The sequence below is a fragment of the Lissotriton vulgaris genome, chromosome 11 (assembly GCF_964263255.1).
Source record: "Lissotriton vulgaris chromosome 11, aLisVul1.2, whole genome shotgun sequence".
NCBI lineage: Eukaryota > Metazoa > Chordata > Amphibia > Caudata > Salamandridae > Lissotriton > Lissotriton vulgaris.
Window position 1 is genome coordinate 1060656267 of NC_141699.1, and position 576716 is coordinate 1061232982.

Here is a 576716-nt window from a genome sequence, read left to right on the forward strand (position 1 = left end):
CTAACTTAAGACAAAATCCTAAACTTACTACTTTTGGTATTCACAGAAGTTAGGATTTTGTCTTAAGACAAACTTAAGACAGACTTAAGACAAAATCCTAACTTAAGTCTGTCTTAAGTTTGTCTTAAGACAAACTTAAGACAAAATCCTTACTTCTGCGAATACCAAAAGTAGTAAGTTTAGGATTTTGTCTAAAGTTAGTTCTGTGAATCGGGCCCACACAGTTCTTTTTTTGGCTCAGAAGGCTAGACCTGCCTTAGGGGCTAAAGCAAGATGGCATTCATGGGGTTATAGCCTAAGGGTTGGGTGGCAACTTGAGTGGCACTGCAAAAGTTTGCCCTGCACCTGCAGGCTAGTGCAATGGCACATAAATCAATAAAACTCTTTGAACAGTATTGTAATGGTGCTTTTTTGTATATTTGTCCCACACGTGGAATGTTAGTAAATAACCCTGAAGAGAACATCTAGATTCTGCCTAGATGAAAGGTTTTTATTGTTTTCTTTTGGAAATTTTGAAGGAAGTCGGTGGAAATCTTAACAACTTCACATGGCTTTTGAGGTTTTTCAGGTTGGAACTTATTCGGGTAAATCATTAAAAAAAACATGCTGGGCCCGATTCACAGAACTAACTTAAGACAAAATCCTAAACTTACTACTTTTGGTATTCACAGAAATTAGGATTTTGTCTTACGTTTGTCTTAAGACAGACTTAAGACAGACTTAAGACAAAATCCTAACTTAAGTCTGTCTTAAGTCTGTCTTAAGACAAACTTAAGACAAAATCCTAACTTCTGTGAATACCAAAAGTAGTAAGTTTAGGATTTTGTCTTAAGTTAGTTCTGTTAATCGGGCTCGTTGTGTGTATCCAGGTTTGTCAGAATTTTTTTGCGAGGACCTCGGCCAAAACCTAATGCTGGATCCTCTAGGTGCTTTGCTCGTGTTTGTCTACTTCTATTAGCAACAGTTTTTAGGAATTAAAAATCATGAATTGGCAACGTAAACTCCCTCTTTATTATTTAACAGAACAAGTTTGCTTGCAATTAAAAAGCTATGAATAAATGCTGTGGAATGAGAGAAGGGAACTTTTCTGTCCATTTAGTATGTTCAGATTGTTTGCTTTTTTGATCACCCGGTTTTGGAGTTTATAGTGTGGGTGAGTCTCACTACATGTGTGTCACCCACAATAATCACATGGAAAATGGACTGCGCATGTTTATCGTCAGTGTCAACCTTTTAAGGTAAGACCTCTGAGACGCAGCTAGAGATACTTGTCCGGTTACACGTGAACACGTGTGCACACACATGTGCACATGTGTACTGGCTGTGGGAGAGCACCGTCGTGTACAGCCTTGCAACTGGGGGCTGGCAGCTTGGTCCAGGTGAGTCTCTGCAGGGTTAGGTATTGACCTGGCATAAGCCATAATTTATTAGTGCAAAAAACACAGTTGATGGACAGAATGCAGAACAATGTCTTACATTCACCCCAGGACAAAGATCTGGGCCTAAATCCATCGTTTATTTGCACTCCACACCACCCTAGGTCAGACAATGGCTATATGCAAATCAGCCTTGACCCTGTGCCTCATGGGAACAGTCCAGCCCGAACTACCAAGCCATGTCTTTCCTAGACCGGAATCAAGCATCCAAGTACCGGTTTCTGGCTATCAGCCTTCTTCAGCCTGGATAGCTTGACTCCAGTGATGTGGAGAGCCTGGGACTCACGTCTGAGCATACCCAGCCCACTCGGGCCATTGTCTGACCTAGGGTGGTGTGGAGTGCAAACAAACGATGGATTTAGGCCCAAATCTTTGTACTGGGGTGAATGTAAGACATTGTTCTGCATTCTGTCCATCAACTGTGTTTTTTGTAATTTACTAGTGAGCATAGGTAAAGTCAGTATGGTTTACTGTTTTGTCTGTAGCAACACTTTATAAATCTGCCTTAGAGTGCAGTTTTGCTTCCCTTATACCTTCAAAGTTCGATGAGTTATGAAACTTGGGTGAAAAGTGTGCACCCAGTTCATATATGCAGGTCCCAAGGTCATACATGTGCACTTTATGGCTCATCCAAAATGTTCTTATTTTACTTGGCTTACTTTAGGATTAGAGCCCTCGCCTTTTGTCCTCCTGCTGGGCCAAGCTAGTTGCATATCTCCCCAGCAGGTGGAACAAAGGCCTCCCCACACAAAAGGAGTAATTGACAGTGCTTCCTTCAGCTCCTGTTAATTATCTTTAAATACATCATCTGTGGGGTGGGAAGGCAATGAAGGCAGGTCTAATCTTTGGCATGGCAGAGGGATGCATGAGAGGGAGGAGAAGCAGATCAAGTGAGAGTGTAAGTAGCCAATCCAGTGCCCCTTCCCTAAAACAGACTATTAGCATGGTTAGCTCTCATAATGCCTGTGAAAAACTATTTTTTATGCTACAAAGAGTACAAATCTAGGCTCTTCATTGGCAGTGGCATCACCCCTCATACTCGCTAATGCATTCTGCCAATGCAAGTGCAACAGCCTCAAGCTGGCAAATAGTGACCAATAACTTGCTGCAGTCAGTATAGATGGCCCTTTAAGGTTGGTGAGGAAGGCTGATGCAGCAATAAATGTACATTTCCACTGTTTCATTGGCATCTTGGAAATGTTTAGAGTAGGCAAATGTCTCCATATGCCAGAGCTACAATTTATTTATGTATTTATTTCATTATCGAGTCCTTTATATAGCGTGAACATGACTCGAAGGTCTCAGAGCACTATAGAGTATTAGACAGCCATATAGAGGTGAAAACAACAGAGAGTTACATGTCAGATAAATAGGCCATCCGGCACCTGACAGGAGGCTGGATGAGTATGTTACAGTGTAATATAGCAAAATCTGCATTGCTATAGTCAACCACTGTTGACATAGTAAGTAAGTTCATTGCATTAAGTATCTTTCGAGAAGTAGTTATATAACACTCTTCTTGAAAGCCACAGAGGAGTGTTTTGTGCATATCTATGAGGATGGTAGTCTATCTTGCAAGGGTGATATAATGGGGGTTGTGGATGGGGAGCGGTATCTGAGTTGGTGAGTGATGGGTAAGGAGCTCAGTAGGGGTTTGGATTTGTGTCTGACTGTTATCTATGTGATTCAGCACCGTTATCAGAAGCCTGGATAAGAATGTTGCCACTTTTATAAATGCAGGCAGTGATCCCTGATTTGAAACTGGATGTGGGGGAAATAATGGACTTGAGGCCATGTGAGATTTAGTTGAGTTAGTTACATAGAAGTGATTGTTGATAAGATGTTTCCATCTTTCAATGTAACCTGTGTGGAAAAAGGGATGTATTTCTTTACTTATTTTTTTCCACAGAAATAGATATCAGTGAACATGGTACCAGGGGTCCTTTTAAAATTCTGTGCTTTTAGATCTTTGAGTCAATTTTAGATAGATTGGGTGGGTACATTATTTTTAAATAGTTAGGTCCAGTTTTTAGGAAATTCTTATTTTGGTATGGTTCCATTCGTTCTCAGATGCTGTTTATTGGTTCTTTGGGATGGTGCTCGGCGAGGTGGGGAGCTTGTGATTTGGAGTCAACTACACTGTTCATTTGCCTGCCGTGAAGCATACATGCTGCGATTCAAACAATTACATACCTAGATCCTCTAGTGCTTACCTTGTGGCTGTAGTGTTTTGCATTTGCTGTAGTTCGCTTCCTAGAGCAATTGCTTGTATGAAGGCACTTATGTCTCTGCGAGTAGCCCTGCATGTGAGTCTGAGCAAATCTCAGTGTGTCTAGGTCTAAGTTGATGTTCACTGAGAAGGATGGGGTATGTGGCAAAGAGGTATTCAGAATTCAGACTGTGCCACGTTTGACACACTTCTATTGTGCTGTCTGTACGTTCTCATAATACATTTTCAGGGGGTGTCAGGTGTCAATGAAGCATTGGTAAGTCTCCTCAAATTATTAACTTCCCTACAACCCAGTGGGCCTGCTGCCACTTGTGCAGAAAATGAGTCATTTTGAGGAGGTAGATTGTTACGTAGATGTGGTCAATCCTGACTTCCTATGTCTTCAAGTATTCTACAGTACTTCTAATATCCTTATAATGCAAACATTAGGGAGTGCTCACAACCTGAGATCAATTTGACCAAAAGTTTAGCAGCCCACATTACAGGCAGAATGTAGTGCTTTCTCCCTACGGGATCCCATCGCCTCATTAATCTTTTAAAGACCATTACAATGAAACCTTCATCTCTTTACTGCCTTTAGTAAGAGGGCCTAGATCACAGTAGTGTGTGATATCGTGAGTGGCATTATTTGTGGCTCAGCTATTTACCTAAATCCCTTTGCCACTCAGGTGATAGAGACTGCCGGCATTCATGTTTTCAGTAGGAATTAGAAGGCAGTGTGATCCTGCTTATTGAATGGGTCAGGCAGGAAGCAGAGAAACCATTTGACTGACTTCATTTTGGGTGAATTGGCTTTCAGACCAGCATGATTGCAGTATTTCCATATGGTCTTGAAGAAGACATCAAGCATGGACTGTAGATCTATAAGACTTCCATTCCATAATATGGGGGTTCTAATTGGTTCTTTTTGCTTAGATCATCAATCTAAAAAGTGTGACTACTAAAGGCCAAACTGTTAAAAGAACATGATTCTTAAGAACCATGTATTTAAAAGAATGTGATTGCTTAGATCAGAGGATCTAAAATAACACACATTCTAAGGATCTAAAAAGATGTGATTACAAAAGGGTGGGCATCTCTAAGAATGTGAATTCTAAGGATCAAGGATGTGATTGAAAAGGGCAAAGACCTACAAGGATGTGATTGCTAAAGGCAATGAATTTAAAAGATTGTGATTGTTAAGAGTCATGAGTCTACAAGGATGTGATTACTAAATGCCAGGGGTCTAAAAGGATATGATTGTTAAGATTCAAGGTTCTAAATGGATGTGATTGCTAAGGGCCAGGGGTCTAAAAGGATATAACTGTTAAGAGTCAAGGTTCTAAAAGGATGGGATTGCACATTTTTACCATACACTTTTCTAAAGGCCAAATATGCCAGTCAGTGCTTTCAATCAGTTGTGATTACCATACTGTATGAACTCGCTGTCCATAGATCCAATAATGCCATCTATTGAGTCCAAAAATGGAGGAACCAAGCAAAAAGTTGTCAGTTACTTAAGCTGCAGTAGTATACGCTGCGCATTGCTGTGAGACCCTGTGGGGGACGAGAAAAGGGACTACAAGCACCAGGAAGCCACGGGGGCCACCAGCCGACCATCCGCCCCTCTCCCCTGTAATCGGGGGCTTTAAAAACTTCTTGCATCTCCTGCTTCGCTGGCTTTAGGGACAGTGTGAATCTGGGTGTTAGCCACCTGACTACAAAAGACCAAGGTAGGAGGCTTAAATGGTCTAAGGTGGTCCCTGAAGACTTTGAGGATTTTATTTTTTATGTGAATCTGGCCATATGTTTAGGTAGTTCTGCCCCTAGTGCAGAGATAATTGGTGCTTATGTTTCCATATGTAGCCAGATTGCAAATGATCTAAAAGCCAAAACTAAAATAAGACCTAACCAGCAAGAAAGATGGTTTGATAGCAGATGTTCCAAAGCTCATGGTGCTCTTCTTAAAGCATTGAAGAAAAGACCAAGAAACAGGGATTAAGTTGCTAGCCTGAGGAAGAGATATAAATTGGCTATTAACAAGCGTAAACAAGAAATTAAAGACGAGGCGTGGAACAATCTCCTATCAATTGAAGTCCTGCGTGATAGTAGTAAATTCTGGGCAACTATTAACCATCATTTTTTTTCGGGGCAAGAGAACACAACCCTGGATTGTGTCATCCCAGATGGTCAATGGCTCACACATTTTAGGGTGATTTATGGTAATGAGGACCTTGCTTCTCTGGAAGATGACAATATTTTTAAACAGCCTTTTGTTCCAAAACCTTTTGAAGTGGCTGAAGTAGAAAGAGCAATTCTGGAAATGTCAAAAAACAAAGCCCCAGGCTCGGACGGGGTCCCGGCGGACCTATATGGAAATTTTCAAAAATTCTGGGGTAAGATTCTAACTAATGTTTATAATGCCTCAAGTTTAAATGGGTTCCCTGCATCCTGGGCTACATCTGTTATTATCCCGGTCTTTAAAAAGGGGCAGAGAGGGGACCCTTCGTGCTATAGACCAATCTCTTTGATAGACTCAGCAGTAACATTTCTGGGTAGAGTCATCCTGTACAAACTCAGGGATTGGTTACACAGCCGGGGGGGTCCTCTCTAATCTTTAATATGGCTGAGAAGAGAAGCACCCTAGATCAGTGCCTGAACTTACAGCTTCTGATTAGTAAATATACAGTGGCCAAGGAAGGGTCCCTTTATATGAGTTTTATGGACCTTTCCTCAGCTTTTGATCTGGTTAATCGGGTAAAACTCTGGTCAATTTTATTGGATATAGGCATTGACCCACCTTTGGTTAATTTTTTAGCTGTTTTACATCGGGCCCTTTTTGCGTCAGTCAGGGGTACACTGGATGGACGTCAGGAACAGGACTCGGAGTAGGTGCACCCACCGGACACAATCGGAAGAGCCGTACACGGCTTGGTACACGCCTGAATTGGAACCGCAACCGGTATCCACGCACAGACAGTCAAATTGCATCTTTGTTGAAAACGGAAGTTTCAAAATTTCGTGAACTATATCGGGTGGTCTCCGAGCCCCATTTATACTTGTGTGATATCTAGACTCATAAACAAAGAATTTTTACTGCTGCTGGACGCACTCGAACTAGTGTAACAGGTCAAGGGCCCGGCTGGGTCGGAAGTATCACCAGCTGAGCGACCTTCTGACGTTGACACGGCCATCTAGCCCTGAGGAATCGCGAAGGCGATGAAACACGTGTCGGCTGGCTGTAATCTTCATTAAAGACTCCAAGATTTACTTATCTATTGGAACTTTTTTCACTTCTGTCAAATTGGTGTTTGTAATTGCGTGATTAATTGTCACTGTACAATCTTTTACTTGATATAGAGTGCTTCGGCAATCCACATACTAGTTAGTAGTAATTCTCTACTCATAGGAGTGGTTTAGGTTTATCCACTCGCCGATTAGCACCTAAGAAACTCAGAGTTATAACCATATGCGTATAAACTGGCAGTGCACCCAATCAGAACTGGTCCAAAAACCTTCATCTCCTTAGAAGGATGTATTCTGGCCCCCCTCCTTTTTACTCTGTATATTAATGCCCTGGAGAAGTCCTTGGGGGGGCCTCTTTGGATGTTCCGCGTATAGGAGATTCAGCAATCCCGGTTCTCCTATACGCGGATGACGCTGTTTTATTGGCCCGTACTGGCCTTGGTCTCCAGAGGCTGTTGGACTCCTTTGGGGATTTCATGGGGTCTTTGGACTTGAAAGTGAATATTAAGAAGTCCCATGTCATGCTGGTAGGGAAACATTGTAGGAAACTTAAGTCGAAATCCTTTTTTAGTAATGGTGTTGAGGTAACAAAGGTGTCCGCTTTTACATATTATGGGGTCCTCTTCCATGAAAGAGGGACCTGGGGTCCCCAACAGAAGCTTAAAAGTAATGCTTTGGCCAGGTCTACCTCAGCACTTATGGGTTTTGCTAAGCGGCTGGGGCAAGACCAATGGAGGCACTCTTGAAAATCTATAAATCTAAATGTTTGGCTATAGCTACGTAAGGCTCCTCTTTATGGGGCTATACATCGCAGGATAGGATCCAAGTTGCGGAAAACAAGTTTTTAAGATCTCTTCTCGCAGTGCCTCAGTCTACCCCAACTTTTTCATTACATACGAAACTAGGGATAGGATATGTTACGGATCAGTTGAAAGTTGCTGCTCTGATCTATTGGGTAAAGACTTGGCTAAATCAAGAAATTACATTGAACCATCAGATCTTAGGTGATTGTGTATCTATGGGTAAAGCTAACAGGGTCCCTTGGCTTGTGTATGTAAAATCAATGTTCACAGATTAGGGCGTCCCGAGATTTACACATCACCGGACTGTATTAAAAGGGAGGACGTAAGCTGGACAAGGACTAGTTTTTTAAATATGCTAATAATGGAACGTGAGGAGCAGGAGCTAAAGAAACTGTGTGTAAAAGCCAATTATGTGCTATTAACTACTCCCTCACTTGAACCATATTTAAAAATAGTAACTAGACCTTTTCATCGCCAGATTTTGATTAGATTTCGATATAATTTTATTCATTTAACCCTAGGTAGTTTTCCTACGTAGGGCAAACCTGAAAATTCTAATCCATGTCAGTGTGACAATTTCTCTACACAGGACACTCCGCACTTTATTATGTTTTGTGAGTTCTACTCTGACATTTAGAACAAATTCTTAATACCAATTTTAAGAAAAGTGGGTTTTTTACAAGTTAGGCCCGCTCTCACTTACTTACAGATGTTAAGTAGTACTCGCAACATTTTCTGTGTTGCTAGCTTTTTGGTGGCTGCTGTTCTGAACAAAACTAAAAGATCAGCAACCCATAATAATCCTGTCTGATTTTATCAGTTTTTAAAAATGTTCTTATGGGTATCCATTGTACATTGTATATTGACTGTCATTATTTATTGCACATATATGAAATGTTTGTAATCTTGTCTTTTATGATTTTAAATAATCTAATAAAGTGTTTTGACTGACTGACTGACTGCAGTAGTAGACTGGGCAGGAATCTATATCGCTTCTGGTAGTGTATAATATACTACCATTCTCCTCATTTAGGATGTACCTAGATGGTATTTGGACAAAATATTGAATTTTTAATATTGTGATACAGAAATATCAGGAAAACAAATTGTGATACAAAAATATAGTGCTTCATAAATATGGTTGTCAAGAAAATCTTATTTTAAGTAATATTGCTGTTAAGAATATCATTGATTATAATATTGTTTTCAATAATAAAGTTGTTAAAAATATTGGTGTTTGATTATTTTAATGTGTTTTAGTGCATATGTTAATTTTATGTGTTGTCATTGTTTGTTTGATTGTTATAACTTTTTTTAATATAGTTTGGTATTTTAAGTGATTTAGATTTTTATTTTTTATTTCTAATAGTATAGTATTGTGTTGTAGCATATTGATTTATTTTAGTTTTATTTTAGATGTGGGTAGCTAGGTGTGTATGGGGTATAGGTTAGGAAGTTAAATAAATAATATTTGAATATAATTATTACAACTTTTTATTCATATTTTAATTGATTAATTATTATATATATTGTGTAATAATTACATATTTTAGTTTTATTTTAGGTGTGGGCTTCTGGGTTTGTAGGGGTATAGGGTGGGAAGTTAGTTAAGTAATAATTAAATATTACATATTTCTAAATGATAGTTAAGTGTCACATTGTTTGATAATTATGTATTTTGTTTTATTGTTTATTATTTTATCAATATGATTTGTAAATAAATTATTGTTGTGTGCATTAATAGTTTTATATATTTGTAATACATTATTAGGGTTTTTCGAATACGTAATGTGTTTGAAGTGAAGTAATTTCCCTACCGTTGCACAGATGGGAGTGGGATTAGTAAATCTAACTCATCCAAAGACCAAAACTTTCCCTACTGTAGCACACACTGGAGTGGGAATAATAAATCTTACCCCTCTGAAGTCCAACACTTCCCCTACTGGAGAACAGATCAGAGTAGGAATAGTAAATTTTACCCCTCCAAAATGCAACGCATGTTCTACTGTTGCACAGACTGGAGTGGGAATATTAAAGCTTACCCCTCTGAAGTTCAATGCTTTCCCTACTGTTGTACAGATTGAACTGGGAATAGTAAATCATAACCCTCTGAAGTCCAACACTATCCCTACTGCATGTAAAAGTACATGAAAGAATATTCCTGTAGTACTATCTTGCATACTCAATAGCGTTGCGTGTCCTCTGCTCTGCGGGTTGATCAGGGCGGGTGGGTTCAGGGCCTGCAGAAAGCTGGCTGGCAAACTACGCAGAGATTGTCATACTTGACAGCACCATCTCAGTTTACGCACTGCAGTGACTGAGTGTCATGCTGGTTCACTCAGTATGCACACTGCAGTGGCTGGGCTTCATTCTGGTTCACTCAGTTGCACACTGCAGTGACAGAGCTTCATGCTGGTCCACTCAGTTTGCAGACTGCATTGACTGAGCTACATGCTACTTCACTCAGTAGTCACACTGCAGTGGCTGAGCTTCTTGCTGGTTTACACAGTCAAGAGTGACCTGTGCAGGTGAGAGGGGTGAGTGACCACTGAGTGAAGCTCAGTCAATGCAGTATGCAAACTGAGTGGACCAGCATGAAGCTCTGTCACTGCAGTGTGCATACTAATTGAAGCAGCATAAAGCTCAGTCAATACAAGAGGGGTGAGCTGGGGTGGAGGAGGTACTCAATAGATGACCACGAGGGAAAATTAAATAAATATTTAATTTTCACTCGTCGGCGTCTATCGAGTCTCCCCACCGCCCCACCGCTCTTACCTGCCCGGGCTGCTCCTGCACTCAGTATGCACTCTTCAGTGGCGTAACGATAATTGAGGGGGCCCCCCTGCAAGGTACAAAGAGGGGCCCCCTCTGGACTCTATCAGGATCTCCCCCGCCAACCAAAGTGCAGTGCTGAGGGGGACTCCTGGAGCTCGTGGGCCCCCCGCACTGGTTCACCCAGCATGCACACTCAGCTGCATTGGGCCTCCCCGGGATGTCCATCTTCGAGCGAGCCGTTGAGATGGCGTCCCATCCAGTCACACCCAACCCACTCTGTTATTGTTCTCTTTGGACTAAATCTCTGTAGAACTGAAGAGCAAGCCTCTTCGTCCTTTCTCTACCTCTTCTCCTTCCAGAAGTTTCCTCTGATGAAGTTTTTCATGAGAACAGGAACGCCTTAGCCGTGTTCCCACATTATTTGTCAGAGGCTATAAGCATTTTGCTGTATGTCATGAAAGATACATTTTGAAAATAAGTGCTGAAAACTGCTCTCCCCAGCAGACTTTAAAGACCGCAGAAACAAAGTCATGTTTTAATGCCAGGAAAGTATTTCGTTCAATGAATCAATCTGTTGTAACAGCATTTACAGCTGCCAGAAAACTTTTTTCCAGCCAAGTATTTTTGTCGTGCTCTTTAGATTAACCTTGGATCTGATGAATGAAGGACGTCACATGAGCCTTTGTTTGCCTAACTAGTAGATTACGTTTTGGGCTAGTTTTATTTTTGTGTCACAAATTGGGAGCACCGTTGGCCCAAATTAATGTAATGATTGTCCTAGTCCAAATAACAAATTGGTCAAAATTATTTGTTTTCTTTGTCAACAGCCTAGGAGCGAGATTGGAGGTGCGAGATGAAGGGAAAGGGAAGTAGGTCAGGCAGTGGCGTAGCAGTGGGTGGGTGAGGGGCTGTCTGCCCCCGGCGGTGCAGGTTTTTGGGTTGGCACCCCCACCCCTCTTTCCTGCGGCTGTCGCGGCGGGGCGGCAGATGCAGGGAACGTCACCCCACCCCCTTCACCCGTGGCCGTCGCGGGGTGGCAAACGCCCGACTGCCACGTACGGCAAAAGGTCTAGCTACGACTAGTAGCGGCTCCTGGAGGGAGTGCTGCTGGGTGGTGATGAAAGGCGGGGGAGGGGTAGGGTGGGGTAAGTAAACTCTGGATTATGGCAGAACGGAGGTGAGAGTACAAAGAAATAAAGAAAATGAGTTTAATTGTGCACGCTGCATCGCAACACCGAGGACATTTTGAGAGAGGAGGACAGAGTCAAAACGAAGAGGGAGAGAAAGAGACAAAAGAGGAGAGGAGGTAAAACAAGGAATATAGAGGGGAGGGAGAAACGGACTAGGGTAAGGTGTGAAAGGTTTTAAGAGACTAGAAAATGGACAAGAGAGAGGGGAGAGACAAGAGGAGCAGGAAAAAGAAGACAAGCGGGGGTGGTAGGAGGCGGAAGGGGGAATAAGGAGGAATACAGGAGAGAAGTGAGGAGTGGGGATGAGGACGAAGAGGAGAAGAGCAATGCGAGAAGGTGGAAAGTAGAAGGGAGATGTGAGGGAGAGAAGAGCTTGGGTAAGATGAGAGAGGAAAGAATGAGAAAAAGAAAAATGAAAAGATGAAAGATAGGGAAGTTAGGAAGGGTGGCCTACATATACAGCGAGGTGGAGAGAGACAGAAGGGGAAAGATGAAGAGGAGAGGAATGTGATGAGAGGAAATATAGCTGGAGTGGGAATGAGAGGAAGGATCAGAAACTGCAAAGGGAGAGAGAGATTAAGAGAGAGAGAGAGCGAGAGAGAGAGAGAGAGAGAGAGAGAGAGAGAGAGTGAGAGAGAGAGAGAGACTGAAGGAAGAAGGGTAGAACGGTAAAATTTAGAGGAGGGAAACGATAACGAAGAGAAGATAGTGCACTGCAATGTGCAAGACTGAGAGAGAAGAAATGTCAGGACTAGTTCCCTGGCCTGTATCAGTATGACAGGGATGGAGAATTCCTCTGCACAATCTCAGATGCTAGGGAGCTCTTTGATTTTGAGGAGGGTAGAGAACAGAACCCTACGATTCCTAGAGGCAACACTTTGGGGCCGATTAAAATATCGGGCAGTCAGACTGCCAACTGCTTATGCGTGGTCAGGAGGTTGCGCGACAAGCAGTCAGTGTTCAAGCTGCGCAATTACGATCTGACCACCCTAGTGGCGATAGGAAAGGGCTTTTTTCCACTGCGGTTTGTGCTCCGGCCCAGGAAAAGATCTGCATCACAAGCCGCAGTTGATAAAAGCACTTTGTGCACATCCATGCACTGTGTGTCATGCACCATGTGGTGCCTGTCACAAAGTGCATAGATGTGTCGGGGGTTCTACATGTGCCCCCAGGGCCACCTTACAGTGGCTACGGGAGCTCTGCTTTGGGCCCCCAAAGTCAGTTTCCAACAGCCTTTTCATGGCAGTCAAAATGTCAGGAAAAGGCTGTCGGAAAAGGACAGCGTAATGCCTACCAGCGCTGCCTGTGCAGGCACAGCCACCATGTAAAGGATACAATTCCGACTGCCGCCGCGTTGGGATCCTAGATCCTGTCGGAGGCAGTGGTTGGATCGATGGCCTGTCTGCCCGACATTGTAACCAGGCCCTATGTACGGTAGCAAATTACCAGTGGGATTTCCTTCACTATAGGGATAGTGAAGGAAAGATGACTGGTTATTTTTTTTCTACTGTAGGGCGCCCTTTGTTTCCTCACTGCCACACCTTTCATGTCGGGCTCACTGCCATGAAAACTGGTGGTGAGAAAACTCACAGCGACACCCTCAAGCGCATTGCGGGCCTCAGATCGATGCACCACTTTTGGGGATCTGAAGATCCCCGGATGTTGCAGCGACCACCAAACTCTTAATAAGGCAGTCGGACCGATGGTGTGGCGATGCCCCCACTGCCACCGCAGCAATGGCGTTCCATAGGAGAGCTGTAGTCCTAATCAGCTCATTTGTGAATTGGCCTCATAACCTATAGCTTTTATCATTGAACCAAATTCAAACCAGAACAAATTAAAAGTCAGCTACCTATTTGTATTACCTCCTTTACATATCAAACAATTTCATGATAATTTTCGGGGAGTTATCGGCGCTTTAGTCCATTTAAAGTTTGCTGTGAAGCACCACTTTATTGGCTCTCCAGAAAACTTACAAAGGACAGCTTTAAATAGGAGCGACTTTCCAGAAAATAGGGCTGTATGGGGGCCGGTAGGGGTGGCAGCGCTTGCATCACTCCGTCTAAGGGTGGCATTATTATTGAAAAATTAAAAAGTAAAATAAAAGCCAAGGTATGAAAACAGTTATTTGGAACTGACTTTCTGTCCCTGTCTAAAATTATTTTTTTCTATTTTTAATGTAAGAAAGCATTTGAAAGCCTTAAGTAAAAAAAAAGTTACAATGTTTTGATGTGTAATTCTGCTTTACTGTCTTTGAGAAATTGAATATACTGTTTGTTTATTCACTCATAAATCTTATGGTCATAGCTGTTTTGTCAGCACTGTAATTAAGAGATGTGAATGAAATAAATAAAAATAATAATAATAAATGAGTAGCATTAATATCTGGCGCAATAATAAAATTAAGCCATGACAATGGGACAAGAAAACAAGTAATGACCACGATAAAAAACTAAGAAGCATATTAATCTCCTAAACATGTGCCAGATTAATCTGCCACAATTAATGTATAAGGAGAGCCTCTCTCTTCCACAGTAATGAGTCAATCTGTATAACAATGCCCTACAGTAATGAATCTGGGATCATAGTACCTGCCATAATTATAAAGTGAGGACCATGTTATTCTGCCAACATAATGAGCAACACAGATTAATAATCTATACAATATTAGAACATTGGAATGCGGAGCACTCCATTGAAGACAATGGAGTGCTCTGTGCTTCTACATGCCGTAAAGGCCCACAAAGCAACATTCCAACGTGGTTTTCACAAAGGCCTCTTGGAGCCAAAGGGTATTTAACCCCTTGCATGCGTTGGACGGCCCCTGTCCATCCGACGTCAAAGTGGGCGTGTGCATCGGACGGCCTAGAGCCATCCGATCTGCGCTCGGGTGGAATTTTGCCGCAACGCCGCAAAATTCTGGCCACGTCCAAGGGGTTACAACCCCTCGCACTCCTAGAGGCCTTTGTTTAATTTGTTAGAACATTCTGCCCTCTAGTGGCTGAATGTTCTAATAGCCTTATAGTCCTTCGCAGCTGGGCTATACCGGCTAATAAAGTCCTGCTCCCTTGTTAAAGTCCCTCGCCTTCGGCTCGGGCCTTTAATACTGGAGAGGGCCTTTATTAGCCTGTGTAGCCTGCTACGGCAAGCTATAAAGCTATATTAATATTGGAACCAGGTCGGGGAAGAGCATGTTCTGTTTTTTTGCCCATCGGCTAGGCAAATTTACTTTTAAACTGTCCATTTTATGTCCCACCAACCTGAGGCGGGTCTGATCCAACCTCTTGTAATATTGAACCATATACTAATGGAGTATCCCTTCGGATCTCATTGGCCCTCGTTGAACCTCATTTTTGGTTGCTGAATAATTGTGCCCTCGCCATGCACTGCTTATGACCCCACATATTAAATTACTTATGAAATGTTCTATGACATCATTGATCACTACACTAATGACATCTGAAATAACATGATTAAGGTAAAAAAGTGCATGGTTAGAGCACGGGTTATAGTTACTTCAGTTAACTATAACAACACTTTAACTCCTGTGTTTTAGTAGGGCAAACCAATGGATAGTTATAGTTAGGGGAGATCGGTCAAGCTGCAGCCTAAAAAAGGGGTGTCCAAAAAAGTGTTGCCCAGATGCAATTTTGCATAGGAAAATTAGACACAGATACAGCCTTAATGGCTGAACGGAACTACAGCAAATTTGAACGAAAGCCTGATTGTGGTCCAAACAGCATGTTTTTATGATGTGGTATAAATCCATTCAGTAAATTTGTAGAAATTAAGGTTAACATTTTATTTTTGATTTCACGCTGCAGAGGATTTGCTGAGCCAGTAGATCTTAAGTTAAGATATGTTTGAATGCCACCACATCATTAAAGATGTGGAGGAAGCCATTGTAGGATTTTTAGATTTTTCAGATGTTTAATTAAAAAAATCCTACTAAAAGAAAGAATAGTATACATGATATGGAATTAGGTTAAGTAATTTAGTTACATTTTATTAAAATATTTTATTACATTAATTTATACATTCAAAAACAGTTATTAAAATATTTTACAATTAAATAATAAACACATTCTAATTATATATACATTTTTTAACAAAAATTATATTTATTTATTTTTTTAACAATTTCAAATATTTAAATTTCATTTAATTTAACATTATTTCTTATGGGATTTTATTTTAATTCCCTACTTTCATTAATTGCCAGGGAAAAGCTTGTTGTAGTTCCAATGGTTGGCCATTTGTGCAGCTGGATTTACTACTGCTTTTTCAGTATTACTTACATTTGCATTTTGTGAATAGCCAAAAGTAGTAAACTTACTCAAAAGTGTAAATTGCTCAAAAGTCTTAGTTACCTTTGTGAAACAACCCTTTATTAGGGCCCGATTCTGAGTTTTGGCCGTTTGTGACCGAGCAGTATGCCACCGCCGCACACCGAGGCCCAGCACCGCCCACCAGATTATGACTTAAAAGTCGTCTGGTGGGGGGGTGGCGGTCCCGCAGCGGTGCCTCTTTCAAAGGCACCACAATGGGACCACACAACAAAGTTCCTGCACGGCACTCAAAAGTCCAATGCCATCCAGGAACTGGTGTACATGCACACAAGGGAACACATATTATGCCCCCCTGTGTGCATCCACATACAGATGAGTCACAGAGGGCCTTGTTGGGCCCCCCTTTGCTTCATCTCCACCACGGTGTACATGGAGGAGGAACCGCCATGACACCGCCAGCGGAGGGGAAACTCGTAAAATGCTTGGCGGGACCATGGCGGTCCTGCCAAGCAAAGTGCGGCCTCTGACTGCCACAAAACCATCAGAAAGCAGTGGTTCCCTGGAGGCATCAGCAGTTCACCCAACTCATAATGGGGCGGTCAGACCCCTGGTGTGGTAGTGGTGGACCACCACTGCGGTGTCCCTGTGAGTATGGCAGTTCTCGGACCACCAGACTCGTAATCCGGCCTTTAGTATTTAAACTGCTACTAATAGCAGCTCACGGTATACTTCCTAAAAAATAAGAATTTTACTGAGAGAAGGTTTGCACAAATTATTGTCAAAATTATTCCATTCTGGAGAAAAGGATAAAACTTCGACAGGGGTGGGTTGATGACCATGTTCTCGTTGATGCATCTATAAATAACACCGCACATCATATCTGTGGAATGATTTTCCTGTTTGCAAAGACTGAAAATGGGTGATAACTGCTTTTGTTCCTACATATCAGCAGTTTATAAATTTCTGCCTCACAAACGGTTTATGGCCCTATATTATTAGGGAATAAATTACCTTGCAAAGCCCAGACTTTATTAAGCAACTGGGACTCTCGATTTGATTACATAACTCCTTCATAGATCAGAATATCATTATAAGTTATGGTAGGACATACTTTGTTCTGTATATATTGGGGTGGCAAGAATCGGGAATTCCGAAAAATAGAAAAAGGGCAGCATTCACTCTTTTTCCTTAATCGCAAGCAGAGGCGAAACATTTCGGGTCCGATTACGAGTATGACGGTGCAGTGACGAGACCGTCACACCGCCGCACTACCCAACCTGTGTGGAGACCGCCCACCCTATTATGGCTTTTTAAGTAATTGGTGGGCTTTTCCTATGGTGATCCCACAGCAGTGCATTTAAAATAGGCACTGCAATGGGAACGTCAAAGGAAGTTCTAGCATGGCATGGACTAAAAAGTCCATGCTGTGCTGGAACTTCTGTGCATGCACACAGGGGTGCACATTTTGTGCCCCCCTGTGTGCATCCACAAGGTGTGAGGCCACAGCCACTGTTTCATGGAGGAAAGACCTCCATGAAAACAGTGGACATGATCAAACTCCTAATATGCATGGCCGCGGTTGGCCCAACAAGCATATAGGTGCCCCTGAACCACTGCACCAATGCCAGGGATGGGGGTACCCTGGCGAAGTGTCAAGGCAGCATGACCCCAAGTTTGTAATGGGGCAGTCGCAAGACCGCCACTGCCACGGCACAATGAGTCTGGCGGTCCTCAGACCATCAGACTCGTAATAGGCCTCTTAGCGGCAATGGAGCTAAGAGTCATGAAGTGCTTATTTTGAGCCAGTGTTTGCGGGCAGGCACATCTGCACTTATTTTGTGGGGACCGGCACTTATTTTTCCCCAACATACTTTAATCCAGAGCAAGAAATGGAAAAACTCAAAAGAGAAAAGGAGGCTTGAAAAGAAGACAGGAAAACAGTGGCAAAGGAGATGGTGGCGTTGAGCAAGAACCTGCTATAGTGAGATAAAAAGGCAGAGAGTGTCTGGTGGTGGATGAAATAGGTATGAATTGGAATCCAGACAGCACAACCATGGCAATTGGCACCCTAACCTTCGATGGTGCAGCCCATGAGCTTCTGAGTGAAACTTTATGCCCCAGCACTTATTCTGGTACAAATTAAGGACTGTGTTTGTGTGCAACGAAATAGGAGAAGTTCAGATACTAAAGATGGAGGGATTGCTTACTAACCAAGAGTTGGCACTAGTGTGTTATTTTGGAGAATAATCTTTCAGGGGTGTCATGTGAAATATGATACACTTTACCCAGTGTCTGCTATTAGTGCTAAAACATCCTTGATAAATGAAATCTAATAAACACTTTAATAGGTTGGAAGTGGATCTTTAATGCCAATACCAGACACTGCCAAAAAATGGTAAGTGCTTATGTAAATTTCAGGGACGTTACTTAGATTAGTACAAATCAAAAAAGGGTTAAGTTGCAGAATTGTGTCCCTTGTGCCTGGCTCTGCCTGTCTTTATTTCTCTAATTGTCTCTCTTTTTGCTTTCTCCCTTTTCCTCTCTACATTGCCCTCCACTTCTCATTGGCCAGCTGCCTCAAACATTTTAAAGGAAAGGCTGTGAATGTAATCATGCCTGTCAAAACCTTCCAAACAAGTTCTTGAGCAGAGGCTTGAGGATCAGCCAGGGACGTCTCCTGCCAAGCGTGGGGATCTCAAGACATGACAGAGACATCATTTTGTGGTCAGGTTCAAACACTGATGCCGAGAGTTGGAACGCGGTCCCGCCATGCGGCGGACTTGAATTCCCTCCTTCCTCGTTCGCTGCCAGCCCTGGATTTCAGATACCTCACAAGTAGACACAGCAGAAACATGGCCTATGGCTCAGCAGAGACCTGGCACCCATGCTCACCTCTGTCACATGTACTTCATTGCTCCAGTGTTTCATAGCCTCTTTGTACCAGAAGCCTGTGGAGAGCTGCAATCAGATACTCTGAGCGTCTAAGGTATCTCTACAAATTCACATAATTACCCCGCGGGGTCTGCATACTCGTCCACAGTGTCAACTATGAACAAATGTCCTTCCTGGATTGTGTGAAATATATTTGTAGAGCTGCTAGTGCCTCAAGTGGATAAAGAGAGAAGTGCAGCCCACTTTGCTTGGATTTTGGTGAACTTTTTAGTGTCAGCGAGCAATCTGGACGACATAAATTACAAACTTTGTGTTGGTGGAAAACCATTGTACATCCATTTGTACAATTCTTACTGCTTGCATAATAGGAATTGGAGCAAGTGGCATTGGCACTTAGTCAAAATGTGAAGCCAAACTTATTTTACACTTTCGCTGTTTGAATAAGAAGTGATGGTAATGAATATATCAAAGTTTCAAATGTGAAATATGTGTCTGAGACATCATCTGAAAACAAGTGTGGCAAAGTCAATAAGTCTCAATTTGTCAATGCTTGTTTGTCGGTATTAACTTTGTCAATGCTTGTTACATTGAGTTGGCATTGTTAAACCCTATAATGGCAGCGGCCATCTCTGAAGTGTATTCGCTATACTTCCAAGGTGGCATATAGTTACAATGTGGCGGCCATATTGAAACAATCAGCCATTTTGCAACATTGCTTTTATACTTCCAGGATGGTTAACAATTTAAATCAAAACACACTGCCATCTTGGAAGTAAAAAAATGCACTTATAAGAGGGTGGCTGCATTGCATCACATCACATCATATTGAGCAGCATAATGAGTATCGGACAGTGAGGTGACCATTTTGGAAGTATAAAGACAGACTTACAAGACAGCAGCAACAGCTTTTGGCTTTACCAAAGCCAGCACAACTTTAAAAGCATCTGGCATTGGCAAAAAACATCTGGCACAGTGCAATCAGTGCGAACAGCATTTTCCCTATCGCACTACAAAGTTCGCTTAGCTACGCGTAGCTCGCGTAGTGCGAAGTGCACTTCGCGTAGCTATGCGTAGAGCTACTATGCAAACTATGCCCAGGGTTAATGGTGAGCAAAAGAATCATGAATTTAACTCAGATCTCTTGGCCGGGGGTGAATGTATGATTTATTCAGCATTCCATCCATCATTTGTTTGCATAGCACATCTACAAGATACGGAGCATTTCTGTCCTTTCTACCAGCGCCAGCTCACAAACTGCAGCCAAGCGCCAACGCAGGCACTCTTGCACCATGGTGCAAGGGTGTCTGTATTGTTGGCATGATTGTTTCTGAGCAGGAAGGGACACCTTCATGCACAAAACAATCAAAGGTAGCTTTTTCCTTGCTATATGTGTGCTGCAGAATGCAGAAAGAGGAAACAAGCATTGGGATAGCCAATATGTCTCGCCTTTGGGACCTTATAATTATGTAATTATGCAGCACAATATCATTGGTGCCCTTCCTTCGTTGAGTAAGGAGCGTAAGCGATTAACAAAAGCAGACCAAAAATATAATTTAAAATCAGGAAGCCCTCCTTCGTGCGTATCATTTTTCATAAAGTTTAATGATCTTCTTGCTTTTTGTAGCCACAAATGAAACTGCTAAATACCCCATCAAGTTTCTTAAAAAACTGATTGCTTAGCCCTAATGGTATAGATCGGAATAAATATACATATTTGGGCAGTACCTTCATCTTTATTAAGTTGATTCTGCCAATTATATTTAAAGGTAATCTATGCCATTTTTTTAATAATGAACTGGTGGACTTAAATAGTTCGTTATAATTTATTTTATTAATATCTTGTAATTTAGCTGTTATTCTGACCCCAAGGTAAGTGGCTATTTTGCATATTTCGGGCACTATCGCGGGTGGGGTATACTTGACTATTATTTGCGTTTTTTGTAGATTTAATTTATAGCCCGCTACCTTGCCATATTTCTCTGCCTCTAATATTATTCCTTTTTAAGCCTCAACGACATCTTCTGTATAAACCGCTATGTCGTCAGCATATGCTGTTATTTTTAGTTCTTGGAGTCCTGATTTAAAAGGTATAATCTGGGTTTGAGATTGAAGGGCAAATAAAAAAGGCTCCAAAGAGAGTGCAAATAAAAGAGGTGATAGAGGGCAGCCCTGACGGGTTCCTCGTTGAATCAAAAAGTCTGAAGATGCCAGCCCCCCATAACTGGTAAAAGCAGTTGGTTTGTCATACAGTGCTTGAATGCATCTCAAAAATTGACCCCCAAACCTTAGTTTGGACAATACGCTCCAGAGAAAGTCCCACCCCACTCGGTAAAAAGCTTTTTCAGCATCTAGTAAAATCATACCGAGTGGGGTGGCTTCTGTCTCTGCTACGTCGAATGCTGTTATGGCCGTGTTGACATGTATGGTAGTATCTCTCCCAGTGATAAAGCCGTGTTGTTGTGGGTGGGTAATCATAGGCATAATAGGAGCCAATCTTAATGCTAGTATTTTAGCAAATATTTTCGCATCTGTGTTTATCAAAGAGATAGGGCGATAAGACCCTCTCTCTTCTTTCGGTTTATCCTTCTTCACAAAGAATATTATTTTGGCCCTATTCCAAGATTGAAGTGTTTTTCCATCAAGGCCTACAGATTGAATAGCTTTCAGCAAGGGTTGTTCAAGTTCTTTTAAGCATATCTTATATATTTCTAATGGTATAGTATCTTCCCCTGCTGCTTTTCCTGAGGGTAATAAAGCTATAGCTTGGTGTAATTCTGCCATCGTTATCTCGTCAGATAGCGAGTCTATCTCTGGAATATTTTGGGTGCCTATAGTATAGTCTTCTATATATTTCTGTATGTCGTCTAGGCTAGGGGTCATTTCTGGAGTGTATAAATTTCTGTAGAAGTCTGCAAATTGTTCTAAAATATCTTGTGGTTTAGTATAAATTTTGTTCCCTCCCCCCCGTATACTTGTGATCGTAGCGTTGGCTCTATCCTCAGCGGTTTTATAGGCCAGAATTTTCCCGATTTTATCCCCCCCTTCATATTGAGTTATTTTGAATTTATACAAACTGTTTAAGCTTATTTTGATAAATTTGGACTTTGTTTCATTTTTAAGTGAAGTAATTTTAAGTCCTATTTCTATACTCGTTGGCGAGTTAGACTGAAGAGCTGATGACAATAGTTCCTCTTGGGTAGCTATTTTGGACATCAAGATATCTTTATTTTTTTTTATTCTATATTTTGTCTAATCACATAGGTTTGAGTAAAGCCTCTAATACTAGCCTTACAGGCGTCCCATACTATGGCGGGTTGGGCTGAGTTAGTGTTTATATTTATGAATTCTATAAGGTGTGATTTTAATTGTGTAATATAGTCTATGTCTGAGATTAGGTGTCTGGGAAAAGAAAATGGCCTAGGCGTAGTTCTAATATTTGTTGTTTTGAATATCAAAATTATAGCGTTATGATCAGAAGTAATTCGTGGGCATAAGATCATGGAGCTTGTTTTCAATAGGTTGTCACTTATAAATGCCATGTCTAGCCTTGAGCATAGCTTATGGGGTGCAGAGTAGTAAGAATACCCTGGTTTGCTTGCATATAAATTTCGCCAAGCATCTTTTATATTATGTAAGCAACATAGGTCGAGTATAGAAGCCCTGGTCTTATGCATTCTTTGGTGGCACCCAAGTCTAGTTGTATCTATTCTATAATCCATGATGCAATTAAAATCCCCCATTATAATAAGTTCTCCAGCCCAATCTAAGAGTTTAATATTCAATTGATCAAAAATGGTGGGATCATCTATGTTACATCCATAGACCACGCATAGAACATATTTAACATTCTCAAAATATATCTGAGCAATGGCCCATCTGCCTTCTTTGTCACAAGATGTTTGTATTGTCTCAGCCCTAAATCGTTTATTCTTAAGTATAGCAACTCCTCTTGTAGATTGCCCATAAGTTGAGCAGATAATGATATCATATCCTAATTGGTTAAGAAGTTTTTTGTCCTTCCCTGCGATATGTGTTTCAGATAAAAGAGCGACATGGGGATTATGCATTTTTAGTTCTTCTTTTATCAAAATTCGTTTATTCTTGCTATTTAACCCTGCAACATTCCAGGCTAAGCACTTTATGTCATACATCTAAAAAAAGATAGAAGGAAAAAAAAGAGTGAGAAATAAAGAGAAAAGACAAAGTTGAGGCCTTACATTTGAAGCTTATCTTGAATTGATCAAAGTGTTGTCCATAATGACCATTTGTCCTTATGTATTGTGTTTTTCGGATACATTCAATATGCAAAGAAATTCCAGTATCATTATTTAAATTCTCCCCCTCAGCCTGTGAACGATTTTTTTTATTTTTATCTACCCCCCTCAACCCCCCACAGTGCGGAGAACACCCTCCCACCACCCCCCTCCCCCCTAGCTCTCTCCCCAGCCGGGGAAAGCCAACCCTCTGCATCTGCTGCCGCTGGATGGGCAGCTGGCTGGCAGGTCGCCACCGGAGACCCCCACCCTCTCTTCACTTAAACAGTCCATAAACCAAATGCAAAAAAAAGTAAGCTTAATATTAGGCTAATACATTGTGATGCGTATAACCTAAAATGAAAATTAGAGCCAAGTTTGCTTATACATATACTTATATGAGTAGATTTCTAGTGAAAATAGGATTTTTTTTTGTTTGGACAGTGTCTTAGTTTATATTAGTTCTTCGTTTTAGTATTAGTCTTGCTTGTACCAGCGCTGGTGTCTGCTAAATACGCTTCTGCTTCTTTTATATCCGTGAAGAAATAGGTCCGTCCCCCTTTTATTACCTTTAAGCGTGCTGGTTCCTGGAGAAAGGCCTGGCCTCCACTGGATTTAATTGGGTCCATCAGTTTGCGTAACAGCCATCGTCTGTCCATAGTTTCTTTACTGAGATCGGAACGAGCAAAGATTGAGATCTCACCAATTGTTACTGGGGTGTTGGGACGGACTCTCTGCCAAATAGCCTGGCGAAGTAAGAAATTGCCAAAAAAGACCAAGAAAGGGCGTGGAAATTGGCCCCCTCTGTTTCTCTGTACCAGAGGAAGACAGTGTGCTCTCTGAATTTGTGAGTCCCAGGCCCAATCTGCTAAATCAGGAAAAGCTTTCTGAAGCAGTCCCACTAAGTAGGCTCTCGGGTCAGATCCTTCTGCCCCCTCCGGTATGCCAAAAAGTCTTAAATTTGAGCGTCTCTGGCGATTCTCCAAATCTTCAACTTTTTGTTGCAGAGTCGCAAGCTGTGTTTCGTGTTTGCCAGCTGAGGATGTTGTTTTGGCGCTTGTTTCTTCCAGTTCAACTACCCTTTGTTGTAATTCCACAATGTCTTGTGAGACTCCTCCAAACTTAGTAGTCAGTTCTTGTAAGGATGATTGTACCTTGCTATTATCTTCTCTCAGCTGTAGATAATGTTCCTGAGCCTCGGCCCGTTGATTGCCTAGTAGTTGCAGTATTATATCCAATGGAGAAGCATCAGTTGGTTCTCGTCTTGGGTTTGATTCCTCTTCAGAGACGGTTATATGCCTGTTTGTCTCCAAAATGGTGTGGGGAGATAGAAGTTCGTAGGAGGAATCCCCAAGAGAAGGAGAAAAAGCGACAGTAGTTGTAGTAATTGTGGTTGTTGTGGCCGAGAAAGGTATTTGCGGTTCAGACGTCTCAACTTCTATTGTTGGTATACCTACAGTAGTATCATGCGACTCATGCAGCATTGATAATGATAATATTCGCTCAGAGGGGTTATCCAATAGTATGCTAGATGGCGTATTGGGTGATTTAGGCAAGGTAGTTGGGGAACAATTTTCCACATTATTAGTGTCTTTTGTATTGCTCTGTACAGTTTTGCTAGATAGTAGTTCTGTAGGGTTTGCCCCTGATAGTCTTTGTGTCATGTTTTTTACTAGGCCTTTTGCCTCAATCCATCTTCTTAATGGGCTTTTGTCCTGTAAAGCCTTTATCGAAATTTGACTATTATTAGTGATGGATCTATTTATTAATGCACCAGTCTTGACACATTTCTTTGCCCTAGATTTATTTTTTTGTTTACGTCCTTTCTTTATTCTTATTTTTGTTACAATGCCAGAATTGTCCTCTTTCTCTCCTGTCTCCCCTGTCTCATCTTCTTTTTCTGCATCGCAATCTTCAAAAGAGCCTTGCTCAGTGAGATCCTTTAGCTCTGTCGCCCATTCTGCCGCTAACCCACCATCCATTAGTTCAGTTATAGGAGCCGTGATTCCTAAGTCTGTATTAGTTGTTAGATCTGTTATATCAATGATCTCCTCTCCAGAAGTATTTTGAATACCCGTATTCAAGTTAGAGCCTGGTTTATTTAAAGTTTCTACCACTTCTACCACTTCTACCACTTTTGAAGTAGTTGGCTCTTTAGTCGCTGGCCCCTCATAGCAGTTCTCCTCTACAGTTATAAGCCTCAGTGTCGTGTTAATGTCTTGGGCCCCAGTTAAGGTAGTTAACTCCCCATTTGCTGTTACCTGAGCTGCATTTATCAAGTCCCCCCCGTTTGCACATTCTTTTGTCATTACATTATTTTTAGCTGCAGCTTTACCGGAGGTCTGCCCGGTCTTCTTCACATTCTCCTTTAAAGAAATATTAGGCAAGCTCAGTACCTGCTTTGTGGTGCCGCCGCTTTCCTGTTGTTGTCCTCCCTTCATGTTAGAGACAGCAGTCGTCTCCGTAGATTCAGCGAGAACGGCAGGTTTTGCTTTCCTTTTCCTCTCTCCTTCCTTGTCAGTGTTTGGGGAAGCTGAGGCGGCAGGGGCACTCTCCCGTAGGATGTTCTCTGGCGTATCCGAGCTCTGTAAGGTCATAGGTGTCACTAGTGCCGTTGTTGCTGTTGTCGGGTTAGGCGGGTTTGGCGGGGGTTGACGGGTTTTGCGGGTTTAGCGGGTTTAGCGGTGCTTGCACGGGCGGGGGAGGGAGAGGTGCCGTATTTCCTGTTGGATGTTTGCTATTCCTCGTAACCCTTGGAGGATTTTTTGGAGACATTCTTCTTCGCCTCCAGAAACTTGATGCTTGCCGATTTAGATGAGTAAGACCCGATAAGCCGAGCCCTGAGCCAGTAAGCAGACCGTAGATCGTCCGCCGGAAAAGTTCAGCAGTGGCAGTGAAGTAAAACATCCGTGCAGGGGTACCGTCGTTGAATTTGTCGATGCTTTTTCCTCGAGGTAGTATCAGCTTCTCTTCTGCTTCTTTTCCCCCGAAATGGTTACCGCATCTCACGTGTGGTTCTGTGAAGAGTGGAGAGAGCCTCTGGGCGAGCTGCTAGTGCCGATCCTCGCTCCGCCATCTTGGATCCGCACATTGGCGTGATCAAAATTAGCAAGCCCTAGAGTTCCTTAACGGCAGCAGTGAAATGCTACACTCAAACAATAAAAACAAGTGTGAAACTTGAATTCTTCAGAGGCAGGGCAAACACAATAATAGGGACCAAAGCCACTGAATCATGTGCAGCAAATTGAAATACTGAAAGAAGTGTTCCAATGAGCAACTTGAAGCCCATTCTAAAAAGTGTGGTAATATCGACTGGAATGCTGTCTGGAACAGACTGTCAAAGCTGTGTGTAGGAAGACTGCAAAAAAGGATGAGTTAAAGATTAGAATATCTGTGCATCTCAAAATGATGCACAATACAGTCTCAGCATATGCTGTCGCAGCCAGCTTTCTCATTGCTTTTTTACCTGGAAAACTATTTTTTCTGTGGTACAATTTAAGACTCAAAATGCTGAAAATGGATTTGCCAAGTCTTTTCAACAGAGAAAAGTAGCTATGATTTGTTTGAAATGCGTGCAAAAAGGGGAAGGGTGAATAGTAATACCTGATATCCTTAAAATCAAAAAATGAGTATTCTAATAAGGTAGACATCTTGAAATATGGCTTCAGGAACCAAAGGAAGAGCCTGTGCAGATCAGAATGGTGTCTGATTAACTAGGAAATACAAATCATATACAGCCTGATTCATCAAAGACCCGTTTTGCGAGTCTTTAATAGCGATTCATAAGGAATCACTATTACAGACTCGCAAAACGGGATTCATGTAGGAATCGCAAAAAAAAATGAGATTCCTACACATTCCTTATTTGCGATTAGCAAATTGCTAATCGCAAATAAGGAATAACTCCCCATTCATTCCTATGGGCCAAAAGGCCCATAGGAATGAATGGGGAGTATTCCTTATTTGCGATTAGCAATTAGCTAATCGCAAATAAGATAGCGATTTAAAGGGTGCCAGGGGTGTCCAAAGGACACCCTGTAGCACCCCTGAAATGCAAATTTACACAGGTGTTGCACACACACATGTCCAAAGGACATGTGTGTGTGTAACATGCAACAGTGAAAAATGCACTAAAGTGCTTTTTACTATTTTTTCGCTATTCACCACAAAGTCAGACTTCGTGGTAAATAGCGACCAAATATTGCGAATTCGCAATTTCAATTTGGTTAATGAATTGCATTTAAGGAATCTCTAATAGAGATTCCTTAAATCCAATTCTTTGCAAATATGCGATTTCGCAAATAGCGATTTTTGCATTTGGGATGATGAATCCCAAATGCAAAAATTGCACTCGCAAAGGGCCAGATTCTCAGAATCTGACCCTTTGCAAGCGCAATTTACCTTGATGAATCTAGCTGAATGTGATGTCGGGTCCGTTTTCAGGGGTCTTTATGATTCAGGGGCATCCAAGGTAACCTTGTAACATATATTGGAATTAAATACTACTGTGAACATGGTGTATTGTCCAGTACCTACACTTTAGGCTTTGAATTTCAGGACATCCTTTTAAAATGTGGTATGGGGAAAAATTGCGGAGACATCCAGGTCTTACAGGACATACTCGCAAATAACATGTTGAAGCGGAGTGAGTCATTAGTAACAAATAATACTTTCATTATTGTTCAAGAAATATGCTCAATAACTTTCTGAGCCACTCACACCTCTTTTGAAATTGGCATATCTGTTAGCCTGTAATGTCTTAATTATTATCTATGCAGTTATCAGAGGTTACAAAAGAAGGGTGAATCCCTTTGCGAGCGCGGAAATCGCATAAACATTTTATAAGTAGCTCCACTTCAAACTTACTAAGCTAACTTCCAATAACCACACCTCTTCGAGTTGATGAATCTTTGCGACCGTATTAGAATGAAGTAAACATCGTCATCAGCAGCAGATGTTAAGTCAATAAAGAGAGGTTTGATAACATTTTAAAAGTTTTGTTTCTGTTTAAGGTTTTAGGGCCAGATGCATCAAGCGAAATGCGCTCGCAAAAGGGCCAGATTCTCAGAATCTGGCCCTTTGCGAGTGCAATTTTTGCATTTGGGATGCATCATCCCAAATGCAAAAATCGCAAATAGAGAATTCGCTAAATTGCGATTGTTTGCATTTAAGGAATCTCAAATTGAGATTCCTTAAATGCAATGCATGAAAGTATCAAAAATAGCGAATTCGCTAATTGGGTACGCAAATTACCACGAAGTAAAACTTCATGGTAATTTGCAAAAACTTTGAAAAATGCACTTTTGTGCATTTTTCAAAGTTTCATGTTGCGCACACACATGCCCTAAGGGCATGTGTGTGCAAAACATATGTGCACAGATCACATTCAGGGGTGTAACAGGGTTTCCTTTGGACACCCCTGCACCCTTGAACTCGCAATCTCAATTTGCGAATCACTAATTGCGATTCGCTAATTGAGATTGTCTTCCCATTCATTCCTATGGGCCTCTAGGCCCATAGGAATTAATGGGGAGGTATTCATTAATTGCAACTCGCAATTTGCGAGTCGCAATTAAGGAATTCTAAGGAATCGCTATTTTTATAGTGATTGCTTGATGCATTCCATTTTGCTATTCCTTATTAGCGATTCCTTATTTTTCGCTAATAAGGAATCGCAAAATGGATGCTTGATGCATCTGGCCCTTAGTCTTTATTTTTGTCTTTTACTTCAGATTAGTCAAATTAACCCATTTATAGAAAATTTCGAGAAGATTTGGGTAGACAAGCATACAAAATAACAGCGTGTTCCATACAGAATATGTCCCTTGCATCTAAAGGATCTAATCTATCCTAACGAGAACTTAACAAGAACCTATTAAAAAGTACCTTTTGGAAAAGTGCAAGTACACTTTTTCGAGGGAAAGGCTGATAGCTATGAAAAAGGTAGAACTCCCTATAGAGAGTAGTTCTGGTAACTCAGCCATGTTCCCTAACAGCCACAGTAGCAACCACTAAAACAAGTAAAGGATATACAGCCTGATTCATGAAGCCGAAATCGGCTCGCAAAGGGTCAGATTCTGAGAATCTGGCCCTTTGCGAGCGCTATTTTTGCATTTGGGATTCATCATCCCAAATGCAAAAATCGGTAATTGCTAATTCGCTAAATTGCGAGGAATTACATTTATGGAATCTCTATTTGAGATTCCTTAAATGCAATTCATCAACCATTTTTAAATTGCTAATTCGCAATTTCGGGCCGCTATTTACCGAGAGGTCAGACCTCTCGGTAAATAGCAAAAACTTAGAAAAATGCTTTTAAAAGCATTTTTGTAAGTTGCATGTTGCACACACACATGTCCTTTGGACATGTGTGTGCGCAACACCTGTTTCAATTTGCATTTAAGGGGTGCTACAGGGTGTCCTTTGGACACCCCTGGCACCCTTTATATCGCTATCTTATTTGCGAGTAGCAAATTGCTAATCGCAAATAAGGAATACTCCCCATTCATTCCTATGGGCCTTTTGGCCCATAGGAATGAATGGGGAGTTATTCCTTATTTGCGATTAGCAATTTGCTACTCGCAAATAAGGATTGTGTAGGAATCGCTATTTATTTAGCAATTCCTACATGAATCCCGTTTTGCAAGTCCTTAAAAGCGATTCCTTATGAATCGCTATTAGGGGCTCGCAAAACGGGAGATTGATGAATCAGGCTGATAATCAGAGCAGGAGCTATGATCGGCATAAAATAGAAAGTCTCCACACAAATCGTGCGGGAAGCAAAGAAATCACTGTTAGCAGTAGCTTATGGCAATTAAGGATAGCACAACAAAGTGCTAAGGGACATGGCAGGGTACGGGGGCATAGAGGGGCATATTACCAAGCTATAGCGATAATTATCGCTAAGCTTGGTTAGCGGGTATATTAATATCGCTGCGCTCTGATGATTTTTACCGCTGAGATACCTTGATATTATCAAGGTTTATGTCAAAAGCGGTAAAAATTGTGAGAAATGCATGAATATCTCTGAAAAATCAGCGATATTCCTGCATTATCGTGACAATGCTCTTAGCCATGTTATCCACCTTCCATTGGATAACATGGCTAAGAACTGCTCAGGGCAGGCGTTAGCTTTTGGAGATAATTGCGCTTAGCGCGATTATTTCCAAAAGTAGGTAATAGGAGATAGCGATGTTAGCGACTGTTTCCAGTCGCTAACATCTTGGCACGCCCACTTTGCATGTCATTAGCGATAAATATCACTGACATGCAAAGTGGGCCCCTAAATGCCCGCTATCGCCTATTAGCTGTTGCTAACTGGTGTTAGCGACAGCTAGGTAATAGGGAGATAAAATTATCGCCGCTTTAGCAGGAAAAATTCCCGCTAAAGCGGCGATAAGGCCCTTGGTAATATGCCCCTTAATGCCTTAACTCTCTAGTTAGGAACGCATACTATATTGAAACCACAAAACACGTTGCAAAATTGGGTGGTTATGTAATCTATAGTCAATGAGGAATGATTTTCCGATCGTCCATCGCCTTCTTCCTCGATTCCCACAGTAAACGTCCATGTCGACATGTAGTTATTTGAATGTGGCTATAGCGTATTACGTAAAGATGCATCTAGGAATGTTCTCATGAGAACCTTTGCAAGCTGTTAGCTCCTCAGTGCCCATTGTGTAACAATGGTCTGCTTGATGAAATGAAATATTATTATCTAGCGTGTCCTGGTAAGATATTGGAATTTAAACATACAAAGAGCATTAATTTAATTAATATACTTGTTCACTATAAACATATGGCAGGGGAAACAATCTAAAATATAATCAAGTCATATGGTATGAGGAAGGAAAGAGATACATTTTGCAGCAAACAGCATATTTCACGAAAGATGTAAAGTTCTACAATTCAGTTATAACGTTAAATCTTCATTTTACAAATAAGCATTTATTTTCTTAAAGAGATAGGAGAGAATCAAGAAAATATTGAGGCCTACCAGTGAAAGAGTGATTGAAATGGGAGCTTTCTGCAGAAATAAGCACCATTTTTACTTTTTGCACGTATAATAAAAGCACATTTTCTAACCACCATTTGATGTACATTTTCTATGTTACTGTTAAAGCACATTTCTATATTATTATGAGGTTAAATCTATGTACAATTTTCAACTTCCACACTTCTTTTCAGTCTGCTTTGCAAGTATGCTTATGGTACAGTTGAATAATTGAGTTATGGTCACTCATTTCCAACATGGGTGCAATGACCAGGCTGCCCTACCCCTCACAGCATCAGTAGCTCAGCCTGGGGTAGCATCAGCTGAGAGAAGGAGGCCAGTCTCAGGGGACAATATGACTCCTTGGGCAGCATCAGCATAGAGCAAGCAGTACACAAGCCAGGGCAATATTCTGGCCACTCATCGGAGGTGGAATTTTACAGCAGGATTTCAACCTTATCTTGGGATTACATAAATACAGTGGCCCAGCACACTTAAATCAGATCATAGTTTGGAAAAAATAAAGTAATAAAGTGTAAGCATTTATGATTCACATACCAGAATCAAATAATGGCAATTCCAGCAGAAGTTGTTTCTCCAAATCCTTTATTAATGACTTCTTTTTTCTTTTTTCCAACAAGTTAAAAGACCGTAGCCAACACGTTTCATCCTTGCAGACTTCTTCAGGGCTGGTATTTCAAATATAGAATGGAGCATTGATCTGTCCTCCTATGGCGGAGTAAACACGATTGGTAGTCAACCAGTTTTAAGGCAAGAGTATCCTCTATGTTATTTATTGTGTAATTCAAACGATAGTTCAGATGGCAGCGTAGCGTGGTGTCTGTGTTTGTCTTGGGATTAACATCATTTGTAGAAAAGGTGTAAGACCATCGGACACATGGGCCTCATGTGAGCATCAGTGTCACTGAAAACATACAGACCAATGAAGTGTGCAGGTGTACGGGTCTCACACATGCATCAGGGTTGCACTGATGATCTCATGCAGTGCCCTCAGTGGAAAGTACAAAGACTTTGGAGGTTGCTTACCAGAGGATGCAAGTCAGTCTGGGAAGAGGAGTTTAAGGATCCCAGTCCCAGCGGACTCACTGCAAGTTTTTGATGGATGGTGGCAGGTAAAAGAATACAGTATTTGCCGATTGGTTTAGATCCAGAAAATTCAGGATACAGTGCCAAAGTTTTAAGTAAACAGATTAAACTTGCTGTGTTTGAGGGGGTCATATGTGGGTTATCAATGAGAACTTTGATTTTGACTTGACAGGGGTATTTGCTTATTATGTGTTGCCTGCACGTCACGTGTTTTAAGGTTCGGATGGGGAAGTGAAATAATTAAGAGCTGAGGTTAAACTGAGGATGTATTGAAAGTTAAATAAGCAACATATCAGTTTTAACTCGTCATGTGCGTAACACCAATCTTTATTTACAGGTATTTGTGGGAAATCATTTTCATTGACTAGATGTGAGTTGGAGTTTCTCCATCTAAATATTCAACTCATATCATCAATAATGACTTTTGAAGTAGCATGTCTCCCACATTTCTGTGTGAAGTGCCAAGACTAGGTGTGCTTGAGGATCATATCGCCATGAGAAGAAAAGACACTTTGGGCCTGACTGGTACCAGCTTGGAACACAAAACTGAACGAACACAGGAATATTTTAGGATCTTGGAAGGATACTGATAAAATACAAGAGAAAGAGCTCTTCCTTCTGGCGTGCCCCACGGAAAATACAATACTGGAGGGCCCTGGCTGCTGTGGCCATAAATGATGGAGACAAGTATGAGATGACAAATGCACAACATAGCTCCCAGAACTGTTTCATCCGGAGAGCCAAGAGAAATTGGTTGGGTTTTCTGAGAAGATTTTTACCCGGCTGAAGTAAGAAAGCCTTGTTTTCTAGTCCTGCAAGTTGGAAATGTCCTGTGGGAGTGTGCAAGTCCTACACGCAAGAGAGATAGATGCTACCATAACAAGGCTGCTCATTCTCTTCCACAGTATATGGGGTCTCTTAGGATGAAGTCCAGACCAACTGGTAAAGATGTCATCAAGGAACCCTAGTTAGTGAAACCTATTGCTGCATAGGACCCTATAGCTTCAAAGACTCCTCAGTGGTAGCTATGGTGAAGCAGTCAAGGCCTAGCTCATTGAAGGTGGCATGAATGTTGATATAGGAAACAGTATAAAAGATATATCACCATATATGATGGTCCAGTCAGAGATTTTAACTTTAAAGAAGGACTTTAAAGAAGGGTTAGCTTGTTTGTTAAACATTAGGTAATTGTAATTTTTAAATGAAATACCATGAAGACAACCAGAGAGTTTTAGCCCACACGTTTGCAGAAGAAATGGCCCCAAAAACCTTGGTGTAAAAATACGCTAGAGACAGCGGTTTCCCAGGGGCGGCTCCTCCATTAGAGCAGAAGAGCGTCGCCCCACTACTTAAATGCCCCCAGAAAATCCACAGGGATGAAAAATAAAATGGTAATAAAGTTAATTTATTTCCATTTTATTTTTCATCAAACCATCCAAAACTGAATGTCAGGACGTGGCGGGGCCTGCTGAGTGGCAGCAGCAGGGAAGAGTGCTAAGCTGCCTGTGTAGTTATGTTTAAAGAGCGTTTCTCGCTTTGGCTGGATGTCTTGCGATGGCCAGCCAAACATGCGCACTTCAAACCTCTCAACCCAGCTGTCTTAGACAGCTGGGTTGGGAGCAAACACAGGCCTCCAGTGCCCTTCAGAGCGCCGAGGGAGACCGCTCCCTTCGTCCTGGTGCTGCTGTCATGCTGGTTAACAGCATCAGAGTAGGGTCAGGTTTGGTTAAGGGAGTTAGCGGGGACCGCTCTGGAGCCTGGAGAGGAGACAAGCACACCAAAGCGAGGAGGACGTGTCATGCAGCAAGCAAAAGTAAAGGAAGGTCATTTTCATTTTATTCATTTATAACACAGATTGCCTCAGATTTAACTCACATACATGCACCCGTTTGCCCGTCGCACCACTCTCCATAATAGTCAGCTGCCACTGGCAGTTCCGCAGGAAAGAATGGGCTGTACAATATTGCTGATTTCAGTGATTCGTATAGTCTGCTTGTTACATAGGAAGGAATTCTCTAATGTAGAGGCCAATAGTAGTCTACAGGCAGTAATGATGATCCAGCCAGATATGTGTTTACATAGAAAATACGTGTGCCAAGGTTTTCCTACAGACCAATGTTATCTATGGATCTAAAGTACCACGGTTAGCTTCAGAGCTGAACTAGTCAATAGAGGACATATACAAAAACCTGTTCTTCTTGGCCCCTATGAGGTACCTGGATACTGCAACTTGCTACAATATGCCGAATTATTTAGAATAACGTTTGTACATACTTTGATTTCTATCTAGTGAGGCTAAATTAAGCTCTCAATCTTGCATGTAGATCTTTAATTACATTTAGTTTACATTTTGGCCTTGTTTATGATTTACAGGGATGCTAATTTGTACAGCATTCAGAAACCCTACTAATCAGCACTGACAAGACAGTCGTTATTTGCAAATATACTTTATTTGCACTATAATAAAACACATGCACCATGAAATAGACATATTATGCCTTGAAGAATGCTATTCTAACTACAAAATGGCTTTTATAACCTAATCCACAAAAATGTCTTAACAATACAAATGTATTCTGTATTCTCTTACGGAACCTATTCTTAAAGTAGGTTACACTTTGATGTGATTTAATTTATTTGATAGCATCTATAATCAACCACATGAGATTTCACACAATGCGTTTAGTGATAATAGTATCCGCAGTATGGTATTGATAGATAATACATTTTAACAGCCAAAATGAGATAAACATTTTACCTTACTTAAAAGAAAACCTAACTACCTAATAAAACAGAAAATACTACTGCCCCTAAGTGAAAGGGAATAAATAGCATATTTCATAAAATGGAAAATAATGAGAAGAACATTTTGGAAAGTAAATTGCCATAAGCACTGCCCTGCACTTTGGAGAGAAAACAGGAGAGAGTAGAGTACTTTCTAAGAAAGAGAGGGGTTATGCATACAGCATTGCAGTGGGATTAGCTGATAAAAGGGGTTGTACCCGATGTTTTGAATTTTACAAAATTCTCGGGGAGGCCATCAAAGCTTGAATAGACCCTTCCATAAAACAGATTGTAGGCGGTAATTCCCTCATTTGCATGGAAGTCATTGCACAGAAGAGATGCCATCAATGAAGTCATGTGTAAGGTCCCAAGGAGTGGTGAGGACTAAATTATAGTTTCCACAAATAACTATAACTGATGAATTTCAGATTTTGAGGAGATAGGCCGACTTCTCCCAATGGGAATAGTTTTTCTTTTTCTTTTTTTCAGCTCAAACAAGTGTAAAGCTCAAACAATTGTAACAAAAAAAAACGAATATTTAACTATTTGTCAGGGATTTACTCTCTTGCAGTTTCTAGCCCTCTTTGCCCCTGATGTACCTCCTTCAATAACTAAGTGATCATGACATACTGCAAACACATTTCTTCAAACATCTTTTTCTTAAATACATTTTACAAAGATTCATTACCCTTTTCCACCGCATGCCTTTCGGAAATGTATTCTTTTAGTTTTGACGTTGAAATTAATGGCAGCAAATGGAGTGGTAATACATTCAGATTTAGCATTGTATTTTTACACGTCATAGTACATAGCACTGTAGTGAAAAATCCCGTACAATTTCCGAAAATCTAAACATATTTTTAGTTTCTACTTTATTACTTCAAAACATTAAAAAATGCAAAGTTTCATTCTTGAATTTTCAAAGATGAACAAGATTCTTTTTTCCAGCTGTATCGGTTTTTTGAGTGAAAAACAGAACAAATAAATATAATATCACATATATGAAACAACAAGCCTGAGAGAAGTAAAAACCTTCACTTTCTCCAAAGATTGATGATCCTAACGAGTGCTTGCCTTAGTTTGGTGATCCCAAGAATTAAGACAATGGAGTGTGCAGAAACTGAAAGGACAGTACCTATCCAGAAAATGGGCCATAACCAACGACCATGAAAAAACAGACTGAGGCACAGTGACAGTAAAAATAAAACATACATAGATGTGAGGGATCCCAACATTCTGGCTGCTCCAAAATGAGCGTCAAGCCGCGGTTGGCTGAAGGCTGATGCATTTTTTTTCATCCTCTGGGTATGTCTGCCGAGCGATGTGAGGATAACTGTGATGGAAGCGATGCAGAAAAGATCAGGCAAGAAAATGCAAAATGCGAAAGTTGAATAATAGTATGACATTTCCCAAGTTTCACCTTCACCTGTAAGAGAAGCATTAGCGTTGAGATTGGCTGTTGAATTCTGAGGGTATTCTCTGTCAGGAGTCCAGTTCAAGGGGATGCTGAGGACCAATGAACCTATCACAATCCCCAAAACTAGCCAAGGCACCAACTTAGAGATCCTTTGCTTTAACCAGAAGAAGAGGTGGTTGTTGAAGTCCACGATCTTCACGCAGTAGAAGACAGAGAGACAGGCGGCTAACCAGGAACTACAGCTTCCAAACAATACTATCAATTGAAATAGTATTTGAGGAACTACAGACCACATGAGATATGAACAGGTGTGTCCTAGCTGAGTGAACTGGAAACAGGTAACAGAGATTCCAAGAGCAGCTAAGATGATATCGCAGGTGTTAAGGCGTCTTCCTTTGGCCATTTCTAGCAGATAAAATCCCACAATAAACACACTGGGAAGTATTCCAATCACACTGGCCGTGGCTGCTGCAATCATATAATCCATTGAAAATGCAAGAGCCATTGTTTTTCTTTCTCTTTGTAGTTCTTTGATGAATTCACAAAGATCTATGTTGCTCTCACTGTACTTTGTGTATGAGTGTTGTGGGCAGGGATGGATAGACTTCAGATTCAGCAGGTGTGCCTGGTTTAAGTTACAATTCGCGTCATCCTCACCATCACTACGGATCTGGATTTGGTAGAATGCAAATGAGCCTGGTTTTTTATTCTCTACTTTAAAACAGAAAAACATTCCAACTCTCTTCTTTAAAACCTAGCGGTGCATCACTCTAACACATAATACACAAATTATGTGTTTCCCTTTCATGCGCTGAGAAAGAGAAATGAAATGTTTATTAGTTTTATTTTATTTGTGAAGGAATGTCTGCTCATTGAATTGGCTCTCAATGCTTTCTCCAAAGTACTTTGCATATTGAATAAAGTATACATTAAAAAATAGATCTATTCTACAAGAACATTTAGTGACAGTGTGTAGATGTAAAGAGTGAATTTGAACAGGAAAGCATTGTTTTGCCAATACTATTATATATTTAGTAACAGAAACATCAAAGCAGTTAAGAAACTGAATAAAAGCAATGTTGACAATTTACCGCCATGCAGCTAAGACAGAGATAATATATGAAACCAATATACTTCCCAGAGTGCTGTCTTGAATACATCATTATCAAAAACTTTTATTTGACAAATCGCCATAAAACGATTGTCACATAAAACAACAGCTTGAAATTATAAGCAAATGAGTAAAAACACAATACAAGCTAAAACAGTACAGTATATAAACTGGATAAAATACTGAGTGTTCACACATTAAACAGAACATTTAGCAGCACAACAAGGATACACCTAAGCAGATACCACTGTACAGACTTGAATAACTAAATTTCTCCTGATTCTTAGTGCCTCACTAATAACATTTATTACAGCAGAACAAATAGGCTGCATATCTAAAAGCCACAGAACACACAGGCCTGCCATACACATTATTGCAAGGTATTCAAGTTGACAACAATTGTTTCTTCTATGTTTTGCAAAAAGTACAAAAAGATGAATAAGGGAATGAAGAAACAACGATTACAGCGACAACATGGCAAAGAAGAAGCTAAGTACCACACTGTGGGAGGGCCACAAAAAGTTCACAGTGCACAATCTGAAGCGGATGAGGTAAAATCTCTGTCCATGATTGGCTATCCAGTGTAGATAGGGCTGTTTCCCATTTGCACTAGCGTTTGCGAAGTGACAAAGGTTTGACTCCAGTGTTAACACGTTAGAGTATCTGGTGGCATTTCTATGTTCTTGGAATAGGGTTTTAACTGTTTTCTTGAAATTATTATCTATTTCACTTGGACCACAAAAGATATTTTAATTCCAATATCTAGAAACGATTTCTTGTCATAGGCTAAACGGGGGATTGAATCCACACGCTCTTCTTTTAAACAGTCCTCTATCACTAGGCGAGAACATTTCAGTAGCAGACAAAGCCAGATATCTACCCATAAAAAGAAATGTAATATATTAATCAGATCTTCCAAATAAACATTGGCTGTTTCTGAGTGTGTTATAAAACTTGCAGTACTCCTTGGTGTTGCTAAATTACTGATTTTTAAGTTCAAATAAACTTTATTGAGCAAAAAGAGGTGTCAATACAATACCATAAGTGATACAAAAAAAGAAGCAAAATAAGCTAGAGAAACATTGAATAAATAACAAAATAAAAAGTACATTGGTTATGGAAATCAGGTGAAGATATACATTAGAGGAAAGAAAAAGGAAAACAGTAGTAAAATCTGTTATACAGAAGAATAATCAGGAACTATAAGGCCAATCAGGGAGGTTTGGGGACTTCTTGCTGAATTGGTGATAAATGAAAGGATTTTTTTAGCAGAGGCATCAAGGTATAATGTTATAAGGAGCAATAAATTAGCGCGTTTCAGTGCCATATGAGGAGGAAAAACAAAGGCAGTATCCAACCTATGATTATGGCAAATATTATACCACCATGCTTTAAACGATATATTCGTAAAATCTTTCCAATTAGCAGTAATTTGTTGGAATGTGACCGCTATCAATAAATCAATAATTCGTACATCAAAAGTAACATGGTCCCAACACGGGGAGAGACTACCAAGAAAAATGTGGATAAAAATAAAAGGGATTTGGGTGTGAAAAATGTCATTAATTTGGGCCCAAATTCGCTTCCAGAAGTCATGAATGACTGTGCGGGAGAAAAGCATGTGGAATAAAGTAGCGATGGGTGTAGAGCAAGACCAACAGAGGTCAGGAACAGAGGAGAATCTGTTATGAAGGGAATGTGGTGTAAAAAGGAGTCTGTTATAAATGAACAATAGAATTTGAGTTAAAGCGGCAGATCTGGAGGATTTGCGAATCTTAACCCATAACTTATCCCATAGGGTAGTAGGCCAAGAAGTAGCAAAGTCATATTACCATTTCTCCTCTACCCTAGACTTTGGACGAGGCAAAGGCGTGGAGCGAAGGAATGCGTAGATAAGGAAAGCATTGGAATGAACAGCCAGAAAAGAGTGAAGTTGTGAGGTGGGAGTAGGAGACGAAGAGAGATTGTGAACATGTTGAATCTGGGTATAAGTAGACATGATCGCTTCCTTTAGTATAAGATAGTTGCGAGCGAAGGAAGCAGGTAAATCAAAGGAGTGGCGTAACAAGGAAAAGATAAAAAGGTGGATTGAGAGAAAAGTTGGGAAACCCAAATTAAACCCTTTTGCCTCCAAGACTTCCAATAGAAGGGTTTACTATTAATAAGGATATTTTTATTGTGCCAGATGGTAGAGGATAAAAAATCAGCAACAGAGGAAGGGGAGGTCTGGGAGGAGGCTAAGAGTAGCTTGACTGTGAATTTATGTATGGGGATGGATGGTAGCTGTGGTTTGCGAGAGAAAGATAGAAATTCAGCAAAAGTAAAGGGAGAAAGAGAGAGACGTTCTATAGTAACCCAAAGAGGACAGGGTTCGTCAGAGTCTCGCAGCCAGAAGGAGGCCTGGCGTAGAAGGAAAGCCTTGTGATAGGTCGGGAAGTGAGGAAAATTGACGCCTCCTTCAGAATTAGGACGCGCCAATCTGAGAAAAGATATCCAGGGTTTTTTGCCTGACCAGAGAAAAGAAGCAAGAATAGAGTTAATCTTCGTAAAGAACTTTGTGGGAATAGAGACAGGAATATTAGAAATGGTGTACAAAACAATGGGAGATAACATCATTTTAATAGTATCAAGGCGTCCCCACCAAGAAAGGTAGAGTGGGTGCCATTTGGTAGTGAGATCAGTCAGTTTCTGGATGCATTTGTTGAGGCAGAGTGAAACCGTATCTGTGATGGAGGAAGTGACGTTCAAACCTAAATATTTGATGTGAGAAGAGCTCCAGGTGAAGTTAGAGTCTGCAAAATCAGGTTTGAAGGTATATTTCGTGAAGGGCAAAATTTCGCACTTATCATTGTTCAGCTTATATCCAGAAATCGGCAAATACTCATGAACTTCTGAAAGGAAGGTGGGAATAGAAACAGTGGGCTTGGAGATAAAGAGCAAAATATCATCGGCAAAAGCAGCAAGCTTAATGTGAGATTGTGATGTCTGAAAGCCGTGTATGTCAGGGTTTTGTCTAAATTTGAAAAGAAAAGGCTCCAAAGCTAAATTGAAAAGAAAAGGGGATAAAGGGCAACCTTGTCGGATGCCTCTGCCCAAATCAAAAAAGGAGGAAACCAGACCATTTGCACAAACCGCTGCTCTGGGATTGGAGTAGAGAAAGGAAATTAAGGACACAAATTTGAGACCAAAACCAAACCACTTGAGGGCAGAGAAAAGATAGGTCCAGTCCACCCTATCAAACGCTTTCTCTGCGTCTAGGGCAATAGCCGCCAGGGAATCTGGAAAGCTTGAGGATTTGGACAAAACATTAAAAAGAAGTCTAGTATTGTCAGTAATAAAGCGGCACTTGACAAAACCAGATTGCTCAGGGCCAAGTAACTCAGGTAAAAAGGAGTCTAATCGGGCTGCAAGAGATTTGGCATAGATATTATAATCAATGTTGACAAGGGAAATTGGTCTATAATTTTTGCAATATCGACAATCTTTGCCTTCCTTAGGAATAATACAAATATGAGCATCAGCAAAGGTGCCTGAGGAGCTACCCAGGGTAACAAAAGAATCAATAAGAGAATGCAACTTGGGTATTAGCAATTTGGAGAAATGGAGATAAAACTCAACAGTAAAGACATCAGGCCCCGAAGCTTTATCTTTTTTGAGAGAATTGAGAGCGGAAAGTAATTCCTGCTGGGAGACGTCCAATTCCAAAGAGGTTAAGTCAATGGGGAAATGGTCTGGTTGACGAATAGTAGAGAAAAAATCAGAGAGAGATTGGGAAGTAGGATGAGTTTCAGAGGAATAGAGGGTTGAGTAGAAATGAGAGAATTCATCAAGAATATCGGTGTCTTTATGTCGAGGGACATCATTCTCAGCAAAAATAGATTCAATATTTAACTTGTTATGTTTGACTTTTAAATAATTAGCTAGAATTTTCCCTGCTTTATTTTCCCACCATAAAATTTGGAACTAGATTTCAATAAGTAAAGAGAAGCATCCTCTGTAGATTTCTTGTTAAATTTCAACTTAGCATCAATAAGCGCTGTCAAGCTTTCCTTTGAATGAGAAGTATAATAGGAGTGTTCCAGACTCTCGATTTTGCAGAGTAGGTCACTAGTATATTTACGTGCAACCTTCCGTTTCGCAGACACAAAACGGATGATGAAATCCCTAGCCGTGGCCTTGAAAGCATCCCAAATAGTGTGGGTAGGGATAGAAGGGGTATCGTTGAAAGTAAAATATTCAGTAAAAAATTCGGTAAAAGAGGTGGTAAATTTGGGATCTAAAAGTAGGGAATTATTGACACGCCACCTCTTTGGTCCAGTGACTTTGGGTAGAATATCAATATTGATATAGACAGGAGCGTGGTCAGATAATAGAATAGGACCAATTTCTGCATGAGTAAGGGACTGTGCAAGATGGTGGGAAACAAAAATATAGTCAATACGTGATTGGGAATGATGGGAGGGAGAATAAAAGGTAAACTCTTTGGTCGTTGTATTGCATAAACGCCAGGCATCAATAAGTTTATGTTGTGAGATAGCATGAGTAAGAAGTTTATGGGGTTTGTTTGGGATGAAGGAGGTCTTGGAGTTTCGGTCTAAAAAAGGGTCAAGAGGCTGGTTGCAGTCCCCTGCTAAAATAAAATGATCATCTACGAGACTAGTGATGCGAGTAGCCATCTCGTGCCAGAAATTCGGATGGCCACCTGTAGGGGCATAAATATTAAGAAGGGAGAGTGGAACACCCCTCAAGGAGAGCTTGACAAATGACCATCTACCATCAGAGTCTGAGTCAGCATCTAAAACGGAGTAAGTAAGAGACTTACGAATAAGAATAGCAACCCCATTTTGCTTACCATCTCCAGGAGTAAAATGTACTTCTCCCACCCACCCTCTTTTAAGCTTAACAGATTCTGCTTCAGTTAAATGAGTCTCTTGTAAAAAGGAGAAATCCACATTCAATTTAGCAAGGTGAGAAAGGATTCGTTGTCTCTTAATGGGAGAGTTAGGACCTTTAACGTTCCATGAAACAACACATACTGACATTAAAAAAATAGAAAAAAAGGAAGACAACTACAGTAAGAACGAACATCAAAAGTATGAAAAATACGTGAAGATGAAAGGAGAAGAAGCAAAAAAGATGATAAAATGGAAAATAGATGAACAGAGAGAGATTGAAAATGGAAGAGAAAAAGTGACACCTCAAAAAAGAGAACAAGAAAAAAGGGTGAAGGGGACAAAAAGAAAAGTGAACATATCAATAAGGGAAGGAAATGTACTTACAGGTAGGGGAGATGAGGGAACACAAGCAGGAAGGGTAACCAAACGTATAAGGAGGAGGGGGTAGAGCCAACTGGAGGAGACAAGACGGTTAGGGCTTGCGAACCGCCCGGCTGGGGAAACACGAGACATTGTGTATCATCTGTGGAAATAAGAGGAAAGCGTTAGGGGAAAAGACAAGAAAACAATCAGATAAACTGCGCGAAGGTCATACCAATAAAGATAGCATATATAAAGGGGAGAAAAAACAATGAACATTTTAAACAACAGGAGGAACACGAAGAAAGGGAATGAAAACATAATGCATGAGTAACTGTGATAAGACTAATAAACCTGTGCATAGAACTATGCATATAGCATGTAACTGTAAGAGAAAAACAACATTAGTCTCAAACGTCAAGGAGGGAATGCAGAAGAGGGGCCAGAAGTATCCATGTTAGCTGCTTGACATGAATTCAGGAAACTCTGGAGTCGTACAGGATCCTCGTAGGTCGTCGTCTTGTTGTTATATGTGACACTAAAAAGACAAGTATGGAAAAGTCCATAAAGAGCACCAATGGATCGAAGTACAGGTCTCATGTCCAGAAAGGCTTTGCGGTGGTTGGCCGTGGCTCTAGCATAGTCCTGCGCAAAAAACAAGGAGGAACCAGACCACGTAAGACGAGGAGAGGCTCTAGCCGCAGAAAGGACCCTTAGAAGGTCAGTATATTGTAGAAAGTACATGATGACACCTCTGGGCTTCACCGAGGGAGAAGTAGACAAAGGGGCCCGACCCAGCCTGTGAGCCCTTTGTATATTGAGCGTAGTGTCCTCCGGAAGATGTAGAAGTTTAGGAAGAAAGGACTTGAAAAAAGCAATAGGGTCACTCCCCTCGCAACCTTCCACAAGGCCGTAGATTCGCAGATTATTGCGTCTATTTCTGTTCTCAAGGTCCTCAACCTGTTTTTGAAGAGAAGAGATCTGGGTATGCATATATGCAGTCTTAGCAGAGGATTCCTGAAGTGAAGAAACACTGTGTTCCACCGATGCGACCCGTGCTTCCATTTGAGTCCAGTTTTCAGTTAGAACCTGTAATTTAGCATTAGTCTCTTCCATAAAAGGGCGGAGTGCCCTGATCTCTTTCAACAGCAAGTCAATAGATGCAGAAGGAGCAGAAGCAGAAGCAGATGGTGAGGGGGGATCTTTTTTCAGTCGCTTAACTGTAGTCTTCCCGTTATGCTGAGAAAGGGACTCCATGGCCGGCTTCGACATAGGAACAGGAGGTTCCTGAGAAGCTTCCAACTGGGGGGGCCAATGCTGAAAAAAACGTTGAATTCTTGATAAAAGTGCGCTTTGAGGTTTTGGTGGCGCAAGTCGTTGTAAATTTGCCCATCAGGTTTTCAGTCGTCACCAGACGCACAAGCATGCGAAGGACAGTAAAAGAGAAAAAGATCCCTTAGCATCCAGACTGAATAGTCATCAATGGGAAAAAGAAATTAAATAACACAGCAGTGAAGAATAAAAATCACGACTCATATGCAGAGCAAAAATAACCAGAGCCAGAACCAGAAGCAGGGACTGCTGAGGCTCATAAAAGAAGGAGCCCCCCGCAACAGGGCACAAGCTTCTGACCGATAAGAACTGGTAACAGCATATGACAAACTGTGCTGTGAATAAGCAGAAGAATTAGCTACCAGTAAAGAGAATAGCTAGAAAAAGCTATTCAGAGGAGTCCAAATCAGCTGTAATGGATAGAAGAAGCAAATTAGGTGAAACTGCGCAGGCAAATTGAGACTAAAGGAGCCATAAGGTATTGAAGTGAGAAAATGGCCGCTTATGTGGAAAGGAAAAAAAAAACAGTGTCATTTGGAAGCAAAAGCGGAGGGCTATTTGAATGAAGAAAAGTAATTTAGCAGAGAAATGAAGACCCACCATGAGGGAAGAAGATGGCGTCAGGCGTTGCATAGGATTTATCAGAAGCGCCAATGTTGTATCTGTGAGGGTCGTTGTGTGAAGAAATTGTACAAAATGTCTGCCGCGGCCGTCATAGAGCCGCGTTCTGAAGAGCGCTGGTCAAAAAGGGCATTGAAAGACCAGAAAGGCTCCCACAGAAGGTTGCATCCTGCGCTAGGCACCTTCCGATGCCGGAATCCTCCATTCGTGGAGGAAAAAAAAAACGTGGTCCACTTGTGCACCCCAGCCGCCACGGAGCGCTCACGCCGGCGCCGCCATCTCCTACGGGCGCTAAGCCACGCCCCGCTAAATTACTGCTTAACATTTTTTTTTTCGATTTTCTACAGGGTCCCTGGGTTATTGTAAGGCAATTACCCAGAAATTGCAGCTGTTAGAGTATACTATATTTTCAAGTAGTATTTTAGGAACCACAGACCATACATCATAAGCATAAGACTGTCCTAGCAGGGTGCACTGTAAACAAGTAAAGGAGATTCCCATGGTAACTAAGATGATATCACAAGTGTTCAGGCATCTTCCTTTGGCCTTTTCTAGCAGATAAAATGCCTCAAGGAATACATTTGCAAGTATTCCTATCACAGTGACCATTGCTGCTGTAGGCATCTAAAACGTTGAAAACGGAGGAGCCATTGTTTTACTTTCTCTGTGCAGCAGGAATGTGAGGTAAACTCTGCTCTCCCATTAGAGTTTTTTTTGTTACTCTTCGCTTCACATGCGGAGTTCGGAAAAAACTCTGCCAACTGCTGCATAGCTGAGTTTACCTGAGCTTGTATCAATTAATGTCCATTGAAATTTATGTGACTCCTATCAAATTTATGGCAAAAGCTACACTATTGGTTTAATGGCTCTTTCAATCAAGTTCAGACCAGTCGGGAGTGGGCGGGAGTAATGGCGGATATGAGGCGAGTTCTGAAAGAAGTAGAGAAAAAGGGGCAATAGAGGCCAGAGCCTTAGGACGGAGAGTGATGGTGCTGTGGTACCTGAGAGGAGCATATTAACCCTGTATAAACTCTGTAAAAAGGTCAACACTATTATCATCCTTGGCCGACATGCCCACAGTAGGAGGAAGTTGTCGTTGACCCGATTGAGTTAAAAATGCGCACCAGAAGCGGAGCCAGCGTCACACAAACCTTTTAATAAAAAACAGAGGTGTACCCATCTGGGTTGGGTGACTTGTTGAGTTTCAGGCTGGAGATCACCGAGTTGAGCTCTTCCAGCCGAAGAGCTGCGTATTCAGCCCGGTCGACATCCAACCCAGTTAGCTGTGTCGGGCGGCTTTGAGGAGCTTCCAGAACCTGGGCGCCCTGGTTCTCTGGTGAATGTGCTCCAGCTCGGCAACCTCCCCCATCAGACAGTTCAGTTTTTCTTGTCTATCTCTGTTATCGGCTGCTGCTATGCCTAAGAATTCCCCACAGACAACCGCTTCCATCGCCGCCCATAGTGTTGTTGTGGAAATATTAGGTTTGTCATTAATGGCTAAGCAATCCGTTATGCACTTCTGAATCTGTAGCACCACTGAGGGACGTTGGAGCATGGTTTCGCGAAGGTGCCAGAAGCGACGTGTGGTGCGCCGTGGGTGTAGGGTCAGAGAGAGTCTTATTGCTGAGTGGTCAGACAGGAGGCAGGGGAGGATCTCTACGTCTTGCGTCTGTCGTGTTGGGAGTCAGAAGTAAGGACATAGTCAATTCTGGCATACATCTTGTGAGGGTGTGAGTAGAATGTGTATGCCCTAGTATTTGGCTGTCGGAGCCTCCAGATATCCATAAGTCCGGCCTCCGCCAGCAGACTTTTCCCTGTACTAGAGAGGGCCCCTGACTGTCCCCATCTCTGTCCTGAGCGGTCCATGTCTCCATTAAACGCCAGGTTGAAATCTCCCCGAGTAGTAACATTTTGTCCGGAAGGCCTGTGAGCTCTTGTGTTACGACTTTAATAAAGCTCTCTTGCCCACTATTGGGAACACTTGCCTTGGCTATCGTGAAGGTGTGTATCTAAGGTGAAGGTGTGCGCCAGGAGCCTCCCTTTTATTTCGGACTATTTACTGCCAATATGGCCGGGGAACCTAGAGGATACTAGAACAGTGACTCCCACTGTCTTTAATTGAAATGAAAGTAACATTTATAAAGCGCGTGCTCACCCGAAGGCATCCCAGCGCTAGCGGCAGCAACTTTTCACTTAGGCAGTCATCAGTGGAAGAGATAGGTTTTTACTTTTATTTCGAAAGGTCAGATGATCAGCCTCTAGACGTATGTGAAGAGGCAAAAGATTCCAAAGCTTTGCCACATTATACGAGAAGAGTCGCCCCCACTTCGAACTCTTCTAATTCTCGAGTCTGTGACCAATCTCTTATTTACAGATCTCAGCGCTCTATTTGGAAGGTGGGGCTGGATGATAGAACGCATCAAGGAAGAACCTTTACCCGTGAGTGCTTTATGAACAATGCATAAAGCCTTAAACTGAACTTGTTTTTTGATGGGGAGCCAATGGAGGAAAGCAAGACCAGGTTTGGCTGACATACGCCTGGGAGTATTCAGCAAGATACGGCCTGCGCAATTCTGCACAGTCTGCAGTCTTCTAATCGTGGAGAGTGGTGCTCCAAGATATAAGGCGTTGGAGTAATCTAACCGTGAAAGAATTAATGCCTGGACCAACAGCCTATTAGCACAAAAGGTAGTAAAGGGAAGATCTTTCTGATCAGCCTCAGCATTCCTCCAAGGTGGAGAAGTGTGGCTCAAGTGGTTGGAGTGGCAGACCCTGATGCAGAGGTCTGGCCCGGACCAGGGTTCAATTCCCCGCCTCGGCGGGTCTTGCGCTCAAATTTCCCCGGACCTGACAATTCTCGCCTCGGTGCCTTTTCCAATCATAGAGTCCCACTCTGTAACTCTGGGCAATAGCTTGCTTAATCTCCACAACAGCCCCTCGCAGCGGGATGCCTGGCTTTCACCTTGGGGATGCCCAGTAATGGGTTATCTCGCAGGGGAATACCAGGACGGGTTCCCTAAGCAAGCGCTGGGACGCTTTCGGGCAGCCATGCGCTCTACAAATCAAATTTCATTTCATTTCATTTCATTCCATAGCAGCTGGCCGCAACCTTTCGAGCTTGTTCTTTAAGGTCTAGGTTACGGTCCAGCCACACCAAGGCACTTAATGTGTTCTTTGGGGTTCAGGGCTGGACACAGACAACTGGGCTAGAGGTGGTCTATGTTCAGGGGGGCTGAAGTGCCCAGTAGTATAAGCTCTGTCTTAGCCCCATTAAGCTTTAGGTATGATTGATCCATCCACTTAGAGACGGCCCCAATACATGAGGCTAGGCCTGGTGAAAAACTATCTTGCTGGTTAATAGAGACCACCAGCTGGGTGTCGTCAGCATAAGTGATTATTTGCACCACAAATGGCAGTACTATTTCAGCCAAAGGGCCCATATAAATCTATACTACTATTATAAAGAGAGAACTGGGAACCTTTGAGGCGGGTAAACTCAAAAAGTACAGCACCAATCACAACACCCAATACAGCGTTGGAAAGGGGAGATGCAGCAGATGGACATAGGCTATACAGCTGGGCACCATATACATTACAAAGGCCAAACAACGTTAGGGATAAAGTAGTCCCTTGTGGGCGTCGGTGTGGGCGTGTCAAACTAACTACACTACACGTGCAGCATTCAGAGAGGGGCGTGGCACAACAGCGTTAGGGGCATGGCACAACAGCACTACATTCAGTGGCGTAGCTGGGGGGGGCGGTCCGCCCCAGGCGTCACTATTTTGGGGGCAGAGGACCCGGACGCAGTCTCAGCTGCCACAGAAAGCAAGCTGCAAACAACTGCTTGGGCAGGCTGCTCCCGTAGGCTTGGGTGGGTCACTTTCAGCAACCGAGCAGGCTCACTCAGCCTCACAGTGGCAGCCAGTCAGTGCTGCTGCAATGCATCCAAAGTACGATTTTTGCGGCGCCGCAGGGCTGAGTAGCACAGTCTTAGACTGCCCGTAGCGCCCCAGGAGGACGCAACGTCACGTCCTGTGAACAGCGCTGGGAGTAATTAGATTTTAGGACTCTGCTGCGAAATGGCTCACCTTAAAAGAGCGCACTAAGAAATAAAATAATACTTTGACTGCCCCTACGCAGCCGGAGAACACACAAACGGAAGTAGTTAACCAAGCGACTGCAGAAACAGAAAGAGTTTGGTGCAGCAGATGTTAACTTTAGAAAGGAAAACGAGTGCAAGTGAAGTTCGATTATCCCAGCGTCTGCAGGTTTGTAGAGGCGGACTTGCTGTGGACCTGCTTTTATTCTGGATTTTGTAGACATGCTTCCTGCAGGCTTTCTTTTATTCTGGCATTTTTTTCATAGAGTAATAATTTCTTTCGTACTTGAGATCTAAGTTGTTTTGGAAAAGCTTAAGGGCAGGGATGTTTGAAAAAATATGAAGCTGCAAATAAAAGGTTACAATCAGTGTTTGCAGTTTTCTCGTGTCTTAAAAGACGGCAATTTTGAAGTGGCATTTCTTTCTTTGGTATTTTATCGAAAAACGTTTAATTTGTTTTTAGGAAGGATTGTGCAAGGCTATTAACAATCTGACTTTAGTCAAACATTACCGCTTTAGTCGCCAACTTGTTCCATGTCATGATGATGAGTTTCGGCCAGTTTTTGCTTTGTAAGCCTGCAGCACCAAGCGTTACTGGGATTTGTATAGCCATACAAATGCGCGTGAATCCTGCCACCTCACATGAATTTCTATATTGAAATGTTCAGTGCCGTGGTCCTTGTGATATCTCGTTCACCTCATCCCTTTTTCCCCTACAAGTTGGACATGGGCTTAAACTTGTTATAATGCGGTACGTTTAACTTAACTACGTGTCTTTGAACATAAAACTCTTAAGACTATCTCATTCTTCAAATGGGTGTACTTTCTGAATTATTATTTTATTTCTGGTATTTATAGAGCACAGCATTCATCCCAAGGGATATCAAGGCGCTAAAAGAGAAGAGACTGCTGAGGTTTATGCTGGAGGGGTTAGTTTTTGGGGAAGAGGTGTGTTTTGAGTTTTTGCCGGAATGAAAGAAGGTTTACAGTATGTCTCAGATCCATCGGTAATTCATTCCATCGTTTGGCCGCCAGGTGAGAGAAGGCTCGTCCTCCTGTTCTTGTTTTATAGATACGCTTAGGTTTTGCTAGGGCTGAGTTAGTGGATCTTAAGTTCCTGTTTGGAATATAAAATTATGTTTCCCTCGTCGTCGTTGCTTGATTTTGCTCACAACAAAGTGTCACTCATAGTCTTTGAAATGTCACTCATAATTTCGCTGAATTTAAGAAAATGTCACACATTTCAATCTGAAACCTTGGCAGCTATGCACCTAGCGTTGTGGTGGTGCAGTGCATGCACAACGTACTCTGTGGGTCCCAGGGCCATCAATCAGCGCGTGAAAGCACTACCAATGATGGCCCTGGGCATCGTTTCTGGTCAGCCCTCGCGCTGAAAACGCGCTCTGGTGAGTGGAGTCGAGTCTGGGGCAGAAGAGTCGAAATATAAATGAGGGGAGGGGGTGTAAGGTGGGAAATATAAGGCAAAAAGGGAAGATGGGCAGAGGAGGATATTGGAAAAAAAATGAAGTTTAGACTGACACTGTTAAGTTGGTTTTGGGTCCCCAGAGCACATCACGTTTGTGCACGTCCACGCTGCTTTAATGGGGGAACCATGTTTGGTCATTTAATGTCAGCTGTAAAGATGAATCCCTGAATAGTGTCATGTATGTGCATGTTTACATTGTGCTGATGGGATTATCAGGTAGAACATGCAGTCTATGTGTTCCCCTTTGTACTGTCGGTGTATTCAACTGTGCAGCCTTGGATGTCATGTATGTGCATGTAACTTGCATGATCGAGGTAACTATTAGCAGCAATACTACGTGTCTCTCGGACCATTTTCAATTGCCCGCCGTCCTTTTTCTCCAGCACCCCCCTCCCGCTACTTGCCAAGGGCGGCACTCTGAGGAATAGCCCCGGCCGCCAGAAGGTGTAGCTACGCCCCTAACTACATTATTAGTTTGTGGGCGTGCATCATTGACAGGCACAACAGCTTTGTCAGAAGGGCGTGCCAAGAACGTTGTCAGAGGGGCGTGACACTCATCAAACACAAAATGGGCACGTACTTCAGTAGCGTGCCTTTAATGTGCACGCCCATTCACGATCCACCTACGCGTCTGACACGTATCTGCAGAAACAGAAAGCTGCAAACCATTTCACATTCAGTCAACATTAATCCCGAGTACTGCGGCGCAACCTTTGTGGCCGTAAAACTTTTCAGAGGGGCCGGCACCAAAATTGACATAAAAAGGGGCGCGCCTTTCGTCAGCAAGGTGCGTTCTCTGTACGCGACGTCACCCTTCTGGCGCGCGCCTTTCGTCAGGGCACACATTCACGGCGCACCAACGGCTCCAGCAGACATTCACGGCAGGCAGCGTAGAACACCATGTAAGGAACTTCATTATTGTTATTTAGTCCGGGGCGTACACGGGCCTCAAACCAGCCCTCGCAAACATGGGGGCACGCCGGGCAATGTCAGCCTACACACAATAACGTCAATAGCCAAAACACTGCACAGACAATGAACGACAATCTAATACAGCTAAGGAACCCACATATAAACAACGCTGTTACTAACATTGCATGCACAACCGGACTAAGACGTTACTAAAACATTAAAACATCACCTTTGGCTATAGGCAGATGTAAAACAACACTGGAAGAATTACTCTTGCATTTTGGCATACTTTTTTTGTTTTTTGTTTAAAAGACCTTTATTGATAGCAAAGCCATTGACATCACCAAGTGTAACACATAATCACAGTGTACCTCCTCATACATTATAATAAGCACATGAGCAGCAAAGTACTAGTCCCTACACAGCCTTGGTGCCGGCATCCCGGGGGCCCGGCGGCGTGGTAATGCATTGTTTGTATAACAGTGCCAAGGGAAGTGATATGTCGCAAGCTGCGTGTTGGTACGGTGTGGCAACTGGCAATCTACTACTGCAATCGCGGTCAACAGGTCTAGTACTGAGATAAGGTCCAGAAAACAACCCCAACTAAACTCCCACCCCACCCTCTAGAGTGTGTCTGTGTGTCTGCCAACCCAGCCCCATGTATCATGTCCCCATGTGTACCTACTCTGTGTCCCGTATCTATCCTCCCGCAGGGAATGGTCCTCCCCCCGGCAGCCCCCAGTCTCATCTCAGCGCAGAATCCTCACAGCAGCCCCTACTCTACTCGGAGCACTCCCAACTCTCCCCCTTCTGTATAGCAAGGAACACGGTCAGAACCTTACTCCCCCACCCTATCCTGTAGCTCAACCGCCTCGGATGTGTCAGAATCTTCTTCCTCCCCCTTCTGTAGGTGATCTTTATAAAGATCCCAGAAATTCTTGGGCCTACTCCTGGGCGGCAACAGGTCGCTGTATAGTTCTGTCTGGGTGCAGCAATACTGTAGGTCTCGCATCCATCTCGTTTTGGTTGGCAGGGGCCCTCGCATCCAGCAAGCCGCTACCACCCTCCTGGCCAACAGCAGTGCCATGTCTACCAGACGATGCAGAGAAGGGGCCAGTGGCTTAGAATAGCCAATGAGCGCCAGCGCTGGAGTGCGGGGTAGAGTCTCCCCCAGAATCTGGTCTAGTTCGGCAAATACCTCCCCCCAGAATGCCTGCACCCCGGGGCATAGCCACGCCAAATGGAAAAAGTCTGCCACCATTGTCCGGCAGCGCTCGCATTCAGCTGTGGGGCGAAGGCCATAGCGGTGCAATCGCTCAGGGGTATAGTACACCCGCTGTAGGAATTTGAAATGCACCAACCGGTGCCTGCCATTCAAGGAAATCTTACGCGTGCTGGAGCAGCAGTATCGCCACATAACATCATCTATGGGGGATTGAAAATCAGCCTGCCAGGCCTCCCTGGCCTTAGAAGGCTGTAGACGCTGATGCACTACACCCAACTTGTTAACCTGCAAAATGAGCTTCGCCGACGAGGTGGATTTAATTACATAGGTCAGTTCCGGGACTTCCTCCGGTTCCTCCAAGTCTGGGCCCAAAATTTCACGGAACGCAGAGCGGAATCTATGATATTGGAATTTCTGTAGCAGGGTGGGGCCTGACTCCGTAGGAGCCAGCTGGTCCCAGGTTTTAAGTGTGCCATCCGCGAACAGGTCCTCCATTCTCACTATGCCAAGGGTCCGCAGGGCTTTAACTACTCCTTTTTCACCCAACGGGTCAAGCCAAAGGGCCCACTCGACAGGCATCAATGGGGAGTACAGTAATGTGCAGCCACGAGAACTCATCAAGTAGTTCCAGGCATGGTTGGTCGCTTTAAGTGAGTCCATCTGGCCCACCGTGCGGTCCGTGGGCAGGCAGACAGTGGCAGGCAGAGGGAGCGGATCCGCAAATAACCGCTCCAATATGAGGTGCGGGGTCCGAGCATCACCGTGAATCCACGAGTGTAGATGCGATGCCTGTGCAACTCTGTAATAGCGTTCTAGGTCCGGTGCTCCCAGGCCCCCCATCTCGCAGGGGAGTATCAGGGTCGTCCATCGGACTCTAGGCTGCTTGCCACCCCAAGCCAGCCGGAGCAGTACCGTGGTAAGTTGCCTAAAGAATACCCTCGACAATACCACAGGCAAATTCAGGAAGAGGAACAGGAATCTGGGAAGCACTACCATTTTCATTAAAGCGATTCTACCCGAAAGGGAGAGCGGGAGCCTGATCCAGGCATCGACGTCGTCGACCAATTTGTTATATGCCACCCCGTAATTGTCCCGAATTAGGATCTCAGGATCCGTATGAAGGTGAATGCCCAGGTAACGGACAGAGTCAGAGGACCACTGCAGCGGGTACTCCATAGCAAACGGTTGTGTCACTGGGGTGAGCGGAAAAGCAATCGACTTATCCCAGTTTACCCTCAGGCCCGACAGCGAGCCGGAGCGGACCACCTCTCGAAGAACCGCTGCCAAGTTAGCTTCCGGGTCTCTGACATACAATAACGTATCATCTGCATAAGTCGATATCCCTATTTTATAGGTGGGGAAGCTAATACCCTCCAGGCTGTGGTATTCCCGTATGGCACATGCCAGGGGTTCCGCCACCAGGGCATAGAGCAACGGCGACAGGGGGCAACCCTGTCGCGTGCCCCTTCCAATGTAGATCGGCTCCGTCACCCTGACGCCCAGACGTAGCCTGGCAGTGGGCCGATGGTACAGCGCCCCAATCCGCTGCATGAACGGCTCGCCCAGACCCAACTTTCGCAGTACTCGCACCATGAAGGGCCACTCAACCGAGTCGAACGCTTTTTCCATGTCAAGGAAGATTGCCAGCGCGCTGTTCTCCTGCTTGACATGCTGTATAGTGCCCAGTACCATGCGTATGTTGTAGGTCAAATTTCTGCATGGGACAAACCAGGATTGCTCCGGAGCGACCAGTCCAGGGACCAGTAAGGCCAGCCGAGTGGCTATGACCTTAGCATAAATCTTCGCATCGACATTCAGCAGGCTGAGTGGTCTGTACGAGCCGCAAAGGTCAGGTGGTTTCCCCGGTTTGGGTATAGTGATGAGCAGCGCCTCACGCATAGTAGGCGGCATTTCGCCATTCTCACAAACGGCATCAAAGAGGGCAACCAGGTGTGGTAGCAGTAAGTCCTTAAAGGCTTTGTAAAAGCCAACGTGAGGCCATCCGATCCCGGGGCACTGCCCGATCTCATGCTCGCTAGAGCCTCCAGTATTTCGTCCTGGTGGAAGGGGGCCATCAAGAATTCCCTATCCGAGTTCTTGAGGAATGGCATCGCAATATGATCTAGATAGCCTTCCATTTCGTCCTCTACTCCCTGCGTCTTGGACTGATATAACCCTGCATAATATCTTCTGAAGGTCTCTAGTATCTGCTCCTCATCTGTGACTGTGTCGCCCTCCGGAGTCCTCAGCTCCTCAACGACCAGTGGGCGTCTAGAGCTTCGGACCAAGCGCGCTAGTAACGCGCCAGGCCTTTCCCCTTCCCCGTACACTCTGGCGGTGGCATATTTGCCCATATAAAGGATCTCTCTGTCCGCCAGAGCCTGAAACTCGGACAGAAGTTGGGTGAGCGCCGGTCCCTCAGTATCGCCGCCTGTCGTCAGTCGCCTAGCCTCCAGCTCCGCTATCCTATTCTCCAAAGTAGTGAGGTCCCGTCTGATGGAGCGTAACACACTCGAGTGCTTTGACATAGCCAACCCCCTGATGCACACCTTAAAAGCTTCCCAGACCGTAAAGAAATCGTCGACTGTGCCTGTGTTTGTCACAAAGTATTGTTCTATATCTTCCGCAAGCTCCCCCCTGAAGGTGTCATCCAGCAACGCGAAAGGGGGGAACCTCCAAGTGAAGGCCGGGATCCCCTTCCTGGCTGTTAAGAGGTGTAGGAGGATAGGGGAGTGGTCCGAAAGTGTGCGTGGAAGGACCTCGCATGCGCCAATATTACCAAGTACCTGGGGGGATGCCAACCAGTAATCTATCCTAGTGTGGACATCGTGGAAGGCCGAGTAATGTGTAAAACCGCCCTTCGTGGGGTGCCTTTCCCTCCAAACATCCACCAAGTCTGATTTAGTCATTTCAGCTTTCATATATGAGCCCGAAGCCACCGGGCGCCGAACCAGGCCCGCGGAGCGGTCCACAGTCGGGTCAAATACAAAGTTAAAGTCCCCACCCCATAACGTCCAAGGCTGTGCATGTGACCTGGCAAGAGCAGACAGAGGCGCGTAGAATTCAGGGTGGTCATAATTGGGGCCATAAACGTTCACCACCAGTAGATCGAGGCCCTTACCCACACATCTAGCCAGGACGTACCTGCCCTCCGGATCAGAGTGCACTGGAATAAGCTTCAGCTGTGACGAGGGATTGGCCCAGATGAACACCCCACGGGCGTGTGTCGTGAAACCCGCGGCGACTATGTTCCCAGCCAAACCCCTAGATTGTAACATTCTACTGGAGTGTGGTAAGTGCGTTTCCTGCAACAGGGCTAGGTCCACGTGATGTCTACTAAGATAGCTAAGGACCTTCCTTAATTTACGGAAGTCATTCAGACCCCTCACATTCCAGGTCATCAGTTTCAACTTATCCGGGGCACGTGTAGGCAAATTCGGAGTAGCATTAGACATTACAAGGGTTCACTTGTGCATAATGAGCAAGGATGAGCGAAGCAGGACACAGCAGTTCACATAATCTCAAAATCGCCAGCCGGCGTCCCCGAACAGGCACAGCACCACACAACAGTCCACACTCCATACGGCCAAACCCCACAAACAACCCCAGGCAACAACTCTCCCCAACGAACCAGATCCTAGTCCCCACCCCTCTAGCACCAACCCACCCACAGCCGACCGCCCCCAACCAGGTCAGACAGGTCCCAAGAACCCCCCCCCCATCAACCCTCAGTAAGTAGAGTGTTCAACAGTTCAACACTAACCCCTCAGAGAGTAGCACAACCAAAGGCACCAGGGCAGAGCGCGCCAAAATAGTGCACCACTAGCTATTCCAAAGGAATGTCTGATCAGCGCCTCAGTCCGGCCCCTCTTATAGGACAGTGCCCCTCGAATTGCGAGTGTAACAGCCCTCTCGCACCCATACTGGCCCCCCAATTCTGCATCCTTGATCCAGGATACCCTCCCCCGCTGCAGCTACTACCTCACCAGCAGTGCGTGAGGCCTATGTCCGACCAGCTTCTCCAGCTCCTCACAAAAACAACTCTAGTAGAGCGAATGTAGGCCCCACGCGCCACTGCAAACATGGAGTCCTCGTGGTGCCAGGGTCAGGTGACTACCTTCGTTGAAGAGTTCCAAACCACACTACAGTAACCTCTAGTCCTGGTCGTCCAGGTTCGATGTCGAGCCGGCGTCGTCCTCCTGGCCTCGCCGAGCCTCCTTCCGCTCCCGCGTCCAGGTCTTCAGGGACTTATGAAGTTCTTTAGGGTCTGTGAAGTAATACGACCTCCCACCGGTGTTTATGCGGAGCTTGGCGGGGTACAACATCGCGTAGTCCAGGCCCAGAGTTCGGAGTTGTTTCTTATATGGCGCAAACTGCCGCCTTTCTTCCTGCACCCTGGCTGTGAAGTCCGGGTAGAGGGAGATATCCATACCCTCATGTTGTAGTTTGCCCTTCTCCCTCGCTACTCGTAAAGCTGTGTCTCTGTCGCGATAGTTAAGTAGCTTCGCAATAATGGGGCGAGGGGGCGCGCCAGGCTGAGGTTGTGGGCCCAACGTGCGGTGCGCTCGTTCCACGATGAACATGGGGGAAAACACCTCCTCACCTAGTAGCAGCTTCAGCAGTTTCTCAACGTACAACTCCATCTTCCCCGTTTGTGTAGTTTCCGCTACGCCTGTGATACGGAGGTTGGATCTGCGTGAGCGCGCCTCCAAGTCCTCTGTCTTATCTCGGATAACATGTAAAAGTCTATCGAACTGCTTTCTCTCTTTGTCCCACTCTGTTTGGGCCTCCTCAGCTTCGGTGAGACGGCGTTCCGCCATGTCTAGGCGCTCCGCGTGTTTGTCCACACGCTCCGCCATGCGATCCATGCGATAGGACAGAGCGTCTATCTTGGTGCCCACAGATGCAATGCTATCCTGGATGCCCTTCTCCAGTGCAGCCAGCATTTCTCGAAGCTCCGTGGGTGCCGGGGCCGTCGCTGTGGCTCCCTTCGGGGATGATTCCGGCGCCGCCACCTCCGACCCCTTTGGTCGGCGCCGTTCAAAGGAGAGCTTCCCCTGGGCCGTGTCGTTCTTCCCCATCGTAGTCCCTAATGTGTAGAAGTTCAGAGCAAGGGAACTCCTCTTCGGCAGCAGGCCGCGTGTGCAACCCAAGGGTCTTTGTAAGCAAGCGAAGTACTGCCACCAGTCTCCGGGAGTCCGATGCGATCAAGATGGCGCCTGCAATGGTGGACGAAGCCCTCCCTTTCTCTTCAGCAAGTCTCGCACCAGTATAGCCCAGGAGGCTATCAAGTCCACAGCTCCTGCCCCGGTCAACCTCGCTCCTCCGTGACCAGGGGGCGTCGGGATAGCGGTTCGCCGCAGTGGGGAACCAGATCGGCAGTGGCACCGAGTTAACGGTCGCTCCACCTCGTGGCGCAGGAGTTCAGTGTTTTTTGTTTCCCCCCGCCGCCGGGCCTCCAGGCCCTTCACTCATGGGGCAGTCGCCGACTAGGAAGGAGAAGTCGCCACATTCAGTGACAAATCCCAACTATGGTTCGGTCTGCGCCCAGCCCGACCTCTCCCAGCGCCGAAGCCGCACGTCTGGCGACGTCGCCCGGCCACCTCTCCAGGATAGTGCGTGGCTTCTGGCCTGGTTCTCCACTTCCGCGCCGCCGGGGGCAGCACCCTTGAAAAGTCGGGAAGGCTCGCCCGCAGTCGATCCAAAAGGTCCTCAAATGCAGCTGGGGGTGCCAACAGGTGTTCGAGAGCCCGCTATGGCATGTATGGCACGATTAAGGATAGTTTAACAGGATTATTCCGGGGCTATGCGAGGAGCCGAAGGCTCACGCGTCCGCCATCGACGCCGGCTAGCTCCGCCCCCCGCATTTTGGCATACTTACCTCATGCTGCATAACACACAATTACAACATATATTTAAAAACACACAACATCAGAGCACATTTAATATTACAAACATTACACACATAACAGTTCATACCCGGACAACGTCGGGACGGGCTGCTAGTATATATATATATATATATATATATTATATATATATATATATATATATATATGTATATATATATATATATATTACCTACTGGCGGTCGCCAGTAGGTATATATAGTTAGGATTTTTTCTCTATGGGATTTTTGAAAATTCTATGTCTAATAACTTTGGCGTTTGTGGACGGAATTGGCTGAAATTTTCAGGAAAATGGGACATTTTGTTTCTGAGCAGCCCTTGACAATTTGGGGGGGTTTCATCAAGGGGGGGCCGAGAAAAAAGGGGGGTCCCAAAACGCGTTTTTCCCATGTTAATTTCCATAGGGCGGTTGGCCTCACTTTTAGCTCGAACGGCTGAATGGATTTGCACGAAACTTGGCAAAATTGTAGGGACTGTTAGCCCGAGGTGCCTTTGCTAGGTCTCAATATATGTGCTCCAGTGGATTTTGAGTAATTTAGGTTCAAAAAAAGATATATATCTGGGCGGAGCCTAACCACACATCTGATCTGATTGGCTGTCAGCACTTCATCCAAGAAGTGTTGGCAGCCATCTTGGGACCAATATACATGATAGCACCTCATTAAAAAGCATTGTAGTTAATAGAGGGTTTTAGGACTTTAGTTACATTATAAATCATTTGTTGATGGTACCATACTCGTTTTAGGAATTGTGGTGGGTTCTAAGGTGATTTTACCATGTGAAAAAACCTTCTGCTGTGATATCATGAATATTGTTTGAAAGAAAACTAATATCTCATGATTTTCCCACAGTGGTTTGGAAGGGGATCTATAAGCTAAACTGAAAGCATATTTTCTGTAAATTCACATTATCTTTCTCAGTCATGTGAAAATGAAGTCTGACATTCTCAGTAAAACATGTACATCCAACAAGGACAGAGACTGTCAGTTGATTCCTTTGTGTTCTACTGCAGCCTCCTAGAGTGTTCTAAAGAACAACTAGAGCGCTAACAGTCCTACTTATTACAAAGGTATGGCACACCTGAAGCCATCTTGATTGGAATAAAGTGGTAACTCTTAAATCATTTAATTTAAAAAGAAACAACATGAGGGGGTATATTTTGCCATAGAAAGTATGATTAGTGCTGCAGAATGAAAAATTAGGGCACATTTTGAGTGACTTCTCAAATCCTTTTCTATTTCATTAAAACATTCTGACATGCAGTCTCCCAAAATGGCCACCAGAGACAAAAGAGCCCAAATGTAGCCCAAATATCACCCAGATGTAGCCCAAGTATAGCCCAATGACAGAATGTCCCAGAGTGTTCTAAAGAACAACTAGAGCACTAACAGTCCTACTTATTACAAAGGTATGGCACACCTGAAGCCATCTTGATTGGAATAAAGTGGTAACTCTTAAAACATTTAATTTAAAAAGGAACAAAATGAGGGGGTATATTTTGCCATATGAATTATGATTAGTGCTGCAGAAAGAAAAATTAGGGCACATTTTGAGTGACTTCTCAAACCCTCTTCAATTTCATTAAAAAATTCTGACATACAGTCTCCCAAGATGGCCACCAGAGACAAAAGAGCCTAAATGTAGCCCAAATATCACCCAGATGTACCCCAAGTATAGCCCAATGACAGAATGTCCCAGAGTGTTCTAAAGAACAACTAGAGCGCTAACAGTCTTACTTATGACAAAAGTATGGCACACCAGAAGCCATCTTGATTGGAATGAAGTGGTAAGTCTGAAAACACTCAATTTAAAAAGGAACAACATGAGGGGGTTAATTTTGCCATAGAAAGTATGATTAGTGCTTCAGAAAGAAAAATTAGGGATCATTTTGAGTGACTTCTCAAATCCTCTTCTATTTCATTAAAAAAATTCTGACATGCAGACTGAAACATGCACTTTGAATACCAGCAGCAGACGTCCCTGGTGAGCAGTAGCTTTACTACAGTGATCTAATGTGCAACTAGAGTGCTAACATTCAGAATTTATGGCAAATGTGTGACACATCTGAATGCCTTCTTGATGGAACCAAAGTAAACAAGCATTGAAAATGCAATAGATCTCGCCCTCGTTTAAGTTAAAGCCATTCTGTTTGTAATGAGGTGGCTTTTTAGCTTTGATTTTATTAGTGTTTTTTCAACTTTCATGTAAATACCATGCATCTGTATGCATATAAGTATATGTATGCATGCATTTATGTTTGTATTTATATAGATATACAGATGATATATGTTTATATATGTATGTATATATATATATATATTCACTGAAAAAACCATAGGTTGTAGACCATATATAGTTAGGAATTAGCATTTACAAAACCTTGAAAATTCACTGAAAAAACCATAGGTTATAGACCATATATAGTTAGGAATTAGCATTTACAAAACCTTGAAAATTCACTGAAAAAACCATAGGTTATAGACCATATATAGTTAGGAATTCGCATTTACAAAACCTTATTTTACTCACACAAAACCATTGAATTCCATATATAGTTAGTTGCACTAACTATATATCGCGCACCCGCAATCCACTGCTGATGATGTCACATATTACATCATTCATGACATGGTCAGTGACATCACTGATGACCTCACTGATGACATCTCATTTACAAGCGTTCTTTTGGCACAGTTGGATAATTGACTTCAGTTCTGGTCACTCATTTCCAGCGTGGGTCCAATATCCATGCTGCCCTACCCTTCACAGGGAGGTTGCAGGTGTATGGGTCTAACACACTCATGACTGGTGCACAGAGGATCTCGTGCACTGCCCTTAGTGGACAGTATAAAGACTTTGGAGGCTGCTTACCAGAGGATGCAGGTCAGTCTGGGATAAGGAGTTTAACACACCTTCCCTGCTCGGCTAATTCCCCCGCCGTGCTGGGAGGAGGGGGGGCGCGCGCAGCACCACGGTGCTCCTGCGAGCTTAGCTCATTACGCAGCACGGTGGCGCTGTGCTCATGATGAGCTGAGCTCATCATGACCACGCCCGTTTCTATAGAATGCTCAGCACAGCGGGGGAATTAGCCCTGCGTGTGAGCGCCTTGCGTGTCATGGCGAGCTGAACTCGTCATGAGCACAGCCGCATGACTAGCTGAGCTCGTCATGAGCAAGGAAGGGGTTATGGATTCCTGTCTTAGAGGTCTCTCTGCAAGTTTCCGATGATTAGTGGCAGGTGGGAGAACACAGTATTTGCTGGTTGGTTTAGATCAAGAAAATTCAGGATACAGAGCCAAAGTTTTAAGTAAACAGATGAAATCCATTGTGTGTGAGAGGGTGAAATGTGGGTTATCAATGAGAACTCTGATTTCGAGTTGACAGTGGTATTTGTGTCTTTTGTGAAGCATGCACTTCATGTGTTTAAAGGTCAGGAAGTGAACTAATGAAAAGCTGAAGTTAAACTGAGGATATTTTGAAAGTTAAATAGGCAATGTATCAGTTTCCAATTGTGATGTGCGTAACACAAATCTTGATTTACAGATATGTTTAGGAAATCATTTCCATTGTATAGATGTGAGTTGGAGTTTATCGATCAAAATATTGAACCCAATTTATCAATAACGATTTGTGAAGTAACATGACTCCCACATTTCTGTTTAAACTGTTTTGAGAGCCAAAATTAAGGGTCTCATTCATGAGACTCCTTGCGCCTCTGGAACGTCACTTTTTGTGGCGTTCCGTGGCGCAGACGCCTGCGTGATATTTATCAGGCAGCACTAGGCCACTTTTTTGGGCTTAATGCTGCCTGATAAATATCTGTGCTTTTAATGCGGTGTTTTGCGTTAAAGGGGCGTGCAATCAGTGTTGCTGGGGGTGTTGCCAGCAACATCCCTTTCCCTTTGACACTGCCTCAGATTTATGAGAAATCGTAAATCAGAGGCAGCGCCAAATGCTAACGCCTCCCCAGGGATGGCGTAAGGGTGGCACAACGAGAAGAAAAATCTTTATTTCTCCTCGTTTTTCCCTTTTCAATGTGTGCTGCATTCTGCAGCACACATAGAAAGAGGAAAAAGCCTCTTGTTATTATTTTTATACAGAAAAGTTTCCGTACAGAAAACCTTCCCCAGGCACCCTTGCACAATGGTGCAAGGGTGCCTGCGTTGGCGCATGGCAGTCCATTGCGGGTTGGTGCAGGGAAAAAGGACAGGAATGCGTTGTATCTTATAGATACGGTGCATTCCTGCCCTTTTCATTTGTCGTAGGCAAGCGCAGCCTCCCTACGGCAAAAACTCATAGATGAGGCCCTAGGTGTGCTTAAGGATCACATCACCACAAGAAGAAAACACACTTTAGGGCTTGACTGGTACCAGCATGGAACACAAAACTGCATGAATGCAGGAATATTCTAGGGTTTTGGAAGAACACTGATAATAAACAAGAGAAGGGGCTCTTCCTTCTGAATTGCCCCATGGAAAATACAATACTGGACTGTTCCGGCTGTGACGGCAGGGGAAGGAGATATGTATGAGATGACAAATACACAACATAGCTTCCAGAGAAGTTTAATCTGGAGAGCCAAGAAACATTGGCTGGGGTTGCTGTGAAGATTTCTACCCGGTTGAAGTAAGAGAACCTTGTCCTCTAGTCCTATGGGTTGGAAATGGCCTGTGGATGTGTGCAAGTCCTACAAGTAAGATAGATTGATGTCACCATAACAAGGCCACTCATTCTCATTCCCTACCACATTATATGGGTTCCATTAGGCTGAAGTCCAGACCATCTGTTAAAGATGTCGCCAGGGAACCCTAGTTTTTAAATTTTTTTTATTCTTTTATTATTTTTATTAACTTTTTGTCAAAGAAAAACTCTCACAATACATCATATTGCAGTTAGAGATGTTACAACGGTATAAACATGCCGACTGGATGTATACAATATTCCGAGAATGAACAGATCAGGGGCATGGATCCGCTAATAACTGATGTAGCGTGTGTGCAGCGGACACTTGGGGGAAAGGATCGGAGAACCGTGTGTGGGAAGAAGAGGATTGGTTACGGAAGCAGTATAACTGCGAGGGCAAGTGAGTTGGGGGAGCAGGATTAGGCAAATTGTACAGGGCACATCTGCATAAGGGCGGTGGGGGTGGTTGGGGGGATGGGAGAAGAGAAGCGAGGCGGGAGCCGGACAGGCGGGATGGGATATGGGGGGGCTAAGTCATGGACGCCCTATTAAGGCGTTGGTGCTGCCGGGGGCGTAGCAGCGTGTTGAGAGGTGCTCGGGGTGTCTCGCTTGTGGGCTGACAGAAACTGGTGGGATAGTGTGACCCATTCTAGAGATATAGGACGTTTGCGCTGGCCTTTCGCTTCCTCCTCCCTTAGGGCATCCTCCTCTGCCACAGCCCACTTCCCTACCGCTCCCACCCATGTATCGAATGAAGGTCCAGATCTCGTTCGCCATTGCATGGCTAAATTCCTCTTGGCTAAAAGGAGGGATAAAGCAGCGTATCTGACCTGCACCTTGTGTGTCCTCAGCCTACGAAAGATCCCCAATGCTACCGCCTCCCAAGAATGCAATTCTGTGAGGCCTGTGAGAGAGCTAATGGAGTCAAGTACGGCCGACCAGTAGGTCTGAAGGGTCGGGCAGCTCCAGAACATGTGTTGGAAGTGGGCGTCCGGGGAATGACATCTGGGGCATAAGAACTGAGGGTCAGGATAGAACTGCTGGAGACGCGCTGGGGAATAGTAGGCCCTGTGAAAAATATAGTATTGTATATTTTTTAACCTTGCGTTTCTCGACACTTTCTTTGGGAATTCTAGCGCTCTATCCCACTCCCGGTCATGTAATTGTCGCCCAAACTCGTCCTCCCAGGCCGCTCTCAGGGTGAGCAATGGCTTGTGTGTGAGTTCTCTGATTGACTTATACAGCCAGGTAACTAGGTGTCTGCCACTGCCCATATAAAGGATGGTGTGAATTACAGGGTGTGTCGCGGGCTCGCTAGCTGTAAGGTCACTGTGTGGACGAAAGCAGTCAATGAGTTGGCGATGCTTCAGAAACTGCCCAGGGGGAAGACCGTGGTCCTCCATGAGTTGGTTGTACGGGCGAAGCTGGCCCTCCACGAACAGTGTCTCTGCCTCCGTGACCTCAGAGCCCGTCCATACTCGTAACATGGCGCTTGTAAAGTATGAGTCACCTCGTGGCCTCCCTGCAAGCAGCAACCGTGGGGAGTAGCATGGGGTCCTCACCGCCATACGGTGAATTCGCAGCATACATTGGCGGGCCACAGACACATGCAGGGGGGGTAGGTTCGACGGGGTTTGGTGCCGGGGAGCAACAGACGACAGAGTTCGGGTATACGGATAGGGCTGTGCATTGTGTGGGTCTCCCCGGAGTGCCTGCCCGCCATCCAGTACGAAAGCCATTGGAGTTGTGCTGCCAGGGAACCCTAGTTAGTGATACCTATTATAAGGTTTTTACTCCAGATCCTGTAAGCTGCTGTAAAAATTTCGCACTATCACAGGTTTCTTCTGGTGTTCCCTTCAGGCCTCTGGAAGCTGATACAGCAAGTGCTGGATAGGACCCCATAGCTTCAAAGACACCTCATTGGTAGCTTTGGTGAAGCAGTCAAGGCCTAGCTCATTGAAGGTGGCATGAATGTTGATATTGGAAACAATATAAAAGATATATAGCCATATATGATGGCCCAGTCAGAGATTTTTTCTTTAGAGAAGGATTTTAAAGATGGAATAGCTTCTACCTTGAACATTAGTTATCGTAATTCTTAAATGAAAAAACATAAAGGCTACAAAATCTTTTTAACCCTAACTTTTGCAGAAGAAATGTCCCCAAAAATATTGGTGTAAAAATACGTCTGAGACAACCGCTTCCCTAGAACAGCTACTCCTTTAGAGCGGAGGAGCACTACCCCCTAATACAATGCTGAGACGAAAAATAAAATCTAATAAAGTTAATTTATTACCATTTTGTTTTTCATCAACCCTCAGGATGGGGCAGGCCTGCTGAGTGGGAGCAGCAGGGAGGAGTGGTGAGCTGCCTGTACAATTAAGTTTAAAGTGCGCATCTCACTTTGGCCGTATGTCTTGCGATGGCCATCCAGACATGCACACTTTAAATTTATCAACCAGCTGCTTGAGAGCAAACACAGGTCTCTGGTGCCCTTGAGAGCTCTGAGGGAGACCACTCCCTTTGTCCTGGTTAACAGCAGGAGAGCAGTGCCGGGTTTGATTGAGGGAGTTGGCAGGGCCCACGTTGGAGACTAGAGAGGAGAGAACACCATAGAGAGGAGGTCGTGTCATGCAGCAAGCAAGAGCAAAGAAAGTGAATTTTTATTTTTAGCATAGGAGTCTTGGATTCAGAGCACGTGCATGCAACCATTTACCCTCCCCACCACTCTCCATAATTGCCAGCTGCCACTGCCGATGGAGCAATAGGCCTAGTTAACTAGGAAGGAATTGTTAAATGTAGAGGCCAATAGTAGTCTACAGGCAGTGATGATGACCCCTGACAGGTATGTGCTTACAAGGAAAATAGGTGTCCCAAGGTATTCCTACAGACCAATGTTATCTATTGACCTAAAGTACCATAGTTAAAATGCTTCACAGCTTAACTAGGCTACAGAGGTCACATAAAAAGAACCTGTGCTTCTTGGCCCCCATGAGCTACCTGGATACTGCAACTTGTATTTGGTACAATATGCCAAATTACTTAGAATTAAGTTTGTTAATATTTTGAATTCTATATAGTAAGGCTCAATTAAGGTCTCAATCTTGCATGTATATCTTTAATTAGATTTGGTGTACATTTTGGCCTTGTTTATGATTTACAGGGATGCTAATTTGTACATCAATCAGAAACTCTCCTAATCCCCACTGACAAGACATTCATTATTTACAAATATGCTTTTATTTGCACAATAATAAAACACGCACCATTAAATAGAAATATTATGTCTTGAAGAATGCTATTCTTACAACAAAATGGCTTTTATAACTTAATTCACAAAAATGTGCAGGCAATACAAATGTATTCTCTATTCTCCTATGGAACCTAGTCTTTAAGCAGGTTACACTTTGATGTGATTTAATTTATTTGATAGCATCTATAATCAACCACATGAGATTTCACACAATGCGTTTAGTGATAATAGTATCCACAGTATGGTATTGATAGATAATACATTTTAACAGCCAAAATGAGATAATTATTTTACTGTGCTTAAAAGAAAACCTAACTACCTAATAAAACAGAAAAAACTTTACTGCCCCTAAGTGAAAGGGAGTAAATAGCATATTTCATGAAATGGAAAATAATGAAGAGCAAATTTTGGAAAGTAAATTGCCATAAACACTGCCCTGCACTTTGGAGAGAAAATAGGAGAGAGTAGAGTACTTTCTAAGAAAGAGAGGGGTTATGCATACGGCATTGCAGTGGGATTAGTTGATAAAATGGGTTGTACCCAATGTTTAGAATTTTACAAAATTCTCGGGGAGCCCACCAAAGCTTGAATAGACCCTTCCATAAAACAGAATTTAGGCGGTAATTCCCTCATTTACATGGAAGTCATTGCACAGAAGAGATGCCATCAATGAAGTCATGTGTAAGGTCACAAGGAGTGGTGAGGACTAAATTATAGTTTCCACAACTAACTATAACTGATGAATTTCAGGTTTTGAGGAGAAAGGCCAACTTCTCCCAATGGTAATAGTTTTTCTTTTTCTTTTCTTCAACTCAAACAAGTGTAAAGCTGAAACAATTGTAACAAAAAAACTAATATTTAACTATTTGTCAGGGATTTAATCTCTTGCAATTTCCAGCCCTCTTTGCCCCTGTTGTACCTCCTTCAATAACTAAGTGATCGTGACATACTGCAAACACATTTCTTCAAACATCTTTTTCTTAAATGCATTTTACAAAGATTCATTACCCTTTCCCACAGCATGCCTTTCGGAAATGTATTCTTTTAGTTTTGACGTTGCAATGAATGGCAGCAAATGAAGTGGTAATACATTCAGATTTAGCATTGTATTTTTACACGTCATAGTACATAGCACTGTAGTGAAAAATCCCGTACAATGTCCGAAAATCCAAACATATTTTTAGTTTCTACTTTGCTACTTCAAAACATTAAAAAATGCAAAGTTTCATTCTTGAATTTCCAAAGATGAACAAGATTCTTTTTTCCAGCTGTATCGGTTTTTTGAGTGAAAAACAGAACAAATAAATATAATATCACATATATGAAACAACAAGCCTGAGAGAAGTAAAAACCTTCACTTTCTCCAAAGATTGATGATCCTAACGAGTGCTTGCCTTAGTTTGGTGATCCCAAGAATTAAGACAATGGAGTGTGCAGAAATTGTAAGGACAGTACCTATCCAGAAAATGGGCCATAACCAACGACCACGAAAAAACAGACTGAGGCACAGTGACAGTAAAAATAAAACATACATAGATATGAGGGATCCCAACATTCTGACTGCTCCAAAATGAGCGTCAAGCCGTGGTTGGCTGAAGGCTGATGCATTTTTTTTCATCCTCTGGGTATGTCTGCCGAGCGATGTGAGGATAACAGTGATGGAAGCGATGCCGATAAGAACAGGCAAGCAAATGCCAAATGCGAAAGTTGAATAATAGTATGACATTTCCCAAGTTTTACCTTCACCTGTAAGAGAAGCATTAGCGTTGAGATTGGCTGTTGAATTCTGAGGGTATTCTCTGTCGGGAGTCCAGTTCAAGGGGATGCTGAGGACCAATGAACCTATCACAGTCCCAAAAATCAGCCAAGGCACTGACTTAGAGATCCTCTGCTTTAACCAGAAGAAGAGGTGGTTATTGAAGTCCACGATCTTCACGCAGTAGAAGACAGAGAGACAGGCGGCTAACCAGGAACTACAGCTTCCAAACAATACTATAAATTGAAATAGTATTTGAGGAACTACAGACCACATGAGATATGAACAGGTCTCTCCTAGCTGAGTGAACTGTAAACAGGTAACAGAGATTCCAAGAGCAGCTAAGATGATATCGCAGGTGTTCAGGCGTCTTCCTTTGGCCATTTCTAGCAGATAAAATGCCACAATGAACACACTGGCAAGTATTCCAATCACACTGACCGTGGCTGCTGCAATCATATAATCCATTGAAAATGCAAGAGCCATTTTTTTTTCTTTCTCTTTGTAGTTCTTTGATGAATTCACAAAGATCTATGTTGCTCTCACTAGACTTAGTGTATGAGTGTTGTGGGCAGTGATGGATAGACTTCTGAATCAGCAGGTGTGCCTGGGTTAAGTTACCATTAGCGTCATCCTCACCATCACTACGGATCTGGATTTGGAAGCATGCAAATGAGCCTGGTTTTTTTATTCTCTACTTTAAAACAGAAAAACATTCCAACTCTCTTCTTTAAAACCTGGCGGTGCATCACTCTAACACATAATACACAAATTATGTGTTTCCCTTTCATGCGCTGAGAAAGAGAAATGAAATGTTTATTAGTTTTATTTTATTTGTGAAGGAATGTCTGCTCATTGAATTGGCTCTCAATGCTTTCTCCAAAGTACTTTGCATATTGAAAGTATACATTAAAAAATAGATCTATTCTACAAGAACAATTAGTGACAGTGTGTAGATGTAAAGAGTGAATTTGAACAGGAAAGCATTGTTTTGCCAATACTATTATATATTTAGTAACAGAAACATCAAAGCAGATAAGAAACTGAATAAAAGCAATTTTGACAATTTACCGCCATGCAGATAAGACAGAGATAGTATATGAAACCAATATACTTCCCAGAGTGCTGTCTTGAATACATCATTATCAAAAACTTTTATTTGACAAATCGCCATAAAACGATTGTCACATAAAACAACAGCTTGAAATTATAAGCAAATGAGTAAAAACACAATACAAGCTAAAACAGTACAGTATATAAACTGGATAAAATACTGAGTGTTCTCACATTAAACAGAACATTTAGCAGCACAACAAGGATAAGCCTAAGCTGATACCACTGTACAGACTTGAATAACTAAGGGGCATATTACCAAGCGACAAAAATTTACCGCAGCGCTGCGGCGATTTTTACCGCAAATAAACATTGGTATTACCAAGGTTTAACGCAAATGCGGTAAAAATCGCCGCAAAGCATGAATATCGCTGAAAAGTCAGCGATATTCATGCATTAGCGAGCTAATGCTCTTAGCCATGTTATCCACCTCCCATTGGATAACATGGCTAAGAACTGCTCAGGGCAGGTGTTAGCTTTTGGAGATATTCCCGCTTAGCGCAAATATCTCCAAAAGTTGGTAATAGGAGATAGCGATGTTAGCGAGTGTTTCCAGTCGCTAACATCTTGGCACGCCCACTTTGCATGTCATTACTGATAAATATCACTGACATGCAAAGCGGGGCCCAAGATGGTCGCTATCTCCTACTAGCTGTCGCTAACTGGTGTTAGTGACAGCTAGGTAATAGGGAGATAATTTTATCTCCGCTTTCTTGGCTTTTAAAGCCAAAAAAGCGGAGATAAACCCCCTTGATAATATGCCCCAAAATTTCTCCTGATTCTAAGTGCCTCACTAATAACATTTATTACAGCAGAACAAATAGGCTGCATATCTAAAAGCCATAGAACACACAGGCCTGCCATACACATTATTGCAAGGTAGTCAAGTTGACAACAATTGTTTCTTCTATGTTTTGCAAGAAGTACAAAAAAATGAATAAGGGAATGAAGAAACAACTATTACAGCGACAACATGGCAAAGAAGGAAGCTAAGTACCACACTGTGGGAAGGCCACAAAAAGTTCACAGTGCACAATCTGAAGCGGATGAGGTAAAATCTCTGTCCATGATTGGCTTTCCAGTGTAGATAGGGCTGTTTCCCATTTGCACTAGCGTTTGCGAAGTGACAAAGGTTTGACTCCATTGTTAACACGTTAGAGTATCTGGTGGCATTTCTATGATCTTGGAATAGGGTTTTAACTGTTTTCTTGAAATTATTATCTATTACACTTGGACCACAAAAGATATTTTAATTTCCAGTATCTAGAAACGATTTCTTGTCATAGGCTAAACGGGGGATGGAATCCACACGTTCTTGTTTTAAACAGTCCTCTATCACTAGGCGAGAACATTTCAGTAGCAGACAAAGCCAGATATCTACCCATAAAAAGAAATGTAATATATTAATCAGATCTTCCAAATAAACATTAGCTGTTTCTGAGTGTGTTATAAAACTTGCAGTACTCCTTGGTGTTGCTAAATTACTGCTTAACACTTTTTTTTCCGATTTTCTACAGGGTCCCTGGGTTATTGTAAGGCAATTACCCAGAAATTGCAGCTGTTAGAGGATACTATACTTTCAAGTAGTATTTTAGGAACCACAGACCATACATCATAAGCATAAGACTGTCCTAGCAGGGTGCACTGTAAACAAGTAAAGGAGATTCTATGGGTAACTAAGATGATATCACAAGTGTTCAGGCATCTTCCTTTGGCCTTTTCTAGCAGATAAAATGCCTCAAGGAATACATTTGCAAGTATTCCTATCACAGTGACCATTGCTGCTGTAGGCATCTAAAACGTTGAAAATGGATGATCCATTGTTTTACTTTCTCTGTGCAGCAGGTATGTGAGGTAAACTCTGCTCTCCCATCACAGTTTGCAGATTTTTTGTTACTCTGCGCTTCACATGAAGTGCGGAGTTTGGAAAAAACTCTGCCAACTGCTGCATAGCTGAGTTTACCTGAGCTTGTATCAATTAATGTCCTTTGAAATTTATGTGACTCCTATCAAATTTATGACAAAAGCTACACTATTGGTTTAATGGCTCTTTCAATCAAGTTCAGACCAGCAGGGAGTGGGCAGGAGTAATGGCGGATATGAGGCGAGTTCTGAAAGAATCAGAGAAAGACGGGCAATAGAGGCCAGAGCCTTAGGACCGAAAGTGCTGGTGCTGTGGTACCTGAGAGGAGCATATTAACCCTGTATAACCTCTGTAAAAAGGTCAACACTATTATCATCCTTGGCCGACATGCCCACAGTAGGAGGAAGTTGTCGTTGACCCGATTGAGTTAAAAATGCGCACCAGAAGCGGGGCCAGCGTTACACAAAACTTTTAATAAAAAACAGAGGTGTACCCATCTGGGTTGGGTGACTTGTTGAGTTTCAGGCTGGAGATCACCGAGTTGAGCTCTTCCAGCCAAAGAGCTGCGTATTCAGCCGGGTCAACATCCAACCCAGTTAGCTGTGTCAGGCGGCTTTGAGGAGCTTCCAGAACCTGGGCGCCCTGGTTCTCTGGTGAATGTGCTCCAGCTCGGCACCCTACCCCATCAGACAGTCCAGTTTTTCTCATCTATCTCTGTTATCGGCTGCTGCTATGCCTAAGAACTCCCCACAGACAACCGCTTCCATCGCCGCCCATAGTGTTGTTGTGGAAATATTAGGTGTGTCAATAATGGCTAAGCAATCCGTTATGCACTTCTGAATCTGTAGCACCACTGAGGGACGTTGGAGCATGGTTTTGTGAAGGTGCCAGAAGCGACGTGTGGTGCGCCGTGGGTGTGTAGGGTCAGAGAGAGTCTTATTACTGAGTGGTCAGACAGGGGGCACGGAAGGATCTCTATGCCTTGCGTCTATCGTGTTAGGGAGTCAGAAGTAAGGACATAGTCAATTCTGGTATACATCTTGTGAGGGTGTGAGTAGAATGTGTATGCCCTAGTATTTGGCTGTCGGAGCCTCCAGATATCCGTAAGTCCGGCCTCCGCCAGCAGACGTTTCCCTGTACTAGAGAGGGCCCCTGACTGTCCCCATCTCTGTCCTGAGCAGTCCATGTCTCCATTAAACGCCAGGTTGAAATCTCCCCCGAGTAGTAACATTTTGTCCGGAAGGCCTGTGAGCTCTTGTATTACGACTTTAATAAAGCTCTCTTGCCCACTATTGGGAACACTTGCCTTGGCTATCGTGAAGGTGTGTGCATCTAAGGTGAAGGTGTGCGCCAGGAGCCTCCCTTTTATTTCGGCCTGTTTACTGCCAATATGGCCGGGGAACTTAGAGGATACTAAAATAGTGACTCCAACTGTCTTGAAATGAAATGAAATGAAAGTAACATTTATAAAGCGCGTGCTTACCCGAAGGCATCCCAGCGCTAGCGGCAGCAACTTTTCACTTAGGCAGTCATCAATGGAAGAGATAGGTTTTTACTTTTATTTCGAAAGGTCAGATGATCAGCCTCTAGACGTATGCGAAGAGGCAAAAGATTCCAAAGCTTTGCCACATTATACGAGAAGAGTCTGCCCCCACTTCGAACTCTTCTAATTTTCGAGACTGTGACCAATCTCTTATTTACAGATCTCAGTGCTCTATTTAGAAGGTGGGGCTGGATGAGAGAGCGTATCAAGAGAGAACCTTTACCCGTGAGTGCTTTATGAACAATGCATAAAGCCTTAAACTGAACTTGTTTTTTGATGGGGAGCCAATGGAGGGAAGCAAGACCAGGTTTGGCTGACATACGCCTAGGAGTATTCAGCAACATGCAGGCTGCGCAATTCTGCACAGTCTGCAGTCTTCTAATCGTGGAGAGTGGTGCTCCAAGATATAAGGCGTTGGAGTAATCTAACCGCAAAAGAATTAATGCCTGGACCAACAGCCTATTAGCACAAAAGGTAGTAAAGGGAAGATCTTTCTGATCAGCCTCAGCATTCCTCCAAGGTGGAGAAGTGTGGCTCAAGTGGTTGGAGCGGCAGACCCTGATGCAGAGGTCTGGCCTGGACCAGGGTTCAATTCCCCGCCTCGGCGGGTCTTGCGCTCAAATTTCCCCGGACCTGACAATTCTCGCCTCGGTGCCTATTCCAATCATGGAGTCCCACTCTGTAACTCTGGGCAATAGCTTGCTTAATCTCCACAACAGCCCCTCGCAGCAGGATGCCTGGCTTTTACCTTGGGGATGCCCAGTAATGGGTTATCTCGCAGGGGAATACCAGGACAGGTTCCCTAAGCAAGCGCTGGGACGCTTTCGGGCAGCCATGCGCTCTACAAATCAAATTTCATTTCATTTCATTTCATTCCATAGCAGCTGGCCGCAACCTTTCGAGCTTGTTCTTTAAGGTCTAGGTTACGGTCCAGCCACACCAAGGCACTTAATGTGTTCTTTGGGGTTCAGGGCTGGACCCAGACAACTGGGCTAGAGGTGGTCTATGTTCAGGGGGGCTGAATTGCCCAGTAATATAAGCTCTGTCTTAGCCCCATTAAGCTTTAGGTATGATTGATCCATCCACTTAGAGACGGCCCCAATACATGAGGCTAGGCCTGGTGAAAAACTATCTTGCTGGTTAATAGAGACCACCAGCTGGGTGTCGTCAGCATAAGTGATTATTTGCACCACAAATGGCAGTACTATTTCAGCCAAAGGGCCCATATAAATCTATACTACTATTATAAAGAGAGAACTGGGAACCTTTGAGGCGGGTAAACTCAAAAAGTACAGCACCAATCACAACACCCAATACAGCGTTGGAAAGGGGAGATGCAGCAGATGGACAAAGGCTATACAGCTGGGCACCATATACATTACAAAGGCCAAACAACGATAGGGATAAAGTAGTCCCTTGTGGGCGTCGGTGTGGGCGTGTCAAACTAACTACACTACACGTGCAGCATTCAGAGAGGGGCGTGGAACAACAGCGTTAGGGGCATGGCACAACAGCGTTAGGGGCATGGCACAACAGCACTACATTCAGTGGCGTAGCTGGGGGGGGGGCGGTCCGCCCCAGGCATCACTATTTTGGGGGCAGAGGACCCGGACGCAGTCTCAGCTGCCACAGAAAGCAAGCTGCAAACAACTGCTTGCGCAGGCTGCTCCTGTAGGCTTGGGTCACTTTCAGCAACCGAGCAGGCTCACTCAGCCTCACAGTGGCAGCCAGTCAGTGCTGCTGCAATGCATCCAAAGTACGATTTTGGCGGCGCCGCAGGGCTGAGTAGCACAGTCTTAGACTGCCCGTAGCGCCCCAGGAGGACGCAACGTCACGTCCTGTGAACAGCGCTGGGAGTAATTAGATTTTAGGACTCTGCTGCGAAATGGCTCACCTTAAAAGAGCGCACTAAGAAATAAAATATTACTTTGACTGCCCCTACGCAGCCGGAGAACACACAAACGGAAGTAGTTAACCAAGCGACTGCAGAAACAGAAAGAGTTTGGTGCAGCAGATGTTAACTTTAGAAAGGAAAACGAGTGCAAGTGAAGTTCGATTATCCCAGCGTCTGCAGGTTTGTAGAGGCGGTCTTGCTGTAGACCTGCTTTTATTCTGGATTTTGTAGACATGCTTCCTGCAGGCTTTCTTTTATTCTGGCATTTTTTTCATAGGGAAATAATTTCTTTCGTACTTGAGATCTAAGTTGTTTTGGAAAAGCTTAAGGGCAGGGATGTTTGAAAAAATATGAAGCTGCAAATAAAAGGTTACAGTCAGTGTTTGCAGTTTTCTCGTGGCTTAAAAGACGGCAATTTTGAAGTGGCATTTCTTTCTTTGGTATTTTATCGAAAAACGTTTAATTTGTTTTTAGGAAGGGTTGTGCAAGGCTATTAACAATCTGACTTTAGTCAAACATTATCGCTTTAGTCGCCAACTTGTTCCATGTCATGGTGATGAGTTTCGGCCAGTTTTTGCTTTGTAAGCCTGCAGCAGCAAGCGTTACTGGGATTTGTATAGCCATACAAATGCGCGTGAATCCTGCCACCTCACATGAATTTCTATATTGAAATGTTCAGTGCCGTGGCCCTTGTGATATCTCGTTCACCTCATCCCTTTTTCCCCTACAAGTTGGACATGGGCTTAAACTTGTTATAATGCGGTACGTTTAACTTAACTACGTGTCTTTGAACACAAAATTCTTAAGACTATCTCATTCTTCAAATGGGTGTACTTTCTGAATTATGTTTCCCTCGTCGTCGTTGCTTGATTTTGCTCACAACAAAGTGTCACTCATAGTCTTTGAAATGTCACTCATAATTTCGCTGAATTTAAGAAAATGTCACACATTTCAATCTGAAACCTTGGCAGCTATGCACCTAGCGTTGTGGTGGTGCAGTGCATGCACAACGTACTCTGTGGGTCCCAGGGCCATCAATCAGCGCGTGAAAGCACTACCAATGATGGCCCTGGGCATCGTTTCTGGTCAGCCCTCGCGCTGAAAACGCGCTCTGGTGAGTGGAGTCGAGTCTGGGGCAGAAGAGTCGAAATATAAATGAGGGGAGGGGATGTAAGGTGGGAAATATAAGTCAAAAAGGGAAGATGGGCAGAGGAGGATATTGGAAAAAAATGAAGTTTAGACTGACACTGTTAAGTTGGTTTTGGGTCCCCAGAGCACATCACGTTCGTGCACGTCCACACTGCTTTAATGGGGGAACCATGTTTGGTCATTTAATGTCAGCTGTAAAGATGAATCCCTGAATAGTGTCATGTATGTGCATGTTTACATTGTGCTGATGGGATTATCAGGTAGAACATGCAGTCTATGTGTTCCCCTTTGTACTGTCGGTGTATTCAACTGTGCAGCCTTGGATGTCATGTATGTGCATGTAACTTGCATGATCGAGGTAACTATTAGCAGCAATACTACGTGTCTCTCGGACCATTTTCAATTGCCCGCCGTCCTTTTTCTCCAGCACCCCCCTCCCGCTACTTGCCAAGGGCGGCAATCTGAGGAATAGCCCCGGCCGCCAGAAGGTGTAGCTACGCCCCTGACTACATTATTAGTTTGTGGGCGTGCAGCATTGACAGGCACAACAGCTTTGTCAGAAGGGCGTGCCAAGAACGTTGTCAGAGGGGCGTGACACTCATCAAACACAAAATGGGCACGTACTTCAGTAGCGTGCCTTTAATGTGCGCGCCCATTCACGATCCACCTACGCGTCTGACACGTATCTGTAGAAACAGAAAGCTGCAAACCATTTCACATTCAGTCAACATTAATCCCGAGTACTGCGGCGCAACCTTTGTGGCCGTAAAACTTTTCAGAGGGGCCAGCACCAAAATTGACATAAAAAGGGGCGCGCCTTTCGTCAGCAAGGTGCGTTCTCTGTACGCGACGTCACCCTTCTGGGGGGCGCCTTTCGTCAGGGCACACATTCACTGCGCACCAACGGCTCCAGCAGACATTCACGGCAGGCAGCGTAGAACACCATGTAAGGAACTTCATTATTGCTATTTAGTCCGGGCGTACACGGGCCTCAAACCAGCCCTCGCAAACATGGGGGCACGCCGGGCAATGTCAGCCTACACACAATAACGTCAATAGCCAAAACACTGCACAGACAATGAACGACAATCTAATACAGCTAAGGAGCCCACATATAAACAACGCTGTTACTAACATTGCATGCACAACTGGACTAAGACGTTACTAAAACATTAAAACATCACCTTTGGCTATAGGCAGATGTAAAACAACACTGGAAGAATTACTCTTGCATTTTGGCATACTTTTTTTTTTGTTTTGTTTAAAAGACCTTTATTGATAGCAAAGCCATTGACATCACCAAGTGTAACACATAATCACAGTGTACCTCCTCATACATTATAATAAGCACATGAGCAGCAAAGTACTAGTCCGTACACAGCCTTGGTGCCGGCATCCCGGGGGCCCGGCGGCGTGGTAATGCATTGTTTGTATAACAGTGCCAAGGGAAGTGATATGTCGCAAGCTGCGTGTTGGTACGGTGTGGCAACTGGCAATCTACTACTGCAATCGCGGTCAACAGGTCTAGTACTGAGATAAGGTCCAGAAAACAACCCCAACTAAACTCCCACCCCACCCTCTAGAGTGTGTCTGTGTGTCTGCCAACCCAGCCCCATGTATCATGTCCCCATGTGTACCTACTCTGTGTCCCGTATCTATCCTCCCGCAGGGAATGGTCCTCCACCGGCAGCCCCCAGTCTCATCTCAGCGCAGAATCCTCACAGCAGCCCCTACTCTACTCGGAGCACTCCCAACTCTCCCCCCTTCTGTATAGCAAGGAACACGGTCAGAACCTTTCTCCCCCACCCTATCCTGTAGCTCAACCGCCTCGGATGTGTCAGAATCTTCTTCCTCCCCCTTCTGTAGGTGATCTTTATAAAGATCCCAGAAATTCTTGGGCCTACTCCTGGGCGGCAACAGGTCGCTGTATAGTTCTGTCTGGGTGCAGCAATACTGTAGGTCTCGCATCCATCTCGTTTTGGTTGGCAGGGGCCCTCGCATCCAGCAAGCCGCTACCACCCTCCTGGCCAACAGCAGTGCCATGTCTACCAGACGACGCAGAGAAGGGGCCAGTGGCTTAGAATAGCCAATGAGCGCCAGCGCTGGAGTGCGGGGTAGAGTCTCCCCCAGAATCTGGTCTAGTTCGGCAAATACCTCCCCCCAGAATGCCTGCACCCCGGGGCATAGCCACGCCAAATGGAAAAAGTCCGCCACCATTGTCCGGCAGCGCTCGCATTCAGCTGTGGGGCGAAGGCCATAGCGGTGCAATCGCTCAGGGGTATAGTACACCCGCTGTAGGAATTTGAAATGCACCAACCGGTGCCTGCCATTCAAGGAAATCTTACGCGTGCTGGAGCAGCAGTATCGCCACATAACATCATCTATGGGGGATTGAAAATCAGCCTGCCAGGCCTCCCTGGCCTTATAAGGCTGTAGACGCTGATGCACTACACCCAACTTGTTAACCTGCGAAATGAGCTTCGCCGACGAGGTGGATTTAATTACATAGGTCAGTTCCGGGACTTCCTCCGGTTCCTCCAAGTCTGGGCCCAAAATTTCACGGAACGCAGAGCGGAGTCTATGATATTGGAATTTCTGTAGCAGGGTGGGGCCTGACTCCGTAGGAGCCAGCTGGTCCCAGGTTTTAAGTGTGCCATCCGCGAACAGGTCCTCCATTCTCACTATGCCAAGGGTCCGCAGGGCTTTAACTACTCCTTTTTCACCCAACGGGTCAAGCCAAAGGGCCCACTCGACCAGGCATCAACGGGGAGTACAGTAATGTGCAGCCACGAGAACTCATCAAGTAGTTCCAGGCATGGTTGTTCGCTTTAAGTGAGTCCATCTGGCCCACCGTGCGGTCCGTGGGCAGGCAGACAGTGGCAGGCAGAGGGAGCGGATCCGCAAATAACCGCTCCAAGATGAGGTGCGGGGTCCGAGCATCACCGTGAATCCACGAGTGTAGATGCGATGCCGGTGCAACTCTGTAATAGCGTTCTAGGTCCGGTGCTCCCAGGCCCCCCATCTCGCAGGGGAGTATCAGGGTCGTCCATCGGATTCTAGGCTGCTTGCCACCCCAAGCCAGCCGGAGCAGTACCGTGGTAAGTTGCCTAAAGAATACCCTCGACAATACCACAGGCAAATTCAGGAAGAGGAACAGGAATCGGGGAAGCACTACCATTTTCATTAAAGCGATTCTACCCGAAAGGGAGAGCGGGAGCCTGATCCAGGCATCGACGTCGTCGACCAATTTGTTATATGCCACCCCGTAATTGTCCCGAATTAGGATCTCAGGATCCGTATGAAGGCGAATGCCCAGGTAACGGACAGAGTCAGAGGACCACTGCAGCGGGTACTCCATAGCAAATGGTCGTGTCACCGGGGTGAGCGGTAAAGCAATCGACTTATCCCAGTTTACCCTCAGGCCCGACAGCGAGCCGCAGCGGACCACCTCTCGAAGAACCGCTGCCAAGTTAGCTTCCGGGTCTCTGACATACAATAACATATAATCTGCATAAGTCTATATCCCTATTTTATAGGTGGGGAAGCTAATGCCCTCCAGGCTGTGGTATTCCCGTATGGCACATGCCAGGGGTTCCGCCACCAGGGCATAGAGCAACGGCGACAGGGGGCCACCCTGTCACGTGCCCCTTCCAATGTAGATCGGCTCCGTCACCCTGTCACCCAGACGTAGCCTGGCAGTGGGCCGATGGTACAGCACCCCAATCCGCTGCATGAACGGCTCGCCCAGACCCAACTTTCGCCGTACTCGCACCATGAAGGGCAACTCAACCGAGTCGAACGCTTTTTCCATGTCAAGGAAGATTGCCAGCGCGCTGTTCTCCTGCTTGACATGCTGCATAGTGCCCAGTACCGTGCGTATGTTGTAGGTCAAATTTCTGCATGGGACAAACCCGGATTGCTCCGGAACGACCAGTCCAGGGACCAGTAAGGCCAGCCGAGTGGCTATGACCTTAGCATAAATCTTCGCATCGACATTCAGCAGGCTGAGTGGTCTGTACGAGCCGCAAAGGTCAGGTGGTTTCCCCGGTTTGGGTATAGTGATGAGCAGCGCTTCACGCATAGTAGGCGGCATTTCGCCATTCTCACAAACGGCATCAAAGAGGGCAACCAGGTGTGGTAGCAGTAAGTCCTTAAAGGCTTTGTAAAAGCCAACCGTGAGGCCATCCGATCCCGGGGCACTGCCCGATCTCATGCTCGCTAGAGCCTCCAGTATTTCCTCCTGGTGGAAGGGGGCCATCAAGAATTCCCTATCCGAGTTCTTGAGGAATGGCATCGCAATATGATCTAGATAGTCTTCCATTTCGTCCTCTACTCCCTGCGTCTTGGACTGATATAACCCTGCATAATATCTTCTGAAGGTCTCTAGTATCTGCTCCTCATCTGTGACTGTGTCGCCCTCCGGAGTCCTCAGCTCCTCAACGACCAGTGGGCGTCTAGAGCTTCGGACCAAGCGCGCTAGTAACGCGCCAGGCCTTTCCCCTTCCCCGTACACTCTGGCGGTGGCATATTTGCCCATATAAAGGATCTCTCTGTCCGCCAGAGCCTGAAACTCGGACAGAAGTTGGGTGCGCGCCGGTCCCTCAGTATCGCCGCCTGTCGTCAGTCGCCTAGCCTCCAGCTCCGCTATCCTATTCTCCAAAGTAGTGAGGTCCCGTCTGATGGAGCGTAACACACTCGAGTGCTTTGACATAGCCACCCCCCTGATGCACACCTTAAAAGCTTCCCAGACCGTAAAGAAATCGTCGACTGTGCCTATGTTTGTCACAAAGTATTGTTCTATATCTTCCGCAAGCTCCCCCCTGAAGGTGTCATCCAGCAACGCGAAAGGGGGGAACCTCCAAGTGAAGGCCGGGATCCCCTTCCTGGCTGTTAAGAGGTGTAGGAGTATAGGGGAGTGGTCCGAAAGTGTGCGTGGAAGGACCTCGCATGCGCCAATATTACCAAGTACCTGGGGGGATGCCAACCAGTAATCTATCCTAGTGTGGACATCGTGGAAGGCCGAGTAATGTGTAAAGCCGCCCTTCGTGGGGTGCCTTTCCCTCCAAACATCCACCAAGTCTGATTTAGTCATTTCAGCTTTCATATATGAGGCCGAAGCCACCGGGCGCCGAACCAGGCCCGCGGAGCGGTCCACAGTCGGGTCAAATACAAAGTTAAAGTCCCCACCCCATAACGTCCAAGGCTGTGCATGTGACCTGGCAAGAGCAGACAGAGTCGCGTAGAATTCAGGGTGGTCATAATTGGGGCCATAAACGTTCACCACCAGTAGATCGAGGCCCTTACCCACACATCTAGCCAGGACGTACCTGCCCTCCGGATCAGAGTGCACTGGAATAAGCTTCAGCTGTGACGAGGGATTGGCCCAGATTAACACCCCACGGGCGTGTGTCGTGAAACCCGCGGCGACTATGTTCCCAGCCAAACCCCTAGATTGTAACATTCTACTGGAGTGTGGTAAGTGCGTTTCCTGCAACAGGGCTAGGTCCACGTGATGTCTACTAAGACCTTCCTTAATTTACGGAAGTCATTCAGACCCCTCACATTCCAGGTCATCAGTTTCAACTTATCCGGGGCACGTGTAGGCAAATTCGGAGTATCATTAGACATTACAAGGGTTCACTTGTGCATAATGAGCAAGGATGAGCAAAGCAGGACACAGCAGTTCACATAATCTCAAAATCGCCAGCCGGCGTCTCCGAACAGGCACAGCACCACACAACAGTCCACACTCCATACGGCCAAACCCCACAAACAACCCCGGGCAACAACTCTCCCCAACGAACCAGATCCTAGTCCCCACCCCTCTAGCACCAACCCACCCACAGCCGACCGCCCCCAACCAGGTCAGACAGGTCCCAAGAACCCCCCCCATCAACCCTCAGTAAGTAGAGTGTTCAACAGTTCAACACTAACCCCTCAGAGAGTAGCACAACCAAAGGCACCAGGGCAGAGCGCGCCAAAATAGTGCACCACTAACTATTCCAAAGGAATGTCTGATCAGCGCCTCAGTCCGGCCCCTCTTATAGGACAGTGCCCCTCGAATTGCGAGTGTAACAGCCCTCTCGCACCCATACTGGCCCCCCAATTCTGCATCCTTGATCCAGGATACCCTCCCCCGCTGCAGCTACTACCTCACCAGCAGTGCGTGAGGCCTATGTCCGACCAGCTTCTCCAGCTCCTCACAAAAACAACTCTAGTAGAGCGAATGTAGGCCCCACGCGCCACTGCAAACATGGAGTCCTCGTGGTGCCAGGGTCAGGTGACTACCTTCGTTGAAGAGTTCCAAACCACGCTACAGTAACCTCTAGTCCTGGTCGTCCATGTTCGATGTCGAGCCGGCGTCGTACTCCTGGCCTCGCCGAGCCTCCTTCCGCTCCCGCGTCCAGGTCTTCAGGGACTTATGAAGTTCTTTAGGGTCTGTGAAGTAATACGACCTCCCACCGGTGTTTATGCGGAGCTTGGCGGGGTACAACATTGCGTAGTCCAGGCCCAGAGTTCGGAGTTGTTTCTTATATGGCGCAAACTGCCGCCTTTCTTCCTGCACCCTGGCTGTGAAGTCCGGGTAGAGGGAGATATCCATACCCTCATGTTGTAGTTTGCCCTTCTCCCTCGCTACTCGTAAAGCTGTGTCTCTGTCGCGATAGTTAAGTAGCTTCGCAATAATGGGGCGAGGGGGCGCGCCAGGCTGAGGTTGTGGGCCCAACGTGCGGTGCGCTCGTTCCACGATGAACATGGGGGAAAACACCTCCTCACCTAGTAGCAGCTTCAGCAGTTTCTCAACGTACAACTCCATCTTCCCCGTTTGTGTAGTTTCCGCTACGCCTGTGATACGGAGGTTGGATCTGCGTGAGCGCGCCTCCAAGTCCTCTGTCTTATCTCGGATAACATGTAAAAGTCTATCGAACTGCTTTCTCTCTTTGTCCCACTCTGTTTGGGCCTCCTCAGCTTCGGTGAGACGGCGTTCCGCCATGTCTAGGCGCTCCGCGTGTTTGTCCACACGCTCCGCCATGCGATCCATGCGATAGGACAGAGCGTCTATCTTGGTGCCCACAGATGCAATGCTATCCTGGATGCCCTTCTCCATTGCAGCCAGCATTTCTCGAAGCTCCGTGGGTGCCGGGGCCGTCGCTGTGGCTCCCTTCGGGGATGATTCCGGCGCCACCACCTCCGACCCCTTTGGTCGGCGCCGTTCAAAGGAGAGCTTCCCCTGGGCCGTGTCGTTCTTCCCCATCGTAGTCCCTAATGTGTAGAAGTTCAGAGCAAGGGAACTCCTCTTCGGCAGCAGGCCGCGTGTGCAACCCAAGGGTCTTTGTAAGCAAGCGAAGTACTGCCACCAGTCTCCGGGAGTCCGATGCGATCAAGATGGCGCCTGCAATGGCGGACGAAGCCCTCCCTTTCACTTCAGCAAGTCTCGCACCAGTATAGCCCAGGAGGCTATCAAGTCCACAGCTCCTGCCCCGGTCAACCTCGCTCCTCCGTGACCAGGGGGCGTCGGGATAGCGGTTCGCCGCAGTGGGGAACCAGATCGGCATTGGCACCGAGTTAACGGTCGCTCCACCTCGTGGCGCAGGAGTTCAGTGTTTTTTGTTTCCCCCCGCCGCCGGGCCTCCAGGCCCTTCACTCATGGGGCAGTCGCCGACTAGGAAGGAGAAGTCGCCACATTCAGTGACAAATCCCAACTATGGTTCGGTCTGCGCCCAGCCCGACCTCTCCCAGCGCCGAAGCCGCACGTCTGGCGACGTCGCCCGGCCACCTCTCCAGGATAGTGCATGGCTTCTGGCCTGGTTCTCCACTTCCGCGCCGCCGGGGGCAGCACCCTTGAAGAGTCGGGAAGGCTCACCCGCAGTCGATCCAAAAGGTCCTCAAATGCAGCTGGGGGTGCCAACAGGTGTTCGAGAGCCCGCTATGGCATGTATGGCACGATTAAGGATAGTTTAACAGGATTATTCCGGGGCTATGCGAGGAGCCGAAGGCTCACGCGTCCGCCATCGACGCCGGCTAGCTCCGCCCCCCGCATTTTGGCATACTTACCTCATGCTGCATAAGACACAATTACAACATATATTTAAAAACACACAACATCAGAGCACATTTAATATTACAAACATTACACACATAACAGTTCATACCCGGACAACGTCGGGATGGGCTGTTAGTATATATATATATATATATATATATATATATATATATATATATATATATATATATATATATATATATATATATACATACACATGTCTGTTTGGCCGGCCAAAGTTGGCCGACCATACCGACATGCGCACTTTGCAGTCCACCTACCACTCCTTCTGCCTGCCATTGCCCGGCCCCACCCTGCCCAAGACTCCCTGGCTCAGTCAGTCAGTAGAAATTATAATATTGCTTTAATATCATTATATTTTTCGGCGACTAACTCAGTGGGTTGCCGCTCCTCCATCATTAAGAAGGAGCCGCCACTGGTGAATAGTAATACCTAATATCATTAAAACCAAAAATAAGTATTCTAATAAGGTAGACTTCATAAAACATAGCTACAGAAACCAAAGGAAGAGCCTGTGGAGATCAGAATGGTATCTGATTAACAAGGAAATACAAATCATATGGTAATGTCAGGCACCTTTTCTGGGGGCTTTGTGATTAAAGGGCTTTCAACGTAACCTTGTAACATATATTGTCACTGCCCTTGGAAACACAGGAATGAGATACTACTGTAAACTTAGTGTATTGCCAAGTACCTGTACTGTAGTCTTTGAATTTCAGGGCATCCTTTCAGAAGGTGGTGTGGGCAAATCTTTGGCTACATCCAGGACTTACAAGACATACTCACAAATAATATCATGTTGAAGCAGAGTTAGGTACTAGAATAAAAGATTACATTTATTATTGGTCAAGAAATATGCTCAATAACTTTCGGAGCCACTAACACTCTGTCTTTTATTATTATCTATGCACAGTTATCAGAGGTTACAAAAAAGGGGCAGCAAGCACAGAAATCTCAAAAAGAATTTATAAGTAGCTTCTCTTCAAACGTACTAAGCGAACTTCCAAATTCCACGCCTCTTCGAGTCAATGAATATTTGTCACTGTATTAAAATGGAGCAAAACCCAAACATCTCTAAAATACACATTGTCTTCAACATTAGATGATCAGTCAATAATGAATGGATTGGTGACAGTTTATTTTCTCTTTAAGGGATTAGTCTGTATTTTTGTCTTTTTATTCCGATTAGTCAAATAAATCCATTTACAGAAGACTTCGAGAAGATTTGGTTAGAACAAGCATAGAAAATAACAGCATGTTCCATAAAGAATGAGACCCTATCCTAATCTAAAGGACATAACCTATCCTAGCACAAACCCATAAAGAGTTCTGTTTGGAAAAGAACAAGTAAACATTAAAGAGCAAAATGCTGATAGGTGTTAAAAAGGTCGATCTCCCCATAAAGAGTAGTTCTGGAAACTCAGCCGAGTCTTCTAACAGCCGCAGTCGCAACCATTATAACAGATAAAGGAATTGATCACAGCAGTAGCTACGGTAGGCATAAGACAGAAAGTCTCTTCACAAATCGTAAGGAAAGCATAGAAATCATGATTAGCAGTAGCTTATGTCAATTCAGGTTAGCACAACAAAGTGCTAAGGGAAATGGCAGGGTAAGGGTGCATTAAATGCCTTAGCTCTAGCAAGGAACACATACTATATAGGAAGCAAAAAATATGTTGCAAGATCAGGTGGTTATGTCATCTACATCCAATGAGGAAGGATCTTCCGATGGTCCATCGCCGTCTTCCTTGATTCCCAGAGAAAACATTCATGTCGGCATGTAGTTATTTGAATGTGGCTGTAGCTTATTACAAAAAGATACAACTAGGAAGGTTCTCATGAGAACATTTACAAACCTGCTCTGTTAGCAGTTCAGTGTCCCAATGTGTCTGCTCTATGAAATGAAACATTAACATCTAGTACATCCTGGTTAGATCATGGAATTTAAACCTACAATGTGCATGTCTTTCATTAATATACTTGTTCATGATAAGCATGTGGCAGAGGAAACAATCTAAAACGTAATGAAGTCTTACGTTGTGATGAAGCAAAGAAATACATTTGAAAGCAAACAACATATTTCATGAAGATGTAAAGTTCTACAGTTCAGTAATAATGTTAAATCATCATTTTACAAAAAGACATTTATTTTCTTAAAGGGATAGGACAGAATCAAGAAAATATTGAGGCCTAGCAGTGAAAGAATGATAGAAATGTTAGCTTTCTGCAGAAATAAGCAGCATTTTCACTTTTTGCAATAAAACCACTTTTTCTAACCACTATTTTGATACGCATTTTCTGTGCCACTGTTAAAGCACATTTCTATATTATTATGATGTTAAATTTACGATAAAAAATTCAATTTCCACACTTCTTTACAGGCAAGCACAAATGTCTGCTTTACAAGCGTTCTTTTGGCACAGTTGGATAGTTGACTTCAGTTCTGGTCACTCATTTCCAGCGTGGGTCCAATATCCATGCTGCCCTACCCTTCACAGATAGGTTGCAGGTGTATGGGTCTAACACACTCATGACTGGTGCACAGAGGATCTCGTGCACTGCCCTTAGTGGACAGTATAAAGACTTTGGAGGCTGCTTACCAGAGGATGCAGGTCAGTCTGGGATAAGGAGTTTAACACACCTTCCCTGCTCGGCTAATTCCCCCGCCGTGCTGGGAGGAGGGGGGGCGCGCGCAGCACCACGGTGCTCCTGCGAGCTTAGCTCATCACGCAGCACGGTGGCACTGTGCTCATGATGAGCTGAGCTCATCATGACCACGCCCGTTTCTATAGAATGCTCAGCACAGCGGGGAATTAGCCCTGCGTGTGAGCGCCTTGCGTGTCATGGCGAGCTGAACTCGTCATGAGCACAACCGCATGACTAGCTGAGCTCGTCATGAGCAAGGAAGGGGTTATGGATTCATGTCTCGGAGGTCTCTCTGCAAGTTTCCGATGATTAGTGGCAGGTGGAAGAACACAGTATTTGCTGGTTGGTTTAGATCAAGAAAATTCAGGATACAGAGCCAAAGTTTTAAGTAAACAGATGAAATCCATTGTGTGTGAGAGGGTGAAATGTGGGTTATCAATGAGAACTCTGATTTCGAGTTGACAGTGGTATTTGTGTCTTTTGTGAAGCATGCACTTCATGTGTTTAAAGGTTAGGAAGTGAACTAATGAAAAGCTGAAGTTAAACTGAGGATATTTTGAAAGTTAAATAGGCAATGTATCAGTTTCCAATTGTGATGTGCGTAACACAAATCTTGATTTACAGATATGTTTAGGAAATCATTTCCATTGTATAGATGTGAGTTGGAGTTTATCGATCAAAATATTGAACCCAATTTATCAATAACGATTTGTGAAGTAACATGACTCCCACATTTCTGTTTAAACTGTTTTGAGAGCCAAAATTAAGGGTCTCATTCATGAGACTCCTTGCGCCTCTGGAACGTCACTTTTTGTGGCGTTCCGTGGCGCAGACGCCTGCGTGATATTTATCAGGCAGCACTAGGCCACTTTTTTGGGCTTAATGCTGCCTGATAAATATCTGTGCTTTTTAACGCGGTGTTTTGCGTTAAAGGGGCGTGCAATCAGTGTTGCTGGGGGTGTTGCCAGCAACATCCCTTTCCTTTTGACACTGCCTCAGATTTATGAGAAATCGTAAACCAGAGGCAGCGCCAAATGCTAACGCCTCCCCAGGGAAGGCGTAAGGGTGGCACAACGAGAAGAAATATCTTTATTTCTCCTCGTTTTTCCCTTTTCAATGTGTGCTGCATTCTGCAGCACACATAGAAAGAGGAAAAAGCCTCTTGTTATTATTTTTATACCGAAAAGTTTCCGTACAGAAAACCTTCCCCAGGCACCCTTGCACAATGGTGCAAGGGTGCCTGCGTTGGCGCATGGCAGTCCATTGCGGGTTGGTGCAGGGAAAAAGGACAGGAATGCGTTGTATCTTATAGATACTAAAAGGAGGGATAAAGCAGCGTATCTGACCTGCACCTTGTGTGTCCTCAGCCTACGAAAGATCCCCAATGCTACCGCCTCCCAAGAATGCAATTCTGTGAGGCCTGTGAGAGAGCTAATGGAGTCAAGTACGGCCGACCAGTAGGTCTGAAGGGTCGGGCAGCTCCAGAACATGTGTTGGAAGTGGGCGTCCGGGGAATGACATCTGGGGCATAAGAACTGAGGGTCAGGATAGAACTGCTGGAGACGCGCTGGGGAATAGTAGGCCCTGTGAAAAATATAGTATTGTATATTTTTTAACCTTGCGTTTCTCGACACTTTCTTTGGGAATTCTAGCGCTCTATCCCACTCCCGGTCATGTAATTGTCGCCCAAACTCGTCCTCCCAGGCCGCTCTCAGGGTGAGCAATGGCTTGTGTGTGAGTTCTCTGATTGACTTATACAGCCAGGTAACTAGGTGTCTGCCGCTGCCCATATAAAGGATGGTGTGAATTACGGGGTGTGTCGCGGGCTCGCTAGCTGTAAGGTCACTGTGTGGGCGAAAGCAGTCAATGAGTTGGCGATGCTTCAGAAACTGCCCAGGGGGAAGACCGTGGTCCTCCATGAGTTGGTTGTACGGGCGAAGCTGGCCCTCCACGAACAGTGTCTCTGCCTCTGTGACCTCAGAGCCCGTCCATACTCGTAACATGGCGCTTGTAAAGTATGAGTCACCTCGTGGCCTCCCCGCTAGCAGCAACCGTGGGGAGTAGCATGGGGTCCTCACCGCCATACGGTGAATTCACAGCATACATTGGCGGGCCACAGACACATGCAGGGGGGGTAGGTTCGACGGGGTTTGGTGCCGGGGAGCAACAGACGACAGAGTTCGGGTATACGGATAGGGCTGTGCATTGTGTGGGTCTCCCCGGAGTGCCTGCCCGCCATCCAGTACGAAAGCCATTGGAGTTGTGCTGCCAGGGAACCCTAGTTAGTGATACCTATTATAAGGTTTTTACTCCAGATCCTGTAAGCTGCTGTGAAAATTTCGCACTATCACAGGTTTCTTCTGGTGTTCCCTTCAGGCCTCTGGAAGCTGATACAGCAAGTGCTGGATAGGACCCCATAGCTTCAAAGACACCTCATTGGTAGCTTTGGTGAAGCAGTCAAGGCCTAGCTCATTGAAGGTGGCATGAATGTTGGTATTGGAAACAATATAAAAGATATATAGCCATATATGATGGCCCAGTCAGAGATTTTTTCTTTAGAGAAGGATTTTAAAGATGGAATAGCTTCTACCTTGAACATTAGTTATCGTAATTCTTAAATGAAAAACCATAAAGGCTACAAAATCTTTTTAACCCTAACTTTTGCAGAAGAAATGTCCCCAAAAATATTGGTGTAAAAATACGTCTGAGACAACCGCTTCCCTAGAACAGCTACTCCATTAGAGCGGAGGAGCACTACCCCCTAATACAATGCTGAGACGAAAAATAAAAACTAATAAAGTTAATTTATTACCATTTTGTTTTTCATCAACCCTCAGGATGGGGCAGGCCTGCTGAGTGGGAGCAGCAGGGAGGAGTGGTGAGCTGCCTGTACAATTAAGTTTAAAGTGCGCATCTCACTTTGGCCGTATGTCTTGCGATGGCCATCCAGACATGCACACTTTAACTTTATCAACCAGCTGCTTGAGAGCAAACACAGGTCTCTGGTGCCCTTGAGAGCTCTGAGGGAGACCACTCCCTTCGTCCTGGTTAACAGCAGGAGAGCAGTGCCGGGTTTGATTGAGGGAGTTGGCAGGGCCCACGTTGGAGACTAGAGAGGAGAGAACACCATAGAGAGGAGGTCGTGTCATGCAGCAAGCAAGAGCAAAGGAGTGAATTTTTATTTTTAGCATAGGAGTCTTGGATTCAGAGCACGTGCATGCAACCATTTACCCTCCCACCACTCTCCATAATTGCCAGCTGCCACTGCCGATGGAGCAATAGGCCTAGTTAACTAGGAAGGAATTGTTAAATGTAGAGGCCAATAGTAGTCTACAGGCAGTGATGATGACCCCTGACAGGTATGTGCTTACAAGGAAAATAGGTGTCCCAAGGTATTCCTACAGACCAATGTTATCTATTGACCTAAAGTACCATAGTTAAAATGCTTCACAGCTTAACTAGGCTACAGAGGTCACATAAAAGAACCTGTGCTTCTTGGCCCCCATGAGCTACCTGGATACTGCAACTTGTATTTGGTACAATATGCCAAATTACTTAGAATTAAGTTTGTTAATATTTTGAATTCTATATAGTAAGGCTCAATTAAGGTCTCAATCTTGCATGTATATCTTTAATTAGATTTGGTGTACATTTTGGCCTTGTTTATGATTTACAGGGATGCTAATTTGTACATCAATCAGAAACTCTCCTAATCCCCACTGACAAGACATTCATTATTTGCAAATATGCTTTTATTTGCACAATAATAAAACACGCACCATTAAATAGAAATATTATGTCTTGAAGAATGCTATTCTTACAACAAAATGGCTTTTATAACTTAATTCACAAAAATGTGCAGGCAATACAAATGTATTCTCTATTCTCCTATGGAACCTAGTCTTTAAGCAGGTTACACTTTGATGTGATTTAATTTATTTGATAGCATCTATAATCAACCACATGAGATTTCCCACAATGCGTTTAGTGATAATAGTATCCACAGTATGGTATTGATAGATAATACATTTTAACAGCCAAAATGAGATAATTATTTTACTGTGCTTAAAAGAAAACCTAACTACCTAATAAAACAGAAAAAACTTTACTGCCCCTAAGTGAAAGGGAGTAAATAGCATATTTCATGAAATGGAAAATAATGAAGAGCAAATTTTGGAAAGTAAATTGCCATAAACACTGCCCTGCACTTTGGAGAGAAAATAGGAGAGAGTAGAGTACTTTCTAAGAAAGAGAGGGGTTATGCATACGGCATTGCAGTGGGATTAGTTGATAAAATGGGTTGTACCCAATGTTTAGAATTTTACAAAATTCTCGGGGAGCCCACCAAAGCTTGAATAGACCCTTCCATAAAACAGAATTTAGGCGGTAATTCCCTCATTTACATGGAAGTCATTGCACAGAAGAGATGCCATCAATGAAGTCATGTGTAAGGTCACAAGGAGTGGTGAGGACTAAATTATAGTTTCCACAACTAACTATAACTGATGAATTTCAGGTTTTGAGGAGAAAGGCCAACTTCTCCCAATGGTAATAGTTTTTCTTTTTCTTTTCTTCAACTCAAACAAGTGTAAAGCTGAAACAATTGTAACAAAAAAACTAATATTTAACTATTTTTCAGGGATTTACTCTCTTGCAATTTCCAGCCCTCTTTGCCCCTGTTGTACCTCCTTCAATAACTAAGTGATCGTGACATACTGCAAACACATTTCTTCAAACATCTTTTTCTTAAATACATTTTACAAAGATTCATTACCCTTTCCCACAGCATGCCTTTCGGAAATGTATTCTTTTAGTTTTGATGTTGAAATGAATGGCAGTAAATGAAGTGGTAATACATTCAGATTTAGCATTGTATTTTTACACGTCATAGTACATAGCACTGTAGTGAAAAATCCCGTACAATGTCCCAAAATCCAAACATATTTTTAGTTTCTACTTTGCTACTTCAAAACATTAAAAAATGCAAAGTTTCATTCTTGAATTTCCAAAGATGAACAAGATTCTTTTTTCCAGCTGTATCGGTTTTTTGAGTGAAAAACAGAACAAATAAATATAATATCACATATATGAAACAACAAGCCTGAGAGAAGTAAAAACCTTCACTTTCTCCAAAGATTGATGATCCTAACGAGTGCTTGCCTTAGTTTGGTGATCCCAAGAATTAAGACAATGGAGTGTGCAGAAATTGTAAGGACAGTACCTATCCAGAAAATGGGCCATAACCAACGACCACGAAAAAACAGACTGAGGCACAGTGACAGTAAAAATAAAACATACATAGATATGAGGGATCCCAACATTCTGACTGCTCCAAAATGAGCGTCAAGCCGCGGTTGGCTGAAGGCTGATGCATTTTTTTTCATCCTCTGGGTATGTCTGCCGAGCGATGTGAGGATAACAGTGATGGAAGCGATGCCGATAAGAACAGGCAAGCAAATGCCAAATGCGAAAGTTGAATAATAGTATGACATTTCCCAAGTTTTACCTTCACCTGTAAGAGAAGCATTAGCGTTGAGATTGGCTGTTGAATTCTGAGGGTATTCTCTGTCGGGAGTCCAGTTCAAGGGGATGCTGAGGACCAATGAACCTATCACAGTCCCAAAAATCAGCCAAGGCACTGACTTAGAGATCCTCTGCTTTAACCAGAAGAAGAGGTGGTTATTGAAGTCCACGATCTTCACGCAGTAGAAGACAGAGAGACAGGCGGCTAACCAGGAACTACAGCTTCCAAACAATACTATAAATTGAAATAGTATTTGAGGAACTACAGACCACATGAGATATGAACAGGTCTCTCCTAGCTGAGTGAACTGTAAACAGGTAACAGAGATTCCAAGAGCAGCTAAGATGATATCGCAGGTGTTCAGGCGTCTTCCTTTGGCCATTTCTAGCAGATAAAATGCCACAATGAACACACTGGCAATTATTCCAATCACACTGACCGTGGCTGCTGCAATCATATAATCCATTGAAAATGCAAGAGCCATTTTTTTTTTCTTTCTCTTTGTAGTTCTTTGATGAATTCACAAAGATCTATGTTGCTCTCACTAGACTTAGTGTATGAGTGTTTTGGGCAGTGATGGATAGACTTCTGAATCAGCAGGTGTGCCTGGGTTAAGTTACCATTAGCGTCATCCTCACCATCACTACGGATCTGGATTTGGAAGCATGCAAATGAGCCTGTTTTTTTATTCTCTATTTTAAAACAGAAAAACATTCCAACTCTCTTCTTTAAAACCTGGTGGTGCATCACTCTAACACATAATACACAAATTATGTGTTTCCCTTTCATGCGCTGAGAAAGAGAAATGAAATGTTTATTAGTTTTATTTTATTTGTGAAGGAATGTCTGCTCATTGAATTGGCTCTCAATGCTTTCTCCAAAGTACTTTGCATATTGAATAAAGTATACATTAAAAAATAGATCTATTCTACAAGAACATTTAGTGACAGTGTGTAGATGTAAAGAGTGAATTTGAACAGGAAAGCATTGTTTTGCCAATACTATTATATATTTAGTAACAGAAACATCAAAGCAGATAAGAAACTGAATAAAAGCAATTTTGACAATTTACCGCCATGCAGCTAAGACAGAGATAGTATATGAAACCAATATACTTCCCAGAGTGCTGTCTTGAATACATCATTATCAAAAACTTTTATTTGACAAATCGCCATAAAACGATTGTCACATAAAACAACAGCTTGAAATTATAAGCAAATGAGTAAAAACACAATACAAGCTAAAACAGTACAGTATATAAACTGGATAAAATACTGAGTGTTCACACATTAAACAGAACATTTAGCAGCACAACATGGATAAGCCTAAGCAGATACCACTGTACAGACTTGAATAACTAAATTTATCCTGATTCTTAGTGCCTCACTAATAACATTTATTACAGCAGAACAAATAGGCTGCATATCTAAAAGCCACAGAACACACAGGCCTGCCATACACATTATTGCAAGGTATTCAAGTTGACAACAATTGTTTCTTCTATGTTTTGCAAAAAGTACAAAAAGATGAATAAGGGAATGAAGAAACAACGATTACAGCGACAACATGGCAAAGAAGGAAGCTAAGTACCACACTGTGGGAGGGCCACAAAAAGTTCACAGTGCACAATCTGAAGCGGATGAGGTAAAATCTCAGTCCATGATTGGCTATCCAGTGTAGATAGGGCTGTTTCCCATTTGCACTAGCGTTTGCGAAGTGACAAAGGTTTGACTCCAGTGTTAACACGTTAGAGTATCTGGTGGCATTTCTATGTTCTTGGAATAGGGTTTTAACTGTTTTCTTGAAATTATTATCTATTTCACTTGGACCACAAAAGATATTTTAATTCCAATATCTAGAAACGATTTCTTGTCATAGGCTAAACGGGGGATTGAATCCACACGCTCTTCTTTTAAACAGTCCTCTATCACTAGGCGAGAACATTTCAGTAGCAGACAAAGCCAGATATCTACCCATAAAAAGAAATGTAATATATTAATCAGATCTTCCAAATAAACATTGGCTGTTTCTGAGTGTGTTATAAAACTTGCAGTACTCCTTGGTGTTGCTAAATTACTGCTTTTTTAAGTTCAAATAAAGTTTATTGAGCAAAAAGAGGTGTCAATACAATACCATAAGTGATACAAAAAAAGAAGCAAAATAAGCTAGAGAAACATTGAATAAATAACAAAATAAAAAGTACATTGGTTATGGAAATCAGGTGAAGATATACATTAGAGGAAAGAAAAAGGAAAACAGTAGTAAAATCTGTTATACAGAAGAATAATCAGGAACTATAAGGTCAATCAGGGAGGTTTGGGGACTTCTTGCTGAATTGGTGATAAATGAAAGGATTTTTTTAGCAGAGGCATCAAGGTATAATGTTATAAGGAGCAATAAATTAGCGCGTTTCAGTGCCATATGAGGAGGAAAAACAAAGGCAGTATCCAACCTATGATTATGGCAAATATTATACCACCATGCTTTAAACGATATATTCGTAAAATCTTTCCAATTAGCAGTAATTTGTTGGAATGTGACCGCTATCAATAAATCAATAATTCGTACATCAAAAGTGACATGGTCCCAACACGGGGAGAGACTACCAAGAAAAATGTGGATAAAAGTAAAAGGGATTTGGGTGTGAAAAATGTCATTAATTTGGGCCCAAATTCGCTTCCAGAAGTCATGAATGACTGTGCGGGAGAAAAGCATGTGGAATAAAGTAGCGATGGGTGTAGAGCAAGACCAACAGAGGTCAGGAACAGAGGAGAATCTGTTATGAAGGAAATGTGGTGTAAAAAGGAGTCTGTTATAAATGAACAATAGAATTTGAGTTAAAGCAACAGATCTGGAGGATTTGCGAATCTTAACCCATAACTTATCCCATAGGGTAGTAGGCCAAGAAGTAGCAAAGTCATATTACCATTTCTCCTCTACCCTAGACTTTGGACGAGGCAAAGGCGTGGAGCGAAGGAATGCGTAGATAAGGGAAGCCTTGGAATGAACAGTCAGAAAAGAGTGAAGTTGTGAGGTGGGAGTAGGAGACGAAGAGAGATTGTGAGAATGTAGAATCTGGGTATAAGTAGACATAATCGCTTCCTTTAGTATAAGATAGTTGCGAGCGAAGGAAGCAGGTAAATCAAAGGAGTGGCGTAACAAGGAAAAGATAAAAAGGTGGATTGAGAGAAAAGTTGGGAAACCCAAATTAAACCCTTTTGCCTCCAAGACTTCCAATAGAAGGGTTTACTATTAATAAGGATATTTTTATTGTGCCAGATGGTAGAGGATAAAAAATCAGCAACAGAGGAAGGGGAGGTCTGGGAGGAGGCTAAGAGTAGCTTGACTGTGAATTTATGTATGGGGATGGATGGTAGCTGTGGTTTGCGAGAGAAAGATAGAAATTCAGCAAAAGTAAAGGGAGAAAGAGAGAGACGTTCTATAGTAACCCAAAGAGGACAGGGTTCGTCAGAGTCTCGCAGCCAGAAGGAGGCCTGGCGTAGAAGGAAAGCCTTGTGATAGGTCGGGAAGTGAGGAAAATTGACGCCTCCTTCAGAATTAGGACGCGCCAATCTGAGAAGAGATATCCAGGGTTTTTTGCCTGACCAGAGAAAAGAAGCAAGAATAGAGTTAATCTTCGTAAAGAACTTCGTGGGAATAGAGACAGGAATATTAGAAATGGTGTACAAAACAATGGGAGATAACATAATTTTAATAGTATCAAGGCGTCCCCACCAAGAAAGGTAGAGTGGGTGCCATTTGGTAGTGAGATCAGTCAGTTTCTGGATGCATTTGTTGAGGCAGAGTGAAACCGTATCTGTGATGGAGGAAGTGACGTTCAAACCTAAATATTTGATGTGAGAAGAGCTCCAGGTGAAGTTAGAGTCTGCAAAATCAGGTTTGAAGGTATATTTCGTGAAGGGCAAAATTTCGCACTTATCATTGTTCAGCTTATATCCAGAAATCGGCAAATACTCATGAACTTCTGAAAGGAAGGTGGGAATAGAAACAGTGGGCTTGGAGATAAAGAGCAAAATATCATCGGCAAAAGCAGCAAGCTTAATGTGAGATTGTGATGTCTGAAAGCCGTGTATGTCAGGGTTTTGTCTAAATTTGGAAAGAAAAGGCTCCAAAGCTAAATTGAAAAGAAAAGGGGATAAAGGGCAACCTTGTCGGATGCCTCTGCCCAAATCAAAAAAGGAGGAAACCAGACCATTTGCACAAACCGCTGCTCTGGGATTGGAGTAGAGAAAGGAAATTAAGGACACAAATTTGAGACCAAAACCAAACCACTTGAGGGCAGAGAAAAGATAGGTCCATTCCACCCTATCAAACGCTTTCTCTGCGTCTAGGGCAATAGCCGCCAGGGAATCTGGAAAGCTTGAGGATTTGGACAAAACATTAAAAAGAAGTCTAGTATTGTCAGTAATAAAGCGGCACTTGACAAAACCAGATTGCTCAGGGCCAAGTAACTCAGGTAAAAAGGAGTCTAATCGGGCTGCAAGAGATTTGGCATAGATATTATAATCAATGTTGACAAGGGAAATTGGTCTATAATTTTTGCAATATCGACAATCTTTGCCTTCCTTAGGAATAATACAAATATGAGCATCAGCAAAGGTACCTGAGGAGCTACCCAGGGTAACAAAAGAATCAATAAGAGAAAGCAACTTGGGTATTAGCAATTTGGAGAAATGGAGATAAAACTCAACAGTAAAGACATCAGGCCCCGAAGCTTTATCTTTTTTGAGAGAATTGAGAGCGGAAAGTAATTCCTGCTGGGAGACGTCCAATTCCAAAGAGGTTAAGTCAATGGGGAAATGGTCTGGTTGACGAATAGTAGAGAAAAAATCAGAGAGAGATTGGGAAGTAGGATGAGTTTCAGAGGAATAGAGGGTTGAGTAGAAATGAGAGAATTCATCAAGAATATCGGTGTCTTTATGTCGAGGGACATCATTCTCAGCAAAAATAGATTCAATATTTAACTTGTTATGTTTGACTTTTAAATAATTAGCTAGAATTTTCCCTGCTTTATTTTCCCACCATAAAATTTGGAACTAGATTTCAATAAGTAAAGAGAAGCATCCTCTGTAGATTTCTTGTTAAATTTCAACTTAGCATCAATAAGCGCTGTCAAGCTTTCCTTTGAATGAGAAGTATAATAGGAGTGTTCCAGACTCTCGATTTTGCAGAGTAGGTCACTAGTATATTTACGTGCAACCTTCCGTTTCGCAGACACAAAACGGATGATGAAATCCCTAGCCGTGGCCTTGAAAGCATCCCAAATAGTGTGGGTAGGGATAGAAGGGGTATCGTTGAAAGTAAAATATTCAGTAAAAAATTCGGTAAAAGAGGTGGTAAATTTGGGATCTAAAAGTAGGGAATTATTGACACGCCACCTCTTTGGTCCAGTGACTTTGGGTAGAATATCAATATTGATATAGACAGGAGCGTGGTCAGATAATAGAATAGGACCAATTTCTGCATGAGTAAGGGACTGTGCAAGATGGTGGGAAACAAAAATATAGTCAATACGTGATTGGGAATGATGGGAGGGAGAATAAAAGGTAAACTCTTTGGTCGTTGTATTGCATAAACGCCAGGCATCAATAAGTTTATGTTGTGAGATAGCATGAGTAAGAAGTTTATGGGGTTTGTTTGGGATGAAGGAGGTCTTGGAGTTTCGGTCTAAAAAAGGGTCAAGAGGCTGGTTGCAGTCCCCTGCTAAAATAAAATGATCATCTACGAGACTAGTGATGCGAGTAGCCATCTCGTGCCAGAAATTCGGATGGCCACCTGTAGGGGCATAAATATTAAGAAGGGAGAGTGGAACACCCCTCAAGGAAAGCTTGACAAATGACCATCTACCATCAGAGTCTGAGTCAGCATCTAAAACGGAGTAAGTAAGAGACTTACGAATAAGAATAGCAACCCCATTTTGCTTACCATCTCCAGGAGTAAAATGTACTTCTCCCACCCACCCTCTTTTAAGCTTAACAGATTCTGCTTCAGTTAAATGAGTCTCTTGTAAAAAGGAGAAATCCACATTCAATTTAGCAAGGTGAGAAAGGATTCGTTGTCTCTTAATGGGAGAGTTAGGACCTTTAACGTTCCATGAAACAACACATACTGACATTAAAAAAATAGAAAAAAAGGAAGACAACTACAGTAAGAACGAACATCAAAAGTATGAAAAATACGTGAAGATGAAAGGAGAAGAAGCAAAAAAGATGATAAAATGGAAAATAGATAAACCGAGAGAGATTGAAAATGGAAGAGAAAAAGTGACACCTCAAAAAAGAGAACAAGAAAAAAGGGTGAAGGGGACAAAAAGAAAAGTGAACATATCAATAAGGGAAGGAAATGTACTTACAGGTAGGGGAGATGAGGGAACACAAGCAGGAAGGGTAACCAAACGTATAAGGAGGAGGGGGTAGAGCCAACTGGAGGAGACAAGACGGTTAGGGCTTGCGAACCGCCCGGCTGGGGAAACACGAGACATTGTGTATCATCTGTGGAAATAAGAGGAAAGCGTTAGGGGAAAAGACAAGAAAACAATCAGATAAACTGCGCGAAGGTCATACCAATAAAGATAGCATATATAAAGGGGAGAAAAAACAATGAACATTTTAAACAACAGGAGGAACACGAAGAAAGGGAATGAAAACATAATGCATGAGTAACTGTGATAAGACTAATAAACCTGTGCATAGAACTATGCATATAGCATGTAACTGTAAGAGAAAAACAACATTAGTCTCAAACGTCAAGGAGGGAATGCAGAAGAGGGGCCAGAAGTATCCATGTTAGCTGCTTGACATGAATTCAGGAAACTCTGGAGTCGTACAGGATCCTCGTAGGTCGTCGTCTTGTTGTTATATGTGACACTAAAAAGACAAGTATGGAAAAGTCCATAAAGAGCACCAATGGATCGAAGTACAGGTCTCATGTCCAGAAAGGCTTTGCGGTGGTTGGCCGTGGCTCTAGCATAGTCCTGCGCAAAAAACAAGGAGGAACCAGACCACGTAAGACGAGGAGAGGCTCTAGCCGCAGAAAGGACCCTTAGAAGGTCAGTATATTGTAGAAAGTACATGATGACACCTCTGGGCTTCACCGAGGGAGAAGTAGACAAAGGGGCCCGACCCAGCCTGTGAGCCCTTTGTATATTGAGCGTAGTGTCCTCCGGAAGATGTAGAAGTTTAGGAAGAAAGGACTTGAAAAAAGCAATAGGGTCACTCCCCTCGCAACCTTCCACAAGGCCGTAGATTCGCAGATTATTGCGTCTATTTCTGTTCTCAAGGTCCTCAACCTGTTTTTGAAGAGAAGAGATCTGGGTATGCATATATGCAGTCTTAGCAGAGGATTCCTGAAGTGAAGAAACACTGTGTTCCACCGATGCGACCCGTGCTTCCATTTGAGTCCAGTTTTCAGTTAGAACCTGTAATTTAGCATTAGTCTCTTCCATAAAAGGGCGGAGTGCCCTGATCTCTTTCAACAGCAAGTCAATAGATGCAGAAGGAGCAGAAGCAGAAGCAGATGGTGAGGGGGGATCTTTTTTCAGTCGCTTAACTGTAGTCTTCCCGTTATGCTGAGAAAGGGACTCCATGGCCGGCTTCGACATAGGAACAGGAGGTTCCTGAGAAGCTTCCAACTGGGGGGGCCAATGCTGAAAAAAACGTTGAATTCTTGATAAAAGTGCGCTTTGAGGTTTTGGTGGCGCAAGTCGTTGTAAATTTGCCCATCAGGTTTTCAGTCGTCACCAGACGCACAAGCATGCGAAGGACAGTAAAAGAGAAAAAGATCCCTTAGCATCCAGACTGAATAGTCATCAATGGGAAAAAGAAATTAAATAACACAGCAGTGAAGAATAAAAATCACGACTCATATGCAGAGCAAAAATAACCAGAGCCAGAACCAGAAGCAGGGACTGCTGAGGCTCATAAAAGAAGGAGCCCCCCGCAACAGGGCACAAGCTTCTGACCGATAAGACCTGGTAACAGTATATGACAAACTGTGCTGTTAATAAGCAGAAGAATTAGCTACCAGTAAAGAGAATAGCTAGAAAAAGCTATTCAGAGGAGTCCAAATCAGCTGTAATGGATAGAAGAAGCAAATTAGGTGAAACTGCGCAGGCAAATTGAGACTAAAGGAGCCATAAGGTATTGAAGTGAGAAAATGGCCGCTTATGTGGAAAGGAAAAAAAAAACAGTGTCATTTGGAAGCAAAAGCGGAGGGCTATTTGAATGAAGAAAAGTAATTTAGCAGAGAAATGAAGACCCACCATGAGGGAAGAAGATGGCGTCAGGCGTTGCATAGGATTTATCAGAAGCGCCAATGTTGTATCTGTGAGGGTCGTTGTGTGAAGAAATTGTACAAAATGTCTGCCGCGGCCGTCATAGAGCCGCGTTCTGAAGAGCGCTGGTCAAAAAGGGCATTGAAAGACCAGAAAGGCTCCCACAGAAGGTTGCATCCTGCGCTAGGCACCTTCCGATGCCGGAATCCTCCATTCGTGGAGGAAAAAAAAAACGTGGTCCACTTGTGCACCCCAGCCGCGACGGAGCGCTCACGCCGGCGCCGCCATCTCCTACGGGCGCTAAGCCACGCCCCGCTAAATTGCTGCTTAACATTTTTTTTTTCGATTTTCTACAGGGTCCCTGGGTTATTGTAAGGCAATTACCCAGAAATTGCAGCTGTTAGAGTATACTATATTTTCAAGTAGTATTTTAGGAACCACAGACCATACATCATAAGCATAAGACTGTCCTAGCAGGGTGCACTGTAAACAAGTAAAGGAGATTCCCATGGTAACTAAGATGATATCACAAGTGTTCAGGCATCTTCCTTTGGCCTTTTCTAGCAGATAAAATGCCTCAAGGAATACATTTGCAAGTATTCCTATCACAGTGACCATTGCTGCTGTAGGCATCTAAAACGTTGAAAACGGAGGAGCCATTGTTTTACTTTCTCTGTGCAGCAGGAATGTGAGGTAAACTCTGCTCTCCCATTAGAGTTTTTTTTGTTACTCTTCGCTTCACATGCGGAGTTCGGAAAAAACTCTGCCAACTGCTGCATAGCTGAGTTTACCTGAGCTTGTATCAATTAATGTCCATTGAAATTTATGTGACTCCTATCAAATTTATGGCAAAAGCTACACTATTGGTTTAATGGCTCTTTCAATCAAGTTCAGACCAGTCGGGAGTGGGCGGGAGTAATGGCGGATATGAGGCGAGTTCTGAAAGAAGTAGAGAAAAAGGGGCAATAGAGGCCAGAGCCTTAGGACGGAGAGTGATGGTGCTGTGGTACCTGAGAGGAGCATATTAACCCTGTATAAACTCTGTAAAAAGGTCAACACTATTATCATCCTTGGCCGGCATGCCCACAGTAGGAGGAAGTTGTCGTTGACCCGATTGAGTTAAAAATGCGCACCAGAAGCGGAGCCAGCGTCACACAAACCTTTTAATAAAAAACAGAGGTGTACCCATCTGGGTTGGGTGACTTGTTGAGTTTCAGGCTGGAGATCACCGAGTTGAGCTCTTCCAGCCGAAGAGCTGCGTATTCAGCCCGGTCGACATCCAACCCAGTTAGCTGTGTCGGGCGGCTTTGAGGAGCTTCCAGAACCTGGGCGCCCTGGTTCTCTGGTGAATGTGCTCCAGCTCGGCAACCTCCCCCATCAGACAGTTCAGTTTTTCTTGTCTATCTCTGTTATCGGCTGCTGCTATGCCTAAGAATTCCCCACAGACAACCGCTTCCATCGCCGCCCATAGTGTTGTTGTGGAAATATTAGGTTTGTCATTAATGGCTAAGCAATCCGTTATGCACTTCTGAATCTGTAGCACCACTGAGGGACGTTGGAGCATGGTTTCGCGAAGGTGCCAGAAGCGACGTGTGGTGCGCCGTGGGTGTAGGGTCAGAGAGAGTCTTATTGCTGAGTGGTCAGACAGGAGGCAGGGGAGGATCTCTACGTCTTGTGTCTGTCGTGTTGGGAGTCAGAAGTAAGGACATAGTCAATTCTGGCATACATCTTGTGAGGGTGTGAGTAGAATGTGTATGCCCTAGTATTTGGCTGTCGGAGCCTCCAGATATCCATAAGTCCGGCCTCCGCCAGCAGACTTTTCCCTGTACTAGAGAGGGCCCCTGACTGTCCCCATCTCTGTCCTGAGCGGTCCATGTCTCCATTAAACGCCAGGTTGAAATCTCCCCGAGTAGTAACATTTTGTCCGGAAGGCCTGTGAGCTCTTGTGTTACGACTTTAATAAAGCTCTCTTGCCCACTATTGGGAACACTTGCCTTGGCTATCGTGAAGGTGTGTATCTAAGGTGAAGGTGTGCGCCAGGAGCCTCCCTTTTATTTCGGCCTATTTACTGCCAATATGGCCGGGGAACCTAGAGGATACTAGAACAGTGACTCCCACTGTCTTTAATTGAAATGAAAGTAACATTTATAAAGCGCGTGCTCACCCGAAGGCATCCCAGCGCTAGCGGCAGCAACTTTTCACTTAGGCAGTCATCAGTGGAAGAGATAGGTTTTTACTTTTATTTCGAAAGGTCAGATGATCAGCCTCTAGACGTATGTGAAGAGGCAAAAGATTCCAAAGCTTTGCCACATTATACGAGAAGAGTCGCCCCCACTTCGAACTCTTCTAATTCTCGAGTCTGTGACCAATCTCTTATTTACAGATCTCAGCGCTCTATTTGGAAGGTGGGGCTGGATGATAGAACGCATCAAGGAAGAACCTTTACCCGTGAGTGCTTTATGAACAATGCATAAAGCCTTAAACTGAACTTGTTTTTTGATGGGGAGCCAATGGAGGAAAGCAAGACCAGGTTTGGCTGACATACGCCTGGGAGTATTCAGCAAGATACGGCCTGCGCAATTCTGCACAGTCTGCAGTCTTCTAATCGTGGAGAGTGGTGCTCCAAGATATAAGGCGTTGGAGTAATCTAACCGTGAAAGAATTAATGCCTGGACCAACAGCCTATTAGCACAAAAGGTAGTAAAGGGAAGATCTTTCTGATCAGCCTCAGCATTCCTCCAAGGTGGAGAAGTGTGGCTCAAGTGGTTGGAGTGGCAGACCCTGATGCAGAGGTCTGGCCCGGACCAGGGTTCAATTCCCCGCCTCGGCGGGTCTTGCGCTCAAATTTCCCCGGACCTGACAATTCTCGCCTCGGTGCCTATTCCAATCATGGAGTCCCACTCTGTAACTCTGGGCAATAGCTTGCTTAATCTCCACAACAGCCCCTCGCAGCGGGATGCCTGGCTTTCACCTTGGGGATGCCCAGTAATGGGTTATCCCGCAGGGGAATACCAGGACGGGTTCCCTAAGCAAGCGCTGGGACGCTTTCGGGCAGCCATGCGCTCTACAAATCAAATTTCATTTCATTTCATTTCATTCCATAGCAGCTGGCCGCAACCTTTCGAGCTTGTTCTTTAAGGTCTAGGTTACGGTCCAGCCACACCAAGGCACTTAATGTGTTCTTTGGGGTTCAGGGCTGGACCCAGACAACTGGGCTAGAGGTGGTCTATGTTCAGGGGGGCTGAATTGCCCAGTAGTATAAGCTCTGTCTTAGCCCCATTAAGCTTTAGGTATGATTGATCCATCCACTTAGAGACGGCCCCAATACATGAGGCTAGGCCTGGTGAAAAACTATCTTGCTGGTTAATAGAGACCACCAGCTGGGTGTCGTCAGCATAAGTGATTATTTGCACCACAAATGGCAGTACTATTTCAGCCAAAGGGCCCATATAAATCTTCTATACTACTATTATAAAGAGAGAACTGGGAACCTTTGAGGCGGGTAAACTCAAAAAGTACAGCACCAATCACAACACCCAATACAGCGTTGGAAAGGGGAGATGCAGCAGATGGACATAGGCTATACAGCTGGGCGCCATATACATTACAAAGGCCAAACAACGTTAGGGATAAAGTAGTCCCTTGTGGGCGTCGGTGTGGGCGTGTCAAACTAACTACACTACACGTGCAGCATTCAGAGAGGGGCGTGGCACAACAGCGTTAGGGGCATGGCACAACAGCACTACATTCAGTGGCGTAGCTGGGGGGGGGGGCGGTCCGCCCCAGGCGTCACTATTTTGGGGGCAGAGGACCCGGACGCAGTCTCAGCTGCCACAGAAAGCAAGCTGCAAACAACTGCTTGCGCAGGCTGCTCCCGTAGGCTTGGGTCACTTTCAGCAACCGAGCAGGCTCACTCAGCCTCACAGTGGCAGCCAGTCAGTGCTGCTGCAATGCATCCAAAGCAGGGGTCTTCAAAGTGTGGGGCGCGACCCCCAGGGGGGCCACGGAGTGATTGAAAGGGGGTCGCGCATTCCCGATCACACTTCTTCCCCAGGCCCATCTGACTACAGGGATTAAGCCCCCCTCCTCCCCCATAGTGTGTCTCAGCTCGAGCTGCTGTGAGCTGCGCTGGGCTGTGTCTGCAGTCTTATCTCCAGCACAGCCCGGCACCCCTGAGTTTTTCACAGGTCGTTAACGGCCATTTGCATATTTACATAGCTTTTGAAAACTGGTCACGGAGGCTTAGTTTTTTTTTATAGTTCCAGTACCCCCTGGGCCCCAACTCAGCCTTTCCCTTACATTTGTATATTACATTTACTGCAATAGTGTGAGAATGTATTTCATGAAAAGAAATAATAAAAAGTAGAGTTGCCAGAAGAAAAAAATACCAGCCATTTCTCTTGTAACACACTGTTTGCTACCTCTCACATTTTGTTTGCTTTATATACTTGCACAAGTGCCACCATTGCCTTCGTAACGTTTGTTCTTGTCTTTGAGTGTGCCATTTATTGCAGTATTATACCTCTACTTGTACTTTGTACGCTTTTGTACCTGCACACATATCACTTTTTCCTCCTGTAATGTACCGTTTGCTACCTCTTGTATTTTGGTTGCTCGCTATTGTCACTTTTGCCTCATGTAACTTAACGTTTGCTTTTGTACTTTGTTCACTTGTAATTTTCTCCTCATGTACCATTACTGTTCCTATTGTGAAGCGCTCTGACACCTTCGGGTAAAGTCCGCGCTATATAAAAACGCATAAATAAATACATTCGTAATGTGACTTTTCGGTCTCTGTTCCCTTTATCAGTCATGGATCATTGAGGCAGCCCTAGAACACAATTAAAAGTGCTTTCTATTTATATTTGCTGTTCCAAGTATGCACAGATGAGTGCTGAAATATACAGCTTTACGTGACTGCTTATTTTTGTACCGTCTGGGACATCAAAATATTGAGCAGGCAACCCTAATCATAGGACTGGAAGTATGTTGCAAGATCAGAATATTTATTTCCTCCACCCTCGATCCCTGATTAATGTCATAATAGCAATAGTTTAACCTATATCTTAAACCCTACGCCGCAGTCAATAATATGTTGAGTTGCTTCAAGTGTCTGGAAATGCACCCTGCATTCAAAGAACTCACTCCTCATTCTAGCACTTCACTTTCATGCTCACCCTGCATTCACAGCGATCACAATGCACTCACACTGATCACCATGCACTCACATAATTCACCCTCTCACCCTGCACTCACAGTGATCACTCTGCAATCACAAAGCACTTGCAATGTTCTCCTTGTACCTCAACCTGCAGTCACGCTACTCATCTGCACTCATCCTGCACTCATGTGACACCTCATTCACCTGCCCCCTCACTGCTTAATTTGCAACTCGCTCAAACAAGCCCATCATTAACCATGCATTCTTTCATCCCACTCTGCACTTATATATCCACACTCAAATTCATATGGCCACCTCACTCACCCTGCAGTCACTCCTCTTTCCCAACTCTCATACTGTTGCATCGCTCACCGTGCACTCACATGGGCACTCTTCTCATCCACAAAGGGCAGGGTTTTAGGGACCCCTGCTGCCTCCGGACAGGGCCAGGTGAGCTTCTAATGTGGCAGCACGTATTCCTGCGGAGTGGAAGGCCCATCACAAAGGTTGACTAGACATCTTTCTAATGTTAATTGCTGTATTTTGGTTGTAAACTGGTACTGTTTTATTGTGAGCAAAAAAATGTCAAAATAATGAAGCAATTCTATCCCAAAATAACGTGTCATCACGTAACATTTACATTTTCCTCTCACACAATTTAGTCAAGCCTTCCGTGTAATTTGGTCTTCACCTGCCTCGTAATTCCAGAAGCCCTGCCTATAGGTTTAGAAATGTTTGTCAGGAGGGGGTCCTTATGACTGAAAATGTTGACAGGGGGGTCTCGGCACCCAAAAGTTTGAAGACCTCTGATCCAAAGTACGATTTTTGCGGCGCCGCAGGGCTGAGTAGCACAGTCTTAGACTGCCCGTAGCGCCCCATGAGGACGCAACGTCACGTCCTGTGAACAGCGCTGGGAGTAATTAGATTTTAGGACTCTGCTGCGAAATGGCTCACCTTAAAAGAGCGCACTTAGAAATAAAATAATACTTTGACTGCCCCTACGCAGCCGGAGAACACACAAACGGAAGTAGGTAACCAAGCGACTGCAGAAACAGAAAGAGTTTGGTGCAGCAGATGTTAACTTTAGAAAGGAAAACGAGTGCAAGTGAAGTTCGATTATCCCAGCGTCAGCAGGTTTGTAGAGGCGGACTTGCTGTAGACCTGCTTTTATTCTGGATTTTGTAGACATGCTTCCTGCAGGCTTTCTTTTATTCTGGCATTTTTTTCATAGAGAAATAATTTCTTTCGTACTTGAGATCTAAGTTGTTTTGGAAAAGCTTAAGGGCAGGGATGTTTGAAAAAATATGAAGCTGCAAATAAAAGGTTACAGTCAGTGTTTGCAGTTTTCTCGTGTCTTAAAAGACGGCAATTTTGAAGTGGCATTTCTTTCTTTGGTATTTTATCGAAAAACGTTTAATTTGTTTTTAGGAAGGGTTGTGCAAGGCTATTAACAATCTGACTTTAGTCAAACATTACCGCTTTAGTCGCCAACTTGTTCCATGTCATGGTGATGAGTTTCGGCCAGTTTTTGCTTTGTAAGCCTGCAGCAGCAAGCGTTACTGGGATTTGTATAGCCATACAAATGCGCGTGAATCCTGCCACCTCACATGAATTTCTATATTGAAATGTTCAGTGCCGTGGTCCTTGTGATATCTCGTTCACCTCATCCCTTTTTCCCCTACAAGTTGGACATGGGCTTAAACTTGTTATAATGCGGTACGTTTAACTTAACTACGTGTCTTTGAACATAAAATTCTTAAGACTATCTCATTCTTCAAATGGGTGTACTTTCTGAATTATTATTTTATTTCTGGTATTTATAGAGCACAGCATTCATCCCAAGGGATATCAAGGCGCTAAAAGAGAAGAGACTGCTGAGGTTTATGCTGGAGGGGTTAGTTTTTGGGGAAGAGGTGTGTTTTGAGTTTTTGCCGGAATGAAAGAAGGTTTACAGTATGTCTCAGATCCATCGGTAATTCATTCCATCGTTTGGCCGCCAGGTGAGAGAAGGCTCGTCCTCCTGTTCTTGTTTTATAGATACGCTTAGGTTTTGCTAGGGCTGAGTTAGTGGATCTTAAGTTCCTGTTTGGAATATAAAATTATGTTTCCCTCGTCGTCGTTGCTTGATTTTGCTCACAACAAAGTGTCACTCATAGTCTTTGAAATGTCACTCATAATTTCGCTGAATTTAAGAAAATGTCACACATTTCAATCTGAAACCTTGGCAGCTATGCACCTAGCGTTGTGGTGGTGCAGTGCATGCACAACGTACTCTGTGGGTCCCAGGGCCATCAATCAGCGCGTGAAAGCACTACCAATGATGGCCCTGAGCATCGTTTCTGGTCAGCCCTCGCGCTGAAAACGCGCTCTGGTGAGTGGAGTCGAGTCTGGGGCAGAAGAGTCGAAATATAAATGAGGGGAGGGGATGTAAGGTGGGAAATATAAGTCAAAAAGGGAAGATGGGCAGAGGAGGATATTGGAAAAAAATGAAGTTTAGACTGACACTGTTAAGTTGGTTTTGGGTCCCCAGAGCACATCACGTTTGTGCACGTCCACACTGCTTTAATGGGGGAACCATGTTTGGTCATTTAATGTCAGCTGTAAAGATGAATCCCTGAATAGTGTCATGTATGTGCATGTTTACATTGTGCTGATGGGATTATCAGGTAGAACATGCAGTCTATGTGTTCCCCTTTGTACTGTCGGTGTATTCAACTGTGCAGCCTTGGATGTCATGTATGTGCATGTAACTTGCATGATCGAGGTAACTATTAGCAGCAATACTACGTGTCTCTCGGACCATTTTCAATTGCCCGCTGTCCTTTTTCTCCAGCACCCCCCTCCCGCTACTTGCCAAGGGCGGCAATCTGAGGAATAGCCCCGGCCGCCAGAAGGTGTAGCTACGCCCCTGACTACATTATTAGTTTGTGGGCGTGCAGCATTGACAGGCACAACAGCTTTGTCAGAAGGGCGTGCCAAGAACGTTGTCAGAGGGGCGTGACACTCATCAAACACAAAATGGGCACGTACTTCAGTAGCGTGCCTTTAATGTGCGCGCCCATTCACGATCCACCTACGCGTCTGACACGTATCTGTAGAAACAGAAAGCTGCAAACCATTTCACATTCAGTCAACATTAATCCCGAGTACTGCGGCGCAACCTTTGTGGCCGTAAAACTTTTCAGAGGGGCCAGCACCAAAATTGACATAAAAAGGGGCGCGCCTTTCGTCAGCAAGGTGCGTTCTCTGTACGCGACGTCACCCTTCTGGGGGGCGCCTTTCGTCAGGGCACACATTCACGGCGCACCAACGGCTCCAGCAGACATTCACGGCAGGCAGCGTAGAATACCATGTAAGGAACTTCATTATTGCTATTTAGTCCGGGGCGTACACGGGCCTCAAACCAGCCCTCGCAAACATGGGGGCACGCCGGGCAATGTCAGCCTACACACAATAACGTCAATAGCCAAAACACTGCACAGACAATGAACGACAATCTAATACAGCTAAGGAGCCCACATATAAACAACGCTGTTACTAACATTGCATGCACAACTGGACTAAGACGTTACTAAAACATTAAAACATCACCTTTGGCTATAGGCAGATGTAAAACAACACTGGAAGAATTACTCTTCCATTTTGGCATACTTTTTTTTTTGTTTTGTTTAAAAGACCTTTATTGATAGCAAAGCCATTGACATCACCAAGTGTAACACATAATCACAGTGTACCTCCTCATACATTATAATAAGCACATGAGCAGCAAACTACTAGTCCGTACACAGCCTTGGTGCCGGCATCCCGGGGGCCCGGCGGCGTGGTAATGCATTGTTTGTATAACAGTGCCAAGGGAAGTGATATGTCGCAAGCTGCGTGTTGGTACGGTGTGGCAACTGGCAATCTACTACTGCAATCGCGGTCAACAGGTCTAGTACTGAGATAAGGTCCAGAAAACAACCCCAACTAAACTCCCACCCCACCCTCTAGAGTGTGTCTGTGTGTCTGCCAACCCAGCCCCATGTATCATGTCCCCATGTGTACCTACTCTGTGTCCCGTATCTATCCTCCCGCAGGGAATGGTCCTCCCCCGGCAGCCCCCAGTCTCATCTCAGCGCAGAATCCTCACAGCAGCCCCTACTCTACTCGGAGCACTCCCAACTCTCCCCCCTTCTGTATAGCAAGGAACACGGTCAGAACCTTTCTCCCCCACCCTATCCTGTAGCTCAACCGCCTCGGATGTGTCAGAATCTTCTTCCTCCCCCTTCTGTAGGTGATCTTTATAAAGATCCCAGAAATTCTTGGGCCTACTCCTGGGCGGCAACAGGTCGCTGTATAGTTCTGTCTGGGTGCAGCAATACTGTAGGTCTCGCATCCATCTCGTTTTGGTTGGCAGGGGCCCTCGCATCCAGCAAGCCGCTACCACCCTCCTGGCCAACAGCAGTGCCATGTCTACCAGACGACGCAGAGAAGGGGCCAGTGGCTTAGAATAGCCAATGAGCGCCAGCGCTGGAGTGCGGGGTAGAGTCTCCCCCAGAATCTGGTCTAGTTCGGCAAATACCTCCCCCCAGAATGCCTGCACCCCGGGGCATAGCCACGCCAAATGGAAAAAGTCCGCCACCATTGTCCGGCAGCGCTCGCATTCAGCTGTGGGGCGAAGGCCATAGCGGTGCAATCGCTCAGGGGTATAGTACACCCGCTGTAGGAATTTGAAATGCACCAACCGGTGCCTGCCATTCAAGGAAATCTTACGCGTGCTGGAGCAGCAGTATCGCCACATAACATCATCTATGGGGGATTGAAAATCAGCCTGCCAGGCCTCCCTGGCCTTAGAAGGCTGTAGACGCTGATGCACTACACCCAACTTGTTAACCTGCGAAATGAGCTTCGCCGACGAGGTGGATTTAATTACATAGGTCAGTTCCGGGACTTCCTCCGGTTCCTCCAAGTCTGGGCCCAAAATTTCACGGAACGCAGAGCGGAGTCTATGATATTGGAATTTCTGTAGCAGGGTGGGGCCTGACTCCGTAGGAGCCAGCTGGTCCCAGGTTTTAAGTGTGCCATCCGCGAACAGGTCCTCCATTCTCACTATGCCAAGGGTCCGCAGGGCTTTAACTACTCCTTTTTCACCCAACGGGTCAAGCCAAAGGGCCCACTCGACAGGCATCAACGGGGAGTACGGTAATGTGCAGCCACGAGAACTCATCAAGTAGTTCCAGGCATGGTTGGTCGCTTTAAGTGAGTCCATCTGGCCCACCGTGCGGTCCGTGGGCAGGCAGACAGTGGCAGGCAGAGGGAGCGGATCCGCAAATAACCGCTCCAATATGAGGTGCGGGGTCCGAGCATCACCGTGAATCCACGAGTGTAGATGCGATGCCGGTGCAACTCTGTAATAGCGTTCTAGGTCCGGTCCTCCCAGGCCCCCCATCTCGCAGGGGAGTATCAGGGTCGTCCATCGGATTCTAGGCTGCTTGCCACCCCAAGCCAGCCGGAGCAGTACCGTGGTAAGTTGCCTAAAGAATACCCTCGACAATACCACAGGCAAATTCAGGAAGAGGAACAGGAATCGGGGAAGCACTACCATTTTCATTAAAGCGATTCTACCCGAAAGGGAGAGCGGGAGCCTGATACAGGCATCGACGTCGTCGACCAATTTGTTATATGCCACCCCGTAATTGTCCCGAATTAGGATCTCAGGATCCGTATGAAGGCGAATGCCCAGGTAACGGACAGAGTCAGAGGACCACTGCAGCGGGTACTCCATAGCAAATGGTCGTGTCACCGGGGTGAGCGGTAAAGCAATCGACTTATCCCAGTTTACCCTCAGGCCCGACAGCGAGCCGAAGCGGACCACCTCTCGAAGAACCGCTGCCAAGTTAGCTTCCGGGTCTCTGACATACAATAACGTATCATCTGCATAAGTCGATATCCCTATTTTATAGGTGGGGAAGCTAATGCCCTCCAGGCTGTGGTATTCCCGTATGGCACATGCCAGGGGTTCCGCCACCAGGGCATAGAGCAACGGCGACAGGGGGCAACCCTGTCACGTGCCCCTTCCAATGTAGATCGGCTCCGTCACCCTGTCGCCCAGACGTAGCCTGGCAGTGGGCCGATGGTACAGCACCCCAATCCGCTGCATGAACGGCTCGCCCAGACCCAACTTTCGCAGTACTCGCACCATGAAGGGCCACTCAACCGAGTCGAACGCTTTTTCCATGTCAAGGAAGATTGCCAGCGCGCTGTTCTCCTGCTTGACATGCTGCATAGTGCCCAGTACCGTGCGTATGTTGTAGGTCAAATTTCTGCATGGGACAAACCCGGATTGCTCCGGAGCGACCAGTCCAGGGACCAGTAAGGCCAGCCGAGTGGCTATGACCTTAGCATAAATCTTCGCATCGACATTCAGCAGGCTGAGTGGTCTGTACGAGCCGCAAAGGCCAGGTGGTTTCCCCGGTTTGGGTATGGTGATGAGCAGCGCTTCACGCATAGTAGGCGGCATTTCGGCATTCTCACAAACGGCATCAAAGAGGGCAACCAGGTGTGGTAGCAGTAAGTCCTTAAAGGCTTTGTAAAAGCCAACCGTGAGGCCATCCGATCCCGGGGCACTGCCCAATCTCATGCTCGCTAGAGCCTCCAGTATTTCCTCCTGGTGGAAGGGGGCCATCAAGAATTCCCTATCCGAGTTCTTGAGGAATGGCATCGCAATATGATCTAGATAGTCTTCCATTTCGTCCTCTACTCCCTGCGTCTTGGACTGATATAACCCTGCATAATATCTTCTGAAGGTCTCTAGTATCTGCTCCTCATCTGTGACTGTGTCGCCCTCCGGAGTCCTCAGCTCCTCAACGACCAGTGGGCGTCTAGAGCTTCGGACCAAGCGCGCTAGTAACGCGCCAGGCCTTTCCCCTTCCCCGTACACTCTGGCGGTGGCATATTTGCCCATATAAAGGATCTCTCTGTCCGCCAGAGCCTGAAACTCGGACAGAAGTTGGGTGAGCGCCGGTCCCTCAGTATCGCCGCCTGTCGTCAGTCGCCTAGCCTCCAGCTCCGCTATCCTATTCTCCAAAGTAGTGAGGTCCCGTCTGATGGAGCGTAACACACTCGAGTGCTTTGACATAGCCACCCCCCTGATGCACACCTTAAAAGCTTCCCAGACCGTAAAGAAATCGTCGACTGTGCCTATGTTTGTCACAAAGTATTGTTTTATATCTTCCGCAAGCTCCCCCCTGAAGGTGTCATCCAGCAACGCGAAAGGGGGGAACCTCCAAGTGAAGGCCGGGATCCCCTTCCTGGCTGTTAAGAGGTGTAGGAGGATAGGGGAGTGGTCCGAAAGTGTGCGTGGAAGGACCTCGCATGCGCCAATATTACCAAGTACCTGGGGGGATGCCAACCAGTAATCTATCCTAGTGTGGACATCGTGGAAGGCCGAGTAATGTGTAAAACCGCCCTTCGTGGGGTGCCTTTCCCTCCAAACATCCACCAAGTCTGATTTAGTCATTTCAGCTTTCATATATGAGGCCGAAGCCACCGGGCGCCGAACCAGGCCCGCGGAGCGGTCCACAGTCGGGTCAAATACAAAGTTAAAGTCCCCACCCCATAACGTCCAAGGCTGTGCATGTGACCTGGCAAGAGCAGACAGAGTCGCGTAGAATTCAGGGTGGTCATAATTGGGGCCATAAACGTTCACCACTAGTAGATCGAGGCCCTTACCCACACATCTAGCCAGGACGTACCTGCCCTCCGGATCAGAGTGCACTGGAATAAGCTTCAGCTGTGACGAGGGATTGGCCCAGATTAACACCCCACGGGCGTGTGCCGTGAAACCCGCAGCGACTATGTTCCCAGCCAAACCCCTAGATTGTAACATTCTACTGGAGTGTGGTAAGTGCGTTTCCTGCAACAGGGCTAGGTCCACGTGATGTCTACTAAGATAGCTAAGGACCTTCCTTAATTTACGGAAGTCATTCAGACCCCTCACATTCCAGGTCATCAGTTTCAACTTATCCGGGGCACGTGTAGGCAAATTCGGAGTAGCATTAGACATTACAAGGGTTCACTTGTGCATAATGAGCAAGGATGAGCGAAGCAGGACACAGCAGTTCACATAATCTCAAAATCGCCAGCCGGCGTCTCCGAACAGGCACAGCACCACACAACAGTCCACACTCCATACGGCCAAACCCCACAAACAACCCCAGGCAACAACTCTCCCCAACGAACCAGATCCTAGTCCCCACCCCTCCAGCACCAACCCACCCACAGCCGACCGCCCCCAACCAGGTCAGACAGGTCCCAAGAACCCCCCCCATCAACCCTCAGTAAGTAGAGTGTTCAACAGTTCAACACCAACCCCTCAGAGAGTAGCACAACCAAAGGCACCAGGGCAGAGCGCGCCAAAATAGTGCACCACTAACTATTCCAAAGGAATGTCTGATCAGCGCCTAAGTCTGGCCCCTCTTATAGGACAGTGCCCCTCGAATTGCGAGTGTAACAGCCCTCTCGCACCCATACTGGCCCCCCAATTCTGCATCCTTGATCCAGGATACCCTCCCCCGCTGCAGCTACTACCTCACCAGCAGTGCGTGAGGCCTATGTCCGACCAGCTTCTCCAGCTCCTCACAAAAACAACTCTAGTAGAGCGAATGTAGGCCCCACGCGCCACTGCAAACATGGAGTCCTCGTGGTGCCAGGGTCAGGTGACTACCTTCGTTGAAGAGTTCCAAACCACGCTACAGTAACCTCTAGTCCTGGTCGTCCAGGTTCGATGTTGAGCCGGCGTCGTACTCCTGGCCTCGCCGAGCCTTCTTCCGCTCCCGCGTCCAGGTCTTCAGGGACTTATGAAGTTCTTTAGGGTCTGTGAAGTAATACGACCTCCCACCGGTGTTTATGCGGAGCTTGGCGGGGTACAACATTGCGTAGTCCAGGCCCAGAGTTCGGAGTTGTTTCTTATATGGCGCAAACTGCCGCCTTTCTTCCTGCACCCTGGCTGTGAAGTCCGGGTAGAGGGAGATATCCATACCCTCATGTTGTAGTTTGCCCTTCTCCCTCGCTACTCGTAAAGCTGTGTCTCTGTCGCGATAGTTAAGTAGCTTCGCAATAATGGGGCGAGGGGGCGCGCCAGGCTGAGGTTGTGGGCCCAACGTGCGGTGCACTCGTTCCACGATGAACATGGGGGAAAACACCTCCTCACCTAGTAGCAGCTTCAGCAGTTTCTCAACGTACAACTCCATCTTCCCCGTTTGTGTAGTTTCCGCTACGCCTGTGATACGGAGGTTGGATCTGCGTGAGCGCGCCTCCAAGTCCTCTGTCTTATCTCGGATAACATGTAAAAGTCTATCGAACTGCTTTCTCTCTTTGTCCCACTCTGTTTGGGCCTCCTCAGCTTCGGTGAGACGGCGTTCCGCCATGTCTAGGTGCTCCGCGTGTTTGTCCACACGCTCCGCCATGCGATCCATGCGATAGGACAGAGCGTCTATCTTGGTGCCCACAGATGCAATGCTATCCTGGATGCCCTTCTCCATTGCAGCCAGCATTTCTCGAAGCTCCGTGGGTGCCGGGGCCGTCGCTGTGGCTCCCTTCGGGGATGATTCCAGCGCCACCACCTCCGACCCCTTTGGTCGGCGCCGTTCAAAGGAGAGCTTCCCCTGGGCCGTGTCGTTCTTCACCATCGTAGTCCCTAATGTGTAGAAGTTCAGAGCAAGGGAACTCCTCTTCGGCAGCAGGCCGCGTGTGCAACCCAAGGGTCTTTGTAAGCAAGCGAAGTACTGCCACCAGTCTCCGGGAGTCCGATGCGATCAAGATGGCGCCTGCAATGGCGGACGAAGCCCTCCCTTTCACTTCAGCAAGTCTCGCACCAGTATAGCCCAGGAGGCTATCAAGTCCACAGCTCCTGCCCCGGTCAACCTCGCTCCTCCGTGACCAGGGGGCGTCGGGATAGCGATTCGCCGCAGTGGGGAACCAGATCGGCAGTGGCACCGAGTTAACGGTCGCTCCACCTCGTGGCGCAGGAGTTCAGTGTTTTTTGTTTCCCCCCGCCGCCGGGCCTCCAGGCCCTTCACTCATGGGGCAGTCGCCGACTAGGAAGGAGAAGTCGCCACATTCAGTGACAAATCCCAACTATGGTTCGGTCTGCGCCCAGCCCGACCTCTCCCAGCGCCGAAGCCGCACGTCTGGCGACGTCGCCCGGCCACCTCTCCAGGATAGTGCGTGGCTTCTGGCCTGGTTCTCCACTTCCGCGCCGCCGGGGGCAGCACCCTTGAAGAGTCGGGAAGGCTCACCCGCAGTCGATCCAAAAGGTCCTCAAATGCAGCTGGGGGTGCCAACAGGTGTTCGAGAGCCCGCTATGGCATGTATGGCACGATTAAGGATAGTTTAACAGGATTATTCCGGGGCTATGCGAGGAGCCGAAGGCTCACGCGTCCGCCATCGACGCCGGCTAGCTCCGCCCCCCGCATTTTGGCATACTTACCTCATGCTGCATAACACACAATTACAACATATATTTAAAAACACACAACATCAGAGCACATTTAATATTACAAACATTACACACATAACAGTTCATACCCGGACAACGTCGGGATGGGCTGCTAGTATATATATATATATATATATATATAGCCGCTCGTTGTTCAAAGACCACACCACACTCGCGGGGATAGCAGAACATCAGCTTTATTCTGCAGCAGCACACTGATTCGCTCAGGGTCAAGGAGGGAACCCCCGTTACAGAGGTCAAAAAGTTTAGCTTGTATTGTCCGACGCGTTTCGAAGGGCTGGCCTTCTTCCTCAGGGAAAGGTGAACTCTGAGTGGCTGATGCAAGTAACTTATATATATATATATATATATATATATATATATATATATATATATATATATATATATATATATATATATATATATATATACATACGCATGTCTGTTTGGCCGGCCAAAGTTGGCCGACCATACCGACATGCGCACTTTGCAGTCCACCTACCACTCCTTCTGCCTGCCATTGCCCGGCCCCACCCTGCCCAAGACTCCCTGGCTCAGTCAGTCAGTAGAAATTATAATATTGCTTTAATATCATTATATTTTTCGGCGACTAACTCAGTGGGTTGCCGCTCCTCCATCATTAAGAAGGAGCCGCCACTGGTGAATAGTAATACCTAATATCATTAAAACCAAAAATAAGTATTCTAATAAGGTAGACTTCATAAAACATAGCTACAGAAACCAAAGGAAGAGCCTGTGGAGATCAGAATGGTATCTGATTAACAAGGAAATACAAATCATATGGTAATGTCAGGCACCTTTTCTGGGGGCTTTGTGATTAAAGGGCTTTCAACGTAACCTTGTAACATATATTGTCACTGCCCTTGGAAACACAGGAATGAGATACTACTGTAAACTTAGTGTATTGCCAAGTACCTGTACTGTAGTCTTTGAATTTCAGGGCATCCTTTCAGAAGGTGGTGTGGGGCAAATCTTTGGCTACATCCAGGACTTACAAGACATACTCACAAATAATATCATGTTGAAGCAGAGTTAGGTACTAGAATAAAAGATTACATTTATTATTGGTCAAGAAATATGCTCAATAACTTTCGGAGCCACTAACACTCTGTCTTTTATTATTATCTATGCACAGTTATCAGAGGTTACAAAAAAGGGGCAGCAAGCACAGAAATCTCAAAAAGAATTTATAAGTAGCTTCTCTTCAAACGTACTAAGCGAACTTCCAAATTCCACGCCTCTTCGAGTCAATGAATATTTGTCACTGTATTAAAATGGAGCAAAACCCAAACATCTCTAAAATACACATTGTCTTCAACATTAGATGATCAGTCAATAATGAATGGATTGGTGACAGTTTATTTTCTCTTTAAGGGATTAGTCTGTATTTTTGTCTTTTTATTCCGATTAGTCAAATAAATCCATTTACAGAAGACTTCGAGAAGATTTGGTTAGAACAAGCATAGAAAATAACAGCATGTTCCATAAAGAATGAGACCCTATCCTAATCTAAAGGACATAACCTATCCTAGCACAAACCCATAAAGAGTTCTGTTTGGAAAAGAACAAGTAAACATTAAAGAGCAAAATGCTGATAGGTGTTAAAAAGGTCGATCTCCCCATAAAGAGTAGTTCTGGAAACTCAGCCGAGTCTTCTAACAGCCGCAGTCGCAACCATTATAACAGATAAAGGAATTGATCACAGCAGTAGCTACGGTAGGCATAAGATAGAAAGTCTCTTCACAAATCGTAAGGAAAGCATAGAAATCATGATTAGCAGTAGCTTATGTCAATTCAGGTTAGCACAACAAAGTGCTAAGGGGAATGGCAGGGTAAGGGTGCATTAAATGCCTTAGCTCTAGCAAGGAACACATACTATATAGGAAGCAAAAAATATGTTGCAAGATCAGGTGGTTATGTCATCTACATCCAATGAGGAAGGATCTTCCGATGGTCCATCGCCGTCTTCCTTGATTCCCAGAGAAAACATTCATGTCGGCATGTAGTTATTTGAATGTGGCTGTAGCTTATTACAAAAAGATACAACTAGGAAGGTTCTCATGAGAACATTTACAAACCTGCTCTGTTAGCAGTTCAGTGTCCCAATGTGTCTGCTCTATGAAATGAAACATTAACATCTAGTACATCCTGGTTAGATCATGGAATTTAAACCTACAATGTGCATGTCTTTCATTAATATACTTGTTCATGATAAGCATGTGGCAGAGGAAACAATCTAAAACGTAATGAAGTCTTACGTTGTGATGAAGCAAAGAAATACATTTGAAAGCAAACAACATATTTCATGAAGATGTAAAGTTCTACAGTTCAGTAATAATGTTAAATCATCATTTTACAAAAAGACATTTATTTTCTTAAAGGGATAGGACAGAATCAAGAAAATATTGAGGCCTAGCAGTGAAACTGAGAGAGCGCAATTTGAAAATAGAGTATATCGTAGCCATATTTAGACGTATATGTTATAAACGTAGGAATGAAATGCATATCGTAATGTAAAGTTGACAATTATAGCATAAAGGCCAACTAACGTGATAATATGGTATAGGAAATGTAAATGTATTCACATGTTAAAAATGCATTAGATTTAGAAGGCCCGTATACATGATGGGTAAATATAGGAATGTGTAGAAGTGTTTACGGAAGGTAGAACGTGCACAGTAGAATTCGTATACGTGTGTAACTTTAAATTGGAGAAGCGGCGAGAAATATAACGTGGAAAGACATATACGTGGAGGAATATAACGTGGAGTAATGTAGAGAACGTACGTGACAATGTAACCAAGGAAAATGCATAAGTTATATTCTATGCAGTCGTATTCTATGTATTACATATATTTGATGTAGAACGTATTTAAGTATAACTAGGGCTTTTGCTAAAATACGAATATATAAATGTATGCCAAAGGTTATACTGTGTAGAGGGTTTCTGTAGGAATGCTGGAAGAGTTTAGGTCATTTGTGTTTGTAACCCGACTGACCAAGAGTTCGCAGGAGCATAGTCAAATGTATGTAATTTAGAGGGCTTGTAAAAGTCGTAAATAGTTTGATGTGGACGTGAGAGCCAAGAAGTCTAGCACTTGTTAGATTTAAGGTGACCATGCCGGACGGAGCTTATTGCTCGAACGTGAGGAGAGACACTTTTGAGGTGGACTATGTTTTGACAAGACCATTCACAGGATCTAGAAGGTTAAGAAGTTGTACAGATAAGTTAAAGCCTTGTCTAAGTTCATATGACATTCGATCTGAAAGAGTCAATAAAAGTCGACGATGAGATGATGAAGATGACATCTAAGGAGAAGGGTCAACTTAACGGACGACGCAAGGAATGGACCAATGGAAGAAGCAGGAAATTGACATCATCGGGGGAAGTCCGTGGTGGGCGTCAAGGGGCGTTCCACCCACACTGTGATTGTGTATTTTAGGGACAGCACCCCGGGGAGGAGAGCAGAACCATCAGCGTAGCAATGAGGAGGTAGCAATTGGGAGATTAGGAACAGCGAGACGAATTGCTCAGAGCAAGGGCGAAGGGTAGATGCCTTGAGCAGATGCGCTGAGACATCAGAGCGCAAGGGAGCAGTAGGCCGAGGACCCTTAGAGAGAGCGGATGGGTAGGCAGATAGGGTACTGCTTCTGAAAACTTAAGATTTCCTTTAGAGGCTAAGAGAGTTTGAACTTCTTTGGGAGTCAAACTGCTGACACCTTTTTAGGGAAGAAACTTGAGAAGTAGGGTTATCACGTAGTATAGAGTAGGGACAGATTAACTTGATGATTTTTATCTTACTGCAGATGACGCAGAAGGAACCACTTCACATCGAAGCTTAAGCGGCTGATATTGTAACTGATTTTGTATTTTGTATACTTTGAGATTTTATCCTGAGTGGATTGTATCGCATTCAAATTAACTTTATATAAAACACTTAAACTTTATCAGTTGTAAGTGGTTCTTCAGAGTGGCGTCAGTTAATGGGGTTTGTCTAACCTATGTGGGGTTGTCTTTTACTCAATGACAGATAAAAACGGTCCAAAAATGACGAATGAGATAAATGATTAAATTGATCATAATCATAATTTGATATCAAAATCTCATTCCCCGCAGTTGGTAGCAGAGGATGGTTATCTTCTTGAGGAAGACGACCTAGGCCAGGTTAGTTTACCCCAAGGTCCCTAGTCATCGTCGACCAGAAGAAGAATTGCAGCCGAAGACGGTGCTGACGGTGCATCGAGAGAAAAGCAGCAGAATCGGTCGAGAGTGAGTATAAGGGTCATGCGTTGTAAGATTGCGGTGTTTCATGTTGTTCCTGTGTTGTAATGTCAAGCGGAGTTGAATGTCTGTAGTGTGATTGGGGGAAGGTTGTGAGCGCGCGCAACCGGATGAAATCTTATGTCCAGAGGACTTAAGTGGTTCGGGTGTATCGAACACCCAGAGTAATTTGTCTACCATTGAAAGGGGGTCATGAGGTACCATTGATTTCCCGACAGACCGATGATAGGGGGAGCGTATGTGTGAGTGAATGAGTAGCGGACGCTGGTCGTACGTTTACTGCGTGTAAGTAACCTATCAGTTGAGGCAAGTGTCCGACCGTAAGAGGAAAGACGCTGTGCCAGTTGAGGTAGCAATTACAGTTAGACTGTGGCCGTACAGTCAGAGAAAAGTGATCGCTTGGACGGAAGTAGTCATTTTTCGATGTATGAATGAAAACGCATGTGACATCGTGAAACGAGTTGAGAAACGAGGGAAGCTGCTGAAGAAAGAAGTGACGTCAGCGTAGAGCCGCGCTGAGATTGGTCGGTTAGCATAGAACTGTGCTGAGATAGGCTGATTAGCGAGAGTCGTACAGGGATTGGTGGTTGTTATCAAGACGCAAATAAGTAAGAAATATTGTACGTGATCAAAATGAAGTGTTTCAAGGGTTTAGGAAAAATTTTTAAAAGAAAAAAGAGAAATTTATATGTCGGAGAAGAAGCTCCACCAGAAGGCACACCAGCATATCATATGGCAGCCAATGTAGGCTTACATTCGATATTATGGATCTCCGAGTGGCATAGGCTAACTGAAGGGCAAAAAGAACTGGCGTTTCCGAGATTTGGAACGTTTAAATTAGAGGTGTTGAACCAACTAAAAGCGACGATGCTTTCAATGAGACCTCTACCGAGGCCAACACAATTTGAAGCTCTTGGTGTGTGGTTTAGAACGGCACACGAAAGGGGCGTAAAGAGGCGTCAAGAAAGAGTGAGAAGATCGGTAAAGGCAGTGCAGGATGCTAAATGGGACGAGGAAGCTAAGAAATGGAGGGTGCAGAAGATAGAAGCGGACAAACTGTTCACCATGATAGAGGCTACGGGAGAAAGGAAACCTCTAGAACAAGAAGATGAGGAAAGCGAACAGGAGGAGGATCTAATAGAAAGGTTGTTAACAGATAGACCACCTCCATACAGCGGTGAACTTGCGAGTCCCATATTACCGCAAACGGACGGAGCTAGGTGGGGGGAATATAAGTCGATCCCAGTAACCGAGTGGGACGCTACTAAGGCTGAGGAGATACCCCAAACTAGTCCTGAACAGAGAGTAGTGGGAAGATTTGTGGTCCAGAAGGTGCCAGAGACGCAATGCGCTAGGTCATACCAAATGCCAGACGCCTTGCAGGTTCCGGTCACCATAGGCCCTATTGTGTCAATCTGCAACCCGGAAGGGGTCCAGCAGGAGGAACAGGCACGATGGGACAATGAAAGAGCAGAAGTGGAGAATAGGAATGCCACAATGAATCCCCACAGGCAAATACGAGCACCAATAGGACACAGGAGTACCCCATTAGATTCTGCAATGGGTCCCAGGGTAGAACAGGGAGGTTGAAGAGGACCAATGGATTTGAGGGGTCCTAAACCGAAAACCCATAAGGAATTAAGGGAATACCTGAGAGAATGGGACGCTGCCGAAGAAGCCCGGAATAGAAGTTTAGAAACGGGATCCGAGTGGAGAGAGCAGGATAACAGGATTCTCTCTCATTGTGGAGCTGGCGAAAGCAGCCCCGAGTGGGAGAGAGGAAGCCAAGAGAGCAGAAGAGATACTTATCCTACTGATAACAGCAATAGGCTAATATGCGAAGACAGAAGTGCAGGGTGTGGCGAAGTGCCTCGCGTCACCTTCAGTGAAGGGGAACGTAGGACACAGGAGTACCGAAATACCTTTAGGTGCACACACCATGCCCCAGGTGAGGATGTGAGACATTGGAATCGCGGAAACATGGAGAGTCGCGAAGCGTCTCGACATGCATCCGGTGATAGTGGAAGGAGTCATGAGAACCTAGGGAGTCGCGAAACGTCTCGCCATGCATCCGGTGATCACGAAAGAGATCACGGGAACACGGAAGACCGGCGAGGACCTTTCATTTTATTAAGCGACACCAGACAACAAGCAAGTTATAATGGGTTAGAACAGAACGGTGGATCCTATCTCACATCTGGAGAAACCGAGCCTAAAAATCGGAACCTAGGGTTGGGGGACGGAGCATTATTCCACCATACCCCGCGCGAAGATGGAAAGGCTTGGGATCTAGAGGGGTGGGAACGAAGAGAAGAGAGGAAGACTCCTCATAACTCACCTGTGCTCAGGCGTAGGGCGCATAGTGGAGGTGAGAGGGATATGAGAAAAGAACACAGAACTGAGATGCTGAAAGCGGAAATAAAAGCAAAACGGCTTGACGTAATGAGTTTGAAGGCAGATCTGGATGAATTGATTGATGGTACAGTGTCATTAGAGAGATTAGCCTCGTATACACCAGATGAGATACTGTTCCTATCCAAAGATATTACTCGAAGAGCGAGGTCAGCTCATGAGAACTTATCTAATTTGGCAAACAGGTACATGGTAGACCTGTCACGAACTAAGGCTTTACAGAGTAACCATAGGCTAACTTGCACGGATCAGGATTTGGATGATCGTAGAACGATCGCGCTGAAGGTACACATAAGGGAATTGATCGTAAGTATTAGAATATGGAGGGATCTGGATAGATGGGAGGAAAGATGGTCCAGAAAGGGCTCCGTTAGACGGAGTGTGCTTGAGAAGTCCCAGGACGCAGACTTGATGCGAATGGAAGCCTTCCCTTTGCGAGAAATCGCGAATGGAAGCTACGTTCATGTGCCCTGGAGTAGGGGGGATTTGGCGGCATTTACCAATTCCTTCCCAAAGCTTAGAGATAATCCCGTCGAGTGGTATAAGCAGGTAGAAAGATTCGTGAAGATCTCGAAGGTACTGTGGATCGATTTGAACACACTGTTCGATATCGTAGTACCCGGAGATTTGTGGACGGCATGCAAGCTCAGTGTTGAATGGCCTACTTGCGAGCTGCCGAGAGATATTCGGACAAATGGTCCATCAGTTAGAGTCATGGAAAAGTACGAGAGGGTAATAACATGGCTAAAGGAGAAAGTGCCGGTGCAAGACATAGACTGGGTAAAGATAGATCGAACTACTCAGGAGCCGAAAGAGACAGTTCATGAGTTTTACGAGCGATTGCTGAAAGCATTCAAGCAATACAGCGGGTTAGATGTGATGGATCCCAAGGATATAGGACAGTTTGTTTCAAAGTTTGTCCTCGGATTGAGACCAGAAATATGCCTAATGATCCAGCAGCATCTGATCTGTTGGCAGAACAAACCTTTAGACGAGATTCTGAGATACGCAAGGTACTGTAGTGACGAGATAGACTCTAAGGCAAAGAAGCTTAAAGAAAAGTTAATGCTAGTGCAAATGCAAGCTGCTGGAAAGGATAAACAGCGGCAACAGGGAACAGGAACGCAAGCAAAGAAACAGAATAATCAGAGCAGAGACGAGGAAGAGAGAGCGAGACCGAGAATGGATATCGCGACACTGAAAAAGACGACGAGATGCCATCAGTGTAATGAGGTGGGACACTGGCGACGCGAGTGTCCTTACAATGTTGAGTCAGGAGAATTAGAGCAGGAGGAGGAAGAGGTTCAGAACAACGTGGTTAAGGGAGCCACAGTCCCGAAGGGCAGGTTTGTCAAAGGGGGGACTCAGACTCCTCGAGCCCCGTTTCCTCAACCACCTCGCATCTCAAACGGAGGGAAAACCTACAGACAGATGCCATTGTTTGTAGGAGGAGAGGAATGCTACTACGTTGATCCTCTTACAGGGCGGCGGGCGAATAAGGAGGAAGATTGTACTCTAGGAGCCGCTTTGGAGGTAGATCAGAGAGGACCATACGTAGAGGCTGAAATAGCGGGATGTCCTACAACCTTTTTGGTGGATACGGGGGCCACTCGATCCACGTTGAGATCTGCGGTCGTCCCGGGTCTGCCAATATCAGGAGAAACGGTTCAGGTGGTAGGAGTCGCGAACAAAAGGATGACGAATCCTTTGACCGAACCAGTGTCAGTAAGGATAGGGAATTACAGTGACGAACATCAGTTTGTGATCTGCGATTCTAGTCCTGTGTGCTTACTAGGGAGAGATTTGCTGTGCAAACTGAATTGCATGATACATTGCACACCAGAAGGAGTAGAAGTGCAGACCAATGATGAGGATGCTGATTTTAAAGTCGTAAACTCAAAGGAGTGTGTGGAACTATATCCTACCTTAACAGTGGAGGAGCTTCCGCAAGACTTGAGAGAGAAAGTCTCAGCTGAGGTATGGGATTTTACTGGGGAAGAGATAGGATTGATCAAGGGAGTAGAAGCGGTAAAAATCTTGGTAAGACCCCATGCTGAGTATCCAAGAACACCACAGTATAAGCTAACGCCAGAGACGGTTGCAGGAATAAAGCCTGTGATCGAATCCATGATTAAACAAGGAATACTGAAGGAGATCGTGGGTAGTCCATGTAACTCCCCGATTATGGGTTTGCAGAAGCCTAGTGGAAAATACAGAATAGTGCAGGATCTTCGAAAGATTAATAACATTGTTGTCTCATGTTGTCCAGTGGTACCGAATCCATCAGTAATATTGTTTCAGATACCGTTCCAAGCTGAATGGTTTACCGTGATGGATTTGTGCCAGGCTTTCTTTTCGATACCGTTAGACGAAGAGAGCCAGTATCTTTTCGCTTTCAAGCTGGAAGATCGCGTCTTAACATGGTGTCGTATCCCTCAGGGGTATACAGAAAGCCCGTCGATCTTTAACCAGTTATTGAAACGAAATCTTGAGAGTCTAGTACTGCCCAAGAAGTCAGTTCTGGTCCAGTACATAGACGACCTCCTAGTTGCGTCAGAAACTGAGGAAGCTTGCAGAGAAGACACCATCACCTTGTTAAATCACTTGGCCGAGAACGGACACAAGGTGTCTCCAAGTAAATTGCAATATTGTAAGACTGAGGTGCAATACTTGGGCCATAGGATTGAAAAGGGAAAGCGGAAGGTGTCTCCAGACAGAATAGAGGCGATTATGAAAATGAACGCGCCTACGACACAAAGAGAAGTCAGGATGTTTCTAGGCATGGTTGGTTATTGTCGACAGTGGATAGCAAACTTTTCACTGAAGGCCAAACCGTTATTACAACTGACGCACAAAGGAGTAAGTGATCCGGTACCATGGGACAAAGAGTGTTTGATGGCGTTTTTGCAGCTGAGGGAGGACTTATGTCGTGCCCCGGCTTTAGGAATGCCAGATTACACCAAACCATTTTTGCTTTACTGCTGCGAAAGAGAGGGATGCGCTTTAGCAGTTTTAGCTCAGGTCCATGGAGATGCGCGCAGGCCAGTGGCGTACTTTTCGGCTACATTAGATCCAGTAGCCGCAGCGTTGCCCGGATGTCTCAAATCCGTAGCTGCAACGGGTGTCAGCATTGAACGATCTGAAAGCGTAGTTATGGGTCATCAGTTAGAAGTGTATGTACCACATTCTGTAGAACTGTTAATGACCAGGACGAAGACTCAGCATCTGACGAATAGCAGGCTCACACGCTACGAGCAAGTCATACTGGCTGCCGAGAATGTGACCCTAAAGAGATGCTCTGTCTTGAATCCTGCAACTTTGATGCCACTTCCGAATGAAGTGGACGATGAAAACTGTACAGATCATGACTGCCTCGATGTGACTGAACTATGTACCAAACCAAGACCTGATATCGTAGATGAGCCATTGACAGACCCAGACGAAATTTTCTTCGTCGATGGTTCATGCGTAAGAAGCGATGTCGGTCAGCTGAGAGCAGCTTATGCAGTATGCACGATTACCAGAGTTATAGAAGCCGCTTGCCTGGAAGGAGTACACTCCGCACAGGTAGCTGAAATTGTGGCTTTGACTCGCGCTTGCTTAGCGGGCGACAGACTTCGAGTCACCATATACACCGATAGCCAGTATGGTTTCGGGGTAGTTCACGATTATGGGCAGTTATGGTCTCAAAGAGGTTACATGACCTCCTCGGGTTCTCCTATTAGGAATGGAGAATTCGTGAAACTACTGTTAGAGGCTTTGCAAAAACCTATGGCCATAGCCGTGGTCAAATGTGTAGCGCATACAAAAAATGTGGATTTTGTATCACTTGGAAACAGATACGCAGATGAAGTAGCGCGTTACTGCGCAGAGCAGGGATATTCTCACACTGATGCAAAAGTGGGGGGAATCCAGGAAGGAACTGAATTGACTATGTTACTAGATACTGTAGATACATGGGATGAATTGAGAGCAGTACAGGAAAATGCACCAGATGAGGAGAAAAGGAGCTGGGAAACAGCAGGTTGCGGGAAAAGTGAGATGAACTTTTGGGTTTCTGCCGACGGAAGGGCAGTTTTACCAAATGAACTCATTAGTCCAATGGCAAGGAAATTGCATGGATCAGCACACATAGGAAGAGATGCTATGGTGAGAGTATTCAGACAAACGTGGTTCAATCCTAAGTTTAGAATAGCGGCAGAAGCAGTGTGTCAGCGATGTACGATCTGTCAGCAACTAAATGTGGGAAAGAGAACACCAGTTACCTTGAGTCACATAGGAAGGTCTGGGGGGCCTTTCAATAGGATGCAGATTGACTTCATAGAAATGCCTCCATGCAACAGACTCAGATACGTGTTAGTGATTGTCTGCATATTTTCTAGATGGGTTGAGGCTTACCCTACACGCAGGTGCGATACACTTACAGTAGCGAAATTGTTACTTAGAGAGTTGATACCGAGGTTTGGGGTGCCATCCTCTTTGGAATCGGACAGAGGAACTCATTTTAATAGCGAAGTGGTGAAGATGCTGTGTTCAGCTTTGAATATCGATCAGAAGTTACACTGCAGCTATCGACCAGAAGCTTCAGGGATTGTAGAGCAAATTAACAGTACTATCAAGTCCAGACTGGCTAAAGTTTGTTCATCAACATCCCTGAGTTGGCCAGACGCACTTCCAGTAGTTCTTATGAGCATACGTAGCACACCTGATAGAAGAACAGGCCTCTCTCCACACGAAGTGCTAATGGGGAGAGCTATGAGATTGCCATCGGTTCCGACTGCAGCGCTAGTGAACATCACAGACGATTTGATCTTGGACTACTGCAAGGGACTATCTGATGCCGTTAATTCTGTGTCCCTCCAGGTCCAGGCTGCAGAGGTTCCGTCAGTACAAGACCTGTGCCATGACCTGAGTCCAGGAGACTGGGTCCTGGTGAAGAAGCATGTCAGGAAAAACTGCTTAGACGTGCGTTGGCGAGGACCGTTTCAAGTCATACTTGTAACGAATACCGCAGTGAAGTGTGGAGGTATGCCAAACTGGATACATGCCTCACACACCCGAAGAGTGCCAACACCTCCAGAAGGAACAGCTCCTCTCTCGGATGAGAATCCGGCGGGAAGCGGAGAAGCCATAGAGGGGGAAAGCCAAGCTGTGGAGGTAATCGAAGAAACTGAAACTGTGTTGGAACAGAACGACGAAGGTCAGGACACTAGTGGGACCGAAGTCGCCTCAGGAGAAGAAAGTAATTGGGAGTCCGACACAGATATCGAGCAAACTGAGAGTGACCAAGAGACGGGTCCTGGAACAAGGAGCGGAAAGACGAAGAGTAACGAAGCCAGTTGGCCGGAGAGAAGGAAAAGGCCAAGTTCGGAAAGGAAGAAGGAAAGAACTCCTGCCCCGATCGCTGAAGGATCGGATCAGGAGGAAGAGACGACAGATTCAGGAACTGAGAGTCCACGAAGATCAAGAAGGGTACGTGTGCCCTGCAGAAGGTACGCCACCCCAGAGTGGACTTATCTAGCAGATGTATTGGGGACAGAAATCTGGGAGAGTGAAGAGTGTGAAAGTAATCGATCTCGATCCATTTGTGGCAGTGGAGATATGGATGTTGGCGCCTGGACTCGAGACTGAGGGATTACTGACTTTCACACTTCCCATACCCCCACGTTTGAGTAAAATTCAAGATCTAGTGCTAAAAAGATTACAGTTTCCAACAACTGGTCAGCAAATGACAGAAGAAGAAGAAAAAGTTATTCGCTTTGAACTGTTAATAATTGTTGTGAAAGCTGCAGGTCCGAAAATAATTGTTGATGCATAAAAGACTTTTGTACGTATGTTATAAAGAAGAAGATAACCTAGCGCCGAGTGGAAAGAAGAATAAAATTAGGGATTACATTTAGAGGACGGAGAAGGGCTAGGGTTGTCTGCTGCTAAGAAGAAAAAAAAAAGACATTGTGGTGAAAAAGATACCTGTTGATAAAAAGCACTTTAAAGACTGTGAAAGCAAACAAGCAACCAAAGACTGGAAAGAGAATTTTCGCTAGAGAACGAGGTACGCTGTTTTGATAACATGGAGAACGGCAACCCAAACAGAAAAGCTAGATGTATAGTAGGTACACTTATAGCAATAGTGATATTTCTCATAATCATAGTAGTAACGATATCTTAAAGCTTTGAAAGTTCAGGAATGTTGTACTTATATTCCTGATAATTCAAAACCACTTGAGAAAGTCATACGGAACATTACACAGATTCATCAAGAAATTGAAGATTTATCAAAAGTAAATGTTTGGGAAAAAGTAGGAAATGGAGTGGGAAAGGTTGGAAGTTGGTTTGCTAATCTTGGCAAAAGTATAGTTTGGTATATTTTAAAGCCTGTATTAATAGTATTAATTTGTATAATTACATTATTAGGATTAGTAAAATTGTATAAGTGGTATAGGTCGAACAAGTTACAAAGATCGATGAGAGACCAGGAAAGGACACTAGCTGTTCTACAAGATCAACAGTATAAGAGTTTGAGAACACTCGAATCGATAAAAAGAGGAACTGATGTAACGAGTTCTGTATAAAAAGATGTATTCAAATTGCTTTTAGTGATGACTCCTAAAAGTCATCAAAGGGGGGAACTGAGAGAGCGCAATTTGAAAATAGAGTATATCGTAGCCATATTTAGATGTATATGTTATAAACGTAGGAATGAAATGCATATCGTAATGTAAAGTTGACAATTATAGCATAAAGGCCAACTAACGTGATAATATGGTATAGGAAATGTAAATGTATTCACATGTTAAAAATGCATTAGATTTAGAAGGCCCGTATACATGATGGGTAAATATAGGAATGTGTAGAAGTGTTTACGGAAGGTAGAACGTGCACAGTAGAATTCGTATACGTGTGTAACTTTAAATTGGAGAAGCGGCGAGAAATATAACGTGGAAAGACATATACGTGGAGGAATATAACGTGGAGTAATGTAGAGAACGTACGTGACAATGTAACCAAGGAAAATGCATAAGTTATATTCTATGCAGTCGTATTCTATGTATTACATATATTTGATGTAGAACGTATTTAAGTATAACTAGGGCTTTTGCTAAAATACGAATATATAAATGTATGCCAAAGGTTATACTGTGTAGAGGGTTTCTGTAGGAATGCTGGAAGAGTTTAGGTCATTTGTGTTTGTAACCCGACTGACCAAGAGTTCGCAGGAGCATAGTCAAATGTATGTAATTTAGAGGGCTTGTAAAAGTCGTAAATAGTTTGATGTGGACGTGAGAGCCAAGAAGTCTAGCACTTGTTAGATTTAAGGTGACCATGCCGGACGGAGCTTATTGCTCAACGTGAGGAGAGACACTTTTGAGGTGGACTATGTTTTGACAAGACCATTCACAGGATCTAGAAGGTTAAGAAGTTGTACAGATAAGTTAAAGCCTTGTCTAAGTTCATATGACATTCGATCTGAAAGAGTCAATAAAAGTCGACGATGAGATGATGAAGATGACATCTAAGGAGAAGGGTCAACTTAACGGACGACGCAAGGAATGGACCAATGGAAGAAGCAGGAAATTGACATCATCGGGGGAAGTCCGTGGTGGGCGTCAAGGGGCATTCCACCCACACTGTGATTGTGTATTTTAGGGACAGCACCCCGGGGAGGAGAGCAGAACCATCAGCGTAGCAATGAGGAGGTAGCAATTGGGAGATTAGGAACAGCGAGACGAATTGCTCAGAGCAAGGGCGAAGGGTAGATGCCTTGAGCAGATGCGCTGAGACATCAGAGCGCAAGGGAGCAGTAGGCCGAGGACCCTTAGAGAGAGCGGATGGGTAGGCAGATAGGGTACTGCTTCTGAAAACTTAAGATTTCCTTTAGAGGCTAAGAGAGTTTGAACTTCTTTGGGAGTCAAACTGCTGACACCTTTTTAGGGAAGAAACTTGAGAAGTAGGGTTATCACGTAGTATAGAGTAGGGACAGATTAACTTGATGATTTTTATCTTACTGCAGATGACGCAGAAGGAACCACTTCACATCGAAGCTTAAGCGGCTGATATTGTAACTGATTTTGTATTTTGTATACTTTGAGATTTTATCTTGAGTGGATTGTATCGCATTCAAATTAACTTTATATAAAACACTTAAACTTTATCAGTTGTAAGTGGTTCTTCAGAGTGGCGTCAGTTAATGGGGTTTGTCTAACCTATGTGGGGTTGTCTTTTACTCAATGACAGATAAAAACGGTCCAAAAATGACGAATGAGATAAATTATTAAATTGATCATAATCATAATTTGATATCAAAATCTCATTCCCCGCAAAAGAATGATAGAAATGTTAGCTTTCTGCAGAAATAAGCAGCATTTTCACTTTTTGCAATAAAACCACTTTTTCTAACCACTATTTTGATACGCATTTTCTGTGCCACTGTTAAAGCACATTTCTATATTATTATGATGTTAAATTTACGATAAAAAATTCAATTTCCACACTTCTTTACAGGCAAGCACAAATGTCTGCTTTACAAGCGTTCTTTTGGCACAGTTGGATAATTGACTTCAGTTCTGGTCACTCATTTCCAGCGTGGGTCCAATATCCATGCTGCCCTACCCTTCACAGGGAGGTTGCAGGTGTATGGGTCTAACACACTCATGACTGGTGCACAGAGGATCTCGTGCACTGCCCTTAGTGGACAGTATAAAGACTTTGGAGGCTGCTTACCAGAGGATGCAGGTCAGTCTGGGATAAGGAGTTTAACACACCTTCCCTGCTCGGCTAATTCCCCCGCCGTGCTGGGAGGTGCTCCTGCGAGCTTAGCTCATCACGCAGCACGGTGGCGCTGTGCTCATGATGAGCTGAGCTCATCATGACCACGCCCGTTTCTATAGAATGCTCAGCACAGCGGGGGAATTAGCCCTGCGTGTGAGCGCCTTGCGTGTCATGGCGAGCTGAACTCGTCATGAGCACAGCCGCATGACTAGCTGAGCTCGTCATGAGCAAGGAAGGGGTTATGGATTCCTGTCTTAGAGGTCTCTCTGCAAGTTTCCGATGATTAGTGGCAGGTGGAAGAACACAGTATTTGCTGGTTGGTTTAGATCAAGAAAATTCAGGATACAGAGCCAAAGTTTTAAGTAAACAGATGAAATCCATTGTGTGTGAGAGGGTGAAATGTGGGTTATCAATGAGAACTCTGATTTCGAGTTTACAGTGGTATTTGTGTCTTTTGTGAAGCATGCACTTCATGTGTTTAAAGGTCAGGAAGTGAACTAATGAAAAGCTGAAGTTAAACTGAGGATATTTTGAAAGTTCAATAGGCAATGTATCAGTTTCCAATTGTGATGTGCGTAACACAAATCTTGATTTACAGATATGTTTAGGAAATCATTTCCATTGTATAGATGTGAGTTGGAGTTTATCGATCAAAATATTGAACCCAATTTATCAATAACGATTTGTGAAGTAACATGACTCCCACAATTCTGTTTAAACTGTTTTGAGAGCCAAAATTAAGGGTCTCATTCATGAGACTCCTTGCGCCTCTGGAACGTCACTTTTTGTGGCGTGCCGTGGCGCAGACGCCTGCGTGATATTTATCAGGCAGCACTAGGCCACTTTTTTGGGCTTAATGCTGCCTGATAAATATCTGTGCTTTTTAACGCGGTGTTTTGCGTTAAAGGGGCGTGCAATCAGTGTTGCTGGGGGTGTTGCCAGCAACATCCCTTTCCTTTTGACACTGCCTCAGATTTATGAGAAATCGTAAATCAGAGGCAGCGCCAAATGCTAACGCCTCCCCAGGGAAGGCGTAAGGGTGGCACAACGAGAAGAAAAATCTTTATTTCTCCTCGTTTTTCCCTTTTCAATGTGTGCTGCATTCTGCAGCACACATAGAAAGAGGAAAAAGCCTCTTGTTATTATTTTTATACAGAAAAGTTTCCGTACAGAAAACCTTCCCCAGGCACCCTTGCACAATGGTGCAAGGGTGCCTGCGTTGGCGCATGGCAGTCCATTGCGGGTTTGTGCAGGGAAAAAGGACAGGAATGCGTTGTATCTTATAGATACGGTGCATTCCTGCCCTTTTCATTTGTCGTAGGCAAGCGCAGCCTCCCTACGGCAAAAAATCATAGATGAGGCCCTAGGTGTGCTTAAGGATCACATCACCACAAGAAGAAAACACACTTTAGGGCTTGACTGGTACCAGCATGGAACACAAAACTGCATGAATGCAGGAATATTCTAGGGTTTTGGAAGAACACTGATAATAAACAAGAGAAGGGGCTCTTCCTTCTGAATTGCCCCATGGAAAATACAATACTGGACTGTTCCGGCTGTGACGGCAGGGGAAGGAGATATGTATGAGATGACAAATACACAACATAGCTTCCAGAGAAGTTTAATCTGGAGAGCCAAGAAACATTGGCTGGGGTTGCTGTGAAGATTTCAACCCGGTTGAAGTAAAAGAACCTTGTCCTCTAGTCCTATGAGTTGGAAATGGCCTGTGGATGTGTGCAAGTCCTACAAGTAAGATAGATTGATGTCACCATAACAAGGCCACTCCTTCTCATTCTCATTCTCTTCCACATTATATGGGTTCCATTAGGCTGAAGTCCAGACCATCTGTTAAAGATGTCGCCAGGAAACCCTAGTTTTTTTAATTTTTATTTTTGTATTATTTTTATTAACTGTTTGTCAAAGAAAAACTCTTACGATACATCATATTGCAGTTACAGATGTTAGAACGGTATAAACATGCCGACAGGATGTATACAATATTCGGAGAATGAACAGATTAGGGGCATGGATCCGCTAATAACTGATGTAGCGTGTGCGCAGCGGACACTTGGGGGAAAGGATCGGGGAACCGTGTGTGGGAAGAAGAGGATTGGTTACGGAAGCAGTATAACTGCGAGGGCAAGTGAGTTGGGGGAGCAGGATTAGGCAAATTGTACAGGGCACATCTGCATAAGGGCGGTGGGGGTGGTTCGGGGGATGGGAGAAGAGAAGCGAGGCGGGAGCCGGACAGGCGGGATGGGATATGGGGGGGCTAAGTCATGGACTCCCTATTAAGGCGTTGGTGCTGCCGGGGGTGTGGCAGCGTGTTGAGAGGTGCTCGGGGTGTCTCGCTTGTGGGCTGACAGAAACTGGTGGGATAGTGTGGCCCATTCTAGAGATATAGGACGTTTGCGCTGGCCTTTCGCTTCCTCCTCCCTTAGGGCATCCTCCTCTGCCACAGCCCACTTCCCTACCGCTCCCACCCATGTATCGAATGAGGGTCCAGATCTCGTTCGCCATTGCATGGCTAAATTCCTCTTGGCTAAAAGGAGGGATAAAGCAGCGTATCTGACCTGCACCTTGTGTGTCCTCAGCCTACGAAAGATCCCCAATGCTACCGCCTCCCAAGAATGCAATTCTGTGAGGCCTGTGAGAGAGCTAATGGAGTCAAGTACAGCCGACCAGTAGGTCTGAAGGGTCGGGCAGCTCCAGAACATGTGTTGGAAGTGGGCGTCCGGGGAATGACATCTGGGGCATAAGAACTGAGGGTCAGGATAGAACTGCTGGAGGCGCGCTGGGGAATAGTAGGCCCTGTGAAAAATATAGTATTGTATATTTTTTAACCTTGCGTTTCTCGACACTTTCTTTGGGAATTCTAGCGCTCTATCCCACTCCCGGTCATGTAATTGTCGCCCAAACTCGTCCTCCCAGGCCGCTCTCAGGGTGAGCAATGGCTTGTGTGTGAGTTCTCTGATTGACTTATACAGCCAGGTAACTAGGTGTCTGCCGCTGCCCATATAAAGGATGGTGTGAATTACGGGGTGTGTCGCGGGCTCGCTAGCTGTAAGGTCACTGTGTGGGCGAAAGCAGTCAATGAGTTGGCGATGCTTCAGAAACTGCCCAGGGGGAAGACCGTGGTCCTCCATGAGTTGGTTGTACGGGCGAAGCTGGCCCTCCACGAACAGTGTCTCTGCCTCCGTGACCTCAGCGCCCGTCCATACTCGTAACATGGCGCTTGTAAAGTATGAGTCACCTCGTGGCCTCCCCGCTAGCAGCAACCGTGGGGAGTAGCATGGGGTCCTCACCGCCATACGGTGAATTCGCAGCATACATTGGCGGGCCACAGACACATGCAGGGGGGGGTAGGTTCGACGGGGTTTGGTGCCGGGGAGCAACAGACGACAGAGTTCGGGTATACGGATAGGGCTGTGCATTGTGTGGGTCTCCCCGGAGTGCCTGCCCGCCATCCAGTACGAAAGCCATTGGAGTTGTGCTGCCAGGGAACCCTAGTTAGTGATACCTATTATAAGGTTTTTACTCCAGATCCTGTAAGCTGCTGTGAAAATTTCGCACTATCACAGGTTTCTTCTGGTGTTCCCTTCAGGCCTCTGGAAGCTGATACAGCAAGTGCTGGATAGGACCCCATAGCTTCAAAGACACCTCATTGGTAGCTTTGGTGAAGCAGTCAAGGCCTAGCTCATTGAAGGTGGCATGAATGTTGATATTGGAAACAATATAAAAGATATATAGCCATATATGATGGCCCAGTCAGAGATTTTTTCTTTAGAGAAGGATTTTAAATATGGAATAGCTTCTACCTTGAACATTAGTTATCGTAATTCTTAAATGAAAAACCATAAAGGCTACAAAATCTTTTTAACCCTAACTTTTGCAGAAGAAATGTCCCCAAAAATATTGGTGTAAAAATACGTCTGAGACAACCGCTTCCCTAGAACAGTTACTCCATTAGAGCGGAGGAGCACTACCCCCTAATACAATGCTGAGACGAAAAATAAAATCTAATAAAGTTAATTTATTACCATTTTGTTTTTCATCAACCCTCAGGATGGGGCAGGCCTGCTGAGTGGGAGCAGCAGGGAGGAGTGGTGAGCTGCCTGTACAATTAAGTTTAAAGTGCGCATCTCACTTTGGCCGTATGTCTTGCGTTGGCCATCCAGACATGCACACTTTCAAGTTCTCAACCCAGCTGCTTAGACAGCTGGGTTGAGAGCAAACATAGGTCTCGAGTGCCCTTGAGAGCTCTGAGGGAGACCACTCCCTTCGTCCTGGTTAACAGCATGAGAGCAGTGCCGGGTTTGGTTGAAGGAGTTGGCAGGGCCCACATTGGAGACTAGAGAGGAGAGAACACCATAGAGAGGAGGTCGTGTCATGCAGCAAGCAAGAGCAAAGAAAGTGAATTTTTATTTTTAGCATAGGAGTCTTGGATTCAGAGCACGTGCAGGCAACCATTTACCCTCCCACCACTCTCCATAATTGCCAGCTGCCACTGCCGCATGAAGCAATAGGCCGCACAGTATTGATGATTTCAGTGATTCTCCCTGGTCTACTAGTTAACTAGGAAGGAATTGTTCAATGTAGAGGCCAATAGTAGTCTACAGGCAGTGATGATGACTCCTGACAGGTATGTGCTTACATGGAAAATAGGTGTCCCAAGGTTTTCCTACAGACCAATGTTATCTATTGACCTAAAGTACCATGGTTAAAATGCTTCAGAGCTTAACTAGGCTACAGAGGTCACATAAAAAGAACCTGTTCTTCTTGGCCCCCATGAGCTACCTGGATACTGCAACTTGTATTTGGTACAATATGCCAAATTATTTAGAATTAAGTTTGTTAATATTTTGATTTCTATACAGTGAGGCTAAATTAAGGTCTCAATCTTGCATGTAGATCTTTAATTAGATTTGGTGTACATTTTGGCCTTGTTTATGATTTACAGGGATGCTAATTTGTACATCATTCAGAAACTCTCCTAATCCCCACTGACAAGACATTCATTATTTGCAAATATACTTTTATTTGCACTATAATAAAACACACACCATTAAATATAAATATTATGCCTTGAAGAATGCTATTCTTACTACAAAATGGCTTTTATAACTTAATTCACAAAAATGTGCAGGCAATACAAATGTATTCTCTATTCTCCTATGGAACCTAGTCTTTAAGCAGGTTACACTTTGATGTGATTTAATTTATTTGATAGCATCTATAATCAACCACATGAGATTTCACACAATGCGTTTAGTGATAATAGTATCCACAGTATGGTATTGATAGATAATACATTTTAACAGCCAAAATGAGATAAACATTTTACCCTGCTTAAAAGAAAACCTAACTACCTAATAAAACAGAAAATACTACTGCCCCTAAGTGAAAGGGAGTAAATAGCATATTTCATGAAATGGAAAATAATGAAGAGCAAATTTTGGAAAGTAAATTGCCATAAACACTGCCCTGCACTTTGGAGAGAAAACAGGAGAGAGTAGAGTACTTTCTAAGAAAGAGAGGGGTTATGCATAAGGCATTGCAGTGGGATTAGTTCATAAAAGGGGTTGTACCCAATGTTTTGAATTTTACAAAATTATCGGGGAGGTCACCAAAGCTTGAATAGACCCTTCCACAAAACAGATTTTAGGCGGTAATTCCCTCATTTGCATGGAAGTCATTGCACAGAAGAGATGCCATCAATGAAGTCATGTGTAAGGTCACAAGGAGTGGTGAGGACTAAATTATAGTTTCCACAACTAACTATAACTGATGAATTTCAGGTTTTAAGGAGAAAGGCCAACTTCTCCCAATGGTAATAGTTTTTCTTTTTCTTTTTTTCAGCTCAAAGAAGTGTAAAGCTCAAACAATTGCAAAAAAACCCGATTATTTAACTATTTGTCAGGGATTTACTCTCTTGCAGTTTCTAGCCCTCTTTGCCCCTGTTGTACCTCATTCAATAACTAAGTGACATTGACATACTGCAAACACATTTCTTCAAACATCTTTTTCTTAAATGCATTTTACAAAGATTCATTACCCTTTCCCACAGCATGCCTTTCGGAAATGTATTCTTTTAGTTTTGACGTTGCAATGAATGGCAGCAAATGAAGTGGTAATACATTCAGATTTAGCATTGTATTTTTACACGTCATAGTACATAGCACTGTAGTGAAAAATCCCGTACAATTTCCGAAAATCCAAACATATTTTTAGTTTCTACTTTATTACTTCAAAACATTAAAAAATGCAAAGTTTCATTCTTGAATTTCAAAAGATGAACAAGATTCTTTTTTCCAGCTGTATCGGTTTTTTGAGTGAAAAACAGAACAAATAAATATAATATCACATATATGAAACAACAAGCCTGAGAGAAGTAAAAACCTTCACTTTCTCCAAAGATTGATGATCCTAACGAGTGCTTGCCTTAGTTTGGTGATCCCAAGAATTAAGACAATGGAGTGTGCAGAAACTGAAAGGACAGTACCTGTCCAGAAAATGGGCCATAACCAACGACCACGAAAAAACAGACTGAGGCACAGTGACAGTAAAAATAAAACATACATAGATGTGAGGGATCCCAACATTCTGGCTGCTCCAAAATGAGCGTCAAGCCGCGGTTGGCTGAAGGCTGATGCATTTTTTTTCATCCTCTGGGTATGTCTGCCGAGCGATGTGAGGATAACTGTGATGGAAGCAATGCCGAAAAGAACAGGCAAGCAAATGCCAAATGCGACTGTTGAATAATAGTATGACATTTCCCAAGTTTTACCTTCACCTGTAAGAGAAGCATTAGCGTTGAGATTGGCTGTTGAATTCTGAGGGTATTCTCTGCCGGGAGTCCAGTTCAAGGGGATGCTGAGGACCAATGAACCTATCACAGTCCCCAAAACTAGCCAAGGCACCAACTTAGAGATCCTCTGCTTTAACCAGAAGAAGAGGTGGTTGTTGAAGTCCACGATCTTCACGCAGTAGAAGACAGAGAGCCAGGCGGCTAACCAGGAACTACAGCTGGCAGACCATACTGTAAATTGAAATAGTATTTGAGGAACTACCGACCACATGAGATATGAACAGGTTTGTCCTAGCTGAGTGAACTGGAAACAGGTAACAGAGATTCCAAGAGCAGCTAAGATGATATCACAGGTGTTAAGGCGTCTTCCTTTGGCCATTTCTAGCAGATAAAATGCCACAATAAACACACTGGGAAGTATTCCAATCACACCGGCCGTGGCTACAGCAATCATATAATCCATTGAAAATGCAGGATCCATTGCTTTTCTTTCTCTTTGCAGTTCTTTGATGAATTCACAAAGATCTATGTTGCTCTCACTAGACTTAGTGTATGAGTGTTGTGGGCAGGGATGGATAGATTTCATATTCAGCAGGTGTGCCTGGTTTAAGTTACAATTAGCATCATCCTCACCATCACTACGGATCTGGATTTGGAAGAATGCAAATGAGCCTGGTTTTTTATTCTCTACTTTAAAACAGAAAAACATTCCAACTCTCTTCTTTAAAACCTGGCGGTGCATCACTCTAACACATAATACACAAATTATGTGTTTCCCTTTCATGCGCTGAGAAAGAGAAATGAAATGTGTAGTAGTTTTATTTTATTTGTGAAGAAATGTCTGCTCATTGAATTGGCTCTCAATGCTTTCTCCAAAGTACTTTGCATATTGAATAAAGTATACATTAAAAAATAGATCTATTCTACAAGAACAATTAGTGACAGTGTGTAGATGTAAAGAGTGAATTTGAACAGGAAAGCATTGTTTTGCCAATACTATTATATATTTAGTAACAGAAACATCAAAGCAGATAAGAAACTGAATAAAAGCAATTTTGACAATTTACCGCCATGCAGCTAAGACAGAGATAGTATATGAAACCAATATACTTCCCAGAGTGCTGTCTTGAATACATCATTATCAAAAACTTTTATTTGACAAATCGCCATAAAACGATTGTCACATAAAACAACAGCTTGAAATTATAAGCAAATGAGTAAAAACACAATACAAGCTAAAACAGTACAGTATATAAACTGGATAAAATACTGAGAGTTCACACATTAAACAGAACATTTAGCAGCACAACAAGGATAAGCCTAAGCAGATACCACTGTACAGACTTGAATAACTAAATTTATCCTGATTCTTAGTGCCTCACTAATAACATTTATTACAGCAGAACAAATAGGCTGCATATCTAAAAGCCATAGAACACACAGGCCTGCCATACACATTATTGCAAGGTATTCAAGTTGCAAGGGGCACAACAATTGTTTCTTCTATGTTTTGCAAGAAGTACAAAAAGATGAATAAGGGATTGAGGGAAACAACTATTACAGCGACAAAATGGCAAAGAAGGAAGCTAAGTACCACACTGTGGGAAGGCCACAAAAAGTTCACAGTGCACAATCTGAAGCGGATGAGGTAAAATCTCTGTCCATGATTGGCTATCCAGTGTAGATAGGGCTGTTTCCCATTTGCACTAGCGTTTGCGAAGTGACAAAGGTTTGACTCCATTGTTAACACGTTAGAGTATCTGGTGGCATTTCTATGTTCTTGGAATAGGGTTTTAACTGTTTTCTTGAAATTATTATCTATTTCACTTGGACCACAAAAGATATTTTAATTTCCAGTATCTAGAAACGATTTATTGTCATAGGCTAAACGGGGGATTGAATCCACACGTTCTTGTTCTAAACAGTCCTCTATCACTAGGCGAGAACATTTCAGTAGCAGACAAAGCCAGATATCTACCCATAAAAAGAAATGTAATATATTAATCAGATCTTCCAAATAAACATTGGCTGTTTCTGAGTGTGTTTTAAAACTTGTAGTAGTCCTTGGTGTTGCTAAATTACTGCTTAACACCTTTTTTTCGATTTTCTACAGGGTCCCTGGGTTATTGTAAGGCAATTACCCAGAAACTGCAGCTGCTAGAGGATACTATACTTCCAAGTAGTATTTTAGGAACCACAGACCATACATCATAAGCATAAGACTGTCCTAGCAGGGTGCACTGTAAACAAGTAAAGGAGATTCCCATGGTAACTAAGATGATATCACAAGTGTTCAGGCATCTTCCTTTGGCCTTTTCTAGCAGATAAAATGCCTCAAGGAATACATTGGTAAGTATTCCTATCACAGTGACCATTGCTGCTGTAGGCATCTAAAACGTTGAAAATGGATGATCCATTGTTTTACTTTCTCTGTGCAGCAGGAATGTGAGGTAAACTCTGCTCTCCCATCACAGTTTGCAGATTTTTTGTTACTCTGCGCTTCACATGAAGTGCGGAGTTTGGAAAAAACTCTGCCAACTGCTGCATAGCTGAGTTTACCTGAGCTTGTATCAATTAATGTCCATTGAAATTTATGTGACTCCTATCAAATTTATGGCAAAAGCTACACTATTGGTTTAATGGCTCTTTCAATCAAGTTCAGACCAGCAGGGAGTGGGCAGGAGTAATGGCGGATATGAGGCGAGTTCTGAAAGAATCAGAGAAAGACGGGCAATAGAGGCCAGAGCCTTAGGACCGAAAGTGCTGGTGCTGTGGTACCTGAGAGGAGCATATTAACCCTGTATAACCTCTGTAAAAAGGTCAACACTATTATCATCCTTGGCCGACATGCCCACAGTAGGAGGAAGTTGTCGTTGACCCGATTGAGTTAAAAATGCGCACCAGAAGCAGGGCCAGCGTTACGCAAAACTTTTAATAAAAAACAGAGGTGTACCCATCTGGGTCGGGTGACTTGTTGAGTTTCAGGCTGGAGATCACCGAGTTGAGCTCTTCCAGCCAAAGAGCTGCGTATTCAGCCGGTCGACATCCAACCCAGTTAGCTGTGTCGGCGGCTTTGAGGAACTTCCAGAACCTGGGCACCCTAGTTCTCTGGTGAATGTGCTCCAGCTCGGCAACCTCCCCATCAGACAGTCCAGTTTTTCTCGTCTATCTCTGTTATCGGCTGCTGCTATGCCTAAAAATTCCCCACAGATAACCGCTTTCATCGCCGCCCATAGTGTTGTTGTGGAAATATTAGGTGTGTCATTAATGGCTAAGCAATCCGTTATGCACTTCTGAATCTGTAGCACCACTGAGGGACGTTGGAGCATGGTTTCGTGAAGGTGCCAGAAGCGACGTGTGGTGCGCCGTGGGTGTAGGGTCAGAGAGAGTCTTATTGCAGAGTGGTCAGACAGGGGGCAGGGGAGGATCTCTACGTCTTGCGTCTGTCATGTTAGGGAGTCAGTAGTAAGGACATAGTCAATTCTGGTATACATCTTGTGAGGGTGTGAGTAGAATGTGTATGCCCAAGTATTTGGCTGTCGGAGCCTCCAGATATCCGTAAGTCCGGCCTCCGCCAGCAGATGTTTCCCTGTACTAGAGAGGGCCCCTGACTGTCCCCATCTCTGTCCTGAGTGTTCCATGTCTCCATCAAAGGCCAGGTTGAAATCTCCCCCGAGTAGTAACGTTTTGTCCGGAAGGCCTGTGAGCTCTTGTATTACCACTTTAATAAAGCTCTCTTGCCCACTATTGGGAACATACGCCTTAGCTATCGTGAAGGTGTGTGTATTTAAGGTGAAGGTGTGCGCCAGTAGCCTCCCTTTTATTTCGGCCTGTTTACTGCCAATATGGCCGGGGAACCTAGAGGATACTAGAATAGTGACTCCCACTGTCTTGAAATGAAATTAAAGTAACATTTATAAAGCGCGTGCTCACCCGAAGGCATCCCAGCGCTAGCGGCAGCAACTTATCACTTAGGCAGTCATCAATGGAAGAGGTAGGTTTTTACTTTCTTTCGAAAGGTCAGATGATCAGCCTCTAGACGTATGTGAAGAGGCAAAAGTTTCCAAAGCTTTGCCACATTATACGAGAAGAGTCGGCCCCCACTTCGAACTCTTCTAATTTTCGAGACTGTGACCAATCTCTTATTTACAGATCTCAGCGCTCTATTTGGAAGGTGGGGCTGGATGAGAGAGCGTATCAAGAGAGAACCTTTACCCGTGAGTGCTTTACGAACAATGCATAAAGCCTTAAACTGAACTCGTTCTTTGATGGGGAGCCAATGGAGGGAAGCAAGACCAGGTTTGGCTGACATACGCCTAGGAGTATTCAGCAACATGCGGGCTGCGCAATTCTGCACAGTCTGCAGTCTTCTAATCGTGAAGAGTGGTGCTCCAAGATATAAGGCGTTGGAGTAATCTAACCGTGAAAGAATTAATGCCTGGACCAACAGCCTATTAGCACCAAAAGGTAGTAAAGGGAAGATCTTTCTGATCAGCCTCAGCGTTCCATAGCAGCTGGCCGCAACCTTTCGAGCTTGTTCTTTAAGGTCTAGGTTACGGTCCAGCCACACCAAGGCTCCTAATGTGTTCTTTGGGCTCCTAATGTGGGGTTCAGGGCTGGACCCAGACAACTGGGCCAGAGGTGGTCTATGTTCAGGGGGGCTGAATTGCCCAGTAGTATAAGCTCTGTCTTAGCCCCATTAAGCTTTAGGTATGATTCATCCATCCACTTAGAGACGGCCCCAAGACTTGAGGCTAGGCCTGGTGAAAAACTATCTTGCTGGTTAATAGAGACCACCAGCTGGGTGTCGTCAGCATAAGTGATTATTTGCACCACAAATGGCAGTACTATTTCAGCCAAAGGGCCCATATAAATATTAAATAAATTGTGGCTTAGGGAGGACCCCTAAGGAACCCCACAATTTAATGGCATCAAGTTTGACATTATGTCATCCTCCAAGACTGCGAAGGATCTGTCTTCAAGAAAAGACTTTCAGCCATTTCAACACAATTCCTGTCACACCCACATTTCTAAGTCGTTGAATCAATAGTTGGTGGTTCCCAATGTCGAAGGCTGCGCTGAGATCTAAGAGAATGAGGGCAGCCATCAAGAATTATTTTGACTTCCTCCATAACACTGATCAGAGCAGTTTCCGTACCCTGCTGCGCTCTAAATCCTGTCTGGGTAGTGTGGAAGCAGTTATTATTTTCCAAAAAAGAGGAGAGGATGGAATTTACATACCTCTCGGCTATTTTACTTACTCCAGGTAACAAGGATAAAGGGCGATAGTTTGCCAACTCCTCATGGTCCAAATTGGGTTTCTTTAGGAGGGCTTTAACCATCGCTTTCTTCCAAGCAGGGGGGACAATTCCTGTCCTCAGTGAGGCATTAATTTAAATCCAATATGGCTGGGGATACCGAGATATTAACTTGTTTTTATATGGCGGGGGCACAGAGTCTAGAGGTGAGTCAGATTTTAGACAATCCAGGATCCCCTGGAAGGATGTCATGTTTAGAGGTGGGAATTCTTCCAGTAAACATAGTTGGAATGGAGTAGTGATATCTGACATAGAATCCATTTGAGATACTATGGTCTGAGAGAAGGACCTGTAAATCAATTGTATTTTATTTTTTTTAAAGTCTGCTAACTGGTTACATCGAAGTTGAGTGTCCTCTGAGGTATTAGGGGGAGTGTAAGGGGTAACAAGAGCTTTTTCAATCCGAAAACTTTCACGGGGGAATTTGCTGCAGATGTAATTCTATCTTGGAAATAGAGAGTTTGGGCGTTCTTTATTTTGGCTTTATAAAGTTTGATTGCTGCTCTGTATTCAGTATTTTTGGAGACCGAATAGTCCTTTCTCCAGCTCCCTTCCAATCTCTTACAAGATCATTTGATCTCCCGTAGATTTGGGGAGTACCAGGCATTTTTATTAGTGCCTACTTTTTTATGAACAAGTGTTTTTGGGAGGACAGAGTTGAGAGATGACTCAAGCCAGTTGTTGAAATTATTATTGGCTATATTAGGGTTCAAGTCCAATATGGGCGCACTATCTTCAAGGCTAGCCACCCAAAACCTCAGAGGGAGTTTGGACCAAGACAGAGTACATTTTTATGTCTTTATAGCTGGGATAATGATATCTTGTAAGGACCATGAGAAAGGGACAAGCAAATGGTCTGTCCAGAGTATAGGAACGGGGTCACCAACCTGAAGATTATGGATGTCAGAAAATACAGGGTCCAGTAAATGGCCTTTGGAATGGGTGGCGTCACTCACTTTTTGGTTCAATTGGAACGTCCCCAGTTCATCAACTAAATCTAAGGTGGATGGGGGAGCGTCATATTGAGATGAAGATTGAAGTCTCCCAGTAATGTAAAATTGGAAAGAGGACCGGCCAAATTAGCAGCTATGTCCAGAAGGTCCTGACCGAAGAGGCCTAGCGGGCCAGGTGGGCGATAGATTAAAATCCCTGAAAAGGTATTTACAGGGGAAACATTGATTGTAAAAAGTATGCTTTCACAGTCAGGTAAAAGATCATAAGTAATGCGACATTTAAAATCAGATTTATAAATAATAGCAATCCCCCCTCCACGTCCAGACCTCCGGTCCAGCCTTTGTATGACATAACCAGGTGGGAGAGCCTGAACAATGTAGGGGTCAGCATCCTTATTTAGCCAAGTCTTGGTTAAAAATAACGCGTCTGAACTTTCTGTTTCTAAAAAAAAGGAGGATTTCTCTAGTATGCTTAGGAAGTGAGCGACAATTAAGCAAAAACATATTAATGGTTTTACTGCTAGCAGGAGTAGTAGGACATTCAAAAACAGGGAGGAATTTGTAGGGACAACCGGAGCAATGGATTGTGGGGCCATCGGGAGGCATAGAATGGGAGCACTTGCCTCTGATCGATGTCCTGTAGTGTTTCAACATTTTGGCGCTACTTATCTGTATAAATGTTGGAAGGGGTTCTGGCCCTCGGCCCCTGCCGGCCGCGGAAGGGTGCAGTAGGGCTTGCCTTAGGAGTGCCTTCGGTAAGCCAGCAGCAGGCCTGCTGCGCGCGGCCGCTGCGCGCTCGCATCATTGCTGCTTATAAGGCCAGGCGTGCGCAAAGTCCAAGAAAACTAGAGCGCCAACTAAGAATTAAAGTTAAAATCCTCACTTCCTGAAATCGGAACAGTCCCCCCTGGAGCTATAACACAGCTCCCAGTGCAAGTAAACAGTAAGGGCCCAATTCACAGAACTAACTTAAGACAAAATCCTAAACTTACTGCTTTTGGTATTCACAGAAGTTAGGATTTTGTGTTAAGTTTGTCTTAAGACAGACTTAAGACAGACTTAAGACAAAATCCTAACTTAAGTCTGTCTTAAGTCTGTCATAAAACAAACTTAAGACAAAATCCTAACTTCTGTGAATACCAAAAGTAGTAAGTTTAGGATTTTGTCTTAAATTAGTTCTGTGAATCGGGCCCTAAGTGCCCCAATGAATAAAACCAGTGAAGGAATTAATCAGGAATATTTCGTTTTTTAAAACTGTAGCCACATATAGAACATTTTAAACAGTAAAAAGTCTCTCAGTTAGCATTCTTGGAGACATCCTTGGAGTGTAGAAATGCGGTAATAGGGCGGAACTCACGTTGTTTCTGCAGTGTAGAGGCAGCCAAGTCTTGAAAGAGAAGGGGTCTGCAGTAGCGGAATTCGATGGGGTGATTAGCCCGTGCCTCTCTTAGAATGCGCTCTTTGAGTTTAAAATCATGGACACATGTCAAAATATCAGGCGGGGGAGCCATTGGTGATCTCTTAAGTCCCACGAGGTGCGTTCGGTCAAGTTTGATCTCCTGGTCCAGGGAGCCTCCCAGAATGTGGCGGAACACGTCCATAACATAGGCCTCAATGTCCTGTTCTTCAGCCCCCTGAGGCACCGCCCGGATCCGAATGTTATTGCGGCGGGTACGATTTTCAAGATCTTGTGTGTGGGATTTGAAGATCTAAATGCTGATCCCTAAGTCGTAGAAACTCCTACTGGAGATGGGATACTTCCTCATCCCTGGCGGCTGTCTGATTCTCCAGATCGTCCACTCTCTCCCCCACTGAATCGATGTCCTTACGCTTCTCTCAAATTTCAGCTGTGAGATCCGTCTTCATGATGTGAAATTCTCCTGTAAGGTCCGTGAAGAAGAAGGACTCCAGGATGCTGCACGTGACAGGCCCCTCCAGGTCTTCCAGCCCTGCCGGTTCGATGCACCTCCCTGGTGTGGCATCGCTTCAGCACCCCCGGTCCGGGCCTTAAGTAGTAGGTCCCTGAGGGACCGGTCCTTCCGGGACCTGGCAGCGGCCATCAGAAGAAATCACCACTCCAAGCTAATAGTCAATGGGCTGTGCTTCGTGCGAGAAGGTCATTCACCAAGTCAACCAGTCTGCGCTGCAGGACAGGCCTCCAATCCCCCACCAACAGAAGGTACCTGCCATCTCCCTGGCCGTGTCAGGGAGGGTGGGCGAGGCACAGGCCCCTCGGTGAGACACTTGAAAGGCCGTCCCCATGTGTGGTATAGCATGGAGCAAGGGGCCTCACCCCGCCCAATGTCAGCCACCAGCTCCCAGCGTGCAAAATAGGCTCACCTCTCTGCCGACTTCTCGTTGCTCCTTTCGACGCCCTCAAGTTGGGGAAACTAGGGCGCCTCTCTACAAGGGTGCGTGGACTGTGCAGTGGGCCAATTCTCAGGCCTGCTGGCCACCGTCTCCCTGGCCCGCTCACAGGGCCTGGCCTGCTACCAAAACTCTTGGCGTTCCAGTGACAGTGTTGCTGTTGGTGGAGGGTGCTCGGCCGACCATGCCACTGCCTCTCCTGGGCGCTTGCTCAGTACTTGACGGCCGCAGGTCCCAAGGCCCCTCCGGCTTGTCTCTTTCAGAGCAACGTGCTGTGGGAGGGGGCGTCGCCAGATTCGCCCTGGGGCCCTCCTTCTCGGCCGGACGTGCGACAGGCTACAGGGCACAACTCTGCGTGGGTCCGCACTCTGGTACCGGGCACCCGCAGACCACACCAGGTCCGAGCATGGTGTTGGACCCCCAGTTACAGCGGCTGTATACGAGAAAGGCGGCACCGTAGGACAGACGCACCGGCAGCCGGATCACGTCACAGGCAGACTCACCTCCGCTCTCGTAGGCCAGTATTCGGCGGGTCAGGCCATCGCTGCCATTTTGTTGCTATGTCGGCATTGCTCAGATGATGTCGGGCCTCCCGCCGCTAGGTGCGCGCCTCTTCTCCTCTCTCCTTCATTGGGCCCGGTCTCTGCCTCAAGTCTCGGCCCCAGTGGTCATGGGCTGGCCTCCGCTCATGGTGTTGTGCCAGACAGGCCGCGGGTTGCGTCCGTCTCAACGTGCGCAGGCTCCGGCGCCAGCCGTGCAGGGTCTCCGCTGCACCAAAAGCAGGTCAGAGGTGCCAGGGCATTAACCAGACCCCACTGTGGTCTAAATCTGCGGCCAGGATCACTCTGGGCAAAGCTATGCAGGCAGGGCCAAGTCTGCAGGACGGAGTGGGGAGCAGGCATGTCCTACTTGGCTGCCATCTTGGACACGCCTCCCCAGAACCTGTTTTTAAAAGTTTCTTTGTAGTGCTTCAATTAAACTCATAGGTCTGTAATTCACTTGTTCATTACATATCCTCTTCCTAAATATTGGGATGATATCTGCAGACTTCCAGAATGGTAGCATATCCATTCCCTGCAAAATAATGTAGGAAAGTAAATTTCTATAGGGAGCCCATTCTTATGGGTCACCCAAATAGAGATCATTAGGTAAAATATCTGGGCAGGGAGCTTTAGAGGCATGGCAAGATTGTATTGCAACCACAGTTTCACTGAGCTCAAATCCCAGGCATCTAGAACCGTCTAGCTCGAGAATAACTAGGGGATCCTCACCCTCCCTTCCCAGCTCCTTTATGCCTGAGTTTATGTTGCCAAAATAGGAGACCCATTTCTGTGGTTAGATAAAGAACTCAACATCCCTCTTTGCGCCAGTGGCACTATCCGAGGCGATTTAACAAAAAGTTCTAGTGTCCTTTGTTGTCATTGCTGAGTACATATTTTCTCACAACTTGCCTTCCCCTCTCTCGTTGCTTTAACTAGTTCCTTTTTATAGGCGGCTCTGTATCTCACAAAGTCTGCCCTACATTTACTTTTGACTGCCATCAACAGGTACCCTTTAGAAGCCCTGCTACCTCCTTATACCAGGCAGGGTCACCTCTTATGTTGTGGGCTAGCAGATCTTTCATCCAATTGTAAAGGCTTTCGGGATTTCTCTGTAAAGCTGTCAGCCTCTGCTCCAAAGTGAGATGGAGTATCTTTTCAGTTTCTGTTTTTACCATTTTAAGGGTTTTTTCTAGGGCCTTAGATGCTTGGATACCCATTCTCACTTGATAGTTTTTCTATTGTTTGACTGGAGGATAACACCTGCCACCCTCCTACCCTTGTTTGGGTTTCTCTCAATCATATCACCCTCTGAAGTCAGAGGCAGGGTGTAATGGTCACTGTCCATTCTGTATAGAACAGTGATATGCTTAAGGAAAGGCCAATGGTGTTGCCTCATAAGGAAGCAATTAAGAAAGCTGGTGTGGTATATTCTACTAAAAGAATTACATGGTGGGGACTGAGGGCAGCCGTTTTGACATTATAGTGGCAAATCCTGCTTGACAAGTATGTTGAGTTGCAGGCAGCATGTGGGGCTCATTTGAAAGGCAGAGTACAGTATACCAAGACTACTCTTCTGTATCCACTCCTTGGTTGATGGAGGACCCTATTTTTGCCCTACTGTCATGGGGACATACGCCACCATATATGACGCTTGTCGGTATATGCATCCCTGGACATGCTCTGTGTGATCTTGGAGGATGTTCTCTGCATAAACACACATTTATATCCCATGTGCATCTGTGTGGCATATCTGTGTGGTTTCTATTTGTGAATCTGATTGTGTGTGTGCTCTCACCTCATATATTTGTGTGTAGTTCTTGTGTTGACACCATTACCTTATTGTCTGGACATGATGACTATACAATCAGGAAATGAGTCACCCAGGCTGGGCCTGATGATTATACAATTAGGAAATGAGTCACCCATTCAGCAGCCATCTTAAATGGATCAGGACTTTAAAAGAAATCCCCACCCGCACCCGCACCCGCACCCGGTTGCTAGGCAAACAGGAATCAGTGTGCACTTGGTAGCATCTTCTGAGCAGCTCCGGTCGCTGTTGGGCATCACGGTACAGGCATCTAGTGGTTCCTAAGTCACAAGCCTGTAGAGAACATCAGCACATCATGCTGTGTTACGAGTCTGCAGTCGATGTTGTCATCCAGTGTCACAAGTCTGCAGTTAAAGTCTGCACATCATCCTGTGCCAAGGACCTGCAATGGACATCGGCGCATCTGAAACTGTACACTAAGTCATTCCACCAGTTGTGCACCCTCAAGAGGAGATCTTTAACACCTTACAATAGAATCTAGCTACTACAGCTCTTGGCAAAGGTAATAAGTCAGTACATCAAGGACTACAACTACTAGCAAGTATGACACTGCCCTCAGCATCTCATGCCCAGCTTGCTGAAATGTTTAAGAAAGCTGCTGGGGATAGTTGAATGGTGAAGTAACCCGAAGGTTTACCTGGTTCAGATCTGGATAGTTAATTATTGGGGGGGCACTTGTGTACGGTGCCTTATAGCACTTTCAGATTGGAGGAGGGCTCCATTCCTTCAGGTGAATATTCAGTGGCTTAACTGAAGGCAACATCCTGCTGTCCCACTGAGGCAAGATCCTAGGCTACCTGTTGATCTGGTTGCATGAAAATGTAACAAAAACTGAAGTGAGTGTGGTGGGATGCACAGAGGAGTGCTTGCATTTGGTGTAATGATCTTTGGATAGTTCTGTTTATGTTTAGCTCCACATCCTCTATGCCCACTTTGTATTACATCAAGCGCGACAGCTTCCCGACAACCACAGATGAGGGTGTATAGTAAGCCAAAGGAGCAGATCTTTTTTCTTTATTAATATGCCCCATTCCCCCATTCCCTTTATTGAAAGTGATCGGCATCGCAGTGAGGGGTGTGGTAGGACAATCAAGTTCAGGATATCTCAGGTAAGTTCATCTGACAACTAACAGAATTCTGTCTCTGGGTTTGTTGTGAGTACAGTGTCTGTCTCAAACTGTATGTTAGTATTAGATATTGGAGGACACTAAGAATACCATAATACATGCCCCACACACACCTGCAGGCCCCTGTACCAGCCACGGCCGCTGCAGGTAAGAGCGGTGTGGGGGTGAGGCCAGGTTGGGGGGATTTCAAGAAACAACCACGAGGGAAAATTAAATCAATAATTCATTTTCCCTCATGGTTGTCTCTCAAAATGCCCCCTCACCCAGCCCACTGCCTCGCTGCTCTTAACTGTAGGTGCCGTGGCTGGCCAGAACTCAAGTGTGGCCAAAGAAAGTCACCAATAAAGTGGCCAAGGACGCTCAGCATCTTGAAAATGCCCCTACACATTCCATTTTGTTGTAGGAAGGTCAGGACATGCTCCTTTTTGTACCTAGGAAAAAGAAGAGGACTCAAACGGTCAGTCTGCTGACCTCTTATGAAACTACAGGTAAACAACAATCTCTAAGCACCATTTTCCTGGAATCACCCAGCTGATCACTGCCAACTGGACCTGGAGTGGTCTTTGCTGATGGCCTCTGCCTGGTACCCTGCAAATCTATAAGTGAATTATCTGCAGTCCTGGGGGCTTTATAAGTCAACTTATGTGTGGATTGGCTCCATTAATGACCTATTCAGGAAACAATATATATTTGTACGTTTATGCTAGGATACAGTGGGCCAAATACTTCCAAAACAGCATAAAAACACAACCCTAGGAGAATCTCAGAATCTCCTGCATGGATGTTGTTGGAAGAGTCACCTCAAACTTTTTGCCTTCCTTCTCCTCATTTTCTGACCTCGTTTTTGTTGGCTTTAGGACTCTGAGCGCGTTACCACTGCTCACCAGTTCTTAAGTGCATATGCTCTGTCATCTAAACACGGTAACATTGGTGCATACACATTTGGCATATTTAATTTCCTAGTAAAGTTCACTGCATGTGCCCTGGGCCTATAAATCAAATGCTAAAAGTGGACCTGAATCACTGATTGTGACACCCACTCAAGCAGCCCTTTAACCATGTCCCAGACCTGCCACTGCAGAGCCTATGTGTGCAGCTTTAAACTGCCATGTCAACCTGGCAAGTTAATCATCTTACCAGTCCCAAACCTACATTTTTAATACATTTAAGTCAGCCCTAAGGTAGGCAGTGGACAACCCAAAGGCAGGGTGCAGTGTATTTAGAAAGTAGGACATGTACTTTTCACTTTTTACATTGGCTGGTAGTGAAACATAGGAACAGTCCAGTCCGAACTCCCAAGCCAGGTCCTCCCTGGAGTGGAAACAAGCATTCTGGTACCGGTTTCAGCGCATCACCCCTCATCAGCCAGGCTAGCTTGAATCCAGTGGCACAGTGAGCCTGGGACCCACCACTGGGCATACCCAATGCACTTAGGGCAAGAAAGCAAAAGATACACAGATGATGGATGGAATGCAGAACAAATCAAACATTCACTCCCATTCAAGAGATCTGAGTAAAATCCAATGTTCTTTTGCTCACCATGCCACCCTAGCTTAGACCCAGCCATATGCCGTAACCCTGTTCCTCATGGGAACAGTCCAGCCTGAACTGCCAAGCCAGGTCCTCTCTGGAGTGAAAACACGCATTCTGGGACCGGTTTCAGGCATCACCCTTTATCCGCTAGTCTAGCTTGATTCCATTGGCACAGTGAGCCTGGAACTCATATCTGGGCATACCAAACACACTTAGGGTGAGAAAGCAAAAGACACACAGGTGATGACTGATAGAGTAATTGGTATACACAACCAATACATAAATAGGACCATCACAAGCTTAAAATTCTCTTTTTTATCTCTCAATTGGTAATTTTTCTAAATTTTACTCCTGCTTCACCTTCATCAACTTGGAACTCTTTTTGTTGTTGCACTAGTAATACCTTGTCAGAAAATCCATGGATCTCAACCACCTAGCGTACTATGCTGTGGGGAGCTAAAAGAGTTCTGCAAGGAGATGGGGCTGAATGTGGGTAGCCCTCTGAGCCTTTGAAGAAGTCAAGAGGCTGTAGGTAGAAAAAGAGGAGAAACCTGAGTTGCAGGAAGGACCGCCCTCGAGACTCCAGAAGGGAAGTCAAGATGCCCAGGATGGGGCAGGAAGCAGTGTATCAACCAGGGGCCTGTCACAGATGGAGTTTTACATCAACCCTCACTATTGAGAGCTACAGCATTCCAAACTGAGGAAGTGGTGCAGGTAGAGAGAGGACTTAAAATCCCTAAGGGTAATCAACATTTTCATATCAGATAGCCCTAAAGCCTGCAAGGTGGTCCACAGAATACTATCTGTACCACAGGAATAAATTGAATAGTACTACTTCAAAACACTAGAGAATGCAGAACGCTGGTTATACCTGACCTCAGAATCAGGCCCCAAAGAGGTTGATGACCCTGAGTAGGAGAAGGAGGAGAAATGTGACAGAGTAAAGGCTCCAGAAGAGAGAGGGAATCCCATAGAGAGGCAGTCCACTGCTGGAAACTATGAAGGAAGTTGAGTCTTCCCAAACCATGTCTCTTGAAGAGTTAGAGGCAAACAGGCTAAGAGGGACCTGAGGCTGCAGCTGGCCCAGCTGTCTGCATAGAAGAAACACCTGAGGCATTAGCTTTGTTGGCTTTAGGACTCTGAGCACTTTACCACTGCTAACAAGTGCTAAAGTGCATAGGGTCACACCTCTAAACAAAGTAACATTAGGTCATACACAATTAGCATTTTTAATTTACTTATAAGTCTCTAGTAATGTTCACTACATGTGCCCAGGGCATGTAACTTAAATGCTACTAGTGGGCCTGAGCACTGATTGTGCAGCCCACTTAAGTAGTCCCTTAATCATGTCTCAGGCCTGCCAATGCAGAGCCTGTGTGCGTAGTTTTATAATGCTATGACAACCCGTCAAGTCAAACTCTTGCCATGCCTAAACCTTCCTTTTTAATGCATATAAGTCATCCCTAAGGTAGGCCCCACACAACCCAAAGACAGCGTGCAGTGTATTTCAAACGTAGGACATGTACCTTTCAGTGTTGCATATCCTTGTAGTGAAAATCTCCCAAACTTGTTTTTCACAACTGAGAGGCAAACCCCTCTCATAGGTTAACATTAGGGATTCCTTATTGCACTTAATATGCTGAAATTCCTAACTGACGCAAGGTAGATTTGTCATGTTTAGTACCTATGGAATGTTAATCCTAAATCCTCTTTAATGATAAAACTGGATTTGTTGTTAGTATTCTAAAATTTGCACTTTTAGAAAGTTAGGCATTTTCCTGTTCTTAGCCATTGAGGGCATATTTACAAAACCATGTTGGAGCGCAGTGCATCTCTAAATTTGGCACCACGTGCTTTGATATTTTTTTAATGCTGGGATACGCCATATTCACAAGAATACAGTGCACAGATGTGCTTTCCCTAGTGCTGGTACAAAAAAGGTACTTTTGCGCCAGCGCAGGCCCCCTGCCACCAAGTTGCAAGGGTGCCTGCGCTGCATGGAAGATTGTTTATGTGAAGGAAGGGACACCTTCCTAAAAGTTGCTGTAAGACTGAGAAATAGCTTTTTTATAGGAACTTTTATCAGGGAATTTATATTTTATAATTGGTATGTAATGTGCCTATGTTGAGGCTGATTTATATTTGATGTGATTGTCAGGGTTTGTATCACTTTTATGGTTTATATTTCAAAGAACGAATAAAGTTTTTATTGTAAAATTTAGTTATCACAATCCAACATCAATCATTTATAAAACGTGCTAAACAATAAAGGGATGATATTTACTATACCCACATCCAATTCAACCATATTGTGGGAACTAGCTGAAAACATTAAAGGGGTGCCATTTACGATTCCCAGTCGGTTCTAAACCAATTTGGGGAAGGTGCTGGACACTAATAGGGTGACATTTTCTACTCTTACTCTAATCTAAACCAATTTGGAGAAGAAGTTGAACATTAAAGAGGTGAAATGTATTATTCCCACTCCACTCTAAATACATTTGGAGAAGGCGTTGGACACTAGAGGGGTGATATTTACTCTTTCAACTCTAGTTTAACCATATTAGGGGACGGTTTTGGACACTGAAAGGGTTACATTTACTATTCTCATTCCAATCTAAACCAAGTTGAAGAATGTATTGGACACAAAAGGGGTGACATGTATTTGCATTTGAACTCCAATCTAAACTAATTTGGGCAGTGTGTTAGATACTAGTCTCACTCCAATCTACCAATATTGGGGTAAGAAGTTGGTCACAAAGAGATAAAAGTTACTATTATCAATCCAATCTAAAGCACATTGGAGGAGGCGTTGACACTAAAAGGGAGACATTTAATATTCCCACTCCAATCGAAAATTATTTAAAGAAGGTGTTGGACACTAAAGAGCTGAAATTTACAATAACCATTTTAAAACAACACTTTTTACATAACAAATAACATAAACAAAAACAAATACATATACAAGTAACCATATTGACATATTAAAAAAGAAAACGTAAATGTTATCTAAAAGTACACTAACCTCAACTACATTCCTTTATATACATATTTGAATTTTAAATTCTATAATGAACATTTTCATTACTGTTGAAAATTAATATTTAAAAAAAAATATGCAATGCCATTCATAAAATGTAAACAATAAAAGAAAATGAAAATCATAATATAATATTTTATCAAAGATTTTGAAAATATTTAAAAATATTCAAATTATTTTTATATTTTAAATTGTTTAAAATAATATTTAATCAAAATTATAATTCAATTGTTGAAACAAAAAACAAAACAATTACACTGAAATATTATTGATATATTTTTGTGTGGTTCTAACATTTTATAACATTTATTATGTTATTTTTTTAAATCAATACCATTTAATATATCTTAATTCAAATAAACTTTAAAAATGTTTTACATATTATTATGATGAAATACATTTAAAATCCTAAAGTAGTAATTTGCATTCCTTTAAAATGATTAACTTAAAATGTACATTTTTTAAATATCCCCAACCTTATCCCCTGAAAGCCAAATAATCTGCTTCTAAAAAAAAAACAATAATTAACTATATACGTTAATACAGCTGAAAATGATTTTCAACAATATCATTAGAAATAAATTATCTTACAAAAAATGGAAATAAAAAAACATATAGTGAAACTTACAAACAATATCACTTAACAACTATATTTTCTACATTAATATTTTTTACAACATTAATAAAAACGATTTCCTATCATCCATATCCCTCTCCACGGAATTGACTTGATATTTTTGTATCAGAATGTTTTTTTCTGATATTTTATCTAAGCACCCTCCTCTCTCCCACAAATGTTGATCCAATACTAAGGGTTTGATTACAAGTTTGGCAGTCCACCTGCAGCACGGCCACCGTTGCTCTGACAGGAGGACCTCCAAGCCTGTGGTTCACACACCTGCAGATTCTGAGTTGGATCAAGGGCGGGTGGGTGGTGCTGAAGTGGTCTCACAGCAGTGGCTGTGCTAGGTTCTTAGGAGAGCCTCAACAGTAGACCGTCGCTGTGACAGCACCTGCTGCACGTTCATGTACAGGGTAGCAATCACCATGACGTGCATGCCACAACTTGCAGGAACGGGGTTCAGTTCCAGGGGGGCACAGCATATGTCCCCCGCATGCACCCGCAGGCCCAGAAGCAGCAGGGGGCCCTGTTAAGGCCCCCTTAGTTGCATCTCCACTACTCTTTTCATGGCGAGACTTAAACCCTGTTCGCTAGATTCGGGGTAAACCTCCCTAGCCGTTAGGCCATCTCCTCTCCCCTTATTAGTACTATTGTTATGTACATTCAAGAAGTGAATATTGTGCAGGCTACAAAGAGACATAATTATGTTCTCTGACTATTATACTCAATAAAGAACAAATCTTCTGCTTCCTGGTTATCTGCGGAGGCAGCAGTCCGACTGCCACACTTGAAATGCAACAGGCAGTTCCATAGTTGTGGCAGTTGTGCTAGGACTACCATACTCAGTAAAAAACCTTTAATGTGCACCAATTTTGGAGCAATAGTAGCACAACGAATATCAGTAAAATTTAAATTTTCGAACACAATCCAAGACAAATAATTAACAGGACATTATCATATTATTATAATTTTTACGTAGCGCAAACTTAACCCGTAGGTATTGGGTATCAGAGCGCTTTACACAAGCACAACTTGCGTTACATGAGGAAACTTTCATTTTTGTTCGGCACAGGTAGATTAAGTGATTTGCCCAGAATCACAGGATGTTCAGAGTCATTGTTGCGACTCAAAACCTGTTCGCTAGATTCGGGGTCGACCTCCCTAGCCGTTACGCCACCTCCTCTCCCCATTAGTACTATTGTTATGTACATTCAAGAAGTGAATATTGTGCAGGCTACAAAGAGACATAATTATGTTCTCTGACTATTATACTCAATAAAGAACAAATCTTCTGCTTCCTAAAACAGGATCCTGGATAAAGTAGGGAGATTCCTGGGGGACTGCTGTCCCAAAATTGTGTTTTCATATTTTAATTAACCTTGGATTTTTTGTTCCTAGATACAGTGGAAAATAACAGAAAGGAATTAGACGGAATTTGGCCTAGATGTAGGACTTAACTTATTGAAGAAATGAAAAGCAACAGTTGATGGACAGAATGCAGAACAATGTCATACATTCACCCCAGTACAGAGATCTGGACCTAAATCCATCGTTTTTTTGCACTCCACACCACCCCAGTTCAGACATGGCCATATGCAAATCAGCCTTGACCCTGTGCCTCATGGGAACAGTCCAGCCCAAACTGCCAAGCCATGTCTTTCCTGGACCGGAAACAAGCATCCTAGGACCGGTTTCTGGCTATCAGCCATCTTCAGCCAGGATAGCTTGACTCCAGTGGTGTGGAGAGCATGGGAATCACGTCTGAGCATACCCATCCTACTCGGGGTGACAAAATGCAAAACAACAGTTGATGGACAGAATGCAGAACAATGTCATACATTCACCCCAATGCAGAGATCTGGGCCTAAATCCATCGTTTTTTTTGCACTCCACACCACACCCAGTTCAGACATGGCCATATGCAAATCAGCCTTGACCCTGTGCCTCATGGGAACAGTCCAGCCCGAACTGCCAAGCCATGTCTTTCCTGGACCGGAATCAAGCATCCTAGGACTGGTTTCGGGCTATCAGCCATCTTCAGCCAGGATAGCTTGACTCCAATGGTGTGGAGAGCATGGTAAGGCTGACAGTGGCAGTGTCTGTCGATCCCGCTTTGATGCCAGGTAAAACTGCTACATACTGCACTCTTGTACTGCTGGAGTTGTGGATGAGGAAACGCTAAGCAAAGCAAATATTTTAACGCTGTTTTTTAAATTGACTTGCAAATTTAAATATTTTAAATTGTATTATAATTGAGCAATAATTGTAGTACATTCACATCTGTGCTTAGACGCTCTCCCTTGGCGCTGACAGGGGCTCCAAAACGGTAAAATACTTAGCGCTCTGTGATACAGCCTGCCCGCCCCGGTCCGACTCGGTATCCAATACCGTTGAGCGGAGGGCGGGACAGGTACGAGCCTGAGTGACACACTTCCTGATTCCCGCTCTAGACTCGAGCGGTTAGCGCTCTAGCCTTGGTGCAACAGGGGCTATTTAGCCACTCGTCGAAATAAGCGCGCAGCGGTTGCGCGCAGGGGGGCGCCTTCAGACGCGCCGAAGACAAGCCAAAGCCTGCCCGTCTGCGCCCGTCCGCGCCAGAACGGGCCAGGGGCTATGGCGGGTCCTGCTGCTCCATCGCATACCCTCACCTCGGTGAAAGTAACATATTCCTCTAAGGTACTGCGTAGTCTAAATATCCCTTCTCCACCAGGTGTTAAATGCACCGCCCACCTACAAGCTGAGGGCCCTTTCTCATGTCGTCTTTGTCACACCCAATTTTCTACCGCTCAGACATTGAACCACCGTACACAGTGTAGTTATCCTACGGTATCTACGCCATCTCAAGTCATAGACACTGCCCTGCTAGGAAGGAAAAACATCCTATGTAACATTAGGTCCCTCTCAAAACATACGGCGGAGGTTTGGGATATGATCTCCTCCAATCAACCCGAGCTGTGTTTTCTCACAGAAACATGGCTCAAGCCACATTGCACTCCAGCCATCACTCTTGCAATCCCATGTAACTATAAAATATTGAGACTGGACCGCCCTTTGAAAATTGGCGGTGGAATTGCTGTGGTGTATAAAGAAGAACTGAGAGCTACGATTTTAGAGGAATTCTGTTCCCCTGAGATTGAAATTCTGATTTTTAAAATACAGTCATCCTCTAAGGAAAACTATAAAGGTGCCTTAGTCTACAGGCCACCAGGTCCATACAAAAAATTCACTAATAACTTAGTTGAACTACTTGCTCCACATATTAATGATGATTGTGAGTTCACACTAGTTGGAGATTTTAATGTCCACTGTGAGAAACTGGACTGCAGTGACGCTCAATCATTAATAACAGACCTATCAACCTTAGGTTTAATACTGAAAAACAATGGACCAACCCACCAGGCTGGCCATACTTTAGACTTAATTTTCTCCAACGTTCAGACGATATTATGCCCGCCTGCTACTCAGGTGAGCTGGACTGACCATTTCATTGTGGAATTTATTACCCCTCCTCGAGCACCCAATCCCACACACCCCAGCACTTTACCTTGCATCCGTAGACAGTGGCATAAAGTTACTAAATCTACTTTTAAAGAAAATTTTAACCTCCCTGCCCTTCGGCCCTCGAATGACATTGAAACGAATGTCTGACTAAATATCGAAATCAAAAATATCGACATACAAAAATATCGGGACAAAAATATCGAAGTCAAAAATATCGGAATCCTATCCCTAACAAGGTAAGTACAAAAATATCGAAAAAATAATATCGTAGTACAAAAATATCGGAATTAAAAATATCGTTTTTTTAAATGTATTAATAATAATGTTAAAATAATTATAAAATACATATAATGTTACAAATATTAAATAAAAATATTAAAACATAATAAAAAAATTAAAACTAATACATATACATTTAAAATAAATTAAAAACGTAATAATGTAATGTGATTTTATTTTTTATAATTTCATTTAATTGATTTAATTTAAATTTATTTAATTTTTACCCTGTACGACTGTACCCCAAAAACCCAAAACTGACCCAGAACCCTAAAAATACCCCTTAACCCAAATACTGAAAACTGACACTGAACCCTAAAAATACCCCTTTACCCATGAACTGAAAACTGACCCAGAACCCTAAAAATACCCCTTTACCCATGAACTGAAAACTGACCCTGAACCCTAAAAATACCCCTTTACCCACAAACTGAAAACTGACCCTGAACCCTAAAAATACCCCTTTACCCACAAACTGAAAACTGACCCTGAACCCTAATAATACCCCTTTACCCATGAACTGAAAACTGACCCTGAACCCTAAAAATACCCCTTTACCAACAAACTGAAAACTGACCCTGAACCCTAAAAATACCCCTTTACCCACAAACTGAAAACTGACCCTGAACCCTAAAAATACCCCTTTACCCATGAACTGAAAACTGACCCTGAACCCTAAAAATACCCCTTTACCCATGAACTGAAAACTGACCCTGAACCCTAAAAATACCCCTTTACCCACAAACTGAAAACTGACCCTGAACCCTAAAAATACCCCTTTACCCATGAACTGAAAACTGACCCTGAACCCTAAAAATACCCCTGTACCCATGAACTGAAAACTGACCCTGAACCCTAAAAATACCCCTGTACCCACAATTAATTAATATTATTTAATTACCAATTAATTATTAATTAACAATAACAATAAAATAAATATATTAGCACATTTGCTGTAATTAATTTAATTTAATAATTAATATTATTTTGCACAATTAATTAATTAATAACAATAAATAATATATATAAAAATTACTTTAATTAATGTAATGAAATAATTAATAATAAATAATTACCAACTAATTAATAATTATAAATATGATAAAAAATTATAATAATGAATTAACTAATTAATAGAAATTAATTACCAATTAATTATTTAAAATATGTACAAACATATATCAATTAATTAATTATTATTAAATTACTTCCCACCCTATTCCCCTATAAACCCATAACCCGCTACAGAACATATTTATCAATTAATAAATTAATTCAAAATAATTTAAAATTAATTCTCAATTAATTAATTAATAATTCCTAATAATTAATAATTCATTTAACATAATTAAATTACTTCCCACCCTATTCCCCTATAAACCCACAACCCGCTACAGTAGTAAAACACAATATTTAATAAAATAACATTAAAAAAAATTATAAAACATAATTAATACAATATAATATACACTAAATTTATTTAAAAATAGATATTAGTAACATCAAAGTTATTAATTTCGATATTATTAACATCGATATTTACAACTTCGATATTACTGATATCATACCAATATCGATATTTAGACTGTCGATATTACTTACCTTCGATATTTTTGTATATCGATATTTAAACTTCGATATTTTTGATTGTCGATATTAAAAAATCGATATTTTGTCTGTGTACCCATTGAAACAGCTCTCAAGAAATTCGAAGGCGAAACTAGGAAAACTGTTGATAAAATTGCCCCACTCAAGCTTTTCAAATCTAGGCCAGCCAAAAAGCAAGAAGTCTGGTTCTCTGATCATTTAAGAACTCTTAAACAAGGAGCCAGGAAATTAGAAAAAAAACGGAGAACATCCCATCTCCCAGAGGATAAGGAAAAATACTGGGGTGCACTATCTTCTTACCACAAAGCAATAGGTTGTGCACGGAAAGCACACATTGCTACACAAATACAGAGGCTGGAAACTCCCCTAGAGTTCTTTTCCAGATACTACAGACATTTGCTAAACCGTCAGCATGTGAAGCTCCTGACATGTCATCTCAAAAGCTGTGTGACGAAATTTCTTGTTCCTTCACTAATAAAATTGATAAAATTTATGACAAAATATTATGTACGAATCAGGCTTCATCTACTAATATGACATCCTTCCCTAATCTTACAGATTCTATATTGGACTCACAACCCCTGGACAGCTTCCCCCTTATTTCACTTCAAGAAACCTCTACCCTCATAAAACGGATCAAAAGTGGAAGTCCAGAGGATGTCATCCCTGCTAGATTAATGCCCACATTAGATGAACACCTAAGTCCATTGATCACAGAATTAGTAAATCTGTCACTCACCTCAGGTACTGTCCCCAAGGAATGGAAGCGAGCACTTGTCAGACCCATAAGGAAAAACACCGCCTTACCTTGGTCTGACCTGACAAACTTAAGACCCATCTCTCTGCTACCTTTCCTGGGGAAAGTTATAGAAAAACATGTCAATCGTGACTTGTCCACATACATTGAACAAGTACAAGCCCTGGATGAATCCCAATCAGGATGCCGCCCCAAATACAGCACAGAATCCACCTTGCTGTCTGTTACTGATGATCTCCATGCTTACCAGGACAAGGGCCTTTCAGTCATCTTGGTTCTACTAGATCTATCGGCAGCGTTCGACACTGTGTCTCATTCCATCCTGACTCAACGGTTGTCGAACTCTGGCCTTAAGAACAAAGCCCTTGAATGGCTAAAGAGTTTCCTAGCAGATCGCACCCAGAGAGTCACCATGGGTGCATATCGCTTGGCGGAAATTGAGATCTCCAAGGGGGTGCCACAGGGCTCATGTCTGAGCCCCACGCTCTTTAATATCTATGTGGCACCTCTGGCAGGAGTGCTGCGTAGATACGGCTTTGTCCCCGTATCTTACGCAGATGATACACAGCTCCTGTTCACCTTCAAAACTCTTTCCGCGGAGGTTAGGAAATCTTTTTTGGTCTGGCATGAAAGAAGTGGCAAATTGGATGTCCAACAACTATCTCCAATGTAATGTCAGCAAAACGGAGATCATGTTATTTGGGGAAGCCAAGATACTCTGGACTCCTGAATGGTGGCCATCTGAGCTAGGAGCAGTCCCTGAACCTAAGCAGGTCGTGAAGAATTTGGGTATTCGACTTGATCACGACCTGTCACTAAAACAACATACCAGCTACATCTCAGGGATATGCTTCCACACCATTGGCTTGCTCCGCAAAGTCTTTCCACTCCTACCTAACTCAATAAGAAAAATCCTCGTTCAAGCACTTATCCTGAGTCGGATCGATTATTGCAACGGTCTGCTACTCTCTGCCAACGAAGGAGTGCTAGATAAACTACAGGTCATTCAGAACACGGCAGCTCGCCTTGTTCTGAATGCCCCCCCAAGAACTGCCTCCAAACCCCTCCTTGAACAATTGCACTGGCTCCCAGTCAGACAAAGGGCAAAATTTAAAATATGCTGCCTAATTCATAAGTTTTTGAATGGACAAGGACCCATCTATCTTGAAAGGAGATTTGTCCCTTATGTTCCAGCACGATCCCTTAGATCAAGCAACAATCTCCTCCTCGTGGTCCCCCATGTCAAAAAAGCCAGACATGGAGGTAGAGCTCTGTCCACCATGGGTCCAAAGATGTGGAACAAATTACCTTTGGCTCTAAGGCTATGCAAAGAGCACATTACTTTCCGCAAACAGCTAAAAACCATTCTGTTCAAAAATGAAATCTAAATCCCATCCCTCTGTATATCTGCTAATTTACCGGTCAAAAAGCGCAGAGATACTCCTGGCGGAGTGATTCAAGCGCTATATAAACTCACAAATAAATAAATAAATAAATGGGACTCACATCTGAGCATACCCATCCCACTCGGGGTGACAACATGCAAAACAACAGTTAATGGACAGAATGCAGAACAATGTCATACATTCACCCCAGTACAGAGGTCTGGGCCTAAGTACATCGTTTTTGTGCACTCCACACCACCCCAGTTCAGACATGGCCATATGCAAATCAGCCTTGACCCTGTGCCTCATGGGAACAGTCCAGCCCGAACTGCCAAGCCATGTCCTTCCTGGACCGGAATCAAGCATCCTCGGACCGGTTTCTGGCTATCAGGCGTCTTCAGCCAGGATAGCTTGACTCCAGTGGTGTGAAGAGCATGGGACTCACGTATGAGCATACCCATCCCAGTTGGGGTGACAAAATGCAAAACAACAGTTGATGGACAGAATGCAGAACATGGGTATGCTCAGACGTGAGTCCCATGCTCTCCACACCACTGGAGTCAAGCTATCCTGGCTGAAGATGGCTGATAGCCAGAAACTGGTCCTAGGATGCTTGATTCCGGTCCAGGAAAGACATGGCTTGGCAGTTCGGGCTGGACTGTTCCCATGAGGCACAGGGTCAAACCTGATTTGCATATGGCCATGTCTGAACTGGGGTGGTGTGGAGTGCAGAAAAACGATGGATTTAGGCCCAGATCTCTGTACTGCGGTGAATGTATGACATTGTTCTGCATTCTGTCCATCAACTGTTGTTTTGCATTTTAACTTATTGAAGAGCATTTGTTTAATTCAGTCCAAATCTGTTCAGTAGTTTTCTTGAAATTAGCATTTAATTAGGTGCACAGATTGGTTAAGCTTAAAGATATGTGGACCGTTAATATGCTAAGTTCAAATTAGGTGGATAGGTGGACCTTTCTCTCCCAGCAGCCATCTGGGTTTGCTGATCCAAAGTCACAGCTGTGAAGACACAATGAAATGATTGGCAGGCCTGAACACCAAATAAAATGGTGGAGTCGTCTGTTACCATGTTCTGAAAAAAAAGTGGAAAGAGCACATAAGGCTGAAAAGAGAGCACACGTGTACCCAAGGCCCACATGAGGGTGCCCCTAAGGGATTCCCACATGTTTAAATTTGAAAAATATATATTTTGCTACCAGGTTTTTAGATTGGGTGGCTGTATTTATGGTTTCCAGTGAGACCCCCAGTTTCCACAAACTCTTGATGGAAAGACTGAATCCAGAGCAAGCTTGAGAGCCTGGTGCCGCAATACCCGGATAAGCTTCATGAACACAAAGTCAATGTATTGTTGGATTTGGGGCTTTAGGTCCAGAATTGCACACATGCCACAGATTACTGAAGCTTGCCCTAGGTTTATGGTACAAAAAATTGAATCTTTCCAAACCTTTTCTGGGAACTACAGATACAATTATGGTTGGTTGGTTAGTCACTTGGGGAAGGGGTAGACTGGGGGTTATGACAGGAGACCATGCCTTGTGGCCAATGTCTGCTGTGTGCCTCCTTTAGAGGTATGCAGCTGGGATGACTGGCTGCAGAGTGTGAGGTGTCTAAGGCCTGGCTAACTAGGACATCTACCTGCTAACCCAGCTCAAACTAGAAAAAATAACCTTAATAACCCCTCAGCTCCAACAATGTCAAGTATGGTCAAATCCAGGATTGGGTTTCTGCATACATTTGGATGTATTCACAGCCCAACTTCAGCAAGTTCAAAATAGCTTCAATTCAATCAATCAATCGGCAAATCAATCTATCAATGAAAATGTTGCTTTTATCTATCACAATTTTTAAAACAAACACTAAAATACATATCAGAATAAAACCGCATCACTCAATTAAGCACTAATCAAGCACTGTAAACCACGCTACATAGTGTTGTGTAGTTTCCACCAATCAGTAGGAACTGTGCGCTTGGGGGCAACATAAACTTAGGATGGGGCTGGACTGATTCCATGCAACCCTGCAGGATATGTTGTCCCTGGGACCAGCTAGCTCACAGTGACACCATTATCCCCCCAAACCTGAACAGGAATCGAACAGTTCTGGCAACCACTGAACATGACAACTCTGTTCCATCAGGAACCGTGGTGACAGACCTCAAACTTTCGTTCAGTCACTAGTGCTCTCTTTTGCGCAGAGAAATATACAAAGAATACACGTAGGGCGTTTTCAATATTTATTAAACCATAGTGATTCTTGCATAGAGAAAATGCACTGCGATGATTATTAACAGAAGCAAACAAATGTTATACTAAATGTCAGAACAGTGAACAAAATAAATAGTTTCACCATTTTATTGACACAACTCATATATGCATACATATACAATGGTATAGCCAGTTAGCATACTCCAACAGAGAGAAACCCTAACCTACATGTCTATGGTGCAGATGTATGTTTTGCCAAGAAACCCTCTCGTGGAGGATCGAACCCCATTACCTGGTGAGCAAGAGTGTAAGACCCCGTCTTTGTTGTGAACTGGACACCACTGGCGGAGATGCCGGTCAGCTGCTAGGCAAATGTTTCGGTATGCAGGGACCACTCGAAGTCAGCAGAAGTGTCTCCTTTGTTTAAGTTGGGAAAAAAAGAATTTATATAGAAAATGGTATCTTTGCCTCGAGCCGAGATTGTGTTCAGGCTGGCATTGTTTGTATTCCACAGATAGCTGCTTCGCCACATGGGCGCAATAATAATACTTTTGTGTAATGCACTTGAGAGCCCTGTCAATAATGTCAAGGCAGTGTGACAGAGTTCTTACGAAATGTTCAGTGTCAGCAAGGTCAGATTTTCTAAGACTCTACTCCAAGAGTCACAAATGCAAATGTGGGTCGAAAGTTGATGTGGCAAAGAGAAGGCAACTTTAGGAAAGGATTGTGTACATGCAGAAATGGCACTAATTCCTATGGGGCCTAACTCAGGTACATGACTATAGATTGATATAAAATGGTTCTACATTTCAAAATTTTGAAGCAAAGTACATAAACAGATTCATTTGTTTTCCTTTTTTATTAGACTTCCCACAAGTAATCTCCAAGTTTCAAATTGGTTCTGACAAAACATAAAAATATTATGATAGACAAGGGAATTTTCTTTAGGATGCCTGATGAAATTGGCAGTAGAACGATATATGGCTTAGTGCCTACCTGGTAACCTGACCATGTGGACAACCAGGAGCAGATACATGCAGGGCATTACATGTTGGCAAACAGACTTTTTTAACATCTGAAGCCTAATTCCAGTTAGAGTAACTCCAACATGCTTGACATGGACCCAAATACTGCTCCTTCCTACTTGTACCACTTAGTGAAAGAGATCCCAGCAATGAAGTCATGTGTGAGGTCACAAGAGGTTCATGGTGGTGGCTAAGTTATAGTTTACATCACTAACTATAACTGATCAATTTCAGGTTTTGAGAAAAAAGACCAACTTCTCCCAATAGAAATAGTTTTAGTTCAAACAATTTGAAAGAAATAATATGATTTCATTTTTTCCTAGTAGGAATCTACTCCCTTGCTGATTCTAGATCTCCTATTGTACTTTATTTAATAACAAAGTGGCTCATGATGGCGGGCGGAAATTAGTCCGCCTGCCACCATAATGGTGAAGGGACCGACCGCCAGAAGTGCGGCTGTCCCACCGGCCCAATTAGAATCCTGGGCCATATTATCAAGAACAGCGTTAAAATTATTGCCGCTTTAGCGACAGGAAACTGCCGCTAAAGTGGTGATAATGGGCTTGATAATATGCCCTTATGAATACCCGTAGAAGCCCAGGTTGACACCAGAACCTGGGCTTCCATGAGTATTTACAAGGGCATATTATCAAGCCATTATAGCCGCTTTAGCGGCCGTTTCCTGCCGCTAAAGCTGCAATAATTTTAACACCAGTTCTTGATAATATGCCGCCCTGGCCTTTTACCATTGTGGACGGAGCTGCTGGCTGCAGCACCGTCCGCAATGGTAAAAGGACATGCACAGCATTTCCCTGCACCACGTGGCAGGCACCACGTGATGCCTGCCACTTGGTGCAGGAAAATGCAGGGGGTACCATAGGTACCCGCACAAGTGCACCCTTCCACCCCCCTGGAGGCCCGCAACGGGCCACTAAAGCCAGCCCCCGCCAGCCTTTCCATGGCAGCATCGCCACCATGGAAAGGCCTTTCACCACCCGCATCATAATATCGTTCGCCGAGCGACTGAAAAGTGGTGGACAGGCTTTTGTGTCCGCCGTGATAACCACCGCCATTGTAATATGGCGTAGGTATTTCACGTTACGATGGCGTAATGGTCGCCACTACAGGCTCGGCGGTAGCGATTGTTACCCCATCGTAATGGGCCCCTTAGGCCCAGATTTGTCATACTTTCATTCAGCACAATGCAGCAACCCACCTTGCTGCATTGCATTAAGTTTAAGGGAAAGGCAGGAACTCAATGTATTTCACATCATACAGCACATTCCTGACCTTTACTTGCATACTTTCAGCTGTCTAACACCAACACTGGTACCTTTGCATAATGGTGCATGGGTGCGTGGGTTGCAGGCAGGATCATTTTTGCACAAATACCTATGCAAAAACATACAAAAACAATCCTCTTTATATGTATGCCAGTCAGCCAGTCAAAAAGCTTTATTATCGGTCAAAAACCATAAAAGCACAATATACATAAAACAGATAAAAAGACATGTACTACATTCATAAAAGCGTAATTCATACAATTGATAAAAAATAGCTATGGCATGATAACAGACATGATAAAACCCCATGCGGATTAAAATAGGGCAATCAATGAGCCAACCTGGGCAAATGTGATTCGTGAGCAACCTTCTGAGTTACAATAAATATACTGGCTCAGGAGCAGCAGATTAACAGTCATTTAGGTTGATTCTTGCTCTTCTTGTATACCACATAGACAACAAGTATCAAGTGGTTGCAAACACAATCACAGGGGAGGTATTATATTTTAATAATCTAAAGACCTCCCTGTAATCCCTAAATCCCCTGGATTTACAAAGTTGGATGATCCATTTATCCCTTGCCCTCGAGTAGGAAGGGCAGAAGAGCAGAACGTGCAGATCTGTTTTTTCACAACCTTTACACCCAGGGCAAGCACCCAATGTCTGGGGAGCATTAGACCACTGTAGTAATTGAATCCACGCTTGTAGATAGATCACATGTGGATTTATTGAGAAGTTGAGATATAGTCATAAAGAGACCCCACCAGGAGCAACCAGCATGATGCTCAGCCCAGCCAACTGGGTCTTCCTAGGCAGATCACCAACATTCTGATAGATGCATCACATGAACAATTCATAGGTGGTAGAGAAAGATTGCAATGAGTAAATCAGAATATAACAACCACTTGTTTGTCACTGCCCTCAGTGGCAATATTCCGTGTCTGAATTGGACATAAAGTTTCTTGGCCAGTAAGGGCTGGATGTCATTCAGAAGTTTCTCAAAGTGGGGGACAACCTTGATATCCAAGAAGGTGTTGGTCAACCTACCCAGAGAGGAAGTCATTAGTGTAAGTTCTGTTCTATGTTGCTTAAGTACAGAGCTCAACGTCCTCTTGGTAAACAAGACACAGGTCTCCTCAGGAGAGGACCAAATGTCTCCCCTGCCAATTGCGTAGCATAGCTGTTTAATGTGCTTTAGGTAGGGGATTTTCCCCAGACCTCCTCTGGACAGAAGGTCCCTAAGGTCCTCCCTATAGCTCGAGAGCTCAGGGGTGGCCCAAAGGCGCCTCCAGTACAACAGTGGGCGATTTGCAATGATCTCATGTAGAGGGACCAAATGTATGCTAAAGCATGCAGCACACGAACAAAGATGAAAAAACGAGGCGAAATAAAGAAATTTCTCCTTCTTGCACCTCCCGTGGCAGGCATATAGTATTTTGGCGCAGTCCCAAGTCTACCACTAATGGTAAATCTGGGAATGCACCGAAATCTATTGGTGGAGGCCTGGGAACACCAATACTTCTCCCATGGAACGCCTCCCTGGGGCATATCGCTGAGAATACAGCGATATTCACGCATTAGCGACAAAATGCTCTTAGCCATGTTATCCACCTCCCATTGGATAACATGGCTAAGAACTGGTCTGGGCAGGTGTTAGTATTTGGAGATATTTGCGCTTAGCGCGAATATTTCCAACGCTACGCCTGCCTTGCTAATAGGCGATAGCGACGTTAGCGACTGCTTTCAGTCGCTAACTGGTTGGGTACGCCCACATTGCATGTCATTAGCGATAAACATCGCTGACATGCAAAGCGGGCCCCAAACCGCTCGCTACCGCCTAAAAGCTGTCGCTAACATCAGTTAGCGACAGCTTGCTAATAGGGCTATAGAATTATCCCCGCTTAGCTGCCGAAAACGGCCGCTAAATCAGCGATAATTGCCTATCGGCCCCTTTGGTAATATGCCCCTAGATCCCACAAAGTTCTGTAAATTGGCAAAATCAGCACTTCATGCTGATTTTTAGCACCAAGTGCTTGTTCTGCACAGGAAAATCAGGCCAAACAGCATCACACGGGGATGCCAGAGAAGGCTACTTCTTTGCTGCCGCTTGTTTTGATTTTCTACCCGAGCAGCCACTTTCTCACCACTAGTGGCAGCTTTCTGATGGCAAATGGTTGCAACTGCTTGCGTTGCGAAAATCTCACCAGGTTCGTACTAGTGCCCAAAAATCATGATGAGGGAGGTTAGCGAAATTTATCACCCACCACTACTTTGCAATAAACTGCAGTAATTTAGACGGGTGGAGGAATTAATCACCCAACACCTACTTTGCAATAAATGGCAGTAAATTAAGTGCTAATGCATTCAGATGTAGCTGGTTACGCTTTTATACATGTAACATTTCCAAACTTGTAGTTGTAATGTCATATTACGAAGCACTGTAGAGAAAAATCCAAAACAGTTTCCAAAATTTTTAACATATTTTAGTTGCGGATTTATTACTTCAAAATATTTAAAAAATTCGATGTTTAATCCTTGAATTTTCAAAAATAAACAAGATTCCTTTTTTCTGCTCTACCAGTTTTCTGACTGAAAAACAGAACAAATAAATATAATATCACATGTATGGAATGAAGAGTGTTTTTAGTCGAATGTGAGCTTGACAGAAGTACACACCACAGCATCACAGATGAATTCTGCAGGAAGATCTTACTTTCTCCAAGGATGGATGATCCTAATGAGTGCTTGCCTCAGTTTGGTGATCCCAAGAATCAAGACAATGGACTGTGCAGGAACTGAAAGTGCATTACCCATCACGAGAATGAGCAACAACCAATGACCATTAAAAACCGGCATGAGGCACTCGGACAGCAAAAATATAACACAGCTAGTTAGGAGGGATCCCAACATTCTTACTGCTCCAAAATGAACGTCAAGCCGAGGTTGGCTGAACGCTGATACATTTCTTTTCATCCTCTGGGTATGTCTGCCGAGCGAAGTGAGGATAACTGTGATGGAAGCAATAACGAAAAGAAGAGGCAAGCATATGCCAAATGCGACTGCTGTATAAAGGTATGAGGTTTCCCATGTCATAACTTGACTCAGGAGTGTAGCATTAGCGTTGAGATTGGTTTTTGAATTCTGAGGGTATTTTCTGTCGGATCTCCAGTTCAAGGGGATGCTGAGGACCAATGATCCTATCACAGTCCCCAAAATCAGCCAATGCACCGACTTAGAGAACCTTTGCTTTAACCAGTAAAAGAAGTGGTTGTTGAAGTCTACGATCTTTACGCAGTAGAAGACAGAGAGGCAGGCTGTTAACCAGGAACTACAGCTGCCAGACCATACTGTAAATTGAAGTAGTATGCCCGGAACCACAGACTTTGCCTCATAAGCACAGGAGTGTCCTAGCAGAGTGCACTGCGAACAAATGAAGGAGATTCCCAGAGCAACTAAGATGATATCACAGGTGTTCAGGCGTCTTCCTTTGGCCTTTTCAAGCAGATAAAATGTCACAATGAATACACTGGCAGGTATTCCAATCACACTGGCCATCACCTCTGCAATCATATAAACCTTTGAAAATGAAGGAGCCATTGTTTTCCTTTCGCTTTGTAGTTCTTTGATGAATTCACAAAGATTAATGTTGTTCTGACTATGCTTTGTGTATGAGTGTTGTGAGCAGGGATGGGCAGTCTTCGGAATCAGCAGGTGTGCCTGGTGTAAGTTACCATTAGCATTATCCTCCTCATCACCACAGATCTGAATTTGGAAGGATGCAAATCAGCCTCTCTTTTAGAACAAAAAAAAAAGCTCAGCTCCTATTTTTAAAACCTGGTGGTGCATCACTCTAATCAATAATAAACACATTTAGGCCCTCATTGTGATAGCAGGTGGAAAGCCTCCTTCTGCTTTTAGGTTTAAAGTCTGACCACCACACTAAAATTACAGCGGTCAGAGTTTAAACCAAGGGGTGAATTTGACGCGGTGCTGAAGGCTCAAGGAGCCAGTCGTCAATCAGAAATGCACGCTAATCCCTTAAGGAGTTTCTGCCATCGGGATTATGATGTCGGTTTCTGAAAGCCAATCTATGTAGGCCTTTCCAGCATGGATTCACTGTTGGAAACTGACTTTGGAGGCCTCTAAAAGGGCCCCCTTCCTCCCTGGTCCTCATTTGGACCAGGGGGGTGCACCTATGGTGACCCACTAAACATCCCTTCAGTGTGTCCCCCCTAAACATCCCTGCACAGCGCCTGCCACAGGGTGCTAGGATTTTTGAAAACTTACATTTTTCAATAGGTTCTTTTGCTATGGGCGTTTTCAGCCCGCCGTACAAGTTCCCATTGAAAAATTGAAATTTCTGACGGTGCTATGTGCGGTCGCATCCTGATTGAGTGGTCGGATCTGCTAACCCATGGTCAGACCGTTCCAGCCCCGAAACGGACTTAGCAGGATGCAAGTCCGACTGACATTGTAATAAGGCTCTAGGTATTTCCCCTACTTGCACTGGGAAAGGGGAAATGAAATGTGTATTTATTTTATTTGGTGTGTTAAGCAATGTTTGCAGATTGAATTGCCTCTAGGTGTTTTCTCCAAAGTATTATGCAAATTGAATAAAATATACATTTAAATATACATCAATTCTACAAGAACAGTTTGTGAGAGTGTATAGAGGTAAAAGGTAAATTAGAACAGGAAAGTATTGTGCTGCCAATGCTATTACATATTTTGATAACAAATACATCAACCAAAGTTAAGAAACTTAATAAAAGCAATTATGACAATTGCCTACCAGGCAGCCAAGACAGAAATATTATTTGAAAACTATATTCTTCCCAGGGTGCTGCCTTAAATACAATAAATATATGTAGTGCCTCTACAGTGACTGGTGTATAGGCATCAGCATATCATTAGCGCCACAGATAACTACAACTTGTTGTGAACTACTTTGGTAAAACATAATTGTTTTGCAACTACAAAAGTGCTGCCTTTTCTGACACAATTCAGAGCCTGGCCAAGTCATGTTGGAGACCCATAACCCACCACCACATAGGCAGAACAGCAATGCCATGGTTAATCGGCTGAGCACCACTACCACAGCATGAGCAAAACTGTGAACCAAGTGGCCCCACAACAGAGTGCGGCCTTCAAGAGCCTTGGTGGATGATAGTTTAGATAACATCCAAAAAGCAAAAAAACTATATTTTGACTGGAAGTTAAACACTTGATTGTCTGTGCATGTCTGTATGTGTGAACTCACTGAGCAACACTCAGTTGCAAACTACAAACTAAGCAAAGAGCACAGAGCACCATGGAATATTAGAGCCGAGAAGCTGCTGCACACAGATAGACCATGTCTTCAGGGACTCATAACCAATGAATTATAGGACACCAATCTCTCTCACCATGTACCTTCTACATCTTTCATGGAGTCATTGTTGGTTATAGGAAATCCGACTTTTCTGCATGGTCACTGTAGATTTTTCCCCTTTTGCTAGACCATATGTTTTGCTTGCTTTAGAACTCTGTGCACGTTATCTTTGCTAACCAGGCATACAGTGTCTGTGCTCCACTTTTAAACACGGTTGAATTGGTATACTCCTAATTGGTATATCTAACTTGTCCAAAGTTCCCTAGTATATGGCACAAAATGCACCCAGAGCATGGAAGTTAAAAACTACTAGTGGTCCCTTCACACTTATTGTGCCATCCAGAGTGGTGGCCGTGCCAACATGACTTCCATATTGATCACTGTGGCCTGACTGTAACAGTGCAAAACGTGCAGTGTGACCTGTCAAAATAAACCCTTTTGAGAGGTCAAAACCTCCTCTTTAAATATCAGTGTGTCAATTCAATGCAATAAATATGTATTCTATCTTAAATAAGATCATAAAAGCACATAATAAAAGTATACAATAAAATAGATACATAAATTCAAACTCACAATACACTGGTCTCAGTGCAATACACGAAGTAAAAGTATTAAAACCGTAATGATTCATCAGATATAAATAATATAAAACAAAATTTAAAAAACTAAAATACCTCATTACATCCCCTCCATTGTTTTTTATACTACGAATAGCGCGTTTAAGAAAGAAACAAACAGTAAAACAAATATCTGGACTATTCAACTTTTGAAGATAGGTCAGTGCAACCCTACATTTCCAAAAGGCTAATTTGTTCAGTATTGGTTTAAGACATGACTGAAGGAATCGCAGGTACAAACCACAGAAAAACATAAAATCTAGCAAAAACTGTTCTGCCTTGCCATTACAGGGACATGGAGGGAGGTCCTTACTCCACACACCTTCCGAATCATAAAATTATACTAGACTCCAAACCGACCCGACCGGAATCTAAATAGGAGTGATCTCTCCCATTGAGTAAGGCCTCACATAAGATACAAAAGAATGTCGCCCCCATAGTAAACATAGAATAATAATGGCAGACAGTATTTTTACTAACAAGCTCCTGTAACCGCAGAGAGGACGTGTGTTCTGCAAAGCTCTGCTTAACTACTTTTTTTGGTGGCTTTACTAATCAAGCCTGGGGAATTAAACAGTTCTGGAAGGCCAGTATCGACTGCTGATTTACACTCTTAACTCAATCAAGGTATAGAAAGTCCCCCATCCATGTTCAGGCAGTCAGTGATAACTGGCCTATTAAAGCAAGCCTCCTTTTTACTCTGGACATTAACCCAGAGTTTCGGGGAGGGGGCCATCTAATGCTATCCTGTATGAACGATAGAATCAATTCAGAGTGCAGAATACAAATTGGACTGGAGGGAGGGAGGTCCAGTAACCTCCTGCATATTCTATTTCCTTCTACCTGAACTGGCGTGGTGTTGAGAAATCCCCAAACCCCAGCTCCGTATACAGTGGTGGGAACAAATTGCATCCTATACATTTTAAGAAACGGGGAAGCTGTAGTCCTGACATCCCTCCTAGCCAAATTAAAAAGCAAGCCCACTGCCATCCCTAGTTTTTGCAGCACAGTGTTTACTTGTGACTGCCATGAATTACTATATAGAAAAGACAATGTCCCAATAGGTAGCAAATTGATAGGCAATTTAGTTATGTATGCAAGAAACATTTCATAGGAAGAAAACAAAGAGTCTCAGTTTGTCAGTACTTAGCTTGTAATTCACAAATTAGTTGAAAAGTTGAAATATTTACACATGGGAATACAGTTAAAAGCAGCACTGTACAAGAAAAATCATGTGACAACCTAAAGGGCACTTGGTGACAAAGTGATATGCACAAGTGAAAGAGTGACGACGCAAGTGATGGAGGTGAACAGTGTGGACGGCGCAATGTGACAAGTTTATATACAGTGAAGGCTCAATGAAAAATACGTTTTAGTCATTCAAAACACAATAGATCCTAGTTATGAGCCAAATGCTATAGTGCGCCAAACAGTTGCGCTGTAATGTTGACGGCGTTTCGATCCACAATGGATTGGGATCTTCTTCAGGACTGGGCTGACGAGTAGGTATAGTGCTGGGTTTATGAAGGATGCTGGTCTACAAGGTACTGAGGGCGCCAGGGCGCAGTTGAATCCATGGTTAAGTCAATTTAGTAATCAATTTAGTAATCACCAGATGTCGTTCCGATTGAAGCATTGCTTCAATCGGAACGACATCGGGTGATTTATTTCCCGGCAGCAACGCGATTCTATTCAGGCGCTGCTCCTCGTCCAGCCCGGCAGTTACGTCCTTCGAATTCAGATATGCCGAACTTGACTCAATAACGTTGTCATGAAGAACCGTGCAGCTTACTAAATTGAACTTTTGGCACAGACTAATCTGCTTGAAGTAGAAATATTCTTAGAGAACAAGTCATTCTTTCCCTTTTGAACACTGCCTAGAGTAAATATTTGGCCTTGTCCTCATATAACAATTGACATAATATGTTCTGTTATGAAATGGTCTCGACCTTTCTTTCTGTATTTAAGAGCCATTTTCATAAATATAAATTCATGATTCATTCGGTTTGCATATTTAGATACCATACTATATGCTTAGAATGTCATCACTTCCTTAAAATGCGTACTGTGGAAATGCTGATTTTTTTTTCCCCTCATGTACAACCATTTCAAGTGCATTTTTATGTATTTTGGGGTGGGATTATAAACACTAGTTTTAGATATGTTCAGTGCTTATTAGGTTAGCTTTTTTGAACTTAAGATCGTGGAGTGGGTGTTGTAAATGAATCTAGGACCCTAGTGTAAATCTTCCCGATTCATGCCCTTATATAGGTATACTTTATCATATCCTTATATAGGCATAGAAATCAGTACCATATTTGGCCTGAGCCTTGCAGCCCAAATACGGCATGGCTACTTCCAATAAGTTCCGAGAATCAACAACAATTTCTTGGAAAAACCTGCCTTCAGCAGCTAGGGACTTCCCCGTGCTTGAATATTAAGTTCTCCAAGAACTCCTGGCGTTTTCCAAGAATTTAGCCTTTGAGTGATGTTATTAAGTCCAAACATGCGTCAAACTCGGCACCTTCAAAGTATAAATATGCCTAGGTTTGCCCAGACAAACACACAGTGGTTTGGGGCAGATCGACTATCTACTTGCCCGATGCCCTGCAGCTGCAAGTGCCGAAGGAAGCCGACCCTCCAACTGATGCACTGAGAGAGTCGCTACCTTTTCTCTTGCCGAGAAATCCAGCTCCAGTGTTTCCAGCTTACCCTTGCGGGTATCTGGGAAATCGAGTCCTGAGAGAGAGATACAAAACCTCCTTCATTCTAAAACCAAGGTACGGAGCTGATTAGACCTCTTAGAGAATTCTTGGAATAGATTCCTGGCAGAGAACTACTAAACTTAGGCTACTCCTCACTTACTTCTTCCCTCGTACTAGACTTAGGTTAGGTGCACCGGGGTAGGCGTATGTTAGAAGCACCAGTTGAGTACTGTTAGTCATTATTTATTACTGTATGTATCTTATACATTTCATGCACTTTATGGCTTAGAAACCACATCATGCTTTTACAGTACTACTTTATAATACTGTTTGTATTAAATGCCTTGTACTTTATAATCAGTATTACGATTGTAGCAGTTCATTTCCAATGCTTGAGAAAGAAGACTGTTCAATAAATACTTTTATTGAAAACGCCCGTCTCTCTATTTCTCTGCATCTCTGATGAAACGAAGCATGCACGATTGTCTGAATAAAATAGTTATCTATTGTTTCCGCGACTCTAGATATTTGATTTCTTATTCTTGGGAAACAAAGTTGTCATGTTTATGCGGTTGTCAGAAACTAAACCCTTCTTGTTTATTCGAGAACGTTTCTAGTGACCTCTGAGCTAGTTGGCACTCACTATTAAGTTTAATATATTCGGTAGAGACCTAGTCGACCTCAGTCCTACGTCTAAATTAAAGTATATATTATTCCAATGCGCCGAGCCTATTGGGAATATAGGAACTATACTACAATAGTAGCACAAAGAATATCAGATATATTAGAATTTGCCAACACTATCCAAGACATATAATTATGTTATGTTATGTTATGTTAAAATAAGCTTATATAGCGCGCAGCTACTCTAAAAGAGTGTCCCGGCGCTTTCCACTGGCGGCTCAGTGTGTAATAACATAACAAGAAAAAACTAATGCAGGTAAAAGAAAAAAAGAAAAAAAAAAAAGAGGCCCAACAGAGAAAACAATTAGACATTAAAAAGCCAAGTCTTCAGGCTCTTCCTGAATTGAAGCAGATTAGGGGTACTGCGTAACGCCAGTGGCAGAGAATTCCACAACTGGGGCGCCTTGAAGCTGAAGGAACGGCCCCCAGTGCGGGCCTTCCGCACACGTGGAACCACGGCAGTGAAAAGAGATTCGGACCGCAGTGAGCGGGCTGGGCGATAGAAGGCCAATCTACGCCGTAGATACCCGACCCCTGAGCCAAACAGGGCTTTTTGCATCAACGTAAGGGATTTAAACATGATCCGCTTATGGATAGGCAGCCAATGGAGCTTCTGCAGCAACCCAGAAGCTCGTGAACACCTATGCAAGCCAAAGATGGCGCGGGCAGCAGAATTTTGTGCCACCTGAAGGCGTTGGACCAGGTAATCCGGGAGGCCAAGAAAGAGGGCATTGGCATAATCAAGCCTGGACCCAATAAGCGCCTGCACGGTAATCCGCCTGTGCTCCGCAGAAAGCAGTGGAAGAAACTTGCGGAGCATCTTCAGAATGCCGAAGCAGGTTCCGGCCAGACCAAGGACATGCGCTCTCAGAGACAACTTATTATCAAGTTTGACGCCGAGATTTTTCGCAACCGCAGATGACTGAACAGGAAGGCTCATTTCAGATGGCCACCATTGCCGCCACTCAGGGTCAGTGACACAGCCGAAGAATAGGACCTCCGACTTACTGGAGTTGGCCTTCAAGTTGTTGTGCTGGAACCAGTCGAATACCATGCCCAAACAACCCCGAATACTCACTCCGTCAAATGGTTGATCTTTGCCACAAGTGAAGAGGAGTTGCGTGTCGTCGTCGTAGGAGACGATCTGGGCCCCGTAAGCCTCCACCGCCGCTGCCAGGGGGGACATAAAGATGTTAAACAACGATGGGCTCAGCACAGAGCCCTGTGGGACCCCAACCCCCAAAGGCGGCATCTCGGCGGAGCTCTGGGAGACCCAGATCGTCTGGCGGCGGCCTTCAAGAAAGGATGTGAACCATTTGAACACCGTCCCCCTAATGCCGATGTCATGGAGCCTGGCGAGGAGCGCCGCATGGGGGACGGTATCAAAGGCCGCCGACAGGTCCAACATGACTAACATGGCCTTGCCACCAACATCCAAGGTCTCCCTGATGATCTCCGAGACCTCCAGCAATGCCGTTTCCGTACTAAAATTGGGGCGGAAACCGGATTGGGAAGGATGGAGCAGATGGTTGGTTTCAAGAAAGCTCGAAAAGACGCCATGGACATGTTTCTTGGTGATCTTGGCCAGAGCCAGGAGAAGTGAAATTGGCCTATAATTGGCCAAGACCTCGGCATCAAGACCCGGCTTTTTCAAGAGGGGGATCACCATCGCCCTCTTCCAGGTGCTAGGCACCCTCCCCTCCCTCAAGGAGGCATTTAGGATGGGATTAACCAGGGGATTCACCACCGCCGCCATCCCAGCCAGGAATTTGGCCGGGCATGGGTCAAGTGGCGAGCCTGATTTGAGGCTGGCAAGCAGCACCCGCGACGCCTCGCTAGTGACAGCAGGAAAGTCTGCCAGCACTGCGGCAGGCGTGGGCGATAGCTCACGTTCCGCCCCGGGGCCACAGCCACCCTCCTCAACGCTCTCCGAGAAGGAGGCCTGAATTGCCTTGATCTTATTAGTGAAAAAACTGGCGAGATCACACGCCCACACCTCCGATGGCACTGGTGGGGGTGAGTGGGAACTGGGGGTCGTGAACTCCTTCACCACCGTGAAGATCTCCTTGCAGGAGTTCGCCGCCCCCTCAATCCTCCTAGCAAGGTATTCTTTTTTGGCACCTAAGATATCCCGGTGATAGGCCTTTATAGCCGCCCTGTAGGCGAGTTTGGCCTCCTCGTTGTACTGAAGGCGCCAGGCCCGCTCAGCAACCTTGCATTGGCTGCAAACCACCCGCAGCGCCTCTGTGAACCACGGCGCAGATTGCCGTAATGCCGTGGACTGAGGGGCTGCCAGTGGGGCAAGATCGTCCAGCCTTTCAGTCAGCCACGACTGCAGAGCCTCCGTGTCTCTTTCCAGATCACCCGAGAGGTGGCAGGGATGTTCCGCGAGCGCCTGCTCTAGCATATCAGATGTCACTTTACGCAACGCTCTCGAGGCTGGTCTGGGTAGCATGGGGGCAATGTTATCTGGCCGCCCATTCTCAAGCACAGAGAACCTGATCAGCCTATGATCCGTCCAGAGCACAGACAGAGTCTCTACATCGGCAATCGGAACTGATGAAAACACTTGATCGAGGGTATGCCCTCTCTCATGCGTAGGACCTGACACAAACGGTACAAGGCCCAGCGGAGATGTAATGTCCAGCAGTTTGATGGTGTCCGGGTCGCCTGTCACATCAAGATGGAAGTTGAAGTCGCCAGCCACTTCACAATGCTGTGTAGTCAGCGCCAGTTCGGAAATCGCTGTCTGCAGATCCTCCAAGAAGGAGCCCATAGGGCCTGGCGACCTATAGACCAACAGCCCCTTAAATGCTTGGGCCGGAGACAGTCTGAGCGTGAAAGCAATGGACTCCGAGCCCCCAATGGGAATCAGAGGGAGAACAGAACAGGAGACATTCTTCCTCACCACCACAGCTACTCCACCGCCCCTGCCCTTCCCTCTATCCTGCCGAAAGATGTTATAGGCTGGGGGGATAGCAGAGAAGATATCCGGATTCGACGCTTCTCCCAGCCAAGTTTCGGTTAGGAGAAGACACAAGGGGTTTTCCCTCACGAGGAGATAATATAAATGCAGGGCATGACAGCCCAGCGACCTCGTATTCAGCAGCAGACAAAGGTGCTTAACACGAGCCTCTACAGGCCTGCGTACATTAACCGGTGTCCACGTGGGTGCCCAGCCGCAGGCCGGGCAGCGACGTTTACCCTTGAAGCGCCCTGGAAAGACCGAGCGACAAGAGCAAGAGTAGGTCTGCATGGCGCGCAGCATCGCAGAGGTATAAGTGATCATCCTCCCCCTCGTCAGACCGGGCCGCAGTCCACTGCCGCCCCGGCGCCTCCGGAACGCTGACGGGCGCACATTATAATTTTATTTTATTTTTGACAGAGTTTTATATAGCTCAACCTTGACCCGAAGGTATTGGGTATCAGAGAGCTTTACACAAACACCACTTGTGCTACATGAGGACACATTGGGGCATATTATCAAGTACGGGCGATAATCATCGCCTGCGGCAGATATTGTGCTTTTTTTGAACGCATACTTTCCCTGAGAAATTTTGCATTGTTACTGTGGTATTATTAAGAGTTTGGGAGCAAGCGATACTGGTAGTGAAAGTACGCGGTAACTGCCTCTAACATGCGGTAGTGTTTCATGAGATACGGTGGCATCGGGGTGTTAGCGGCAATAACATTTCATCTAATGTGAGAATATGTCTTAAAACCCACTTCAAACCCCCTTAAAACACCCTGTATGACACGATCACTGGCACAATGAACCTGGCAGCTGCCTCGCACTCTGCAGCATGATAAACACTTTAAAATGTATGTAATGCTACCATTAATGTAATGTGACATGCCGGATGCTTTGATCTTACATTGTACTGCACAACAGCACCTTTGTACATGTTTAGGAGCTAATGATGCAGCATGAGCTCTATCTCTTTGGAGTCTGTGAGGGAGATCAGGGCTAGTCTCCCTTGTATCATCATGTTGAGTGAAGTTTTAATCACATGTTAAAAACCTGCTTTCATCATGGCTTAGCGTGAGTTTTGTTATCGCGGGACAAGATTGGTCATACAGCGAAGTGCTGTTAGCGACTTTTAACTTGTTATTTTGGTTAGGAATGCCTACCTTGCATGTCATTAGTGATAAATATTGCTGACATGAAAGGCGATAGAAAAAGCGGCAGCAAACGCCTGAAAGCTTGCGCTAATGCAAAAGCGGCGATATGGCCCTTGATTTTTGTTAGGCACAGGGAGATTAAGTGATCTATCCAGAATCACAGGATGTTTAGTGTCATTGCCAAGCCTCGAATCTGGTTCCCCAGATTCAAGGTCGACCACCCTAGCCGTTAGGCCAACTCCTCTCCCCATTAGTACTATTGTTATGTACATTCCAGAAGTGAATATTGTGCAGGCTACAAAGAGACATAATCATGTTCTCTGACTATTACACCCAATAAAGAACAAATCTTCAGCTTCATAAAACAGGATCCTCAATAAGGTAAGGAGATTCCTGGGGGATTTCTGTTGCAAAATTGCATTTTTATGCTTTAATCAACCTTGGATTTTTTGCTCCTAGATACAGTAAAACATAGCAGAAAGGAATTAGACGGAATTTGGCAAAGATGTAAAACTTAACTTATTGAAGAGCATTGGTTTAATTCAGTTCAAATCTGTCCAGTAGTTTTCTGGAAATTAGCATTTAATTAGGTGCATATATTGGTTAAGCTTAAAGATATGTGGACCGTTAATATGCTAAATTCTAATTATCTGGATTGGTGGAGCTTCTCTCCCAGCAGTTGCTGATCCAAAGTCAGAGCTGTGAAGCCACAATGAAATGTCTGGTAGGCCTGATTAACAAAATAAAACGGTGGAGTCCTCTGTTCCCATGTTCTTAAAAACTTTGGAAAGAGCATATAAGGAGGAAGACTGAGAACACGTGTACCCCAGGTCCACAAGAGGGTGCCCCAAAGGGATTCCAACATGTATAAATTAGAAAAATATATAATTTGCTGCCAGGTTTTTAGATTGGCTGGCTGGATTTATGGTTTCCAGTGAGGCCCCCAGTTTCCACACATTCTTGATGGAAAGACTGAATCCAGAGAAAGCTTGAGAGCCTGGTGCCGCAATCCCGGATACGCTTCATGAACCCAAAGTCAATGTATTGCTGGATTTGTAGCTTTAGGTCCAGAATAGCACACCTGGCACAGATTAATGAAGCTTGCCCTAGGTATATGGTACAAGACATTGAAGCTTGCTCAAACCTTAACTGCAGATGCAATTTTGGATGGTTGGCTTGTCAGTGGGAAGGGCGGAGTGTGGGTGGGGGCTAACAGGAGACCAATGTCTGTTGTGTGCCGCCTTTAGGGGTAGTATAAGTAACAGGAGTGTGACCCATATACCTAATTAGGACTGGGTAATGACGGTATAAATAAAAAGCAATGTCCCAATAGGAAGTAATGAACAGTCAGTTATACATGCATGCACATTGCATTGCTGCCAAGGGAAAAATGAGACTCTCTATAAACTTTCAGACAAGGTAGTGAATCATCTTGTTTTATAGTTTAAATTCATGGTCAGAATTATACAGTTGTAAGCAGCACTGCATATATCAATTTAGATGACAACCATAAAAACTTGGTGCTCTACAAAAAGTGACTGTGGTGCAGGTGGCGACGCAAGTGAAGAAGTGAAACAGCAGAAACGGCGCACTGTGAGGAGGTGCAAATTATCTACAGTGAGTAGTTCGGATCATGTGACAAGGTGGAATCACAGATACAAAGTTATATTTCCATTTTTTGAATTTTAGGAACCACAATCGAGAAATGCGCCCATTAATACGCTGTGTAGTCGACGGCGTTTCGATCCATACTAATGAGGATCATCATCAGGACTTGGTTGTCTTGTTTGGGGCGAGCTGAAGAATAGGGTTATCTAGGATGATCGTCAGTGATTAAATCGTGACCTGCGCGGGGGCTAGGTCTAGAGGAGCTGGGCGGTCGTCTGTGATCCGCCGAACCTGCACGAGTCACGATTTAATCACTGACGATCATCCTAGATCACCCTATTCTTCAGCACGCACCAAACAAGACAACCAAGTCCTGATGATGATCCTCATTAGTATGGATCGAAACGCCATCGACTACACAGCGTATTAACGGGCGCATTTCTCGATTGTGGTTCCTAAAATTCAAAAAAAATGGAAATATAACTTTGTAACTGTGATTCCACCTTGTCACATGATCCGAACCACTCACTGTAGATAATTTGCACCTCCTCACAGTGCGCCGTTTCTGCTGTTTCACTTCTTCACTTGCGTCGCCACCTGCACCACAGTCACTTTTTGTAGAGCACCAAGTTTTTATGGTTGTCATCTAAATTGATATATGCAGTGCTGCTTACAACTGTATAATTCCGACCATGAATTTAAACTATAAAACAAGATGATTCACTACCTTGTCTGAAAGTTTATAGAGAGTCTCCTTTTTCCCTTGGCAGCAATGCAATGTGCATGCATGTATAACTGACTGTTCATTACTTCCTATTGGGACATTGTTTTTTATTTATGCCTTTAGGGGTAGGCAGCTGGGCTGACTGGCTGCAGAGTGTGAGGTGTCTAAGGCCTGGCTAACTAGGACATCAACCTGCTAACACAGCTCAAACTAGAAGAAACTAACCTTAATAACCCCTCAGCTCCAACAATGTCAAGTAAGGTCAAATCCAGGACTGGGTTTCCGCATAAATTTGGAGGTATTCACAGCCGAACTTCAGCAAGTTCAAAATAGCTTCAATTCAATCAATCAATCGGCAAATCAATCAATCAATCATTCAATTTATTTATTTATTTATTTATTTATTTATTCATTAAACTTGTAAGGCGCGACAGCTACCCAAAAAGGGTTTCCCGGCGCCGATCCCTAATCCCTAATCAATGAAACATTTTGAAACATTTTGCTTTTATCTATCACAATTTTTAAGACAAACATTAAAATACATATCAGAATAAAACCACATCACTAAATTAAGAACTAATCAAACACTGCAAACCATGCTACGTACTGTTGTGTAGTTTCCACCAATCAGTATGAACTGTGCACTTGCGGGCAACATAAACTTAGGATGGGGCAGGACTGATTCAATGCACCCCTGCAGGAATATGTTTTCCCTGGGACCAGCTACCTCGCAGTGACACCATTAGTAACCATGGTGACAGATTTCAGGGCCCGATTCACAGAACTAACTTAAGATAAAATCCTAAACTTACTACTTTTGGTATTCACAAAAGATAGGATGTTGTCTTAAGACAAACTTAAGACAGACTTAAGACAGACTTAAGACAAAATCCTAACTTAAGTCTGTCTTAAGTTTGTCTTAAGACAAACTTAAGACAAAATCCTAACTTCTGTGAATACCAAAAGTAGTAAGTTTAGGATCTTGTCTTAAGTTAGTTCTGTGAATCGGGCCCTCAAACTTTTCGCTCAGTCACTAGTGCTCTCTTTTGCTCAGAGAAATGTACAAAGAATACACTTAGGACGTTTTCAATATTTATTAAACCATAGTGATTCTTGCATAAAGAAAATGCACTGCAATGATTATAAACAGAAGCAAACAAAAGTTATACTAAATGTCAGAACAGTGAACAAAATAAATAGTTTCACCTTTTTGTTGACACAACTCATAGATGCATACATATACAATAGTATAGCCAGTTAGCGTAATCCAACGGCGAGAAACCCTAACCTACATGTCTAGGGTGCAGATGTGTATTTTGTCAAGAAACTCTCTTCTGGAGGATCCAACCCCATTAACTGGTGAGAAAGAGTGTAAGACCCATCTTGGTCGTGAACTAGACACCACTGGCGGAGATGTTGGTCAGCTGCTGGGCAAATGCTTCAGTATGTTGGACCACTCGAAGTCTGCAGAAGTGTCACCTCTGTTTATGTTGGTAAAAAAAGGATTTATATACAAAAATTGTATCCTTGCCTTGAGCCGAGATTGTGTTCAGGCTGACATTGTTTGTATTCCACGGATAGCTGCTTTGCCACATGGATGCAATAATAAACACATTTGTGTAATGCACTTGAGAGCCCTGTCAATAATGTCAAGGCAGTGTGATAGAGTGCTCACGAAATGTTCAGTGTCAGCAAGGTCAGAGTTTCTAAAACTCTAATCCAAGAGTCGCAAATGCAAATGTGTGCTGAACGTTGATGTGGCAAAGAGAAGGCAACTTTAGGAAAGGATTGTGTACATGCAGAAATGCACTAATTCCTATGGGGCCTAACTCGGGTACATACATATAGATTGATATAAAATGGTTCTACATTTCAAAGTTTTGAGCAAAGTACAGCAATACATTAATTTGTTTTCCTTTTTATTAAACTTCCCACAAGTATTCCCTAAGTTTCAAAAAGTTTCTGAGAAAACCAGCCGCGGCCGGTAGTGGGAGTACCGGCCAGGCGGTGACGTGGGGAGGGGGAGGGGCAGGGTGGGGGGTAGTAATATATGGATAACGGAGTTTAACAGGTAAGTAAACATATAAATAAATAAAACGGATTTCGATGCGCGCACTGCATCACCAAATGCAAAATGAGGAAACTTAAAACTATAAAACATTCTAAAGTTGATTGAAGTCTGCAGCAACGAAAACAGTTTTTTTCTTTCACTATGATAGACAAGGGAATTTCCTTTAGGATGCCTAATGACATTGCAGTAGAACGGTGTATGCCTTAGAGCCTACCTGGTAACCTAACCATGTGGACAACCAGGAGTAGATACATGCAGGGCATTACATTTTGGCAAACAGATTGTTTTCTAACATCCAAAGCCTAATTCTAGTTAGGGTAACCCCAGCATGCTTGACATGCACCCAAATACTGCTCCTTCCTACTTGCACCACTTAGTGAAAGAGGTGCCAGCATTGAAGTCATGTGTGAGGCACAAGAGGTTCATGGTGGTGGTTAAGTTATAGTTTACATAGCTAACTATAACTGATCAATTTCAGGTTTTGAGAAAAAAGACCAACTTCTCCCAATAGAAATAGTTTTAGTTCAAACAATTTGAAAAAAATAATATGATTTCATTTTTTCGTAGTAGGAATCTACTCCCTTGCTGATTCTAACTCTCCTATTGTACCTCCTTTAATAAGAAAGGGGCTCATTATGATGGCGGGCGGACATCAGTCTGCATGCCACGATAATAGTGATAGGACCAACGGCCAGACGTGCGGCTGTCCCATCGTCCCAATTCGGATCCAGGCCTTTTACCATTGCGGACGGTGCTGCTGGGTGCAGCACAGTCCGCAATGGTAAAAGGGCATGCACAGCATTTCACTGCACCAAGTGGCAGGCACCATGTGATGCGTGCCTCTTGGTGCAGGGAAATGCAGGGGGGTACCATGGGTACCCCCCAAGTGCACCCCTCCACCCCCCAGGGCCCGTAACGGGCCACTAAAGCCATTCCCTGCCAGCCTTTCCATAGTGTCATCGCCGCCATGGAAAGGCCTTTCCCCACCCGCATCAAAACATGGCTGGCCCAGTCAGCAATCGTAACGATTGCAGAGCGACGGAAAAGTGGCGAACAGACTTTTGTGCCTGCCGCGATACCCACCGCCATTGTAATGTGGCTGGGGTATTTCACATTACGATGGCGTAACGGTTGCCACTGCCGGCTCGGAGGTGGTGATCGTTACGCCATCGTAATGGGCCCCTAAGTCCCAGATTTGTCATACTTTCATACAGTACAACGCAGCAACCTACCTTGCTGCTTCGCATTAAGTTAAAGGGAAAGGAAGGAATTCAATGTATTTCACATCATACAGCACATTCCTGACCTTTACTTGCATACTTTTAGCTGTCTACCACCAACACTGATACCCTTGCATAATGGTGCATGGGTGCGTGTGTTGCAGGCACGATAATTTTTGCAAAAATACCTACACAAAAACCTACAAAAACAATCCTGAGTCATTTTCCTCTTTCTATGTACGCTAAAGCATGCAGCACACGAACAAAGATAAAAAAACGAGGTGAAATAAAGAAATTTCTCCTTGTTACACCTCCCCTGGGCAGGCATATAGCATTTTGGCGCAGGACCAAGTCTACCACTAATGGTGAATCTGGCAATGCACCGAAATCCATTGGTGGAGGCCTGGGAACACCAATACTTCTCCCATGGAACGCCTCCCTGGGGCAGGGTAACGCAAGGCAGAGATTTGCATGCCTCGCCTTACTCAAGAATTATCAAGCCGGGCAGGGCCTTGCATGGCTAGATAAATCTGCCTTTATTGTTGCGTTGCCTTTCTGCCCTCTTTCATGGTGAAAGGGTAACACAATGTTATGATAAATATAGGCCTACTTTTGAAGGACATACCACAAACGCATTTGTTCAAACATCTTCATTTCAAATTAATTAGAAAAAGATTCATTACCTTTTAACACTACGTGCCTTTTGGACATGCATTCTTTTAGATTTAACTTTGTAACAGTGTGGGTGGAATTCGTGGAATTTCACTCTGCGGAATATCGCAGTTACATAAAAACTCTGCAAGATCTCACAAAGTTCTGTAAATGGGCAAAATCAGCACTTCGCGCTGATTTTTAGCACCAAGTGCTTGTTCTGCACTGGAAACTCAGACCAAACAGCATCACACAGGGATGCCAGAGAAGGCTACTTCTTTGCTGCCGCTTGTTTTGATTTTCTACCCGAACAGCCACTTTCTCACCACTAGAGGCAGCTTTCTGATGGCAAATAGTCGCGACTGCCTGCGTTGCAAAAATCTCACCAGGGCCATACTAGTGCCCAAAAATCATGATAAGGGAGGTTCGCAGAATTTATCACCCACCATTACTTTGCAATAAACTGCAGTAAATTAGACGGTTGGAGGAATTTATCACCCACACCTACTTTGTAATAAATGGCAGTAAATTAAGTGCTAATACAGTCAGATGTAGCTGGTTAAGCTTGTATACATGTAACGTTTCCAAACTTGTATTTGTAATGTCATATTACGAAGCACGGTAGTGAAAAATCCAAATCAGTTTCTGAAATTCTAAACATATTTTAGTTGCGCATTCCTTGAATTTTCAAAAATAAACAAGATTCCTTTTTTCTGCTCTACCAGTTTTCTGATTGAAAAACAGAACAAATACATATTAATATATCACATGTATTGAACAAAGAGTGTTTTCAGTCCAATGTGAGCTTGACAGAAGTACACACCTCAGCATCACAGATGAATTCTCCAGGAAGATCTTTACTTTCTCCAAGGATGGATGATCCTAATGAGTGCTTGCCTCAGTTTGGTGATCCCAAGAATCAAGACAATGGACTGTGCAGGAACTGAAAGTGCATTACCCATCACGAGAATGAGCCACAACCAATGACCGTTAAAAAACGGCATGAGGCACTCGGACAGCAAAAATATAACACAGCTAGTTAGGAGGGATCCTAACATTCTGACTGCTCCAAAATGAGCGTCAAGCCGCGGTTGGCTGAACGCTGATACATTTCTTTTCATCCTCTGGGTATGTCTACAGAGCGATGTGAGGATAACTGTGATGGAAGCAATTACGAAAAGAAGAGGCAAGCAGACGCCAAATGCGACTGCTGTATAAAGGTATGAGGTTTCCCATGTCAGAACTTCACTTAGGAGTGTAGCATTAGCGTTGAGATTGTTTGCTGAATTCTGAGGGTATTCTCTGTTGGAAGTCCAGTTCAAGGGGATGCTGAGGACCAATGATCCTATCACAGTCCCCAAAATCAGCCAAGGCAACGACTTAGAGAACCTTTGCTTTAACCAGTAAAAGAAGTGGTTGTTGAAGTCTACGATCTTCAAGCAGTAGAAGACAGAGAGGCAGGCGGTTAACCAGGAACTACAGCTGCCAGACCATACTGTAACTTGAAGTAGTATGCCAGGAACCATGGACTTCATCTCATGAGCATAGGAGTGTCCTAGCAGAGTGCACTGGAAACAAATGAAGGAGATTCCCAGAGCAACTATGATGATATCGCAGGTGTTCAGGCGTCTTCCTTTGGCCTTTTCCAGCAGATAAAATGCCACAATGAATACACTGGCAGGTATTCCAATCACACTGGCCATGACTTCCGCAATCATGTAAACCTTTGTAAATGAAGGCGCCATTGTTTTCCTTTCTCTTTGTAGTTCTTTGATGAATTCACAAAGATTAATGTTGCTCTGACTATGCTTTGTGTATGAGTGTTGTGAGCAGGGATGGCTAGACTTCATGATCAGCAGGTGTGCCTGGTTTAAGTTACCATTAGCGTCATCCTCACCATCACCATGGATCTGAATTTGGAAGGATGCAAATCATTCTGGTTTTAGATTCTCTCTTTTAGAACAAAAAAACAGTGCAGCTCCTAGTTTTAAAACCTGGTGGTGCATCACTCTAATAAATAATTAACACATTAAGGCCCTCATTACGATGTCAGGTGGAAAGCCTCCTACTGCTTGTAGGTTTAAAGTCTGACCGCCACATTAGGATGACAGCGGTCGAAGTTTAAACCAAGGGGTGAATTTGACGCAGTGCTGAAGGCTCAAGCAGCCCGTCGTCAATCAAAAATGCACCATACTCCCTTAAGGACAGAGTTTCTGCCATCGGGATTATGATGTCGGTTTCTGACAGCCAATCCATGTAGGCCTTTCCGGCATGGATTCACTGTTGGAAACTGACTTTGAAGGCCTCTAACAGGGTCCCCTTCCTCCCTGGTCCTCATTTGGGCCGGGGGGAGGAGGCACCTATGGTGACCCACTAAACATCCCTTCTGTGTGACCCCCCCTAAACATCCCTGCACGGTGCCTGCCACAGGGTGCTAGGATGTTTGAAAACTTACATTTTTCAATAGGTTATTTTGCTGTGGGCGTTTTCAGCCCGCCGTACAAGTTCCCATTGAAAAATTGAAATTTCTGACGGTGCTATGTGCGGTCGCATCCTGATTGAGTGGTCGGATCCGTGAACCCCGACCGTTTCATCCCCGAAACGGACTTAGCCGGATGCAAGATGCAAGTCCGACTGACATTGTAATAAGGCTCTAGGTATTTCCCCTACTTGCACTGGGAAAGGGAAATGAAATGTTTATTTATTTTATTTGGTGTGTTAAGCAATGTTTGCAGATTGAATTGGCTCTAGGTGTTTTCTCCAAAGTATTATGCAAATTGAATAAAATATACATTTAAATATACATCAATTCTCCAAGAACAGTTTGTGAGAGTGTATAGAGGTAAAAGTTAAATTAGAACAGGAAAGTATTGTGCTGCCAATGCTATTACATATTTTGATAACAAATACATCAACCAAAGTTAAGAAACTTAATAAAAGCAATTATAACAATTGCCTACCAGGCAGCCAAGACAGATATATTATTTGAAAACTATATTCTTCCCAGGGTGCTGCCTTAAATACAATAAATAATATGTAGTGCCTTTACAGTGACTGGTGTATAGGCATCAGCATATCATTAGCGCCACAGATAACTACAACTTGTTGTGAACTACTTTGGTAAAACATAATTGTTTTGCAACTACAAAAGTGCTGCCTTTTCTGACACAATTTAGAGCCTGATCAAGTCATGTTGGAGAACCATAACCGACCACCACATAGGCAGAACAGCAATGCCATGGTTAATCGGCTTGCAAACTACAAACTAAGCAAAGAGCACAGAGCACCATGGAATATTAGAGCCGAGAAGCTGCTGCACACAGATAGACCATGTCTTCAGGGACTCATAACCAATGAATTATAGGACACCAATCTCTCTCACCATGTACCTTCTACATCTTTCATGGAGTCATTGTTGGTTATAGGAAATCCGATTTATTGTGCCATCCAGAGTGGTGGCAGTGCTAACATGACTACCAGATTGATCACTGTGGCCTGACTGTAACAGTGCAAAACATGCAGTGTGACCTGTCAAAATAAACCCTTTTGAGAGGTCAAAACCTCCTCTTTAAATATTAGTATGTCAATTCAATGCAATTAATCTTCATTCTATCTTAAAAATGATCATAAAAGCACATAATAAAATTATACAATAAAATAGATACATAAATTCAAACTCACAATACACTGGTCTCAGTGCAATACACAAAGTAAAAGTATTAAAACCGTAATGATTCATCAGATATAAATAATATAAAAACATAATTTAAAAAACTAAAATACCTCATTACATCCCCTCCATTGTTTTTTATACTACGAATAGCGCGTTTAAGAAAGAAACAAACAGTAAAACAAATATCTGGACTATTCAACTTTTGAAGATAGGACAGTGCAACCCTACATTTCCGAAAGGCTAATTTGTTCAGTATTGGTTTAAGACATGACTGAAGGAATCGCAGGTACAAACCACAGAAAAACATAAAATCTAGCAAAAACTGTTCTGCCTTGCCATTACAGGGACATGGAGGGAGGTCCTTACTCCACACACCTTCCGAATCATAAAATTATACTAGACTCCAAACTGACCCGACCGGAATCTAAATAGGAGTGATCTCTCCCATCGAGTAAGGCCTCACATAAGATAGAAAAGAATGCCGCCCCCATAGTAAACATAGAATAATAATGGCAGACAGTATTTTTACTAACAAGCTCCTGTAACCTCAGAGAGGACATGTGTTCTGCAAAGCTCTGCTTAACTACCTTTTTTGGTGGCTTTACTAATCAAGCCTGGGGAATTAGTCAGTTCTGGAAGGCCAGTATCAACTAGTGATGTAGGGCCAGATGTATCAAAGGGGTTTGCCCATTCTGTGTCTATGGGGAAATGTGTTGATACATATGGCCCTTACACATTTAACTTAATCAAGGTATAGAAAGTCCCCCATCCATGTTCAGGCAGTCAGTGATAACTGGCCTATTAAAGCAAGCCTCCTTTTTACTCTGAACATTAACCCAGAGTTTCGTGGGGGGGGGCAATTTAATGCTATCCTGCATGAACGATAGAATCAATTCAGAGTGCAGAATACAAATTGGACTGGAGGGAGGGAGGTCCAGTAATCTCCTGCATATTCTATTTCCTTCTACCTGAACTGGCGTGGTGTTGAGAAATCCCCAAACCCCAGCTCCGTATATAGTGGTAGGAACAAATTGCATCCTATACATTTTAAGAAACAGGGAAACTGTAGTCCTGACATCCCTCCTAGCCAAATTAAAAAGCAAGCCCACTGCCATCCCTAGTTTTTGCAGCACAGTGTTTACTTGTGACTGCCAAGAATTACTATATAGAAAAGACAATGTACCAATGGGTAGCAAATTGATAGGCAATTTAGTTATGTATGCAAGAAACATTACATAGGAAGGAAACAAGGAGTCTCAGTTTGTCAGTACTTAGCTTGTAATTCACAAATTAGTTGAAAAGTTGAAATATTTACACATGGGAATACAGTTGAAAGCAGCACTGTACAAGAAAAATCATGTGAAAACCCAAAGGGCACTTGGTGACAAAGTGATATGTACAAGTGAAAGAGTGACGCGCAAGTGATGGAGGTGAACAGCATGGACGGCGCAATGTGACAAGTTTATATACAGTGAAGGCTCAATGAAAAATATGTTTTAGTCATTCAAAACACAATAGATCCTAGTTATGAGCCAAACGCTATAGTGCACCAAACTGTTGTGCTGTAGTGTCGACGGCGTTACGATCCACAATGGATTGGGATCTTCTTCAGGACTGGGCTGACGAGTAGGTATAGTGCTGGGTTTATGAAGGATGCTGGTCTACAAGGTACTGAGGGCGTCAGGGCGCAGTTGAATCCATGGTTAAGTCAATTTAGTAATCAATTTAGTAATCACCCGATGTTGTTCCGATTGAAGCATTGCTTCAATCGGAACGACATCGGGTGATTTATTTCCCGGGAGCAATGCGATTCTATTCAGACGCTGCTCCTCGTCCATCCCGGCAGTTACGTCCTTCGAATTCAGATATGCCGAACTTGACTCAATAACGTTGTCATGAAGAACCGTGCAGCTTACTAAATTGAACTTTTGGCACAGACTAATCTGCTTGAAGTAGAACTATTCTTAGAGAACAAGAAATTCTTTCCCTTTTGAACACTGCTTAGAGTAAATATTTGGCCTTGTCCTCATATAACAATTGACATAATATGTTATGTTATGAAATGGTCTCGACCTTTCTTTCTGTATTTAAAAGCCATTTTCATAAATATAAATTCATGATTCATTCGGTTTGCATATTTAGATACCATACTATATGCTTAGAATGTCATCACTTCCTTAAAATGCGTACTGTGGAAATGCTGATTTTTTTTCCCCTCATGTACAACCATTTCAAGTGCATTTTTATGTATTTTGGGGTGGGATTATAAACGCTAGTTTTAGATGTGTTCAGTGCTTATTAGGTTAGCTTTTTTGAACTTAAGATCGCGGAGTGGGTGTTATGAATGGGTGTAAATGAATCTAGGATCCTAGTGTAAATCTTCCCGATTCATGCCCTTATATAGGTATACTTTATCATATCCTTATATAGGCATAGAAATCAGTACCATATTTGGCCTGAGCCTTGCAGCCCAAATACGGCATGGCTACTTCCACTAAGTTCCGAGAATCAACAACAATTTCGTGGAAAAACCTGCCTTCAGCAGCTAGGGACTTACCCGTGCTTGAATATTAAGTTCTCCAAGAACTCCTGGCGTTTTCCAAGAATTTAGCCTTTGAGTGATGTTATTAAGTCCAAACATGCATCAATCTCGGCACCTTCAAAGTGTAAATATGCCTAGGTTTGCCCAGACAAACACACAGTGGTTTGGGGCAGATCGACAATCTACTTGCCCGATGCCCTGCAGCTGCAAGTGCTGAAGGAAGCCGACCCTCCAACTGACGCACTGAGAGAGACGCTGTCTTTTCTCTTGCCGAGAAATCCAGCTCCAGTGTTTCCGGCTTACCCTTGCGGGTATCTGGGAAATCGAGTCCTGAGAGAGAGATACAAGACCTCCTTCATTCTAAAACCAAGGTACGGAGCTGATTGGACCTCTTAGAGAATTCTTGGAATAGATTCCTGGCAGAGAACTACTAAACTTAGACTACTCCTCACTTACTTCTTCCCTCGTACTAGACTTAGGTTAGGTACACCGGGGTAGGCGTATTTTAGAAGCACCAGTTGAGTACTTTTAGTCATTATTTATTACTTTATGTATCTTATACATTTCATGCACTTTATGGCTTAGAAACCACATCATGCTTTTACAGTACTACTTTAAAATACTGTTTGTATTAAATGCCTTGTACTTTATAACCAGTATTACGATTGTAGCAGTTCATTTCCAATGCTTGAGAAAGAAGACTGTTCAATAAATACTTTTATTGAAAACGCCTGTCTCTCTATTTCTCTGCATCTCTGGTGAAACGAAGCATGCACGATTGACTGAGTAAAATAGTTATCTATTGTTTCCGCGACTCTAGAGATTTGATTTCTTATTTTTGGGAAACAAAGTTGTCATGTTTATGCGGTTGTCAGAAACTAACCCCTTCTTGTTTATTCGAGAAAGTTTCTAGTGACCTCTGAGCTGGTTGGCACTCACTATTAAGTTTAATATATTCGGTAGAGACCTAGTCGACCTCAGTCCTACGTCTAAACTAAAGTATATATTGTTCCAATGCGCAGAGCCTATTGGGAATATAGGAACTATACTACAATAGTAGCACAAAGAATATCAGATATATTAGAATTTGCCAACACTATCCAAGACATATAATTAACAGGACATTTTCACATTATTATTTTATTTTATTTTTGACTGAGTTTTATATAGCTTAACCTTGACCCGAAGGTATTGGGTATCAGAGAGCTTTACATAAACACCACTTGTGTTACATGAGGACACATTCGGGCATATTATCAAGTACGTGCGATAATCATCGCCTGCGGCAGATATCGTGCTTTTTTTCACCATACTTTCCCTGAGAAATTTTGCATTGTTACTGTGGTATTATTAAGAGTTTCGGAGCAAGCGATACTGGCAGTGAAAGTACGCGGTAACTGCCTCTAACATGCGGTAGTGTTTCATGAGATACGGTGGCATCGGGGTGTTAGCGACAATAACATTTCAGCTAATGTGAGAATATGCCTTAAAACCCACTTCAAACCCCCTCAAAACACCCAGTATGACACGATCACTGGCACAATGAACCTGGCAGCCGCCTCGCACTCTGCAGCATGAAAAACACTTTTAAGTGTATGTAATGCTACCATTAATGTAATGTGACATGCCGGATGCTTTGATCTTACATTGTACTGCACAACAGCACCTTTGTACATGTTTAGGAGCTAATGATGCAGCATGAGCTCTATCTCTTTGGAGTCTGTGAGGGAGATCAGGGCTAGTCTCCCTTGTATCATCATGTCTAGTCAAGTTTTAATCACATGACCGCGAGGGGGCCCTCACTGAAAATATTAATATTGACAGTAAAGAACAGGCGAGAGACCCCTCTGTTATTAAAAATGATAGTACCTTATCAGGCATCATTGCCCTGCCCTCTTTAGAAGATATACTTTACAAGAACCAGGAGGGAGATCCCGCCCATCTTCCCGAAACCCAAGATAAAGCTGTAAACGTTGCAGATTTAGGCAACACCTCTGTTGTCCCTATTGTGGCTGTAGTACATAATCTTCCTCCTCTTCCAAAGGCAGATCAAAATATCCATCCTGGTACTTCTTCCTCTCTGCATATTTCCCCAGAGGACTTCACCCTTCCTGATATAAATTTTGAGCCCCAGAAAGGATTAATTAAAGCGCAGAACTCCATTATCTCACAGGATATTGTAGCTACTCCTAGGTTACATCTATTTAGCAGTACCCCCTCAAAAAACTCTGAGTTTTCCACCCCCGAAATGAATTTTTTTCCCAGCCCTACTCATATTCAAAATAAAGACCCCCTAAACTCTTATATACAAGAAGATAATGTAATATCTAACTCCCTATCCTCCTTAGAGCGGCTTATCTCATCTATTTTACAACTTTTGTAAAAATTAGTTAATGGGTCAGATAACGTACTTGATACAGTAACTCTGATTTTAAAGGCGCTGTTGAGTCATAACACAGGATTGGAAGGTGTCACCCATCCAAAAATAATTACTCCATCCAAAAATCCAAGTAAGGAAGGAAATAAGGAAGTAAATGTAAAAACACCCCTTGAGGTATCTTTACTGTCTGATCCCCTGGTTAAAGCTAACACTCATACTGCAGTTCTTTCTGAATCTTCCGTATATAGGAATGAGAATCCAATTAACGGTAATTGTGTAGCTCTTATTAGCCAGGAGATCGAGGCCTTATCACCTACGGAGGATAACTTGACTAACACTCTACCCCCTATCTTCCCCATTTTCATTCCCCAAACAAATAAAGAAACACTAAACCTCCCTGTTTTCCCGGATAAAGTTTCTCCTTTAAAGGAGAAAAAACCTGTAATAACTGTATCTAAAAAACAACGATGCAAAAAAAGAAAACCAAACCGTAGATTTTATAAAAAAAGGCAAAGGAAAATTACTTTTGAATGTGAACAAGAGCCTTCTCTGGATAATTCCAATCATGTGGATTTGGACTCTAATTCGTTACATGAGCCAACGGGAACTTCAAAGTTGATCCCTACAGAGATACAACAAGAATTTTCATCTCACATAAATCAACAGCACCTCGATGAGCAGATTAAATTGGTAAATGATCAAAAGTTAATTCCAATTATAGATTCCAAACCAAAATTAATTCCTAACCCTCTGGCTATTCCCTTCTCAGATGTAGTTGCAACTGAATATGTATCTAAGACAGTGCCTAAGATTAGAGAAAATGTGGATACCCTCTTCCTTGATTTTATACCTATTTTCGATCCAGATCTTATTTTAAACAGATCTGCATTAGTTAACTGTTTCCATGAAATAGAAAGCTTAAAATTGATCCAATCTGCAGATCTAGATGTAATAACACTAATAAACTCAGAGAATGGAAAGATAGCACGGGTACAATTTTATTACAAATTGGTAACAAATCACGTCCTACAATGGGCAGAAGAATTTCAAATAAGAGGAATCGATGTCGATCCTTTCATTCCGGTTAAAATAGAAAGCCAAAGACCCTGAAAAATGTTAACTTATCAGGGTATAAAATCCTGTCCGTCAGATGTTCCTCTGCAGTGACCGAGAGTTAAAAATATGCATATCAAAAAATGAGCGACAGGTGATAGTAAATAATCCGCTATCTATAAAACAAACCAGGGTAAAGGACGCCGATCTGGAGTGGAGTTGGTTGCCCGCTGTTCTATCAGATAAATCTGGTTTTACACCTAGAATGAATTCAGATTTTTAACGATAATTTAAAAATAATATCGTGGAACACTGCTGGATTAATCCAGAGTACCGAAAAGTTGCTATTCTTGCATTCTTTAGAAGCAGACATCATTTGTTTGCAGGAAACATGGCTGGTAGGGAATTTCCCTGTTGTAAAAGACTATTATGTATTGGAGAGTAATGCTACTCCCTCTACGAAAGGCCGTACGAAGGGAGGGCTAGCCTGCCTTTTGTCAAATAAAGTCAATTGGAACTATACCCATTATTTAGATTCGAACAAATTATTTCAGGCAATAACCTTAATAAATTTTGCTAAAGATGCCCCCCAGAATTCACTCGTAATAATAAATGCCTATTTACCTCCAGATATAAATTATAATTCTGGTATTAAGACGATTTGTTCTTTCATATTAAATCTTCAGGAATCTACTTTCCCCCTCATATTTTATTATTAGGTGACCTAAATGGTAAAATATCTAATAGTGCCTTGGAGTCATTCCGGAATAAGGTAAAGGAGGAAACGTTCCTGATACCTAAAGCCATATTCCCAGAGAACATTAAAACAAATAAAAGAGGGAAACTAATCCTGGAGAGTTTAGCCGAAGCAGATTGTATAATAATCAATGGAAGGCTCCCCTCGGATAGTCCTGCTCATCTTACACATAAATCAGGGAATGGTGGTTCGATCCTGGATTATATGATAGTTGATAGCACCTTTTTTAGTTCTCTGAAGGATTTATCTATACTTGTTACTGATCTTAGTGATCATAATGTTTTGTTTGTAAAATTAAATCTAACATCATCTCAAAGGGACCTATGGAATATTGGGGATGACTTGTTGAACGTTAATAATAAAAAAGGGAAATGTTATTGGAATTCAGGGTCCATTAGAAGTTTGACCAATATATTAGAATACACTGCAGAGAACTTAATCTTATGGGAAGGTAGAGAGCTACTTTGTTTTGCGTCCCTTCTGCATACCTTAAAATCTAAAGTTCAAAAGCCCCCATCAGGAAAGATAATTCCTAAAATTCCCTCTGATCTTCGTCATCTAAATACAGAAATAAATAAATTGGTCAGGGCCCAGTACCTCTCCTTTATTCCCGAATGTAGACAAAGAATATCCCTTTTGAGAAGAAGGAGGAAAAGGATAAAGGCTAGATTAAAACGGGAGAAAGAAGATGCCCTTTGGATTAAACTTCGTGAGGCAACTAGGAGCGGGCAGGCCAAAACCTTCTGGTCAATAATTGGAGAAGGATGTGGGGTAAGATCCAGACCCTCACCGATATCTATTAATGAACAGACATGGGTTGACTTTATCCAGAATCTATATAGCAGTAATGGTGAGAAGTTTGATTCCGGTAAGCTGCAGGAGGACCTGTTCCCATACGATCCTCCCTCTGAATTGGAAATAGTTGCTGCAATAAAAGCTCTGCGCTCTTCTGGTGCATTAGGCCCAGATGAAATTCCGATTTCAGTGATAAAATCACATAGTACTTTATGGAGGAAAATTTTATTTGCAGTCTTTAAATTTTGTTTTAACAATGGCACCGTTCCACATTCCTGGAAAGGGAGTTTATTAATTCCTCTCTACAAAAAGGGGGCTAGAGATTTACCTCAAAATTACAGACAAATAGCCCTATTAGATGCCATAGACAAGGTTTTTGCTAAATGTTTATTGAATTCTTTAAATGACTGGGTATCTGCGTCTGCAATACTTCCGTTAGAACAGACTGGCTTCAGGAAAAAACATGGTACACTAGACAACCTTACTGCTCTTCAAATCCTGGTAGAAAAATATGTTACAGTTCGTAGAGGAGGTGTATATGGGGCTTTTATTGACTTCTCTACAGCCTTTGATAAGGTGGACAGATCTCTGCTGTGGAGCAAGTTAATTAAATTAGAGATGCCCCCTAGTTTATTAAAGTTAGTTATTGCACTGAACACAGACACCTGGTGCAGAGTATTAATGGGTGGTGAGAGAGGACTATCAAGGGTTATACCTACAAATAATGGACTTAAACAGGGCTGCCTTTTGGCTCCCCTGTTGTTTTCTTTATATATTGCTGACCTCCCTAAGGCTTTATTATCATCTAGTAATGGTATTGCACCAGTTTTGGGGAGATCTCCAATAGCGTGCTTAATGTACGCAGATGATATTTTAATTTTGGACCTTACCCCAAAAGGTTTGAATGGCCGTTTACAAGCTCTGTTCTCCTACGCTGAGGCTCATTTCTTAAAAATAAATATTTCAAAAAGTAAAATAATGTGCTTCCAGGGAAGGAGAAAATCCAAATATGAAAATTATTACTGGTCCGTTGGGGGCGAAAGACTAGAAGTAGTCAAATCCTACACCCTTTCTTGGCATGTGGAAAAGCAGGTTTCGCAGCCTCCATATAAGTGGAGGGGCCCTCCAGTACACACCAATCACCTGCTGCAAAATGATTGCAGCCTGTGCAATGCTGCACAACCTGGCGGTCAAGAAGGGCACAGAAGTGGAACTCTCAGATTATGAGGACCATGATGACGAGGATGCCGTCCCTGAACCACACACATCTGGAGGAGCAACATCAACTGATGGCAGACACAGACGGGAAGAGGTCACACGCAACTATTTTTAATCAAGTAAGGAGACAAAGACAGGCGTAGTATGCTACAACACTGGTTTAATTTTCAAATGACTTTTGTTTTTAAAGCACAAAAGTGTAACAAAAAGCATTTAACGGCAATGCTCTCAGTTATGTTGAAGTTCACCTTGAACTGTGAAAGTTATTTCCTTGCTCGCTTCCCAGTAACACTAGTAGGTTGTTCAACCTGCTCACTGTCTTGTTGGCCTGTGGCTTCAGCATGGCGCCTGCTCCTCCTAGTTTCAGTCACAGGGGTGCTTCCAATGCTGCTCCTGCTCGTGCTCTCCTCACTGATAGGCACATCCATTGCAGCTGTGTGTGCAGTTTGTGCATTCAACAGCGCCTCAATAGCATTGGTCATCCTACCCATGCCCCTAGTGACCTCATTTGTGTTTTGTGTCATGGCCTCCTGCATGTTGGAGCTCCTCCTGCATAACAGGGATGTAGCAGTGGCCAGGCGGTTGATGGCTGTACTTCGGACATGTGCACGACGCCCATCCCTGTCCCTTGCAGCAAAATCATTGTCTAGTTTTGTGCATAGTAGCTGCACCGAGTTGTTTATTCCTCGCATCCCTGCAGCCATCTCCTTGTTGACCTGTACCATCTCCTTGTTGTCCTGTACCATCTCACTGATGCCCTTTCCTATCTCTCCAATGTTACTATTCAGGGACCTCAGCTGTCGTTGGCATGCCTGGATGGCTCTTCCCTGCATTCTCTGTATCCGTACCATGCTCCCCTCCAGACCAAGGAACACACTTCGACCCTCAACTGGTGCATCTCCTGGCCTTTCTTGCACTCTGCAGCGTCTTGCACTACTATGGCCCATCCCTGCACTGGAGTGTGTTGTGCCAGGGCTCGCTGGTACAGGCAAGTTCTGTTGTCCATCACCCTCCATGTCTCATGCCACGGACTCCAAATCGGGGAGTGGACCCACAACATGCCTCCTTCCTGGTTGTGTTGGGGGTATCATATCATGCTGTTATGCAGGCATTTCAGGTGATGAGAGAAGGAGTGGGGACTGAGATCTGCTAGGGGATTCCAGCAATTCTTGGGCCATTTCTGTGTCTTGGCCAGGTGGATGGCTACTTGATGCAGCTTTCTCCTGTGGTACGTTGGGGGTACTTTCTCCTGCATCCTGACTCTCCTCCCGCTCAGGTGGTGTCCCTTCAGCCTCCTGCGAGCGCCTGCGAGATGTTTCACCTGTGGACATATGAGCGTACATTAGCTAAGCGCTACTGTCTCACAGTCACTACAATTAAATAATTATCACATTGGCCATGTTCTGTATGCAGTCATTACATGAACTAGTTGGTTGGTGTGCTGTTTGACATATCCTTACATTTCCTGTCTAGATATCGCATCATGCATTGGCCCTGTGTATTGCTAGCACTACTGGAATTGGCTTTACTTGCCCACTAAGGGTACAGGTAAGGGAAATGGTATGGGGGAAATGCTGTGCATTTGTCTTACCTTTTTTGCTTGCAGCTCTGGCCGAGCTGTCTACGTCTCCCAGTCCGCAGACACTCTCTGGTTCGAGGGTTGAGGCCACCATCTCCTCCAGGTCAGTCAGGGGGGGTGCTGGTTTCCTGCCTGCACCTGTTTTCGATGCCTGCTTGTGTAATTCTGCCATTTTTTGGGGGGGTTTGGCTCCTCAGGTCATAAAACGATTTTTTAGGTCCTCTATATCCCTGGTGATCACCCCCCCGGCATTCACTTTCTCCATGAGGTCCCGCCAGATTTTTCTTTTGGCTGATTCAGCCACAGTGAGGGACTGCCTGCCAAACAATTTGTGGTGCACCCTGACCACCTCCTCCACAAGGACCTGCAGCTCCATGCTGCTGAATTTCAGTTTCCTCCTCCTCTCAGGCTGCTCTTTCTCTTGGCTGCTTGTCATTTTTCACTTTTAAAAGTGCTCCAAACCCTTTCTGCTGCTCTTGCACTCTGCTCAGCTCCAACTGCCTTTCCAGAAGGTTCTGATTAGTTGCAGCTGCCTGTGTAGCCACCTCCTGGTAAGGAGGGGGAGGGTGGTGGCACATGATTGGCTGCCTACTTGAGTTTCACTTTTGTTAGGTTTCCGATTCGGTATTTTGGCCCATAGGAATGAATGGGGAATACCGAATCGTTATTTACCGATTCGGTAAATACCGATTTGGTAAGTTCCGATTGTCAAATACCGAATTTTACCGATTCGGGATTTTTACCGATTTTTTTCCTACATCCCATTTTCCGATTCTAAAATACCGATTCGGTAAAATTCGGTATTTTAGAATCGGTAAAATCGATTTACCTACATCTGGCCCTAGGTCCTAACTAGGTCCTAACTATAACTACTTACTGGTGACCGCCATATTACCTACTGGCGGTCACCAGTAGGTATATATAGTTAGGATTTTTTCTCTATGGGATTTTTGAAAATTCTATGTCTAATAACTTTGGCGTTTGTGGACGGAATTGGCTGAAATTTTCAGGAAAATGGAACATTTTGTTTCTGAGCAGCCCCTGACAATTTGGGGGGTTTCATCAAGGGGGGGCCGAGAAAAAAGGGGGGTCCCAAAACGCGTTTTTCCCATGTTAATTTCCATAGGGCGGTTGGCCTCACTTTTAGCTCGAACGGCTGAATGGATTTGCACGAAACTTGGCAAAATTGTAGGGACTGTTAGCCCGATGTGCCTTTGCTAGGTCTCAATATATGTGCTCCAGTGGATTTTGAGTAATTTAGGTTCAAAAAAAGATATATATCTGGGCGGAGCCTAACCACACATCTGATCTGATTGGCTGTCAGCACTTCATCCAAGAAGTGTTGGCAGCCATCTTGGGACCAATATACATGATAGCACCTCATTAAAAAGCATTGTAGTTAATAGAGGGTTTTAGGACTTTAGTTACATTATAAATCATTTGTTGATGGTACCATACTCGTTTTAGGAATTGTGATGGGTTCTAAGGTGATTTTACCATGTGAAAAAACCTTCTGCTGTGATATCATAAATATTGTTTGAAAGAAAACTAATATCTCATGATTTTCCCACAGTGGTTTGGAAGGGGATCTATAAGCTAAACTGAAAGCATATTTTCTGTAAATTCACATTATCTTTCTCAGTCATGTGAAAATGAAGTCTGACATTCTCAGTAAAACATGTACATCCAACAAGGACAGAGACTGTCAGTTGATTCCTTTGTGTTCTACTGCAGCCTCCTAGAGTGTTCTAAAGAACAACTAGAGCGCTAACAGTCCTACTTATTACAAAGGTATGGCACACCTGAAGCCATCTTGATTGGAATAAAGTGGTAACTCTTAAAACATTTAATTTAAAAAGAAACAACATGAGGGTGTATATTTTGCCATAGAAAGTATGATTAGTGCTGCAGAATGAAAAATTAGGGCACATTTTGAGTGACTTCTCAAATCCTTTTCTATTTCATTAAAACATTTTGACATGCAGTCTCCCAAAATGGCCACCAGAGACAAAAGAGCCCAAATGTAGCCCAAATATCACCCAGATGTAGCCCAAGTATAGCCCAATGACAGAATGTCCCAGAGTGTTCTAAAGAACAGCTAGAGCGCTAACAGTCCTACTTATTACAAAGGTATGGCACACCTGAAGCCATCTTGATTGGAATAAAGTGGTAACTCTTAAAACATTTAATTTAAAAAGAAACAACATGAGGGGGTATATTTTGCCATAGAAAGTATGATTTGTGCTGCAGAATGAAAAATCAGGGCACATTTTGAGTGACTTCTCAAATCCTTTTCTATTTCATTAAAACATTCTGACATGCAGTCTCCCAAGATGGCCACCAGAGACAAGAGAGCCTAAATGAAGCCCAAATATCACCCAGATGTAGCCCAAGTATAGCCCAATGACAGAATGTCCCAGAGTGTTCTAAAGAACAACTAGAGCGCTAACAGTCCTACTTATTACAAAGGTATGGCACACCTGAAGCCGTCTTGATTGGAATAAAGTGGTAACTCTTAAAACATTTAATTTAAAAAGAAACAATATGAGGGGGTATATTTTGCCATAGTAAGTATGATTTGTGCTGCAGAATGAAAAATTAGGGCACATTTTGAGTGACTTCTCAAATCCTTTTCTATTTCATTAAAACATTCTGACATGCAGTCTCCCAAAATGGCCACCAGAGACAAAAGAGCCCAAATGTAGCCCAAATATCACCCAGATGTAGCCCAAGTATAGCCCAATGACAGAATGTCCCAGAGTGTTCTAAAGAACAACTAGAGCGCTAACAGTCCTACTTATTACAAAGGTATAGCACACCTGGAGCCATCGTGATGGGAATAAAGTGGTAACTCTTAAAACATTTAATTTAAAAAGGAACAAAATGAGGGGGTATATTTTGCCATATGAATTATGATTAGTGCTGCAGAAAGAAAAATTAGGGCACATTTTGAGTGACTTCTCAAACCCTCTTCAATTTCATTAAAAAATTCTGACATACAGTCTCCCAAGATGGCCACCAGAGACAAAAGAGCCTAAATGTAGCCCAAATATCACCCAGATGTACCCCAAGTATAGCCCAATGACAGAATGTCCCAGAGTGTTCTAAATAACAACTAGAGCGCTAACAGTCTTACTTATGACAAAAGTATGGCACACCAGAAGCCATCTTGATTGGAATGAAGTGGTAAGTCTGAAAACACTCAATTTAAAAAGGAACAACATGAGGGGGTTAATTTTGCCATAGAAAGTATGATTAGTGCTTCAGAAAGAAAAATTAGGGATCATTTTGAGTGACTTCTCAAATCCTCTTCTATTTCATTAAAAAAATTCTGACATGCAGACTGAAACATGCACTTTGAATACCAGCAGCAGACGTCCCTGGTGAGCAGTAGCTTTACTACAGTGATCTAATGTGCAACTAGAGTGCTAACATTCAGGCTGACATTATCCCTCCCACCACTCCCTGGTGGATGTTTTACTTACTATATTCTTAAAATTTCTTAAAATTTTGTTTAATATGTCTTTGCATTTGATATTTCTTCCTTCCGGAACAAGTGTTATTCCTTGTGTTTTTTCCTTTTCAGATTCGTCTTCTTTATGAACCTTTTAAGTGGACGTTGGAAGATTTTGAGTCTCAAGTCCTTTCCTTCGCAGCTCTAAGAGGATGTTTACTGGTTGCTAGGACACTTGTCTATGTCCTGTAGAATGTTTTATTTATGATGTAATGGTTACACTTTAAAGGGCTGCATATCTTGAGCAGCAATAAAAGTTATTGCATAATGTCAGCCTCCGTTGTCTTTAATGAAATCAAGATTCTCTCTGCATGCTAATTGGAGAATCGACATTTATGGCAAATGTGTGACACATCTGAATGCCTTCTTGATGGAACCAAAGTAAACAAGCATTGAAAATGCAATAGATCTCGCCCTCGTTTAAGTTAAAGCCATTCTGTTTGTAATGAGGTGGCTTTTTAGCTTTGCTTTTATTAGTGTTTTTTCAACTTTCATGTAAATAACATGCATCTGTATGCATATAAGTATATGTATGCATGCATTTATGTTTGTATTTATATAGATATACAGATGATATATGTTTATATATGTATGTATATATATATATATTCACTGAAAAAACCATAGGTTATAGACCATATATAGTTAGGAATTAGCCTTTACAAAACCTTGAAAATTCACTGAAAAAACCATAGGTTATAGACCATATATAGTTAGGAATTAGCATTTACAAAACCTTGAAAATTCACTGAAAAAACCATAGGTTATAGACCATATATAGTTAGGAATTCGCATTTACAAAACCTTATTTTACTCACACAAAACCATTGAAATTCCATATATAGTTAGTTGCACTAACTATATATCGCGCACCGGCAAACCACTGCTGATGATGTCACATATTACATCATTCATGACATGGTCAGTGACATCACTGATGACATCTCAAATGACATCACTGATGACATCACTGATGACAACATCCAGTGACTGTATGTTTCTGTAAAGTTAAAATATGTCTTACATATTGAAAAATGAGTGGATGTATAAGGGTCTGGATGAAGGATTTAGTAGGTGCATGACTGACTGTATGAGTGAGTGATTAAATGTGTCTCACTGAGTGCATGGGTTAGTGACTAAACTGTCTTAATTTGTGCATCATTATGTCTGTTGTTCTGTAAACTGTTGCATGTGTTGATAAGTAGCTATATGAGTAACTATATGGGTTATTGATTGGTTGCCCAAGTATTTGTATGGGAGACTGAGTGTGTGTGTGGGTGGCTGGGAGGTGTATGACTCTGTGCATAGATGTGTGAGCAGTTGATTCACTAGATGTATGGTTTCAAAAGTGCATGTGGAAACAGCTGTATGGGCGGTTGACTGTGTGCATGAGTGTATTGGTGAGTGAATGGATATCTCAGTGCTACATGTCAAAGTAAGTACATATGTAAAACACAGTACATGTGAGAGTTGACATATATAAATAACTGTGCATAAGAGCCAGTGAATGTGTGAGTGGCTGTATGGATCATTGTGAACTTGTATCAGGGATTGTATAAGAGAGTAAATATGTGTTAGTATATGTTTGAATAAGTAAAGTTTGTATAACTGTATAGTTGAGGAAATGGAGGTGTGATTGATTCTTTGCATGACTGACTAGGTGTGTGAGTAACTCCATGGATGAGTGACAGTCTGTGAGTGTCTGTTTACACTGATTGTATCTACGGTTATATTAGAGTCTGAAGAGGTTCATCGTATTATCACATGAATGATATCATCAGTGATGTGATCAGTAATGTCAAATGAGATGTCATCAGTGATGTCATCAGGGATGTCATTTGAGATGTCATCAGTGATGTCATTTGAGATGTCATCAGTGATGTCATCAGTGATGTCACTGACCATGTCATGAATGATGTAATATGTGACATCAGCAGTGGATTGCGGGTGCACGATATATAGTTAGTGCAACTAACTATATATGGAATTTCAATGGTTTTGTGTGAGTAAAATAAGGTTTTGTAAATGCGAATTCCTAACTATATATGGTCTATAACCTATGGTTTTTTCAGTGAATATATATATATATATATATATATATATATATATATATATATGTTAAAGCATTTTAAACAATACAGTAAATTAAATTTGGAAAGAAAAAAGAAAATGTGTTACATGTCTTTATTATTAAAAAAATAATAATTAGTAATACTATTGGTTATAAATATACAACTATGGGGCCGATTAGGGAAAACCGCTCCAAATAGCCATTCGGAGCATTTTTCCCGTAAGAATCGTACCCTGTAACATCCCCCGTACACACGATGAAGTACGATTCGTACCTGGAGCCGTACTCCGTACGAGTCGTACAGAGACCGTACGACTCTAATCTCCGTACAATTCTCCCTCGGAACCCGCTGTACGGTTCGCAGATAGTTTTTACGACCCAGCAAGTACGATACGTGTCGGGTATGCACCGTTCGACCCTTTTTCTATGGGAGCTGAAAACAGCCGTAAAAGCAGAGTTTGCGCCAAAACAGGTATGGAACGGCCCCCCGGATATGGTACGTACCCCCCATGATCGCAGGGGTACGCACTGTACCCCTGCGATCATGGGGTGTACTAGCCGTACCCCATGTACGATGGGTGTACCCATCGTACATGGGGTATGGCTCGTACACCCATCGTACATGGGGAACGGCTCGTACACCCCATGATCGCAGGGGTACGCACAGTACCCCTGCGATCATGGGGTGCACGGACCATACCGTGTGTATGTGTTTGTGTGCTTTTTCGCACGACTCGCCCTTACCTGACGTTGACAGTACGAATCACGTCCTCATACCCTGGTCCGGATTGTACTTGTCGGGTCATACGGCATGTGTACAAGTCGTACAGAATGTGTACGAGTCGTACTGTTCACGGTACCAGCCTTGCAATACGTACGGATCGCGACGATTCGGACGGATTCACGGAATACGGATCGTACTACGCGACTCGGACGGACAGGTACGATTCGTACGGAGAGGGCTCCGGATACAAATCGTACGGACGTTTTTTTTCCCGAATCAGAATCGACCCCCATGTGTTTCTATATTTCTTATCACCAACAATAATATTAAAATAACACTAATCATTTCTACTACAGACCAATAGAAATAAAATTCATATTTTTAAATGAAATTATAAAATTTTGTTGTCACAATCCAACATCAATCATTTATAAAAAGTGCTAAACAATAAAAGGATGATATTTACTATTCCCACATCCAATTCAACGATATTGTTGGAACTAGCTTAAAACATTAAAGGGGTGCCATTTACGATTACCAGTCGGTTCTAAACCAATTTAGGGAAGGTGCTGGACACTAAAAGGGTGACATTTTCTACTCTTACTATAATCTAAACCAATTTGGAGAAGAAGTTGAACATTAAAGAGGTGAAATGTACTATTCCCACTCCAATCTAAATACATTTGGGGAAGGCGTTGGACACTAGAGGGGTGACATTTATTCTTTCCACTCTAGTTTAACCATATTAGGGGAAGGTTTTGGACACTGAAAGGGTTACATTTACTATTCTCATTCCAATCTAAACCAAGTTGGAGAATGTATTGGACACAAAAGGGGTGACATTTATTTGCATTTGAACTCCAATCTAAACTAATTTGGGCAGTGTGTTAGATACTAGTCTCACTCCAATCTACCAATATTAGGCCAAGAAGTTGGTCACAAAGAGATAAAAGTTACTATTATCAATCCAATTTAAAGCACATTGTAGGAGGCGTTGACACTAAAAGGGAGACATTTACTATTCCCACTCCAATCTAAAATTATTTAAAGAAGGTGTTGGACACTAAAGAGCTGAAATTTACAATAACCATTTTAAAACAACACTTTTTACATAACACATAACATAAACAAAAACAAATACATATACAAGTAACCATATTGACATATTAAAAAAGAAAATGTAAATGTTATATAAAAATACACTAACCTCAACTACATTCCTTTATATACATATTTGAATTTTAAATTCTATAATGAATATTTTCATTACTGTTGAAAATTAATATAAAAAAAAAATATGCAATGCCATTCATAAAATTTAAACAATAAAAGAAAATTAAAATAATAATATAATATTTACAATCAAACATTTTGAGAATATTTAAAACTATTTACATTATTTTTATATTTTAAATTGTTTAAAATAATATTTAATCAAAATTACAATTCAATTGTTGAAACAAAAAACAAAAAATTACACTGAAATATTATTGATATATTTTTATGTGGTTCTAACATTTTATAACATTTATTATGTTATTTTTTAATTCAATACCATTTAATATATCTCAATTCAAATAAACTTTAAAAATGTTTTACATATTATTATGATGAAATACATTTAAAATCCTAAGGTAGTAATTTGCATTCCCTTAAAATGATTAACTTAAAATGTAATTTTTTTAAATATCCCCACCCTTATCCCCTGAAAGCCAAATAATCTGCTTCTAAAAAAAAACAATAATTAACTATATACGTTAATACAGCTAAAAACGAATTTCAACAATATCATTAGAAAAAAAATATCTTACAAAAAATGGAAATAAAAAAACACAGTGAAAATTACAAACAATATCACTTATTTTCTACATTAATATTTTTTACAACATTAATAAAAACGATTTCCTATCATCCATATCCCTCTCAACGGAATTGACATGATATTTTTGTATCAGAATGTTTTTTTCTGATATTTTATCTAAGCACCCTCCTCTCTCCCACAAATGTTGATCCAATACTAAGGGTTTGATTACAAGTTTGGCAGTCCACCTGCAGCACGGCCACCGTTGCTCTGACAGGAGGACCTCCAAACCTGTGGTTCACACACCTGCAGATTCTGAGTTGGATCCAGGGCGGGTGGGTGATGCTGAGGTGGTCTCACAGCAGTGGCTGTGCTAGGTTCTTAGGAAAGCCTCAACAGTAGACCGTCGCTGTGACAGCACCTGCTGCACGTTCATGTACAGGGTAGCAATCACCATGACGTGCATGCCACAACTTGCAGGAACGGGGTGCAGTTCCAGGGGGGCACAGCATATGCCCCCGCATGCACCCGCAGGCCCAGAAGCAGCAGGGGGCCCTGTTAAGGCCCCCTTAGTTGCATCTCAAATACTCTTTTCATGGCGTGGTAAAAATTCAACTCAGATAATGCTCGGCAGTGTTGCAGTGGCACCACCAACAAATTCCTGCTCCTTTCCGCTGTGCCATTGCCGCGGGATCCTGGTTATCTGCGGAGGCAGCAGTCCGACTGCCACACTTGAAATGCAACAGGCAGTTCCACAGTGGTGGCAGTGGTGCTAGCACTACCATACTCAGTAAAAGGCCTTTAATGTGCACCAATTTTGGAGCAATAGTAGCACAACGAATATGTTAAATTTGAATTTTCGAACACAATCCAAGACAAATAATTAACAGGACATTATCATATTATTATAATTTTTATGTAGCTCAAACTTAACCTGTAGGTATTGGGTATCAGAGCGCTTTACACAAGCACAACTTGCGTTACTTGAGGAAACTTTCAATTTTGTTCGGCACAGGTAGATTAAGTGATTTGCCCAGAATCACAGGATGTTCAGCGTCATTGTTGAGACTCAAACCCTGTTCGCTAGATTCGGGGTAGACCTCCCTAGCCGTTAGGCCAACTCCTCTCCCCATTAGTACTATTGTTATGTACATTCCAGAAGTGAATTTTGTGCAGTCTACAAAGAGACATAATTATGTTCTCTGACTATTATACCCAATAAAAAACAAATCTTCTGCTTCCTAAAACAGGATCCTGGATAAGGTAGGGGGATTCCTGGGGGATTGCTGTCCCAAAATTGTGTTTTCATATTTCAATTAACCTCAGATTTTTTGTTCCTAGATACAGTGGAAAATATCAGAAAGGAATTAGACGGAATTTGGCATAGATGTAGGACTTAACTTATTGAAGAAATGCAAAACAACAGTTGATGGACAGAATGCAGAACAATGTCATACATTCACCCCAGTACAGAAATCTGGGCCTAAATCAATCATTTTTTTGCACTCCACACCACCCCAGTTCAGACATTTCCATATGCAAATCAGCTTTGACCCTGTGCCTCATGGGAACAGTCCAGCCCGAACTGCCAAGCCATGTCTTTCCTGGACCGGAAACAAGCATCCTAGAACTGGTTTCTGGCTATCAGCCGTCTTCAGCCAGGATAGCTTGACTCCAGTGGTGTGGAATGAAATTAAATGATTGGTAGGCCTAAACACCAAATAAAATGGTGGAGCCGTCTGTTACCATGTTCTAAAAAAAAGTGGAAAGAGCACATAAGGCGGAAAAGAGAGCACACGTGTACCCCAGGCCCACATGAGGGTGACCCTAAGGGATTCCCACATGTTTAAATTAGAAAAATATATATTTTGCTACCAGGTTTTTAGATTGGGTGGCTGTATTTATGGTTTCCAGTGAGGCCCCCAGTTTCCACAAACTCTTGATGGAAAACCTGAATCCAGAGCAAGCTTGAGAGCCTGGTGCCGCAATACCCGGATAAGCGTTATGAACCCAAAGTCAAAGTATTGTTGGATTTGTGGCTTTTGGTCCAGAATTGCACACATGGCACAGATTAATGAAGCTTGCCCTAGGTTTATGGTACAAAACATTGAATCTTGTCCAAACCTTTTCTGGGAACTACAGATGCAATTATGGTTGGTTGGTTAGTCACTGGGGGAAGGGGTAGACTGGGGGTTATGACAGGAGACCATGCCTTGTGGCCAATGTCTGCTGTGTGCCTCCTTTAGGGGTAGGCAGCTGGGGTGACTGGCTGCAGAGTGTGAGGCGTCTAAGGCCTGGCTAACTAGGACATCTACCTGCTAACCCAGCTCAAACTAGAAAAAATAACCTTAATAACCCCTCAGCTCCTACAATGTCAAGTATGGTCAAATCCAGGATTGGGTTTCTGCATACATTTGGATGTATTCACAGCCCAACTTCAGCAAGTTCAAAATAGCTTCAATTCATCAATCAATCTGCAAATCAATCCATCAATGAAAAATGTTGCTTTTATCTATCACAATTTTTTAAAAGAAACACTAAAATACATATCAGAATAAAACCACATCACTCAATTAAGCACTAATCAAACACTGCAAACCATGCTACCTAGTGTTGTGTAGTTTCCACCAATCAGTAGGAACTGTGCGCTTGGGGGCAACAAAAACTTAGGATGGGGCTGGACTGATTCCATGCACCCCTGCAGGATATGTTGTCCCTGGGACCAGCTAGCTCGCAGTGCCACCATTATCCTCCCAAACCTAAATAGGAATCGAACAGTTCTGGCAACCACTGAACATGACAACTCTGTTCCATCAGGAACCGTGGTGACAGACCTCAAACTTTACTTTCAGTCACTAGTGCTCTCTTTTGCGCAGAGAAATATACAAAGAATACACGTAGGGCGTTTTCAATATTTATTAAACCATAGTGACTCTTGCAGAGATAAAATGTACTGCGATGATTATTAACAGAAGCAAACAAATGTTATACTAAATGTCAGAACAGTAAACAAAATAAATAGTTTCACCATTTTGTTGACACAACTCATATATGCATACATATGCAATAGTATAGCCAGTTAGCGTACTCCAACAGAGAGAAACCCTAACCTACATGTCTAGGGTGCAGATGTATGTTTTGCCAAGAAACCCTCTCGTGGAGGATCCAACCCCATTACCTAGTGAGCAAGAGTGTAAGACCCCGTCTTGGTTGTGAACTGGACACCACTGGCGGAGATGCCGGTCAGCTGCTAGGCAAATGTTTCGGTATGCAGGGACCACTCGAAGTCAGCAGAAGTGTCTCCTTTGTTTAAGTTGGGGAAAAAAGGGATTTATATAGAAAATTATATCTTTGCCTCAAGCCGAGATTGTGTTCAGGCTGGCATTGTTTGCATTCCACAGATAGCTGCTTCCCCACATGGACGCAATAATAAACACTTTTGTGTAATGAACTTGAGAGCCCTGTAAATAATGTCAAGGTAGTGTGACAGAGTTCTTACGAAATGTTCAGTGTCAGCAAGGTCAGATTTTCTAAGACTCTACTCCAAGAGACACAAATGCAAATGTGTGTCGAAAGTTGAAAGGCAACTTTAGGAAAGGACTGTGTACATGCAGAAATGGCACTAATTCCTATGGGCCTAACTCAGGTACATGACTATAGATTGAAATAAAATGGTTCTACATTTCAAAATTTTGAAGCAAAGTACATAAACAGATTCATTTGTTTTGCTTTTTTATTAGACTTCCCACAAGTAATCTCCAAGTTTCAAATTGGTTCTGACAAAACATAAAAACATTATGTTAGACAAGGGAATTTTCTTTAGGATGCCTGATGAAATTGGCAGTAGAACGATATATGGCTTAGTGCCTACCTGGTAACCTGACCATGTGGACAACCAGGAGCAGATACATGCAGGGCATTACATGTTGGCAAACAGACTTTTTTAACATCTGAAGCCTAATTCTAGTTAGAGTAACTCCAACATGCTTGACATGGACCCAAATACTGCTCCTTCCTACTTGTACCACTTAGTGAAAGAGATCCCAGCAATGAAGTCATGTGTGAGGTCACAAGAGGTTCATAATGGTGGCTAAGTTATAGTTTACATCACTAACTATAACTGATCAATTTCAGGTTTTGAGAAAAAAGACCAACTTCTCCCAATAGAAATAGTTTTAGTTCAAACAGTTTGAAAGAAATAATATGATTTCATTTTTTCCTAGTAGGAATCTACTCCCTTGCTGATTCTAGATCTCCTATTGTACTTTATTTAATAACAAAGGGGCTCATTATGATGGCGGGCGGAAATTAGTCCGCCTGCCACCATAATGGTGAAGGGACCGACCGCCAGAAGTGCGGCTGTCCCACCAGCCCAATTAGAATCCTGGGCCATATTATCAAGAACAGCGTTAAAATTATTGCCGCTTTAGCGACAGGAAGCTGCCGCTAAAGTGGTGATAATGGGCTTGATAATATGCCCTTATGAATACCCGTAGAAGCCCAGGTTGACACCAGAACCTGGGCTTCCATGGGTATTTACAAGGGCATATTATCAAGCCCATTATAGCCGCTTTAGCTGCCGTTTCCTGTCGCTAAAGCTGCAATAATTTTAACACCAGTTCTTGATAATATGCCGCCCTTGCCTTTTACCATTGCGGACGGGGCTGCTGGCTGCAGCACCGTCCACAATGGTAAAAGGACATGAACAGCATTTCCCTGCACCACGTGGCAGGCACCACGTGATGCTTGCCACTTGGTGCAGGAAAATGCAGGGGGTACCATGGGTACGCCAACAAGTGCACCCCTCCACCCCCCTGGAGGCCCGCAACAGGCCACTAAAGCCAGCCCCCACCCGCATCATAATATGGCTGGCCCGGCCAGCAATTGTAACGTTCGCCGAGCGACTGAAAAGTGGTGGACAGACTTTTGTGTCTGCCGCGATACCCAGCGCCATTGTAATATGGCGTAGGTATTTCACGTTACGATAGCGTAACGGTCGCCACTACAGGCTCGGCGGTATCGATTGTTACCCCATCGTAATGGGCCCCTTAGGCCCAGATTTGTCATACTTTCATTCAGCACAATGCAGCAACCCACCTTGCTGCATTGGATTAGGTTGAAGGAAAAGGCAGGAACTCAATGTATTTCACATCATACAGCACATTCCTGACCTTTACTTGCATACTTTTAGCTCTCTAACACCAACACTGGTACCCTTACATAATGGTGCATGGGTGCGTGTGTTGCAGGCAGGATCATTTTTGCACAAATGCCTACGCAACAACATACAAAAACAATCCTCTTTATATGTATGCCAGTCAGCCAGTCAAAAAGCTTTATTATTGGTCAAAAACCATAAAAGCACCATATACATAAAACAGATAAAAAGACATGTACTACTTTCATAAAAGCGTAATTCATACAATTGATAAAAAATAGCTATGGCATGATAACAGACATGATAAAACCCCATTCGGATTAAAATAGGGCATCCAACGAGCCAACCCGGGGAAATGTGATTCGTGAGCAACCTTCTGAGTTACAATAATTATACTGGCTCAGGAGCAGCAGATTAACAGTCATTTAGGTTGATTCTTGCTCTTCTTGTATACCACATAGACAACAAGTATCAAGTGGTTGCAAACACAATCACAGGGGAGGTATCATATTTTAATAATCTAAAGACCTCCCTGCAATCCCTAAATCCCCTAGATTAAAGAAGTTGGATGATCCATTTATCCCTTGCCCTCGAGTAGGAAGGGCAGAAGAGCAGAACGTGCAGATCTGTTTTTTCACAACCTTTACACCCAGGGCAAGCACCCAATGTCTGGGGAGCATTAGACCACTGTAGTAATTGAATCCACGCTTGTAGATAGATCACATGTGGATTTATTGAGAAGTTGAGATATAGTCATAAAGAGACCCCACCAGGAGCAACCAGCATGATGCTCAGCCCAGCCAACTGTGTCTTCCTAGGCAGATCACCAACATTCTGATAGATGCATGGGTTCGTATCCCATCCTCGTCGCCAAAATAATGTAGTAATTGAATCCACACAGGTAGATAGATCACATGTGGATTTATTGAGAAGTTGAGATATAGTCATAAAGAGACCCCACCAGGAGCAACCAGCATGATGCTCAGCCCAGCCAACTGTGTCTTCCTAGGCAGATCACCAACATTATGATAGATGCATCACATGAACATTTCATAGGTGATAGAGAAAGATTGCAATGAGTAAATCAGAATATAACAACCACTTGTTTGTCACTGCCCTCAGTGGCAATGTTCCGTGTCTGAATTGGACATAAAGTTTCTTGGCCAGTAAGGTCTGGATGTCATTCAGATGTTTCTCAAAGTGGGGGACAACCTTGATATCGAAGAAGGTGTTGGTCAACCTACCCAGAGAGGAATTCATTAGTGTAAGTTCTGTTCGATGTTGCTTAAGTACAGAGCTCAACGTCCTCTTGGTAAACAAGACACAGGTCACTCCTCAGGAGAGGACCAAATGTACCCCCTGCCAATTGCGTGGCATAGCTGTTTAATGTACTTTAGCCAGGGGATTTTCCCCAGACCTCCTCTGGACAGAAGGTCCCTAAGGTCCTCCCTATAGCTCGAGAGCTCAGGGGTGGCCCAAAGGCGCCTCCAGTACAACAGTGGGCGATTTGCAATGATCTCATGTATAGGGACCAAATGTATGCTAAAGCTTGCAGCACACGAAGAAAGATGAAAAAAACGAGGCAAAATAAAGACATTTCTCCTTACACCTCCCCTGGGCAGGCATATAGTATTTTGGCGCAGTCCCAAGTCTACCACTAATGGTAAATCTGGCAATGCACCGAAATCCATTGGTGGAGGCCTGGGAACACCAATACTTCTCCCATGGAACGCCTCCCTGGGACAGGGTAACGCAAGGCAGAGATTTGCATGCCTTGCCTTACTCAAGAATTATGTCGAAAAAGACAGTGTAGCTAAACTCTAAGGGCGTAAATATTCCCTGAATCAAAATCCAAACAAAATAATAGACCCTCTAGAGCAATCAAATAAGTGTGTGCTGAAACGAAAATTTATACAAAAATCCTTTAATTTATTTATATTTTGTTTTTAGTATATTTTGTTTGTTATTTATATCCTTTAAGCAAAATTCATTTACTTTTTTGATTCATTGTTCACATTTAAAAAGAACTTTGATGTGTATTACATGATATCAAAAACATAAGCATACAGTTAATTATTTACAATCAAAGATGTATAGAATTAATAAGTGAGAACAGACAAATTTACATAAACATAAATACATATACACATTAACCCAGTGATATACGAAATATTCAGTTGTTGGTATAATTGATGAAGGCAATGCGGTTGAGTGGAACTACGCGCGTTTCGGCCTGAGGCCTTCGTCAGGTGACCGTCATTCGTATATTACACATAAATAAAAAAAGTGATATAACCTAAACAGAAAAAACAAGAACAAAAACATATATAAATATATCTACAGCTCAGACACACATCTTCATTACAGCTATTTACAACTCAGTTTACATTTCTATATTTTTCGGGTCTATTGCAGTTGCTATAACGATATATATACACTTTTGGCTTTTTGAGCAACCACCAAATTACAGTTAACGCCAGACCATCTAATTTTTATGCTTTCCAGATACATAAGTACATATTTGTTGATTCTTATACCATATTAACTAAACTCAAGGTCACTTAAAGTGTATCTATTTCACTAACAGTTCTAGTTTTGATAGTTTTTTTTGGGGATAGGTTCTGTTACCAGCAGTTCCACATTAGGCACTAGAATTTCATGGAGAGAAAAAAGAGTCCAAAAGATAGATATAAAAAATAAAAAGCCCGGATTCGCCCAGTCCGTTTAGATCGCGGACTTCGGAAGCATCATCTTAAACAGAACCCCCGTTAGAACGCTCGAGCACCATTATACAAAGGTACGTTCTCAACTCGCAAGTAATATCGTGTCGGTCGATTTAGAGGCTCTATTTAGAAAAGCTAGACTTAACATGGGTATGCCGATTTTAATACTGCTTCCATTCTCTATTCCCTTCAATAGTGGTAAATACCCCCAGCCTGTGCAGCTGACAGCGCTACTAGATCAAGGTAATGATACTAAGAGGCACGATCTGAGAAGCACTATATAGTGGTACTTTATATAGTACAATAGAGTTGTCCTTTTTTATATCTCTTTATATTCAGATTAACTACAAAGAAAGTGACTTAAAATCTTGTACCTCTTCGGCGGTCTGCCTTGTGAAAACAATACTTCACAATTATCAGATATCTAAGGTAGGCTTTAATTCCTCAATAAAAGTGTGGTTAAGAGACTAATACTGCAAAGTGTGCAAACAAATCAAGTTAGTATTAGGACATATTAAGATGTTAGGATTTTTCTTTGATATAAAATCTGTATTCAACTGCACATTGCTCTGCCCCAATAGATAAATGAGAGTCTTGTGGCATGAATAACATATAATCAAATATGGACCTAGTAAAAAACTAACATCGCATGAACAGAATTTCAAATAGTAATTTTTCTTGTTCTCGCCTAAACTTAGAACCAGTTTTCAGGATTAAGGATCCCAAAGATTCGCTTTACTCTTCAACCAACCAGATTCACCATAACCAAAATGTGATTTGGTGGATAGAAAGCCCTGTGGCAGGAGTAAATAATGTATTCTTATAGAATAGGTAATACTATAACAAAAAATACACAGTCAGATATCAACTAAAATGGGTACATGTCTATTTTTCAGAATATCTAACAGTGGACAAATGATATTAAATGTGTCACCATAAGAAGCAAAAGTGTTGATACGTCAACCTGTCCCTTGTTGTGTAAGTAGAAATGGTCTTTAATCTACCTCACCTACACCCCTAATCCCCTTCTTTTATCTCATCAGTTAAGTTATCTCTGTGTTGAATGTATAAGGCTTTTTTCTCTGTATCTATGTCTTTTTATATCTATCTTTTGGACTCTTTTTTCTCTCCATGAAATTCTAGTGCCTAATGTGGAACTGCTGGTAACAGAACCTATCCCCAAAAAAAACTATCAAAACTAGAACTGTTAGTGAAATAGATACACTTTAAGTGACCTTGAGTTTAGTTAATATGGTATAAGAATCAACAAATATGTACTTATGTATCTGGAAAGCATAAAAATTAGATGGTCTGGCGTTAACTGTAATTTGGTGGTTGCTCAAAAAGCCAAAAGTGTATATATATCGTTATAGCAACTGCAATAGACCCGAAAAATATAGAAATGTAAACTGAGTTGTAAATAGCTGTAATGAAGATGTGTGTCTGAGCTGTAGATATATTTATATATGTTTTTGTTCTTGTTTTTTCTGTTTAGGTTATATCACTTTTTTTATTTATGTGTAATATACGAATGACGGTCACCTGACGAAGGCCTCTGGCCGAAACGCGCGTAGTTCCACTCAACCGCATTGCCTTCATCAATTATACCAACAACTGAATATTTCGTATATCACTGGGTTAATGTGTATATGTATTTATGTTTATGTAAATTTGTCTGTTCTCACTTATTAATTCTATACATCTTTGATTGTAAATAATTAACTGTATGCTTATGTTTTTGATATCATGTAATACACATCAAAGTTCTTTTTAAATGTGAACAATGAATCAAAAAAGTAAATGAATTTTGCTTAAAGGATATAAATAACAAACAAAATATACTAAAAACAAAATATAAATAAATTAAAGGATTTTTGTATAAATTTTCGTTTCAGCACACACTTATTTGATTGCTCTAGAGGGTCTATTATTTTGTTTGGATTTTGATTCAGGGAATATTTACGCCCTTAGAGTTTAGCTACACTGTCTTTTTCTACATAGTTTACCTTCCCTACGAGTAGCTAACTGTATACATTGTAGGGGCCCCTTCTTTCTCATAGAATCTTACTCAAGAATTATCAACCCGGGCAGGGCCTTGCATGGCTAGATAAATCTGAATTTATAGTTATGTTGCCTTTGTGCCCTCTTTCGTGGTGAAAGGGTAACACAACGTTATGATAAATATAGGGCTACATTTGCAGGACATACCACAAACGCATTTGTTCAAACATCTTCATTTCAAATTAATTAGAAAAAGATTCATTACCCTTTCACACTGTGTGCCTTTTGGACATGCATTCTTTTAGATTTACCTTTGTAACAGTGTGGGTGGAATTTGTGGAATTTCACTCTGCGGAATATCGCAGTTACATAAAAACTACGGGGCATATTACCAACCCGTAGCGATATTTATCGCTAAATAAACATAGCGACGATTTTTTTATCGCTGCCTATCGCTGGATATGTTAGCGGAGAAAACATGCTATTAGCAACGTTCTTCTCCATTGTGCTAAAATATCCAGCGATAGAGGCAAACTGCGTGAATATCGCTGAGAATACAGCGATATTCACGCATTAGCGACAAAATGCTCTTAGTCATGTTATCCACCTCCCATTGGATAACATGGCTAAGAACTGGTCTGGGCAGGTGTTAGTATTTGGAGATATTTGCGCTTAGCGCGAATATTTCCAACGCTACGCCTGCCTTGCTAATAGGCGATAGCGACGTTAGTGACTGCTTTCAGTCGCTAACTGGTTGGGTACGCCCACATTGCATGTCATTAGCGATAACCATCGCTGACATGCAAAGCGGGCCCCAAACCGCTCGCTATCGCCTAAAAGCTGTCGCTAACATCAGTTAGCGACAGCTTGCTAATAGGGCTATAGAATTATCCCCGCTTAGCTGCTGAAAACGGCCGCTAAATCGGCGATAATTGCCTATCGGGCCCCTTGGTAATATGCCCCTAGATCCCACAAAGTTCTGTAAATGGGCAAAATCAGCACTTCACGCTGATTTTTAGCACCAAGTGCTTGTTCTGCACAGGAAAATCAGGCCAAACAGCATCACACGGGGATGCCAGAGAAGGCTACTTCTTTGCTGCCGCTTGATTTGATTTTCTACCCGAGCAGCCACTTTCTCACCACTAGTGGCAGCTTTCTGATGGCAAATGGTTGCGACTGCTTGCGTTGCGAAAATCTCACCAGGTTCGTACTAGTGCCCAAAAATCATGATGAGGGAGGTTAGCGAAATTTATCAACCACCTCTACTTTGCAATAAACTGAAGTAAATTAGACGGGTGGAGGAATTAATCACCCAACACCTACTTTGCAATAAATGGCAGTACATTAAGTGCTAATGCATTCAGATGTAGCTGGTTACGCTTTCATACATGTAACATTTCCAAACTTGTAGTTGTAATGTCATATTACGAAGCACTGTAGAGAAAAATCCAAAACATATTTTAGCTGTGGATTTATTACTTCAAAATATTTAAAAAATTTGATGTTTAATCCTTGAATTTTCAAAAATAAACAAGATTCCTTTTTTCTGCTCTACCAGTTTTCTGACTGAAAAACAGAACAAATAAATATAATATCACATGTATGGAACGAAGAGTGTTTTTAGTCGAATGTGAGCTGGACAGAAGTACACACCTCAGCATCACAGATGAATTATGCAGGAAGATCTTACTTTCTCCAAGGATGGATGATCCTAATGAGTGCTTGCCTCAGTTTGGGGATCCCAAGAATTAAGACAATGGACTGTGCAGGAACTGAAAGTGCATTACCCATCACGAGAATGAGCCTCAACCAATGGCCATTGAAAAACAGCATGAGGCACTCGGACAGCAAAAATATAACACAGCTAGTTAGGAGGGATCCTAACATTCTGACTGCTCCAAAATGAGCGTCAAGCCGCGGTTGGCTGAACGCTGATACATTTCTTTTCATCCTCTGGGTATGTCTACAGAGCGATGTGAGGATAACTGTGATGGAAGCAATTACGAAAAGAAGAGGCAAGCATATGCCAAATGCGACTGCTGTATAAAGGTATGAGGTTTCCCATGTCAGAACTTCACTTAGGAGTGTAGCATTAGCGTTGAGATTGGTTGCTGAATTCTGAGGGTATTCTCTGTTGGAAGTCCAGTTCAAGGGGATGCTGAGGACCAATGATCCTATCACAGTCCCCAAAATCAGCCAAGGCAACGACTTCGAGAACCTTTGCTTTAACCAGTAAAAGAAGTGGTTGTTGAAGTCTACGATCTTCACGCAGTAGAAAACAGAGAGGCAGGCTGTTAACCAGGAACTACAGCTGCCAGACCATACTGTAACTTGAAGTAGTATGCCAGGAACCATAGACTTCATCTCATGAGCATAGGAGTGTCCTAGCAGAGTGCACTGGAAACAAATGAAGGAGACTCCCAGAGCAACTAAGATGATATCGCAGGTGTTCAGGAGTCTTCCTTTGGCCTTTTCCAGCAGATAAAATGCCACAATGAACACACTGACAGGTATTCCAATCACACTGGCCATGACTTCCGCAATCATATAAACCTTTGAAAATGAAGGCGCCATTGTTTTCCTTTCTCTTTGTAGTTCTTTGATGAATTCACAAAGATTAATGTTGCTCTGACTATGCTTTGTGTACGAGTGTTGTGAGCAGGGATGGCTAGACTTCATGATCAGCAGGTGTGCCTGGATTAAGTTACCATTAGCGTCATCCTCACCATCACCATGGATCTGAATTTGGAAGGATGCAAATCAGCCTGGTTTTAGATTCTCTCTTTTAGAACGAAAAAACAGCTCAGCTCCTATTTTTAAAACCTGGTGGTGCATCACTCTAATAAATAATTAACACATTAAGGTTCTCATTACGATGTCAGGTGGAAAGCCTCCTACTGCTTGTAGGTTTAACGTCTGACCGCCACATTAGGATGACAGCGGTCGAAGTTTAAACCAAGGGGTGAATTTGACGCGGTGCTGAAGGCTCAAGGAGCCTGTCGTCAATCAAAAATGCACCATACTCCCTTAAGGACAGAGTTTCTGCCATCGGGATTATGATGTCGGTTTCTGACAGCCAATCCATGTAGGCCTTTCCGGCATGGATTCACTGTTGGAAACTGACTTTGGAGGCCTCTAACAGGGTCCCCTTCCTCCCTGGTCCTCATTTGGGCCGGGGGGAGGAGGCACCTATGGTGACCCGCTAAACATCCCTTCTGTGTGACCCCCTTAAACATCCCTGCACGGTGCCTGCCACAGGGTGCTAGGATGTTTGAAAACTTACATTTTTCAATAGGTGCTTTTGCTGTGGGCGTTTTCAGCCCTCTGTACAAGTTCCCATTGAAAAATGGAAATTTCTAAAGGTGCTATGTCCGGTCGCATCCTGATTGAGTGGTCGGATCCGTGAACCCATGGTCCGACCGTTTGATCCCCGAAATGGACTTAGCCGGATGCAAGTCCGACTGACATTGTAATAAGGCTCTAGGTATTTCCCCTACTTGCACTGGGAAAGGGAAATGAAATGTTTGGTGTGATAAGCAATGTTTGCAGATTGAATTGCCTCTAGGTGTTTTCTCCAAAGTATTATGCAAATTGAATAAAATATACATTTAAATATACATCAATTCTACAAGAACAGTTTGTGAGAGTGTGTAGAGGTAAAAGGTGAATTAGAACAGGAAAGCATTGTGCTGCCAATGCTATTACATATTTTGGTAAAAAAAACATCAACCAAAGTTAAGAAACTTAATAAAAGCAATTATGACAATTGCCTACCAGGCAGCCAAGACAGAAATATTATTTGAAAACTATATTCTTCCCAGGGTGCTGCCTTAAATCAATAAATAATATGTAGTGCCTCTACAGTGACTGGTGTATAGGCATCAGCATATCATTAGCACCACAGATAACTACAACTTGTTGTGAACTACTTTGGTAAAACATAATTGTTTTGCAACTACAAATGTGCTGCCTTTTCTGACACAATTTAGAGCGGGCCAAGTCATGTTGGAGACCCATAACCCACCACCACATAGGCAGAACAGCAATGCCATGGTTAATCGACTAAGGACCACTACCACAGCATGAGCAAAACTGTGAACCAAGTGGCCCCACAACAGAGTGCGGCCTTCAAGAGCCTTGGTGGATGATAGTTTAGATAATATATCCAAGAAGCAAAAAAAGAATATTTCGACTGGAAGTTAAACATTTGATTGTCTGTGCATGTCTGTGTATGTGAATTCATTGAGCAAAACTCAGTTGCAAACTACAAACCAAGCAAAGAGCACAGAGCAACATGGAATATGAGAGCCGAGAAGCTGCTGCACACAGATAGACCATGTCTTCAGGGACTCATAACCAATGAACTATAGGACACCAATCTCTCTCACCATGTACCTTCTACATCTTTCATGGAGTCATTGTTGGTTATAGGAAATCCGACTTTGGTCACTGTAGATTTTTCCCCTTTTGCTACACCATATGTTCTGCTTGCTTTAGAACTCTATGCACTTTATCTTTGCTAACCAGGCATACAGTGTCTGTGCTCCACTTTTAAACACGGTTGAATTGGTATACTCCTAATTGGTATATCTAACTTGTCCAAAGGTCCCTAGTATATGGCACAAAATGCACCCAGGGCATGGAAGTTAAAAACTACCAGTGGTCTGGCACACTTATTGTGCCATCCAGAGTGGTGGCAGTGCCAACATGACTACCAGATTGACCACTGTGGCCTGACTGTAACAGTGCAAAACATGCAGTGTGACCTGTCAAAATAAACCCTTTTGAGAGGACAAAACCTCCTCTTTAAATATTAGTATGTCAATTCAATGCAATAAATATGTATTCTATCTTAAAAATGATCATAAAAGCACATAGTAAAATATACAAAAAAATAGATACATAAATTCAAACTCACAATACACTGGTCTCAGTGCAATACACAAAGTAAAAGTATTAAAACCGTAATGATTCATCAGATATAAATAATATAAAACATAATTTAAAAAACTAAAATACCTCATTACATCCCCTCCATTGTTTTTTATACTACGAATAGCGAGTTTAAGAAAGAAACAAACAGTAAAACAAATATCTGGACTATTCAACATTTGAAGATAGGTCAGTGCAACCCTACATTTCCAAAAGGCTAATTTGTTCAGTATTGGTTTAAGACATGACTGAAGGAATCACAGGTACAAACCAAAGAAAAACATAAAATCTAGCAAAAACTGATCCGCCTTGCCATTACAGGGACATGGAGGGAGGTCCTTACTCCACACACCCTCCGAATCTTAAAATTATACTAGACTCCAAACCGACCCGACCGGAATCTAAATAGGAGTGATCTCTCCCATTGAGTAAGGTCTCACATAAGATAGAAAAGAATGTCGCCCCCATAGTAAACATGGAATAATAATGGCAGACAGTATTTTTACTAACAAGCTCCTGTAACCTCAGAGAGGACATGTGTTCTGAAAAGCTCTGCTTAACTACTTTTTTTGGTGGCTTTACTAATCAAGCCTGGGGAATTAATCAGTTTTGGAAGGCCAGTATCAACTAGTGATTTAGGGCCAGATGTATCAAAGGGGTTTGCTCATTCTGTGTCTATGGGGAAATGTATTGATACATATGGCCCTTACACATTTAACTTAATCAAGGTATAGAAAGCCCCCCCCCACCATGTTCAGGCAGTCAGCAATAACTGGCCTATTAAAGCAAGCCTCCTTTTTACTCTGGACATTAACCCAGAGTTTCGTGGGGGGGGGGGCAATTTAATGATATCCTGTATGAACGATAGAATCAATTCAGAGTGCAGAATACAAATTGGACTGGAGGGAGGGAGGTCCAGTAATCTCCTGCATATTCTATTTCCTTCTTCCTGAACTGGCGTGGTGTTGAGAAATCCCCAAACCCCAGCTCCGTATATAGTGGTGGGAACAAATTGCATCCTATACATTTTCAGAAACGGGGAAACTGTAGTCCTGACATCTCTCTAGCCAAATTAAAAAGCAAGCCCACTGCCATCCCTAGTTTTTGCAGCACAGTGTTTACTTGTGACTGCCATGAATTACTATACAGAAAAGACAATGTCCCAATAGGTAGCAAATTGATAGGCAATTTAGTTATGTATGCAAGAAACATTACATAGGAAGGAAACAAGGAGTCTCAGTTTGTCAGTACTTAGCTTGTAATTCACAAATTAGTTGAAAAGTTGAAATATTTACACATGGGAATACAGTTGAAAGCAGCACTGTACAAGAAAAATCATGTGACAACCCAAAGGGCACTTGGTGACAAAGTGATATGTACAAGTGAAAGAGTGACGACGCAAGTGATGGAGGTGAACAGCGTGGACGGCGCAATGTGACAAGTTTATATAAATTGAAGGCTCAATGAAAAATATGTTTTAGTCATTCAAAACACAATAGATCCTAGTTATGAGCCAAACGCTATAGTGCGCTAAACAGTTGCACTGTAGTGTCGACGGCGTTTCGATCCACAATGGATTGGGATCTTCTTCAGGACTGGGCTGACGAGTAGGTATAGTGCTGGGTGTATGAAGGACGCTGGTCTACAAGGTACTGAGGGCGTCAGGGCGCAGTTGAATCCATGGTTAAGTCAAGTTAGTAATCAATTTAGTAATCACCCGATGTCGTTCCGATTGAAGCATTGCTTCAATCGGAACGACATCGGGTGATTTATTTCCCGGGAGCAACGCGATTCTATTCAGACGCTGCTCCTCGTCCATCCCGGCAGTTACGTCCTTCGAATTCAGAGATGCCGAACTTGACTCAATAACGTTGTCATGAAGAACCGTGCAGCTTACTAAATTGAACTTTTGGCACAGACTAATCTGCTTGAAGTAGAACTATTCTTAGAGAACAAGACATTCTTTCCCTTTTGAACACTGCCTAGAGTAAATATTTGGCCTTGTCCTCATATAACAATTGACATAATATGTTATGTTATGAAATGGTCTCGACCTTTCTTTCTGTATTTAAGAGCCATTTTCATAAATATAAATTCATGATTCATTCGGTTTGCATATTTAGATACCATACTATATGCTTAGAATGTCATCACTTCCTTAAAATGCGTACTGTGGAAATGCTGATTTTTTTTCCCCTCATGTACAACCATTTCAAGTGCATTTTTATGTATTTTGGGGTAGGATTATAAACACTAGTTTTAGATATGTTCAGTGCTTATTAGGTTAGCTTTTTTGAACTTAAGATCGCGGAGTGGGTGTTGTAAATGAATCTAGGACCCTAGTGTAAATCTTCCCGATTCATGCCCTTATATAGGTATACTTTATCATATCCTTATATAGGCATAGACATCAGTACCATATTTGGCCAGAGCCTTGCAGCCCAAATACGGCATGGCTACTTCCACTAAGTTCCGAGAACCAACAACAATTTCTTGGAAAAACCTGCCTTCAGCAGCTAGGGACTTCCCCGTGCTTGAATATTAAGTTCTCCACGAACTCCTGGCGTTTTCCAAGAATTTAGCCTTTGAGTGATGTTATTAAGTCCAAACATGCGTCAAACTTGGCACCTTCAAAGTATAAATATGCCTAGGTTTGCCCAGACACAGTGGTTTGGGGCAGATCGACTATCTACTTGCCTGATGCCCTGCAGCTGCAAGTGCCGAAGGAAGCCGACCCTCCAACTGACGCACTGAGAGAGACGCTGTCTTTTCTCTTGCCGAGAAATCCAGCTCCAGTGTTTCCAGCTTACCCTTGCGGGTATCTGGGAAATCGAGTCCTGAGAGAGAGATACAAAACCTCCTTCATTCTAAAACCAAGGTACGGAGCTGATTAGACCTCTTAGAGAATTCTTGGAATAGATTCCTGGCAGAGAACTACTAAACTTAGGCTACTCCTCACTTACTTCTTCCCTCGTACTAGACTTAGGTTAGGTACACCGGGGTAGGCGTATTTTAGAACCACCAGTTGAGTACTGTTAGTAATTATTTATTACTGAATGTATCTTATACATTTCATGCACTTTATGGCTTAGAAACCACATCATGCTTTTACAGTACTACTTTATAATACAGTTTGTATTAAATGCCTTGTGCTTTATAACCAGTATTACGATTGCAGCAGTTCATTTCCAATGCTTGAGAAAGAAGACTGTTCAATAAATACTTTTATTGAAAACGCCCGTCTCTCTATTTCTCTGCATCTCTGATGAAACGAAGCATGCACGATTGACTGAGTAAAATAGTTATCTATTGTTTCCGCGACTCTAGAGATTTGATTTCTTATTCTTGGGAAACAAAGTTGTCATGTTTATGCGGTTGTCAGAAACTAAACCCTTCTTGTTTATTCGAGAAAGTTTCTAGTGACCTCTGAGCTAGTTGGCACTCACTATTAAGTTTAATATATTCGGTAGAGACCTAGTCAACCTCAGTCCTACATCTAAACTAGAGTATATAATATTCCAATGCGCAGAGCCTATTGGGAATATAGGAACTATACTACAATAGTAGCACAAAGAATATCAGATATATTAGAATTTGCCAACACTATCTAAGACATATAATTAACAGGACATTTTCACATTATTATTTTATTTTTGACAGAGTTTTATATAGCTCAACCTTGACCCGAAGATATTGGGTATCAGAGAGCTTTACATAAACACCACTTGTGTTACATGAGGACACATTCGGGCATATTATCAAGTACGTGCGATAATCATCGCCTGCGGCAGATATCGTGCTTTTTTTAACGCATACTTTCCCTGAGAAATTTTGCATTGTTACTGTGGTATTATTAAGAGTTTCGGAGCAAGCAATACTGGCAGTGAAAGTACGCGGTAACTGCCTCTAACATGCGGTAGTGTTTCATGAGATACGGTGGCATTGGGGTGTTAGCGACAATAACATTTCAGCTAATGCGAGAATATGCCTTAAAACCCACTTCAAACCCCCTTAAAACACCCTGTATGACACGATCACTGGCACAATGAACCTGGCAGCCGCCTCGCACTCTGCAGCATGAAAAACACTTTAAAATGTATGTAATGCTACCATTAATGTAATGTGACATGCCGGATGCTTTGATCTTACATTGTACTGCACAACAGCACCTTTGTACATGTTTAGGAGCTAATGATGCAGCATGAGCTCTATCTCTTTGGAGTCTGTGAGGGAGATCAGGGCTAGTCTCCCTTGTATCATCATGTTTAGTAAGTTTTAATCACATGACCGTGAGGGGGCCCTCACTGAAAATATTAATATTGACAGTAAAGAACAGGCGAGAGACCCCTCTGTTACGAAAAATGATAGTACCTTATCAGGCATCATTGCCCTGCCCCCTTTAGAAGATATACTCTACAAGAACCAAGAGGGAGATCCCGCCCATCTTCCCGAAACCCAAGATAAAGCTGTAAACGTTGCAGATTTAGGCAACACCTCTGTTTTCCCTATTGTGGCTGTAGTACATAATCTTCCTCCTCCTCCAAAGGCAGATCAAAAAATCCATCCTGGTACTTCTTCCTCTCTGCATATTTCCCCAGAGGACTTCACCCTTCCTGATATAAATTTTGAGTCCCAGAAAGGATTAATTAAAGCGCAGAACTCCATTATCTCACAGGATATTGTAGCTACTCCTAGGTTACATCTATTTAGCAGTACCCCCTCAAAAAACTCTGAGTTTTCCACCCCCGAAAATGAATTTTTTTCCCAGCCCTACTCATATTCAAAATAAAGACCCCCTAAACTCTTATATACGAGAAGATAATGTAATATCTAACTCCTTATCCTCCTTAGAGCGGCTCATCTCATCTATTTTACAACTTTTGGAAAAATTAGTTAATGGGTCAGATAACGTACTTGATACAGTAACTCTGATTTTAAAGGCGCTGTTGAGTCATAACACAGGATTGGAAGGTGTCACCCATCCAAAAATAATTACTCCATCCAAAAATCCAAGAAAGGAAGGAAATAAGGAAGTAAATGTAAAAACACCCCTTGAGGTATCTTTACCGTCTGATCCCCAGGTTAAAGCTAACACTCATACTGCAGTTCTTTCTGAATCTTCCGTATATAGGAATGAGAATCCAATTAACGGTAATTGTGTAGCTCTTATTAGCCAGGAGATCGAGGCCTTATCACCTAAGGAGGATAACTTGACTAACACTCTACCCCCTATCTTCCCCATTTTCATTCCCCAAACAAATAAAGAAACACTAAACCTCCCTGTTTTCCCGGATAAAGTTTCTCCTTTAAAGGAGAAAAAACCTGTAATAACAGTATCTAAAAAACAACGATGCAAAAAAAGAAAACCAAACCGTAGATTTTATAAAAAAAGGCAAAGGAAAATTACTTTTGAATGTGAGCAAGAGCCTTCTCTGGATAATTCCAATCATGTGGATTTGGACTCTAATTCGTTACATGAGCCAACGGGAACTTCAAAGTTGATCCCTACAGAGATACAACAAGAATTTTCATCTCACATAAATCAACAGCACCTCGATGAGCAGATTAAATTGGTAAATGATCAAAAGTTAATTCCAATTATAGATTCCAAACCAAAATTAATTCTTCTTAACCCTCTGGCTATTCCCTTCTCAGATGTAGTTGCAACTGAATATGTATCTAAGACAGAGCCTAAGATTAGAGAAAATCTGGATACCCTCTTCCTTGATTTTATACCTATTTTAGATCCAGATCTTATTTTAAACAGATCTGCATTAGTTAACTGTTTCCATGAAATAGAAAGCTTAAAACAGATCCAATCTGCAGATCTAGATGTAATAACACTAATAAACTCAGAGAATGGAAAGATAGCACGGGTAAAATTTTATTCCAAATTGGTAACAAATCAAGTCCTACAATGGGCAGAAGAATTTCAAATAAGAGGAATCAATGTCGATCCTTTCATTTCGGTTAAAATAGAAAGCCAAAGACCCCGAAAAATGTTAACTTATCAGGGTATAAAATCCTGTCCGTCAGATGGTTCCTCTGCAGTGACCGAAGAGTTAAAAATACGCATATCAAAAAATGAGCGACAGGTGATAGTATAAAACAAACCAGGGTAAAGGACGCCGATCTGGAGTGGAGTTGGTTGCCCGCTGTTCTATCAGATAAATCTGGTTTTACACCTAGAATGAATTCAGATTTTTAACGATAATTTAAAAATAATATCGTGGAACACTGCTGGATTAATCCAGAGTACCGAAAAGTTGCTATTTTTGCATTCTTTAGAAGCAGACATCATTTGTTTGCAGGAAACATGGCTGGTAGGGAATTTCCCGGTTGTAAAAGACTATTAAGTATTGGAGAGTAATGCTACTCCCTCTACGAGAGGCCGTACGAAGGGAGGGCTAGCCTGCCTTTTGTCAAATAAAGTCAATTGGAACTATACCCATTATTTAGATTCGAACAAATTATTTCAGGCAATAACCTTAATAAATTTTGCTAAAGATGCTCCCCAGAAATCACTCGTAATAATAAATGCCTATTTACCTCCAGATATAAATTATAATTCTGGTATTGAGACGATTTGTTCTTTCATATTAAATCTTCAGGAATCTACTTTCCCCCCTCATATTTTATTATTAGATGACCTAAATGGTAAAATATCTAATAGTTCACCGGTTGCACACCTATAGATCCATAGGTGCATCTCCCATGGCACCAGCGTGTCTGCTGAATCAGCCAAAGTTTCAATTAAAAAAATTAAAAAAATTCCGATCAGCCGTTATGTTTTTTTGAAAGTAGAATTATATTTCACATTGTTCTTGGTTATCAGAATGTTTTTTCATTCATCGTTTGTAGCGACATAATCCAATGCATTTCGGTGAAAAGGTTCACCTTCGTCAGGGATTTTCTACAAACAAGATAAACAGTATACATTGTAACTTTCCTTAAATGAACAGTAGTTACATTCACATTTTGTTATAACATTTGTTACTCTCACATGCATATCTGTGTGTTTTTTAAACTGAAAGTTTGCCTCCCACTCGAGTTAGTGCTAATGTGCGTTCGGTTACCGTGATACTAAGGCGCTAAATGGTAGCTGTCCGTTAGGCGGTGGTTTTTTAAAAAAAGGGAAGAATGGGCTTTAAAGCTGTACTGCACGCGGTTAAAAACTCGCTACCATTCTGGTTGTCCTTACTCTCGCCCTTGCTCACCTTGTGCTACTTCGATCGTTTCCTTCCGCTCCTGCCTGCGGGTGGGTCTGTTACGAAATGAGCTCTCTAACTCTGAGTAATGACGCTGACGCTGCGTGAGTTGCGCATGCGCAGTGTGGGAGTTTATCGTGTTTTTTTCTTTTTAACTGCTGTGTGTGGTGAACATAAAGTTTTCAACTCATATAACTTTACCTACTAGATGTTATGAGTGTTACACTTGAATACAATGGGTCGAAGTTAATCAACGCGCTCCAAAACCAAGAAGTGGTTTAGAGTTGCTATGTTAATGTCTCATTCTGGTGTATGTGGTGTGTTATGTACAAACTGGGTTATAAATAACATAAAAATTCTGTTCGATCATTTAAGCCATTCGGCTTGAGACTGTTCAAATAATAAATCCAGTGATTTTCACGTTTCAACAAATTCTTTTTGTTCAATGTTCCTTCCTTTTTTGGTACAATTTCCAAAACACAAGCTCTCAATTGGTTTAGATTGTGTCGTTTTTCTTCAAAATGGATGGCTATTGTGGATTTCGTGGAGTGGGTTCTTATGTTGCTCTTGTGTTCTGTCAATCTTACTTTTAGTTTTCTTTCAGTATGTCCCACATATACGCTTCCACATGGGCATTTTAAAAGATAAACCACATTCGTGGTGTCGCAAGTTGCATTAACCCTCAGAGGTATTTTGTGTCCTTTCATAGGGTGACTGATATTCGACCCCTTGATGATGTTGTGACAGTTGGCACAATTTAAGCACGGTACTGTTCCTCTGTATATCTGATGGGGTGTGGTTTGTTTGGGTTTCTTTAACAGATCACTTAGGTTTTTGCCTCTTGAGTGAGCAAACAAAGGTTCCTGGTCGAATATTCCATTGAAATCGCTTTCCATTTTGACTATTTGCCAATTCCTATAAATGATTCTTTTGAATTGGGAGCTCACATTTGAGTATTTACTGACACATGTTATTCTCTGTGATTTGGTACTGGGCTTGTAGGTTAGTAATTCAGATCTTGTTTTCATTTCGGCTCTGGCCTGTGATTTTCGGATCATATCTTCTGGATAGCCTCTATTTGCAAATCTGTGTGCCATGTTTTGTAATTGTTCCTGGCATACGTGATCCTCCGAGACCACTCGTTTAACCCTAAGAAATTGAGTATAGGGGAGGTGTGCCTTCAATGTTGGAGGATGGTGGCTGGAGTAATGTAGTAAGTTGTTCTTATCGGTGGGTTTCCGATACAGGTTCGTCATGATGATTCCATTTTTCAATGTAATTTCCACGTCAAGGTATTGAATAGTGGTGTCGTTAATATTCCATGTGAATTTGATTCTTTCGTTTTTTTCATCCAATCTTTTTAATTGTTGTTCCAAAGATTCTTGGGTTCCTTTCCATATGATGAACATGTCATCTATGAATCTCATGTAGTCTAGCAGATGTGTGGCCCATTCCTGGTCATTATAAATGTGTTCCTCCTCAAATGCTCCCATGAACAAATTCGCATACGCCGGTGCGGCGCAATTTCCCATGGCGGTTCCATTGAGTTGAATATACCAGTGTTTCTCGTAGGTGAAGTAGCTGTTCATGAGAGTGAATTCCATGAGTTTCAGCAAGAAGAGTTGTAGGTCTTGTGTATATGTACTTTGTAGTAATGCTTTCTCTATAGCATCTAGGCCTTCTCTGTGGGGTATGGCTGTGTATAATGTTTTTACATCAATGGTTGCCATGATGCAATCTGGTTCAATTTTGACTGCTTGTAGTTTCACCAAAAAGTCTGTGGTGTCTTTTATGTAGGAGATGTTTTTGATGACTAAAGGTTGCAAATATCTATCTATAAATTTCCCCACTGGTTCATGGATACTCATCTTAGTGGAAACGATGGGTCGGCACGGTGGTTTCTTTGGATCTTTATGTACCTTGGGGACCAGGTATATAGTGGGACTCTTTGGATTTTCTTGCGGCAGGTATTGTTTTGTTTTTTCGTTGATGGTTCCCTCTTCGGTGGCTTGATTCAATATGACCTGTAACGTTTTTCGTATTTCCATGGTAGGATCATAATTTATTTCCATGTAGGTGTTTGTGTCTCCTAAGTGTGTTTGCATGACTGCCTCGTAGAACTCTTTCTCCATAATTACTGTAGCACCTCCCTTGTCTGCTTTTTGGCAGATTATTTGAGTGTTGTTGGCTATACTTTCAATGGCTCCGAATTCTTTTTTGGACATGTTTGGATTCTTTGCCCTCTTGTTGGTGTTGATTTTATTGATTTCCTGTTTACATAAGTTTTCAAAAAGGTCTATCATCTTGTGCGATATGGGAGGCATGTAGTTACTTGGAGTTTTCAACCCTTTCAATTCATCGTCTTTTGGTGTAGTTTTTTCTGTGATGACGTTCTCAAAGAAATGTCTCAATCTCATCTTGCGTGTGAGCTTGAAAAGACTTACTTCCAATTCTAATTGATTGGTGTGACTGGTTGGTACGAACGATAATCCTCTTTGCAAGGTGTTAATTTGTATATCTGTAAGATTTTGGTTTGAAATATTTAGTACTAGATTTTCCTGTGTGGTCAATGCTGTTTCTTTCTCTCTTTCCTGGTTGTTGTATTCCTCGTTTGAGGCGGACTTTTTTCTTTTGTTTTTGTTGCGTCCCCTCCTGGGTCTTCTAGTGCTGTTTGGCCTGCGTCTAAAAAAGGCTCCGATGTTGTTGGTTTGTCTGTTGGTTTGTTTTTGGTGGGTGCTCTTCTTTGTTCTGGTCTATCACTATCTGTAGATGATGTGTCTGTTTGGGAGGTGTATTGTTTCATTTGTCGCCTTCTGGCGTAAACTTCCGTCCAAGTATAAACTTCCTGTAATTTATAGTCAAGGGTATCTCTCCTATATTTCCTTAGTTTTCGTTCATTGACTTCCTGTACATGGTTTGCCAATTGTGCGTTGATGTCATCGATGATTTTTTGTAGTTCTTCCTCTGTGGCTCCCTTTTTGAGTTCTTCCGTTACAGTTTCGATCTCTGTTTTTAGCTCTTCCAGTATTTTTGCCAATTCCTCTATGATGAGTAAAATCAAATCCAAACTGCATTTATTCAGTATAGCAAACCACCGTTCGGTAAATGGTTTAGAATTTTTGCACAAGGATGGTTTTAGGGCTATTCTGAGGCCTCTGGGGATTCGTTGTGCCTTGTGGTATTTAATCATGGTATTAGCATGGAGTCGTTGGTTAATTTCTCTCCGTGTAAGGTACATGAGTTGTTTAATTTGTTGTTCCTTATTTCTGGTGACTTTTGGTTCTGTGGTCTCCGCTTGTATTAATGAATATATTTTTTCGCTTGCTTCCGCCGTGTAGGCAAAAGTATCTGCTCGTTGGTCTGTAGTATGCGTGATTTCTTCATATTGCATGTTGCTGTCGTTGGGCGTGCTACTTCCCTGTGGGGGGTTATGCTTCAAGCTTTGTGGATATAGGGAACGTGCACCGCCTTGGCTTTGTCAATGGTTTATACTGTGCTCATGGGAATCACTCCCCTCCTGGAGTGTTCTAAATAAATGCTCACCGGTTGCACACCTATAGATCCATAGGTGCATCTCCCATGGCACCAGCGTGTCTGCTGAATCAGCCAAAGTTTCAATTCAAAAAATTCAAAAAATTCCGATCAGCCGTTATGTTTTTTTGAAAGTAGAATTATATTTCAGATTGTTCTTGGTTATCACAATGTTTTTTCATTCATCGTTTGTAGCGACATAATCCAATGCATTTCGGTGAAAAGGTTCACCTTCGTCAGGGATTTTCTACAAACAAAATAAACAGTATACATTGTAACTTTCCTTAAATGAACAGTAGTTACATTCACATTTTTTTATAACATTTGTTACTCTCACATGCATATCTGTGTGTTTTTTAAACTGAAAGTTTGCCTCCCACTCGAGTTAGTGCTAATGTGCGTTCGGTTACCGTGATACTAAGGCGCTAAATGGTAGCTGTCCGTTAGGCGGTGGTTTTTAAAAAAAAGGGAAGAATGGGCTTTAAAGCTGTACTGCTCGCGGTTAAAAACTCGCTACCATTCTGGTTGTCCTTACTCTCGCCCTTGCTCACCTTGTGCTACTTCGATCACCGCCTAACGGACAGCTACCATTTAGCGCCTTAGTATCACGGTAACCGAACGCACATTAGCACTAACTCGAGTGGGAGGCAAACTTTCAGTTTAAAAAACACACAGATATGCATGTGAGAGTAACAAATGTTATAACAAAATGTGAATGTAACTACTGTTCATTTAAGGAAAGTTACAATGTATACTGTTTATTTTGTTTGTAGAAAATCCCTGACGAAGGTGAACCTTTTCACCGAAATGCATTGGATTATGTCGCTACAAACGATGAATGAAAAAACATTGTGATAACCAAGAACAATGTGAAATATAATTCTACTTTCAAAAAAACATAACGGCTGATCGGAATTTTTTGAATTTTTTTAATTGAAACTTTGGCTGATTCAGCAGACACGCTGGTGCCATGGGAGATGCACCTATGGATCTATAGGTGTGCAACCGGTGAGCATTTATTTAGAACACTCCAGGAGGGGAGTGATTCCCATGAGCACAGTATAAACCATTGACAAAGCCAAGGCGGTGCACGTTCCCTATATCCACAAAGCTTGAAGCATAACCCCCCTCAGGGAGGTAGCACGTCCAACGACAGCAACATGCAATATGAAGAAATCACGCATTCTACAGACCAACGAGCAGATACTTTTGCCTACACGGCAGAAGCAAGCGAAAAAATATATTCATTAATACAAGCGGAGACCACAGAACCAAAAGTCACCAGAAATAAGGAACAACAAATTAAACAACTCATGTACCTTACACGGAGAGAAATTAACCAACGACTCCATGCTAATACCATGATTAAATACCACAAGGCACAACGAATCCCCAGAGGCCTCAGAATAGCCCTAAAACCATCCTTGTGCAAAAATTCTAAACCATTTACCGAACTGTGGTTTGCTATACTGAATAAATGCAGTTTGGATTTGATTTTACTCATCATAGAGGAATTGGCAAAAATACTGGAAGAGCTAAAAACAGAGATCGAAACTGTAACGGAAGAACTCAAAAAGGGAGCCACAGAGGAAGAACTACAAAAAATCATCGATGACATCAACGCACAATTGGCAAACCATGTACAGGAAGTCAATGAACGAAAACTAAGGAAATATAGGAGAGATACCCTTGACTATAAATTACAGGAAGTTTATACTTGGGCGGAAGTTTACGCCAGAAGGCGACAAATGAAACAATACACCTCCCAAACAGACACATCATCTACAGATAGTGATAGACCAGAACAAAGAAGAGCACCCACCAAAAACAAACCAACAGACAAACCAACAACATCGGAGCCTTTTTTAGACGCAGGCCAAGCAGCACTAGAAGACCCAGGAGGGGACGCAACAAAAACAAAAGAAAAAAGTCCGCCTCAAACGAGGAATACAACAACCAGGAAAGAGAGAAAGAAACATTATTGACCACACAGGAAAATCTAGTACTAAATATTTCAAACCAAAATCTTACAGATATACAAATTAACACCTTGCAAAGAGGATTATCATTCGTACCAACCAGTCACACCAATCAATTAGAATTGGAAGTAAGTCTTTTCAAGCTCACACGCAAGATGAGATTGAGACATTTCTTTGAGAACGTCATCACAGAAAAAACTACACCAAAAGACGATGAATTGAAAGGGTTGAAAACTCCAAGTAACTACATGCCTCCCATATCGCACAAGATGATAGACCTTTTTGAAAACTTATGTAAACAGGAAATCAATAAAATCAACACCAACAAGAGGGCAAAGAATCCAAACATGTCCAAAAAAGAATTCGGAGCCATTGAAAGTATAGCCAACAACACTCAAATAATCTACCAAAAAGCAGACAAGGGAGGTGCTACAGTAATTATGGAGAAAGAGTTCTACGAGGCAGTCATGCAAACACACTTAGGAGACACAAACACCTACATGGAAATAAATTATGATCCTACCATGGAAATACGAAAAACGTTACAGGTCATATTGAATCAAGCCACCGAAGAGGGAACCATCAACGAAAAAACAAAACAATACCTGACGCAAGAAAATCCAAGGAGTCCCACTATATACCTGGTCCCCAAGGTACATAAAGATCCAAAGAAACCACCGTGCCGACCCATCGTTTCCACTAAGATGAGTATCCATGAACCAGTGGGGAAATTTATAGATAGATATTTGCAACCTTTAGTCATCAAAAACCTCTCCTACATAAAAGACACCACAGACTTTTTGGTGAAACTACAAGCAGTCAAAATTGAACCAGATTGCATCATGGCAACCATTGATGTAAAAACATTATACACAGCCATACCCCACAGAGAAGGCCTAGATGCTATAGAGAAAGCATTACTACAAAGTACATATACACAAGACCTACAACTCTTCTTGCTGAAACTCATGGAATTCACTCTCATGAACAGCTACTTCACCTACGAGAAACACTGGTATATTCAACTCAATGGAACCGCCATGGGAAATTGCGCCGCACCGGCGTATACGAATTTGTTCATGGGAGCATTTGAGGAGGAACACATTTATAATGACCAGGAATGGGCCACACATCTGCTAGCCTACATGAGATTCATAGATGACATGTTCATCATATGGAAAGGAACCCAAGAATCTTTGGAACAACAATTAAAAAGATTGGATGAAAAAAACGAAAGAATCAAATTCACATGGAATATTAACGACACCACTATTCAATACCTTGACGTGGAAATTACATTGAAAAATGGAATCATCATGACGAACCTGTATCGGAAACCCACCGATAAGAACAACTTACTACATTACTCCAGCCACCATCCTCCAACATTGAAGGCACACCTCCCCTATACTCAATTTCTTAGGGTTAAACGAGTGGTCTCGGAGGATCACGTATGCCAGGAACAATTACAAAACATGGCACACAGATTTGCAAATAGAGGCTATCCAGAAGATATGATCCGAAAATCACAGGCCAGAGCCGAAATGAAAACAAGATCTGAATTACTAACCTACAAGCCCAGTACCAAATCACAGAGAATAACATGTGTCAGTAAATACTCAAATGTGAGCTCCCAATTCAAAAGAATCATTTATAGGAATTGGCAAATAGTCAAAATGGAAAGCGATTTCAATGGAATATTCGACCAGGAACCTTTGTTTGCTCACTCAAGAGGCAAAAACCTAAGTGATCTGTTAAAGAAACCCAAACAAACCACACCCCATCAGATATACAGAGGAACAGTACCGTGCTTAAATTGTGCCAACTGTCACAACATCATCAAGGGGTCGAATATCAGTCACCCTATGAAAGGACACAAAATACCTCTGAGGGTTAATGCAACTTGCGACACCACGAATGTGGTTTATCTTTTAAAATGCCCATGTGGAAGCGTATATGTGGGACATACTGAAAGAAACATAAAGTAAGATTGACAGAACACAAGAGCAACATAAGAACCCACTCCACGAAATCCACAATAGCCATCCATTTTGAAGAAAAACGACACAATCTAAACCAATTGAGAGCTTGTGTTTTGGAAATTGTACCAAAAAAGGAAGGAACATTGAACAAAAAGAATTTGTTGAAACGTGAAAATCACTGGATTTATTATTTGAACAGTCTCAAGCCGAATGGCTTAAATGATCGAACAGAATTTTTATGTTATTTATAACCCAGTTTGTACATAACACACCACATACACCAGAATGAGACATTAACATAGCAACTCTAAACCACTTCTTGGTTTTGGAGCGCGTTGATTAACTTCGACCCATTGTATTCAAGTGTAACACTCATAACATCTAGTAGGTAAAGTTATATGAGTTGAAAACTTTATGTTCACCACACACAGCAGTTAAAAAGAAAAAAACACGATAAACTCCCACACTGCGCATGCGCAACTCACGCAGCGTCAGCGTCATTACTCAGAGTTAGAGAGCTCATTTCGTAACAGACCCACCCGCAGGCAGGAGCGGAAGGAAACGATCGAAGTAGCACAAGGTGAGCAAGGGCGAGAGTAAGGACAACCAGAATGGTAGCAAGTTTTTAATCGCGTGCAGTACAGCTTTAAAGCCCATTCTTCCCTTTTTTTAAAAAACCACCGCCTAACGGACAGCTACCATTTAGCGCCTTAGTATCACGGTAACCGAACGCACATTAGCACTAACTCGAGTGGGAGGCAAACTTTCAGTTTAAAAAACACACAGATATGCATGTGAGAGTAACAAATGTTATAACAAAATGTGAATGTAACTACTGTTCATTTAAGGAAAGTTACAATGTATACTGTTTATTTTGTTTGTAGAAAATCCCTGACGAAGGTGAACCTTTTCACCGAAATGCATTGGATTATGTCGCTACAAACGATGAATGAAAAAACATTGTGATAACCAAGAACAATGTGAAATATAATTCTACTTTCAAAAAAACATAACGGCTGATCGGAATTTTTTGAATTTTTTGAATTGAAACTTTGGCTGATTCAGCAGACACGCTGGTGCCATGGGAGATGCACCTATGGATCTATAGGTGTGCAACCGGTGAGCATTTATTTAGAACACTCCAGGAGGGGAGTGATTCCCATGAGCACAGTATAAACCATTGACAAAGCCAAGGCGGTGCACGTTCCCTATATCCACAAAATATCTAATAGTGCCTTGGAGTTATTCAGGAATAAGGTAAAGGAGGAAACGTTCCTGATACCTAAAGCCATATTCCCGGAGAACATTAAAACAAATAAAAGAGGGAAACTAATCCTGGAGAGTTTAGCCGAAGCAGATTGTATAATAATCAATGGAAGGCTCCCCTCGGATAGTCCTGCTCATCTTACACATAAGTCAGGGAATGGTGGTTCAATCCTGGATTATATGATAGTTGATAGCACCTTTTTTACTTCTCTGAAGGATTTATCTATACTTGTTACTGATCTTAGTGATCATAATGTTTTGTTTGTAAAATTAAATCTAACATCATCTCAAAGGGACCTATGGAATATTGGGGATGACTTGTTGAACGTTAATAATAAAAAAGGGAAATGTTATTGGAATTCAGGGTCCATTAGAAGTTTGACCAATATATTAGAATACACTGCAGAGAACTTAATCTTATGGGAAGGTAGAGAGCTACTTTGTTTTGCGTCCCTTCTGCATACCTTAAAATCTAAAGTTCAAAAGCCCCCATCAGGAAAGATAATTCCTAAAATTCCTTCTGATCTTCGTCATCTAAATACAGAAATAAATAAATTGGTCAGGGCCCAGTACCTCTCCTTTATTCCCGAATGTAGACAAAGAATATCCCTTTTGAGAAGAAGGAGAAAAAGGATAAAGGCTAGATTAAAACGGGAGAAAGAAGATGCCCTTTGGATTAAACTTCGTGAGGCAACTAGGAGCGGGCAGGCAAAAACCTTCTGGTCATTAATTGGAGAAGGATGTGGGGTAAGATCCAGACCCTCACCGATATCTATTAATGAACAGACATGGGTTGACTTTATCCAGAATCTATATAGCAGTAATGGTGAGAAGTTTGATTCCGGTAAGCTGCAGGAGGACCTGTTCCCATACGATCCTCCCTCTGAATTGGAAATAGTTGCTGCAATAAAAGCTCTGCGCTCTTCTGGTGCATTAGGCCCAGATGAAATTCCGATTTCAGTGCTAAAATCACATAGTACTTTATGGGGGAAAATTTTATATCCAGTCTTTAAATTTTGTTTTAACAATGGCACCGTTCCGAATTCCTGGAAAGGGAGTTTATTAATTCCTCTCTACAAAAAGGGGGCTAGAGATTTACCTCAAAATTACAGACAAATAGCCCTATTAGATGCCATAGGCAAGGTTTTTGCTAAATGTTTATTGAATTCTTTAAATGACTGGGTATCTGCGTCCGCAATACTTCCGTTAGAACAGACTGGCTTCAGGAAAAAACATGGTACCCTAGACAACCTTACTGCTCTTCAAATCCTGGTAGAAAAATATGTTACAGTTCGTAGAGGAGGTGTATATGGGGCTTTTATTGACTTCTCTACAGCCTTTGATAAGGTGGACAGATCTCTGCTGTGGAGCAAGTTAATTAAATTAGAGATGCCCCCTAGTTTATTAAAGTTAGTTATTGCACTGAACACAGAAACCTGGTGCAGAGTATTAATGGGTGGTGAGAGAGGACTATCAAGGGTTATACCTACAAATAATGGACTTAAACAGGGCTGCCTATTGGCTCCCCTGTTGTTTTCTTTATATATTGCTGACCTCCCTAAGGCTCTATTATCATCTAGTAATGGTATTGCACCAGTTTTGGGGAGATCTCCAATAGCGTGCTTAATGTAGGCAGATGATATTTTAATTTTGGACCTTACCCCAAAAGGTTTGAATGGCCGTTTACAAGCTCTGTTCTCCTACGCTGAGGCTCATTTCTTAAAAATAAATATTTCAAAAAGTAAAATAATGTGCTTCCAGGGAAGGAGAAAATCCAAATATAAAAATTATTACTGGTCCGTTGGGGGCGAAAGACTAGAAGTAGTCAAATCCTACACCTTTTCTTGGAAAGATTGTCACGAGTAATTTAAATGAAAAAACCCACACTGAGAACAATAGCAGGAAAGCACTTGCTCAAGGGAAGAGTCTTATCTCTCTTTACAAAGCGACAGGTAGAAGGCACTTTTCCATATTGCTCGAGGTTTTCCGAGCAAAAATTCCTGCATCCCTAATCTACGGACTAGAAATAGTAAATATGGCATGTTGGAATTTTTTGGATTCTACCGAAGGAAAAATATTACGCAACTTAGCTTCTGTAAATACTGCTCATTCTACGTCTTCGTTAAGACAAGAATTCGGTTTGTGCAGCTCTTGGGCTCAGGCAGCTGCTAGTGTGGTGCGTTGGGTTTTTAATATAGCTGGAGGGATGCCTGGCACACTGAGGTACCTAATAAAAACTGAGCTGTTGGGTTCCTTCAATGCTTATTCTTCAATTGTAAGGAATTTCCGACAGGCTGTTATACTACTACAGCTAGATGAACAAGGCCTTTTTTCATTATCTGCAGCCCAATTAAAGTTATCCTTAAAGTCTGCCTCTTGAGAGTTGAGTTTTAGAATAGATAGTGGGACAAGTAAAGCAAAGAGAGGAATGTTCCCTACTGGTAAATTTTGTGAAATAAAAAAACCCCAGCCATACATTTGCTGGAATCTCCCTCATGGAGTTAGGCGATTTACCCTTCTGTTAAGGTATAATTTACTCCCTCTGAAGTGTCTTCTGTCCAAATGGTATGGTCGTTCAGATATCTGTGATTTTTGTAACTCTAACTCCAAGGATATGTACCATGTTATTTTTGTTTGTCCGGTCCTTATGGCTTTTAGACGCAAATGGTTAAGACCTATGTGCCTTCAATTGGGTATTTTTACTGCTTTTGACTTTAATGAAGCAATGTTTAACCCTCCGAACGAAATGTTTTGTTTTAAATTGTTTCATTTCTTTAAATGTTTTTTACCATTATATCGATATTTTAAATTCCTCTTTTTTCTTTTCTAAGAAATCTTGTTGTTTTTTGTTGAATTATTATGTGGACCTCAATTGAGTTCCGTTACCATAAATAAATTAACTTGAAACTTGAATCACAAAAACCTGCTTTCATCATGGCTTAGCGTGAGTTTTGTTATCGCGGGACAACATTGGTAATACAGTGAAGTGCTGTTAGCGACTTTTAACTTGTTATTTTGGTTAGGAACGCCTACCTTGCATGTCATTAGCGATAAATATTGCTGACATGAAAGGCGATAGAAAAAGAGGCAGCAAACGCCTGAAAGCTTGCGCTAATGCAAAAGCGGCGATATGGCCCTTGATTTTTGTTAGGCACAGGGAGATTAAGTGATTTGCCCAGAATCACAGGATGTTTAGTGTCATTGCCAAGACTCAAATCTGGTTCCCCAGATTCGAGGTCGACCGCCCTAGCCGTTAGGCCAACTCCTCTCCCCATTAGTACTATTGTTATGTACCTTCCAGAAGTGAATATTGTGCAGGCTACAAAGTGATATAATTATGTTCTCTGACTATTATACCCAATAAATAACAAGTCTTCAGCTTCATAAAAGAGGATCCTCGATAAGGTAAGGAGATTCCTGGGGGATTTCTGTTCCAAAATTGCTTTTTTATGCTTTAATCAACCTTGGATTTTTTGCTCCTAGATACAGTAAAACATAGAAGAAAGGAATTAGACGGAGTTGGGCAAAGACTTAGAACTTAATTTATTGAAGAGCATTTGTTTAATTCACTTCAAATCTGTTCAGTAGTTTTCTGGAAATTAGCATTTAATTAGGTGCACAGATTGGTTAATATTATGTGGGCCGTTATTATGTTAAGTTCTAATTATGTGGATTGGTGGAACTTCTCTCCCAGCAGCCATCTGGGTTTGCTGATCCAAAGTCAGAGCTGTGAAGCCACAATGAAATGACTGGTAGGCCTGATGAACAAAATAAAAGGGTGGAGTCGTCTGTTCCCATGTTCTTAAAAAACTTTGGAAAGAGCATATAAGGAGGAAGAGAGAGCACACGTGAACCCCAGGCCCACAAGAGGGTGCCCCAAATGAATTCCAACATGTATAAATTTGAAAAATATATATTTTGCTGCCAGGTTTTTAGATTGGGTGGCTGGATTTATGGTTTCCAGTGAGGCCCCCAGTTTCCACATATTCTTGATGGAAAGACTGAATCCAGAGAAAGCTTGAGAGCCTTGTGCCCCAATCCCGAATAAGCTTCATGAACCCAAAGTCAATGTATTGTTGGATTTGTGGCTTTTGGTCCAGAATAGCACACCTGGCACAGATTAATGAAGCTTGCCCTAGGTTTATGGTACAAGACATTGAAGCTTGCTCAAACCTTAACTGAGAACTGCAGATGCAATTTTGGTTGGTTGGCTTGTCAGTGCGGGGGGAAGTGTGGGTGGGGGCTGACAGGAGACCAATGTCTGTTGTGTGCCGCCTTTAGGGGTAGGCAGCTGGGTTGACTGGCTGCAGAGTGTGAGGTGTCTCAAGCCTGACTAACTAGGACATCAACCTGCTAACACAGCTCAAACTAGAAGAAACTAACCTTAATAACCCCTCAGCTCCAACAATGTCAAGTAAGGTCAAATCCAGGACTGGGTTTCCGTATAAATTTGGAGGTATTCACAGCCGAACTTCAGCAAGTTCAAAATAGCTTCAATTCAATCAATCAATCGGCAAATCAATCAATCAATGAAACATTTTGCTTTTATCTATCACGATTTTTAAAACAAACACTAAAATACATATCAGAATAAAACCACATCACTAAATTAAGCACTAATTGAACACTGCAAACCATGCTACCTAGTGTTGTGTAGTTTCCACCAATCAGTATGAACTGTGCACTTGGGGGCAACATAAACTTAGGATGGGGCAGGACTGATTCAATGCACCCCTGCAGGAATATGTTTACCCTGGGACCAGCTACCTCGCAGTGACACCATCAGTAACCATGGTGACAGATCTCAAACCTTTCGTTCAGTCACTAGTGCTCTCTTTTGCTCAGAGAAATATACAAAGAATACACGTAGGACGTTTTCAAGATTTATTAAACCACAGTGATTCTTGCATAAAGAAAAAACACTGCAATGATTATAAACAGAAGCAAACAAAAGTTATACTAAATGTCAGAACAGTGAACAAAATAAATAGTTTCACCTTTTTGTTGACACAACTCATATATGCAAACATATACAATTGTATAGCCAGTTAGCGTAATCCAACAGCGAGAATCCCTAACCTACAAGTCTGGGGTGCAGATGTATGTTTTGTCAAGAAACTCTCTTCTGGAGGATCCAACCCCATTAACTGGTGAGCAAGAGTGTAAGACCCATCTTGGTCGTGAACTAGACACCACTGGCGGAGATGCTGGTCAGCTGCTAGGCAAATGCTTCAGTATGCAGGGACCACTCGAAGTCTGCAGAAGTGTCACCTCTGTTTATGTTGGGAAAAAAAGGATTTATATAAAAAATTGTATCCTTGCCTTGAGCCGAGATTGTGTTCAGGCTGACATTGTTTGTATTCCACAGATAGCTGCTTTCCACATGGATGCAATAATAAACACATTTGTGTAAGGCACTTGAGAGCCCTGTCAATAATGTCAAGGCAGTGTGATAGAGTGCTCACGAAATGTTCAGTGTCAGCAAGGTCAGAGTTTCTAAAACTCTAATCCAAGAGTCACAAATGCAAATGTGTGCTGAACGTTGATGTGGCAAAGAGAAGGCAACTTTAGGGAAGGATTGTGTACATGCAGAAATGCACTAATTCCTATGGGGCCTAACTCGGGTACATACATATAGATTGACATAAAATGGTTCTACATTTCAAAGTTTTGAGCAAAGTACAGAGATAAATTAATTTGTTTTCCTTTTTATTAGACTTCCCACAAGTACTCCCTAAGTTTCAAAATGGTTCTGAGAAAACCAGCAGCGGCCGGTAGTGGGAGTACCGGCCAGGTGGTGACGTGGGGAGGGGGAGGGGCAGGGTGGGGGGGGTAGTAATATTTGGATTACGGAGTTTAACAGGTAAGTAAACATATAAATAAATAAAATGGATTTCGGTGCGCGCACTGCATCACCAAATGCAAAATGAGAAAACTTAAAACTATAAAACATTCTAAAGTTGATTGAAGTCTGCAGCAACGAAAACAGTTTTTTTCTTTCACTATGATAGACAAGGGAATTTCCTTTAGGATGCCTAATGACATTGGCAGTAGAACGGTATATGCCTTAGAGCCTACCTGGTAACCTAACCATGTGGACAACCAGGAGCAGATACATGCAGGGCATTACATTTTGGCAAACAGATTGTTTTCTAACATCCAAATCCTAATTCTAGTTAGGGTAACCCCAGCATGCTTGACATGAACCCAAATACTGCTCTATCCTACTTGCACCACTTAGTGAAAGAGATGCCAGCATTGAAGTCATGTGTGAGGCACAAGAGGTTCATGGTGGTGGTTAAGTTATAGTTTACATAGCTAACTATAACGGATCAATTTCAGATTTTGAGAAAAAAGACCAACTTCTCCCAATAGAAATAGTTTTAGTTCAAACAATTTGAAAAAAATAATATGATTTAATTTTTTCCTAGTAGGAATCTACTCCCTTGCTGATTCTAACTCTCCTATTGTACCTCCTTTAATAACAAAGGGGCTCATTATGATGGCGGGCGGACATCAGTCTGCATGCCGCGATAATGGTGATGGGACCGACGGCCAGATGTGCGGCTGTCCCACCGGCCCAATTAGGATCCTGGTCTTTTACCATTGCGGACGGTGCTGCTGGGTGCAGCACAGCCCACAATGGTAAAAGGGCATGTACAGCATTTCCCTGCACCAAGTGGCAGGCACCATATGATGCCTGCCACTTAGCACAGGGAAATGCAGGGGGGTACCATGGGTACCCCCCAAGTGCACCCCTCCACCCCCCGGGGCCCATAACGGGCCACTAAAGCCAGTCCCTGCCAGCCTTTCCATAGCGGCATCGCCACCATGGAAAAGCCTTTCACCATCCGCATCAAAACATGGCTGGCCCAGCCAGCAATCATAACGATTGCAGAGCGACGGAAAAGTGGCAGACAGATTTTTGTGCCTGCCGCGATACCCACCGCCATTGTAATGTGGCGGGGGTATTTCACGTTACAATGGCGTACCGGCTCGGAGGTAGCGATTGTTACGCCATCGTAATGGGCCCCTAAGTCCCAGATTTGTCATACTTTCATACAGTACAACGCAGCAACCCACCTTGCTGCATCGCATTAAGTTAAAGGGAAAGGCAGGAATGTAATGTATTTCACATCATACTGCACATTCCTGACCTTTACTTGCATACTTTTAGCTGTCTAACACCAACACTGGTACCCTTGCATAATGGTGCACGGGTGTGTGTGTTGCAGGCAGGATAATTATTGCAAAAATACCTACACAAAAACCTACAAAAACAATCCTGAGGCATTTCCCTCTTTCTATGTATGCTAAAGCACGGAGCACACGAACAAAAACGAGGCGAAATAAAGAAAGTTCTCCTTCTTGCACCTCCCCTGGGCAGGCATATAGCGTGTTTGGCGCAGGCCTACGTCTTCCACTAATGGTAAATCTGGGAATGCACCGAAATCCATTGGTGGAGGCCTGGGAACACTAATACTTCTCCCATGGAACGCCTCCTGGGGCAGAATAACACAAGGCAGAGATTTGCATGCCTCGCCGTACTCAAGAATTCTCAAGCCGGGCAGGGCCTTGCATGGCTAGATAAATCTGAATTTATTGTTGCGTTGCCTTTCTGCCCTCTTTCGTGGTGCAAGGGTAACACAATGTTATGATAAATATAGGCCTACTTTTGCAGGACATACCACAAACGCATTTGTTCAAACATCTTCATTTTAAATTAATTAGAAAAGATTCATTACCTTTTCACACTACGTGCCTTTTGGACAAGCATTCTTTTAGATTGAACTTTGTAACAGTGTGGGTGGAATTCGTGGAATTTCGCTCTGCGGAATATTGCAGTTACAGAAAAACTTTGCAAGATCCCACAAAGTTCTGTAATTGGGCAAAATCACCACTTTGCGCGGATTTTTAGCACCAAGAGCTTGTTCTGCATTGATTTGGGCGAATTTTGCGAATCTGGCGTTCGCGAATTTGCGTATTTGCGAATTCGCAATCCGCAAAATCCGCAAACTCTCGCGAATTTGCAGATTTTTTTTGTGTTCGCAAGGGTTTCTGCCACTTTGCGAGGGTTTTGTACCAGTTCGCAATTGCTTGTCGGCTCGCAAAGATCGCGACTTTGTTGTTTCTACATCTGGTTCATCATCACAGGTTCACAGCACCCTCTGTTTCACCACTGCCACTCTCTGATTCACCCATGCCACCCTCTGGTACATCACTGCCACCCTCTGATTCATCACTGTAGATTATGGGGGGAAAAAGCAAGCACACCTGCCCTGCTTCAACTGACATGAATTAATTTCTGGTTCATCATTGTAGATTATGGGGGGGGGAAAGAAAGCACACCTGCCCTGCTTCAACTGACATGAATTATTTGGGGTTGATTAATGTATCACTGAATTTAAACTTCCTGTCTGGCACCTGCTTCCTTATCTGTAATTTGCTTTCTGTTGCAGTAAAAAAAAAAATCCCAGGACCTTTGTGGCCTACTTATAGCTATTCTATGAGCCTGCTGTGAGGGTCAGAGCAGGGTCATAGAATAGTTGCAAGTAGGCAACTGAACTCTGGAGGGGCCCCTCAGGAAGCACTACAGGGAATGGTTACTAATGATGAGTTTGAACTTTTGCACCTGCTGAGTGCTTTCAGTTTTGCAAAACTTGTTTTTCTGTGGGGCACTTCCTTCCTCCCAACCCCCCCAAAAATGGACTCCTTGAAAAAAAAAGTGCAGGCAAATGTCAACCTGAGGAGTTATTCTGATAAAAATCAACATTTTCAGAAGGTTTATGCTGCTTGCTGGTGGATTTCTTGTGCAGAATTGCAAATTTTGTAATTTCGCGAGTGCGAGATTGTTGCTGCCCGCCGCATCTACATGTTCGCAATTGCGAACTCTCGCGATGCTTTGCCAAACTCCCGCGGGATCCCGCAGCAAGATCCAAAATGGCGCAGCACTCGCAAAATATCGAGAAAAACAACTCGGCAAATGTTGAATGACAGTAAGTGAACGACGCATGCCGCAATATTGTATCACCAAGCAAAAAAATCTGCTGCATGCGAATTTGCGGATTTTCGGTAAATTCGCGAGAGTTCGCGGATTGCCAATTTACAGAAAATCCGCAAAATCCGCGAGCGGAACGGATTTTCCGCCCATGCTTAGTTCTGCACTGGAAAATCAGACCAAACAGCATCACACGGGGATGCCAGAGAAGGCTACTTCTTTACTGCTGCTTGTTTTGATTTTCTACCCGAGCAGCCACTTTCTCACCACTAGTGGCAGCTTTCTGATGGCAAATAGTCGCAACTGCCTGCGTTGCAAAAATCTCACCAGGGCCATACTAGTGCCCAAAAATCATGATGAGGGAGGTTGGCAGGATTTATCACCCACCATTACTTTGCAATAAACTGCAGTAAATTAGATGGTTGGAGGAATTTATCACCCACACCTACTTTGCAATAAATGGCAGTAAATTAAGTGCTAATACAGTCAGATGTAGCTGGTTAGGCTTTTATAAATGTACGGTTTCCAAACTTGTATTTGTAATGTCATATTACGAAGCACTGTAGTGAAAAATCCAAACCAGTTTCCAAAATTCTAAACATATTTTAGTTGCGCATTCCTTGAATTTTCAAAAATAAACAAGATTCCTATTTTCTGCACTACCAGTTTTCTGATTGAAAAACAGAACAAATACATATTAATATATCACATGTATGGAACAAAGAGTGTTTTCAGTCCAATGTGAGCTTGACAGAAGTACACACCTCAGCATCACAGATGAATTCTCCAGGAAGATCTTTACTTTCTCCAAGGATTGATGATCCTGATGAGTGCTTGCCTCAGTTTGGTGATCCCAAGAATTAAGACAAGGGACTGTGTAGGAGCTGAAAGTACAGTACCCATTACGAGAATGAGCCACAACCAATGACCATAAAAAAAAGGCATGAGGCCCTGTGACAGTAAAAATATAACACAGCTAGTTAGGAGGGATGCTAACATTCTTACTGCTCCAAAATGAATGTCAAGCCGCGGTTGGCTGAAGGCTGATACATTTCTTTTCATCCTCTGGGTATGTCTGCCGAGCGATGTGAGGATAACTGTGATGGAAGCAATGCCGAAAAGAAGAGGCAAGCATATGCCAAATGCGACTGCTGTATGAAGGTATGAGGTTTCCCATGTCAGAACTTGACTCAGGAGAGTACTATTAGCTGTGAGATTGGTTGTTGAATTCCAAGAGTATTCTTTGTCGAATCTCCAGTTCAAAGGGATGCTGAGGAGCAATGAACCTATCACAATCCCCAAAATCAGCCAAGGCACCAATTTAGAGATCCTTCGCTTTAACCAGAAAAACAAGTGGTTGTTGAAGTCCACAATCTTCACGCAGTAGAAGACAGAGAGGCAGGCTGTTAACCAGGAACTACAGCTGCAAGACCATACTGTAAATTGAATTAGTATGCCCGCAACCACAGACTTTTCCTCATAAGCACTGGAGTGTCCTAGCAGAGTGCACTGGGAACAAATGAAGGAGATCCCCAGAGCAACTAAGATGATATCGCAGGTGTTCAGGAGTCTTCCTTTGGCCTTTTCCAGCAGATAAAATGCCACAATGAATACACTGGCAGGTATTCCAATCACACTGGCCATGACTTCCGCAATCATGTAAACCTCTGAAAATGAAGGAGCCATTGTTTTCCTTTCTCTTTGTAGTTCTTTGATGAATTCACAAAGATTAATGTTGCTCTGACTATGCTTTGTGTATGAGTGTTGAGAGCAGGGATGGCTAGACTTCATGATCAGCAGGTGTGCCTGGTTTAGGTTACCATTAGCATCATCACCATCACTACGGATCTGGATTTGGAAGGATGCAAATCAGTCTGGTTTTAGATTCTCTCTTTTAGAACAAAAAAACAGCTCAGCTCCTAGTTTTAAAACCTGGTGGTGCATCACTCTAATAAATAAATAACACATTAAGGTCCTCATTACGATGTCAGGTGACAAAGCCTCCTACTGCTTGTAGGTTTAAAGTCTGACCGCCATATTAGGATGACAGCGGTCGAAGTTTAAACCAAGGGGTGAATTTGACGCGGTGCTGAAGGCTCAAGGAGCCAGTCGTCAATCAAAAATGCACCATACTCCCTTAAGGACAGAGTTTCTGCCATCGGGATTATGATGTCGGTTTCTGACAGCCAATCCATGTAGGCCTTTCCGGCATGGATTCACTGTTGGAAACTGACTTTGAAGGCCTCTAACAGGGTCCCCTTCCCCCTTCCTCCCTGGTCGTCATTTGCGACGGGGGGGGGGGGAGGAACCTATGGTGACCCACTAAACATCCCTTCAGTGTGTCCCCCCTAATCATCCCTGCACGGTGCCTGCCACAGGGTGCTAGGATGTTTGAAAACTTAAATGTTTCAATAGGTGCTTTTGCTGTGGGCGTTTTCAGCCCGCTGTACAAGTTCCCATTGAAAAATTGAAATTTCTGACGCATCCTGATTGAGTGGTCGGATCCACTAACCCATGGTCAGACCGTTCCATCCCCGAAACGGACTTAGCCGGATGCAAGTCCGACTGACATTGTAATAAGGCTCTAGGTATTTCCCCTACTTGCACTGGGAAAGGGAAATGAAATGTTTATTTATTTTATTTGGTGTGTTAAGCAATGTTTGCAGATTGAATTGCCTCTAGGTGTTTTCTCCAAAGTATTATGCAAATTGAATAAAATATATGTTTAAATATACATCAATTCTACAAGAACAGTTTGTGAGAGTGTGTAGAGGTAAAAGGTGAATTAGAACAGGAAAGCATTGTGCTGCCAATGCTATTACATATTTTGGAAACAAAAACATCAACCAAAGTTAAGAAACTTAATTAAAGCAATTATGACAATTGCCTACCAGGCAGCCAAGACAGAAATATTATTTGAAAACTATATCCTTCCCAGGGTGCTGCCTTAAATACAATAAATATATGTAATGCCTCTACAGTGACTGGTGTATAGGCATCAGCATATCATTAGCACCACAGATAACTACAACTTGTTGTGAACTACTTTGGTAAAACATAATTGTTTTGCAACTACAAAGGTGCTGCCTTTTCTGACACAATTCAGAGCCTGATCAAGTCATGTTGGAGACCCAAAACCCACCACCACATAGGCAGAACAGCAATGCCATGGTTAATCGACTGAGCACCACTATCACAGCATGAGCAAAACTGTGAACCAAGTGGCCCCACAACAGAGTGCGGCCTTCAAGAGCCTTGGTGGATGATAGTTTAGATAACATCCAAAAAGCAAAAAAACAATATTTCGACTGGAAGTTAAACACTTGATTGTCTGTGCATGTCTGAGTATGTGAATTCATTGAGCAACACTCAGTTGCAAACTACAAACTAAGCAAAGAGCATAGAGCAACATGGAATAGGAGAGCCGAGAAGCTGCTGCACACAGATAGACCATGGGATCACTGAAATAATATCGAATGCCAAAATATCGACCTGCAAGAATATCGTGTAAAAAATGTCGACTGACAAAATATCGAGTTTCTATCTACAAACAGGTAAGTACAAAAATATCGAGTTTAAAATATCGTTTACAAAAATATAGTTTTAAAAAATATCGACTTTACTAAAAACACTATTAAATTAAATTAATATTAAAAACTAAGTACTAAAATATACTTAATAATACTTAAATTAACTAATGATAATTAAATAATTAATGAAAGTAAAAAAAAAATATTTAATCATATTTCTTAAAACATATATATATAGTAACAAAATATAATTAAATAATAGCCAATATTATTAACGTACAATAACAAAAGAATAAAAATTACTATTCCCACTCCAGTGGATGCAACAGTAGGGAAAGCGTTGGATAGCGTAGGGGTTAAAATTACTATTCCCACTCCAAAGAGTGCAACAGTAGGGAAAGCGTTGGATGGCGTAGGGGTTAAAATTACTATTCTCACACCAGTGGGTGCAACAGTAGGGAAAGCGTTGGATAGCGTAGGGGTTAAAATTACTATTCCCACTCCAGTGGGTGCAACAGTAGGGAAAGCGTTGGATAGCGTAGGGGTTTAAATTACTATTCCCACTCCAGTGGGTGCAACAGTAGGGAAAGCGTTGGATAGCGTAGGGGTTAAAATTACTATTCCCACTCCAGTGGGTGCAACAGTAGGGAAAGAGTTGGATACTGTAGGGGTTAAAATTACTATTCCCACTCCAGTGGGTGCAACAGTAGGGAAAGCGTTGGATAGCGTAGGGGTTAAAATTTTTATTCCCACTCCAGTGGGTGCAACAGTAGGGAAAGCGTTGGATAGCATAGGGGTTAAAATTACTATTCCCACTCCAGTGGGTGCAACAGTAGGGAAAGCGTTGGATAGCGTAGGGGTAAAAATTACTATTCCCACTCCAGTGGGTGCAACAGTAGGGAAAGCGTTGGATAGCGTAGGGGTAAAAATTACTATTCCCACTCCAGTGGGTGCAACAGTAGGGAAAGCGTTGGATAGCGTAGGGGTTAAAATTACTATTCCCACTCCAGTGGGTGCAACAGTAGGGAAAGCGTTGGATAGCGTAGGGGTAAAAATGACTATTCCCACTCCAAAGAGTGCAACAGTAGGGAAAGCGTTGGATAGCGCAGGGGTTAAAATTACTATTCCCACTCCAGTAGGTGCAACAGTAGGGAAAGCATTGGAAAGCGTAGGGGTTAAAATTACTATTCCCACTCCAGAGAATACAACATTAGGGAAAGTAAATAATTCATATATTATTCAAAAATCTACAAAAAAATGTCTATTAATAATTAATTTTTAAAAAAAAATAACAATAATTAATTAAATTAATCACCTATTAATACTAATTAATTAAACATTAACAAATACATATTTTATAACTTAAACAAATATAACAATTATTTCCAAATAAATACATTTTAATTAGTTTTATTATTTAATTAATAATTAATAATTTAATTTCCACCCTATGCCCCTATAAACCCACTACCAGCTACATAAATTAAATTAGTTACATAATTACCAATTAATCAATTAATATATATTAATTAACAATTTTAAATTAATTAATTAACAAATATAAATTAATTAACAATTAATTACTATTTACTATCAATAAATAAATGTACATATTTAATTAATTATAAATAAATTACTTCCCACCCTATTCCCCTATAAACCCACAACCCGCTACAGAATTAAATTAGTTTAATTTACATAATTAACAATTAATCTATTTTTCTAAATTAATTAACAATTTTATTTAAATTAATTAACAAATATAAATAATTAGCAATTAATTACTAATTACTATCAATAAATAAATTTACATATTTAATTAATTATAATTAAATTACTTCCCACCCTATTCCCCTATAAACCCACAACCCGCTACAGATTAAAATTACTCAAAAATTATTAAAACAAAATTCGTTAAATGTAATTATTTATAACATAAATACACAATGTTCACACATATGATAACATAAAAATACACTATAAAAAATTATATATTATTAAAAATTCGATATATTGTACTATCTATATTATATACTTCGATATTTTAACTATCTATATTTTTAGCATTCGATATTACTTCACTTAACTTAAAAACGATATTTTTGTAGTCGATATTCTGTCCTGTCGATATTTTGTCCACTCGATAGTAAATACACGATATTATGTCCAAACAATATTTTGGACTCTATATTATGTCTGTGCACCAGACCATGTCATCAGGGACTCATAACCAATGAATTATAGGACACCAATCTCTCTCACCATGTATCTTCTACATCTTTCATGGAGTCAATGTTAGTTATAGGAAATCCGACTTTTCTGCATGGTCAATGTAGATGTTTCCCCTTTTGCTAAACCACATGTTCTGCTTGCTTTAGAACTCTGTGTGCTTTATGTTTGCTAACCAGGCTTACAGTGTCTGTGCCCCACCTTTAAACACGGTTGAATTGGTATACTCCTAATTGGTATATCTAACTTGTCCAAAGTTCCCTAGTATATGGCACAAAATGCACCCAGAGCATGGAAGTTAAATACTACTAGTGGTCCCTTCACACTTATTGTGCCATCCAGAGTGGTGGCCGTGCCAACATGACTTCCATATTGATCACTGTGGCCTGACTGTAACAGTGCAAAACGTGCAGTGTGACCTGTCAAAATAAACCCTTTTGACGGGTCAAAACCTCCTCTTTAAATATCAGTATGTCAATTCAATGCAATAAATCTTTATTCTATCTTAAAAAAGATCATAAAAGCGCATAATAAAATTATATAATAAAATAGATACATAAATTCAAACCCACAATACACTGGTCTCAGTGCAACACACGAAGTAAAAGTATTAAAACCGTAATGATTCATCAGATATAAATATTATAAAACAAAATTTAAAAAACTAAAATACCTCATTACATCCCCTCCATTGTTTTTTATACTACGAATAGTGAGTTTATGAAAGAAACAAACAGTAAAACAAATATCTGGACTATTCAACTTTTGAAGATAGGTCAGTGCAACCCTACATTTCCAAAAGGCTAATTTGTTCAGTATTGGTTTAAGACATGACTGAAGGAATCGCAGGTACAAACCACAGAAAAACATAACATCTAGCAAAAACGGTTCCGCCTTGCCATTACAGGGACATGGAGGGAGGTCCTTATTCCACACACCTTCCGAATCATAAAATTATACTAGACTCCAAACCGACCCGACTGGAATCTAAATAGGAGTCATCTCTCCCATTGAGTAAGGCCTCACATAAGATAGAAAAGAATGTCGCCCCCATAGTAAACATAGAATAATAATGGCAGACAGTATTTTTACTAACAAGCTCCTGTAACCTCAGAGAGGACGTGTGTTCTGCAAAGCTCTGCTTAACTACTTTTTTTGGTGGCTTTACTAATCAAGCCTGGGAAATTAAACAGTTCTGGAAGGCCAATATTGACCACTGATTTACACTCTTAACTCAATCAAGGTATAGAAAGTCCCCCATCCATGTTCAGGCAGTCAGCAATAACCGGCCTATTAAAGCAAGCCTCCTTTTTACTCTGGACATTAACCCAGAGTTTCGTGGGGGGGGCAATTTAATGCTATCCTGTATGAATGATAAAATCAATTCAGAGTGCAGAATACAAATTGGACTGGAGGGAGGGAGGTCCAGTAATCTCCTGCATATTCTATTTCCTTCTACCTGAACTGGCGTGGTGTTGAGAAATCCCCAAACCCCAGCTCCGTATATAGTGGTGGGAACAAATTGCATCCTATACATTTTAAGAAACGGGGAAACTGTAGTCCTGACATCCCTCCTAGCCAAATTAAAAAGCAAGCCCACTGCCATCCCTAGTTTTTGCAGCACAGTGTTTACTTGTGACTGCCATGAATTACTATATAGAAAAGACAATGTACCAATAGGTAGCAAATTGATAGGCAATTTAGTTATGTATGCAAGAAACATTACATAGGAAGGAAACAAGGAGTCTCAGTTTGTCAGTACTTAGCTTGTAATTCACAAATTAGTTGAAAAATTGAAATATTTACACATGGGAATACAGTTGAAAGCAGCACTGTACAAGAAAAATCATGTGACAACCCAAAGGGCACTTGGTGACAAAGAGTGACGACGCAAGTGATGGAGGTGAACAGCGTGGACGGCGCAATGTGACAAGTTTATATACAGTGAAGGCTCAATGAAAAATACGTTTTAGTCATTCAAAACACAATAGATCCTAGTTATGAGCCAAACGCTATAGTGCACCAAACAGTTGTGCTGTAGTGTCGACGGCGTTACGATCCACAATGGATTGGGATCTTCTTCAGGACTGGGCTGACGAGTAGGTATAGTGCTGGGTTTATGAAGGACGCTGGTCTACAAGGTACTGAGGGCGTCAGGGCGCAGTTGAATCCATGGTTAAGTCAATTTAGTAATCAATTTAGTAATCACCCGATGTTGTTCCGATTGAAGCATTGCTTCAATCGGAACGACATCGGGTGATTTATTTCCCGGGAGCAACGCGATTCTATTCAGACGCTGCTCCTCGTCCATCCCGGCAGTTACGTCCTTCGAATTCAGATATGCCGAGCTTGACTCAATAACGTTGTCATGAAGAACCGTGCAGCTTACTAAATTGAACTTTTGGCACAGACTAATCTGCTTGAAGTAGAACTATTCTTAGAGAACAAGAAATTCTTTCCCTTTTGAACACTGCCTAGAGTAAATATTTGGCCTTGTCCTCATATAACAATTGACATAATATGTTATGTTATGAAATGGTCTCGACCTTTCTTTCTGTATTTAAGAGCCATTTTCATAAATATAAATTCATGATTCATTCGGTTTGCATATTTAGATACCATACTATATGCTTAGAATGTCATCACTTCCTTAAAATGCGTACTGTGGAAATGCTGATTTTTTTTTCCCTCATGTACAACCATTTCAAGTGCATTTTTATGTATTTTGGGGTGGGATTATAAACGCTAGTTTTAGATGTGTTCAATGCTTATTAGGCTAGCTTTTTTGAACTTAAGATCGCGGAGTGGGTGTTATGAATGGGTGTAAATGAATCTAGGATCCTAGTGTAAATCTTCCCGATTCATGCCCTTATATAGGTATACTTTATCATATCCTTATATAGGCATAGAAATCAGTACCATATTTGGCCTAAGCCTTGCAGCCCAAATACGGCATGGCTACTTCCACTAAGTTCCGAGAATCAACAACAATTTCTTGGAAAAACCTGCCTTCAGCAGCTAGGGACTTCCCCGTGCTTGAATATTAAGTTCTCCAAGAACTCCTGGCGTTTTCCAAGAATTTAGCCTTTGAGTGATGTTATTAAGTCCAAACATGCGTCAAACTTGGCACCTTCAAAGTGTAAATATGCCTAGGTTTGCCCAGACAAACACACAGTGGTTTGGGGCAGATCGACTGTCTACTTGCCCGATGCCCTGCAGCTGCAAGTGCCGAAGGAAGCCGACCCTCCAACTGACGCACTGAGAGAGACGCTGTCTTTTCTCTTGCCGAGAAATCCAGCTCCAGTGTTTCCGGCTTACCCTTGTGGGTATCTGGGAAATCGAGTCCTGAGAGAGAGATACAAGACCTCCTTCATTCTAAAACCAAGGTACGGAGCTGATTGGACCTCTTAGAGAATTATTGGAATAGATTCCTGGCAGAGAACTACTAAACTTAGGCTACTCCTCACTTACTTCTTCCCTCGTACTAGACTTAGGTTAGGTACACCGGGGTAGGCGTATTTTAGAAGCACCAGTTGAGTACTTTTAGTCATTATTTATTACTGTATGTATCTTATACATTTCATGCACTTTATGGCTTAGAAACCACATCATGCTTTTACAGTACTACTTTATAATACTGTTTGTATTAAATGCCTTGTACTTTATAACCAGTATTACGATTGTAGCAGTTCATTTCCAATGCTTGAGAAAGAAGACTGTTCAATAAATACTTTTATTGAAAATGCCCGTCTCTCTATTTCTCTGCATCTCTGGTGAAACGAAGCATGCACGATTGACTGAGTAAAATAGTTATCTATTGTTTCCGCGACTCTAGAGATTTGATTTCTTATTCTTGGGAAACAAAGTTGACATGTTTATGCGGTTGTCAGAAACTAAACCCTTCTTGTTTATTCGAGAAAGTTTCTAGTGACCTCTGAGCTAGTTGGCACTCACTATTAAGTTTAATATATTCGGTAGAGACCTAGTCGACCTCAGTCCTACGTCTAAACTAAAGTATATATTATTCCAATGCGCAGAGCCTATTGGGAATATAGGAACTATACTACAATAGTAGCACAAAGAATATCAGATATATTAGAATTTGCCAACACTATCCAAGACATATAATTAACAGGACATTTTCACATTATTATTTTTGACGGAGTTTTATTTAGCTCAACCTTGACCCGAAGGTATTGGGTATCAGAGAGCTTTACATAAACACCACTTGTGTTACATGAGGACACATTCAGGCATATTATCAAGTACGTGCGATAATCATCGCCTGCGGCAGATATCGTGCTTTTTTTAACGCATACTTTCCCTGAGAAATTTTGCATTGTTACTGTGGTATTATTAAGAGTTGCGGAGCAAGCAATACTGGCAGTAAAAGTACGCGGTAACTGCCTCTAACATGCGGTAGTGTTTCATGAGATACGGTGGCATCGGGGTGTTAGCGACAATAACATTTCAGCTAATGTGAGAAAATGCCTTAAAACCCACTTCAAACCCCCTTAAAACACCCTGTATGACACGATCACTGGCACAATGAACCTGGCAGCCGCCTCGCACTCCGCAGCATGAAAAACACTTTAAAATGTATGTAATGCTACCATTAATGTAATGTGACATGCCGGATGCTTTGATCTTACATTGTACTGCACAACAGCACCTTTGTACATGTTTAGGAGCTAATGATGCAGCATGAGCTCTATCTCTTTGGAGTCTGTGAGGGAGATCAGGGCTAGTCTCCCTTGTATCATCATGTTCAGTCAAGTTTTAATCACATGTTAAAAACCTGCTTTCATCATGGCTTAGCGTGAGTTTTGTTATCGCGGGACAACATTGGTAATACAGTGAAGTGCTGTTAGCGACTTTTAACTTGTTATTTTGGTTAGGAACGCCTACCTTGCATGTCATTAGCGATAAATATTGCTGACATGAAAGGCGATAGAAAAAGAGGCAGCAAACGCCTCAAAGCTTGCGCTAATACAAAAGCGGCGATATGGCCCTTGATTTTTGTTAGGCACAGGGAGATTAAGTGATTTGCCCAGAATCACAGGATGTTTAGTGTCATTGCCAAGACTCGAATCTGGTTCCCCAGATTCGAGGTCGACCGCCCTAGCCATTAGGCCAACTCCTCTCCCCATTAGTACTATTGTTATGTATATTCCAGAAGTGAATATTGTGCAGGCTACAAAGAGATATAATTATGTTCTCTGACTATTATACCCAATGAAGAACAAATCTTCAGCTTCATAAAACAGGATCCTTGATAAGGTAAGGAGATTCCTGGGGGATTTCTGTTCCAAAATTGCATTTTATGCTTTAATCAACCTTGGCTTTTTTACTTCTAGACACAGTAAAACATAGCAGAAAGGAATTAGACGGAATTTGGCAAAGACGTAGAACTTAATTTATTGATGAGCATTTGTTTTATTCAGTTCAAATCTGTTCAGTAGTTTTCTTGAAATTAGCATTTAATTAGGTGCACAGATTGGTTAAGTTTAAAGATATGTGGACCGTTATTATGCTAAGTTCTGATTATCTGGATTGGTGGAGCTTCTCTCCCAGCAGCCATCTGGGTTTGCTGATCCAAAGTCAGAGCTGTGAAGCCACAATGAAATGACTGGTAGGCCTGATGAACAAAATAAAATGGTGGAGTCGTCTGTTCCCATGTTCTTAAAAATCTTTGGAAAGAGCATATAAGGAGGAAGAGAGAGCACACGTGTACCCCAGGCCTACAAGAGGGTGCCCCAAAGGGATTCCAACATGTATAAATTAGAAAAATATATATTTTGCTGCCATGTTTTTAGATTGGGTGGCTGGATTTATGGTTTCCAGTGAGGCCCCCAGTTTCCACATATTCTTGATGGAAAGACTTAATCCAGAGAAAGCTTGAGAGCCTTGTGCCGCAATCCCGGATAAGCTTCATGAACCCAAAGTCAATGTATTGTTGTATTTGTGGCTTTTGGTCCAGAATAGCACACCTGGCACAGATTAATGAAGCTTGCCCTAGGTTTATGGTACAAGACATTGAAGCTTGCTCAAACCTTAACTGAGAACTGCAGATGCAATTTTGGTTGGTTGGCTTGTCAGTGGGGGGGGGTGGGGGGTGTTGGTGGGGGCTGACAGGAGACCAATGTCTGTTGTGTGCCGCCTTTAGGGGTAGGCAGCTGGGTTGACTGGCTGCAGAGTGTGAGATGTCTCAAGCCTGACTAACTAGGACATCAACCTGCTAACACAGCTCAAACTAGAAGAAACTAACCTTAATAACCCCTCAGCTCCAACAATGTCAAGTAAGGTCAAATCCAGGACTGGGTTTCCGCATAAATTTGGAGGTATTCACAGCCGAACTTCAGCAAGATCAAAATAGCTTCAATTCAATCAATCAATCGGCAAATCAATCAATCAATGAAACATTTTGCTTTTATCTATCACGATTTTTAAAACAAACACTAAAATACATATCAGAAAAAACCACATCAATAAATTAAGCACCAATCAAACACTGCAAACCATGCTACCTAGTGTTGTGTAGTTTCCACCAATCAGTATGAACTGTGCACTTGCGGGCAACATAAACTTAGGATGGGGCAGGACTGATTCAATGCACCACTGCACGAATATGTTTTCCCTGGGACCAGCTACCTCGTAGTGACACCATTAGTAACCATGGTGACAGATCTCAAACTTTTCGCTCAGTCACTAGTGCTCTCTTTTGCTCAGAGAAATGTACAAAGAATACACTTAGGACGTTTTCAAGATTTATTAAACCACAGTGATTCTTGCATAAAGAAAATGTACTGCAATGATTATAAACAGAAGCAAACAAAAGTTATACTAAATGTCAGAACAGTAAACAAAATAAATAGTTTCACCTTTTTGTTGCCACAACTCATATATGTATACATATACAATAGTATAGCCAGTTAGCGTAATCCAACAGCGAGAAACCCTAACCTACATATCTAGGGTGCAGATTTATGTTTTGTCAAGAAACTCTCTTCTGGAGGATCCAACCCCATTAACTGGTGAGAAAGAGTGTAAGACCCATCTTGGTCATGAACTAGACACCACTGGCGGAGATGTTGGTCAGCTGCTAGGCAAATGCTTCAGTATGCAGGGACCACTCAAAGTCTGAAGAAGTGTCACCTCTGTTTATGTTGGGAAAAAAGGATTTATTTACAAAAATTGTACCCTTGCCTTGAGCCGAAATTGTGTTCAGTTTGACATTGTTTGTATTCCACAGATAGCTGCTTTCCACATGGATGCAATAATAAACACATTTGTGTAATGCACTTGAGAGCCCTGTCAATAATGTCAAGGCAGTGTGATAGAGTGCTCACGAAATGTTCAGGGTCAGCAAGGTCAGAGTTTCTAAAACTCTAATCCAAGAGTCACAAATGCAAATGTGTGCTGAACGTTGATGTGGCAAAGAGAAGGCAACTTTAGGGAAGGATTGTGTACATGCAGAAATGCACTAATTCCTATGGGGCCTAACTCGGGTACATACATATAGATTGATATAAAATGGTTCTACATTTCAAAGTTTTGAGCAAAGTACAGAGATAAATTAATTTGTTTTCCTTTTTATTAGACTTCCCACAAGTACTCCCTAAGTTTCAAAATGGTTCTGAGAAAACCAGCAGCGGCCGGTAGTGGGAGTACCGGCCAGGTGGTGACGTGGGGAGGGGGAGGGGCAGGGTGGGGGGGTAGTAATATTTGGATTACGGAGTTTAACAGGTAAGTAAACATATGAATAAATAAAATGGATTTCGGTGCGCGCACTGCATCACCAAATGCAAAATGAGAAAACTTAAAACTATAAAACATTCTAAAGTTGATTGAAGTCTGCAGCAACGAAAACAGTTTTTTTCTTTCACTATGATAGACAAGGGAATTTCCTTTAGGATGCCTAATGACATTGGCAGTAGAACGGTATATGCCTTAGTGCCAACCTGGTAACCTAACCATGTGGACAACCAGGAGCAGATGCATGCAGGGTATTACATTTTGGCAAACAGATTGTTTTCTAACATCCAAAGCCTAATTCTAGTTAGAGTAACCCCAGCATGCTTGACATGCACCCAAATCCTGCTCTATCCTACTTGCACCACTTAGTGTAAGAGATGCCAGCAATGAAGTCATGTGTGAGGCACAAGAGGTTCATGGTGGTGGTTAAGTTATAGTTTACATAGCTAACTATAACTGATCAATTTCAGGTTTTGAGAAAAAAGACCAACTTTTCCCAATAGAAATAGTTTTAGTTCAAACAATTAGAAAAAAATAATATGATTATATTTTTTCCTATTAGGAATCTACTCCCTTGCTGATTCTAACTCTCCTATTGTACCTCCTTTAATAAGAAAGGGGCTCAATTTGATGGCGGGCGGACATCAGACTGCCTGCCACGATAATGGTGATGGGACCGATGGCCAGACGTGCGGCTGTCCCACCGGCCCAATTAGGATCCTGGCCTTTTACCATTGCGGACGGTGCTGCTGGGTGCAGCACGGTCCGCAATGGTAAAAGGGAATATAGAGCATTTCCCTGCACCAAGTGGCAGGCACCATGTGATGCCTGCCACTTGGTGCAGGAAAATGCAGGGGGGTACCATGGGTACCCCTCCTAGTGCACCCCTCCAGCCCGGGGCCCGTAACGGGCCACTAAAGCCAGTCCCTGCCATCCTTTCCATAGAGGCATTGCCGCCATGGAAAGGCCTTTCACCACCCGCATCAAAATATGGTTGGCCCAACCAGCAATCTTAACGATTGCAGAGCGAAGGAAAAGTGTCGGACAGACTTTTGTGTCTGCCACGATACCCACCGCCATTGTAATGTGGTGGGGGTATTTCACGTTACGATGGCGTAACGGTCGCCACAGCCGGCTCGGAGGTGGCGATCGTTACGCCATCGTAATGGGCCCCTAAGTCCAAGATTTGTCATACTTTCATACAGCAAAACTTAGCAACCCACCTTGCTGCATCGCATTAAGTTAAAGGGAACGGCAGGAATTCAATGTATTTCACATCATACAGCACATTCCTGACCTTTACTTGCATACTTTTAGCTGTCTACCACCAACACTGGTACCCTTGCATAATGGTGTATGGGTGCGTGTGTTGCAGGCACGATCATTTTTGCAAAAATACCTACACAAAAACCTACAAAAACAATCCTGAGTCATTTTCCTCTTTCTATGTATGCTAAAGCATGCAGCACACGTACAAAGATGAAAAAACGAGGTGAAATAAAGAAATTTCTCCTTGTTACACCTCCCATGGGCAGGCATATAGCATTTTGGCGCAGGACCAAGTCTACCACTAATGGTAAATCTGGCAATGCACCGAAATCCATTGGTGGAGGCCTGGGAACACCAACACTTCTCCCATGGAACGCCTCCCTGGGGCAGGGCAACGCAAGGCAGAGATTTGCATGCCTCGCCTTACTCAAGAATTATCAAGCCGGGCAGGGCCTTGCATGGCTAGATAAATCTGCCTTTATTGTTGCGTTGCCTTTCTGCCCTCTTGCGTGGTGAAAGGGTAACACAACGTTATGATAAATATAGGCCTACATTTGCAGGACATACCACAAACACATTTGTTCAAACATCTTTATTTTAAATTAATTAGAAAAAGATTCATTACCCTTTCACACTGTGTGCCTTTTGGACATGCATTCTTTTAGATTTACCTTTGTAACAGTGTGGGTGGAATTTGTGGAATTTCACTCTGCGGAATATCGCAGTTACATAAAAACTACGGGGCATATTACCAACCCTTAGCGATATTTATTGCTAAATAAACATAGCGACGATTTTTTTATTGCTGCCTATCGCTGGATATGTTAGCGGAGAAAACATGCTATTAGCAACGTTTTTCTCCATTGTGCTAAAATATCCAGCGATAGAGGCGAACTGCGTGAATATCGCTGAGAATACAGCGATATTCACGCATTAGCGACAAAATGCTCTTAGCCATGTTATCCACCTCCCATTGGATAACATGGCTAAGAACTGGTCTGGGCAGGTGTTAGTATTTAGAGATATTTGCACTTAGCGCGAATATTTCCAGCACTACGCCTGCCTTGCTAATAGGCGATAGCGACGTTAGTGACTGCTTTCAGTCGCTAACTGGTTGGGTACGCCCACATTGCATGTCATTAGCGATAAACATCGCTGACATGCAAAGCGGGCCCCAAACCGCTCGATGTCGCCTAAAAGCTGTCGCTAACATCAGTTAGCGACAGCTTGCTAATAGGGCTATAGAATTATCCCCGCTTAGCTGCCGAAAACGGCCGCTAAATCGGCGATAATTGCCTATCGGGCCCCTTGGTAATATGCCCCTAGATCCCACAAAGTTCTGTGAATGGGCAAAATCAGCACTTCACGCAGATTTTTAGCACCAAGTTCTTGTTCTGCACAGGAAAATCAGGCCAAACAGCATCACACAGGGATGCCGGCTACTTCTTTGCTGCCGCTTGATTTGATTTTCTTCCCGAGCAGCCACTTTCTCACCACTAGAGGCAGCTTTCTGATGGCAAATGGTTGCGACTGCCTGCGTTGCGAAAATCTCCACCAGGTTCGTACTAGTGCCCAAAAATCATGATGAGGGAGGTTAGCGAGATTTATCACCCACCACTACTTTGCAATAAACTGCAGTAAATTAGACGGGTGGAGGAATTAATCACCCAACACCTACTTTGCAATAAATGGCAGCAAATTAAGTGCTAATACAGTCAGATGTAGCTGGTTAAGCTTGTATACATGTAACGTTTCCAAACTTGTATTTGTAATGTCACATTACGAAGCACTGTAGTGAAAAATCCAAATCAGTTTCTGAAATTCTAAACATATTTTAGTTGCGCATTCCTTGAATTTTCAAAAATAAACAAGATTCCTTTTTTCTGCTCTACCAGTTTTCTGATTGAAAAACAGAACAAACACATATTATATCACATGTATGGAACAAAGAGTGTTTTCAGTCCAATGTGAGCTTGACAGAAGTACACACCACAGCATCACAGATGAATTCTCCAGGAAGATCTTTACTTTCTCCAAGGATGGATGATCCTAATGAGTGCTTGCCTCAGTTTGATGATCCCAAGAATTAAGACTATTGGCTGTGCAGGAAATAAAAGGACATCACCTATGTGGAAAATGTCTGCAGAGCGATGTGAGGATTACTGTGATGGAAGCAATGCCGAAAAGAAGAGGCAAGCATATGCCAAATGCGACTGCTGTATGAAGGTATGAGGTTTCCCATGTCAGAACTTGACTCAGGAGAGTACTATTAGCTGTGAGATTGGTTGTTGAATTCCAAGAGTATTCTTTGTCGAATCTCCAGTTCAAAGGGATGCTGAGGAGCAATGAACCTATCACAATCCCCAAAATCAGCCAAGGCACCAATTTAGAGATCCTTCGCTTTAACCAGAAAAACAAGTGGTTGTTGAAGTCCACAATCTTCACGCAGTAGAAGACAGAGAGGCAGGCTGTTAACCAGGAACTACAGCTGCAAGACCATACTGTAAATTGAAGTAGTATGCCCGCAACCACAGACTTTTCCTCATAAGCACTGGAGTGTCCTAGCAGAGTGCACTGGGAACAAATGAAGGAGATCCCCAGAGCAACTAAGATGATATCGCAGGTGTTCAGGCGTCTTCCTTTGGCCTTTTCTAGCAGATAAAATGCCACAATGAACACACTGGCAGGTATTCCAATCACACTGGCCATGACTTCCGCAATCATGTAAACTTTTGAAAATGAAGGAGCCATTGTTTTCCTTTCTCTTTGTAGTTCTTTGATGAATTCACAAAGATTAATGTTGCTCTGACTATGCTTTGTGTATGAGTGTTGTGAGCAGGGATGGCTAGACTTCGGAATCAGCAGGTGTGCCTGGTTTAAGTTACCATTAGCATAATCCTCATCATCACCATGGATCTGAATTTGGAAGGATGCAAATCAGTCTGGTTTTAGATTTTCTCTTTTAGAACAAAAAAACATCTCAGCTCCTAGTTTTAAAACCTGGTGGTGCATCACTCTAATAAATAATTAACACATTACATATGCTGATTCTTATGTTTTCCCATTGTTCATGACGAGCTCAGCTCGTCATCAGCACAGCTCAACCGTGCCTCATGACGAGCTGAGCTCGTCATGAGCAGCGAAGGGGTTAAGGCCCTCATTACAATGTCAGGTGGAAAGCCTCCTACTGCTTGTAGGTTTAAAGTCTGACCGCCACATTAGGATGACAGCGGTCGAAGTTTAAACCAAGGGGTGAATTTGACGCAGTGCTGAAGGCTCAAGGAGCCCGTCGTCAATCAAAAATGCACCATACTCCCTTAAGGACAGAGTTTCTGCCATCGGGATTATGATGTTGGTTTCTGACAGCCAATCCATGTAGGCCTTTCCGGCATGGATTCACTGTTGGAAACTGACTTTGGAGGCCTCTAACAGGGTCCCCTTCCTCCCTGGTCCTCATTTGGGCCGGGGGGAGGAGGCACCTATGGTGACCCACTAAACATCCCTTCTGTGTGACCCCCCCTAAACATCCCTGCACGGTGTCTGCCACAGGGTGCTAGGATGTTTGAAAACTTACATTTTTCAATAGGTTATTTTGCTGTGGGCGTTTTCAGCCCGCCGTACAAGTTACCATTGAAAAATTGAAATTTCCGACGGTGCTATGTGCGGTCGCATCCTGATTGAGTGGTCGGATCCGTGAACCGTTTCATCCCCGAAACGGACTTAGCCGGATACAAGTCCGACTGACATTGTAATAAGGCTCTAGGTATTTCCCCTACTTGCACTGGGAAAGGGGAAATGAAATGTTTATTTATTTTATTTGGTGTGTTAAGCAATGTTTGCAGATTGAATTGGCTCTAGGTGTTTTCTCCAAAGTATTATGCAAATTGAATAAAATATACATTTAAATATACATCAATTTTTCAAGAACAGTTTGTGAGAGTGTATAGAGGTAAAAGTTAAATTAGAACAGGAAAGCATTGTGCTGCCAATGCTATTACATATTTTGATAACAAATACATCAACCAAAGTTAAGAAACTTAATAAAAGCAATTATAACAATTGCCTACCAGGCAGCCAAGACAGATATATTATTTGAAAACTATATTCTTCCCAGGGTGCTGCCTTAAATACAATAAATAATATGTAGTGCCTCTACAGTGACTGGTGTATAGGCATCAGCATATCATTAGCGCCACAGATAACTACAACTTGTTGTGAACTACTTTGGTAAAACATAATTGTTTTGCAACTACAAAAGTGCTGCCTTTTCTGACACAATTCAGAGCTTGGCCAAGTCATGTTGGAGACCCATAACCCACCACCACATAGGCAGAACAGCAATGCCATGGTTAATCGACTAAGCACCACTACCACAGCATGAGCAAAACTGTGAACCAAGTGGCCCCACAACAGAGTGCGGCCTTCAAGAGCCTTGGTGGATGATAGTTTAGATAACATCCAAAAAGCAAAAAAACTATATTTTGACTGGAAGTTAAACACTTGATTGTCTGTGCATGTCTGTATGTGAATTCATTGAGCAACACTCAGTTGCAAACTACAAACTAAGCAAAGAGCACAGAGCAACATGGAATATGAGAGCTGAGAAGCTGCTGCACACAGATAGACCATGTCTTCAGGGACTCATAACCAATGAATTATAGGACACCAATCTCTCTCACCATGTACCTTCTACATCTTTCATGGAGTCATTGTTGGTTATAGGAAATCCGACTTTGGTCACTGTAGATTTTTCCCCTTTTGCTAGACCATATGTTCTGCTTGCGTTAGAACTCAATGCACTTTATCTTTGCTAACAAGGCATACATTGTCTGTGCTCCACCTTTAAACACGGTTGAATTGGTATACTCCTAATTGGTATATCTAACTTGTCCAAAGGTCCCTAGTATATGGCACAAAATGCACCCAGAGCATGGAAGTTAAAAACTACCAGTGGTCTGGCACACTTATTGTGCCATCCAGAGTGGTGGCAGTGCCAACATGACTACCAGATTGATCACTGTGGCCAGACTGTAACAGTGCAAAACATGCAGTGTGACCTGTCAAAATAAACCCTTTGAGAGGTCAATTCAATGCAATAAATCTTTATTCTATCTTAAAAAATGATCATAAAAGCACATAGTAAAATTATACAATAAAATAGACACATAAATTCAAACCCACAATACACTGGTCTCAGTGCAATATACTAAGTAAAAGTATTAAAAGCGTAATGATTCATCAGATATAAATAATATAAAACATAATTAAAAAAACTAAAATACCTCATTACATCCCCTCCATTGTTTTTTATACTACGAATAGCGAGTTTAAGAAAGAAACAAAACAGTAAAACAAATATCTGGACTATTCAACTTTTGAAGAACCGACAGTGCAACCCTACATTTACAAAAGGCTAATTTGTTCAGTATTGGTTTAAGACATGACTGAAGGAATCGCAGGTACAAACCACAGAAAAACATAAAATCTAGCAAAAACTGATCCGCCTTGCCATTACAGGGACATGGAGGGAGGTCCTTACTCCACACACCTTCCGAATCATAAAATTATACTAGACTCCAAACCGACCCGACCGGAATCTAAATAGGAGTGATCTCTCCCATCGAGTTAGGCCTCACATAAAATACAAAAGAATGTTGCCCCCATAGTAAACATAGAATAATAATGGCAGACAGTATTTTTACTAACAAGCTCCTGTAACCTCAGAGAGGACGTGTGTTCTGCAAAGCTCTGCTTAACTACCTTTTTTGGTGGCTTTATTAATCAAGCCTGGGGAATTAATCAGTTTTGGAAGGCCAGTATCAACTAGTGATGTAGGGCCAGATGTATCAAAGGGGTTTGCCCATTCTGTGTCTATGGGGAAATGTGTTGATACATATGGCCCTTACACATTTAACTCAATCAAGGTATAGAAAGTTCCCCATCCATGTTCAGGCAGTCAGCAATAACTGGCCTATTAAAGCAAGCCTCCTTTTTACTCTGGACATTAACCCAGAGTTTCGTGGGGGCAATTTAATGCTATCCTGTATGAACGATAGAATCAATTCAGAGTGCAGAATACAAATTGGACTGGAGGGAGGGAGGTCCAGTAATCTCCTGCATATTCTATTTCCTTCTACCTGAACTGGCGTGGTGTTGAGAAATCCCCAAACCCCAGCTCCGTATACAGTGGTGGGAACAAATTGCATCCTATACATTTTAAGAAACGGGGAAACTGTAGTCCTGACATCCCTCCTAGCCAAATTAAAAAGCAAGCCCACTGCCATCCCTAGTTTTTGCAGCACAGTGTTTACTTGTGACTGCCATGAATTACTATATAGAAAAGGCAATGTCCCAATAGGTAGCAAATTGATAGGCAATTTAGTTATGTATGCAAGAAACATTTCATAGGAAGGAAACAAGGAGTCTCAGTTTGTCAGTACTTAGCTTGTAATTCACAAATTAGTTGAAAAGTTGAAATATTTACACATGGGAATACAGTTGAAAGCAGCACTGTACAAGAAAAATCATGTGACAACCTAAAGGGCACTTGGTGACAAAGTGATATGTACAAGTGAAAGAGTGACGACGCAAGTGATGGAGGTGAACAGCGTGGACAGCGCAATGTGACAAGTTTATATACAGTGAAGGCTCAATGAAAAATATGTTTTAGTCATTCAAAACACAATAGTTCCTAGTTATGAGCCAAACGCTATAGTGCGCCAAACAGATGCGCTGTAATGTTGACGGCGTTTCGATCCACAATGGATTGGGATCTTCTTCAGGACTGGGCTGACGAGTAGGTATAGTGCTGGGTTTATGAAGGACGCTGGTCTACAAGGTACTGAGGGCGTCAGGGCGCAGTTGAATCCATGGTTAAGTCAATTTAGTAATCAATTTAGTAATCACCAGATGTCGTTCCGATTGAAGCATTGCTTCAATCGGAACGACATCGGGTGATTTATTTCCCGGGAGCAACGCGATTCTATTCAGACGCTGCTCCTCGTCCATCCCGGCAGTTACGTCCTTCGAATTCAGATATGCCGAACTTGACTCAATAACGTTGTCATGAAGAACCGTGCAGCTTACTAAATTGAACTTTTGGCACAGACTAATCTGCTTGAAGTAGAAATATTCTTAGAGAACAAGTCATTCTTTCCCTTTTGAACACTGCCTAGAGTAAATATTTGGCCTTGTCCTCATATAACAATTGACATAATATGTTCTGTTATGAAATGGTCTCGACCTTTCTTTCTGTATTTAAGAGCCATTTTCATAAATATAAATTCATGATTCATTCGGTTTGCATATTTAGATACCATACTATATGCTTAGAATGTCATCACTTCCTTAAAATGCGTACTGTGGAAATGCTGATTTTTTTCGCCTCATGTACAACCATTTCAAGTGCATTTTTATGTATTTTGGGGTGGGATTATAAACACTAGTTTTAGATATGTTCAGTGCTTATTAGGTTAGCTTTTTTGAACTTAAGATCGTGGAGTGGGTGTTGTAAATGAATCTAGGACCCTAGTGTAAATCTTCCCGATTCATGCCCTTATATAGGTATACTTTATCATATCCTTATATAGGCATAGAAATCAGTACCATATTTGGCCTGAGCCTTGCAGCCCAAATACGGCATGACTACTTCCACTAAGTTCCGAGAATCAACAACAATTTCTTGGAAAAACCTGCCTTCAGCATCTAGGGACTTCCCCGTGCTTGAATATTAAGTTCTCCAAGAACTCCTGGCGTTTTCCAAGAATTTAGCCTTTGAGTGATGTTATTAAGTCCAAACATGCATCAAACTCGGCACCTTCAAAGTATAAATATGCCTAGGTTTGCCCAGACAAACACACAGTGGTTTGGGGCAGATCGACTATCTACTTGCCCGATGCCCTGCAGCTGCAAGTGCCGAAGGAAGCCGACCCTCCAACTGATGCACTGAGAGAGTCGCTGCCTTTTCTCTTGCCGAGAAATCCAGCTCCAGTGTTTCCAGCTTACCCTTGCGGGTATCTGGGAAATCGAGTCCTGAGAGAGAGATACAAAACCTCCTTCATTCTAAAACCAAGGTACGGAGCTGATTAGACCTCTTAGAGAATTCTTGGAATAGATTCCTGGCAGAGAACTACTAAACTTAGGCTACTCCTCACTTACTTCTTCCCTCGTACTAGACTTAGGTTAGGTGCACCGGGGTAGGCGTATTTTAGAAGCACCAGTTGAGTACTGTTAGTCATTATTTATTACTGTATGTATCTTATACATTTCATGCACTTTATGGCTTAGAAACCACATCATGCTTTTACAGTACTACTTTATAATACTGTTTGTATTAAATGCCTTGTACTTTATAATCAGTATTACGATTGTAGCAGTTTATTTCCAATGCTTGAGAAAGAAGACTGTTCAATAAATACTTTTATTGAAAATGCCCGTCTCTCTATTTCTCTGCATCTCTGATGAAACTAAGCATGCACGATTGTCTGAATAAAATAGTTATCTATTGTTTCTGCGACTCTAGATATTTGATTTCTTATTCTTGGGAAACAAAGTTGTCATGTTTATGCGGTTGTCAGAAACTAAACCCTTCTTGTTTATTCGAGAACGTTTCTAGTGACCTCTGAGCTAGTTGGCACTCACTATTAAGTTTAATATATTCGGTAGAGAGCTAGTCGACCTCAGTCCTACGTCTAAACTAAAGTATATATTATTCCAATGCGCCGAGCCTATTGGGAATATAGGAACTATACTACAATAGTAGCACAAAGAATATCAGATATATTAGAATTTGCCAACACTATCCAAGACATATAATTATGTTATGTTATGTTATGTTATGTTAAAATAAGCTTATATAGCGCGCGGCTACTCTAAAAGAGTGTCCCGGCGCTTTCCACAGGCGGCTCAGTGTGTAATAACATAACAAGAAAAAACTAATGCAGGAAAAAGAAAAAAAGAAAAAAAAAAGAGGCCCAACAGAGAAAACAATTAGACATTAAAAAGCCAAGTCTTCAGGCTCTTCCTGAATTGAAGCAGATTAGGGGTACTGCGTAACGCCAGTGGCAGAGAATTCCACAACTGGGGCGCCTTGAAGCTGAAGGAACGGCCCCCAGTGCGGGCCTTCCGCACACGTGGAACCACGGCAGTAAAAAGAGATTCGGACCGCAGTGAGCGGGCTGGGCGATAGAAGGCCAATCTACGCCGTAGATACCCGGCCCCTGAGCCAAACAGGGCTTTTTGCATCAACGTAAGGGATTTAAACATGATCCGCTTACGGATAGGCAGCCAATGGAGCTTCTGCAGCAACCCAGAAGCTCGTGAACGCCTATGCAAGCCAAAGATGGGGCGGGCTGAATTTTGTGCTGCCTGAAGGCGTTGGACCAGGTAATCCGGGAGGCCAAGAAAGAGGGCATTGGCATAATCAAGCCTGGACCCAATAAGCGCCTGCACGGTAATCCGCCTGTGCTCCGCAGAAAGCAGTGGAAGAAACTTGCGGAGCATCTTCAGAATGCCGAAGCAGGTTCCGGCCAGACCAAGGACATGTGCTCTCAGAGACAACTTATTATCAAGTTTGACGCCGAGATTTTTGGCAACCGCAGATGACTGAACAGGAGGGCTCATTTCAGATGGCCACCATTGCCGCCACTCAGGGTCAGTGACACAGCCGAAGAATAGGACCTCCGACTTACTGGAGTTGGCCTTCAAGTTGTTGTGCTGGAACCAGTCGAATACCATGCCCAAGCAACCCCGAATACTCACTCCGTCAAATGGTTGATCTTTGCCACAAGTGAAGAGGAGTTGCGTGTCGTCGGCGTAGGATACGATCTGGGCCCGTAAGCCTCCACCGCCGCCGCCAGGGGGGACACAAAGATGTTAAACAACGATGGGCTCAGCACAGAGCCCTGTGGGACCCCAACCCCCAAAGGCGGCATCTCGGCGGAGCTCTGGGAGACCCAGATCGTCTGGCGGCGGCCTTCAAGAAAGGATGTGAACCATTTGAACACCGTCCCCCTAATGCCGATGTCATGGAGCCTGGCGAGGAGCGCCGCATGGGGGACGGTATCAAAGGCCGCCGACAGGTCCAACATGACTAACATGGCCTTGCCACCAACATCCAAGGTCTCCCTGATGATCTCCGAGACCTCCAGCAATGCCGTTTCCGTACTAAAATTGGGGCGGAAACCGGATTGGGAAGGATGGAGCAGATGGTTGGTTTCAAGAAAGCTCGACAAGACGCCATGGACATGTTTCTTGGTGATCTTGGCCAGAGCCGGGAGAAGTGAAATTGGCCTATAATTGGCCAAGACCTCGGCATCAAGACCCGGCTTTTTCAAGAGGGGGATCACCATCGCCCTCTTCCAGGTGCTAGGCACCCTCCCCTCCCTCAAGGAGGCATTTAGGATGGGATTAACCAGGGGATTCTCCACCGCCGCCATCCCAGCCAGGAATTTGGCCGGGCATGGGTCAAGTGGCGAGCCTGATTTGAGGCTGGCAAGCAGCACCCGCAACGCCTCGCTAGTGACAGCAGGAAAGTCTGCCAGCACTGCGGCAGGCGTGGGCGATAGCTCACGTTCCGCCCCGGGGCCACAGCCACCCTCCTCAACGCTCTCCGAGAAGGAGGCCTGAATCGCCTTGATCTTATTAGTGAAAAAACTGGCGAGATCACACGCCCACGCCTCCGATGGCACTGGTGGGGGTGAGTGGGAACTGGGGGTCGTGAACTCTTTCACCACCGTGAAGATCTCCTTGCAGGAGTTCGCCGCCACCTCAATCCTCCTAGCAAGGTATTCTTTTTTGGCACCTAAGATATCCCGGTGATAGGCCTTTATAGCCGCCCTGTAGGCGAGTTTGGCCTCCTCGTTGTACTGAAGGCGCCAGGCCCGCTCAGCAACCTTGCATTGGCTGCGAGCCACCTGCAGCGCCTCTGTGAACCACGGCGCAGATTGCCGTAATGCCGTGGACCGAGGGGCTGCCAGTGGGGCAAGATCGTCCAGCCTTTCAGTCAGCCACGACTGCAGAGCCTCCGTGTCTCTTTCCAGATCACCCGAGAGGTGGCAGGGATGTTCCGCGAGTGCCTGCTCTAGCATATCAGATGTCACTCTATGCAACGCTCTCGAGGCTGGTCTGGGTAGCATGGGGGCAATGTTATCCGGCCGCCCATGCTCAAGCACAGAGAACCTGATCAGCCTATGATCCGTCCAGAGCACAGACAGAGTCTCTACATCGGCAATCGGAACTGATGAAAACACTTGATCGAGGGTATGCCCTCTCTCATGCGTAGGACCTGACACAAACGGTACAAGGCCCAGCGGAGATGTAATGTCCAGCAGTTTGATGGTGTCCGGGTCGCCTGTCACATCAAGATGGAAGTTGAAGTCGCCAGCCACTACACAATGCTGTGTAGTCAGCGCCAGTTCGGAAATCGCTGTCTGCAGATCCTCCAAGAAGGAGCCCATAGGGCCTGGCGACCTATAGACCAACAGCCCCTTAAATGCTTGGGCCGGAGACAGTCTGAGCATGAAAGCAATGGACTCCGAGCCCCCAATGGGAATCAGAGGGAGAACAGAACAGGAGACGTTCTTCCTCACCACCACAGCTACTCCACCGCCCCTGCCCTTCCCTCTATCCTGCCGAAAGATGTTATAGGCTGGGGGGATAGCAGAGAAGATATCCGGATTCGACGCTTCTCCCAGCCAAGTTTCGGTTAGGAGAAGACACAAGGGGTTTTCCCTCACGAGGAGATAATATAAATGCAGGGCATGACAGCCCAGCGACCTCGTATTCAGCAGCAGACAAAGGTGCTTAACACGAGCCGCTACAGGCCTGCGTACATTGACCGGTGTCCACGTGGGCGCCCAGCCGCAGGCCGGGCAGCGACGTTTACCCTTGAAGCGCCCTGGAAAGACCGAGCGACAAGAGCAAGAGTAGGTCTGCATGGCGCGCAGCATCGCAGAGGTATAAGTGATCATCCTCCCCCTCGTCAGACCGGGCCGCAGTCCACCGCCTCCCCGGCGCCTCCGGAACGCTGACGGGCGCACATTATAATTTTATTTTATTTTTGACAGAGTTTTATATAGCTCAACCTTGACCCGAAGGTATTGGGTATCAGAGAGCTTTACACAAACACCACTTGTGCTACATGAGGACACATTGGGGCATATTATCAAGTACGGGCGATAATCATCGCCTGCGGCAGATATCGTGCTTTTTTTTTAACACATACGTTCCCTGAAAAATTTTGCATTGTTACTGTGGTATTATTAAGAGTTTGGGAGCAAGCGATACTGGCAGTGAAAGTACGCTGTAACTGCCTCTAACATGCGGTAGTGTTTCATGAGATACAGTGGCATCGGGGTGTTAGCGACAATAACATTTCAGCTTATGTGAGAAAATGCCTTAAAACCCACTTCAAACCCCCTTAAAACACCCTGTATGACACGATCACTGGCACAATGAACCTGGCAGCCGCCTCGCACTCTGCAGCATGAAAAACACTTGAAAATTTATGTAATGCTACCATTAATGTAATGTGACATGCCGGATGCTTTGATCTTACATTGTACTGCACAACAGCACCTTTGTACATGTTTAGGAGCTAATGATGCAGCATGAGCTCTATCTCTTTGGAGTCTGTGAGGGAGATCAGGGCTAGTCTCCCTTGTATCATCATGTTGAGTCAAGTTTTAATCACATGTTAAAAACCTGCTGTCATCATGGCTTAGCGTGAGTTTTGTTATCGTGGGACAACATTGGTAATACAGCGAAGTGCTGTTAGCGACTTTTAACTTGTTATTTTGGTTAGGAACGCCTACCTTGCATGTCATTAGCGATAAATATTGCTGACATGAAAGGCGATAGAAAAAGAGGCAGCAAACGCCTCAAAGCTTGCGCTAATACAAAAGCGGCGATATGGCCCTTGATTTTTGTTAGGCACAGGGAGATTAAGTGATTTGCCCAGAATCACAGGATGTTTAGTGTCATTGCCAAGACTCGAATCTGGTTCCCCAGATTCGAGGTCGACCGCCCTAGCCATTAGGCCAACTCCTCTCCCCATTAGTACTATTGTTATGTATATTCCAGAAGTGAATATTGTGCAGGCTACAAAGAGACATAATTATGTTCTCTGACTATTACACCCAATAAAGAACCAATCTTCAGCTTCATAAAACAGGATCCTCGATAAGGTAAGGAGATTCCTGGGGGATTTCTGTTCCAAAATTGCATTTTTATGCTTTAATCAACCTTGGATTTTTTGCTCCTAGATACAGTAAAACATAGCAGAAAGGAATTAGACGGAATTTGGCAAAGACGTAGAACTTAATTTATTGAAGAGCATTTATTTAATTCAGTTCAAATCTGTTCAGTAGTTTTCTGAAAATTAGCATTTAATTAGGTCCACAGATTGGTTAAGCTTAAAGATATGTGGGCCGTTAATATGCTAAGTTCTAATTATGTGGATTGGTGGAGCTTCTCTCCCAGCAGCCATCTGGGTTTGCTGATCCAAAGTCAGAGCTGTGAAGCCACAATGAAATGACTGGTAGGCCTGATGAACAAAATAAAATGGTGGCGTCGTCTGTTCCCATGTTCTTAAAAAACTTTGGAAAGAGCATACAAGGAGGAAGAGAGAGCACACGTGAACCCCAGGCCCACAAGAGGGTGCCCCGAAGGGATTCCAACATGTATAAATTAGAAAAATATATATTTTACTGCCAGGTTTTTAGATTGGGTGGCTGGATTTATGGTTTCCAGTGAGGCCCCCAGTTTCCACATATTCTTGATGGAAAGACTGAATCCAGAGAAAGTTTGAGAGCCTTGTGCTGCAATCCCGGATAAGCTTCATGAACCCAAAGCCAATGTATTGTTGGATTTGTGGCTTTTGGTCCAGAATAGCACACCTGGCATAGATTAATGAAGCTTGCCCTAGGTTTATGGTACAAGACATTGAAGCTTGCTCAAACCTTAACTGAGAACTGCAGATGCAATTTTGGTTGGCTGGCTTGTCAGTGGGGGGGGGGGGGGAGTGTGGGTGGGGGCTGACAGGAGACCAATGTCTATTGTGTGCCGCCTTTAGGGGTAGGCAGCTGGGTTGACTGGCTGCAGAGTGTGAGGTGTCTCAAGCCTGACTAACTAGGACATCAACCTGCTAACACAGCTCAAACTAGAAGAAACTAACCTTAATAACCCCTCAGCTCCAACAATGTCAAGTAAGGTCAAATCCAGGACTGGGTTTCCGCATAAATTTGGAGGTATTCACAGCCGAACTTCAGCAAGTTCAAAATAGCTTCAATTCATCAATCAATCGGCAAATCAATCAATCAATGAAACATTTTGCTTTTATCTATCACGATTTTTAAAACAAACACTAAAATACATATCAGAATAAAACCACATCAATAAATTAAGCACTAATCAAACACTGCAAACCATGCTACCTAGTGTTGTGTAGTTTCCACCAATCAGTATGAACTGTGCACTTGGGGGCAACATAAACTTAGGATGGGGCAGGACTGATTCAATGCACCCCTGCAGGAATATGTTTACCCTGGGACCAGCTACCTCGCAGTGACACCATCAGTAACCATGGTGACAGATCTCAAACCTTTCGTTCAGTCACTAGTGCTCTCTTTTGCTCAGAGAAATATACAAAGAATACACGTAGGACGTTTTCAAGATTTATTAAACCACAGTGATTCTTGCATAAAGAAAAAACACTGCAATGATTATAAACAGAAGCAAACAAAAGTTATACTAAATGTCAGAACAGTGAACAAAATAAATAGTTTCACCTTTTTGTTGACACAACTCATATATGCATACATATACAATAGTATAGCCAGTTAGCGTAATCCAACGGCGAGAAACCCTAACCTACATGTCTAGGGTGCAGATGTATATTTTGTCAAGAAACTCTCTTCTGGAGGATCCAACCCCATTAACTAGTGAGAAAGAGTGTAAGACCCATCTTGGTCGTGAATTAGACACCACTAGCGGAGATGCTGGTCAGCTGCTAGGAAAATGCTTCAGTATGCAGGGACCACTCGAAGTCTGCAGAAGTGTCACCTCTGTTTATGTTGGGAAAAAAAGGATTTATATAAAAAATTATATCTTTGCTCGAGCCGAAATTGTGTTCAGTTTGACATTGTTTGTATTCCACAGATAGCTGCTTTCCACATGGATGCAATAATAAACACATTTGTGTAAGGCACTTGAGAGCCCTGTCAATAATGTCAAGGCAGTGTGATAGAGTGCTCACGAAATGTTCAGTGTCAGCAAGGTCAGAGTTTCTAAAACTCTAATCCAAGAGTCACAAATGCAAATGTGTGCTGAACGTTGATGTGGCAAAGAGAAGGCAACTTTAGGGAAGGATTGTGTACAGGCAGAAATGCACTAATTCCTATGGGGCCTAACTCGGGTACATACATATAGATTGATATAAAATGGTTCTACATTTCAAATTTTTTAGCAAAGTACAGAGATAAATTAATTTGTTTTCCTTTTTATTAGACTTCCCACAAGTACTCCCTAAGTTTCAAAATGGTTCTGAGAAAACCAGCAGCGGCCGGTAGTGGGAGTACCGGCCAGGTGGTGACGTGGGGAGGGGGAGGGGCAGGGTGGGGGGGGTAGTAATATTTGGATTACGGAGTTTAACAGGTAAGTAAACATATAAATAAATAAAATGGATTTCGGTGCGCGCACTGCATCACCAAATGCAAAATAAGAAAACTTAAAACTATAAAACATTCTAAAGTTGATTGAAGTCTGCAGCAACGAAAACAGTTTTTTTCTTTCACTATGATAGACAAGGGAATTTCCTTTAAGATGCCTAATGACATTGGCAGTAGAACGGTATATGCCTTAGAGCCTACCTGGTAACCTAACCATGTGGACAACCAGGAGCAGATACATGCAGGGCATTACATTTTGGCAAACAGATTGTTTTCTAACATCCAAATCCTAATTCTAGTTAGGGTAACCCCAGCATGCTTGACATGAACCCAAATACTGCTCTATCCTACTTGCACCACTTAGTGAAAGAGATGCCAGCATTGAAGTCATGTGTGAGGCACAAGAAGTTCATGGGGGTGGTTAAGTTATAGTTTACATAGCTAACTATAACGGATCAATTTCAGGTTTTGAGAAAAAAGACCAACTTCTCCCAATAGAAATAGTTTTAGTTCAAACAATTTGAAAAAAATAATATGATTTAATTTTTTCCTAGTAGGAATCTACTCCCTTGCTGATTCTAACTCTCCTATTGTACCTCCTTTAATAACAAAGGGGCTCATTATGATGGCGGGCGGACATCAGTCTGCATGCCGCGATAATGGTGATGGGACCGACGGCCAGATGTGCGGCTGTCCCACCGGCCCAATTAGGATCCTGGTCTTTTACCATTGCGGACGGTGCTGCTGGGTGCAGCACAGCCCACAATGGTAAAAGGGCATGTACAGCATTTCCCTGCACCAAGTGGCAGGCACCATATGATGCCTGCCACTTAGCACAGGGAAATGCAGGGGGGTACCATGGGTACCCCCCAAGTGCACCCCTCCACCCCCCCGGGGCCCATAACGGGCCACTAAAGCCAGTCCCTGCCAGCCTTTCCATAGCGGCATCGCCACCATGGAAAGGCCTTTCACCATCCGCATCAAAACATGGCTGGCCCAGCCAGCAATCGTAACGATTGCAGAGCGACGGAAAAGTGGCAGACAGATTTTTGTGCCTGCCGCGATACCCACCGCCATTGTAATGTGGCGGGGGTATTTCACGTTACAATGGCGTACCGGCTCGGAGGTAGCGATTGTTACGCCATCGTAATGGGCCCCTAAGTCCCAGATTTGTCATACTTTCATACAGTACAACGCAGCAACCCACCTTGCTGCATCGCATTAAGTTAAAGGGAAAGGCAGGAATGTAATGTATTTCACATCATACTGCACATTCCTGACCTTTACTTGCATACTTTTAGCTGTCTAACACCAACACTGGTACCCTTGCATAATGGTGCACGGGTGCGTGTGTTGCAGGCAGGATAATTATTGCAAAAATACCTACACAAAAACCTACAAAAACAATCCTGAGGCATTTCCCTCTTTCTATGTATGCTAAAGCACGGAGCACACGAACAAAAACGAGGCGAAATAAAGAAAGTTCTCCTTCTTGCACCTCCCCTGGGCAGGCATATAGCGTGTTTGGCGCAGGCCTACGTCTTCCACTAATGGTAAATCTGGGAATGCACCGAAATCCATTGGTGGAGGCCTGGGAACACTAATACTTCTCCCATGGAACGCCTCCCTGGGGCAGAATAACACAAGGCAGAGATTTGCATGCCTCGCCTTACTCAAGAATTCTCAAGCCGGGCAGGGCCTTGCATGGCTAGATAAATCTGAATTTATTGTTGCGTTGCCTTTCTGCCCTCTTTCATGGTGCAAGGGTAACACAATGTTATGATAAATATAGGCCTACTTTTGCAGGACATACCACAAACGCATTTGTTCAAACATCTTCATTTTAAATTAATTAGAAAAGATTCATTACCTTTTCACACTACGTGCCTTTTGGACAAGCATTCTTTTAGATTGAACTTTGTAACAGTGTGGGTGGAATTCGTGGAATTTCGCTCTGCGGAATATTGCAGTTACAGAAAAACTTTGCAAGATCCCACAAAGTTCTGTAATTGGGCAAAATCACCACTTTGCGCGGATTTTTAGCACCAAGAGCTTGTTCTGCATTGATTTGGGCGAATTTTGCGAATCTGGCGTTCGCGAATTTGCGTATTTGCGAATTCGCAATCCGCAAAATCCGCAAACTCTCGCGAATTTGCAGATTTTTTTTTTGTGTTCGCAAGGGTTTTTGCCACTTTGCGAGGGTTTTGTACCAGTTCGCAATTGCTTGTCGGCTCGCAAAGATCGCGACTTTGTTGTTTCTACATCTGGTTCATCATCACAGGTTCACAGCACCCTCTGTTTCACCACTGCCACTCTCTGATTCACCCATGCCACCCTCTGGTACATCACTGCCACCCTCTGATTCATCACTGTAGATTATGGGGGGAAAAAGCAAGCACACCTGCCCTGCTTCAACTGACATGAATTAATTTCTGGTTCATCATTGTAGATTATGGGGGGGGGAAAGAAAGCACACCTGCCCTGCTTCAACTGACATGAATTATTTGGGGTTGATTAATGTATCACTGAATTTAAACTTCCTGTCTGGCACCTGCTTCCTTATCTGTAATTTGCTTTCTGTTGCAGTAAAAAAAAAAATCCCAGGACCTTTGTGGCCTACTTATAGCTATTCTATGAGCCTGCTGTGAGGGTCAGAGCAGGGTCATAGAATAGTTGCAAGTAGGCAACTGAACTCTGGAGGGGCCCCTCAGGAAGCACTACAGGGAATGGTTACTAATGATGAGTTTGAACTTTTGCACCTGCTGAGTGCTTTCAGTTTTGCAAAACTTGTTTTTCTGTGGGGCACTTCCTTCCTCCCAACCCCCCCAAAAATGGACTCCTTGAAAAAAAAAGTGCAGGCAAATGTCAACCTGAGGAGTTATTCTGATAAAAATCAACATTTTCAGAAGGTTTATGCTGCTTGCTGGTGGATTTCTTGTGCAGAATTGCAAATTTTGTAATTTCGAGAGTGCGAGATTGTTGCTGCCCGCCTCATCTACATGTTCGCAATTGCGAACTCTCGCGATGCTTTGCCAAACTCCCGCGGGATCCCGCAGCAAGATCCAAAATGGCGCAGCACTCGCAAAATATCGAGAAAAACAACTCGGCAAATGTTGAATGACAGTAAGTGAACGACGCATGCCGCAATATTGTATCACCAAGCAAAAAAATCTGCTGCATGCGAATTTGCGGATTTTCGGTAAATTCGCGAGAGTTCGCGGATTGCCAATTTACAGAAAATCCGCAAAATCCACGAGCGGAACGGATTTTCCGCCCATGCTTAGTTCTGCACTGGAAAATCAGACCAAACAGCATCACACGGGGATGCCAGAGAAGGCTACTTCTTTACTGCTGCTTGTTTTGATTTTCTACCCGAGCAGCCACTTTCTCACCACTAGTGGCAGCTTTCTGATGGCAAATAGTCGCAACTGCCTGCGTTGCAAAAATCTCACCAGGGCCATACTAGTGCCCAAAAATCATGATGAGGGAGGTTGGCAGGATTTATCACCCACCATTACTTTGCAATAAACTGCAGTAAATTAGATGGTTGGAGGAATTTATCACCCACACCTACTTTGCAATAAATGGCAGTAAATTAAGTGCTAATACAGTCAGATGTAGCTGGTTAGGCTTTTATAAATGTACGGTTTCCAAACTTGTATTTGTAATGTCATATTACGAAGCACTGTAGTGAAAAATCCAAACCAGTTTCCAAAATTCTAAACATATTTTAGTTGCGCATTCCTTGAATTTTCAAAAATAAACAAGATTCCTATTTTCTGCACTACCAGTTTTCTGATTGAAAAACAGAACAAATACATATTAATATATCACATGTATGGAACAAAGAGTGTTTTCAGTCCAATGTGAGCTTGACAGAAGTACACACCTCAGCATCACAGATGAATTCTCCAGGAAGATCTTTACTTTCTCCAAGGATTGATGATCCTGATGAGTGCTTGCCTCAGTTTGGTGATCCCAAGAATTAAGACAAGGGACTGTGTAGGAGCTGAAAGTACAGTACCCATTACGAGAATGAGCCACAACCAATGACCATAAAAAAAAGGCATGAGGCCCTGTGACAGTAAAAATATAACACAGCTAGTTAGGAGGGATGCTAACATTCTTACTGCTCCAAAATGAATGTCAAGCCGCGGTTGGCTGAAGGCTGATACATTTCTTTTCATCCTCTGGGTATGTCTGCAGAGCGATGTGAGGATAACTGTGATGGAAGCAATGCCGAAAAGAAGAGGCAAGCATATGCCAAATGCGACTGCTGTATGAAGGTATGAGGTTTCCCATGTCAGAACTTGACTCAGGAGAGTACTATTAGCTGTGAGATTGGTTGTTGAATTCCAAGAGTATTCTTTGTCGAATCTCCAGTTCAAAGGGATGCTGAGGAGCAATGAACCTATCACAATCCCCAAAATCAGCCAAGGCACCAATTTAGAGATCCTTCGCTTTAACCAGAAAAACAAGTGGTTGTTGAAGTCCACAATCTTCACGCAGTAGAAGACAGAGAGGCAGGCTGTTAACCAGGAACTACAGCTGCAAGACCATACTGTAAATTGAAGTAGTATGCCCGCAACCACAGACTTTTCCTCATAAGTACAGGAGTGTCCTAGCCGAGTGCACTGGGAACAAATGAAGGAGATTCCCAGAGCAACTATGATGATATCGCAGGTGTTCAGGAGTCTTCCTTTGGCCTTTTCCAGCAGATAAAATGCCACAATGAATACACTGGCTGGTATTCCAATCACACTGGCCATGACTTCCGCAATCATGTAAACCTCTGAAAATGAAGGAGCCATTGTTTTCCTTTCTCTTTGTAGTTCTTTGATGAATTCACAAAGATTAATGTTGCTCTGACTATGCTTTGTGTATGAGTGTTGAGAGCAGGGATGGCTAGACTTCATGATCAGCAGGTGTGCCTGGTTTAAGTTACCATTAGCATCATCACCATCACTACGGATCTGGATTTGGAAGGATGCAAATCAGTCTGGTTTTAGATTCTCTCTTTTAGAACAAAAAAACAGCTCAGCTCCTAGTTTTAAAACCTGGTGGTGCATCACTCTAATAAATAAATAACACATTAAGGTCCTCATTACGATGTCAGGTGACAAAGCCTCCTACTGCTTGTAGGTTTAAAGTCTGACCGCCATATTAGGATGACAGCGGTCGAAGTTTAAACCAAGGGGTGAATTTGACGCGGTGCTGAAGGCTTAAGGAGCCAGTCGTCAATCAAAAATGCACCATACTCCCTTAAGGACAGAGTTTCTGCCATCGGGATTATGATGTCGGTTTCTGACAGCCAATCCATGTAGGCCTTTCCGGCATGGATTCACTGTTGGAAACTGACTTTGAAGGCCTCTAACAGGGTCCCCTTCCCCCTTCCTCCCTGGTCGTCATTTGCGACGGGGGGGGGGGGGGAGGAACCTATGGTGACCCACTAAACATCCCTTCAGTGTGTCCCCCCTAATCATCCCTGCACGGTGCCTGCCACAGGGTGCTAGGATGTTTGAAAACTTAAATGTTTCAATAGGTGCTTTTGCTGTGGGCGTTTTCAGCCCGCTGTACAAGTTCCCATTGAAAAATTGAAATTTCTGACGGTGCTATGTGCGGTCGCATCCTGATTGAGTGGTCGGACCCACTAACCCATGGTCAGACCGTTCCATCCCCGAAACGGACTTAGCCGGATGCAAGATGCAAGTCCGACTGATATTGTAATAAGGCTCTAGGTATTTCCCCTACTTGCACTGGGAAAGGGAAATGAAATGTTTATTTATTTTATTTGGTGTGTTAAGCAATGTTTGCAGATTGAATTGCCTCTAGGTGTTTTCTCCAAAGTATTATGCAAATTGAATAAAATATACGTTTAAATATACATCAATTCTACAAGAACAGTTTGTGAGAGTGTGTAGAGGTAAAAGGTGAATTAGAACAGGAAAGCATTGTGCTGCCAATGCTATTACATATTTTGATAACAAAAACATCAACCAAAGTTAAGAAACTTAATAAAAGCAATTATGACAATTGCCTACCAGGCAGCCAAGACAGAAATATTATTTGAAAACTATATCCTTCCCAGGGTGCTGCCTCAAATACAATAAATAATATGTAATGCCTCTACAGTGACTGGTGTATAGGCATCAGCATATCATTAGCGCCACAGATAACTACAACTTGTTGTGAACTACTTTGGTAAAACATAATTGTTTTGCAACTACAAAGGTGCTGCCTTTTCTGACACAATTCAGAGCCTGATCAAGTCATGTTGGAGACCCAAAACCCACCACCACATAGGCAGAACAGCAATGCCATGGTTAATCGGCTGAGCACCACTACCACAGCATGAGCAAAACTGTGAACCAAGTGGCCCCACAACAGAGTGCGGCCTTCAAGAGCCTTGGTGGATGATAGTTTAGATAACATCCAAAAAGCAAAAAAACAATATTTCGACTGGAAGTTAAACACTTGATTGTCTGTGCATGTCTGAGTATGTGAATTCATTGAGCAACACTCAGTTGCAAACTACAAACTAAGCAAAGAGCATAGAGCAACATGGAATAGGAGAGCCGAGAAGCTGCTGCACACAGATAGACCATGGGATCACTGAAATAATATCGAATGCCAAAATATCGACCTGCAAGAATATCGTGTAAAAAATATCGACTGACAAAATATCGAGTTTCTATCTACAAACAGGTAAGTACAAAAATATCGAGTTTAAAATATCGTTTACAAAAATATAGTTTTAAAAAATATCGACTTTATTAAAAACACTATTAAATTAAATTAATATTAAAAACTAAGTACTAAAATATACTTAATAATACTTAAATTAACCAATGATAATTAAATAATTAATGAAAGTAAAAAAAAATATTTAATCATATTTCTTAAAACATATATATATAGTAACAAAATATAATTAAATAATAGCCAATATTATTAACGTACAATAACAAAAGAATAAAAATTACTATTCCCACTCCAGTGGATGCAACAGTAGGGAAAGCGTTGGATAGCGTAGGGGTTAAAATTACTATTCTCACACCAGTGGGTGCAACAGTAGGGAAAGCGTTGGATAGCGTAGGGGTTAAAATTACTATTCCCACTCCAGTGGGTGCAACAGTAGGGAAAGTGTTGGATAGCGTAGGGGTTTAAATTACTATTCCCACTCCAGTGGGTGCAACAGTAGGGAAAGAGTTGGATACTGTAGGGGTTAAAATTACTATTCCCACTCCAGTGGGTGCAACAGTAGGGAAAGCGTTGGATAGCGTAGGGGTTAAAATTACTATTCCCACTCCAGTGGGTGCAACAGTAGGGAAAGAGTTGGATACTGTAGGGGTTAAAATTACTATTCCCACTCCAGTGGGTGCAACAGTAGGGAAAGCGTTGGATAGCGTAGGGGTTAAAATTACTATTCCCACTCCAGTGGGTGCAACAGTAGGGAAAGCGTTGGATAGCGTAGGGGTTAAAATTACTATTCCCACTCCAGTGGGTGCAACAGTAGGGAAAGAGTTGGATACTGTAGGGGTTAAAATTACTATTCCCACTCCAGTGGGTGCAACAGTAGGGAAAGCGTTGGATAGCGTAGGGGTTAAAATTTTTATTCCCACTCCAGTGGGTGCAACAGTAGGGAAAGCGTTGGATAGCATAGGGGTTAAAATTACTATTCCCACTCCAGTGGGTGCAACAGTAGGGAAAGCGTTGGATAGCGTAGGGGTAAAAATTACTATTCCCACTCCAGTGGGTGCAACAGTAGGGAAAGTATTGGATAGCGTAGGGTTTAAAATTACTATTCCCACTCCAGTGGGTGCAACAGTAGGGAAAGCGTTGGATAGCGTAGGGGTAAAAATTACTATTCCCACTCCAGTGGGTGCAACAGTAGGGAAAGCGTTGGATAGCGTAGGGGTTAAAATTACTATTCCCACTCCAGTGGGTGCAACAGTAGGGAAAGCGTTGGATAGCGTAGGGGTAAAAATGACTATTCCCACTCCAAAGAGTGCAACAGTAGGGAAAGCGTTGGATAGCGCAGGGGTTAAAATTACTATTCCCACTCCAGTAGGTGCAACAGTAGGGAAAGCATTGGAAAGCGTAGGGGTTAAAATTACTATTCCCACTCCAGAGAATACAACATTAGGGAAAGTAAATAATTCATATATTATTCAAAAATCTACAAAAAAATGTCTATTAATAATTAATTTTTAAAAAAATTTAACAATAATTAATTAAATTAATCACCTATTAATACTAATTAATTAAACATTAACAAATACATATTTTATAACTTAAACAAATATAACAATTATTTCCAAATAAATACATTTTAATTCGTTTTATTATTTAATTAATAATTAATAATTTAATTTCCACCCTATGCCCCTATAAACCCACTACCAGCTACATAAATTAAATTAGTTACATAATTACCAATTAATCAATTAATATAAATTAATTAACAATTTTAAATTAATTAATTAACAAATATAAATTAATTAACAATTAATTACTATTTACTATCAATAAATAAATGTACATATTTAATTAATTATAAATAAATTACTTCCCACCCTATTCCCCTATAAACCCACAACCCGCTACAGAATTAAATTAGTTTAATTTACATAATTAACAATTAATCTATTACTCTAAATTAATTAACAATTTTATTTACATTAATTAACAAATATAAATAATTAGCAATTAATTACTAATTACTATCAATAAATAAATTTACATATTTAATTAATTATAATTAAATTACTTCCCACCCTATTCCCCTATAAACCCACAACCCGCTACAGATTAAAATTACTCAAAAATTATTAAAACAAAATTCGTTAAATGTAATTATTTATAACATAAATACACAATGTTCACACATATGATAACATAAAAATACACTATAAAAAATTATATATTATTAAAAATTCGATATATTGTACTATCTATATTATATACTTCGATATTTTAACTATCTATATTTTTAGCATTCGATATTACTTCACTTAACTTAAAAACGATATTTTTATAGTCGATATTCTGTCCTGTCGATATTTTGTCCACTCGATAGTAAATACACGATATTATGTCCAAACGATATTTTGGACTCTATATTATGTCTGTGCACCAGACCATGTCATCAGGGACTCATAACCAATGAATTATAGGACACCAATCTCTCTCACCATGTATCTTCTACATCTTTCATGGAGTCAATGTTAGTTATAGGAAATCCGACTTTTCTGCATGGTCAATGTAGATGTTTCCCCTTTTGCTAAACCATATGTTCTGCTTGCTTTAGAACTCTGTGTGCTTTATGTTTGCTAACCAGGCTTACAGTGTCTGTGCCCCACCTTTAAACACGGTTGAATTGGTATACTCCTAATTGGTATATCTAACTTGTCCAAAGGTCCCTAGTATATGGCACAAAATGCACCCAGAGCATGGAAGTTAAATACTACTAGTGGTCCCTTCACACTTATTGTGCCATCCAGAGTGGTGGCCGTGCCAACATGACTTCCATATTGATCACTGTGGCCTGACTGTAACAGTGCAAAACGTGCAGTGTGACCTGTCAAAATAAACCCTTTTGACGGGTCAAAACCTCCTCTTTAAATATCAGTATGTCAATTCAATGCAATAAATCTTTATTCTATCTTAAAAAAGATCATAAAAGCACATAGTAAAATTATATAATAAAATAGATACATAAATTCAAACTCACAATACACTGGTCTCAGTGCAACACACGAAGTAAAAGTATTAAAACCGTAATGATTCATCAGATATAAATATTATAAAACAAAATTTAAAAAACTAAAATACCTCATTACATCCCCTCCATTGTTTTTTATACTACGAATAGTGAGTTTATGAAAGAAACAAACAGTAAAACAAATATCTGGACTATTCAACTTTTGAAGATAGGACAGTGCAACCCTACATTTCCAAAAGGCTAATTTGTTCAGTATTGGTTTAAGACATGAATGAAGAAATCGCAGGTACAAACCACAGAAAAACATAACATCTAGCAAAAACGGTTCCGCCTTGCCATTACAGGGACATGGAGGGAGGTCCTTATTCCACACACCTTCCGAATCATAAAATTATACTAGACTCCAAACCGACCCGACTGGAATCTAAATAGGAGTCATCTCTCCCATTGAGTAAGGCCTCACATAAGATAGAAAAGAATGTCGCCCCCATAGTAAACATAGAATAATAATGGCAGACAGTATTTTTACTAACAAGCTCCTGTAACCTCAGAGAGGACGTGTGTTCTGCAAAGCTCTGCTTAACTACTTTTTTTGGTGGCTTTACTAATCAAGCCTGGGGAATTAAACAGTTCTGGAAGGCCAGTATCGACTAGTGATTTACACACTTAACTTAATCAAGGTATAGAAAGTCCCCCATCCAGGCAGTCAGCAATAACTGGCCTATTAAAGCAAGCCTCCATGTATAGTGGTGGGAACAAATTGCATCCTATACATTTTAAGAAACGGGGAAACTGTAGTCCTGACATCCCTCCTAGCCAAATTAAAAATCAAGCCCACTGCCATCCCTTGTTTTTGCAGTGCAGTGTTTACTTGTGACTGCCATGCATTACTAGCATCAAATACCAGGCTTAAATAGGAGAAGCTTGTACGGTAATTGCTGTTAGCTGCTTTCTGCCTAGGTTTAGTGCAGACAGGGCTTTCCTACCAGGGCTACATGTCATAATGTGAAATTTCTCATAATTAGTTTTCATATCTAACATATTATTGAAAGACACAAATGATTCAACCAAACTGAGAAGGACACAGGTGTTCTGGCCACCAACACTGTGTTGTCGGCATATAACAGAGCCGAAACATGCGATTTTCGGCACATCCTTAGTTGAATCTGATAACAAACATCACCCTTAGAGGGGGGAGAGCCACTCCGGATTACAATATCAGATGAGTTAACATTACTAGACTAAAATCATCTTTTGGGATATCTCCTGTTGGTCCTGGCACATGAACAGAACTTTTCACTACTGATGTTTCCAATTTGTCTAACCTCTCTCTCAGAGGGTTCAAACAGTCTTTCAAAATTATGATGAATTTACTCAACATTGCATCCCAAGTAGAGTCCTGTCTAACTCCAGTATGGTTTACAGCACCTGCCCCATGCTTCGGGGATAAGGATAGTGATACTAACTCCATTATTTGCCTAGACTTTCACTTAAACTTTGCAGCTGGAGAATTTACTGGTCCTCGCTAGGGTTTGGAATATCTGCTCCAGTAAAGAAATTCCTCTGAAATAGGGTTTCGGAAACTGGGTTGTCGTTGTCCATGTCGGGCTGTCCAGTCCTTGGGAATTCTCTATCTCGGACACCTTGGGCCAAAGGGGAAATCCCCTTAGAACACCCCAGAAACAGTTGTCTCTCAGCTAAGTAAATTTCTATAGAAAAGGCACTTAACATTTTTACCATAAAAGAGCCGATACTATTGGGGCTTCTCCCTGCTTGCACTTTTATGCTGGTAGCCTTCTTTTTAAATATGTTGCTGTGCTTTTGGTATCCTATAAGAACTAGCTGCTCCGCAGCACTACAAATACTAAGGGGCCGATTAGGATTGCGGTGAATCCGCATCCTCCGGGCCGGCGGAAGCCACCGCCGGCCCGGAGGATGCGGATTCACCGGTGCAGTGATTGCAAAGAACCCCGCCATATTAGGATGGCAGGGGAGTCATCTGCGGACGTGAAGACCGTCCGCTGCTTTTCCGCCGCGGTCCCGCAGCGGAAAAGCTCTAATATGGTGGTGGTGTCTATCAGACACCGCCAGCCATATTAGGATTCATGCGGGAACATGCTTTTTCACGGCAGGTTTTCTGCTGTGGAAAAGCATGTGGTCTTTGGTGTTTGGGGGCCTGTTGCGGACCCCCAGGGTGTCAGTGGGGGTGCACATGGGGGGTACCTATGGTACCCCCCAGCATTTATATGCACAAAGCTGCAGGCACCGCGCGGTGCCTGCCGCTTTGTGCATGTAAATGTTAAACATTAATTTTTAACCTTGCGGCGGGGGCTGTTTCAAACTGGGTTTGTCCAAGGTCTTGGTACATAATTTAATATCCTAGCGCTCTCAATAATGATAGATAAGTACAAAAGCAAGGTATCAGCCAATCTACGTCTGCTTTGTGGATTTTAAATCTGCATTTGATTAAGTTCAATGCGGCCTACTGTGGCAACAGCTTGTTAAATTGCATATACCACCTTGCCTATTAAAAGCTATTCAAATTTTTTATTGGGATACATGCATTAGAGTGATAATGGGTGATGGTTCTATTTTGTCTAGAAAAGTTTTAACTTTTCAGGGTTTGAAATAAGTCTGAGTACTTGCACCATACTTATTTAATTTGTTTTGGGCTGATTTAACTCAAGATCCAGATGAAGTTAATGTACATCCCCCAAGGTTAGGAGAGAAATATGTATAAAGTCTCTTATATGCTGGCAAGCCAAACAAAGGTTGGATTGCAGAGACTGATCAATAAAATATCAAACTATTTGTTACTTAATGAAATGGTAATAAATGAAAAGAAAACAAAAATGATGAATGTAAGAAATAGGATTCATAAAAAATAATAGTGGTTTCTACAAGCTTGGCAACCAGAACAAGCAAAAACATATAACTATCTTGGTGTAATATTTGATGAAAAGGGCTCTTTCAAGCAATATAAAATGGAGTTAAAAAGGAAAGGAAATTCCTTACTCTCTGCCTTTCGTTTCCTATAGAGATCATTAGGAGGTTTCAGCCACCAACGACTACTAAATATAATATCAGCAAAACCTTTACCAACTATCTCGTATGGGAGCAAGGCAATTCCCGGTAAAGATGCAGTAATACTAAATAAAATTGTTGCCAAAATATTCAGGGGCAGATTTATGTTAACTGGCGCATCCCCATCTCTTTTTAATTTTACTATGCAATGCAACTCAAGCACAGATACAATTAGAATTTGGTCTGTTAAACCAAATCATTTCATAAAAGGGATCGTATTTTAAAACCTGGAAAATAATAAAAGCAAATATATCAAACCAGTTAGATCAAGCCCTTTGGCATGAGGTTCAAACAAATCCGAATTTACCAACATGGAAGTATTATGGAAAGGGTTAACTGAGGCAATCGAAGATTTGTCCATTGGCTCACTATAGGAAATTTCTTTAAGTCCAACAACTTTAAAAAAACAACTTCAACGGCTTAATGAAAAAACCATCAATGTTTATGGACAAATAATTATTTGTATCAATGTCACATGTCTGGATGATTATAAATTAATATAAATGCCTTAAACCACAGTCTTATTTGGAGTCTGGTTGGTCCCTGCGACAAAAAAGAAGGCTCATAAGAGCACGATTTGTAATTCTCCCAATCCTTATGCATGCAACCATGGCTGAAAAAAACAACATCAACTACCCGTAGATTGTGCAAGCATTGCAAAGAGAACATCAACCATTTAATTTCTATATGCTCGGCTCTATTAGACCTAAGACGCAGACTGCTAAGGATACCATTTAACCAGCGGGAGATTTGCTCATGCAGACAGATCGTGATAGCATGTCTTAAACCATCTGATATGGAATTGAATTGTATATTTGTTAAATGTATGAGAGCAGTGGAAACGATAATGGCATATATTATGTGACCATACTTTGAAGCCTTATGTAACAATTTTTTTTTTTTATCTTTTATATGAGGAAATTGTTCCTTATCGGTTCCCTATAAATGTAAATATGTAAAAACTATTTTAACAATATTAGTGATTTTAACAATAATGGTAAACTTGATTTATGCTGTTGTCATAGTGTCCTCTTTGAAGTATCACTTTTTTTGCATTTCTTCTCCTTTTTATCTAACTTGGCTTTTGTTGGCTATAGAACTATGAGCACTTTACCACTGCTACCCAGTTCTAAAGTGCATGTGCTCCCTCCTCTAAACATAATAACATTGGCTCATACCCATTTGGCATATTTAGTTTCCTAGTAAAGATCACTACATGTGCCCAGGATATGTAAATGACATGCTACTAGCCTGCCTGCATCTCTAATTGTTCCATCCACTTAAGTAGCCAACTAACCATGCCTCACACCTGCCAGTGCATAGATAGTAATGTTCAGTTTTAAACTACCATGTCGATCTGACAAGTTAAGCCTCTTGCCAGGTCTAAATCTTCATTTTTAGTACATATAGGTCAGCCCTAAGGTAGGCTTGGGACAACCAAGGTGGAGGGTGTAGTGAATGTAAAAGGTAGGACATGCACTTTTTAGTTTTCCATGGCTTGGTAGTGAAAAACTCCCAAACTTGTTTTTCACTTCTTAGAGGCCTACCCCTCACATAGGTTAACATTGCAGATTCCTTATCACATCTAATAGGCTGCAATCCCTAAATGAGAGAAGGTTGATCTATTGTACCTAGTATCTATGGAATGGTAATCATAAATCCTCTTAAATTTAGGGCGAACACAAAGAGATGATGAAAAGTTTCAGCGCTCTGTCTATCATCTCCTAGTGTTTGCTTTGTTCACCCTAAGTTGACAGGGTATTCACATACATGGGTCCCTTGCTTACTGTGCAACTGGATTCAAGCTAGCCTGGATGATGAGGGGTGTTACCCCAAAACGGGTCCCAAGATGTTTGTTTCTGGTGCAGGGAAGATCTGGCTTCGCAGTTCAAGCTGGACTGTTCCCATGAGAAACAGCGTCAAGACTGATTTGCATATGGCTGGGTCTGAATTGGAGTGAAGTGAGCTCAAGAACGATGATGGATTCAACCCAGATCGGTGAATTGGGGTGAGTGTCTGTAAAGTTTCAGCGCTCTGTCCATCATCTTCTTGTGCTTTCTTTGTTCGCCATAAGTTAGCAGGGCATGCCCAGATGTCGGTCCCATGCTCACTTTGCCACTGGATTCAAGCTAGCCTGGCTGATGAGGGGTGTTCCCCGAAACCAGTCCCAGGATGCTTGTTTCTGGTCCAGGGAAGTCCTGGCTTTGCAGTTCGGGATGGACCGTTTCCATGAGGAACAGGGTCAAGACTGATTTGCATATGCCTGGGTCTGAACTGGGTGGTGTAGTGAGATAAAGAATGATGATGGATTCAACCCAGATCTGTGACTGGGGGTAAGTGCCTGAAAAGCTTTGCAATGCTCCGTCTATCATCTCCTTGTGCTTTCTTTGTTAACCCTAATTTGGCAGGATTATGCCTAGATGTGGGTCCCGTGCTCACTTTGCCACCGGATTCATCTGGCTGATGAGGGGTGTTACTCCGAAACTGGTCCCAGGGTGCTTGTTTCCGGTCCAGGGATGACCAGGCATGGCAGTTCAGGCTGGACTGTTTCCATGAGGAACAGGGTCAAGACTGATTTGCATATGGTTGGGTCTGAACTTGGTGGCAAAGTGAGCTAAAGAATAATTTTGGATTCAACCCAGATCTGTGACTTGGGGTGAGTTATTTTTGTTGTTTTGTTCTTGTTTTGTTTATGAAATTAAATTCTATGTGGCTTATTAATGAGACCTTTGAGCTGCTGCTGCGTCACTTTTTGTGACGCTGCAGTGGCATAAAAAATGCACCCTGTTGCGTCATATTTATGAAGAGTCTAGGCAGATGCGTCACTTTGTTCAGCCCTGTGCTACATATACCTGCGTCAGGTATAATATATGCAGGGTGGGCGTTTGTGGTGCAGTGAAATCCTTACGCCTGCCTCACAGCAGGCATAAGACTGACGCAGGTCCTTTCACATGGGGCCTGTCCATGTGAAAGGACACATTGCTGGAATGGTGTCTGTATTCAGAAACACCCCAGCAATGCGTCACTTTTGCGCCTACAGATACCTCAGTAATTCTGAGGTATCTGTAAATTGTTGCGACATGGAGCTCCGTACAGTAAATACAGCGCATCCATGGTGTCAATGGAGGGCGCACTGAAAAGTGTTGCATCACTGTTGCACACGGCGATGCAACACTTTTCATAAATGAGGCCCTATGTTTCTGAACTGGTGTGGGTTCTTATTGTGGTGTATTTTCACTATTTGAAGTGTTACACAAATACTTTACACACATGATCCCTTAAGTTAAGCCTGGTTGGTCTGTTCCAACTTACCAGAGGGTGAGCGCAGGATAATTTAGAGTGTGTTGTGACTTACCCTGACTAGGATTATGGTTCCTGCTGTTGCTATATCATGGTGCTAGAATGCCTGCATTGTAAGGAGAATTGCTTTTGTGGAGAAAGGGATCACTTATTGCATAAAAACTATCCCTTGATGCATTTTCCTCTTTCTATGTGTGCTGCACTTTTGGTAAATATAGAAATGCGTAAACATCCATGGATGGTACATGGGAACACCCACACAACACCCATGGATTGCCTCCCTGGTGCCGCCCGGGGCAACACTAGGTGTCCATAAATCATAAATCGCATTTTGGGCTTGCGTTGGTGCTGCACCGCATTGTGTGGTGCAAGAACGACACAACTCCCCGAGTGAATATACCCCAGGCTTCATACATATAATGGATAACCCCATTATGCCGTACCTTGAGAATTGAGCATTATTGGATAGAACTAAAGATATCGAAAGTGAACTCTAAAAACTATTTTTCCTGTCTCAAATTCTTTTACTGTCGATCTGCTATTTAAGAGCAAAAATTATTCCCGAATCAAATTTGTAAATCATTACATTTGTAATACAGTGTTCTTTTTATTTGATATTCTGCTATTCTGCTTTATTTAATTATTTTATTTATTTGAACTACTTTTGTATATATTTTAGCTCTTTTTAGCTCTAAAGCACTGGAGGGGCAAGGCTTTGTGCAGAGCACGTCCTGAGGCACTTACATTAACTTCTTCCTACTACCACAACAAAGCTTTGAGGCTGCTGCTGCTGCTGATGCCCTGGGGAAGTTGCATACCTAGGAATGAAAGGGCAAAATATATTTACTCATTATTTCCTCTATTCCTGTAATAAAGACATATTATCTACAACATTAAAAAGACATATTAATGCATTAGTAATGCTTATTTTTGGCGGTCTTGTACTAAACGTGTCTCAGACCAGATTACCTATAGTTTTCCTCAAAGATTTATTAAATGGTACTTTTGCACAGACTATGCATTGGAGTGCACTATATGAAGCTCACCCTTGTTGTTTTCCCAAAAACATCTTTGTGAAAGTAGTAAAACACAATCAGGTTTGGAATTAGAATCTGGAAGCATTGTCCTCACGAAAAAACATAATGGAGCAAAAACATGCCACCACTGACGTGAATGTTAAATCTAATAGAATTTTAAACCCTGTGCCTTCCTCTCCGATCACTCACATTTTATTGATGCATAATATATTATAACACAAAAATATTTTAAATTAAATATTGATTACAAAAATATTGACTCCATATACTTAACTATAAAAACCACAAATATTGTGAATACAAATATCACTTTTAAAAATATCTTTTTACATATATCAAAACCACAAATATTGCTACCTTCAAATAAAGTTATATGTCAAAGATATTGATTCACATTATATCGCCTACAATGTTATCAGCAGAATAATAAAATAATCATTAGCGAATAGATAAAAAATATTTTTCACAACAAACAATTACTTGAAATAAACCCCAAACTTGTTATACACATATTTAAATTAAATAAAACATATATTAAATCAACAAAAAAATTACCATTATATATAAGTTAGAAGCTTGTAAAGCACCTGGTTACTCCAATTCGGAGTGTCCCTGCACTAGGGGGTATATTCTCAAGAACGTGTGATAACTACTGCAAGCGTAGCGTAATGCAACTTTCAACATCGCAGCCTATCGCAGGAAAATAACCCTGTGTCAACATGGAATTCACAACACAGCGGTAGCATGCGATAGTTTTCCGAAAACACGGCCAATGCACGCGATACAACCACCTCGACGGAGAAAAAAAGACAAACCCCAAAGGATGCACCGTGGCCAACTGCAGAGGACAACAGGTACACCACAACATCCAAGCACCGTGGAAGAACAGAACCGACATGGACACTGCATGAAGGAGACCAGTGGCAGACAAATCAGAGCCGCAGGAGCCACACACCCACCGTGCAGCATACACACATAAGCAGAAGTGCACCTCGACATTAACAACATCCTTGTACAAACAGCAACCCCTCCACAATAGAAGACAAGACACAACTGGTTCCGCAAATCACATCTGAAACCGCAGGGAAATGTAACATGACAATGTACAAGTACAACCTGTAACCTGCAAATATGTTTTAATCACACATGCAGTGCAGTTGGACTTCTTCTATTGTCGAATGATTGTCATGGGCGGTCACAATGTGACGTGATCATGAGAAGTAAGTGTAAATGATGGTATTCCTACGGGCCCTTCCTGCCGCTGCTGCAGTGGGATGTGGGCCACCTGCCCCATCACCACCATCATCATCCGGTACCTCTGGAACTGCGATCCTCTCACACACGATGTCAGGGCTGTACATGAGCCTCCCACCTGTGCCGTCCAGGCACCTGAAACGTGACTTCAAAATGCCAAATGTGCGTTCAACGATGCCACTGGTGTGTATGTGGGATCCATTGTACTGCCTCTGGGCGAGTGTGTTTGGGTCTCGGAGGGGTGACATCATCCAAGGGCAGAGTGCATATCCTTGATCACCTGTGACAGTGCAGGGAGAAAAGCGTCAATACTTGGTTTAGCAGGATGTGATGGCAGGCCCACTAATCCAGTGACGCCTGTGCTGGCTGTGTGTGGAGTGTAAGCCAGCTCTCAGGGAGTAGCTGGTGCTGGCAACTACAACCACAGTCATCAGGAACTTAGAAATTCAATGTCAGTACTACAAGGGCGAATGACTCGCATTGCACAGGTCTAGTGGCCCCGGACGCACAACGGCTGACACGGTCCCACCGACACGGGATGCTGAGGTGTGAGAGACTGGAGTATGGTCATGAGGGCATAGAAGTTCCTAAAATGGGTTACGGCTGCATTCTGCATCTCCACACGTTCAGCTATTGTGTGGCTGTGGTGCCATGAAATGGCTGTATTGGGTGCAGGGGTAGCCCAGGATGACCATTGAGTGGTGTGGTTGTGTCTGGTAGGTGGTCGTGCAGTTTGACATGTTGAATGTGGTTTGGTCATGTGTGCATTCCCACAGTTGTGTGTTGTGTGATGGTGGCTTTGAGGTGTGTAGTCTGTTGATTTGGCACTTACCAACGATTAGTCCCATTCCATATGTGCCATCCTGGAAGTGCTGGTGATGATGGACGGTCGGAAGATGAAGGAATCATGCACACTGCCTGGGTAGGTGTCTACAACATTGGTAAAGAGTCCCTGGTGGTCCACTGTTGCCTGCACATTGATAGAATGCGTGCGCTTTCTGTTGCGGTAGTGGTGGGCAGTATTTGCAGGGGGCACCAGTGGGACATGAGTGCAGTCTATTGCCCCCAACATGGCTGAGAATCCAGCTATGGCGTAGAAGCCTTGCTTTGTCTCCTGCTGTTCCTGGGCAGTGTTGGGGAAGTGAAGGTACTGGGGTATGAAGCTGAGGATGGCATCCAGGACAGGTGTGATGAACTTGGATACGGCTGGCTGTGAGACTCATCCGACTCTGGCAGTTGTTGGTTGGAAGGTACCATGGCGTCGCCTGTTCTTCAGGTATGGCTGTGTGCGGGGCTCCGTTGCCTACTGCAGGTAGTCATCCACCTTTACACCTGCTTGAGGCAGGTGTTAAATACCTGCGGCTACCGCAGCTTATTGCCTGTTTTTGGTTCGCTTTGTGAATCCGTCAGTTCGTTGTGAAAGTGGTGGTGTTGTTTTTCGTATGTTTTTGCACGGGTCGCCTACTCTGCATCTCATTAGGGTTAGTTGGTGGTGTCCGCCGTGGTGTTAGGTTTTGGGGATGTTATGGCGGGAATAATGATGATGTCTGCTGTTTGCACCAGCTTGTGAATGGGGTGTTAGTTCTATCTCCACTTTTGATGTGTTCAGTGGAGATAAATCGGAGGTAAGTCCTTGTGAATATGGCCCAAGGTTTTCTCCTTAAGCAATCTGTGAGCCAGCCATTGCAGTTAATTTACTATTGATTGCCTGAAAAACCAGGTCCTTAGTTTTTTGCAAAACAGAATTTCAGAGGGTTGCATTCTAAGGTCCACAGGGAAGAGATTCCACATCATCGCTGCCAGGAAGCTAAAGAAGCTACCACCCAAACGATTTCTATGCATTTTGGGTATCATAAGCCTGGCAGTTCCTGAGGATCTGAGGCAACGATTTGGGAGGTACGGTTTGATCAACAGAAAAAGATATCGATAACCCTTTTGGTCAAATATTCTGTGGCAGAAACATAGGGCTCTAAAAGCTACTCTGACATGGATAGGAGGTCAGTGGAGTTTGGCAAGGGCAGGACCCAAAAAAGAACATCTTGGTATATTCAGAAGCATTCTTGATGCAGCGTTATGAACCCTCTGCAACATTCTTGTCCTGGCTTTGAAAATACCAAGATAGAATACATTACAATAATCCAAGTGTGAGACTACAATGGGCTGGATAGCCTTTTTCCTGGCAAATTCTGGCAGAAGCTCAAAGATTTTTTCAAGCGTCTTCAAGATGCCTTCAAGGTGCCAAAGCAGGTACCAGCAAGATCAGAAATATGGTAATCAAGGGTAAGCAGGAAGTCAAACTAGATCCTAAGATTTTTTATCTTAGGTTTGGGAGCAAGTACTCACCCTAATTAAGATGGCCAACATGTAGAGGTCCAAATCCTGCATTGAGTCTAAGGCATCTGGAGCCCATCCATTTTTCTAGGTTGACCAGACATTATTTGAAGTTGGAAGCTGCTTTACCATCATCCTGTGCCAAAGTAATAATCAGCTCTGTGTCATCAGCATCAGACACCTTCTTCACCTGGTGACACTCAACTACCTCTGCCAGGGAGCACACATAGACTTTAAATAGGATCGGGCTCAAAGCCGACCCCTTAGGCACACCTTGCTGCAGGGGGAAAATCTTTGAGGTATATGACTGCTTGAAACACCTGGAGGAAATCCATAATCCAACCAAGTGTGCAACCCCCACACCGAGATTCAAACGTCGTTCAATTAGGATGCTATGGGACACGGTATCTAATGCTGTGCTCAGGTCTAGCATAATTGAACCACTGTCTTGCCCTCATCAGCAGTTAATCTAACGGATTCAGAGGGCAGGGGAAGAGCAGATTCAGTACTGAACATAGGTCTAAACCCTTATTGTGTCTCATGAAGAGATTGTTTTCTTTGATAAACTGCATCAGGTAGTCTTGTTGCACTCAATTGTTCACTTAAGGACTACTCAGTCAGTACCCACACACTCATCTAATCATCCAGGCACTATTCATGCACTCGGGCAATGACCTGGGTACTACAAATGCTCTCATTCCATAGGCCAGGTACTACACATGTGTACTAATGTAATTTTCCAGGTACTAGTCATGCACTCATCCTATCACCCAGGCACTACTTTTACACTCAACCCTTCACTGAGGTGCTACCCATGCACTCATGCATTCCCTCAGGCACTACCCAGGATCTTTCCAATGACCCAGGCACTATCCTTGCATTAATCCATTTAGTCAAGTTCTACCCATGCACTCATTATTTATTTAAGCACTATCCTTCCACTCATCCATCCTTTCAGGCACTACACATACAGTCTTCGATTCTCCCAGACAGTACCCATGGACTCATCCAATGAACCAGACACTATGCATGCACTCATTCAATCACCTACCCACTGCCCATTCACTCATCCAGTCACCCACACACTACCCATGTACTCTTCCAATCATTCAGGGACTACTTTTGCACTGAACCATTCACTGAGGCGAGTGGGTGTGTGAGAGATGCTGTGGATGATGTAATCACTGATATCATCAGTGATGTCATTTGAGATGTCATCAGTAATCAGTGATGTCACTGACCATTTAAAGAGTGATGTAATATTTGAGGTCATAAGCAGTGCATTGCGGAGGCTCAAGTTATAGCTTGGTGTGTGTTCTTTTAATTTGTTTATGATAGTTTTTCAGTGCCTCAAGATATATTATTTTGTCATCAGACTTGTAGCTCCTCCTCCACAGGTGCTCTAACCTTTTGCACATCTTTTTCATGCAGAAAACCATTCTGCTGTTGAATTACATTGGGTGCTGTTACACAGTTTCAGATGAGCCAGAGTATCCACCACCCTAGTTATCCAAGAGGTGATTTGTTGATTAGCAGTCTGTGGACATGTATTAACTATAGGGGAATTAAGAGTTCGCTCAGTTGTAAAAGCATGTGACATAACCAAGGAACATTTGAGTGTTTTTTTAGAGCGCAAGGCATTGGGGAAGTATCCATAATCTGAAAGGAAGAATGAAGTGGTCTGACCAGGCAACTAGGACAGGAGAGGCAACTTTCTTGGACCAAAGGTTTGAGAAATTAGGGTCAAGAATAGGACCCCCAATGTGGGTAGGGACTTGTACCAAATGATTAAGTTGCAGCAACTCAAGGTTATTTGCAAGGCATGATGCTGTATGACAGCGTGTGTCTCCAAGATGTATGTTTAGATCACCAGATTATAAATTTGGATTAGCGAATAGCATATGTTGGAAGTAAGTAAATCAGAGCGGTTGTAAATGCCAGAGTGGGGCCAGGAGCTGATAAACAAGAAGACCTGCCACAAAGTGGGAGCTAGTTAATGAGAGAGAGAAAAAGGTCACCTCAGAGCCAGAGGTTGTGTCAGTTTGCATTGAAGATGGCGCTTAAAAATCTGCAGCCCCTCTCCCCTTTGTTTAGGTATGGCCACTCTCAATATTGATTAGTCATAAATCTCCAGAGAAACAAGGCTGATGGCTGCTGGCTTGTCAAAAGCTCAGCATTCGCAAACTTATGTTTTGCAAAGGAGAAGCAATTTAATAGTAGGCATTGAAGGGATATTGAGGCTAAATAAATACAACATGGAGAGACGATAAGAAGTCAGTCTAAAGGCCGACTGGGTAGGTGACGACCAAGGAGAGAGTCCACGGCCCATCTCCCCTATAGCTAAACTAAGTAGCTCCATCGGGCATCAGACTAAATAGTTCAGTCTCAAAATGAGGAGAGAAGGAGATACATAGATAGAGGGAGGATGCGGGAAGAGATGACAGGAGAGAAGAAAGGAAGTCTGGCTGAAGACCGACTGGGTAGGTGACGTCCAAGGATGGAATCCCCGACCTGTCTCCCCTATAGCTAAACCAGGTAGCTCCATCGGGCAACAGGCAAAATAGCTAGATCTCACATGCCAAGGGAAACTTCACGGGTAAGCAGCGTGGGGACTAGGGTCAGGACAAGGTGAGGGCAGTCCCCCTGTGCTGCCTCTTTCAAGGTGCCCCCCCTTCTCTGTAGCGCCAGATACCAGCCTCGCCAGCACCCCAGCTCCCGGTAGAACCCTGGCGGTTCCCGACAACCTGCTGGTAGCACTTTGAACCTTGGCCCACTACTACTCCGATCCCAGAAGGTGAACCCCCTGAAACTGACTGTACCTACATTAATCGGTCTTTGACATTCCTCCCATAGGATTGCATTGTGCGTAAAAGGGCACGTTAAAATGCTTTACTAACCTGTACATATTTTTATTGAAAACTGTACTTACCTTGAAACAAAGTTCTTGAGTTTGAAATGTATATAAAAAGAAGTGTTGGTTTTCTAAATTGGTCTCAGGTTTTTTCTTTGAGTGTCTATCTCATTTAATGCCTCTGTAAGTACAACAAATACGTAGCATTACCCTCTGATAAGCCTAACTGCTTGCCCACACTACCACAAAATAGAGCATTAGTTGTAACCACTTTAGCCTCTGTAAACAAACTGGGGACCCACTGGACTCTCTGCACAGTGTACCTCGTTTTAGTACACTATATAGAGAGCCACTATGTAGAGAGCTGTTTTACTGCACTTCCAGACAGCAATGGGGTAGTAAAAGGCAGAGAATTTCCCTAGGTATCAAAGGTACCTTCTGTTCCCTCTCCTTCACATCCTGAACTCTGGCCAGATATAATGGGTCTCCGGAAGGTCCTGGCGAAGCCCTGTAATTCACACTGCTATCTGGGGCTCCATCAATCATCTATGTTAGGCACCATCTATACTCTGAAAATAAAATGGATTCCTGTGTGCCCATAGCCCAATGTAACACACACCCACACAAGTCCTCTAAACATAGAAGTGACCTACCTATTAGCATCAGCCAAGTCATACTTGGATGAAAAAAAGGACCCGGTTACAGTGGACTGGCAGACAAATATAAGAACAATGAAAAGGCCAGCAGGTTACATTCCTAGTCAGCAGACAGATAAAAAGGCCTGTCCTCTCATTACAATCTTGTCACTGACATTACTGTTAGTCCTCATTAGCCCAGAAAGCCACACTTTAAAATCTGTTTGGCAATATCGAAGCTGGTAAAAGTGTTTTCTTCATGTGGTATGGCAAGCTGAAAACAGTTATTTTGCCACCTCCCATATAGCATTAACATATCAGCCCAGAAGACTGGTATTATCCATGTGGAAGACAAAGCTGCCAGTAGCAATGAATCTTCAGCTTGGAAAGGCATTTGAGTTTTGCTTAGAGGAAAATGTGTAGGCAATCAGACTCGGAGAGAACAAAAAGCTGGGGTCATCTGCATCCTGGCGGTCTGTGTACTGTCAGGCACACAGAGTTTTTTCCTGGCAGCAATGAAGTACTACACTCAAACAGTAGAAACAAGTGTGAAACTTGAATGCTTCAGAGGCAGGACAAACACAATAATAGGGACCACCAAAGCAACTGAATCATGAGCATCAAATTGAAGTACTCAAAGGAGTGTTCCAATGAACAACTTGAAGCCCATTCTAAGAAGTATGGAAGTACTGATTGCAATGCTATGATATTGCAAAGAAGGGGAAAGGTGAATAGCAGTGGCTGCCATCGCAAAACACAAGTAGGGGAGGCAGGGGTGGGGTGAAGAGGGATTAGGGAAATAATAATAATAATACATTTTGCTGTCTTGCCACAGATGCTGCCGGCAACCTCGGTGCTCCTTTTGTCTCCTGCTCCTGAAGGTGTCCCAGCATAACCTGTGGCACCAGTATCGTCTCCCCACCCAGTCCTTGCACTGTTCTGAATAGAAAGCGAACAACGCCAGGATTGGTCTAAGCGTCCTGGTTTGCGGTTTGGACAATGCCTGGGAGTCTATGCTGTGTCTCCAACCTGGCTGTGCAACACAGCCGGATTGGAGAAACCTAAATGCACATGCCTGTTTGGCTGACCTAAGACAGCCAGCCAAATAGATATGTGCACTTCATAGTGCACCTACCACTCCTCCACCTTGCCATGGCCCAGCCCTATCCAAGACTCCCCGGCTCAGTGAGCAGCAGAAAACAAATGATAATATTGTTTAACATCATAAAATTTTTTGCTGACTGACTCAGTGGGTCGACACTCTTCTGCCATTTTGAACGAGCTGCATCTGGTGAATAATAATACCCGATATCCTTAAAACCAAAAATAAGTATTTAATTGAAGAAGATGTGGCCTAACTGGCTAGGACAGTCGATCTCAAATCTGGGGACCAGGGTCGAGTCTCGGCAATGACGCTCAACATGCTGTGATTCTGGGCAAATCACTTAATCTCCTGTGCCTAACAAAAAAATAAATGAATGTGTCCTTGTGTAACGTAACTGGTGCTCATGTAAAGTGCTCTGGTACCTGATATCTTTGGGTCAAGTTTGCGCTATATAAAATTCCGGAAGAAAAAAGTATTCTACTAAGGGGAACATCATGAAATATAGCTACAGGAACCAAAGGAAGAGCCGTGCAGATCAGACTGGTGTCTGATTAACTAGGAAATGCAAATCATATAGTGATGTCAAGCCTGTTTTCAAGTGAGGAAGTCTCAAAACAAATTTAGAAGTAGCCCTACTTCAAACAAATTTACTAAGCTAATTTCCAATTTTCACACCTCTCGAGTTAATAAATCTTGACCACCATTTCAGAATGGAGCACAACCTAAAAACAAACATTGTCTTCAATATTAGATGTTCAGTCAATAATGAGAGGTTTGGTGACATTTTAAAGTTTATTTTCTCTTAAAGAGATTAGTCTGTATTGTCTTTTTATTCAGATTAGTCAAATAAATCCATATACAGGAAATGTTGAGATATTTGGTTAGAACAAGTATAAAAAATAACAACGTGTTCCATAGCTAATTAGTTCCTTTTCTAATCTAAAGGTCCTAACCTATCATAGCAAGAACCTATAAAGAGTTCCTTTTGGAAAAGAGCAAGTAAACTTTTCAGAGCAAAAGGCTGATAGCTATGATAAAGATTGTAATCCCGATAAAGAGTAGTTCTGGAAACTCAGCCGTTCCCTAACAGTGCAGTAACAACAAATAAAACAGGAAAGGAATTAATCACAGCAGTAACTATGATCAGAATAAGATAGAAAGTATCCTCACCACTCGTAAAGAAAGCAACTAAATCACAGTTAGCAGTAGCTTATGGCAATTCAGATAAGCACAACAAAGAGCTAAGGGACATGTCAGGGTAGGGGTGCAGAGAATTGCTTAACACTGTAGCTAGGAACACACAATATATAGAAAGCACAAAACATGTTGCAAAAGCAGGTGATTATGTCATCTATAGCCAATGAAGAAGGATCTTCTGATGGTCTGTCGTCTCCTCCCTTGATTCCCACAGTAAACCTCCATGTCAACATGTAGTTATTGGAATGTGACTACAGCGTATTACAAAAATATACATCTTGGAAGGTTCTCCTGAGAACTTTTGCAAACCTACTCTGTTAGCAGTTCAGTGTCCCATCGCGTAACAATGTTCGGCTCCATGAAATGAAACATTAATATCGAGCATGTCTTAGTAAGATCACGGAATTTAAACCTACAAAGAGCATTTCTTTCATTAATACACTTGTTCATGATAAACATATGACAGAGGAATCAATCTAAAATGTATTAAAGTCATAATATGTGAGGAAGAAAAGAAATATATGTTTCAGCAAACAGCACATTTTGGGAAGAGGTCAAGTTTTACAGTTCAGCTATGAAATGAATTCATCATTTTACAAAAAGGCATTTATTTTCTTAAAGGGACAGGAAAGAATAAAAAAATTCTGAGGCCAGCAGTGAAAGCATGATAGTATAGAGAGATTTTTTGCAAAACAGCAGCTTTTTCACTTGTTGCACGTTAAATAAAATCACATTATCTAACTCGTATTTTGATATGCATTTTCTATGTTACTGTTAAAGCTCATTTCTATATTATTATGAGGTCAAAATAATGTCAGTTTCCACACTTCTTAACAGTCAATCACAAATGTCTGCTAGGCAAGAGCTCTTATGGCCCGGATGGATAATTGACATCTCTTCACTTATTTCTAGCATGGGTGCAATATCCAGGCTGTCCTACCCCTCATAGCAGCTGTTACTCAGTCTGGGGCATCGTCAGCTGTGAGAAAGAAGGCAGTCTCAGGGGGCTTTTTGACTCTGCGGGACGCATCAGCGGAGGCCAGCCAACAAGCCAGGGCAATCTGCTGGCCACTCATTGGGTGTGGAGTTTTACAGCAGGATTTCAACCTTGTCTTGGGATTAACATCCTTTGTAGAAAAGGTGCAAGGCCATCAGGCACATGGGTCTCATATGAGCATCAGTCACTTGGAGAAAACATACAGACCAATGTAGAGTGCAGGTGGATGTGTCTCACCCACTCATCACTGATGCACAGAGGATCTCAATACAGTACCCTTAGTGGACAGTACAATGTATTTGGAGGCAGCTTACCAGAAGATGCAGGTCAGTCTGGGAAGAGGAGTTTAAGGATCCCTGTCTCAGCGGACTCACTGAAAGTTCCCAATGGATGGCGGCAGGGGAAAGAACCCAGTGTTTGGTGGCTGGTTTAGATAAAGAAAATTCAGGATGTAGTGTCAACGTTTTAGGTAAACAGATGAAACTCACTGTGTGTCAGGGGGCGAAATGTGGGTGATCAATGAGAACTATGATTCAGACTTGACAGTGATATTTTCTTCTTTTGAGCAGCATGTACTTCAGATTTTTTATGGTTAGGATGGGGGTGTGAACTAATGAAGATCTGAAGATAAACTGAGAATGGATTGAAAGTTAAATAAGCAACATATCAGTCTTTAAGTTTGGTGTGAGTAACACAATTCTTGATTTACAGATATTTTAAGGAAATCATTTCCATTGGTTAGATGTGAGTTGGAGTTTATCGATCTAAATATTTAACCCAATTTATCAGTAAAGATGTTTGAAGTAGCCTGACCTCTACATTATTGTTTAAGCTGTGTGAAGAGCAATGACTAGGTGTGCATAAGGATCACATCACCATGAGAAGAAAACACACTTTAGGGCTTGACTGGTACCAGCGTGGAACACTAAAGTGCACGAACACCGGAATTTTCTATGATCTTGGAAGGATGCTGACGTGCCCCATGGAAAATACAATACTGAACTGCCCAGGCTGTGACTGCAGGTGATGGAGACATGTTTTTTTTAATTTTTTATTTTACGGAGTTGTATATACTGCAAACTTGACCTGTATCTGAGCGCTTTACATAGCACCAGTTGCTTTACATGAGGACACATTCATTTTTATTTTGTTAGGCACGGGGAGATTAAGTGATTTGACCAGAATCACAGGATGTTTAGCGTTGTTGCCGAGACTCAAACCCAGTTCCCCAGATTCGAGGATGACGGCCCTAGCCGTTAGGCCAACTCCTCTCCCAAGATGACATATATATCGAGGTTGGACTATGGTAATTCGCTTTACCTAGGTGCCAACAAATCCTGTATCTCTCGCCTCCAAAGATTCCAGAATGCTGCAGCTCGTGCCCTGCTGGCACTTCCTAAATCCTGTTCGCTTGCAAACTTTTTGCCTAAGCTTCATTGGTTGCCAATTGCTAAAAGAATTCACTTTAAGATTTTGTGTGTAGCCCACAAACTTTTGACACAACAAAGACTGCGGATCTTAGCGGATCTTCTGGTCCAATATGTGCCAAATCGCCCCCTGCACTCTGCCAACTCTGGTTCAGTCTGTATCCCCCAATTTCAAAGACCCAGAGCAGGTGGCCGCTCTTTCAAAGTCCAGGAGGCGCACCTCTGGAACTCCCTCCCGATCTCAATTAGAGGACTTCAGAACCACTTGGCATTTCGAAAGGCTATAAAGGCCTGGCTTTTCCCTGCATAGGTTACTTCCTTGGGGTGGAGTGGTCTATTGGCACTTGCTTGGGTAGTGCTGGGACGCCTCGTCACTGAGGCAGATATGCGCTGTATAAATTTCAGGAAAAAAAATGTACATCATAGCTCCAAGAGTAGTTTAATCTGAAGGGCCAAGAAAATATTGGCAGGGTTGCTGAGATTTTTACCCAGCTGAAGTAAGAGAACCTTTCCCTCTAGTCCTGCAAGTTGTAAATGGCCTGCAGGAGTGTGACAGTCCTACAAGCAAGAGAGATAGATGCGACCATAACAAAGGCGCTCATTCTCTTCCACATTATATGGGGTCCATTAGGCTGAAGTCCAGACCAACTGTCGCCAGGGAACCCTAGTTAATGATCCCTATTATGAGTTTTTCACACCAGATCATCTGAGCTGTTGAGAAATCTTAGTATTTTTTCCCTTCTGGCCAACACCTCTGGAAACTGAGTTATCAATTGCTGGATAGGACCCTATAGCTTCAATGGCCCCTCAGTGGTAGCTGTGGTGAAGCAGTCAAGGTCTAACTTATTGAAGGTGGCATGAGTGTTGATATCGTAAACAGTCTAAAGATATATGATGGTCCATTTAAATTTAAAGAAGGACTTTAAAGAAGGAATAACGTGTTTATTATAGCCTTATAGCCCGCTGTAGTGGGCTGTAGAGGCCATTAAAAGCCCGCTCCAGCGTTAAAGGCCCGAGCCGAAGACGAGGGACTTTAACAAGGCAGCGGGACTTTAAAAGCCGGTATAGCCCTGCTACGAAGGGCTATAAGACTATTAGAACATTCTGCCACTAGAGGGCAGATTGTTCTAACAAATAAATCAAAGCCTTCAGGGAGCCCAAGGGGATTGCAATCCCCTCAGGCTCCCTGAAGCCTTTGTTCACAACCAGAGCTGTGAACAAAGAAACATTGGAATGCTGGAGCTCCGGGCTTTTACCAGCCATGATAAGCCTGGAGCATGCCATTGTTTTCAATGGAGCTTCCAACGTTCCAATGTTCTAATGGCCGGTATAGCCCAGCTACGAAGGGCTATAAGGCTAATGGAACATTCTTCCAAGATAGGTCATAATGTTCTAACAATTATAAGAAAGGTCTCTCAGAGCCCCAGGGGATTGAAATCCCCTATGGTTTCTCTTTGCCTCAATAAATGTATCCAAAAATTAACAGACTTGACAGCTAGATGGCATCCTTTATACTTGTCTTGGTGGGGGCGCCTCAACACCATTAAGATGATGCTGTCTCCTATAATTCTTTACACAATTACAAATATCCCGGTGCCCATCCATTCTAAATTTTTCAAGAAAATTAATTCGGTTTTGTCGTTCTTTCTCTGGAACAACAAAAAATCTAGGATGTTCCTTTGCTAGGCTAATACACCCCAAATCAGAAGGCGGAGTCAATTTCCCACATTTCCTGACCTATCAAAAGGCATTTTTATTGCGACAGGCTTCCTTTTGGTTGCAGGATCCTGCCTCTCCTTGTCCTCTATGGGCTAAACTTGAACGCCTCTTTCTCTCCCCCTTTTCTTTTGCTGAAGATATATTTCCTTTTCACGCAAACCCTCTTCAATTCACACTCCCATTCACAAATTCACTACCAAACTACTTTTATCTTCTACTCCTCCTCCTCCTACTACTGTTGCTGATTTCCTCAACTCTACTATCTGGCACGATGCAAATCTGCTGGTTCGTAACAAACCCTTTTACTGGAAGTCCAGGAGGCGGAAAGAGTTAGTCTGGATCTTCCAACTCTTTTCACGTTCTACCTTCATACCTTTTTCAACTCTCTGCTCTTCCTACGATTTGCCCACTTCCTTTTCCCACAAATATTTCATACTTAAAGACACAGTGATGGTGACTTACACTCGACTTTCCCAAGCACATGCTCCTCTCACATCCTTTACCCCCGCTACACGGCTTCACTCTTTTTTACGCACTACTTCCAAAGCTTCCACTATTTACAAATACCTCCATACCAAAGAGTCTCTTAGGCCCAAATCTAAGGTGGAAGAACAATGGGAACATGACCGTGCTACATCTTGGCCGATACCTGTATGGGACAAGATATGGACTAAAATTTGCAAATCATCCAGAGCGGCGAACTTGACGCAGTCCTTGTTCTTCATCTATAATAGACTCCTTTTTTCACCATCTGCCCTCAACAAGCGATTTTCAGCAATTCCAGACACTTGCTGGTCATGTTCTTCTTCAAACGCCACTCTCTTTCACATGTTGTTCCTTTGTAAATCGGTTCATGACTTCTGGTTACAGGTAGGGGCCGAAATCAATGTAATTTTTCATACTCGCATTCCTTTCTCCAATACTCACATCTTTTTGGGGAGTCTTTCTCCCTGTTGGAGTGATGTCGATCTTAATGTTCAGATTATTGATTTATTGTTGGCTGTAGCATTTCAACAGATTACCACCAATTGGAAAAATTCTTCTGCTATTTCCTTTAAAGCATGGTGGTATAAATTATGTTATAACCACAGGCTGGACACTGCTTTCGTCTTTCCCATTCATATGGCGGCAAAACGTATGGACTTATGGCTCCCTGTCAAGATGTACCTTGATGTTTGTGTTCATCGCTCATTTCTTCTGCGGCCTGCCCAACAAGAGGTCCCCAAACCTCCTTAATTGCCCTTTGCATTCCTCGTCTCTTTCCTTATCACCTTGTATGTATTTGCCTTTCCATAGCTATATTTTTGCGACTACTGTGCTTCCTTTGTTTAGCTCTAAAGCCCACGATTAACTTTGTTAATTTTTCTTAACAACTTTGCTGTACTGCTCTCATGAATTGTTATGATTTCTGTATTGACACCTTGTCTTTTTCTTCTAACTAATAAAATTCTTTGAACTGAAAAACATCATAAAGACAACCAGACATTTTTAGTCCTAACGTTTGCAGAAGAAATGTCCCCAAAACCTTCAAAGGAGCGGCTCCTCCATTAGATCAGAGGAGCGTCACCCCACTTCTAAAATGTGCCCAGAAAAGCCTCAGAGATGAAAAATAAAATGGTAATAAAGATAATTTATTACCATTTTAATTTTCATCAACCCATTCCAAACTGAGTGTCAAGGCAGGGCGAGGCGTGCTGAGTGGCAACAACAGAGACGGGTGGTGGGCTGCGTGTGCATTTATGTTTTGAGTGCGCATACCACTTTGGCCGGCTGTCTTGCAATGGCCAGCCAGACATGCACACTTTAAATATTTCAACCCAGCTTTCTTGGACAGCTGGGTTGAGAACAAACACAGGCCTCCAGAGCCTTTACGAGAGCTGATAGAGGTGCTCCCTCCAATCTTGGTGCTGCCCTCATACTAGTTAGCAGCATTAGAGCAGTGCCAGGATTGTTTAAGGGAGTTGGCAGTTGCCCACACTGGAGCCTGGAGAGGAGAGAAGAAACAGACTGGAGTGAGGAGAACTTGTCATGCAGCAAGCAAGAGCAAATTAAGTGAATTTTTATTTTATTTTTAACATAGGGTCCCTAGATTTAGTGCTTCTGCATGCACACATTGCACTTCCCACCACTCTCCATGATTTCCAGCTGCCACCGCTGGTTCCACAGGAAGCAATGGGCCATACAGTATTGATGATTTCAGTGATCCCCATGGTCTGCTAGTTACAAAGGAAGGAATGTGTTGTAATTATCCCATCATCAGAACTCTGGGATAGTTGTACTGGGGGAACCGTTATGTGATGAGTTGTCTGACCATGTCCTCTGGTGGATGACAAAGGACTTGTTCCTGTTACCTGAACTGGTCGACTTCATTATTTTAACATTGGCGATGAGTAGGCGGCCACCAATGAACCCTGCGTGCGATGAAGAGACCTAATGGCTGCAATCGGCATACTTGGTAATCTCTAACCCGGGCGGGTGAGTTACCGGAAAATGGTCAGTGACGTCTTGGACATGGGACTTCAAAGATGTGTATACTGCAATTTATTTTATTGGGGACTCATGGAGAAGTAGTTTGAAGAGATTCACATCCATTTAACAGTACGTGTGAGAGCTCTATTCGAAAGAAAACTCACTGCGCGCTGCAAAGTTTTGCTCGGGAACTGAGCGAAGGCTCTTGCTGACGTCCTCCACTGCGGGCATGTTTTGAAGTGAGTCGTGCCATTGTAAGCAGACACGTATTACGTTGTTATGATTGCAGAGAGGAAGTGAGTAATCAACACTTCCTTTATCTTATTTGTGAACAACTAGAGCGCTAATTGAAACTTAGAGACTCTAGTGAGTTGCTTTTAAACAACATATTAACAGTCATTTTTCTTTTCTCTGCGAAGTGATTCTACGAGCAAGTTATATTTTCAAGGTACTTTTTATTGTTTCTTGTTTCTTTTCATTGTTTATTGTCATCTCTTCGGTTTTGCTTGTGAAAAAGTAGAAGACACTAATTGTTCCGCTTTTCAATGGATCAGCAACAGTAAGCCACCATTTTCTTTAATTAATTAATTTACCTTGTTGTGTTAGATTGTTATTTAGCATTTTTTGTGTTAACCTATTCTATTAATTTATTGTATTAGTTTATTGTTTTCACTTTGCATCTAACCTGGCGTCAAGTGGCATGAGTCAGCCACCTCAATTTTTGTCAGAACATGGAGAACCTGTTCTTCCTTGGAAAACATGAAAAACCCTTTTTGACTCATATCTAATAGCATTAGGGGGAGAGAATTTTTCGCCCACAAGAAAACAAGCTGTTTTACTTCATAACCTTGGAATAGAAGGGAGTAACATTTATGATAGTTTGGACCCCATACCCATTGGAAGAGGAGCCGGAGAACCTGGAGACGTTTATGAGATATCTGTTTTGTTACTTCAAAAACATTTTGGTGCCAGGATCAATGTTGCTATGGAAAGACACAAATTATTTATGATAATTCAAGCTAAAGGAGAGAGGGTTGGGAACTATGTAGCAGGACTTAAGTCATTAGCTCAAACTTGTGGATTTGAACAATTGAGTAACTCACTAATCCAAGATTAATTAGTCTGCTGCACCAACGATTCTAGAGTTAAAAAAAAATACTGGCAAAGAACCCTAATCTGAAAGAGGCTATTAGCATTGTTGAAAGTATTGAAAATACCTCAAGTTGGGTGAAAGAAATAAGGAGTGCTATAACTCCCAACGAGTCCGTAGCTGAACTGGCTCCAAATGAGTGTAGAAACTCTGTTTCTGATTCACAAAGAGCTGCTATTCAAAAAATGTTTAGCAAACAAGACAATATTCAAAATAAGAATGAGAAACTAAAATGGAATACTTATCCTAGTAGGGATCCTAAAATGAAGTGTTCCAAATATGGTAGCCAAAACCATGGCCTAAACTATCCTAATTGCTTTGCTAGAAGTGTGATATATAGAAATTGCGGTAAGTGAGGCCATTATGCCCGCATGTGTAGGAATACCGTTGATGAGGAGATAACTTATCCTCAGCAAATCATTCACCACATTTCTGATTCTTGCAGTCTTGCAGTACAAGAAGTAAAGGGAGTTGATTCTGATGTGGTGGCCATGCCTAAGTGTGAAATGTCCATCGGTACTAAAAAAAAATCAGTTTTAGCAGATTGAGGCTCCTCTTACACACTGATCGGTGACAAAATCTGGGATACCACTTGTAGTAACGACAATATCATGTTTCCTCTTCCTGATAATAACCCAGTGGATTACGGTGGTCAGAGTATCGACTTAGTTGAATATTCCCTCCAATCTATCACATGTAAAGATAGAATAACAGTGGGGAATGTTCACATTGCAAAAAGAGGTGACAACTTGCTTGAATGGCGTCACCAAAGAGACCTTTGAATTATTTTAAATCCAAGTGCTCGTGAGCAAGTTTTGTTAGTCTCACAACAAGTTGGAGATTTAGAGATTTTTAAGAAATTTCCGTCTGTTTTTAGTCACAAATTAGGATTAATAAAAGGTTTTAAACATAAAATTACATTGAAGACTAAGGCACAACCTGTAGTTCATAAGGTGAGAAAAGTGCCTAATTGGATGATCATAAAATTACAAGAGGAACTCAATAGATTACTTGTTTCTGGTGTTATAGAAGAGATAGAGTTCTCAGAAGGGTTGGCCGCAATTGTTTTGGTGCCCAAGGATAATGGTAAACAAATTGGAATGTGTGTGGATTTGAGAAGTCTGAATAATTGTATATGGGTAGACAGAAAACTCATACCAAATATCAACGAAGCCTTGGCCAAATTAAAATAACGCTACTGATTTTAGTGTGATGGACTTATCATCAGCCTATTACCAGGTTCTGTTACATGAGGACTCCAGAGCTTTAACCTCTTTCGTTACTCCCTTGGGAGCTTTCAGGTTTATCAGGATGCCTTTTGGGCTAGCTTTGGCTGCTGCATGGCTGCTGCATGTTTCCAGAGAGTAATGAAAGAGGTTTTAGTGCGAATTGACTCCGTCTTGTTCTTTCAAGACTACATACTTGTCTTTGGAAAAGACAAGTCGGAGCACAAAGTGACTCTGTACAAGGTTCTCTCTAGACTTGAAGAGCGTGGTTTGACTCTAAAAAATAAAAAGTGTAAATTCTGTGTAGGTTCAGTGTCATACCTTGGCCATACCATCTCAGGTGAAGGGATTAGTCCAAAAATGTATTTAGCTGAAGATATTTCTTTTACCCACACGCCGTTGAACAAAGACCAGATGAAGTCGTTCCTTGGACTTACTGAATATTACTCTAAATTTGTCAGGAATTTTGCTAGTGTTGTACAACCATTAAGATTCTTACTCAAAAAAAGGTGCAGATTTTGTCTGGTCGGATGAGTGCAAAGATGCATTCAAAAGTAAAAGAAGAAATGTCCTGCATGCCAACGATTGGACAATTTGATGTAACAAAAAAACATATTACCACTGATGCAAGTATACAGGGTGTAGGTGCTGTTCTTTCCCAAATGTGTGATGGCCAAGAGAGGGTTGTTGGTTTCGCTTCACGTTTACTTAAGGATGCTGAAGAACGTTACTTCATTATTAAACGTGAGGTGTTAGCTGGCATGTGGGCCATCAATCATTTTAGATTTTATCTTTGGGGTTTACCTTTCTTGGTCAGGAGTGATCACAAACCTTTGGTCCACATGTTCGCATGCAGGAAAGACGAAAACACCACACCCAGGATCAAGAGGTGGATTGAATGTTTGTGGGAATATAACTTCACTGTTGAATATTTACCTGGTTTGAAGAATGTTCCTGCTGATTTTCTCTCAAGGATGCCTCTTGACAAACCAGGTGCTAACAATGTGGAGAATTCTGTGCTGTGGGTCAAGGAACCAGCTCTCAACAAGTCAGAGTAGGAGTTAAACATGGCTGAAGATGAATAAAGGAAATTAGTGATGGATTTTGTAGTAAACATTTGGCCTGCTTTAAGTCTTGTACCTCAATGTGCTAAAAGTTTCTGGAGTGTTCGAGACAAACTGACATTTTTTTAGAAGAATCTCTATAGAGGTGATAGATTAGTTTGACCCTCCGATTTATGTTAAAACATTATCAATGTTGCACACGCAGTTTAACCAAGTCCAGAGTCAGAGAATCCTATTGGTGGTCTGATCTTGATTGTCATGTAGAGGATGTTGTTAGAGACTGCATTTCCTGTCCCAATGATGACAAATCAAAAAAGTTAGGAGCAACTCCTCTTTCACCAGTTGAACTTCCAGAACGACCTTGGACAAAACTTGCTTTGGATATTGTGGGTCATTTTGACATTCTGGCACCTAATGAAAAGTTTGTTGTAGTTCTAGTGGATTGCACATCAAATGGGCTTCTGCCTGTTGTATGAGTTCGGTTGTCACCAAGAACATCATTGAGTTTTTTTTAAAGAGTTTTTTATATGTGAGGGCATTGCGGATGTAATTGTCACTGATAATGGTGTACAATAAACATCTTCAGAAATGGAAGAATATTTGAAAGATCTTCCTATCATACATCATCGCACTACACTTTATTTCCCACAAGCCAACAGGCTTATTGAGAGCATGAATAGGTTGGTAAGAGCCAGTGCTCAGTCTGCTGTGGAAATGAATATTTCTTTAAAGTCAGTTTTGAGAGAAAAAATGTGGCCACACAGGAATACCCCTAACAGTGTTTCTGGTGTGTCTCCTTTTAAAATATTTAGAGGTAGATCAGCTGGAACAAAACTCACATCGCTATGGTTACGCAGGAATGAAAGTTTAGTTTCTAACCAGAGAGTTAAAATTATCGAACTATGTACAAACACAGACATGATGCAAAGTCTGGGGCGAAAGATAATTCATGGAATGTGGGGGATTTTGTTTTTGTAAAAAAAGCAACTTGGTCTCCCAAATGTCTGTCAAACTTTTTTGGTCCTAAACACATCATCAAAGTAATGAAAAATGTTGTAATGTTAGATGGTGGTGATGATTGGAGCATGTCTAGACTGTTTAAATGCAATAGAAGAAATTCAAGGAATGACATTACAGCTTGTGACTATGTTAGTGCTCATTCTGATCATTTTCCTTTGGAGAAAAGGGGGAGGAATTACCCTTCATATTTAAATGACTATCTTTTGACTTGATGTCTATGTGGTTACTCGGTTGTGATCTCAAGTTACAATTTATTTTGATGTGATGATCGCATGTTACATTTTATCTTGATGTTCACAATTATTCTCCATAACTGTATTTAGTTTTATATTTCATTTTGTTGATTTTTACTATTGCTCTTTTTTTATTCTTTTTATCAATTATATTATTTATTCTTCCTTTTACTGCTGTTCTGTGAAGGGAAGATGTGTTGTAATTATCCTTTCAAGTACTGATGATTCATACAAGAGAATGTGAGGTACCTCATCAGAACTTGGGGATAGTTGTACTGGGGGAACCGCTATGTGATGAGTTGTCTGCCCGTGTCCTCTGGTGGTTGCCAATAAAGGACTTGATCCTTTTACCCGAAGTGGTTGACTTAATTATTTGAAAAAAATCATCCAATGTTTTATTAGAGGTCAATAGTTGGCAGTAATGATGATTCCGCCAGGTATGTGTTTACATAGAAAATAGGTGTCCCAAGGTTTTCCTATAGACCAATGCTATCTATGGACCTAAGGTACCACCGTTAGCTTCAGAGCTAAACTAGGCTACAGAAGAGACATAAAAAGTTACATTTATCTTGCAGGTCGTCAAGGTGATTGAGGCTGCAGGAGCCCAAGGTCTCGCCTAGATGGTTTAATCTTAGTTTTTTCGAACCATTTTCAAATCTCGCCATAGAGAATCGTTTCAGCTCCAGAGAGATCAATTGACCTTTTTCACCATAGGCAAATTAGAGCTTTTAAAATCATTAAAACATCACCGAAATTCAAAATTGGCAATAAGCCAATGATGAGAAGTTGGTAAAATTTTCAAAACCTTTATTTTACCTTAAGGTTAGAGTCTCTAAATACCTTGATTCAATTTAGTAGGTTTACAGAAGTTTTAACACCATCAACTCTTATGATTTTCCCCCCTGCGCTGAAAATCTGTAAATCCCATTGTTCATGACGAGCTCAGCTCGGCATGAGTGTACGAGAGGTGTACCTCATGATGAGCTGAGCTCGTCATGAGCGTAGAAGGGGTTAAAAAAATTGGTTAGAAGTCAGCATTGAAAAATACACAGTATTCCATATTGAAAACCAGTAAACTAACTAAAGGACATATTCTAAATAGAACCCATGAAGAGTGCCATAGGAAAAGAGTAAGTGAGATATGAACTTCTCATAAAGAGTAGTTCTGGAAACTCAGCCGAGCTCCCTACAGCTGCAGTAACAACTATAAATAAAAGTGTGATCTTTGCAAACCAATTAGGAATATGTCAGAATCCCCTCAAAGAATAGCTAAAGAAATCAAACCTTCTTAAAGAAGAGTCTATGGGCAGGAAAAAAATTCCATCAGCAGGACCAGGCAGGGAAGGTTCCCATGAGAACCCTCTTACCTCAGCTAAAGAATGCACTATGAGCTCAATGTGTAGACACAAGCTAGTCAATTATACAGAAGCAACTATCAATGTTATTCGGAAGCAACATTTATAAATCTCTATGTCATCATTTGAGTTCATATCAACAGTTTTAATAAGTTCATTGTATTCTTGTCAAAGATCTAACATGGGATGAGGAGCTGAATGAACACAATGGTATAGTCAGCATATTTCTAAAGATGACATCAATGTTAAACAGTTGCACAAAATGTCTTACATGTAACCTTGAGAAAGAATCAAAAGGAATAGCTTTTGGGCCTTGTTACTGTACATGTTATGGTATGGTTGCCTGGTGCACAAAATCGTTATAAAACACGCATTTATTAACAAAGCAATCTGAAGACATCCTTTTTTTCTACATTGATTGATTAATATATTTTACAGTTTGTTTACTAAAATTCTTAGCAAGGTGCATTCTCAATTTTATAAAAGAGTAATTTCTAAAGCCTTTATAAAGTGATCATTTCACTAGCATTTAAACATATTCTAAAATGCAATTTTGCCAGAGTGAATAAGTGGGTTTTCTAAATTTGTGCTCATTTCTCCCAAGGCTTTTTGAATCCAGTTCTTCTTGGCCCCATGAGTTACCTGGAGACTGCAACCTGTATTTTGTATAATAGGCCAAAGTATTCAGAATTAAGTTTGTTTATCTTTTGATTTCTATATTATGAGACTAAATGAAGCACTCAGGGCCAGATGTAGGTCGGTCGGTAACGGCCGAAAATCGGTATTTTCAGCCGTTAAAGATCGGTAAATAGGTGATAGGTATGTAGGGGGCATTATTTTACCGAATCGGTAAAATTACCGATTCGGTAATTTTACTGATTCGGTAAAATAAAAATTCGGTAAATTTACCGAATCTGAGCCACCCAGATGTAGATGGGACTCTTCAGAGTCCCAGAGGCCTTACCGAATCTGTATTTTACCATCAAATCCAATTTGATGGTAAAATACTGATTCCGGTGTGCATGCACATGTGTGCATGCACACCTATGCCATGTGACAGGCAGACCTGCCCTTAGGGCATGTATGCCTGCCACATGGCACCGAGCCTGTTTTGAGGGTGCCAGAGGGTGTCAAAGTAACACCCCCTGCACCCTTGTGGAAATCGGTATTTACCGATTCGGTAAATACCGAATCGGTAATGCCGGATGTATGACGTTACCACGCATACCATTACCATGCATACCATTACAACGCGGTATTTACAACGCATACCGTTACAACGCATAGCGCTTAGAGGTGCTGGATAGTGGTAAGTATAATTTTATATTCCAACTCCAGTCCCCGTGGACACTAGGGAAGGTGTTGGATATAAAATTATACTTATTCCCTATCCTAGAGCCCCCCCAGCGCAATGCGTTGTAATGGTATGCGTGGTAATGCCTGCGTTGTAAGTGTAGTGCGTGGTAAAAAATGCGTGGTAAACGTTGTATACCGGTAATGCCCATTCATTCCTATGGGCTTCAAAGCCCATAGGAATGAATGGGCATTACCGATTCGGTATTTACCGAATCGGTAAATACCAAAATCATCCGATTTGGTATTCCATCACATCTGGAATACCTACATGTCCACCCCATGGATTTACTGATTTGTAATTACCGAATCGGTAAAATTCGGTAATTAAAATTCGGTAAATCTATTTCACCTACATCCGGCCCTTAATATTGTATGTAGATCTTTAATTAGAGTTAGTTTACATATTGGCCTAATTTATGATTTACACGGATGCTAATTTATACAGCAATCAGAAGTATTCCTAATCAGCATTGACAAGATGATATTTGAAAATATACTTTTATTTGCACTGTAATAAAAAACATGCAGCATTAAATAGATAAATTATGTCTTGGGTAATGCTATTCTAACTGCAGAAAAGCTTTAATAACCAAATCAACAAAAATTTGCAAGCAAAGCAAATTTATTCTATAGCATCCTATGGAACCTAGTCTTAAAGTAGGTTACACTTTGATGTGATTTAATTTATTTGATGGCGACTATATTCAACCACATGAGATTTCACACAATGAGTTTAGTAATAATAGTCTCCATATTATGTAATAGAAAGATAATATATTTTAACAGCCAAAATTAGATGCACATTTTATCCTGCTTGGAAGAAGAATTGGTATAAGCATTACCTGTTAAAATAGAAACACTTTACTGTCCTTTAGTAAGGAAGTAAACAACACATTTCATAAAACGGAAAAGAATTGAGAGCAAAGTTTGGAAAGTTAATTGTCATAAACACTGCACTGCACTTTGGAGAGAAAACAGGAGAGAGTACAGTACTTAATAAGAGAGTGTGCCATTCTGAATATGGCATTGCTGTAGGATTCACGGATAAAAGGGGTTGTACCCAATGTTTTGAATTTTATACAATTCTCAAAGAGTGCACTGAAGGTTGAACAGACCCTCCCATTGTACAGATTTTAGGGGGCCATTCCCTCATTTGCATGGATTTCGTTCTACAGAAGAGATACCATCAATGAAGTCATGTGTGAGGTGATGATGAGTGGTTGGTGGCTAAGTTAAAGTTTTCATAACTAACTATAGCTGACCAATTTCAGGTTGAGGAAAAAGGCCAACTTCCCCCAATGAAAATATGTTTTTCTTTTTTGTTTCAGCTCAAACAATATGGAGGAAATAATACCATTTTACTTGTTCTCCATAGGAATCTACTCTCTTGACATTTCTAGCTGTCTTTGCCCATATTTTACCTCCTTTAATAACTAAGTGACCATGATATACTGCAAACACATTTGTTCAAACATCTTTGTCTTCAATTAATTTTACAAAGCTTCATTGCCCTTTCCCAAAGCATGCCTTTTAAAAATGCATTCTTTTTGTTTTGACTTTGGAATTAATGGCAGCAAATGAAATGGTAATACATTCAGATTTATCTGGTTAAGTTACATACATGTAGCTTTTCCAAGCTTGTATATTAATTACGTAGCACTGATGTGAAAATCTAAAACAATTTCTGAAAATCTAAACAAATTTTTAGTTGCCGCTAAGTTACTTCAAAACAAATCAAAAATTTTAAATATCATTCTTCAATTTCCAAAGATTAAGAAGAATGCTGTATCAGGTTTTTTTTATTGAAAAATAGAACAAATAAAGTTATCACATGTATGAAACAAAGAGTGTTTTTTAGTCGAAGGTGAGCCTTCAACTGAAAACACTCAGCATTACACTCAGCAATTCAGGTGTATTCTACAGGAAGCTCCTCACTTTATCCTAGGATTGATGATCCTAATGAATGCTTGCCTCAGTTTGCTGATCCCAAGAATTAAGACAAAGGACTGTGCAGAAACTGAAAGGATCACACCTATACGGAAAATGGACCACAACCAAACACCATGAAAATACAGCATGAGGCACTTTGACAGTAAAAATATAACACAGTTTGATAGGAGAGATCCCAACATTCTGACTGCTCCAAAATGAACATCAAGCCGCGGTTGGCTGAAGGCTGATGCATTTTTTTTCATCCTCTGGGTATGTCTGCAGAGGGATGTGAGGATAACTGTGATGGAAGTGATGCCAAAAAGCAGAGGGAAGAAGACTACAAATGTGCCTGTTGAATAAACGTATGTCATTTCCCATTCCAGAACTTCCCTTATGAGAGTAGCATTAGCTCTGAGACTGGTTGTTAAATTCTGAGGGGATTCTCTATAGGAACTCCAGTACGAGGGAATGCTGAGGACCAATGAACCTATCACAGTCCCCAAAACTAGCCAAGGAACCAACTTAGAGAATCTTTGCTTTAACCAGAAGAAGAGGTGGTTGTTGAAGTCCACGATCTTCACGCAGTAGAAGACAGAGAGGCATGCAGTGAACCAGGTACTACAGCTGGCAGACCATACTGTAAATTGAAGTAGTATGTTCGGAAACACAGACCACTTGTCATTAACACAAGTCTGTCCTAGCAGAGCGCACTGGAAACAAGTAAAGGAGATTCCCAGAGCAACTAAGATGATTTCGCAGGTGTTAAGGCGTCTTCCTTTGGCCTTTTCTAGCAGATAGAATGCCACAATGAACACACTGGCAAGTATTCCAATCACAGTGGCCATGGCTACAGCAATCATATAAACCTTTGAAAATCCAAGAGCCATTGTTTTTCTTTCTCTTTGCAGTTCTTTGATGAATTCACAACAATCAATGTTCCTCTGACTGTACTTTGTGTATAAGTGTTGTGGACAGGGAAGGATAGACTTCAGAATCAGCAGGTGTGCCTGGTTTAAGTTACCATTAGCGTCATCCTCACCATCACTACAGATCTGGATTTGGAAAGATGCAAATCAGCCGGGTTTAGATTCGCTCCTTTAAAACAGAAAAAACATCTCAACTCTCTTATTTAAAACCTTGTGATGAATCACTCTAATATATAATAAACACATTCCCCCACATGCATCAAAGTATTTTGGAATCGCAAACGGTGCGATTCCTTAAAATCGGCCGTTTGCGACTCCAAAATAGCTTTTTGGAATGCATCATTCAATTTTAGAATTCGCATCATTTTTGCGATTTCTAAAATTGCATTTGCTTTTAGGAAATCGCAAATATGCGATTTCTTAAAAGCAAATGCATGAATACTTTTCAAATTGCGAATTCGCAATTAGGGGGTTAAATTTACCAAGTGGTTGAACCACTCGGTAAATTTGCTATTTTTAAGCAGTCATGTTACGGACACACATGTCCTTAGGACATGTGTGTGTGTAACATGATGCGAAAAATACATTTCAGGGGTGCTGGGGGGGGGTCCTTTGGACCCCCCCCTGCACCCATGAAATGCATTAACAAATTGCGATTTTCAAAATGAAAATCGCAATTTGTTAAAGCCTTCCCATTGATCCCTATGGGCCTTTTGGCCCATAGGAAACAATGGGAAGTGCGAATTCGCACTTTGGAATTCGCATAATATTTGAAAATCGGTAAAAATTGCGATTTTTACCGATTCTCAAATATTTTGCACAAATGTACATGCATCCCATTTTGCATTTCCTAATTTGCGATTTCCTAAAAATCGCAAATTAGGAAGTGCAAAATGAAACAATGATGCATGTGTGTCTTAATGTGTTTCACTTACTTGCACTTAGAAAGAAAAATTAAATGTGTATTTATTTTATTTGGTTTGTGAAGAAATGTCTGCACATTGAATTGACTCTGTGCTTTCTTGAAAGTATTATGCAAATTGAATAAAATATACATAAAAAAATAGATCTATTCTACAAGAACAGCTAGTAACAGTGTATAGATGTAAAGAGTGAATTAGAACAGGAAAGCATTGTGTGGCCAATAGTATTACATATGTGGTAACAGAAGCATCAACAAAAGATAAAAAACTGAATAAAAGCAATCATGACTATTTACCACCATGCAGCCAAGACAGAGATATTGGCCCACATGATTCAAAGTCCGTTTTTGCGATTCCTTATTTGCGATTTTTAGGTAATCGCAAATAAGGAATCGCAAAACGGGATGCATGATTGAAATTGCATAAAATTTGAGATTCTGTAAAAATCGCAATTTTTACCGAATCGCAAATATTATGCGAATTCCAATTTGCGATTTCGCAATTCCCATTGATTCCTATGGGCCAAAAGGCCCATAGGAATCAATGGGAATTGCGAATTCGCAAATTGGAATTCGCAAAATGTTAATGCATTCCATGGGTGCAGGGGGGGTCCGAAGGACCCCCCACTGCACCCCTGAAATGTAGTTTGAAGTGCATGTTTCACACACACATGTCCTAAGGACATGTGTGTCTGTAACATGACAGTGTTTTAAAATGCATCTTTGGGCATTTTGACACATTTTTGAAAATTACCACTAGGTTCAACCTCATGGTAATTTGTACCCCCTAATTGCGAATTCGCAATTTTAAAAGTAATCATGCATTGCGTTTAAGGAATCGCAAATAGCGATTTTACCAAAAATGCTTGATGCATCCCAGAAACCTATTTAGGAATCGCAAACGGCCGAATTTTGCGATTCGCACCGTTTGCACTTCCTAAATAGGTTGATGCATGTGGCCCATAATGTGAAAACAGTATACTTCCCAGAGTGCTGTCTTGAATACATCATCATCAAAAACTTGCATCTGGCAAATCACCATAAAAATATTGTCACGTAAAACAACAGCTGGAAATTAAAAGCAAATGAATAAAAACACAGAACAAGTTAAAAATATAGAGAGTTCACACATTAAGCAGTGTATTTAGCAGCTCAACAACGATTAGCCTAAGCAAATACCTCTGTACAGATTAGGCTTCAATAACTAATTTTTCCCTTATTGTGACTGCCTCACATATAAAACATATTACAGCAGAACAAATAGGCTGCATATCTAAAAGCCTTAGAGCACACAGGCTGCCATACATTTTATTGGATGGTAGTCATGTATTAGGAGGCAAAGATGTTTTTTCCTGTTTGTTTTGTAAAAAAGAAGAGTAATAAGGGATTAAGGGGAAAAACTAATATAGGAACAACATGACAAAGAAGGAAACCAAGTGCCACACTGTGGGAAGGCCGCAAAAAGTGCCCAGTCTGAATCCGGTTAGGTAAAATCTCTGTGCATGATTGCCTATCCACAGTAGCTAGGGTTCTATCCTATCTGTACTGGCTTTTGCCAAGTGACAAAGGTGTCATTCTATTTTTAACACGTTAGAGTATCTGGTGGCATTTATATGTTCTTGAAATAGGGCTTCAACTGTGTTCTTGGAATTATTATCTATTTCCCTTGGACAAAATTTTTTACTTTTAAATGCCAAGATCCAGAAAAGATTACTTGACATAGCCTAAACAGGGGATGGAGTTCACACAGTCTTGTTTTAAACAGTCCTCTCTCACTAGGCGAGAACATTTTGTTAGAAGAGAAAGCAAGATTTTTACCAATAACAATGAGTGGGGAATAATCATCAGGCCTTCCAAATAGATCTGTAACTGATGCATCAAGTCCCCCTACTAAATGACAATTCCAAAAGGCTACAAACAACGTTTAGTGACGCCCACCCTGGTGTCGCTCCTGAGCCTCCATAGCAGAAGTCAGTGTGCTCATCATTATGCGTACCTTGACTCCTCAATCATTTTGTGAGGCAAGATGTAGACACAGAGGTGTGACAGTTGCCTGTCAGACCATAATTAAGTTTGTTCCCTACTAGTTGGACAGTTTGTGTAGTTCTGCTGCTGCAACACATGTGGGAAAATTACGGGGCATATTATCAAGGGGGTTTATCTCCACTTTTTTGGCTTTAAAAGCCAAGAAAGCGGAGATAAAATGATCTCCCTATTACCTAGCTGTCGCTAACACCAGTTAGCGGCAGCTAGTAGGAGATAGCGACCATCTTGGGCCCCACTTTGCATGTCAGTGATATTTATCACTAATGACATGCAAAGTGGGCGTGCCAAGATGTTAGCGACTGGAAACAGTCGCTAACATCGCTATCTCCTATTACCAACTTTTGGAGATATTCGCACTAAGCGCGAATATCTCCAAAAGCTAACACCTGCCCTGAGCAGTTCTTAGCCATGTTATCCAATGGGAGGTGGATAACATGGCTAAGAGCATTAGCTCGGTAATGCATGAATATCGCTGACTTTTCAGCAATATTCATGCATTTTGGCCGATTTTTATCGCTTAGGAGATAAACCTTGATAATAGCAAGGTTCCTTAACGACAAAAATCACCGCAGCTCGGCGATAAAAATATTGCCGCAAAGCCAACATAGCGATAATTATCGCTAGTTGTTGGTAATAGGCCCCTATATTTTTAAATGCCAAGATCTAGAAAAGATTACTTGACATAGGCTAAACAGGGGATGGAGTTCACACAGTCTTGTTTTAAACAGTCCTCTGTCACTAGGCAAGAACACTTTGTGAGAGGAGAAAGCAAGATTTTTACCCATAACAATGAGTGGGGAATAATCATCAGTTCTTCCAAATCGATCTGTGACTGATGCATCAAGTCCCCATACTGAATGACAATTCCAAAAAGCTACTACCAACGTATAGTGACGCCCACCCTGGTGTCGCTCCTGAGCCTCCATAGCAGAATTCTGTGCGCTCATCATTATGCGTACCTTGACTCCTCAATCATTTTGTGAGGCAAGATGTAGACACAGGGGTGTGGCAGTTGCCGCAACACATGTGAGAAAATTATATTTCCAATGGAGATGCACTTTAATGCTGACAACCTACTAATGAAATAATTCCAATTTGCAATTAAGGAAAGCGAGCCATTGGCAGAGAAACTGATTCGGGCAAGATCACAACCTGCAACAAGTGGAAATTGAAGTCATATCCCCAATTTGTTTAGTTAGTGGGTTTTATGGATTTTTAAAGGCTCTTTGACTGCTGGAGAGTGCTTCAGTAACATTTCAAACACTAAAATGAGATCTTCAAATTCCAGCATTGAACTGGAATCAACAGAAGTTGCTGCCCACGGGGGAGAGACACATTTATCCAGGGCTACCTTCTCTCCCTACCAGGAGATGAGAACAAAGCTCCTGCCTCCCCCTGGAGACAGGCCCTTTGAAGGCGTTTGCTATTTTGGCACTGTAGGGTGCAAGGGCACTCTGCTTGGAGAGGGGAGCAAACACAAGGCATGGAAAAGAACTTGTGATGCTCTTGGCTGTTTGAGGAGCCCAGGGGTTGGCATTTGGGTTCATCAGAGGAGATGTCAAGACAGTTTGGCTCTCTGGCGTGGAAAACATTTAATTCAATTTTTACATTTGAACTCCACCAAAGACATTAACTTGTATTCCATAAATGAATATTACCTGCCAGACTGCAGGTGGACACTTCGGGGTAGATGGATCTTACATTGCGAGCCTAGCTTCACACTCCTGAGTTCTTACTCTTCCAGCTGGCAGAACTCTGCAGAATGTGGCAGAGTTTTTTGGTAACTCAATGGAGTGAAACTCCACGAGCTTTGTCCAGACCTACTTTGCAGTTTTTTAATGAATTCACAACGATCAACATTGATCTGACTATACCTTGTGTATGAGTGTTGTGGACAGGGATGGATAGACTTCAGAATCAACAGATGTATCTGGTTTAAATTACCATTAGTGTCATCCTCACCATCACTACGGATCTGGGTTTGGAAGGATGCAAATCAGCCTGGTGTGGCATTCTCTCTTTTAAAGCAGAAATGCAGCTCAACACTCTTATTTAAAACTTTGTGGTGCATCACCCTTATATATAATAAACAGAATACATGTTTCCCTTACTTGCACTGGGAAAGAGAAATTAATTGTTTATTTATTTTATTTGGTTTGTTAAGCAATGTCTGCACATTGCCTCTAGGTGCCTTCTCCAAAGTATTATGCAAATTGAATAAAATATAAATTTAAATATATATCTATTCTACAAGAACAGTTTGTGACAGAGTGTAGAAGGAAAGGATGCATTAGACCAGGCAAGCATTATGACATATTTTGATAACAGAAACATCAACAAAAGATAAGAAACTTAATAAAAGTAATTATGACAATTAACCGCCATGAAAGCAAGAGAGAGATATTATGTGACAACAATATACTTCCCAGAGTGCTGTCTTAAATACAAAAAATAATATGGGATGCCTCTACAGTGACTGATGTATAGGTATTAGCATTAGCGCCACAGAGAACTACAACTTGTGAACCACCATGGAAAAACGTGATTGTTTGGCAACTACAAAACTGCTGACTTTTTGCCACAATTCAGAGCCTGATTAAGTCATGTTGGAGACCCATAGCAAAACACGACATAGGAAGAACACCAATTATATGGTTAATTAACTGTTCTCTAGATCAAACGGGGCAACACAGTAACCCAGGGACCAGTACTGGACAGTAATTATGTAAAAGGTGGTCCCTATGGGGGAAGTGTAGCCCTTGACTTCCATAGAAATAGAGTCAGAACAGAGATAGAAAAACCCCTCACAAATGTAGGTTTACAATTATGCATTTAGTGCATTTATTTTCATGTAACCTCAGTTATGAATATATTAATTAATTCCTAACAATTATTATGCATTACTTATATTTTAGAGATAAGGTGTGCCTAAAAATTGACAGCGCATTGAGAGGGATTATTGGTGAAAAAAGTGAATACATGCTATGAACAGAAATATATACTTGTGGCTGATAGGATAATAGAGTGTTTGAAGTCAATATTTGGCAAAAAAGTATTGATGTCGATCAACCAATATAAAAAATCACAGTCCACATATATTGTTTTGTGTACGTTTCGACCCCTGAGCTTTAATAAATAGGGTCATCATCAGGACGTAAAATGTACAGGAAGCACCAAATCGTTACGGCAGGGGATAACATAAACAAATGGAAATCCATATTCTGGTATGTGAAATAACATCAAGACGGGCAATACCAATGCCCTGATTCATCCACTGAGCACCATTACCAGCGCATGAGCAAAACTGTGAACTAAGTGGCCCCACAATTAGAGTGCAGCCTTCATGAGCCTTGGTGGATGATAGTTTAGATAATATCCGCGAAGCAAAAACAATGTTTCGACTGGAAGTTAAACACTTGATTGTGTGTGCATGTGTGTGTGTGAACTCATTGAGCAACAAACAGTTGCAGACTACAAACTTAGCAAAGAGCACAGAGCAACATGGAATAGGGGAGACAAGAAGCTGCTGCCCACAGATAGACCATGTCTGAAAGGGCTCATAACCAATAAATTATAGGACACCAACCTCTCCTATGTATCTTCCACATCTTTGCATGGAGTCATTGTTCATTATAGGAAATCCGAAATGTTTCTGCATGGTCACCATATATTTTTCTCCTTTTGCTGGACCAAATGTTTTGCTTGCTTTAGAACTCTGTGCACGTTATCCTTGCTAACCAGTCATATAGTGTCTGTGCTCCACACTATCGAATTGGCTTAGTCCTAATTGGTATATCTAACTTGTGCAGAGGACCCTAATATAAAGTGGGCACAAAATGTACCCAGGACCTGGAAGTTGAATGCTACTAGTGGACTGGTGCACTTATTGTGCAATCCTCTGTGTGGCAGTGCAAACATGACCACCATATCTGTCACTGTTGCCTGACTGTAACAGTGCAAAACATGTAGTGTGACCTGTCAAAATAAATCCTTTTGACAGGTCCAAACCTCCTCTTTAAAATTAGTATGTCAATTCAATTCAATACATTTTTATTCGATCTTAAAAACGATCTTAAAAGCACATAATAAAATTATACAATAAAACAGATACATAAATTCAATGTCACAATATACTGGTCTCAGTGCAATACACTAAGTAAAAGTATTAAAACCAGAACGGTCCATTAGATATAAATAATATAAAACATGATTAAAATAACTAAAATACCGCATTACGCCCTCTCCATTGATTTTTTACACTGCGAATAGCCAGTTTACGAAAGAAACAAACAGTAAAACAAACATCTGGACTATTATACATTTGAAGATAGGTCAGTGCAACCCTACATTTCCGAAAGGCTAATTTGTTCAGTATTGGTTTAAGACATGACTGAAAAAATTGCCAGTACAAACCACAGGAAAACATACAATGCAGCAAAGACTGGCCGCTTTGCCATTACAGGACATGGAGGGAGGTCCTTTTCCACACACCTTCAGAATCCTAAAATTATACTAGACTCCAAACCCACCCGACCGGAATCTAAATAGGAGTGATCTCTCCCATTGAGTAAGGCCTCACATAAGATAGAAAAGAATGTCACCCCCATAGTAAACATGGAATAATAATGGCAGACAGTATTTTTACTAACAGGCTCCTGTAACCTCAGAGAGGACATGTGTTCTGCAAAGCTCTGCTTAACTACCTTTTTTGGTGGCTTTACTAATCAAGCCTAGGGAATTAATCAGTTCTGGAAGGCCAGTATCAACTAGTGATGTAGGGCCAGATGTATCAAAGGGGTTTGCCCATTCTGTGTCTATGGGGAAATGTGTTGATACATATGGCCCTTACACATTTAACTTAATCAAGGTATAGAAAGTCCCCCATCCATGTTCAGGCAGTCAGTGATAACTGGCCTATTAAAGCAAGCCTCCTTTTTACTTTGGACATTAACCCAGAGTTTCGGGGAGGGGGGCAATCTAATGCTATCCTGCATGAACGATAGAATCAATTCAGAGTGCAGAATACAAATTGGACTGGAGGGAGGGAGGTCCAGCAATCTCCTGCATATTCTATTTCCTTCTACCTGAACTGGCGTGGTGTTGAGAAATCCTCAAACCCCAGCTCCGTAAATAGTGGAGGGGAACACATTGCATCCTATACATTTTAAGAAACGGGGAAACTGTAGTCCTGACATCCCTCCTAGCCAAATTAAAAAGCAAGCCCACTGCCATCCATAGTTTTTGCAGCGCAGTGTTTACTTGTGACTGCCTGAATTACTAACTAGGATTCAACCCAGATATCTGACTTGGGGTGAGTTATTTTTGTTGTTTTGTTCTTGTTCTGTTTATGAAATTAAATTCTATGGGGCTTATTAATGAGCCCTTTGAGCTGTTGTTGCGTCACTTTTTGTGACGCTGCAGTGGCATAAAAAATGCACCCTGTTGCGCCATATTTATGAAGTGACGCATCTAGGCAGATGCGTCACGTTCAGCCCTGTGCTACATATACCTGCGTCAGGTATAATATATGCAGGGTGGGCGTTTGTGGTGCAGTGAAATCCTTACACCTGCCTCACAGCAGGCATAAGACTGACGCAGGTCCTTTCAAATGGGGCCTGTCCATGTGAAAAAACACATTGCTGGAATGGTGTCTGTATTCAGAAACACCCCAGCAATGCGTCACTTTTGCGCCTACAGATACCTCATTAATTCTGAGGTATCTGTAAATTCTTGCGACATGGAGAGCCGTACAGTAAATATAGCGCATCCATGGTGTCAAATGGAGGGCGCACTGAAAAGTGTTGCATCACTGTTGCACACGGCGATGCAACACTTTTCATAAATGAAGCCCTATGTTTCTGAACTGGTGTGGGTTCTTATTGTGGTGTATTTTCACTATTTGAAGTGTTACACAAATACTTTACACACATGATCCCTTAAGTTAAGCCTGGTTGCTCTGTTCCAACTTACCAGAGGGTGACCGCATGATAATTTAGAGTGTGTTGTGACTTACCCTGACTAGGATTATGGTTCCTGCTGTTGCTATATCCTGGTGCTAGAATGCCTGCATTGTAAGGAGAATTGCTTTTGTGGAGAAAGGGATCACTTATTGCATAAAAACTATCCCTTGATGCATTTTCCTCTTTCTATGTGTGCTGCACTTTTGGTAAATATAGAAATGCGTAAACATCCATGGATGGTACATGGGAACACCCACACAACACCCATGGATTGCCTCCCTGGTGCCGCTCGGGGCAACACTAGGTGTTCATGCGTGGCTTCATAAATCGCATTTTGGGCTTGCGTTGATGCTGCACCGCATTGTGTGGTGCAAGAACGACACAACTCCCCGAGTAAATATACCCCAGGCTTCATACATATAATGGATAACCCCATTATGCCGTACCTTGAGAATTGAGCATTATTGGATAGAACTAAAGATATCGAAAGTTAACTCTAAAAACTATTTTTCCTGTCTCAAATTCTTTTACTGTCGATCTGCTATTTAAGAGCAAAAATTATTCCCTGAATCAAATTTGTAATACATTACATTTGTAATACATTGTTCTTTTTATTTGATATTCTGCTATTCTGCTTTATTTAATTATTTTATTTATTTGAACTACTTTTGTATATATTTTAGCTCTTTTTAGCTCTAAAGCTTTGGAGGGGCAAGGCTTTGTGCAGAGCACGTCCTGAGGCACATACATTAACTTCTTCCTACTACCACAACAAAGCTTTGAGGCTGCTGCTGCTGCTGATGCCCTGGGGAAGTTGCATACCTAGGAATGAAAGGGCAAAATATATTTACTCATTATTTCCTATATTCCTGTAATGAAGACATATTATCTACAACATTAAAAAGACATATTAATGCATTAGTAATGCTTATTTTTGGCGGTCTTGTACTAAACGTGTCTCAGACCAGATTACCTATAGTTTTCCTCAAAGATTTATTAAATGGTACTTTTGCACAGACTATGCATTGGAGTGCACTATATCAAGCTCACCCTTGTTGTTTTCCCTAAAACATCTTTGTGAAAGTAGTAAAACACAATCAGTTTTGGAATTAGAATCTGGAAGCATGGTCCTCACGAAAAAACATAAGGGAGCAAAAACATGCCACCACTGACGTGAATGTGAAATCTAATAGAATTTTAAACCCTGTGCCTTCCTCTCCGATCACTCACATTTTATTGATGCATAATATATTATAACACAAAAATATTTTACATTAAATATTGATTACAAAAATATTGACTCCATATACTTAACTATAAAAACCACAAATATTGCGAACACAAATATCACTTTTAAAAATATCTATTTACATATATCAAAACCACAAATACTGCTACCTTTAAATAAAGTTATATGTCAAAGATATTGATTCACACTATATCGCCTACAATGTTATCACCAGAATAATAAAATAATCATTAACGAATAGATAAAAAACATTTTTCAAAACAGACAATTACTTGAAATAAACCCCAAACTTGTTATACACATATTTAAATTAAAAAAACCATATATTAAATCAACAAAAAATGTACCAATATATATATAAGTTAGAAGCTTGCAAAGCACCTGGTTACTCCAATTCGGAGTGTCCCCGCACTAGGGGGTATATTATTAAGAACGTGTGATAACTACCGCAAGAGTAGCGTTACACAACTTTCAACATCGCAGCCTATCGCGGGAAAATAACACTGTGTCAACGTGGAATTCACAACACGGCGGTAGCATGCGATAGTTTGCCAAAAACACGGCCAATGCACGCGATACAACCACCTCGACGGAGAAAAAAAGACAAACCCCAACGGATGCACCGTGGCCAACTGCAGAGGACAACAGGTACATCAAAACATCCAAGCACCGTGGAAGAACAGAACCGACATGGACACTGCATGAAGGAGAACAGTGGCAGACAAATCAGAGCCGCAGGAGCCACACACCCACCGTGCAGCATACACACATAAGCAGAAGTGCACCTCGACATTAACAACATCCCGGTACAAACAGCAACCCCTCCACAATAGAAGACAGGACACAACTGGTTCCGCAAATCACATCTGAAACCGCAGGGAAATGTAACATGACAATGTACAAGTACAACCTGTAACCTGCAAATATGTTTTAATCGCAAATGCAGTGCAGTTGGACATCTTCTACTGTCGCATGATTGTCATGGGCGGTCACAATGTGACGTGATCATGAGAAGTAAGTGTCAATGATGGTATTCCTACGGGCCCTTCCTGCCGCTGCTGCAGTGGGATGTGGGCCACCTGCCCCATCACCACCATCATCATCCGGTACCTCTGGAACTGGGATCCATGGGGCCCTGGTGCGAACACAGATGTTGTGCAACACACAGCATGCAACGATCATCTCACACACAATGTCAGGGCTGTACATGAGCCTCCCACCTGTGCCGCCCAGGCACCTGAAATGTGACTTCAAAATGCCAAATGTGCGTTCAACGATGCCACTGGTGTGTATGTGGGATCCATTGTACTGCCTCTGGGCGGGTGTGTTTTGGTCTCGGAGGGGTGACATCATCCAAGGGCAGAGTGCATATCCTTGATCACCTGTGACAGTGCTGGGAGAAAAGCATCAATACTTGGTTCAGCAGGATGTGATGGCAGGCCCATTAATCCAGTGACGCCTGTGCTGGCTGTGTGTGGAGTGTAAGCCAGCTCTCAGGGAGTAGCTGGTGCTGGCAACTACACCAACAGTCATCAGGCACTTAGAAATTCAATGTCAGTACTACAAGAGCGGATGACTCGCATTGCACAGGGCTAGTGGCCCCGGACGCACAACGGCTGACACTGTCCCACCGACACGGGATGCTGACGTGTGGGAGACTGGAGTATGGTCATGAGGGCATAGAAGTTCCTAAAATGGGTTATGGCTGCATTCTGCATCTCCACACGTTCAGCTGTTGTGTGGCTGTGGTGCCATAAAATGGCTGTATTGGGTGCAGGGGTCGCCCAGGATGACCATTGAGTGGTGTGGTTGTGTCTGGTACTAAGCATGGGCGAATTTTGCGAATCTCGCGTTCGCGAATTTTGCGGATTTGCGAACTCGCAATCCGCAAAATCCGCGAATTCTCGCGAATTTGCAGATTTTTTTTTTTTGTGTTCGCGCGGGTTTCTGCCAGGTCGCGAGGGTTTTGTACAATTTTGCAAATGCGAACTTACCTGTCGGGTCGCAAGTTTTGCGAACTTGCTGTTTCTACGTGTCCAGCCTGTTTGGGACACTCTTCTTCATCACTGCCACTCTCTGTCACCACTGCCACTCTCTGACTACTCATGCCACCCTCTGGCCCACCCATGCCACCCTCTGTTTCATCACAGCACCCTCAGTGTACATTATTGTGGCAAAGCAAAGCACACCTTCCCTGCCTCAAGTGACCTGAATTAATTTGGGGCTGATTAATGTGTCACAGAATATTTTTTTAGCTGGCACCTGCTTCCTTAGTGCTTCCTGATTAGTGATCTTTTGCACTTGCTAAGTGCTTTCATTGTTGCAAAATTAGTTACAACACCTGCCCTGCCCCAACTGACAATAATGAATTAGGGGCTGATTAATGGATTTGAACTTCCAGCCTGGCTCCTGCTTGTCTCCCTTAGCTGTAATTCAGGACCTTTGTGGCATATGTGTAACTATTCTGAGGTTCAGAGCAGGGTCACATAATAGTTGCAACTGGCAACTGAACTCTGGAGGGGCCCCTCAGGAAGCACTACAGGAAATGGCTACTAATGATGAGCCTGAACTTTTGAACCTGGTAAGTAGTTTCAGTTTTGCTAAGATCGTATTTCTGCAATTTAGCGCTTATTCGCGGGGCGCGAAGTTGTACTGGGAAGCTGCGAACTCACGCGAACAGTGCGAGCAAGCCATAAAATCCGCTGCTCGCGGATTTGCGGATTTTACGGGAGATTCGCGAATCTCGCGGATTGCGAATTTACCGAAAATCCGCAAAATCCGCGAGCGAAACGGATTTTCCGCCCATGATTAGTCGTGTAGTTTGACATGTTGAATGTGGTTTGGTCACGTGTGCATTCCCACAGTTGTGCGTTGTGTGATGGTGGCTTTGAGGTGTGTAGTGTGTTGAATTGGCTCTTACCAACGAGTAGTCCCGTTCCATATGTGCCATCCTGGAAGTCCTGGTGATGATGGACTGTCGGAAGATGAAGGAATCATGCACACTGCCTGGGTAGTTGTCGACAACATTGGTGAAGAGTCTCTGGTGGTCCACTGTTGCCTGCACATTGATGGAATGTGTGTGCTTTCTGTTGCGGTAGTGGTGTGCAGTATTTGCAGGGGGCACCAGTGGGACATGAGTGCAGTCTATTGCCCCCAACATGGCCGAGAATCCGGCTATGGCGTAGAAGTCTTGCTTTGTCTCCAGCTGTTCCTGGGCAGTGTTGGGGAAGTGAAGGTACTGGGGTATGAAGCTGAGGATGGCATCCAGGACAGGTGTGATGAACTTGGATAGGGCTGGCTGTGAGACTCATCCGACTCTGGCAGTTGTTGGTTGGAAGGTACCATGGCGTCGCCTGTTCTTCAGGTATGGCTGTGTGCGGGGCTCCGTTGCCTACTGCAGGTAGTCATCCACCTTTACACCTGCTTGAGGCAGGTGTTAAATACCTGCGGCTACCGTAGCTTATTGCCTGTTTTTGGTTCGCTTTGTGAATCTGTCAGTTCGTTGTGAAAGTGGTGGTGTTGTTTTTCGTATGTTTTTGCACAGGTCGCCTACTCTGCATCTCATTAGGGTTAGTTGGTGGTGTCCGCCGTGGTGTTAGGTTTTGGGGATGTTATCGCGGCAATAATGACGATGGGCCCGATTCACAGAACTAACTTAAGACAAAATCCTAAACTTACTACTTATGGTATTCACAGAAGTTAGGATTTTGTCTTAAGTTTGTCTTAAGACAGACTTAAGACAGACTTAAGACAAAATCCTAACTTAAGTCTGTCTTAAGTCTGTCTTAAGACAAACTTAAGACAAAATCCTAACTTCAGTGAATACCAAAAGTAGTAAGTTTAGGATTTTGTCTTAAGTTAGTTCTGTGAATCGGGCCCAATGTCTGCTGTTTGCACCAGCTTGTGAATGGGGTGTTAGTTCTATCTCCACTTTTGATGTGCTCGGTGGCGATAAATCGGAGGTAAGTCCTTGTGAATATGGCCCAAGGTTTTCTCCTTAAGCAATCTGTGTGCGAGCCATTGCAGTTAATTTACTATTGATTGCCTGAAAAACCAGGTCCTTAGTTTTTTGCAAAACAGAATTTCAGAGGGTTGCATTCTAAGGTCCACAGGGAAGAGATTCCACATCATCGCTGCCAGGAAGCTAAAGAAGCTACCACCCAAACGATTTCTATGCATTTTGGGTATCATAAGCCTGGCAGTTCCTGAGGATCTGAGGCAACGATTTGGGAGGCACGGTTTGATCAACAGAAAAAGATATCGATAACCCTTTTGGTCTAATATTCTGTGGCAGAAACATAGGGCTCTAAAAGCTACTCTGACATGGATAGGAAGTCAGTGGAGTTTGGCAAGGGCAGGACCCAAAAAAGAACATCTTGGAATATTCAGAAGCATTCTTGATGCAGCGATATGAACCCTCTGCAACATTCTTGTCCTGGCTTTGAAAATACCAAGATAGAATACATTACAATAATCCAAGTGTGACACTAGAATGGGCTGGATAGCCTTTTTCCTGGCAAATTCTGTCAGAAGCTCTAAGATTTTTTCAAGCGTCTTCAAGATGCCTTCAAGGTGCCAAAGCAGGTACCAGCAAGAGCAGAAATATGGTAATCAAGGGTCAGCAGGAAGTCAAACTAGATTCCAAGATTTTTTATCTTAGGTTTGGGAGCAAGTACTCACCCTAATTAAGATGGCCAACATGTAGCGGTCCAAATCCTGCATTGAGTCTAAGCAGCTGGAGCCCATCCATTTTTCTAGGTTGACCAGACATTATTTGAAGTTGGAAGCTGCTTTACCTTTAGCCTGTGCCAAAGTAACAATCAGCTTTGTGTCATCAGCATCAGACACCTTCTTCACCTGGTGATACTCAACTACCTCTGCCAGGGAGCACATGTAGACTTTAAATAGGATCGGGCTCAAAGCCGACCCCTTAGGCGCACCTTGCTGCAGGGGGAAAATCTTTGAGGTATATGACTGCTTGAAAGACCTGGAGGAAATCCATAATCCAACCAAGTGCGCAACCCCCACACCGAGATTCAAACGTCGTTCAATTAGGATGCTATGGGTATCTAATGCTGTGCTCAGGTCTAGCATAATTGAACCACTGTCTTGCCCTCATCAGCAGTTAATCTAACGGATTCAGAGGGCAGGGGAAGAGCAGATTAAGTACTGAACATAGGTCTAAACCCTTATTGTGTCTCACGAAGAGATTGTTTTCTTTGATAAACTGCATCAGGTAGTCTTGTTGCACTCAATTGTTCACTTAAGGACTACTCAGTCAGTACCCACACACTCATCTAATCATCCAGGCACTACTCATGCACTCGTGCAATGACCTGGGTACTACAAATGCACTCATCCCATAAGCCAGGTACTACACATGTGTACTAATATCATTTTCTAGGTACTGGTCATGCACTCATCCTATCACCCAGGCACTACTATTACACTCAACCCTTCACTGAGGTACTACCCATGCACTCATGCATTCTCTCAGGCACTACCCAGGCCCTTTCCAGTGACCCAGGCACTATCCTTGCACTAATCCATTCAGTCAGGTTCTACCCATGCACTCATTATTTATTTAAGCACTATCCTTCCACTCATCCATCCTTTCAGGGACTACACATACAGTCTTCGATTCTCCCAGACAGTACCCATGGACTCATCCAATGAACCAGACACTACGCATGCACTCATTCAATCACCTACACACTGCCCATTCACTCATCCAGTCACCCACACACTACCCATGTACTCTTCCAATCATTCATGGACTACTTTTGCTCTGAACCATTCACTGAGGCGAGTGGGTGTGTGTGAGATGCTGTGGATGATGTAATAACTGATGTCATCAGTGATGTCATTTGAGATGTCATCAGTAATCAGTGATGTCACTGACCACTTAAAGAGTGATGTAATATTTGAGGTCATAAGCAGTGCATTGCGGAGGCGCAAGTTATAGCTTGGTGCGTGTTCTTTTAATTTGTTTATGATAGTTTTTCAGTGCCTCAAGATATATTATTTTGTCATCAGACTTGTAGCTCCTCTTCCACAGGTGCTCTAACCTTTTGCACATCTTTTTCATGCAGAAAAGTTCATCCCTAAACCATTCTGCTGTTGAATTACATTGGGTGCTGTTACACAGTTTCAGATGAGCTAGAGTATCCACCACCCTAGTTATCCAGGAGGTGATTTGTTGATTAGCAGTCTGTGGACATGTATTAACTGTAGGGGAATTAAGAGTTAGCTCAGTTGTAAAAGCATGTGACGTAACCAAGGAACATTTTTAAAGCGGGGATACTTGGAGTGCAAGGCATTGGGGAAGTATCCATAATCTGAAAGGAAGAATGAATTGGTCTGACCAGGCAACTGGGACAGGAGAGGCAACTTTCTTGGACCAAAAGTTTGAGAAATTGGGGTCAAGAATAGGACCCCCAATGTGGGTAGGGACTTGTACCAAATGATTACGTTGCAGCAACTCAAGGTTATTTGCAAGGCATGATGCTGTATGACAGCTTGTGTCTCCAAGATGTATGTTTAGATCACCCAAGATTATAAACTTAGATTAGCGAATAGCCTATGTTGGAAGTAAGCAAATCAGAGCGGTTGTGAATACCTGAGTTGGGCCAGGAGCTGATAAACAAGGAGACCTGCCACAAAGTGGGAGCTAGTTAATGAGAGAGAGAAAAAGGTCACCTCAAAACCAGAGGTTGTGTCAGTTTGCATTGAAGATGGCGCTTAAAAATCTGCAGCCCCTCTCCCCTTTGTTTAGGTATGGCCACTCTCAATATTGAATAGTCATACATCTCTGGAGAAACAAGGCTGATGGCTGCTGGCTTGTCAATAGCTCAGCATTCTCAAACGTATGTTTGGCAAGGGAGCAGCAATTTAATAGTAGGCATTGAAGCGATATTGAGGCTAAATGGACTTCTAGGTTCAGCTACCTTTGGTAGTGGAGAAACGTCAAAGATAAAATGACACCGCAACGCCTTTTGCTGGATAATAAATATATGGAATGGCGGCAGTGTTTCTTCATTGTCGATATCAAAGACTGAATTTCTGATGGTGAGTAGTAAATGGGAACAGACTGTGAAAGAGCAGGGGGCCTGGCCCCTGCCCCCATACAGGCATGGATGGGTGCAGACAGGCTTGCCGTTCTATATATTGAAGCCCCTTCCGATTGCTATTCAAAGCACACAGGGTGCACACTCACCCTCCACATAAAAGATAATCTCCAGTCCAATATTTTCTCATGAAAAGTTTTAATATAAATGCAGAGCAACCTAACAACAAGGGACACCTTCCTGCAAAACAATTAAAGGAGGCAGTTTCCTCATTCTAGGTGTGATGCAGAATGCAGCACACGTGGAAAGAGGAAAAAAACAAGGAGAAATGTAGACATTTCTCCTCATTACACCTGCTTTGGGAAGGCATTACTTTTGGCACTGCACCTAATTTACGCTATATTGTAAATCTGCAGCAGAGTAAAAACAATGGGTGTTCATGGTAACACCCAGAGCAACACCCATGGAATGCCCCTTCCATGCAGTGTAAGGCGTTGCCTTACTCCATATTTACAAGGCCACGAAAAGTCACACAGAGTGGTTTGCATGGCCTTTGAAATATGGGCCGGCACACTGCGACTCCGGAATGTCACAATAGTAACGCTCCGGTGGAGTAAACGTGCAGCAGGGGCATTGTAAATATTGCCCGGAGTGCCTTAATGGCAGCAATGAAGTACTACACTCAAACAGTAAAAACAAGTGTGAAACTTGAATGCTTGAGAGGCAGGACAAACACAATAATAGGGACCAAAGCAACTGGATCATGAGCAGCAAATTGAAGTACTCAAAGGAGTGTTCCAATGAACAACTTGAAGCCCATTCTAAGAAGTGTGGAAGTATTGACTGAAATGCTGTCTGCAACAAACTGTCAAAGTTGTTTGCAACAAAACTTCAAAAAAGGATGTTAGATATTAAAATTACTTTGTTAGAATGACTGTGCATATTAAAAAAAGATTTATGCATATGCTATCGCAGCCAGCTTTCTTCATTTTGTTGACCTTGAAAACAATTTTTCCTCTGGTACAATCTAAGCATCAGAATGGGACAAAACGGATTTGCCAAGTCTTTGTAAAAGTGAAAAGTAGCTATGATCATGCAAAGAAGGGGAAAGGTGAATAGCAGTGGCTGCCATCGCAAAACACAAGTAGGGGAGGCAGGGTTTGGGGGTGAAGAGGGATTAGGGCAATAATAACAATAATAAAAAATGTCGTTGTTCTGCCACAGACGCTGCCGGCCACCTCGGTGCTCCTTTTGTCTCCTGCTCCTGAAGGTGTCCCAGCATAACCTGTGGCACCAGTATCGTCTCCCCACCCAGTCCTTGCACTGTTCTGACTAGCAAGCGAACAATGCCAGGATTGGTCTAAGCGTCCTGGTTTGCGGTTTGGACAGTGCCTGGGAGTCTATGCTGTGTCTCCAACCTGGCTGTGCAACACAGCCGGATTGGAGAAACCTAAATGCACATGCCTGTTTGGCTGACCTAATAATACCCGATATCCTTAAAACCAAAAATAAGTATTTAATTGAAGATGATGTGGCCTAACTGGCTAGGACGGTCGATCTCAAATCTGGGGACCAGGTTCGAGTCTCCGCAATGACGCTCAACATCCTGTGATTCTGGGCAAATCACTTAATCTCCTGTGCCTAACAAAAAAAGAAATGAATATGTCCTTGTGTAACGTAACTGGTGCTCATGTAAAGTGCTCTGGTACCTGATATCTTGGGTCAGGTTTGCGCTATATAAAATTCCGGAAGAAAAAAGTATTCTAATATGGTGGACATCATAAAATATAGCTACAGGAACCAAAGGAAGAGCCTGTGCAGATCAGACTGGTGTCTGATTAACTAGGAAATACAAATCATATAGTGATGTTAAGCCTGTTTTCGGGTGTGGAAATCTCAAAACAAATTTAGAAGTAGCCCTACTTCAAACAAATTTACTAAGCTAATTTCCAATTTCCATACCTCTCGAGTTAATACATTTTGGCCACCATTTCAGGATGGAGCACAACCTAAAAACAAACATTGTCTTCAATATTAGATGTTCAGTCAATAATGAGAGGTTTGGTGACATTTTAAAGTTTATTTTCTCTTAAAGAGATTAGTCTGTATTGTTGTCTTTTTATTCAGATTAGTCAAATAAATTCATATACAGGAAATTTTGAGATGATTTGGTTAGAACAAGTATACAAAATAACAGCGTGTTCCATAGCGAATTAGTTCCTTTTCTAATCTAAAGGTCCTAACCTATCATAGCAAGAACCTATAAAGAGTTCCTTTTGGAAAAGAGCAAGTAAACTTTTTAGAGCAAAAGGCTGATAGCTATGATAAAGATTGTAATCCCGATAAAGAGTAGTTCTGGAAACTCAGCCGTTCCCTAACAGTGCAGTAACAACAAATAAAACAGGAAAGGAATTAATCACAGCAGTAACTATGATCAGAATAAGATAGAAAGTATCCTCACCACTCGTAAAGAAAGCAACTAAATCACAGTTAGCAGTAGCTTATGGCAATTCAGATAAGCACAACAAAGAGCTAAGGGACATGTCAGGGTAGGGGTGCAGAGAATTGCTTAACACTGTAGCTAGGAACACACAATATATAGAAAGCACAAAACATGTTGCAAAAGCAGGTGATTATGTCATCTATAGCCAATGAAGAAGGATCTTCTGATGGTCTGTCGTCTCCTCCCTCGATTCCCACAGTAAACCTCCATGTCAACATGTAGTTATTGGAATGTGACTACAGCGTATTACAAAAATATACATCTTGGAAGGTTCTCCTGAGATTTTTTGCAAACCTACTCTGTTAGCAGTTCAGTGTACCATTGTGTAACAATGTTCGGCTCCATGAAATGAAACATTAATATCGAGCATGTCTTAGTAAGATCACGGAATTTAAACCTACAAAGAGCATTTCTTTCATTAATACACTTGTTCATGATAAACATATGGCAGAGGAATCAATCTAAAATGTATTAAAGTCATATGATGTGAGGAAGAAAAGAAATATATGTTTCAGCAAACAGCACATTTTGGGAAGAGGTCAAGTTTTACAGTTCAGTTATGAAATGAATTCATCATTTTACAAAAAGGCATTTATTTTCTTAAAGGGACAGGAAAGAATAAAAAAAATACTGAGGCCAGCAGTGAAAGCATGATAGTATAGTGAGATTATTTGCAAAACAGCAGCCTTTTCACTTGTTGCACGTTAAATAAAATCACATTATCTAACTCGTATTTTGATATGCATTTTCTATGTTACTGGTAAAGCTCATTTCTATATTATTATGAGGTCAAAATAATGTCAGTTTCCACACTTCTTAACAGTCAATCACAAATGTCTGCTATGCAAGAGCTCTTATGGCCCGGATGGATAATTGACATCTCTTCACTTATTTTTAGCATGGGTGCAATATCCAGGCTGCCCTACCCCTCATAGCAGCTGTTACTCAGTCTGGGGCATCGACAGCTGTGAGAAAGAAGGCAGTCTCAGGGGGCTTTTTGACTCTGTGGGACGCATCAGCGGAGGCCAGCCAACAAGCCAGGGCAATCTGCTGGCCACTCATTGGGTGTGGAGTTTTACAGCAGGATTTCAACCTTGTCTTGGGATTAACATCCTTTGTAGAAAAGGTGCAAGGCCATCAGGCACATGGGTCTCATATGAGCATCAGTCACTTGGAGAAAACATACAGACCAATGTAGCGTGCAGGTGGATGTGTCTCACCCACTCATCACTGATGCACAGAGGATCTCAATACATTACCCTTAGTGGACAGTACAATGTATTTGGAGGCAGCTTACCAGAAGATGCAGGTCAGTCTGGGAAGAGGAGTTTAAGGATCCCTGTCTCAGCGGACTCACTGAAAGTTCCCAATGGATGGCGGCAGGGGAAAGAACCCAGTGTTTGGTGGCTGGTTTAGATAAAGAAAATTCAGGATGTAGTGTCAACGTTTTAGGTAAACAGATGAAACTCACTGTGTGTCAGGGGGCGAAATGTGGGTGATCAATGAGAACTATGATTCAGACTTGACAGTGATATTTTCTTCTTTTGTGCAGCATGTACTTCAGATTTTTTATGGTTAGGATGGGGGTGTGAACTAATGAAGATCTGAAGATAAACTGAGAATGGATTGAAAGTTAAATAAGCAACATATCAGTCTTTAAGTTTGTTGTGAGTAACACAATTCTTGATTTACAGATATTTTAAGGAAATCATTTCCATTGGTTAGATGTGAGTTGGAGTTTATCGATCTAAATATTTAACCCAATTTATCAGTAAAGATGTTTGAAGTAGCCTGACCTCTACATTATTGTTTAAGCTGTGTGAAGAGCAATGACTAGGTGTGCATAAGGATCACATCACCATGAGAAGAAAACACACTTTAGGGCTTGACTGGTACCAGCGTGGAACACAAAAGTGCACGAAAACCGGAATTTTCTATGATCTTGGAAGGATGCTGACGTGCCCCATGGAAAATACAATACTGAACTGCCCAGGCTGTGACTGCAGGTGATGGAGACATGTTTTTTTTAATTTTTTATTTTACGGAGTTGTATATACTGCAAACTTGACCTGTATCTGAGCGCCTTACATAGCACCAGTTGCTTTACATGAGGACACATTCATTTTTATTTTGTTAGGCACAGGGGGATTAAGTGATTTGACCAGAATCACAGGATGTTTAGCGTTGTTGCCGAGACTCAAACCCAGTTCCCCAGATTCGAGGATGACGGCCCTAGCCGTTAGGCCAACTCCTCTCCCAAGATGACATATATATCGAGGTTGGACTATGGTAATTCGCTTTACCTAGGTGCCAACAAATCCTGTATCTCTCGCCTCCAAAGAATTCAGAATGCTGCAGCTCGTGCCCTGCTGGCACTTCCTAAATCCTGTTCGGTTGCAAACTTTTTGCCTAAGCTTCATTGGTTGCCAATTGCTAAAAGAATTCACTTTAAGATTTTGTGTGTAGCCCACAAAATTTTGACACAACAAAGACCGCGGATCTTAGCGGATCTTCTGGTCCAATATGTGACAAATCACCCCCTGCACTCTGCCAACTCTGGTTCAGTCTGTATCCCCCAATTTCAAAGAGCCAAAGCAGGTGGCCGCTCTTTCAAAGTCCAGGCGGCGCACCTCTGGAACTCCCTCCCGATCTCAATTAGAGGACTTCAGAACCACTTGGCATTTCGAAAGGCTATAAAGGCCTGGCTTTTCCCTGCATAGGTTACTTCCTTGGGGTGGAGTGGTCTATTGGCACTTGCTTGGGTAGTGCTGGGACGCCTCGTCACTGAGGCAGATATGCGCTGTATAAATTTCAGGAAAAAAATGCACATCATAGCTCCAAGAGTAGTTTAATCTGAAGGGCCAAGAAAATATTGCCAGGGTTGCTGAGATTTTTACTCAGCTGAAGTAAGAGAGCCTTGCCCTCTAGTCCTGCAAGTTGGCAATGGCCTGCGGGAGTGTGACAGTCCTACAAGCAAGAGAGATAGATGCGACCATAACAAAGGCGCTCATTCTCTTCCACATTATATGGGGTCCATTAGGCTGAAGTCCAGACCAACTGTCGCCAGGGAACTCTAGTTAATGATCCCTATTATGAGTTTTTCACACCAGATCATCAGAGCTGTTGAGAAATCTTAGTATTTTTTCCCTTCTGGCCAACACCTCTGGAAACTGAGTTATCAATTGCTGGATAGGACCCTATAGCTTCAATGGCCCCTCAGTGGTAGCTGTGGTGAAGCAGTCAAGGTCTAACTTATTGAAGGTGGCATGAGTGTTGATATCGTAAACAGTCTAAAGATATATGATGGTCCATTTACATTTAAAGAAGGACTTTAAAGAAGGAATAACGTGTTTATTATAGCCTTATAGCCCGCTGTAGTGGGCTGTAGAGGCCATTAAAAGCCTGCTCCAGCGTTAAAGGCCCGAGCCGAAGACGAGGGACTTTAACAAGGCAGCGGGACTTTAAAAGCCGGTATAGCCCTGCTACGAAGGGCTATAAGACTATTAGAACATTCTGCCACTAGAGGGCAGATTGTTCTAACAAATAAATCAAAGCCTTCAGGGAGCGCAAGGGGATTGCAATCCCCTCAGGCTCCCTGCTGAAGCCTTTGTTCACAACCAGAGCTGTGAACAAAGAAACATTGGAATGCTGGAGCTCCGGGCTTTTACCAGCCATGATAAGCCTGGAGCATGCCATTGTTTTCAATGGAGCTTCCAACGTTCCAATGTTCTAATGGCCGGTATAGCCCAGCTACGAAGGGCTATAAGGCTAATAGAACATTCTTCCAAGATAGGTCATAATGTTCTAACAATTATAACAAAGGTCTCTCAGAGCCCCAGGGTATTAAAATCCCCTATTGCACCTAGAGGCCTTTCTTCAACCAACATTGGAATGTTGCTCTGGGGGCTTTTACAGGCCCGTAGAAGCACAGAGCACTCCATTGTATTCAATGGAGTGCTCCACATCCAAAAGTTCTAATAAACATTAAGTTACATAGTAATTCTTAAATGAAACATCATAAAGACAACAGACATTTTCAGTCCTAACGTTTGCAGAAGAAATGTCCCCAAAACCTTCCAAGGAGCGGCTCCTCCATTAGATCAGAGGAGTGTCACCCCACTTCTAAAATGTTCCCAGAAAAGCCTCAGAGATGAAAAATAAAATGGTAATAAAGATAATTTATTACCATATTAATTTTCATGAACCCATTCTAAACCGAGTGTCAAGGCAGAGCGAGTCGTGCTGAGTGGCAACAACAGAGACGGGTGGTGGTCTGCGTGTGCATTTATGTTTTGAGTGCGCGTATCACTTTGGCCGGCTGTCTTTCAATGGCCAGCCAGACATGCACACTTTAAATCTTTCAACCCACATTTCTTGGACAGCTGGGTTGAGAACAAACACAGGCCTCCAGAGCCTTTGCGAGCGCTGATGGAGGTGCTCCCTCCAATCCTGGTGCTGCTCTTATGCTGGATAGCAGCATTAGAGTAGTGCCAGGATTGTTTAAGGGAGTTGGCAGAAGCCCACACTGGAGCCTGGAGAGGAGAGAAGAAACACACTGGAGTGAGGAGAACTTGTCATGCAGCAAGCAAGAGCAAATTAAGTGAATTTGTATTTTATTTTTAACATAGGGTCCCTGGATTTAGTGCTTGTGCATGCACACATTGCACTTCCCACCACTCTCCATAATTTCCAGCTGCCACTGCTGGTTCCACAGGAAAGAATGGGCCATACAGTATTGATGATTTCAGTGAATCCTATGGTCTGCTAGTTACAAAGGAATGAATGTGTTGTAATTATCCCTTTAAGTAATGATGATGCATCCAAGAGAATGTGAGGTACATCATCAGAACTCTGGGGTAGTTGTACTGGGGGAACCGTTATGTGATGAGTTGTCTGACCATGTCTTCTGGTGGTTGACAATAAAGGACTTGTTCTTGTTACCTGAAGTGGTCGACTTCATTTTTTTAACATTGGCAATGAGTAGGCGGCCATCAATGAACCCTGCGTGCAATGAAGAGTCCTAATGGCTGCAATCGGCATACTTGGTAATCTCTAACGGGGAGTGGGGGAGCGGGGAGTTACCGGAAAATGGTCAGTGACGTCTTGGACATGGGACTTCAAAGATGTGTATACTGCAATTTATTTTATTGGGGACTCATGGAGAAGTAGTTTGAAGAGATTCACATCCATTTAACATTACGTGTGAGCTCTATTCAAAAGAAAACTCACCGCGTGCTGCAACGTTTCGCTCGGGAACTGAGCGAAGGCTCTTGCTGATGTCCTCCACTGCGGGCATGTTTTGAAGAGAGTCGTGCCATTGTAAGCAGACACGTATTACGTTGTTATGATTGTAGAGAGGAATTGAGTAATCAACACTTCCTTTATTCTATTTGTGAACAACTAGAGCGCTAATTGAAACTTAGAGACTCTAGTGAGTTGCTTTTAAACAACATATTAACAGTCGTTTTTCTTTTCTCTGCGAAGTGATTCTACGAGCAAGTTATATTTTCAAGGTACTTTTTATGGTGGCAGTTGAGACAATTTATATTAATTTGGACTGATTGTTTCTTGTTTGTTTTCATTGTTTATTTTCATCTCTTCGGTTTTGCTTGTGAAGAAGTTGAAGACTCTAATTCTTCTGCTTTTCAATGGATCAGCAACAGTAAGCCACAATTTTCTTTAATTAATTAATTGACCTTGTTGTGTTAGATTGTTATTTAGCATTTTGTTGTGTTAACCTATTGTATTCATTTATTGTAATATTTTGTTGTTTTCACTTTGCATCTAACCTGGCGTCAAGTGGCATGAGGCAGCCACCTCAATTTTTGTCAGAACATGAAGAACCTGTTCTTCCTTGGAAAACATGAAAAAACCTTTTTGACTCATATCTAATAGCAATAGGGGGTGAGAAATTTCCAGCCACAAGAAAACAAGCTGTTTTACTTGATAACCTTGGAATTGAAGGGAGTAACATTTATGATAGTTTGGACCCCATACCCATTGGAAGAGGAGCCAGAGAACCTGGCGACGTGTATGAGATATCTGTTTTGTTACTTCAAAAACATTTTGGTGCCAGGATCAATGTTGCTATGGAAAGACACACATTCTTTATGAGAATTCTATCTAAAGTAGAGAGGGTTGGGAACTATGTAGCAGCACTTAAGTCATTGTCTCAAACTTTTGGATTTGAACAATTGATTGACTCTCTAATCCAAGATCAATTAGTCTGCTGCACCAACGATTCTAGAGTTAAAAAATAAATTACTGGCAAAGAACGCTAATCTGACAGAGGCTATTAGCATTGTTGAAAGTATTGAAAATACCTCAAGTTGGGTGAAAGAAATGCAGAGTGCTATAACTCCCAATGAGTCGGCGCTGAACTGGCTCCAAATGAGTGTAGAAACTCTGTTTCTGATTCACAAATAGCTGCTATTCAAAAAACGTTTAGCAAACAAGACAATATTAAAAAAAAGAATGAGAAACCCAAATGGAATACTTATCCTATTAGGGATCCTAAAATGAAGTGTTCCAAATGTGGTAGCAAAACAATGGCCTAAACTATCCAAATTGCTTTGCTAGAAGTGTGATATATAGAAATTGTCGTAAGTGGGGGCATTATGCCCGGATGTGTAGGAATACCGTTGATGAGGAGATAACCTATCCTCAGCAAATCATTCACCACATTTCTGATTCTTGCAGTCTTACAGTACAAGATGTAAAGGGGCTTGATTCTGATGTGGTGGCCATGCCTAAGTGTGAAATATCCATTGGTACTAAAAAAAATCAGTTTTAGTAGATTCAGGCTCCTCTTACACACGGATCAGTGACAAAATCTGGGATACCACTTGTGGTAAAGACAATATCATTTTTATTCTTCCTGATAATAACCCCGTGGATTTCTGTGGTCAGAGTATCAATTTAGTTGGATATTCCCTCCAATCTATCACATTTAAAGACAGAATAACAGTGGGGAAGGTTTACATTGCAAAAAGAGGTGACAACTTGCTTGGATGACGTCACCAAAGAGACCTTGGAATTATTTTAAATCCAAGTGCTCGTGAGCAAGTTTTGTTAGTCTCACAACAAGTAGGAGATTTAGAGATTTAAGAAATTTCCGTCTGTTTTTAGTCACAATGTAGGATTAATAAAAGGTTTTAAACATAAAATTATATTGAAGACTAAGGCACAACCTGTAGTTTATAAGGTGAGAAAAGTGCCTAATTTGATGATCATAAAATTACAAGAGGAACTCAATAGAATACTTGTTTCTGGTGTTATAGAAGAGAATGGTTGGCCCCAATTGTTTTGGTGCCCAAGGATAATGGTAAACAAATTAGAATGTGTGTGGATTTGAGAAGTCTGAATAATTGTATATGGGTAGACAAACAACTGTTACCCAATATCAACGAAGACTTGGCAAATTAAAATAACGCTACTGTTTTTAGTGTGATGGACTTATCATCAGCCTATTACCAGGTTCTGTTACATGAGGACTCCAGAGCTTTAACCTCTTTCGTTACTCCCTTGGGAGCTTTCAGGTTTATCAGGATGCCTTTTGGACTAGCTTTGGCTGCCACATGTTTCCAGAGAGTAATGAAAGAGGTTTTAGTGCGAATTGAATCCGACTTGTTCTTTCAAGACGACATACTTGTTTTTGGAAAAGACAAGTCGGAGTACTAAGTGACTCTGTTCAAGGTTCTCTCGAGACTTGAAGAGCGTGGTTTGACTCTAAAAAATAAAAAGTGTAAATTCTCTGTAGGTTCAGTGCCATACCTTGGTCATACCCTCTCTGGTGAAGGGATTAGTCCTAGAAATTCATTTAGCTGAAGCTATTTCTTTTGCCCCCACGCCGTTGAACAAAGACCAGGTGAAGTCGTTCCTTGGACTTTCTGAATATTACTCTAAATTTGTCAGGAATTTTGCTAGTGTTGTACAACCATTAAGATTTTTACTCAAAAAAAGGTGCGGATTTTGTCTTGTCGGATGAGTGCAAAGATGCATTCAATCAAGTTAAAGAGGAAATTTCCTGCATGCCAACGCTTGGACACTTTGATGTAACAACAAAAACATATTAACCACTAATGCAAGTATACGGGGTGCAGGTGCTGCTCTTTCCCATATGTGTGATGGCTAAGAGAGGGTTTTTGGTTTGCCTTCACTTAAGGGTGCTGAAGAACGTTACTCCATTATTGAACGTGAGGCGTTAACTTGCATGTGGACCATCAATCATTTTAGATTTTAACTTTGGGGTTTACCTTTCTTGGCCAGGAGTGATCACAAACCTTTGGTCCACATGTTCGCAAGCAGGAAAACACCACACCCAGGATCAAGAGGTGGATTTGAATGTTTGTGGGAATATAACTTCACTGTTGAATATTTACCTGGTTTGAAGAATGTTCCTGCTGATTTTCTCTCAAGGATGCCTCTTGACAAACCAGGTGCTAACAATGTGGAGAATTCTGTGTTGTGGGTCAAGGAACCAGCTCTCAACAAGTCAGAGTAGGAGTTTAAGTCTTCAATGTGCTAAAAGTTTCTGGAGTGTTCGAGACAAACTGACATTTTTATAGAAGAATCTCTATAGAGGTGATAGATTAGTTTGACCCTCCAATTTATGTTAAAACATTATCAATCTTGCACACGAAGGCCATCTAGGTCGCAGTTTAACCAAGTCCAGAGTCAGAGAATCCTATTGGTGGGCTGATCTTGATTGTCATGTAGAGGATGTTGTTAGAGACTGACTTTCCTGTGCCAATAATGACAAATCAAAAAAGTTAGGAGCAACTCCTCTTTAACCAGTTGAACTTCCAGAACGACCTTGGACAAAACTTGCTTTGGATATTGTGTGTCCTTTTGACATTCTGGCACTTAATGAAAAGTTTGTTGTAGTTCTTGTGGATTGCACATCCAAATGGGTTTCCGCATGTTGTATGAGTTTGGTTGTCACCAAGAACATCATTGAGTTTTTAAAAGATATTTTTGTATGTGAGGGCATTGCGGATGTAATTGTCACTGATAATGGTGTACAATAAACATCTTCAGAAATGGAAGAATATTTTGGAGATCTTTCTATCACACATCATCGCACTGCACTGTATTTCCAACAAGCTAACGGGCTTATTGAGAGCATGAATAGGTTGCTAAGAGCCAGTGCTCAGTCTGCTGTGGAAATGAATATTTCTTTAAAGTCAGTTTTGAGAGAAAAAATGTGGCCACACAGGAATACCCCTAACAGTGCTTCTTGTGTGTCTCCTTTAAAAAGATTTAGAGGTAGATTAGCTAGAACAAAACTCACACCACTATGGTTACGCAGGAATTAAAGTTTAGTTTCTAACCAGAGAGTTAAAACTATCAAACTAACTACAAGCACAGACATTATGCAAAGTCTGGAGCGAAAGAGAATTCATAGAATGTGGGGAATTTTGTTTTTGTAAAAAAAGCAACTTGTTCTCCCAAATGTCTGTCAAACTTTTTTGGTCCTAAACGCATCATCAAAGTAATGAAAAATGTTGTAATGTTAGATGGTGGTGATGTTTGGAGCATGTCTAGACTGTCTAAATGCAATAGCGGAAATTCAAGGAATGACACTACAGCTTGTGACTATGTTAGTGCTCATTCTGATCATTTTCTTTAGAGAAAAGGAGGAGGAATTACCCTTGATATTTAAATGACTATATTTTGACCTGATGTCTATGTGGTTACTAGATTGTGATCTCAAGTTACAATTTATTTTGATGTGATGATCTCATGTTACATTTTATCTTGATGCTCACAATTATTCTCCATAACCGTATTTAGTTTGATGTTTCATTTTGTTGATGTTTACTATAGCTCTTTTATTAATATTTTATTTATTTTTATCAATTATATTATTTCTTCTTCCTTTCACTGCCGTTCTGTGAATGGAAGATGTGTTGTAATTAGCCCTTCAAGTACTAATGATGCATCCAAGAGAATGTGAGGTACCTCATCAGAACTCGGGGATAGTTGTACTGGGGGAACCGGTATGTGATGAGTTGTCTGCCCGTGTCCTCTGGTGGTTGCCAATAAAGGACTTGATCCTTTTACCCGAAGTGGTTGACTTCATTATTTTAACAGAATCATACAATGTTTTATTAGAGGTCAATAATTGGCAGTAATGATGATCCCGCCAGGTATGTGTTTACATAGAAAATAGGTGTTCCAAGGTTTTCCTATAGACCAATGCTATCTATGGACCTAAGGTACGACGGTTAGCTTCAGAGCTAAACTAGGCTACAGAAGAGAGATAAAAAGTTACATTCATCTTGCGGGTCGTCAAGGTGATTGAGGCTGCAGGAGCCCAAGGACTCGCCTAGATGGTTTAATCTTTGTGTTTTTTGTCGACCCATTTACAAATCTCGCCATGGAGAATCGTTTCAGCTCCAGAGAGATCAATGGACCTTTTTCACCATAGGCAAGTTAGAGCTTTTAAAATCATTAAAACATTACAGACATTCAAAATTGGCAATTAGTCAGTGATGAGAAGTTGGTAAATGTTTCAAAACCTTTATTTTACCTTAAGGTTAGAGTCTCTAAATACCTTTATTCAATTTAGTAGGTTTACAGAAGTATTAAAAAAAATGGTTAGAAGTCAGCATTGAAAAATACATAGTATTCCATATTGAAAACCAGTAAACTAACTAAAGGACATATTCTAAATAGAACCCATGAAGAGTGCCATAGGAAAAGAGCAAGTAAGATATGAACTTATCATAAAGAGTAGTTCTGGAAACTCAGCCGAGCTACCTACAGCGGCAGTAACAACTATAAATAAAAGTGTGATCTTTGCAATAGCATTGATCACACGTAATCCAAACCAATTAGGAATAAGTCAGAATCACCTCAAAGAATAGCTGAAGAAATCAAACCTTCATAAAGAAGAGTCTATGGGCAGGAAAAAAATTCCATCAGCAGGACCATCGGAAAAGGCAAGGGGAAGAAAGATGAGTGGTAACTATCTAGCTGGGAGCACTCATTAATATAGGTTAACAATGGAAAACAATTTTCTAAGGCGTTTTCACTCGATACCCTATGAGAATAGCTCATGAAGTGGTGTTGTCGGTCTTGTGATGCCTCTTCTTCTGATTCCCACAGTCTGCACTCACTTCATCAGGCTCGATACAAATTCTACATCTTTTGCTACATGAGGGAAGGTTCCCATGAGAACCCTCTTACCTAAGCTAAAGAATGCACTATGAGCTCAATGTGTAGACAAAAGCTAGTCAATAATACAGAAGCAACTATCAATGTTATTCGGAAGCAACATTTATGAATCTCTATGTCATCATTTCAGTTAATATAAACAGTTTTAATAAGTTCATTGTATTCTAGTCAAATATCTAACATGGGATGAGGAGCTGAATGAACACAATGGTATAGTCAGCACATTTCTAAAGATGACATCAATGCTAAACAGTTGCACAAAATATCTTACTCATGTAACCTTGAGAAAGAATCAAAAGGAATAGCTTTTGGGCCTTGTTACTGTACATGTTATGGTATGGTTGCTTGGTGCACAAGATCTTTATAAAACATGCATTAATTAACAAAGCAAACTGAACACATCCTTATTTTTCTACATTGATTGAATAATATAATTTTACAGTTTGTTTACTAAAATTCTTAGCAAGGTGCATCCTCAATTTTATCAAAGAGTCATTTCTAAAGCCTTTATAAAGTGATCATTTCACTAGCATTTAAACATATTCTAAAATGCATTTTTGCCAGAGTGAATAAGTAGGTTTTCTAAATTTGTGTTCATTTCTCTCAAGGCTTTTTGAATCCTGTTCTTCTTGGCACCATGAGTTACCTGGAGACTGCAACTTGTATTTTGTATAATAGGCCAAAGAATTCAGAAATAAGTTTGTTATATATTTTGATTTCTATATTATGAGACTAAATTAAGCACTCAATCTTGTATGTAGATCTTTATTTAGAGTTAGTTTACATATTGGCCTAATTTATGATTTACAGGGATGCTAATTTATACAGCAATCAGAACTATTCCTAATCAGCATTGACAAGACGATATTTGCAAATATACTTTTATTTGCACTATAATAAAAAACATGCAGCAATAAATAGAAAAAGTATGTCTTGGGTAATGCTATTCTAACTACAGAAAAGCTTTAATAACCAAATCAACAAAAATATGCAAGCAAAGCAAATGTATTCTCTACCATCCTATGAAACCTAGTCTTAAAGTAGGTTACACTTTGATGTGATTTAATTTATTTGATGGCAACTATATTCAACTACATGAGATTTCACACTATGAGTTTAGTAATAATAGTCTCCATATTATGTAATAGAAAGATAGTACATTTTAACAGCCAAAATTAGATGCACATTTTATCCTGCTTGGAAGAAGAACTGGTATAAGCACTACCTGTTAAAATAGAAAACATGTTACTGTCCTTTAGTAAGGAAGTAAACAACATATTTAATAAAAAGGAGAAGAATTGAGAGCAAAGTTCGGAAAGTTAATTGTCATAAACACTGCACTGCACTTTGGAGAGAAAACAGGGGAGAGTACAGTACTTAATAAGAGAGTGTGCAGGTGTGAATATGGCATTGCTGTAGGATTCACTGATAAAAGGGGTTGTACCCAATGTTTTGAATTTTATACAATTATCAAAGAGTGCACTGAAGATTGAACAGACCCTCCCATTCTACAGAGTTTTGGGGGCCATTCCCTCATTTGCATGGAATTCGTTCTACAGAAGAGATACCATCAATGAAGTCATGTGTGAGGTGATGATGAGTGGTTCGTCGCTAAGTTATAGTTTTCATAACTAACTATAGCTGACCAATTTCAGGTTGAGGAAAAAGGCCAACTTCCCCCAATGAAAATATTTTTTTCTTCTTTATTTCAGCTCAAACAATATGGAAGAAATAATAGCATTGTACTTGTTTTCTGTAGGAATCTACTCTCTTGACATTTCTAGCTGTCTTTGCCCATATTTTACCTCCTTTAATAACTAAGTGACCATGATATACTACAAACACATTTGTTCAAACATCTTTGTCTTCAATTAATTTTACAAGGCTTCATTACCCTTTCCCAAAGCATGCCTTTCAAAAATGCATTCTTTTAGTTTTGACTTTGGAATTAATGGCAGCAAATGAAATGGTAATACATTCAGATTTATCTGTTTAAGTTACATACATGTAGCATTTCCAAGCTTGTATTTTCAATGTCAAATTACGTAGCACTGATGTGAAAATCTCAAACAATTTCTGAAAATCTAAACACATTTTTAGTTGCCGCTAAGTTACTTCAAAACAATTCAAAAATTTAAAATATCATTCTTCAATTTCCAAAGATAAAGAAGAATGCTGTATCAGGTTTTTTTTATTGAAAAGCAGAAAAAATAAAGTTATCACATGTATGAAACAAAGAGTGTTTTTTAGTCAAAGGTGAGCCTTCAACTGAAAACACTCAGTATTACACTCAGCAATTCAGATGTATTCTACAGTAAGCTCCTCACTTTTTCCTAGGATTGATGATCCTAATAAGTGCTTGCCTCAGTTTGGTGATCCCAAGAATTAAGACAAAGGACTGTGCAGAAACTGAAAGGATCATACCGATACGGAAAATGGACCACAACCAAACACCATGAAAAAACAGCATGAGGCACTTTGACAGTAAAAATATAACACAGTTAGATAGGAGGGATCCCAACATTCTGACTGCTCCAAAATGAACATCAAGCCGCGGTTGGCTGAAGTCTGATGCATTTTTTTTCATCCTCTGGGTATGTCTGCCGAGCGATGTGAGGATAACTGTGATGGAAGCAATGCCGAAAAAGCAGAGGGAAGAAGACCACAAATGTGCCTGTTGAATAAACGTATGTCATTTCCCATGCTAGAACTTCCCTTATGAGAGTAGCATTAGCTTTGAGACTGGTTGTTAAATTCTGAGGGTATTCTCCATAGGATCTCCTGTACGAGGGAATGCTGAAGATCAATGAACCTATCACAGTCCCCAAAACTAGCCAAGGAACCAACTTAGAGATTCTTTGCTTTAACCAGAAGAAGAGGTGGTTGTTGAAGTCCACGATCTTCACGCAGTAGAAGACAGAGAGGCAGGCAGTGAACCAGGTACTACAGCTGCCAGACCATACTGTAAATTGAAGTAGTATGTTCTGAACCACAGACCACTTGTCATTAATACAAGTCTCTCCTAGCAGAGTGCACTGGAAACAAGTAAAGGAGATTCCCAGAGCAACTAAGATAATATCGCAGGTGTTCAGGCGTCTTCCTTTGGCCTTTTCTAGCAGATAAAATGCCACAATGAACACACTGGCAAGTATTCCAATCACACTGGCCGTGGCTACAGCGATCATATAAACCTTTGAAAATCCAAGAGCCATTGTTTTTCTTTCTCTTTGCAGTTCCTTGATGAATTCACAACGATCAATGTTGCTCTGACTATATTTTGTGTATGAGTGTTGTGGACAGGGAGGGATAGACTTCAGAATCAGCAGGTATCCCTGGGTTAAGTTACCATTGGCGTCATCATCACCATCACCACGGATCTGGATTTGGAAGGATGCAAATCAGCCTGGTTTTAGATTCTCTCCTTTAAAACTGAAAAAAACATCCCAACTCCCTTATTTAAAAGTTCATACATTAAACAGAACATTTAGCAGCTCAACAAAGATTAGTCTAAGCAAATACCACTGTACAGGCCAGGCTTGAGTAACTAATTGTCCCCTAATTCTGAGTGCCTCACTAATAAAACATATTACAGCAGAACAAATAGGCTGCATACCTAAAAGCAGTAGAGCACGCCGGCCTGCCATACACGTTATTGGACGGTAGTCACATAGTAAGGGGCATAAAATATGTTTCCTCTATATTTTGTAAAAAGTACAAAAAGGATGAATAAGGGATGAAGGGGAAAAGGTATGATAGGGATAACATGGCAAAGAAGACCAAGTACCACACTGATCAAGGGCCATAAAAAGTGCACAGTGCACAATCTGAAGCAGGTTAGGTACAATCTCTGTCCATGATTGGCTATCCACAGTAGGTAGGCCTCTGTCCATCTGTACTGGCTTTCACCGAGTGAAGAAGGCTCGATTCCATTTTTAACAAGCTAGATTGTCTGGTGTCATTTCTATTTACTTGAAATAGAGCTTTAACTGTTTTCTTGGAATTGTTATCTATTTCACTTGGACAAAAAAAGATATTTGAAATTCCAAGATCTAGAAAAGATTTCTTGACATAGGCTAAACCGGGGATGGAATACACCCGGTCTTGTTTTAAACAGTCCTCTATCACTAGGCAAGAACATTTTGTTAGAGAAGAAAGACAGATTTTTACCCAAAACAAGAAGTGTGAAATATTAATCAGATCTTGTTGGTCTGACTATACTTTGTGTATGAGTGTTGTGGGCAGGGATGGATAGACTTCAGAATCAGCAGATGTGCCTGCTTTAAGTCACCAGTAGCGTCATCCTCACCATCACTACGTATCTGGGTTCGGAAGGATGCAAATCAGCCGGGTTTAGCATCCTCTCTTTTAAAGCAGAAACGCATCTCAACACTGTTATTTAAACCTTTGTGGAGCATCACCCTTATATATAATAAACAAATTATATGTTTCCCTTACTTGCACTGAGAAAGATAAATGAAATGTTTATTCACTGTATTTGGTATTTTAATCAATGTATGCACATTGCCTCTAGGTGCTTTGTCCAATGTATTATGCAAGTTGCATAAAATGTGCATTTAAATATATATATATATTCTACAAGAACAGTTTGAGACAGTGTGTATAGGTAAAGAGTGAATAAGAACAGGAAAGCATCGTGCTGCCAATACTATTACATATTTTGGTAACAGAGACTTCAACAAAAGGTAAGAAACTAAATAAAAGCAGTTATGACAATTAACAGTCATACAGCCAAGACAGAGATATTATGTGAAAACCATATTCTTCCCTGAGTGCTTTCTTAAATACAATAAATATTATGGCATGCCTCTACAGTGACTGATGCATAGGTATCAGCATATCATTAGTGCCACAGTGAACTACAACTTGTTGTGAGCTACCTTGCAAGAACATGATTGTTTTGCAACTACAAAAGCACAGAATTTTTTGCCACAATTCAGAGTCTGATCCAGTCATGTTGGAGACCCAGACCCCACCACCACATAGGCAGAACACCAATGCCATGGTCAATCAACTGAGCACCATTCCCAGACATGTGCAAAACTGTAAACCAACTGGCCCCACAATAGGGTGCGGCTTTCATGAGCCTTGGTGGATAATAGTTTAGATAATATCCAAGAAGCAATGTTTCGACTGGAGGTTAAGTGCTTGATTGTTTGTGCACCCACGCATGTGAAATCATTGTGCAACACACTGTTGCAGACCACAAACAAAGCCAAGATCACCTTTTAGCACAGAGCAACATGGAACAGGAGAACCGAGAAACTACTACACACTTTTAGACCATTGTCCTCAGTGACTCAAAGCTAACGAATGATAGGATACCAGCATCTTCCACCATGTATTGTCTACATCTTCGCATAAGAGTTATTAATAATTATAGTAAATCCACAGTTTCTGGAGGGTCACCACATATATTTCTCCTTTTGTTGTGTCATATGTTTGCTTGCTTTAGAATTCTGTGCACTTTACTATTGCTAACCAGGCATACTGTGTCTGTGCTCCACATTTAAACACGGTCGAATTAGCATACTCCTAATTGGTATATCTAACTTGTCTATAAGTCCCTAGCGTTTGGTACAAAATGTACCCAGAGCCTGGAAGTTAGATGCCACTAGTGGACTGCTGCACTTATTGTGCTATCCACTATGATCGCAGTGCAAACATGGCATTCAGGTCTGTCACTGGAGTCTGACTGTAACAATTCAAAACATGCAGTGTGACCTGCCAAAATAAACCCTTTTGACAGGTCAAAATATTCACCTTAAATATTAGTATGCCACTTCTATGTGATACTTGTAGTCCACGAGGTATGGTGCTTGGTATTTAAAAGTGGACAGGTAGAAATGTAAAGGTAACATACTTTTCTGAACTAAAAAAATATATTTTTGGTGTACGAAAGCTGATGGGCGCATAGAGAAACACCGGAAAGCAATATTAAATACTAAAACTGTACCTTAGGAATAGGACCTGCTAGAAAAATAATTAAACAACTACTTTTAATATACACATTATATCCAAATCAGTGGCAAAGATGGATATTTAGTAAATATTAGGGAAAAATAACTTACCCTTCATCTACGTGAATTGCCAGAAGACTAATGAGGATAAGGCTCTGCCAGCTCTCCGTCTCTGGTCAGCCTTGAATAAGTGTAAAAACATGTCTGAAATGCCTCCTAGGTGCAGACAATAGACTGACCTAAATATGTAAAGATGACTTCACTGAACTCCCAAAAATGTGCTTGTTTGAAAAACTTTATTTCGTTCTCCAGGTTTATAAAAGCAACATACAATGTATAAAGAAAAATGTAAATACATTATCTTATGATGTACATACATACATACAGCACAATCAATTCCTTTCCTATACTGCCCCATAATGGGGACAAATGCGCCTTCTAACTTACATCAATTTGTAAAAAAGTATTATAAAGTGCAAGTGCAAACATAGGCAGTAACATACTGCCATCAAATACAAACAAGTTCATTAAAATACATACATAAAAACATGACTGTAAAAAATATATAACAGTTTTGACGGATCAGTCTTATTAAGTGCAAAATGCTAACACTGTCATTATATAGTTGCTCATTGCAAGCAGACTCACTCTTCTAAATATATAAAGCAGGGACTCGCTAAGGTATAGCAATGAAAATTGTTTACAAAAATTAAAAAGACCAATAAAACAACAAGGCAGTGAAATAATATACAAAGGTCTTAAATACAGCAAATGTGTTCATATATAGCAAAATTGTCATCTGATTGGACCTAAAGGGAGAGAAATATATCACACCTCTTACATATAAAAAAAACACTTAGCCAATAGCTTCTAGACAGTTAAGAGGACATTCTGATGGCAGTCGGATTGCATCTGTACTGGTCGGATGTGATACAACCACCACCTGCTGCTGCGGTATGACCAACGCATTACAGAACATGCGGCCAGAGGCAACAGGCAGAGGGACAGTCCAACGCTTTCCAATGGGTTCAAGGAGCCCATCGGACCGTCAGAGGGTCAGATATCGCTACAATAGTAGCAGTGCCTGAGCTCAGGCACCGTCCCAGGGATTACAATGTCCCTATCCGCCTGCCCTTTCATGGTGGTTTGATCGACATGAACAGGCATGAAGAATGTGACTTTGCAGGCCCCTAACAGGCCCTCTTACCCCCTGGCCCTTTGCTATAGGGCGGAGGGACACCTATTGGGCCCCCTAAACATCCCTGCAAGAGCACAGCCTTGTTAGACACCATGATCTATCTTAAAAGGATCAGTCAACTGACCCTGTTTCCCCCATCTTACTCTGGCACAGTTATCCACTTGCAGCCGAATTAGAATATCCAAAAGACTCTCTATTAAGCCCATTGTTTGGAGCTCCCTCCGTAGTTTACTTCTGAGCCCTAAATCAAAGGCAGCACACAGGTCGACAAATGCAACGTATAGCTTGCTTCTACCGATCACTGCAGTGTTCCTAAATATCCAAGTCAAATGAACCAACAGGTCTATTGTACAGATATTACTGTAATAGCCCGCCTGGAGGTCTGATAACATATTATTATTTTGTGTCCATGATTGCGGGTGGGCCAGTACCTGTTTACAATATTCTTTTGTGATGTGTCAATCAGACTGATAGGTCTGTAAAGCACTAGTTCAATTACGTGAATATTGGGATGATATCTGCAGACTTCTAGGATGGTAGTATGTCTATTCCCTGCAAAATATTGTTGGAAAGTAAATTTATATTGGGGCCACATTCTTCCGGGTCAAACAAATAGAGATCATTAGGTAACACATCTCGACTGGGAGCTTTGGAGGCATGTCAAGATGTTATTGCAGCACCAGATTCACTGAGCTCAAATCTCAGGCATCTAGAATAACCTACCTCGAGGATAACTAGGGGATCCGCTCCCTCCCTTCCCAGCTCCTCTATGCCCAGGTACATTTCACCAAAATGTGAGACCCATTTGTGTGGTTCGATAAAGAACTCAACATCCCTCTTTGCACCAATGACACTATCTGAGGCGATTTTCTAAAAAGTACTAGTGTCATTTGTTGTGATTGCTGAATACATATCTTCTCACAACTTGCTTTCCCACCCTCTCTTTTCTTTAGCTAGTTCCTTTTTACAGGTGGCTCCATACCTCACAAAGTCTGCTCTACATTTAGATTTCACTTCCCTCAACAGGTCTTCCTTGGCATCCCTGCAAGATTTATTAAACCAAGCCATATCTCTACCCCTGCCAGGACCATCTCTTCTATTATGGGCTAGCAGATCTTTTACCCCATTCTAGAGGCTTTCGTGATTTCTCTGTAAAGTCATTAGCCTCTGCTCCAAAGTGAGACTGAGTATCTATTCAGTTTTTGTTTTTACCATTTTACGGCCTTAGAGACTTGGATACCAATTCCCACTTGATAGTTTCCTGTTGTTTGACTGGAGGAGATCACCTACCACCCTCCTACACTTGTTTGGGGTTCTCTCAATCAAATCACCCTCTAAAGTCAGGGACAGGGCATTATGGTCACTGTCCATTCTGTGTAAACCAGCCATATCCTTCTGGAAAGGTCAAATACATAGCCCCACTAGGAAGTAATCAATAGAGCTGGTATGGCCTATTCTGTTAAAAGAATATGAATGGTGGGGGCTGTAGGCAGTCTTTTTGACACCATAGTGTCAAATCCTGCTTCACAAGCATGTGGGGCTCGCTTGAAAGTGAGAGTACAGGATGCCAAGACTATTCTTCTATATCCACTCTCTGGTTACTGGAGGACCCTATTTTAGCCCTACTGTCATGGGGACGTACACCAGCATATAAGACGCTAGTTGTGATGTGCATCCCTGGACAGGAGCTGTGCGATTTTGGATGATACGATTGTGGAGGATACAATCTTGGAGGATACACTCTACATAAACCCACGTTGAAAGCCCATATGCATCTCTGTGGTGTATCTGTGTGCTTTCCATGAGTGCATCAGATTTTCTGAGTGGTCTCACCCCATATAGTTTGTTGTTGTGTTGGCACCATTATGGTCTGGGCATGATGATTATACAATCAGGAAATGAGTCGCTCAGACTGGGCCTGGTGATTAGAAAATCAGGAAATTAGTTACCCAGACTGGGCCTAATGAATATACAATTAGGAAAGGAGTCACCAGTCATGGTGTGAGTCTGGTGATTATGCAATCAGGCAATTATTTAACCAGACAGGGTCTGATGATCCTACAATCAGGAAATGAGTCACCCAGAACAGGTCATGATATGAGCCTGATGATTATACAGTCAGGAAATGAGTAGCAAGTCATGGTATAAGCCTCCTGATTATACAATCAGGAAATTAGTCACAAGACTGGGCCTGATGAGTCAAACGGAACAGTTTATGGTATGAGCCTGTTGATTATACAATCAGGAAATGAGTCTCCCATTCAGCAGACATCTTAATTGGACTAGGACTATAAAGGCACTACTTGCCCAAACCCAGTTGGTAGACAATCAGGAATCGGTGGAGACTCAGTTATATCTTCTGAGCAGCTCCAGTCAATGTTGGACTTCATGATAATGGCATCTAGTGGAACCTGAGTCATGATCCTCCTCCGCACCATTCTGTGTCATGAGTCTGCAGTGGGCGTTGTCATTCTGTTTTACGAGTTTGCAGTGGACATCAGCACATCAGTGGACATGGACGTATCTGGAACTGTACAGTAAGTCATGCTGACAATCGCGCACACCCAAGGGGACATTAAATAGAATCTTGACACAGCAGCTCTCTGCAAAGGTAACAAGTCAGTACATACAGGACTATAACTGTTAACACGTATAACTCTGCCCTCAGCATCTCATGCCAAGCTTGCTGCAATATTTAGAGAAAACTGCTAAGGATAGTTGGAGGGTGAAGTAACCCAAAAGTGTACCTAGTTCAGGTCTGGACAGTTCATTGTTGTGGGTCACTTGTGTAAGGAGCCTTACAGCACATTCAGATTGGAAGAGGGCTCCGTTCCTTCAGTCGATTACTCAGTGACTTAACTGAAGGCAACAGTCTCCCATCCCCCTGAGCCAAGATCCTAGGCTACCTGCTGATCTGGCTACATGAAAAGGTAATACAGATATTGAAGTGAGTGTGGTGGGATGCGCAGGGAAGTGCTTACATTAGGCGTGATGATCTGTGGATAATTCTGTTTATATTTATCTCATTGTGTGCACCGCATCCTCAACGCCCACCTGGTATTACGGCAAGGGTGACGGCTTATCGGCAACCACAGACAAGGGTGTCCAGTGAGCCAAAGGACCAGATCTTGTTTCTTTATAATTTTTTCCCATTCCCTTCATTGTGACACGGGCTGGCAGAAATGCGGTCCGCATCGCACTGAAGGGCGTGGTAGGACAAGCACGAACATTGTTCCTGTTGAGTTCAGGATATCTCACATTAGTGCATCTGACACCTATCAGAATTCTGTCTCTGGGTTTGTTGTGAGTACAGTGCCTGTCTTAGTATTGGATGTTGGAGGGCACTAAGATTGCCATAGTACACTCCCCACACAGGCCCGCAGGCCCCAGAGACCAATTGTGGCCAAAGAATGTCATACTTCAAGTGCCCAAAAGCATTTGGCATCTTAAAAATTCCCTGACACATTCCATTTTGTTTGTCTGTTTTTCTCCATGGCTAACTGGAAAAACTGAAAAAGTAGGTAGGTCAGTGCCCAAGAATATTTACTACACTGGGTCAAGGAAGATCACAAGTCATGTCATGCTCCCCCACTGGTGAGTGTCAGGTATAAATGCTGCATCCAAAGGCATCCTTCAGAAAACTTTCTGGACTTGCAGAAGAACAGAAGAGGACTGTAACTACTCTAAGTGAACTGAGAGCTGCCAGAAAAGGTATACCTGCGCCTTCTTGCACCTAGGACAAAGAAGTAGACTGAAAGGGTCAGTTGGCTGGCCACCCATGTAGCTACAGGGAAACAAACATCTGCAAGAGACATTTTTCTAGAATTATCCAGCTGACCACTGCCAACTGGACCTGGAGAGAGCCTTGCTGAAGGCCTCTGCCTTGTACCCTGTAAGCCACTGAGTGTATTTGATGCAGTTCTGGTGGCTTTAGAAGTGTACTCCTGTGTGAATTGGCTCCATTCATTTTATAAATTCAGCAAAAAAATATATTTTTTTACGTTTATGCTCAGATACAGTGGGTCCAGTTCTGCCAGAGCAACACAAAAACACAACCCCGGGGGAATATTAACACAAACCTCAGCATCTCCTTTATGGATGTTCTTGAGAAAGGGCCCTCTCTGAAGGGTCACCGTAAACTTTTTGTCTTCCTCCTCCTCTTTTGCTGACCTTGTTTATGTTGGCTATAGGACTATGGGCACGTTACCACTGCTAATCATTTCTAAAGTGCATGTGCTCTTTCCCTAAATATGGTAACATTGGTTAATTTCCATTTGGCACATTTAATTTTCCAGTAAAGTTCACTACATGTGCCCAGGTCCTGTAAATTAAATGCTACTTGTGGGCCTGCATCACTGATTGTGCCACCCAGTTCATTAGCCCCCTAACCATGGCTAAAGCCTGCCATTGCAAAGCCTGTGTGTGTAGTTTTAAAGTAACGTGTCGACCTGGCAAGTTAAATGTCTTGCCAGGCTAAATTCTTCATTTTTAATATATATGCCAGCCCTAAGAAAGGCAGTGGGCAACTGAAGGGCAGGTTGCTGTGTATTTAAAAGGTATGACATGCACTTTGCAGTTTTACATGGCCTAGTAATGAAAAACTCCCAAACTCGTTTTTCACTACTGAGAGGCCTATTCCAGGCATAGGTTAACTTTTTTTTTTTTTAAATATATTTTTATTGCAGAATTATAAACCACAGGATACAATTAATCAGCCAGTTCACTCGTGATCTCCCCCCGTCCAATAAGAAATCCCAATCGTACACAGCCATTCAGCCCGCATCCCGGAGGCCGGGCGGCATATTACTTCATTCAATAGGAAAACATCACGGTGCACGTCCCATGGGGACCATGGTTGAAATATCGTTTTGCGTATCTGCTTTTACCCCCCCACCCACAACATCACTCCCGTCAGCCATTACAGTGATAATCAGTGGTACCGCCCTTGTCGGGACCTGCCCTAGGCGCTATGGGTTGTCTCGCCTGGCCGCTCTCCCCAGCCATTCCACACTCCACACAGTACCCGCCGTCCTAGTAGATCCAAGGTGCCCTAACGAGCTACCATCTAATGGCTTCCGGCCCACCCCAACCTCCCGTTAACCAGCCCCCCCAAAGCCCCCCCTCCCCTGGCAACTGCTAAGATGTGTGCCTCGTCCTGTCGAATTGGATGGATCCACTACAGTGCGTGGTGCAATACTTCTGTGTTCGCCCCGCGGTGTCCATCGGCTTAGTTCTCACCATCCTCATCCTCTACCAAAGAATCACGCAAAGCTTGTACCACTAACTCCCATGCACGCGCCGCATCCAATGCCTTCTCATTCCCCATCTTGACAGCCTGCTTCATCCGGAGCACACTCTCGCAGTCAGACCACCGCAGCAGTTCATTCTTCCATCTACGCAGTGAGGGTCCCCCCCTGGACTTCCAATGCCATGATATTTCCCTCTGCGCCAAAATCAGACCCAGGTCTATGAATTTGCTTGTCACCTTGGTGTGTTTAGTATGCGGGAACCAGAGCAGCAGGCACGTCGCCATATCGAATTCCACCTCTCTATCAGTCACTTCATTCAGGAGTTCCCCTACCTCCGCCCAATAGGTCCCCAGGTGTGAGCACCCCCAAAACAGATGGTCCATGTCCGCTCCCAGAGACGAACACCGTGGGCATCGAGCATCCGGCACCTGAAAGTACCGCTGTAATTTCTCAGGAGTTAAATAAGCCCTATGAAGCACATAGAAATGTACCTGCTGAAAGCGCGCATTTCTCGTGCCCTTCCACGTGCGCCGCAGGATGTGGCCCCATGCCGTATCCGGTATGGGTCGGCCTACGCTCACCTCCCATTTAGCCTTGAGCCCTTGGAGTGGTTCCAGTCCCTCATTCAGCATCCTATTATGGAGGCACGTCACAGCTTTGAACGTACCTGCCGCCATCACCACATATTGGCACGCCATAGTCGTTGAGGGTTCCATGAGCCCCCCTGTCCAGTGCTTCTGTATGGCAGCCACCACTGCCGCGTGTAGAAGGAAACCCCCATCGGGCAGCCCGAACTGGTCCCGGAGCGCTTCGAACTGCGCCAAAGCCCCGTCTATGTATAAGTCGCCCACTACCAGCAGTCCCGCCTCTTCCCAATCCAGCAACGGGGACCAATCTCCCCCGTGCGGCAAAGCCGTCAGCATTCCGATCGGGATCTCCGGTGCATAAGGCCGCGATGCCCTCGCTCTCCGAAGGCTCCTCTGCCAGCACAGCCGGAGCGTCCGCTCTTCCACGGTGAGGGCCCGTAACTCGAGCCTCTGTTGCATAATGATGTAGGACAGCACGTGGCGTTGTATCCCCCGATCCCGGTCCTCCTCTGGACCCCGAAACACCCTAGCTACGTTCTGTGTAAGGACCTGCAACTGCGCCGCAAGATAATACAGCTCGAAGTCGGGCACAGCCATGCCCCCTTCTAGCTTGGGGCGAAGTAGCGTGCTCAGGGCCACTCTACGGCGGCCATGCCCCCATAGGAAGCCAATAATCATTGACCGCAGGTCTCTAAAGACCCCCTGGGGAATCCAGACAGGCAGCGTTCGGAAATAATAGAGGAAGCGGGGGAGCGCCACCATTTTCAACAGTGCAATCCTACCCAGAACCGTCAGCGGGAGGGTCGACCAGAAAGACAAGCTGCCCCGCAGTGCCCGGACACAGCGACCAATGTTGCCCTCCAATAGGTCCGCAGTCGCGTGGTAGATGCGAACACCCAAATAGGTGATGCAAGAGGGCTCCCATACCACACCCAAATCGCTGCCAGGGACTGGCGATCCCGCTCGCAGCGGGAACACACAAGTCTTCGCCCAATTGACCTTAAGGCCCGACAGCCGGCCGAACTCAGACAACAGGTCCATCGCTCCGACCAATGCCCCCGAGGTGTCAGCTAGGTACAGGAGCAAGTCATCCGCATATAGCGATATATAATGCCACTGCCCGCCGCTAACTATCCCCGCGTACCTGTCACCGGACCTCGCATGGACCGCCAAGGGTTCCATCGCCAGAGCAAACAATAGGGGGGAGAGAGAACATCCCTGTCGTATGCCCCTGCCCACCGGGTACGCCGCAGACACTAGGCCGCCCAAACGCACTCTCGCCGTTGCCGAGGTATATAAGACCCTCGTCCACCTGCGGAACCCCTCGCCCATGCCAAACCTCTCTAACACTCCATCCAGGAAAGACCATTCCAAACTATCAAAGGCCTTCTCGATGTCCACTGACAGGACCGCCGGAGCTCCCTCCCCGTCCAAGATGGCGTCCATTATTCACACCAGGCGGCGGATATTCAGCGCCGTGCTCCTCGTGGGTATAAACCCGGCCTGGTCCTTGTGTACCAGGCCCGTCATATGTGGGGCCAGCCTGGTGGCTAGGATTCGGCTCAGGATCTTATAATCTACTGTCAGCATGGATAGCGGGCGATAAGACCTCACATCCGCGGCATCCCAGCCAGGCTTTAGGAGCGGTACAATCAAGGCCTCCCGCATGGACCCTGGCAACGCCCCCGCCTCGAAAGCTTCCGTATACACCACCAGCAGCCTGGGAGCCAAGTTGTCCACATACTGTTGATAAAATTCAATCGGCAGTCCGTCCACCCCGGGCGTCTTGTTGCGGGCCATATGTTTGATGGCCACCCGTATTTCCGTGAGCGTGATCGGGCTACCCAGCTCCTTCGCGTCCTCCTCGTCCAGGACCGGAAGCTGCCTCTCCTCCAGGTATTCCGCAATGTCCTGAACCCCCACTCCCAGCTGACTCTGGTATAATTCCTCATAATACCCCCTAAAACGTTCCAATACCGCTGCCTGGGAGTACACCATTTCTCCCTGCGCATTATTAATGCTGAGGATCGGGCAGCCCCTAAGTTCCGGGTTAGCTAGTCTGGCCAAAAGGGTACCCACCTTGTCCCTTTCTGCATGTGCCCTGATGACATACTGCCTGTAGTCATAACACCTTAAACGTTCTGTCTCGGTGGCAACCACTTCCTTCGCTTCCAATAACTGGGCCTGTAAATCTGGCCTAGCCGGCCTGCGGCGCTCCAAGTCCCTCAAAGTTTCTTCCGCTTTCATTAGGTCGTTCAACACAGTCGTGCGAGCATTCGAGAACCTACCCAAACACACCCCTCTCACCACCACTTTCATTGCATCCCATTCAGTGGACCTACTCGTGGCCGTGCCCTCATTCACTCCGAAATAGCTATCAATGCCTTGCCGAACCGCATCACTGAACACAGAATCCTCAAGCGTCTCCGGCCGAAGCCGCCACGTTGGTATCACTGAGCGCTCTCTCTGCCACTGAATGTGTACCAATAGGGGGTTATGATCTGAGATAGTCCTAGTCAGGTACTCCGCATGGGAAATCAATGGAGCTAGGGATCCACCACAGAGCACCGAATCAATCCTGACATGCAGATCATGGAGGGCAGAATAAAAGGAATAATCCCTGGCTCCCCTGTGCCGCCCCCTCCAGACATCCAGCAACCCCCATCGTTCCTGCCAATCCTTCCTGTGCGCGGCCAGCCTGCGCACTGGGGAGTCCACCAGGGGGGGATGGGACCTATCCAGAGCTACATCCGTGATCGAATTGAAGTCCCCCCCTAACACTATCGGGCCCGCCAGGAAAGAGGCCAAGGACCCCGAGAGGCTATCAAAGTATCGAGCTTGTTCAGTGTTCGGTGCATATACACAGCAGAAAACCACATCCCGTCCATATAACCTCCCCTCCACCGCCACAAACCGGCCATCCGGATCCACTACTTGGTTCAGCACTTGAAAGGGTATCCCCGCCCTCACCCAGATCAACACCCCCCTGGCATACGCTGAGTAAGTAGTGCCAAATACCTGGCCCGCCATCTTTTCTGCAAGGCAGCGCACTCTTTTTTGGTGAGATGAGTCTACTGGAGCATAGCAATCTGAATCCCCCTGCGTACTAGATATGCATGTACTTTGTGACGTTTCACCATAGTCCGTAGCCCCCGGACATTCCACGTCAGGCACTTCAAATTAGGTAATGTCCCCATTCCAACTTCGTACAGTCCGATTCAAATAACGAGGGTTCATAGCCCCCCCAATGCAGTTGCCCCCACTCCCCAGGACAGAGCACACGAACCCAATGGCCGCCCCCATCCAAACCTTGAACCAACTTCTCACACTCTTACCCTGTGGTCTCAACCACAGGCGGCCTTAAGGGCCCAAGGGGGGTGAGTCACCGCCGACCCCAGCAAGCGGAGCCCGCGCCCCGCGCCTTCATCCCCTTCGAAGCACACAGCTCCCCCTCCCGGCAACCCGCCCTCCATTAACAGGATACCACCCTACCATGAAGTCTCGATCTAGGCCCAATTCTATCTCAGCCGCAGAAAATACCATCCGATGTCTGTGGGGTCACTATCGGCCCCTTCGAGCTTTCCGCCTCTGAGAGTTCCTCTCCCGTCCTGCTGCCTCCCCCTCCCGAGTCCGTTTCTGGCCGTTCACTGTTCTGTTGCGACCCTGTAATGGCCGCCGTCGCTGCGAGCGCATCCCTCTTCTCCGCCGCCATTTGAGCCTCCCGTTTCTCCCGCTGGCGCCTGTTGCGGGATCTGATGCGTTGTGACTGCCTCACCCGGGGCTGCTTGGGTTGGTCTCGCCTACTTTTATGCGATCTGTCCGTCCCCGCTCTATATGACTCCAGCCATTGCCAAACTTCATCCGGAGTCTGAAAAAAGTGCGTAGAGCCATCCATTATGATCCGCAGCTTAGCCGGGTAGAGCAAGGAGTACTGGATGCCTTCCTCCCTGAGCTCCTTCTTCACCGCGAGGAACGATGCCCTGTTCTTCTGGACCGCTTGAGTGTAGTCCGGGAAGATCGTAACCTTACTGTTCTCCACCTCATACGGGCCCGACATCCTGGCCCGCTGGATGAGGAGATCCCGGTCCTTGTAGTGGAGGAGCCGCACCACCATCGGTCGGGGGGGGGCGGCCAAGCCCCGGCGGGCGAGCAGGCACTCGGTGAGCTCGCTCCAGGGTGAAAAAAGGAGTAAGCCCCTCCGGCGCTACCACAGTGCGGAACCAGTTCTCCATATAGGCCACCGCATCCTCCCCCTCAATCCGTTCCGGCAGGCCTACGACCCGCACGTTGTTCCGTCTATTGCGGCCTTCGGCATCCTCCGCCCTCCGCTTCAGTGAGTCCAATCGGGCCAAAATGTCCGTGATCCTGTGCTCCGCGGTCACCACCGATGGCTTCAGGTCCAGTAACAGTTGGTCATGGTCCTTGACCCTGTCCCCCAGCTTCGCGTGATCCGCGCGTAGCAGCCCCAGGCCCGTGGCCACTTGGGCAATGTCATGGTGCAATGCTTCCTTAGTTGAGGTGATCGCATCAAGTATGGCATCCAAACGCCGGTTCAGCCGCTGTTCTTGGTCAAGCTCCGGGGAGGGACTCTCGCTCAGCCGAGTTGATGTCGCCGAGTCCCCCTCAGCGCGACTCCCGGGCATCGGCCCTCCAATCGCCGCCATGCCAGGGCGCTGCGTCACAGGTCCAGGCGCCCGTTTTGCGTTGGCGCCCGTGGTTCCGTGCCAGTCTCCGGGCACCGGTCACTGGGCAATGCAATGTCCCCACCGACGCTCTAAGGAGCAATGACCAGTTAGACGAGCTCCGTTCCGCCGCCCCCCTCCGAAGCCTGAGGGGGGAAGGATGAGTCTTAGGGCGGCGGCCAACGAAGGTCCCCAAGCTCCTGGGCGAATCAGGTCAGGTCAGCGTCCCCTGGTCTCAGGACACAGCACCGCCGATCCTAGTGCCTCGATCAGCCGAGTGCAGGATCTCTTGCCAGTCGGCGACAACTTGGCTCAGGGCTGAAGTTCGGGGCCGCCCGACCTCCTCGCCGCCATTTTCTTCGCACCCTCGGCAACACCTCGGCCGCCTCTTCACTCGACCTTCTCGGGGCCAGCAGTCCCCCAGCGACTCTCCGATCGTGCCCAGCTGTCCCCTCACACTTCAGAGGGCAGGCGCGTCGTCTTCGGGTCGCCTAGGGTCCCGAAAACAGGAGAATTAGCGGGATTCCGCGCGGAGCTGCGAGCTCACGCCGCCATCCCGATCGGCGTCCAAGCCACGCCCCTTCCAGGCATAGGTTAACATTGGAAATTCTGTATTACACTTAATAAGCTGCAATTCCTAAATGAGAGAAGGTAGATCTATTGTGTTTTGTACCTAAGGAATGTGAATCATGAATTCTCTTTAATGTACAGCTGGATTTTTTGTATTATTCTGAAAATGTCACTTTTAGAAAGTTAGGCGTTTTCCCGTTCTTAGCCATTGGGAGAACTTTGTGCAAAAAATGCTGGAGTGAGGTGCTGCACCAAATTTGGCAATGCAGTGCCCCAAAATTTTATAAATGCAGGGATGCACGATCTTCATAAGAATGCAGTGTACCCATGTGTTTCCCCTAATGCTGGCACCAAAAAAGCTGCCTAGCGCCAGTGCAAGTATCCTGCTGCCATGTTGTAAGGGTGCCTGCCTGCAAGGGCGATTGTTTCTGTGCAAGAAGGGACACCTTCCTGCACATTAACAATCAATAATGGTGATTTGCAGAATGTAGCATGCTTAGAAAGAGCAAATAAACAGGGAAATTAATCATTCACCTTGTATCTCTATTCTTTTACCTGGTATTTTTATTTGTTGGCACTGCCTTAGCCTGTGAAGCAGGGGCAGCTTCAAAAAGCAATGGGTGGTGTAGTGGAACGCCCACTACAACAACCATTGCATGAATTTTTCCTCATAGGACTGCGGAGGAAAGGGGCATATTTACAAGGAGGCATTTACCCATGTTAAGTGGCTTAGTGCCACCTGGTAAATATGAGAATTGGCACTACGCCTTTGGAGCATGAAAAATATGACACTCATGTGGCAATAGAGGCTTGTAAATATGCCCCTTGGTGTCTGCTGTCTATCTCTGATCACTGGCTGGACTGGATCACAGCTGGACTTTGTGTACTCTAGACAGGTGCACTCAAAGGAAGCCTGGGTATGACTTCTGTAAAGTTTAAATATGTTTTATATATATAAGTGCCAAGGTGATTTGAAGAATGAGTGGGCGTAGAAGTGTCTGACTGGTTGACTTAATAGGTGCATGACTGATTGAATAAGTGAGTGATTAAATGTGTCTTACTGAATGCATGTGTTAGTGATTAAACTGTGTGAATCTCTGTATCAGTCTATCACTTGGTGTGTAAACTGCTGCATGAGTTGGTGAGTAGCTACATGAGTGTCTTTATGGTTTATTGATTGGTTGTCTGGGTATCTGTATGGGTGCCTGAGTGTTTGTGTGGGTGGGTGGGGGGTGTGTGACTCTGTACATAGATGTGTGAGTGGGTGATTCACTGGTGTATGGGTTCAAGAATGCATGTGTGTGGGTGAGTGTGTGTATGGGTGTGTTGGTGAGTGAATGGATACAATCTCATTGGTACATGTGTGAGTAACTACATATGTGAAAGACATTATATGTGAGTGTTGGAGAATATAAATGAATATATGTGAGAGTGAGTGATTGTGAGAGTGGCTGTATCAGTGATCGTATAAGAGAGTAAGTATGTGTTAGTATCTGTATGAATAAGCTAGGTGGTGAGTGTATAACTGTATAGGTGAGTTAATGGGAGTGGGATTCATTCTTTGCATGACTGACTAGGTGTGTGAGTAACTCTTTGTAGTAATGGTGATGTGTGAGTATAGGTGTATGAGTGCATATGATAGTGCTGTATTGATGAGTGACTGCATGTATGAGTGACTGTATGGGTGAATGAGTGGACATGTGTGTAGACCTAGGAATCAGTGAGTGGGTCTGTGGTAACTGGTATTGGTGTGTCTATGGTTTCGAAAATGGTAGTCTGTATTTTAGAGTGGGTGTTTCAAAGGTTAAATTAGGGCAGAGGTCTTCAAACTGGTGTGAGGAGCTGCATCAGATTATCATGTGGATGATGTCATCAGTGATATCCTCAGTGAGGTCACTGACCTTGTCATGAATGATGTATTATGTGATGTCATCAGCAGTGCATTGCGGGGGCGCAAGTTATAGTTAGCTGAACTAACTAAAACGGACACATTTCTCAGGTTGTGTACGAGTGAAATGTCCAATTACCTATAACGTCCCTGAAACCTGTGTTGTTTTCAGTGAATTTCAAAGGTTTTTTAAATGCTAATTTCTAACTATAATGTCCCTGAAGCCTATGTTTTTTTCAGTGAATTTCAAAGGTTTTTGAAATGGTAATTTCTAACCATGCCCATTGCCTACAGAGGTAGGACATGTGCAGAACAAGGAAGAAAGGCACAGAAAGAAGCAAGAGAAATGCAGAAAGATGCAACAGAAGTCCAGAAAGACGAATCAAGGTGCAGAAAGAAGCAAAAGATGTGCACAAAGAACCAACAGAGGTGCTGAATGCCTTGTTGCAAAGTCATCCTGTACCCCAACATTTTTGCTGACAGGTACGGGTGGTGACTGACTCTGACTAACCAGGCCTAGAGCCGATGCTATGCTAAAAAACACTTAGAATACAGTGAAAACACCCACATACACTAGGGAACACTATAGGTTGGGGTACCCCTGTGATTGGCATCACCTCCCCTGTAAGGCCTTAGTACATATTAGGGCAGGGGGAATAAAACAGTGCATGTGCACCTCTGAGATGTAGATCTTGTGAGCACCTGGGGCTGTGTCATGATCCCATTCTTTTTGCTGCTGATGTAGAAGAGGTCTGCACTTTTCCATCTTCAGAGGAACTATTCATATCTAGAAATCTTCAAGTTGGCGCATATGCTTTCTGACAACAGAGCTTGGAAATATGAAGAGGGAATTCCTGCCCATGATCCCAACGCAATAAATAATTGATGAGTTTACAGGTAATGTATTAGCTGATGATGGTAAAAGGAAATGGACAGACCCTTTCAAGATGGCGCAGCCCAGAGAAAGGGATCATGATCCATGCAGTGTAGTTCGGATATTCGGAGTATGTGGACAATGATAGCTCCTGCATGTAAAAGGCCAACTCCCAGGGGCTGAACGAGTTAGAAGCTAAAAACATTTGTTTATGCTCTATGTTTCCAACCTGCGCTGTTTGCATTCATGCATTAGCTCCGAAATTCTGAGTTATAGGTGTGAACTTTAGACACCTCAAAACCAAAAAAGGTGCAGAACTTTTCACTGATCGAGTAGAGGTCTGCATAATAAAGACCCCAGCTAGCGAAGCTGCATGCACTTGCTACTCATCTTATTGCTTCAATGTGTATATGATGTCCTGGCTTGTAACTCCATGGTGCAGCACGTGTGCCACTAGTAACTCCTGGGGTGTAGACTGTGTATTTCTTGTACCTCTGAGGTTTAGAAATGTGAGCTCTGTTAACTCTAAGGTGCAGAGTGTGCACCAGTAATTCAGCTGTGCACAGCATGTCGGCTTGTAACTCTAAGGTGCAGAGCATGTGTACACCTGTATTCCGAGGTGCAGAGCGTGTGCACTTGTAGAGATCACGTGCCCTCATTACTCCGGGATGCGTAGCGAGTGTGCTTGTAACTCCTGGGTAGAGAGCGGGTATGAGCCTGTAACTCTGAGGTTCAGTGCGTGTGTGCACTTATAACTCTTAGGTGCACAGCGTGTGCGCAGTGCAGAGATCGCGTGCCCTTGTTACTCTGGGTGGCAGAATGTGTGAGCCCTCGTTACTCCAGGGTGCACAGCGTGTGCGCTTATAACTCGCAGGTGGAGAGCATGTATGCGCCTGTAACTCTGAAGTTCAGAGCGTGTGTCCACCTGTATTCCAAGGTGCACAGCGTGTGTGTAGTAGTGACTCTGAGGTGCACAGCATGTGTGCAGTAGTGACTCTGAGGTGCACAGCATGTGTGCAGTAGTGACTCTTAGGGGCCCAGCGTGTGTGCAGTAGTGACTCTGAGGCACACAGTGTGTGTGAAGTAGCGGCTCTGTAGTGCCACAAGTGTGTGCAGTAGTGACTCTGAGGTGCCCAGCGGGTGTGCAGTAGTGACTCTGAGGCACACAGCATGTGTGCAGTAGCGACTCTGTAGTGTCAAGCATGTGTGCCCTTGTTACTCTAGGGTGCAGAGCAGGAGTGCGGCTAGCGCCTGCAGCTCTCGAATCTACATTTTGCACTCCGCGTCTACTCAGTTCACCTCTGAGAGCGATATCTTCCAGAAAGCTCGTGTAAAACATAAAAGAGGGCCCGCCGCCGTTCTCCTAATTTGTGGATCATTGAGCTTTAAGCTACTCCAGGATCTTCAACACTCCCACCCCCAAATGTTTTTTTTGGGGAGTGTGCCTCTGCCATAAGGCTCATCATGTGGTGGCCCCTTTATTCCTCCTTTAATAGACTAATAAAGCTCAAACAAGGAGGCTTAGCTCTGTGATAGCTCACGTGCCTACACAGGCCCCCGCTGCCATTGGCAGAGAGCTATTACAGCTACGCTCTCGGGAGGGCATAGACACGCATTATGCAAATGCGTGGAGGGCAGCATGGGGCAGACCTGAGGCCTTCATTCATGCACCGTCCCAGGCAGGGGGACCCGGGGGCTATTGTTTTACAGAGTATATAAGGTGTCTAAGGCTGGGCATGTGCCAGACCTCGTCAGAGTCGGTCGCTCCTCCCGCCGCGTGTCTCCTCCTGAGTGCGCCGGTCCCCCCTGCTCTTGCCGCCGGTTCGCCACTGCCCCCAGGGCTTAGGTGCCTCTCGGTTGTATTTTATTTCATTCTGATCTGTGCCTAATTTTGTGTTGTATTCTGCTCTGTGCCTTATTTTGTTCGCCCGCTGTGCCCCTGTACTTTCTAATTTTTGAGCTTGTTCTGCCGCCTGTTTCCCGCAGTTTTTTTCCCCGCTCCCTGCCACTGCTCCCCAGCGGCCCCGCCCCCCTTTTTTCTTCTGTACCCTCTCCACTCCTATTCGCCACCCCGCTCCCGCCTCCCAGCTGCTCCTCCCTCCCACTGACTATTTAGAGGGTGGACACGTGATGGGGAGCTGTGACCTGACCTCGTCAGAGCCGGTCACTCCTCCCGCCGCGTGGCTCCTCCTGAGTGCGCTGGTCCCTCCTGCTCTTGCCGCCTGTTCGCCGCTGCCCCCAGGGCTTAGGTGCCTCTTGGTTGTATTTTATTTCATTCTGCTCTGTGCCTAATTTTGTGTTGTATTCTGCTCTGTGCCTTATTTTGTTCGCCAGCTGTGCCCCTGTACTTTCAAATTTTTGCGCTTGTTCTGCCACCTGTTTCCTGCTGTTTTTTCCCTGCTCCCTGCCGCTGCTCCCCAGCGGCCCGCCCCCCTTTTCTCTTCTGTACCCTCTCCACTCCTATTCGCCACCCTGCTCCCGCCTCCCAGCTGCAACTCCCTCCCACTGACTATTTAGAGGGTGGACACGCGATGGGGAGCTGTGACCTGACCTGACCTCGTCAGAACCGGTCACTCCTCCCGCCGCGTGGCTCCTCCTGAGTGCGCTGGTCCCTCCTGCTCTTGCCGCCTGTTCGCCCCTGCCCCCAGGGCTTAGGTGCCTCTTGGTTGTATTTTATTTCATTCTGCTCTGTGCCTAATTTTGTGTTGTATTCTGCTCTGTGTCTTATTTTGTGCGCCCGCTGTGCCCTGTACTTTCTAATTTTTGCGCTTGTTCTGCCGCCGGTTTCCCGCTGTTTTTTCCCTGCTCCCCGCTCCCTGCCGCTGCTACCCCGTGGCCCTGCCCCCCTTTTCTCTTCTGTACCCTCTCCCCTCCTTTTCACCACCCCACCTCCCAGCTGCTGCTCCCTCCCACTGACTATTTAGAGGGTGGACACGCGACGGGGAGCTGTGACCTGACCTGACCTCGTCAGAGTCGGTCGCTCCTCCCGCCGCGTGGCTCCTCCTGAGTGCGCTGGTCCCCCCTGCTCTTGCCGCCTGTTCGCTGCTGCCCCCAGGGCTTAGGTGCCTCTTGGTTGTATTTTATTTCATTCTGCTCTATGCCTAATTTTGTGTTGTATTCAGCTCTGTGCCTTATTTTGTTCGCCCGCTGTGCCCCTGTACTTTCTCATTTTTGCGCTTGTTCTGCCGCCTGTTTCCCGCTGTTTTTTCCCCGCTCCCTGCCGCCGCTCCCCAGTGGCCCCGCCCCCCTTTTCTCTTATGTACCCTCTCCCCTCCTATTCGCCACCCTGCTCCCGCCTCCCAGCTGCTCCTCCCTCCCTCCTCTCTCCCACTCTCCGTGAGTCAGCACGTTCGCGCAGCGTTCACGCGCAGCGGGCGCGCTGATTGTGCGCCGAAGGCGCGCCAAAGGCAAGCCCGTCTGCGCCCGTCCGCACCTGGACCGCGCCCAGCGCCAGGAACCCTGGTTCTCGACGATGCCAACGTCCCCGACAAACCTACGACGCCGCCACCCTCCTCGCTCTCAACACCGTCCGGAACCCCGCCTGCTACCTGGCCACCTCGAAACACACCCACAGACCCTTCACCTGCCAGGAGTGCAAATTCACTGGCATCCGCCTAGGACCAGTACCCGCCAAGCCCACCACCAGCAAGAGCCACCTCAAGTGCATCCTGCTCTACACCCGCTCCGTCCACAAACACGCAATTAAACTCTGGAACCTCCTAGACACAACAGCACCGGACATTGCCTTCCTCACGGAAACCTGTATGAACGCCTCCTCAGCCCCCGACATCGCCATAGCCATCCCAGAGGGCTACAAGATCACCCGGAGGGACCGCATCAACCAAACCGGAGGAGGCCTCGCCATCGCCCACAGAAATACCATCCGCATCACAACCAACTCAGACGACACCCTCACCGCCGCCGAACACCTGCACTTCCATTTTCACACCTACCCCAGGACTACCCTCAGAGGCACCCTTATCTACAGACCCCCTGGAATACGCACCCAATTCAGCGAAACCATTACAGACTTCATAATCCTGCACGCCCTCGCCTCCCCAGACTACATCCTCCTCGGAGACCTCAACTTCCACCTGGAGAACAACAACGACAACAACACCACCAACCTGCTGGACAACCTCGCCAACCTTGGACTCAAGAAACTAGTGAACTCCCCCACACACCACACCGGCCACACGCTTGACACCATCTTCTCCTCCAGCAAGCACATCTCCTTCAGCCATACCACCGGACTTCACTGCACTGACCACAGCTGCGTCCACTTCACCTTCAAGAAAACCACTACCCACCACCACCCGCAACAGGCCCCCCGCAGAAGCTGGAGCAAGATCACCGCCGACCAGCTCACCACCTCCCTCAGCCAGAACCCTCCCACCATTGCGTCGACCCCAACAAAGCAGCCCGCAAGCTTGCACAATGGATAACCGACTGCGCCGACGAACTCGCACCACTGAATAAACCACCCAGCGGGCCCCACAGCAAGAAAGCCCCATGGTTCACGGACGACCTCATAAACTCTAAGAAAACCTGCCGTTCCCTGGAGAAAACCTGGCGCCAGAACCAGACGGCAGAGAACATGACAGCCCTCAAGAACGCCACCCGCAAGCACCACCAACTGATCCGTCCCGCCAAGAGAACCACTTACAAACAGCGCCTGGATAACAACACCCACAACAGCAAGGAACTCTTCAGCATCGTTAAAGAGCTCGCCAACCCCAGCGCCTGCAACACCGACATCACACCCTCGCAAGACCTCTGCGACTCCCTCGCCTCTTTCTTTCACCGCAAGATCGCCAACATACACGACAGCTTCGGCGTACAGACCAACCAGCCAACCACTGCAACCCTCTGAACCTGGAACCCGGTCAGCACCGAAGACACTGCCCACACCATGAGCACCATCCACTCCGGCTCCCTCACCGACCCATGCCCACACCACATCTTCAACAGAGCCGGCTCCATCATCGCACCCCAACTCCACAACGTAATCAACAGCTCCTTCACATCAGCCACCTTCCCAGAGAGCTGGAAGCATGCCAAACTCAGCGCCCTCCTGAAAAAACCCACCGAAGACCCCACGGACCTCAAGAACTTCCGACCCATCTCGAGAAGACGGTCAACAAACAACTCTCCGCCTTCCTCAAGACGAACGGATCCCTTGACCCGTCACAGTCCGGTTCCCGAACTAACCACAGCACTGAAACTGCCCTCATTGCAGCTCTTGACGACATCAGGTCTATGCTCGACAATGGGGAAACCACCGCACTCATCCTCCTGGACCTCTCAGCAGCCTTCAACACGGTATGCCACCACACACTGATACAGCACCTCAGCAACACCGGAATCCAAGGCGCGGCCTTAGAATGGATCATCTTGTTCCACGCCGGTAGAACCCAGAGAGTCCGCCTCCCCCCGTTCCGGTGAGCAGCCACCGAAGTCATCTGCGGCGTCCCACAAGGATCCTCGCTCAGCCCCACCCTCTTCAACGTCTACATGAGCCCCCTCGCAGCCATAGCACGCAAAGACAACCTCAACATCATCTCCTACACCGACGACACACAGTTGATACCCTCCCTCACCAACGACCCCGCCACCGCCAGAGCCAGCCTCCAGGAGGGAATGAAGGATGTTGCGGAATGGATGAAGCTCAGCCGTCTGAAACTGAACTCAGACAAGATGAAAGTCCTCATCCTTGGACCATCGCCCTCTGCCTGGGGTGACTCCTGGTGGCCTCCTGCCCTGGGCACCGTCCCCAAACCCACAGACCACGCACGCAACCTGGGCTTCATCCTTGACTCCTCCCTCACGATGACCAAGCAAGTCAACGCTGTCTCTTCGTCTTGTTTCAACACCTTACGCATGCTCCGACAAATCTTCTGATGGATCCCCACCACAACCAGGAAGACGGTCACCCAGGCCCTCGTCACCAGCCGACTGGACTACTGAAACACCCTCTACGCCGGAACCACAGCCAAGCTCCAGAAAAGACTACAGCGCATTCAGAACGCCTCGGCAAGACTCATCTTGGGCAACCCCCACCACAGCCACATCTCTGCCCATCTGAAGAATCTACACTGGCTCCCAGTCAGCAAGAGAATCACATTCCGACTCCTCACCCATGCACACAAGGCTCTCCACGACGCGGGCCCCATGTACCTCAACAACCGCATCGCATTCTACACACCCACACTCCAGCTCAGCTCCGCCAGCCTCGCCCTTGCCATCGTCCCGCGTATTTGCAGAGCCAATGCCGGAGGAAGATCCTTCTCCTACCAGGCAGCCAAGACATGGAACTCCCTCCCCACCCACCTCCGGCTGACACAGGACCATCTCACCTTCAGGAAGCAACTCAAGACCTGGCCGTTTGAGCAGTAGCGCCCCCCCCTTAGTGCCATGAGACCCTTGATTGATTGATTGATTGATTGAGACTCACTGCTCGCATGAGCTGATAGCAGCAGAGATCACTTAGCAGACAAGAGGAGTTGCGTGCCTCTTGACGGACATCAATACCTGAATCATGCCTGACTCATACTGAGAGCACTTGGAGAAAACTTGGGCAAACAGCACAACTTTATGAGAATGTAAGTATAAAGGAGCACAGTAGTGTGCACGCGTGTGGGATTGAGTGCGGCCTTTCGCTTCGGAGCTGAGGGCATTTCTTAAAGCCGCCGGAATATGGAATAGATAGATAATACATTTTTACAGCCAATATGAGATGTACATTTTATCCAACTTCAAAGAAAAACTTGTATAAACACTACCTATTAAAACAGAAAACACTTTACTGTCACTTAGAGAAAGGTAGTAAATTAAAAATGTCATAAAAGGGAAAAGAATCAAGAACAAAGTTTGGAAAGTTATTTGTCAAAAACACTGCCCTGCACTTTGGAGAGAAAACAGGAGAGTACAGTCCTTAATAAGAAAGTGTGAGGTTATGAATATGGAATTGCAGTAGGATTAGCTGATAAAAGGGGTTGTACCCAATGTTTTGAATTTTATACAATTCTCAAAGAGGCCACCGAAGTTTGAACAGACCCTTCCATAATGGAGATTTTAGGGGACCATTCCCTCATTTGCATGGAAATCATTCTACCGAAGAGATGCTATCAATGAAGTCATTTTTGAGGTTACGAGGACTGGTGGTGGCTAATTTATAGTTTCCATAACTAACTATAACTGACCAATTTCAGGATGAGGAAAAAGACCAACTTCCCACAATGGGAACAGCTCAAACAATTTGAAGGAAATTCTAGCATTTTATGTTTTCTCAGTAGGAGTATACTCTCTAGCTCTCTTTGCCCCTATTGTACCTCGTTTAATAACTAAGTGACAATAATATACTGCAAACACATTTGTTAAAACATCTTTATCTTAAATTAATTTTACAGAGATTCAACATACTTTCGCACAGCATGCCTTTCGGAATTGCGTTCTTTTAGTTTTGACTTTGGAATTAATAGCAGCAAATGAAATGGTAATACATTCAGATTTAACTGGTTAAGTTACATACATGTAGCATTTCCAAACTTGTATTTTTAATGTCAAATTACGTAGTTCTGAAGTAAAACAAACAATTTCTGAAAATCTAAACATATTTTTAGTTTATTACTGCAAAACATTTCAAAAATTCAAAATTTCTTTCTTGATTGTCCAAAGATAAAGAAGATTCCTTAATCCTGCTGTATCCGTTTTTTGTTTGAAAAACAAAACAAATGAAGATATCACGTGTATGAAGTAAACACCTCAGCATCACAGATGTACTATACAGGAAGCTCTTTACTTTCTCCAAGGACTGATGATCCTGATGAATGCTTGCCTCAGTTTGGTGATCCCAAGAATTAAGACAACAGACTGTGCAGAAACTGAAAGGACAATACCTATCCGGAAAATGGTCCACAACCAAACACCATAATACAACAACATGAGGCACTGTGACAGTAAAAGTATAACAGAGTTAGATAGCAGGGACCCCAACATTTTGACTGCTCCAAAATGAACGTCAAGCCGAGGTTGGCTGAAGGCTGATGCATTGTTTTTCATCCTCTGGGTATGTCTACAGAGCGATGTGAGGATAACTGTGATGGAAGCGATGCCGAAAAGAAGAGGGAAGAAGACCGCAATTGTGCCTGTTGAATAAACATATGCCATTTCCCATGTCAGAATTTCCCTTATGAGAGTAGCATTAGCTTTGAGACTGGTTGTTAAATTTTGAGGGTATTCTCTGTAGGATCTCCAGTACGAGGGAATACTGAGCACCAATGAACCTATTATAGTCCCCATAATTAGCCAAGGAACCAACTTAGAGATCCTTTGCTTTAACCAGAAGAAGAGGTGGTTGTTGAAGTCCACGATCTTCAGGCAGTAGAAGACAGAGAGACAGGCAGTGAACCAGGAACTACAGCTGGCAGACCATACTATAAATTGAAGTAGTATGCCAGAAACCACAGACCACTCATCATAAGCACAAGACTCTCCTAGCAGAGTGCACTGGAAACAAGTAAAGGAGATTCCAAGAGCAACTAAGATGATATCACAGGTGTTCAGGCGTCTTCCTTTGGCCTTTTCTTGCAGATAAAATGCCACAATGAACACACTGGCAAGTATTCCAATCACACTGGCCATGGCTACCACAATCATACAAACATTTGAAAATCCAGGAGCCATTGAATTTCTTTCTCTTTGCAATTCTTTGATGAATTCACAAAGATCTATGTTGCTCTGACTGTACTTTGTGTATGAGTGTTGTGGACAGGGAAGGATAGACTTCAGAATCAGCAGGTGTGCCTGGATTAAGTTACCATTAGCGTCATCCTCACCATCACTACGGATCTGGATTTGGAAGGATGCAAATCAGCCGGGTTTGGATTCGCTCCTTTAAAACAGAAAAAACATCTCAACTCTCTTATTTAAAACCTTTGATGAATCACTTTAATATATAATAAACCCATTATGTGTTTCACTTACTTGCACTTAGAAAGAGAAATTAAATGTTTATTTATTTTATTTGGTTTCTGAAGAAATGTCTGCACATTGAATTGACTCTCTGTGCTTTCTTGAAAGTATTATGCAAATTGAATAAAATATACATCAAAAATAGATCTATTCTACAAGAACAGTTAGCAACAGTGTATAGTTGTAAAGAGTGAATTAGAACAGGAAAGCATTGTGTGGCCAATAGTATTACATATGTGGTAACAGAAGCATCAACAAAAGATAAAAAACATGCATGTCGGCTTGTAACTCTAAGGTGCAGAGCATGTGTACACCTGTATTCCGAGGTGCAGAGCGTGTGCACTTGTAGAGATCACGTGCCCTCATTACTCCGGGATGCGTAGCGAGTGTGCTTGTAACTCCTGGGTAGAGAGCGGGTATGAGCCTGTAACTCTGAGGTTCAGTGCGTGTGTGCACTTATAACTCTTAGGTGGACAGCGTGTGCGCAGTGCAGAGATCGCGTGCCCTTGTTACTCTGGGTGGCAGAATGTGTGAGCCCTCGTTACTCCAGGGTGCACAGCGTGTGCGCTTATAACTCGCAGGTGGAGAGCATGTATGCGCCTGTAACTCTGAAGTTCAGAGCGTGTGTCCACCTGTATTCCAAGGTGCACAGCGTGTGTGTAGTAGTGACTCTGAGGTGCACAGCATGTGTGCAGTAGTGACTCTGAGGTGCACAGCATGTGTGCAGTAGTGACTCTTAGGGGCCCAGCGTGTGTGCAGTAGTGACTCTGAGGCACACAGTGTGTGTGAAGTAGCGGCTCTGTAGTGCCACAAGTGTGTGCAGTAGTGACTCTGAGGTGCCCAGCGGGTGTGCAGTAGTGACTCTGAGGCACACAGCATGTGTGCAGTAGCGACTCTGTAGTGTCAAGCATGTGTGCCCTTGTTACTCTAGGGTGCAGAGCAGGAGTGCGGCTAGCGCCTGCAGCTCTCGAATCTACATTTTGCACTCCGCGTCTACTCAGTTCACCTCTGAGAGCAATATCTTCCAGAAAGCTCGTGTAAAACATAAAAGAGGGCCCGCCGCCGTTCTCCTAATTTGTGGATCATTGAGCTTTAAGCTACTCCAGGATCTTCAACACTCCCACCCCCAAATGTTTTTTTTGGGGAGTGTGCCTCTGCCATAAGGCTCATCATGTGGTTGCCCCTTTATTCCTCCTTTAATAGACTAATAAAGCTCAAACAAGGAGGCTTAGCTCTGTGATAGCTCACGTGCCTACACAGGCCCCCGCTGCCATTGGCAGAGAGCTATTACAGCTACTCTCTCGGGAGGGCATAGACACGCATTATGCAAATGCGTGGAGGGCAGCATGGGGCAGACCTGAGGCCTTCATTCATGCACCGTCCCAGGCAGGGGGACCCGGGGGCTATTGTTTTACAGAGTATATAAGGTGTCTAAGGCTGGGCATGTGCCAGACCTCGTCAGAGTCGGTCGCTCCTCCCGCCGCGTGTCTCCTCCTGAGTGCGCCGGTCCCCCCTGCTCTTGCCGCCGGTTCGCCACTGCCCCCAGGGCTTAGGTGCCTCTCGGTTGTATTTTATTTCATTCTGATCTGTGCCTAATTTTGTGTTGTATTCTGCTCTGTGCCTTATTTTGTTCGCCCGCTGTGCCCCTGTACTTTCTAATTTTTGAGCTTGTTCTGCCGCCTGTTTCCCGCAGTTTTTTTCCCCGCTCCCTGCCACTGCTCCCCAGCGGCCCCGCCCCCCTTTTTTCTTCTGTACCCTCTCCACTCCTATTCGCCACCCCGCTCCCGCCTCCCAGCTGCTCCTCCCTCCCACTGACTATTTAGAGGGTGGACACGTGATGGGGAGCTGTGACCTGACCTCGTCAGAGCCGGTCACTCCTCCCGCCGCGTGGCTCCTCCTGAGTGCGCTGGTCCCTCCTGCTCTTGCCCCCTGTTCGCCGCTGCCCCCAGGGCTTAGGTGCCTCTTGGTTGTATTTTATTTCATTCTGCTCTGTGCCTAATTTTGTGTTGTATTCTGCTCTGTGCCTTATTTTGTTCGCCAGCTGTGCCCCTGTACTTTCACATTTTTGCGCTTGTTCTGCCACCTGTTTCCTGCTGTTTTTTCCCTGCTCCCTGCCGCTGCTCCCCAGCGGCCGGCCCCCCTTTTCTCTTCTGTACCCTCTCCACTCCTATTCGCCACCCTGCTCCCGCCTCCCAGCTGCAACTCCCTCCCACTGACTATTTAGAGGGTGAACACGCGATGGGGAGCTGTGACCTGACCTGACCTCGTCAGAACTGGTCACTCCTCCCGCCGCGTGGCTCCTCCTGAGTGCGCTGGTCCCTCCTGCTCTTGCCGCCTGTTCGCCCCTGCCCCCAGGGCTTAGGTGCCTCTTGGTTGTATTTTATTTCATTCTGCTCTGTGCCTAATTTTGTGTTGTATTCTGCTCTGTGTCTTATTTTGTGCGCCCGCTGTGCCCTGTACTTTCTAATTTTTGCGCTTGTTCTGCCGCCGGTTTCCCGCTGTTTTTTCCCTGCTCCCCGCTCCCTGCCGCTGCTACCCCGTGGCCCCGCCCCCCTTTTCTCTTCTGTACCCTCTCCCCTCCTTTTCACCACCCCACCTCCCAGCTGCTGCTCCCTCCCACTGACTATTTAGAGGGTGGACACGCGACGGGGAGCTGTGACCTGACCTGACCTCGTCAGAGTCGGTCGCTCCTCCCGCCGCGTGGCTCCTCCTGAGTGCGCTGGTCCCCCCTGCTCTTGCCGCCTGTTCGCTGCTGCCCCCAGGGCTTAGGTGCCTCTTGGTTGTATTTTATTTCATTCTGCTCTATGCCTAATTTTGTGTTGTATTCAGCTCTGTGCCTTATTTTGTTCGCCCGCTGTGCCCCTGTACTTTCTCATTTTTGCGCTTGTTCTGCCGCCTGTTTCCCGCTGTTTTTTCCCCGCTCCCTGCCGCCGCTCCCCAGTGGCCCCGCCCCCCTTTTCTCTTATGTACCCTCTCCCCTCCTATTCGCCACCCTGCTCCCGCCTCCCAGCTGCTCCTCCCTCCCTCCTCTCTCCCACTCTCCGTGAGTCAGCACGTTCGTGCAGCGTTCACGCGCAGCGGGCGCGCTGATTGTGCGCCGAAGGCGCGCCAAAGGCAAGCCCGTCTGCGCCCGTCCGCACCTGGACCGCGCCCAGCGCCAGGAACCCTGGTTCTCGACGATGCCAACGTCCCCGACAAACCTACGACGCCGCCACCCTCCTCGCTCTCAACACCGTCCGGAACCCCGCCTGCTACCTGGCCACCCCGAAACACACCCACAGACCCTTCACCTGCCAGGAGTGCAAATTCACTGGCATCCGCCTAGGACCAGTACCCGCCAAGCCCACCACCAGCAAGAGCCACCTCAAGTGCATCCTGCTCTAGTCTACACCCGCTCCGTCCACAAACACGCAATTAAACTCTGGAACCTCCTAGACACAACAGCACCGGACATTGCCTTCCTCACGGAAACCTGTATGAACGCCTCCTCAGCCCCCGACATCGCCATAGCCATCCCAGAGGGCTACAAGATCACCCGGAGGGACCGCATCAACCAAACCGGAGGAGGCCTCGCCATCGCCCACAGAAATACCATCCGCATCACAACCAACTCAGACGACACCCTCACCGCCGCCGAACACCTGCACTTCCATTTTCACACCTACCCCAGGACTACCCTCAGAGGCACCCTTATCTACAGACCCCCTGGAATACGCACCCAATTCAGCGAAACCATTACAGACTTCATAATCCTGCACGCCCTCGCCTCCCCAGACTACATCCTCCTCGGAGACCTCAACTTCCACCTGGAGAACAACAACGACAACAACACCACCAACCTGCTGGACAACCTCGCCAACCTTGGACTCAAGAAACTAGTGAACTCCCCCACACACCACACCGGCCACACGCTTGACACCATCTTCTCCTCCAGCAAGCACATCTCCTTCAGCCATACCACCGGACTTCACTGCACTGACCACAGCTGCGTCCACTTCACCTTCAAGAAAACCACTACCCACCACCACCCGCAACAGGCCCCCCGCAGAAGCTGGAGCAAGATCACCGCCGACCAGCTCACCACCTCCCTCAGCCAGAACCCTCCCACCATTGCGTCGACCCCAACAAAGCAGCCCGCAAGCTTGCACAATGGATAACCGACTGCGCCGACGAACTCGCACCACTGAATAAACCACCCAGCGGGCCCCACAGCAAGAAAGCCCCATGGTTCACGGACGACCTCATAAACTCTAAGAAAACCTGCCGTTCCCTGGAGAAAACCTGGCGCCAGAACCAGACGGCAGAGAACATGACAGCCCTCAAGAACGCCACCCGCAAGCACCACCAACTGATCCGTCCCGCCAAGAGAACCACTTACAAACAGCGCCTGGATAACAACACCCACAACAGCAAGGAACTCTTCAGCATCGTTAAAGAGCTCGCCAACCCCAGCGCCTGCAACACCGACATCACACCCTCGCAAGACCTCTGCGACTCCCTCGCCTCTTTCTTTCACCGCAAGATCGCCAACATACACGACAGCTTCGGCGTACAGACCAACCAGCCAACCACTGCAACCCTCTGAACCTGGAACCCGGTCAGCACCGAAGACACTGCCCACACCATGAGCACCATCCACTCCGGCTCCCTCACCGACCCATGCCCACACCACATCTTCAACAGAGCCGGCTCCATCATCGCACCCCAACTCCACAACGTAATCAACAGCTCCTTCACATCAGCCACCTTCCCAGAGAGCTGGAAGCATGCCAAACTCAGCGCCCTCCTGAAAAAACCCACCGCAGACCCCACGGACCTCAAGAACTTCCGACCCATCTCGAGAAGACGGTCAACAAACAACTCTCCGCCTTCCTCAAGACGAACGGATCCCTTGACCCGTCACAGTCCGGTTCCCGAACTAACCACAGCACTGAAACTGCCCTCATTGCAGCTCTTGACGACATCAGGTCTATGCTCGACAATGGGGAAACCACCGCACTCATCCTCCTGGACCTCTCAGCAGCCTTCAACACGGTATGCCACCACACACTGATACAGCACCTCAGCAACACCGGAATCCAAGGCGCGGCCTTAGAATGGATCATCTTGTTCCACGCCGGTAGAACCCAGAGAGTCCGCCTCCCCCCGTTCCGGTGAGCAGCCACCGAAGTCATCTGCGGCGTCCCACAAGGATCCTCGCTCAGCCCCACCCTCTTCAACGTCTACATGAGCCCCCTCGCAGCCATAGCACGCAAAGACAACCTCAACATCATCTCCTACACCGACGACACACAGTTGATACCCTCCCTCACCAACGACCCCGCCACCGCCAGAGCCAGCCTCCAGGAGGGAATGAAGGATGTTGCGGAATGGATGAAGCTCAGCCGTCTGAAACTGAACTCAGACAAGATGAAAGTCCTCATCCTTGGACCATCGCCCTCTGCCTGGGGTGACTCCTGGTGGCCTCCTGCCCTGGGCACCGTCCCCAAACCCACAGACCACGCACGCAACCTGGGCTTCATCCTTGACTCCTCCCTCACGATGACCAAGCAAGTCAACGCTGTCTCTTCGTCTTGTTTCAACACCTTACGCATGCTCCGACAAATCTTCTGATGGATCCCCACCACAACCAGGAAGACGGTCACCCAGGCCCTCGTCACCAGCCGACTGGACTACTGAAACACCCTCTACGCCGGAACCACAGCCAAGCTCCAGAAAAGACTACAGCGCATTCAGAACGCCTCGGCAAGACTCATCTTGGGCAACCCCCACCACAGCCACATCTCTGCCCATCTGAAGAATCTACACTGGCTCCCAGTCAGCAAGAGAATCACATTCCGACTCCTCACCCATGCACACAAGGCTCTCCACGACGCGGGCCCCATGTACCTCAACAACCGCATCGCATTCTACACACCCACACTCCAGCTCGGCTCCGCCAGCCTCGCCCTTGCCATCGTCCCGCGTATTTGCAGAGCCAATGCCGGAGGAAGATCCTTCTCCTACCAGGCAGCCAAGACATGGAACTCCCTCCCCACCCACCTCCGGCTGACACAGGACCATCTCACCTTCAGGAAGCAACTCAAGACCTGGCCGTTTGAGCAGTAGCGCCCCCCCCTTAGTGCCATGAGACCCTTGATTGATTGATTGATTGATTGAGACTCACTGCTCGCATGAGCTGATAGCAGCAGAGATCACTTAGCAGACAAGAGGAGTTGCGTGCCTCTTGACGGACATCAATACCTGAATCATGCCTGACTCATACTGAGAGCACTTGGAGAAAACTTGGGCAAACAGCACAACTTTATGAGAATGTAAGTATAAAGGAGCACAGTAGTGTGCACGCGTGTGGGATTGAGTGCGGCCTTTCGCTTCGGAGCTGAGGGCATTTCTTAAAGCCGCCGGAATATGGAATAGATAGATAATACATTTTTACAGCCAATATGAGATGTACATTTTATCCAACTTCAAAGAAAAACTTGTATAAACACTACCTATTAAAACAGAAAACACTTTACTGTCACTTAGAGAAAGGTAGTAAATTAAAAATGTCATAAAAGGGAAAAGAATCAAGAACAAAGTTTGGAAAGTTATTTGTCAAAAACACTGCCCTGCACTTTGGAGAGAAAACAGGAGAGAGTACAGTCCTTAATAAGAAAGTGTGAGGTTATGAATATGGAATTGCAGTAGGATTAGCTGATAAAAGGGGTTGTACCCAATGTTTTGAATTTTATACAATTCTCAAAGAGGCCACCGAAGTTTGAACAGACCCTTCCATAATGGAGATTTTAGGGGACCATTCCCTCATTTGCATGGAAATCATTCTACCGAAGAGATGCTATCAATGAAGTCATTTTTGAGGTTACGAGGACTGGTGGTGGCTAATTTATAGTTTCCATAACTAACTATAACTGACCAATTTCAGGATGAGGAAAAAGACCAACTTCCCACAATGGGAACAGCTCAAACAATTTGAAGGAAATTCTAGCATTTTATGTTTTCTCAGTAGGAGTATACTCTCTAGCTCTCTTTGCCCCTATTGTACCTCGTTTAATAACTAAGTGACAATAATATACTGCAAACACATTTGTTAAAACATCTTTATCTTAAATTAATTTTACAGAGATTCAACATACTTTCGCACAGCATGCCTTTCGGAATTGCGTTCTTTTAGTTTTGACTTTGGAATTAATAGCAGCAAATGAAATGGTAATACATTCAGATTTAACTGGTTAAGTTACATACATGTAGCATTTCCAAACTTGTATTTTTAATGTCAAATTACGTAGTTCTGAAGTAAAACAAACAATTTCTGAAAATCTAAACATATTTTTAGTTTATTACTGCAAAACATTTCAAAAATTCAAAATTTCTTTCTTGATTGTCCAAAGATAAAGAAGATTCCTTAATCCTGCTGTATCCGTTTTTTGTTTGAAAAACAAAACAAATGAAGATATCACGTGTATGAAGTAAACACCTCAGCATCACAGATGTACTATACAGGAAGCTCTTTACTTTCTCCAAGGACTGATGATCCTGATGAATGCTTGCCTCAGTTTGGTGATCCCAAGAATTAAGACAACAGACTGTGCAGAAACTGAAAGGACAATACCTATCCGGAAAATGGTCCACAACCAAACACCATAATACAACAACATGAGGCACTGTGACAGTAAAAGTATAACAGAGTTAGATAGCAGGGACCCCAACATTTTGACTGCTCCAAAATGAACGTCAAGCCGAGGTTGGCTGAAGGCTGATGCATTGTTTTTCATCCTCTGGGTATGTCTACAGAGCGATGTGAGGATAACTGTGATGGAAGCGATGCCGAAAAGAAGAGGGAAGAAGACCGCAATTGTGCCTGTTGAATAAACATATGCCATTTCCCATGTCAGAATTTCCCTTATGAGAGTAGCATTAGCTTTGAGACTGGTTGTTAAATTTTGAGGGTATTCTCTGTAGGATCTCCAGTACGAGGGAATACTGAGCACCAATGAACCTATTATAGTCCCCATAATTAGCCAAGGAACCAACTTAGAGATCCTTTGCTTTAACCAGAAGAAGAGGTGGTTGTTGAAGTCCACGATCTTCAGGCAGTAGAAGACAGAGAGACAGGCAGTGAACCAGGAACTACAGCTGGCAGACCATACTATAAATTGAAGTAGTATGCCAGAAACCACAGACCACTCATCATAAGCACAAGACTCTCCTAGCAGAGTGCACTGGAAACAAGTAAAGGAGATTCCAAGAGCAACTAAGATGATATCACAGGTGTTCAGGCGTCTTCCTTTGGCCTTTTCTTGCAGATAAAATGCCACAATGAACACACTGGCAAGTATTCCAATCACACTGGCCATGGCTACCACAATCATACAAACATTTGAAAATCCAGGAGCCATTGAATTTCTTTCTCTTTGCAATTCTTTGATGAATTCACAAAGATCTATGTTGCTCTGACTGTACTTTGTGTATGAGTGTTGTGGACAGGGAAGGATAGACTTCAGAATCAGCAGGTGTGCCTGGATTAAGTTACCATTAGCGTCATCCTCACCATCACTACGGATCTGGATTTGGAAGGATGCAAATCAGCCGGGTTTGGATTCGCTCCTTTAAAACAGAAAAAACATCTCAACTCTCTTATTTAAAACCTTTGATGAATCACTTTAATATATAATAAACCCATTATGTGTTTCACTTACTTGCACTTAGAAAGAGAAATTAAATGTTTATTTATTTTATTTGGTTTCTGAAGAAATGTCTGCACATTGAATTGACTCTCTGTGCTTTCTTGAAAGTATTATGCAAATTGAATAAAATATACATCAAAAATAGATCTATTCTACAAGAACAGTTAGCAACAGTGTATAGTTGTAAAGAGTGAATTAGAACAGGAAAGCATTGTGTGGCCAATAGTATTACATATGTGGTAACAGAAGCATCAACAAAAGATAAAAAACTGAATAAAAGAAATTATGACTATTTATCACCATGCAGCCAAGACAGAGATATTATGTGAAAACAGTATACTTCCCAGAGTGCTGTCTTGAATACATCATCATCAAAAACTTGCATCTGGCAAATCACCATAAAAATATTGTCACGTAAAAAAACAGCTTGAAATTAAAAGCAAATGAATAAAAACACAGAACAAGTTAAAAATATAGAGAGTTCACACATTAGACAGTGTATTTAGCAGCTCAACAAAGATTAGCCTAAGCAAATACCTCTGTACAGATTAGGCTTCAATAACTAATTTTCCCCTAATTGAGACTGCCTCACATATAAAACATATTACAGCAGAACAAATAGGCTGCATATCTAAGAGCCCTAGAGCACACAGGCTGCCATACATTTTATTGGATGGTAGTCATGTATTAAGGGGCATGAAAATTGTTTCCTGTTTGTTTTGTAAAAAGAATAGTAATAAGGGATTAAGGGGAAAAATTAATATAGGAACAACATGGCAAAGAAGGAAACCAAGTGCCACACTGTGGGAAGGCTGCAAAAAGTGCCCAGTCTGAAGCCGGTTAGGTAAAATCTCTGTCCATGATTGCCTATCCACAGTAGGTAGGGTTCTATCCTATCTGTGCTGGCTTTTGCCAAGTGACAAAGGTTTCATTCTATTTTTAACACGTTAGAGTATCTGGTGGCATTTCTATGTTCTTGAAATAGGGCTTTAACTGTGTTCTTGGAATCATTATCAATTTCACTTGGACAAAAAATTATGGGGCATATTATCAAGGGGGTTTATCTCCGCTTTTTTGGCTTTAAAAGCCAAAAAAGCGGAGATAAAGTTATCTCCCTATTACCTAGCTGTCGCTAACACCAGTTAGCGACAGCTAGTAGGAGATAGCGACCATCTTGGGCCCCGCTTTGCATGTCAATGAAATTTATCACTAATGACATGCAAAGTGGGCGTGCCAAGATGTTAGTGACTGGAAACAGTCGCTAACGTCGCTAACTCCTATTACCAACTTTTGGAGATATTCGCGCTAAGCGCGAATATCTCCAAAAGCTAACGCCTGCCCTGAGCAGTTCTTAGCCATGTTATCCAATGGTAGGTGGATAACATGGCTAAGAGCATTAGCTCGATAATGCATGAATATCGCTGACTTTTCAGCAATATTCATGCATTTCGGCCGTTTTTTATCGCTTAGGAGATAAACCTTGATAATAGCAAGGTTCCTTAGCGACAAAAATCGCCGCAGCTCGGCGATAAAAATATTGCCACTAAGCCAACATAGCGATAATTATCGCTAGTTGTTGGTAATAGGCCCCTATATTTTTAAATGCCAAGATCTAGAAAAGATTACTTGACATAGGCTAAACAGGGGATGGAGTTCACACAGTCTTGTTTTAAACAGTCCTCTCCCACTAGGCGAGAACACTTTGTTAGAGGAGAAAGCAAGATTTTTATCCATAACAATGAGTGGGGAATAATCATCAGTCCTTCCAAATAGATCTGTAACTGATGCATCAATACCCTCTACTAAATGACAGTTCCAAAAAGCTACAACCAACGTTTAGTGGCGCCCACCCTGGTGTTGCTCCTGAGTCTCCATAGCAGAATTCAGTGTGCTCATCATTATGCGTACCTTGACTCCTCAATCATTTTGTGAGGCAAGATGTAGACACAGGGGTGTGGCTGTTGCCGCAACACATGTGAGAACATTATATTTCCAATGGAGATGCACTTTAATGCTGACAACCTACTAATTAAATAATTCCAATTTGCAATTAAGGAAAGCGAGCCATTGGCAGAGAAACTGATTCGGGCAAGATCACAACCTGCAACAAGTGGAAATTGAAGTCATATCCCCAATTTGTTTAGTTAGTGTGGTTTTATGGATTTTTAAAGGCTCTTTGACTGCTGGAGAGTGCTTCAGTAACATTTCAAACACTAAAATGAGATCTTCAAATTCCAGCATTGAACTGGAATCAACAGAAGATGCTCTCCACAGGGGAGAGACACATATTTATCCAGGGCTACCTTCTCTCCCTACCAGGAGATGAGAACAAAGCTCCTGCCTCCCCCTGGAGACAGGCCCTTTGAAGGTGTTTGCTGTTTTGGCACTGCAGGGTGCAAGGGCACTCTGCTGGGAGAGGGGAGCAAACACAAGGCATGGAAAAGAGCTTGTGATGCTCTTGGCTGTTTAAGGAGCCCAGGGGTTGGCATTTGGGGTTTATCAGAGGAGCTTTCAAGACAGTTTGGCTCTCTGCCGTGGAAAACATTCAATTCAATTTTTACATTTGAACTCCACTAAAAGACATTCAGGCAGATGCATCAAAGAAAATACCGGGAGCAAACGGGCAGATTCTCAGAATCTGCCCGTTTGCTCCCGGTATTTTTGCATTTGGGATGCATCATCCCAAATGCAGAAATCGCAATTTAAGGAATCTCTAAATAGAGATTCCTTAAATTGCTCTTGCATTTAAGGAATCCCAAAATGAGATTCCTTAAATGCAATGCATGAAACCCAAAAAAATTGCGATTTCGCTAATAGGGGGAGCAAATTACCATGAAGTTGAACTTCGTGGTAATTTGCTAAAACTTTGAAAAATGCACTTTTGTGCATTTTTCAAAGTTACATGTTGCGCGCACACTTGCCCTTAGGGCATGTGTGTGTGTAACATTTGTGCACAGGTCCATTTCAGGGGTGCAACAGGGTGTCCTTTGGACACCCTGGCACCCTTGAAATAGCGGAACATTAGCGATTCGGTAATAGCTAATCGCTAATAAGGAATGTCTTCCCCATTCATTCCTATGGGCCTTTAGGCCCATAGGAATGAATGGGAAAGCCATTCTTTATTAGCGATTAGCTATTACTGAATCGCTAATAAGGAATCTTAAGGAATCGCTAATAACATTGCGATTCCTACATGCATCCCGTTTTGCGAGTCTTTAATAGCGATTCCTTAAAATTCGCTATTAAGGACTCGCAAAACATTACTTTGATGCATCTGCCAGATTAACTTTTATTCCATAAATTAATATTACCTGCCAGACTGCAGGTGGAGACTTCGGGGTAGATGGATCTTACATTGGAGCCTAGCTTCACACTCCTGAGTTCTTACTCTTCCTGCTGGCAGAACTCTGCAGAATGTGGCAGAGTTGTTTGGTAACTCATTGGAGTGAAACTCCACGAGCTTTGTCCAGACCTACTTTGCAGTTTTTTAATGAATTCACAACGATCAACATTGCTCTGACTATACCTTGTGTAGGAGTGTTATGGACAGGGATGGATAGACTTCAGAATCAACAGATTTATCTGGTTTAAATTACCATTAGTGTCATCCTCACCATCACTACGGATCTGGGTTTGGAAGGATGCAAATCAGCCTGGTGTGGCATTCTCTCTTTTAAAGCAGAAATGCAGCTCAACACTCTTATTTAAAACTTTGTGGTGCATCACGCTTATATGTAATAAACAGAATACATGTTTCCCTTACTTGCACTGGGAAAGAGAACTGAATTGTTTATTTATTTTATTTGGTTTGTTAAGCAATGTCTGCACATTGCCTCTAGGTGCCTTCTCCAAAGTATTATGCAAATTGAATAAAATATAAATTTAAATATATATCTATTCTACAAGAACAGTTTGTGGCAGTGTGTAGAAGGAAAGGATGCATTAGACCAGGAAAGCATTATGATATATTTTGATAACAGAAACATCAACAAAGGATAAGAAACTTAATAAAAGCAATTATGACAATTAACCACCATGAAGGCAAGACAGAGATATTATGTGACAGCAATATACTTCCCAGAGTGCTGTCTTAAATACAAAAAATAATATGGGATGCCTCTACAGTGACTGATGTATAGGTATTAGCATTAGCGCCACAGAGATTAGCGCCACAGAGAACTACAACTTGTGAACCACCATGGAAAAACGTGATTGTTTTGCAACTACAAAACTGCTGACTTTTAGCTACAATTCAGAGCCTGATTAAGTCATGTTGGAGACCCATAGCAAAACACGACATAGGAAGAACACCAATGATATGGTTAATTAACTGTTCTCTAGATCAAACGGGGCAACACAGTAACCCAGGGACCAGTACTGGACAGTAATTATGTAAAAGGTGGTCCCTATGGGGGAAGTGTAGCCTTTGACTTCCATAGCAATAGAGTCAGAACAGAGATAGAAAAACCCCTCACAAATGTAGGTTTACAATTATGCATTTAGTGGATTTTTTTTCATGTAACCTCAGTTATGAATATATTAATTAATTCCTAACAATTATTATGCATTACTTATATTTTAGAGATAAGGTGTGTCTAAAATGTGACCGCATTGAGAGGGATTATTGGTCAAAAAAGTGAATACATGCTATGAACAGAAATATATACTTGTGGCTGATAGGATAATAGAGTGTTTGAAGTCAATATTTGGCAAAAAAGTATTGATGTCGATCAACCAATATAAAAAATCACAGTCCACATATATTGTTTTGTGTACGTTTCGACCCCTGAGCTTTAATAAATAGGGTCATCATCAGGACGTAAAATGTACAGGAAGCACCAAATCGTTACGGCAGGGGATAACATAAACAAATGGAAATCCATATTCTGGTATGTGAAATAACATCAAGACGGGCAATACCAATGCCCTGATTCATCCACTGAGCACCATTACCAGCGCATGAGCAAAACTGTGAACTAAGTGGCCCCACAATTAGAGTGCAGCCTTCATGAGCCTTGGTGGATGATAGTTTAGATAATATCCGCGAAGCAAAAACAATGTTTCGACTGGAAGTTAAACACTTGATTGTGTGTGCATGTGTGTGTGTGAACTCATTGAGCAACAAACAGTTGCAGACTACAAACTTAGCAAAGAGCACAGAGCAACATGGAATAGGGGAGACAAAAAGCTGCTGCCCACAGATAGACCATGTCTGAAAGGGCTCATAACCAATAAATTATAGGACACCAACCTCTCCCATGTATCTTCCACATCTTTGCATGGAGTCATTGTTCATTATAGGAAATCCGAAATGTTTCTGCATGGTCACCATATATTTTTCTCCTTTTGCTGGACCAAATGTTTTGCTTGCTTTAGAACTCTGTGCACGTTATCCTTGCTAACCAGTCATATAGTGTCTGTGCTCCACACTATCGAATTGGCTTAGTCCTAATTGGTATATCTAACTTGTGCAGAGGACCCTAATATAAAGTGGGCACAAAATGTACCCAGGGCCTGGAAGTTGAATGCTACTAGTGGACTGGTGCACTTATTGTGCAATCCTCTGTGTGGCAGTACAAACATGACCACCATATCTATCACTGTGGCCTGACTGTAACAGTGCAAAACATGTAGTGTGACCTGTCAAAATAAATCCTTTTGACAGGTCCAAACCTCCTCTTTAAAATTAGTATGTCAATTACATTCAATACATTTTTATTCGATCTTAAAAACGATCTTAAAAGCATATAATACAATTATACAATAAAAAAGATACATAAATTCAATGTCACAATATACTGGTCTCAGTGCAATACACGAAGTAAAAGTATTAAAACCAGAACGGTCCATTACATATAAATAATATCAAACATGATTAAAATAACTAAAATACCGCATTACGCCCTCTCCATTGATTTTTTACACTGCGAATAGCCAGTTTATGAAAGAAACAAACAGTAAAACAAACATCTGGACTATTATACATTTGAAGATAGGTCAGTGCAACCCTACATTTCCGAAAGGCTAATTTGTTCAGTATTGGTTTAAGACATGACTGAAAAAATTGCCGGTAAAAACCACCGAAAAACATACAATGCAGCAAAGACTGGCCGCTTTGCCATTACAGGGACATGGAGGGAGGTCCTTACTCCACACACCTTCCGAATCATAAAATTATACTAGACTTCAAACCGACCCGACCGGAATCTAAATAGGAGTCATCTCTCCCATCGAGTAAGGCCTCACATAAGATAGAAAAGAATGTTGCCCCCATAGTAAACATGGAATAATAATGGCAGACAGTATTTTTACTAACAAGCTCCTGTAACCTCAGAGAGGACATGTGTTCTGCAAAGCTCTGCTTAACTACCTTTTTTGGTGGCTTTACTAATCAAGCCTAGGGAATTAATCAGTTCTGGAAGGCCAGTATCAACTAGTGATGTAGGGCCAGATGTATCAAAGGGGTTTGCCCATTCTGTGTCTATGGGGAAATGTGTTGATACATATGGCCCTTACACATTTAACTTAATCAAGGTATAGAAAGTCCCCCATCCATGTTCAGGCAGTCAGTGATAACTGGCCTATTAAAGCAAGCCTCCTTTTTACACTGGACATTAACCCAGAGTTTCGGGGAGGGGGGCAATCTAATGCTATCCTGCATGAACGATAGAATCAATTCAGAGTGTTTATTTATTTATTTAAAATTTATTTTATTTAAAATCTTATATAGCGCGCAGCTACCCTAGGGCATCCCGGCGCTTAAAGACAACATCAGATGGTAAAGGGGACAGCATCGAGGCGTTATGCCGGAAACAGGAAGGTTTTAAGACCCTTGCGGAAACGCAGTGTGCAGGGCTCAGCTCGAAGTTTTTGGGGAAGCGAGTTCCAAAGCTTTGCCGTGTTAAATGAGAATCTTCTCCCACCAGTGCGGGCCTTTTTGACTCTAGGCACCATCAAGAGATGTTTCATGTCTGACCGCAGCGTTCTGCCAGCTTTGTAGGGAGTCACTAGATTTTTTAAAATAAGGGGACCTTTGCCTGCACGAATTTTATGAGCGGTACAGAGTGCTTTAAAGGTCACTCTCTCCCGCACGGGGAGCCAATGCAGTGCCTTCAATGCCGGTTTCGCAGATTGCGTCCTCGGAATGTCCATGAGCAGCCTTGCCGCTGCATTTTGGACCTGTTGAAGAGTCTTAAAGGTTGATTCAGGGGCGCCCAGAAAGATGGCGTTGCAATAATCAAGTCTCGATGTTATGAGACCCTGAATCAGCAGCTTCCTCGATGTTACCGGTAGTAGGGGGAAGATTTTCCGAGCCGACCTGAGCAGGGCATAACATACTCCTGCTGTTTTCTTTGCTTGGGTGCGGAAAGACAAGTCTGGTTCCAGCCAGACTCCAAGGCTTTTGATCGCATCTTTGGGGGCCGGGGGATCGCCCATACATCCCGGCCAACTAAGCGGCGGGAGAAGGGTAGTTTTACTCCCCAGCAGCAGTATTTCCGTCTTTGAGCCGTTTAACTTAAGGGAGGAACCTCCCATCCAAGTGTGAACATCTGCCAGGCAGGAGTTCAAGATGTCAGGATTGTCGGCCAGATGTGATAAGGAAACCACTAGCTGCGTATCGTCGGCGTAGCTGACGATTTTGATGTCATATGGGGATACTACGTCCTCCAGGGGGGCCATATATACATTAAATAGTGTGGGGCTCAATGACGAGCCCTGTGGCACTGAGTGCAGAATACAAATTGGACTGGAGGGAGGGAGGTCCAGCAATCTCCTGCATATTCTATTTCCTTCTACCTGAACTGGCGTGGTGTTGAGAAATCCTCATACCCCAGCTCCGTAAATAGTGGTGGGAACAAATTGCATCCTATACATTTTAAGAAACGGGGAAACTGTAGTCCTGACATCCCTCCTAGCCAAATTAAAAAGCAAGCCCACTGCCATCCCTAGTTTTTGCAGCGCAGTGTTTACTTGTGACTGCCATGAATTACTAGCATCAAATACCAGGCCTAAATAACAGAAGCTTGTAAATGCTGTTAGCTGCTTTCCGCCTAGGTTTAGTGCGGACAGGGCTTTCCAACCAGGGCTACCTTTCATGCTGTGAAATTTCTCATCATTAGTTTTCATATTAATGAAAGACACAAATGATTCAACCAAACTGTGAAGGGCATGAGGTGTTCTGGCTATCAACACCGTGTCGTTAGCATATAACAGGGCCGGAACAACTAAGTTTGCGATTTTTGGCACATCCTTAGTTGAATCTGATAAAAACACACCCAAATCATTAATATACTGGATAAAAAGGAATGGTGCAAACACGCACTCTTGGCGCACGCCACTGGCTAGAGGAAAGGAATCAGAAAGTTCACCTGATTGGCCGGATCGTACCTTAGCACTCAGATTTTCATGAAGACCATTCAGAAAATTAACCATTGCAATGTCTGCCTCCATTTTGAATAACATCAACCATTTAGATGCAATCAAAGGCGGTAGAAAGGTCCATAAAGGCTAGGTTCCGTGGACAGCACCTGGCGACAGTATACTTACTTACTATCAGATGTAAGTTCAGGCGTTGATCTACTGTACCCAGTCCAGGCCGAAAACCATATTTGTATATAGATAACATTTTGTTGTCTGTAGCCCATGTTTGCAAACATTTAAAAATGACCCTCCACAATATCTTTACAGAACTATCCACCAAGAAAATGTGCCTATAACATTTGAATAATCACCTGTCTCCCTTCTTGAAAATAGGTACAATTGTAGACATGCCCCAAGACTCTGAGAACTTACAACACAGGGAGTTATTAAATACGTTTTAAAAAAAGGGTACCCAGAGATCAAAATTACATTTAAAAAGATCAATGGGAATCCCACACCGGCCAAGCGCCTTACCACCTGCACTAGCTCATATGGCCTTTTCAACCTCCTGAACAGTCACCTATAGGGGTATGCGAAGGGTAAGAAGCTGCTTCAGCACGCCTTCACATTCACTGTCTCTCTCTAAAGAATATATACCTGTAAAATGCTCCACCCAATCCTGCCTATAAATATTACATATTGATAGGGCATTCAGGGAGGTGTCACGCAAGGATATCCTATTAACTGTTTCCCAAAACGTCTTAGTACTATTTTGCAAAGCAGCCTGTTCCAATGTCTCCCAATCCTTGAGAAACAATAAATGCTTCCTTTCTTTATGACTTAACCTATAGAATATCCTAGCCTCCCGAATCGCCCCTATGTCTCTGAGGGGAGCTGGCTACCATCTTTCTCAAATGGCGATTCGCTGTGGAACAATTCCCATCAAACCACCGATGGTGATTCATCACAGGTGCAAGACAACTCAGTAGGGAGTTTTCAATAATAATACACAATTGTTGAAAGTGATAAAACACAACTTCAGTCGATCCATTAGACAAACAGCTGAGGAAAGCTAGAAGATTCTTCTTTAATAGGGCATTTAATGCGGCTGAGGGATCTTTGAGATGCCATACCACCCATAATCTATCTTTAGAATGCTTATTATTGCCAACATTTGATAGTGGACTTCCATCCCTATCTAATGGAAGGACTCCTTCAACAAGAAGGGCATTATGGTCACTCCATTGCATTTCAATAACAGTACCTCACCGACACCATTTCAATAATTTTTTAGAAGCAAACATATATTAGAATATTGGAATGTTGGGAGCTCCATTGAAAACAATGGAGTGCTCTGGGCTTATAATGGCTGGTATGAGCCTGGAGCTCCAGCATTCCAATGTTTCTTTGTTCACAGCTCTGGCTGTGAACAAAGGCTTCAGGGAGCCTGAGGGGATTCCAATCCCTTCCACACTCCCATAAGGCTTTGTTTTTTTTGTTTTAGAACATTCTGCCCTCTGGTGGCAGAATGTTCTATTAGCCTTATAGCCCTTCGTAGATGGGCTATACCGCTATTAAAGTCCCTCTCCCTTGTTAAAGGCCCTCGCCTTCGGCTCGAGGCCTTTAACGCTGGAGAGGGCCTTTAATAGCCGGTATAGCCCTCTACGGCGGGCTATAAGGCTATATTGGAACATTGGAATGTTGGGAACTCCATTGAATACAATGGAGTGGTCTGGGCTTATAATGGCTAGTATAAGCCTGGAGCTCCTGCATTCCAATGTTTCTTTGTTCACAGCTCTGACTGTGAACAAAGGCTTCAGGGAGCCTAAGGGGATTCCCTGAAGGCTCCCATAAGGCTTTGTTGGCAGAATGTTCTAATAGCCTTATAGCACATTGTAGCTGGGCTTTACCGGCTATTAAATTCCTGCTCCCTTGTTAAAGCTGGAGAGGGCCTTTAAGAGACGATATAGCTCTCTACGGCAGGCTATAAGGCTATATTATTACCATTTAAATTTTCATCAACCCATTCCAAACCGAGCATCAAGGTCTGCTGAGTGGCAGCAACAGAGAGGGGTGGTGGGCTGCCTGTGCATTTATGTTTTAAGTGTACGTACCACTTTGGCCTGCTGTCTTGCAATGGTCAGCCAGACATGCACTCTTGAAATCTGTCAACCCAGCTTTCTTGGACAGCTGGGTTGAGAACAAACACAGGCCTCCAGTGCCCGTGAAAGCGCTGATAGAGGTGCTCCCTCCAATCCTGGTGCTGCTCTCATGCTGGTTAGCAGCATTAGAGCATTGCCAGGATTGTTTAAGGGAGTTGGCAAAGGCACACGCTGGAGCCTGGAGAGGAGAGAAGAAAAACATTGGAGTGAGGAGAAATTGTCATGCAGCAAGCAAGAGCAAATTAAGAGAATTTTTATTTTATTTTTAACATAGGGTCCCTAGATTTAGTGCGTGTGCATGAACCCATTGGCACTCTCCACCACTCTCCATAATTTCCAGCTGGCACTGCTGGTTCCACCGGAAGGAATGGGCAGTACAGTACTGATGAATTCAGTGATCCCCATGGTCTGCTAGTTACATAGCAAGGAATCTGATGTAATTTTCCCTTTAAGTACTGATGATGCATTCAAGAGAATGTGAGGTACAACATCAGAACTCTTTGATAGTTGTACTGGGGGAACCGTTATGTGATGAGTTGTCTGCCTGTATCCTCTGATGGTTGCCAATAAAGGACATGTTCCTGTTACCCGAAGTGGTCGAATTCATTATTTTAACATTGGCGATGAGTAGGTGGCCACCAATGAACCCTGCGTGGAATGAAGAGACCTAATGGCTCCAATTGGCATAAGGGTAATCTCTACCCGAGGAGGGTGAGGTACCGGAAAAAAGTCAGTGACGTCTTGGACACGGGACTTCAAAGATGTGTATACTGCAATTTATTTTATTGTGGATTCATGGAGAAGTAGTTTGAAGAGATTCACGTCCCTTTAACAGTAAGCATGTGAGCTCTATTTAAAAGGAAACTCACCATGTGCTGCAACGTTCCGCTCGCGCACTGAGCAAAGGCTTTTGCTGATGTCCTCCACTGCGGGCATGTTTTGAAGTGAGTCGTGTTATTTTAAGCAGGCACATATTACTTTGGTATGATTGCAGCGAGAAAGTGAGTAATCAACACTTCCTTTATCCTATTTGTGAACAACTAGAGTGCTGAGTGGAGAAGTGTGGCTCACCGGTTAGAGGCGGCAGACCCAGAAGCAGAGGTCGGCCCGGGACCAGGGTTCAATTCCTGACGCGGCAGGGTACGGAACCAATGTCAGGGGGCTCGATAAATCTCGCCTCGGTGCCTCTCTAACCATGGGTCCCACGCTGCAACTCTGGGCAATAGCTTGCTTAATCTCCACAACGGCCCCCTCACTGCCGGGATGCCTGGCTTCACCTTGGGGATGCCCAATAGGGACCATCTCACAGGGAAAGGCAGGACGGGTTCCCCAGCGGTACACAGCGCCAAAAAACCCCAGGGTGAACGTGCGCTCTACAAATTCATACTAACATAACAAATACTAACATAACATTGAAACTTAGTGACTCTAGTGAGTTGCTTTTAAAAAACATATTAAGAGTCTTTTTGTCTCTGCGAAGTGATTCTACAGGTAAGTTCTATTTTCAAGGTTGTTTTAATGGTGGCAGTTGAGACAATTTATGTTAATTTGGACTGATTGTTTCTTGTTTGTTTTCATAGTTTTTTGTCATCTCTTCGGTTTTGCTTGTGAAGAAGTTGAAGACACTAATTCTTCTGCTTTTCAATGGATCAGCAACAGTAAGTCACCATTTTCTTTAATTAATTATTTCACCTTGTTGTGTTAGATTGATATATAGTATTTTTTGTGTTAACCTATTATATTAATTTATTGGATTAGTTTATTATTTTCACTTTGCATCTAACATGGCGTCACATGGCATGAGTCAGCAACCTCAATTTTTGCCAGAACATGGAGAACCTGTTCTTCCTTGGATGAAATGGAAACCCCTTTTTGGCTCATATCTAATAGCAATAGGGGGTGAGAAATTTTCAGCTGAAGAAAACAAGCAGTTTTACTTCATAACCTTGGAATAGAAGGCAGAACATTTTGGACCCCATACCCATTGGAAGAGGAGACGGAGAACCTGAAGATGTTTATGAGATGTCTGTTTTGTTACTTCAAAAACATTTTGGTGCTATTATCAATGTTGCTATGGAAAGACACAAATTCTTTATGAGAATTCAAGCTAAAGGATAGAGCATTGGGAACTATGAAGCAGCACTTAAGTCATTGGCTCAAACTTGTGAATTTGAACGATTGACTGACTCTCTAATCCAAGATCAATTAGTCCACTGCACCAATGATTCTGGAGTTCAGGAATAATTACTGGCAAAGAACCCTAATCTGAAAGATGCTATTAGCATTGTTGAAAGTATTGAAAATACCTCAAGTTAGGTGAAAGAAATGCGGAGTGCTATAACTCCCAATGAGTTGGTAGCTGAATACGCTCCAAATGAGTGTAGAAACTCTGTTTCTGTTTCACAAAAATGAAGTGTTCCAAATGTGGTAGCCAAAACCATGGCCAGAACTATCTAATTGCTTTGCTAGAAGTGTGATATATAGAAATTGTGATAAGCGAGGGCATTATGGAATACTGAAGTAAATGTTGTTGATGAGGAGATAACATATCCTCTGCAAATCATTCACCACATTTCTGATTCTTGCAGTCTTACAATGCAAGATGTAAAGGGAGTTGATTCTGATGTGTTGACCATGCCTAAGTGTGAAATATCTATTGGTACTAAACATTTTTATGTTTTAGCAGATTCAGGTTCCTCTTACACACTGATCAGTGACAAAATCTGGGATTCCACTTGTGGTAAAGACAATATCATTCTTCTTCCTCCTGATATTAACCCCGCGGGTTACACTGGTCAGAGTATCGATTTAGTTGGATATTCCATCCAATCTATCACATTTAAAGACAGAATAACAGTGGGGAAGGTTTACATTGCAAAATAGGTCACAACTTGCTTGGATGGTGTCTCCAAAGAGACCTTGGAATTATTTTAAATCCAAATGCTTGGGAGCAAGTTATGTTAGTCTCGCAACAAGTTGGAGATTTAGAGAATTTTAAGAAATTTCCGTCTGTTTTTAGTCACAAGTTAGGATTACTAAAAGGTTTTAAACATAAAATTATATTGAAGTCTAAGGCACAACCTGAGGTTCATAAGGTGAGAAAAGTGCCTAATTTGATGATCATAAAATTACAAGAGGACCTCAATAGATTACTTGATTCTGGTGTTATAGAAGAGATAGAGTTCTCTGAATGGTTGGCCCCAATTGTTTTGGCACCCAAGGATAATGTTAAACAAATTAGAATGTGTGTGGATTTGAGAAGTATGAATAATTGTATATGGGTAGACAGACAACCGTTATCCAATATCAACGAAGCCTTGGCCAAATTAAAATAATGCTACTGTTTTTAGTGTGATGGACTTATCATCAGCCTATTACCAGGTTCTGTTGCATGAGGACTCCAGAGCTTTAACATCTTTTTTTACTCCCTTTGGATCTTTCAGGTTTATCAGGATGCCTGTTGGGCTAGCTTTGGCTGCCGCATGTTTCCAGAGAGTAATGAAAGAGGTTTTAGTGGGAATTGCCTCTGTCTTGTTCTTTCAAGACGATATACTTGTGTTTGGAAAAAGACAAGTCGGAGCACAACGTGACTCTGTACAAGGTTCTCTCAAGACTTGAAGAGCATGGTTTGACTCTAAATAGGGAAAAGTGTTAATTCTGTGTAGGCTCAGTGTCATACCTTGGTCATACCATCTCTGGTGAAGGGATTAGTCCAAAAATTAATTTAGCTGAAGCTATTTCTTTATCCCCCCACGCCGTTGAACAAAGACCAGGTGAAGTTGTTCCTTTTGACTCTCTGAATATTACTCTAAATTTGTCAGTAATTTTTCTAGTGTTGTATAACTATTAAGATTCTTACTCAAAAAGGTGCAGATTTTGTCTGGTCGGATGAGTACAAAGATGTATTCAATCAAGCTAAAGAGGAAATTTCTTGCATGGCAACGCTTGGACACTTTGATGTAACTAAAAAAAACATATTAACCACTGATGCAAGTATACGTGGTGTAGGTGCTGTTCTTTCCCAAATGTGTGATGGCCAAGAAAGGGTGGTTGGTTTCGCTTCCCGTTCACTTAAGGGTGCTGAACAACGTTACTCCATTATTGAACGTTAAGCGTTAGCTTGCATGTTGGTTATCAATTATTTCAGATTTTATCTTTGGGGTTTACCTTTCTTGGTCATGAGTGATCACAAACCTTTGGACCACATGTTCGCATGCAGGAAAGTAGGAAACACCACTCCCAGGATCAAGAGGGGGATTGAAAGTTTGTGGGAATATAACTGTTGAATATTTACCTGGTTTGAAGAATGTTCCTGCTGATTTTCTCTCAAGGATGCTTCTTGACAAACCAGGTGCTAACAATGTAGAGAATTCTGTGTTGTAGGTCAAGGAACCAGCTCTCAACAAGTCAGAGTGGGAGTTAAACAAGGCTGAAGATGAATCAAAGAAATTAGTGATGGATTTTGTAGTAAACGGTTGGCCTGCTTTAAGTCTTGTTCCTCAATGTGATAAAAATTCTGGAGTGTTCGAGACGAATTGAACATTTTTAAAAAGAATCTCTATAGAGGTGATAGATTAGTTCTACCTTCCAATTTATGTTAACAAATTATCAATCTTGCACACGAAGGCCATCTAGGTCACAGTTTAACCAAGTCCAGAGTCAGAGAAACCTATTGGTGGGCTGATCTTGATCGTCATGTAGAGGATATTGTTAGAGAATGCATTTCCTGTACCAATAATGACAAATCAAAAAAGTTAGGAGCAACTCCTCTTTCACCAGTTGAACTTCCAGAACAACCTTGGACAAAACTTGCTTTGGACATTGTGGCTCCTTTTGACATCTGGCACCTAATGAAAAGTTTGTTGTAGTTCTTGTGGATTGCACATCCAAGTGGGTTTCCGCATGTTGTATGAGTTCGCTTGTCACCAAGAACATCATTGAGTTTTTAAAAGATATTTTTGTATGTGAGGGAATTCCGGATGTAATTGTCACTGATAATGGTGTACAATATACATCTTCAGAAATGGAAGAATATTTTATAGATCTTTCTATCACACATCATCACACTGCAATTTATTTCCCACAAGCCAACGGGCTTGTTGAGAGCACAAATAGATTGGTAAGAGCCACTGCTCAGTCTGCTGTGGAAATGAATATTTGTTTAAAGTCAGTTTTGAGAGAAAAAATGTGGGCACACAGGAATACATGACTGAAAATGAGCGTAAAGGAGCACTTCTCTTTTTTATGGTAATAATTATTTTTTATGTGAGTATGTTCATTTTGTTTACAGATTTAGCGCCGGAAGAACGGCCGGGAGGCCCGAAATGCATTGGGCGTTTTTCTTGAAATATTGAATCTGTGATGTAAAGCATGAAAATCAATTTATGATTTGAACAAATTAAACATGTTTAAGTTGAAAGGACATTTATTGATGTTTGAAAAATTAATTGTTTGTCATTTTACATGTTTTTGAGTTTACTAGTATGAATGTGATTAGTTAAATGGAAAGTTTCACAACTGTTTAAGGCAACAGTGCTCAGGGGCCAGGTTGAAAAACTTGAATTTTTGAAATTATTAGGCACACAGGAATACCCCTAACAGTGTTTCTGGTGTGTCTCCTTAGAGGTAGATAAGCTGGAACAAAACTCACATCGCTATGATTACGCAGGAATGAAAGTTTAGTTTCTAACCACAGAGTTAAGAACTATCGAACTATGTACAAACACAGATATAATGCAAAGTCTGGAGCGAATTCATGGAATGTGGGGAATTTTGTTTTGGTCCCCCAAATGTCTGTCGAACTTTTTTGGCCCTAAACGCATCATCAAAGTAATGAAAAATGTTGTAATGTTAGATGGTGGTGATGTTTTGAGCATGTCTAGACTGTCTAAATTAAAAGGTGGAAATTTAAGGAATGCCACTACAGCTTTTGACTATGTTAGTGCTAAGGAAAGTCAGTTTGTGGATAAAGACTCTCATGTTGAAACTCATTCTGATCATTTTCCTTTGGAGAAAAGGAGGAAGAATTACCCTTCATATTTAAATGACTAACTTTTGACTTGGTGTCTATGTGGTTACTAGTTTGTGATCTCAAGTTACAAATTATTTTGATGTGATTATCACATGTTACATTTTACCCTAATGTTCACAATTACTCTCCTTAACCATATTTAGTTTTATGCTTCATTTTGTAGGTTTTTACTATAGCTCTTTTATTCATCCTTTATTTCTTTTTATCAATTATATTATTTCTTCTTCCTTTCATTGCTGTTCTGTGAAGGGAAGATGTGTTGTGATTATCCCTTTTTTTAAAACATCCAAGCAGCAGGTCATCATTCAGGCGCCGGTTGTTTTGAGACTTGACTATGCGTGGTCCCTCTATTTAGGGTCCAATAAGGTGGAAGTCTCAAGGTTGCAAAGGGCACAGAATGCAGCTGCTAGAACTCTCTTAGGTCTCTGCAAATGTTGCTCTGTGCCAAATGCTATCCGCTGTCTTCATTGGTTACTTGTGGCCAGGCACATTGAATTCAAAATCTTATATATTGCCTTCAAGGTTTTGAAGCTGGGCACTCCTCCCATCTTGGCTGATGTCCTGTTGCCATATGCCCCTGCACAATCTATCCACTCACAGAGTCAGCACTTGTTGGTGGTTCCCCGGACCCGTAGAGTCCAGGCTGGTGGCCGCTCTTTTTGCTACAGAGCCGCCACCCTTTGGAATTCACTCCCTATGCAGATTTGTGGCCATGACAATTATTTTGCGTTCAGAAAGTCCATTAAGACCTATCTTTTTCCTGCATCTTAGTTCTGCCTGCCTCTTGCTTTGTCTATTTTTCCTGCATTAGCACTGGGACGCCCCTTGTCTGGGGCAGCTGTAGCGCTCTACAAGCTACCATAACATACTGATGATGCATCCATCATAACTCGGGGATAGTTGTACTGGGGGAACCGCTATGTGATCAATCAATCAATCAGTTGTAAAGCGCACTACATACCCGCGAGGGTCTCAAGGCGCTGGGGGGGGGGGGCGCTACTGATCGAACAGCCAGGTCTTGAGTATCCTCCTGAAGGTCAGCAGGTCTTGGGTCTGTCGTAGGCTCAGTGGGAGGGTGTTCCATGTCTTGGCGGCGAGGAGGAAGAAGGATCCCCCACCGGTGGTTGTTCTTCGGATGCATGGGACGGTGGCGAGTTAGAGGTCGGCGGAATTTAGCTGGCAGTTGGGGATGTAGAAGGAGAGCCGTCTGTTGAGGTAGGCTGGGCCAGTCTTGTGGAGTGCCTTGTGTGCGTGGGTGAGGAGCTTGAAGGATATGGCTGTGGCATGGTACATCGAGGATCAGCCGTGTCGAGGTGTTTTGGATGCGTTGTAGTCGTTTGATGAGCTTGGTTGGGGCTCCTGCGTAGAGGGCATTTCCGTAGTTGAGTCTGCTGCTGACGAGGGCCTGGGTGACTGTCTTTATTGTATCTGTCGGGATCCATCTGTAGATTTTGCGGAGCATGCAGAGAGTTTTGAAGCAGGAGGAGGAGACGGCGTTGACTTGCTTGGTCATTGAGAGCTTTGAGTCAAGGATGATTCCCAGGTTACGTGCGTGGTCGGTGGGTGTTGGGGCTGCCTTCAGTGCCGTCAGCCACCAGGAGTCATCCCAGGCTGAGGTGTTGGAGCCGAGGATGAGGACCTCTGTCTTGTCCGAGTTCAGCTTCAGATGGCTGGTCTTCATGTAGTCGGTGACGGCCTTCATTCCTTCGTGGAGGTTGGCTTTTGCGGTGATGGGGTCCTTGGTGAGGGAGAGGATCATCTGAGTGTTCTCGGCGTAGAAGATTATGTTGAGGTTGTGCTGTCGGGCTACGTGTGCTAGTGGGGCCATGTAAATGTTGAACAGAGTCGGGCTGAGGGAGGATCCCTGGGGGACGCCGCAGATGATCTTGGAGGCTTTGGAATGGAATGGGGGATGCGGACGCTCTGGGTTCTGCTGCAGAGAAAGGAGGTGGTCCAATCCAGAGCTTTGCCTCAGATCCCTGTGGCGTGGAGGCATGCACGTAGTGTGCGGTGGCAGACGGTGTTGAAGCTGGCAGAGAGGTCTTGGAGGATGAGTGCTGTGGTCTCACCATTGTTCAGCAGGGTCCTGATGTCGTCGGAGTCGGAGATGAGGGCAGTGCTGTGGCTGCTGCGGAACCCTGACTGGGAAGGGTCCAGGATTTTGTTTTCTTCGAGGTGTCGGGTTAGCTGTCTGTTGACGGTTTTCTCGATGACCTTGACCGAAAAGGGGAGCAGAGAGATGGGCCGGAAGTTCTTGAGGTCTCTTGAGTTTGATGAGTTGTCTATCCATGTCCTCTGGTGGTTACCAATAAAGGACTTGATCCTGTTACCCGAAGTGGTTGACTTCATTATTTTAACAGAATCATCCAATGTTTTATTAGAGGTCAATAGTAGTCTATTGGCAGTAATGATGATACCGCCAGGTATGTGTTTACATAGAAAATAGGTGTCCAAAGGTTTTCCTATAGCCCAATGCTATCTATGGACCTAAGGTACCACGGTTAGCTTCAGAGCTAAACTAGGTTGCAGAAGAGATATAAAAAGTTACATTTATCTTGCGGGTCGTCAATTTGATTGATGCTGCAGGAGCCCAAGGACTCGCCTAGCTGGTTTAATCTTTATTTTCGACCTACTTACGAATTTCACCGAAGAGAATTGTTTCAGCTCCAGAGAGATCAATGGACCTTTTTCACCATAGACAAATTAGAGCTTTTAAAATCATTAAAACATCATAGACATTTAGAATTTGCAATTAGTCAATGATGAGTTGGTAAAAGTTTCAAAATCTTTATTTTACCTTAAGGTTAGAGTCTCTAAATACCTTGATTCAATTTAGTAGGTTTACAAAAGTATAAAAAAATAGATTAGAAGTCAGCATTGAAAAATACACAGTATTCCATATTGAAAACCAATAAACTAAATAAAGGACATATTCTAAATAGAACCCATGAAGAGTGCCGTAGGAAAAGAGCGAGTAAGATATAAATTCCTCAAAAAAGAGTAGTTCTGGAAACTCAGCCGAGCTCCCTACAGCTGCAGTACCAACTATAAATAAAAGTGAAATCTTTGCAATAGCATTGATCACAAGTAATCCAACCCAATTAGGAATAAGCCATAATCACCTCAAAGAATAGCTATAGAAATCAAACCTTCATAAAGAAGAATCTTAAGGGCAGGAAAAAAATTACATCAGCAGGACCATCGGAAAAAACAGGAGAGAGTACAGTACTTAATAAGAAAGTGTGCAGTTGTGAATATGGCATTGCTGTAGGATTACCTGATAAAAGGGGTTGTACCCAATCTTTTGAATTTTATACAATTCTCAAAGAGTGCCCTAAAGATTGAACAGACCCTCCAATTGTACAGATTTTAGGGGGCCATTCCCTCATTTGCATGGAATTCGTTCTACAGAAGAGATACCATCAATTAAGTCATGTGTGAGGTGATGATGAGTGGTTGGTGGCTAAGTTATAGTTTTCATAACTAACTATAACTGACCAATTTCAGGTTGAGGAAAAAGGCCAACTTCCCCCAATGAAAATATTGTTTTTCTTCTTTGTTTCAGCTCAAACAATAAGGAGGAAATAATAGCATTTTACTTTTTCTCAGTAGGAATCTACTCTCTTGCCATTTCTAGCGCTCTTTGCCTATACTGGTAAAGGCGCTTGGCAATTTTGCGGTAGGGTGACTGCTTTACCCTTTCTACTTGCTGATTGTTTTAAAACTCCGCTGCTCTTGTTCTGTTTTTAAAATTACTCTGTATGTTGCCTATTTGCACAGATCATTTTTAAAACAATTACACCTCCCTCTGCCTACTTGCACAAACTCCTACCTGCTCTCCTTCTCTGACGCCCTCCTTTCGCCTCGCACTCCCCGGTCCACCACGGGGTCTCCCGATTGATGTGGAGGGAGCGCTCGGCAGGCTTCACTTCCGGGCTAAAGGTGGGAGGGGTGGAGTATAAAAGCAAAGGCTGGCAGCTACACGTAGTGGACGCATACTGGTAAAGGCGCTTGGCGTTTTTGCGGTAGGGTGACTGTTTTACCCTTTCCACTTGCTGATTGTTTTAAAACTCCTCTGCTCTTGTTCTGTTTTTAAAATTACTCCTTATATTGCCTATTTGCACGGATTATTTTTAAAACAATTACACCTCCCTCTGCCTACTTGCACAAACTCCTACCTGTTCTCCTCCTCTGATGCCCTCCTTTCGCCTTGCGCTCCCGGTCCACCGAGGGGGTCTCACGATTGATGTGGAGGGAGCGCTCGACAGGCTTCACTTCCGGGCTAGAGGTGGCGGGGTGGAGTATAAAAGCAAAGTCTGGCAGCTATGCGCAGCAGGCGCGCTGGCGGCGTGCCAAAGGCGCGCCAAAGGCAAGCCCGTCTGCTCCCGTCAGGAGCCAGGGACTCTGCCACTTTTACCACAAATTTGATTAACCAACAGAAAGGGAACATTAAATACACCAGACAGGAGTTAATAGCCTTTAGGAACCTTACCCCCCCGTCCTCCGCATTCACAGGTACTTATCAATGTAGTTACAAATTTCCCACCTCTGTTGAAGGCCCCCTTACTTGCACACACTGCAGATTTCAGAGCATCCCCCCCCCCAGCCCTCACGCGACCCCGACACCACAACCATGCCCAAGAACTCGGACGCAACCAGAGCTAGCTGGAATTGCTTCCTGGCTAACGTCCGTACTCTCTCGCCAAACATGCCATCAATATTTGGGACCTTATCTCCTCCTTCCACCTAGATATCGGATTCCTAACAGAAAACTGGATTAAACCCTCCTCTACACCAGCCAATCGCTATTGCACTTCCAGATGGCTACCATATTTTAAGAGTAGATAGACCACGCAAGAAGGGCGGTGGCATCGCTGTCATATACAAAGACCCTATCAAAGCTACAATGCTTGACCAATGCTGCAGCGACTCAGTCGAAATCCTCATATTTAGATTAGACATCCACCCACAGTTAAGTTGGAAAGGAGCCCTGGTCTACCGTCCTCCAGGACCCCTCCTTAATGCCATACCTCATCTTCTAAATATGATTGCCCACACGTGGTATCCTCCAACAAATTCATTCTTCTGGGCGACTTTAATGTCCACAGTGAGAACCCAAAAGACCCAGACACAGCTACCCTCCTGACCGAGATGACAGCACTAGGTTTGATTAAAATTAATGAGGCACCTACACACATTGCTGGACACACGTTGGATCTGATCTTTTCCAACCCACCGGAGACAACCTACAAATCTGCCAACCCCCTGATATGGTCAGACCACTCGATAATCAAATTTAACCTAAGAGGCCCCCATGATCGTATAGTTAAGAAGAACCATGCCAGACAGACCCACAGACAATGGCACAAACTTACACCAGCCCTCTTTCATGAAGCATTCACTCCACCAGAGCAGCTCACTTCAGACACAGTGGATAAACAGCTCATGGCCCTCCAGGATACTATCAAATTAACCATTGACACGCTCATCCCTTTGAGAAAATCCTCTCTGGTCCCCAAACCCATCCAGATTACCTGGTATTCATCAGAACTCAGAGTTGGAAAAAGTCAATGCAAAAAACTTGAACGCCAATGGCGCTGCACTAAGGACCCCTCTGACAAAGAAAAATGCAAGGTAGCCTTGGCTACCTATCATAGGAACCTAAAAACTGCTAGGAAAAAGCACATAGCCATCCAACTGGAGCAAACAGATAATACTTCCAAAACCCTTTACCAAGTTCTGAACAGTCTCCTTAACCCCAAAGCCTGCAGCCCTGAAGAAGAGCCATCTCAATCTTTATGCGATGAAATTGCCAATCACTTTGCTAAAGAAAATGATGACATTTACAACAAAATCTCCTTCTTCAACGCTAACACAGGTCACCAAACGTGTCCAAGCCTCACCTCACCTTAACACTCAAAAAAAAATCCCCTTCTCACTACCCTCGACACAGAATCCCTGCTAAACTCAGCCAAATCAGGCTCCCCTAAAGATCTGCTACCAGCCAAAACAGCCAAAAAACTTGCTGCTGAACTGACCGCGCCATTGTGCACAGTTCTAAATAGCTCAATCACTGAAGGTAAGCTCCCCGAAGAATGGAAAGCCGCCCAGATAATGCCCATTAGAAAAAACAATAAACTGTCTCCCGATATAATAGCGAACTATCGTCCAATCTCATTTCTCCCCCTGTATAGCAAGTTGCTGGAAAACATATCAATACACACTTATCCACTTTTATTGAATCCTCCAACTGTCTTGATCCCTCACAATCAGGATGTCGCCCCAGATACAGTACCGAATCGGGCCTGGTCAATGTGATTTACGACATTCGGATGCAGGCGGACACCGGTCGAGCAGTAATTCTCATACTGCTCGACCTGTCCGCCGGATTCAACACTATCTCACATCAGATTCTGTTGAAAAGACTAGAAACAATAGGCATCCAGGACACTGCTTTAGACTGGATGAGGGACTTTCTTAAAGGAAGAACCCAAACAGTGCAACTCGGACCCTTCAGATCAAAAACCACCCCAGTGACTAAAGGAGTACCGCAGGGCTCCTGTCTTAGCCCTTTGCTATTCAACATTTATGTGGCCCCACTAGCAGCTCTCCTCAGGGAAATCGGGTTTACTCCCATTTCCTACGCAGATGACACGCAGCTCTTCCTCACCTTTGATAAAGACACCCCCAACATCAAAAGCATTTTTCAGAAGGCATGAGAACCATAACATCATGGATGAGCAGCAATTTCTTGCAGTTCAATGCAGGGAAAACTGAAATAATGCTTTTCAAGGATGCAGTCTCCAGCTGGTCTCCCAGCTGGTGACCAGAAGAAATGGGCCCGGCACCATCTCCTAAGCCAGTTGTCAAAAACCTAGGAGTTCTACTAGACAGCAAACTCAATCTTGATGAGCACATAGCCACAACCAAACGAGCTTGCTTCCAGGCACTCAGCCTGCTTCGCAGAGTCTTTTATTTCCTTCCTACCTCCACCTGCAAAACATTGCTCCATGCCCTAGTGCTCAGCCATCTAGACTTCAGTAATGCCCTACTGATATCTGACAAAGAATCTGCCCTTAACAGCTTACAGGTGGTGCACAATACAGCCGCCCACCTGGTAACCAGTGCACCATATTGCGCCCCGTCACTGCCCTTGCTTCGCAAGCTGCACTGGTTACCCATCCGCAAAAGAATTCAGTTCAAAATCTGCTGCCTAGTGTTCAAGGGCCTCAACCAGCTGGGTCCTATTTATCTGGCCAACAAACTGACCAGACACTCATCATCGAGCACTCTCTGCTCCAATGGGAAAGGTCTTCTGGATAACCCTCGCATCATGCGAACCAGATTGGGAGGTAAATCATTCTCCTATCTAGCACCTCAATTCTGGAACCAGCTTCCACTGGACATACGCCTTTGCACCAACTACCTTAGCTTTTGAAAAAAACAAAAAACCTCACTCTTTTAAACTCCCACTGCCTCACCCGTATGCGCTCTCATCGTGGAGATACCCCATGTGGGGTGATTCAGGCGCTTTACAAATGACATTAATAAATAAATAAATATTGTACCTCCTTTAATAACTAAGTGACCATGATATACTGCAAACACATTTATTCAAGCATCTTTGTCTTAAATTAATTTTACAAAGCTTCATTACCCTTTTCCAAAGCATGCCTTTCGGAAATGCATTTGTTTCGTTTTGCCTTTGGAATTAATGGTAGCAAATCAAATGGTAATACATTCAGATTTAGCTGGTTAAGTTACATACATGTAGCATTTCCAAGCTTGTTTTTTCAATGTCAAATTACGTAGCACTGATGTGAAAATTTCTAACAATTCTAGAAAATCTAAACATATTTTTAGTTGCCACTTAGTTACTTCAAAACAATTAAAACATTTAAAAATATCATTCTTCAATTTCCAAAGATAAAGAAGAATGCTGTATCAGGTTTTTTTTAATTGAAAAACAGAACAAATAAAGTTATCACATGTATGAAACAAAGAGTGTTTTTTAGTCGAAGGTGAGCCTTCAACTGAAAACACTCAGCATTACACTCCGCATTACAGATGTATTTTACAGGAAGCTCCTCACTTTCTCCAAGGACTGATGATCCTGATGAGTGCTTGCTTCAGTTTGGTGATCCCAAGAATTAAGACAAAGGACTGCGCAGAAACTGAAAGGATCACACCTATACGGAAAATGGACCCGAACCAAACACTATGAAAAAACAGCATGAGGCACTGTGACAGTAAAAATATAACACAGTTAGATAGGAGGGATCCCAACATTTTGACTGCTCCAAAATGAACATCAAGCCGAGGTTGGCTGAAGGCTGATGCATTTTTTTTCATCCTCTGGGTATGTCTGCCGAGCGATGTGAGGATAGCTGTGATGGAAGCGATGCCGAAAAGCAGAGGGAAGAAGACCGCAAATGTGCCTGTTAAACAAACGTATGCCATTTCCCATGGCAGAACTTCCCTTATGAGAGTAGCATTAGCTTTGAGACTGGTTGTTAAATTCTGAGGGGATTCTCTGTAGGATCTCCAGTACGAGGGAATGCTGAGTACCAATGAACCTATCGCAGTCCCCAAAACTAGCCAAGGAACCAACTTAGAGATTCTTTGCTTTAACCAGTAGAAGAGGTGGTTGTTGAAGTCCACAATCTTCACGCAGTAAAAGACAGAGAGGCAGGCAGTGAACCAGGTACTACAGCTTCCAGACCATACTATAAATTGAAGTACTATGCCTGGAACCACAGACCACTTGTCATAAACACAAATCTCTCCTAGCAGAGTGCACTGGAAACAAGTAAAGGCTATTCCCAGAGCAACTAAGATGATATCGCAGGTGTTCAGGCGTCTTCCTTTGGCCTTTTCCAACAAATAAAATGCCACAATGAACACACTGGCAAGTATTCCAATCACAGTGGCCGTGGCTACAGCAATCATATAAACCTTTGAAAATCCAGGAGCCATTGTTTTTCTTTCTCTTTGCAGTTCTTTGATGAATTCACAATGATCAATGCTGCTCTGACTATACTTGGTGTATGAGTGTTGGGGACAGGGAAGGATAGACTTCAGAATCAGCAGGTGTGCCTGGGTTAAGTTACCATTAGCGTCATCCTCACCATCACGACGGATCTGGATTTAGAAGGATGCAAATTAGTCTGGTTTTGGCATCCTCTCTTTTAAAGCAGAAACGCATCTCAACACTCTTATTTAAAACTTTGTGGTGCATAACCCTTAAATATAATAAACAGATTATATGTTTCCCTTACTTGCACTGAGAAAGAGAAATGAAATGTTTATTCATTGTATTTGGTATTTTAATCAATGTATGCACATTGCCTCTAGGTGCTTTGTCCAATGTATTATGCAAATTGCCAAAAAAGTGCATTTAAATATATATATATTCTACAAGAACAGTTTGAGACAGTGTGTAGAGGTAAAGAGTGAATAAGAACAGGAAAGCATCGTGCAGCCAATACTATTACATATTTGGTAACACAGACTTCAACAAAAGAGAGAAACTGAATAAAAGCAGTTATGACAATTAACGGCCATGCAGCCAAGACAGAGATATTATGTGAAAACAATAAACTTCCAAGAGTGCTTTCTTAAATACAATAAATATTATGGCATGCCTCTACAGTGACTGATGCATAGGTATCAGCATATCATTAGTGCCACAGTGAACTACAACTTGTTGTGAGCTACCTTGCAAGAACGTGATTGATTTGCAACAATAAAAGCACAGAATTTTTTTGCCACACTTCAGAGTTTGATCCAGTCATGTTGGAGACCCATACCCCACCACCACATTGGCAGAACACCAATGCCATGGTTAATCAACTATCCCTCTCCTTAGTTTAATTCACCTACTTACCTGCTTTGTCTGACATAGAATCAGACGACGCAGTCGCTAGCTCACCTAATCACAATAGCGATGCCATTAAATCCTTCTTACAAAGGGAAATGAAAACTTTGAGGGAGGTCATGTCCAACAAAAGATCCCTTTTATTCGATAACACTCCTTGTGATCCCGAATACTCTAAGCCACAGAAAAAAAGCAAACACTGCCTAAGCACTGATAGAGGTCGCGATACCTCACATGATATGGGAGGTCCAAGCACCTCACAAGGTATGGGAGGCCCTAGTGCCTCGAAAGGCAAGTATGCCCCTCGCGGCACATTCAGGTTGGGTGTCCCTAGCGGCACAAATTTGGTGGGTGCCCTCAGCGGCACATGTATCGACAGTGCTTGTGTTGATCCTAGCTCTGATGAAGACGAGTTCTTCAATAACCCAGACGATGAATTCGTCCTCGACCTCGATGAGGGAGACTTAGACGACTTGGATCTTAACACCTTTTCAGAGGCACATTCCTGAAAATGTCTTTCAATTAAACTTGCCTCTCTCTTATGCCTGATTTCTTGTTTCAGGGTATCCGACGTCAAAGCGTTAGATATCTCTTATAGATGTTATGACTTGTTTGGTGTTAAATTTGAAATCCACAGAAGAACTAAGACTATGTCTGATTTCATTTTTTATCCTCGTTTTGATTTCTGCAAAAAACTTTGTGTAGTTGATTGCATGAAAGAATATGACTCAAGAATGAAAGACCTTCGTCCAGCTGATGCAAATCAACTTCTTGTCTCCTAGGTCAAACCATTTAAACCCATTTCATCCTGCTCTATTGCTAGATGGGTTAAGTTGGCCATGAACCTTGCTGGTATTGACCTTTCTAAATGTCAAGCTCATTCTCTAAGAAGTGCTACGTCCAGCAAATCCTTTTGGTCTGGCCGTAAGTTGGATGTTTTCCTTAAGTGTGCAGACTGGTCTAATGATTCCACCTTTGCGCATCATTACTGCAAACCTATTGAACATGTTTCTGATGCTGTTATTCAGGGCTACCAACATGCATAAAGTAGCCTCCTTGTCTTGTAATAAAATTGTGATTCTCCTATTAACATGACCAGAGAATCTGGATTTCATTAGACACGGAGGCTAACATTATGCCCCCCTTCCCTCCCTTGAATGGAGGATATTTGGATATTTTGTTCAATTAGACATTAATAACATTTTAAGTTTTTGATGTGTATTCAATTTTTCAAATTCAAAGTTTGCTTACATCGAATGTTATTGTTAACTTTCTGAATTCTCCCCGTTTGTCAACGGTTCAAATTTTGATGTTCTTCATTTTGTTTTCAGATAATTCGAATTAATGGATCTCTACGGTTTTTACTTCACTTCCTTCCAGGGATTTCAACCTCTTCACCATCCTCGTACCAAGTTGCAGCCTGATTGGACTTCTCATCGTTCGTTCGCATTTAAAAGAGGCAGCTCTCCTCCTGCTCATGGCTTATATTGATGGCGTGATGTCATCTAGTTCCTTGTTAATCCTTTGTGATGTAAGCGGCTGTTGTGAGTTGGCAGTAAAGGATTAGTGCATAATGTCAGCCTCCATGTCTTTAATGAAATCCAGATTCTCTGGTCATGTTAATGGGAGAATCGCAATTAACGGCCATGCAGCCAAGACAGAGATATTATGTGAAAACAATAAACTTCCCCGAGTGCTTTCTTAAATACAATAAATATTATGGCATACCTCTACAGTGACTGATGCATAGGTATCAGCATATTATTAGTGCCACAGTGAACTACAACTTGTTGTGAACTACCTTGCAAGAATGTGATTGTTTTGCAACTATAAAAGCACAGAATTCTTTTGCCACAATTCAGAGTCTGATCCAGTCATGTTGGAGACCCATACCCCACCACCACATGGGCAGAACACCAATGCCATGGTAAATCAACTGAGCACCATTCCCAGACATGAGCAAAACTGTAAACCAAGTGGCCCTTCATGAGCCTTGGTGGATAATAATTTAGATAATATCCAAGAAGCAAAAAACAATGTTTCGACTGGAGGTTAAATGCTTGATTGTTTGTGCACCCATGCGTGTAAATTCATTGTGTAAAACACTGTTGCAGATCACAAACAAAGCAAAGATCACCATTTAGCACATAGCAACATGGAACAGGAGAACCGAGAAACTACTACACACTTTTAGACCATTGTCCTCAGTGACTCATAGCTAATGAATGATAGGATACCAGCATCTTCCACCATGTATCGTCTACATCTTCGCATAGAGTTATTAATAATTATAGTAAATCCACATTTTCTGCATGGTCACCACATATATTTCTCCTTTTGCTGTGTCATATGTTTGCTTGCTTTAGAATTCTGTGCACTTTACTCATGCTAACCAGTCGTACAGTGTCAGTGCTCCACATTTAAACACGGTCAAATTAGCATACTCCTAATTGGAATATCTAACTTGTCTATAAGTCCCTAGCGTTTGGTACAAAATGTCCCCAGAGCCTGGAAGTAAAATGCCACTAGTGGACTGCTGCGCTTATTGTGCTAACCACTATGATCGCAGTGCAAACATGGCATTCAGGTCTATCACTCGGGTCTGAATGTAAAAATTCAAAACATGCAGTGTGACCTGCCAAAATAAACTCTTTTGACAGGTCAAAATCTCCTCCTTAAATATTAGTATGCCACTTCTATGTGATCCTTGTAGTCCAAGAGGTATGATGAATGGTATTTAGAAGTGGACAGGTAGAAATGTAAAGGTAACATACTTTTCGGAACTAAAAAAGCTATACTTGGTGTACGAAAGCTGATGGGCGCATAGAGAAACACAGGAAAGCAATATTACATTTAAACACTAAAACTGTATCTTAGGAATAGGACTTGCTAGAAAAATCATTAAACAACTACTTTTAATATACACATTAAATCCAAATCAGTCGCAAAGATGGATATTTAGTAAATATTAGGGAAAGGTAACTTACCCTTTATCTACCTGAATTGCTAGAAGACTAATGAGGATAAGAATCTGCCAGCCCTCAGTCTCTGGTCAGCCTTGAATAAGTGTAAAAACATGTCTGAAATGCCTCCTTTGGTTATCCACGTGCAGCCGAATTAGAATATCTAAAAGCAGCAGGCAGGTCGACAAATGCAACGTATAGCTTGCCTCTACTGATCACTGCAGTGTTCCTAAATATACAAGTCATATGAACCACCAGGTCTATTGTACAGGTATTATTATAATAGCCTGCCTGGAGGTCTGATAACATATTATTATTTTGTGTCCACGATTGCAGGTTGACCAGTACCTGTTTACAGTATTTTTTTGTAATGTGTCAATCAGACTGATAGTTCTGTAGGTGAACAGACAAAATATCGACTCCAAAATATCGACTGGACATAATATCGAGTTTTAAATATAGACTGGACAAAATATCGACTGGACATAATATCGACTACAAAAATATCGTTTTTCAGGTAAGTGAAGTAATATCGACTGTTTAAAATATAGATAGCAAAAATATCGTATTTTTAATAATATATAATATTTTATAGTGTATTTTTATGTAATAATATGTGTGAAAAGTGTGTATTAATGTTATAAAATATTTTATTAAATGGAATTTGTAGCGGGTTGTGGGTTTATAGGGGAATAGGGTGGGAAGTAATTTAATAATAATTAATTAATTAATATATGTTTGTAAATATTTAGAATTAATAATTAATTGATAATTAATAATAATTAGTTAATTAATTAATATAATTTTGTACATATTTTGAATTAGTAATTAATTGGTAATTGATTAATTGTAATTAGTTAATTACATTAATTAGAGTACATTTTAATATATATAATTTTGTGTTATTGTTAAGTAATTAATTGGGAAAAAATAATATTAATTATTAAAATAATTACAGCTAATGTGCTAATATATTTACTTTATTGTTATTGTTAATTAATAATTAATTGGTAATTAAATAATATTGATACATTTTGGGTAAAGGAGTATTTTTAGGGTTCAGGGTCAGTTTTTAGTTTTTGGGTAAAGGGGCATTTTTAGGGTTCAGGGTCAGTTTTCAGTTTTTGGGTAAAGGGGCATTTTTAGGGTTCAGGGTCAGTTTTCAGTTTTTGGGTAAAGGGGCATTTTTAGGGTTCAGGGTCAGTTTTCAGTTTTTGGGTAAAGGGGCATTTTTAGGGTTCAGGGTCAGTTTTCAGTTTTTTGGGTAAAGGGGCATTTTTAGGGTTCAAGGTCAGTTTTCAGTTTTTGGGTAAAGGGGCATTTTTAGGGTTCAGGGTCAGTTTTCAGTTTTTGGGTAAAGGGGCATTTTTAGGGTTCAGGGTCAGTTTTTAGTTTTTGGGTAAAGGGGCATTTTTAGGGTTCAGGGTCAGTTTTTAGTTTTTGGGTAAAGGGGTATTTTTAGGGTTCAGGGTCAGTTTTGGGTTTTTGGGTAAAGGGGTATATTTTAGGGTTCAGGGTCAACAAATAAGATTGTAAATTATTTCTTTTATTATTTTCATTTTTATTTAATTATTATAATTTAATTTAAGTATTTTTAAGTATATTTTAGTCATTAAAATTTAATATTAATTTAATTTAACACTGTTTTTAATAAAGTCGATATTTTTTACATCTATATTATTGTTAACGATATTTTGTACTCGATATTTTTGTACTTACCTGTTTGTAGATAGAAAGTCGATATTTTGTCTGTCGATATTTTGGCAACGATATTTTTGCAGGTCGATATTTTGGCAGTCTATATTATTTCAGTGATCCAGTTCTGTAAAGCACTAGTTCATGACTTGACCCCTTCTTAAACATTGGAATGATATCTGCAGACTTCTAGGATTGTAGTATATCCTTTTCCTGCAAAACATTGTTGGAAAGTAAATTGATACAGGGGCCACATTCTTCTGGGTCAAACAAATAGAGATCATTAGGTAACATTTCTGGGCTGGGAACTTTGGAGGCAAGTCAAGATTGTATTGCAGCACCAGTTTCACTGAGGTGAAATCTCAGGCATCTAAAATACCCTACCTCAAAGAGAACTAGGGGATCCCTCCCTCCCTTCCCAGCCCCTCTACACCTGGGTAAATTTCATCAAAATGTGAGACCTATTTGTGTGGTTCGATAAAGAACTCGACATCCCTCTTTGCACCAGTGACACTATCTAGGCGATTTTCTAAAAAGTACTGGTGTCCTTTGTTGTGATTGCTGAGTCCATATCTTCTCACAACTTGATTTCCCACTCTCTCTTTGCTTTAACTAGTTCCTTTTTATAGGTGGCTTCATACCTTAAAAAGTCTGCCCTACATTTAGATTTCACTTCCCTCAACAGGTCGCCTTTGGCATTCCTGCAAGATTTATTAAATCAGGCCATCTTCTACCCCTAGCAGGACCATCTCTTCTATTATGGGCTAGCAGATCTTTTACCCCATTCTACAGGCTTTCGTGATTTCTCTGTAAAGTCATTAGCCTCTGCTCCAAAGTGAGACTGAGTATCTATTCACCTTTTGTTTTTACCATTTTACGGCCTTATAGGCTTGGATACCAATTCCCACTTGATAGTTTCCCGTTGTTTGACTAGAGGAGATCATCTACCACCCTCCTACACTTGTTTGGGTTTCTCTCAATCATATCACCCTCTAAAGTCAGGGACAGGGCATTATGGTCACTGTCCATTCTGTCTAGAACAGCCATATCCTTCAGGAAAGGTCAAATACATAGCCCCACTACGAAGTAATCAATAGAGCTGGTATGGCCTATTCTGATAAAAGAATATGCATGGTGGTGGCTGTAGGCAGTCTTTTTTACACCATAGTGTCAAATCCTGCTTTGCAAGCATGTGGGGCTCGCTTGAACAGGAGAGTACAGGATGCCAAGATTATTCTTCTATATCCACTCCCTGGTTGCTGGAGGAACTTATTTTTGCCCTACTGTCATGGGGACGTACACCAGCATATATGACACTTGTCATTATGTGCATCTCTTGAAAGGAGCTGTGCGATTTTGGAGGATATGATTTTGGAGGATACGATCTTGGAGGATGCACTCTACATAAACCCACATTTATAACCCATATGCATCTGTGTGCTTTCCATGAGTGCATCTGCGTGTCTGAGTGGTCTCACCCCATATAGATTGTGTGTAGTTGTTGTGTTGGCACCATTATGGTCTGGATATGATGATTATACAATAAGGAAATGAGTTACCAAGACTGGGCCTGATGATTAAACAATTAGGAAATGAGTCACCAGTCATGGTGTGAGTTTGGTGAATATGCAATCAGGCAATTATTTAACCAGACAGGGTCTAGTGATCATACAATCAGGAAATGAGTCACCCAGGACAGATCATGATATGAGCCTGATGATTATACATCCAGGAAATGAGTGACAAGTCATGGTATAAGCCTCCTGATTATACAATCAGGAAATGAGTCACCCAGACTGGACCTGAGGAGTCAACCAGAACAGTTTAGGGTATGAGCCTGGTGATTATACAATCAGGAAATGAGTCACCCATTCAGTAGACATCTTAATTGGAATAGGACTATAAAGGCACTCCCTGCCCACACTCAGTTGGTAGACAATCAGGAATCAGTGCAGACTCGGTTGCATCTTCTGAGCAGCTCCAGTCGATGTTGGACTTCATGATAATGGCATCTAGTGGAAGATCAGTCAGAGGACATCGATGCATTATTCTGTGTCATAATCTGCAGTGGACGTTGTCATCCTGTTTTACGAGTCTGCAGTGGACATCAGCACGTCAGTGGGCATAGACGTATCAGGAACTGTACAGTAAGTCATGCTGACAGTTGCGCACACCCAAGGGGGCATCTTTAATGCCTTACAATAGAATCTTGACACAGCAGCTCTCTGCAACCGTACCAAGTCAGTACATACAGGACTGCAACTTCTAGCACGTATAACACTGCCCTTAGCATCTCATGCCAAGCTTGCTGCAATGTTTAAAGAAAACTGCTAAGGATAGTTGGAGGGTGAAGTAACCCGAAGGTTTACCTGGTTCAGGTCTGGACAGTTCATTATTGTGGGTCACTTGTGTAAGGAGCCTTACAGCACTTTCGGACTGGCTCCATTCCTTCAGGCGATTACTCAGTGACTTAACTGAAGGCAACAGTCTGCCATCCCCCTGAGCCAAGATCCTAGGCTACCTGCTGATCTGGCTACATGAAAAGGTAATACAGATACTGAAGTGAGTGTGGTGGGATGCGCAGGGAAGGGCTTATATTAGGTGTTATGATCTGTGGATCGTTATGTTTATGTTTATCTCATAGTGTGCACCACATCCTCAACTCCCATCTGGTATTACGGCAAGGGCGATGGCTTCCCGGCAACCGCAGACAAGGGTGTCCAGTGAGCCAAAGGATCATATCTTGTTTCTTTATTATTTTGTCTCATTCCCCCATTCCCTTCATTGTGACACTGGCTGTCAGAAATGCGGTCCACATCGCACTGAAGGACGTGGTAGGACTAGCACGAAAATCCTACCAGAATTCTGTCTCTGGGTTTGTTGTGAGTACAATGCCTGTCTCAAACTGCATGTTAATATTAGATTAGATATTGGAGGACACTAAGATTGGCATAGTACACTCCCCACACAGGCGTGCAGGCCCCAGAGACCAAGTGTGGCCAAAGAATGTCACACTTAAAGTGCCCAAAAGCATTCAGCATCTTAAAAATTCCCTGACACATTCCATTTTCTTTGTCTGTTTTTCTCCATGGCTAACTGGAAAAACTGCAAAAGTAGCTAGGTCAGCGCCAGAGAATGTTTACTACACTGAGTTAAGGGGGATCAGAAGTCATGTCATGCTCCCCCACTAGTGAGTGTCAGGCATAAATGCTGCATCCAAAGGCATCCTTCGGAATACACTTTGAGGACTTGCAAAAGGTCAGAAGAGGACTTATCTACTGTAAGTGAACTCAGAGGTGCCAGAAGAAATAGACCTGCTCCTACTTGTACCTTGGACAAAGAAGTGGACTTAAAGGGTCAGTCGGCTGGCCAGCAGTGTAGCTACAGGGAAACAAACATCTAAAAGAGACATTTTTCTAGAATTATCCAGCTGACCACTGCCAACTGGACCTGAAGGCCTCTGCCTCGTTCCCTGTAAGCCACTAAGTGCATTCTCTGCAATCCTGGTGGCTTTAGAAGTGTACTCCTGTGTGGATTGGCTCCATTAATTCTCAATTCAGCAAAACAAATATTTTTTTACGTTAAGTCCAGGATACAGTGAGTCCAATACTTCCACAGCAACACAAAAACACAACCCGGGGCAATATTAACCCCAACCTCAGCATCTCCTGTATGGATGTTCTTGAGAAAGATGGTCTTCCTTCTCTTTTCCTGACCTTGTTTTTGTTGGCTATAGGACTCTGGGAACTTTACCACTGCTAATCAGTCCTAAATTGCATGTGCTCTCTCCCTAAATATGGTAACATTGGTCCATTTCCATTTGGCACATTTAATTTTCCAGTAAAGTTCACTACATGTGTCCAGGTCCTGTAAATTAAATGCTACTAGTGGGCCTGCATCACTGATTGTGTCACCCAGTTAATTAGCCCCCTAACCGTGTCTCAGGTCTGTCATTGCAAAGCCTGTGTGTGCAGTTTCAAACTAACTTCTCGACCTGGCAAGTTAAACGTCTTGCCAGGTTAAATTCTTCATTTTTAATATATATGCCAGCCCTAAGAAGGGCAATGGGCAACCCAAGTGCAGGGTGCTGTGTGTTTAAAAGGTATGACATGCAGTTTTACATGGCATGGTAGTGAAAAACTCCTAAACTCGTTTTTCACTACGTAGAGGCCTAACGCTCTCATAGGTTAACATTGGGAATTATTTATCACACTTAATAAGCTACAATTCCTAAATGACAGCAGGTAGATCTGTTGTGTTTAGTACCTAAGGAATGATAATCCTAAATCCTCTGTAATGTACAACTGGATTTTTTGTTACTATTCTGATAATGTCACTTTTAGAAAGTTAGCCATTTTCCTGTTCTTAGCCAATGGAGGATCATATTTACAAAAAAATGCTAGAGTGAGGTGCTGCACCAAATATGGCAATGTTGTGCTCCATCATTTTATAAATGCAGGGATGCACTATCTTCATAAGAATGCAGTGTACCCTTGGTGTTTCCCTGATGCTGGCACAAAAAAATCTGCCTAGTGCCAGTGCAAGTATCCTGCTGCCATGTTCTAAGGGTGCCTGCCTGCAGGGGCGATTGTTTATGTGCAGGAAGGGACACCTTCCTGCACATTAACAATCAATAATGGTGATTTGGAGAATGCAGCACACTTGGAAAAAGCAAATAAACAGGAGAAAAATAATAATTTCTCCTTGTATGGCTAATCCTACACCTGGTTTCCCCCTGGCATTAGTTTTTGACACTACTTTAGCTTGTGAATCAGGGGCAGCATCAAAAAGCAATGGGTGTTGTAGTGGAACGGCCACTACAACAACCATTGCACGCCCCTTTGCCTCAAAAGAATGCAGCGGAAAGGGGCATATTTACAAGAAGGCGTTAACCCATGTTAAGTGGCTTAGTGTCACCTGGTAAATATGAGAATTGGCACTATGCCACCGGAGCATAAAAAATATGACACTCATGTGGCAATTGAGGTTTGTAAATATGCCCCTTGGTGTCTACTGTCTGTCTCTGATCACTGGCTGGGCTGGAACACAGCTGCACTTTGTGTACTCTAGACAACCGCACACAAAGGAAGCCTGGGTATGACTTAATGCATCTTTCTGAGAAGGTGTGAGGAGGGACCTGGGCACAGCCTCATGTTAACACCTGAAAAGGCTGTGTCTTGTCCACACACAAATGGCTCCATACCTCTATGTATTGAGTGTGGAGCCAGGGAATGAAGAAAGGACCTCTGTGCTCTTCAGAACCCCTTCTTTGAAGTTGCCACACCTCAAAGGCACAACTAGGTATAAGTACTGGACCTCTGAACCTACCAATTCAGTAAACATCTGGACCTAAAACCAATCCGCTGAGAAGAAGGACTGCCACTCTGCTGTGTTTGCTTCTCTGGTAGATTGTTGCCTTGCTGTGCTGACCTCCTGCCTGCAGCTCTCTCTGACTGGACCTCAATCACTTGAACCCAAAGTGACTCTGAGGCGAAGGTTGAGTGCCCAGCCTCCGTTTAGCAATACTTAGGATATATCAGTCTTCCACCCTTCTCCTGCGCCTGACCCATTGGAAGTGACCCAGAGTGCTTGCTCCAGCAGAACCAACACGTCCTCTGCTGCGAGAGAAGAATTGACACATCACTGCAGTTGCTGGAACAGAACCTGCACACTTCATCTGGAATCAGCGTATTGCCATCGGAGCACCTCATCGAAACCATTGTAACGATGCCACAGCAGAGAGACGATCAATGCATCCCGTCGACTCCATGGAGATACCCAGTGCATCGGCTTCGGAACCATTGCATCTCGGGAACTGCCGCTTTGCCTTCAGAACTGGCGCATCGTCATCACTGCATGGAGAAAATCGACACATCGCCTTGACTGCGGGATGAACACAGAGGTATTGCTTAGCTGCACCCTGTATCTCGCTGTTGCAACCAGGATTAAGATACTTTCATTCAGGGGGCCTTGCGTGGCACCTGTATTCAGATCGTGATCCATTGCGGTCTGTCTAAACTCTGGACTTTTGCACTGGTCCAGCATGACCAGATAACACAATAAAAACGAATTGCTTGTAAGCGCTATTTTCACTTTTACTCCTTAAAAATCACATCTTGACTTCTACCTATAGGATGTTTGTTGTTTTGCTGTTATTTTGTTTATTAAATTAAATACACTTTTTCTGAATTGGAATCGATTCTTTTTGTGTGGGGTTTACTCTGCTTAACTGTTTGCACAAATACTTTGCACATTGTCTCTTAAATTAAGCCTGACTGCTCTGTGCCAAACTACGAGAGGGTGAGTACAGGATAATTGAGAGTGTATTGTGACTAAGCCGAACTAGGATTACGGTTCCAGCTATTGATATACCATGTTGCAAGATGCTTGCGTAGTAAGGAGGATTGTTTTTGTGCAGTACGTTACCCCTTCATGCACAAAAACTATACCTTGAGGCATTTTACTTCTCCAATGTGTGCTGCACACATAGAAAGAGGAAAAAACAAGGAGAAATAAAAATGTTTCCCATCATTGCACCTTACCTGGGAAGGCATAGCATTTTGGTGCATTCCCAGGTCTACTAAGGATGGTGCATGAAAACACCCATGGAATGCTTCCCTGGTGCACTATAAGGCAATGCAGCGATTTGCCTTCTGTTGCCTTACACTAGATTTATGAAGCCACTCAGGGTTACACAAGGTGTCCATGCGTGGCTTCATAAATCACATGTTGGACTTGGGTTCCGACTGCACCATGTTGTGTGCTGCAAGGGCAACGCAACTCCCATTGTAAATATGCCCCTGGCATCATGCAGAAGTGCTCTTGTAGATGTCAGACAAAGGCCCACAGTTGGATCTGCTAGGTCTGAGTGAATATTGGCTGAATCCACATATGATGTCCTCCAAGGGTGCTAGAATCATACAATCCAGACATAAACTAGTAGTTGGTAATGGCTATCTGATACACCTAACAGTGTACTCTCTGACTGTTATTTAACAATCAAATATGAAATAAAATGTGAGAGTTTTTTTAGGTTATATTAAACCTCCTTTAGGAAGGGGTTTGTTTATAAAAATGTAGGCTTGGTATTCTTCAGCTTTCTGTTTTTACTTGTATGTTATCATTTGAAAACTTAAATCAATCTTGGACCAGTTTTCAACTTTATTAAAGAATATGAGGAGCACATACTATTGTTTTGCAGGGCCTAGCAGAAACTAAGAAGCAAAGGTATTACCCCACTATGCAGTTGAAATTAAGTATAATTGGATAGCAGTAAGGATATGTATGTAAGGTGGACACTAAAAACGAGTTCTTCCAGTCACAAGATTTTTTACAGCCAACCTGGAATGATGTCACTGACCATGTCATGAATGATGTATTATGGGACGTCTTCAGCAGTGCATTGCGGGGGAGCAAGTTATAGTTAGCTGAACTAACTATAACGGACACATTTCTCTGGTTTTGTAGAAGTGAAATGTCCAACTAACTAACGTCCCTGAAACCTGTGGTTTTTTCAGTGAATTTCTAAGGCTTTTTAAATGCTAATTTCTAACTATAAAGTCCCTGAAACCTACGTTTTTTTCAGTGAATTTAAAAGGTTTTTTAAATGCTCATTTCTAACCATGCCTACAGAGGTAGGACATGTGCAGAACAAGGAAGAAAGGTGCAGAAAGAAGCAAGAGAAATGCAGATCGAGGAAACAGAAGTCAAGAAAGACGAAGAAAGGTGCAGAAAGAAGCAAGAGATGTGCACAAAGAACCATTAGAGGTGCAGAAAAATGCCTTGTTGAAAAGTCATCCTGTACTGAGGTTCCGTGACAATTGTAAGTGGTGTTTTCGACTCACACGAATATGGTCGAGTCTAGTATCTATGAACCGCAAATGACGAGTTTAGCAAGTGTGCGCAGTTTCGCTGTGCTAACTTAAACCGTTCGTTTGTTATGTGGGTTTGTCATCTGTACCCACGGGTTCCATCTTAGATACGGCATCCATTTTGTCTCTTGCCCTCAAGTAGCCAGCGAACGGACGCTGTCCGCTTCGCGACCCTGGGACTCCCAAGATATTTGCGGAAGACACATGTTCTTTGAAAGTGTCTTTATGACGAGGGGGATGCTACTGTAAGGCAGATGGCGCCGCTCGAGGCTCATCTTGCCGCACGGGCTTATTGTCTCAGTTGTGCATCTCATTAGGCACGTCCCTTTGATGCCTGTATCTCGTGCTTCTCGACACTCCCCTTTTACACCCTTTCCGATCTCCCCACTGTCTCCGTCTTCCTCTGCACCTGTCTTCGTTCCTGTTTCGATCTACTTTACTGCTGATTGGAATTTGCTAATGGTGGGAAGATGGGTTTTTACAGTTGGGAACCGCCAAATGTTTCCGCACTTATGTTCCGGATCTTGTGTGTTTCAAAGTGATCTAAGCGACCCCTTTGAGAGCGACTTGTGGGAACCAGGTTGTAAACTATTGTGTATCATGTTATCCTATGGGTAGAAACTGTATAAAAGGAGCGATCCACAAATACAATTTGAAGCAGTCTCCCCGAACTACACTCGATGTACTTCTTGTGACTTCTGTGTTCCCTGCAGTAAATAAACCTTGACTCTTTGACGCCGAAGGAAGTGTCCCGTGTCTCTGTGATTTGTACGCCGGAGCAGGTTACCCACGAAGGTTTCAGGTGTTGTGCCCTGGCACCGCTGGGTCCAAAGAACCCAGTCCTTCAGTTGGCGCCCAACGTGGGGCTGCATCAGTGGTACCGGTCCAAGCCTGACGATCGTGAGGAACTTCGTGTGAAATCTCCGAGGGAAGGTGCACCCCGCTTCATCGATCCTGTTGTCGAAATAAGTGGCCCGAAGACTTTTCCCGCGAAGATTCCCGCCTCCTAACGGCTGCGACGGACTGCTACCCTGACTGTAGACCTGTTTTGGCGCCTGGCGTAGACCTTGGTATAGCGAGACGATTAGACGGGCCTTCCTGAGGACGCCATTGATCTTTGAGTTAAGTATTTGTGGGTCGCTCCCAGAGTTTTTTGTTGTAGACACTTTAGCGAGTGTCTTTGTTGTAAACACTTTAGCGAGTGTTTTTGTTGTAGACACTTTAGCGGGTGTCTTTGTTGTACACGCTGTGTGAGTGTTTTTGTCGGTGACACTTTGCTAGCGTACTTTGTTGTTGTTGTATTTGTTTGACGACTGCAGCCGCCAAAGACCGAGGGTTTTGTTCTTGCTGGGACTTGGTAAATCCCGTAACCCTTGAAGTTTGTGAAACTCGGCTAGTGTGCAAGATGCCTGGTCGCAGTACTTTGTTCAGTTGCTTTAGACCTTGTGGTGCGGATTCCCTGCTGGAGGACTCGTGTCCGATACCTCCGGTTGGAACTCCTACATATGACTTATATAGCAAACATGGGCTAGGCCCGATTGCTTTTAACGATTATTGGATCAAATATACAAAGAAAGACGGCGATCTTCGTTGGCCACCTCACGGTAGCTTCGAAGCGTCGATCTTAGATAATTTGGAAATAAAGTTGTTCGAACGTAAATCAAGGCCGGCCATGTTTGATGCCTTTCGGTTCTGGCGCAAAGAAGCCCGACAGAAAGAGATCAGACAAAATAAACGTAGTCAGCGAGATACTGTTGCTACTATAGTAAAGAAAGCTGAGCAGTTTCAGCGTGATAAGGAGGATAAGGATAAGGAAGTGTTTGAGAGATTACAGCGTATGTCCATAGACAAATGCTATCCTGTTTTGTCTACGGAGTCGGATAAGAAGGAAGAGGCAGTTGAGGATTCTTTAATGTCCTATCTTATGAAGTCGCCACCTCCGTACGTACAGGGTACCGCAGCTCCTGTGGTCCCTGCCGTACCTGTTCCACCAGTTCCTCAACCTGCACCCGCTCTTCCGACTGTTCCTACTCCTGTGCCTGTGTCTATTCCTACTGCTCCTCCGCTTCCACATACTCCTACTCACACTACTGCTCCTGTGTTGTTAACCCCTGTCGTTGCTAATGTCTCTACTCCTTCTCTTGTTAGTCCTGTGTCTTACTCTTCTCCCTCTACTCGTAATCGTGATTCTCCCCTTGCGACAAACTTCTTTCAGTCGCTCGGACCTGTTTTTGGGTCTGCTGGTTCTGATGGTCCACAGAGACGTAGCCAGCTTCCTGGTAATAGAGAACGTGTTGCGCTATACAATATGGCGATGGGTTGGATGATAAACCCTGTTAGAAATCCACCTCGTGTTGTCCTCGAAACGTTTGATCAGTTCAACATACCTACTCAGAGATATGTGTTTGATGAAATGTGCAAGTTCTTACATGATCAGATAGCGGCTGTTGCGCCTGACGAGGTGCTGACCGCCCTGTCTAATCTTCGGCTTCAGTTCGCAACTGGACTGATAGTCGATACTAATGTCCGACGTGCTATTGAACGGTTGCTATCTCTTCGTCCTGCTCCTATTCCTCATGCATTGTTCGTTGAGGACATTGAACAACGAGATGGGTCTGGCCAATATCCTATGCGAGAAGTTCCGCCAGTTTGGGTACCCGCTGATAATACTAATGCTAATGCTCCAATACCAGCACATTTCCAGAGAGTGTGGATACACCTCCCTTGGAAACGATCGGAAGTGCTTCAGGTGAAACAAACTTTGCCTGATCCTCGCAAAAATCCTGCGGGGTATTACAAAGAATTATCGCAGCTCGTAGACGCTACGATAATGAATCTGGCCGATATCGACATGTTGTTTGGCAATGTCGTACCGCAACCGGTATGGGCCAAGATTCGTCACCAAGATCACGCGAATGAATTAGGTGGTGATTGGGCTGCCATTACAGCGGCAGACGCTGGACAAGTGGCTGCTACTAAACCCGATCAGTTGATTGAACTTCTTCCCCAGCGAATCATTACGTTAATGAAAACGCTTATGCCAGCTATGAGGGTAAATTGGGACAAGTTGTCAGCCTGTAAGCAGAAGAAAGATGAGAGTGTTTCAGACTTCTTTACGAGGTTCGAGGAAACATTCGTCGATCATAGTGGGCAGGATATGGGTACTGAGGGTGGACAGAGGTTGTTTGTGGATAAATTTGTATCGAACTTATTGCCCGACTTGTGCAATAAATTGAAGAATTCAGAAAGTGCGTGGGCCGTTTCTACCTCAGCTCAGATATTGGCTACGGCACAATATTACGAAAATAGAGAAAAAGAGGAAAATGACCGTGCCGATAAAAAGACGAAAGAGCTGAAAACTAAAGTGTTGTTACAACAAGCATATCCGCCGCGTTCTAATCAGAATGCGCCTCAGCAGACTAGATCGCAGTCGCAATCAAATCGATCGCAGCCGCGTAATGATTCATCTTTTCAGAGATCTTCGTTGGGGTACAACCAATGTGCTTATTGTAGACAGGAGGGACACATTAAATTCAATTGTCCTGCTTTAAATGACCGTAGTGGTGGTAATTCGTCTAGAGGAGGTCGTGGTGGTTCACAGAACGCATCACGTGGTAGAGGTCGTGGTGCTCAGAACGACCGTTCTGATAACTCGTCAAATTCTAATAATTGTTTCGACCAACGTGGATCATCGCAAGGACGATCTGCGCAGTACAATGTAGACGATTATTACGTCGATCAGGGAACTGACGATAGTAATTACTAGGACAGCCAAAGACAAGGAGAGGGAGTGGTATCAGTTCCGGTTGATCAGAGAGGGCCTTACGTCGCAGTTGCTACATCGGGCGTCGTTGAGCCTTTTCTGTTGGACACTGGTGCAGCGAAAAGTTCTATCATGCATTCGAAACTCCCTGGCGCACCTTTGTCTGGCTTAACAAATGTATCTGTTGGATTCTCTGGCGCCCCCGTTAGCAATCCAGTTTCGCGCCCTTTGCCCCTTAAAATTGGGCCACGTGAGCTCGAAGCTCCATTGATTTTGTCTACTGGTTGTGGCGAAAATCTTTTGGGTCTGGATTTGCTTAAACGCTTGTATGCGACTTTGTATTGTTCTCCTGCGGGTATAAAGCTTACGTTAGGAGAGAGGGTAGTCTCTCCCATGTACTTGTCCCTCGATAAGCTTCCACCGGAATTGAGTTCTCTTCCTGCATCTTTGTGGGCGACGGGTCCAAACGACGTGGGCCTACTTGATATCTCCCCTTATGTTGTTCAGTTGAAATCGAATGTGCGATTGCCACGTATTCCCCAATATCGTATCTCCCTGGATGGTGAACGAGCTTTGTTAGCGATCATCTATGATTTGATCGAGAAAGATGTCATTGAAGAAACTCGGGGAAACGTGTGCAATAGTCCTGTACTGCCCATTCTTAAACGTACTGATCCTACCAAACCGCCTGTTTATCGTTTTGTTATTGATTTACGGGAGGTGAATAAAATTGTGGTTCCTCAATTCCCTGTTGTGCCTGACATTACGGCGCTACTGACTCTGATTCCAGCTACGGCTTCATGGTTTTCGGTGATTGATTTGAAAAATGCGTTTTTCAGCATCCCGATTGCCGAAGAGAGCAGGGACCTTTTCGGTTTCTCTCTTGGTGGACGTAGCTTCCGGTTCAAACGCGCTCCTCAGGGCTACTGTGAAAGTCCATCGATTTACAGTCAAGCTTTGAAGGGTCAACTAGATGCGTTTAGGTTGCCGGTTGGTGCGGCTTTAATCCAATACGTCGACGACTTATTGGTGGCTGCTGATACTCAGGACATTTGCAAAATTGCTACAGTGTCGTTGCTGCAACATCTCTGTGAGTTAAATCACAAGGTGTCACCTTCTAAACTCCAATATTGTTGTCAAGAAGTAACCTATCTAGGTCACTTATTGTCAAAGGAGGGAAGGAGATTGACCCCAGAGAGAATTGCAGCGATTGCGCGCATGGCTGTGCCACAAACCCAAAGAGATGTGCGTGCCTTTCTAGGTATCACATCGTACTGCAGGCAGTGGATTCCTAATTTTTCATTGCTAGCGAAACCATTGGTGGCTCTTACGTGCAAGGATGTTTCGACTCCTTTACCATGGACGGAAGAATGTCAGAAACGTTTTTCTGAATTACGTGATTCATTGTGTTCGGCCCCTGTGTTAGGTACCCCTGATTACAGCAAGCCGTTCACGTTATATGTTCACGAGAGGGAAGGTTGTGCTTTAAGCGTCTTAACGCAACCTTTTGGTGGTAAGCAACGTCCATGTGCATATTTTTCCTCGACCTTAGACCCAGTAGCTAGAGCATTGCCGAGTTGTTTGAGAGCAACTGCGGCAGCTGCGGTCTCCATCCGACAATCAGCAGGATTGGTCATGGATAATATGCTTACGGTGATGGTTCCGCATGCAGTCGATACTCTTTTGAACCGTACGAAAACTCAGCACTTGACGAGTGCGAGGTTATCTGGGTACGAATTGACGCTCTTGGCAAGCCACATTCAGATAAAACGTTGTAATGTCCTAAATCCGGCAACTTTGTTACCAATTAGTGCAGAGTCAGATGTAGTAGCAGAACATGACTGCTACTTGCGTACAGAGGAGGAAACAAAAGGTCGTGTGGACCTTAAAAACACCCCATTGGAAGACCCGGATGGCATCCTGTATGTGGATGGGTCATGTTTTAAATTGCCGAATGGTGATGTGACTACTGCTTATGCTGTGGTGACATTGAATACTGTTGTTGAGACTGCGAGATTGAATCAGAATTCTGCCCAAGCTGCAGAGCTGATCGCTCTTACTAGAGCATGTGTATTAGCAAAAGGTAAACGTGTGAATGTGTACACCGATAGTCAGTATGCTTTCGGTGTAGCGCATAGTTTCGGACGATTGTGGCGAGAACGTGGTTTCTTGACGTCACATGGCACGAAAATACAGCATGGCCAGCTTGTGAACGATCTTTTGGATGCATTGACTTTGCCTGCTCAAGTTGCAATTGTTAAATGTAGTGCGCATCGTAAGGTGACGGATGATGTTGGTCGTGGTAATGCGTTTGCAGATGAGATTGCTAAGGAGACTGCCCGGAACCTTAGCACTCGAATGTATGTGACGAATTCGGTTAGGTGGCCTACAGAATCAAGTATGTGTGAGAATACTATAGAGAGTGTGAAAGCAATTCAGAATGAGGCCACCGACACTGAAAAGATGAAGTGGAAAGAAAGTACGGGAAGGTTGGATGTGAATGGTTGCTGGATTGATTTGTCAGATCAGAAAAGATGGATGTTGCCTGATGCGTATGTACTGGCCGTTGTGCAAATGGCACATGGGTTAGCACATATTAGCGCGAAAGGTATTTGCAAGTTGTTGGCTGATGTGTGGAAGAATGATGGAATTACTAAGTGTGCTGAACGTTTGGTGAAGAATTGTATGGTGTGTATAATGTACAATCCTGGCAAAGGAACCCCAACTCCCCCTGGCAGTTTTGCTCCTCCTTCGTATCCCTTTGAGGTGATCCAATTGGACTTCATCCATATGGAGCGATGCAATAACCTGAAATACGTTTTGGTTGTGGTTTGCGCATTCTCCCGATGGATCGAGGCCTATCCCCTCAAAGATAATACTGCTTTGTCTACTGCGAAAATCCTACTGAAGGAATACTTTCCTCGGTATGGAATGCCTAGAGTCGTGTGGTCAGATAACGGAAGTGAGTTTGTTGGAAGTGTGATGAGGAGTGTGTGTAAGGGCCTTGGAATTAATCAGAAATTCCATAGCGCCAATCATCCCCAGTCAGCTGGATTGGTTGAAGGGTACAATGGCACCCTTAAACTAAAATTAGCGAAGATCCAGGCTACGACTGGACTTTCGTGGCCTGACGCTTTGCCTCTAGCATTACTGTCAACTAGGGCGACTGTACACTCCCGAATAGGGCTTAGTCCCTATGAAATAGTGTTCGGCCGTCCTGCGAATGTGTGGGGGGTTCCTAGGCCAGGTATATTCGTTGATCTTGAGTACCCGATGTTGATTGACTACTTACATGACTTGACTGCTAAACTGAGGTTAATTCATCAACAGGTTTACGACGCCTTGCCGACGCAGACGGAGGGTCCAGGCCACCAGCTCCAGCCTGGTGATTGGGTTGTCACCCGAAATTTTTCGCGCAAGAAGAATCTGGACCCCCGCTTTGTTGGACCTCACCAGGTGCTTTTGGCCACGAGGACTGCCGTTCGTCTTGAGGGACGGAAGAACTGGGTACATGCTACCCATTGTAAGCGAGTCCCTATTCCTTTGCCGGCAGACCCGTGGGTGAGGAAAGGCATTGCGTCAACAGAAGCAGCGACATTGCCGGCGTTTGTACCTTTCAGTGACGCACAACTTGTTGGTGAACACTCAGTGCAGCAGAAAGCCATTGTTGGAACATTGTCAGCAAGAGACTCAAGACCAGACCAACGAACTGATCAGCAGGACGCTGTCTCTTCGACAGATCCTTTGTTCGACGTGCAGACACGTCCCGGGAAACATCGATATTCTTTGCGTTCTCACACTAAGGACAAATAAAAATTTTTTGCTTGCTTTGATTGATAACTGCAATATCTTCGTTTCCCATGATCAACTTTGAACATTCGTATCATTGAAAATTGTTTTGTATATATATATATATCAAGCTTCTTCCTTGTATCTTTTTCCTTCCACAGCTGAATTATTGTGCTAAATAAATACATATTGTGTATTGAGGGCCGTAGGGCCGCGCGCGTACTTCCTTCTGGACAGTAGGTCTTGACGCTAGGTTAAAGGCCGTCGGTTCCTAGGAACTCCTGGGAATTGACTATTGCTGCACAGAACGAAGTGCGTCAAGAAACGTTGCGGACGGTCATAGGGAAATGGCATTTTCAAAGCTGAACGATTTGGAAGGAACGCAGGCGTATAGAGTCAAACTGCAGAAACTTAGTCGTACTAAATGTTTTGTATTCCAATTGTTTGTATTGTTTTTAACTGCTTCTGCATTTTTGGCGGGTGGGGTGTATTACACTATGTCTTACTTCTTACTTCCTACCCCTACTCCTACTCCTTACCCTAACATTACTTCTACTGCTTCTCCTCATTCCTTTCATATGTTACCAGAACACGAACAGGCTAGACGTGTAGAATTCCGCAACAATTCCTTTATCCAGCTCCTCCATCAGCATCAGTTAGTGGTTAACACTACTAATTGTTGGGTGTGTGGGTTGATGCCACATACTACGGGTAAGGGAATTCCATATCTGGTGTTACCGTATAGTTCCCAAGGGTCAGCTCGAGCATACCAAACAATGCTTCGAAGCGCACTAGGTTTCCACCCCTCTCCAGAACGTTCCCCCAAACCGGGTCCTACCTCATGGCAGTGGGTGGTATCGATGATAATACAGGATTTGGAAGATGAGATCTATGATGCTTATCTCATCCCTAAGGCAGAGGTACAAGCCTATAGGGCACCGAATAGAGGGGAATATAGTACGTTCACTAATGAAAAGCAGCTTAAAAGCTCGTCTCCAATATGGGTCGTACCCCACACTGGTAATCTTTGTCTTGTGGGTCGTGGCTCGCAAGCCTCACTTGGAGTAAGTGCTTGCACTGAAAGTTACGTTCTGTCAATGTCCCCGATCCCTGTGCTTCTGGCTGCCAAGGGTACGTACTTCATCTGTCATGATCGTGCATACACATGGTTGCCCGCAGACTTCATGGGCTCATGTTTTGTTGCAAATCTGTTGCCTCCGACGTTTACTGTAGATGCCGATTATCATAAGACTAGAGTTGTACGAGGCGTAATTAGTGAAGAGGATACTGCCGGTCAAGAGGCAGGAGACTTTTTCAAGGGTTTCCTCCCGTTTTGGGGACCTATGGTTAATAGTAGGAACCTGAGACATTTGACTCGAGTGGTAGAATCGACAGCTAACATTACTGCCAGTGCCCTTGGTAATATCACCACAGAACTTCAGGCGGAGAGACTTATGACATTACAAAACCGTATGGTTTTAGATGTTGTCTTAGCAGATCGCGGTGGGGTATGTAAAGTGATCCATTCGAGCTGTTGCATTTTCATTCCAGATAATGCTCCTACTGTCTATCAAGCCATCTCGAAGTTGCACAAGATCTCCGAATCCATACACGTGGATGTAGGGGATTGGACGCTACTTGGTTGGTTTTGGGGCCTGGTGTCGACTTGGGGTTGGAGGATTCTGACGATCATCGGGGTTGTGGTAGTGTTCCTGTTCACGTGTTGCCTTTGTGTGCAGTGTGGTCCTGCCTTATGTGGCCTCTGTGCTACAACGTGTATGAGACAACCATCTGTTACCAAGGGGACTCGGTTGGACAGAGCTATGCTACAACGACATCTTGATGGTCTGATGAATATCGAGTATGATTCCGACTAGTGCTTGCCTACATGAGGGCAAAAGGAGCGTCTGAGGTTCCGTGACAATTGTAAGTGGTGTTTTCGACTCACACGAATATGGTCGAGTCTAGTATCTATGAACCGCAAATGACGAGTTTAGCAAGTGTGCGCAGTTTCGCTGTGCTAACTTAAACCGTTCGTTTGTTATGTGGGTTTGTCATCTGTACCCACGGGTTCCATCTTAGATACGGCATCCATTTTGTCTCTTGCCCTCAAGTAGCCAGCGAACGGACGCTGTCCGCTTCGCGACCCTGGGACTCCCAAGATATTTGCGGAAGACACATGTTCTTTGAAAGTGTCTTTATGACGAGGGGGATGCTACTGTAAGGCAGATGGCGCCGCTCGAGGCTCATCTTGCCGCACGGGCTTATTGTCTCAGTTGTGCATCTCATTAGGCACGTCCCTTTGATGCCTGTATCTCGTGCTTCTCGACACTCCCCTTTTACACCCTTTCCGATCTCCCCACTGTCTCCGTCTTCCTCTGCACCTGTCTTCGTTCCTGTTTCGATCTACTTTACTGCTGATTGGAATTTGCTAATGGTGGGAAGATGGGTTTTTACAGTTGGGAACCGCCAAATGTTTCCGCACTTATGTTCCGGATCTTGTGTGTTTCAAAGTGATCTAAGCGACCCCTTTGAGAGCGACTTGTGGGAACCAGGTTGTAAACTATTGTGTATCATGTTATCCTATGGGTAGAAACTGTATAAAAGGAGCGATCCACAAATACAATTTGAAGCAGTCTCCCCGAACTACACTCGATGTACTTCTTGTGACTTCTGTGTTCCCTGCAGTAAATAAACCTTGACTCTTTGACGCCGAAGGAAGTGTCCCGTGTCTCTGTGATTTGTACGCCGGAGCAGGTTACCCACGAAGGTTTCAGGTGTTGTGCCCTGGCACCGCTGGGTCCAAAGAACCCAGTCCTTCAGTACCCCCAAATTTTTGCTGACGGGTACTGGTGGTAACTGACTCTGACTAACCAGGCCTAGAGCCAGTGCTATGCTAAAATAAAACTTAGAATACAGTGAAAACGCCTACATACACTAGGAAACACTATGTGTTGGGGTACCCCTGTAATTGGCATGACCTCCCATGTAAGGCCCTAGTAGATAATAGGGCAGGGGGATTAAAACAGTGTGTATGCACCTGTTTCCCTGAGATGTGATCTTATGTGCACCTGGGGCTGTGTCATGATCCCATTCTTTGTGCTGCTTATGTAGGAGAAGTCCGCGCTTTTCCTTCTTCAGAGGATCTATTCATATCTAAAAATCTTCGAGTTGGTGCATATGCTTTCTGACAACAGAGCTCGGAAACATGAAGAGGGAATTACTGCCCATGCTCCCAATGCAATAAAAAATTTATGAGTCTTACAGGTAATGTATGCGCTGATGATGGTAAAAGGAAATGTGCAGACCCTTTCAAGATGGCGCAGCCCAGAGAATGGGATCATGATCCATGCAGTGCAGTTCTGATATCCGAAGTATGTGGACAGTGGTAGCTCCCGCATGTAAAAGGGTAACTCCCAGGGGCTGAACGTGTTAGAAGCTGAAAAAATTTGTTTATGCTCAATGTTTCCAACCTGCGCTGTTTGCATTCATGCAACCCCCAAGATCGCAGCGCCTCAGCAATAGAACGCCTTCTGCTACAGCGATTCTCACATCACAGTAATGGTGAGTGCTCACTCAGGCTGATCCATAATAGCTATTTCCCTTTCCTTTGGGAAGTTCGTTTTTCCATCATTTATGCCCATTTTTTCTTCTTTTTAGAAATTTGATTGAGAAAAATTTCTATACATTTATCGGTGGCTCCCCCGGACAGCTAGTACAATCTGGCACAAACCTATTAAAGGTTTTGCATATTACCTGCCATGCGCCAGGACGCCCCTTAGCTGGGGCAGCTGTGCGCACTACAAATGTATGTAACATAACATAACATAACATAAAAGTGTTTTGAAAAAACTGACTAATGAGATCATCATACGCAACCCAATTTGAATTTGAAATTGATTTTATAAAAATGTCTTTATAGGCTTTACAGTTCCTAATCCAAGGGTACTCATGCCAGGAATTCGACCTATTTGAGACTAAGATCCAGAAATAGCGTAACGACTCTAGCACATGACTGAGTCGGAGACATATATTTTTTTGTTTTCTGTTTTTAATATTGAGGTACGCATGAGATATCAAATGACAGTGCCTAGCATTTGAATGACCGATTTTACGACTAGATATGAGGGACTAACGAGAGAGGCATTAAAAGGTGTTTAACAGAATGTACTGTATTGGTAAATTGTCATGAGGGGAAATAGGTGCGGGGTTAAAACCTTGAATAGAAAAATTCCCTTTATTAACAATGTTAATTAAAACATGCTAACTGTATAATAAAAGAAGTCATGTGACCAATTAAAGTTTGATAATGTTGTGTTTTCTTAAATCTAGAATCTGTCCTGAAGAAGGCATTTGTATTCACAAAAAGCCGAAACGCCGCGTCGACACTTGTTTGTTCCAGATTCTTTTTTTTTAAAACATTTAAAAAAAAAATTTTAATCCTTTAAAGTCTTGCCACATAATATTTTTTGCATTTGTATAATGGTGTATTATGTGATTTATTATTAAATATTGTCATTCATATCTATGTCGATTAATATGTTTTTAAACACATTATAATTTCCAAACTGTGCCTGTACAGCTGTATGCAATAAATGTTTTTGAATTTTATTTTACTGACCACAGTCTATCTTTGAAACTAGTTTATTGGTCCTATGTACATGATTGTGTTGTATCACTACATTGGGTTCCACCTTGCCTCTCTCAGAAATAGCACACTGAATTTAGTTTAGTTGGATACGAGTACCTGAATTGTACAGGTTCGTATTAACTTGCGCTTTAGTTAGTCAGTCAAAATACTCTTTATTCGATTTTTGTTAAAATCATAAAAGGACAATATACAAATACAGTTTAAAACATCAATTGATCTGATTACTAAATTTCAACATGTTAATTTCATTTCACCAAAAAAAAATTATGAGAGTTGAAAAGTTATTACAATTGTTAAAAATTCTCCTTTAAAAACCAAGTTTGAATTAAAATAAGGCTTTCTTAGGTAATCTTTTCTTTCTTGATCTGAATGCAGCTGTTAAGTAACATGCAACACTAAACATGGTGTAGGTATCTGCCATCATTTGAAGAAAAATTAAAGCTGGCCTTATTTGGGTAAAAGTAGTGTGGCTCACTGGTTAGAGGCGGCAGACCCGAGAGCAGAGGACGGCCCGGGACCAGGGTTCGATTCCCGGCGCGGCAGGCTTCTGGACCAGGGTCAGCGGACTCGATAATTCTCTCGCCTCGGTGCCCACTCTGATCAGCGATCACACTCGGCAACTCTGGGCACTAGCTTGCCTCATCTTCACTAACGGCCCCACCAGACCGCCGGGGATGCCTGGTCTCACCCTGGAGATACCCATTAAGGGACCATCTCTCAGGGAAGCCAGGAAGGGTTTCGCAGCGGTCGAAGCGCCTTGGGACCCTACGGGTAAGTAGTGCGCTATATAAATGCCTATACATTTACATTTACATTTACATTTACAAAACCAATGGCTTTTAAGACAGGAAGTAGATATTTTACCCTCTCCTCACTGTAGAATCCACAGAAAAATATGAAGTGGAGGGTGTCTTGTACTGAAAGTTGATCACAGCCACAGGGTGGTCCATCTTCGGGTTTTGACCACACAGTAAAATTTCCTATTGAATAATGAATTAAGTTCATCCTGAATTTTGTTAAGTAGGAGTCTGTGGAGTGGGTTAGTCACTATTTTTAAATACGGTTCCAAGGAGGGAGTGGTCGTTAAAACTATGTGCGCCCTTACCATAGGTTTCCTCAGTTCTGATTCCTCTCTTGCCATGCATGCCCTCTCCAGGAATGCCTGCTTGACCCATCCAATGTCCTCCCTTTTGATGTTAATTGGGTCATTAAAGAGTTCCGGTCTCCCCAGCATAGAAAAAGTAGATTTAATATATTTCAGCCAGGGGATTCTCATGGCATTTTCCCTTGAGATAACATCTTTAAGAATGGCATGGTTTAACGTTAGCTCGGGGTTCAGCCATGTTTTAGTCCAGAAAAGAAGCGGGGCTAGTTTTAATTTATCAACGATGTGGGGCAGGCCCATTTCTTCATGGATCGAGAAGGTGGGTGTGGAGTTTAGGACAGATAAAATATTCCTAATAATACCATTTTCCACCCTCTGTATTTTTACCAAGTCTGCATATCCCCATATAGCAGACCCGTACATAGCAATTGGGACGCACTTGCTGTTATATATTTTAATCACCGCCTCCATTGGTTTAGCTCCTAGTCTTTTTGTGAAGGCCAATAGAGCTGAGGATGAGCGTGCTAAGCTAAGACTCTTTGCTTTAATCTGGGGAATCCAGGACCCTCTTTGGTCAAAAAGGACCCCCAGGTATGGGAAAACTGGTACCCTAGAGAGAATCTCGCCCTTACAGATAAAGGATTTTTTGTGCAACATGTTTACTTTACGACCCACAATCATGGTATGGGACTTGGAGACATTAATTTTTAAATCTAAGTTCTCCATGAAGGAGCCGAAACGGTCCAGAAGGGCCTGTAGGCCGATACCGGTTTGTGCAATTTGAACGGCGTCGTCCGCATATAGGAGGGCTGGTATCTGTTCTCCTCCTACACGCGGTACGTCAGCCAGTCCTGCTTCAAGGTATTTCCCCAGCCCATTAATATAGATGGTAAAGAGAAGTGGGGCCAGGATACAGCCCTGGCGCACCCCCTTCTCAGATTTAAAGCTGTCCGTACACCTTCCGTCCCTAGTGGCCAGTGGCGGCTGGTGACATTTGAAAGCAGTGGGGCGTAAAAGTTGGGCATGACTAATAACATGCTGACATAACAAAACACTGTAATGTTCTGACTAACAGTCACTATTTTTAATCTAAACGTGATAACTACCTTTAACTGAGAAACTGTCCTAGCTAAAGTAACTATGGGTTTAGAAGGTAGTTTAATCAAGAAGGGATGCTGAGAACTGAACCAGGAAGGCAATCATTGATGCCTGTACTGAAAAGTATGTAATATGGAATTGGAAATACCTCCTAATTTAGCAGCACCCACTGCGTGCTCTTGCTCCATTAGTGTTTCCTCCTGGGCTGTGCTAATCGCAAATACTTGGTGAATTTATTTAACACTCCCTACTTTGAAAGCAGGGTTTTACAGCTTTTTTAATCCATTATTTAATTTAATTATTTTATTTTATTTTTTTATAGCGCGACCTCGACCCGAAGGTATCAGAGCCTTTACGTTACAAGTTGCTTTACTAACGGGCACATTCATTAGGCAGGGGGAGATTAAGTGATTTGCCCAGGATCACAGGATGTTGAGCGTCCATGAAGAGACATGACCCGGTTCCCTAGCTTAGAGTTCAACTGCTCTAACCGATCATAGGCCACATCCTCGCTTTAAGTTGTCATAAACAAGTCCATGGTGACAAAGATGCGTTCAGAGAACCCTAACAATGCTCAGACCATGAACCCTCCAGCAGCTCGCACTTTTAATTACTTTTAGCTGCGATTCTCCACTGGCATGGGAGCTGATCAACCCCCATTAATTCAGTCACAGGCCGGCAGTCTTCCTGACTGTGCAAAGTTGTCAATGAAGAGTCTTGTAAAATGTACAGTCTTTAGGTTCTGACCATGGTGCCTTTGTGCCGCATTCTCTGCATGATTAGTGCCGTATTTTCAAAGTGGTGCAGATGGCTGGCCTCCCTCTGCACTCAGCCAGTGCTGTGTGCTTTGTTTCTTCAGCTAGGAGTACATATGGTCAGAGGGGGCCTTTGGACGGATAGCACTGGGTGAAACCTAATTTGGAGCACTTTCCCACCTGTCGCCGGTCTTTTGGAAATTGGGAGGGGTTCACGTGGGGTTGGGGGTAAAGTGAGGGGATAAGAGTAAAGAGGGTCGTCGGGAGAAAAAAACAGACACAAGTAGAAATGCGTGCCAGTCCAGAAACAGCAACCCCTCATAATGTCCAGCATATGGTCGTCCAATCCAGCCCTAAATCCTTGCACACAGTCCCTCCGCCCCCACGCTGCACAGGGACCATCTCAGTCAGGCCCTTCTTTCCACAGATGTGGGGACCACTTCCGGCTTGCGGTCAGCCTTCCATGTTTGAGGCGGAATTACCTCCTATTCGGAAAACAATGTTGGTTACTGCCTACCTTTCCAAAATGCCCCTCGCTGCCTCGCCAGTATTTACTTTCATTAATTCTGCTCAGTCAGTACGTTGAGGCCGGGGCCCCTCCTACATAGGTGTTGCAGATTTTCCCTTCCATCTGAGTCTCCCCGTTCTAGGCCCCTGCGAGCCATGTAAGTGGAAACGACTTTTACTATACATACACCGGAAATAATCATCTATTAGAAAAGCACGACAAAAAATATACTTATGTTTCCTACCGAACAAAAAATACTTACTGTAGAGAGCATTAGCTGTATCAAATTAAAACAAGCTCCACTAAATAGGACCTTATTTTTTCTTACCTGAAGAGATTGTTGATATTGCCTTTTGCTATCTCTATTAGTATGTCATGTTTTTCTGGACAAAAAAATAGTTTAAAAAACACCACTTTATTCTTCTTTCTAGGACCACATTTGCCATACAAACAACAGGGTGTCGCCATGATAATCCTCTCCAGCCACACTTTGCGTTAATTTACTCCCAGTATATTTCACCCAGTCACGGCTCGCTCACAGTGGGGGCCAGGGTGGTGGGGATAAATAAAATAAAAAACTTACCTTGTCTTCACTTGACCGGGTCCGCACCATCTCTGCTCTGGGGTCCCGTTGGCGCCTAGACTAATTAGTAATGGCTGCCAACTTGCCGAGACACAGTAGTAGCCAATCCTGATGCTGCTCTCTTTAGAGGAGAGCTGCTCTCTAAAGAGAGTAGCATCAGGATTGGGCTGAGCATTAAAAAAACGTCGTTCGTTTTTTCAGCAATGGGGTACGTTGCATTAGGCAGGCAAACCCCTAATCGGTTGTTTTTTTTAAATCCACATAGTTTGCTAGTTAAAAAAGCCCTGCCGGGCAAACACCACATGCGCAGTGAGTGCGCACTGTGCCGGCACAGTCAGTCCAGCGCCACCCAGTGTCAGACAGTGCATACTGTCCAAGTCCATGACACACACCACGGCCGCAGGGCAATAATTATCGGGCAATTTATTCGAGCGGCGCGTTAATTTATAAAACTTTTATTAACGCGCCGCTCGAATAAATTGCCTGATAATTATAGGTGGGGCAACGCCCAAACGCCCTAATGGTAAAACCGCCACTGCTAGTGGCTCTTATTTTGGCGTTAAGGTCCTGATGTAACTTGGCAATAAAAACCACCAGGCGTTCTTCTATAACCATCTCTAGAAGGAGAGTCCATAACTTACTCCTGTTCACCAGGTCGAAGGCCGAAGGAGAGGTCCATAAAAGCCAAATATACTGACCCCTCCCCGGCCACCGTATACCTGGAAACCAGGAGGTGAAGATTGGAACATTGTTCCAGGGTCCCTCTGTTTTCACGAAATCCATATTGAATATTTGAGAGCCCCCCATGCTGTTCTAAATTTTCCCTTAGTTTAGTCAATAAAACTCTACCTAAGATTTTAAAGGTAGAGTCAATAAGAGAAATCGGGCGGTAGCACCCTGGGTCCTCCCGGTTTCCCTTCTTGAAAATGGGTACAATAATAGATGTTGCCCATGTTTCAGGGAGAGTACCTTCGTTTGTTACTCTGAACACTCTGGCCAGTACTTTACTCCAAAGTGTCGGGCAATATTTTAAAAAGTCCGCCGGCACTCCATCAGGGCCAGGTGCCTTGTTTTTTGTGGATTCCATTATGGCTTTATAAACCTCCTCCTCCGTAAACTCTACTGTGGCTAGCCGGTGGTCCACCTCAGTAATACCTGTGGTTTCAGATCGGTTGCCTCCATATATATTACTAAAGTGCTGTACCCATTTCTCGTCAGGAATTACACAATCTGTTGCCAGATTGCTATCCCCCGAAAAGAAAGGATGATTAATGATCTCCCAAAATTGTTTCTGTTTTTGAGAACGTCTACATTAAGAAGATCATTCCAAGCATTATTTTTAATCTTGTTTTTCCTTGCCTTTACGTTTGCCTTATAGGCCCGCCTCAAGTTTGAAATTAATTCTTTATCTCTGTCCTTAGTCTTAAGGGCCAGTTTCAGGTCTCTATGAGATTTTGGACACTTGTGATCAAACCATTTATGAGGCTTTGTAGGGTACTGTGGTAAAGGTTTTGTGAGATCCCTGGAGGTTTGTGCACAGATGAAGTTAAAAGCTGTAATAATTTGGTGATTCGAAGTAGTTTCATCCAAACAAATTTGTAATGGTCCCTCAATTTTGGGGAGTAAAGTGTTCATAAACTTTTCCCCCACAACCCTGCCCCATTTGAGCTGTCTGCCCTGATCACTGGGCACCGTCATGGTGCAAACCCGGGATTGGCCCACTTGTTTGCGCCATAAGTCACTCCAGTGTATCTCAATTGACAGAGGGTTATGATCGCTATGGGGTGAGACAGTTACTTTATAGTCTCTCGCCTTTTGGATAAGGCCTAGGGAAATGAATATATAATCAATTATTGACCCATTGATTGACCCTTTGAAAGTCGGTACCATCTCATTTGTTACAGATTTATATAATTCATACATGTTAAAACTAGCAAGCAATAAATCAAGTGCCTCCCCTGTTTTGGTGTGTTCAAAATGAGGGATGTCAGCTCCATTTGGGGCCTCTGCATCACCTGAGTGGCACGGTAATTTACATTTATAGCTATTGAAGTCGCCCATTAAAAAAATTTCAAAAGGAATATGTGTATTTTGACTGTAGTTTTTAAAAAAATTCTCCAAATGATCCACATGGTCAGTTTCAGTTTGTCCTCCCCAGGCATTATAAAAATTAATAACAAGTATAATACAACCTGGTGAAACTGTCCATTCTATTGCCAAGATATTTGGGGAACCTGCGTTCAGCTGATTAAAAGTCCCTATTAAGTCTAGAGAAAAGAGTGTAATAAGCCCCCCTTTCGCTCTCCCAGCATTACTAGGGCTTGCTGGTGTTATGAAGCTTAAGAAACCATCTAAAAAGAAGGTAGTTGAGGTGTCCCAGGTTTCTTGGAAAGCTATCACCTCATGTTTAGAGATATATTTTACCCATGTTGGGTCTGTTTTTTTTGCTCTCATTCCTGCAACATTCCAGGTCAGGAATGTACCTGGGAGTGAAGCCACCATCTCAGAGTTTACTTTTATTGGTGTCGCTAAAGGGGCTGATAGTCAGTCATTTGTATTCAAGTCAGTTAAGGGATTGAAGCGGTTTACCAGGTCCATAGTTGGGCCTGTGTTATAATGTGTAGGTGTGTTTAGTCTCGCTTTCCTGGTTACTATTTGCCACCCCTTTCCTGCTCGTTCTATGTTGGTATTTACATTCAAATGTGAATTGAAACGGGTCTGGGGGGGATAGAAGAATCCTAAGGGAACCTCCCTAAGACTATCATTCTCCCGTATTTCCGATCCATCCCAAAACAAACTAGTCGGGCAATGAGCATTATTGAAATTTATCACCACACAATCGCCTTTCACATTTTTGGCTCGCTTTCCCACCCACCCCACCCCTCTCGCCACGATAATACTGGAAGATGTGTTAGAGTCACCGCTACTAGATTCATCGCACCATTTTTTCGCTTTTCCTATGAGTGTAGCAGTGGTTTCCACCTCACCTTTCCTTAACGGGGGCACCCCTATAAAGACGGCTACAAAAGGTACTACCGCTGGGGGCAAATTTAGATGGATCTTACTTTCTAAATAGATAGGCTCCCGTGTTAATGGGGGGACCTCCTGTGGGGTGGTGGATATAAGTGGTTGAGGTTCTACACTGTCTAAAGTCATGGACTCATTAGTAGGCGCTAATAATGGCGATGGTGTATGCTGTTCACTTTGGCATTTTGGGCCCATTTTATTGCCCTTAGACGTGCTATCAAATTTTCTCACTAAGTCATCTATCAGGACACATTTTTTTAGCAAACCTTCAAGGCATGTGTTCATAGTGTCAACTATGTCCTTCGCAATACCCACTAAAAGGGGTTCAATTCGTTCCTCGAAAAGAGCTTCAAGATGGTCCTTCAAAATCTCCTCCATCCCATTTCTGGCTTGTGGGTATCCCTCACCCTTCTTTCTCTTTTTCGATGATGGTTTTGAATTACCAGGTGAGTCCAAAGGCACTATGGGTAGCAGAGTTTGGGATGCGCAGGCTTGGGGTAAGGTAGAAACAGTAGCAGTAGTGGGTTTCATAATAATGACATCAGGCTCTAGGGGGATGACTTGTACTGGGGTTAGTGCAGTTGTGGAGGGCGACTTAGCTAATAAGCCCAGTTCTTGCTGTGCTGTGGCAATTTCTTTAGTTAAAGCCCCAACCGCGGAGGTGAGATAGGACATGATAGAATCAGATTGTTTAGCAACCTTTGCCTTTTTCCCCCCATCATCTGTAGTAGCTCCAGTTTTGTGCTTACCCATTTTTGCAGAAAATGTACAGAGGGTGGCCCAGCCCTGCCTGGTCCTGCCGTAGACTGTCCCGCCCTTGTCCCGGGCTTCTCCCGGGCAGCTCCCGCGGGCGAGAGGGGGAGTCAGCCTTTGAGTGGCGCCTCCGGGCGCTCTCGGCGCGTCACGGGCGCGCTGCCGCCCCAGAGGCTGCTGGGGAGTGTAGTCTGTCTCTCCCGGTCTGCCTCCCGGCGTCGTGACCTGCCACCGTTCCCCTCACGGCTCGCTGGCAAGAGGCAAGAGTTCTGGTAAGCCCCGCACTGCTCTGGTGTTCCCCAACTGGGCTCCCGGGGGTCAGCCTTTGAGTGGCGCCTCCGGGCGCTATCGGCGCGTCACAGGCGCGCTGCCGCCCCAGAGGCTGCTGGGGAGTGTAGTCTGTCTCTCCCGGTCTGCCTCCCGGCGTCGTGACCTGCCGCCGTTCCCCTCACGGCTCGCTGGCAAGAGGCAAGAGTTCTGGTAAGCCCCGCACTGCTCTGGTGTTCCCCAACTGGGCTCCCGGGGGGTCAGCCTTTGAGTGGCGCCTCCGGGCGCTCTTGGCGCTCCACGGGCGCGCTGCCGCCCCAGAGGCTGCTGGGGAGTGTAGTCTGTCTCTCCCGGTCTGCCTCCCGGCGTCGTGACCTGCCGCCGTTCCCCTCACGGCTCGCTGGCAAGAGGCAAGAGTTCTGGTAAGCCCCGCACTGCTCTGGTGTTGCGCTTTAGTTGATAGGATAGCATACTTGCTCCAATACGGGACATACCTTGTTTTCTTGGTGACTCTGATGTGCACAGCATGTTGCAGAAGTGACTCTGAGGTGCGCAGCTTGTGCGCTTGTAACGCGCGGGTGGAGAGCTGGTATGCACCTGTAACTCTGAGGTGCACAGCGTGTATGCAGTAGTGACTCTGAGGTGCACAGCGAGTGCATAGTAGTGACTCTGAGGTACGCAGCGTGTGTGTAGTAGTGACTCTGAGGCACACAGCCTGTGTGCAGTAGTGGGTCTGAAGTGCCGAGTACGTGTGCCCTTGTTACTCCAGGGTGCAGAGCGGGTGTGCGGCGTGCGCCTGCAAATTTCGGGTCTACATCTTGCACTATGCATCTACTTGGTTAACCTCTGAGAGCGATATCTTCCAGAAACCTTGTGTAAAACATAAAAGAGGGCCCCACCGTGTGTGCTGCAGCCATTCTCCTAAGATGAGCTTTAAGCTGCTCTAGGATCTTCAATACTCCCACCCCGAATGTCTTTTTTGGGAGTGTGCCTCTGCCCCAAGGCTCATCACTTGGTGGCCCCTTTTTTTCCTCCTTTAATATTTATTTTATTTATTTATTAGGAAGCTTATAGAGCGCACAGCCACCCCCAAAAGGGGGTGTCCCGGCGCTACAGAATACTTGTCAATCAGAGGGGGAAGGACCGGAGCAGGAAGGATAGAGGGAGAAAGAATTAAGGGAGAGTGAACAGCCAGGTCTTAAGTTTACGACGGAACACTTGCTTTGAGTCGATAAACCTGAGGTCCAATGGGAGGCAGTTCCAATATTTGGCAGCAGCCACTCCAAACGTTCTGCCACCGCACCTGTGGCGGCGAAATCTGGGTACCACCAGGAGACGTAGGCTGTTAGATCTTAAAGTTCTGACAGAGCGGGAGAGTTTAAGTCTTGTACTCAGGTAGGCAGGACCAGAGCCATTGATGGCACGAAAGGCCAGGATCAGGATTTTAAACTGAATACGTCTGGAGATGGGAAGCCAGTGCAGTTATTTCCGATAAGCAGCAACAGAGTGGCGGAAGGGGATATTTCCAATCAATCTGGCGGCTGCATTTTGAATCACTTGTAACCTTTCAACAAGGTAGAGAGGGGCGCCTGCATAGAGACTATTGGCATAGTCTAAATGCGACGTGATCAGGGCATGGACAACAGTCTTGCGAGAGTCCAAAGGGAGGAAAGGAAAAATCTTCCTGATCATGCGCAGTTTGCCAAAGCAGGCGGATGTCACTTTGTTGATCTGGGCTTTACAGGACAGAGTGTTATCAAAAAGGAAACCCAGATTGCGGGCAGACTGAACTGGAATAGGAGGCGGATTCAAAACAGCAGGCCACCAGAGGGTGGTGGGGGGGGGCAGATTTTTGGTTAAAAAATAGGACCTCCGTTTTGTCAGCGTTTAGTACCAGATGGTTTGCAGCCATCCAAGAGCAAATATTGCCCAGGCAGTTGCGAAAGTTAGAGAAGTGGTGATCAGAGTGGTCTCTAAAAGAAAAAATAAGCTGCGTATCATCAGCGTAAGAGACCACCCTGACCCCCCACGACTCAACCACTCTGGCAAGAGGGCCCAAATAAACATTAAACAACAAAGGGCTCAAGGCGGAGCCTTGAGGCACACCGTACAGGAGAGGTTTATCTTCTGAAACAAAGGGCCGCAGAAGAACTCTCTGTGTCCTCCCAGTAAGGAACGAACTGATCCAGGTCAATACAGTGCCTCCTATACCCAGCTGCTGCAGACGATCCAGTAATATATCATGAGACACCGTATCGAAAGCGGCGGACAGGTCGAGGAGGAGCAGCATAGCCTCCTCTCCCCTGTCCACACACTCTCGAATCGTCTCCGATACCTCTAGCAGCGCAGTTTCTGTGCTAAAGCCGGTTCTAAAGCCGGACTGGGAGTCATGCAGCAGCTGATTTATTTCTAGGTAGTGAGACAGTTGCCTCTGAACTACCTTTTCCAGAATCTTTGCCGGTTTAGGAAGGAGAGATATTGGCCGGTAGTTGGAAAATTGTGAGGGATCTGCGTCCGTCTTTTTTAGAATGGGGACCAGCATGGCCTGTTTCCACAATGTGGGGAACTGCCCTCTGGTTAAGGAGGCGTTCCAAATAGAGAGGAGAGGGTTGATTAGGATCGGAGCAAGATTTCCCATCACTTTAGCGGGGACTGGATCCAGTGGTGACCCCGAGGTTACCTGATGGAGTAATTTGACAGCAAAATCAGGTAAAATTTCATCAAAGGAATTCAATGAACATTTCAGAGTGTCAGGCTCAGTGGTCGTAGGGGAGGATGAGGTTGATTGAAATGAAGAGGATAGCTTAATGATTTTATCTTGAAAAAAATCAGAGAGTCCATTACAAAGGGTCTGACTAGGAGAGCTCTGGGCCTTCAGAGCAGGAGGATTAACAAAATCCTTCACTATCTTGAAGAGAGTTTTGGTGGAATTCTCAGCTTTTTTAATTAACTGTGAGAAGAAACCTCTCATTGTGGACCGCTTTAGCTTTTGAAATTTGTTCAAAGCTGACTTATATAGTGATTTGGCCACAGGATCATAGGACTGCCGCCATAAACGTTCAAGTCGTTTGCATCGACTTTTTTCCTCCCGTAACTCGGGGAAAAACCAAGGAGCGGAGGGACGGGATCTGACAGAAGAAATAGGGGCCAAAGGGGAAATGACATCAAGTGCAGTAGTAAGCGCTAAGTTGTATCTAGTAACTTCCTCATTAAAATCTAAGGAGGGATTGAGCTGATAGGAGAAGTGGGGATCTAAGGTGGCACAGGTTACTTTAGGCCATTTACGTCCATTCTCTCTGTTCACGGAGGAGGGGAGAGGCAGGGAGGGAATGGTGATTTCAAAAGGGAGGAGAAAGTGATCAGACCAGGTAAGGGGCAGTGCAGGAAGCGAAATAATACCAGGGTGATTCGTGAATATGAGATCAAGGGTATGACCCGCCGTATGTGTCGGGCCTTCAACCAATTGATACAGGGTTAATCCTTGCAAGGTATCAATTAGGAGCGACGCCTGAGAGCAGGAAGGGTTGTCAACATGTAAGTTAAAATCTCCCAACACCGTGAAATAAGCATGTTTTAAGGAAAGATCAGCTATAGTTTGTAGCAAGCTAGTGAGTGAGGAAGAGGAGGCAGTAGGGGGATTATATACCAGGATACCAGCTAATATAATAGCAGCTGAGTCCAGGATTGCAAAGTACATAGCTTCAATAAGTCCTAGATTGGTAAGCTTCTTAGTAGTTACTTTGAGGTGTGATTTTAAAATCACTGCCAGGCCCCCTCCAGTTTTATTATTTTCACGATTGATGCCTACCAATCGGTAGCCAGAAGGAGTGGCTAGATGAATATCAGGTCTGGAGGTATCTTTAAGCCACGTTTCGGTGAGAAATAGGATATCCCAACCCTGCGTATCAATAGATAGCCATATCTCATTGGCATGACACGGTAGGGAGCGACAATTAACTAGGGCAGCCTTTAAAGTGGGATACGTTGGGGCTTTGTGATCTTCACTAAAGGAGAGCGCCAATTACGATAAGGAGCAATGGCGAGCCTACACAAAGAACAGTTATAGGGGAGGGCCTCCAAGGTAGATGGACAGCAGCAGGCATCAGGAAAGCATATGCCTTGTCTTAATTGACGGAGCTGTGTATTGGTCCAAGTGATTTTCGGGGTATGAGAGGCAGGGGGACCGGCGCTGGGCACGGGCCAGGCGCGGACGGGCGCAGACGGGCTTGCCTTAGGCGCGCCCGCTGCGCCCGCCCGCTGCGCGGACGGGAATACCCCTTCTTTATATCCATTCCTGGAGGAGGGTGGGAGGCGTCCGAAAGCTGGAGCGCTACCCTGCCTCCCCCCAAGATGGCGGCTTAGCGTTTCACCAGCCGGCGTCAGCGCTGCAATCGGCTGCGCCGGGGGTGAGCGCCAAATGACTAAGCCCAGGACGAAGTAATCTCGTCCAAAACAGTCAAATGAGCCAAAGCGTAAATTTACACAGTTTAAAATGCTCCAATTAAAATATGGTACAAGTTTTAAAAAAAGATTGTAAATATCGCCAATAATTCAGTTAAGGTCGCTAACAAAGGGGAAAGTTGTAAGATACCCCCGGCTTCCGCCTCAGGGGTGAAACAAGTAATCTGTCAACAGTGGTAGAAAGGAAGACGCCTTAAATAGCACGGGAGGGCGGGAGGCGTCCAAAAGCTGGAGCGCTACCCTGCCTCCCCCCAAGATGGCGGCTTAGCGTTTCACCAGCCGGCGTCAGCGCTGCAATCGGCTGCGCCGGGGGTGAGCGCCAAATGACTAAGCCCAGGACGAAGTAATCTCGTCCAAAACAGTCAAATGAGCCAAAGCGTAAATTTACACAGTTTAAAATGCTCCAATTAAAATATGGTAATAGACTAATATAGCTCAAACAAGGAGGCTTAGCCCTGTGATAGCGCAAGTGCCTACACGGGCCCCGCGCTGCCATTGGCAGAGGGTAATTATAGCCACGCACCCGGGAGGGCATAGAAACGCATTATGCAAATGCGTGGAGGGCAGAACGGGGCAGACCTGAGGCCTGCATTCATGCACCGTCCCGGCCATGGGGGGACCCGGGGGCCATTGTTTTACAGAGTATAGAAGGTATCTAAGGCCGGGTGTGTGCCAGCCTCACTGCAAGAGGAGTTTACCTGTTAAAGCAGGATCAGGCAGCACGAGGGCATGCATGGCCAAAACACGAAGTACCTCAAACACCCAATAAAACAGGGAGCCATGAAATTGCCAGACTCACATCAATCGAGGAACAAAAGAAAGCAAAAAGCAGTTAGCGTTCCCTCTTGCTGTGTGCATCAAGTTCTATAACATCCTCCTTAGTAATATCAGCCCCAGCCGCCACTCCTACAGTTCAGAAAGGAGTGGAAAATCATTTGTTTCAAAGCACACCAGGGATCAGTTATCAATATGGATCCCCCAGAAGTCAGGGGTTTCCTGCTCCCACCTCCCTACTTACTGTCCACCATCATGGCTGGAACCTGTCCCTGCTAAAAATAATGTTTCAGCTAAAAAACAAATATGTGATCAAAAGTCAAACTGTATTGTTTTCAAACTACAATTCCCAGATTAGAAGTCTCTTCACAAGAATTCTTAAAGTGGCAGGCCATTTATATTTTCCTTTTCAATGTCCCTCTGGGTCCCCAAATAGCCCATCTCGCCCCAAAAGGGACTCCTACTAGCGTCACTGATTGCTCAAGCTCATGGCAGGAGGTCTGCCTAAACGTCAACAAGATATTGGATTCTGTTTTTTTTATCATGGAAATTTTATGTTCTCAGCATTTTAGGCATGCAAATGTTTAGACTTTCTAAAAAGTGGAACGACATCCAAAGTCTGAGACGCAGAGTTGTATTGGCTCCAGAGTCAAGCTCCTGGCAGTTTGCTTATGTTCCTGTTCTGTCCCCTTCCTATATGAACAGCGCACTGTTGTTCTCACAGCTATGTAGATGCGCACTGTTTTTAGGTTGAGCCTATAGCAGCGAGCATGCGCTGCATTAGGTAAATGACCTCCTTGTGCTCGAAGTCCTGACCTTCCATTGGCCTTTGCGCGCATCCTTGTAAAAAGACAGCACGCAATTGGCCAAAGGCGTCTTTTTGTCCCACCTTTTTGTCCCAATGTTGACGCCCACGGCCTAATGCTTGCGGTTACCTGCACGGGCGGCATTTGTTTTGAATTATCGTGCCCAGACATGGGCGCAATATTTGAAAACAGATGGGCTGCGATTTGTGAGCACAGGGTTGGACGTAGGGCTCTTCTGTGGTGCGTCTATGTTTCAGGGATGCCGAAAGCTTTGGAGGTGAGTTTGGCTATCGGTTCTTCTGTGCGCCCTGCACTGTGCCTGTCACTGAAGCACATCTCTCTTGGTCCTTTTCTGTCAAGCCCCTTCCCCGTTCTCTTGCAGCTCTCCCTGCAATGCATGTCATTGCTGCAAAATCCCTCTCCCCCCAGCCTGCCAGCCTCTCCTGTGCAGATCTCCCTCACTTGAGCCTGTCACCGCAGCGATCAGACATCTTCCAGTCAGCTTCTTGTTTGAGTATCTCACCCTCTCATCGCTGCATTCACCGTCCTGTGAGCAAAACTGTTACCTTGCAATCTCGCCTATCACGGACGCGGTCTATCGTCCCCTACTGGACACCCCCCATCTGACGTAACTCGCAGGCATCTTCCTCGTGAGACAGTCATGCATAGACAATATCTCGTCACCAGCCTTTTTCTTTGCACCCCTACCCCAGCCCTGTTATACCGATAGTCTGTCTCTTCCTTTACAGATCGCCTTCCAAAGAAGCCCCTCTCAGAACCCCCCCACTTGTTTTTTCTTCTTCAACGGCACCTATCAGATTCCCCTCCCATTTAACTGCTACCAGGGTCCATATGAGCCCCATCCCACACCCCCTTTGTATCTACTTCCAGAGACCCTGTAACCCTGTCAGATTCCCCCGGTATTTCAGCTTCCAGGGTCCCTTCAGACCCCCAGTTTGTCTTCTTCAAGAGATCCTGTCAGACCTCACTGTATCTTGTGTTTTCGCGCACCCGCTTCACTAGTTGGTAAAGCCATCGGGCACCTGCATCGATAACTTGATGGCATGTCACAGCGTGTAGTGCTTGTAATGTTCTCCGGCGGGGTAGCGGTAGAGTCTACCCACGCCTGGAGATTACGTGTTAGCGCTGGCACATGACGCCGCGCGTTGGTATAAAATAAAGGGGAGTGGCCCGGCAGAGTTAGTCGGGACCACGCATCCTAATTGCGGCTGCTGCAGCGCGCTAATTATCCCGCGCAGAAGCCCCTTTTCACTGGCGACGAGGCGGTGTTGAGCCCACGCCCCTGTGTCACACAGCTGATTTCTATAAGTGACCCGTGTCTAGTGATAAGGCCCTGCAGCCACACAGTGAGCCAGCCTGTTTCCAGTCCTCAAGGCCCTGCCTGCAGCCACATGAGGAGCCAGCCTAGCAGTGCAAGCCTGCTACCACGAGTGAAGACCCTACTACCACTGTGAGTGCCTACACCTGGGAAAGTGTTCCACCCTCAGCCCCTCTGCTTGCGTCCACCCACGTGGTTGGCCCCCAGCGCCCCCTGGAGGGAATTGGCAAGGAAAGCAAGCTAACTGAGCACGACCCGTGGCTACAAGGCGCAGCTGTGCCACAGTTGATCTCGGCCAGGCAGCTGCCACCCCAGCTCAGTAGGACGGCACTGCATGTGCCACAAGGTGTGCCACGTTTGTGTCAGAAAGGCGTCAATTCCGGCCATCTAGCCCTTCATCGTGGACGGTGACCCCTCCTCCCTTGCCCCTCAATTGAGGGACTGGACTGACCGTCTCCAGATCTAATTTGAAGGGGCAGGTATAGCTTGTGACAGCCGAAGGGCACTACTCCTCCACCTAGGGGGCAAGGACATACACTGCATCTACAAAACGCTGGTGGAGGCTACCCCCAAAACGTATGTGTCGCAGCTCGCACTCTTAATGAGCACTTTGAGCCGATGGTGAACAGAGACTATGAAAGATTCATTTTTTGCCAGGCCAAACAGGAAGCAGAAGAGTCTTTGGACGCATTCCATGGGCGTTTGAAGGAACTTGCCAGCACGTGCGGCTTCGAGGATGAACAAGAGGAGATCAGTGGCCAGATAATACAGGGGTGCTACTCATCTAAGCTGAGAGAGAACATCCTCTAGGAGTCCGGCAAATCCTTGGCTGATATCCTCACCTTGGGACGGTCAAAGAACTATCCAAGGCCAGAGCATCCCACATGGAGGCCGCCCTCCACCGCCTCATCAAGATGGAACAGGTAAACATGGCGGAGAAGGTGAATGTGGTGAAAGCCAAGTCACGCCAGGGCCCGGGAAAGCATCCGCAAGACAGAAAGAAAGAATTTGGCTACTGTGGAGGCACGCCCCACCGCATGCAAGACTGCCCGGTGAGAGGAAAGTGGTGCACAGACTGCGGGTGGATGAACCAGTATGCAGGTCGTCGAAGCCCCGGACAAAAATTGCACAGACCGTCGCTGAAACGCAAGACAGCAAAGATATGGACGACGACACGGGAGACTACCCCATCCATTATGTATTCGCAGTGGATCAACCACGACGGAAAATACAGTGGCTTCCAAAGTGCAGACTCAAAATTCACCACCAAGACGTATTGGCCACCACAGACACAGGGGCCTCGATCGAACTGATGCCAATATATACAACCAATTGAGTCCACAACCACCTTTGCGCGATGCAAATATCCGAGTATTTGCCAATGGACAAAAGACACCCACCCCACTCCTGGGATGCTTCAAAACGGAATTCAGGCATCAGGATCTCTGGCCCCCACCACAGTATACGTGACCAAAGAAGGAAGTGGAATGCTGGTAAGCGGCCAGACAGCAGAAGAGCTGAAGCTGATCTCCCGCAGTACAAGAAGAGAAACTAGCAGCCATCATGAAGGAATTTGATGATGTCTTCAAGAGCATTGGATGCCTAAAAAGGAAAAAGGTCTCTCTCCATATTGACCAGTCAGGCCAACCGGTAGCGCTGAGGCACAGGCGCATAGCATTTCATCTATGACAAAAGGTCGCAGAAAAGCTGGAAGCACTGGAGAGGCAAGGGATAATAGAGAAGGTCAGGGGGGCGATTGTGGTGGCTAGAAAGCCAAAACAGCCAGGGCAGGTCCGCATCTGTGTTGACATGCGCCTCCCAAATGCAACTGTAAAAAGGGACCGCCACTTAACCCCTACCATCAATGACATTCTGGGGGAACTGAACGGCGCAGTGTGGTTCTCAAAGATGGACTTACGTTCAGGATATCACCAATTGCCCCTACACCGGACTCTCAATACATTACTACATTCTCTACCCACGTTGGCCTCAGGAGATACAGGCGTCTAAACTTTGGGATCTCGAGTGCCGCTGAGGTGTTTCAGACCACCATCAGAGAAGTCCTCAGCGAACTCCCTTGAGTTTTGAATGTGAGTGACGACCTGTTGGTATACGACTCGTCAATGGAAGATCACCACCGAAGACTTTGCAGTGTTCTCCAACTAATCAAAGAGTCCGGACTTACCCTGCACAAAGAAAAGTGCCAGTTCTTGAAGAACAAAATCAGTTTGTTTGGCAACACGTTCACGGACAAAGGAGTAGCCCAAACCCTGACAAGGTGCGAGACGTTCAGGAAGCCCCGGCACCCTCCAACATCTTGGAAGAACGGAGTATCCTAGGGATGGTAAACTTCTGTAGGGCTTTCATCCCGGATTTGTCCAACATCACAAAGCCCCTCAAGGAGCTGACAAAGTCCACCACCAGGTGACAGTGGGGCCCAGACCAAGACCAAGTCTTCAAGGACACTAAAGCAGCCCTTTCGGCTGACGCCAAGCTGTCATATTTTGACCAGGCGCAGCCCACCAATGTCGCCGTTGATGCCAGTCCCTACGGGCTAGAGGCAGTGCTCACGCAGCTACAACGCAATGATGAATGTGCTCCGATTGCATACGCCAGCCACTCCCTAACGGACACGGAGCAGCACTACTCCCAGATAGAGAGAGAGGCAATTGCCATCCACTAGGCCTGTCGGCATTTCCACGTCTACGTGTATGGACACCCATTTACAGTTTCCACTGACCACAAGCCCCTCATCCCCTTATTTGAAGGATCGACATCCAAGCTCCCCGAGGATAGAGAAATGGATCCTTCAACCCCAGGGATATGACTACCGGGTGGAATACAAATCAGGCTCATCCAATCCAGCTGACTACCTCTCAAGACATCCGAGGGCCGCAACCAAAGCAGAGGAAGAGGATGATGCCGAGGTCACAGAGGAATGCGTCCGTTTCATAGCGGAAAGGTCCCGACCACTCCCAATAAGCCTTGCAGCTCTAATGGAAGCCACCCAAGATGATGAGTGTCTGCAGCTAGTCATCATCGCAGTTCGGGTGAATGACTGGTGCCCCATTCAGACCACAATGACCCGACGGACTCCCCAAGTGAAGGCCACACTCAAGTCGATCATGCGGATCAAGGACAAACTCTCTGTCGACGGCAGTGGGTGCCTGCTCAGAGGTCCTCGACTGATGATCCTGTCAAGCCTTGCTCAACAAGCGGTAGACCTTGCACACAGAGGGCACCAGGGTGTGGAGAAGACAAAAGGTCGGCTTAGAGCGAAGGTGTGGTTCCCGGGGGTGGACCCAATGGTCGAGCAGACGGTTAGAACATACAGATGGTGCCAGGTGTCAGGCCAACCGGATCGTCCTCACCCCGTCAGCACTGAAGACTACTCCAGACAACCGTGGGAGTGCGTCAGTATAGACTTAGGGCATCTTCCGGATGAGCGTTACGCCCTCATAGTCATTGATGATTACATGAAATACCCTGAGATAGAAATTGTGGGAGGTCAAACAGCCACAGAAGTAATACCCAAAATAGAGAAGTTCATTGCAACTCACGGGATCTTTGAGGTGGTGAAGACGGAAAATGGCCCGCCTTTTCAGGGGCAAATCTTGGGGCATCCAACATCCGAAAATGACACCACGCTGGCACCAAGCAAACAGGGAAGTAGAGAAATTCATGCACACTCTCAACAAGGTCATTTGCATTGCGCATGCAGAAGAAGCACCCCTGGAAAGGGCCATCTATAGTTTCCTGAGAGAGTACATATTGACGCCTCATCTCACGACAGAGAGCGCACCGGGACCAGCAAGCATGGGTCGAGTGGTGCGAGACACTATTTCCTATCACCCAAACTGGGCCCCCTCCCAGATTGACACTACACGGGTCCTAGCAAAAAGGACCAGCACAAACGAACAGGCCAGTGTCAACCGAAGAGCAAGAGCGTCAACTACCAAGAAAGGGACATGGTCTATGTCAAAGACAGACTCCCGGGGAGCAAATTCCGTCTCCTGTTTGAGCAGCGCCCATGGACAGTGATTCGGCCAATCGGCATGATGGTAACAGCCCTGAGAGGAACAGAAGAACTCACTCGGAATGTATCGTTTTTCAAAAAGGTCCATGCGGAAACTCCCAACCTTCCAATGCCAGGTAGTATGAAGGCTGGTCCAAGTCATCAGAGAGTGGTGGAGGAGGTAGAAGATGGCCAAGGAACTATCCCCATGGATTAGGTGGACAGGTCTGACCAAGGAACACCATCACCGCTCGAAACTCTAGAGGGAGGACTGTCTAATTCACCAGGGCGATCCCCGGCAGGCAGGGTCTCGCAGGAAGTGGCCACGCCCCGATCATCAGCACAGGGAGAGCGGTCCAGATATGGCCTTAGGAGCAATTCAGCACCCTCCTCCCTTCTGACGGACTTCATGGTGTGAAGAACCAAGGACTCGCAGCGGACTGTGACCTGCGACAGGGCAGGAGCTGAGAGGAGGCAGCCCACCTGGAGCTGGTAACAGATCAACATGTTGATGTTTGTTTATGTTTAATAAAGGTTAGAAGGAATGTAATGTTCTCCGGGGGGGGAGGGGGGGGTGGTAGCGGTGCAGTCTACCCATGCCCGGAGATTACATATTAGCGCTGACGCATGACGCCGTGCGTTGGTATAAAATATAGGGGTGTGGGCCGGTGGAGTTAGTCGGGACCACATGATGGAAAGGAGCACTTGAGTCGCGTCCTAATTGCGGCCGCTGCAGTGTGCTAATTATCCAGCGCAGCGGCCCCTTTACAGTGCTAACAACACCCAGAGGGGCTCGCGGGAGCTTGTGTGCTGGGGAGATTTAAGTAATTACATCTGTTATCTTGGCGCTACTCAGCGTTGGTAACTCCATCCGCGTGCAAGTCGTGAACCGCCGAGATTGGAATCTGTGCCTTGCCCGGTACACTCCGATCTCTGCCTTGGGGCTCAGCCCACCGAGCTGTCTTAAGCCGCTACTTCGCTCAGCTGCATGTTTTCAGGCGGCGTCTGCACCCCACAGATGAGATCTTCTCTGGTTTCATCCATTCATCATTATTAATGTCCCCTTGGTATTTTACTTCTCCTAGCCCCACTATAGCGCATGCCTAGGTCTCACCACACGAGAGGGGCAAATCCAGCGGTGTGCAGATCGCTGTCACCCGGGCCTACTGCTGCGCGTGTTGGTGTTGTTCTTTCTTTAAGGGATCCCTCTTTGATCTTTCGGTTTCCCCTTCTCTCACCTCCTGTTGCTTCAGTATCCCTATAGGTTGATTTATCGTTATATAACAATATTTAGGTATCCCATGCCTGACATGGCAGGGGCTTCTACGGCAATGGCCCCAAAAATGTATTGCATTGTTTTGTTTGCCACTACCCAAGTTCTGATCCCGTCTTCTCCTTGTAACTAAATTGTGTGACCCTGGACACGTCCGTTTGTTGTCAGTTGCTCTGGATGCTTTCCCTTTAAACAATGAGAATAACCAAGAAATGGGCTAACCTTCTGCACTGTGTCTATAAACAGGTATTTAACTATTGAGTCATGTGTCGGTTCCACGCACAAAATAAGTGCCTGGGCTCTCGCCAGGAGACACCTGGCACCCGCCCATTTCTCTGGGTAGCGCCGTATAAAAAAGAACTACTACTAACAATGAAAATGGGGGGGGGGGCTAATGGCCAGAGCTGCCGACTTTGGAACTGGGGAACCAGGGTAGCATCTCACCGCCAATTTAACATCCTATGATTCTGGGAAAGTCTCTTAATCTCACCGTGCCTACCATAAATGAAGGTGTCCCTAACTGATGTTCGTGAAAATCGCGGGTGTTGATGATTACGAGCCGGTGCTGAACGTCGGAAACCACAGGCTCAAATTAAGCACTGAATATCACCCACCTTACTTCTAGAAAGATTTATTAGTCTTTCCCATTTGAGAGAATAACACAGAAATCATGTCCCCAGCTTATAGGTGGTAACTCCCCATGCACTGGGTATGCAGATCTCACTATCTTAATCCTATGAGTGAATTAATTTGCTTTTCGCAATGTTTACCAAACAACATACCATCAATGAAACTAAATTGAAAATAGAAGACAGCTAAAATAAGAAAAGAGCCAAATTACACTAGAAGGCAAGGTACCTGAAATTTGCGGAGGAAGCACATGGATCAAAATATAGGTGGGTAAGCTCATTAAGAAGGCACAGAGAAACAAGAGATGCTTGCAAGGCCCACAGTAAGTAACAATTTGTCTGAACTTATTCCAACACGAGGTGCTTTCCAAATCTATGGTGTCTTCATATCAAGTTATTTGATGTCTGAGGACTTCCAAGAGCCCTTGGGTGGATGACCAGAGGGAAGCAGCAGAGCATATTAATTGCAACAAACTACGGACAGATCCAGGAGTGTGTCTAGGTACATCTCTTGCACCACCCATGCCTTCAAATGTTAGTCTATCAGGCAGTCAGTCAGTGGCATAACGCAAAATGATGGGGCCCATCCTCAAAATGTGACGAGGGGCCTGTTAGTCAACAATACCTCACAGATATTCATTAGCCTTGGGGTGAATTGGGGTCCTTAGAAGGGTTGGGGGACCGTTGTGACCCGCAGGGGCTCGTGATACCCTAGAGCCAGTGACGTAACCACTGTGCCAAGGAGAAAGGACTCAATCTTTAAAGTCATGAGCAGTCAAAATAAGAAGGTTGTACGACAACCTGAAACAGACTTATGGACTACTGTTGTAAATCAATCAACATACGGAGACACCATGTAGTTCACTGTAGTTTATTGTTCAGTAACACAACACCAGTGCGCCCGTTCTCTTCCGCCAGCGAAGCCTCACTCGCGGAGAGCCGGCGGCGCTCACCTTAGAACGTTCGGAGTCAGGACATTCCACTGTGGCGCGGGGGTGTGACCACAGTCAAATCACAACATACCCCCCTCCTCTACACGCAGGTAGGGAATAGAGTGGTATACAATGCAAGTACAGAATTAATGGGAGATGGGATAGGGGAAGTAAACAACTATTCAGCCAACAAGGAAACCATTCAAATGTGGAGGAGGTATCCTGATCCGTAAGGGTCTCTGATGGGCTTGGGCCCCGTGACAGTTCTGAGACATATCACTTGCGTTGATTGCTCTTTGATCAGTGCCCAAGTTATCCCCTCCAGGGCCTGGTGCCCTCACCTCTGCACCTGTGCGGGCACTGTCAAGCAATTGGCGATCCTGAGCCAGCATATACCCTGAGCATGTATCTTTGGTGATTGCGTTTCTACTAAAGGTTTCAGGAGAATGTTCTCCAGAGCTGTACTTTGCCACTCTACGCAAGTTCATTTTTCTCCATTCTCCAATACCAGAACGTTCGGAGTCAGGACATTCCACTATGGCGCGGGGGTGTGACCACAGTCAAATCACAACAGCTACCCCGTGAAGCAACAAATACCCACACATAACATATTTCATCCCATCACTTATAAAAGATGAAGCATATCTATGATTTATGATTTACTGCAGAGATACCTTGTAGCTAAAGAACCATGATTTACTGGAAAGAAGGAGTGTCACTATAAAGAAGATAATGGGTCAAATGTATAGTAGCAAATGAGAAGAAGGTGGTCATTTTCCTATTCTGCAAAAGCCTTTTGTAGCACATCCTCGGAGGCAATTTGTGGCCTTCCCCACCCAAAGTATTCCACCTTCACCACACTAGCCTTTCTTATCAGCAGCTGCACTCAAGATCAGCTTCTGGTTGCCAAAAGGGGCACACATGACTTATAAATGTATAAGGAAAGAAAGGCACAGTAAGATCAGCCACAGATGGAGGGCACATGTACATAAAAGGGAGAAAGAAAGAGAAAACAAGCATTTGCAATGCAATAGGCCTCACATTTACAAGAGTTTGAGCTATTGGCATTGAAAATGACAAGGCCTTTGATGTATGTGTTGTTTTTAAAACAGATAAATAAAAGGCATTGTCATTTACAATGCCAATAGCTTAAACTTTTGCAAATAGGGACCTATCGCATTGCAAATGCATTTGCCGCCACTGCTTAAAAAAAAAGCCTTAGTATAGAAAATACCTTGTGCACCAACTAGCACTGTAATTGCACTTTGTTGCTGAATAGCGTTAACGAGCGTAGGGTGGGCGGGGACAAACGTCATTGTCCTTTCGCTTGTTGGTAAGGAGTGTGGAGTTACACTGGCTTATGGTGCATAGCTATCCATGCCACCTGTTAAAAAGTGCACGGTACAGTCGCCTTATAACAGTGATAAAGTAAAAGTATTTTATACTTAAAAAGCACTTGCATTTCACCCATAAGTTTTAATGTTTTTTCTCTAAGCCCTTGGGTGAGAGGCACGCCGTGAAATGCGCTCCAAATCCACACAGGGTGCCCTCTGCCAGTGGAGCCAAAACCTGTTTAATCTCTCACAGCCAGCTGCCCGCCCCCACTCCCTGCCACTCTCTGCCGCCTGCTATAATTAATAAGCCCCGGGGAGCTGCAGAGTGCCCCCAGGACATGGCCCACCCGGGGGCTTTCAAAAATTACTCCTACGCTTCATTTTTTTAATAATTTCGGCAGGATTCGCGACCCCAATGCGAATTCTGCCGGAATTATTTTAAAAAACATTTTTTTTGGGCCCTGGAGGTCCTTGTGGGACCCCTGAGCAGGCCTATGGGGTCAGGGTGTTTCTACCCTGCCCTCTTTTATTGCTTTTTAACCTTTATTTTACTGTTTTTTGTGACTTGGTTCAACTGAGTCACAAGATGGCTGCCAACACTTCCTGGTTTGGAGTGTTGGCAGCCAATCAGAGTGAAGCTTGTGCCCGGGAGGGTTCGCGAACCCACCGCTGCCCCAGATATCGAAACTCTTTCTTGTTCTAATTTCTCAGGAACTACTGAACGGATTTACACCATTCAACAAAAAGGCTCTTTCTGAACCACTACCTTTTTGCCACATTTGGTGTAATTCCGTTCAGCAGTTCGGGCTGTAGCTTTGTCTAAAGTTTTCTATTGAAAATAACATGGGGAAAACGCATTTTGGGACCTCAGTTTTTTTCTGCACCCGCTTGACAAATCACACCAAAACTTTCAAGACATGAGCTGACCGGAGTGCTAGTTTTGAAAATTTCCCAAAAATCCGACAACCGGCACCGAAGTTATTGGGAAAAGAAAAAACGCTTTTTGAATAGAAACGAGGTCCTAACTATAACTACCTACTGGCGGCCGCCAGTAGGTAATATATATATATATATATATATATATATATATATATATATATATACATAATCTCGAAGTCCCTTCCAGTTGCTAGTCAAAGTGCACAGGATGCACATTCGCCCTTCTCATAAAAGGTAGTCTACAGTCGAAATTTTTTCATGAAAGAATTTAATGTAAATCCTGAATAACCCAACGTGGAGTGACAACTTCCTGCACTAAAACAATCAAAAGAGGCATTTTCCTTGTTCTTTTTGTTCTGCAGAATGCAGAATACGTGAAAAGAGGCAAAAACGGGGAGAAATGTATGCATTTCTCCTCATACGCCTGCTTTGGAAAGGCATTAGTTTTGGCGCTGTATGCACAATACAGTCTCTGGATATGCTGTCACAGCCAGCTTCCTTCATTTTTTTGACCATGAAAACACATTTTTTCTCTGGTACATTTTAAGCATCAAAATGGGACAAAATGGATTAGCCAAGTATTTGCAACAGTGAAAAGTAGCTATGATCATGAAAACAAGGGGAAAAGGGAATAGCAGTGGCGGCCACTGCAAAACACAAGTACGGGAGGCAGGGGAGGGGGTGAAGAGGGATTAGGGAAATAATAATAATGATAATGATTATGATAATGATAATGATAGTGGAGTGGTGTGGCTCACTGGTTAGAGGCGGCAGACCCGTAAGCAGAGAACGGCCCGGGACCAGGGTTCAATTCCCGACGCGGCAGGGTTGTGGACCAGGGTCAACGGACTCGATAATTCTCGCCTCGGTTCCTACTCTAACCAGGGATCACACTCCGCAACTCTGGGCATTAAGCTTGCCTCATCTCTACAACGGCCCCCCACAGACGCCGGGGATGCCTGGTTTCACCTTGGAGATACCCAGAAGGGACCATCTCACAGGGAAAGCCAGGACGGGTTCCCCAGCGGTTTTCAGCGCCAGGACACCCCGAGATGGGGTAACAGTGCGCTTTACAAGTATCATCATTACATTACATAAAAAATGTCCCTGTCCTGCCGCAGAAGCTGCCAGCCACCTCAGTGCTCCTTTTCTGTCTTACTGCTGACACTAGTACAGGCTCCCCAACCAATCCTGGCACTGCTCTGAATAGCAAGAGAACAACACCAGGATTGGTCTGAAAGTCCTGGTTTGCTGCTCAGACAGTGCCTGGGAGTCTATACTGTGTCTCCAACCTGGCTATGCAACACAGCCGGATTGGAGGAACCTAAATGTACATCTGTGCTTGGCCAGTCTAAGATGGCTGGCCAAACAGACATGCGCACTTTATAGTGCACCTGCCACTCTTTCCCCCTGGCTTGGCCCAGCCCCACCCTACCTAAGACAGCCTGGCTCAGTCAGACCGGAGATTTTTTTTTTAATAATATTGTTTAATATCATTATATTTTTCGCTGACTGGCTCAGTGGGTCGACACTCCTCTGCCAGCCATTATAAACAAGCTGCCTCTGGTGAATAATACCTGATATCCTTAAAAACAAAAATAAGTAATTAATTGAAAGAGGATGTGGCCTAACAGGCTAGGGCGGTGGATCTCAAATCTAGGGACCAGGTTTGAGTCTCGGCAATGATGCTCAACATCCTGTGATTACAGTACTGGACTGCCCAGGCTGTGACTGCAGGTAATGGAGACATGTATGAGATGACAAATGCACAACATACCTCCAAGAGTAATTTAATCTGGAGGGTCAAGAAAAATTGGCCGGGTTGCTGAGAAGATGTTTACCCAGCTGAAGTAAGAGAACCTTGCCCTCTTGTCCAGCAAGTTGGAAATGGCTACTCAAGATCCTCTAAGCTGTTGTGAAACCTTAGCATTTTCAAAGCCTAGTTCTGGTTTTCTCTTCTGACCAACACCTCTGAAAACTGAGCTATCTATTGCTGGATAGTACCCTATAGCTTCAATTTTTCCTCAGTGGTAGCTGTGGTGAAGCAGGGAAGGGCTAGCTCATTGAAGGTGACATGAATGTTGATATCGTAAACAGTATGAAGATATACCACCATATATGATGGTCCAGTCAGAGATTTTAACTTTAAAGAAGGACTGTAAAGAAGGAATAACTTGTTTATTTAACATTAAGTTATAGTAGTTCTTAAGTGAAACACCACAAAGACAACCAGAGATTTTTAGTCCTACGTTTACGGAAGAAATGTCCTAAAAAACGTTGGTATAAAAATGCGCTAGAGACAAACTCTTCCCTGGAGTGGCTCCTCAATTAGAGCAGAGAAGCTTTGTCCCACTACTAAAATGTGCCCCGAAAAGCCTCGGAGATTAAACATAAAAAGTTAATAAAAGGACAGGGCGAGGCCTGCTGAGTGGCAGCAACAGAGAGGGGTGGTGGGCTGCCTGTGCACTTATGTTTTGAGTGCGCGTCCCACTTTGGCCGCCTGTCTTGTGATGGCCAGCCAGACATGCTCACTTTAAACCTTTGAACCCAGCTTTCTTAGAAAGTGGTTGATAGCAAACACCACCCTTGATAGTGCTGCTAGAGGTGCTCCCTCCAATCCTGGTGCTGCTCTCATGCTGCTAAAGAGCAGTGCCAGGATTGGCTGAGGGAGTTGCCATTGGCCCACGCTGGAGCCTGGAGAGGAGAGAAGAAGAACACTGGAGGGAGGAAGACTTTTCATGCAGCAAGCAAGAGCAAACTAAGTGAATTTGTATTTTATTTATTTTTAACATAGGCGCCTTAGATTTAGTGCATGTGCATGTACCCATTGGCACTCCCTACCAGTCTACATAATTTCCAGCTGCCACTGCTCGTTCCACAGGAAGGAATGGGACGTACAGTATTGATGATTTAGTGATCCCTATGGTCTGCTAGTTAGGAATCATCCAATCTTGTATCAGTGGTCATTAGTAGTCTATTGGCAGTAATGATGATCCTGCCAGGTATGTGTTTACATAAAAAATAGGTGTCCCTAGGTTTTCCTATAGACCAATGCTATCTATGGACCTAAGGTACCATGGTTAGCTTCAGAGCTAAACTAGGCTACACTACAGAAGAGACATAAAAAGTTAAATTTATCTTGTGGGTCATCAAGGTGCAGGAGTCCAAGGACTCACCCAGATGGTTTCATCTTTTTTTATTGACCCATTTACAAATCTCGTATGGAGAATCGTATCAGCTCCAGAGTGACCGTAGGTAAATTAGAGCCTTCAAAATCATTGAAACATCATAGAAATTTAGAATTGGCAATTAGTCAATGATGAGAAGTTGGTAAAAGTTTCAAACCTTTATTTTATCTTAAGGTTAGAGTCTCTAATTACCTTTATTCAATTTAGTAGGTTTACAGAAGTATAAAATACATTGTTTAGAAGTCAGCATTGAAAAATACACAGTGTTCCATATAGAAACCAGTAAACTAACTAAAGGACATATTCTAAATAGAACCCATGGAGTGTTTTATAGTAAAAGAGTGAGTAAGACATGAACTTCCCATAAAGATTAGTTCTGGAAACTAAAGCAGAGCTCCCTACAACTGCAGTACCAACTGTAAATAAAAGGGTGATCTTTGCATTAGCATTGATCACATGTAATCCAACCCAATTAGGAATAAGTCATAATCACCTCAAAGAATAGCTGAAGAAATCTACCCTCCATAAAGAAGAGTCTAAGGGCAGGAAAAAAATCCATCAGCAGGACCATCGGGAAAGGCAAGGGAAAGAAAGATGAGTGGTAACTAACTGGCTAGGATCACTCATTTATATAGGTTAACAATGTAGTAGCAATTTTCGAAGGCGTTTTCACTCGATGTCCTATGAGAATTGCTCACGAAGTGGTGTCGTCGGTCATGTGATGCCTTTTCTTCCGATTCCCACAGTCTGCGCTCACTTCATCAGGCTCGATACAATTTCTAAAGCTTTTGCTACATATGGGAAGGTTCCCACCAGAACCCTCTTACCTAAGCTAAAGGATGCACTATGAGTTCAATGTGTAGACAAAAGCTAGTCAATAATACAGAAGCAACTATCAATGTTTTTCGGAAGCAGCATTTTTTAAATCTCTATGTCATCATTTAATTTAATATAAGCAGTTTCATTGTATTCTAGTCAACGATCTAACATAGGGTGATGAGCTGTTATCGTCAGCACATTTCTAAAGATGACATCAATGCTAAGCAGTTGCACAAAATGTCTTACTCGTGTAACTGTGAGGAAGAATCAAAAGGAAAAGCTTTTGGACCTTGTTTGCTGTACATGTTATGGTACGGTTGCAAGTGGCACAAAATCGTTATAAAACATGTATTAATTAACAAAGCATTCTAAAGGCATCCTTAATTTTCTACATTGATTGATGAATATATTTTCACAGTTTTTTTATTAACATTCTTAGCAAAGTGCATTCACAATTTTATCTGAGAGTCATTTAATTGAAATATTATGTCTCCTACCACATATCACGGTCTCTCCCGAACAGCAGAATTTCTGACTTACTGGCATTCAGATGCAGGTAGTTTGAAGCCATCCAGTTCGCAATCACCAACAGATCCTCCCTAAATTTCACTAGGTTGTGGTTACATTTCTTAGAAAAGGCAATATCCAATTGGGTGTCGTCAGCGTACGACACCAACGACAACCCTCTACTTTTAGCTACAGCCGCTAGGGGTTGAACATAAATGTTAAAAAGGAAAGGGCTCAATATTGAGCCTTGTGGCACCCCCTGTTGCAGGGCGTACTCCCGAGAGTAGAAAGGTGGCACAATGACCTGGAAAGATCTACCCTCCAAGAAGGAACGAAGCCAGGCCTGGGCCGACCCCCTAATTCCTATCTCCTAAAGACGATTTAAAAGTATCACATGGGAGACAGTGTTGAAGGCGGCACTTAAGTCCAAAAGAACTAAGGCCGCAGAATCTCCGACATTGAGGCTGCCACGGATTTCTTCTGTCACTGCCAATAAAGCTCATTCGGTGCTGTGGCTAGCTCTGAAACCGTTTTGCGAGTGATCTAAGGTTTCATTTCTCTCGATAAACTCTGTAAGAATGGTATTTACATGAGATTCTACCGTCTTTGCAGAAATGGAAAGCACTTTACTGTCTCTTAGAGAAAGGGTTTACATTATAAATTTCATAAAAGGGAAAAGAATTGAGAGCAAAGTTTAGAAAGTTAACTGTCATAAACACTGCCCTGCACTTTGGAGAGAAAACAGGAGAGAGTACGTACTTAATATGAAAGTGTGAGGTTGTGACTAAGGCATTGCAGTAGGATTAGCTGATAAAAGGGGTTGTACCCAATGTTTTGAATTTTATACAATTCTCAAAGAGGCCACCAAAGCTTGAACAGACCCTTCCGTAATGCAGATTTTTGGGGGACATTCCCTCATTTGCATGGAAGTCATTCTACAGAAGAGGTGCCATCAATGAAGTCATGTGTGAGGTTACAAGGGGTGGTGGTGGCTACGTTATACCTTCCATACCTAACTATAACTGACCAATTTCAGGTTGAGGAAAAAGGCCAACTTCCCACAATGGAAATAGATTTTTTTTCAGCTCAAACAATTTGAAGGAAATACTAGCATTTTACTTTTTCTCAGTAGGAGTCTACTCTCTTGCCGTTTCTAGCTCTCTTTGCCCCTATTGTACCTCCTTTAATAACTTAGGGCCCCATTACGATCAAGGGCAGATCAACACCACCGGCCGGGCAGTTGCGATCCGCCCACGGCGGTGGCGATCCGCCCGCCATCCAAACCCATTTACCCACTGCCACATTAGCATGGCGGTGGGTACCGCGGTGGACAGAAAGTCTGTCTGCCGCTTTTCTGGTGACCGGATTGCAGGCCGGGCAGAATAGGCACACAATATGGTGGTGGCATCGCCATCCATATTGTGATGCGTGCGGTGTGCATGCTTTTCCATGGTGAAGACTCTGCCATGGAAAGGGATGCAAGGAATGACATTGGGGGCCCCAGGGGGCGGTGGGTGGGTGCACTGGGGATACCTATGTTACCACCCTTCATTGTCATACACAAGATGGCATGCACCGGATGGTGCCTGTCACATTGTGCATTGCAATGCACAACATGCTACCATAACAATGCGGCAGGTGCTGTGCACCGCCCGCCGTAATGTTAATGGCAAGAATGCGCCCGCCAGTGTGGCTGGTGCATCCTAATTGGCTTTGGGGCACCGCAGCACCTCTGGCGGTCGGTCCCGTTTTCTGTTACGGTCCGCCCGCCATCGTAATGGAGCCCTAAGTGACAATGATATACTGCAAACACATTTGTTCAAACATCTTTTTCTTAAATTAATTTTACAAAGATTCATTACCCTTTCAGACAGCATGCCTTTCGGAAATGCATTCTTTTAGTTTTGACTTTGGTATTAATGGCAGCAAAATGGTAATACATTCAGATTTAGCTGGTTAAGCTTGCATATATGTAGCATTTCCAAACTTGTATTTTTAATGTCAAATTACGTAGCACTGAAGTAAAAAATCTTGAACAATTTCTGAAAATCTAAACATATTTTTAGTTAACTACTTCAAAACATTTCAAAAGTTCAACATTTCATTCTAGAATTTCCAAAGATAAAGAAGATTCCTTAATCCTGCTGTATCAGTTTTTTGCTTGAAAATAGAACAAATAAAGATGGCACATGTATGAAACAAACACTGTTTTCAGTCAAAGGTGAGCCTTCCAGCAGAAAACACCCCAGCATCACAGATGTTTTCTTCAGGAAGCTCTTTACTTTCTCCAAGGACTGATGATCCTGATGAGTGCTTGCCTCAGTTTGGTGATCCCAAGAATTAAGACAACAGACTGTGCAGAAACTGAAAGGACAGTACCTGTCCGGAAAATGGTCCACAACCAAACTCCATAAAAAATCAGCATGAGGCACTGTGACGGTAAAAATATAACACAGTTAGATAGCAGGGATCCCAACATTCTGACTGCTCCAAAATGAACATCAAGCCGCGGTTGGCTGAAGGCTGATGCATTTTGTTTCATTCTCTGAGTGTGTCTGCAGAGCGATGTGAGGATAACTGTGATGGAAGCAATGCCGAAAAGAAGAGGGAAGAAGACCGCAAATGTGCCTGTTGAATAAATGTATGCCATTTCCCATGTCAGATCTTCCCTTATGAGAGTAGCATTAGCTTTGAGACTGGTTGTTAAATTCTGAGGGTATTCTCTGTAGGATCTCCAGTACGAGGGAATGCTGAGTACCAATGAACCGATCGCAGTCCCCAAAACTAGCCAAGGAACCAACTTAGAGATTCTTTGCTTTAACCAGGAGAAGAGGTGGTTGTTGAAGTCCACGATCTTCACGCAGTAGAAGACAGAGAGACAGGCAATGAACCAGGCACTACAGCTGCCAGACCATACTTTAAATTGAAGTAGTATGCCAGGAACCACAGACCGCTGGTCATAAACACTAGACTCTCCTAGGATAGAGCACTGGAAACAAGTAAAGGAGATTCCCAGAGCAACTAAGATGATATCACAAGTGTTCAGGGGTCTTCCTTTGGCCTTTTCTAGCAGATAAAATGCCACAATGAACACACTGGCAAGTATTCCAATCACACTGGCCATGGCTTCTGCAATCATATAAATCTTTGAAAATCCAGGAGCCATTGTTTTCCTTTCTTTTTGCAGTTCTTTGATGAATTCACAAAGATTAATGTTGCTCTGACTATACTTTATGTACGAGTGTTGTGGGCAGGGATGGATAGACTTCAGAACCAACAGATGTGCCTGGATTAAGTTACAATTATCGTCATCGTCACCATCACTACGGATCTGGATTTGGAAGGATGCAAATGAGCCTGGTTTTAGTAATCTCATTTAAAACAGAAACGCAGCTCAACTCTCCTATTTAAAACCTGGTGGTGCATCACTCTAATACATATTAAACACATTATGTGTTTCACTTACTTGCGCTTAGAAAGAGAAATGAAATGTTTATTTATTTGATTTGGTTGATGAATACATGTCTGCACATTGAATTGGCTCTCTGTGCTTTCTCCAAAGTATTATGCCAATTGAATCAAATATACATTACAAAATAGAGCAATTCTACAAGACCAGTTAGTGACAGTGTATAGATGTAAAGAGTGAATTAGAACAGGTAAACATTGTTTTGCCAATACTATTACATATTTGGTAACAGAAGCATCAACAAAAGATAAGAAACTGAATAAAAGCAATTACGACAATTTACCGCCATGCAGCCAAGACAGAGATATTATGTGGAAACAGTATACTTCTCGGAGCGCTGTCTTGAATACATCATCATCAAAAACTTTTATTTGGAAAATTACCATGAAAAGATTGTCAGGTAAAACAATAGCTTGAATTTAAAAGCAAATGAATAAAAACACAATACAAGTTAAAAATATTACAGTATATAAACTGCCTTAAATACTGAATTAATATAGAGAATTCAAACATTAAACAGACTATTTAGCAGCTCAACAAAGATTAGCCTATGCAAATACCACTATACAGACTAGGCTTGAATAACAAGTTTTTTACTAATTCTGAGTGTCTCACTAATAATACATATTACAGCAGAACAAATTGGTTGCATATCTAAATGCAGAAGAACACGCAGGCCTGCCATACACGTTATTGAACGGTATGGTAGTACAGGTAGTAAGGGGCATAAAATATGTTTCCGGTATAATTTGTAAAAAGTACAAAAAGGATGAATAAGGGATTAAAGGGAAAATGTATGATAGGCACAACATTGCAAAGAAGTAGAGGAAGTACCACACTGATCAAGGGCCATAAAAAGTGCACAGTGCCAAATCTGAAGCTGGTTAGGTAAAAGTTCTGTCCATGGTTGGCTATCTATAGTAGGTAGGCCTCTGTCCCATCTGTACTGGCTTTCATCAAGTGAACAAGGATCAATTCCATTTTTAACACGCTAGATTATCTGGTGGCATTTCAATGTTCTAGAAATAGAGCTTTAACTGTTTTCTTTGAATTATTATCTATCGCACTTGAATGAAAAGATATTTGAAATACCAAGATCTAGAAAAGATTTCTTGACATAGGCTAAACAGGGCATGGAATCCACACAGTCTTGTTTTAAACAGTTCTCTATCAATAGGCAAGAACATTTTGATAGCGGAGTTAGGCCATATTTTTACCCTAAAATTAAATGTGAAATATGAATCGGGTCTTCCAAATAAACATGGGCTGTTTCTTAGTGGGCAATCAAACATGCAGTACTCCTTGGTGTTGCTAATAGGCTGCTTAAAAATTATTTTAGATTTTTTGCAGGGTCTCTGGGTTAATGTAAGGCAGTTAACCAGAAACCACACCTGCTGGACCATACTTTAATTTCAAGTAGTATTTCAGAACCACAGACCACACAACATAAGCACAATACTGTCCTACAGAGAGCACTGGAGACAGGAAAAGGAGATTCTATGGGTAACTAAGATGATATCACAGGTGGTTGGCATCTTTCTTTGACCTTTTCTAGCAGATAAAATGCCACAATTAAAACATGAGCAAGTATTCCTACCACAGTGGCCATGGCTGCTGTAATCATATAAGCCTTTAAAAATAGAGAGGCCATTGTTTTACTTTCTCTTTGCAGAATGGGTGTGAGCTAAACTCTGCTCTGCCACGAGAGTTCACGGAGTTTGCCACTCCGCGGTTCGCATGGAGCAAAGAGTTTGGCAAAAACTCCGCCAACCGCTGTGTTGGGGAGTTTACCGGCACTTGTAACAATTAACCTCCCTTGAAATGTATGTGACCCCTATTAAATTGATGGAAAAAGCTACTCTATTGGTTTAGTGGCTCTATCAAGTTCAGAACCGTCAGGGAGTGAGCAGCAGTTAGGGCACAAGTGAGGCGGGTTCTTAAAGAAGCGTAGAATGGCGGGCAATAGAGGCCAGAGTCTGAGGACCGAGAGTGCTATGGTACCTGAGAGAAGCATCCCAACTCCCAGGGCTGGTGAGGGTTGGCTCATTTGCGTAACTGATTGACCTGATCACAGCGATATGATTTTTTGCACCCTAAGCTTCCAACAAGTTTTGGTTGGGGTTAGAGACATTGACCATGCTAATACTGGAGTTGTCTAATCCTGGTAAAGCAGCACAGGGAGCTATGCACAGGAGTAAAGGACGGGCAAGTTATGCATAGGTAATTAAATAAAACATTTAAATTACAGTTGTGCATTTCACTGAATTGTAAATTAAGCCATCCAGCTGCGCTCCGGCTCCGCTGACCTCGAGCCACCTCCCATTGTGATATTCAGCTATCCAAAATAAACTGCTAATGTGATTGTTATCAGGTTGGTGACAGAGGACGAGTGGCTATCACTGAATTGCACTGCTCGCACCCTGACCTCCTATAGACACTCTGCACCATTGAAGGTGACCAATCACTTTGTGACCGTGTTGGAGAGACCCTCCCAGTTCTAGCAGAATCAAGCTACCAGCTCATAGAGACACAACACTTTTTCATTGAGTTGTAGTTTTTTTAGCTCAAAAAAGGTTAATGCTTAGCACACTTGGTTAATGTTACTCTCCCACAACCATGTTACTTGGACAACCGAGCATAAAATGAATGAATTGTAAATGTACACTCAAACTGTTGAGATATAACCTATATATTTTATATTACGTGGCAAGTGCTCTCTTCGAGAAGTGGACTACTGTGGGATGAGTTCAGTGTACTGTAATGACATCTTTAATACATAGGTAATCCCAGAATACACAATTTCAACCTAAACATGGCTCATCAGGTATGCTACAGCAGCATCATGCAAGGCTGTGAAGGAAAATCAGGAGTCAGGAACTTGTATGACATTATGTCAGGTCTGTGATTAAGTGTTTTTGTCACTGGAGAAAATGTGTAATCATCATCTGCTGGAGCCATATTGTCCACCTCACAAAAGGAACCCGACAGCAATTAAACAAATAAAGAGACACATGTCAGGACAACAGTTTCTGAAGGGTGGCTGACCTTTTCTACCTGGCCACTACTTCGGATTGCCATTAGTTTGCTTCTTTAGTACGCAGAAACCATTAGTTTGCATGGTTTTACTGCGCATGACCGTTACTTCGCAGGCTATCCACATTGTTGTTTTGATTTGGAGGTGCTTCCGTTTCCAAATACCTCAGTACGACTCTCAAGACACAGGAAGCTGGAGCAGTGGAAGGTGATCCACGAGGACAGAGAGGTAAGTGGGGCTGTGTGTACGGTTGTGTAGGTGTAATGTAGAGTAGTGTATTTGGGTGTAGGGTAGTGTTGGTGGTCATGAAGGGTAGTGTTTGGGAGTAGGGACAGGACTGGGGTTGTGAGAGGGATGTGCAGGGGGTAGTGTTTTAGGGTTTAGGGTAGTGCAGTGGTGTTTGTGTAGTGCAGGGGGTAGTGTTTTAGGGTTTAGGGTAGTGCAGTGGTGTTTGTGTAGTGCAGGGGGTAGTGTTTTTGGGTTTAGGGTAGTGTTGTAGTGCTTGTGTAGTGTAGGGTAGTGTTTTAGGCTTTAGGGTAGTGTTGGGGGTCGTGCGGGGTAGTGTTTCAGTGTAGCAAACAGACTGGGGGTAGGGGCAGGGTCGTGCAGGGGGTAGAGTTTTGGGGTTTAGGGTAGGATTGTGGTGTTAGTGCAGTGTAGTGTAGGGTAGTGTTTTAGGGTTTAGGGTAGTGTTGGGGTGTCGTGCAGGATAGTGTTTGGGTGTAGGAACAGGACTGGGGGTCGGGGAGGATTGTGCAGGTTGTAGTGTTTTAGGGTTTAGGGTATTGTTTTGGTGTTTGTGCAGTGTAGGGTAGTGTTTTAGAGTTTAGGGTTGTGTTGCGGTGTCGTGCAGGGTAGTGTAGGGTGTGGACTCGGGGAAGGGTGATGTTCATGTAGGGGGTAGTGTTTTAGGGTTTAGAGTAGTGGTGTGGTGTTTGTGTAGGATAGGGTCATTTTTTAAGGTTTAGGGTAGTGTCGGGGGTCGTGAAGTGTAGTGTTAGAGTGTAGGGTCAAGGCAGGGGGAAGGGGGAAGGTCGTGTAGGGGGTAGTATATTAGGGTTTAGGGTAGTGTAGTGGTGTTAAAGTAGTGTAAGGTAGTGTAGTGTAAGCATGATTTTAGTGTGATGTTTTATATTAGCATAAACCATAGTAGATTAATAACCATTTACGCTATAAATGCATGAGCAGTTAAAACTTGCGAAGTAATGGTTTATGCTAAGTAAAAACAATGCACTAAAATCATGCGAAGTAATGGCATGTGAAGTCTCAACATACATCAGTTTCTGACTACAGTGTCATTCCAATCCAGTGTTTTTTGTTTTTAATCAAACTTTATTGCCTTTTACATGTTATACAGTTGATCCTCTAGTTGCGGTACAAGTAAATACAAAACATGGTCACTTTTAATATAGCACATTACATATCCTGCATGGTCCTAAAATCATGAAGTCATTCCAATCCCGTGTTGTTTGCATTTCATGGAATGTCAAAAACAAAGGGCACTGATGTACCACAAGCACTTCTGCCACACGAGGAGATACATCAACAGCTACATACAGTTCATACACAATCAGGATTTAGCTAATGTAAAGGCCGATTTGCATGATTTGGGACCAGTAAGACATTGTGTCGGATCACATGATTACACACATATTGAATTAGGACCAACACACCACAAGGAACAAGTCCAATGGAAGCCACGTAACTTCCATCCTAACACTGTGCAAGCTGTCGTGGTAGCAGCTTTGTACATCCAAACTCTGTGACAGACATTCCCAGGACCAATCCATGTCCACTACGTTCATCTGAACAGCATCATATACCTGCTAATGTCACAACTCTGAAATGTCCAAATGAAGATGCCATGATGAAGGAATCTAAAACAGACCAAAACAGAGAGATTAACTAAGGAACCATACATATGGCACAAGTTACAAAGTCAACTTCTAGAGGACACAGTCCAAGACAACATTACAAACCTTCTGACTTTAAAGAAGAGCCCAAAAGACCGCTCCACTTGCTTCTGTGCTCTTCCATGGGCCTCATTGAAGTGGACTTCTCATGGCATAGTATAATTCCTCAGCGGTGCCAACAACAATGGTCGGTTGGATACGCTGAGTCTCCTAGATGGAAGACAGACAGAAGTGCAACAATGAGTTACACACTTTCACATTATACTACGTGACATTAACCACACAAAGTTAGGACAGACACACTTACCTACAAGACGGGCCCTCTCCGGTAGTAGTTGTGACATCAGTTGGGGTATGGTGCTGTTCCGCAGTATAAAGGAATCATGTGCAGATCCTAGGATCCAGGCAGAGACGTTTGAGATATACAAATCCGGTAAGCAGACAACCTGCATGTTGATAGAATGGAAGCGCTTCCTGTTGCGGTACACTTATTCCCTGGCTTGCAATGGCACTACGGCAATATGGGTGCCATCAATGGATCCAGTCCCATGTGGAATGCGACCAACTGTATAGAAATTACCATTCAAAATGTTTAAATCCTCATGTTTTGGGAACTAGAAGTAGCTGTCCATGTGGCTTAACATTGCTGTAAGCACCTCTTGGAGTACACAACTGAACATTGGCTGTGACATACAACCAGAAATATCAACAGTGAATCGAAAGGAACCTGTGGCCATAACATGCAATTCTGACAAGAGTTTCACAATTGGTGTGATAGATATAGGATATGTGATGTGAGGTAGGAAGTCAGGCTCCAACTGATGACATAAACCCAGTATTGTTTGACGATTCAAACAATATTTCTGCATTTTTCCATGGTTTGAAGGTCTGGCCATTGGTGATACACTGGAGGCTGGTGTCTCCTCCCTCTCCTAGGGTACCTATGTGAGGAGTAGAAATACAAATGTACCCTGGTCACAGTGTCCAGAGTATCATATTTGAAGAGTAAGGCAAAAGTCATGTGACAAAACATAACAGCTTCATGAAGCATTACACATATACCACATCATCATTGTCTACTGTTAAACATCCACCAATATTACCCCTTCACATGTCTGTAGCAAAACTCTGCACATCATCAATTCAGAATAGATAAATTTGCACTATATTAATGTTTTCATGACCTTTCATGTGAAATATCGCCAACTGCGGTGTACAGTGCACTGCCCACATTTTGCCTATGTGCACATTAATGCACTACACAGATAATATTTTGTATTGGATATATCGTGTGAAGGCAATTTTTCAAATATAAGGATGTTAGGCCTCATTTGTAGTGGTGGTAACCACTTAACATCACAATTACTGTCTTTCATACAACTAAAATGGCGGATGCCTGACCACACATTTATGACACTTGGGTCGACCGCCTCCGGCAGAAGTTGCCTGCACAGTGGGTGGTTGTCACCATGGCCATAGGCTAATATTGGTGACAGTGACGGTCGAGGTTCAGTCACTGTGTGCATCTATACTGATGACCTCGTACATGTATGCAGTGGTTTGAAAAAAACAAAATAACTTGCCTCCTGGCACTGCTACTATCAACACCTCCTCCACTTTAGCTGCTCTTTGCCACCTGTAGGAGCAAGCATGCCAAGTTAAGCAGGTGAGAGGGTCCGTCCCTTCTCTCCTGAGGAGCTGGAGACCCTGATTGAAGAGGTCGCTCTCCTGTATCGCCAGCTCTATGCCTCACCAGAGGGAACAGGCAACTGTCTCAAATACAGTTATTTATTCTGTTCAACTTCTTCCTTTCAATTCCCATAGGCTACAATGTGCCTCTGAGTTCCAGAGTGTAACCATATTGTGTTGTTTGGTGAAATTGAGTAGTCCCTAGATAGGACAATCATGTAATGGATTATGAGGCACTAAACTTTGTGGAGTGAACAACAGCATTGTAATGGGTGATAATCCATATATTTTACTTGAGTTACATATTTAGATATATGAATGTCTACATTTCATAGTACCTATCATGATTTCCCACATCACATCATGGTATATGTGAAAAGATATGGAAAGCTTTATACCATGTGCTGTGTCTGTATACTGTTAGGAGCATTTGAGGATGATGCTAGCCATGTGTGCAGTCCTAAAATTCACTTAGCCACATCAGGCATAGCACAACTGTTGTCTGGAAGGCGGATATACCTCACTAACCCCTTCAGGGTGCCATATAACCTTATAGTCACATATTAGATGGGAAGAAAATTCGAATTTTTGTATTGAATTGCGGAATTCAGTGTGCTGAGCCTGCAGAGAGCCACGCCTGACAATGAGTTGTGGGCAGTGGGGGCTATGGCCCAGGCTAGGGCAGAGTAGCTGTGACAAGACAACTGAGAGGGGGGAGAATGTGGCCTAACAGCTAGGGCGGCCAACCTCTGAGCTGGGGAACCAGGTTCGAATCTCGGCAGGGACGCTCAACATTCTGTGATTCTGGGCAAATCACGTAATCTCCCCGTGCCTAATAAAAATGAATGTATCTGGCTGTAACGTAACTGGTGCTCATGTAAAGCATTCTGATACCTCCGGGTCTAGTTCGCTCTATATAAAACTCCACACAAAAAAACAAAAACAAGAACTGATGCACAGAGTAATCTCTATGTAGACCTGCAGTTCGATGGACGTTCACAAAATGAGTTTTCTTTATCACTAGTAGCCTTGACAGCTGTTACATGCACCATATTTGGAATGGTGACTGAGATCACCTCTGACTTGATACTTCGTTCCATTGACCCTCATTGTCAATGTGTGAGGTTTACTTATTACACTCCCCTCACTCACACAGGTCTGTTGTCACTTTTTCATAAGTCATGCTTCCACTGAACAGGCCTATTGTGCATCTAACATGTGAACAGTGTGGCTAGTCAGGTATAATGTATGCAGGGTGTGCGCAGCGGCGTCACTAGGGTTGGTGTCACCCAATGCGGTAACTCATGGTGTCACCCGTGCGGTCCGCACCCCCCTAGTGACGCCACTGCAGGAAACCACCGGCTCAAATTAAGTACTGTCTGGCCCCAGTGTTTTTCTTCTCCTCTAGATCTGCGCACAATGCAGCAAGCACTATGTATTACTCTTAACAAGAACGCAATGAACCGCTCCAGTGAAACTGATCACAAAGAACATATATCGTGGAAGGAGAGAAGAAAAATGCCAAGGAAGAGATAGCGAGAAGAAGGACAATGAAAAGGTGTAGAAGAATGGCCCAGCGAGATAGCTCAGTAGTGTAATATACCTACTGAGATTGTTAAGCATTCTAGAGGCCACAGGTCCTAATCCTAGATAGAACGCTCAGTGCATGACTGCACAAACCGCAGAGGTGTGCAGTGTAGTTCATGTGTCTGTTGTAAGTAACCCAGAAGGTCACTGTTTCCAAACTAAGTGGCAAAGCTCAATGGGTTGTTGACCATTCTGTGTATCCAGTAGGTAACATGAGCCAGCCACGAAGAGAACACTAAGGCGTCGATTCCGATCCGGTAAAATCCCCGTCCGTACGATTCGTATCCGGAGCCGTGTCCGTACGACTCGTAAACACACCGTACGACCCGGCGGGTGATCAGGACGCTATTCGTACGGTCCGCGTCAGGTAAGGGCGATTCGTACGGAAAAGCGCACAATCACATACACACCGAACGGCGCGTACCACCCATGATCGCCGGGGAACGTGCCGTACCCCTGCGATCATGGGGGGTACGTGCCGTACACCCAGCGTACATGGGGTACGCGCTGTACACCCACCGTACATGGGGTACGGTGCGTACCCCATGTACGCTGGGTGTACGGCGCGTACCCCCATGATCGCAGGGGTACGGCGCGTACCCCGGCGATCATGGGGGGCACGCGGCGTCCCCGGGGGGGGGCGTTCCATACTTGTTTCGGCGCGAACTATGCGTTTACGGCTTTTTCCAGCTCCCGTAAAAAAAGGGTCGTACGGTGCGTACCCGACACGAATCGTACTTGCTGGGTCGTAAAAACCAGCCGCGAACCGTAGCGATGTCACGTACAGCGGGTTCCGAGTGAGACTCGTACGGATATTTGAGTCGTACGGAGTCCTGTACGACTCGTACGGACTTTGGCTCCTGGTACGGATCGTACTTCTTCGTACGTACGGGGACGTTTACGGGTACGATTCGTACGGGGAAAAATGCTCCGTACGACGATTCGGAGCGCATTTTACCGGATCGGAATCGACGCCTAAGTGAGCTAATATTACACCTCATGCAGAGATCTATAGTCATAGAACACGTGTTTCAATTCCAAGAAGCTTTTTCCTTTCCTGCAACAGAATGACAGTGACTCTCTCGGCAGAAAGTCATACAGTATTGTTTGCGCCCGTGGTCCCCAGGGCGCAGGTGCGTTATCTGGAGATGTGGAAGCGAGTGAAGGGCTGCTTGCCTGATCCAACCACATAGCGTGTTGTCGGTCCACAGACACGCTCCATACTCGGGCCTCAGGGCACTAGCGTCGAGGAGTCACTAGGGTGACAGTAGTCGTGTTTTCACTGTGCAGCAGCCAGGAAGCTTCTGTCTGGGGTTTTGGACAACTCTCAGTAGCACAGGTTTGAATACCTTTACTGTACACCCTAGACAAGTTGCAACAGGGAGCTGCCTGGGGCTCAAGGTAGGAAGTGGTGCGCTCAGCAGATGGTCGCAAGTTTACATCAGTTGCAGTCATTCGTGGACACGGTGAAACAATGCCCGTGGTAGGAGCTGCTGTATGTTGGTGCTGCAGACTGCTGCGCTCTGGTAGAAGTGCCGGGGCTCTCTTGCCGGGATTATTTGCACCACCAACGCCACAGCTATGAGCACGCTAGGGCGCAGTTTTTTAATTATTGGGAGTTCGGTGTCACCCCATGTGATGGTGTCACCCGGTGCGGTCAGCCCCCCGCACCCCCCTAGTGACGCCCATGCAGGAAAGCCTTGTAAAAGTGACACAGTGAAATCTACAAGATTTCACTGCGCCACTTCTAGAATACCACTGTGTCAAAACATTATGCCTGCTTGAAGCAGGCGTAAGAAGTGACGCAGTACAATAGGTATAGGCCTCAAAATGCATTGCTGGTGTTGCATTGTGCTTTGGACAAAACTCCTGCAAAGTGTGACTTTTGGGCCAACAGATGCATCAGAATTTCTGACACATCTGTCCATCCTTGCGCCATGGTGTGCCGTATTGTAAATACGGCGCTTCTATGGTGGCGCGAGGGTATCGCAGGCTGGCGCAGGAAAACTGATGCATCTCTACAGATGTGTCAGTTTCTTGTAAATCTGCCCCAACGTGGTGCAGGGCTTTGCAATGTGACGCATCTCCCTAGATGCATCACATAGTTAATGGGCCGCAACGTTACCGCCGCCGCTGCGTCACAAAAAGTGAAACAATGGTGGCGCAAAAGTGACAAGAGGGGCATGTAAATCTGCCCCTGAGTATCCATCTGCCAAATGTTTGGACCTCAATGTTTACAGGCAACTTCATATCCTACAGGTGAATCATAGCTAAACTACTACTGTATAGCTTTCATTAGACTTTTCAGGCAGTGGACATATGATATTTTTTAGAGTTCAAAGTCTCATCAGTGTGCAATGAGCTTTAGCATATGAAATGATGTCTGCCACAACACTAATTGATGGTACATTGGTGTTTAACTTGACCTTCATGACATCATGATGTGTTATGAGGGATAGGTAGATCTGTTAAACTCCGGGCCTTGTGTGAGCATTGTGTAAATCTCAAAATTATATCCATTCTATTTGGTAACATCATTTTACAATGGTATAATACAAGTACTAAAGTATGCAAAGTAATCAACTATCCTAGTATCGACATAAGGAGGGAATTTATACCACTCCATCAATGCATTTGGGCCTGTCTGGGGTTATGAAATGAGTCGAACCAAATGTTTGCAGGTTATGTACCATGCATGTATGTACTCATGCTAAATTTGAAGCCTATAGAGTGTGAACCATGACGTTGGAGTGATTAGTGCACTTCATCAATGGTTTTAGTTGATTTGTGATGGTCACTGGTCAGGTGTAGAATTGCAGTTACAAAAAAACCATGTTACATGTAATTTCAGATACACCCAGAACAAGCAAAGAAGAAGGGGCAAACGTCGGTGGGGGACGCAGCTGCTCACAGTGACACCTCAAACATGGAGTGACCCAGTGACCAGGAGGATGTTGGGAGTGCCACGGAGGACAGCAGCTCAGGTTCATCATTATCTGAGTCATCCTCTGGTGGACACTCTTGAGTGGTGGTGGAACCTGCAGGATCAGTACCACCTTCATCTGTGTCGGCCAGCCCCAGTTAAATCTCTACCCTTTCTGTTGTTCCCCAACTTGTTTGCCATGGGAGCAGTCTCCTACGCTTCTGGCACCTCAGCCCCTGCCCCTGTTAACCTTGCTGCCCTAGGTGAGGTGGCTATTGACTTCCTGAGGACCATCTCTGTGGTTCAGAATTCAGTCCTGAATGCCTTCCAGGGGCAAGGCAACCTGCTGGCTCATGGCAGCCTACCTGGAAGCCATTTACATTACAATGTCTGGCCTACAGACATCTTTTCAGGCTCTGGCCTCCTCTCTCACGACAGCCTTACCCCATCCCAACCTTCCACACCATCTCCTGGCCAGCCCCTTCCTCATCAAAATTCCCTATTCCCATTACTGTCCCAAGCATACTCACACTTAAGCAGGCACACACTTCAGCAGACACAAGCACCAAGTACAAACACAAAACTTACAAAAAGACAAATATGCAAGCCCACAGCAGACATTCACCCCCTCACCACCCTCAGCATAACCCCTGGCACCACAACAACAGCCGCAGACCCATCCATAACCACAACCATACCCCAACACCTCACCAACAGGCACATACACCTCCACAGCCATGCCCCTAGACAACATATAAAAAAGATACCTCCAAACCCACAACCTTACCCCTAGACATTACACCAACAGGCACAGAAACCTTCACACCCACACCCATACCCCCAGACACCACACAACAGGCACAGACGCCTCCACATCGCAACCGTACTCTCAGACACCAAACCAATATGCATAGACACCTTCACAACACCCAGCACTTGCACAGCACACACGGGCAAAAAACACAAACATTCACAGTCACCCACAAAACACACTGTTCAGACAGCACACACAGCTCACACTTCCACTCCCTCTACCCCCCAAGCCCAACTCTATCCCAAACAGGCGACCCATTTTCCCTGTGAAGATGTGCTGTTTGCCCATGCCCTTAGCCTTGTGAAACCTAAGCCCACCCTACCAAAATCCCAAAAACCTCTCCTAAAGACCAACCCATCCCTTTTGCATCCCACTTCACCTCTGAGAAACCAGATCCCCAACCCACTGAACCCAACCCAAACCTCCCAAAATATGAAATCCCTTCCCAAAATGAAACCACCCTTCCCGAACTGCACCCACCCTCCCCAAGTGCCATTGTCGAGGTGCCTGCTATAACAAATGGATGTCCCTTTGTGAGGAGGTTCCCTGGCAGTGTCAGTAAGGGCAAGTTTGGTGGCACATCATTGTGCTGTGGCACATGGATCCACAATAGACTGGCCATTGACCTTTGTTTTACATACTGTTTTGACATACTGTCATTAAAATCTTTTAATAGTTTTGAAGACATAGGTCCTGCCATTACTTTTCTAACTATTTCATGTTATTGTATAGTTAGTGATGTGTGACTACAGTTGTGTTTTTTCTATCCAAAGTGCAGTGGTTAGTATGATGTGACCTTGGACCCAGGGCTAGATCTACACACGACAATGGGGAGATTTATGATGGATGTCTAAGTTGGATGAACTCCATATGGGGGTAGACATTACATTGGGTGCCATGTTATATGGTAAGTATTTCAGCCTGGCCTGGCCACTGTCAACATAATTTAGGTTGTAATTCTCCCTATGATATAGGTTAGTATATGTGTTTGATGTACTCAAGTTAGATATTTGTTTAGCCAGACTCGGGGGGTGGTAAACTCTCATACCTTTGTGGAGTTATGTGCGAACCTGTGCCCATTTCCTGTGTGTACCTAACACCTGCTTTATCTAAATGCTGTTAGAGCTGTATTTGCTTTCATGGCAGGCACTTACTTATTACCTACCTATGCATGGCACTTGGTTATTGTTAGAACTGGGGGTCTCTAGTACCTTTGATGCATAACACCAAAAAACTAAAAGTTCCGCAGGGAGGGTGATGCATCGGTTCCTTGCTTCGGGGAAGGCGATGCGCCGCACCTCAATGCTTGCGCAGAATAGGGGATGCGTCTGGTCTTTACCAGAGAGGAGGTGATGTGTTGATTCGTGAACTGTGTTATCGTAACGAGGCGCCAAGATGGCGCCTCGATGGTATGCGACAATCGATGCAATGCAATAAGATGGCGCCCTTGATGGAATGCGACGATGTGAGGATGAAGCGTGCACGTCCAACGGGTGTGCGGCTAACTCTGTAACTTTTGAGACACGACAGGCCCTGCGACATGCTTCTCCAGTGATGCGACGGCGACCCTTGCGGTGGTGACACGCTTCTCCGATGATGTGACGGCAAACATCTGCATCGAAGACACGCTTCTCTGGTGATGCGGAGGTGGCCTCTGCGGCGGTGACATGCTTCTCCGGCGATGCAATGGCAACAGCTGCGACAAGCTTCTTCTCGTTGAGTCACACTTCCAGCTCCCAGCGACACGTAGGCTTCTGCAGACAGAATTTCCAGCAAGGAAATTCAGTGGGGAGCTGGTAGTGAATTCTTGTAGCCCTAAGACTTCAGCAGGAGGCAAGCACAAGTTCAAGCCCTTGGAGAAATATTCTGCAAGATGATGAAAGTTCCTTCTCCTTTCCTTGGCAAACAACACATTGGCAGAGGGGCAGTCCAAACTCCTGCAGCTTCCTTGGTTGTTCTCCTTGGCAAAGGTGTGTCTTGTTGTTCCAGAAGTGATCTACAGTCCTGGGCCCCAATATTTATACTGCAAAATCCTTTGTCCCCTGAAGTCAGAGGGTCCTGTACCTAGTTCAAACCAGTTATGGGTGCATTCTGCCAGTGCACACCTTCTTCCTTTGTCAGGGTGGGCCAGGGTCCTCAGACACACCACAGGAGGTGGAGCCAGCATTGTGGAAGGCAGGGACAGCCCTATTCAGGCCCAGGTGCTACTCCTCCCACCACTCTACATGCAGATAGGTCTATTCAGCCCTGTGCTGACTCACCCGGTCTCCTGGAGCCTCCCCAGCCCCTGACACTCATTAACCAGACATGCAATACACAAGCTAGCATAGGCAGGCTGGATGGTTAGGTAAGAAAATACCCACTTTCTAAAAGTGGCATTTTCAAACACATAAGGTTAAAACCAACTTTACTAAAAGATGTATTTTATCATCCTGAGTTCAGGCATACTAAATTCGATTGTCCACCATGTTCCCTGGGCCAGTTAGGTTTATAAGATGTTATAATCAAACTGCCCATTCTGGCCTATGGGGACAGGTAGCCTTGCAATAGAGAAAAACGAAAATGGCTGTAATTTACTATCAAGACATGCCACACACATCAGGGCATGTCCTACCTCTTACATACAATGCACCCTGCCCTTGGGCCTACCTTAGGGGTGTCTGATAGGTAGAAAAGGGCAGCTTTAGGGACTGGCAAGTGTGTGCACTTGCCAAGTCGGCATGGCAAGTGTGTGCACTTGCCAAGTCGGCATGGCAGTACTAGACTGCCCACAGGCTCTACAATGTCATGTCTGAGCTACAGTTTACAAGCTGCTTCTGTGGATGGCACAATCAGTGCTGCAAGCCCGCCAGCAGCATTTGATTTACAGTCCCTGGGCACACATGGTGCACTGTACTAAAGTCTGACAAGTAAATCAAATAAGCCAATTATGGAGTCACTAATCAATACATCAATTTAACTTAGGGAGCACTTGCATTGTGGCATTGAATTACAGTGGCGCAGTGCCCAAAAGCATCTAAACCAGCAAAACATATCAAAAACAGAGGAGGCAATCAGTGAAAAATGGAAGGGAGACTCACACCAATGGTACCAGGTGTAACACGTGTCCCCTCCAGCTAAAATGTGGGGAGAACTACACTTACCCTTGGGAGTTCTCTTCACTAAGGCGGAAAAACCAGGACAGACCATCAGCCTTGACATGTTCTGTACCAGGGCAGTGTTCCACCATGAAGTCCATCCCCCGTAGGGAAATGAACCACTTCAACAACTTTGGATTCTCACCTCTCAACTGCATTAACCATCTGAGGGGCCTGTGGTCTGTCTCATCCTGGAAGTGAGTCTCAAACAGGTATGGTCTCAACTTCTTCAGTGCCCAGACCACAGCAAATGCCTCACGCTCAATTGCACTTCACCTCTGTTCCTGTGGAAGTAACCTCCTACTGATGAAGGCTACAGGTTGGTCTAGGCCCTCCTCATTATTCTGTAAAAGAACATCCCCCACACCATGCTCTGAAGTGTCTCCTTGGACAATAAATTCCCTTGAGAAGTTACGTACCTGAAGCACAGGTGTTGTGCACATGGCAGTCTCCAGAGCATCAAAAGCCTTCTGACAGGTGTCAGTCCAGTTCACTTTCTTGGGCTGCTTCCTGGAAGTCAGCTCAGTCAAGGGTGCAACAATGTTGCCATACCCCTTAACAAACCTCCTGTAGTGCCCTGTGAGTCCTAAAATGGCTCTCAATTTTGTCTGGGTCTTGGGGGGTTCCCATGCCAGGATGGCATCAATCTTGGGCTGTAGGGGTGACACATGGCCGCTCCCTACCTGGTGCCCCAAGTACACCACAGAACCCTGCCCGATCTGGCACTTACTTGCCTTGATCATGAGGCCTGCCTTTCGCAGTGCCATCAACACTTCCCAGAGGTGGTGCTGATGTTCTTCCCAACTGGCGATGAACACTGCGATGTTATCCAGGTAGGCGACACTGAAATTGTCCAGTCCAGCCAACACCTGGTTGGCCAACCTCTGAAAGGTGGCAGGGGCATTCTTCATCCCAAAGGGCATAACACGGAATTGGGAGTGTCCATCTGGTGTGGAGAATGCTGACCTCTCTTTGGTCCCATCATTTAAGGCGATCTGCCAGTACCCAAACGTCAAATCGAATATGGTGAGGTACCGTGCAGCCCCTAACAGATCAATGAGCTCATCAGCTCCGGGTATGGGGTGGTCATCAGTCCTAGTGACTGAATTGAGTCCTCGGTAGTCCACACAGAACCAGAGTTCGGGTTTGGCAGCAGGCACAGCAGCCTTTTGGGACCAAGACCAGTGTGCTGGCCCGAAGGCATTTAGAGGACTCAATCACCACTAAGGCAAATATATTGGAGACCTCCTCCTTGATGTAAGCTCTGACCCTGTCAGTCACTCTCTAAGCCTTGTGCTTAACAGGAGGACTGTCCCCAGTGTCCACATCATGGATGCACAACTCAGTGACACCAGTCACCAGGGAGAACAAACCAGGGCATTGTCCCAACAGTTGGCGACAAACTTGCTGCTGTTCAGGGGTCAGTGTGGCAGAGAGGCTGACACCATCCACTGACCCATCTTGCTCTTTTGCAGACAGGAAGTCAGGAAGAGGCTCGCCTCCTCCTCTATTCCATCATCTGTTGCTAGGAGCATGCCCATTCGGACCTTTCTAAGTGGGGCTTCAGGCGTTTAACATGCGGGACCCGCAAAGGGTTCATAAAATCCAAACACAAACCAAAAAATGCCCCTTGGTACTCACAGGAATTACGCTCCCTAAAAAGAGAATGTAAGAAACTGGAACGTAAATGGCGCCTTGATTACTCAAATACCAGCAAAACTGAATATCGAGCGTCTATAAAAACCCATAAAATCAAGATAAAAAAGGCTCAAGCAACCTTCTTTGAAAATAAGATCAACGAAGCAGCATGCAAACCCAAGGAGATCTATCAGATCGCCAAAAGCTTGCTTAAACTCCCGGACAGACTACCAGACCCTCTCACTGCACAAACCCGCTGCAATGAGCAGGCTGACTATTTTTACAATAAAATAGCAACGATCTACTCCTCCTTTCCCCCCCTTCATCATCCACTTCCAGAACAACAAAACCTCAGACCCACCCCTCTTACCTACTTGGAATCCTTTACACCTCTGGAGCATACCAGCTTAGAAACTATAATGCTGCAGGTAAAGTCTGGATCCCCCAGTGACCCAGCCCCAGCTTGCTTCCTAAAAACAATCACGCCCACCATTCTCCCTACTATCCAGAATCTGATTAACAACTCTCTCTCAACAGGACTTGTCCCCCCGAAGTGGAAACAGGCCACAGTCAAAGCCCTCCTGAAGAAACCTAATTTAGATCAGATGAATCCAGGAAACTATCGCCCGATCTCCCTGCTACCATGGATCACAAAAATTGCAGAAAAACATGTAAATAAATGCATCACTGAATTCCTGGAAACCACAACTCCTTGGATATTTCAGACTGGGTTCCGTCCCATGCATGGAACTGAAACTGCATTACTAGCAGTGACAGAGGGAGCTAGAAGGATTGTGGATGAGGGTGGCACTGCGGCCATCATTTTACTGGACCTCAGTGCTGCCTTCGACACTGTGAATGATGACATCCTATGTCACAGAATGTCAGAGCTAGGAATAACCTCCACTGCGGCAGCCTGGCTACACTCCTTTCTCACTGACCGCTCCTTCCGAGTCTGTGAGGGCATGATTACATCGCCCAGTAAACCGCTCAGTTGTGGGGTTCCTCAGGGCTCGTCACTGAGCCCCTCACTGTTCAATATTTACATGCTCCCCCTGGCAGAAATAATACGCCCTTTTGGCGTTCAAGTCGTGTCTTACGCCGACGACATGCAATTGATAGTTACCCTTACCCATCCCTCCTCCTACTCCAGTGATCTCAGAGGCTGTATGGAAGCAGTCTGCTCCTGGATGAGCCAGTCCTACCTAAAGCTCAACGGTGACAAAACTGAGCTAATGGTGCTGGGCAGCTCCCCTCAAAAATCTATTGACTCACTGTGGCCGCCAGCACTAGGTCCTGCCCCCGTAGCCAGAGATACCATCAAGAGCCTGGGCATCTGGCTGGCTAACGCACTAACCTTCGGCCACCAGGCAACCAAATTAGCAGCCACCTGCATGAGCATAATTAGACTCATACGAAAGATCCTACCACTCCTTCCTCTCAAGGCCAGACAAATCATGGTCCAGGGTCTAATCCTCTCCCAGCTGGACTTCGGAAATGCCCTATATTTAGGATCCCCCGAATCCACCCTGAAAAAACTGCAGGTTATTCAAAACTGCGCTGCTCAGACTCTTCTGCGCATTCCCCGTCGGCAATCAGTGAAAACCGAACTCAGAGCCCTGCACTGGCTACCTGTAAAAGACAGAGTCAGCTTCAAAAGCATGTGCATCGCCCACCGTGCTTACTGGAGAAAGGGAGCAATCCTCAATCATACTCTGATCACCCCGTACCACCCCAACAGACAGCTAAGGTCGACTCGCGCCTTTCAAGTCACCATTCCCAGGTTTAAAAGAGAAAGAAGTGGAGGAAGAATGTTCTCAACTAATGCAGCAAGGCTTTGGAACTCCCTTCCTCTTTCCATCCGGTCGGAACCCAACATCTTGCCTTTCCGAAAAAAATTAAAAACCTTCCTCTTCAACAGATAACCTTGACCTGCCTGACTCTCCTGTACTTCGGCTTGAGCACTGGGACGCCTGCGGGTAACTATCGCGCTATACAAAAACCTATTCCATTCAATAGGAGACCGCAAGTTCATCAGGTAGGTGACATCACTCTTGCGCTCCACCACCTCAAATGGTCCGGTCCATCTGTCCTGGAGCACACAGGGCTCTAAATGAGCCATGACCCAAACTTTCTGACCAGGCTGAAGCTCAATCAGAGTAAAATTCTGATCGTACCACTGCTTCATCTCTTCCTGGCTGGCTTCCAGATTCGCCTGAGCGAGCTGTCTGAATCGCCGAGTCTGGTTCCTGAAGGCCAGCATGTAACTATATACATCCTGGGGAGGTTTCCTGGGAGATTGCTCCCAGCCTTCCTTGACCAGACTCAAAGGTCCTTTTACCGGGTGACCATACAGCAGTTCAAAGGGGCTGAACCCTAAGGACTTCTGTAGGACCTCACGGTAAGCAGAATGAAGGCATGGCAAGAGGACATCCCACTTATGTCTCATAGGTTCCTCAAAACCCATAATCATGCCTTCAAGGGTCCGTTTGAATCTCTCAACCAGCCCATTACCTTGGGGGTGGTAAGGAGTGGTGAAATTGTATGTAACTCTGCACTCCTGCCTCAGTGTCTTCATATAATTAGATATGAAGTTTGCATCATGGTGTGACACCCCCTCTCTGGGGAACCCCATACGGGAGAAAATCAGTGCATGTCCCACCACTGGGGCAGTCACTGTCCTGAGAGGGATGGCTTCCGGGTACCGGGTAGTATGGTCCACCAAGACCAATATAAACCTGTTGTCCATGGCTGTGTTGTAGTCCAGTGGCCCCACAATGTAAATGCCCACCTGTTCAAAGGAGGTACTGACTGCAGGGAAAGGTTGGAGAGGAGCCTTGTGCTCCCTTCCACTTTTCCCACTTGCCTGGCAAGTTTAACAAGTCCTACAATGTGTATCTGAACCCTTCCGCATCTGGGGCCAATAAAAGTGGGTGACAAGCCTTTCAAAGGTCTTGTCCTGTCTCAGATGCCCAGATAACGGTACATCATTAGCCAAACCCAAAAGGAAGGCTCTGAAGCGCTGGGGCACCACCAGCACACAGGCGGACCCAGGCTCAGCAACTTTAGGCTCGCTATACAGGAGGTCGTTCACCCAGTAGATCCAATGTGATCCAGACTGATCACCTGCTGCCTGGTTTGTGGCCTGTTGCTGCAAACCCACAAGAGAAGGGCACTTCTTCTGCTCTGCACAAAATTCCTCCCTGGATGGTCCCCCTTCTTGCTGCCAGTGGGTCAGCACAGGCAGGTATCCCAGTTCAGCAACCTGTTCCTCTGTAGGTTCCAGGGCATCCCCCTCAAGGTTTGCCTCCTCCTGGACCATGGGAACAATGGGGGCTGTTTCTCACACCCCCTACTTCTGTTTAACGCAGGTTCCTGGGCCATACTTTCAGGCTCCAGGACCTCTTGAACATCCTTACTGACTGCCATTGACCGAGTGGTCATACACGCCCACTCAGGCAGACCCACCATCTCCAAACGAACCTTCTTTTCTACCTTAGCCCAAGAGGAGCTCTCTAAATCATTGCCCAACAGACAATCCACAAGCATAGCTGGACTCACAGCTACCTGGAGAGTACCTGAGACCCTGCCCCTCAAAGGGAACCTGAGCCACCTCACACTGGCTCTCTGAGTTGTCCGTGGCAACTACAAGGAAGAATGCCTGCTCTTTGGACACCAGCCGGCAACTGACAGCTGTCACACTAGCCCCAGTGTTTCTTAGAGCTTCCACCCTATGGCCATTGCTGGTCAGCCACTGGTTGTATTTCTTAGTGTTATCAGGCAGCTGGGTCTTAGGGACCATCTCAAAGTCTCCTAAAGAGCCAAGGGACATCTCTGCGGGACCCCACCCACCATGGACACCACTCTCCTTCCCCCCCTCAGGGCTACACTCACCATCTGATGGGGTTGTGCATGAGTTGGTGCTTTGGAATCCCTCATGGGACACTGTGCAACATATCAACGGTGGCCCACTTGACAGCATGTAAAGCACTTAGAGGGGCCCCTGGGAACAGGTTTACCTGTGGAGCCTCTTGCTTTTTCTCAGGGGGAGGCTGAGAACACTTACCTGGGCTCCCTTGGGAATTACTTGGGGACCTTTCTGGAGCTCCCTCTGTTTACCCTTCTCCCCACTCTTCTGCTGGGAACCCTGCCTACCTTTGGTGAAGTCTCCCACATGACCCTTGTGGACCGGGCTGCTGACCCAGTGGTCCGCCTCCTCAGTAAGCTTCCTAGAGTTAGTTAACTTGCTAATAATAATGTGCTGGCATAGCTCTGGAAAACCATTAGCAGACAAGTGCTCCCATGCAAACAAACCATAGAGCGCTTCAAAAGTATCCACTTTGCTACCCTTCACCCAACCATCCATAGCTCTGCAAAAGAAAGACACATACGCCACCCAGGTAGTTGCCGCCAGTTTCCTGCAAGTTCTGAACCTCTGTCTATAAAGTTCTGGGGTCAAACCATACCTTGTCATCAGGGCTTCCTACTCTCACTGGGTAGGTCTAACAAGGTATCCCTCCCATCACTCACTAAGTGGCCCCACAACCCGCTCCCTAATCCTTCTCAGGGACCCGGTGGGCCAACATTTCTATCTCATAGGCTGCAAACACTGCCCATTATCTTCCTGTTTATGGAATTATCTGAAGACTTCCTTGGGAATATAGACTCTGCCTTCTGCGGGCACAGATGTGCGCTGCCACCAGAGGTATTGATTTTTAAGTTTTTTGCTTTGAGCTCTATCTCCCTCAACATTCTCTCATGTTCCAATCTAATTCTCTCTCTTTACAAGGACAACCTGCTATTCTCTAGGTCCCTTTGATCCTCCATCTTGAACTTAGCCATCTCCAGCTTGTGCAACCTATTTCTCTCCCTGTCTTCCAACTCTCTTGGGGACAGGTCCTTGGAAGAGATGCTACTGCCAGGTGGGGACGCTACCCTTTCCCTGGCTGGAACCAATGGCCTATCCAGCTGCCCATCTGCATCCCCTACTGGCTCTACCACCAGCTCAGGGTCATTTCTTGCTTCCATCCAGCCCCTCAGCGCCTTTTGGTTCTTATCCTTTTTGGCAATGCCTGGGGTAGCAACTTTAAACTTTCTGCAGAAATGCTTTAGCTGTTTCACATTGTAGGTTTCCAACCACTCTTCCTCAAAATCTAGATCAATAGATGCAACAGATGCTGGTCTGCTCATGGCAGTAAGAATTGGCAGTTCTCTGAAAAAATAACAGTCCAAGGAAAAAATTATACCCCAAAAAAGTATGTTGTTGCATTTGGTCTGCACTCACTAGTAGTGTACACCAATTACTGTATATGAGTCACAAATGCAAGTGCGGAATCCTCACCGCTGACCACCAATGTTAGAACTGGGGGTCACTAGTTGGCAGAGGTAGGTACCTTTGACCAAATAGGGACCCTTGCTTCTAGTCAGGGAAAGGGGTTTAAACTCCTGGATAGTCCCTCCTCACCCCCGTGGTAGCTTGGCAAGAGCAGACAGGCTTATTTCAGAGGCAGTCTATTAAGCATTTGTGAACACATACAGTAATATATTGAAAACACTACATATGGACACCACGCAGGTTTTATTAAAATAAGTATTCTTTATATAGACTTAACACAAGACCACAAACGACCAAAATCCACAATACTGTACTCAAAATAGATTTAAAGATGGTAGAAGTAACATAGTTCAAGTTGATGATAAATTCAACACATTTCTCAAACAGTACCTTGGATGTGTAACGCAAAACAAACAAAAGGTCTGCAGGGAGTGTTATTCGCCAGTTCCTTGCTTCGGGGGAGGCGATGTGTCGCACCTTAAGGCTTGCGCAGAGTAGGGGATGCGTCTGTTCCTTACCGGAGAGGAGTTGATGCGTTGATTCTCATACTGCGTTCCGGTTATGCTGCTGCAAGATGGCCCCTTGATGCGATGCGACAATCCAGTGCAATGCGATAAGATGGCGCCCTTGATGCAATGGGACGACGTGAAGACGATGCGTGCACGCCCGACGGCCATGCAGCGAACTCTGTAACTTTGGAGCCGCGACAGGCCCTGCGACACGCTTCTCTGGTGATGCGACGGCGACCCTTGCGGTGGAAACACGCTGCTCCAATGAAGCAATGGCAAACAGCTGCGACAAAGACACGATTCTCTGGTGATGTGGCAGCGGCCTCTGCGGCGGCGACACGCTTCTTCTCGTTGAGTCACGCTTCCAGCTCCCAGTGACATGCAGGCTTCTGCAGACATAATTCCCAGCAAGGAACTTCAGTGGGGAGCTGGTGGTGAAGTCTTGAAGCCCTGAGACTTCAGCAGGAGGCAAGCACAAGTTCAAGCCCATGGAGAAATATTCTGCAAGATGATGAAAGTTCCTTGAAAGTTCCTTCTCCTTTCCTTGGTAGTGAAGACACCACTGCTGGCCAACCCAGCAAACAGCACACTGGCAGACGGGCAGTCCAAACTTCTGCAGCTTCCTTGGTTCTTCTCCTTGGCAAAGGTTTGTCTTGTTGTTCCAGAAGTGATCTAAAGTCCTGGGGTCTGGGCCCCAATATTTATACTACAACATCCTGTCCTCTGAAGCCAGAGGGTTCTGTACCTAGTTCAAACCAGTTCTGGGTGCATTCTGCCAGTGCACACATTCTTCCTTTGTCAGGGTGGGCCAGGGTCCTCAGACACACCACAGGAGGTGGAGCCAGCATTGTGGAAGACAGGCACAGCCCTATTGAGCCCAGGTGCTACTCCTCCCACCACTCCTCATTCAGATAGGTCTATTCAGCCTTGTGCTGACTCACCCTGTCTCCTGGAGCCACCACAGCCCCTGTCACTCACAAACTAGACGTGCAATACACAAGCTAGCAGAGGCAGGCTGGATGGTTAGGTAAGAAAATACCAACTTTCTAAAAGTGGTATTTTCAAACACAGAATGTTAAAACCTACTTGACTAAAAGATGTATTTTATCATCCTGAGTGCAGGCATACTAAATTCGAATTTCTATCATGTTCCCTGGGTCAGTTAGGATTATAAGATGTTATAATCAAGCTGCCCATTCTGGCCTATGGGGACAGATAGCCTTGCAATAGTGAAAAACTAAAATGGCTATAATTCACTATCAGGACATGCCACACAGGGGTGTCTGATATGTAGAAATGGGAAGGTTTAGGGACCGTCAAGTGTGTGCACTTGCCAAGTCGGCATGGCAGTACTAGACTGCCCACAGGCTCTGCAATGGCAGGTCTGAGTTACACTTTACAAGGTGCTTCTGTGGGTGGCACAATCAGTGCTGAAAGCCCACCAGCAGTATTTGATTTACAGGCCCTGGGCACACATGATGCACTGTACTAAGGACTGACAATTAAATTAAATAAGCCAATCCTGGAGTCACTAATCAATACATCAATTTAACATAGGGAGCACTTGCACTGTGGCACTGAATAGCAGTGGTGCAGTGCCCAAAAGCATCTAAACCAGAAAAAACAGAGGAAGCAATCAGTGAAAAATGAAAGGGAGACTCACACCAATGGTATTAGGTCTAACAGGTATGCTATTGGTTGTCCATGATATACTTCACTTCACAGGTCCTTTGCACATTGAGCATTTCAGACGTGCAAAATGCACTGTGCCATAGGGTCCCAACCTTTCAGGGTTCCCCCTGATGGACACATTTATAATCTGCATAGAGTGTTTCTATTGTGCCCTTAGAATGTTTCTCACACTGCTTCTTTGAAATCTCATTTACTGGCATTCCCTTTTCATGTGGGTCATTAGTGAGAGTCTATTACAGAGTTTTAACAGAGAAGGTATGTTTCACTTTAATGACACATCCATACACATGTATCTTTGACATTAAACCAGAACCTGGAATGTGCACAATATCTGTGTGTCACAGATATTAATAGGTGTGATATTGATGAGGAGGTGCTGTTGTGTGACACAATTTAATGCACACAGCACTATCACTAATTATGAGTTGTAAACACATGGTCATTTGTGTACAATGTGCATGTGCAGTAACCGAGGGTATCATTCAGATGTATTTGGTTTACACATTTAAAACAATCCCAGACAGGATCCCAGTAAATATGTTTGACCAAACCACCCCAAAACTCTTACCTGTTCCATGGCCGGACATTGTTTTGCTGAAGAATCACTGGAAACAGTTAATAGTCTGACTTACCGTCAATTGCGTCCATGATGGTGTGGATTTTCTATATGATCAAGCAGGTACAGCAGCGGCAGGACATGTAAAATCGGTCCCAAAGTGACACAGGACGTGTAGAGGTGAATAGAGGTGAGTTTTTTGTCCTTGTATCCCTCTCTTTCTGTCTGCTCAGAAGTGGTGGTTGAACCGCCAAGGTCACACCATCTGTAGGGCAACTCTAATTGGGTTGGCGGTTACACTTGCGGTCTGAGCCTCTGACAGACTATTAGACTATTCCGATGCCGCTGTGGTCGGATTTGCCTGACGGTTGCGGCTTGACCGTCACAGTCTTTTGTCTATATAACCACATGTCTCATAATACAGTAGTCAGACTGCCAGGAGCACAGCGGTCGATCCGATGCCACGGGGTTTTGGGACCGCATACTCATAATCAGGACCAAAGTGTAAAATATGTTACAAACTTCCAATTTTCCATTGAAATAAAAAATTATATTAGCACTGGCCCATTTCCTTGTCACAGACGTAGCTAACCACTACAATTTTCTAATAGAAAGCCCTTTCTACAAAAAAAATTAAGACAAACTAAGGGCCTTCTTAAGAGTACAGTATTCTATAGGATCGCTGAACTCGCAGTGGCGTCTGCAGTATTACAAGTGTGGCAGTCGGACCGCCACAGGACAGCTGCATCCGCAGGGGATCCAGGATCCCGAGTCAGTTGCGTGGCAGTCTGGAGCAGGAATATTCTGGCAGTGCCACTGCGGCACCGCAATCATATTCTGAGTTGTCATTTCACCACCCTCCTCATGGCCGTGAGCCCATCATGAAGATGGTGGGGGAGAGGCAACTCCTGGTGCTCTTGGCCCTAGCAAAGGATGTGGGCGTGCCCACTGAATTTTATGGCTCATGCAATTGTTAGGAGGGGGTAGATAGGCACTAGGAAAGAGACTTCTGGGTCAGATGATTTGGAAGTCTGACAACTTGCCCCAATGTCTTTCTGGGACCCATTGCTGGAACTGTGCAATATCCATTATTTATAAAACAAAGAAACCTATAGTGTGAGTTCCAGCATGGCGTTGCATGCATGCAACACCATGCAGGAACATGCGCTCAGTACTTTCACAGTGGTGGGCTGCAAGTTAGGCTCTCCCATCTTCCTCACAGACCACCTCTGCCAGACCACCGCTGCAATGCTGCCCGCCATGGATTACAATTGTAATACAGCAGGCAGGCTCACTACGCTCGTGTCATCGTAACCTGTGTGAAATGTGGGAACGAATGGTGGGCTTTAAGCTGTTTGCATGATTTAATGATTTGATGTGATAATGATTTAATGAACTATTGCCTGTTTGGCTAAATATTCTTCCACTTCCACGTATTTATGTTTCCCGATGCCTGGTTGTGCATTGCATACTGTTTGCAAGAAAATCTCAATTAAAATATTTAAAAATCAAAATCAAAAAACGTTACAAATATGAAACATATTAACATAATAAAAACATTTAAAAATCTACATTATTAATTTGTGTAGCTTTAAAATTATTACTATAAAATTTTAATTTAAAACATAAGATTTTTTTAAATCTCCTCACCTTTATCCCCAAAAAGCCAAATATCCTGCTTCCAAATAAAATCCAGCAATTAATTATATAAAACTAGCTTACCCGTCGTCGCGCGTTGCTGCGATCTCAGAAGAAAGGAAATTTAAGGAAACTTGTTATGATAACATTCAATTTACATTGTGTCATTTTTATTGAAACGTATTCATTTTAATATGGAAAACATTTTAAAGTGATGTTTTATTCTGTTTATTTATTCGAGTGCTTGTGGATACACGGTATTTTTTGTTTTTCCGTCTGGTGCGTACACGAATAAATCAGAAGGTTTTCCGATGCGTGAGTTGGCCACATACAGTTGTCCATGTGAGAAGCACGGATTCTCCAAATGTAGTCCACACACTTGCAGCGATTGTCCTTGTGCTTTGTTGATGGTCATTGCAAAAGCGAGTCGCACCGTAAACTCTAAACGATCAGTATTGGAAAGATTATGAGGGTCCTCCTTGGGGGCCGGGGGTTCGATATTTAACAAAAAAAAAAAAATTCTTTTTGCCAGAAACCTTCACGGGAGTGTACTCAACAACTTTTAACAATTATTTTTTTTTTTGCTGGAAACCTTCGCGGGAGTGTACTCAACAACTTCCCAAAGTTTCATGGCGATTGGATGAATGGTGTAGTAATGCATCAAGGACAAACAGACATACTTTCGTTTTTATATATATAGTTAGATAATACAACTATTAATTTCAACAACAATTTCATAAGTAAAAAATTATCTTACTAAAAATACAAATAAAGAAATAACATATACAATAAAACGTAGAAACAATATTACTCACAGCAATATTTTTATACATCAATATTTTTTACAACGGTATTATAAACCACGTTAAAAACAAACGATTTACCTTTGATATCCCCTCGACAGAATTGACATGACATTTTTGTATCCCAATGTTTGTTTTTTCTGATATTTAGTCCAAACACCCTCCACTCTCCAACAAATCCAGATCAAAATATTAAAGGCCAGATTAATAGTTTGGCAGTGCAGTAGCAAGGTGGCACACCACTGCCGTGCACTTGCACCTTCAAACTCTACAGTAAATGTCCCACCTGGTTAGAAGTTGTAATCTGGCCAGGTGGTTCAGTGGCTTCTGGCCCACAGTGCTGCCAGTCACAATATATTCCAACATGGCATGGACTGTAAAGTCCATGCTTTGCTGGAACTAGGGTTGCACACATGTGCCCCGTGAATGCACACCCTGTAGGGCCCCCTTTGTTTCATGACTGCCAGCAGTTTCATGGATGAAGAACCTCCATGACACCGCTGTTGGTCCTGAAACTTGTAATGTGCATGGAGGTGGCACAGCGGCGCTACCAGTATATTGTGAGACCCTGACCACCGCGGGACTGCCAGGGAGCGTAGTTCCTTGGCGGTTGTAGTGGTGCAATGGCGGTCGGACCGCTAAAGTTATAATGCAGCGCTCTGACTACCGATTAACTGTGGGCAATAAACTCCGCTCCGCTAACCGAGGTTGCGTAGATTTGCTAACTACGCATTAAATTGAAAACACGGAATTCATGCAAAAACTCTGACTTCACCACATAGCGGAGTTAGCTACTGCACCCAAAACCTTTTGGTAAAATAACTTTACCTTTACATGCTAAAAAGCATATAACCAATTCACAATGCACTCTAGAATCTCGCCCCATAATGTTTTGCAGGGCCTTTGGTTGGGATTGTATTTTTGCCCATAACTATGCTTGGGGTGGTCCTAGGAGAATGGGACCACCACTGAATCGTTCAGCATGATGTGCTCTTTGGTTCTCTCCTTAGGTTCGGGAGGACCCCAAAATCATCACCTCTCTCACTGCTTGCTATATTCTCATTTTCATTTTAGTGAGATGACTATATGCATTTTAGCATGTAAAGATAGAGTTACTTGTTTTACCAAAGGTATGTGAGGTTTCTGTTTCATTAATTGGGATGAGATGGAACAAAGTTAAGGAGCGGAGTTTCACAGAGTTTTTGTTCAACTCCTCAGAATTCCGGGTAGTGGTACCCCGCCAACTTTGCCCACGCTTACCACCGATGCGGCAGCAACTGAACCACTGTGCCCCGTGAGTATGGTGGTACTCAGACTGCCAGACTCGTAATCAGCCCTAAATGTGCACCAACTTTGGAGCTATAGTATCACAGAAAACAGTACTTGCCAACACAATCCAAAGCAAATATTTGACTGTACAATTTAACATTATTATTAGTACTATTTTTATGTACATTGATTGCAATGAATACCCAGAAGTGGATACTGTGGCGCTGTAGTGGCGCTGTAGGTATTCTGCAGGCTACAGATTGACATAGTTACGTCCTATGACTATTTTTTCCAATAAAGAACTAGTCTTCTGCTTCATAAAACAGGATCCAGGATAAGATGGGGAGGTTCCTGGGGGATCGATGTCCCAAAAGTGCATTTTCATATTCTAATTAATCTAGATGTTTTTGCTCCTAGATATAGAAAAATTACCAGAAAGGAATTAGATGAAATTTGGCAAAGAGGTAGAACTTTGCTTAATTCAGTCTAAATCCGTTCAGTAGTTTTCTAGAAATTAGCTTCTAAGCCGGTGCACAGATTGGACATGAAGAGATTAAGCTTAGAGATATCTGGACCTTTAATATGTGAAGTTCTGAATATCTGGACTGGTGGAGCTTTGTCTCCCAATAGCAAACTTGGTTTCACTGATCCAAAGTCAGAGCTCTGAAACTACAATGAAATGACTAGCTGGCTTGAATAACAGAAAACAATGTTGGCGCCGCCTGCTCCCATTGTCCTGAAAAAAATGTAGAAAGAGCACATAATGGGGAAGAGAGGTTATAAGTGAACCCCAAACCCAAATGGGGGTGCCCCAAATGGATTCCCAACTATTTAAATATATTTTTTTTATTTATGAATTTTACTGCCAGGTTTGTAGAGCTGGTGGCTTAGTTTGGTTTCCAGTGAGGGTCTCAGGTTCCACAAACCCTTGATGGAAACTTTGAATTCAGAGCAAGCTTCAGAGCATGGTGTCAAAATCCCCGGGTAAGCTTCATGAGGGAAACAACCTTTACAACTTGGTCACCACCCAGCGGTACATTTACAACATGGTCGTTACAACGACCGCTTTGTTACTGCGCGTTTGCATCGCAAGTCTATACAACAAATTCCACTAGGGGGCGCTGAGGTGTTGGAAATGAATTCCAACACCTTCCCTACTGTTGCGCAATCTGGAGTAGGAATAGTAAACAATACTATTCCTAAATCCAGCGCGCCCCCTACTGGAACTCACTGTAAAAACTTGAGAAGTAAATGCATTGCGTACTAACAACGCAGTCCTTGTAACGAAAGCATTGTATTAGCACACAATGTAATACATCGCCTTGTAAACAGCTATATTTGCTTCATTTACCCAAAGTCAATGTATTGTTGGATTTGGGGCTCTTGGTCCAGAACTGCGCACCTGGCACAGCTTCACAGAGCTTGCCCTAGGTTCATGGTACAAGATATAGAAGCTTGTCCAAACCTTTTCTGGGGAATGCAGATGCAATTTTGGATGGTTGGCTTGTCTCTGGGGGAGTTGGGGTGGATGAGGTGGTTGCCAAGCAGGGCCTAACAGGAGATCATGCCTTGTGGCCAAAGCCTGTTTTGCACCGCCTTTGATGGTATGCAGCGGAGTTGACTGATCGCAGAGCATGAGGTGTATTCACAGCCCAACTTCTGCAAGTTGAAAAAAATCTTCAATCAAATCAATCAGCAAATCAATCAATGAATGAACATTTTTTGCTTTTATCTATCATGATCTTTAAAACACTCAATTTCATATCAGAATAAAACCAAATCACTAAATCAAACACTAATAAAATACTGCAAATCGTGCTACATAGATTGATATAAAATAGTTCTACATTTCAAAATTTCTGGGCAAAGCACACAAATAAATTATAGTTTTTTTTTCCCTTCTATTAGACTTCTCCCAAGTATTCCCTGAGTTTCAAAATGTTCTGAGAACACTTAAACCATAAACATTCTAAAGTTGTTTGAGGTCTGCAGGAATGAAATTCTTTTGGGATGCCTGATAAAATTGGCAGTAGAACAGTATATGTCTTAGTGCCTGCCTGGTAACCTGACCAAGTTGGACAACCAGGAGCACATGCATGCAGGGTATTACATTTTGGTAGACAGAGATTGTTCTGATAATTCAGAAGCCTAATTCTAGTTAGAGTCCCTCCAGCATGATTGAAATGCACCCAAATACTCTCTATCCCACTTGTACCACTTAGGGACCGAATCGGTTTCAGAATAGTTTCCAACTGAATCAGGTTTTGTGAGTCCGACCAACCGATTACGATGCTTCCCAACATAATTTGGTCGGACTTCCATTGACTTTGATGGAAGCCTGTGTTCCAACTGAATTCACAGGCTCCCATTGAAGAACACAACTGTGCATGGTTGCAAAGAGGGTCCCTCTGGTACCCCTACGGGCCCCATTTGGAAAGCTTTGGGTGAAGGGGGGCCAGCTACAGGCCCCAATAGTCAGATTCCGACAGCCGATCCATTTTGGAACAACTGATTTGGAAAGGCTGTCTGAATCTTACATTGTAATCGCTCAGTCAGAAACTCGGACTGTTGACCTGTATGAGTTGGCTCCGAACGACTCAGTTCCTCCGAATGTCATTTGGATCCAACTCAGACAGTCCGAACGCTTAGCGAACATCAAAATTGGTCGTTCGGAAAGCTTTTCAAATCGATCGGAAAGACGAGTTCCAAATCGGATTTGGCAGGCCCGAATCCGATTCGGAGCCTTTCCGAACAACATCGTAATCGACCCCTTAGTGTTAGAGATGCCATCAATAAAGTCACGTGTGAGGTCACAAGAAATTCATGGAGGTTTCCATAGCTAACTATAACTGATCAATTTCAGGTTTTGAGGAAAAAGGGCAACTTATCCCAAGGGAAATACTTTGAGTTTAAACAATTTGAAGGAAATAATATTATTGAACTTTTTCCTACTAGGAATCTACTCCCTTGCCTATTGTAGCTCTTCTATTATACCTCCTTTAATACCAAAGGGTCTGATTAGGCTGGCATCCTGGTGGGAAACGGGACTTCCTGATAAGCTGTCGGCGGTCCTGCACCCTGAATGACGATACAACCACCTTCAAGGTGCAGCTCACGCCTCAGGGCAAAATATGTACCCTGTGCATATCCCTGCACTATGTGACAGGCACTATACGGTGCCTGCCACATGATGCAAGGATATGTTGGGGGGCACCATTGATTCCCCTGGGGGCCATGTAAGTGAGCCAGGGAGGAAGGGGGACACATTAAGGGACCCCAATGTCCCTTTCCGCCTCCCGTTTCATAGGGGATAAACCACCATAAAAACGGCCAGCGGGAAGGGACCTTGTATACCCTACAACAGTCCCTGGCAGGCACTGCCATTGTTTTAGGGATACAAATCCCTCCAACAGAGCCCATAGGATCTGTTGCGGTCGGTCTCTCCGAACGCCAACCATCTTCCTGCCATCCTAATGTGGCAGGTGTTAATCAGTATTAAGATGGCGGTAGGACCTCCTCCGACGGGCTGTCGGTGGCGGTCCCACCATCATTGTAATCAGGCCATAAGGCCCAGATTCATCATACTTTCATGCAGGTCAAGGCTGCATCCCACCTTGCTGCGCTGCATTGGGTTAAAGGGAAACGTAGGAATTCACTGTATTTAAATCACATGGCTCATTTTCTTTTCCTTGCATTGGGGCATTTTTGGCTGCCTAACACCAATGCAGATGACCTTGCTCCATGGTGCAAGGGTGCCTGCATAGCTGGCAGGATCATTTTTGCGCAGCAAGGGACACCTTCCTGCACAGAAACAATCCTGAGACATATTTTCCTCATTCTAGGTGTGCTACATAATGCAGCACACGTATAAAGATGATAAATGAGGAGAAATAAAGATATTACCCCTCTTTACACCTTTCCTGGGCAGGTATAGCATTTTGGCGCATTCCTAGGTCTACCACTAATGGGAAATCTGGGAATGCACCAAAATCCATGAGTGGAAGTGTGGGAACACCCATGCTTCGCCCATGGAACGCCTACCTGGGGCAGAGTAGTACAAGGTAGCTACTTAAGCTGCCTCGCCTTACTCCAGATTCATCAAGCCGGGCGTGGCCGTGTGTGGATTGATAAATCTGTCTTTAGTGTTGCATTACCCATGTGCCCTCTTTCGTGGCGCAAGGGCAACACAATATTATGATAAATATGGGTCTCAGTGTGCATGACACACTTCAAACGCATTGTTCAAACATCTTCATTTGAAATTAATTAGACAAAGATTCATTTCCCTTTCACAGTGCATGTCTTTTGGGACTGCATTCATTTAGATTTGACTTTGCAATTGGGGGGGGGGTAGAATTTGTGGAGTTTCACTCTGTGGAATAGCGTGGAGTTACATACAAACTCTGCGACATTCTGCAAAGTTCTGTGAACGGGCTTAATCAGCACTTTACGCTGATTTTGAGCACTTACAGCTTCTTCCGCGTTGGGAAATCAGCATGAATGGCATCACGCGGCACGTCAGAGGATGCTACTTCTTTGCTGCTGCTCAATTCGATTTTCAATTTGGGCAGCAGCTTACTCACTGCGAGTGGAATCTTTATGACCGTAAATGGTCACGAATGCCGTGTTGCGAAAATCTCATTCTTGCTCGCACATGGCAGTTTGCGTAATTTATCTCCCACCCCTACTTTGCAATGTATGGTAGTAATTGTAGTGGTAATGCATTCAGATTTAGGTGCTTAAGCTTTCATACATGTAGCATTTACAAACAGACATTTTTAATGTCAAATTATGAAGTTCAAATTGAAAAATCCAAAACGATTTCCGAAATTCTAAACATATTTTAGTTGCTGCTTTGTTACTCCAAAATACTTCAAAAATCCAAAGTTTCATTCTTGAATTTTCAAAGATAAACAAGATTCCTTTTTCCTGCTGTACCAGTTTATTGATTGAAAAAAAAGAACACAAAAATATAGTACCACATGTATGAAACAAAGAGTGTTTTCAGTCAAAGGTCAGCCTGATAGAAGTACACCCCTCAGCATCACAGATGAATTCTCCAGGAAGCTCTTTACTTTCTCCACGGATTGATGATCCTAATGAGTGCTTGCCTCAGTTTGGGGATCCCAAGAATTAAGACAATTGGCTGTGCAGGAAATAAAATGACATCACCCATCTGGAAAATGGTCCACAACCAATGACCACGAAAAACCGGCATGAGGCAATCGGACAGCACAAATAAAACACAGATACATAGGAGGGATCCCAACATTCTGACTGCTCCAAAATGAGCGTCAAGCCGCGGCTGGCTGAAGGATGATGATTTTTTTTTCATTCTCCAGGTATGTCTGCCAAGTGAAGTGAGGATAACGGTGATGGAAGCGATGCCTAAAAGAAGAGGCAAGCTGATGCCAAATGCGACTGCTGTATAAAGGTATGATATTTCCAATGTTTCTCCTTCACCTGTAAGTGTAGCATTAGCTTTGAGATTGACTGTTGAGTTCTGAGGGTATTCTCTGCCGGAAGTCCAGTTCAAGGGGATGCTGAGGATCAATGAACCTATCACAGTACCCAAAATCAGCCAAGGCACCAACTTAGACATCCTCTGCTTTAACCAGAAGAAGAGGTGGTTGTTGAAGTCCACTATCTTCAAGCAGTAGAAGACAGAGAGCCAGGCGGTTAACCAGCAACTACAGCTGCCAGACCATACAGTAAATTGAAGTAGTATGTGAGGATCCACAGCCTTCATCACATAAGCACAGGAGTTTCCTAGCAGAGTGCACTGGCAGAACATAAAGGAGACTCCCAGAGCAACTAAGATGATATCGCAGGTGTTCAGGCGTCTTCCTTTGGCCTTTTCCAAACAATAAAATGCCACAATGAACACACTGGCAAGTAATCCAATCACAGTGGCCGTGGCTGCCACAATCAAATAAACCTTTGAAAATCCAGGAGCCATTGTTTTGTTTTCTCTTTGCAGTTCTTTGATGAATTCACAAAGATCAATGTTGCTCTGACTGTACTTTGTGTATGAGTGTTGTGGGCAGGGAGGGATAGACTTCAGAACCAACAGGTGTGCCTGGATTAAGTTACAATTAGCGTCATCCTCACCATCACTACGGATCAGGATTTGGAAGGATGCAAATCAGCCGGGTTTTGGATTCTCTCCTTTGAAAATGAAAAAAAAGAAGAACTCCCTTATTTAAAACCTGGTGGTGCATCACTCTAATCAATAATAAACAGATAATGAGTGTCCCTTATTTGCCTTTAGAAAAAGAAATGACATGTTTATTAATATTATTTGGTTTATTAAGCAAGGTCTGCACATTGAATTGCCTCTAGGTGCTTTCTCCAAAGAATGATGCAAATTGAACAAAATATACATTTAAATATAGTTCTACTCTACAAGAACAGTTTGGGACGGGGTGTAGAGCTAAACAGTGAATAAGAACAGGAAAGCATTGTGTTGCCTGTACTGTTGTACTCTACGACATATTTGGTAACAGAAAAATCAACAAAAAACTGAATAAAAGTAATTATGACAATTAACCACCATGCAGTCAAGACAGAGATATTATGTGAAAACAATATACTTCCAGGGGGGCTGTATTGAATACAATTAATATGTGATGCCTCTACAGACTGATGCATAGGTGTCAGCATATCATTAGCACCACAGAGAACTACAACTTGTCATGAACTACCATGAAAAAAGGGATTGTTTTGCAACTACAAAACCGCAGTCTTTTATGCCTCAATTCAGAGCCTGAGCAAGCCATGATGAAGACCCATGCTCAGGGCGGGCTCCAGGGCAGTGCGATCAGTGCCACCACACTGGGCGCTGACTTCATGGGGCATTGTGTTGTCACATATATATGTATTTAAAAGCACCTGTTTCAGCGTTCCTTGCCTCCAGCAATTTTCAGGCAACAATAAAAATGTCAAGAAAACTCTGGTGTTTAATTGATTTGCTGGAGATCCATTGAGTTTTGTCTAGTTGAAGTTTTTACTAATAAAGTAACACAGAGGGTTACGTGCCTGCTGCAAAGCACGAGCGCCATTATGTTCACATTAGTGCACATAATGTAAGTAGTTGTGTGGGTTGCTGCTTTTGTGGTCGAGATCCTTTTATTACTTGCAATTTATGAATTAAAATCCTAACATAGAACAGTAAGCCATTAACTGTCATGAAAAAACTGCGTGGGAACTGCAAGATAGAGGTAACCGCATTTATTTCGGCCCCAGTCTTTCATTTTCCTAATGTTGCAAAAATGGTTCATTTGGGTAGAAATCAATTCTTATTATTAAAGTCAACCTCCAACCATGGTGGCAGGTTTTTATTTCTGAGTTTGTGCTTCTCCGGATCAAGCACTCTTAAACTATACCCAGTATGAATGACATGTGACTCCTATAGTCCTCTTTCTTATGTAACATTTCCTGTACACTGTCATATAGATATACTTTGCCTATATGCTGTGTTAAGTTAGCATGAGCTTATTAGGAGTTTAAACGCCATTTTACCTTTCAACAGCTTCTGCACATGATACATAGCTACATAGCTGTTGCTTTAGCTTTGAGCCTAGTAGAATGTTTTGATTCATGCGAGAATAATATGTTGTTACTCTGATATCAGCCTTGCTTGGTGAGCTGTGTCTGTACAGTGAGTGCAGAAACCTTCAAGGATATCTCAACACAGTGGTTGTTGTGAGTTCTGATCTTCGCCCCTTCCTAAACATAACATACATGCAGCTGCGGCCAAATTCTGGCTTTAGGCGCGTTTTATATTGCTTTGCACAAGAGCATAGAAAACACTTGATGGTGCTTCGCATGCAGAGAGCTGGTGGAAGATGATGTGATCCCTTACCACTAGGATCTTGAGGTATGGGGACGCCCTGCTAAAAACCCAAAGAGACCTTCTTAGATATAATATAATATACTAGCTAGGGAGGGTGAGAATTAGGTGTTACTGAACCCTATTCGTTTTAGCATTTTACCATGCTTTCACATTTTGTGTTCTATGGACTTGTGACTATGCTGATTACTTTGTTTCTTATAATATGTTTGCTTGTATTAGCTAAGATACTGCGTTTGAGAACACTGCATTAGTGAATAAACATTTCAAATATGAATGTGTCCTCTTTTACTCTTTGTTCGGGATTGAAATGATTGTATAATGAAAGAGTGTTCATGTGTTTCACGTTACCTGAGGTGTACTAATTCCATGTTCTGGTTTGTCTAAGCATTGGGAGTCTGTGATAGCCAATGAGACACTGTAGCTAGTCTGGTAGGGGATTTTGGGTACTAAGGTGAGTTTTGGCACACCCTAATTCACTGAGGTTCCAAGTCTCTATGCACAGTTCTGTATGAGAACAGAACCCCTGCGACAACACTGATTTACACACGTGTGATTCATTGTCTCTGTGTGACGTAAAGTGCTACGACACCCTATACTGGTATGAGTAGCTCTGTAAAACAAAACAAAAGCACACAAGAGAGTGGTTATGGAGACATAAGGGTTACTTTTAAAGGGGAGAAGTGAGGTTTTTCATGGAGAAGGTGGTCATTGGGGGGTTCCAGCAAACATACTCACCCTGGGCGCCACCAGCGCTAAAGCCGGCCTGGATTGTACTCACCTGCAGGGGGGATCTCTGCCCCCTCTTAACACCTTGCCTGCGGTGCCGATTCTCCCCTGGTGCTGAACATTCCATTCGCGGGTGTGGTCATGACGGAACGGTTCCGTCATGAGCACAGCGCGACCGATGCTCATGACGGAACCGTTCCGTCATGAGCATCGAAGGGGTTAAAATGCAGGCCGGTTGCCGCCTACAGAGTGAAAGGTGGACTGGTGGCTTCAAATAGGTGGTCCATCTTTTTACTAATGATCTGGACACTGTGCGGTGCAGGTGTAGGCTTGCACTGTGAGCAACTCATTTTCTATGTTACACAACACTGTCCCTGTCTTCGCCCGGTGCACAGACTTAAGTGTAAGCTTCGGCAAAGACTGGGACAGTGTGTGCATCCGTAACAACTCTCCCCCTGATTTTTTTTTCTTTATTAAGTACTGTTACACATTTTTTTCCAGTGCAAATAATTTTTCTTTAGCTGTGGAAAATGAAGAGGAAATCTAAAAATGGTAAGAGGCTCTCTGATGAGTGCAGCAAGATACAGATAGCACAGCCCTAGCCCTGCCATCAGAACAAGAGATGGATGCAGCTGGCCCACCACAGCTGAGCCGCAATCAACGTATCAGCCTATGGAAGAAAAATGTGGAAGGAGTAGACTACAGCCACAGCGGTGACGGACTAGAACTGCACCGGCAATAGACTAGAGGAGCAGCGATGAGGGTCTAGAGCAGCAGCAGTGATGGGCTGGAGTAGCAGAGGTGATGGACTAGAGCAACAGCGGTGACAGACTAGAGCAGCATCGATGAGGGACTAGAGCCACAACAGAGACAGACTAGAGCCGCAGTAGAGATGGACTAGAGCAGCAGCAGTGATGGTCTAGAGCCTCAGCGGTGAAGGAATAGAGCAGCAGCGATGAGGGGCTAGAGCAGCAGCAATGATGGACTAGAGCCGCAAAAGTGATGGACTAGAGCAGCAGCAATGAGGGACTAGAGCAGCGGAGGTGATGGACTAGAGCCACTGCTGTGACAGACTAGAGGAGCAGCGATGAGGGGCTAGAGCAGCAGCAGTGATGGACAAGAGCAGCAGCAATGATAGACCTAGAGCCACAGCAGTGAGAGACTAGAGCAGCGGTGTTGAAATGAAAATGCTTTTATTCTCATTGCTTGTGCACTGTTCTATGTAAAGTTAGCATTTGATGCACCATTTTATGTTTGGTCGCCATTTTGAATCATGATCAATAGTAATCTTTGCCTTTCCATGAAACTGTTCTTGGTACACTTCACTTCTTCAAGGTTGACCCTTGCTTGCTAATGAATGGCCTGTTCTTATTAGAGAATACCTTTCCCACTAGATAGAGGCCCTCTCCCATCTTCTAGTGGCAGGCATGGAAAGAATGACCTTCGGATGGAGATAATGTTTTCCCGGCTTCAGAATCAAATCTTATCCTTCTGTACCCCTTTGTTTCAGCTGCACCTGCTTGCAAGATTCCATTGTAGGCGAGCCTTCATGTGTTCTGAAATGTACATAATGTATCTCTATGCTTGCTGATGCCAGTCCTGTATGCAGCACCCCTAAGTGACTGAGCAGACGGGGCTTCACTCAAGTGTACCCGAATAAATATATACTTGGTTTGTATTCTCTACTGTCTGACCGACTCTTCATTTGTATGGAAAGCTGAGAGGTGGTCGCAAGTGACCCCTGTGACTCTAAACGTGCCACTTACTTCAGCAGCAAAGAGGGACTAGAGCAGCAGAAGTGATGGACTAGAGCCACAGTAGTGACGGACTAGAGAGCAGCAGCGTTGAGGGGCTAGAGCAGCAGTGAGGATGGACTAAAGCTGTAGCAATGATGGACTAGAGCTGCAGCATTGATGTACTAGAGCAGTAGCAATGATGGACTGGAGCCGAAGGGGTGATGGACTAGAGCAGCAGCAATGAGGGACTAGAGTAGCAGAGGTGATGGACTAGAGCCACAGCGGTGACAGACTAGAGCCGCAACAGTGACGGACTAGAGCAGCAGCAGTGATGGTCCAGAGCCTTTGTGTTGATGGACTAGAGCAGCAGCGATAAGGGGCTAAAGCAGCAGCAGTGATGGACTATAGCAGCAGCAATGAGGGACTAGAGCAGTAGAGGTGATGGACTAGAGCCACAGTGGTGACAGACTAGAGTAGCAGCGATGACGGACTAGAGCAGCAGAGGTGATGGAATAGAGCCACAGCGGTGACAGACTAGAGTAGCAGCGACGAGGGACTAGATCAGCAGAGGTGATGGATTAGAGCTGCAGTGGTAATGGACTAGAGCAGCAGCTGTGACCGTACCAGAGCCTCGGCAGTGTCAGAGTGGAGCAGAGATTGGCGATTGACTAGAGCCGCAGGAGTGATGGACTACAGCAGAATTGGTGCTGAATTTCTCAATTAGGAAGCTTCAATGGGCTGATCATGTGCGGGAAGTAACTCTAGAGTGATGTACTGTACCCGCCTGAGCAACTTTGCAAAATAAGAAAAAGAAAACTATGACTAATGCTTTGATGTATCCTGTCACACATGGACGTTGGAATTCTTTTCGCATAGGTTGCAGCTGCTGGTAATCTAACTCAGGCCTGTGCTCCTGACAGCCTTAATTTAACATCATGACTGACATGAAGACATAGCAGTACAATTATGTCAGCAAGCAGTGTTGATGTAGAGCAAAGTTTTCATTTCAAAACAAGCAAAGTATAGAACTCTTGAATTACTCTCAAACTCATATCATTCTGGGTCAAAGTTCCATGCACTGAATCTTTTGCTTTTCTGTGTCACTACAGAGAATGACCAACCTTTTGCAAGTCATTGTTGACACTGCCAAAAGGGACAGTCAAGCCTGAAATGCCAGGCGAGTTCCCCTCTGAATGGGTATTCAAGTAACCCCAGAGCAGTTCCAGGATTTCTGGGTCTCATCAGTGAAGTTAGCTTCATTCCTATAGTGCAATGAACTCAAGACCTGCTTCTAGACATATACCTTCATCTTGAGAAGACTCAACTAGCCATCACAAAAAACGAATCTATGGAATGTTTGTTTTCTTCTTCTCAGCTTCTGGTAAGTAATGGGCTGCATTATGTTCCATCATCCTGGGAGCAGGGGATGTTGGCGACCTGGGTGGCTTGTGCGTACGTGCTGAAACACGTTTTAATCATCATCTTGAAGAAGTCACCTGAATCACTCACAAGATGTTCAGCTCACAGAGGAATGATGATGCTGGACCAAATGCAGGCCTGGGTTTCCATGGCCATGGGTTTGATGCATAGTGGCATGATTTGTGGTCTTTATTTAGGAGTTCCAATGCTTGCACAGTATAATTCAATTTCAATTTTGTTTAAATATGTTTTGGAACTCCATTGAGATCCACATATAAACAGAACATAAATTACAACAAAAAATACAAAGCAAAAAATCCTCAAAATACATTCCATTTATACAGAAATTGAAAAATAGGAATCATATCTATTAATATAATTCTAAAAAACATTTAAAAAAGTTAAACATTCTGTAACAGAACATTTCATTGGGAGGGTTGAGAATGGCATTGAGTAGAGATTTAGCAGAAGAAATACATAGCTTTAAGCATATGGACCATTAGGGCAGGGCATATAAAACGGATATGGGTGATATTCTGAATTGAGCTGTCAATGTTACATAGATTACATTTATCGGAACAACCATGCCATCTAGCCAATAATTTATTTAAAGGGAGAAGATCATGTCTCAAGAGGAACCAAAAACGGCGTAAGCCATGAGGGAGAATCCAGGATGCATATGGTTGTATATGTTTGAATAGGTAAGAATTGACAACCTCAGTAACACCTTTCTTTGTAATGAGGACATCTCTATCCCTCTTAAAACTTAACTCCCATGTAGCCCGTTTTAATGACAACTTTAGCTGATGTGGAGATAATAAAAAAAGAGTTGATTCCTCCAATTCTAGTAATGTAACAGCCTTTCTGAAATTCTTTATAAGTAAATATTATTCTTTCATAGGACCCAATAATTCTTTTTTAATGAGAGATCTTAAAGTAGCCGGTTTGCCTTTGGCTAAATGAAAGACCCAACGTATTACTCCTGCTAGGGCCTGAACCCAACTACTTCGTATGCCCAATTCAAGTCTGAGGGATTCCACTGTACAGGCATTATTGACCGACGATAAATGTCGCAAGAGTCTACCCTCGATAGTATCTAGGAAACCCCATTGCCTCAAATCTATTAGCTCAATGCGGTAAAGCAGGGAAGCTGGAATTTTTGCTCGAAAGGCCTCCAGCAGATAGACAAAATGTCTTCTGCCGGTTGCTTTATAGAGAGCACTCAGTCCATTTCCCTGAGTCATGGCTTTCCTAATGTTGCTGTCTATGTGAGCCTTGTCGCTCAAGTTACCACATACTATTTTCCCCAGAAAGACATCAGATTTTACGATTTCCAGTTTCTCACTCCCTAAAAACCAACTGAAATTACCCAATTTCGTTTTTTTCTTCCCTGTAATGCACATTACCTTGCTTTTAGACATGTTAATCTTCAAATGGTGGCACTCAGCGAATAAATGCAAAGCATGCAGACGACTATTGAGACCCTTTGGAGTAAGGTCTAAAAGAAGTATGTCATCTGCGTACATTAAACATGCAACCGGTTTGTCTCCTAAAGTGGGGCCAATGCCTTCGCTCAAGGATAGGGTCTGGGGGAGATCACAAACATAGAGAGAAAACAGCAAGGGAGCCAATAAACAACCCTGTTTAAGACCATTGGCTGAGGGGATTGCTTGGGATAGGCCTCTCTCCCCACCCAATAATACTCTACACCAGGTCTCAGAGTGGAGTTACTGAACTAGATTCAACAGCCTCACTGGCATACCCAAAGTAAGTAATTTCTTCCACAGCAGAGGACGGTCAACTTTTTCGAAAGCCGTGGAGAAGTCTATAAAGGCAGCATAGACTCCCCCACCTCTGACCCTGATACATTTATCCGTTATTACCTGTAGAGCCGTTAAATTATTCAGGGTACCATAATGCTTTCGTAATCCCGTCTGTTCAAGGGGAAGTATATTTTCTTGGTCCACCCAATCATTAATTTGCTTCAAAGGCATCTTGCAAAGACTTTGCCAATTGCATCTAAGAGGGCAATTTTGCAATAGTTTTGGGGAGCATATCAGTCACCCCTTTTAAAAAGGAGCACTAAGATGCTCCCTTTCCACGAGGGAGGAATCTTTCCGCTAGAGAAACAAATGTTGAACACAGGGCATAACAATTTGCTCCCTTTTTCACTGCTTTGCTTTAAAACAGAGATTGGAAGTTCATCCAGCCCCATTGCCCCAGATATATAAGAAATTCGTTGGATATTATGTTCTATTGACTTTTCTCCTTTCTACAAGGACACCTTGGTGGTGATCATGCCTTGAGCAGAGCAGTAGCTGGCGCATCTCTGATTCTGAAATCAAAGGATGCTACAGAAGGAGGGCTGTACCCTATTTCTGACTGCAATTCATTGGACCTGCCAAGGTGATGCCTCTCATGCTGCTACATCTGATGGTTGTCACCATAGATACCTCCAGATATGGTTGTGTTGCAATCTGATATTCTTCTCATTGCAAGTGTGTAGAGATGGTACATATGAGCAGTCCGGGTCCTTAAGAACTTCTTATTTGGGCTTCTAACTTATGCGGTTGCATTTCACCAAGCAACATCAAGAGGAAGATTTACCTAAACAGATGGTTGATTGCTCCACGTTGTTGTTTAAGCAATCCAGATATGTATCTATATGAAGGTGCACCTACTTTCTCTTTTACTATCAATAACAAGGCTGCAGCCTGAAAAGAATAATCTGATCCTACAGGAATATTAACTTCCCAAAATACATTTTTCAGCCTACAAGTTCATTCAAGACATTGGCTGTGGAGTACTTTGTAATCTAGAAGAATGACTTTCTTCCCCTGCTCTGCTTTAAATTTCCAGGGGCAAGCCGGGCTGAAGACGGCTGGAATGCCAGAAACCGGTCCTCGGAAGCTTGTTTCCGGTCCAGGGAAGACATGTTTGGCAGTTCGGGCTGGACTGTTCCCATGAGGCACAGGGTCAGACTGATTTGCATATAGCCATGTCTGAACTGGGGTGGCAGAGTGGGCTAAAGAACGGTGATCGATTAAACCCAGATCTTTTGACTGGGTGTGAGTGTTTGATTGATTCAGATGCTCCGTCCATCACCACCCACTTTTGTACCGCTTTTGGCCGCCATAAGGGTGGCAGGGTATGCTCAGACGTGAGTCCCTTGCTCTGGATTTGCGGCGCTTAGTGGAGGCATTTCTTGCCAGATTGACACATGCCCTATTACTTACTGGTAACCTTCATTACTCCTGCTCCCGTAGTGGCAATAATCATCATCCAATAGTAAAAAGAACAGAACAATGCTGGGACCCTAACCCCAACCCCTCCCTCTGGGAGTACATAAGCAGTACTTACCCAGTATTTCGCCTCAACTACCAAGCCCCCAACAGAAAGGCTGGCCATCCGTGAGGGAAGGAGGGTGTTATGAATGGGACAAAGGGACCAGGAGTAATGAAGATTACCATTAGGTAATAGACCTTCACCCCCAGGTCTCTCTTGTCCTCGTCCAATTCATGACAAGTGGAGAATACCATAGCCAGAAAACCGGCCGTCCAAACCCCTCAAGCACACCCAGGAAACCACACCAAAGGCCACAACCCAAGGGATACAAAAGGGAGGACCGCAGGAAACAACATGGCAAGTCAAGAAATACCCCACCAAAAGCAAGGTCGCACCCACCCAAAACAAACAGGAAATGACCAAGATGAAGAACAGGAAAGCGCACAGGGGGCATCTAACACACACTAGAAACCCCTGAAACAAAACCACCAGAGGCTGCCAACAACAGAAGGGCAGTGGGGAGGCCACACAAGGAAGAAGACCCTAAGCGGACAAATACTCCAGAAAGCCCAAAACAGGCCAACAGAGACAAAACCAGTGACTGGAACCCGGGACTAAGGAAAACAGAAGGAGACAGTGACACCAAGGAGGCAGCCAACAAGAGAAACGAGAAAAAGAGCACCCAGGCCCCAACAAAAGGTAAACCCCAAACTGCCAAGCAGAACGGAGCACCCCACAAAGGCGAGCAGGTCAAGAAACCTAGGCTGAAAAGGAGGTACCCCACAGAGACCCCAAAGGCAAAGTCCCAGAAGAAAACCAAGGGCCAAAGCAACCAACACCACCGGAACACAGTGGACCAGAGAAGACGAAGCCCCAACAGGTCATGAAAAAAAAAGCTCCAAAAATTCCCACCGGACAAAAGGCCGACAAGCCCAGCACCACCAGGCACCCACACCGACCTGGCAGCAGCACAGACACACCCCAGTAAGAACAGAAGGGACGCCAGAGGTCCAGTACTGTGCACCCGACATAGATTCAGAGAGCTGACCTAGGTTCATGGCACAAGACATTGAAGCTTGTCCAAACATTTACTGGAGACCGCAGATGCTATTTGGATGCTTGGCTAGTCTCTTGGGGAGTCGGGGGGGGGAGGTGGTTGAGAGGCAGGGCCTAACAGGAGATCATACCTTGTGCCAAAGCCAGTTGTGCACCGCCTTTGATGGTATGCAGCAGAGTTGACTGACTGCAGAGCATGAGGTGTATTCACAGCCCAACTTCCGCAGGTTGAAAATATCTTCAATCAAATCAATCAATCAGCAAATCAATCCATTAATGAAAAACCGTTTGCTTTTATCTATCATGATCTTTAAAACAAATACTAAAATTCATATCAGAATAAAACCACATCACTATATCAAACACTAATAAAATACTGCAACCATGCTACATAGATTGATATAAGATGGTTCTACATTTCATAAAATGTAGGTAAAGTACAGAAATAAATTATAGCTTTTTTCTTTTCATTAGACTTCCCCTAAGCATTTCCTAAGTTTCAAAATGGTTCTGAGAAAACTTAAACCATAAAAAATTCTAAAGTTGATTGAAGTATGCATGAAAGAATTTCTTTTAGGATGCTAGATAAAATTGACAGTAGAACAGTATATGCCTTAGTGCCTGCCTGGTAACCTTACCAAGTTGGACAACCAGGAGCACATACATGCAGAGTATTACATTTTGGTGGACAGAGTTTGGTCTGATTATTCAGAAGCCTAATTCTAGTTAGAGTAACTCCAGCATGCTTGAAATGCACCCAAATACTGCTCTAGTCCACTTGTATCACTTAGGGGCCGATTCCGATTTCGGTCGGTAACTCTTCTGGCCGAATCTGTTTCAGAATCGTTTCTGACCGAATCAGGTTCTGCGAGTCCGACCAGCCGATTACGATGCTTTCCAACATCATTTGGTTGGACTTCCATTGATTTCAATGGGAGCCTGTGTTCGGACCGAATACACAGGCTCCCATTGAAGAACACAACTGTGAATGGTTGCAAAGGGGGTCCCTTGGGTACCCCCACGGTCCCCATCTGGAAATATCCGGATGAAGGGGGGCCAGCTACAGGCCCCTATAGTCAGATTCTGTCAGCCGATCTTTGCCGGAACAACCGATTTGGAAAGGCCGTCTGTATCTTACATCGTAATCGCTCAGTCGGAAAGTCGGACAGTTGACCTGTACGAGTCAGCTCCGATTGACTTGGCTCCTCCGAATGCCATTCGGAGCCAACTCAGACAGTACAAAAGCTTAGCGAACATCTTAATTGGTTGTTCGGAAAGCTTTACGAATCGATTGGAAAGACGGTTTCCAAATCGGATTCTGCAAGCCCGAATCCAATTCGAAGCCTTTCTGAACAACATCGTAATCAACCCCTTAGTGTAAGAGATACCATCAATGAAGTCACGGGTGAGGTCACAAGAAGTTCATGGAGGTTGCCAGGGCTAACCATAACTGATCAATTTCAGGTTTTGAGGAAAAAGGCCAACTTATCACCAAGGGAAATACTTTTAGTTTTAACAACTTGAAGGAAATAATGTTATTTAACTTTTTCCTACTAGAAATCTACTCCCTTGCTAATTGTAGCTCTTCTATTGTACCTCCTTTAATAACAAAGGGCCTGATTAGGCTGGCATCCTTGTGGGAAACTGGACCTCTCTAGAAGCTGTTGGTGGTCCCGCACCCTGAATCACGATGCGACAACCTTCAAGGTGCTGTGGACTGCAGCACGCGCCACAGTGCAAAATATGCACCCTTTGCATATCCCTGCACTATGTGGCAGGCACCATACGGTGCCTGCCACATATTGCAGGGATATGTTGGGGGGGGGCACCATAGGTACCTCCCAGGGCCATGTCAGAGGGACAGGAAAGAAGGGGCGCCCACTACAGGCCCCTAAAGTCCCTTTCCGCCTGCCTTTTCATAGCGGGTAAACCACCATAAAAGCGGCCAGTGGGAAGGCCTACAACAGTGCCGCGCAGGCACCGCCACAGTTGAAAGGATACAAATCCCTCCAACAGAGCCCATCGGATCCGTGGCAGTCAGTCTCTCCAAACGCCAACCATCTGCCCGCCATCCTAATGTGGCAGATGATAATTAGAATTAAGATGGCAATAGGACCTCCACCGCCGGGCTGTCAGTGGCGGTCCCACCATCATTGTAATCAGGCCATATGGCCCAGATTTATCATACTCTCATGCAGGTCAATGCAGCATCCCACCTTGGTGCGCTGCATTGGGTTAAAGGGAAACGTAGGAATTCACTGTATTTAAATCACATGGCTCATGTTCTTTTCCTTGAATTGGCGCACTTTGTCTGCCTAACACCAATGCAGATTCCCTTGCTTCATGGTGCAAGGGTGCCTGCGTTGCAGTCTGGATCATTTCTGCGCAGCAAGGGACACCTTCCTGCACAGAAACAATCCTGAGAGGCATTTTCCTCTTTCTAGGTGTGCTACAGAATGCAGCACACGTATAAGGATGAAAAATGAGGAGAAATAAAGATATTACCTATCTTTACACCTTCCCTGGGCAGGCATAGCCTTTTGGCGCATTCCTAGGTCTACCACTAATGGGAAATCTGGGAATGCACCAAAATCCATGAGTGGATGTGTGGGAACACCCGTGCTTCGCCCATGGAACGCCTACCTGGGGCAGAGTGGTACAAGGTAGCTACTTGCGCTGCCTCGCCTTACTCCAGATTCATCAAGCCGGGCGTGGCCTTGTGTGGATTGACAAATCTGTCTTTAGTGTTGCGTTACCCATGTGCCCCCTTTCGTGGCGCAAGGACAACACAATATTATGGTAAATATGGGCCTCAGTTTGCATGACACACTTCAAACGCATTGTTCAAACATCTTCATTTGAAAATAATTAGACAAAGATTCATTCCCCTTTCACAGTGTATGTCTTTTGGAACTGCATTCATTTAGATTTGACTTTGCAATTGGGGTGGGTAGAATTTGTGGTGTTTCACTCTATGGAATACCGTGGAGTTACATACAAAATCTGCGAGATTCCACAAAGTTCTGTGAATGGGCTTAATCAGCACTTTACGCAGATTTTTAGCACTTACAGCTTCTTCCGCGTTGGAAAATCAGCATGAATGGCATCACACGGCACGTCAGAGGATGCTACTTCTTTGCTGCTGCTCCATTCGATTTTCTATTTGAGAAGCAGCTTCCTCACTGCGAGTGGAATCTTTATGATCGCAAATGGTCACGATTGCCCGTGTTGCGAAAATCGTATTCTTGCTCGCACATGGCAGTTGAAGTGATTTATCGCCCACCCCTACTTTGCAATGATTGTCAGTGATTGAAGTGGTAATGCATTCAGATTAAGCTGATTAAGCTTTCATACATGTAGCATTTCCAAACAGGTATTTTTAATGTCAAATTATGAAGTTTAAAGTGAGTAATCCAAAACATTTTCCGAAATTCTAAACAAATTTTAGTTGCTGCTTTGTTACTCCAAAATATTTAAAAAATTCAAAGTTTCATTCTCGAATTTTCAAAGATAAAGAAGATTCCTTTTTCCTGCTGTACCAGTTTTTTGACTGAAAAACATAACACAAAAATAAAGTATCACATGTATGAAACAAACAGTGTTTAAAGTCGAAGGTCAGCCTGATAGAAGTACACACTTCAGCATCACCAATTAATTCTTCTGGAAGCTCTTTACTTCCTCCACGGATTGATCATCCTAATGAGTGCTTGCCTCAGTTTGATGATCCCAAGAATTAAGACTATTGGCTGTGCAGGAAATAAAAGGACATCACCTATGTAGAAAATGGTCCACAACCAATGACCATGAAGAAGCGGCATGATGCACTCGGACAGTAAAAATATAACATGGATACATAGGAGGGATCCCAGCATTCTGACTGCTCCAAAATGAGCGTCAAGACGCGGCTGGCTGAAGGCTGATGCATTTATTTTCATCCTCCGGGTATGTCTGCCGAGTGATGTGAGGATAACTGTGATGGAAGCGATGCCTAAAAGAAGAGGTAAGCAGACGCCAAATGCGACTGTTGTATAAAGGTATGATATTTCCGATGTTTCTCCTTCAGTTGTAAGTGTAGTATTAGCTTTGAGATTGGTTGTTGAGTTCTGGGAGTATTCTCTGTTGGAAGTCCAGTTCAAGGGGATGCTGAGGACCAATGATCCTATAACAGTCCCTAAAATCAGCCAAGGCACCGACTTAGAGATCCTTCGCTTTAACCAGAAGCAGAGGTGGTTGTTGAAGTCCACTATCTTCAAGCAGTAGAAGACAGAAAGCCAGGCGGTTAACCAGGAGCTACAGCTGGCAGACCATACTGAAAATTGAAGTAGTATGCCCGGAACCACAGACTTTACCTCATAAGCACAGGAGTGTCCTAGCATACTGCACTGGGAGCAAATAAAGAAGACTCCCAGAGCAGCTAAGAGGATATCACAGGTGTTCAGACATCTTCCTTTAGCCTTTTCTAGCAGATAAAATGCCACAATAAACACACTGGCGGGTATTCCAATCACAGTGGCCATGGCTGTCACAATCAAATAAACCTTTGCAAATCCAGGAGACATTGTTTTCCTTTCTTTTTGCAGTTCTTTGATGAATTCACAAAGATCAATGTTACTCTGACTATACGTTGTGTATGAGTGTTGTGGGCAGGGATGGATAGACTTCAGAACCTACAGGTGTGCCTGGATTAAGTTACCATTAGCATCATCACCATCACTACGGATCTGGATTTGGAAGGATGCAAATCAGCCTGGTTTTGGGTTCTCTCCTTTAAAACAGAAAAAACAGAACAACTCCCTTATTTAAAACCTGGTGGTGCATCACTCTAATAAATATTAAACATTTTGAGTTTCCCTTACTTGCCTTGAGAAAAAGAAATGAAATGTTTTATTTGGTTTATTAAGCAAGGTCTGCACATTGAATTGCCTCTAGGTGCTTTCTCCAAAGACTGATGCACATGAAATAAAATATACATTTAATATAGTTCCACTTTACAAGAACAGTGTGTGACAATGTGCAGAGCTAAGCAGTGAATTAGAACAGGAAAGCATTGTGTTGCCTGTACTATTGTATTCTACGACATATTTGGTAACAGAAAAATCAACAAAAAACTGAATAAAAGTAATTATGACAAAATAACCACCATGCAGTCAAGACAGAGATATTATGTAAAAACAATATACTTCCAGGACTGCTGTCTTGAATACAATAACAATTATGACAGAGACTGATGCATAGGTGTCAGCATATCATTAACACCACAGACGACTACACTTGTTATGAACTACCATGCAAACAAGTGATTGCTTTGCAACTACAAAAACTCTGACTTTTATGCCTCAATTCAGAGCCTGGGCAAGCCATGATTGAGACCCATACTCAGAGCCGGCTCTAGGGCGGTGCGACCAGTGACACCACACCGGGCGCTGACTTTAAGGGGCATTGGGTTGTCACATACATAGTGGATTTAAAAGCACCTGCTCCGGCGTTCCTTGCTTCCAACAATTTTCAGGCAACAATAAAAATGTCCATTGAGTGTTGTCTAGTGGTTGTTTTTACTAATAAAGTAGTGAAGAGGGTTAATATGCCTGCTGCAAAGCTCGTGTGCCATTGCGATTGATGGAGCGGGTTAATGAACAATATTTTGTTCAGGCTTGTGAAGTCAGACTTCCATAATGTTTAATAAAACTAATATGTTTTGCTGCATGTTATTAAATCAACCTAGAATAAACTGTGCAACATCAACATATGGGACTAACATTATGCTTATTTGTGCAAAATGCAAAAGAAATAATACAATAATTATTGTCTATTGTCTTTGTCATATACCAACTGCTGCTGTTAAAAAATAATAGCATGTGCTTTTAAATGTGCTTCTGTCTTGTCTTTTCTGTGACAAATGCAGTTCCAGATCGGATTGGTACATCAAAGGTAATATATGCTGCTTAAATGTGCTTTTGCTAGGTAACATAATTAATGGGTTAACATTTAGCAAGGGGGTGGGTAACAGAACAAATGTCAATTCTTTAATTAATTGATGTTTTGTGTTTGTTTAAATAATAGTTTTACAAAAGAAGCATAGAGTTGGCTGCAGAAAAATAATGCATTCTGAAAAAGTGACGCAAGCAAAAGTGGTGCAGAAAATTGACGCTTTCTGAAAAGAGGCCTGCTGATGAAAAGCCACAAGACAAAAACTTATTTTGAAAAAGATGAGAAGCCTATAAACTTTTATTGTGAAAAGTTTTTGAAAAGAACTGCAAAAGGCGACTCTGTGGAGAGGTTTGCTATTGTGCCCACGAGAAGCTCAGAACGGACAGGCTCAAGGCCAGGATGTGAGTCGCAGCATTTTTGTGTACTACATGAACATCTTTGCTACAAAATGTAGCAGCCTAAGGAAGTGCCGCCAGGACTCTGTGTATGAACAATGGGTTAGTGAAAAAGCCCGGACCTGAGGTGGAAGATGTCACAATTTACTGTGGCATGAGGTGGTTCAGCCAATGGGGAGCCAGAATTCATCTGTTGGAATGTGAAAATAGTTAGTTTAGCCTTAGTTTTAGGGTATAAGAATTGGCTCAAGGAGCAGACTTTTGCCTCCGCTTCTTGATTTCAGAGGGTCGTGTTCGGCTGACCGACGAATGCACGTAAGGAAAGGAGACCTTCAAAAGACTTTGTTTCAGGCGATGAGGGTAGAGACAGGGGATTAGTTAGGTTTGGAAAATGCTCTTTCTCACTTATTTCTGTTAATGATTAATATTTCTTGAAACAAGCTCTCTTTATAAATGCTGAATAAACTTTTCTTTAATGACATTTTCTAATACTTGTTTAATAAAGTTCCAAAGCCTACGTTTTCATGAATATGTTTGAATAAACTTACTAATTGACAAGCTGGTCTTGTTTATTGTGGATAGTTTAAACAACATACATAAATCTAATCGCCTCATGATTCAACCGCTCTGTTGTGATATGGGCCTGATATTGTATGGTAAGTTTAGTGGTAGTAGGTAGAGTCATTTATGCAGAATTTTAGTAGGAGCGCTGGATCAGTTTTTGGTAGCATTTGTTCGGTTGTATGTTGTTCTTGACATACATGACATATGCATGTTACATACATGTCAGTATAAGTCATAGGATTAATGTTTAACATATGTTGAGTTTTTGATTTTGTCAGATTGTTATATGTAGTTGTAAGGGTTTTTCCTGCAGTGAGAAAAATTCCTGGTTTGCCTTGGCAAGAGTATTGTGACGCTGTTATCAGGACGCTGCTATCAGGTTACAAAGTTCATTTGTTCTGTTTCAGAAGGTGATATCGCCGCATATCACTGTGTTGTGGACGTACAACACAAGTTTACGGTTCTAGGTGTGTTGAGTGAATTGTATGTATGATAGTGAGGATTGGCTATGAAATCGTAACTTCGAGTATAGGGACTTGGAGCCTGTTTTAAAACTCTCTGTGAAAAAGAGTTATAGGATTTATCCAAGCTTGTGTGAAGGGTAAGCGTTGTTTTCTCTTCTAAGGTTAGAGTCCTAAGGAAGAAAGATAGGCGTCGTTTTCTTACTGGCAAAAGAGGTTTTCTTCTAAGGTTAGAGTCCTGTGGAAGAAATAAGTATGCATGAATAGGGATTTCCTTTGTATGAATGTATGTGTAAATGTGGTAGAAAATATTATGGAGAAGCAGCGTCGTCTATTTCAAGTGAATGAGTAAAAATCTGTGTGTCTGAGAAGCTACTGTCCTTTTTAGGGAAGCAGGCAAATGGTTCGTTTTTTATAAGTCATTAAAATGTCTCAAAAGTAATTTTAAAGCACTTTGGAGCCTTCGGGTAAAGTCGCCACTATTTAGATGTATTTAAAAGTGTTCTGCGCTATTTTATAAGCATTTTGAAGTGTCCCGATCGAAAATTGTAAAGGAGGGGCTGTTTTTGGGAGCGAGAGCGCGAGGGGAGAGCTTGAAGCTGCAGCTGCTGTGTATGTCAGAGCCGCCGCGCTCTGATTGGCTGAGGCGTCTGGAGCGTCACGGCAAAGCCGCGCTCTGATTGGCTGAGACGTTGGTTGCGCCGCAAATGGTTGATGCATGTTGTTTACCATTACCTGCTGAGTTAATGTTTACACTTATAAGTGTCCCAGCTACAGCCGCGCTATTAATTTAAAAAAAAAAAAAAGAAAAGAAGTGTGTCACGGCTGATTCGTTGCGTGTCACAGCTGATTCGTGTGTAGCCGCCGGCAAGCGTTGCGCGCTGTGTTAGAGCTGATGGGACGATATTATGAGCTGATGTGCTCCTCAAGTGTTGAGAGCTTATTTTGCAAAGCGAGGGGCTGTTTTTGAAACGTGAGGGGAGGAAGAGAGACTGCAGCAGCAGTATACGTCGCGGGGCAAAGACGCGCTGTGATTGGCCGAGGCATTTGCAGCTGCGCTGTGATTGGCTGGAGCGCCGCGCTTGCTGTCTGCCGAGATTGTTTACATTTTGCAAGTATCCCAGCTTTAGGTTTTCTTTTTTGCAACAGCCATGTTATTGATTAAAAAAATGTGTGTCACAGCTGATGCGTGTTTTGGCTTTAAAGCAGCTGGCGAGTGTCGCGCGCTGTATTTGAGTTGACAGCACATTGTTATGAGCTGATGTGCTCCGAGTGTTTTGGCTTTGTTTCTCTTTAATGCGAGTGCCCTGCCATAAAACTTGATTTCAAGCCAGCAGATAGTTTATAAAACACTCACTAAGGGGGAAAAGGGAGCACTGGGAACTGGTCCATGGTTGTTGGGGACGATGTGCATTAGTGGTAAGACAAACACAACAGAAGTAACGAGAGCGGAGGACAGCGGTAATATCAGCTGTTAGCAGCAAAGCATTAGCAACTGTCACCAGTGCTGCAAATACAGTTACAGCTGCAACAGCAGACATAGCACCAACGAGCACTGTCCACTAGAGAGCCCACCAAAGAAGGAACAAAAGTGGCAACATCAGCAGCATTGTGTCATAAACGAAATTGGTGATTTGTGATGTCTTAGTCAAATTTAGTTCAAGGAAGACTGGTTTAAAGCTGGTTGACAAAGGGGGAGAACAAGGATCGAGTAGGGTTAATAAATAAATAAACATTACTGAGTCTTCACCACAGCTGATATTCTGTGTGTGTAAATAAGCATTTTTAAACACTCAGTCAATTTCAGGTGTTTCCACTCCTGTCAGTCTAAGTATTTTCATCGCTGCTTTTCGCAAAGCACATTTTCCTGCCTCAAATAAAACGTGAATGCAGGTAAATTACAAGATATATTAATTTAAGTAGGAAGTTCTGTTTATTTGTTGTGGTCAATTTTAATAAGGTGATTATTTTAAAAAATTGATAATTATTATCTAAAGAAAGAGGAAATGTTTTTCTGGTATCAGGAAATGAAAAATGTATTGAAAAATGTTGAAAAGATTGTTGCTATTTGTGAGAGCAAATTAATGAATAAACAAGCGAATAATGAGTTAACTAATAAGCATAAAGAAGATACTGAAAATAAAGATGCAGTTTTAAACGACATATATTTTGAAAGAACGGCACCTCCCCAAAAGAAATAGTTTTTAAAGAAAATTTGATTCCCAAATTGGCAAATCTAAATAATAAACCTGTCAGAGTAGAGTTTACTGATCAGTGTAGAAATAATGTTGTAAATACAGATCAGGACAGAAATTCTAGCAGACTTCCAGAACAGATTAATGTAACGCCAAGAGTCCCAGTTCAGATCAATAGAGTCCCAGCCCAGACCCCTTCTCAAGGTGTCACAACGGAAAGGTATGATGAGATGCCTAGTACTTCTGGAATTAATATTCCTGGTTATGTAAATTCTACAAATGATTTAATTAAGCAGTTAACAAGAAACATGGAAGCAGTGACAGTTCCTGTGACAAATGGACCTGTTCTCCCAGTGCTTAGAAAAGATGAAACTAGTCCCACAGCTTTAATGGTCCCATTGAATTCTGAAATTCAAAAGTTTGCTGAAAAACTTTATTCTAATATATCTGAAAGTCGGCTAATAATGATTCCAACTCAGCAAGAGAGAGTGTTGACTCTATTTTCAGCTAGTGAGGACTCTGATGTCGACCTGATTGACCTGACACAGCCCAATGAGTACAAATTACTGGATGTTGCAAAATTAAAGGTTGTTTTAGAAGAAATAATAAATGGTACAATCAGTACAGACAAATTAAAAATATATCAGGTTGATGAAATGTTGTTTCTTTGAGAAAGAATTACTTGGAAAACAAAAAATAAATATGATGCTGTTGAAGAAATGGCTTTTGATTTAGAAATTGATTTGAGAAAACAAAAACTGTTTCAGAAAAATTGCAGAACGGATTTTACTGAAAGGGAGATTGAAAGCTTGAACGATTCAGGTAGAATTGCCCTGGCCCATACAAAAGATTTAATTTGGACTTTGAGAAAATGGGGTAATCTGAATAAATGGAAAACAAAATGGACGAAGAAAAAGGAGAAGGAAAAAGCGTATTTAGCTTTTGTAAAATAGTGTAAAAATCCACAGATGCAGAATGAGATAAATCAGCAGCAACAGCTACTGAATCAACAGCTACAAATACAGCGACAGGTGGTGATTCAGCAGAATGTGATACCTCCGTCGCCATTTCCAGATGAAACATACAGAATAGTACAGGACCTGAAAAAGGTTAACAAGATAGTTATCCCTTGTTGTCCTATTGTGCCCAAACCAGCAGAGATCTTTTGTCAGATACTACATGATGCTGAGTGGTATTCGGTCCCAATGTACCCAGAGAGTCAAACAATTTTTGCTTTCTGGTTCCAAGAGAGAATTTTAGCATGGTGTTGCCTTCCTCAAGAGTTCACTGAGAGTCCTATTTTAAATGAATTGCTGAAAAAGACCTTAGAAGATTTAGAATTACTTGGTAAATCAACATTGGTCCAATGTATAGAAAATTTGCCTGTAGCAGCAAAAACAAGAGACAATTGTGTAACAGACACCATTACACTTTTGAATCGATTGGCAGATGAGGAACACAAAATGTCACCTGAAAAATTGCAGTTTTGTAAAAAAGAGGTTAAATACCTTGGACATAGAATTGCAAAAATAACCAGACAGGTAACTATTGAGAGAAATAAAATAATTCAGGCAATGGAATCCCCAAAGACACAAAAACAGGTAAGAATGCTCTTAGGCATTGTTGGATACTGTCGTCAATGGATTAGTGGTTTCTCAGTATTTGCGAAGCCATTGCAAAGATTGACAAAAGCAGATGTGAAAGGCCCAATTGTCCTGACAAAAACTGAACTTGAGGCCTTTGAGCAATTAAAAAAGAGTTTGTGTGAAGCTCCTGTTCTGGGCATGCCAGACTTCGAATCACCTATAGGAAATGCTATTCTAATTAAAAGGTTGATAGATGGAATTCATCTTCCTGACCTAATAGCAATGATAAAATATGCTGCAAATGGAGAGAAAAATGATTATGTCTCAAAAGGCAATGAGTACGCAGGTACCATTGTCAAGTTCTGTGCTCAGGAGAGGGTTGCAATCAATTGGGAAAAATTTAATGAACATGTTTCAAGCATTCTCATAATAATCTTTGTAATTTAGACATGGCAAAAGATAAAACTATTACAAGAGGAGGCAAATGATGAGGAGAAAAACACATGGGCCAAAGAAGGTTGCAGACAGCGAGAGGAAGATTAAATTTGGGTTTACAAAGATGGCAGACCTGTTATGCCCAATTGCATGATTGCTGACATGGCACGGATGTACCGTGGTCCAGGTCATTTAGGAAGAGACACAATGATTCGACTGTTCAAGGAAACATGGTACAATTCAACGTTCAGATTAGTTGCGGAGTCACTGTGTCAAAGATGTCTGACATGCCAGAAATACAATCCAGGTCAAAAGACAATTGAGAGTTTGGGAACCATAGGCCGGGAGGGTGGTCAATTTACAAGTATTCAAATAGATTTCTTTGAAATGCCCCAACATAACAAACTGAGATATGTCCTAGTCATTATTTGTTTATTTTCAAAATGGGTAGAAGCTTTTCCAACAAGAAAAAATGACACAATTACTGTGGGAACAGATGTGATTTCAAAAGAAAAGGAGCAGGATCATGATCTATTGCCAGGAGACTGGGTCAAGACAAAGGTTCATCGGAGGAGAAACTGTTTAGTACCCAGGAGGCAAAAAGCAAGACAGGTGATACTAGTCACAACAAATACTGTAAAGTGCAAAGGTATGAAAAGGTGGATACATATCAGTCATACTCTTCGTGTACCTGCACCTGATAACCCTGACGAAGATAGTGACGAGACTACAGCAGATTCTGATTCAGAAGAAGAAGAACCTGAAATCCAGATTCTGAAGATCGACAGGGAAGTCGACATCTGGAAAACTCAGAAGCAGATCAAGCATCAAATGAAAAAGACCTAGAAATTGTCGTTATTGATTCAGAGAATGATGAAGATGCTCTAGAAAAAAGGTCTGAAAAAGAAACTGTGTCAGAAGAGATTCAAGATCAGGAGAGTATTGAAAAGCAGTTTGGAAGCTCTGAAAGCAGGAACAGAAATTCTGGAACTGGGAAGTTAGAAGTAATTCCAGAAGTGGAGGACGAATTGCCAAGTACCAGCTACAGAGATGTTGTTCCTAACGGAGTGAAGCTGCAAAGTAAAGAAATTCCTACATACAGTATTGAAATCTCCGAAACTGACTCAGACGAGAAGGATGAAGAGTCTGAAATAAGAAAATTCAGAAAAAGGGCTTATGAAATCGAGACTAAGAAGAAACTCCTGAGAAAAGGTGTTGTCTGGCCAAAAGAAGACTTGAAGTTCAAGTTGGTGAAAAAATCGAAAGAGCAGATTAATGAGATATCAAGCCAAAAGAGTGAATTAGACAAAAAATAACAAGTTGGAAAGAAAATTGAAGTAATTAGCAGAAAAAGCAAAAGACCATTGTGGGCCTATATCTTGATTCCACCAGTAATTGAGGTTAGCAGAAGCAGCCAAGAAAGTTTGGAAGAAAATAGTGACAATGATTAGGTTTTATTTTCTTTGAGTTGAGGTTTATTTTTGGCATAAGGCTGAAGAAATTGTGTTAGGTGACACAAGGTCGAAAAAATTGTGTTAGCTGGAAACACTTTTATGTAAGACGCAAGGTTGAAGAAAACATGTTTTAGAATTTGAAAAAAAAAGAGGGGGTATATACTATATATTTTTCAAAAATGACATTTTTGTTTTTGTTTTGTTTTATAATACTCAGCTTGATATTTGTTTTGTTGGTGCAATTTAAAATGTAGATACCTATAAATTCATTGGGGGTTGGGGATTCAAGGGTGGAAAAGATGCAACTTAGCATATTGTAGGACTCAATATGAGAGTTGCAGCAATATAGATGAAATTAGAATTTAAATACTAATCCTGAGAAAGCCTGAAACATGCTCAATAGGTAAAATGTGTGGTGTTTGGTGATTTTTAAATCACCAGATGAGGGAGTTGATGGAGTGGGTTAATGAACAATATTTTTGTTCAGGCTTGTGAAGTCAGACTTCCATAATGTTTAATAAAACTAATATGTTTTGCTGCATGTTATTAAATCAACCTAGAATAAACTGTGCAACATCAACATATGGGACTAACATTATGCTTATTTGTGCAAAATGCAAAAGAAATAATACAATAATTATTGTCTATTGTCTTTGTCATATACTAACTGCTGCTGTTAAAAAATAATAGCATGTGCTTTTAAATGTGCTTCTGTCTTGTCTTTTCTGTGACAAATGCAGTTCCAGATCGGATTGGTATATCAAAGGTAATATATGCTGCTTAAATGTGCTTTTGCTAGGTAACATAATTAATGGGTTAACATTTAGCAAAGGGGGTGGGTAACAGAACAAATGTAAATTCTTTAATTAATTGATGTTTTGTGTTTGTTTAAATAATTGTTTTACAAAAGAAGCATAGAGTTGGCTGCAGAAAAATAATGCATTCTGAAAAAGTGACGCAAGCTAAAGTGGCGCAGAAAATTGACGCTTTCTGAAAAGAGGCCTGCTGATGAAAAGCCACAAGAGAAAAACTTATTTTGAAAAAGATGAGAAGCCTATAAACTTTTATTGTGAAAAGTTTTTGAAAGAACTGCAAAAGGTGACTCTGTGGAGAGGTTTGCTATTGTGCCCACGAGAAGCTCAGAACGGACAGGCTCAAGGCCAGGATGTGAGTCGCGGCATTTTTGTGTACTACATGAACATCTTTGCTACAAAATGTAGCAGCCTAAGGAAGTGCCGCCAGGACTCTGTGCATGAACAATGGGTTAGTGAAAAAGCCCGGACCTGAGGTGGAAGATGTCACAATTTACTATGGCATGAGGTGGTTCAGCCAATGGGGAGCCAGAATTCAGCTGTTGGAATGTGAAAATAGTTAGTTTAGCCTTAGTTTTAGGGTATAAGAATTGGCTCAAGGAGCAGACTTTTGCCTACGCTTCTTGATTCCAGAGGGTCGTGTTCTGCTGACCGACGAATGCACGTAAGGAAAGGAGACCTTTAAAAGACTTTGTTTTCAGGCGATGAGGGTAGAGACAGGGAACTAGTTAGGTTTGGAAAATGCTCTTTCTCACTTATTTCTGTTAATGATTAATATTTCTTGAAACAAGCTCTCTTTATAAATGCTGAATAAACTTTTCTTTAATGACATTTTCTAATACTTGTTTAATAAAGTTCCAAAGCCTAAGTTTTCATGAATAGGTTTGAATAAACTTACTAATTGACAAGCTGGTCTTGTTTATTGTGGATAGTTTAAACAACATACATAGATCTAATCACCTCATGATTCAGCCGCTCTGTTGTGATATGGGCCTGGTATTGTATGGTAAGTTTGGTGGTAGTAGGTAGAGTAATTTATGCAGAATTTTAGTAGGAGCGCTGGATCACGATCACAGAAATTCACATAATGTAAGTAGTTCTGTGGGTTACTGCTTTTGTTGGAGATATCCTTTTATTACTTGCAATTTATAAATTAAAATCCTAACATAGAACAATAAGCCATTAAGTGTCATCAACAAATGCGTAGGAACTGCAAGGTAGAGGTTACCGCATTGATTTCTGCCCCAGTCTTTCATTATCCTAATGTTGCAAAAATGGTTCATTTGGGTAGAAATCAATTCTTATTAGTAAAGGCAACCACCAACCATGGTGGTTGTTGGTCTGAGTTTGTGCTTCTCCAGATCAAGTACTCTTAAACTACACCCAGTATGAATGACATGTGACTCCTATACCTTGTAGTCCTCTTTTTATGTAACATATCCTATACACTGATTTACACACATGTGATTCATCGTCTCTGTGTGATATAAAGTGCTACGACACACTACACTGCTATGAGTAGCTCTATAAAACAAAACAAAAGCACACAGGAGAGTGGTTATGGAGACATGTGGGTCACTGTTAAAGGGTGGTAGTGAGGTATTTCATGGAGAAGGAGGTAATTGTGCGGTGCCAGCAAACAGACTCACCCTGGGCGCCACCAGCGCTAAAGCCGGCCCGGATTGTACTCACCTGAAGGGGGGATCTCTGTCCCCTCTCAAAATGCAGGCCAGTTGCCGCCTGCAGAGGGAAAGGTGGACAAGTGGCTTCAAATAGGTGATCCGTCTTTTACTAATGACCTGTGCGGTGCAGGTTTAGGCTTGCACTGGGAGCAGCTCATTTTCTATGTTACACAACACTGTCCCCGTCTGAGCCTGGTGCACAGACCTAAGTGTAAGCCTAGGCACAGACTGGGACAGTGCGCGCATCCGTAACACCCCCCTGATTTTGTTTTCTTTATTAAGTACCGTTTCACATTTTTTTCCATTGCACAGATTTTTTCTTTACCTCTGGAAAATTAAGAGGAAATGTAAAACTGGAAAGAGGTTCTCTGATGAGTGCAACAACAAGATGCAGAAATCACAGCCCTAGCCCTTTCATTAGAACAAGTGATGGATGCAGCTGCCCCACCACAGCTGAACCCCAGTCCCGTATCAGCCTATGGAAGGAAAATGTAGATAGAGTAGACCAGCAGCGATGAGGGACAACAGCTGCAGCGGAGATGACTAGCCCTACAGCGGTGGCAGACTAGAGCAGCAGCAGTGACAGACTACAGCCTCAGCGATGACGAACTAGAGCTGCACTGGTGACAGACTAGAGCAGCATAGATGAGGGACTAGAACCACAGCTGAGATTGATTAGAGCCACAGCGGTGATGGACTATAGGAGCAGCAGTGATGGACTAGATCCTCAGCGGTGATGGACTAGAGCAGCAGCAATCAGGGGCTAGAGCAGTAGCGGTGATGGGCTAGAGCCTCAGCAGTGATGGACTAGAGCGGCAGAGATGGAGGGCTAGAGCAGCAGTGGTGATGGACCAGATAAGCAGCAATGATGGACTAGAGCTGCAGCGGTGATGGACTAGAGGAGCAGTGATGAGGGGCTAGATCAGAAAAAAGTAATGGATTAGAGCTGCAAGGGTGATGGACTAGTTGTCCAGCCGGACACAATTTGATCAGTTTTTAAATTTTCAGCAAATCATCATAATGGGATAAACAAATATTGTAGTGGGACACAATCCTGCATCCAATTCATATAGAAAAAGATAAAGTACAAAAGGACACAATCCTGTATCTGATTCAAACATAAATCACACAAAAATAAACATGGAAAAATAATAGGTTAGACAAAAGGTTTTTCAGGCAATAAATGGGCGGGTGCTTAGGTCAGTGAGGATTCATAAGTAAGCTATACACGATAGTTAATACACTAATAGGACACATTGGTCATCTGTGTGAAACTATACATGTGGTCAACGGCATTTCGATCCCTTACAGCGTATATTGGGATCATCATCAGGACGATTGTATTCAAATGGCTAAATTAGAATTCTGCCTGTTGAGACAACAATCAATAAAAAGGGCAGACATAAGTGTGAGAGCAGAGAGAGGGTGAAGCTTATCGACACAATTTCACTGGTTTAGAGGACCATGCACTGATTACTTCAAGGCCATGTGAAAGTCCTATTCTCGCAGTGAATTCAGGGAAAACCGGAGGATTTCTAGAGATGAAAAAGATCTGTGACACGGCGCGTAATACTGAAGTGCGAAGTGACGGCGTTTGTGCAGGGAGTAAAGATTGAGGAGGGAAAAAGTAATATTTTCTGTAGCGGGTTGTGGGTTTATAGGGGAATAGGGTGGGAAGTAATTTAATTGTAAATAAATAAATATTGTTATTTATTTATTGGTTTTGTTTTGTTGTAATTTTGAATATTTTTTAATTGTTAATTAATTATTTGCTAATTGGTAAATAATTTGTATTATTAGGTAATTATTTGTAATATTTTTTTGTATTTTTAATTGATCAATTATTATTGTTATTGTTATTGTATTAAATAGTTAATTACTTTTAATTAATTTGTATTTGGTATTAATATTTAATTTATTTGTATTTGTATATGAAGTATTTACTTTCCCTACTGTTGCACTCTCTGGAGTGTGAATAGTAATTGTTACCCCTACGCTGTCCAACGCTTTCCCTACTGTTGCACTCTTTGGAGTGGCAAAAGTAATTTTAACCCCTACGCTATCCAACGCTTTACCTACGGTTGCACTCACTGGAGTGGGAATAGTAATTTTTACCCCTACGCTATCCAATGCTTTTCCTACTGTTGCACTCTTTAGAGTGGGAATAGTAATTTTAACTCTCCCGCTATCCAACGCTTTCCCTACTGTTGCACTTTCTGGAGTGGGAATAGTAATTTTTACCCCTACGCTATCCAATGCTTTCCCTACTGTTGCACTCTTTGGAGTGGGAATAGTAATTTTTACCCCTACGCTATCCAACGCTTTCCCTACTGTTGCACTCTGTGGAGTGGGAATCGTAATTTTTACCCCTACGCTATCCAACGTTTTCCCTACTGTTGCACTCTCTAGAGTGGGAATAGTAATTTTTACCCCTATGCTATCCAACACTTTCTCTACTATTGCACTCTCTGGAGTGGGAATAGTAATTTTTACCCCTACACTATCCAACGCTTTCTCTACTGTTGCACTCTCTGGAGTGGGAATAGTAATTTTCACCCCTACGCTATTGAACGCTTTCCCTACTGTTGCACTCCCTGGAGTTGGAATAGTAATTTTGACCCCTACGCTATCCAACGCTTTCCCTACTGTTGCACTCACTGGAGAGGTTATAGTAAATTTTACACTTTCCGCTATTCTCCGGTAAAAATATTGTAATTATTTTATTAATATTACACTCATAAATATGTGTATTAAAAAATGTATTTGTATTGTTTTTTACTTACATTAATTATTTATTAATTTCAAGGTTATTTAAGTATTTTAAGTATGTTTAAGTTAATTATATTTATTATTTCATTAATTATTTAATAATTTAAAGCATTTTTAAAAATTCGATATTTTGACTAACTATATTTTTTACATCAATATTTTTGATTCAATATTTTTTTACTTACCTGTTTGGAGATAGGAGGACTAGTAATTTTAACCCCTAGCGCTATCCAACGTTTTCTCTGCTGTTGCACTCACTGGAGTGGGAATAGTAATTTTTACTCCTACGCTATCCAACGCTTTCCCTACTGTTGCACTCTTTGGACTAATTCTACTTAAATTGAGAAAAATCCTAATTTTAAGACTTTCGGTATTCACAGAAGGCATTTAGGAGTCCTAAAGTTAGGAGTCCTAACTTCTGTGAATACCGAAATGAGTAAGTTCATTCTGTGAATGCCAAAAGGAGTAAGTGTATTCTGTGAATGCCAAAAGTAGTAAATGCAATCTGTGAATACCAAAACAGTAGTAAGTTTAGGATTGAGTCTTAAGTTCATTCTGTGAATCGGGCCCAGTAATTTTAACCCTCCCGCTATCCAACGCTTTCCCTACTGTTGCACTTTCTGGAGTGGGAATAGTAATTTTTACCCCTACGCTATCCAATGCTTTCCCTACTGTTGCACTCTCTGGAGTGTGAATAGTAATTGTTACCCCTACGCTGTCCAACGCTTTCCCTACTGTTGCACTCTTTGGAGTGGGAAAAGTAATTTTAACCCCTACGCTATCCAACGTTTTACCTACTGTTGCACTCACTGGAGTGGGAATAGTAATTTTTACCCCTACGCTATCCAATGCTTTTCCTACTGTTGCACTCTTTAGAGTGGGAATAGTAATTTTAACTCTCCCGCTATCCAACGCTTTCCCTACTGTTGCACTTTCTGGAGTGGGAATAGTAAGTTTTACCCCTACGCTATCCAATGCTTTCCCTACTGTTGCACTCTTTGGAGTGGGAATAGTAATTTTTACCCCTACGCTATCCAACGCTTTCCCTACTGTTGCACTCTGTGGAGTGGGAATCGTAATTTTTACCCCTACGCTATCCAACGTTTTCCCTACTGTTGCACTCCCTGGAGTTGGAATAGTAATTTTGACCCCTACGCTATCCAACGCTTTCCCTACTGTTGCACTCACTGGAGAGGTTATAGTAAATTTTACACTTTCCGCTATTCTCCGGTAAAAATATTGTAATTATTTTATTAATATTACACTCATAAATATGTGTATTAAAAAATTAATTTGTATTTTTTTTACTTACATTAATTATTTATTAATTTCAAGGTTATATAAGTATTTTAAGTATGTTTAAGTTAATTATATTTATTATTTCATTAATTATTTATTAATTTAAAGCATTTTTAAAAATTCGATATTTTGACTAACTATATTTTTTACATCAATATTTTTGATTCAATATTTTTTTACTTACCTGTTTGGAGATAGGAGGACTAGTAATTTTAACCCCTAGCGCTATCCAACGTTTTCTCTGCTGTTGCACTCACTGGAGTGGGAATAGTAATTTTTACTCCTACGCTATCCAACGCTTTCCCTACTGTTGCACTCTTTGGACTAATTCTACTTAAATTGAGAAAAATCCTAATTTTAAGACTTTCGGTATTCACAGAAGGCATTTAGGAGTCCTAAAGTTAGGAGTCCTAACTTCTGTGAATACCGAAATGAGTACGTTCATTCTGTGAATGCCAAAAGGAGTAAGTGTATTCTGTGAATGCCAAAAAGTAGTAAATGCAATCTGTGAATACCAAAACAGTAGTAAGTTTAGGATTGAGTCTTAAGTTCATTCTGTGAATCGGGCCCAGTAATTTTAACCCTCCCGCTATCCAACGCTTTCCCTACTGTTGCACTTTCTGGAGTGGGAATAGTAATTTTTACCCCTACGCTATCCAATGCTTTCCCTACTGTTGCACTCTTTGGAGTGGGAATAGTAATATTTACCCCTACGCTATCCAACCCTTTCCCTACTGTTGCACTCTGTGGAGTGGGAATAGTAATTTTTACCCCTAGCTATCCAACGCTTTCCCTACTGTTGCACTCTCTGGAGTGGGAATAGTAATTTTTACCCCTACGCTATCCAACGCTTTCTCTACTGTTGTACTCTCTGGAGTGGGAATAGTAATTTTTACCCCTACGCTATTCAACGCTTTCCCTATTTTTGCACTCTCTGGAGTGGGAATAGTAATTTAAACCCTCCCGCTATCCAACGCTTTCCCTACTGTTGCACTTTCTGGAGTTGGAATAGTAATTTTTACCCCTACACTATCCAATGCTTTCCCTAATGTTGCACTCTTTGGAGTGGGAATAGTAATTTTTACACCTACGCTATCCAACGCTTTCCCTACTGTTGCACTCTGTGGAGTGAGAATCGGAATTTTTACCCCTACGCTATCCAACGTTTTCCCTACTGATGCACTTTCTAGAGTGGGAATAGTAATTTTTACCCTTACGCTATCCAACACTTTCTCTACTATTGCACTCTCTGGAGTGGGAATAGTAATTTTTACCCCTACACTATCCAACGCTTTCTCTACTGTTGCACTCTCTGGAGTGGGAATAGTAATTTTCACCCCTACGCTATCGAACTGTTTCCCTACTGTTGCACTCCCTGGAGTTGGAATAGTAATTTTTACCCCTACGCTATCCAACGCTTTCCCTACTGTTGCACTCACTGGAGTGGTTATAGTAAATTTTACACTTTCCGCTATTCTCCGGTAAAAATATTGTAATTATTTTATTAATATTACGTTCATATATATATGTATTAAAAAATGTATTTGTATTTTTTTTACTTACATTAATTATTTATTAATTTTAAGGTTATTTAAGTATTTTAAGTATGTTTAAGTTAATTATATTCATTATTTCATTAATTTTTAATTAATTTAAAGCATTTTTAAAAATTCGATATTTTGACTAACTATATTTTTTACATCAATATTTTTGATTTGATATGTTTTTTACTTACCTGTTTGGAGATAGAAGGCCGATATTTTGGTACTCTATATTTTTACCTCGATATTTTTGTAACTCGATATTCTTGACCTCGATATTGTTTCAGTGATCCTTTCATTTTTGTGTGATTTATGTTTGAATCGGATACAGGATTGTGTCCTTTAGTACTTTATGTTTTTCTATATGAATTGGATGCAGGATTGTGTCCCACTGCAAAGTTTGTTTGTCCCATTACGATTATTTGCTGAAAATTACAAACTGCTTAAATTGTGTCCGGCTGGACACCAATGAATATAGGACTCATTGTAGACTATATTTTATCTATATGTCTCTATTTTTCCTCTTAAGGACCACTGTTGTTATTGAAACTACTACCCACCGTCCTTAACTACCCTTCGGGTTCCCTTGTACCCCCTCAAACCAGGGTGATGGACTAGAGCAGCAGCTGTGACCGGACCAGAGCCTCAGCAGTGACAGAGTGGAGCAGATAGTGGCGATGGACTAGAGCCGCAGTGGTGATGGACTACAGCGGCATTGGTGCAGACTTTCTAAAAAAACAACCTTCAAAGGGCTGATCATGTAGTGGAAGTAACTCTAGTCTAGAGTGATGTACTGTACCCGCCTGAGCAACCTTTACACAAGAAGAAAAAGAAAACAATGACTTAATGCTTTGATGTAACATGTCACACATGGAAGTTGAAATTGTCCAGGTCCTTCAGAAAATAGCTGGTGGGCCCATTTGACAACCACCAGCACAAAGTAACCACTTTGGAAACCCCCAAAATGATTCCTGAATGTTTCAGCTGCATTTCACAATGACCTAATATAGGGAAATACTCTCTCCTAATCCAGAAAGTGAAAGTATCCAAAAGAAAAGGCTTTCTTATTAGGAAATCAGCTCTACACATGAAGGGAGTTGTGTGGTCTTTTCAGCATAGGTTGTAGCTGCTGGTAATTCTACTCAGGCCTGTGCTCCTGACAGCCCTAATTTAACATCAGAACTGACATGAAGACATAGCAGTACAATTATGTCCGAAAGCAGTGTTGATGTAGAGGAAAGTTTTCATCACAAAACCAGCAAAGTATAGAACTCTTGAATTACTCTCAAACTTTGGTAATCATTCTGGGTCATAGTTCCTTGTACTGAATTTTTTGTTTTTCTGTGCCACTACAGAGAATGACCAACCATATGCAAGTCATTGTTGACACTACCAAAAGGGACAGTCAAGATTGAAATGCCAGGCCAGTTCCCCTCTTGATGGGTATTCAAGTAACCCCTGAGCAGTTCAAGGATCGCTGGGTCTCATCAGTGAGGGTAGCTTCATTCCTATAGTGCAATGAACTCAAGACCTACTTCTAGATATATCCCTTCATCTTGGGAAGACTCAACTAGCCATCACAAAAACAAATCTATGGAATGTTTGTTTTCTTCTTCTCAGCTTCTGGTAATTACTTGGGCTGCATTATGTTCCATCATTCTGGGAGCAGGGGATGTTGGCGACCTGGGTGGCTTGTGCATACATGCTGAAACACGTTATAATCATCACCTTGAAAAAGTCATCAGAATCACTAACAGATGCTTCCAGATATGGTTGTGATGCAATCTGACATCCCTCCCATTGCAAGGTGGGTAGAGATGGTACATATGAGCAGTCCAGGTCCTTAAGAATTTCTTATTTGGGCTTCTAAATTAAGCGGTTGCATTTCAACAAGCAACATCAAGAGGAAGATTTGCCGAAACAAACAGATGGTTGATTGCTCCACGTTGATGTTTAGCATTCCAGATATGAATCTATTTGAAGGTGCACCTACTTTCTCTTTTAATATCAATAATAAGGCTGCAGCCTGAGAAGAATCATCTCATCCGACTGGAATAGTGACTTTCTGGAATACATTTTTCAATCTACCAGTGCATTCAAGACATGGCTGTGGAGTTATTTGTAATCTAGAAGAATCACTTTCTTCCCCTGTTCTGCTTTACATTTCCAGGGGTGTGTAAGAGTACAGGGTGGGACTTTGCTATGTGAGTGGCCATGTTAGTGTGTATTTTCTTGCTCTATTTGTTCCTGACATTCCAAGGCTGCCTGCTTGAAACAGGAGCGGTAGTGATTAGGTTTTGATGGATATGCCCTGGTGATGAAGGATGCATTATGTCCTGGGCCTGTATAACTGCCCACAGTCCCAGAATGAGTATTTGTTTCATAGATCCATGTACACTTTGACCATAAGCTCTCCTGACCCTGGTATATCTGAGGCTCTAACTCCCAACACAGGGTGTGATAGTCTAGTCACAAAACATGGATTTACCCTTTTAAAGCCAAAAGGGACCGGGTAGGTAGATCAATCCAAACATTTTGCAAATGGTCACTTTTGTGCTCTTCATTGACCAACCAATGGAATCCAAATCAATCAGAGTGCACTGAACCAATCTCCTGCCACTAGTTAGACCCCCCTCAATTAAACCAATGATTATAAATGTCTCCTATTTAAAAATATACATCTTTTTATTGTAATTGAAAATACAAATAAATCTGTCCACAATATATACATTGACATTTGTACAGTATCAAATCTGAAATATAAAACATAAAATATGCAAAATGTATCACAGCACAATATATTCAAAAGTTATACCTATTCATGTGTAAACATTTCAACTGTATATCTACCACATAATGTCATAGCTTGCACACATATGAATTGTATTACAACCAAATAAATTGTTTCAATAATTGCCCTTTTACAAAAGAGTATCTGTGGATTGTCAATTGTGGATATACACAAACAAATCACATAAAATCTATTTCCTAAAAATGTCTTTTCTTATTGCATTTATTTTATTCCATTCCTTAAAACTGTCAACTGCATTTTGGTGGATTTTAGAATCAAATCCCCGCCTTCTTCAGGACAGGTTCATAAAGATTTTTTTTTTAAACCAGTTGTTTAATCTAGCACAATTGGACCATAATGGAATCAAGGCCGGAAGCCACCTATGTAAAATGAGCTCTTGTCAGATTTATTTTGACTCATCTGGGCAACCAACTATAGCGTGTAGCTAATTTAACATATTGGCATTTAAGGGAATCTGTATTCAGACTGAAAGATGATAAATTAATTATAAATAAGGTACCCTAAAGGTAGCATAGCAATAATAGCGAAAGATGGGCATTCGTTTTTTAACATATACTGAACAATAAAATGCATATAGTTTTGTGACAAATTTAAAGGTGGAGTATCGGAGCAACACCATTAACATTATATGTGTAATTAGTATGATTATAAAAAGAGCTTGGTAAAGAAGTGATTTTATAATTTCTTGCCATACACCCTGGATCATATATGATCAGGGGACCACCATAGAACCACAAAAAGGACCCACAAGCCTCCCCCGGGCGAAGATTGGGACTGTTCAACTTAGAGCTAAGGGGGTCATTAGGATGGCGGACGGACCTGCGTCCGTCCACCACCCCAAGGTGCAGGGACCATCCACAGGGGCAGCGGTGTTCCCTCCATAGGAATTAGGATGTGACCACCACCCTGGCGGTCACATCCTGTATACTTAACATTGCGGCAAAGTTAAAAATGCATGCTTTGCATGTGCATGCACAAAGCGGCAGGCACCGCTCGGTGCCTGCCACTTTGTGCATGCACATGCAGGGGGGTACCATAGCTACCCCCCATGTGCACCACCCACCCCCCAACATCCTGGGGGCCCGCAAGGGGCCCCCAGAAGCAAAGGTCCACATGCTTTTCCACGGCGGAATATCCGCCGCGGAATAGCATGTCTCGGCACCCATCATAAACAACCAAATTGCGGTCCAGACCCCGCGGAACAGCGGCGGACGGACCTGCCGTCCTCTGCTGATCCCACCGCCATCATAATCTGGCGGTGGGTGTTTTCAAGGACTGCGGCGGTGAATCTGCATCCTCCGGGCCAGCGGTGGCTTCCACCGGCCCGGAAGATGCGGATTCACCGCTATCATACTCAACCCCTTAATTTAAAAAAAACTACATCATTTGCAAATACCCATTAATAATTATTAAAAACATAATTACAATTGAATAATTAATTAACAATAAATTAACAATATATACCAATAAATATTAATTAATAAATATTAGTTACCAAATATTTAATATTGAACACTAAAATATTTTTCAAAACTAAAAACATAATTACAATTGAATATTTAACAATAAATTAACAATAAATACCAATAAATATTAATTAATAAATATTAGTTAACAAATCATAAATATTGAACACTAAAACATTTTTTTTTAAAAACATATTAATAATAACGAATTAATTAACAATTAAAATATACTAAACAATACATTTAGGTTTAAATAAAAAAAATATTTTAAATGAAACAATAATTACCAATTAATAAAAATGTATTTCCAACAAATAAAAAGTAATTAACAATTATATATCTGAATTACCAATTAAAATAATTAATTACCAATTAAAAAAATGATTGGCAATTTGAAAAATGTAATTACCAATTACAAACATTAAATACCAATTACAAAAATTAATTACCAATTAAAATAATTAATTTCCAATTAATCATTAATTTAAAATAAATAAAAATCAATTCCAATAAAAAAATATTACCCAATTATAATTAAATTACTTCCCACCCAATTCCCCTATAAACCCACAACCTGCTACAGAACTTCAACACAAAATTAATTTAAATTAATTTACAGTTACTAAAAATTATGAATTAATTTACTATAATTAACTTTCTTCCCACCCTATTCCCCTATAAACCCACAACCCACTCCAGTACTAAAACATAAAATTAACATTATTAATATATAAAAAATAGTACACATATAATTTAAAACAAATAAAATACTTAACAAAAAACATATAACACATACATATAAAATACATAATAAAATACATAACAATAAACAAATATCGATATTAGTAACATCGAAATTAGTTACATCGATATATTTGATATCGATATTACTAACTTCGATGTTACTTACATCGATATAAATTTTTTGATATTACTTACCTTAGGGTCGATATTCTGTCCAACGATATTCTTGACCTTGATATTCTCCACCTTCGATATTTCCAACTCGATATTACTGTAAGTCGAAATTTAGGAATCGATATTTAGACTGTGCAACACCAGCAACAGAGCCCAACCAAAGTAAAGACAAAGGGGTGAAAACCGGCCGACTCAGACTCAAACCGAACCAGGGGCAGACACGAAAGGCTCGATCAGCATGGGCAGGCGAGGCAAATCCCCAAGGTCATGAGACCAGTGCAAACCAAAGAACAAAGGCGAACAACAGGGAAGACCTCGCCCCCAACAACACAGCCTCAGGAGGAGACCCCAACTGCAAACCCGGGGGCGACCAGAGCAGGAAACCACAGCTGTGGAGAAGGCACATAATGACCATCGGAGAAGAGGCGCAACAGGTACCCCAAACAAACAGCCAGCCGATCAAGTGGCTCAGAGGACCCTATGACCACAGCAAAGGAAAACCCCAAGTGAGTGCCAACACCAGCAGCAGAAGAGCCAAGACCAGAAATGGCAGAAAGAATAATCCAGCCAGAGACGCCCCCAGAGGGACCAGGCTGCCAGCTGAACAAACCTCAGACAGGCCAGTGGAGGACACCAACTCGGAATCCACACAGGCCCGAATGGGCAGGATAGGCCCAACAGCCATAACCCCAAAACTCCCAACCACCGAGCGGAGAGAGAAAAAACCCTGGAACCAGCCAAGCCACAGAGGCAATAGAAGCCAGGGTGGAAGCCAATCAGACCACACAGGCACACAAACTCCACTGCCCAGCTCGCACCAAGAGAGGGCAGGAGCAGGGGTGAAACCCCCCACTGCAAAAGACAAAGAAACCAGCCACACTCAAGGCAACAGAGCACAAAAGCGGCCAGGAAGCCAGGGCCAAAGCCAAGCAATCCACCCGGGCAGGAGGACCCAGTGGCCCAACCTGCACCCTGGGAAGGCCCATGCAGAGCACAGGCAAAGTAAAGGGTAGGGAGGCCAAAAGAGACCCCCGGCACAGAACCACAAGACCACGCAGGACCAAAACACAAACAAGGCACCAGCCCAATGGCCCAGACCTGCAAGGGCTGAGAACAGAACAGCCCGTCCGAAAACAACACAGAGGCAACAGCCAAAGCCCCACACCAGAGCAGGAGCAACATGGACCCGGGGAGGGACAGCACCAAAACCACAACCAAAGGCAGAAAGAGCCCAAAAAGCGAAACACTGACCCAGAGAACAGAGCTGCCGGCAGAGGAACAACAGCCCAAGGGAACAGAGAAGCCAGAGGCACAAGATACAGTCCAAACCACAGTGGAAAGCCCCTGGATATCCATCAGCAAGGCGGGCAGATACCCAAAGTGACGAGACAAAACACTGAGCAGGCCCAGGGGGGCATGCAGGGAAGACAGGAGCAGGCGCAGGCGGACAGGTAATGACTGGCCCAGCCGGAACCACGGGCTGGTGCCCCAAATGGCCAGAACACCCCGCCCCTCAACGCCCGGGACCCGACTGCAGATGAACCAATCACCCATCAGGGTGAGACCACACAAGGCCAAGGACCACAGTACCACCCCAACACATCAGAAATGGGTAGAACATATACACATGAAAAAAGGGAAACACCAGGCTGAAAACACCCCAGAGCTGGCAAAACCCCTCAACGCAGCCTGCCACAAACACAGCCCCACCAGACGCCCTAAGCGAGCGCCCGGGCAACACAGAGCACACTGCACCCGGAAACCCCGGAGGACACCCAACCAGGCAGCAAATAGGTCTGAACATGCTGAACCTCAGAGAGCAGAAGAGAGCTGGCAGGACCCAGGTGGCAAGGTCGGAGGCAAAAATGGTGACAAGGCCTTAGGTCACAAAGAAGGGCCAGGAAGAAGGAGCGCAGGGCAACGGGGGAAAAACACCCAACTCTCGCTGCCCAACACCTGTAAAAGCAAACCCACCTGCACAGGGCAGGTAAATACGGGCTCCCAAACAGGGACTGAAAGACTACAGCACTTCGTAGTCCCAGGCAAGCACCAAACAACGTACAGAACAGACAAGAACAGGAGTGTGCATGTGGCATGGCTGTAGGCTGCTACACAGATTCAACAATACCAGGCGGACTTTTATATTTTCCAACAGCCAGCCCTCAGTACCGGGAAATGCAGAAAGGAAGGAAAAAGGCAAACCGCCATGCCAAGAGACACCCCAAACCAGAACAAGGCCCCACTCCAACCAGCCCAAGGCGTACCACCAGAATCCACACCAGGGCAGGAAGAAAGTAAGCAGCCCGGTTGCCAGGCTCTCCAGGGACAACTAAGACAGCCTTGCCCACAACAACGGGCATCACAAGACGGTCTCACAGCCTCCAAGGCAGTTTCCCATTCAGCCCACAGCATGTAGTACTGCATGGGAACCAGTGACCGCAATGTGTCTTCCACCCGGCCAGGCCATAGGAAGACACGCCCTCTGTCCCGGAACAGAACGGGAGGCCGGCGCACCAGTCACAAAGGGTCAACCAGTCGGTAACATTCAACCCTCCTGGCAAGCCCAGCACCTCGTCCCATTCCTGTCAACAGACAGAAAAAAAGTACAGGCGGAATGCTGGGAAAGTACTGCTTATGTATGTACTCACAGTGGGAGGAGTTGGGGTTAGGGTCCAAGCATTCCTCCGTTCTTTCATGAGATGATTATTTCCACTTGTCATGAATGGGACGTGACAGGAGGGACCTGAGGGTAATGTCCATAAGTGCTAATAAAAAATTAAAGCATTTTCAACTAAGTCTCGATTGATTTAAAAACTACTACGTCCACTGAGAGCAAGTGCTGGGGAGGACCTCTGTTACCTTGACACAACCACAGCTTATGGGAGTTGCAGTTGAGGGTACATCCGCCATAGGGATAAATTAATCAATCCATCAGTAAATTTGTAGAGCAGTAATTGTCACTCACGAGGGTGTCCAGGCGATAGGGATACTAGCTTCCTATCAGATGATCACACAGAGTTCAGCCTCCATGTTTATGAGTTATTTAATTTCATTTCTTTATTCTATATTAATTCTAGAGACTTGAGTTATTACACAAATATTAGTAAAATTGTATTTATAATGCCTGTGGTATTCTATTTTTTTTCACCTTTTAGCAGCTTCAAAGACAATATTCCACCAACAGAGGAGATGAAAACATTTTAAACTCAACCAAAACACAAGCTCTGTTTTGATATTAATTATTTTTTCAGAAACTATAAAAGCTGGTCTTTCTACTGAACTGGTGCTCTCTGCTGACTTCTCTGCTCCCAGAAAACAAAACCAGCTTCAAATAAAGTGTTATTCTTATCAAGCTGTCTCCTATCGTGTTCGAAAAGAACTTCATTCAAAATAAAGCAGGCCCCAACGCTCAATGAGTTAAAAGCTCGCTGCTGACATCTATGAGACATGCAGATCAAGACAAGGAGGTCCATTAGGATGGCGGACAGACAAAGTCCGTCCGCCATCCTGTCTGAGGACAGGACCATCCCCCACAGGTGCAGAGGTCCCGTCCGTGGAATTAGGATGCACCCGCCATAGTGGCGGGTGCATTCCGCATTTTTAACATTGCGGGGGCGGTGCTGAAAGCACCTCCCGCTGCAGTGTTAAAAATGCATGTTGTGCGTTCCAAAGCACAACATGACAGGCACCTGCCATGTTGTATTTTGAAACGCAGGGGGGTTTGCGACCTTGCGCCTTGCGACCGCGGCGGAAAAGCGGCGGACGGTCTTCCCTATCCCCTGCCATTGTAATATGGGGGGGAGAAATAGGTGGCGGACAGACAAGGATGGAGGACGGATCGCCACCGCCTGCATGGCGGTGGCGATCCATCCGCCATCCTAATTGACCCCTTGGGGTGGGCGGAACTCGCAGAGTTTCACTCCATGGAATTCTTCAGAGTTACATAAAAACTCCATGAGATTTCGTGAAGTACTGTGAGTGGATGGAAATCGGTACTGCTTGCGAAGACTTTTAGCACCTGGAGCTTGTACCATGCTGCAAAATCAGCATGAAGGGCACCACACAGCGCATCAGAGGGTGCTGCTTCTTTGCTGCCACTCAAATCGAAGTAGGTGCAGAGATTGAACATGAAGAGGTAAAACTCAGAAATATTTGGGCCTTTACTATGCGAAGTTCTGAATATCTTGATTAGCGGAGCTTTGTTTCCCAACGGCCAACTTGGTTTCGTTGATCCAAGATCAGAGCTCTAAAGCCATAATTAAATGACTAGCTGGCCTGAACAACAGAATAAAATGTTGGAGCGGTCAGTTCCCATGTTCTGAAAAAAATGTGGAAAGAGCACATAAGGGGGAAGGGAGAGCACAAGTGAACCCCTGCCCACATGGGAGTACCCCAACGGGATTCCCAAATGTTTAAAAAAAAAAAGTATTTTGCTGCCAGGTTTGTATATATGGTGACTAGATTTATGATTCCCAGCGAGATCCCCAGGTTTTGCAAATCCTTGATGGAAAGGCTGAATTCAGAGCAAGCTTCAAGCCTGGTGCCACAATTCCCGGGTAAGCTTCATGATCCCAAAGTCAATGGATTGTTGGTTTTGTGGCTCTTGGTCCAGAACTGGGCACCTAGCACAGATTCATGGAGCTTGCTCTAGGTTCATGGTACAAAACATTGAAGCTTGTGCAAACCTTTATTGAGAAACCAGATGCAATTTTGGATGGTTGGCTAGTCTCTGGAGGGTGGGGGCATATGGGGGTTGGGAAGCAGGGCCTGACAGGAGACCATGTCTTGGCCAATGCCTGTTGTGCACCACCTTTGGTGGTATGCAGCTGGGGTCGACTGACTGCAGAGCAAGACGTGTCTCAGGCCTGGCTTACTAGGACATCAAGCCGCTGCCACGGCTCAATCTAAAGGATACTAAACTCAATAACCCCTCTGCTCTAACAATGTCAAGTAACGTCAAATCCAGGACTGGCTGTCCACATAAATGTGGGTGTTCACAGCCCAACTTCAGCAAGTCGAAAATATCTTCAATTCAATCACATCAATCAATCAGCACATCAATCCATCAATTAAAAAAGTTTACTTTTATTTATCACAATCTTTAAAACAAACACTAAAATTCATATCAGATTAAAATCACATCTCTAAATCAAACACTAAGAAAACACTGCAAACCAGGCTACATAGCTTGATATAAAAAATGTCTACATTTAAATATTTTAGGCAAAGTACAGAAATAAATGAGTAAATAAATGTTTTTTTTCTTCTTTTTATTCGATCTCCCCCAAGTGTGATCTAAGTCTCAAAATGCTTCTGAGAAAACTTACAATCATAAAACATTCTAAAGTTGATTGAAGTATGCAGGAACAAAAACTCTGTTTTTTGCTACAATGGACAAGGGAATTTCTTTTAGGATGCCTGATGAAATTGGCAGTAAAAAGGTATATGCCCTAAAGTGTGCCTGACCACTTGGACAACCAGGAGCACATGCATGCGGTGTATTACATTTTGGAAAATGGATTAAGTTCTGATAGCATCCGAAGCCCAATTCTAGTCCGAGTAACTCAGGCATGCTTTAAATGCTCCCAAAAACTGCTCTATACCACTTATACCACTTCTTGAAAGAGACGTAATCAATGACGTCATATGTGAAGTTGCAAGAAGATCATGGTGGTGTCTAAGTTATAGTTTCCATATCTTACTATAACTGATCAATCTCAGGTTTTGAGTAAAAAGGCCAACTTCTCCATCATACGGCACACTCCTGTCCTTTCCTTGCAATGGCTCGCTTTTGGCTGCCTAGCACCAACACAGGTACCCTTGCATCATTGTGCAAAGGAACCTGTGTTGCAGGCAAGATCCTTTTTATGCAGCAAGGGACACCTTCCTGCACAAAAACAATCCTGAGAGTCATTTTCCTCTTTCTATGCATGCTACAGAATTCAGCACATGTAGAAAGACCAATAAACGGGGAGAAATAAAGATATTTCCCCTTGTTAAGTCTCCCCTCGGCAAGCATAGTATTTTGGTGCATTCCAGGAATAATACTAATGGTAAATCTGGGAAAGCATCAAAATCAATGGGTGGATGCATGGCAACACCCATGCTTCACCGGTGGAACGCCTCCCTTAGGCAGAGCAACACAAGGCAGCGATTTGCGTTGCCTTAATCCAAATTTATCAAGCCGAGCATGGCCACGCAAGGTGACCTTGCATGGCTTGATTAATCTGACTTTAGTGTTGTGCTGCCTGTGTGCCCCCTTTTGTGGATGAAAAGAAGATGCAACCTTATGATAAATAATGGGCTTAAGTGCATGACATACTGCAAGCGTATTTGTTCAAACATCATCATATTAAATTAATTAGACAAAGATTTATTCCCCTTTCACACTACGTGCCTTTTGGAAATGCATTCTTTTAGATTTGACTTTGCAATAGGGGTGGGTGGAATTTGCAGAGTTTCACTCTGCGGGATACCGCAGAGATACATAAAAGCTCTGCAAGATTCCGCGAAGTTCTGTGAACGGGTGGATAGGCACTTTGCACTGATTTGTAACACTGAGAGCTTGTTCAGCACTGGAAAATCAGCGCAAATGTCATCACGCAGTGCACCAGAGGGTGATACTTCTTTGCTGCTGCTTGATTCTATTTTGTACTCAACCAGCAGATTTCTCTCTATTGAGCGGCAGCTTTTTTGCCGTGAATAGTCGCGTCTTGACGTATAGCGAATATGCCATCATGTGCCATCCTAACACCCAAAAATCATGCTAAAAAATGCCAATTCTCACTCGCACATAGCGGTTGGCGGAATTCATCGCCTAACACTACCTTGCAATGAATGGCAGTAAATGAAGTGGTAATATGTTTAGATATAGTAGGTTAAGCTTTCATACAAGTAGCAATTCCCAACTTATATTTTTAATGTCAAATTACTAAGCACTAAAGTGAAAAATCAAAAAGAATTTCCAAAATTCTAACATATTTTAGTTGCTGATTTTTACTTTAAAGTATAAAAAAAATGCAAATTTTCATTCTTGAATTTTCAAACATAAAAAAGATTCATTTTTCCCGCTCTACTAGTTTTTGATCAAAAATAAAGAACATATAAATTTAATATCATATGGATGAAGTAAAGAGTGTTTTCAGTCGAAGATGAGCCTGACAGATGTATTCTGCAGGAAGCTCTTTACTTTCTGCATGGATTGATGACCCTGTTGAGTGCTTGCCTCAGTTTGGTGATCCCAAGAATTAAGACAATGGATGATGCAGGAACTGAAAGGACAGAAACTGTCAGGAAAATGAACCACAACCAATGACCATGAAAAACCGGCATGAGGCCCTCGGACAGGAAATATACAACACAGATAGATAGGAGGGATCCCAACATTCTGACTGCTCCAAAATGAGCATCGAGCCGAGGTCTGCTGAAGGCTGATGCATTATTTTTCATTCTCTAGGTATGTCTACAGAGCGATGTGAGGATAACTGTGATAGAAGCAATGCCGAAAAGAAGAGGCAAGCAGACGCCAAAGGCAATTGTTGAATAAATGTATGACACTTCCCATGTCCAAACTTCACTCAGGAGAGTATCATTAGCTTTGAGATTGGTTGTTGAATTCCGAGAATATTCTTTGTTGGATCTCCAGTTCAAAGTGATGGTGAGGACCAAGGATCCTATCACAATTCCCAAAATCAGCCAAGGCACCAATTTGGAGATCCTTTGCTTTAACCAGAAGAAGAGGTGGTTGTTGAAGTCCACTATCTTCACACAGTAGAAGACTGAGAGACAGGTGGTTAACCAGGAACTACAGCTAATACACCATAATGTAACTTGAAGTAGTATACCAGGAACCACAGCATTCATCTCATAAGCACAGGAGTGTCCTAGCAGAGTGCACTGGGAACAAATGAAGGAGATTCCCAGAGCAACTAAGATGATATCACATGTGTTCAGGCATTTTCCTTTGGCCTTTTCTAGCAGATAAAATGCCACAATGAATACATTAGCAGATATTCCGATCACACTGGCCATGGCAACCACAATTATGTAAACCATTGAAAATGCAGAAGCCATTGTTTTTCTTTCTCTTTGCAGTTTTGTGATGAATTCACAAAGATCAATGTTGCTCTGACTATACTTTGTGTATGAGTGTTGTGGACAGGGATGGATAGACTTCAGAATCAGCAGGTGTGCCTGGGTTAAGTTACCATTAGCGTCATCCTCACCATCACTACGGATCTGGATTTGGAAGGATGCAAATCAGCCTGGTTTTAGATTCTCTCTTTAAAGCAAAATAAACAGATCAACTATCTTATTTAAAACCTGGTGGTGCATCACTCTAATACTTAATAAAAAGATTATGTGTTCTCTTACTTGCGCTGAGAAAAATCAATGTAGGGCCTCATTTATGAGGTTTTGCCGTAGGGCAGCGATGCAGTCCTTCCTGCTGTGCTGCCTTACAGGAAAAGAAAAGGGCAGGAGTGCACTGTATCTAACAGATACAGCGCATTCCTGTCCTGTTATCCTCAGCCGGTGCACAATGGGCTGCCGTGCACCAACGCAGGCACCTTTGCATCATGGCGCATTTGTGCCTGCGTTTCAGGGATGATTATTTCTGTGCAGGAAGGGAAACCTTCCTGCACAGAAACAATCAGAAGAGGCGTTTTCCTCTTTCTATGTGTGCTGCAGAATACAGAACAAATAGAAAAAGGAAAAACGAGGAGAAATATTGATATTTCTCCTTGTTGTGCCCCCAATTACACCGAGTAAATCTGGGGCAGTGTTGAAAAGCCATGGATGTTGCTGGGAACGCACCAAGCAACACCCATTGCACTCCCCTTTAACTCAGAAACTGTGTTAAAGGGAGCCATATTTATGAGGCAGCATTAAGTCAAAAAAAGTGGCTTTGTGCTGCCATGTAAATATGGAGCAGGCTCCTGCGCCACGGAACGTCACAAAAGTGACATTCCGGCATTGAAAGGGCCCCATATATGAGGTCCATAATGTTTATTGATTTTATTTGGTTTGTTAAACAAGGTCTCCACATTGAACTGCCACCATACGCTTTCTCCAAAGGATGATTAAAATTGAATAAAATATACAGTTAAATATAGATCTATTCCACAAGAACAGTTAGTGACAGTGTGTAGATGTAAATAGTGAATTAGAACAGGAAAGCATTGTGTTGCCAATACTATTACTTACTTATTAACATAAACATCAACAAAAGGTAAGAAACTGAATAAACACAATTTTGACAATTGACCCCCATGCAGTCAAGACAGAGATATTAGGTGAAAACAGTATACTTCCCAGAGTGATTTCTTGAATCCAATAAATGTTGTGGCATGCCTCTACAATGACTGATGCATAGGTATCATTATATCATTAGCGCCACAGATAACTACTGTTATGTATCATTTTAGGACCATATTGTAGGTTTCCCGATTAATGCCCTTATATAGGTATAAATCACCATATCCTTGTACAGGCATAAAAATCATATCCATATTTAGGCATAGCTCATGCAGTCCAAATACGGCAGGGCTACTTCCACTAGTTCCGAAAATCCACAACGATTTCTTGGAAACTCAGCTTCAGCAGCCGGGGACTTCCCCTTGCTTGAATATTGATTTGTCCAAGAACTCATGGAGTTTTCAAAGAACTAAGACTCTTTGATGACGTTATTATGTCCAACCGTACGTCAAAGTCGGCACCTTCAAGGTATAAATATGCCCACACTCGCCCAAGCAAACACACGGTGGTTTGGAGCAGTTTGACTATCTACTTTCCTGACGCTTCCTGCTACAGCAAGTGCCGAAGAAAGCCGACCCTCCAGCAGATGCACTGAGAGAGATGCTGTCTTTTCTCCTGCCAAGAAATCCAGCTCCAGTGTTTCCAAGCTACCCTTGCGGGTTGTTGGGAAATCGAGTCCTGAACTAAGGTACAGAGCTGATTAGACCCTTACAGAAATCTTGTGCATATTCTTCGCAAAAGATTACTACATTTATGCTACACCTCACTTACTTCTTCCCTCGTACTAAGCTTAAGTTAGGTACACCGGGTTTGGCGTATTTTAGAAGCACCAGTTGAGTACTTTTAGCCTCTGTTATTTATGTATGTATTTATATATGGTTTAGGAACCATACAATGCTCTTACAGTATTATTTTATGCTACTATTTATACTTTACGCATTATATTTTACACACAGTTTTACTATTGTAGCAGTTCATTTCTTATGCTTGAGAAAGAATGCTGTTCAATAAAACCTTTTATTGAAAACGCCCATCTTTCTACTTTCTCTGCACCTCTAGTGAAACGAAGCATGCACGACTGACTGAGTGAAATATCTATCTATTGTTTGCACGACTCTGAAGATACGCTTTATCTTGGGGAAACAAAGTTGTTTATGCAGTTGTCAGAGACTAATCCCTTCTTGTGAATTCGAGAAAGTTTCTAGTGACCTCTGAGCTAGCTGGCACACACAATTAAGTCTAGTATATTCGATAGAGACCTAGTCGACCTCAGTACTACTTGTAATCTATAGGATATACTATTCCAATGCGCAGGGCCTATTGAGAATATAGGAACTACACTACATGGCGCCCAACATTTCGTAAGGCACTAATTTAACGCTAGATACTAGAGTATCTCAGTCATGCTTTTCACAGAGACCCCTTTATCCCGCAAAAACTCCAATAGACATCTGGAGTGGGTTAAAGGATAAAATATCCGCCTTAAACTGAGTAGGACGAAAAATCCTATGTATTAGTTTTTGGTTTTGTTCAACGTTGAAGGATACAGCGTTCCAAAATATTGTGCACCGTATCTTTATTTCCTAGAAACTTGCTCTGCAAACCTTCATAAAAAATGACGGAGAGTGATGAAGAGTTGGCTAGAGCTGCAGCAGCAGCACTTGCACAAAACCTAGATACTACAGGTTTTAATGAAAATGACCCGGATGTTATACACAAGACGGCAAATGTAAGAAAAATGATAACTTACAAACTCATAAATAATGGGGTATCATTGAGAGGTGGAAAGGTAATATTTGTATTAGAGGCACATGAATATTGTCAGACAGGGGTATTCTATTCATGAATTGTCTTTCCACAAGCAAATCCAGTAACACATGAGTTCCACTACTATAAAATGGAGGAACATGCAGCAGAATACGTTCATTTCGAGGACGTTGAAATTCCACTAACTTACCAAGAGCCTCAGCTCTGGATTAATGGCGCCCTACAACATCAAAATCACATTACCAGGCTTGACCTACTAGGTAGACCAGGAGCTACATTGCCGGTTTTAGCCAGCTATACACCACATCCTAACATTGAAAGAATGTCAGATGTAGAACTGTTAGCTCAGCTAAAACAATTGTTTAAAATACATAGACAATTGGTACAATATGTTATGCGGACCTTAACAGTCCAACCTGCTATAAGAATTCCACATCACACCCCTCATCAGGGGAACACAAACAAAATCACACCACAGACTATACAGTCAGTAATCGGTAAGTTGCCTGCAAAAAGGGAACAAATTCCATTCTGGTTAGCCCAGAAAATTACTCAAATAGAGGCAGTATTTCCCGATAGTACACCTCATGAGAAACACATGATTCTAACAATCTGTTTACCAATGGGGATTGAACCACACGTAAAGGACTGTGACACTTGAGGTACAGTCTTTGCTTCAATCTACACAAAAACACATGGTGTCCATCTATGACGGTAATACCAGACGTTCTGAGACATATTCAAAATGAATACTGTCCAGAACTGTCCTTGAATCTAGGTATGAAATTACTGAAAGATTTCAAACAGGTCTCAGCTATCTTATTAGCTAACATTAAAGGTGAAGCAGCATCAATGGCAATCCGCCAAAAATTAAAAGAACTCGATATTACTGAGCAACCGTATGAACTTGCCAGAATTATTGAAAAATCCTATGAAGATCTAGATAGTGAAAGTTTGGGAGGGAAACCTGTAAAGCCTGAACTAACAGAAAAACCTAACTACTCCTAAAAAGAAATGGGAAAATAGTAGACAGTCACTTCCTAAAGAGAAGCACTCTCAGTCCAGAGGTAGATCTCCTCAAAAGGAGCACTCTGAAAAGAGATATAACCTTAGAAATAGGGATATTATAAGAAAACCTGATAGATATCAAGATACTGATATACGATCCTCTCGTACCTTTCAGACTTCCTCACAGAAATCCAAAAGAAGAGGATGATCAGAACAAAAAGAAGAACACGTGAAATCTAAAGACGACCAACACATTCCAAAAAATAAGAAAATTCAATTCTCCAAAAAGAAGGTAGCAAGTATTAAAATCAGACATGCAGAGGATCTTGAGGACACAACTCAAGAACGGGGAGTGGGCCCAGACAATGCTGGACAGCGCAACAGAGGTAACCATAGCTCGCAGGATCCTGAAAGATCATCTGGAGGCAGTGGATCTGAATGAATGCATTCAGGTTGAAACTGCAGACACCAGGGTTAGTGTACCGCATAAGTTATATGAAGTAACACTCCGAATAGAGGGGGATATAACTAGGGAGATAAAAGCACTCTTTTGGGAAAAACTATCTAAAGGTTATGACATCCTTCTAGCTGAAAAAGACTGGCCACCTGAATTTGTCAGGGAGTGCCCACATGGCAAAGAGATCATTATGCCAGCCTTCTCTAATCATATTCCTATTCATAAAAAAGACATCTATGCCAGAAAATGGGCTGTGGCCCAGGCTCCAGCATTATATGAAAATCATGTGGGATGGGATGAGGATTCTCCTCACTATAAAATCCAGTAAAAAAATCAACCTGCTGCTCAGAGGCAGTATCCAGTAAAGCAGGAATCTAAAAAACAAGTCAGGGAGATCTTAGATCAACTTGAATACCAAGGGGTGATTGAAACATGTACCTCATCAATGAACAATCCTTTGTTTCCTGTCTCCAAACCAGACGAAACATATCGTCTAGTTTTGGATTACAGACATTTAAACTATTGTTGCAAAACCTTTGCAGTACAAAATTCACACAGTGCCGCACTGATGAATAATATCATTCGGAAGAAATATAAAACTACTTTAGTCATTTCACATTTCTTCTGTCAAAACATTGCACCAGAAAGCAGGTATTTGACCGCTTTCTCAATAATGGGGACACAACAACACTTCTGTCGTCTCCCCCAGGGATTCAAGAACAGTCCTGGATTAATTTCAGCCAGAGTACCAGAGTTACTACAAACGTATGATGATGAGGCATTATCTTATGTCGATGACATCTATCTTACAGATGATGATTTGGGCAGGCACTTGAACAGGGTGAACACCATAATACTTGGGTTCGCCTCAGAAGGGTATAAATTCAACTTTAAAAAGTCCAGAATTGCCCACCTCAACGTCCTATTCTTGGGATACGAACTTTCGAGTGAAGGCAAAAAGCCTGGTGGCAAACTTTTTAGAAAAATGTGCGCTGCTCCAAACTCCAAAAACGCTGAAAAACCTACAATCAATTCTAGGATTCCTAAACTTCAGAAGAACTTACATTCTGAATTACGCAGAAAGGATTAAACCTCTCTACTAATTAATCAAACCTGATTTCAAAACAACTAATTGGACTCAAAAACACACAGAAATTTTGCGTTCAGTACAAACAGACATGTTAGTAACATCTCACTTACAAACATGCGACAATGTACGCAACCTTGTTATCCGAATCATCCCAGGGAGATGCAGATTCACATACCTAACCTTTAATGAAGGTGAAAAGGTACCAATAGCTTACAAATCACACGTGTACACACAAGCTGAAATGAAATTCACTTCAACAGAAAAAATTCTGACAGTGGTTCAGACTGCTGTAGCAAAGGAGAGAGCCCTCGCACAGGGTAAATGCATTAAAATTGTTACACCTGTACCTGCCTTAGAGGCAGTGACAAAGGCAAGCATTCCAAATGCAAAAGCTCTACATCCAAGATGGATACAATGGGTTAATTCTCTTGCTGCAACAGATGTTGAATACGTTTTTGACCCTTACTTGAAGACACAAGAATTTCTCCAATAGGAACAAGAATGTGCTCTGCCTACTGAAATTCTACCTCTAGAACATTACGGCTGTATAATATATACAGACGGATCAGCACAGCCCGCAATTGGGGGTAAACAAGCCTGTAGTGCTGCGTGCGCGATTGTTAAAGGTCGCTGGCACAGTGGTAAATTCAGACCTATGGTCACAAAAACTCAATCTCTCGGAGACTGTACAGCTCAGCGAGATGAACTACAGGCATTCAAGAGGGCGCTTGAAAATACTGATCGCAAATTCCCCACACTTAGGGGCCCATTATGATCGTGGACGGACTTGAGTCCGTCCGCGATCACTGAGTAGGAGGGAACCTCCGCATGGCCTGCGGAGTTCCCTCCTGTGCAATTAGGATGTGACCGCCACCATGGCGGTCACATCCTCTATTTTTAACATTGCGGCGGGTGCGGCTTCAAGCTGCAACCGCCGCAATGTTAAAAATGCATGCAATGCATTTGTATGCAGAAAGCGGCAGGCACCGTGCGGTGCCTGCCAATTTCTGCATACAAATGCAGGAGGGTACCATAGGTACCCCCCATGTGCACCCCCCACTCCCCCCTTCACCCAGGGGGCCCGCAACGGGCCCGCGCAGTGAAGGTCCCTATGGTATGCTTTTCCACAGCGGAAAACCCGTCGTGGAAAAGCATATTTTTTTGGGCATCCTAATATGACTGGCGGTGTCTGAGAGACATCGCCACCATATTAGGGCTTTTCCGCTGCGGTTGTAAGCCAACCGCGGCGGAAAAGCTGCGGAATGAAACCAGGACCCACCAGCCATCCTAATGCGGCGGTGGGTCTTTGGTGGGTCTGCTGCGGTTTTTCTGCCTCCTCCGGGCCGGCGGTGGCTTCCGCCGGCCCGGAGGATGCGGAAAATCCGCAATCCTAATGTGCCCCTTTGTGTGCGATTCATATTACTGCGTCCAGTCTTACAATGAATATCTGCAGAACTGGGTTCAAAATGGTTTTGAAGATGCAAAAGGTGGCACAATTAAGCATAAAATGCTTTGGGAACAAGTAGTTCTTTTGCAGAAAGAACTACAAAAGACTCACGTGATCCATACACTGAGTCATCAGCATGATGGCGTTCACGTTGAAGGGAATTCGTTGGCTGATGAAACCACAAAGGCAGTTGTGCAAATAGCTTCCGTAGCTGCTATTACTCGTTCAAAAACGAAAATAGCGAAATAATGCAAGCAATCACTGCTTCAATAAAAGACAGCGGTAAAACACTACCGAAGGGCTTTCCACTCAAGTACTCATATATAACTTTTGCTCGAATCCCTGGAGTGGGGGATAGGGTATTCCCAAATATGCAACACAGGTTAGGACTAATCTTAGCGGCACATGAAGGGCTTGCCTCTGCACATGCAGGTGTTTCCGCCACAGTCTCATTATTAAAACAACAATACTGGTGGACGCGCATGAGGAAACAAACCAAAAACTATGTTTTGGAATGTGAAATTTGCCAGAAAATGAAAGTTTCAACAGTAAAACGCCCGGCACAGACGCCCCTTCTAATTTCAGATAAACCATTAGCATGTGTTTACCTGGACCACTGTGGTCCCTTACAAAGGGATGGCAATTATAAATACATTATGGTTGCAGTGGATTCATGCACGAGATTCATTTGGATGTGGCCTCAGCACTCAGCTGAGGCCACATCCAAACCAAATGATTTGTGAGCTTTATCTGCACATATGCAATCGGCACGCTACATTCTGACCAGGGTCCTGCGTTTAGCTCTAGGGCTTACAAGGAGGCCATGGCCAGCTTGGGCGTTGCATTGCGATTTTTGAGTCCATTCCATCCTGAGGGAGATTTGGTTGTGGAGAGAAAAAGACGTGACATAAAGCAATCTATAACAGCTAGGGTATTAGGTTCGGGAGATGGGTGGGTCAAACATCTAATAAATGTCCAACGTAGTCTTTATAACTTGGCAAGAAATTCTCTGGGTGGAATAACTCCTTATGAAATCCTTTTTGGTACTAGAATGTTGGTTGAAGACCTCGATCGTCGCACTTCAGTGGTGGAACAAAAACACTTTGATATCAAAAATCGTTTGTCTGTTTTACAGGACTTAAATGAAACAAGAAGAAGTTTAAGCAATACCAGCGAAAAGCCAATGACCACTGAAGAAAAACCACCTGTCACAGCAAGACCTGTCTGGATTCCAAAGATTAGGGATCTGGTCAGGGAGAAAATGTGGATAAGAAGGAATTTGGGCCTTCTTACAGAAAACCAGGACCTGTACTTGCAATCCACGGATCAAGAACAGTGCTGCTGCCGCCCCTTGCTGGAAAAAAGGAGAACCGGTCTGTGTCAATTGACCTGGTAAAACTACACCATGTGGCCAATAATAAGTAGTTGGCCGAGTGGATTTCCAAGATGTAGCAGACGACCAAATCTTGCTACTATCCAAGAGGTTCAAACTGAAAGACTCATCATCTTTGAAGATTCTAAAGTGAGAAAAGAAGGACTATGCAATAAAGCCATGTAACTTGTGCCTCTTGAAACCCAAATAACAGTTCGTCAAAAAAACTCCCGTCTACAATGATGTAGCATCTGACTATACAAACATGTCAAGGGAACAAACAGCTCCAGTGATTTCAAAGAATCCGGATGCGATACCAACAATTCACAGAAGTGCCTCTGGCTATTTTATCAACTTCGATAACTTTTCTGAGGAGCCCAGTGAACCTGAAACTACGCCAGCAAACAATTCTTTCAAGGAAAAAGTAAAGGAACTTGGTCAAGAGCTTACTAATACATATCTGGTTTCACCTTGGGTTGAACTTTGGATTGTGTTAGGTGTACTTTAACTCCAGCTATAGCTCATTCTTGTGTTTGGGAAAGTTGATAGATGGAAAACTCATTAAAATGTACACAGCAAGTAAGAACATCAACTTGCTCCTGAAGCCACACAAATCATCTCATCGTGAACAACGAGACCTGTCATCAGTGAACATCACTGCGGTCCCACTACCTGGTGGAATAGCATGGGATACACCTGATTATGAAATTTATGGCCCTGCTGAGCTGCTAAAGATTCCTCATCAATTTAAGTTTTTTTTGAGTGATTTCATCTCACCTAACACATTTTCTCATGATTGGGACTTTGAGACTGTTGATAACATGATGGCAGACTTAGAAATGTCAGCAGAATTTACAAAACATGAATACTTAGAAGGTTCATCAAATTATGAAGAAATTTATTGTTTTAATCGTTTTAGCCATCATCTGCAATCCCTAGAAATGTTTTCACATATAATTAATGGGAACATTGTCCAACACCTCCAAAATGTAGTTCTAAAACATTTCTTTGAACATTTCTATATTTCAAAGGTTTTAATGTTACAAACCCAGAAAGTTTTTACTTTAAAAATGTGAATATGACAGGCATGAAAAGTATGTTGACAAATACTCAACTTATTTATTCTGCTGCCTTTTATGCTCAATTGTCCACCTTAGGCTTTGACTTTTGGAAAGACAACATTGAGAAAAAACTGTTTGGGGCACAAAAGACTGGCAGGTACAAGGTTTAGAAGCATTGTTCAGATCCTGCATCATCCCAGAACAAATGATGCTCCTAAATAACACTATTCAACAGACCTCTTGTCTTATTGCTTAGATAAAATATTTTTAAAAAATCGTCCATACCTAACCCACACTTGATAGAAATGTTACTTCAGATAAGGAGGTAGATGTAAATTATATTTTACAACAGACCAGAACACATCCTGAATGGAAAAAATGGTTAATCTGGCCCACAGACATGAATAACTGTCAAGAAAGATTCCTGATCAAGACACAAGGGTTCACAGTAACTCGGTCAGATCCAAGATATATCCAAAGACAACATCCAGGGATAATAACAACTCATAGTTTAGGAAAACTGTGCCTTGAATGGCTACAAAAATCAACACTTCCAGAAATCAAACAACACTTATCTTTGCTTAAAGATGGCGTTGATTTACGAGAATTCTTACTTGGACCTCCTAATCCATGTCATAAACGTTTCATATACGCCGGTATATACGCTGCATACAATGAACCTTGGAAAGTCATGCAAATGGAAACAGCTGAAAGAATACAAGAAATTGATCGTATTAATTTAGAGAAATCACTCTCTGAGGTTGACAATGGGTTAACAACTCTGTTGTCCAAAATTTTTATTCTTTGGACAGCATTGTATCGTCTGCCATAGACATAATGGAATAGGACTTGCTAATGCTACAAATGGCCAGTCTCAATTACGTTCGATAATGGTATTAGGCTGGACGTTGCAAAACCTTCGTTCTGGCTATGTGCCTTGCAATCTAATCAACACTATGTCATTGTTTACTGTATTTAACCTTACAGATAAACAAATCTCATTGGCACAGAGGAGAGCAGACTATACGGTGCTGAGCATCGAAAAACTGGAGAGATTACCGTTGACCGTTTCTGAGAAACCATCAGTTAAATGGATAATACATGGCACCATCACGATACCAGTGACGACTTTCCAGTTTCAGTATTGCTTAAAACATATACCAGCAGTCCTTTATGAAAGGTTGGGTAAAGAATACATTAAGTCGACCTGGGATTTACCATACACACACAAATGTTGGAGTGTGGGAAAAGAAGCATTTCTTAGTGGTAAAAATTGTGAAAACTCACTAAGCGGTACACTGTTGTGTCAAGGTATTAATTTACACGGAGCCTGCGAAGGTTCTTCCAATAACCTTTCTTGCTACCTGCAGGGTTTGCCCACAGAGGTGATAGATTCAATTTTGAGGCAGCTTTCCAATGGTAGCTACGTTATGTTAAATGATCACAACTGTTGTGGAATGATGCCAGGAATAAGCTATATCGTTACTGTGTCAGCCAGGGTCACTTGCTGTATGCAAGTATTGTTTCCTAAAACCAAGACAGACAGGGAGTCGCCACTATGGCCTTCACTGAACGTCAAATTGATACTTTAAGCAGAATGAAAGGCATTCTTTTGCAAAAAACTGTGCCACTGACCTCGTCCAGAGAGACGTATAACCTGCAAGTTGCAAGGTCCTCTGCAGAGACACATGCATTATTATCAACAAACTGCCCAATACATTTCGGAGAAATGTTAGGTCGTATCTTTAACATGTCTGATACCAGCGGTATTGCACATGTATTTAAGACTATTTTTTCGGGACTGTTAGCACCCTTTGAAGCAGTCCTGGGCATTTTTCCTAACTTCGTCCACTCTGTGTTCGGCGGCCTGCCTCTCATTTTGGGACTCGTAGCAGGGATCTTATTTTTATTCCTCCTGCTCCGTTATGGCAAATCCGGCTACCAGCGATAGCCAAGCCAGCATGGAAAATGCACTCCAGGCTATGAGGTATCGTGAGAGAATAACACAGATCCTTGGCTTGGCTCGTTTGAGAGATCTGAATACCACATTGTTCCTGTCATTCAGACAAATCTGGCAAGATTGCATCTTACCTGTTATACGATGCCTGCTTTGTGGAGAGGAATGCCTGTTAGATGTCTGTCTAACACTACCATCGGTTATGCCAACAGATGCTGATACATTACCGGGTCCGTTAAGGGCTCATGTGTTGTGTTGCCCCCAGCGGCTACTAATCCTGATGACGGCATTCATTGAGATCTCACCGGCAAATCCAAATGGAGGTGAGATACGCGGACCAACAGGCACACAGGTACCATCTGATATGTACATTGCTAACGCGGCTGACAGCGATGCTTTGCATCTGTGCACAATTGACCTTCTTAAGGAACTAGTTGAACTTTCATCCACTGTGGTGGATGATTTCTTTGCCAGCCTTGATGACTGAATGTTTTCTCCTGGCACCGAGAATCATTTTTTTAATTAGTACACAGCGTTCTTTCGAACTCTGAATTTCGACCTTCACTTTTTTCAAAACAAAAGCTACCAAGTTTGGAACTCTTTTTTTTTGACAGATTTATTTGACTTTTTCCAGAAAAACAAACCGAACTTTGACACAAAAAGTAATCTACTTAAAATAGAACTATTCATAGAGAACAAGAATTCCTTGAACACTTCCTAGAAACAATATTAGCCTAACCTGCAAACAAAAACAGTTTGTATATTCTGCTATGGCATGGTCTCAACCTTTTTTTTTTCTCTGTAACTAAGAGCCATTTCATAAATGTAATTTTCGTGATTCATTCAGTTAGCATTGTTAATGTCATATCATATGCTTACAATGAAGTCATTTTCCTTAAATGTGTACTATACAAAATGCTACATTTTTCGTGTACAACCATTTCAAATGCATTTTATATGCTTTTTGGGGGGTTGTAAACACATGCTCTAGATTATATGTTTTAGTGCTTAAACTTAGATGAACATGATCACGTGGAGTGGGTGTTATGTATCATTTTAGGACCCTATTGTAAGTTTCCCGATTCATGCCCTTATATAAGTATAAATCACCATATCCTTATATTGGCATAGCAATCATAGACATATTTAGGCATAGCTCATGCAGTCCAAATACGGCAGGGCTACTTCCACTAGTTCTGAAAATCCACAATGATTTCTTGGAAAACTCAGCTTCAGCAGCTGGGGACTTCCCCTTGCTTGAATATTGATTTGTCCAAGAACTCATGGAGTTCTCAAAAAACTGAGACTCTTTGATGACGTTATTATGTCCAACTGTATGTCAAAGTCGGCACCTTCAAGGTATAAATACGCCCACACTCGCCCAAGCAAACACATAGTGGTTTGGAGCAGTTCGACTATCTACCTGCCCGACGTGCCCTGCTACAGCAAGTGCCGAAGTAAGCCGACCCTCCAGCAGACGCACTGAGAGAGACGCTGTCTTTTCTCCTGCCGAGAAATCCAGGTCCAGTGTTTCCAAGCTACCCTTGCGGGTTGTTGGGAAATAGAGTCCCGAGACCAGCCTTCTCCATTCTAAACTAAGGTACGGAGCTGATTAGACCATTAGAGAAATCTTGGGCAGATTCTTGGCAAAAGAATACTACATTTATGCTACACCTCACTTACTTCTTCCCTCGTACTAAGCATAGGTTAGGTACACCGGGGTAGGCGTATTTAAGAAGCACCAGTTGAGTACTTTTAGCCTCTGATATTTATGTATGTATTTATAAATGGTTTAGGAACCATACAATGCTCTTACAGTATTATTTTATACTACTATTTATACTGTATGCATTATATTTTACAGTTTTACTATTGTAGCAGTTCATTTCTTATGCTTGAGAAAGAAGACTGTTCAATAAAACCTTTTATTGAAAACGCCAGTCTTTCTACTTTCTCTGCACCTCTAGTGAAATGAAGCATGCACGATTGACTGAGTGAAATATCTATCTATTGTTTCCATGACTCTGAAGATACGTTTTATTTTGGTGAAACAAAGTTGTCATGTTTATGCGGTTGTCAGAGAATAATCCCTTCTTGTGAATTAAAGAAAGTTTCTAGTGACCGCTGAGCTAGCTGGCACACACAATTACGTCATGTATTTTCGATAGAGACCTAGTCAACCTCAGTCCTACGTCTAATCTATAGGATATACTATTCCAATGCGCAGAGCCTATAGGGAATATAGGAACCACACTACACTACAACTTATTGAACTGTACTTAATACATAGAATAACATTACAGATTCATGGCATTTTAATGTATTCATGTATTTGGTGAACTATTCAAATGAGTTGCTAATATATGTACTAATGACATGCTTATTTTGCACTTTGTTTTGGTCATTTAGGGCCATATGTAGGTAATTTGTGTTTTGCGATTCTCAAATTGCGATTTTTAGGGAATCGCAATTAGAGAATCGCAAAACGCAATGTAGGTAGGATTAGAATTTTTTTTGCAAATCCCACTTATTCCTTATTTGCAAATCGCAAATTGAGATTCACAAATAAGGAATACCTTCTCATTCATTCCTATGGGCTAGAAGGCCCATAGGAATGAATAGGAAGACATTCTCAATTTGCGATTCTCAATTAGAGAATCGCAAATTGAGAATGCAATTTCAGGGTTGTAAGGGTGTCAATAGGACACCCTTTTGCACCCCTGAAATTAACATGTGTGCACATGAGGCTCACATACATGCCCTAAGGGCATGTATGTGACCCACATGGCACTTTGAAAAATGCCAAAAAGTGCATTTTTCAAAGAAATCGCAAAATATCACCAACCTGAATTGGTGGTATTTTGCGATTCCTTAAGCCAAAATTTGCACAACTTGGGTGCTTCCTTCATTGCATTTAAGGAATCGCAATTTGCGATTCCTTAAATGCAATAGCAAAATAAGGAATCGCAAAGTTTGCGAATCCTTATTTTGCATGTTGGTTTTTGTGTGCTACATAGCACACTGCCCTAATTGCAATCGCAAATGCTGAATTTCTGTAAATTTCAACATTTGCGAGTGCATTTAGACTTCCTACATATGGCCCTTAGACTTTTATATTAGGCGCTATTAGCCGGTATAACAAAAGAGGACAAGTGTGCACTTTTTGCTAACTGTGGAAACCTTGAGAGCTGCTGGTATTTTAGGAATTTAAAAAAAAGAGTTTTAAACTACAATTCTGAAAGCTTTTTATTCAATTGTATCCAAGTATTTGTTATCGTTCTTGATTGTATAACCTGTTGTTTAAATGATTGTATATTGTAAGATTTCATTAATCAACAATGCAACTGATTTGATTAGAACTACAACATCTTTTGAACTCCCATGGAAAAACGTGATTGTTTTGCACCTACAAAAGTGCAGACTTTCATGCCACAGTCCAGAGCCTGAGCAAGCCATGACGAAGTCCTATTTGTACTCACCTACAGGGTGGATTTAAGCCCTTCATTTAAGTGCTGGCTGGTTGCGCCTGCAGAGTGAAAGGGGGACAGGTGACTTCAAATAGCTAGTCCGTCTTTTATCAATCACCAGGTCACTGGGCAGTGCAGGTTGAGGCCTGCACTGGGAGCACCTCATGTTCTATGATACACAGCACTATCCTCGTCTGCTACCGGTGCACTGACTTAGGGGTCAATTCCGATGTCATTCGGAAGGGCTCCGAATCTAATTTGTGTTTGTTGAATCCAATACAGAGCTCTTGGTTCCAACCGAATCGTACACACTCCCCAACGACCAAGTACAATGCCTGGAAGCCACTAGGGCTGTCCGAATCGGTTCCGAAACGTATTCGGATATGTCGAGTCTTTCGTATAGCTCTATGGACTCAGTTTCCAAGCGAGCGAGTACAATGACCGATTCAGACAGCCGTTCCGATTCGGTTTCTCAGGAATAAATTGGCTGCAGGAATCTGTCTTTGGGGCCCCATAGCAGGCCCCCCTTCATCTGGGGCACGTGGGGATACCCAAGAGACCCCACTTTCCAACCATGCACGCCAAGCATGGGGTGCCCGCCACAAGGTGCACTATTTTCTCCAGCCACCCCGTAATTCAATAGGAGCCTCTGTTCTTGTTCAGAACACAGGCTCCCATTCAAGTTTATGTTTATGTTTTACGGGATTTGTAGTGCCCAGAGCTTCTCATAAGAGTGTCCTACACAAACCTGGTGGAAGGAAGGCAAAAAGAAACTGCTAGATAAAGACAAAAGTCTTTAGCCTCTTCCTAAAGCGTTTGGGATCCTGAAAACCGCAGAGGTCAAAGGGAAGAAGGTTCCAGGCCAAATCTGCACTGAAGGCAAGAGAGCTCTTTAAGGCAAAATCTCGGAACGTGGGCAAGAAGCTGTTTGGCTGAGCGCAGCTCCCTGGTGGGGATATAAAACACAAAGCGTTTTCTCAGGTAAGTAGGACTGTGTCCTTGGAGAGCTGATTGTGCCTGGAAAAGGGATTTAAACTTTACCCTCTCCATCACAGGCAGCCATTGTAGGTGGTGCAAATTTTGTGTCCCGCTGGTCTTTATGGGAATATTGAGAGGAGGTCTGGCAGCAGCATTCTGTACTACTTGCAGTATGTTCAGAAGATAGCTTGGCAGGCCTACATACAAGGCATCAGCGTAAATCCTAAACAACATGTAGTCATTAAAAATTATGCAAACAAAGCAACTCTGCTTTTTGGCAATATTCGGAAATATCCACTTGTAACTGTCTTATTTCAACTCCTTTGTATTTTCAATCTTTAATATAAACTTGGCGTCGCATATACTTTCTTTTTAATACCAATGACTATCTGGCGACTTTTAGATTCCACATTAAAGAAAAGTGTGTTGCTGATTATCCCGCCGGGGATAATTACTTTTTTTCACAGCTCACTGACTGATGTGTCCTGCCATCTGTTGGAATTTATCCAGCGGGAAAAAAAGTGCTACATTTGAATGACATCAGCAAGAGCTTGATTTCGGTTCATTTTAAAAAGATATTTGATGCAAATTCCATTTCTTGTTAGCCTCTTAGCAGTTACCACGTTTTGCTTCCGATTCCAGTTCTACCTGCATTTGTACATGCACAATAATGGGGACATATTTGTTAGTTGTAAAAGGTTATCTATGCCAAAGCTTTTTCTTACAAGGCTCACTTCGATGAAAACAAAGATAAAGACAGCAATATATATATATATATATATATATATATATATATATATATATACTAGCAGCCCGCCCCAGCGTTGCCTGGGGCAGAAGGGGGCTGGGGCAGCATTTCAGGCTTGCCCGCCCTTCGCCCGTCCCTCCGCCCGTCCCTCCGCCCGTCCCACGGCCCGTCCCTCCGCCCGTCCCACGGCCCATCCCTTCGCCCGTCCCTCGGCCCATCCCTCCAGGTTCACTTACCTTACTCGCCGCTCCTCCTCGCGCTGCTGATTTTACCGCTCCACTGTTCCTCCACTTCTCGCTGGTCACGTCCCTCGGCCCGTCCCTCCAGGTTCACATACCTTACTCGCCGCTCCTCCTCGCGCTGCTGATTTTACCGCTCCACTGCTCCTCCGCTTCTCGCTGGTCATTACCGCTTGTCCACCACTCCTCCCCGCCTGTCCGCAGCTCCTCCCCGCGATCATGTCCTCTGCTCTTCCTGTTGCTCCTGAACGCCGCTCCTCCCCGCGCTCTCGATGTCATGATGCAGATGACACGGCCGGCGCTTCTTTCAGGGGACTACTTTGTTTTTAAAGTTCATTTTTTTAATTTACGTTTTATTTTTATTTTATGTAGCCTATGTCCATCTACACACCCTGACAATTTCAAGGATGTATCGGGTGTGTAGATTGGCGCTATGGTTCCAGAGTTTACCTTGCCAAAAGGGCTGTGTTCTCTCTTTATAATAGTAGTATAGATATAGATATATATATAGATGCCTGGCCAGTTTTAAGCGCTATCAGATTTAGCATTGATGAGGAATAAGTCACAGGGAAAGAATAAGAGATGCCCAGGGGCTGGGACTAAAACCTGGTGTGGTGCAAAAGCCATCAATTTAGGCCCCACATCACATCCCCCTCACTCTACTTACATATTAGTGAAATTCGTGTCTGCTAGGTAGGTATGTCTTCATACAATGTGCTCTGCTAATAAGCAAGACTACTTCCATCAGGTAACAATCACCTGCTGTTGCATGTACCACATAATGAGAAATGAGACAAGGCACATGCAGCCAATTTGAGGAAAGTGAAAGGTACTCTGATGGAGGACCCCTCGGTGATGGAATATGTGTGGATGCTGATTTCTTGTAACCTTCCATCACGATTCTTCGATCCAGAGTCAGTGGAGAGTGCTTATTCGACTCCTACAGGGCTATAACTAATGCCTGTCAAGTTGCTGGCCCGAAAGCATTTTACACATCACTCTTCAAATTCAATAATAATTGATTGGACAGTGGATCAATGACCTTCACAGTGCGTGTGTGCTTACCAGCTAGAGCACGTGTGATGCAATTGGCATTGTCCCAACAAGAGGAGAACTTTAGTGCTAAGCCACGAACTTTAGACCATAGGTCACCTTTTGGGTCATGTGCATAAGTGTATGTGCATGGAAGTGAATATACTCACACTTTAGGGTGGATTACTTTCATCTTTGACATTTGGAATGGTATATGAAATTTTGGAATAAGGAAAAATAAGAGAAGATGTAACATGGAGCCTTCTGCTAAAAATAAACATAGCCAATGCATTAAATTAAACACATTAAAAATTTAAGTTGTCTTACCTCACCCTACTAAACTGAAACCTGCATTCTCATTCATCTCTTACCCCAGGGCTGTAACAGAAAGAAAAGATTTTATATAACAGGTATTCAGGAAAAATGGTGCCGTAGGAACAATGAAAAAGTGAAAACAAATAAATTGCAGTGAATGTAAAAACATTATCTTAACTTGCACAACAACATTAAAAATGTGAAAGCAATATTAAAAAAGCATTTCTGTAAATGTTATAAAAATATTTTAAACATTATATTTAGATGAAAATATCAATTTAAAGTAAAAATACAAACTGCTGTTCAATAGTTACATTTGTACTATAAATTGTGCTCCTGCCATGCGCAGTGTTGTTGTCTGTGATGCCAGTTCAGCTGTCATCAGTAGTTGTATCAATGATGTGACAGAACATGTCATGAAAAGTGTAATATGTGAGGTCATAAGTAGTGGATGATGAGGGCAAAAGGTTGTGCATGGTGTGAATTGGACTTAGAGCCTGGCCTGCCGCCAATCCCTTCTCCCAACCCCCCTCGGCCAGTGAACTCTCCCATCAACTGAATCCCTGTGTCCTGAAATGGCGCCGCAACATTTCTCTTCATGTAGTGGAGAGTCAGTAAGAGCATGAGGTCCAACCAGAGTTTGCAGGAGCCTTTCACTCCTGCTGGAGCAAGGCAGTCGACAGGCGAAAAAAACTCCAGCCAATCAGATCGCTCTATTATTTTAAGTTGCATGATCACAGGACCCTCACAAACTTCCAGCAAACCAAACTGCCCAGATATAGGTTTTAGAGCCTTAATTTCTCAACAACTACTGAACGAATGGACACCAAGTCATAAAAAGCATGCTTTCTGGACCATGATCTAGCTTTCTGCCAAATGTGATGTAATTCTGTTCAGCCGTTTCCGCGGTATCGTCGTTCAAATTTCCTATGGAAAATTGCATGGCAAATTGCATTGTGGGAGACCCTTTTTTCTTCACTGCCGCTAGATGGATCACACCAAAAGTTTCCGGGAAGGAGCTGAGGTTGCCTATCGTTTAAAAAAACAACATTTATTTATCAATATTCAGCCATTTAAAGTACATTTCACAGAGGCTGCTGGAAGAAATGTGTTAGGGAATATCATGTATACACTGACAGTACAACATGGTCATGCAATCATTCATAAAATATCCCATGTATCCCACCATCTCGCTGGTATCAGTGCAGTAGGACATATATTTCAATAAAATTATGATGCATAAGAGGAGGGCAACAGATAGGCCATGAGAGGGCTCCAAATGTCTTTGGGCATGATGATGAAGGTAATTCCTCAGTTCCAGTTGCCATTTGCAGTATGCCATGTCACTAATCCAGTGTTTTAACTTAGGGGTACATTTTTGTGCGGATTGGAGGGGCTTAATATTACCTAGAAGGCACAGTTGTGGAGTATGGGTGACCGGCTCCGGCAACATAGTTGTGAGGAGATTTATCTCAGTCCATGAGTGGTTAACATGAGGGCTTGGACAGGCCAGGCAAGACAAGATGAAGAAAACCAGCTTTTCCTGCTCTGCGTTTGGAGCAATTCGCGTCTACTTGTAGCTCATGTCTGAACAGCCTGGCTGAAGTTTAGCACATTTGTTGGAGATATTTGAAGTGTATGATGCAGAGATTGCAGTTGGAAGTGAGCATACCATTGAGCGTGCAGCAGAAGCCCCATTCTTTGACAGTGAGGGGAGTATCTAGTACTACTTCCATCTGTCAAGGGCTTGCTGCATGTCAGTATGCCTCTCCTTTAGAGGTGGGCGGAATTTGCGTAATCGCGTTACGTGAATCTCCGCGAAATGGTAACAAATATTCGCGAACAAGCAAAAATTCTGCGAACACGCGGAATTGCTTGCTGGCGATGCTTTTTAACTGCTCGCAATCGCTGTTTGCGTGCTCGGGGGGAAATATCTTGCGAACACGCATTTTGAGAACGTGAACAAACAAAAATTCTGCAAAGTCGCGGAATGTAGAATTTTGGGCAATTTCGCGTTCTCCGCTGAGAGCGAAATTACCCAAATTCCGTGAGCGGAAAGGAATTTACCGCCCAGGCCTACTCTCCTTCAGAGTTGCATTATATGGTATAGTGATAAGGCTTTACACGTTGAGCTACTAAGCAGGGTTTGGAACGCAGGCTCGGCAGGAAAGGACAGATATAACTTTTTCATAGCGCCTCGTAGACAAATGTTTGTAAAAGTAAGGAGAGGGGTTTTTAGATGATCATTGGAAAACTCCAGGAGTGATATAAATGATCCACCTGGAAACACATCCCCCATTGTTGTAAGGTCGGTATCTTTCAATAGATTCAGAGTCCCAGTGTCATGTATGTCTCATAGGTCTGAATGGTGTGAGGGGAAAAGTGGTGACTTTTGGGCCAAGGTGCTAGAGATTGATATGCCACCACTGTTATTCCCTGAGTGAGGGATATCTGTATATTTTTGGATTAAAATGGCCCTGAGCAGAAGGGGATGGGCATCATCCTATTCTACTGCTAAGTATGGATTATATCCATGGGGGGTACCAATAGTGCGCAAAGTGTGCATGGGCACATCTATACTACTACTATAAAGAGAGAACTTGCACCTTTTGGCAAGGTAAACTCGGAAACCACAGCGCCAATCTACACACCCGATACATCTATGAAAATGTCAGGGTGTGTAGATGGACATAGGCGACATTAAATTTAAAAAAAACGTAAATAAAAAAATTAAAATTTGTAAACAAAGTAGTCCCCTAAAACAAGCGCCGGCCGCGACGTAGCGCTGATCGCGACCTACACGTAATGTAATGACGATATGCAGGGAGGAGTGGTGACTTGCGGCGCGGAGTGGACTTGCGGCCAGGAGTGGTGGCTCAGGTATGACGATATGCGGGTAGGAGCGGTGACTTGCGGCGAGGAGTGGACTTGCGGCGAGGAGTGGTGGCTCAGGTAAGGAAAAGCCAGGAGAGAGGCGGGAGGCGAGAGGCGGGAGGCGGGAGGCGGGTGGCGGGAGGCGGGCGGGAGGCTCAAGGCGCAAGGTGCGAGGCGGGAGGCGGGAGGCGGTAGGCGGTATGGCCAATGTCGGGGCGGGCGGCGGGCGGGAGGCTCAAGGCTGAAGGCTCAAGGCGGGAGGCGGGAGGCGGTATGGCCAATGTCGGGGCGGGAGGCGGGAGGAATGCGGTCTGGGAAATGTCGGGGGGGTGCACAGAGGCTAAAAACCCTCCAGCCCCCTTCTGCCCCGGGCAAAGCCGGGGCGGGCTGGTAGTAGGTAATACAAATAGAGCTCTCGG